The 526,140-nt window shown below is 52.0% G+C and overlaps 156 protein-coding genes across 156 annotated transcripts; 79 read left to right on the forward strand and 77 right to left on the reverse strand.

Annotated features, from left to right (window-relative positions):
- Positions 1 to 6,777: 6,777 nt before the first annotated feature.
- Positions 6,778 to 9,496, forward strand: BDP81DRAFT_447761 (UDP-galactose transporter; the record flags this gene model as incomplete). Its single annotated transcript, XM_060592218.1, has 4 exons — positions 6,778 to 7,188; positions 7,245 to 7,385; positions 7,442 to 7,772; positions 7,821 to 9,496. 4 exons carry the CDS (start codon positions 6,778 to 6,780, stop codon positions 9,494 to 9,496), a joined length of 2,559 nt encoding a protein of 852 aa, XP_060447441.1.
- A 1,440-nt stretch (positions 9,497 to 10,936) lies between these two features.
- Positions 10,937 to 13,143, reverse strand: BDP81DRAFT_314472 (glycosyl hydrolase; the record flags this gene model as incomplete). Its single annotated transcript, XM_060583996.1, has 2 exons — positions 10,937 to 12,498; positions 13,011 to 13,143. The coding sequence occupies 2 exons, from the start codon at positions 13,141 to 13,143 to the stop codon at positions 10,937 to 10,939; spliced, it is 1,695 nt and encodes a 564-aa protein (XP_060447442.1).
- Positions 13,144 to 15,523: 2,380 nt separating this feature from the next.
- BDP81DRAFT_192344 (uncharacterized protein) lies at positions 15,524 to 16,239 on the forward strand. Its single transcript, XM_060582428.1, has one exon. The coding sequence runs from the start codon at positions 15,759 to 15,761 to the stop codon at positions 16,125 to 16,127; it is 369 nt and encodes a 122-aa protein (XP_060447443.1). The 5' UTR covers positions 15,524 to 15,758; the 3' UTR covers positions 16,128 to 16,239.
- A 395-nt stretch (positions 16,240 to 16,634) lies between these two features.
- BDP81DRAFT_192338 (uncharacterized protein) lies at positions 16,635 to 17,427 on the reverse strand. The gene has a single exon (XM_060582427.1). The coding sequence runs from the start codon at positions 17,214 to 17,216 to the stop codon at positions 16,743 to 16,745; it is 474 nt and encodes a 157-aa protein (XP_060447444.1). The 5' UTR covers positions 17,217 to 17,427; the 3' UTR covers positions 16,635 to 16,742.
- A 1,001-nt stretch (positions 17,428 to 18,428) lies between these two features.
- On the forward strand, positions 18,429 to 19,100 carry BDP81DRAFT_392247 (uncharacterized protein; the record flags this gene model as incomplete). The annotated part of the gene is made up of 2 exons (XM_060587680.1): positions 18,429 to 18,667; positions 18,824 to 19,100. The coding sequence occupies 2 exons, from the start codon at positions 18,429 to 18,431 to the stop codon at positions 19,098 to 19,100; spliced, it is 516 nt and encodes a 171-aa protein (XP_060447445.1).
- A 9,604-nt stretch (positions 19,101 to 28,704) lies between these two features.
- BDP81DRAFT_392249 (phosphate:H+ symporter) lies at positions 28,705 to 30,775 on the forward strand (the record flags this gene model as incomplete). Its single annotated transcript, XM_060587681.1, has 6 exons — positions 28,705 to 28,962; positions 29,014 to 29,184; positions 29,245 to 29,355; positions 29,408 to 29,499; positions 29,553 to 30,632; positions 30,697 to 30,775. 6 exons carry the CDS (start codon positions 28,705 to 28,707, stop codon positions 30,773 to 30,775), a joined length of 1,791 nt encoding a protein of 596 aa, XP_060447446.1.
- A 633-nt stretch (positions 30,776 to 31,408) lies between these two features.
- Positions 31,409 to 34,512, forward strand: BDP81DRAFT_314792 (lethal giant larvae like, C-terminal-domain-containing protein; the record flags this gene model as incomplete). The annotated part of the gene is made up of 3 exons (XM_060584029.1): positions 31,409 to 31,527; positions 31,628 to 33,726; positions 33,782 to 34,512. The coding sequence occupies 3 exons, from the start codon at positions 31,409 to 31,411 to the stop codon at positions 34,510 to 34,512; spliced, it is 2,949 nt and encodes a 982-aa protein (XP_060447447.1).
- Positions 34,513 to 38,146: 3,634 nt separating this feature from the next.
- On the reverse strand, positions 38,147 to 38,947 carry BDP81DRAFT_192451 (uncharacterized protein). The gene is made up of 2 exons (XM_060582429.1): positions 38,363 to 38,947; positions 38,147 to 38,286 (listed from the first exon to the last, which is right to left on the reverse strand). Exons 1-2 carry the CDS (start codon positions 38,791 to 38,793, stop codon positions 38,232 to 38,234), a joined length of 486 nt encoding a protein of 161 aa, XP_060447448.1. The 5' UTR covers positions 38,794 to 38,947; the 3' UTR covers positions 38,147 to 38,231.
- A 2,164-nt stretch (positions 38,948 to 41,111) lies between these two features.
- Positions 41,112 to 41,701, reverse strand: BDP81DRAFT_422796 (uncharacterized protein). Its single transcript, XM_060590027.1, has one exon. It carries the CDS (start codon positions 41,354 to 41,356, stop codon positions 41,138 to 41,140), a length of 219 nt encoding a protein of 72 aa, XP_060447449.1. The 5' UTR covers positions 41,357 to 41,701; the 3' UTR covers positions 41,112 to 41,137.
- Positions 41,702 to 42,339: 638 nt separating this feature from the next.
- BDP81DRAFT_192479 (uncharacterized protein) lies at positions 42,340 to 43,289 on the forward strand. The gene is made up of 2 exons (XM_060582430.1): positions 42,340 to 42,585; positions 42,661 to 43,289. The coding sequence occupies exons 1-2, from the start codon at positions 42,549 to 42,551 to the stop codon at positions 43,119 to 43,121; spliced, it is 498 nt and encodes a 165-aa protein (XP_060447450.1). The 5' UTR covers positions 42,340 to 42,548; the 3' UTR covers positions 43,122 to 43,289.
- A 1,270-nt stretch (positions 43,290 to 44,559) lies between these two features.
- On the forward strand, positions 44,560 to 44,852 carry BDP81DRAFT_392252 (uncharacterized protein; the record flags this gene model as incomplete). Its single annotated transcript, XM_060587682.1, has 2 exons — positions 44,560 to 44,606; positions 44,678 to 44,852. The coding sequence occupies 2 exons, from the start codon at positions 44,560 to 44,562 to the stop codon at positions 44,850 to 44,852; spliced, it is 222 nt and encodes a 73-aa protein (XP_060447451.1).
- Positions 44,853 to 50,001: 5,149 nt separating this feature from the next.
- On the forward strand, positions 50,002 to 52,016 carry BDP81DRAFT_422810 (uncharacterized protein). Its single transcript, XM_060590028.1, has 6 exons — positions 50,002 to 50,446; positions 50,521 to 50,951; positions 51,008 to 51,105; positions 51,166 to 51,181; positions 51,237 to 51,373; positions 51,435 to 52,016. The coding sequence occupies exons 1-6, from the start codon at positions 50,354 to 50,356 to the stop codon at positions 51,530 to 51,532; spliced, it is 873 nt and encodes a 290-aa protein (XP_060447452.1). The 5' UTR covers positions 50,002 to 50,353; the 3' UTR covers positions 51,533 to 52,016.
- Positions 52,017 to 57,708: 5,692 nt separating this feature from the next.
- Positions 57,709 to 59,028, forward strand: BDP81DRAFT_422816 (alpha/beta hydrolase). Its single transcript, XM_060590029.1, has 2 exons — positions 57,709 to 58,148; positions 58,199 to 59,028. Exons 1-2 carry the CDS (start codon positions 57,756 to 57,758, stop codon positions 58,805 to 58,807), a joined length of 1,002 nt encoding a protein of 333 aa, XP_060447453.1. The 5' UTR covers positions 57,709 to 57,755; the 3' UTR covers positions 58,808 to 59,028.
- A 12,046-nt stretch (positions 59,029 to 71,074) lies between these two features.
- On the forward strand, positions 71,075 to 71,993 carry BDP81DRAFT_192659 (uncharacterized protein). The gene is made up of 2 exons (XM_060582433.1): positions 71,075 to 71,261; positions 71,332 to 71,993. Exon 2 carries the CDS (start codon positions 71,332 to 71,334, stop codon positions 71,881 to 71,883), a length of 552 nt encoding a protein of 183 aa, XP_060447454.1. The 5' UTR covers positions 71,075 to 71,261; the 3' UTR covers positions 71,884 to 71,993.
- BDP81DRAFT_273271 (uncharacterized protein) lies at positions 71,880 to 72,038 on the forward strand (the record flags this gene model as incomplete). The annotated part of the gene is made up of 1 exon (XM_060582945.1): positions 71,880 to 72,038. A coding segment is annotated over one exon (159 nt), but the record flags the coding sequence as incomplete, so codon positions are not given.
- A 287-nt stretch (positions 72,039 to 72,325) lies between these two features.
- On the forward strand, positions 72,326 to 72,547 carry BDP81DRAFT_315164 (uncharacterized protein; the record flags this gene model as incomplete). The annotated part of the gene is made up of 1 exon (XM_060584067.1): positions 72,326 to 72,547. A coding segment is annotated over one exon (222 nt), but the record flags the coding sequence as incomplete, so codon positions are not given.
- Positions 72,548 to 72,838: 291 nt separating this feature from the next.
- On the forward strand, positions 72,839 to 73,298 carry BDP81DRAFT_192627 (uncharacterized protein). Its single transcript, XM_060582432.1, has one exon. The coding sequence runs from the start codon at positions 72,953 to 72,955 to the stop codon at positions 73,193 to 73,195; it is 243 nt and encodes an 80-aa protein (XP_060447457.1). The 5' UTR covers positions 72,839 to 72,952; the 3' UTR covers positions 73,196 to 73,298.
- A 555-nt stretch (positions 73,299 to 73,853) lies between these two features.
- BDP81DRAFT_459470 (FAD binding domain-containing protein) lies at positions 73,854 to 76,344 on the reverse strand (the record flags this gene model as incomplete). The annotated part of the gene is made up of 8 exons (XM_060593542.1): positions 73,854 to 74,564; positions 74,651 to 74,931; positions 74,997 to 75,070; positions 75,127 to 75,340; positions 75,390 to 75,424; positions 75,482 to 75,989; positions 76,060 to 76,139; positions 76,193 to 76,344. 8 exons carry the CDS (start codon positions 76,342 to 76,344, stop codon positions 73,854 to 73,856), a joined length of 2,055 nt encoding a protein of 684 aa, XP_060447458.1.
- A 753-nt stretch (positions 76,345 to 77,097) lies between these two features.
- Positions 77,098 to 79,554, reverse strand: BDP81DRAFT_392256 (uncharacterized protein; the record flags this gene model as incomplete). The annotated part of the gene is made up of 5 exons (XM_060587683.1): positions 77,098 to 78,606; positions 78,659 to 78,946; positions 78,996 to 79,131; positions 79,182 to 79,437; positions 79,506 to 79,554. 5 exons carry the CDS (start codon positions 79,552 to 79,554, stop codon positions 77,098 to 77,100), a joined length of 2,238 nt encoding a protein of 745 aa, XP_060447459.1.
- Positions 79,555 to 80,348: 794 nt separating this feature from the next.
- BDP81DRAFT_392257 (DNA-directed RNA polymerase I subunit RPA34.5-domain-containing protein) lies at positions 80,349 to 82,474 on the forward strand (the record flags this gene model as incomplete). Its single annotated transcript, XM_060587684.1, has 2 exons — positions 80,349 to 81,423; positions 81,477 to 82,474. The coding sequence occupies 2 exons, from the start codon at positions 80,349 to 80,351 to the stop codon at positions 82,472 to 82,474; spliced, it is 2,073 nt and encodes a 690-aa protein (XP_060447460.1).
- Positions 82,475 to 83,387: 913 nt separating this feature from the next.
- On the reverse strand, positions 83,388 to 84,820 carry BDP81DRAFT_422855 (uncharacterized protein). Its single transcript, XM_060590030.1, has 2 exons — positions 84,076 to 84,820; positions 83,388 to 84,022 (listed from the first exon to the last, which is right to left on the reverse strand). The coding sequence occupies exons 1-2, from the start codon at positions 84,735 to 84,737 to the stop codon at positions 83,569 to 83,571; spliced, it is 1,116 nt and encodes a 371-aa protein (XP_060447461.1). The 5' UTR covers positions 84,738 to 84,820; the 3' UTR covers positions 83,388 to 83,568.
- Positions 84,821 to 85,903: 1,083 nt separating this feature from the next.
- Positions 85,904 to 87,376, forward strand: BDP81DRAFT_392258 (uncharacterized protein; the record flags this gene model as incomplete). Its single annotated transcript, XM_060587685.1, has 3 exons — positions 85,904 to 86,375; positions 86,481 to 86,849; positions 86,922 to 87,376. 3 exons carry the CDS (start codon positions 85,904 to 85,906, stop codon positions 87,374 to 87,376), a joined length of 1,296 nt encoding a protein of 431 aa, XP_060447462.1.
- Positions 87,377 to 88,237: 861 nt separating this feature from the next.
- BDP81DRAFT_192727 (uncharacterized protein) lies at positions 88,238 to 88,883 on the forward strand. Its single transcript, XM_060582434.1, has one exon. It carries the CDS (start codon positions 88,423 to 88,425, stop codon positions 88,780 to 88,782), a length of 360 nt encoding a protein of 119 aa, XP_060447463.1. The 5' UTR covers positions 88,238 to 88,422; the 3' UTR covers positions 88,783 to 88,883.
- A 102-nt stretch (positions 88,884 to 88,985) lies between these two features.
- On the reverse strand, positions 88,986 to 90,417 carry BDP81DRAFT_459473 (PAP2 superfamily protein; the record flags this gene model as incomplete). Its single annotated transcript, XM_060593543.1, has 2 exons — positions 88,986 to 89,931; positions 89,990 to 90,417. The coding sequence occupies 2 exons, from the start codon at positions 90,415 to 90,417 to the stop codon at positions 88,986 to 88,988; spliced, it is 1,374 nt and encodes a 457-aa protein (XP_060447464.1).
- Positions 90,418 to 94,559: 4,142 nt separating this feature from the next.
- BDP81DRAFT_192808 (uncharacterized protein) lies at positions 94,560 to 95,895 on the reverse strand. Its single transcript, XM_060582436.1, has one exon. It carries the CDS (start codon positions 95,570 to 95,572, stop codon positions 94,733 to 94,735), a length of 840 nt encoding a protein of 279 aa, XP_060447465.1. The 5' UTR covers positions 95,573 to 95,895; the 3' UTR covers positions 94,560 to 94,732.
- Positions 95,896 to 100,049: 4,154 nt separating this feature from the next.
- Positions 100,050 to 100,952, forward strand: BDP81DRAFT_192746 (uncharacterized protein). Its single transcript, XM_060582435.1, has one exon. The coding sequence runs from the start codon at positions 100,253 to 100,255 to the stop codon at positions 100,862 to 100,864; it is 612 nt and encodes a 203-aa protein (XP_060447466.1). The 5' UTR covers positions 100,050 to 100,252; the 3' UTR covers positions 100,865 to 100,952.
- Positions 100,953 to 101,570: 618 nt separating this feature from the next.
- BDP81DRAFT_459474 (peptidase family M3) lies at positions 101,571 to 104,133 on the forward strand (the record flags this gene model as incomplete). The annotated part of the gene is made up of 5 exons (XM_060593544.1): positions 101,571 to 102,878; positions 102,942 to 103,065; positions 103,189 to 103,492; positions 103,559 to 103,756; positions 103,890 to 104,133. 5 exons carry the CDS (start codon positions 101,571 to 101,573, stop codon positions 104,131 to 104,133), a joined length of 2,178 nt encoding a protein of 725 aa, XP_060447467.1.
- Positions 104,134 to 104,831: 698 nt separating this feature from the next.
- On the forward strand, positions 104,832 to 105,301 carry BDP81DRAFT_305189 (uncharacterized protein; the record flags this gene model as incomplete). Its single annotated transcript, XM_060583155.1, has 2 exons — positions 104,832 to 105,010; positions 105,073 to 105,301. Coding segments are annotated over 2 exons (408 nt in total), but the record flags the coding sequence as incomplete, so codon positions are not given.
- A 614-nt stretch (positions 105,302 to 105,915) lies between these two features.
- BDP81DRAFT_315159 (YisB protein) lies at positions 105,916 to 106,725 on the reverse strand (the record flags this gene model as incomplete). Its single annotated transcript, XM_060584066.1, has 1 exon — positions 105,916 to 106,725. The coding sequence occupies one exon, from the start codon at positions 106,723 to 106,725 to the stop codon at positions 105,916 to 105,918; it is 810 nt and encodes a 269-aa protein (XP_060447469.1).
- A 396-nt stretch (positions 106,726 to 107,121) lies between these two features.
- BDP81DRAFT_447775 (haloacid dehalogenase) lies at positions 107,122 to 107,941 on the forward strand (the record flags this gene model as incomplete). Its single annotated transcript, XM_060592219.1, has 2 exons — positions 107,122 to 107,299; positions 107,373 to 107,941. 2 exons carry the CDS (start codon positions 107,122 to 107,124, stop codon positions 107,939 to 107,941), a joined length of 747 nt encoding a protein of 248 aa, XP_060447470.1.
- A 436-nt stretch (positions 107,942 to 108,377) lies between these two features.
- Positions 108,378 to 109,656, reverse strand: BDP81DRAFT_315276 (ThiJ/PfpI family protein; the record flags this gene model as incomplete). Its single annotated transcript, XM_060584076.1, has 5 exons — positions 108,378 to 108,519; positions 108,569 to 108,633; positions 108,690 to 109,106; positions 109,282 to 109,403; positions 109,629 to 109,656. The coding sequence occupies 5 exons, from the start codon at positions 109,654 to 109,656 to the stop codon at positions 108,378 to 108,380; spliced, it is 774 nt and encodes a 257-aa protein (XP_060447471.1).
- A 1,359-nt stretch (positions 109,657 to 111,015) lies between these two features.
- Positions 111,016 to 112,323, forward strand: BDP81DRAFT_192905 (uncharacterized protein). Its single transcript, XM_060582437.1, has one exon. It carries the CDS (start codon positions 111,436 to 111,438, stop codon positions 112,231 to 112,233), a length of 798 nt encoding a protein of 265 aa, XP_060447472.1. The 5' UTR covers positions 111,016 to 111,435; the 3' UTR covers positions 112,234 to 112,323.
- A 1,123-nt stretch (positions 112,324 to 113,446) lies between these two features.
- BDP81DRAFT_314687 (cytochrome P450) lies at positions 113,447 to 115,248 on the forward strand (the record flags this gene model as incomplete). The annotated part of the gene is made up of 2 exons (XM_060584019.1): positions 113,447 to 113,584; positions 113,680 to 115,248. The coding sequence occupies 2 exons, from the start codon at positions 113,447 to 113,449 to the stop codon at positions 115,246 to 115,248; spliced, it is 1,707 nt and encodes a 568-aa protein (XP_060447473.1).
- Positions 115,249 to 115,605: 357 nt separating this feature from the next.
- BDP81DRAFT_370529 (uncharacterized protein) lies at positions 115,606 to 117,425 on the reverse strand. Its single transcript, XM_060586612.1, has 3 exons — positions 117,002 to 117,425; positions 116,721 to 116,945; positions 115,606 to 116,666 (listed from the first exon to the last, which is right to left on the reverse strand). The coding sequence occupies exons 1-3, from the start codon at positions 117,193 to 117,195 to the stop codon at positions 115,940 to 115,942; spliced, it is 1,146 nt and encodes a 381-aa protein (XP_060447474.1). The 5' UTR covers positions 117,196 to 117,425; the 3' UTR covers positions 115,606 to 115,939.
- Positions 117,426 to 121,082: 3,657 nt separating this feature from the next.
- On the reverse strand, positions 121,083 to 121,339 carry BDP81DRAFT_314572 (uncharacterized protein; the record flags this gene model as incomplete). Its single annotated transcript, XM_060584009.1, has 2 exons — positions 121,083 to 121,210; positions 121,273 to 121,339. The coding sequence occupies 2 exons, from the start codon at positions 121,337 to 121,339 to the stop codon at positions 121,083 to 121,085; spliced, it is 195 nt and encodes a 64-aa protein (XP_060447475.1).
- Positions 121,340 to 123,301: 1,962 nt separating this feature from the next.
- Positions 123,302 to 124,132, forward strand: BDP81DRAFT_447780 (AMMECR1 domain-containing protein; the record flags this gene model as incomplete). The annotated part of the gene is made up of 1 exon (XM_060592220.1): positions 123,302 to 124,132. One exon carries the CDS (start codon positions 123,302 to 123,304, stop codon positions 124,130 to 124,132), a length of 831 nt encoding a protein of 276 aa, XP_060447476.1.
- Positions 124,133 to 125,111: 979 nt separating this feature from the next.
- On the reverse strand, positions 125,112 to 125,919 carry BDP81DRAFT_192945 (uncharacterized protein). The gene has a single exon (XM_060582438.1). The coding sequence runs from the start codon at positions 125,731 to 125,733 to the stop codon at positions 125,182 to 125,184; it is 552 nt and encodes a 183-aa protein (XP_060447477.1). The 5' UTR covers positions 125,734 to 125,919; the 3' UTR covers positions 125,112 to 125,181.
- A 2,645-nt stretch (positions 125,920 to 128,564) lies between these two features.
- On the reverse strand, positions 128,565 to 129,824 carry BDP81DRAFT_459484 (uncharacterized protein; the record flags this gene model as incomplete). The annotated part of the gene is made up of 1 exon (XM_060593545.1): positions 128,565 to 129,824. One exon carries the CDS (start codon positions 129,822 to 129,824, stop codon positions 128,565 to 128,567), a length of 1,260 nt encoding a protein of 419 aa, XP_060447478.1.
- A 628-nt stretch (positions 129,825 to 130,452) lies between these two features.
- Positions 130,453 to 131,783, reverse strand: BDP81DRAFT_447783 (uncharacterized protein; the record flags this gene model as incomplete). The annotated part of the gene is made up of 4 exons (XM_060592221.1): positions 130,453 to 130,735; positions 130,998 to 131,115; positions 131,183 to 131,555; positions 131,751 to 131,783. 4 exons carry the CDS (start codon positions 131,781 to 131,783, stop codon positions 130,453 to 130,455), a joined length of 807 nt encoding a protein of 268 aa, XP_060447479.1.
- Positions 131,784 to 132,646: 863 nt separating this feature from the next.
- Positions 132,647 to 134,497, forward strand: BDP81DRAFT_514475 (S-adenosyl-L-methionine-dependent methyltransferase; the record flags this gene model as incomplete). The annotated part of the gene is made up of 7 exons (XM_060595837.1): positions 132,647 to 132,700; positions 132,737 to 132,853; positions 132,922 to 133,054; positions 133,111 to 133,234; positions 133,304 to 133,479; positions 133,535 to 133,709; positions 133,848 to 134,497. 7 exons carry the CDS (start codon positions 132,647 to 132,649, stop codon positions 134,218 to 134,220), a joined length of 1,152 nt encoding a protein of 383 aa, XP_060447480.1. The 3' UTR covers positions 134,221 to 134,497.
- On the reverse strand, positions 134,172 to 135,815 carry BDP81DRAFT_422889 (uncharacterized protein). The gene has a single exon (XM_060590032.1). It carries the CDS (start codon positions 135,601 to 135,603, stop codon positions 134,602 to 134,604), a length of 1,002 nt encoding a protein of 333 aa, XP_060447481.1. The 5' UTR covers positions 135,604 to 135,815; the 3' UTR covers positions 134,172 to 134,601.
- A 1,821-nt stretch (positions 135,816 to 137,636) lies between these two features.
- Positions 137,637 to 138,156, reverse strand: BDP81DRAFT_315393 (Endoribonuclease L-PSP/chorismate mutase-like protein; the record flags this gene model as incomplete). The annotated part of the gene is made up of 3 exons (XM_060584087.1): positions 137,637 to 137,714; positions 137,763 to 137,896; positions 137,979 to 138,156. The coding sequence occupies 3 exons, from the start codon at positions 138,154 to 138,156 to the stop codon at positions 137,637 to 137,639; spliced, it is 390 nt and encodes a 129-aa protein (XP_060447482.1).
- Positions 138,157 to 138,701: 545 nt separating this feature from the next.
- Positions 138,702 to 139,493, forward strand: BDP81DRAFT_370542 (putative oxalocrotonate tautomerase enzyme-domain-containing protein). Its single transcript, XM_060586613.1, has 2 exons — positions 138,702 to 139,155; positions 139,225 to 139,493. Exons 1-2 carry the CDS (start codon positions 138,769 to 138,771, stop codon positions 139,369 to 139,371), a joined length of 534 nt encoding a protein of 177 aa, XP_060447483.1. The 5' UTR covers positions 138,702 to 138,768; the 3' UTR covers positions 139,372 to 139,493.
- A 1,103-nt stretch (positions 139,494 to 140,596) lies between these two features.
- BDP81DRAFT_459490 (class II aldolase/adducin N-terminal) lies at positions 140,597 to 141,848 on the forward strand (the record flags this gene model as incomplete). Its single annotated transcript, XM_060593546.1, has 5 exons — positions 140,597 to 140,637; positions 141,042 to 141,059; positions 141,096 to 141,166; positions 141,227 to 141,424; positions 141,463 to 141,848. The coding sequence occupies 5 exons, from the start codon at positions 140,597 to 140,599 to the stop codon at positions 141,846 to 141,848; spliced, it is 714 nt and encodes a 237-aa protein (XP_060447484.1).
- Positions 141,849 to 142,217: 369 nt separating this feature from the next.
- BDP81DRAFT_392276 (cutinase-domain-containing protein) lies at positions 142,218 to 143,095 on the reverse strand (the record flags this gene model as incomplete). The annotated part of the gene is made up of 4 exons (XM_060587686.1): positions 142,218 to 142,322; positions 142,393 to 142,686; positions 142,744 to 142,865; positions 142,924 to 143,095. The coding sequence occupies 4 exons, from the start codon at positions 143,093 to 143,095 to the stop codon at positions 142,218 to 142,220; spliced, it is 693 nt and encodes a 230-aa protein (XP_060447485.1).
- Positions 143,096 to 147,128: 4,033 nt separating this feature from the next.
- Positions 147,129 to 147,954, reverse strand: BDP81DRAFT_314238 (cutinase-domain-containing protein; the record flags this gene model as incomplete). Its single annotated transcript, XM_060583981.1, has 3 exons — positions 147,129 to 147,417; positions 147,484 to 147,692; positions 147,772 to 147,954. The coding sequence occupies 3 exons, from the start codon at positions 147,952 to 147,954 to the stop codon at positions 147,129 to 147,131; spliced, it is 681 nt and encodes a 226-aa protein (XP_060447486.1).
- Positions 147,955 to 157,270: 9,316 nt separating this feature from the next.
- BDP81DRAFT_314292 (threonine aldolase) lies at positions 157,271 to 158,293 on the reverse strand (the record flags this gene model as incomplete). Its single annotated transcript, XM_060583985.1, has 1 exon — positions 157,271 to 158,293. The coding sequence occupies one exon, from the start codon at positions 158,291 to 158,293 to the stop codon at positions 157,271 to 157,273; it is 1,023 nt and encodes a 340-aa protein (XP_060447487.1).
- Positions 158,294 to 161,628: 3,335 nt separating this feature from the next.
- On the forward strand, positions 161,629 to 162,300 carry BDP81DRAFT_392280 (uncharacterized protein; the record flags this gene model as incomplete). Its single annotated transcript, XM_060587687.1, has 1 exon — positions 161,629 to 162,300. The coding sequence occupies one exon, from the start codon at positions 161,629 to 161,631 to the stop codon at positions 162,298 to 162,300; it is 672 nt and encodes a 223-aa protein (XP_060447488.1).
- A 703-nt stretch (positions 162,301 to 163,003) lies between these two features.
- BDP81DRAFT_315114 (uncharacterized protein) lies at positions 163,004 to 163,819 on the forward strand (the record flags this gene model as incomplete). The annotated part of the gene is made up of 1 exon (XM_060584059.1): positions 163,004 to 163,819. The coding sequence occupies one exon, from the start codon at positions 163,004 to 163,006 to the stop codon at positions 163,817 to 163,819; it is 816 nt and encodes a 271-aa protein (XP_060447489.1).
- A 1,505-nt stretch (positions 163,820 to 165,324) lies between these two features.
- Positions 165,325 to 167,468, reverse strand: BDP81DRAFT_459497 (eukaryotic translation initiation factor eIF2A; the record flags this gene model as incomplete). The annotated part of the gene is made up of 2 exons (XM_060593547.1): positions 165,325 to 166,821; positions 166,881 to 167,468. 2 exons carry the CDS (start codon positions 167,466 to 167,468, stop codon positions 165,325 to 165,327), a joined length of 2,085 nt encoding a protein of 694 aa, XP_060447490.1.
- A 2,124-nt stretch (positions 167,469 to 169,592) lies between these two features.
- BDP81DRAFT_514498 (uncharacterized protein) lies at positions 169,593 to 171,372 on the reverse strand (the record flags this gene model as incomplete). Its single annotated transcript, XM_060595838.1, has 6 exons — positions 169,593 to 170,294; positions 170,362 to 170,837; positions 170,895 to 170,962; positions 171,017 to 171,053; positions 171,105 to 171,124; positions 171,177 to 171,372. The coding sequence occupies 6 exons, from the start codon at positions 171,370 to 171,372 to the stop codon at positions 169,838 to 169,840; spliced, it is 1,254 nt and encodes a 417-aa protein (XP_060447491.1). The 3' UTR covers positions 169,593 to 169,837.
- Positions 171,373 to 173,850: 2,478 nt separating this feature from the next.
- On the reverse strand, positions 173,851 to 175,146 carry BDP81DRAFT_459499 (RPAP1-like protein; the record flags this gene model as incomplete). Its single annotated transcript, XM_060593548.1, has 1 exon — positions 173,851 to 175,146. One exon carries the CDS (start codon positions 175,144 to 175,146, stop codon positions 173,851 to 173,853), a length of 1,296 nt encoding a protein of 431 aa, XP_060447492.1.
- A 4,124-nt stretch (positions 175,147 to 179,270) lies between these two features.
- BDP81DRAFT_447794 (uncharacterized protein) lies at positions 179,271 to 181,103 on the forward strand (the record flags this gene model as incomplete). The annotated part of the gene is made up of 2 exons (XM_060592222.1): positions 179,271 to 180,748; positions 180,803 to 181,103. 2 exons carry the CDS (start codon positions 179,271 to 179,273, stop codon positions 181,101 to 181,103), a joined length of 1,779 nt encoding a protein of 592 aa, XP_060447493.1.
- A 1,037-nt stretch (positions 181,104 to 182,140) lies between these two features.
- BDP81DRAFT_392286 (surfeit locus protein 6-domain-containing protein) lies at positions 182,141 to 184,230 on the forward strand (the record flags this gene model as incomplete). The annotated part of the gene is made up of 3 exons (XM_060587688.1): positions 182,141 to 182,161; positions 182,294 to 182,377; positions 182,494 to 184,230. The coding sequence occupies 3 exons, from the start codon at positions 182,141 to 182,143 to the stop codon at positions 184,228 to 184,230; spliced, it is 1,842 nt and encodes a 613-aa protein (XP_060447494.1).
- Positions 184,231 to 185,080: 850 nt separating this feature from the next.
- On the reverse strand, positions 185,081 to 186,779 carry BDP81DRAFT_193153 (Golgi phosphoprotein 3-domain-containing protein). Its single transcript, XM_060582440.1, has 4 exons — positions 186,348 to 186,779; positions 186,023 to 186,269; positions 185,467 to 185,918; positions 185,081 to 185,409 (listed from the first exon to the last, which is right to left on the reverse strand). Exons 1-4 carry the CDS (start codon positions 186,612 to 186,614, stop codon positions 185,320 to 185,322), a joined length of 1,056 nt encoding a protein of 351 aa, XP_060447495.1. The 5' UTR covers positions 186,615 to 186,779; the 3' UTR covers positions 185,081 to 185,319.
- Positions 186,780 to 187,799: 1,020 nt separating this feature from the next.
- On the reverse strand, positions 187,800 to 189,583 carry BDP81DRAFT_370566 (aldo/keto reductase; the record flags this gene model as incomplete). Its single annotated transcript, XM_060586614.1, has 6 exons — positions 187,800 to 188,595; positions 188,669 to 188,863; positions 188,932 to 189,045; positions 189,095 to 189,235; positions 189,290 to 189,368; positions 189,425 to 189,583. The coding sequence occupies 6 exons, from the start codon at positions 189,581 to 189,583 to the stop codon at positions 188,300 to 188,302; spliced, it is 984 nt and encodes a 327-aa protein (XP_060447496.1). The 3' UTR covers positions 187,800 to 188,299.
- Positions 189,584 to 191,612: 2,029 nt separating this feature from the next.
- Positions 191,613 to 191,984, forward strand: BDP81DRAFT_392289 (uncharacterized protein; the record flags this gene model as incomplete). The annotated part of the gene is made up of 1 exon (XM_060587689.1): positions 191,613 to 191,984. One exon carries the CDS (start codon positions 191,613 to 191,615, stop codon positions 191,982 to 191,984), a length of 372 nt encoding a protein of 123 aa, XP_060447497.1.
- A 602-nt stretch (positions 191,985 to 192,586) lies between these two features.
- On the reverse strand, positions 192,587 to 194,457 carry BDP81DRAFT_422923 (general substrate transporter). Its single transcript, XM_060590033.1, has one exon. It carries the CDS (start codon positions 194,178 to 194,180, stop codon positions 192,654 to 192,656), a length of 1,527 nt encoding a protein of 508 aa, XP_060447498.1. The 5' UTR covers positions 194,181 to 194,457; the 3' UTR covers positions 192,587 to 192,653.
- Positions 194,458 to 195,007: 550 nt separating this feature from the next.
- Positions 195,008 to 196,783, forward strand: BDP81DRAFT_479917 (uncharacterized protein; the record flags this gene model as incomplete). Its single annotated transcript, XM_060594907.1, has 5 exons — positions 195,008 to 195,060; positions 195,235 to 195,475; positions 195,521 to 195,837; positions 195,931 to 196,399; positions 196,487 to 196,783. 5 exons carry the CDS (start codon positions 195,008 to 195,010, stop codon positions 196,754 to 196,756), a joined length of 1,350 nt encoding a protein of 449 aa, XP_060447499.1. The 3' UTR covers positions 196,757 to 196,783.
- A 3,039-nt stretch (positions 196,784 to 199,822) lies between these two features.
- Positions 199,823 to 203,371, reverse strand: BDP81DRAFT_315530 (uncharacterized protein; the record flags this gene model as incomplete). The annotated part of the gene is made up of 3 exons (XM_060584095.1): positions 199,823 to 201,016; positions 201,071 to 202,224; positions 202,288 to 203,371. The coding sequence occupies 3 exons, from the start codon at positions 203,369 to 203,371 to the stop codon at positions 199,823 to 199,825; spliced, it is 3,432 nt and encodes a 1,143-aa protein (XP_060447500.1).
- Positions 203,372 to 204,103: 732 nt separating this feature from the next.
- BDP81DRAFT_193225 (uncharacterized protein) lies at positions 204,104 to 204,902 on the reverse strand. The gene has a single exon (XM_060582441.1). It carries the CDS (start codon positions 204,729 to 204,731, stop codon positions 204,258 to 204,260), a length of 474 nt encoding a protein of 157 aa, XP_060447501.1. The 5' UTR covers positions 204,732 to 204,902; the 3' UTR covers positions 204,104 to 204,257.
- On the forward strand, positions 204,844 to 205,714 carry BDP81DRAFT_314934 (VanZ like family protein; the record flags this gene model as incomplete). Its single annotated transcript, XM_060584046.1, has 2 exons — positions 204,844 to 204,868; positions 205,092 to 205,714. The coding sequence occupies 2 exons, from the start codon at positions 204,844 to 204,846 to the stop codon at positions 205,712 to 205,714; spliced, it is 648 nt and encodes a 215-aa protein (XP_060447502.1).
- Positions 205,715 to 205,927: 213 nt separating this feature from the next.
- Positions 205,928 to 208,266, reverse strand: BDP81DRAFT_422931 (ferric reductase like transmembrane component). Its single transcript, XM_060590034.1, has 2 exons — positions 207,603 to 208,266; positions 205,928 to 207,432 (listed from the first exon to the last, which is right to left on the reverse strand). Exons 1-2 carry the CDS (start codon positions 207,982 to 207,984, stop codon positions 206,054 to 206,056), a joined length of 1,761 nt encoding a protein of 586 aa, XP_060447503.1. The 5' UTR covers positions 207,985 to 208,266; the 3' UTR covers positions 205,928 to 206,053.
- Positions 208,267 to 208,904: 638 nt separating this feature from the next.
- Positions 208,905 to 210,763, forward strand: BDP81DRAFT_193266 (uncharacterized protein). The gene is made up of 4 exons (XM_060582442.1): positions 208,905 to 209,161; positions 209,214 to 209,304; positions 209,354 to 209,517; positions 209,566 to 210,763. The coding sequence occupies exons 1-4, from the start codon at positions 209,053 to 209,055 to the stop codon at positions 210,630 to 210,632; spliced, it is 1,431 nt and encodes a 476-aa protein (XP_060447504.1). The 5' UTR covers positions 208,905 to 209,052; the 3' UTR covers positions 210,633 to 210,763.
- BDP81DRAFT_422937 (ankyrin repeat-containing domain protein) lies at positions 210,729 to 215,705 on the forward strand. Its single transcript, XM_060590035.1, has 3 exons — positions 210,729 to 210,909; positions 210,968 to 212,136; positions 212,192 to 215,705. Exons 1-3 carry the CDS (start codon positions 210,770 to 210,772, stop codon positions 215,326 to 215,328), a joined length of 4,446 nt encoding a protein of 1,481 aa, XP_060447505.1. The 5' UTR covers positions 210,729 to 210,769; the 3' UTR covers positions 215,329 to 215,705.
- A 355-nt stretch (positions 215,706 to 216,060) lies between these two features.
- BDP81DRAFT_345009 (endoribonuclease L-PSP) lies at positions 216,061 to 217,277 on the forward strand. The gene is made up of 2 exons (XM_060586081.1): positions 216,061 to 216,688; positions 216,777 to 217,277. The coding sequence occupies exons 1-2, from the start codon at positions 216,365 to 216,367 to the stop codon at positions 216,870 to 216,872; spliced, it is 420 nt and encodes a 139-aa protein (XP_060447506.1). The 5' UTR covers positions 216,061 to 216,364; the 3' UTR covers positions 216,873 to 217,277.
- BDP81DRAFT_514521 (uncharacterized protein) lies at positions 216,983 to 220,038 on the reverse strand. Its single transcript, XM_060595839.1, has 2 exons — positions 218,444 to 220,038; positions 216,983 to 218,391 (listed from the first exon to the last, which is right to left on the reverse strand). Exons 1-2 carry the CDS (start codon positions 219,888 to 219,890, stop codon positions 217,175 to 217,177), a joined length of 2,664 nt encoding a protein of 887 aa, XP_060447507.1. The 5' UTR covers positions 219,891 to 220,038; the 3' UTR covers positions 216,983 to 217,174.
- A 1,158-nt stretch (positions 220,039 to 221,196) lies between these two features.
- On the forward strand, positions 221,197 to 221,902 carry BDP81DRAFT_315102 (peptidyl-tRNA hydrolase domain-containing protein; the record flags this gene model as incomplete). Its single annotated transcript, XM_060584058.1, has 3 exons — positions 221,197 to 221,429; positions 221,506 to 221,766; positions 221,821 to 221,902. The coding sequence occupies 3 exons, from the start codon at positions 221,197 to 221,199 to the stop codon at positions 221,900 to 221,902; spliced, it is 576 nt and encodes a 191-aa protein (XP_060447508.1).
- Positions 221,903 to 223,927: 2,025 nt separating this feature from the next.
- On the forward strand, positions 223,928 to 225,263 carry BDP81DRAFT_314116 (kinase-like domain-containing protein; the record flags this gene model as incomplete). Its single annotated transcript, XM_060583966.1, has 2 exons — positions 223,928 to 224,113; positions 224,181 to 225,263. 2 exons carry the CDS (start codon positions 223,928 to 223,930, stop codon positions 225,261 to 225,263), a joined length of 1,269 nt encoding a protein of 422 aa, XP_060447509.1.
- A 2,041-nt stretch (positions 225,264 to 227,304) lies between these two features.
- Positions 227,305 to 228,247, forward strand: BDP81DRAFT_422944 (uncharacterized protein). Its single transcript, XM_060590036.1, has 2 exons — positions 227,305 to 228,027; positions 228,079 to 228,247. The coding sequence occupies exon 1, from the start codon at positions 227,504 to 227,506 to the stop codon at positions 227,858 to 227,860; it is 357 nt and encodes a 118-aa protein (XP_060447510.1). The 5' UTR covers positions 227,305 to 227,503; the 3' UTR covers positions 227,861 to 228,027; positions 228,079 to 228,247.
- Positions 228,248 to 228,267: 20 nt separating this feature from the next.
- BDP81DRAFT_459516 (uncharacterized protein) lies at positions 228,268 to 229,880 on the reverse strand (the record flags this gene model as incomplete). Its single annotated transcript, XM_060593549.1, has 3 exons — positions 228,268 to 229,209; positions 229,294 to 229,761; positions 229,824 to 229,880. The coding sequence occupies 3 exons, from the start codon at positions 229,878 to 229,880 to the stop codon at positions 228,268 to 228,270; spliced, it is 1,467 nt and encodes a 488-aa protein (XP_060447511.1).
- A 1,426-nt stretch (positions 229,881 to 231,306) lies between these two features.
- On the reverse strand, positions 231,307 to 232,698 carry BDP81DRAFT_314452 (uncharacterized protein; the record flags this gene model as incomplete). Its single annotated transcript, XM_060583991.1, has 1 exon — positions 231,307 to 232,698. One exon carries the CDS (start codon positions 232,696 to 232,698, stop codon positions 231,307 to 231,309), a length of 1,392 nt encoding a protein of 463 aa, XP_060447512.1.
- A 1,816-nt stretch (positions 232,699 to 234,514) lies between these two features.
- Positions 234,515 to 235,930, forward strand: BDP81DRAFT_514562 (batten's disease protein Cln3). Its single transcript, XM_060595840.1, has 2 exons — positions 234,515 to 234,705; positions 234,776 to 235,930. Exons 1-2 carry the CDS (start codon positions 234,624 to 234,626, stop codon positions 235,921 to 235,923), a joined length of 1,230 nt encoding a protein of 409 aa, XP_060447513.1. The 5' UTR covers positions 234,515 to 234,623; the 3' UTR covers positions 235,924 to 235,930.
- A 1,006-nt stretch (positions 235,931 to 236,936) lies between these two features.
- Positions 236,937 to 238,085, reverse strand: BDP81DRAFT_459519 (uncharacterized protein; the record flags this gene model as incomplete). The annotated part of the gene is made up of 6 exons (XM_060593550.1): positions 236,937 to 237,002; positions 237,074 to 237,241; positions 237,297 to 237,398; positions 237,442 to 237,757; positions 237,828 to 237,984; positions 238,034 to 238,085. 6 exons carry the CDS (start codon positions 238,083 to 238,085, stop codon positions 236,937 to 236,939), a joined length of 861 nt encoding a protein of 286 aa, XP_060447514.1.
- Positions 238,086 to 240,096: 2,011 nt separating this feature from the next.
- BDP81DRAFT_422955 (uncharacterized protein) lies at positions 240,097 to 241,641 on the forward strand. Its single transcript, XM_060590037.1, has 4 exons — positions 240,097 to 240,212; positions 240,272 to 240,584; positions 240,668 to 241,162; positions 241,247 to 241,641. Exons 1-4 carry the CDS (start codon positions 240,202 to 240,204, stop codon positions 241,460 to 241,462), a joined length of 1,035 nt encoding a protein of 344 aa, XP_060447515.1. The 5' UTR covers positions 240,097 to 240,201; the 3' UTR covers positions 241,463 to 241,641.
- A 1,005-nt stretch (positions 241,642 to 242,646) lies between these two features.
- BDP81DRAFT_447811 (uncharacterized protein) lies at positions 242,647 to 243,177 on the forward strand (the record flags this gene model as incomplete). The annotated part of the gene is made up of 1 exon (XM_060592223.1): positions 242,647 to 243,177. The coding sequence occupies one exon, from the start codon at positions 242,647 to 242,649 to the stop codon at positions 243,175 to 243,177; it is 531 nt and encodes a 176-aa protein (XP_060447516.1).
- Positions 243,178 to 243,392: 215 nt separating this feature from the next.
- On the reverse strand, positions 243,393 to 243,681 carry BDP81DRAFT_392305 (uncharacterized protein; the record flags this gene model as incomplete). The annotated part of the gene is made up of 2 exons (XM_060587690.1): positions 243,393 to 243,411; positions 243,470 to 243,681. The coding sequence occupies 2 exons, from the start codon at positions 243,679 to 243,681 to the stop codon at positions 243,393 to 243,395; spliced, it is 231 nt and encodes a 76-aa protein (XP_060447517.1).
- A 2,945-nt stretch (positions 243,682 to 246,626) lies between these two features.
- On the reverse strand, positions 246,627 to 248,438 carry BDP81DRAFT_314326 (uncharacterized protein; the record flags this gene model as incomplete). The annotated part of the gene is made up of 3 exons (XM_060583987.1): positions 246,627 to 247,421; positions 247,483 to 247,783; positions 247,888 to 248,438. The coding sequence occupies 3 exons, from the start codon at positions 248,436 to 248,438 to the stop codon at positions 246,627 to 246,629; spliced, it is 1,647 nt and encodes a 548-aa protein (XP_060447518.1).
- A 1,209-nt stretch (positions 248,439 to 249,647) lies between these two features.
- On the forward strand, positions 249,648 to 251,084 carry BDP81DRAFT_422962 (DASH complex subunit Spc34). Its single transcript, XM_060590038.1, has 2 exons — positions 249,648 to 250,164; positions 250,263 to 251,084. The coding sequence occupies exons 1-2, from the start codon at positions 250,100 to 250,102 to the stop codon at positions 251,008 to 251,010; spliced, it is 813 nt and encodes a 270-aa protein (XP_060447519.1). The 5' UTR covers positions 249,648 to 250,099; the 3' UTR covers positions 251,011 to 251,084.
- Positions 251,085 to 251,166: 82 nt separating this feature from the next.
- On the reverse strand, positions 251,167 to 251,922 carry BDP81DRAFT_459524 (DSBA-like thioredoxin domain-containing protein; the record flags this gene model as incomplete). Its single annotated transcript, XM_060593551.1, has 2 exons — positions 251,167 to 251,811; positions 251,875 to 251,922. The coding sequence occupies 2 exons, from the start codon at positions 251,920 to 251,922 to the stop codon at positions 251,167 to 251,169; spliced, it is 693 nt and encodes a 230-aa protein (XP_060447520.1).
- A 626-nt stretch (positions 251,923 to 252,548) lies between these two features.
- On the reverse strand, positions 252,549 to 253,628 carry BDP81DRAFT_314646 (uncharacterized protein; the record flags this gene model as incomplete). The annotated part of the gene is made up of 1 exon (XM_060584015.1): positions 252,549 to 253,628. One exon carries the CDS (start codon positions 253,626 to 253,628, stop codon positions 252,549 to 252,551), a length of 1,080 nt encoding a protein of 359 aa, XP_060447521.1.
- Positions 253,629 to 253,947: 319 nt separating this feature from the next.
- On the forward strand, positions 253,948 to 255,617 carry BDP81DRAFT_422965 (DNA replication regulator SLD2). Its single transcript, XM_060590039.1, has 2 exons — positions 253,948 to 254,147; positions 254,203 to 255,617. Exons 1-2 carry the CDS (start codon positions 254,006 to 254,008, stop codon positions 255,501 to 255,503), a joined length of 1,443 nt encoding a protein of 480 aa, XP_060447522.1. The 5' UTR covers positions 253,948 to 254,005; the 3' UTR covers positions 255,504 to 255,617.
- BDP81DRAFT_422966 (uncharacterized protein) lies at positions 255,605 to 256,813 on the reverse strand. Its single transcript, XM_060590040.1, has one exon. The coding sequence runs from the start codon at positions 256,605 to 256,607 to the stop codon at positions 255,666 to 255,668; it is 942 nt and encodes a 313-aa protein (XP_060447523.1). The 5' UTR covers positions 256,608 to 256,813; the 3' UTR covers positions 255,605 to 255,665.
- Positions 256,814 to 257,089: 276 nt separating this feature from the next.
- BDP81DRAFT_345042 (uncharacterized protein) lies at positions 257,090 to 259,480 on the reverse strand. The gene is made up of 3 exons (XM_060586082.1): positions 259,186 to 259,480; positions 258,232 to 258,823; positions 257,090 to 258,170 (listed from the first exon to the last, which is right to left on the reverse strand). The coding sequence occupies exons 1-3, from the start codon at positions 259,317 to 259,319 to the stop codon at positions 257,376 to 257,378; spliced, it is 1,521 nt and encodes a 506-aa protein (XP_060447524.1). The 5' UTR covers positions 259,320 to 259,480; the 3' UTR covers positions 257,090 to 257,375.
- A 524-nt stretch (positions 259,481 to 260,004) lies between these two features.
- On the forward strand, positions 260,005 to 262,263 carry BDP81DRAFT_422968 (major facilitator superfamily transporter). Its single transcript, XM_060590041.1, has 7 exons — positions 260,005 to 260,137; positions 260,225 to 260,423; positions 260,532 to 260,841; positions 260,921 to 261,227; positions 261,299 to 261,610; positions 261,664 to 261,735; positions 261,789 to 262,263. The coding sequence occupies exons 1-7, from the start codon at positions 260,022 to 260,024 to the stop codon at positions 261,943 to 261,945; spliced, it is 1,473 nt and encodes a 490-aa protein (XP_060447525.1). The 5' UTR covers positions 260,005 to 260,021; the 3' UTR covers positions 261,946 to 262,263.
- Positions 262,264 to 262,320: 57 nt separating this feature from the next.
- Positions 262,321 to 264,068, reverse strand: BDP81DRAFT_315125 (alkaline phosphatase; the record flags this gene model as incomplete). The annotated part of the gene is made up of 5 exons (XM_060584061.1): positions 262,321 to 263,108; positions 263,165 to 263,449; positions 263,538 to 263,654; positions 263,714 to 263,813; positions 263,871 to 264,068. 5 exons carry the CDS (start codon positions 264,066 to 264,068, stop codon positions 262,321 to 262,323), a joined length of 1,488 nt encoding a protein of 495 aa, XP_060447526.1.
- Positions 264,069 to 266,484: 2,416 nt separating this feature from the next.
- Positions 266,485 to 268,355, forward strand: BDP81DRAFT_392315 (uncharacterized protein; the record flags this gene model as incomplete). The annotated part of the gene is made up of 3 exons (XM_060587691.1): positions 266,485 to 266,576; positions 266,630 to 266,701; positions 266,756 to 268,355. The coding sequence occupies 3 exons, from the start codon at positions 266,485 to 266,487 to the stop codon at positions 268,353 to 268,355; spliced, it is 1,764 nt and encodes a 587-aa protein (XP_060447527.1).
- A 490-nt stretch (positions 268,356 to 268,845) lies between these two features.
- Positions 268,846 to 272,680, reverse strand: BDP81DRAFT_447820 (uncharacterized protein; the record flags this gene model as incomplete). Its single annotated transcript, XM_060592224.1, has 2 exons — positions 268,846 to 272,597; positions 272,662 to 272,680. 2 exons carry the CDS (start codon positions 272,678 to 272,680, stop codon positions 268,846 to 268,848), a joined length of 3,771 nt encoding a protein of 1,256 aa, XP_060447528.1.
- Positions 272,681 to 273,622: 942 nt separating this feature from the next.
- Positions 273,623 to 275,104, reverse strand: BDP81DRAFT_422974 (uncharacterized protein). Its single transcript, XM_060590042.1, has one exon. The coding sequence runs from the start codon at positions 274,998 to 275,000 to the stop codon at positions 273,771 to 273,773; it is 1,230 nt and encodes a 409-aa protein (XP_060447529.1). The 5' UTR covers positions 275,001 to 275,104; the 3' UTR covers positions 273,623 to 273,770.
- A 169-nt stretch (positions 275,105 to 275,273) lies between these two features.
- On the forward strand, positions 275,274 to 278,618 carry BDP81DRAFT_193566 (uncharacterized protein). The gene is made up of 2 exons (XM_060582444.1): positions 275,274 to 275,417; positions 275,486 to 278,618. The coding sequence occupies exons 1-2, from the start codon at positions 275,337 to 275,339 to the stop codon at positions 278,390 to 278,392; spliced, it is 2,988 nt and encodes a 995-aa protein (XP_060447530.1). The 5' UTR covers positions 275,274 to 275,336; the 3' UTR covers positions 278,393 to 278,618.
- Positions 278,619 to 278,683: 65 nt separating this feature from the next.
- Positions 278,684 to 279,573, reverse strand: BDP81DRAFT_447823 (uncharacterized protein; the record flags this gene model as incomplete). Its single annotated transcript, XM_060592225.1, has 2 exons — positions 278,684 to 279,364; positions 279,433 to 279,573. The coding sequence occupies 2 exons, from the start codon at positions 279,571 to 279,573 to the stop codon at positions 278,684 to 278,686; spliced, it is 822 nt and encodes a 273-aa protein (XP_060447531.1).
- A 613-nt stretch (positions 279,574 to 280,186) lies between these two features.
- Positions 280,187 to 281,067, reverse strand: BDP81DRAFT_302028 (uncharacterized protein; the record flags this gene model as incomplete). Its single annotated transcript, XM_060583132.1, has 2 exons — positions 280,187 to 280,843; positions 280,897 to 281,067. Coding segments are annotated over 2 exons (828 nt in total), but the record flags the coding sequence as incomplete, so codon positions are not given.
- Positions 281,068 to 283,994: 2,927 nt separating this feature from the next.
- On the reverse strand, positions 283,995 to 284,577 carry BDP81DRAFT_315131 (uncharacterized protein; the record flags this gene model as incomplete). Its single annotated transcript, XM_060584064.1, has 3 exons — positions 283,995 to 284,132; positions 284,198 to 284,376; positions 284,436 to 284,577. The coding sequence occupies 3 exons, from the start codon at positions 284,575 to 284,577 to the stop codon at positions 283,995 to 283,997; spliced, it is 459 nt and encodes a 152-aa protein (XP_060447533.1).
- A 2,945-nt stretch (positions 284,578 to 287,522) lies between these two features.
- BDP81DRAFT_193583 (uncharacterized protein) lies at positions 287,523 to 290,789 on the reverse strand. Its single transcript, XM_060582446.1, has 3 exons — positions 290,436 to 290,789; positions 288,174 to 290,341; positions 287,523 to 288,122 (listed from the first exon to the last, which is right to left on the reverse strand). The coding sequence occupies exons 1-3, from the start codon at positions 290,648 to 290,650 to the stop codon at positions 287,794 to 287,796; spliced, it is 2,712 nt and encodes a 903-aa protein (XP_060447534.1). The 5' UTR covers positions 290,651 to 290,789; the 3' UTR covers positions 287,523 to 287,793.
- A 471-nt stretch (positions 290,790 to 291,260) lies between these two features.
- BDP81DRAFT_422982 (eukaryotic aspartyl protease) lies at positions 291,261 to 293,072 on the reverse strand. Its single transcript, XM_060590043.1, has 3 exons — positions 292,815 to 293,072; positions 292,599 to 292,752; positions 291,261 to 292,540 (listed from the first exon to the last, which is right to left on the reverse strand). Exons 1-3 carry the CDS (start codon positions 292,911 to 292,913, stop codon positions 291,594 to 291,596), a joined length of 1,200 nt encoding a protein of 399 aa, XP_060447535.1. The 5' UTR covers positions 292,914 to 293,072; the 3' UTR covers positions 291,261 to 291,593.
- Positions 293,073 to 295,355: 2,283 nt separating this feature from the next.
- BDP81DRAFT_314212 (serine hydroxymethyltransferase) lies at positions 295,356 to 296,927 on the forward strand (the record flags this gene model as incomplete). The annotated part of the gene is made up of 3 exons (XM_060583976.1): positions 295,356 to 295,400; positions 295,461 to 295,876; positions 295,940 to 296,927. The coding sequence occupies 3 exons, from the start codon at positions 295,356 to 295,358 to the stop codon at positions 296,925 to 296,927; spliced, it is 1,449 nt and encodes a 482-aa protein (XP_060447536.1).
- A 572-nt stretch (positions 296,928 to 297,499) lies between these two features.
- On the forward strand, positions 297,500 to 298,849 carry BDP81DRAFT_370648 (putative necrosis-inducing factor-domain-containing protein). The gene has a single exon (XM_060586616.1). It carries the CDS (start codon positions 297,692 to 297,694, stop codon positions 298,739 to 298,741), a length of 1,050 nt encoding a protein of 349 aa, XP_060447537.1. The 5' UTR covers positions 297,500 to 297,691; the 3' UTR covers positions 298,742 to 298,849.
- A 409-nt stretch (positions 298,850 to 299,258) lies between these two features.
- Positions 299,259 to 300,522, reverse strand: BDP81DRAFT_422987 (uncharacterized protein). Its single transcript, XM_060590044.1, has 4 exons — positions 300,299 to 300,522; positions 300,075 to 300,244; positions 299,707 to 299,775; positions 299,259 to 299,625 (listed from the first exon to the last, which is right to left on the reverse strand). Exons 1-3 carry the CDS (start codon positions 300,437 to 300,439, stop codon positions 299,736 to 299,738), a joined length of 351 nt encoding a protein of 116 aa, XP_060447538.1. The 5' UTR covers positions 300,440 to 300,522; the 3' UTR covers positions 299,259 to 299,625; positions 299,707 to 299,735.
- BDP81DRAFT_422990 (uncharacterized protein) lies at positions 300,228 to 301,316 on the forward strand. Its single transcript, XM_060590045.1, has 3 exons — positions 300,228 to 300,244; positions 300,507 to 300,719; positions 300,945 to 301,316. Exons 2-3 carry the CDS (start codon positions 300,660 to 300,662, stop codon positions 301,065 to 301,067), a joined length of 183 nt encoding a protein of 60 aa, XP_060447539.1. The 5' UTR covers positions 300,228 to 300,244; positions 300,507 to 300,659; the 3' UTR covers positions 301,068 to 301,316.
- Positions 301,317 to 302,101: 785 nt separating this feature from the next.
- On the forward strand, positions 302,102 to 305,447 carry BDP81DRAFT_447830 (lipa and NB-ARC domain-containing protein; the record flags this gene model as incomplete). Its single annotated transcript, XM_060592226.1, has 5 exons — positions 302,102 to 302,104; positions 302,297 to 303,296; positions 303,377 to 304,793; positions 304,977 to 305,359; positions 305,422 to 305,447. The coding sequence occupies 5 exons, from the start codon at positions 302,102 to 302,104 to the stop codon at positions 305,445 to 305,447; spliced, it is 2,829 nt and encodes a 942-aa protein (XP_060447540.1).
- Positions 305,448 to 307,409: 1,962 nt separating this feature from the next.
- On the reverse strand, positions 307,410 to 308,462 carry BDP81DRAFT_459539 (SMAD/FHA domain-containing protein; the record flags this gene model as incomplete). Its single annotated transcript, XM_060593552.1, has 1 exon — positions 307,410 to 308,462. The coding sequence occupies one exon, from the start codon at positions 308,460 to 308,462 to the stop codon at positions 307,410 to 307,412; it is 1,053 nt and encodes a 350-aa protein (XP_060447541.1).
- Positions 308,463 to 309,618: 1,156 nt separating this feature from the next.
- On the reverse strand, positions 309,619 to 311,719 carry BDP81DRAFT_315169 (VHS domain-containing protein; the record flags this gene model as incomplete). Its single annotated transcript, XM_060584068.1, has 4 exons — positions 309,619 to 309,825; positions 309,881 to 310,386; positions 310,441 to 311,116; positions 311,174 to 311,719. The coding sequence occupies 4 exons, from the start codon at positions 311,717 to 311,719 to the stop codon at positions 309,619 to 309,621; spliced, it is 1,935 nt and encodes a 644-aa protein (XP_060447542.1).
- Positions 311,720 to 312,270: 551 nt separating this feature from the next.
- On the forward strand, positions 312,271 to 313,449 carry BDP81DRAFT_314282 (uncharacterized protein; the record flags this gene model as incomplete). Its single annotated transcript, XM_060583984.1, has 1 exon — positions 312,271 to 313,449. The coding sequence occupies one exon, from the start codon at positions 312,271 to 312,273 to the stop codon at positions 313,447 to 313,449; it is 1,179 nt and encodes a 392-aa protein (XP_060447543.1).
- A 254-nt stretch (positions 313,450 to 313,703) lies between these two features.
- Positions 313,704 to 316,997, reverse strand: BDP81DRAFT_447834 (uncharacterized protein; the record flags this gene model as incomplete). Its single annotated transcript, XM_060592227.1, has 3 exons — positions 313,704 to 313,855; positions 313,931 to 316,916; positions 316,974 to 316,997. 3 exons carry the CDS (start codon positions 316,995 to 316,997, stop codon positions 313,704 to 313,706), a joined length of 3,162 nt encoding a protein of 1,053 aa, XP_060447544.1.
- A 345-nt stretch (positions 316,998 to 317,342) lies between these two features.
- Positions 317,343 to 318,374, forward strand: BDP81DRAFT_392330 (uncharacterized protein; the record flags this gene model as incomplete). The annotated part of the gene is made up of 1 exon (XM_060587692.1): positions 317,343 to 318,374. The coding sequence occupies one exon, from the start codon at positions 317,343 to 317,345 to the stop codon at positions 318,372 to 318,374; it is 1,032 nt and encodes a 343-aa protein (XP_060447545.1).
- A 425-nt stretch (positions 318,375 to 318,799) lies between these two features.
- On the reverse strand, positions 318,800 to 319,516 carry BDP81DRAFT_314200 (casein kinase substrate phosphoprotein PP28-domain-containing protein; the record flags this gene model as incomplete). Its single annotated transcript, XM_060583975.1, has 2 exons — positions 318,800 to 319,383; positions 319,447 to 319,516. 2 exons carry the CDS (start codon positions 319,514 to 319,516, stop codon positions 318,800 to 318,802), a joined length of 654 nt encoding a protein of 217 aa, XP_060447546.1.
- A 2,188-nt stretch (positions 319,517 to 321,704) lies between these two features.
- BDP81DRAFT_315364 (uncharacterized protein) lies at positions 321,705 to 323,143 on the forward strand (the record flags this gene model as incomplete). Its single annotated transcript, XM_060584084.1, has 2 exons — positions 321,705 to 321,817; positions 321,916 to 323,143. 2 exons carry the CDS (start codon positions 321,705 to 321,707, stop codon positions 323,141 to 323,143), a joined length of 1,341 nt encoding a protein of 446 aa, XP_060447547.1.
- Positions 323,144 to 323,534: 391 nt separating this feature from the next.
- Positions 323,535 to 325,236, reverse strand: BDP81DRAFT_315502 (coenzyme A transferase; the record flags this gene model as incomplete). Its single annotated transcript, XM_060584091.1, has 3 exons — positions 323,535 to 323,666; positions 323,735 to 325,102; positions 325,177 to 325,236. The coding sequence occupies 3 exons, from the start codon at positions 325,234 to 325,236 to the stop codon at positions 323,535 to 323,537; spliced, it is 1,560 nt and encodes a 519-aa protein (XP_060447548.1).
- Positions 325,237 to 326,801: 1,565 nt separating this feature from the next.
- On the forward strand, positions 326,802 to 330,278 carry BDP81DRAFT_370668 (nrap protein; the record flags this gene model as incomplete). The annotated part of the gene is made up of 2 exons (XM_060586617.1): positions 326,802 to 327,140; positions 327,207 to 330,278. Exons 1-2 carry the CDS (start codon positions 326,928 to 326,930, stop codon positions 330,276 to 330,278), a joined length of 3,285 nt encoding a protein of 1,094 aa, XP_060447549.1. The 5' UTR covers positions 326,802 to 326,927.
- Positions 330,279 to 330,652: 374 nt separating this feature from the next.
- BDP81DRAFT_392335 (uncharacterized protein) lies at positions 330,653 to 334,600 on the reverse strand (the record flags this gene model as incomplete). Its single annotated transcript, XM_060587693.1, has 4 exons — positions 330,653 to 331,761; positions 331,813 to 333,890; positions 333,945 to 334,093; positions 334,154 to 334,600. The coding sequence occupies 4 exons, from the start codon at positions 334,598 to 334,600 to the stop codon at positions 330,653 to 330,655; spliced, it is 3,783 nt and encodes a 1,260-aa protein (XP_060447550.1).
- Positions 334,601 to 336,101: 1,501 nt separating this feature from the next.
- On the forward strand, positions 336,102 to 337,573 carry BDP81DRAFT_315537 (ubiquitin carboxyl-terminal hydrolase, family 1; the record flags this gene model as incomplete). The annotated part of the gene is made up of 3 exons (XM_060584096.1): positions 336,102 to 336,284; positions 336,353 to 336,547; positions 336,620 to 337,573. The coding sequence occupies 3 exons, from the start codon at positions 336,102 to 336,104 to the stop codon at positions 337,571 to 337,573; spliced, it is 1,332 nt and encodes a 443-aa protein (XP_060447551.1).
- Positions 337,574 to 337,881: 308 nt separating this feature from the next.
- BDP81DRAFT_447842 (F-box domain-containing protein) lies at positions 337,882 to 339,826 on the reverse strand (the record flags this gene model as incomplete). Its single annotated transcript, XM_060592228.1, has 4 exons — positions 337,882 to 338,065; positions 338,131 to 339,104; positions 339,164 to 339,359; positions 339,414 to 339,826. The coding sequence occupies 4 exons, from the start codon at positions 339,824 to 339,826 to the stop codon at positions 337,882 to 337,884; spliced, it is 1,767 nt and encodes a 588-aa protein (XP_060447552.1).
- A 7,092-nt stretch (positions 339,827 to 346,918) lies between these two features.
- On the reverse strand, positions 346,919 to 348,653 carry BDP81DRAFT_193782 (caspase domain-containing protein). The gene is made up of 5 exons (XM_060582447.1): positions 348,411 to 348,653; positions 348,262 to 348,352; positions 348,136 to 348,208; positions 347,687 to 348,073; positions 346,919 to 347,635 (listed from the first exon to the last, which is right to left on the reverse strand). The coding sequence occupies exons 1-5, from the start codon at positions 348,491 to 348,493 to the stop codon at positions 347,169 to 347,171; spliced, it is 1,101 nt and encodes a 366-aa protein (XP_060447553.1). The 5' UTR covers positions 348,494 to 348,653; the 3' UTR covers positions 346,919 to 347,168.
- Positions 348,654 to 351,257: 2,604 nt separating this feature from the next.
- On the reverse strand, positions 351,258 to 351,649 carry BDP81DRAFT_193798 (uncharacterized protein). Its single transcript, XM_060582448.1, has one exon. It carries the CDS (start codon positions 351,614 to 351,616, stop codon positions 351,302 to 351,304), a length of 315 nt encoding a protein of 104 aa, XP_060447554.1. The 5' UTR covers positions 351,617 to 351,649; the 3' UTR covers positions 351,258 to 351,301.
- A 2,567-nt stretch (positions 351,650 to 354,216) lies between these two features.
- BDP81DRAFT_514638 (uncharacterized protein) lies at positions 354,217 to 357,031 on the reverse strand. The gene is made up of 2 exons (XM_060595841.1): positions 356,858 to 357,031; positions 354,217 to 356,232 (listed from the first exon to the last, which is right to left on the reverse strand). The coding sequence occupies exons 1-2, from the start codon at positions 356,880 to 356,882 to the stop codon at positions 354,536 to 354,538; spliced, it is 1,722 nt and encodes a 573-aa protein (XP_060447555.1). The 5' UTR covers positions 356,883 to 357,031; the 3' UTR covers positions 354,217 to 354,535.
- Positions 357,032 to 359,654: 2,623 nt separating this feature from the next.
- On the reverse strand, positions 359,655 to 360,441 carry BDP81DRAFT_193832 (uncharacterized protein). Its single transcript, XM_060582450.1, has one exon. It carries the CDS (start codon positions 360,302 to 360,304, stop codon positions 359,756 to 359,758), a length of 549 nt encoding a protein of 182 aa, XP_060447556.1. The 5' UTR covers positions 360,305 to 360,441; the 3' UTR covers positions 359,655 to 359,755.
- A 5,108-nt stretch (positions 360,442 to 365,549) lies between these two features.
- Positions 365,550 to 367,467, forward strand: BDP81DRAFT_314485 (uncharacterized protein; the record flags this gene model as incomplete). The annotated part of the gene is made up of 2 exons (XM_060583998.1): positions 365,550 to 365,742; positions 365,888 to 367,467. Coding segments are annotated over 2 exons (1,773 nt in total), but the record flags the coding sequence as incomplete, so codon positions are not given.
- Positions 367,468 to 369,642: 2,175 nt separating this feature from the next.
- BDP81DRAFT_345112 (uncharacterized protein) lies at positions 369,643 to 370,974 on the forward strand (the record flags this gene model as incomplete). The annotated part of the gene is made up of 2 exons (XM_060586084.1): positions 369,643 to 370,200; positions 370,317 to 370,974. 2 exons carry the CDS (start codon positions 369,643 to 369,645, stop codon positions 370,758 to 370,760), a joined length of 1,002 nt encoding a protein of 333 aa, XP_060447558.1. The 3' UTR covers positions 370,761 to 370,974.
- Positions 370,975 to 372,391: 1,417 nt separating this feature from the next.
- Positions 372,392 to 373,650, reverse strand: BDP81DRAFT_447848 (mitogen-activated protein kinase; the record flags this gene model as incomplete). Its single annotated transcript, XM_060592229.1, has 4 exons — positions 372,392 to 372,768; positions 372,828 to 373,209; positions 373,277 to 373,472; positions 373,538 to 373,650. The coding sequence occupies 4 exons, from the start codon at positions 373,648 to 373,650 to the stop codon at positions 372,392 to 372,394; spliced, it is 1,068 nt and encodes a 355-aa protein (XP_060447559.1).
- Positions 373,651 to 373,759: 109 nt separating this feature from the next.
- BDP81DRAFT_193910 (uncharacterized protein) lies at positions 373,760 to 375,533 on the reverse strand. Its single transcript, XM_060582451.1, has 2 exons — positions 375,328 to 375,533; positions 373,760 to 374,529 (listed from the first exon to the last, which is right to left on the reverse strand). Exons 1-2 carry the CDS (start codon positions 375,369 to 375,371, stop codon positions 373,800 to 373,802), a joined length of 774 nt encoding a protein of 257 aa, XP_060447560.1. The 5' UTR covers positions 375,372 to 375,533; the 3' UTR covers positions 373,760 to 373,799.
- Positions 375,534 to 379,501: 3,968 nt separating this feature from the next.
- Positions 379,502 to 382,486, reverse strand: BDP81DRAFT_447849 (COPII component protein; the record flags this gene model as incomplete). The annotated part of the gene is made up of 3 exons (XM_060592230.1): positions 379,502 to 379,513; positions 379,600 to 381,813; positions 381,875 to 382,486. 3 exons carry the CDS (start codon positions 382,484 to 382,486, stop codon positions 379,502 to 379,504), a joined length of 2,838 nt encoding a protein of 945 aa, XP_060447561.1.
- A 2,391-nt stretch (positions 382,487 to 384,877) lies between these two features.
- On the forward strand, positions 384,878 to 385,369 carry BDP81DRAFT_314980 (uncharacterized protein; the record flags this gene model as incomplete). The annotated part of the gene is made up of 2 exons (XM_060584050.1): positions 384,878 to 384,924; positions 385,105 to 385,369. The coding sequence occupies 2 exons, from the start codon at positions 384,878 to 384,880 to the stop codon at positions 385,367 to 385,369; spliced, it is 312 nt and encodes a 103-aa protein (XP_060447562.1).
- An 892-nt stretch (positions 385,370 to 386,261) lies between these two features.
- Positions 386,262 to 388,251, reverse strand: BDP81DRAFT_314250 (uncharacterized protein; the record flags this gene model as incomplete). Its single annotated transcript, XM_060583982.1, has 3 exons — positions 386,262 to 386,537; positions 386,619 to 388,106; positions 388,192 to 388,251. 3 exons carry the CDS (start codon positions 388,249 to 388,251, stop codon positions 386,262 to 386,264), a joined length of 1,824 nt encoding a protein of 607 aa, XP_060447563.1.
- Positions 388,252 to 394,125: 5,874 nt separating this feature from the next.
- Positions 394,126 to 395,097, forward strand: BDP81DRAFT_194051 (uncharacterized protein). Its single transcript, XM_060582452.1, has one exon. It carries the CDS (start codon positions 394,332 to 394,334, stop codon positions 394,878 to 394,880), a length of 549 nt encoding a protein of 182 aa, XP_060447564.1. The 5' UTR covers positions 394,126 to 394,331; the 3' UTR covers positions 394,881 to 395,097.
- Positions 395,098 to 396,657: 1,560 nt separating this feature from the next.
- Positions 396,658 to 401,110, reverse strand: BDP81DRAFT_392347 (armadillo-type protein; the record flags this gene model as incomplete). The annotated part of the gene is made up of 8 exons (XM_060587694.1): positions 396,658 to 397,436; positions 397,714 to 398,315; positions 398,368 to 398,510; positions 398,563 to 399,222; positions 399,272 to 399,399; positions 399,452 to 399,917; positions 399,968 to 400,156; positions 400,223 to 401,110. 8 exons carry the CDS (start codon positions 401,108 to 401,110, stop codon positions 396,658 to 396,660), a joined length of 3,855 nt encoding a protein of 1,284 aa, XP_060447565.1.
- Positions 401,111 to 402,881: 1,771 nt separating this feature from the next.
- On the reverse strand, positions 402,882 to 404,137 carry BDP81DRAFT_392348 (uncharacterized protein; the record flags this gene model as incomplete). The annotated part of the gene is made up of 2 exons (XM_060587695.1): positions 402,882 to 403,836; positions 403,902 to 404,137. 2 exons carry the CDS (start codon positions 404,135 to 404,137, stop codon positions 402,882 to 402,884), a joined length of 1,191 nt encoding a protein of 396 aa, XP_060447566.1.
- Positions 404,138 to 404,852: 715 nt separating this feature from the next.
- Positions 404,853 to 406,083, forward strand: BDP81DRAFT_194092 (uncharacterized protein). The gene is made up of 3 exons (XM_060582453.1): positions 404,853 to 405,418; positions 405,477 to 405,735; positions 405,791 to 406,083. Exons 1-3 carry the CDS (start codon positions 404,975 to 404,977, stop codon positions 405,874 to 405,876), a joined length of 789 nt encoding a protein of 262 aa, XP_060447567.1. The 5' UTR covers positions 404,853 to 404,974; the 3' UTR covers positions 405,877 to 406,083.
- Positions 406,084 to 406,497: 414 nt separating this feature from the next.
- On the reverse strand, positions 406,498 to 407,121 carry BDP81DRAFT_314962 (acetyltransferase; the record flags this gene model as incomplete). The annotated part of the gene is made up of 2 exons (XM_060584048.1): positions 406,498 to 406,878; positions 406,942 to 407,121. 2 exons carry the CDS (start codon positions 407,119 to 407,121, stop codon positions 406,498 to 406,500), a joined length of 561 nt encoding a protein of 186 aa, XP_060447568.1.
- Positions 407,122 to 408,842: 1,721 nt separating this feature from the next.
- Positions 408,843 to 411,659, forward strand: BDP81DRAFT_423044 (Lecithin:cholesterol acyltransferase). The gene is made up of 3 exons (XM_060590046.1): positions 408,843 to 409,205; positions 409,299 to 409,650; positions 409,729 to 411,659. The coding sequence occupies exons 2-3, from the start codon at positions 409,336 to 409,338 to the stop codon at positions 411,358 to 411,360; spliced, it is 1,947 nt and encodes a 648-aa protein (XP_060447569.1). The 5' UTR covers positions 408,843 to 409,205; positions 409,299 to 409,335; the 3' UTR covers positions 411,361 to 411,659.
- A 530-nt stretch (positions 411,660 to 412,189) lies between these two features.
- Positions 412,190 to 414,272, forward strand: BDP81DRAFT_194121 (uncharacterized protein). Its single transcript, XM_060582455.1, has 3 exons — positions 412,190 to 412,308; positions 412,484 to 413,016; positions 413,079 to 414,272. Exons 1-3 carry the CDS (start codon positions 412,254 to 412,256, stop codon positions 413,970 to 413,972), a joined length of 1,482 nt encoding a protein of 493 aa, XP_060447570.1. The 5' UTR covers positions 412,190 to 412,253; the 3' UTR covers positions 413,973 to 414,272.
- On the forward strand, positions 414,273 to 415,049 carry BDP81DRAFT_194122 (uncharacterized protein). The gene has a single exon (XM_060582456.1). The coding sequence runs from the start codon at positions 414,572 to 414,574 to the stop codon at positions 414,923 to 414,925; it is 354 nt and encodes a 117-aa protein (XP_060447571.1). The 5' UTR covers positions 414,273 to 414,571; the 3' UTR covers positions 414,926 to 415,049.
- Positions 415,050 to 416,125: 1,076 nt separating this feature from the next.
- On the forward strand, positions 416,126 to 416,810 carry BDP81DRAFT_447858 (uncharacterized protein; the record flags this gene model as incomplete). Its single annotated transcript, XM_060592231.1, has 3 exons — positions 416,126 to 416,433; positions 416,489 to 416,612; positions 416,781 to 416,810. 3 exons carry the CDS (start codon positions 416,126 to 416,128, stop codon positions 416,808 to 416,810), a joined length of 462 nt encoding a protein of 153 aa, XP_060447572.1.
- Positions 416,811 to 422,684: 5,874 nt separating this feature from the next.
- On the reverse strand, positions 422,685 to 424,978 carry BDP81DRAFT_447859 (uncharacterized protein; the record flags this gene model as incomplete). Its single annotated transcript, XM_060592232.1, has 3 exons — positions 422,685 to 424,260; positions 424,316 to 424,439; positions 424,495 to 424,978. 3 exons carry the CDS (start codon positions 424,976 to 424,978, stop codon positions 422,685 to 422,687), a joined length of 2,184 nt encoding a protein of 727 aa, XP_060447573.1.
- Positions 424,979 to 429,681: 4,703 nt separating this feature from the next.
- Positions 429,682 to 432,659, forward strand: BDP81DRAFT_392354 (PH domain-containing protein; the record flags this gene model as incomplete). The annotated part of the gene is made up of 3 exons (XM_060587696.1): positions 429,682 to 430,447; positions 430,510 to 431,335; positions 431,402 to 432,659. The coding sequence occupies 3 exons, from the start codon at positions 429,682 to 429,684 to the stop codon at positions 432,657 to 432,659; spliced, it is 2,850 nt and encodes a 949-aa protein (XP_060447574.1).
- Positions 432,660 to 433,010: 351 nt separating this feature from the next.
- On the reverse strand, positions 433,011 to 434,399 carry BDP81DRAFT_459574 (major facilitator superfamily domain-containing protein; the record flags this gene model as incomplete). The annotated part of the gene is made up of 1 exon (XM_060593555.1): positions 433,011 to 434,399. One exon carries the CDS (start codon positions 434,397 to 434,399, stop codon positions 433,011 to 433,013), a length of 1,389 nt encoding a protein of 462 aa, XP_060447575.1.
- A 3,180-nt stretch (positions 434,400 to 437,579) lies between these two features.
- Positions 437,580 to 438,291, reverse strand: BDP81DRAFT_314128 (Gar1/Naf1 RNA binding region-domain-containing protein; the record flags this gene model as incomplete). Its single annotated transcript, XM_060583968.1, has 3 exons — positions 437,580 to 437,993; positions 438,073 to 438,173; positions 438,240 to 438,291. Coding segments are annotated over 3 exons (567 nt in total), but the record flags the coding sequence as incomplete, so codon positions are not given.
- Positions 438,292 to 438,938: 647 nt separating this feature from the next.
- On the forward strand, positions 438,939 to 441,475 carry BDP81DRAFT_447863 (threonyl-tRNA synthetase; the record flags this gene model as incomplete). The annotated part of the gene is made up of 4 exons (XM_060592233.1): positions 438,939 to 440,898; positions 440,952 to 441,090; positions 441,153 to 441,209; positions 441,268 to 441,475. The coding sequence occupies 4 exons, from the start codon at positions 438,939 to 438,941 to the stop codon at positions 441,473 to 441,475; spliced, it is 2,364 nt and encodes a 787-aa protein (XP_060447577.1).
- Positions 441,476 to 442,010: 535 nt separating this feature from the next.
- BDP81DRAFT_447864 (CDP-diacylglycerol-serine O-phosphatidyltransferase) lies at positions 442,011 to 443,078 on the reverse strand (the record flags this gene model as incomplete). The annotated part of the gene is made up of 4 exons (XM_060592234.1): positions 442,011 to 442,379; positions 442,518 to 442,711; positions 442,845 to 442,940; positions 443,003 to 443,078. 4 exons carry the CDS (start codon positions 443,076 to 443,078, stop codon positions 442,011 to 442,013), a joined length of 735 nt encoding a protein of 244 aa, XP_060447578.1.
- An 896-nt stretch (positions 443,079 to 443,974) lies between these two features.
- Positions 443,975 to 446,929, reverse strand: BDP81DRAFT_194252 (metallopeptidase). Its single transcript, XM_060582457.1, has 4 exons — positions 446,355 to 446,929; positions 444,455 to 446,186; positions 444,272 to 444,398; positions 443,975 to 444,214 (listed from the first exon to the last, which is right to left on the reverse strand). Exons 1-4 carry the CDS (start codon positions 446,715 to 446,717, stop codon positions 444,118 to 444,120), a joined length of 2,319 nt encoding a protein of 772 aa, XP_060447579.1. The 5' UTR covers positions 446,718 to 446,929; the 3' UTR covers positions 443,975 to 444,117.
- A 5,136-nt stretch (positions 446,930 to 452,065) lies between these two features.
- On the forward strand, positions 452,066 to 453,227 carry BDP81DRAFT_314579 (uncharacterized protein; the record flags this gene model as incomplete). The annotated part of the gene is made up of 2 exons (XM_060584010.1): positions 452,066 to 452,155; positions 452,235 to 453,227. The coding sequence occupies 2 exons, from the start codon at positions 452,066 to 452,068 to the stop codon at positions 453,225 to 453,227; spliced, it is 1,083 nt and encodes a 360-aa protein (XP_060447580.1).
- A 909-nt stretch (positions 453,228 to 454,136) lies between these two features.
- On the reverse strand, positions 454,137 to 455,122 carry BDP81DRAFT_459571 (uroporphyrinogen-III synthase; the record flags this gene model as incomplete). Its single annotated transcript, XM_060593553.1, has 2 exons — positions 454,137 to 454,768; positions 454,822 to 455,122. The coding sequence occupies 2 exons, from the start codon at positions 455,120 to 455,122 to the stop codon at positions 454,137 to 454,139; spliced, it is 933 nt and encodes a 310-aa protein (XP_060447581.1).
- Positions 455,123 to 456,330: 1,208 nt separating this feature from the next.
- Positions 456,331 to 456,986, forward strand: BDP81DRAFT_314192 (Erv1/Alr family protein; the record flags this gene model as incomplete). The annotated part of the gene is made up of 2 exons (XM_060583974.1): positions 456,331 to 456,449; positions 456,572 to 456,986. The coding sequence occupies 2 exons, from the start codon at positions 456,331 to 456,333 to the stop codon at positions 456,984 to 456,986; spliced, it is 534 nt and encodes a 177-aa protein (XP_060447582.1).
- Positions 456,987 to 457,444: 458 nt separating this feature from the next.
- BDP81DRAFT_194427 (uncharacterized protein) lies at positions 457,445 to 458,619 on the forward strand. Its single transcript, XM_060582459.1, has one exon. The coding sequence runs from the start codon at positions 457,524 to 457,526 to the stop codon at positions 458,160 to 458,162; it is 639 nt and encodes a 212-aa protein (XP_060447583.1). The 5' UTR covers positions 457,445 to 457,523; the 3' UTR covers positions 458,163 to 458,619.
- A 458-nt stretch (positions 458,620 to 459,077) lies between these two features.
- Positions 459,078 to 460,985, forward strand: BDP81DRAFT_459572 (thiamine pyrophosphate enzyme; the record flags this gene model as incomplete). Its single annotated transcript, XM_060593554.1, has 4 exons — positions 459,078 to 459,264; positions 459,327 to 460,030; positions 460,087 to 460,616; positions 460,682 to 460,985. The coding sequence occupies 4 exons, from the start codon at positions 459,078 to 459,080 to the stop codon at positions 460,983 to 460,985; spliced, it is 1,725 nt and encodes a 574-aa protein (XP_060447584.1).
- A 1,222-nt stretch (positions 460,986 to 462,207) lies between these two features.
- On the forward strand, positions 462,208 to 463,473 carry BDP81DRAFT_392364 (uncharacterized protein; the record flags this gene model as incomplete). The annotated part of the gene is made up of 5 exons (XM_060587697.1): positions 462,208 to 462,270; positions 462,394 to 462,561; positions 462,624 to 463,061; positions 463,138 to 463,278; positions 463,333 to 463,473. The coding sequence occupies 5 exons, from the start codon at positions 462,208 to 462,210 to the stop codon at positions 463,471 to 463,473; spliced, it is 951 nt and encodes a 316-aa protein (XP_060447585.1).
- A 3,863-nt stretch (positions 463,474 to 467,336) lies between these two features.
- Positions 467,337 to 468,794, forward strand: BDP81DRAFT_459575 (uncharacterized protein; the record flags this gene model as incomplete). Its single annotated transcript, XM_060593556.1, has 1 exon — positions 467,337 to 468,794. One exon carries the CDS (start codon positions 467,337 to 467,339, stop codon positions 468,792 to 468,794), a length of 1,458 nt encoding a protein of 485 aa, XP_060447586.1.
- Positions 468,795 to 468,967: 173 nt separating this feature from the next.
- Positions 468,968 to 470,884, reverse strand: BDP81DRAFT_314266 (SGT1 protein-domain-containing protein; the record flags this gene model as incomplete). Its single annotated transcript, XM_060583983.1, has 2 exons — positions 468,968 to 470,580; positions 470,638 to 470,884. 2 exons carry the CDS (start codon positions 470,882 to 470,884, stop codon positions 468,968 to 468,970), a joined length of 1,860 nt encoding a protein of 619 aa, XP_060447587.1.
- Positions 470,885 to 471,619: 735 nt separating this feature from the next.
- On the forward strand, positions 471,620 to 475,341 carry BDP81DRAFT_315293 (RecF/RecN/SMC N terminal domain-containing protein; the record flags this gene model as incomplete). Its single annotated transcript, XM_060584079.1, has 4 exons — positions 471,620 to 471,727; positions 471,797 to 475,066; positions 475,136 to 475,236; positions 475,308 to 475,341. The coding sequence occupies 4 exons, from the start codon at positions 471,620 to 471,622 to the stop codon at positions 475,339 to 475,341; spliced, it is 3,513 nt and encodes a 1,170-aa protein (XP_060447588.1).
- A 351-nt stretch (positions 475,342 to 475,692) lies between these two features.
- Positions 475,693 to 476,535, reverse strand: BDP81DRAFT_314296 (rpsU-divergently transcribed protein; the record flags this gene model as incomplete). Its single annotated transcript, XM_060583986.1, has 2 exons — positions 475,693 to 476,025; positions 476,098 to 476,535. The coding sequence occupies 2 exons, from the start codon at positions 476,533 to 476,535 to the stop codon at positions 475,693 to 475,695; spliced, it is 771 nt and encodes a 256-aa protein (XP_060447589.1).
- A 1,327-nt stretch (positions 476,536 to 477,862) lies between these two features.
- On the forward strand, positions 477,863 to 478,201 carry BDP81DRAFT_423086 (uncharacterized protein). Its single transcript, XM_060590047.1, has one exon. It carries the CDS (start codon positions 477,929 to 477,931, stop codon positions 478,163 to 478,165), a length of 237 nt encoding a protein of 78 aa, XP_060447590.1. The 5' UTR covers positions 477,863 to 477,928; the 3' UTR covers positions 478,166 to 478,201.
- A 3,725-nt stretch (positions 478,202 to 481,926) lies between these two features.
- BDP81DRAFT_194554 (uncharacterized protein) lies at positions 481,927 to 483,976 on the forward strand. Its single transcript, XM_060582461.1, has 8 exons — positions 481,927 to 482,220; positions 482,287 to 482,333; positions 482,450 to 482,457; positions 482,517 to 482,610; positions 482,670 to 482,828; positions 482,894 to 482,945; positions 483,035 to 483,519; positions 483,570 to 483,976. The coding sequence occupies exons 1-8, from the start codon at positions 482,016 to 482,018 to the stop codon at positions 483,855 to 483,857; spliced, it is 1,338 nt and encodes a 445-aa protein (XP_060447591.1). The 5' UTR covers positions 481,927 to 482,015; the 3' UTR covers positions 483,858 to 483,976.
- Positions 483,977 to 484,934: 958 nt separating this feature from the next.
- BDP81DRAFT_315522 (uncharacterized protein) lies at positions 484,935 to 485,156 on the forward strand (the record flags this gene model as incomplete). Its single annotated transcript, XM_060584094.1, has 1 exon — positions 484,935 to 485,156. The coding sequence occupies one exon, from the start codon at positions 484,935 to 484,937 to the stop codon at positions 485,154 to 485,156; it is 222 nt and encodes a 73-aa protein (XP_060447592.1).
- A 421-nt stretch (positions 485,157 to 485,577) lies between these two features.
- Positions 485,578 to 486,127, reverse strand: BDP81DRAFT_459580 (signal recognition particle, SRP14 subunit; the record flags this gene model as incomplete). The annotated part of the gene is made up of 2 exons (XM_060593557.1): positions 485,578 to 486,018; positions 486,101 to 486,127. 2 exons carry the CDS (start codon positions 486,125 to 486,127, stop codon positions 485,578 to 485,580), a joined length of 468 nt encoding a protein of 155 aa, XP_060447593.1.
- Positions 486,128 to 486,856: 729 nt separating this feature from the next.
- Positions 486,857 to 489,606, forward strand: BDP81DRAFT_423094 (MIF4G domain-containing protein). Its single transcript, XM_060590048.1, has 2 exons — positions 486,857 to 489,487; positions 489,583 to 489,606. The coding sequence occupies exon 1, from the start codon at positions 486,907 to 486,909 to the stop codon at positions 489,427 to 489,429; it is 2,523 nt and encodes an 840-aa protein (XP_060447594.1). The 5' UTR covers positions 486,857 to 486,906; the 3' UTR covers positions 489,430 to 489,487; positions 489,583 to 489,606.
- Positions 489,607 to 489,897: 291 nt separating this feature from the next.
- On the reverse strand, positions 489,898 to 492,024 carry BDP81DRAFT_194702 (dihydrolipoyl dehydrogenase). Its single transcript, XM_060582462.1, has 4 exons — positions 491,663 to 492,024; positions 491,549 to 491,607; positions 490,709 to 491,493; positions 489,898 to 490,652 (listed from the first exon to the last, which is right to left on the reverse strand). Exons 1-4 carry the CDS (start codon positions 491,719 to 491,721, stop codon positions 490,035 to 490,037), a joined length of 1,521 nt encoding a protein of 506 aa, XP_060447595.1. The 5' UTR covers positions 491,722 to 492,024; the 3' UTR covers positions 489,898 to 490,034.
- A 671-nt stretch (positions 492,025 to 492,695) lies between these two features.
- BDP81DRAFT_345185 (dihydrolipoyllysine-residue succinyltransferase) lies at positions 492,696 to 494,871 on the forward strand. The gene is made up of 4 exons (XM_060586085.1): positions 492,696 to 493,158; positions 493,236 to 493,583; positions 493,657 to 494,049; positions 494,105 to 494,871. Exons 1-4 carry the CDS (start codon positions 492,919 to 492,921, stop codon positions 494,399 to 494,401), a joined length of 1,278 nt encoding a protein of 425 aa, XP_060447596.1. The 5' UTR covers positions 492,696 to 492,918; the 3' UTR covers positions 494,402 to 494,871.
- Positions 494,872 to 526,140: the final 31,269 nt, after the last annotated feature.

Below are 526,140 nucleotides of genomic sequence, written 5' to 3' on the forward strand. Positions count from 1 at the left end.
TTCCTTATCGTATACTAAGTCGCCTACATTATATAATTAATATCTTTTTCATTGTTGGTTATATAACGTTCAAATTTTTTTATTAGTCTTTGATAAGAGTCACCAAACTAAATAAAAAGTTTTAAAATTAATTTCTATTTAGAGATAGAGTAAATATATTATATCCTTATCAAAGACCCATATTTCTATTCCACTACTTATTTCAATATAAAAAGATTAAAGTGTCTTTTTGTATTAAATTTAACTAGTTATATTTTAAATATATTATAAGGATACTGAAATCTTTTTAGTTAATTAGTTATTATTCAAAGAAATTAGGTAAATATGCAATTTAGTAAGCAATAAGGAAATGCGCGGCTGACTGATATGCGCGGCTGACTGGTAAACCACGTTACTTTTACTATGTTAATAATATTTTTTAAAAAATTTCAAATATCTTTTAATTTACTTTTTATAACTACGGATTAGTATTAATAACGGCGTTATGAAAACTTAGAATATTTACTAAAATTCTAAAACTTATACTTAACTAGTACCCTAAAACTAGTACTTTATAATATAAAAAATAAATATTAAAATCTTAATGAATATAAGAGCTACAGATGTTTCATTAATATATCTAGACTCATTAATGTTCTACAATTTTAATAATATATTTATAATTTATAAATACAGGTATTATAAGAGTTACGTGCTTAAGAAGTTATATAGTAATAAGAGGCTCAACTAAAGTAAGTATCTACTGAGATACAACGCTTTGTACGCACGTACAGCCCGTACGTAAATACGCTTTAACTTAGAATATTTACAAAAAATTCTAAAACTTAAACTTGATTAGTACTATAAGAGCTACGTACTTAAGAAGTTACATGGTAGTAAGAGGCTAAATGTTACGCCCGCCGCAACTTGTCACTGTGAGCGCGTAGCCACATAACGCAGAACAAGAGAAAATGATACGGAGTCATCATTATCGAAGCTTTTGCTTTGTGCCACAGTTGGTTGCCTTGACCTGCTCGTAACACTCAATCGAAGTACGTATCTACTGAGATACAACGCTTTGTACGCACGTACAGCCCGAACGTAAATACGCTTTACATATACATGTTAAAGCGCCGACAGGCACATATGCCCGTATAAATTTAATAATAAATGCTCGGACTTAAGCATCACATGTGATTACATATGATTACATGTGATATTTGTATTATATATAGACTACACTTTCCCACCATATCATAGGATAAAAATTAATATAATCGATTCTCTGATTATCCTAACTCGTACCTCAACTTATTTACCTTTTCCCTTTTTGCCTACCTCTAACCTCTTAGTCTTTACATATACATGTTAAAGCGCCGATAGGCACATATGCCTGTATAAATTTAATGCTCGAACGTAAGCATCACATGTGATTACATGTGGTTATATGTGATTACATATAGTTATATGTGATATTTATATTATATATAGACTACACTTTCCCACCATATCATAGAATAATTATCAATACAATTAATTCTCTGATTATCCCAACTCGTACCTCAACTTATTTATCTTTTCCTTTTTTGCCTATCTCTAACCTCTTAGTATATGTATAATAGCTAGTAACGGCTATAATTAGTTATAATAGTAATATAGTAATAATATATAGTAATTATATAATATTAACCTTCATAGACTAACTTGCCCGTGGGTGAAGATAGCCCCTAATGAGGCGGACCGGACCCCAAAGGGCACCACGTACTATACATCAGCCGAACCAGCCCTCTTGATAAGACTCCTTGCCGACTCGACATTGACCAGGTCCTGATTTCGTCCTTCAATTGCGCTGTCTTAGTTCTTGGCGTGAGTTTGTGAACATCAGCCAGTCATAATGGATGTAGTAAATTCGAGTCAATCCTGCGGGTAGTAGAGTGATGAAGAAGATCAAGCACCATTGGCGGTGCAACTAGGCAGCTGCATCTGTCCGCCCAGCCAGATCGCAAGCTCGCAACCACCATCCCAACAAGAAGTCGCCCGGGGCGGGCAAGGATGGCCAAACAGAATCGCTCTACGAGTCTGCTCATGCTGTCAGCCTAGCGTGGGATTGGCGGGGACGCAGGGGGAGGGGCGAGCGACATGAGGGGCCAGGGGTTGTGTGCCTGTGTGTAAGAGGGTGGCTTGGGCATTGGCATTGGTATTGGCGTTGGCGTTGGAGGTTCAGCGCAATCGGCGTAAGCACAATCCATTAATCAATGCCAAGCATCGATACTGTGCTGCGGGCAATTGATGAGATTGCGGCATGCAAACTACGCAATGGGCTGATTGCGATACAGCTTTGCGGTTGGCCACTGGTGATAGTCATGTTCGGTTCAGGGGCGGCTCTCATTTTGACTTGGTGCTCATGCCGTGGACAAAGTTTGATGGGTCCCATTATTGAGACTTTCGCTCCTCCTAGCGGCCGGCAAGCTATGAGAACCTTGGGTTGCGCCAAGTGCCAATGAGGCCGGTTTGAACTCTGACGTGTATCAATTGTTATTTGACCGAAAATAGTGATCCACAGTCCTGAACCCAATACTGTTGAGAGGCCAAAGTCTGTTAAATTGCTGGTCAAGGACTTTGGGTAGAGATGCTCCTATCGAAGACGGCACTCTGCCACAGCTGCCACAGCACGATAATTACGCGAATCTGACAAGCGTATGTCGGGATTGAGAGACATGATGCGGACACTTGAGAAGGAGGTGTCTTGGGTGCTACATCAAGTCTTGGGACAAGACCATGTTGAGAGTGAGACTCGCACAAAGGATGTCAAAGGGATCCAAAAGGCGGATGCCGTCGGCGCACGTTCTGAAACCGCTGCTTGACTCGTGGTGGGGGTGGTTTATCTGGCTGTGATGAGCTGCGACGAGCAGAGCAAAGTATCTAGTTGGGTACCCTTGGTGTGCTACTAGGTAAGTCGGCAACTTGACGGACAGTTGGACTTGACAGGCGGAGACGGACTGTAGGGGAGACTTTGTACAGTGGAAATGGCACCATTTTTTGTTCCCGAAGCTACCGAGCGATGGGTATCTGATCAAGGGAAGATGCTGGGAGAATCCGGGGAATTTGCAGCGAGTCCTTGTTCAGATAAAGTTATCTGGTGTGTTTCATGCTTCAAGGTTGCTGCCTCACTTTTACCTTGCTCCCACTCAGAGGTCGCCCGTCCGTTGTTCGTCGTCGCCAGTCCACAACCGCCAAGGTAAGGGTGCCACGGATGATATTGTCTCTTGCCCCGCCAAGATGTGCATCTTGTGTTTTAGAGACGTCGTTGTCGAGGAGGCGAAGCTGACGGAGACAGCGAGAGCAGTGGCGGCCAAGGCGGGATGGAACGGTATGGAGTAGCAAAAGAGAGGATGAACCAGTCGTCCGAGTCTCGATGCACTTGCAACGAGGCTCCAACAAATGGTTCCAGCTTCAGGTCTAGGGCCGCAGGACGAGTGTCGTAATTGCTGCGTCTTTGTCCGTCCGTGTATAGACGAGACTGTGCTGTGCGTCGTGGTTCTTCTTCTCGAAGCATGCCGACTGTCTACCTATGGAGACGTCTGAGAGGTCGAGACTCGATGCAGGTTAGGAGAGAAAATAGAAGCAGCCACTTAAGGTTTAATCCGCTGGAACGGTAGACTATGCACTCATGCCACGCGTTGCAGGGCTGTGCTGGCGACGCGTCTCCTTTTCATTGCGTCCCGCCGTTAGCACCAATTCGTCGGGCCGTTTTTGCCTACGTGGTGAAATGTAGTCGAACCGGTGCGTTGTAGGAGTGTTGGTTGAGTTTGCGTAAGAATCTCAGTTAGATGGCAAGAAGTTGTACATGGGGGCGGTGGGTGGGTGAGGTTGAGCAAGTGCTAGGTAACATCTCACGTTCTTTCCAGTTTCCACCGCTCCGCTCCGTGCCTGCCTTTCGTACGTCTCCTTTGGCACTGGTCGGGTTCCAGACCACATGTAGGCAGGGTTGCTAGGCGTGCCCCAGTGCCCGGATACGAACCGATTTTTTTTTGTTGCTCTCTCACATTGGATGGAATTCAAAATGGTGCATATCCGTAATCACTGTACAAATACAGATTGATGGCGGGAATACCGACATCAAACCCTAGCTAAAATCAAAGTCGATATACCCACCCGTAGATTGATCGCAGACACCGCGATGAAGCGTTGATCGGGTGCATTTCTTTTTGATCGCTAATCGAGGGCTGGCTCGGCGTGAGGGAACAACAAGCAATTCTTCAGGTCGCTTGACCACATCCGTCACCCGTCATCCATGCGATCTGACTTGGCTCTGCGTCTTATCGCACAGTATTCCCAGAGACAGGGGGCTAGAAACGTCGCGAAATAAGCATCTCTTGCAGCCCTATAAGCTATTGTCAACCATTGAGAAGCCGTCGCGGCGCCTAGAAAACGTGTTATTGGCGACGGGATGCACGATTGCGCAAGCTGACGAACATTATGGAGGAGTCGCACAGAGCTCACCCACCTGCCGATGGTGTACTTCGTACGGATAGAATCAGGGACCGGAGGTCATCACCGTCATTAAAGACGGTTCATCTTACTGAGCGCCCTCAGAAAGAGGCTCCAATTAACGCTAATTGATTGCTGGTTGAGTGATTGTAATGCGATCCCCACTGACGGTCCACGGATGGATGAGTGAGACGCCCTTGCCTCGAGCGGGCCGTACTGTGTCAACGAACGGACACATGTCGGGCACTGTACGAACCTCGGTGGCGGAGTCGCACCCATTTCTCGGTTCCCAGACCCCACTCTTTGCCTGCCTTACCTCAAAGGGTTGCTCCTTCCTGCGGGCTTCCACCCAGGATTCCTAGGTACGTACTGATCCCTGAGGTGGGTGAGGGCGGGAAATGGGACTTGCGCGCAGCCGGAGCAAGGGGCAGCTCTCCATCTACACAGTAGGAGCTTGTCTACCTACCTACTCGTGTCAAGCTCCAAGCCTCCAAAATAGGTGCGTATAGATGGTGTAAGGCGGTTGGCTAGGTACTACAGGACATCGTCAAGCCTCTAGCAAAGTTGCAGCTCGTCGTCGTCGTCCGTTCATCAGCTGCAACTCTCAGCCTCTCTGCGAGACCAACCCTGTATCGGATAGCTCGACACGCACATCTCCCGGCAGTTTTGCGTCGTCATTAGAAAATTCTTCCACGTAGGTTTGTTGGCCTCATCTCTCTTGCTAGCGATAAGATTGAGTTTTGAATAGCCCATTTTTCTTCCTGCAGTGACACATCAGCTTATTGGGGCCGCCTAGATTGGACAAACCAAAAACATGAGGATTCAGGATTCAGGAGTCCAGGACCAGCTGTGCTTTGCTTTCAGCTCTGGTGCGCTTCCCGACGATTACCAGTTGGTGTTGCCGCCGCTAGATACGGATACACTGTACTAGGGGATCACCGAGTACTCTGCGCACCGTTACAATACATGTCGAGGTTTCGTGTTGGAACAGCTTCGGCACCGGTTGCAGTGCGCGTCATGGCAAGACGGAGAAAGCTATTTCTCCTCGAGCATAGACCAGTCTACATGTAGTACTTTAGGTTAGCATACCTACGCAAGAGACATCTTGGTCCTTGTCGTCTTGGATCACCAATCAATGTCATTGCCCTCAGGTAGCATGGTGTCACTTGAATCTAGAGAGTATCAAACGAGGGCATAGTCGAGTCTTCACATGAAGATCCAGCTGGTCCTCTAGCGACGGAACTGAAAATGGCAAGGCAAAGCCGTCGCCACCTTGCATAGAAAGCGCAGGTTCGACGATACCTGGGTGACACCGGTGTCCCGGCTCGCCTGACGTGGTACTAAGAGTCCCGTTGCCAGAGATCGGCTACTTTAATTCTGACACAGTGCGGCCCCTCCGGAGACCCCACCAAAGAAAAAGGTGAGTGAGAGAGCGGCGGAGAAAGTGCAGGTGTCCCGCAACCTGTACGAAAGTACCTTTTCGACCGAGTGTGGCAAACACTATACATTCGCCAAAGTATGTCAGCAACCTCGAGTGGACACCTCCAGGGATCCATCTCTGGCCACGGCCCCCCCTTCCCTTGCCTCGACTGCCTGCAGTGCGCTTCTGCTTGACGCTGCTCTCTCTCTCTCCTCCCCGTTCCTGCTCGCCGTGGGCACCTCGCTTCCCATGCAACACCCATTCCAGTCGGATTCCTCTCTAGCCTACCCTTCTTCCCGTGTATCTTCATTCCTCTCCTTTCAATTCTTCCGGTTCTGTCCAGCGCCACCTGTCAACGCGATATCGGGTCCATCGCAGGCGGAAACAAGCGACGACTTTCCCACTCGAAACAAACCCAAACGAATCCATCGACGAATAGCTAGCTGTACACTCGAATACGCATGCCGGACACGGCGGCCCAGCGAGCGTCGTTCCCCCACACCCAGGAAACCTAAACACGACCAGAGACGGTCCTTTCCCACCTGCTGCAGCACCAAAGACCGCCAGCAGATTTACCGCCTGCAATTGCGAGCTGCACGCTGCATCCGAGCAGCATCTTCCTACACTCCTCGCTCACTGGCAAACACCGAGACGCTCTTTTCGCACAATCCTCGACGAACATCGATCGCATTTTACGTCGCGCCCCTTCGAGCCTCCTCGCTGAACCGCCCTCTAGCGGCTGGTGATAATTGCCTACAATGTTACGACACGGGAGCATACTGGGGCTCTTCTTGAAGCCCCTAAGCTGGGTCCCTAATGGTCCTCAACATGCCGCCTACGCTGCTGCCCTTGGCTTGGTCGCGATCCAAGTTGGTATCGGTATCATCATGAAGATTTCCCAGACGGGCGGATCCTACTCGTTTTCTCCCTCGGCGTCTGTCACCATCTCCGAGTTCCTCAAGATGCTCTTGTCGACCATCTTCTTCTACAACGAATGCAAGCGCAGGGTAGCCGATGGCATTCGCCCATCAACCCGAGGCGGTGGCAGTGGCTATGCCTCCCTCGCCACAGAACTCCCTTTGGCCGAGAGAAGCAGTTTGGATGAGAAGCGGGAAGAGGAGGGATTGAACGGCAGTGCCAGCTCGTCCAGCACTGGCAACATTGTTGAGAGAAACAACGGCCCGCTTCCGCCGCTTGATGTGAGAACATACTGGAGCTACGTCCGTGGCGAGGTCACCAGAGATGTGCGATATGGCTTCTGCAACTTGGCGCTGTTCTACGTGCTCATCAACAACTCGGTACGTTATGCCTCCGCCATATTCGTAGTTGTGTTCGTTGCCGCTAATTTGTTCAGATCTTTGTCAGCTACAAAATGGCCGATCCCGGTACGATTCAACTGACCAAGAGCGGTGTCACCTTCATTACCGCCTTGGTCATGATTGCGACTTTGAACACCAAGATTTCCAAGATCCAGTGGATCGCCATCCTTATGCAGGTGAGTGGCACAAATCTGGATATCAAGTGTTTGATTTCGTCACTGACAGGATGCAGATTTGCGGTTTGATGGTGACCCAGTACAACCCGACGACGGGCACAACCTACTCGTTCAGCACCTACTTCATCTTACTGTTCCAGGTCTTCCTGAGTGCCTCGTCGGGCGTGTACAACCAGGCTCTGCTCAAGACCGACGACTCGAGCTTGCATGCCGATAACATGATCCTTTACGGTGCGGGTGCTGCCATGAACTTGTTGTGCCACGTGGTCATCAAGACATTGAAGGCCGACGAGCCGGGATTCTTTGAAGGTTATACCAGTTTTGGCGCCATCATGGTCATTGCCAGCAATGTCTTCATTGGTCTTGCCATTACCGCTGTATACAAATGTGAGTATCCACTGGCGTCTGCTGAGTGACAAGTGCTAACCCTTTTAGATGCCGACGCGGTCATCAAGTGCTTCGCCACGGCTGTTGCGACTGGTATTCTCCTCTACGTTTCGCCCATCTTGTTCGGCACCTCGCTCAGCTTCCTTGTCCTACCGGGTACCGTTGTTGTCTTTGTCGCATCGTGGCTCTACATGGACAACCCGCCTCCCAAGGACCCCAACCCTGCTCCGACCAATGAGCCTCAGAAGATGTCGTTGTTCAGCAAGATGGCAGCTGTTGCGAGGAAGTTCAACAAGATCTTCCTCGCTGTGGCCACATTCATCACCGTTGTTATTGTGGCGTTTCTCACCATGTCTGAGGCCAAGATGCCCGACTTCGCCAAGGATGGAGCATCCGCCCCGTCTGCGCCTTCTCGACCGAAGCCTGTTACTGGCGGCGAGAGCAAGATCGAGTCGCCCTTTAAGAACACAATGGCCATGATTCGGTGGAACTCTGCTCGTCTGGAGCGCGTTCCGATGCTGCAGAAATACGAGCCGTTCTTCCACACGGTACACATTTCTATGCCCAACATGTTCAAGGAGGAGGATCCCGAGTTCCACAACCTTACCCACGATCAATTCCCGGGAACCTTTACCGTTTACAAGCAAGTGTCCCGTACCATGAAGCTGATTCTCGACACCCAACCCGAGATCGACGGTTTGATGTACTACCACTTCGATGCCTGGATTGATCCTCTTGGCTGGACGGGTATGAACCCATACAACATCCACTTCCCCGCCATCATCGACACCGCCCCGCCGTCCCACGGTGGACCCGAGTACATGTGCCTTACTGATACCAAGAACTACAACTGGTGGGGATGGGGACAGGACTTCCACCGCACCGCTATGGCCGCGGCCGCGGTTGTTGACAACTTTGACCTCGAGTACAAGATCAGACGTGACGAGTGGTGCGTTGGCTGGAGTGACATCTACTACATTCCAAGACGATTCTTCGCCGATTACATCTTCCTTTCCGAAATCTTTGCTGGCTTTGGAGTCTTCCACGAGGTGGCAATTCCCACCATTGTCCGCATCATCGACCAGAGTCGCCGACGCAACCCGTACCGGTCCATCATTGATCACATCAGTGACTGCTGGGGCCACTGCTGTAGCTCCAACCCCAAGATCCGCGACGTACTTGGTGCCCGCTGCGGCCACCGTCTCAACTACTTGGAGGAGGCACCCACTAAGGCCTTTTACGACAAGCTTGATGCTCAGGCGTCAATTCTCGGCCACCCCCTCAACTCGACCAGATACGCCATGTCTAGTGCCGATGCCGCTCACCTATTCGACAGCGCAGCCCTGGCGAGTATCAACAATGGCGAGGCCAAGAAGGTCAAGCCGATCAACGATGACGCTTTGGAGGATGATCAGCGGGCGGATAAGCTGGCAGGAGACAAGTCCAGCGAAGAAAAGGATAAGCTCAAGTCCGAGCACGCTCCCGTTGACAAGACTGAGAGCCCCGGCAATCCCAAGGCCGACCCTAGCAAGATTGCTACGCCCAAGGAGAACAAGGAGGTGCCAAAGAAGGAGGAACACAAGGAGGAGCACAAGGACGAGAAGAAGGAGGGTGACAAGAAGGTCGATCCTAACGACGCCCTCAGGGAAGCAGATCGGGAGGCGGACGTCAAGCGGAGGCTACGACGTGAAGTTGTGGCCGCTGTTGCCGGACTCGGTTATTAACTTGATATACCCCTAAATTTCTTTCCTTTCCTGTATTCTTTCTTGTTACCCCCCTTGACGATTCTCTACTCCACGATACCAAAGTTCTACTTGAGAGAGACTTTGGTCGTGGGAAATCGGACGCCTAATCTAGGTTGGGCCACTGCCAGAGGGGCACGAGACACGACAATAAAGGCTGTATTGGCAGCATTGACTGGTAGATATTTTCCCTGATGGCATGGAGCGGCCATTGTGTGCACCACCCACGGAGCGAGTGCTTTTTCCAAGCTCTCTGGATACGTACGGTACGATATAGACTTGTCGACATTTAGTAGTTCATGAGCAAAAAGGCTTCTTTTTTTTATTTCCTTTTCACTATTCTTTTTTGGAACGGGTACCAGGCGTAAAAGAGAGACAGGCAAGAGACCGTCCTGACTGTTAGGGGAGCGCGTAGCATCCGGCATAGCTTTTGAGGCCGGTTGGGGTGAACAGCTCGATTGAGCCTGGGTGATTAGTGTTCAACAAAATACATTGCGTGTAATATTGAGATTTGGTTCATTCGTCAAAGCGCTGGGCTCCTTGCCTGCGATGACTACAGTGAGAATTATGAGAGGACTTCTAGAAACTCTACGGCTGGGCGCCTCTGATGCAATGGGATGGTAGGCAGTCTTCCGGCTCATTTTCTTTGTAGGTATTTCGAGGTGAGGGCGTTTTGAGTTTCCGGTTTTAAGCTTGGCATCCCAAGTTTGACGCAGACCATGTTTTCAGACGGGAAGAGAGGGAGCAGAGGAGAAGAGAAGAAGCGGGGGTGAGCTTCTAAGCAGTATGATTGAAACACTCGTCGTTTCCCCGTTTCTTGTCCCGCTCGTGTACGTGTCTGTGTGTGTGTGGTGTGTGGTTCACATGGTTCCAGAACACGTGAGAATGAGGCCGCGAACTACGATAGCCTCCCCTTTTTCTACGTGTATTGTCGTTAAGAAATGATAAACCACTTGGATCTCCTGGAAAAATGCGAGACCGAGTTTGACTTGACATCTCTTGCTGAACCTCTTTCCATGGACGTTTGGTTCTAGTCGATTTCAGGGGGACAGTATGTGGGCATAGAAAGGAAGCCTTTGAAGGGCCGGTCTTGAGGAGGCAGGCAGCCTACTGTAGAGACGGATTATGCACAGAAAACTGTCCTCACGCATTCGAGATGAAGATGAGCGTAAACGGTAAAATCATGATTCGTACGAATGCCACCTATGATGATGTGGAAACTCTTATCCCAAAGAAAAGCCCTCTTGTCTGAGCCCTAGCATCTCTCTTCATTCTTCATGTCCAACATGACTAGGAAAAAGTCTGCCATCGCTTCCGCTTCACCGCCCAATATCACACCTTTAGGCCAGAAAGCCGCTTGGAAGGGCGTTTGCAAAGCCACCATGATCTCCAATCACAAGGAATCTCGGACGGCTCTGCTCCTCACAGTTCCTCCGTGATCCACTTGTCCTGCGTGCTCTGCGAGACGGCCTTCTCGTCGTACGTTCCCCAGGAGCTCTTGAGCGCCACGGCCTTGAAGTCAAAAGTGATGCCCTGATCGTTGGTTCCCGTGCCGCGGGAGAGAACAATGCTGTCGAGGGGCTTATCGGTGAAGTAAAGCATGGTGCCGGCCTCGACGCCGCCGTTGACGTAGACCTCGAGGACGGAGCGGTCAAGGATGCCGTGCAGCTGGAACTCAACGTCGCCGCTGGAGCCTTCGCTCGAGGCGGCCTCGAGGGCCTGGACGTTGGAGACGCCAAAGGTGCCGGACCTATCCCACACCGCGCTGGCGCGACCAATGTTGAGGTTGGCCGTGGGTGCCCCGCTGCCGGAGATACCCGTGAAGTCGAAGCCGAGAGAGACTTGCTCCGTGCCGTTTGACTGGGAGCCCCGGAAGGCCAATTGAGCAGAGGCCGTCGAGCCTTCCTGGAGGAGAGTCTTTGCCATCTTGACGGTCAAGGTCCACTCTACAGCTGGGTTGTAGTCGCGGATGACGGCGCTGCTGCCCTCAATGCCCGATACGTCCTTCTCGTCAAGGATGGGATTCCAGCCGGACGTCGAGCTCACCAGCTTCGACAGGTCGCCAGCCGGCGCCGACATGAGTCGGTTGGTGTTGGAGTCCAGCCAGTGGCGGCGCACACCACCCATGCAGTGACGCCATCCCTCTTGGTCGGTCGGCGTGCAGCACCCATAGAGCGTCGCGTCGACCGCCCACGAGACGGAGTATGCATCTTGGTTGGCGTCGTTGAGGTTCTGGAAGTGGAAGAAGGCGGTGGCGTACTTATCGGGGCCAAAGTCAAAGTCATAGATGGAGAAGGTGTCCTGGCGCGAGAAGATTCCTCTCCGCGAGGCGAGGCTGGCGGGCACATCCGGGGTGAAGGTGGTGCCGTCCCACTCGCCCGTGATGTACTTGACTGCAGCACCGCCAGTCGGGCCACCACCTCCCAGGCTGAGAGTCAGAACCCACTTGGCGCCCACGATGCTTCCAGACTTGTCCTTTCGGGGGATCTGGAGGAATTGAGGGCACTCAATCAGACCAATGTTTCGCTGCGGGTTCCAGATGGACGACTGCGTCCAGTTGACCAAGTTGGTGGAGGTGTAGAAGGCGACCTCACTCTCGAGCGACAGAACCATGACCCAGGTATTGGTCTCATGGTGGAACGAGGGCTTGGGGTCGCGGAATCCGTGTCTATTGAGAGAGATAATGGGGTTGTTCTCGTACTGGTTGAAGGTCTCGCCGCCATCGTATGACCATGCAAGATGCTGGGATTCCTGATCAGGCTCCCATGAGGTATAGTAGGCGATGATGTTGTCCTTTCCGCTTGTCTTGTCTGACGGGAAGAAGCCGGAGGTATTGTTCTTGTCGACGACGACGCTTCCCGACCAGATGGAGCCATCGCGCGCCGTTGCAGGAATGGCAACAGGGTGGTCAACCCAATTGTAGAATTCGGTGGCCGTCGTGTGGCCCCAGTGCTTCACGCCATCGCCAGCGACGTTGTCGGCATCTGAGTCAAAAGGTCAGTCGTGAAGTTCTGAAGAAGTTTGAAACATTGAAGCCAGGCCAATCTTGGCATAGTCTCATCGAAGCAGTGACACATGGGCATGCCAGATTAGAATGCATCGCAGGGAGAAGAACATGTACGGCAAAGGTAGGGTAAGGGAGGGAAAGCATGCGGTGTGTCTCATTCCGCGCCAAAATGCGGGGGTGGAATTGCAACGCTCATCATCGCGCATGTGATGTTTCCGTCTTTGGCAGAGGCGCAACCCTCACGCCAACGGGAACTAGCACGTGTGCAGAATGCAGATCCAATGAAACGGGCAGAAAGGCGCGCCATTGACATTGCACAGGACGAACATCGGTAACCGCTCGCCCCGGAACCTGCGCAATGCGTTGCACAACTCAAAATACCCGCGGCTTTGGTAGATGTTTCCACTACGGTACTTTGTGTTTGGGGGAGTTGGAGAACAGGTGGATTGAAAAACGAAGGGGGAAAAGGCGGCAGTGGAAGAGACTCACATTGGTAGTACATGTGCCAGACACCGTCCGAGTCGACAAAGAGGCCGTTTGGATCATTAAGCCATTCGGCGGGTGGTGAGAAGTGGATTTGGGGCCGCCAGCGGCCGGATCTGTCGGCTGCTTGTCTCGCCATGATTGCTGCTGGAGAATCGTCGTCTATTGAGCGTTTTAGGTCTGATGAGAAATGCGCGCGTTCTGCCTCGGAGAAGAAGCCTGGCAGAGCGTATGACGGTGCTGCGAGCAGTGTCGACAGAAGCGATGTGTAGAAAAGATGCTGCCTCATGGTTGCAAGAGTTCGGCTCCCCGGGCTATAAGAGAGAACCAGTGTCAAGGTTTCGGCCAAACGGTGCGGCGGCGGGTAAGGGGGTGCTGTTCCCTGATCGACAGACTTCGGATGGGGGGTGAGTAGCGGAGCGTGTCAGCTTAAAGGTAGAGTGACTTTAGGACGAAGCTTGTGTAAGGTAATCAATGAACTGTAAGTCTGAGGCACAAAAAGGCAAGGTAGTTCAGCTGAGAGGGAACACCAAAGAAGTCCGGGGGGTAAGACAATATGGGGAGAGAGAAGAAGGTCTTTGTCGTCCACGAACGAGCTAAAGAAGAGCGGGAAAAGAAACGATGGGTCTAGAGAGAGAGAGGAGAGCGGGTATTTAATCACGAAGAAGCAAAAGAAGGTGAATCAACCTCGGGAGGTGTCTCTCACAACATGCAGTAGCCCACATCCAGACAGCAAGCAGTAGACAGAAAAAAAAAGGAAGAAAAAAAACGGCAACGGCGAACTAGGCGCAGTGACATTGGCTTAGCTTGAACTCCGCTGGCCAAGTAGTGGTTGCACCAGCGTCGGGGCAAGTTCAATGGCAGGCGGCAGCGGCAGACTGGCGAGAGAAAGACGTGCGCCATCATCTCAGCAGGGCCTTCGAACGGAATCATGGCACTGGACGCCAAGGACGCAAAGGGGAAGGGGGTATCGCACACCATGCGTCCAAGACTGGTCTCATGACTCTCTGTCCGGCTGGCAGGTGGCTGGCTCTCGTGGCCTCCTTTTTTCTGCTTCTGTTCGCAAACCACGGCTTACACCCCGCGCCAAGTTGGCCCATCTCCAATTATTTTCTTCTAGAAAGTTGGGGTAAGGTAGCCTTCAGGGGGGAACTGTACCCCCCCCCCCCAAAACTTGCGGTAAACAACGCTAGATTGTGTAACCATAAGAGGGAGGGAAAATGGGAGAGGAAGAGAAAGGAAAAACAGGTGTGTGGTGTGAGGTGAACCACCAGCTGATTGATTGTGAACACAACCCCGCAAAACAGCTATTCCAGGACCGCGTAGGCGGCCGGCGGTAGGGATTGGGGACTGCATCGTACTCCCCGGACTGGCAAAAGAGGGCCCGTTCCCGTCCCTACTTTCCCCGGATTTCGATTGGTCAGGTGGCCAGGATTTGCGTTGCTTGCATTATTGAAGGCGACCTAGCGTTGGGTTGATCAACTTGGATTGTGGTGACGTTCTGCAGCGATTTTCCAGGATGGAACCATGTATCTGGGGAACGGATGCGGGGGTTGATTGTTTACTGCTCTCAACGGGGACAATGCGCTCAGATTTCTCAACGTTCCATCAAGAACCAACAATAGAGAAAGAAAACAATGGCCATGTGAGCGGCCTGATCTTGGCTCTCGAAGTAACGTCGGTGAAGGTGAGGCCATTGACTAGCATGTGAATGAGACAAAAAAGACAACGACCGAGGAGGTTTTGATGAGGGGAAAAGAGCCTGACTGCATCGTGCAAGTTGCCGTTGTTGGCCTTGACTTTCCTCAGTGTTCGAGACGTTGGCAGGCACGCGGGCACGGCGGGGTTCTAAAGGTGGACCCCCTCTCTCTCTGCCCTTCATCAGGTAAGCATTCGTATTACCTAAGGGAGGACATTGAAACAAAGAAGGGAAACTGCCCCTCATTCACGCTGGGAAAGAACAATGTTTGGCAGGAAGGTCACAAGCCAAGGCGGAAAGGAACATCCTTTCCATCTGCCATTTCCCACGTTGTTATCCGTATATACTTTCAGCGGACATGTGTTTACGGAAGCCAAGACGGACCGGAAGGCAACCTACCTGCCTACCGGGCTACGTACACAACTCTCTCAATCTTGTTCTGGAGATGACATTGTCTGTCTCGGCTGCTCTTCGCTCCGACGGTTTGCCCTCCTGAATGATGGCCGGAATGGCAACATCTGCTCCAAGCGGCGTCTGACTCCTTCGCGCGCATGTCTACACCACTTCTCCAAATTCTCAACGTAACAACTGCTACGCTCCAGATACTCCGGCATCCTACCCTGCCTCACTCGAGCCATCAGACCGCTAGATCGTGAACGCCTTTTGGTGCGTATCATCTCACATCTGCACATCTTCCAGCCTTCCTCCCTACCTGGGATGTCCACCCCAGCTTGTGGTCGGGGAACCTTTGAGAGAAATCTTCTAGATCACCTGCAGACCAACAAAGTACAACGGCGCGCGAGATCTGAGCAAGACACGGATCGACGCCGAGTCAGAGACATGGCGCCCACGCGATGCCGACCCTAACCGCAACTTTCACCTTCGACTTGTACCACCCGAGTCATGATGCTCAAGTCACCAGCCCTTAGCACTTGTTCTGACGTTACTTCAAATATGCATCGCGAGTCTTTCTTCAGACCACGAGACAGTGACGATCTTTTGTCCGTTTTTCTCCGTCTTGCCATCGCTGTCTACGTCGAGCATCACAGTCGTTGATGACGAAGTTCGCTGCCTTCACATATCACATCTTGCATCGCCACGAGACAACAACAACAACAACAACAACAACAACAACAACAACAACACTCGCATCGCATTCGATGCAACGTCCAGGCGAGACTATCATCGCCTTTGTTGATGATCATTACAAACAACGCGAGGCTTCGTGGCCATGCTCACGTTCATGCCGGCCCAACTTCGGCATCCGACTGTGTTGCCAGAGTCACCGGCCCAGGAACATGTCCAGACGTTGCATTAGACGCAGACCCTTGACAGGCTGGTCTCATGTTGGCCGCTGGGCATGGCAATCATTGACACCTTATATGCTCCCCCGCCTTTCTGGCTTTGGTTCGACTGCCACGTGACGAACGTCTCCCTCGCCCTTCAAAGCATTCAAAACCTCTACTGCGGCCAGGTTTCCTCGAAAGAAAACCCATCAACAGCATCGCCAAATCTAGAACCTTGTGGCGCAGAAAAATGCAGCCGAGGCGTTCCTCCTCACAGGCCCGCCGCCTTCATCGACCTGTACAATGACACGCCATTATCGGTCCAGACTTGGTCGTATCACTTAAATCAATGAAGCTGCTGCTATAGCAACTTCATGACTCTCGTCATCATCTTCAACCTTGCCGTTAACGCGTCCTCGGCTTTCCTCATTTGGAAGTCTTCCGGCCAAGCGGTTGCGGAGTTTCTGTTGCTGCCCGTCGTCCGCCACCATCGAGTATCATGATGGGGACCCGGATGCTTAGCTTCAAGACGGAGCATTAAGATGCGCACTATTGATGGGCCTGTGGTTGGAGCCGCAGGTGTTGCTGCCCACGCGGCCTGGCCTGGACTTTTCTGCAATCGGAATGCTCAGGAACAACGATCCAGTCTCGCATGTGGCGCTATGTGCGAGCATTCCCTTGAACACGACTTTTACTAACAGCGCAAAGCTCGCGATATTCTTCCGGCTAGGTCAGCTTCGTGTTAACTAGCATTCATCTAGTAGGCTCCGTTCTGGAGAATGTGCCGAGGAAATACTGGAGGCGGAGCCCAATGCCAAGAGGCCATCGGCGGAAGATGGCCGCGTCCAGATTATCAGATGAGCTTGATTCATACCAGGGGCAAGGCGAAGCGAACAACCAATGACGTGCGTATTTGACCAGGCTAGTACTTGAGGCTGTCGCTAACGTAGGAGGTTGTTGAAGAAAAGGGTGCTCTCGGGCAGAGGCCGTTTGAAGTAGGGATGGGATGGAATTCCGACCGTCTGGTGGAGCTGGAGACTCGTGTTCGACCTTCTCTGTTATCATCGTTTTCCTCTTTGCGCTCTCGATCTTGTGTTCAGTCTCGTCATCTTGATCCTGGTTTCTGTAAGAGCACTCTCCGGCATGAAGCAGTCCTGCCTGCTGCGGCTCCTTGGTGGTCTGGTCTCGTGCCCACCGTCTGCCCAAAAGCTCGGTGAGAGATGACATTGAAGGATGGGTTGGGCGAATAATGGCGCGCCAAAACTAAGGTTGAGCGGAGCCCAACGTGTGAGTGCTGGGCAGATATGCAGGTTGCCCAAACTGACCAACGGCGAGCCCCAGTTTCGACGTTCCGATCATCTCCAATTGGCTCATCTTCCCTCCAATATGCTCCAATATGCTGCCCACCCTGCGTTATCAGACCAATGCGAGTGAATGCTAGCGAATGGTAGCGACTGCTAGCCTCTAGACTTTTGAGGCCCCCTCCTCTCCGATGCACCGCCCCGCCGTGCCCGCCAGATCCAGCACCGTCGAATCTGCGCTCACTTTACTTAAGTATCGCCACGGCCCGGCTCCTTGTCCGTGAGCCAAAAGGTCTCGACTCTCCGCTTTCCCCCACGTCTGCTTCAAATCCTTGACTCCCGAGAAACCCGGAACATTCAATCCCGCCACCCCGCGCCGCCATCAGCCTCATCCCGAGAAGCTTGTCTGAATCCAGCAACCCGGACGTAACTCAATCTCCATTTTATATAACCTCGACCGTTATCCCATCTTGTCCACTTCCGCTCTCGGACCCCATCGACTTCGTATACTTGACTATTTACTTTCGACTGTCTGTCTACTCTCGACAGCAATCCAAACAAGATTCCCCAAGCAAACACCGGTTCAGGAGACTCATCTCAAACCTCACATACCTAACGGAATGGCCCGATAGCATCCCCACGCTTCAACCTCAGCTGCCCGTCACAAAACACCATTACCTCTTTTGGTAGCCTCCCCGGAGAATCATCATCTATTCTGAGAGCCGCATGCGGGGAATTTCCCCGCCTACTCTTTGACTCGGTCAAAGCACCCTTACACCCCAGGGCTCGCTGTTGCCTTTGGATCTGTTAACCGCTTAACCGTCCTCCCCATTTCCGACGACCCTTCCCTCCCCTTCGAACGGGTCGGTCTAAGCCTTGATCATCGGATCAGGTCTTTCAACAACCCTCACCCAGGAAAACCCAACACTCTGCCACGGTGGCGTTCTACCTAGACACCAATATACAACCCAACCTCGTTGACTCTTGTTATTGCGTGTTACTTGGAAACACCATTTGCTACTGCGAATACTACTCCGACCAAACCATCACCACCACCCTGAAACTAGATTCAGTCGACGATCCACCTCCGATCATCGGCATCGGCTTGCCGTGTTCATCTTCATCATGGAGATCACCTATGGCACCTGGTGTCATGGAGTGTCCACTCGACACCCCCTCCTATTCTTCGGAAACGCTGAGCCCGACCCGAAGCCCCCTAAACCCCGGGAACGAGAATGAAAGCGATAAGGCCAGCGACAGCGGGTTCAGCAACGGCGTCGCGACGCCCGCTGCTGCTGGTATCGATATTTCGCGATTACGTTTTGAATGCCGTTGGCAGAATTGTGGCAAGGTCTTTCGCAGACCTAGCGATTTGACGTAAATCTCACCTCACTCTTCTTTTCTGTCTATCATCTCATGACTATCCCCACGCCCCCTCTCTTTTTCAAGATTGTCAGGAGACTGAAGCACTCACTCCTTCATTTTTCACAACATGGTGAGAAATACAAAAAACTGACATCAAATCCCCATCAGCAAACATGAGAGGTACCACATCAAGGAGTACCTCTGCGACGAAGCGAGCTGCGACAAGGCCTTTGCGACCATGAAGGACCTGAAGCGGCATAAGAAGACGCACGAGACGCTCGACGGCGACGGCGCGGGCGGGGGCTACCGGTGCCGCGTCCCGGGATGCCGAAAGGCGAAGACGGGACACGTGTATAACCGCCGCGACAACTTTGTTCGTCACCTGCGGACCAAGCATGTGGGTATGGACTTTGATGTCAGGGAGGAGTTTGATGTGACGTACTGAGATGTACGTTGTAGGTGGTATGAACGTGGAGGTAAGGTAGTTGGGGGTGAAGAATGAAGGCGGGGGCGGGGGTTATGGAAATGAGGAGGACGGGGATGTCATTTTTTTCTTCTTTTTGCGGCTTCTTCTTCGCTCCGTTCAACTTTGCGGTGTGGACATGATCTACGCAACCAGGCAACAGATTCAACTGTTTTCTTTTCTCGGTATTTCCGAATTTGGGTTTGGATTGGTTTGCTTTCTTTTACAAGCTGCTGAACCAGACATGGGAAGATTCATAGACTTGGGAGGGAATACTCGATTTTCATGTCTTTTTATTGTTCAGTTTGGTTTGGGTTTTCTGGACATTTGATACCTAGGTATGTTCATGAAAACATGAAATGGGCTTATGACTGGGCTTATGATTGAGTACGATTCAACGGCCGGATTAGGATCTTGGGCCTGAGATGAGTTCCTTCTATTGATGGAGGGAATATAATGAGACTAGAAAAAGTCTGTTTTGGTTTACTATGCTCTGAGCCTCTGTTCCCGTGATCTTGATGCGCGAATGAACTGTCCTAGCCTGGATTTGGTGCCGGTTTTCATTTTGGCACATGTGAGTTATGAAGGAAAATCGGTCTGAAATCGTGGAACAAGGTACGCTGATGAAATCAGATTCGTCTTTCGAGATTTACTCCTGGTGCGTAGAGCCGAGTGGTTGAAAACCTCTTAGATGACGGAGAAGGACGAGAATCCAAACACCGAACACTGTAGTCCCAAGACCGGCATACGTTTCCCTTGGATTCCGAGAAACGTGACTGCAAAAGAGCTCAGAGATATCTTTGATAGACTGTACACGAATACACCTACCCTGAACCATGCGAACCAAAACCGTTCACCATCACTGCCTTGAATTCACTCGCCGGACCTAAGGATACGATACGATATGTCAAGTTCTGAATGACGTGGGTGGAAGAAAAATGTAATGGCACCCGTACTCTGTCTCACAAAAGAAACAACCGCTAAACGTGCCGTGAGACCAGCAGACAAATGTATGATGGACACTGAAAGAAAGAAACTTTGCGATACTATGTTCGGGTCTATGAACATAATGTCCTGTGTAAATTGGCTCTTTGGAAATTGCGAAAAGAAATCATGGCTAGAAGTTGAGAGTTGGGGTAAACACCGGTGGTCTGATACTTTTGCCACCGCCGAACTCAGTGCTTCAGGGGACGATGGGCTATGAACGAATAACAAATGGCAATGGCAGAAAGCTCACTTCGAAGGAATGGCTGAGATCTAGATGGTCTGTAGCAAAAGCGAACTGGGTTGGTTGCACGATTAAGGGTATCATTAACACTGATGAGCCGTAACTATGTCGCGATGACCTCATCTCTTGGTACAGTTCAAGGAACTCGTTGATTGGTAACTGGTGCTTCTGGACTAGAAATCAAGTGGACTGAAGTAGATTCATCAACTATCGGGTCTCGGCGTGGGCACACAAACGTCAAATATGAAGGGTCTTACTAGATAAGAGAGTCCAGCAATATACTGTCGGTTCTCATAATCAAGGATTGCAAGATATCTTGTCTGTTGGCAAGCTCGACCTGGAACGGGAAGCGGGAAATATCGACCTTGTGCTTGGAAAAGCCTTGAGCAAACAGAACGCAAAGCGAAAAGCCTGGATTTCTCAACAAGCCTTGTGATATCGTCCTCAAAAGACGTACACATGCAGACTTTCAAGACGCCGTCATCCCCGGCTGTCTCTTCTTGCTCCATCTTTCCAGAAAACTCACGATACACATACTGCATTATCCCCAGAGCTAATGGTCCTCCAGCACCGCCATAGATACCGCTGCCAACGTGTACTCAGGGTCACACAAAGCACGTAACTGATGAACTTGGAGGGACTGGAACTTTCGTTTCACTTTTCCAACAGTTGACAGTTTCTTGTCTATACAGCTAGACGTCTCTGTAAGTATGATGCATCGTAACATGGGTTAGTGCTCGTATGTCGGTCGCCTAGTTGGGCTTGCGTACACTGCTACATCCATGGAAGCCAGCCTGTTCGACTGCCCAAATCATGAGGTTGGCCTCTTCCGAGCCCCCGTCTTCGCATCGATTGACATCAAGCCCAGCGTGTGAAGTGTCTCTCATGATATGTGATTGGGCATTAGGTACTCCTCGTGGACTGCTCACCAATGCAAGCAGGACGAATCTCAATCTCTAGGTGTCTGTGACTCCGTGCAGTTATCATACAACAGAAGTTGTACAATTAAATCATCCCGGTACTTACATGGCCGATCATGCTTGGGCTTTGGCTCAAAACCCTCAACCCGCCTTTGTTGTGAATATATGATCGGGGCACCTCGAGAGACAAAGCTATGTGTAGCGTCCCTCAATTCCCAGGATCCGTACGTGCTCATGCTGAGCCACGTGGTCCGCATTGAAGATTCTAACTTGAGTTATTAACTTACTGTCCAGTGTCGGCGTCTTGCTCTGATAAATCCACGAGTAAGGTACTGGGAAGAAGAAGGAGGTACAAGGGCCGATCTTCTTAAAATAGACCTGCGTTCATCTTGTTCGTGTAGGAGTTGACGTTGGACAACTCAAGGCCGTGTTTGTCAGGAAATAGTTCGGCATCTAAGCTGGGGAATGAACATGAATCCGCGGTCATCTTGCAAAGATGCCTCGAGCCGAGGTCGCTCTCAACATATCGTGATACTCAAGACCTCGGCTTTGCCTCCGGGATTCTCAAGGCAGCGCTGCATACCAATCAATCAAGCCAAGCTTGGGTGACGGGCTTGTCTGATTGACTGATTTTTCACAAGAAGCTTGCTTAATTTGACTGGCTTGGATTGAATTGATTAATATTACCTATTTAGGAAGTCAGTGAAGCTCTCACGATGTCTCTATACGTCAGAAACTTACATTATCTGATGTTCTGATGTCATCCTGCCCTCCGTCAACCCTTCCGCTTAAAATAATGCCCACCAACAGCAACGCTGCCCCCTCGAACCCAGTTCTGGAGGCATTGTGTCTCCTCAAGCAGTGATGGTTTCATGGATAGCCTCTGTGACGTCAGCGTAAGTTTTGCAAGGCTGAATGCCCTCTCGCAGTCGGTCGCCATCGCTGGGATAGCAAAGACGTCGAGGGCAAGTTTACTGAGCGTTGGGAAGGTCTGTTGATGTGAAATCTCACCACTGAATAGGATCGTCGACGGGCTGGGCAACTGAGAGGGTGAAGTATCGATCCAGCTCGTCAACCTCGTCGATAGTAGCGTCATGGAGGCTGCTGTTTAACCATTGACGATAGTCAGAGTCTTCCACCCTCGGAGGAACTGCGATCGATACAAAAGAGCCTCGCGGAGGCTTTGGAGGAGGCTCTGGATAGGTTGATTCTTTAGGACGGGTAGTCATCTCGGCATACCATTGCTCCTAATAGTCTCGAAGTCCTTCCTGGGCGTCATGAAGCCATCCTCGCGTCTCTGGGGTGTTCCAACGCTTCTTGAGCCATCGTAGGCCCCGGCCAGGGTATAAGATCACTGCTGCGGCGTAGAGAGGAGACTCTCCAAGCTTAAGGTAATATTTATTAAGTACTTGCCAACCATTAATAATCGATAGGCGTAAGTATCCGTGAGAGTCGAAGTTAATACCCTAGGGGCGGCGCGGTTAACTCTACTACGAAGTAGCAATATAGTCAGACTAGGTATAAGTTGGAATACTATTAATTGATGGGGTCTACGAGACTAGCGTTCTGGCAGATCGATGCGATACCCTTGCTGGTCGAGATAGCTATGATAAAAGACTTTAGGATACTTGGGTAGCCGTGAGGTTAATCTCTTCGGTAGTAGGGGTATCGTAGAGCTTACGCTAGTCCTCGAGTCGATCTAAGAGATACTCGATGCTTGCCAGAACCTCCCAGAGTCGACTATGCCCGTTACCCTTACCCCAGCCCTTACATCTCTTAGTCTGCTTATAGAGGGGCTCGAGAACCTTATTTAACTTGACGAGGACTTGCTAATCCTCGTTAGTGAGGATATCCTTACTTAGGATATAATCTTCGTTATTTTCGAGGCCTAGAGTATGGCGTACGTAACCGTTGATATAGGTACGTTTAAGTAGGGCCCGGTTGATTATGTTGTATATCGAGTTCTATCGAGTAGTATTACTCAATATCAAATTTAGCTCTTATGACGATTCCTCCTATAGAGTAAAGGCATTATTATTATCAGTAGCCTCGTTACTAATAGCTAAGAAGCTCTTAGAACGTTATGGCGATGATCTGATATACTTGACGATATTCCGGAGCTTGCCGACTAGACCCCTAGTCCTCCAGTAGGCTAGGTCCTCTTTCACTCTTCCAGCGTTAATAAGACGGTCAGACTCTTCCTCAAATACCTCCTCATCAACGCTATAAATGATGGCACGGCCAACGAGGTTAAGGATGTAGCCATAGCATCGAATTCGACGTTATTGAGCGTCAGTTTTTGTATATAAATGTGATAGAGATAGGTAGAGAGCCTTAATATAAGTGTCGTTAGCACTAGCGTTGTCAGAGACTGTCACACCAATCCTGTTAAGTAGGTCCCAGTCCTTCATAATAGTGTATATCGTGGTAATAACATTCTCACCAGAGTAAGCACTAGGTTGGCGGCGGAGACCTAAGAGGTACTGCGTCTGTTTACCCGACTAGTTAACAAAGTAGCTATAGATGGCGACGATAGCATATCGATTAGGTGAGGTCCACAAGTCAAACGATATGTGGATCTTCGAGATTGCCCTCTGTATCTCGGTCTCGATCTGTTCCTTCTTGGATATGTAGAGTTGTCGAAGTTGTTCCCTCTGGCTAGATCTCGACCACCGGATCTGGGCGTTGACGTCGTGATTAAATAGGCTGAGCATGTGCTGCAAGTACTGGTTGCTGAACGTTGTGAGAGGGTTGCTGGTATTAACGAGGAATCCCACAGCTAGCTCTTCGATCTGGGTAGTTGTCCGCTTAGGTATGGCGATAGGAAGAGATTGGTGGCGCTTGGATGGAGGCCCAGGGTCGTCAGCCTCATCAGAAGACGTATAGCCAGCCTTCTTGCCACCTCGGAAGATGGAGTGCTCGTTCTCGAGATGCCTGGCAGCAGCAGATGTGGCGTTAGCGTTGAAGGGCTGGTCTAGAAACCCTGCCTCGTCACAGCGTCGGCAAACCCAGTAGGCATTACCCCTCACGCCGTTGGCAAGGATCTCGTAGACGAAGATGCCCTCGTTTGTGATCCAAGAGGTACGGCCTCGGTTACCCTTCCTCGAGATGGCGTCAACGTTGACGAACCGCCGGCCCTTCTATATGGCGTAAGGTAAGGCGTCGAGAGTATTGCGCGTGGCTAGGTCGGCTGTCGACGCGTTGCTGGCAGCAGTAGATGACACGCGAATCTGAGCGGCGATCCCGCGAGGAGTCGAGGCCTCGCGGCCGACGAAGTGATCAATACATGGATTGCGGGCCGGCAGAGGCATCAGGGCAAGGCTTGAGGGGTTGAAGAAGGCGTTGACGATGGCGTATAGGTAGGATTTCGAGGGATTGACGGCGTCGTCAACGAGGGCAGTGGTGACGTCGAAAAAGCGCCGTTATTCAAGGGCTGGCAGAAGGGGTCGAAAAAACCCGGTTTTCAACCCCTTGCAAGGGGCCCAAAAACGCGTTAATTAAGCCTTATAGCAAAAAGCGCGTTTTACTGGCACTTCCTGGCAGGACCTAGTAGTCAGGTTAGTACTGCCAGGAAGTACCGGCCCCACTTGGCCACCTGTTAACGTGAGGGCATCACCAACTCGACGTCCGTAACATACGCGGATGGACTTTTTTTTTTTTTTTTTTGAAAGTTATTTCAAAAACTATGATTAGTCTAGGGGCCCGGATTTTCCTTTTTCCGGGCAACGTTAGCTTGATCAAGTCAGCCAAGCTTTCGGCGCTGTAGGCTTGTCTGATTGAATGGGGAAATGGCCTTGGATTGATTGGTTGATTGATTGATTGATTGATTCGGCTTGGATGGGATGCCGCGCTGTCTCAAGGTTGGAGCGGTCACTAGGGTCAATTGTGTCCTTTCCCCGTGCACATGCATGTATTCATGTACGGTGTACACTTACAGACAGATTGGCATTGCCAGAGCAGTGACCGAATCCAAAACTTCCTTCAACGTATTTCATTGTCGGCGAGTCTACTGTCTGATGTCTCCTAGGCGCATTAAGTGGTTGTTACTAGAATCATTAACCGATAGTCATCCCCCACACTAAGAGGCGCCTTGACATGTCACAATGGGAGCGAGGTGTCAAGTGAGCTCCAGCGAATTGGTTACGTCCGGCAGCTTTCGCTAGCTTGACTGCGGCATAACATACTGAAGATCACCGAGTAAGGTAAGCGCATATCAGCGACATCGGGTTGGCTGCTCCATCACATCAGGTGTGCCCGCCTTGGAAGATGCCCAACCTCACAAGCGGCGTCAAGAGCAGTGCAAATGGTAGTCGGCAACTTCTTCCACTCAGCCATTTTCGACGCATGACACAAGTACCGAGCTAACGCCCGGACAACACCCCCAAAATGGCAAGTCTCAAAGACCGGACAAGTCACACGTCGCGCGCCGCGGGCGATTTTTCGTGTCATTCACTCGTATGTACGGAAAGCCCAAAGGAATAACAATTGTGGCACTTTTGAGCGACCGAGAAAGATTTGCTACCGCAGCAGCGCGCTGCGTCCCGAGCCAAGGGGACGAACGGTTCCACCCACGTGTGCGAAATCTGGGGCTCCATTGGTTCAAATGGAGACTATGGACCCCCCCATCTGGATCCCACCCCAGAGGCGACTGGGAATTGGGAAGCGGACCCTGGCTTAGTCTGACAGGTCTGGACAGGACTAGCTGGTGGTGGGTAGTGTCCTGACTGACGACTGTGGAAGAAGAGAATTGGGGTTGGTCTTTTTTTCGGGTGGGTTTGGTACTTTACTATCATAGCATTGAATAACCGAGTTGCTCAGGAGGATCGGAAAGCGTGGTGTGACAGGTCGGAAGATGGTGTTGAGACTGGCTAGAATGATCTTGGTGAAAAGTTAGGTACGATTGACTTTTGATAGCGGTGTATTTCTGTCAATCGAGCACAACCGATGAGCGCAACTTTGTACAAAGTTCGAGCGATCTTGGACTCATCGGACTGACGAAATGCTACCCCCAGGCTCGCTCTCTCCGTCGATGAAGGAGAATCTCAAAGTCTCATTGAGCCTTGGAGATCCTGTGCGCAAATACGCCATGCGACAACGGCAAGGATAGCTGTACCAGAGAGCCGGAATGGAGAGGATACCTATGCGTAAACGCCATGCAACGCGCGCCCCGGTGTCATACATGGACCCCTTCATTAAGACGATCTTTCGACAGGTCTGCCAACAGGGAACGCCGTCCAAGCACGTGGGTTGACGAGACTTGACTTTTACGACTCCAGCGAACAGACTGAGCACCCCGTCCGTAAGGAGACAACTGGCACGCGACAGCTTGCAGAACTTGTTCAATCGTCGGGGAGGGCAATATCGTACATTCCTAGACGGGCGTCGTTGTCGCGCCCGAAAGCTTGGCCTCCTGCTTGGCGGCATCATCGCGCAACCTCGATGGTAGAAAGGTTGTCAATGCCAAGTGCCAAGTAGCGGCAGACCACGGGAGCTTCCAGCATGGAATGAGAGCCGCACCAGGGTATTTTCATCAACGACATGTCGATTTCGCAACGAGCAGTCGCCCTCTCAAATCTCATGAAAGTTGGCCTATTCTGGTCAAGCAAAAAAGTGAAAAATCCGGCGCTGAGATCCAAAGCCATTGATATCGAACGTCGTTGCTGATGTAGACCGTAGCGCAACGTGCTTCCGAATTGCAATGTGATTGGTCGGCTGCAGCACAGAAACATCGAGCCCACCTCCCTCGCCACCTCCCTCCCCACCTCCCTCATCACCACCCCGGGGCTGAATCCACGGAAGTGTCGGCCGGGCCTAGGCTAATGCTGGAAGTTAGAAAGGAAGGGAAGTACCTCCGGCGGAGAGGGACATGTCAGTCAGGCAAATCGTGGTATCCCCTTGTTTTGTTGGACTGATTGGCCTTCGTATCGGGCGTTCGGTATGTGGAATAGGCTAGAGTATGGACGGTTCCAACGTGGAATGGCGAGCCAACGTGCTACGAAACCCTGCCATGATATGCCAGCAGAGAATTACTTCTCGGCGATAATGAAACATTCGGCGTCATCAACCCTCGGATATCGACAGCGATGAGGTGCGGGCCATTTGCCTTCAATATTCCACTTTCGCGCCTCAGACTTGTCCACCTTGGATGAACTGCTCTTGCGTTGCCAAGATGCCACTGGGACAATCCACCCGGCGGCCAAGCATGATCGACTGTAGCCAAGTCACCCATTTGAAGCGCCTAGAAAGCTTGACTGCAATCCGGTTTGGGCTTCAGATCGCTGGGCCTGCAGCCTGCCTCGATGTGTTGTGCCAGGTTGGCCTGGACAAGGGAAATAAGGTCGGAAATTGTTAGAGCGGTACCGCGCGTGCCACCGTCGTTGGTCGCTCCCCGACTCGACTAGCATCTCCCCTCCAAGGGACCATGTTCTCAAAGCGAGCGTGCCCATTGGTTCCCGAACAACATTGACATGAGCGGGCCGTTTTAACTCAGTTCTACTGTGAGTCTCGACTTCCCAGCACGAATTGGACAGTTTGCCTAGATCTCTCCCTCTGCCAGTACGTCCATTACTACTCGACCTCGCGAAAAGTCCGATGAAGCCGTATGTCTTGTTTGATCTTTCTGTAGCCGGTGTAAGAGCCTAAAAGTGAAATGGGCGGGCAGCCAGTCGGGAGTCGCGGTCTGGAAGTTCAGCCAAAGTAGAGACGAGAAACAAAGTCTGGGAAAAAGTGGAAAAAAACACGCGCCATTCCCAATCGGTCGCCGAGCACGGCTCCACACAACCATATCTCCAGACCTGCGCAGCACACATCCCTGTTGCCTTCCACGCCTCTCTTCTATCGGCTGGTGTCTGTTCTCGTCGTCGTCGGCGGTCTCCATATTGCTGGTCTCCGGGGGTGACCATTCCCATTGCAAACCTTGTCTTCTCTGCGGTAGAATCCACAGCAGACGTCTCGCTCTTCGACGTGACCCAAAGAATCGTAGTCTAGGCGATACTCTCGCACTTCTTTGACGCTTGTCATTCGCCCTACGAGGTACGACAGCCCTCTCTGGAATCCCTCCATCTCGTCCCGTTCACCACGCTAGCATGTAGTCTCCGAGGTGGAGGCTGATTCTGAACCATGTCTTCGTCGTCGTCTTCTTCTCGGTGTCCCTAGTCGTCGCATCTTCCGGCTCCACTAGAGAGTGTTCGTTGCCAATATCCATGCATGTAACTCTGCGGAAGGCTGTCAGCTCAGATGGCACGAAGTCCCCTTGCCCACATGTGTCCTGCTTATAAGCCAAACATACTCCCCGAGACCCAACGCATTGAGCTTGTCTGCTCCTCACGCTCCTCCCTCATCCTTCCTAGCAGGTCATCAAAGCCACCCAACCTGCTTCTCCTTCGGGACTGACTTTGCCATTCGTTTAGTCAAACCGGACTTTGAGCAGATCGACACAATGGCCAGTGTCATCGAACCTTCGCACGCCGCGGGCGTGGACGCCGCCACTCCTCGCGAGCTTACCGGTGCCGACGTCAAGCAGAATAAGACCTCGGGAGGAAACGCCGCTTTCCATAACTTCAACAACGACTTCGCTCACGTCGCCGACGCCAACGAGCGCCGTCGCCTCGCTTTGGCCGAGATCGATAAGGCGCCTTTCGGTTGGTACCACGTTCGTGCCATCGTCGTCGCTGGTATTGGTTTCTTTACCGATTCGGTACGTTGTCCTGGAAATAGACGAATTGGCCAAATCTGACTAGGAAACCAGTACGATATCTTCACCATCGGTCTCGTTACTTCCATGCTGGGCATAGTGTACTTCGGTGGCACTCTCCCTGCCGAGCACGACACTGCTATCAAGGTCGCTACCTCCGCCGGCACCGTTGTTGGTCAGGTCGGATTCGGTGTCCTGGCTGATATCGTCGGTCGTAAGAAGATGGTAGGCGCTCGCAGCTTCATTGGCGTTATGACGGAGAAGAGGTAGCTAACTCAGTCGCAGTACGGTGTCGAGCTGATGGTCATCATCATTGCTACCCTTGCTCAGGCTCTTTCGTCTTCTTCTCCTTCTGTTTCTATCGTCGGAGTCATTGTTTTCTGGCGTATCATCATGGTAAGCACCGGTCTGATGAGTCGAGGCAGAATGCCACTAACAACGGCCACAGGGTATCGGTATCGGTGGTGACTACCCCCTCAGCGCTATCATTACCTCTGAGTTTGCCACGACCAAGTGGAGAGGATTCATGATGAACGCAGTGTAGGTTACCGGCTCCACCCCAATGAGTGATTCTCTTCTAACGTACGCGATAGCTTTGCCAACCAGGGTTTCGGCCAACTTGCGGGTGGCATCATGCTTCTGATCGTCACCGCTGGCTTCAAGGGCTCCCTTGAGACTGCCACCAAGGCTGCCACTTGCGCTACCACCGAACCTTGCATGATGGCCGTCGATAAGATGTGGCGCACGATGATCGGCTTCGGTGCCGTTCCGGGCTGCATCGCCTTGTACTTCCGTCTTACCATCCCCGAGACTCCCAGATACACCTTCGATGTCGACAATGATGTTTCCAAGGCCGAGGGCGACGTCGACTACTACAAGCAGGGCAAGTGGGGTGAGTCTCAGGTTGACGAAGCTGCCCGCGTCATTGCTCGACAGGAGGCCAAGCAGCAGCTTGAGATTCCCAAGGCTTCATGGAGAGACTTCTTAAGCCACTACAGCACCTGGAAGAACGCCAAGGTTCTCCTCGGTACCGCTGGATCATGGTTCTTCCTTGATGTTGCCTTCTACGGCCTCGGTCTGAACAACGCCATCATCCTCAACGCCATCGGGTGGTCTGGTGGTGCCGATATGTACCACATCTTCTATAAGACGGCTGTCGGCAACCTGATTCTTGTCTGTGCCGGTGCTGTTCCTGGATACTGGGTCTCTGCCGCTCTCGTCGACACCATTGGCCGCAAGCCCATCCAGCTCTTCGGATTCTCCGTGCTCACGCTTCTCTTCTGCGTTATCGGGTTCGACTACTGGAACCTTTCCGGCACTGCTCTCATGGTGCTGTACACCTTGTCGCAGTTCTTCTTCAACGCCGGCCCTAACTCGACGACCTTCATCGTTCCTGGCGAATGCTTCCCTACCAGATACAGATCCACCTCTCACGGAATCTCTGCCGCTTCAGGCAAAGTCGGTGCCATTATTGCGCAGGTGGTTTTCGGACCCCTCCGTACCATCGGTGCCGATGCCACCAAGGCCAAGACCGACCCGAGATACAGCACCCCCTGGCTCAACCACATTATGCAGATCTTTGCGCTCTTCATGCTTTGCGGTTGCTTCACCACCCTTCTGATCCCTGAGACGGCGAGAAAGACGCTCGAGGAGCTTTCCGGCGAGGACGATTTGTAAGTTCCACTTTCTGATAGTGTGTTGCCGTCGCCTCTGAAACCGTACTGACTGAAATTGCAGGGCCACAAGTGTTATCCCTGTCCATGGACACAACGAGGAGAAGCGTGTTGAGGAGGGTACTGCTGCCGGATCCGTCTGAAGGTGGTGCCACTGAGGCGAACCCAAATTTGAGCATTCGTTGTTTTGAGCAGCGATCGATACCCTTAATTGTAGTAAAATATGGCGTGGAAGAGTTTCATACGTAGTATATTATAGTAGACATAATAGACAGCATCAGCTGAATGTTGCATTGCTCAGTCGTGTTGCTTGTGATCGAGGGATGGGGACTGATGACTGTGGTTGTGCCATTCGTCGGTGTGAGCCGCCATAATGCTTGCTTCGAGAGCTTCGTGAATGCATGAGGATTTACGATCATGACCTGCGACCATGTTGAACATCTGATAATTTCTGTTCCTTCAGAGTTCAGACGTATTATTGATGAGGCGTGATGGTGGAGAGTTGGCTGGGCCTAGAAGCCGTTGACACCTGCTTACATAACCCGTCAATCTTTGGCAGGAGCTTGGGCTTGGGCTCGCTTGGATGGCGCACGGATCAACCGCAACCTTATGACGTCCGTTTGGTCCGCTGCAGGGACTTTGACCACTGCCCACCAGGCACCCCGCCAAGCGGATCCTCGGCCGCCCTAAAGTATTGAAAGTTCGGGGCATCCCCCCCCAAGCTTCCCGGACCTCCCTCCAACATCTCCAGATCCAACTTGCACCACTCTCTAACCATGGCCGCCTTTCTTCGACAAAAGCAGACAGGCATGCAGAATGACCTGTCTGCGTCAATCATCCCAGAGCTCTTCGCTCCCGATTACCAGTCCGCATATGGAATCAACTCTCAGGTTAGGTCAGTAGCCAAGCTACCCCACGTTGACGCGCGTCAACTCTATGGCATTTCGAGCTGCAGACTGTGATGTGAAGACCGAGACTGACTGAAAATGGTGTAGCTGCCTAGCCTACGATCCGATCCAGTCCCTCCTCGCAATTGCGACCAACGAGTCCAAGTTCGGCCCCGGCAAGATCTTCGTCTTTGGCCAAAACAGAGTCTCCAAGGTCCTCGAGCCGCCAAGGCACGCATCCTTCCGCTCACTCCACTTCACCGCCAATAAGCTTGTCTCCCTCGATGCCAAGAACGAACTCGGAGTATGGGACCTCGACACTGCGAAGCGCATCGCTGCTCTCGTCTGCCCCGGTCAGGTCGTCTCCATCATCACAGATCCCATGCTTGATTGGGCCTTTCTTGGCATGGCCACCGGAGAGGTCTTGGCCTACGATTTGGATAGGGAAAACATCGCGAGGTCGTTCCGGCTACTGAACTTCTGGAAGGAGAGAGATCCCAATGCCCGCATTGTTGGGTTGGTGGGCATTTCTTTGCATCCGAGAGATATTGGGCAAATGCTCATCGCGTACACCACGGGCATTGTTATCTACTCGTTCAAGCAAAACAAAGCTCTCAAATTCTTCGAATACGTACTACAACCAGGTGCACCTGGTGGTGGAGGGCCACCTCCGGACACGGTTCGCAGGCCGAGAGTCACCCATGCTCTCTGGCATCCAACAGGAACCTTCATCATGACGGCGCATGAAGATGGCAGTTTGGTGTTCTGGGATCCCAAGGATGGCCGCATCATCATGGCCAGGACCCTCACGGAGATGCATGTCGATCAGGCAACACCGAACGCTGGGCAAGTCGGCTACGCAGAGCCATATGGACGTATTGCTTGGTGCTGCAAGGAGAACCCGGATGATACTGGGCTCTTGATTTCCGGCGGTCAAAGCCCGGAATCCCCTCAAGAGGGGCTGACCTTCATCGAATTAGGCCAGACGCCGATTTACGCCACTTCGAGTTGGCAAGTTCTCCAGGATCATCTCAAAGGCAAACGCCAAATCACCTTGCCTACTCCACCGGGCGCCCAAGTCGCCGACTTCCTCCTCATCCCTCGTTCTTCGCCTTATTTTGCCGGCGCACAAGATCCTATTGCGATCATGACTCTCCTGACTTCGGGCGAGTTGCTGACGATGAGCTTTCCGTCGGGATATCCCATCAGTCCCACAAACCAGCTGCATCCGTCCATCTCCTTCATTCATCCATATGTGAACAAATTTGCTGTGCAAACACTGGATAGAGGTCGCTGGATGGGCATGATTGAGACCAGAAACCAAGGCGAACCTTTCTTGAAGGGTGGTGCCGAGACCGCAAAGCCGAAGCGCAGATACGAAGGCCGCACGATCTTCCAGATAGCACATGGGGACAGCACCGTGCGACTTTGGGATGCTGGTCATAATGATGAGGTCGAGAATCCGACCATGCTGCAAGTTGATGTGGCGCGCGCATTGGACCGCTACGAAGACATCGAAATCACGGCGATGAACATGGCCCCCAGCACTGGTGAATTTGCGGTGGGAACTCGTACGGGCGAATTAGTTCTCTACAGATGGGCCGGCAACCGGTTCTTTGGCAAAGACCACCATGAGGATCTGCCACCTAGTCCGGGAGCGCTGACGGACATCAGCTCAAGAGCAGAGCCCGGTCTCAAGGAGGGCTTGCAGCCATGGCAACTGTACGAGATGATGCAAGGTCCTATCACGGCCGCCTGCGTCTCAGATGTGGGATTCGTAGGTGTCGGCTCTGAGGGTGGCTTCTTCAGTGTCATAGACCTGCGCGGTCCCTCTGTCATCTTCCAAATCTCCATGACGGAATTCGCCCAGCAATCCAAGAGATCTTCTTTCTTGAAGGGATCCCACGGCAACGCTCATGGAAAGGAGTGGCCGGTAGCCATTGAGTTCAGCGTTATGACGCTGGAAGGCGACAACTATTCTAGCATCTGTTGTTTCGTGGGAACCAATCTTGGCAAGGTGGCTACTTTCAAATTGCTGCCGTCTGGCAACAGCTACTCTGTCAAGCTAGCTGGCGTCCAGCATTTTGACGGCAAGATAGTTGCACTTTGCCCCATCCAAGCAGACTCTGGAAGGCCTGCTCTTGCAACGGGTCCAATTGTTGCGGGACTCAGAAATGGGCAGCAAGTCAATGGCGTTCTGATAGCTGGTAAGCCCCTTTGACGCGACACTTTTTGCGCCATTCGAAACTGACAAACTACTAGTGACACAAACTGAGATTCGAATCTTCAAGCCCGCCGGCGGGAAGGGCGCTTCCAAGACCTTCGATGACATTATGTGCGATGCAGCAAACGTCACTGAATTCGAACTCCACGGCTTCGCCATTGTCGGTGTGTTCGGTGATCGGACGACTCGTGCATTCTCCATCCCTGGTCTGAAGGAAATTGGCAACGCGCCGCTCCCCATGCTCGATGGCAGTCGCACCCTTTCGTCCGTAGTGACGCAGACTGGCGATATCTTCGGCTGGACCGGCCCTAGTGAGATTGCTGTCCTTAATGTTTGGGGAACTGCCAAAAATCTTGAGGTTAGCGATGACATCCTCATCAACCCCGAGCTCGTCACACCTCCACGCCCCACGATCTCGAACATGCAGTGGCTTTCCGGCACGCAGCACATCTCTCCGACTGACCTCGACCTCCTGATCGACCCCAACCGTCCGCCAAGCCGGCGGATGATGGCGGCGGCGGCAGCTGAAGCGAGAGCTGCCCGCTCTGCAGGTCAGCCCGGATCGAGTAATGCGGGAGGATCCAACGAAGGTTGGGGTGATTACCTGACGAGACAGCTCAACGAGCGTACCGAGAAGCTGAACGTCATGAACGACAGCATGGACAGCCTGCAAAACCAGAGCCAGGGTTGGGCAGACGATGTTGGCAAATACATTAACAAACAGAAGAGGAACGTTGTACTTGGAGGGATCAAGGGCAAGTTCTTCTAAATCTACTGGCTACCTATGATGAAATGAGTAATGGCTGCTACGGCCTCAAGGGGATATTTTTAGAGCTTTGTGTAAGATTAGGGCGTTAGGCATTGAACTACTTTCACTCTTAATTTTTCAAGATGACAATGGAGATGAATTTTCCATTTTGGTAACGAAGAGCGTATGCCTCGCTTGATCCATGCCGTCAAGATGATGAGCAGCCTGCTGCAAGGGGCTTGAAAACTTTTGACCAAACTCGCCCCATTTGCAAATTCTTCCTTTAACCCAACCTTGTCATATGACTACATCCCCTAAACCACCACGTAATCCTCTTTTCCTCGTACCAAGACTATTTATATCAACAAAGATGAACACAAACCCCGGCTCTTTTATATCATCTGCCATTATTCATATGGATTCGATCGCTGGACTCGGCTCGCTTCGCATCGGTCGCATCGATCGACGAGGTAGTACAGGCTTTTTCGGTCTGCGGTTTCTATCTCATCGCGTTCTTCGTCTCGGGGCCTCGAGAGCAACGTCGTTCGGACTACTGCGTCAGCCGACAACTTGCGGGAATGGGGTTACTTGCCTGGTCGTTTGTACGTTCACTCAGCGGAACCTTGTGACGTCTTTATCGTCGATAGACAAACTTTTCGTGATGTAGGATTTGGCTGTAGGCTTGCGTGTCAGTATTAGGGGCTGGGGTGCTTACCTCCTTATCTTTAGAACGTCCGAGAGCTGAGCATTTCGTCTTTAGGGGCCTGGAAGAGATTGCTTTCAGCGTGTGAGAGGGGGGCTGGAGAGACTTACAGTTTCCGTGGCGACACTTGTGGTTTGACACGATGTGAAGTGATGCATCAAGCAAGCCCTGTGGTTAGCGTTTGAGAAGTGAGGGTAGAGAACTTACAGACAAAATTGTAGATTGATGGCTTGGCTCGTACTTTTCTGGGGTTGTTAGCGTGACGAGAGATCGAGGACTTACAGACGATCTGTTTCAAGATTTTGAATGGAACGGTTGGGGTACGTAAAAGTCTAGCTCCGTTAGTAGGAAAAGAAGAAGAAAACTTACGGTGAGATAAATCTTTAACCTCTCATCGTCTTTGGTCGTGAACCCTTGATAATCAGAATTGTGGAGAGAGAAACGAAACCTACAATCAGTTTAAAAGGCGAAGAAGAAGAATAGCATCAAGTTCTACGATTGGATGTCTAAATGGCTAGTCAAGTCAGCGTATGGGAGGGGGCAGGACGTACTGGAAGAACCCAGGCGATTGGGCTCACGCGGTCTTGAAGCTACTGATGTACTATTTCTGGTCAGCAAAGAGTGAGGGACTCGGAAAACTCACCAGCTTCAAGTATAAGGTCACCATTTGAGAAAACGCGATGCCCTGCGGTCTGTCAGTGAAACAAGGCGAAGTCGTGACTTACATGCAAAGGTCAGAGAGAGATCGGACTGTCAGGCTCAAGAACAATCTCGATTGCGCTCAAAGCCTCAAATCGCGGCGACGGGGAATTGGGCGGCCATTATTATAGAGGAAATCATACCTAAGTCTGTGGGTTGTCTTGACGTTAGCAAATAAAGTCGAGGGAGCTCTCACCTGCATGATGGAAGCTGGCTGATGTTGGAGTGTGTGATGAGGACGAGAGAAATTATTTTCCTTGCTTGGATGAGGACCAGAAGCTATATAGAACCAACCTTCGAAGCTCAATCTTCAAGTTCCATCGAAGTCGAGTCCTTGAAACACGTTTCATCCACGGTATGCTTTGTTGCATTTCCTTGTCGGCGGGAACTGAATAAGAGGTCGAGTCTACAGGTGCCTTGTGTCGAGGACCAAGATGATCCAAAAAGCCAGAGGCTGACGACTGGCTGTGAGTGAAAGACAGTGTCGTATCAGAAACTCGTCAAGTCGGACTCTTTGTCTTTTTGTTTCTTGCACGGATTCGACCTCAAACGGGGCCGGTCTTTGTGGGGTTCGAATTGTCGACACCAGGATTCCCCAAAGAACCAGCTCTGGCCACCTCTTTCTTCAACGGAAAGTCATGAGCGAGGATGACGATGGCTTGCATGATGGAGCACTGAACTCATTTGCTTTCATCGTATTTCTATGATAAGACACTTACCTTCTTTCCCCGCAAATATTCGACAGACCTTCAAATTTCTATGTCGTCAGTACTCCCAGTCTCCAACGTCTTAATCATACCAGATGGCCGGAACTGGATTTTACATAACGCCTGTGATGGGCTGGCTCATTGAGCGAGCGAAAGTGGCAACCGGCACATATCCCAGATTATTTAATGAGTCAGGTGGATTCCAGACCTCAGTCGAGGAGTGTGCAACTACAAGTTCCCGACTTTGTACCTTGGTTGCACCTATGTAACCGCGACCATAGAGTCTAGAATCTTGCCCACAGCATACAGTGCCGAAATTCACCCGTGACATCAAAGGATTGTTATGAGACGTTTATATCACTATTCCCGTCACGTCCGCTATTAACTTCGTTGACGGAAAATACACGACTGCGAAAGCGTTGCTACCATCGCGGCTTATATTTACTTCCAGGACCTCTTGACTATCTATCCAGTTCCTTTAAGCTTGATGAGATTTTACTAGCACTGGTATTCTCGCTAAGTCCATGAAGCAAAAAGAGGCTTCATATTTGGCATAATTAAGGACTAGGCGGATAAAGTTCCCTTGACGTTTCCTTTCGGCCTTCTCATTCCTTTTGGAATAGGGTTTGCACAGCCAAAGCATCACGTTAGTCAATGTAATCAATGCTAGAGACCATGAACCTGTCGAAAATGAAGGAGCCTCATGTATTGGCCCCCTATAAAAACACCCATCGCCGCAGTAAATATGTTCATCAAGAACCTCAGGCTTCTCGATGAGCGTCGCGGCCAGCTAATACCGGCGGGACAACGGGCGTTCAGTCTTGTACTGAGCAGTGAGACTGTGTGATACCGGCAGCCTTTCATGTGATTGAGACTCTCCTGCAAGCGAAAACCCGAATTCATTAATGATCTCACCATTTCTTTGTTCCTCGCATTCTCCCCGATAGATTTATGACTAGATACGTTATCGAGACAGCGAGTGAGTGTCAAGCACTTCAAGACACACTCATAGTAAAGAAAGAAGAGACTTTATACTGGGCTGAAGAGTTAATAGATGCGGGCTCCTGGTTTATTTTACCATTGACCATTTCCCATAACTAAGGTACAGTATAGAACTCCCACAGGTCCCACTCTTTTATTCCTTACTGCATTTTAAACGTCTTTTTTGACCAGATAATAGATGCACTATAAAGACAGCATGTCGAGCACCTCATTTTTTTTTTAGCAAGAAAAGATGAGATTTGAGATAGGTGCAAAAGGCCCAACGGGAGCGGGAACCGATGGGGCATCTACCATCTAGCACCTTCCAGTATTGAAACAGCAACGCTCACAAGAGTGTACAAGAACGTGCCAGCTCTGCAACATTTCAAAATTACTACCGGACCTAATATTTTCTATGTGACAGACCGTATGGTATAGGGACATGCCTTTGGTTCCTAAGGACGGGGTAGGAGCCTGGAAGATGGGGTGTCTTTGCAGTCACGGTTCAATGAATATTTTCGTTTGATTGAACTAGGGAACATGGACTCATTCAATAGATATTTGTGGTGCAAAGCCCTTGAGGCGAATAAGAGAGTACGTCAAATTCAAACCCTGCAACTCACCTTACTGACTCTGAGATGTCGAGTACCTTAGCAAAGCAAGTCCAGAGCAAAAGCTGAAAAACCACATTGATATGTCTGTAATCTCCTGCCTGTGAGACTGGGATCCCGTGGCCTGGCGGCTAATAATCCGAATAGGACATGACGAAAAGAGAACCTACCTAGGACCTTGCCCCTGAACGGGGGGCGTCAGCGGAACATCTTGCATACCAGCTGCAATGGCCTCAATCCGTGGCGGCTTCGCCTTCTTCTTCTTCTGCTCCTCGCTGTACCGTGGAACACGGTCACCATCGGCCGGAACATCGCTTTCCTCACCCCCGCCTCTCACGGACTCCTCGGAAGGCCGTTGAACCACAAAGACGTCGTCGTCCTCCCGCACGCTTCCATGGCCCGAAAGACCGCCGGTGTCGGCCACACCCGAGGCCTGCTGTTTATGCCCAGGCTCGAATCTCAATTGATTATGGCGCGGGTGCATACCAAACTCCTTGATGTAAAAGTCCAACGTCATTTGCAAGTTACGACTGTCCTCGCGAATAAACTCGTGCTGGTTCTTGAGCGTCTTGTGGACTTTTTGGAGCTCTTCGAGGTCCATGGCGAGGGAACGGAAGGTCTTTTTGTCGCGCGCTAGGTTAGATGCGGAAGTGTACTGCGAAGTAGATTGCCAAGAAGCAGATGACCGAGACGACGACGAGGCCTATTACGAGGCGTTTGGCGCCTGGGCAGGTGACGCCGTCAAAGTTGCCAAGTACGCGGGGAGCGAGCGTGTCTCTGAGAGGTTCGTGGGGAGGCATCTTGTTTTTGGGCTTGGTTCTGTCAATGATGTTAGCAAAAATAGGAGTGGAGATGTACCTGGTAATGCTTGTGGGTGTGTAATGGTAGTTGGCTTTTGATGTCTGACTTCGTTTAGGATGGGAGAAGAAGAAGCAACAGCCGGTGAGCCTCTGGGCTTATGAAGACCTTCTTCGAAGAATCTAGCCTGCTCAGGCCTCGCACCGTAGTCTTGGTTCGTTGTTTCTGGAACACAAAGTACAGATGTATTGAGTTCGGGTGTGTTCTCTCAGCGTCTTTGTGCGTCCCCATATATAATGTCTAACAAAGGAAGCCGATACGCTTTGATCAACAGTGATTCGTCAAAGGATATGTGACCGATGCATAGACCTTCGGTCAGGACACAAGAAGATGAACACAATCAAAGATCTCACATAACGACTGACAATGGAAACGACAGCAACGCTGACCAACCACAGAGTGGCCGCTGAAAGCGATATCGAATTATTTCGACTCATGAATTGCCAGAGATCCTTCGGGTCCAGCAATGATACCTCAGCAAGGCTCCGAGGAAGCTTTTCTTGGCATGGTACCAGCCGATGAACCGAACGTGTAGTCACCAGGTATGCATAAGTACACAAAAGGTGTCGCTCAGTGAGGCGTTCGGCCAGCAGGATCTTGCATTCTGTTTTGGATCGATATCCGGAATAGCGGTCTGGAGAGCTGCGGCAAGAACGTCACTTATGGCAGGACGACAGAAACCAGGCGCAAGCTGCATCTCGCCCGATCCGGATTTGTGTGGGTAGAGCAGTTGGGATGCAACATGAGGGGCCACTCGCACACCATCAACCAAGGCCGAGATTTCGACAAGCGAAAGTGACTGAGAAGCCAGGGACCAAGAGAGCCTGGGCGCCCGCTTCGAGTCGATATAGTGCGGCACAGACAGACAGGGGAGGCCAGCGGGACACCCGTACTCGCCTCACACGGGCGCATGGTCGATGGTTTCCCCTCAGGGCCCGCGTCGGTCTCCCGAGATGTTTGCTTGATCGCTCCGGCAATTGCCCTTGTATTGAAGGGTGATACGAGAAACTGCAGTTACTCAGGGGTATGTTGATGAGGCTCAAGAAGGAGAGGCAGTATAGACGAAGGCCGGATACCAGCCCGTTGTGACCTGGGCACAGAAAACCCATCAACAAAACAGGCCATTTTGCCGTCGACATAGTCAACACGATCGCAACAAGATCGACATGCCTGCGCGCCTCTTGCATGGCAATGCCTGGCTGCCCCGGGCCCGAAAGGCAGCGGTCAAACCCTGGAGTATCCTGCGGCCATCAAGAAAAAGCAATGATGAAAAGTGCAGAATTGGAAGAAGCAAAATGAGGCCCGCTACCGATCCATGAAGAAAAAGTGACTTCGACGAACACGGTCGATTGTAGTCATCGATCCGCAACGATGTTGCCCGGTGGAAATGGCAGTTTTCTCTTCCTCACTCACCGCCATATGGCATGGATGATACGAGGCTGTCTTGGCTGTCAGGTTTCAGAATGTTCGTGGAGGCCTTTGGACATGTTTTGTTGCTGTGGCGTATTTCAAGTTGTGGAGTCTTCTTGATAGGCAGCAGTTTGGTAATCCGCTCGACATTGGCCAAGTGGTGGAGAGGATATGTTTCGATGGGCTGGCGAGCTCAGAACCGGTCAGGGATGGTGGTTGCAGCCAGCGGCAGCCAGGACCGGCGGGCAAAATTTTGCGTGTTGGTACGGCCGCATGATGCGTGTCCACCTTCTAATTAACCCTATCAGTCGCGGCGAAGAGTGGGATTGGGAGAAGCAGACCACCGTGCCGGGGTACCTTGGTCTTCGCCGTCGTACTGACAGGTTCGCAGCAGGACTTGCTCGGGAGCTGGTTTGGCTGCGTTATCAGGTACCCCAGGTTGTGGGCCTGGACACTGGGCGAGTAGGCCGGAGCTGTGTTACGGAACCAGTTTCACTCGCATTTGCTGTATTGTGGGATGTGTTCTGCGGTTGCTTGCATAATGGCGGGATGCGGTACTCCATCGGTCCAGCTGCTCGGGTTCGGGCGGTACATGAAAGGTGTCGCTCACCCTATGAGGAGAAAGCATGGATAGTGGCGATGCTGAAAACTCCCATCACTAGGTGTGATGACCTCGCTCATGGCTCTGTCATCGAGTTTGGTACACTCACCGTCCTTCGTAGCCTCCGTTGAGGATCAGAAACGGCGTGTTTATTCACAGGACCCTCACTTGAAGTGTAAAAATTGGAGTGACGGGCGACCGATCGTGTGCTGGCAGTGCAAGGCGCCAAAGACGTTGACAGCGTACGCGAAGTCATGCCTGTGATGATTGCGGTTAAAAAAGTTCGTGAGGACATGCTGCCAATAGCCTTTAGCTCCGAGGTAGAAGCGTCTTGTAGATATGAATCGGGCTAGGGTTGCATAAAATATGCATTCCCGACATGAACTCTCAGGTTCAGACGGCCCAGATTGCTGAACCGGCTTGAAGCAATTCCTAACGACACCCTAACGGACTACTGCCGTCTGCGTATCTTGGCCTGGCGCTGGTGTGGTCAAGATATCACGCATCATAGCTTCTTTGGGGGTTCTATCTTGGTTTCCACTCCGTACTGTAGGGTAGTGTCCCCAGGGCGATGATAGGGACCTTCGAACCGAGGACTCAAGGATATTGATTGTATGCCACGTGGCGCCGTGGCATCGCTGCCAAGGTTGTCTGGATGAAGGCGTGCTGTCGCGCGCAGGGTTCGGATGTTTATGTACTGCTACCGGTCAGCATTTCTCTCCACCTTCGTGTGTGGTGCTAGGAGAGGGCGGGTGCCGTGGGGCCAAGTAAAAATGACAAACTACCACCAAAGCTGGCGGGGATTGATGTGACAAGGTGAGGGGGACAAGGAACTACGACATTGTGAGTCCCGACTCATGCTGAGCGTATCCGGACCTACTGCGTACCTGGTAAGGTAAGGTGTGTAAGAAGTACGTACTCGAAGCGCAAGACAACGTATGAGAACTAGGTAGCTTTGGAGCCTGCCGGACGAAATCTACTCCGTAGACAATGTCCAGGGTCGCCGGGAGGCCGGCCGGGATGGTTCTATCCAGAAGAGAGAATAGAAGCTCCAAACATGGGTGGCCCTTGAAAAAAAGAAGCTCCAGGGGCCGACCAGGGGACAGGGCAGGGGTGAATGGCAACTCCAAAGCGGAAAGGAGCACCCACCACCCTGGTCCTTCCATATCATTTACTCCACCCTCCAATTCTACGGAGTATCCGTACCTTCTGCCCTTTCCATGCCGTCTGGCACGGAACCATTTGGTACGGGATCCATCTGGCGTGGATTCATCTGGTGCCTCAGGTGCCTACCGATTGGGCGACTCTTCAGAACTTGGAGTAAGGTAGGGCAAGGTAGAAAGGCAGGAGAAAGCGGATGACCTCGCCCTTTTCCTGCCTCTCCCTGCCTTGGGTACCACGCGGAAAGCACTCCTCAGTCCTCACCGCCTTCCGTCCTCTATCCATGTCCCATCCGAGCTGGCTTCGTCTCCGCCCTTTCCATCATCATGTCGCGGCTCTACCGGCCTCAGCCTTCAGCCCGCCGTAAGTCACTTTCTCACATTCTCACAATCTCATTATCCCACAATCTCACAATCCCACAATCTCACAATCTCACAGCCTCTGCTCAACAAATTTGCCTGGCATCGGTCAGTCTAGCGTACTTTATTCGCAGGCCAGCTTTTCGCCGCTACGGATACGGACTACCACCCCGAACAACAACCCTGCCTCGATCCCTTCGACCACCCAACCAACCACCTACGGCACTTTCGGCTTGTTTCGAATCTAATCTGCTGATCGTGAGTTGTTCACGCCTTCGTATTTCTTTGCTAATGACCGACGCTGTCTGCCTTGGCCAGCTACAGGGGCCAAATCCGACTGCCAAAGCTCACTCTACCATTGTCCGTCCATGTCGGACCCGGTGTTCGCCTTCCGCCTTTGCCTCCAACTACGCCCGCCGTCAACTTGACGACTGCGGGCTGATCGATAATCAGGCCGCTCCCCGCTACTGCCGGACAGGATCCACGGACGAGGTCAATCATCCTATGGCGGTCTCTACGAGTGGCTGGCCAAAAGAATAGCTTCCTTCGCCGAACACCCTCCCACCAGTTCCTCCAGAAGCCATTCATAGCCTTCTCAGTCACCTTCAGTTACCGGCGACCTCGATTGCGCAGTGTGGCGTCCGAGACAGACGATTGGCCTCTTTAAAGCTCACCGCTTTTCAGCATTGAGCGCCCTAGCACCAAGCCTCCCGTACTGAAGGACTTCTTCATCACGTCTGCGCCGCGTGCGCAGGAAGACGCATCCCGGGGGGCAAGGCTACAAGAAAACCGTCGCCCTTTCCCCGCACCTCTTCGAGCCCGCCCTGTTCTCTCCTTCAAGGATGTACTGGGTGTGAACTCAAGACAATTTGACCCATGAAGGCGACATTTCTCCAAGTGGGAAACATGACCTACCCGAATCCCTGCATTGGTCTGTCTGCAAGCTCCTCGGTCGCAGTCGCGACAAGAAATTTTTGGATCATCCCCATCCAATTTGGGGGCTTTTCCCAGGGTGGTCTTGTTGCTTTGCGGACACCGCACTTCCCACCGGTAGACTACCACACTACTTACCTACCTTAGTTTTCTGTCAAGCACGATCACCCGCTTTCTTCGCCTTACCTCCCCACACTCCCACCATCATTTCTCTCACCTGCGCGCCACCCTTTCCCCCAGTGTTCTCCACCCTGTTTGTCCTCCTCTAGCAACACTCCAGACGCAACGACGCCTACGTCTCAGTCTGATGCATCCTACGAAATTGCACCTGTCAGATTTGCCACTTACTGGCCACGTTCATGATGTACATGGCCCTGTTCCTGAACTTATCCCGACCGCTAACCCTGCAGGCAGGAAAACTAGGTACCAAAAGGCACAATGATCACCGAATCAAGTTCTTCTGACAGTCAGGCACAAGGCCAATGCCGGACTTGACGACTCAAAATACCGACGCTTTAACTGAAAGGAAACTTGGGTACCGGGCAAGTCGCCAAGTATCCGAGGCGGTCGTCTGTCATCCCGCCTCCCTCTGCCTCGCCTTTGGATGGACTGTGTGTCTAAGTAGCCATCACCCATCTTGGTCGGTACTCAGTGCCGTGTCCTATGCCTTGGCCGTCGCCGCCCTTCGCCAATCTCTCATCTGTTCTCCCCCACGCACTTCACGCCCTTTTGACCGCTTCCAGAAGGCGTCCAAATCTGGGCCGCCGGCAACTCTCTTGTTCCTAGCAACACTTTCACGTTCATTTACTTAAATTCTATCTTTCGCCACTTGACCTCCATTGTGAGATTTACTCTGTAGCCATCTACTATCTCTATTCCTCCCCTGAAAGAAGGCCCAAACACCTCCTTGATGTGCGTCAAGCGAATACTAGACGTCTGAAATTTGAACGATCCCTCAGCTTCAACTTCGTCACCACGGTCATCGCCTTCTCTATACTTTACTGTTCGCTTTTGTTCTCTTTCGGAATTACACAGCATCGTCACCATGACCGCCAGCCACACATCCTCACAGCATAACCATACTGGAAGCTCGTAAGACACTTGTTTCATGTCCCAACTGTCCCGAATGGACTCTCCTTTTATTAGTGACTAACGTTTAACAGCAGCAGCAAGTCTGCCGGAAAGCCTCCCTCCGACGAAAAGCCCTCACGAAAAGTCCGCCTCGACATGTTTAACAAAGACAACAAAGACGATCTAATTTCCCGTCTTCACGATGGCCAATCCAAAACTCAGACCCTTGAAGACAAGCTTGGTGAACACCTCGCGAAACTCCCATAAACGACTACGACGAAACACTCGTGCACTCAAGCATACCCCGCCATCACTTCCAGATCCCGTGTACACTACAACCCGTCACTATATTTCCTTCTGGCTGGTCCAACCTCGTTGTCTCTCCAAATGCCTCCTGCAGTAATGTCGTTCCTCGTTGTTTCAATTATCGAGCTTAGAGAAAAAAATCCCCAGAGTTCTTTCATCTATCATTATGTGCCTAAGAAAGGATGTATCAATTTTCAACGTCCGCCAAGGGCAAGCTAGTGGCTTGGATCATGTATCAAAAGGTTTCGAGGATTATTTTATTTGCAAATAGATGCAATGTTCCCTACGTTCTATGTGGCCCCCCGTCACGAGTCAACTAACCCTGTGCAACCCTGCGCCGCTTCGAGACCTGGAACCCACGACAGTCCGCGGAATTCAACTTTGCGATGGGTGCGGCACCACGGAAATCGATGGTCTTGGTGATGTCTTGTATTTCCATGCCCAACCCACCGCGCCAATGACGACTCATTATTACGCAAAGGAAAAAAAAAAAAAAAAAAAGGCCCGATACCAAACTCCATGGGCACAGGTGACGCAAAGCGCGCGAGTGTCCACGAAAGACACGCGCGTCTCGGCTGCTAAGTCCACGCAACAAGGCTCTCGCCAAGACGAGCCGTGGGTCATTGGCCAGCTATCCGCGAAGCCGAACGGGAGGGCACGCGCGGCCCATTTTCGACATCCTAGTCCTAGACCCCAACCAAACTTTGCTTTTGCTTGGTCAAGGTCGCGCACGTTTGGAGGGGTGGTGCTTATTTGTCTACCACTCCAAACAACTACTGGACCAGTAACTCGTTCTGCTCAACACCGGGCCTCCTCCCCTCCGCGACTTTCCTCCCAACACGAAGAGTGGGTAGTTGACACCCTGGCCTGGCCGCCTGGGGAATGGGGAATGGGGAATGGGGAATGGCATTAGCGTTTGCAAGGTACCTTATCCGTCCCGGACCTTGCTTGATCTTCTCCACTGAACCCCGCGATGATGCTAATTGTTAGTGGGCCGCAAATCCCTGCACGCCTTGTAGGGCGACGAGAACTCAGCCGAACAAGGGCCGATGACATCGCTGACCATTCAGTGAGAGGTTCAGAGAAGTTGTTGTGAGTCCAGAAATCGTTCGTGGCCTTGAGCCTGCATGTTGTTCTTCTCTAGCTGAAAATTAGGCCCGAGACGCAGCCGTCTGGAATTTAGCCAGCCAGTGCGCTTTCACGCTTGGTCCCCCGAGGCTAAGGCGAACCGGCACTTTGTCAAGCGAAAAGGAATCCCGGCACTTTTGATTTGTTCCGATCTAGTTTCAGGGGATACGTAGATCTGTCTACGGCGTACCCTCGGCACGAATTCAATCGGGACAATCAATGACCGACCGCGCGATGATGATTCGTTCGATGTCTGACAAAGCAGAGCCGCTGACGCTGGCAGCTACACCAACATCCATGTCTGGCTGAATGCAAGAGTTGGGATATGACAGGATCTCTGGATGCCTAGATCTCTCGATGCCTCGTCCGAGAATGCCGTCTCATGGGACGCCTGGTCGCCCGTTCACCGGGAGCGGGCCGTTGACATGTGAACACCGGCGCCGTTGCGCCGTCTGTGGGACCGCACGGACGGGTGGGAACGGTGCAGCCACAGCCGTCGTCCGGTCCCGATCCCTGGGAAAAATGTTTTTTTCTGCCCTTGTTCTGTGCGTTGGCGTGACTCTAGTCGAAGATCGCTAGGTGCTTCGAAAAACGTTGTTCATTGAGGTTAGAGCGCCACAAGCGCGAGCCTTGAAACGACGTCAATCTTGTGTCGACCCCGCGATCGCGGTTCCCAGCGTTTGATGGATGATTTCAATTTCCGCATCTCGTTGTGTTTTAGAGCAAAAAGTGGGAAAATCATCGAGTGTCCTTGACGAGTGCTCAGACATATGGCATGAACACGACCGACCGAGCTTCCTCGCGGTTTTAAGTCAACGCACCCACATTTGGCCACCCCAAAAATCCCTCCCAGCCACCGCATTATTATCCATACCCCAATGTACAAACCACCACAACAATTGCAAAAATCGTCCAGATGCAATTATTTTTTACACACTTATTTATCGATATGTCATGGTCGCATATACCGAAAATAAAGTTGCTCAGGCTCTTAAGGCTATCGGAAACGGTCTCTCTATCAAGAGGGCCTCGATTAAGTTCGGAATACCAAGATCAACACTTCATAATCATATGAATGACCACCAGAACAGAGCAACGGCTTTCGCTAAGCTTCAGAGGCTTTCTCCTTAGCAGGAAGATAAGCTAGCTGAATGGGTTCGCATTCAGCACACTCTGGGTGTCGCACCAACACATGAACAAGTCAGGGAATTTGCTGAGCGAGTTCTGCGTGCCCAGGGGGATAATAATCCCATTAGCAAGAGATGGATCGAAGCTTTCTTAAGAAGAAACCCCTCAATTAAGGTCCAGAGAAGTCGAACCATCGACTCTAGACGTGTTAATGGAGCAACTACTGAGGTAATTAGGCCCTGGTTCCGATTACTCGACATACCAGAGATCAGGAAGATCAAACAAGCCAATAGGTATAATATGGACGAGACTGGTATCCTGGAAGGCAAGGGATCTAATAGGCTGGTCTTGGGCATGGCAGAGACCAAAGCAGTGCGGAAAAAAGAGCCTGGATTGCGTGCCTGGGTGTCGATTATCGAGTGTATCTTAGCTGAGGGTAAAGCCATTAAACCACTGGTGATATTCAAGGGAAAGTTGGTCCAGCAGCAGTGGTTCCCCCTTCAACTTGCCCCATCCGATGGTTGGAAGTTCACAGCAATAGATAATAATGGCTGGACTATAGATGACACTGCTGTTCGATGGTTGAGAAAGGTCTTCCTGCCCTAGACTGAGCCCCCCCCCCCCCCCCCCCTTAGGGGACTCGACAAGCGAAAGGAGCCTCGACTGTTGGTCCTGGATGGGCATGGGAGTCATACGACGACTGAATTTATGTGGGAGTGCTTTATAAATAACGTCTATTTGCTCTTCTTGCCACCACATACATCCCATGTCCTCCAGCCCCTGGATCTAGCAGTCTTTGGACCAGTGAAAACTGCCTACAGAAAGGAGCTCGGAAACCACGATATAATAGACAATTCTACTATCGTTGGAAAGCGGCACTTCTTGGCCTGCTATCCCATCGAGTGCTGTTGGGCTACAGATACATTGCTCCACTCTTTTACCCACTCTTAACCCCTCACATCAGGAATACATGACAGTACGTCATTTACCCCTAGGAATCCCTGGCTTCCCTTCACCACCAAAATCGCCTATCTACACATGCCAATTCGTCACGATGGCCTCGAGCGACGATAGTGACTCTGAAGGGTCTGTACATTCCTGTATCAACGTTGCGATACTTCCTGAAGACCTCGCAAGCGCCTGTACAGCTGACTGTACGCCCGAGAAGTGTGATAGCGCGACTGTACGCCCACATGAACCACCTTCGCTGGAACGAGGCAAACTTGTTAATAGCTTCTTTCTCCAGCTCTGGGGCGAGCCGGAATGGGCTCGGGCCAACTCTCAGTACGAATGGCGAAGGACCCTTTCCACCCAGCTAATTCAGCGCTTTGGGCCATTAGTTCATGGGAGGCAACGGGCCCGGCCCCAGAGGGCCACTGATACAAGAGAGAATTCCATTCCATGGCAACAACATACGAGGGTATCACGGAAGCCCTCTGCTTGCTTGTCTTGTAACAACAAACGAATAGCATTAGGCGAAGTCACACGGAACTTGCGAAGAGATAGGAGAAAGAAGACGAGGTCAGGATGCAAGCAGTGTGGGGTTGCGATTTGTAACTCTGATGATTGCTGGTACCTCTATCACACTCAAAATATATAGGCAACCGAAGTACCTTTCAAATAGGGCCATTGATTGGTCGAGAAAACTCTTGGCTGCCCCTGAGTGGTCAGGATCCCTTCTGTGAATGTATCTGTAGCCCAACAGCACTCGATGGGATAAGAAAGCTCGTTTGGCTGGTTTGACGCCACATAATATACGAAGTGGCTGGAGGGTAACTGGACTATGGCCTATCAACATGGATAAGCCACTCACCAGCCCACTGATAATCGCCAGCCTATCCACACCGCCAAACAAGACTGCAGAGGCTGGGGCAGTGACTATCAATGCCAGACAAGTCGTTGACTGGGCATCAGCGACGTCTGTTGTTGAGTGGTCGACTCCTACGAAAGCTGGTCAGCTCTGTGGCCACTTGAAGCTATTCACAGAACTCAGTCCAGACCACAACACTCGACGACTGCTGTTCAGAAAGATTAAAAAGGGCTTCAGTCAGCAGGCCTACCAATTGGCTGTCTCTGAGCACAAGGTTCGCCTGCTCCAGGCCCGAATTGACCGCATGGCACCCAGGAGGAAGAAGACTGTACAGACAGATCCAAATACCAGGTTCGCGACCATCGCCGACATACAGAGAGCTCAGGAGGACTCTGGCGACCGTCTCGTTAGTCCTAGTCGACTCGCAGGGGTCAAATCACCTAGTGAAAGTGGTGACTGTATTGTAGTGGCAGAAGAAGGTAGTTAATTAATTGAGTGTAGTTGGTGGTGATGTTTCGAGACTAAGTTGATTGGGGTGGCCAAATGCAGGGGGGGGGGGGCCAAATGTGGGTGCGTTGACTTACATATCACCGGCAGTGGATCTAAGCGAAGGCTCGTGGGCGGATCCCGGGAAGACAGTCCACCGCAGCGGAGTTCCGCTTCCCCATATCCACAATAAAGGAGCAGGTCTCAAACTATCACTTACCAAAGAGATCCAAAATAAAATAAAATAAAAAAAGGAAAGGAGGGCTGGTGATGACTTACTCGATAATTCACGCCCCTGCCCAGATTTGAACAGCGCGCCCCTCGGACCAGCACGGCTTCATTGGAGTATTTCTTTGTGTCGACTCTGCGTCAGAGTCGAAACCACTCGGCCAAATGGCCGGGGGTGCTGGTGATAGAATCAAGTGAATTGGCTCCCTAAGTAAGGGAAGAGAAGGAAGGCACGTGGGAGGAAGGAGCTGGATGTGGAAAGTTGGGAAGGAGCGGCTCAAGATTTAAGCTGCTGCCTGCCATGATCCATCGTAGCGCAATTACGACTGAGGAAAGTGTCAAACGCCCAGACACGCGATATGGGGTAGCTTATTGTTCTGCACGGACGGTGTCAACGCCACGAACTTCCTTAATCTCGACTACTGTGAGACGCCCCCTTACTTGCGATGTTTATAAGAAGCTGCTCATTACCTCTCGAAGAGAACATGTTGTTTCCCGCATCTTGTGCAATACGGCCACATCGCTCATTACTTCTCCTTCTTTTCGAACCAAGCCCTAGAGGCTTAGTCCCTTCCTTTGAGGCAACTGCTCTTCGTCCACTCCTTTTTTCAGATCCTGTGTACAGTTCTCTCAGTCAGCCACTGCCAACTGATAGCCGTCATCGAGACACCATCAAGATATAATGAAGATCTCGCTTAGCCTTGGTTCGGCGCTGGCTGCCGCCGGTATTGTTGAGGGGCATATCGCCGCTTGGGCTGATGGCATGTATTGCCGAGTGAGTCTCTCAGTGCCATGACCCATGGCTCCTCTCTTTGTGGTAAGCATGACGCTGAAGAAAGCAAATGACAGGGCGGGAACAACACCGCGGTAGACGATTCCAACACCAACCTGGTAGTCAACCCGCTCTACCAACTCCCGAAAGCCAAGTGGTGGATGCAAGCCGACCGCGGATGCGACAAGGTGCCCCCTCCGGCGGGCCAGTTCCTCAACTTACCCGCCCGGGGCAAGTTCACCATCGATCTCGGAGCCAACCGCGGCTGCACAAGCCTTTCCTACGGCGGCAAGACCGCGACGCAGTGGCCGGACTGCAGCGAACACCCGGAAGACTGGCACGCGCCCGGGCCGGGCAAGTGTCTCGTCGATAACCTGGACGGGAAGGGCGGGGCGATGCACACGCAGAACTACACCACCACGGCCGGCACAGCATTCGCCATCAGCTATCAGTCGAATATCAAGAAGGTTACGATGGAGAACCTCGTTGTTTTTTCAGTTGTCGAGCAGTACGTTCTGCCTGTCTGATGCCAAAAGGTCAGCCGCTGACGGTGGTCCAAAACAGTACCCCTTGGAAACGCGTGACTTCGTACCAGGTCCCGGACTTGCCTGCCTGCCCGGTGGGAGGTTGCTACTGCGCCTGGCTCTGGGTGCCAGATGGATGTAAGATCACCCTCGCTTATGGCCTCGCTTGGCGCATTTTGACTGACTCGTGAATCGCAGGTGGCCAGCCAAACATGTAAGTCATCGTGACCAGGCACGATCAGAGGAGAAGATGCTAACAAGCAGAAAAGGTACATGCAGAACTTTAGATGCAATGTTACCAACGCCGTGTCCACAAAGAGACTGGGCGTCGCTAAGCCGCCCGTCGCTTGCCGAGATGATTCGAAGAAGTGTATCGCTGGACCGAAGCAAATGATTGCTTGGAATCGTGAGTTGTCGAGTGGCGATGATGCCCTGATCGTCGCGTCCAAATGCTAAAGTCTTTGCAGAAGCCGAAGGAAACAACGTGCCGGATATCGGGTACAGTCCCGGGTACAACGCCAGGATGGGCTTCAAGCCAGGTGCTCAGAATGACATTTTTGTCTAGAGAGCATCGTCGGAACTTCGTCGCCAGTCAACCGTCTGCAGGGTTCCAGATCCGGATATGCACACCTTGACCGAGTGGAGAGCGCTAGCGAAGCTCACCGGTGACATGGGGCCCAGCCTGGATGGTTTTGCGCGGTGAATTATTTTCCATTTCTTGTACATATTGATGACCATAAGCGAGGGGGAGAAAGCACAAACATCATTTGCTTTACTCGTGAAAGGTACCGGGGCCTAATGCACGTATTGCCGAGCGCTTTTTCGCCAAAAGTTGCCTAGATTGATGCGAGGCTTCGAGTAGGGACCAGTGATGAGTGTTTGCGGAGAGATCATCGTGAAGCGGCATGCTAGAGGCATGACCTGATCTGAAAACTGATATTGTGAAATGACCTTATCATCTTGTATGCAGCTCGGTCCTTTCAAAATATAGTACGGCCGTACCCCTGCGAGGAAACGTGGCCGAGCACAAGGCCTAGGACGCTAGGAGCGCATCATCTTGTTGCAGTCGAGGAGGTGCAACATGGGCAAAGCTGTGCCACACCAGTGAAAAACGCTACTACACCGACATGCGCCCTCTCACCGAGAAGTCGTGGACGGGATGGTGCGATGGCAAACGACGTGGGGACGGCTTGAGGAGCGATTCATAGATATCTTGGTTGTGTGGGGGACCCAAGCATTTCCTGTCATCTGAAGTCAATGAGGGGTAATGCTTGTCATGGTCGACGTCATGACGTGAGACCATAGCTTTGACGGCGCGGGAACGGATGAACCCTAAACGCTTAAGCCAACTGCAAAGCCTTGAAGCCTCTGAATTGCTGGTCAGCCTTCTGCGCCAGCTTCAGGCCTGGGACTGGCTCATGGAAGGACTCTCAGGCTTATCGCAACCGGCTTCCGAGATAGATTGATTTTCCAATACCATCTGTGTCGTCTCAGGCTCTTGGGTGGCACACGCGGGGGGTTGGTTGCAGCAACCGGCAGTGGCACGTCGCTCCGAGCGCCCATCCCTCTCAGGGGCGCAAACAAGGCGGAATCTGTACTGAGTATGGGGTGTCAATTGTCATCAGCCAAGTCTCGTTATTCCTTCTAAGAGGCCTTGCTCTTCCCCCTACCACATCTTCTTCGCAGTATGCATGCACTAGGGGGTGTAATACAGCTCGATGTAGTACTCACGATGTTATATCTAGCATGTCGATCGAGAGGCGGAAACAGGGCCTCATGTTCGACGGAGGCGGCTTCTCCAAATCTCACATTCCGGACGGAGGAGGGCGGAAAGAGTAATCGTCCTTGGCCTCAGATTGCCCTCGCCAATAGGGACGTATCCGTGCACTGCCGATGCAGCACAGGACTGCCTGAGTATGGGGTTGGTGTTTCTCCCAAATTTGATTCGCACATCCTCAGAGTGAACTGATGAAGCCGTACCTTTGCCTCCGCAACACCGAAACAGGCAAGCGTATGTGTGGCGACGGTAGCAACCTGGGGCCAAACAACGTGGCCCCGGCATGGGCCGTTCCTCTGGCGCAGAGTTCCTTGTCGACCTTCAAGCCATACTCAATTGAGTAAACACGTTAGGGGAGCATGGGATGTTTGACCCGCGGGCCCTGGGGTTATCACTGAGGGACTGGCACCTCGGTCACTGTCGAGTGTCCAGCATGCTGGTGCCGGATGCATGGCCTTGCTTCCGCGGCGAAGCTTGACGGATACATTGCCAATCGCAATGAAACCGCCCGAACAGGTTGGCGCCAAGTTGCTGGAAATTCCGCGGTAATGAATTCATTGTAAGGCGTCCGCAGGCAACTTGCAGCTTTTTTTGTCATGTGAGGCTAGAGTGGTCGACGGACTGGTGGGTGAAGCGATGGTCCGAGTCCACCCTCCCACGATCCTAAGCGGTCCATCAGAGACGCAGGGTCGGTGACACCGACGAGTGTCAGTCCGACTCCTTTTCACAATAACCCCGGGAATCTTGTGCTCTTCTCCCCGTACATGGCCTTGGGCGGGTCGTTCATAGACTCGGCACAACATCCAATGGGATTCGTCCCAGGCTTGGTATTGGAGCTAGGCCCACGGCACTGACAGACTTTGAGGCTGCCGCGAGGGCTTGTTGGCCTTTCTGTCGTGAGATTGAGGCCATGTAAACGGGTGTGGCTGTAGAGTTCTTTCTTCTGGACTCCCGCTGCATAGCACGATGGACGAGTGAGTGCGTTGGCCCTCGCCTCACGATCAGTCGTCGGCCATAAGTACGTGTGGCCCTGCAGTGAACTCGATGGCTTTCTCTCCTTCAATCAGACCATTGGAATTGAGTCATCTTCAACAGCAAATTAGCAGTCAAACTACTCCGATTACGACGATACGTTTCAAAATCATCTTCCTTGTCATCAAATACCTTTGCAACTGCAGTATGCCTGCCTCAGAAGTCTCCGTCCTTGTCAACGGCGCTTCCACGACAAGGTTCGTTACCGTGTCTTACCTATCCCGCTGGTCCCCGGAGTCTGATCTGTTTTTAGAGCGACGACAAATCCAGCGGATCAGGCCGCACAGTCCCAGTCCCGTGTCACTGAATTTGTTGAGACGGATTCCAGCTTATACCGGAGACTCAGCCAGAACGTGCCGAACAGGACCAGGGAGTACGAAGCTCGTGCACGTGTCGCTGTGAGAGAAGTCGACGCGAGACTTCAGCAAGGCGCAAAATGATGCATTCCATCACGTGGTTTCTAGAAGCAAGCGATATACCTTTCGCTGTACTCGATGTTGAAGCGACAAATTCTTTTGTCAATATCGTCGTCAGAAGCAGGTGGAAAGTTCTCCATTGATGACGTGGAAGTTGGAGCGCCACATGGCGGAGGCCGGGACCTGCTTTGACGGGTGGGAAGGCACGTGGGGGGAGGATATCCTGACGCCTTACAGCAGGTCGCCTGAGAAACGGCTGGAGTTCTTTCTCAGTACACCTCAGTTAAGAACAAGGTACAAGGTACCCATGCGACCGGTTCATGGTCGTAGGAGAGGTGGCTCTTCTCTATTGAGATTGAAATTGGCAGGCACTGGTGCTTCCATGGAAGGTCGGAGATATTCTCGAGGCAGGAACCGCCCATGTGGGGATGTGCTGAACAGAAGGAGCAATGACCATGCTCGAGTAACAAGTGCAAGATCTGGCGTCAGGTGCGACTTTAGTGCTGGAAAGTTTTGGGCAGGACATTTTTGCGTTTTCGTAATTGCTTCATAGTAAGGTATCCCAAGTTGATTTTTCACAAAAGCACTGAAGCTTCGAACCTAAGGGTGAGGTATCGCGGGTACCGTACCTCGAGCACTGCATCCCGGCACCATGGACCCACTCGTCGCATCCAGGCCTCGTCCCGGGCCGACGTGGGGTCATTCTGCCCCATGCGGTTACCCATGTTCCGGGCCGAGCGCCTGAACGGAAGGCTTCCATGGGCTCGCAAGACATGAAGTTCGTTTAATCTGAGGCACATCGATATCATGTTCAGTCTGATAGGGATCTCTACAAGACCCAGAGCTCACGCGTCCACTGACCGCCGGGAAAATTAGTTCGCAGTGGGACAGGGCTTCCCGCCTTACTTTTACCCTCATCCCTGACTGACAATCACTCTACCTTAGGGGCTAGCATAACATAGCTGTCAACACAGGGGCTTCGGAAGTTCCGAAGTTGGATCGAAGGAAAAGGAAACAACAGCAACGTGAGCCACTTAATGGCCATGCCAAGTACCTTATCTCTATTCATCATGGTCTGACATTTGTCTCAGGGCCAGTGCCTTGGTTATGTACAACGTATTACCGCTTGGTTTTGTGCAAAGCTAAAGATCTTGACTACTAGCCTGCTTTAGTACAACCTTACCGTAGTTGACTTACCATCACATGCAGCGAATCTAAAATAGACAACGTCGCAAACGCTGTGAAGCAGATAGTGCATTACCTTAGTCTTCTGCACATGCCATCTGAACTGCAGTGCAGTAGCTTCTTGAGTCTGAGATGATGTATATTTTTCCCATGTTCCACAGCTATTTCCGTCAATTCAATTGAGTTTCACGGAGTCTTGGGCATAATTCCTTGTCACGACACGCGGCATAAGTCCATAAGGCTGAGGCTGGCCGGGCTTGTTTCTGGCTTCTGGTACCGGAATCCGCGGCTGCAACTGCTTTTATAAACAGAGACATGCGTCGTCGTTGTCTCAAGTCCGAGTCATGGAGAACATCACGGAATGAATCGACTTCACATCGTTATTGCAGTACTTCTCCTGCATACCTCGCTACCTGGGTACTTTTGACTCTGACACCAAAGCACCTGCTCCCAAAGCTTTCTTGTCGGGTTCTTCTGTTGAGACACGTACGATGCGCTGAATTGGCCTTGGCCGACTCTTGGCCAGCCTACCTCAGACATCGGTGAAAATGGCTGCTGGCCCCTGGGAACCGGTCAAGCTGAAAACGTGTCATAATTGCGACCGACGCTGACTCTCTAATTCCAGAAGCCTGCGAAACGAAGGACTCGTTAGTTGCCGATCAAGGGTAAGACTGTTTTGCGCAAGGATATTTCTACTAATTTGCCCGGAGAGACTGCACTGATTTACCTATTTTGGCCCAGTGTTGAGGCTCGGAGCGGGGCTCGAGACCAATACTTTCAGCGACCAACGCTTCTATATGAAGATCTTTGAGTCCGTAGGTCCCTGGAAGTCATTGTCGTTTTGATGGTTCTTGTCCGGCAGCCGAAGCAAACTTTCACGTTTCCTCTCAAGAGGCTGATATACCCACTGACCCGCGCGTGATGGTCTTCTCGACTTTCATGCTAGAACCCACATAGCTTTTGCGAGCGTCTACTCTCAAGTAATACTCGTTCAAGATCATCTTGTAATCGCTCTTGTAATCTTAGAGAAGAAACTTTCAGTCTGTCAGGAAAATCCCACCATCTATTATAGTAATGGAAATACTCAGTAGTCAAAGGTAAAACCTGCTCAAACGTTCTTATTTCTCTAAAAGGGCTATGCTTTACACTAAGGACCAGTGGTTTCAGCTGGGTCTCGAAGTAGCACCAGTACTGACGACCGTCTCAAATTCAGAACTCGCAAAAAAAGGGAATCTGACAAGAAGAAAGAAAATGGAAGCACTATCTAGGATAGAGTTCCTGTTCAATCAAAGAACTGGAGTTAATCCTACAGAAGACGTCACATTGGTGTGCGCGAGTATTTTTGAAAGTCCAGGGGCGCGACGAGAGAGAATCACTAAGGAGTCAGAAGAAATATCGGAGCATTTGAACGGAATTATCGATACTATTGTGGCTAAGGAAGGTAACTGCATCCTTACGCAAGCAGACCTGTTGGGGCTCGGGTACCAATTTTCAAAGCCTACCTAGGCTCGTTGTTACAGGCGGTAACGTAATTTCGTCAAAGTCTACTTGGGAATTATAGACACTTTCGGGAGAGTTGGTGGTTCATAGACTACCTTATAGGTAGAGCTTGTAGTGCGGAAGGTTTGCTCTTCATGGCTTATGCGCCGTGAACGTCTCACGGTTCAAATAAAGATAACAAAAAACCGACGATGTGCTATTACTTTGAGATCCCTGCTGCATGGTAGATATGAAACCATTCTTGAGAAGTGATCCTTCACAGTCGCAAGACTTTTTTGAAGTATTTAGTTTCTGCCCTCTTCTTCTTCTCCGTCCAAGGTGTCTTGAGTTATAGTGACTGTAATGAAATACGAACTTGAGAGACGCGGACGTCAAATTTGGCTCAGCGGAGACCCGTTTTAGTCCGGTGAGCTTTAAATTAGTTCATGGTATCCTTGGACGGGATCAGTGGGGCTTGTTGCCCGCTACCCCATCATGATCACCCTTCAAGCTCCACCGGGTGTTGCATCAAACCCAGGGTGTCTTCTAGAGCTTCTCATCTTCCGACCCCTACGAGGGAGGCATGCTGGTCTATCGATGAAAGACTATACGTAGTTTAGCTGGTGACTCACAGGCTCACGTGTGCTTACAACGCCGGGTCGCTGTACGCCTCGAAGTTGAGCTACCATTGTCTGAGCCCCGTGCGCAGAATCGGGCACTTTCGGAAGTCTAGCCCGATGCGACCAAATCATTCGCGATCTTCATGCCTAGGCCGCATCCTTCCGGAGCGACATAAGCACTATGACATTTGACGAAATACATATAACTATCAACCCCATGCGTAGTGCTCACATTTGGAGAACCCTTTGAGGCGTTAGCGCTGTACTGCATCCACCATAATGTCAATATCATACATCAAATCACTGTTGTTTAGGAATAGCAACACAGGTGCTAACGCAGAGGTATCATCACCTCGACCTTCGAGTCCGAGGTTGGTTCCAGAGCCTGACATTTCTGATACCCTCACGCTGCCAGACGGCCGGAAACTAGGCTATGCACAATTCGGGCTCTCGACCGGGAAGCCCATATTCTACTGTCATGGCCTCCCAGGCTCCCGCATAGAAGCTGGTCACCTTCATGAGGCAGCTTTAGATATGGGTGCTCGAGTCATTGCGACGGACCGCCCAGGAATGGGGTTGAGCACCCCTCAACCCGGACGAACGCTTCTCGATCACCCCAAAGACTTGGAACATCTTGCGACGCATCTCAAGCTGAAGGAATATGGAGTTCTGGTATTTTGGAAACCTTCGCCTTCTGTGACGCGACTGCTAATGTTTAAGAGGGCGTCTCAGGAGGCGGTCCCTATGCATTGGCTTGTGCGACCTCAATGCCCCGCGACAAGCTCAAATGCGTATCCATCGTCTGCGGCATTGGGCCGCCTGACATTGGCATGGGTGGAGCCGGGTGGCTTCACTGGATCGGTTTCAACTATGGATGGCGCTACGCCCCGCGAATTGCCGGATGGTTCTTCCACCAACAAGGACGCTTCCATATATCAGACGAAGAACGGCTCGAACTGCAGCTCCAAGATGCGGAGAAGAAGAAAGCAACGTTCCCGAAGCAAGAAGCCGGGATCTGGTCAGACAGAGCGATTGTGGGGCGAATGGTCATGGCAAGTCGACAATATTACGCTCAAGGGATCGATGGTGTAAGCATTGATGGTCACCTGGTCGGCACAGAGTTCGGATTCCGTATCGAGGATATTCGGCCTGATCTGCCTGTGCGGCTTTGGTATGGTAAAGATGACACGTTCGTCCCTATGAATCACGGAATACAAATTGCCAAGCGATTGGGAAGTAGAGTCAATCTTAGACTCGAAGACGACACGCATGCTAGTATCTTCTTCAATTGGAGGGGGGAAGTGTTGGCGGATTTGGTCAAGAACATTTGAAGTCTCTTCTGACTTTGCACGTCGTATCACTCAGCTTAACTCCGTTGAAAATATTCTCCACTTGAATCTCAATAATTATCATTTGCTCTTAGCAGAGTTCCATTGAGATCCAAAAAGCTTCTCTTACGTCGCTCGATTGTTTCAAGTGCTCATCATCGATGTAAAAGTCAGCCTTGGCTCAAAGCATTCTAGATATCAAGTAATTACTGCGAATGACCTCCCAGATCAATTAATCTTGTTTCTTTATATTACAGCGGGTGTAAAGTTGAAGGTGTTATCAGGGTGATCTGCTCATCTAAGCACGCACCACACGATGGCTGAATATTTCGGGTTACCAGAAGGGCCACGACAGTGCCAACACCAATTCCAGGCCACACAGGTAAATATTCTATGTACCATCTGAGGGGGAAAGAACCAATGTGGTACATGTGTATGTCCAGAAGTGAAAAGTCCCTGGTAATCCCACCCGACCGAATTCGACGTTTCAATTTGTATGTGAGAACAGAGGGTTGAACTAGCCTGAGGCGATTTTCAACTAGGGAATTTTTCATCTCCGTCCCCAATTGTTTGGAAGACTGACTCTAAGTAAGGGGGGATTAATAGCAGTTCTCTGATGAAATTATGCCAAGTAAGGTGAGTGAAGTTGGCTGTGTGGCACGGTGGGCAGAGTAGTATGCGGATGCGGGTGTGGCATGCATGGGTGAGGGCGGGCATGGTTGCTAAAAGACAGTCCGGCTGATCATGGGAAGTGATTAGGCTTGGGAAGGCCGTGAAGAGGGTCTCTGTCAGCTTTCAACGACAGGTAGAGGTACCTTTCGCTGATGAGCTTCTGATGCGGTGTGGTGTTAGTACGTCTGGGTTATGCCTGTTTCTGGTAGCCCTGGCCAAAACATAGCAGTGGCTTACGAGTAACGAAATGGTGCTGCTGGATAGAGCGACTAGGGGCTGCATTGCAGGCAGGTATGCAGGCAGGCAAGCACTAAAAGTTGTTAGTAGCATGGGATTTTCTGAATTACTAGGTATGTCAGTAAGGACAGGGAAGTTTTTAGCGAAAGGTATGCACGTCATCCAACCCACTTCAGATCATTCTGGTCATTCTCCTCTTTTCATCGCTGCCGAAAAACCCTAGATACTCAAGCCCAGAGTCCCTCGGTCGCGGTCGGTACCCCCACTCGATTATCTCGTTTCCAAGTTCGCGAAAACGAGATGTAGTAATTCAGATGGGCGCCCGTTTCGCCACGACGGCCCCAATGTGAGCCTCAAATCCAGCCAAGAATTTACTCAGGCGTTCTACCAAAGTCCCTTGCCAAGACAAATACATACCATCTTAATGTATGTTACTGAAGCGCCGCTTTTCAACTCGCATTCTCCTCTAGAATTGTTCTCTTTCTAAGTTTGCATTCCTTTATCTCTTCTTTGAAAAATTAAAAAGCTCGCTTATAGTCTAGACCGATCTTTCACATAGTCTACCAGTACTCATCAATGCGGCTTTCGTCTTAATTTCAGATTATAGGTCTTTGTTGGTATCACAGGCGTGATACATTTCCTCATGAGGGTGTATCTTCGGCAACAATCACGTCGATGTCCGTGATAATTGCTGTCGTTGTTCTTGTTACTTCCTATTACATTGTGGGCAGGGGTCGGTCGAAGTAGGTGGTGACGGCCTGGGTGGTTGCACCACCTTAACCGGCCGTGGTGACTAAGCCAGTTGTCCCACTTCGCCCAGGGCAGGCACCAGCCAGCCCACGATACCTGCCCATTGCTCCTTATCAGCCTTGCCGTTCCGACACTTGGATCTTCTAAAAGACTAAAAAGAAAGTAGCAGAAAAGAGTAAAACAAATTCTTATAAGTCATTTAAGGAAATATTTTCGATGAAACCGTTCGATGAAGCCGGTCCAAGGTATGTAATGAGGCATGCAGACCCGAGGGGTCGACTCAAAAGCTCATAACGTGACTTGTCCCTGGTATGTGGTCTCAATACTTTCTGAAGTACCAAGGCTAATGCCGCACTGAAGAACAGTGCGGGTCACAGAGAGAAAACACGGAAGGCCCTGTGCATCAACCACGTCAAGTTGCCATGATGAGCGCTCACGCTGCTGGAAATATCCCAAGCTATAGCATCGGAACCTCTGAAGACCCCAGTGGACACAGACTTCGAGTCAAGAAAGATGTCTCAAATACCATGCAACAATTACAGATCTGGTCGGATTATGGCCAGGGCACCAGTTCAAAACAGGTTCCTCGGGGGGGAAAGGACTTGAATGGAGTTGGCGCGCACTTCCCTGGCGCTGGGTCTATCGCAAACTTTATGAATATCAGAGAGCTTACCTACTCTTGATGATAAGCAAATCGGAATGCAAAGCGATTGTCTCAAATTCTGGTGCTCAAAGCTGTTTTCTTTGCAAAGGCCGAGGTTGTATTCACAATTGTTTTCCAATTGGACGCCTTCCTCCCATTTTCATCTAGCCCTTTTGGAAAAAGCGTTGCAGCTTTTGTTCCTGACTGATTTCACTCACAGTGAAACACCTTAAAAAACGCTGATCAACGACACCAAGTTGCCTTTTCTTGATCACAAGTACGGATCTTGATTAGTCCTTCGCAGTCCAAGCATAGAGAGCCTCGCCATATATTTCTCAATGTTTGCGTGAACTTCTGAGTCTCTATTTCAGACAAGATACCATAAATGCTAGATGAAGTCCTATTGTTGGATCTTGACGGAAACTATATGTACCCACAACTACCTAAATGCAGTAGAGGGATCTCTCTTTTGTATATGGCGCAACGGTACAATTCCGAATTCTGTCAGATCTCTGAGCAGTCGGCAGAAAAGATGGATCCGGAAGGCGGTATGGGCACTTACAAACGGCCCTTTCACTTATATACCACTTCTGGGAGATCGTGGGCTCTGCCCACAATCTCCTCCTTCCACCTCTAGACGCAGCAATAATAGACCATTATTGACACTTCGTTCCAACCGTACGGTTGCCCTGCTGACGTGTATACCAACACCTATCTTACTCAACACGAAGTTCCTACTGGGCTTAGGAAAATGGCTCACAGATATTCACGATTCGCGAAATCGCCGTTTCGACTTGGTCTCGTTACTTGCCATCTCATGCCTATCCGTCTGTTCGCTGAAATCCTTACGCCTTCGAATCTTTGGCCCTGACTGGAAGATAATAAGACTAGTATCAGCAAGTTGGCCCCAGTCGAAACATCCCGTTCACCCTAAGACTAGCTCCTCACAGCTAAAAGTAGCGCATCGGAGCAAGTGTATTGAATGTGAAGCGGATTTCGATGCACCTCATTCTACTTTCAGTCTAGTTCATTTCTTAGAGACATCAAATACCTACTCCTGCTAGTCGATGGCATACCCGCCAGCTGCATTATCCTGAATTCCTTAGGCGTCTCATTTCAGCTTGCCCACGAAATGTCACGAGTCTCAAATAAGGAGAAACGAGCTTCGAGCCCTCCTATCTGCAGAGTTCGCTTAGAGAAACCACACTCTTAGGATAGCGAACGAATTTCCCTCACTCCAAAGGCTTGAAAAATCAGCACTGAAGTCAGCTTCATGAACTAGTTCAAGTTTGATCCATTTCTGCAAGTCGTATGAATGCTTCCTTCCAGTGTCACAACAAGTCTTCTTCATTGTGCTTTGGGCCGCCTTGAGCATGCGACCTCACGGAAACGTAGGCAAGTAGGGGGTATTATTATATTATATCCGTTACAAGTATAAATTGACCTTACCATAGCGCGAGAGAAAGTCTCGCCCGATGGCCATTTTGACTTATACAGTACAATATCCACGGGTCTCAACTTGTTATCAAGTGAAATATCTCACCTCAGATTAACACGGGACGTCTCTATTGCGCCAATAACCAGATCGTTTAGATTGGGAGTGGTCATATCTTGGTGATTGACTTTGTTGGAATATTGACGGCAGAAAAGGGTGGATTTGGAAGGTGGTCTGGGCCGTGCAAATGGCCCTTCCACCTATTTTCACCCAATGGAGGAATCGTGGGCTACGCCCACCAACTTCCTCCGGACATATACATACGTAGTTCAATGCCAAGATTATTAAGCTGCGTACTGGCCCTCAGGCTGCCCTGCTGACGGGTATACCAACAGACTTCTTAGACTTTAGTTCTGGTGGTGACGAGAGCCGCTGGGAAGGTGTTTTTTTGCAGCCGGCATTATTGCTTGCTCCAGATTGACTCGATGCATTCGATTCGTGAGCTCTTTCCGTGTTTCGAGTTTCTCGTCTCTGGCCTGTAGGTGGCATGATAAACGTTTGCCAAAACATTAGCGGTCATCCATCAAGCATAAAGCTCCTCTGGGTGGGGCAAACAGTGGATTTGGGGCGGCGTCAAGCCGGTCGATCTCAGTGTTCCAGAAAATAGAGCGAGTTCATTGGGTATTAATGCCTATCCGTACTCTTGGGCCATCCGGAGCCTTATCTAGCGTTAGTAGAAGTCATCCTTGTCTCGGTAAAAGCTGCTCACTCAGTGTCTCATGAGGCACACCAGTCAAAGTTTCTGCGCACATTCTTGGGTGACGCCCGGTAGAAAATTGACTCCAAAAAAGGTCTAAGGGGAAGGAGGTTTATTCAATCTCCGTCGCTCTTGATTTCTGGATGTACACGACCAGGTCTACTGAATGTCAGTACCTTCGGAGAGGGAAAGAACAGCTCAGGCTGCCCGGGATTCATATTTACTCAATGTTGATCAAGGAGCTCAAATGAAGATAGGTATTACTCGAGGGACGCAAATAGAAACACCTTGGTTGGGGAATCGACCGTATTTCAACGTGAGACACCTCGACCAGATTCCAGCATACCTTGTCCACATCTCATTCACTACCTCTTACAGTAGTACAGACAGTGCTGGGTACCTTACATAACATAACCTCGGAAATTATTATCGGCAAGACACATTTAGGACACACCGAGTATGTAATTTGAAGGTGCCCCTGACGCTCACGGAGCGGGGCGACGGTACGGCAGTCTGTGTTATCAGGACACGAACGGCGCGCTTCAGTGTCACGGAATCTGGTTCCGTTGAATCCCATAGCTGCACTTTTGCGTGCCTGCGTAAGTTTCAGGTTGCTTGCAGTGTGTCTACTCATTTAGGCATACCTACGCAGGTGGGGCAGCCTCAATCAAGAACGGCCCCCGAATCCTTTGATTAAAGGACCAGGCGACGCCATATCTCCGGATCAACTCAACTCGGGGGACATGAAGTAAGACGCATCCTAACGACAACAGCGATCCCTATAGTAATTAAGTAACTGTACACCCACGTAGGAATTCTCCAGGTGGCGCCTGCCTTAGTCTCAGAGAGTCTCAGCACGGATCCCACGCTAGAGTATTCTTGCTCATAATCGAGAGTAGCTTGATTGAAGTGCAATATTCCGGGCAATCCGATTCCCGAAATCCCATGCCAGAAATCCCATTCCAGGCTCGCAATTCGATGCGCCGTTGGTAGATATCCAACTGAGCCGTCTTCCTCCCAGTAAATCCGGCCGATTACCAGTGTGGCCTTTAAATCCATCGATCGTGGAATGGTAAGCCCATCGATCGCGACATGGTAGCTACGGCTTGTGTGGGTTGTGGCGTGGTCCTGTGTCGGGGCGGCGGTGCGGCGAACGTTGCGGCCAGCATAAGGCCAGTCATATTGAACATATTGAAAACCCCGCAGTAAAGTACGTCCGTACTATCGGCTATCATTTTCGTGGTCAGTCTCGAAATTGGTTTGCTTGAGGCATTCGAATTTAGGTACTCACGTACGGCCGAGAGCTCGCATGGGAATGCCTCCGCGCGTAAAATCCCCCACATGCATCTAACTCAGCCTTGAGCCATATGCCATGGAGCGAAAGAGGGGATGCAAATGGACGCTCACCGCTCCATGCTCCTCTTTTTTTTGGTGCCCGAGCTGGTTCATGCGATGCCCAGATGACCCCTTCTGCTGGCAGAATCGCAACGCTGAAATTCCAGGCTGCATGCACTTGCATACAGTTTCTTTGTTCTCCTGCCTGCACCAGCTGGCTGTGTAGCCCGCAGTGTCGCAATTGGGGTGGGCCTCTCAATGCCCGTGGGCGGCACGGCGTGAAAATGATGTATTCAGGCGTTCGCCGGGCCGTTCCCTTCATCACTCATCGCGGCATACAGGAGGTTATCTAGTTCCTACTTGCCAGTAAGGCACATTGTCATGGGAGGTATGAGGATGGCGGCATATGCCCATGTTTCATACCGAGATTGCCCGCCCTCTGCCAAGTCTTTGGTTCCTATTGCTACGGTGTTACCTTAGTTGGCGTTGGTGTTACGAGACTTCGCTGTGATGTGTAAAGCTACAACCAACATGACTGGATTAGGCGCGGAACCGCGGTTATTCCTAACCCCCCCCCCCACCCCCCCAAAGTGTATGTTATCAGAACCTGTAACGGGAGTTATTGACCTTCAGACGGGTATAAACTTATCAAAGGTTTCCCATAGCACTAACCGCTCGCCTCTCAAATGCTAAGAGATATAACTTCCGAGACTTTCTTGGCTTTCGGGCAACAGAAAGTGGGACTGGCGCACCGCCCGTTTTAGTGCATACGTTGGTGGCAAGTCTTGCTAAAATTCAACGAATTGGAAAAGCTGTCATTTATCATTTAGCCCCCAAAGACCAACGCATTCGATCCATCTCAAATATGGGCCATTCAAGACGAGCATACGGCATATTTCGCATCATTCGCCTTTCCTTCTCTCATATGCCTTGTGTAACCACCTTGAAGCGCGCCCGGAAGCGCGGGGGCACCCCGGTGTTCTCAATGGGCTTCAACCAGGAAGGGGGCCTGATAATCGGCAACGGGAAGAGTGACCCGGTACTACGCGCCTGCAATCGAGTTCCTGGGAGGGTGTGGCATTTTCCTCTCGCTGCAGTTGCCATATTTTCAACCACACCACACACGTTCGATCCCCCCCTGGCAGCGTTTACCTGCATGCTTAGGCGTGATGGCTCCGCATCCTGGATATCGTCCGGGGATGCCGCCAAGGGAAACGACAGATACGTTCGTAACAAGAATCCGGAATTCTTGAGATCTGCCTGTGACCTCCCTGCCCCTGCGACCTGTCACTTGGCACTGCTGTAAGGCGGACCGAGACTCGAAAGTGCTTGCGATTAGGCTCCCTCAAAATGTAAATATCCACCCACCACACTCTGACTACTCGCTCATAGTTGTAGGTGACGACTCCTGGATTTATAGGCCCCCTCTCTCTCCGATCTTTGTCTGAGTTGCTGGCTTCCAACCCACGCTCTCGTTTTCCTCTTTCTTCTCAAACTATCTACTCGAAGCTTCGAAGCAACTCCTAGAAATCACTATTTCACATCTACTCCTCGGTTTACACGTCCACAACACCAGCAGCCAGTCTTCAGTAATGGCGTTATCAGTAGATGCACAGCGTCCAACGTCAGTCATAAACGCTTTTCAGATTCCGTCCTCGTCTTGTGTTAATTCACTCAACGATCATGCTGAATCTTTTCGCAATGACCTATCATCGATCAATTACTGACGAAAGAATAGGGATATAAGATACGCAAAGTTTAAAAAAGACCATGCATTGCCAGTTGGGCTCGGTTTCACTACAACACGGCCAGTTTCACAAATACTCTCCACAACCGCTGCCGTCAAGCGACTCGACCTCGACTGCAGAGTCTCAGGACACTCCGGAGGCGCTGTTGGGCAATCTGTCAACAACGTGCCAATCAACCTGCGTGGCGCTGGTTCACAATTCTCAAACTAAGGGTTCAAATTCATCGGAGATCAGCCACTGGTTTGGTGCCATGTGCGACCACACGTTTCCCGGTTGTGGCTGCAACTGTGCCTTGGACCTAGATCCTGGCGGGGGGCTTGTTTCGATTGGGAATAGCCTCGGGATTTTCGCAAGGTACCGAGCGAGTGGGGGGACGGGAAGGAGGCCTTCCCGTTCCGAAAATCGGGGGAGGTCGAGTGTCGAGGACGAATGAAACAATTGGGGTGGAAAAGCGACAAAGGGATAACATAAGTTTTCTCTCGACGCAGATGATATGCGGTTGGTTGACCTCATTGGAAAAAGAAAGGAAACTGCGATCTGATGGGTCAATGCGTTGCACCCAAGATTGGCTGCTTGTTGGGCAGGAACAAACCAAGCACGGGGTTCTGCAGGGGCATTATGTCATTCTCGAGCTCCGTACATCGGAACCGCTGGAGAATTGAGGTGCTTCTGGGCAAGGGAAAGGCAACAATGGGATTCGGGGCGTTTGGGCCAACTACCTTATAGTTGGATGGCACCTACCTCTGCGTGCCCCGGCGCACCGGGTAACTTATTCTCTGCTTTGGCGAGGTTAATTTGGGGTAGGGGCCCAGTATCTCATTCATGGCAAACATTATTATCTTGAGTATGCTTACATAAGCCATCTTATAGTCAGATTAGATAGACGTGGGATGGGACTTTTTCTCTCATCCATCGGCATCATAATTGATTGTTGTCGATAGTGCCCTTAGCTCTCCATTTCTTTCATCAAATCCTGCCACCTGATCTTCATGGGATTATCCCTGAAATGATCCACGTCAACGGGGCCGTTTCATCCCAATTGAGAAAGACACCCACCGACTTGTGCACAGACAAGAGTTTAAAGAACGGACCCGTCTTTCATCTGAATAAGTCGACTTTATTTTGACTGCGCTTGTTGATGGATGAAATTGGCCATGGAAACCACTCCAAACTCCGCTTGATGAGAAATCCCGAATTGAGGCTATATCACAAAATCCGGGATAACTCCACCGGTTTTTTTTTTTAGTTCCGTCACGGGCTGCTGGTCGGTGCACCAGGCAATTAGGCAGCGTTGAGCACGCGAGAGGCAGCCGCCAACGACTCTGGCGAACTGAATATGGTCCGCGAGAGATCCTGGTCACGGGACGCGGGCGGGCGACGAACATGAACGCCTGGAGAGTTCTATTCGTGGTGTTGCGCGGGGGTGAAAGTGCAAATGTGAAAAAATTTTCTCACCCGAATTGACCAGTGGATGAGAACCAGAGGGAGCCACGTACCTCCCGTCGTGACCTCACTGTTGAAATCAGTGTTCTCCAGCGCGCGCAGGACGCGCCCGTTCTGCACCACATTTCTACTTCCTGTTCATGCAACACTGCGACAGGTGAGATTGCGGCGTCCAATGTGAGCGCTGAAGAATGAAAACTCTTCACTTGCTGTGGCTGAGATTGGTCTCTTCATCGCAGGGTTGGCACAGGTTATAGAATTTGCAGAATGTGGCTGAGATGGGATGGACAGACTATGTGTGATTGAGACGGTGTCAGACGGAAACGATGATAGAAAAATGTTTTTCTCACCCTGGCAAGGGCTAGTTAGGCAGTAGGTAGGGACTCGAGAGCGGTATTGAATTGCTTCATCGCTGCGCGGCTGCGCCTCACAGCAGTCGGCGCCGTGAAGACGAAAAAAGGGGCTGTGTTTGTACCAAATGTTCCGTATCACTTCGTGAGCGGTATAGTGGCTGACGCAAACTGGACGAGTGTTTAGGTGGGAAAATGACGAGGAGGGAGGGGACTGGCTGGCGGGCACCTGCCACACCACAAACATTCAATCGTTCGGATGACAGCAGGTCGGTGATCTAATCGCGGGACAAGCAGAAATCGATCAGGCTGTGGATACGTCGAAAAGCGCGAAGAGCGAACTGTTGGAGCAAGTAGAGTGGCTGGAGCTGGGGCGGGCGGAGTTTAGACACCCGACGTCCTCCGTGAGCAGTACCTAGGTGATTTTGTGACCCTATTCCGAGCTATCTCCAAGATGTTTTCTGGAAGATCTGAACGGATCATCTTGAGAGTAGGTGATGATCACAGGACAACTGAATTGTCAGGACGAACAGACCCCTGCGCCGGCAGCATTAGAGGCCAACCCAAAGCGTGTCGGCTGCCACTCAATGGGAGCGGACATCGAGTCTGGGTCTGGAGTCTCGGCCAACTGAGGTGACTTGGGGCTGATTCTGCAATGAAAAACGAATAGAGGGGGGTAAGGTATCCGTAGGTTCTGGTGCAATTCACTCATGTCGAAGGAGGCTAGCGTGTTTTCGGTTGAACCGGGCATTAAGCTGCTCCTCCCGAGCGCAAGAAGCGAGGAGCCGCCTACCAATGCACCATGCGCTTGCAAGAGTTGGAGGAACATGTGGCACCCGCGTTGGGCAGTGGCGCTAGGCGGTGGAGTTTGTGGTGACGAATTTAGTGTACGGATAAGGTACTTTGATAAAGCGCCAATTGATGGAAATGGAGAATATCCTACCTACCTATGTCATGCGCGGCACTTGGCTTTCGGGGAACCAGCAATACGTGACTGTCACATCTTCTGTTCTAAGGGGTTTTTAGGTGCAATGTTTCAAGTGAGAATCTATGGATACATCATGTCTCCACGATCTTAGGTGTAGGGATCCATAACAAACCAGGTACTGCCAGGTACTCTTGAAGTCTTTTATCGTACCGTACCTTACTCCGTAGTCTCACTTTGCCAGTAGCATTTCATACCACCCGAAATGCTCCCAAGTCCAACCCTGGGCCCTCCAACCTACCGTCGACCGAAGCGATGCGAAGCCATTCAGAGGCCCTCGTGCATTTCAATTTCAGCCTTACGAAGATCCCAGCTTTCTGAAGGATTGGCGTCAGCATCTCCCCATGCACCCGTCCGAGGCATCTTTCGTCGGTTCATCTGAATTCCGCCGAACGAGATAAGATGGTCGTCGTCAGAGCACCGACACCGACCCAGAATGGGACTGCCCCTCTGTTTCCCTTGCTTCCACCTATGTACCCCGGTTAGGCACATTTGTAGCTATTCGCAACCCAGAGGCCCATGTCGCCTCGAATTTCTGCCCGCCGACCCCACCGCCGCTAATTCTCAACCGCGACCTGACGGGTTGGACGTTGTCAAAGATGGGAATTTTGGGGCGCCACCACCTGCCCCAAGGTCCTGACCTCACCTCTCCCATAGTGGCACGCTCTGACCTAAGGTACCCGGTCGCTCTTTCTCGTTCCCGGGTCTCCATCACACCCCCCTCGTCGTCGTCGTCTTTGTTACAAGCCCCCTGGGCCCTTTTTGCATTCGTACCCCTCTCATCTTTGCGTCGGCCTCGCGTTTGGCGCCGGTACGTACCGAGACATTGGTGACTTCAAGTTCAAGGCCGTCGCGCCAAGCAAAAAGGACTACTCATGATGTACAGCTGGAGAATTCTGAACTACGTCGAGTGGCAGGCGATGCTGAGAAGTTGACCTGGACGCAAATGGAAGAGACGAGGGCGGAAAGCAAATGGCAACATGTAATCTTGTTGCTCTGCTACTTGATGCAACGGCAATTCTGGCTTGACAAAGATGAGATGTTGTAAAAATTGCACAGCTCGAGGGAGTGTAGAGCGAATGGTGACCAGAGACAGAGATTCACCCGCCTCCCCTACAGTCTACCCGCCTCCCCTCCCCACTCCTTCTTTGCCCTGCCCTGTAAGGCCCTGGGCTAGGAGGATAGCGGCGCAAAGAGGGAGTGCGCGGTCGCTCGACAACACCTGGCACCTGTCAGACGAAATGGAAAGCTAGATGGGAGTAAAAGCCACAGCGGGTCAGCAGGGTTCCAAGGTAATGGAAATGGACGAGAGGGTGGAAGTGGGTGCGTTCCTGACGGGGTTGGAGCGCGTGTCTTGCGTGTGAAGCTGCTACTGGCCCGACCTGTTCTGCTTCTTCAATCACTCGCTCTTCTTTCACTCCCTCTTCAATCACTCCAATCTCCAATGGCTCCTGTCCCGAGTCTGCTACGAGCGCCCCACCTCTGTCGTTCCCATTCTTTACCTACTCCGTACACCCAAACCCTCGAACCCCCTGGATCCTGCCAGCTGGGTTGTGTGTCTTTGCATCTATCTGTCTTTGCATCCTACACAGATACATACCAGCAATAGTCCTAGTCCAGGTCCCGCCGCCGCCGCCGTCTCCTCCGCCTTGTCCTGCCTCCACCTACCGGCTCTGCTTTGGGAGAGAAAAGGGTGGATTCGCCGGCGAGCAAAGAGTCAAGCACTAAACGTTATGAAGCGGGGACACGTGCGCAAAGGATCCATGGAAGCTTCTTTTGCTCTTCGGTCTGCGTGCATTGACCTCCTCTTTCCGATCATTATCATTATCTCGCCCCTTGGGCATGAGATGAGAATTACTCCCAGAGGTGGCCGATGACAAAATCTTCAGCGGAGCTACAGAGAGCAAGCAAACACAAGCGTAAGGTACATTACGCACGTCGTGGAGGGGCGGATTCGTGCCTTGAGAATCTGCATGTCACTCTCGAGTCTTAAGGGGTCTCATCCCCTGAGGTAAGGCAGGTAGGTAGACAAACACAAACAGCTCTCCCCGATTTCCTCGACCGGGACTGGACCCTGCGTGGGTCAAGTGCGGACCCTGTTTGTGAGTCGGACAGTTCTAATCCCGCATCTTTATGGAGCAGGGCCTTGTAGCGTTGCTGAGAGGGTGACAGATGGACCTACCGGTGCGACCGTCCCAAGCTAAAAAGTGCTCGGGACACTTGAGAGCTCTGAGTTACCGCTCCGTCGTCGTCCGTTTCTTCCTCCTCCTCCTTCACCACCACCGTCCTTTTCCTTTTTACCTGCCTGCCTTCCTCACACTCTCTCTGCCTTCTCTCAAGATTTCTCTCTCAAGACGTTTTGCTTTTGCAGGACACGCTTTTCTTACATCGAGTACCAACGCAAGAGACATGGTTCCTATACCTAAGTCTAGTGTCATCCGACGACAGACCAGCTCTCGGCTCCCCAACACCACACGCAACATTGCCCGGCAACGACACGACCGTTCTACGACCTACCATTCTGCCGCTTCGTGTGAACCTGAATGGACCCAAGATTACACCTATCGCACCGATACATACCTTCACTTGCAAGCGCGCCCTAACCTACCTTGCAACCCGCACTACAACGCCGAGGCGACCAAAATCCAGCATGTCCTCTTTCGCAGCCAAGCAAGGCTCCGCCCAGTCGTAAGTTCAATACCCCATTCTCGCGAACTTCAATAGCGCTCCACCGCGCGTTGCTCCAAGAGCACCGTGACTTCTTCTTGGCATCTCAGCAAATGTCTCCAAGCCCAGCTCTGCGCCGCCGCGTGAGCAAGTATGCCATGCCGGCGCGTTTGTGGAGGCATGGAATTCACTCTTTTATAGAGCTTTACCGCCAGTGTTTGCCAGCTTCGCGAACTGAGCAAAGCTGCTCAGGGCCCCGCGGGGTCGCAGAATAGCATGCGGCTCTGGAGCATGCGCTTTCGAGCCAACTGGACATTTACAGTGGCATGGATATCGTGTTGGCGAGAGGTCCTTCATCATCCACCCAGATTCCTACCTCTTCTCTTATTGATTCGTTCGATTGCGTTGTGGTTCGGCTTGGCTAATATGTGGGTTGCTTAGGGGTGCTTCGGGAAGACAGCCCCGCCAAGAGGGAAGAGCTGACACCGGGGCTGAGGATCGCCTCCGGGACTTCGAGGAAGACATCGACCTCGAACTCGTGAGCAGCGATCGTGCTGGGAGCCATGAGCGACAAGACACTCGAGCCCAGCGTGTCGCTGATGCAATCTCCAGGGTTGACCAACTCATTCCTCGCGGCCCAGGGGCCGCGGGTGAAGAAGCTCAGCCCAATGATGGTCAGACGAAAGACCTTCGAGGTGCTGGATCGCGATTCTCGGAATAGTGTTGCAGTCGCCCTGCAAAGTCAAGTCAGTGTCGGCTGCAATACCATACCAAGGCATTACAACCCTCGTCCACCTTTCAGACCGACCCGTCGTATGTCGCTTTTGGCGAGGTTCGTCAGTCGACTGGATTGGGTTGGGTGAATGGTCCGTGCACAGAGATAAGATAGCGAAAGCATTGACCCTTTCCCCGAGGTCAGCCTCAGGCATACCCATCATGTTATACGAATGAGGCAAAAACACCACAACAAAACAGGTCTTCTGAAAGAAGGCTTGTCATGATGAGAAGACGGAAATGAAGAAACGGAAGCGTTGCGAGCGAGCGATATCGATGGGGTTTCCCTTTTTCATCTTTTTTCCAAGACGAGTGCGTGGATATCTCATGTTGAGAATGCGGAGGATAATGAATGGCGAGGGATCAGGTGATGTTTGTAGGAGGTGATGATGGGAGACGCGATTTCTTTTGGTTTTGTGTTGTGATTTTCTTTCCTTTGAAAAGAAGCATGGCTTCATGGTATCGCGCTTGGAATACTTGGCGTCAGGGGCCGAGTGGTTTGTCGCACGCCCGTCGTCGGTCGCGGAGAATCGTCTTCCATGAAGCACTCAAGAGGTGTGATGCTTGGCCTCTGGATACCATGGATGAGAGATGAACCAAAAGACGAGGAGGGAAGTGTGTGCTGGAGGTTTGCATGATGGCGAAGGGGTAATATGATGAAGGAGAGAAGTGACTGTGCTTAGGAAGATGACACTTCCTCTTCATATGAGGGGGGCTGGGTCCTCGGGCTTCGAATGAACCAATGGCGTTCGCCCTCTCAATCGGTCAAGAATTCTTCCGGGGCCTTTCATTTCGAGGAGTCTAAAATAACCATTTTCGTGTTGCCTCAGACTTCCAGGTTGTTTGCATAATAAAGCTGGGCAGGCCGAATTTATTCAATACGAATTTCATACTTTGCGCATCAGTGATCATTGAAGTCTTAAACGATGACATATTGCACGTCTCCAGATCTGTAAGCATCAACGTACCGACCCCATTGAAAGCATTGCACCGTGTCTTGCCTACCGAAAGATACATTCACGAAATCATCCAACGTCATCATCATGGCTTTCATAGACAAATGTATGCCGAATGTCGACGAAGATGCTCGAATCAGGTGTATCACAGGGCTCCCAAGGATTCATAGCAAACAGCTTCATCACAGCCCGATGCATCTCAAAGGAGTCTCATTGAGCTACATCTCCTTTTCACGGTCCTCACGTCCCGTCAATTAATTTATATACCTACAAACGATGCCAACCATCAACCTTATCTCATGATCTCTGAAAGATACCATCAAACCATTTCTGAATCTGCTCGGCCCCATCACCACCAACTGAAGTAACAAGCCCAACATACCCATCCGGTCGCAACCCAACAACAGCACCCTCGCCCTTAGCAACCCCATACCTCTCATACGCCCTCTCAGGCTCCTCATAAAACGTCTCCCCATCAACAAACACCTTGTCATAATCCCATCCAAGCTTACTATCAAACGGATGATACGCCTCGTGCACGTCCTTTAACAAATCAACCTCGTCCCGCGGCGCAGTATGCACGAGCACGACGTCGACGATACTCGGGTCCTCGCCCGTCTTGAACTTGATCTCCCCGCTGTGCGGATCCGACGCGGGACAGAGCGCGATCGTCGGCAGCTTGGGCAGGTAGCTTGACAGCCACGCGCCGAGGGCGTTGACGGTGTTGCGCTGGGTAGGTTGGGAGATGTCGCCGCCGAACACGACGAGGCGGAAGCGCCCGTTGGAGGGAATCTTGTGGTGCAGTTCCCAGAGGCGGGCGTCGGATTGGCGGATGACTTTGTATGACGGGAAGCGCTGGCCGAGTTTGCAGTTTGTGGCGAGGGATTGTGTGCTTTTCGCGACGCTCTTTACGAGGATGTTGGGCAAGTCGTCGGTGTCTGAGACTGTGTCTGCCTCTTTGGCGACGAGGACTGTTGGTTGGTAGTTTACGCCGACACCGGTTGTGAACTGCGATACTACGTCAGCTCATCGTCGCACTTGCCCCCATCTCATCACTGGGAACCGGAGAAGACTGGAGTTGGTGTGTAACGTACCATCCGACTAGTATGGAACGCTTTCTGGAACACATCATCCGACACGCCCGTCTCGCTCTGGATATCCTTTGGCGGCGCGCCCGTGAAGAGCTTGGAGAACTTGCCGTCAAAGGCGATGAGGTCCTTTGCAATCTTCTTGCGCTCGAGCTCGTAGGTCGAGAGGACGTCGCGCGGCAGGATGTTCTTGCACGCGAGGCCGATCTTCCAGCCGAGGTTGTAGCTATCTTGCATCGAGATGTTCATGCCCTGGCCGGCTTTCGGGGAGTGCGTGTGCACGGCGTCTAGGAGCATCCGGTCAGTTTCTGGCGGGTATGGATGAAGGGCAGAGATGAGGAATTTTGCTTACCTCCCGCGAGAAAGACGCGGTTGAGTTTGCTAAAGTTGTCACCTGTTCGTTGACCGATTTGGTAGGCCGTCCACCTAATAGCACTTTAGCACCCCGACCACCACATCAAGCAGAAGTTGTGTTGACTCACCAGTCACAGTAGTGATACTCCAGCTTGTATGGGCTGAAGATTCTCTGCGCAGACTTGAAGATGATCTCCGGGGTGATCTGCGACCTGTCGACGCGGCCGCCGCCCGCCGAGACCTCCTTGAGTTGGATGTAGAGACGGACCATCCTGTTCTCGCGAGGGATAATCATCAGCGCGCCGGCCGTGTTCTGGATCATGGTCCTGAACCTGATATCGGCTATCTGAAGTCAATATACTGCGCCGCTGTAGTAGAGGCCAAAACTTACGAAAGTCGGTGATGGGAACGATATCCATCACGCCCCTAAAGTCGTCACCATCAGACAAACAGTTCATCATGGCTCACATCACACTTACTCACCAAATGGCATCAGTACTCTCCCCCTTCATCTCGAACTCCTTCCCGAGCGCCTTCCTAGTCCACGAGTGCGCCCCATCACAACCAACGACATACTTGGCCCGCACAACCTCATCCCTCGCCTCCCACCCCTTGGACCTATCCAAAATCCCCGCGACATCGTCTTCGGCGAGGTTACTCCTAAAGATGCCATCACTAAGATTACTCAGCATCTGCGTCGGCGTCGCCTCCTCCTCCGTCAGGTGCCGCAGCGTCACCGTCACAGGGTACGCGTCCGGGTCCTCGGCGGTGGCCTCGTCGATCTCGAGTGAGGTCGGGATGACCATGCGCTCGACCTGCAGTGGCTCCTCATTTGAAGGGTACGACGCGCGGATGCCGTCGATGAAGAATTGTTCGATGCGGCCTTGGTGCAGGACAGATTCGGTGAAGCGGGAGAGGCCTGGGATTGTGTTTACTGATTTGGCGCTGCGCTGGATCGTGCCGTTCTCGTCGGGGTTCCAAAAGCTGACCTCTGCGGTAGGTGTTAGCGAGGTCTCTGTCCTCGTTCTCCCATCTCAGGCGTAAGGTGAGGTCAGGCATACCGAGCATGCGGTTTGCTTCTTTCCATACGCGCTCTGCGACGCCGAAGCTGTCTAGGATCTCGAGGGATCTCACTTGGAAACTGTGATATGGGTCAGCGCTTGTAATTTCGTTCCAGAGATTCGATTCTCTCACCCGTCTGCTTGCCCAGAGTAGACCTTGGCGATCCTCTTATCGACAATACGGGTCTTGACACCGAGTCTGGATAACCAGAGTGCCAACATCAGCCCAGCAGGGCCAGCTCCGATGATGAGGACATCGACCTTACTCTCAGGAAGCTCAGTCATGATGTGCACTACCCGGATTTCAGAACTTCAGAGCAATGGAGATGGGAGAAGGAGGACTAGAGTGTTGAAGATGCAGGACAGATGAATTCGACTAGTAGTAGTTTAAAATACTAATTCGTATATGAATTGAGCCGGCTTCGATTTCCCCACGATCTCGGGCGGATTTATTCCTCGAGGGACAAGTCCACGGATTAAAGGTCCTTCGGAACATCATCTTGAGTGTGTGTAGCACCATTGGACGACCACCTATCCGCAGAAAACTGCCGCCAGAGGCTAAGGTTTTTGGGGAAATAAGCGATGAGAAAGCATGACAAAGAGGGGCCGAAGGGAGAGGCCTAATTGGGGACCTCAACTCACCGACGTCATCGGGGCATGTGGGGTAGATCTCCAATGCAGGGACTCACGGAGTTCGAGGTACTCAAGTACTTGGTAATGCGGCCGCCCTGGATGGACTGCCACACTGCATACGCTGCACTTCATCTCAAGACACACATGGTGTGCGTGCCACATGTACGGGGTAACAGAATGTGGATGCAAGCCGCCGCATTCTAGATTGTGGAGGGGTACATTTCCGTAATTCCGCTGTGTAAGTGGTATCTAACACGCCACTATAGGTACGGATATTGGGACGCCTCTGCATACTACCCGATATCTTTCAGCCCACTGGCTACGGTATTCTACGTTTCTGCGGCACACATACATCCCTCGTCCCTTTTTGTAGAGTAGCCGTAAATGACATCCGTGTTATCTCTTTCACTCAGCGCCCGGCCCGGCCCGCCCGAGGTCGCGCCGGACTCTCCACACCCTCGACCCCACGGGGCGCTTCTCGTGACCCTGCAGGACCTCAATCCACGGTGTGTGCGTGTCACTCAAGTCACCGGCAAGCTCGAGGTTCTCGGGCTCTTCGTCCGAGTTGTCGCTCTCCGTATCCTCGTCCATGACTTCCACCGTGTCATACTTGGAGTTATCTACATCGCTGCCGTTGAAGGACTGGTAGTACAGGTCTTCCGTATACGCCCAGCCGGGGGAGTCAAGCTTGCCGTGGACTAGCAATAAGTGGTGGCCCGCTGCTTTGGCTGCCTCGATGCGTCCCAGGGGAATCGGTGTGAGAATCTGGAGAGTGCCAGTCTTTGTGTCGATGCCTCGTAATAGCACCTGGCCCAGCGTTTGCGCGTATCGTGGATCCATAGTTTGGGCATCGGTATTGGGGATATAAGGGATTCCCTCAGGAGTCCTGGCGACAATTGCCTCCAAGTCTAGCGCAACACCATCAACATCCATCACGTCAGCGCTCGATGCTGCAGAAGAAAAGCCACTGCTCTCTCTAGCCAGACGACTGAACGCCCTGGTGTCCTCGGTTTCGACCAGACATAGGATAGACCCGTTGATGGTCTCTGCGAGGAGCTCTGCCGGCGGTTGATACTCATAGCTAACAATCCCCGTAATTCCGCGGTTCTTCCCCTTGTAGCCGACCAGCAACGGAGGCGATGATGAAAGCGGGGTAGGGTTCCACAGCAGCTGATTCGACGGGTTTCTCTTGGTGTGGAAATACGCCAACGCCTGCATCGAACGTAGATGTGCCGCGGTTCTCGAAGTGAATTCCGACTGCTGCGAGGGAAGCAGTGTGAAGACTGTCTTACACGCCGCCTGCAGGCCCTCGACGGTCTCTCTAGGGCCGTCCTCGGACATGTAAATCACCTCGGTAGGCTTGATTGTTGACACAAGCTCACTGAGTAGGTCCAGCCCTGTTCCCAAGACCCAACCAGGCGTGTTGATGATCAATGGCAGCCCTTGACAGGTGTCTCGGTAGCGTTGAAACAGATCGAGTGCACATTCCAGATACAGCTCTGGGTCGGACGCAGGTGATACTGAAGCTATTGAGTGACATCTTATAACGGTCACATTCTGCTCATTCGCTGCAATGTGGGCAAAAGATGGACTCAAGTTGGGTTCTCTAACCTGAACCAAGGCGATTGTACCTGCCGGAGTATACTCTGGCTGACCGGGATCCAGCTCCATCACAACGACTGATGATGGCGTTTGCCGGGTCCTAGTCTGCTGGCCGGCGCCCGTGAGCAGCCGATTGCCCAGTATACGGCCAAAGGTGGATTTGCCCGACGATTTTGGGCCGCATAGCATCACGCTGAGGGCTGGTTGCCCTGGTTTCGCCTTCGTCAACCCCGCCAACTTCTTGTTCCAGGCGGGGTGCGAACGCAGATCCTGGACGAGAGCTCGCTTCGGCGCGTCTTCGGAGGTACAGATCTGTCCGCTATTAGTATGCGACGGATTCGAGGTGTCCCAGACATCAACTAACAATCTTGTAGGTATCGGTCTTGGCGCCTCGTCTACTCGCTTTTCCTTCAGGCTCATGCCACAGACTTCGGAAGAGAGGTGACAGCCGCTCGAGCTTACGCAGGCTCGCCCCTTGCGGGTGAGGATGCAGCTCAAGTTTTGTCTCCTCTGAGCAGCGCAGCACGGGGATCGCATGGCAGTGAGGAGCATGAACCCATTTGGTGCCGTCAGAAGCTCGAATACTCGCTCCTGCTATAGTGATCTCGCCATCGAGTACCTTGATACCATAGCTTCCGAGTACCAGAAAACGCTTGACTCGTCAACGAAATTCCTTATGTCGTATTCAAGGATAGGTTTACCTCGCTGTCATGGAGTCTCAACTCGAGAATGCCTCCTGCAACTCTGCGAGAGTTACTTTTACTTGGTCTGAACGTCGAGAACTGCTGAGGTCCAGCCTTTGCCGGATCGATGTCTTCAGGATCTGCGGTAGGACTACTGAGAAGCTTGTCAGAGGGCTTTCGAAGGGCGAGGCGGGGAGATCATACTTGGGTTCTTGTGCTCCTGCTACTGGCATAGATGCACTCTGGCCGGGGTTCGTCTTTGGCGTGTGCTGGGTTGTTTCTTCCTCAGTGGAGGCGACCCTTTTTGACGATCTTGCTTTCGCGGGGGACCGTCCTTTAGGTGTAGGCGTAGGAGTTGACGCCTGGGAATCGGGGGCTGGCTGAGACTCGGCTTGAGGTGCTGGAGACAAGGACGGGCTTGCTGAAAGCAACTGCTGCCTCAACGCAAATGCGCTCATTGCTATTCGGCTGTTAGCCGTTGCTTAGGTGAAGATGCCGTTGAAAGCAGCACAAGGGGTGACAACTAACGCCTTGAGCCTTCAATTGTCTCGACCTTACGTCGCTTTGGTGTCGCCATGGTGGGTTCCTTGGTCGCAGGGGGGGAGATCTACTACGGTTTTGATTCTAGAACAAATTCTTTCAATGATCCTCCCGTGACTTTCAGGAGACAGCAGGAGCAGTGATGGTTGTGCCTGCCGAGCAGCTGCAGCAAGATAACCTCAGCTTGCGCCCAGGAAGGCACGATCCTTCCTGATTTTGCCCGAAAGGCAGGTACTTTACCGCACCTCTCACAATCTGCACGAGGAAGGTACCTTAGACGCCCCTGGTTGAGACTGCCTTTCGCAATTTACCCCCTTCTTGCACCTTGCCAACGCCAGGTCAGCTCGTTTCTTTTCTAATCTCAACTCAACGCAACCTCAACTGGCCAAACTCACACACAGAATTTTGCTAATTTCTACCAATCTCAAGCTTTCAACACCCACTCAACTGAGCACTGTGGGCGTCAATCCGAAATGGCAGCCGAATCCGTCGGACCCCGCGATCGCGATATGAGATTTGGAGGTGAAGCACTCACACCGAAAACCGCGCTGGAAAATCCTTCATGCGAATCCGAACGCCCACGCCCACGCCCACGCACTTTAAGTCCCCCGGAAGCGCGGCAGGCACGCGGGTTGGCTCTCACCGCGTCGCGGTTCCCGCTACCTACCACCACAACCCCACCGCTGGTCTGTGCGATCCCTGCAAAGATTTCTGAATCTTTGCGAGACCCTCGAAAAATTCCTGTCCCAGCCATTCCCATCGTCTCGCCGCCCTCAATTCCTTCTACGCCAGCACCTCGTCTTGCCTTCAGAAGCACTCCAGCCAGGCACGATGTCGTCACGCAAGCTTGATGGCGTTCACTCGCTGAGCGCAATCCTCGAGAAGCAAGGCCAGGAAGCCGCAAAGCCCAAGAGCAAATTCGCCCGGAGCACACAGACCAAGAAGGCCGAAAAGTTCGACCCTCGCGCTCAGGAGTCCGATTCCGACGACAGCTCCAGCAACAGTGACAGCAGCGATGATGACGGTCCGGCTAACCCCGATTTCTTCGCCAAGATTAATGGTCAGATGGCGTCGAGCAAATCTGCCAGCACTCCTCTGAAGAAGGCCAAGCGCGACAAGGCCGATGAGGTTGCCGATAGCGACGTCGAAAACAAGACCTCCACCGCGAAGCCCCCTGCCACCAAGAAAGCCCCAGTCAAGCCCGAGAGCTCTTCCGAAGAGTCCTCAGCAGACGAGGCGGCTGCTGAGTCGGACTCGTCCACGAGTGACAGTGATAGCGAAAGCGAGCCTACTGCGAAGAAGCCGGCGCAGAATGCCACAAAGACGCCAGTTGCCAATGGCGCTTCCACAACCTCTTCCAGCGATTCGGGGAGTGATGCCGAGAGCGAGGCGGAAAAGACGACCAAGCCCAAAGCCAAATCCGCGGTCAATGGTGCGAAGGCACCCGAGCCGGCTTCGACCAGTTCGAGCGATGCAGGCTCCACCAGCGGCGAGGAGAGCGCAGAAGACAAGGCAGATGAAGAAGAGGAATCCAGCTCTGACGAGGAAGAACCCGAAAGACAGACTGCCGCTGTCGCCCCGAGACGCAACAGCAATGATCTCAACGTTCCCGGATTCGTCGGCAAGGATTTTATTCTGAGACAAGCGCAAGGCGATGAGGATGGCAAGGATATGACCGACTTCTTCACCAAGGCCAAGCTCGAGGGCAAGCAGCTCTGGTACTTCACCGCGCCTGCTTCCATCCCTATCAACATTGTGGAGAAGCTCCAGATTCCCTTGGACAAGGCGCATAAGGGAGACGCCATCTTCAAGCACAACTCGGAAGACTACACTGTCGGCTTCGACGTCGGTGCCACCGCGGTAGAGCTTCTCCTTCCCAACAAGAAGGGCAATCGCTACGAGACAGGTAAGCACAACGTAGCAAGCGCATTTGGACAGTCTGCTAACGTCGTCGCTTAGCTCCTAAGAAGGTCGACAAGGTCCTGCATGTCAAGCGCGTGACCCAATTGGTTGGTAGCGAGTCCAGTGCTCCCAGACCCATTCAGCCAAACCTTCCGCGCCCCCAGCCGCAAGGTTTGAGAGCTCGCTTCCACCCTATCGGTGTTCCCGATGATACTCCGTTGGGCAAGATCGGCTTCGATGAATCCTACGACGAAGATGTTGAGATGACTTCGACACCTGCTCTCCCGACTCGCACCAAGAAACCCAAGCACACATCCACTCAACCCGCGGCTCCGGCAGGTGATGCCATGGACATCGATGAGCCTACCCCCAAGAGCAAGAAGAAGGACAAGAAGAAGTCCAAGGCCGCCAAGGATCCTGTCCAGGGCTCTCAGTCTACCATCATTGAGGTACCCGACTCGCAGCCTCTACCCACCACCAAGGAAAAGCAGAGCAAGAAGCGACGCGATAGCATCGAGTCCATCTCGAGTGTGGGATCCAACCCCAAGCCGACCATGGCTACTCCCAGCCAGTCCAAGAAGCCATCCAAGCGCAAGCTGCCCACAGACGAGGAGTCCACCCCGGCCCAGTCAATCAAGGAGAAAGCCAAGAAGGTCAAGCGTGACGCTTCATCCCAGGATACTCCCGCTCAGGGCTCTGCCAAGAAGGTAACGGCTATCCCGCCGCCGACCGTCCCCAAGCCCGGCTTCTCATTCTCGGGCCTCCCCGCTGCCTCCAGCCCAGCCCCTGAGACCTCGACGCCGAAGCCGAAGTCGAAGAGCTCCAAGAAGTCCAAGGCTGATGAGCCGGCTTCAATTCGAAAGGAGACACCTATTCTCCCTCCCAGCATTCGTCGCGAATCCGCGGTCCCAATCCCGCAGTTCACTTCCAAGTCATCACCCGCAGCTGAGGAGACGCCGAAGAAGGAGAAGCGCAAGAAGAGAAAGTCGGACAAGACAGAGGAGCCCAAGTCAAGCAAGAAGGAGACGCCCGTTCCGCTGCCTGGTAGCGCTTAGAAACCCACCAGCTTCGGAAAGAAGCCGTTCCGTCAGCCCTTTCGACATGGCTTCAAGTAGCCTAGCTGCCGTCATCAACAATGCTCACGCAGCATATCAGAGTTGCCCATAAAACCTGTCAGAGTATATACACCGGTTGCAGAGCCGTGCGATTTGGCTTTGCCGACCACATCGGCCCGCAAGTCTACTTGTGGAGGCTCACAGATACCATTTTGGTCTCTTTTCTTTTCATTCTTGCATGCATTGTACCGGATGGAAAAGTACACACTGTGTTTTGGAGACGTAGTCTACGTTCTCACCCGCTCATATCCCCTTCGCCATGAGCTTTGTCTGGCTTTCTCTGTACTTGCTACGACGAGACCTGTTCACCTTCAGAGAGCCGTTGTTCTAAGCTGTACTGTGTAGACCGGACGAGGCATAGGTGTTGGAGAGGAAATGGGCTACCATTGGCTTTGCTTTTACTTCATTTGGGGCGTTGGACGGATCGATACCTAATGTATGTCCCTCTATGCGAGGGTGTCATGCGGGTCACAGACGCGGAGGAAGATAGAGAGTTTGGCTCTTGGCCTGCTAGCTAGCTAGTCGCAATGATGACGAATGATAATACTTGCTCAATGTGCCCTGACGTGACTTGCTCGATTAGGGTGACCGAATCAGAAGGCAACAGCCTGACAACAGGAACTACTATCCCATACCAAGGTAAATACGCAGCTACATCCAGCTTTCTGAGAACAGACATCGAATGAGTTCCCATCACACGCACTTAGCCCAATTTTCAAGAGCCCCGATGCCATTCTTCGTCGCCTGGGGCCGAGACTTGACAGACGGCTCAATTCCTTATCGGCTACGATGGGCTCATCGAGTGTAACGCGATAACACGAAACAACTTGCGAGAGACGGATGCCTCGTTTTGCGGGCATGTTATATGTCCCGGGCCCGTGAGTAAATAGCCGCGATATCGAAGCCTGTCTTTCATGGACCCAGCCCAGCCTAATGTACCCATCTACAATGCACCTTGTCGAAAGTAGGTATGTCAAATTACTACGTCCAGGACAATTCTCGAAGAATCCATGAGACCCGCAAGTCACATCTCATTACATACTAGACTCATGATCAACATAAAGCTTTGCCAGCGTTCTTGTCCCAGTCACAGTACGATATCCACACTTGGACTGCCGCCAATAAGGTCGCCAGCATCCCCGAGATGGCGGCCACCACGAGCGCAGCGATCGCGCACTTGTACGTATGCCGGTGAGACTTCTCCGCTCTGCGTATATCTCCCACCTAGTACTAGGTGTCGGTTCATCGACTTCTTCCAAAAGACGAGCTAGCTGTGAGGTCCAGTATGGGAAATCTTCGTACAAGTCGTATAAGGTCCGAGGTGAGTCCTTCTTAGAGAGGCCAGTGGAGCCTGTCAAGAGACTTGTGTCCAAGTTTTCGCGCTTGACCCAGTCTTGTAAGCCTCTTCTAGACCTGGCACTTCCGATCAGCAGAGAGAGATTATAAGTCCGTAGTGTCTCTTCGATGAGCTTTGGCGGTAGACAACCTCTGATCAACCCATTAATCGGACGATTTCAAATTATGCTTTTGGGGGAACTTACAGTGATAATGCTTCCTCTACAGTGTGTGTGAGATCCGGGCGAGTTGCTTTCAGCGTCTCTCGACTACATTCAAGGAATGCTTTGTGAGAGAAGACAGAAAGCACCTTGGTCCTGGTGCCATAATTGAGATACAAGTGATCCGATAGCTTCTCGGTTTGCTGTATCTTTATACCAGCGTCCCTGGTCAGAATGTAGCATCTGAGGTTTTTGTGGTCGATGGGATCTTTCGGGATGTCTATTGAAGTAGATTGGGTGTACACTCGGCCCAAGTAGCCCACCAGCGTCTCACTTCTACCCCACCGGTAGATATTGCCGGTTCCCATGGCTATAGTGCCCTCGGATTCGCACTCCGTCACGAGCATCATGCGAACCGCGGACTCAATTGACGCCACGTTCCTCATCTCAGTGGACTCTTGGTTCAACAATACATCCTTCTGGATCAAGGGACTTGATTTGAGTAATCGTATCGCGCCTACTATCTCTTTCGAAGGGTCCACAGCACTCGGTTGGCCGACGCAGGGAGGGGGTCGCTGCTGCGTGCAATAGGTAAGGAAACCAGCAAGTCGTCTTCCTCGGGCAGAAGCAACCTGGTCTGATTCGCATGGGCCCCAGATGGAGTCCGCGATCTTCCCCTCGTCAGATCGAGCTTCACTGTCGCTCATTGTGAGATGAGATTGATTCTCAGCGGTTTCTTAGCTTGTTGGCGTCAGGACGATGAAATGAGGGATGTGAGGGGAGGTCACTCGGGATGGCCGCCCGTTGAATGGAAAATCAATAGCGGTTCGCAGATCAGGCTGCGTAATTCGGGTCCTCTCATCCTTTACCGTGCCACATGACTGCACTGCCAATAATACAAACCAATAATATTCATTCAGCCCGGCATCCGCCGCAGTACAATAAGTATGTGGTTCTGCTCTCTTATAACCTTCTCATACCCCCGCCTCCATTTTCCAAGCCTCTATGCCTTCAAGTGTCTATTTCATCAATGACTCCACAGCCTCCAGGAAAAGTAGCAACTTCCGACGACTTCATGGTGCAGGCAGCTATGGAGAAAGGCTGCGTGCAGTCAGATTCTTCAGATGAAAACCTCGGCTTTATTCTCTATGCGATCATTCGGTGGATAGTGCAGATAGGCTTGGTGCGAATGATTGCCAAGACCCCAAATCACCAACCCAACCGCGAGATCGAGATGCTGTTTTTTGTGAACGATGATAAGTAATATCAGGCATACAGATACCAAGTGGTGTGGAATATGGCGGATTATGAGCTGGTCTTTGATGAGACAGCTTTGACAGAGCTTCTTCTAAGAGAGAACCTTCTAACGGATAATCATTTAGTAGAGCCCACTTCGACAGAACCTTCTTCGGCAGAGTCTTCTTCGGCAGAGCCTGCTTCGACAGAGCCTACTTCAGTGGAATCCATGCCACCAGAAAGTAGTCCATCGACGGCAACAGCGACAAGGTCATCAACGGGGTCAGCATCGGCACCGGAACCATTTATACCGCCGAGACCCCAAAGAGTCATCTTTCGCCCGGATACTCTCTTAAGAAGGTCTGAAGCAAATGCCGATCCAAACGCTGCATTCACATCGGAAGAAACGGAGATCTTGGAGAGTTTCAAGGACAACTTGAGAGACAAACGACTCGAGCTCTTCAGCAAGCTCGAATTCCGTTTACCGACTATTGATGTCAGCCTTGTTTCCGTGGCTCCCAAAAGGACAATCGTTCAAATAGTTACAGGTGGTGCAGACACGACAGTAAGAGCCAAAACTGTCATCCGAATCACCGGGTTGAGAAGTTGGAAGCAGATGAGCTCTTTTCACGATGCCATGGAGATGAGAAAGAATCGAGATCTTTACGAGCCGCTGGATCTCTGCTATCATAAGGAGCAAGTCCGTCGCACGGCGCTTAAAGCTTCCTGTGCGATCCGCAATCCGGCAAAGACCTTGACGCTCTGCGGCCGTACGATTATCATTCAAATACCTAATCTGGACCAGTGGACGTCAACTATTGGCGGCCTTCTTAAGATCAGGGGCGGATTCTACGCCCTTACAACGAGCCACATGCCCGATGACGATGATGGGCTCCCTGAAGATGAAGTCGACTATGAGAGTGATGATGACAGGGGCTCGCTCTTCTTCTTTGACAAGGGTGACGATTCGGAATGTGAAGACTCGGCGATCACTCCTTTTGAATTCGACAATGGTACAAGCGGTCAAGGCAAGAACTCAGTTCAGCTTCCAGAGACCGTGTCGCTAGATGTGAATGCTGGCAAGAGCGAAGCAAGAAACGCAGAAGAAAGTGCGCCAGAGCTCTCGCCATAAAGAAAGGAATCTCGCACAGCTGAACTCAAGTCGAACCCGAGGAAAGTAGGGGAGGCAGCGACGAGTTACTACAGCACAACAGCAAAGTCGTCTAAGAAGAGGGGCTACCGCTCAAACCCGATTCAAGAAGATCGCCTCCGGAGTGGGGACGATTGGCTCCTCGTGCCTGTAGCAGCGAATCTTCTCTACCCAAACAGGGTACCGGAAGGCGCAAAGAGACCAGCAACATGGCAAGATCCTTTCATCGAAAGCTTCTGCCCTGATTTGGGTAAACTGTTCGTTGACGAAGACCACCCGGACATCCCGCCTTCCCAAACAACGGTATGGGCAATTTCTGGAATGGGCGGTTTGATACGCGGCAATCTTTGCCCAAACCCGTCGTTCATTATTTCCAACGGCGGTGAGAGAACCTCAAAAGTCTGGAAGATTGAAGTAGAGGGCTCTAGTCAAGGTACGCGCCGCAGGACTCGGTCATTTCTCAAAAATCACAGTGTCCACGAGTTTGCTGATCACAGACTTACAGGCTTCCAAACGGGAGACTCGGGCTCCTGGGTCGTCGATGATAGATCGGGACGTGTACTCGGCATCTTGTTGGCCCGGGTTGGCGGCAACGGCTACATGGTCTCCTTTGCCAGCGTCCGACAAGATATCATCTCCACGCTTGACATCAAGGAGACATTGATACAACTGGCTGACAGGAGGGATCCGCAGATACGCGTCCGTGGCGGCAGACGGATCATCCGATCATTCCACTCACTTGGACCACGCGTAAGACAGGTTCCGGTAGAGCAGGCGCCGGTAGAACAGGCGCTGGACACGCGATCTTGGGGCCAATGGCTTTCTCATAGCATGGCAGAGACCCTAGACTTCGTGAGACACCCTGTCGACCTCGGCTACAGCAGATCACGGCTGGTGTTGTTTTATGCTATGCTCTATGTGTTTTTGCTATTGTGGGCTCCAGGTCCGTGGGAATCCTAGACTTCCCTGCAGCTGGCTGTTATACCTCCGGGGAGCGTTTTGTTGTTTTGGGCGATCGCAGAGTTGCCGATCTATGAGGTGCGAGCGAATCAAAATCCGCAGGACAGGCTTGCCTTGCGAAGACACATGTACGCGGTGTTTTTGATCTCGCTTGTAGTGGGCATCTTGGTCGGCTGTGGGAATCAAATCCTGCGACCCACGATACCAGAAGATCCAAGATCCACAGAGGAGAAGCTAAGGGACTGGGAAAGGGGGTGGAAGTCACGGGATGCCGTGCATAGGGCGATTTGTGGAGATGACGAAGAGGAGAAGAAGAAGAAGCAGAAGAATAGAGGATAGCACGAGCGAGGAAATCAGAAGTTCAGAACCCATGCCAAGACTCCATGCTCGGCGAAGTGGACCCCCCGGTCGGGGGTCCCCCGGCCCCTCAGAACCGGCGCAGCACAAATCCAACCTGGAAACTTTCCCAGGGAAGCCTACCAACCAAGTATGTAAACCCACAATTGAGGCGGGGGTGTAGGCTGAATTTACCGGACCCGATCGCTCGGGTCTTGGCTCTAGCGTCAACTTGCTCCATTCCCGTTTTGCCGTTTCTCCCCCTTCAAGCCTCAATGGCATTCCCCTCTTCCTCCACCTTGTCCATCTAAGCCCGCCGTCTGCGCCATCACACGCCACAAAAGACTACAAATCCTGCCGTGTATGCCGTTGGTGCCGTAGCTCCCAAGCCAGAGCCAGCCCGGCCGCGCAACCTACCTACTTCCCCGGCCGAGCCGGGGATCAGCTCAGCTGGGAGAGTCGAGAATGGGAATCATGGGGGGAATGATCGGCGACCACTCGATGTCAGAATGCGGGCGATTACCCCCCAGCTTGGCATCCTTGGACGTGAACTCAATCTGAACTGCAGCAGACAGGAAGGGCGAAACATCACAGTCAGGACAAAAGGGAACGATGGTATCGAGAGATGATCTCGTCTTTCTTTCTCTTCACCTCATCAACTACTTCAGTAGCGACTGCTCTACCTCTACTCGTGGTATACTCTCCCCCTTATGCCTCCGCATTACATCGGGCCCGCCTTCCTGCTGGTCGGGCGCCTGAGATCAATCCCCTTCTCAACCCAGCTAGGCGCCAGGATGGTCGAGATAGATCTCGACATTGAACACATTAATATGTACGGGGGGACTCTATATCATCCCATGTCCCCCATTTCTTCCATTGATGCCCCTTCACCGACTCCGTGGGTCTTTCTTCTGCTGTTGGTCATCCATGAGGCCGTTACTCCTAAGCCTGTCGAGATCATTGCGTCTCCGGCTGTTTCTGTCGTTTGTAAAAATAACCACTATTGCGCCGTTGCTGTGCTTCTGATGCAAATGGTACAGGTAATCCAAAGTGGTATCCGTTTTGAGTGAAAAAAAAAAGTGCTGATGATGAGAATCGAACAAAACAGGTGTTGGTTAAGGGGGGTGTTTATTTCGTGGTTTCGAAGAATCGTCCGAGGGTTCCCGGTGCGCGCTGCGGGGTTGATCCGGCGTCATCGCCCTTCCGGCTCGCGGCACTGCTCGCTTTGTTCATCGTGTTTCTGAATAGGTCTGCGCTTGTGACAAGAAGGTGTTTACTGCACAGCCACCTCTGTGAACTGGGGGATTTCGTATCTGTCGTTGTCGGGTCTGATCTCGATACTGAAAATGCTGCGACCGGATTCTTCGGAAAGGGCGGGGCTCAAGCTTCCGCTACCCCGGCTCGATGTGCTGTAGCTGGAGCTGCTGCCAACTGTCCACTCATCGCTGTCGGAGCTGCCGCGGCGCTGGAGGTATCCCATGTTATACATCCGTCCGTACTCCTCATCAAAGACCTTGGTCTGCTCGCCAATTTCGACGTAGTCATACTCCCAGCGAGTCTTCTTGTCAGCTTGCTGCTGAGGCAGGTATCGGGCCTTGGCGAAGTAGAAAATTCCGGCGGAGAGGAGGGAACCACCGACCAGGTCGACCGCGTAGTGGTGGTTAAGGTACATGGTGGCCCACCAGATCCATCCGACGTAAATGACGAAAAGAGGGCGGAAGCGAGGGAAGCAGTAGCTCAAGATAAGGGCCTCCATGACGGCGTCCGCAGCGTGCAGCGACGGGAAAGCGCCGAAGGGAACCGGGGCGGTCGAGAAGCTGGTCGTGTACATGTCGATGCCGAGGATGGCGTCAATGCGGGCCAGACCAGCGGGGGATCCGGACATGCCGTACGCAGCCGGGGCGAGGCCATGCTCATTCTCGTACCACGGAGGAGTGCAGGGGAAGACGAGCTGGATGGTGACGCCGAGCACATTCAGCCATCCGAAGCACTTGGCGAAAATCGGAAGCGTCTTAGGGGCGGCGAAGAGGAACAGGAAGCCGGCGCAGATGAAGGGAGCGCCAAAGTGGCCGAGTCCGTACGGGATCCAGGCGAGGATGTCGAGAACCGGGTGGGTGTGAGCGGACAAGATGTTGGAGAGGTTGGCGCCGTAGAGGACGTTCTCGAGGGCGGGAAGGACGCGAACCCAGATATGGGGGCGGTACTTCGCATCAATAAAGCTGATTTCAAGTTAGCATCCAAGCCAGGCGACTAATACCCACAAGCAAGCTGACTTACCGACTACAAAAGAAATAAATGAGGTATGCCCATATGCTCAATCCAGGGAAGACGAACTGGCTAGTGACGGGTATCGTCAAAAGCAGGAGACCTCCAGTGACAGCGAGAGTCTTGATTAATGGCGCTGAGGGCGTAATGCAAAGCGAGAAAATGATGAGGGCGGCGAGGATCGTGTACTGCAGGTCGAGGAGGCGCCACTTGTGATTTTGCACTTTCCGTATTGTGTCGAGAGGGTTGAGAGACTTTTGCAGCGAGGTGACATCCTCGGCGCCAGTGTAGTTCCCAGAAGCGCGCTTCTTCTGATTCCTCTTCGCTCGACTGGGTCGGTATCGGTGGGGGATGGGGTTGAGCTTGGCGAAGTTGATGTTACCGGTCCATAGAGATGGCAGAGTGGGCTTTCCTTTCAGGAAAGTGCTGAAGTCCTGCATGGCTACTGATGCCCTCGGAGGGGAAGGTAGTTGAGAGTCGCGACGCAATGCGAGGGGCGAAGTGGGAAGGTGTAATAGGCGACGGCAGAGAGGACCAAAGGGCGAGTTGGTCTTCTACCGGGGGTACGTCGACTGTCCGTGTCTGACTAAAACCGAACCATCCAGCAGGCGTTGTGTGTTGTCTTGAATCTGTCTTGTTCGCTGACCCAGCTACGTCACGTCCCAGTGAACCGTCCTGTTGGAATCCCCAAAATTCCTAATTCCACTATTGGTTCGAGTGTTGGTGAGTTGGTTGGTTGCCACCGGAGGGGAGGGAGGAAATAGGTGAATAATCAACGGACAACGAAAGGACGTTGGAAGGAAGAGGTGGTTTGGAGAGGGAGGGGAGGAGGTCAAAAGGGAATGAGACAAGCGACAAAGTTACGGAAAGTGTGGATGACTAGATTGATATGTATGATGAGGCAGCGGAACAGGCGGGCAAAGCTGCAGGGTAAGGCAAAGTAGGTTAAGGTAAGGCAGAGACGGGATAGAGTGAGAACGGAGACAAGACAATGACAAGGTCCACGGTCCCAAGACTTTTGCAGATGGAGGCCGAGCTTTGGGACATTGTCGCTCTGGGCCTTTGGACTCTTGGAGTCCATCTTTGAACGAGAGCGTGTGAGCGTGTGGAGTGGACAAGTACCAAGGAAACCCAAGACACAGCGGAAAGATACCAAGACTGCCCAAGCCGGCCTACGGAAGCGGCGGGGACCGGGGTGCTTGTCAGAAGCCGAGAGATTTTGGGTGCAGGTCGTTGTGGTGTGTGGAGTGTGGGCTACCTTAGTTTGCTCTCCGTCCCTTCTCGCAAAGAATAGAGGACCGGAGCGAGGTACCGGGGGAGGGGGAGGAAGGACCGTACGAGTACCCAGACTGCCTTGCGTCAATGTACACGGTACGCGGACTTGGTCTCTATGGTGTGCGGGTCGAGTTTGTAAGGTATCGTGGGTACGGAGTACCTTTGACCACCTTTCCTTCCTTGTGGGCGCGAGTCTCCCGTCCCTACACAGCTGACCGAGACCAGGGGGAGGACTGTCGGGCGGTAAGTGGTCCGTTTTGGTGCGTGGGACGCTGGGACTGGGCAAAGTGAAAAGTCTGAATCGAAAGAAAATGGAGCTATGATGCTCTGCTGCAGTATTGCTTCACCCAGGTCGACCCTGGGGTCCCTTAGCTTGCCTTTCTTGGCAAATACTCAGTCTGAGTACCGAGTACCGAGTACTCCCGTCGTCCCGCCCGCCCTCTCTCCGTCTGTCCTTTGGCCACCGCCGACTGCGTCTTCCACTGCGTCTCTTACTGCAGGTATATTCGTGCTTGTATTGTAGTCCGTACCGTTGTACTACCTCTGTGTGGATTTGTAAAATATGGCCCAGGTTTTGCGTCCTTTCGCTTTGGCATATTAATACTCCATACGTGGGATTCACAGAATGGGCGAAGCATGGCAAGGCAGATGCCAAGTCGACGATGCTCTGCCGTCTTTCCATCATCCTTTCCTCGGGAAGGATGATCATGGACTGGTTGGTTATGAGTGCTGCTGTCATGATTGCTGTTGAAAAGCTGGTAAGCTTCGGCGCCGTCTCTGTGAGGTCTCATGTCGATCTTTCCGGGGGGATGAAAAGACGGTGCTTGTGCTTTGCTGTCTCTGTCTGCGTCCGTGATGACTGATTGACTGACCGACTGACTGCTCGATGACTGACACAAGCCGGGCAGGTGCCGTAGCAATGCAAGTACACGTACTTGCGTATTTTGCATATTCATCCATGCCGGTACGGAGTAGTGGATTCCATTGTTGCTTGCCCATTGGGGGCCATCGCCAACATCGGCGGCAGAGTGGGAAAACAGAGTCGCACTCAGCGAGCGCACAAGACACAAAGATCTGAGAGAAAATGAGAGAGGAAGCTCGGAAGCTGCGGCTCGGGTACAGGTACTTCTCCCGGTAGAGCGGGGCATTTGCGGTACATGGACAAAGTCACCAGTGGCTTCTACCCTCTTCTTTGGTGAAGACGCTAGAAAAGAGTGGAGCGAAAAGGCGCACAGGCTTATCTTGCCAGAAACGAGTGCAGGGATTGGGCGATGCGCACCTCACTCCCTGCAGTTGATCGGGCAGGAGGCTTTTCTCAACGGTACGTACTTCCAAGTACTCCTACCTTCCTCCCGTCGTACTCCGTTCCTTCCCGAGTCCGCTGGCGCTGCTTGTGGCGTTGGCGGGAAGGAGCAGTTCTGTTTGTGGGCGGACGGGCTTGCCTTACGTGATGATGCGCTATTACCGGTTGGCAAGAAGAAGAATTCTAGGTGACGCCGGGATGATCCAGTTTTTGCTTCGATTTTTCTCATTAGTCGGCTTATTTTTTTTTTCTCCGTCCTCGCTAGGCTCGCCTTCGCATTCTCTTGTGGATTACAGATCACAATCCCGAGGTAAGCAACACAGCAAAAGTCGCTCCTCTGCATCCATCTACGGAACATCTCCGTGGTGGATCGGGAATTAGTTAGCTGATCTAGAAGTTATGGTCTGTTCATGTTTTCTTCTATTTACCTAGCGGCAATCTTATTCTCGAAGGCTCTGCTGTGCAGATGAATGTTTCCATTGTTCGCGAAGAACTTGTTGCTGACTATCTTAGTAGGACAACGACAAGAAAATGGGTTCGTCTATACTCTATACCTACGACCGCGAACGGCTTCATCTCGAGTCCATCATGAGGCCCGCAAAGTCCACCCCCGGCCCCCGTCGAAGTCGGCGCGTCGGACCTTGGAGTACCTAAATTTGCTCTCTCTCTCTCTCTCCCACTTGGCGGCGTCACCTGCACACAACCCAGAGTCGCAGAAAGACAAGACGTGTCGCGTGCTGATTGTGACCCGGTCGACAGGGCTGATGATTCCCGGTACGATTGTGACTACGAACCAACTCGTCCCAACAATCTTGTTTGACGGTTTGACCCGTGCATCCCACTGCTCACCCCGGAGACCGGGGCTTTTACCAACAGCCCAGCGCAACGTGTCGCACATCCAGCAGGAAGAAGCAACGCAATGGCACTTTGACACAATACGTCTTCCCTGGTCTGGCCGCTGTCTACCCCTGAAAATAAAATCATCTCGGTGAAACAAACAGCTGCTGCTCACCCGATCTTGAGATTATCGTCATCTTTGCGTCGTCTGCAAATACCTACCGAGCCGAGGCCCCCTTTGTCGCAGGCTCGCAGCGAGGTTTGCGATGCGGATTGTCCGTACGATGCAAGTCAACCAAAAGAGCGAGGCTGGGCACTACCACCTACGGACCTGACGCCGGTACATCACGGCTCGGGAATTGCATGTCGACGACGTAAATCTCGGTTTTGGAGGCCCATCGGCGTGCGGTAGCTGCAACCGCCGACATTCAAGACCATTCTTGAATCGGCGCACCACCAAGGGAAAATCGCGCGGCCGCACTCGTGAAATTCAGACTTCAGTGGCCCGCGCGGGTCATTGGGCCGAGACGACGGCGCCATCGTGGAGTCAAGGTGATGGGAGGCTTGCGACTCTGGGAGAAAGCGACAGACGGTACAATCGGGCTGGCCGCTGGCCCGTCGATGCCGGCGTCGATGTGAATCAGATTTGGTGGCCTGACGAAAGGCGTTAGAGAGAGTCACTGTCAAAATGGGGCTTGCAGTCGGTGGCTTGAAATGGCTTCGAACTTAACCAACACCATTCGACCCCTTCCCTGAAGGTCCCTTTTTCGAAATCCCACTGCCGGACGCGCTTATCTAATCCATCGGCCGCCGTCGCCGGCACCGAGGCTCAAAGACGGAACGCGAACGAAGGGCATCCTGCATTCCTTAGCTCCGTTGTTCCAACTTCCGCCCAAAGTCCACCGCCGCGAAAGGGGAGGGGAAACGAGAAAAGGGACCTCGACCCCTTAGACGCTAGGATGCCAGCATCATCGAGGCTCCATGATAATGGCATTACCCTTGATGTGCTTCATATAAGCGCCAAATGAATGTCATCTCAAGTTTTGCGATTCGGGAGACGGGGGTTGTAGGGAGAAGCAGAGAACAGGCCAGATCATGATGATGCAAGATCTCAAGGCGCCGCATCAAACAAGCGACCTTGCCTTTGCCTCCCTTTACCGCCAGTATCGCCTAGCACTACTGCGTAGTACATACGCAATCGTCACCCGCAGGCAGGGGTGATAGGGACGCAGAGCTGCCAGAGGCAGAGCCCAGAGGGAGCCAACCAGGCCAAATGCGAAATGATTGGGGATCGAGGTGACGACGACTCGCTCTCTATTATTATTAGCGCCCCCGAGGACTCAAGTGCACAAACAAGCGCAGCCAAACGAGGCCCGCGTGGCCTTGTCCGCCGCGAGGTTAAACAACCAGGGGAGGAAGAGGGACCAGCGAAACCGAGCGGAAAGCGAATGGAGCAAATCTGGGCAAGCTCGAGAATTTCCAGCCTCTGGAAAAAGTCGGCCGAGGGTGAGGAAACTGGAAGTAAAATGACTGAATTGTGAGGCTGGGTGGGCATGGCTTTCCCGAGCTTTGGGGCAGGAGTACTCGGATCGCTCGGTGTCGAAGGAACGAAGTACTTTCTGGAAGTACCGGTACCTCCGTCCTGCCTCGGGCGAGCCTTGGGAAGGTACTCCGGTACCCACTTCTCTCCTTTGAGCTGTTGACTTCTTTTTTCTGTGAATATTCTTTCCTGTGTCCCACTTGGCGAGCGACGTTCCTGGATACTCAACCCCACTGTCGTCATGAAATTTTCCTTTGCTTTTCCCTCCCTCTGGTAAATTGCTTACGGAAGAAATCTCAAATTTCCCACATCGCTTAATCCCGGATTCCACATGTTTCCCGCGCGACAGCTGTCCGCCCACCGTCGAGAACGCCGCTGTCCGACGCCTCAGGAGGTCGGGATCGGTCAAGTTCACTCCTCCGTTTCCCGCTTGCTGATCTGATTTTCCTGACTCTCTACCGTAGAGAACTAGACCTGGCGATAATTTCTTATGGACGTCGTTTACACGAGGTGCAGATACGCAGTACGCGGGTAATACAGCGACAACACCACTCTGTACCACATCCACCAATCCGACTTGAGAGTTGAGAGATGAGACCTCCAACGGTCTGTGACATCCTGTTGTCTCTCTACGCTCCATCGTAGAGTTGAGTCTACAGTCTGTACCGGCCGATACGCTCCGCCCACGGACAGTCACGGCCGTCACTAGGATGGGACGATGCTCTCTCTACACATGGCTCGATCGGGACTCGAAGGGGGCAGGCGCATCGCAGATGCAACCAAGAGGGTTTCCTCACTTTTGCGTACAGCGAAACGCTACGCGCTTGAGGTCCTGCGGCCATGGCAGGAGCGTCTGCCATTCTAGGCCATATCAAGCAGCACAGGCACACCGAAACCTTCCGATGGTAACCCCTTCATACCTCGTTAGAATCAGATTGCAACACGCGCGAGCCCCAAAACCGACAGCTCGTGATCTCGCATCCTTCTCGCATCACTCTTCGCAACTCGCAAACCGCACCAAAATACCATCCCTTGGCCTCAAAGGGGCCTCCAGGGTGGTCTCCCCCTTCCTACCTATGCAGCTGTGCATGTCGACCACCCTGCGATCTGCCAATCGATGCGATTCCCCGCCCATACGCGGGACACACCGAAAAAGTGATGCCAACAGCCTCTAGCCGTTCTATGCTGCAAGATGCAAAGCTTGGGTGGTGACTAGCCTCAAGTTATTGCGGAGAACGCAAGATAAGCATGTGGGATATGGTTCAAGGTTGTGATGGTGACAATTTCAGTCGTACGTACAACGTGCGATTCGTCCGAGTTTGCTTAAGCTAACCAATTTGCTTACACAGCAAGTCAGACGACCGACGGGCGAGTGCATACGCTGGTTGCTGCTGTTGCTGCTGCAGTCGTTGATGATTGATCTGCGAGCGGCAGAGGCCAGACCGCGAACTTCGTGGACTTGGATGATCCCGAGCCCGATGACTGTCTGTCCGCCACATGGATGTCATCCACCAAACCCCCCCACCAGACCAGGCGCCCTGTCTTGGCATGGCTGATGGATTACTGTGTAATTGCAAGCCACATATGCCAGGGATCTTCTTTTGACACTTTCGCCGCGTGCGCCATAGTCGACTCTTAGTAGCCATCCACACGGCGCCAGCACTGAGACCTCACAAAGTCGGCATCATGGATCATCCATATATCCAAACGGCGACTAACTCGAAAAACTTGTGACGACCATCACTTTACATCGGGCGCAACACTAATCAGAGGCTGTCATCGCACCGGTGTCCAGTACAAGTGCCTGTACCTACTCGAAACCACCGTGATGTCCGTGTTCGCCGACCAAAATCGAAGTCAATGACTGCAAGCTCTTGCGCCAGACCGGCGACTACAGCCTAGGTGCTTTGGATTTTGCAGCCGCTTCAACGTCTGCAGGCGGCTTCTCAACGTCGTCAGTTTGTTTGATTCAACATCAATCCCTTCACAGCATTTTACAGCACCTGCCAACACACCATGTTTACACGGTTACTACACGTTGAAGTCGCATGGCCTGCAGGTCCTGCCCGTCACCGTATCACCTTGTCTCACCGCTGAAGCGCTACAGCGTATTGTCTGTGTCAGTCCAGCTGAGGAGGGGGAAGCACTGGAGTGTAGGGCACCACCGGCAGCATTCATCGTCATTAAGAGGCTCCAGCGCACTTGGCGGTCTTGGCAGTTTGATATTGTCTGTGCTACAACACCGAACACGGCAGCCAGTCACGTTCCCGCGTACTCGCGTAGCCCATAAACCACGGGTCGACAATATCGACAAGGGGGCAAGCTCGGCGGAAGTGTTTGCAGCAGCTTCTGTCTCTCTCAACCACTCCAGTGTCGTGCGTCGCGTGCGCGTGCGTTACGTTGGCCCCCGCTGATGTGAGCCAAGGTACCAACGTCCACTCCTCCCACGAGCCCAAGAAAACACACCTGGCGAGAGAGGAATCCCTTGAATTTCTGGAGCCCTGGCGACAATCGAGATTGTGAGCCTGCAAAATCAAAATTTGATGGAACGACCGTAGGCCGGCCCTCGGCGGACTTTTCCCACTCCTCCCGCCCCATTTCCACCTCGGAATCTTTCAGCGGGACTTGTTGACGACGCTCCCCGAAATGAGCTCCCAAGGAAATCTTCCATATTTTCCAATGGGGTCACTCGGACCCGCCAAAAATAATAATGGAGCTCAACCCAACTCCGGCGTCTGGGCAAGCCCTGTCTCACGCTTAGATCAACAAAAGTGGGAGGGCGAGTTGACAACCCGAAAGACTGAGAGACACGCACAACCGCCGGCGCGCACAACCTCCGAGCGATCCGGGTGCCAAGACCCGCCAGCACTCCGTGATACCGCAGCCGTTATGGCTGCACTGATTGGCTCCGTTGACTGTAGAGATTCATGAAGTTGCTCTCGACCTGGAGGAGTAGGTGAGATTTGAAAATAAGCTTACAGCTTCACGAGTCACCATCTCGGTCTAGCAGCGAATCCCCGCCCCCCTTTTCTTCTTTATATCACCACACGCGCTGCAGCCTGTATTTGCAGTTGGCGGGTGTCTGCTGCTGTCTCACATCATCCATGCGTCTTGCACGTGCCTCTACGGGTGCTTGAGGAGCCAACCACATGAGTTTGTGATTTTGAATTCTGACCTGCTCGTCCAGATGACCAGCCTTCTGTCGTGCTCACTGGCCTCCAACGTTCTGCAATGTCGGAGATAACATGAGTGCCAGAACCGCGACATGGCCCTTGTGGCCGTGACACAGACGGGGATTGCTCCTCCGGGCGAGTCTGATTGGTTTCTATGCGCATGAAACTGTGACAACCCTCCCAACACTGGGTTTAGTGGTGTGGATGGCCAGACTGGCATGAGCCTGCTTCTTCAGGAGCTACCATCTATAAGGCAGAGAACGGTGGTTCACCCTGAAAGAGGATCGCCCTGGTTGCCAGCGGTGGTTCGACCGCTCAAACACGGGCAATTGGGATTCGTCCGAAGTTCTGCGGACACCTTATTTCCGACCACCCCGTTCTATTGGACTCTGTTCATCTCCTAGAGCCGCTCCGGCGTTCGGCGTTAATCGGAGGGCGGGATTCCCTGATAACGGCCGCGCCGGGCGAAAGCCAAGCCGGATTAACCTGTGACTTTTCTCCTTGAGCCTCAGTCTCCCGCACAATAATCAGTCAACTGGCCTATCATTTACTATGGTCACGTTTTTCGATGGACACTGGACAGACGCTTGCGGAGGTCGAGGCTTTCTGTCGAGTCGAAACAAAGTTTCCAGATGGCAGAGAACGGGAGTCTCATGGGTCTTGGCACCAAGGAGCCAACATGGAACTACCATGTTGACGGCTTCAAGCAGTCGCTGCACATGGGACAAGAGTGTTTCGAGTGTCTGCTCCCCGAACGGGAGCAACCGAGTCGGCACCTAGACCTAACTTGAGAGCGAGGCTCGACGTTGGCTGAACCTCTGCCGGCCACTGGCTGGTGCGGTGAAAGGCAAAATCGCCCATGAGAAACACCATCAGGGAGTGGTGCCGAGTGGTGGACGCAATGCATGATCACTTTCATTGGTGTTGTCTGTGCTGTCAAAGTCGGGCCGTACTCTCATCATGGTAGCGACGGGAGATTTCTTTCTGGAGTTCCTCTACCTTCTTTCACGGTTTGGGAACTAGACTTCGGGTATCGTGTCTGGAGTTCAGACCGCCGTTTTGTCTTTCTTCTTTTTTTAAACTTGCCTTTCTGCCACTTCAGAAGTCTGAAATTGACCTTTGGGGGTCCAAAGACGGAGGGGAGGGGAGACGAGAGTTTATATCAACTGGGCCAAGATTGGCGAATTGAGGGGAGCCATGTGTCTCTCCTCCTGCCGCGACTCTGCCTACGTACTCGCAACTCAATGAGGCGAGGCTGAGAGGCACGGGCATCGTCAAGTTGGGCGCCCAATACCATGGCACGCCAACTAGAGGTTGGATGCATACTTTTCCAAGTCTACCTTATTTCTCAGTCACGTTCCTACCCATGCGCCGCATGTTCAAGGCGCATTCAGAGAACAGACAAAAGCCTAAGGCAGTCTTTACTTGTCTTGGCTATTCTTGGCGCCAATGCTGAAAGGTTGAGATGATTTATACTACAGCGTCGGCTGACATGAGGGCTGTGTTTTTGCATGACTGGCGGTGGAGGGAGGCAAACCGTTTTACCGCTTTTGGGATCTTGGGGAAGATCCGGGGGAGGATCTGGCGGGCGGGACGGCTCAGCTGGGCTAGGGACTGGTGCCAGATGGGCGAGGGCGAGTGAGGAGGCGATGAAGCTCTGGTCGTTGTGGTCACCTAGCTGGCTAGCTAAGGTAAGGTAAGGTGAGGTGAGGTATCTAGTGTGGGAGAGGCGAGAAAGCATGAGAGCATAGACTGCTTACTTTTGTTTGCCTCGGGGACGGTTTCCGAGGTTTTCGTGTTTGGGGAGAGAGTGCGGGATGAGTCTAGGTTGCTTATCTTGACTTGATTTCTCTCATCCCGCGGACGATGCTGAACACACATATCGAGTCGGAGGTTTGAATTGGGTTTGTGAAGCTTTTTAGATGTTCAGCTCGGCTGTCAAAGATGAGTGAAGCGACGACTACTCTTTCGGTTTGAGACTACTGCTCCGAGGGCGAGTCTGCTTCCCAAAGGCTGGATTCAATCCTTGGAAGGAGAGATACTATGTACAGGAGACTGACATACAACTTCCAAACCCCTTCGATTCCCGCTGTGATGTAGCACTGACTGAATCTGAATATCATAAACGTCCTCCTGCTAAGGTGCCTATGCCTGGAAGTCTACAACCACATAGCCAGAAGCAAGTTCCACGTCCAATGGCATCAAGTCTAGATGCTACCTATCCCAACAAGCTAGCTCGAGAAGCCAGCCGAGAAGAGGGGGGGACAGGCCAGCGAACTTGCGAAAGCAGTGACCACCAGCCTCTTCCTCTGACAGGAAAGCCGTTCCTAGCTGAGATGAAATTCATGCCGGGTGCCGTTGGTGTTAGAATTCCATCTCATAATTCTCACGGTCCAATTCTGTCTTTTGCCTCTCTATCTTCCTCCCAGAGCACAGCTCGCAGACGGGCTTCCTCGGTGCTCCTGCCGAGAAATCGACCCAGTTCAGGTCAAGGACAGCGAATGGTTCCAGCTCACTCACCCTACCTACCTACCCACCCACACTTCCCGTTTCTGATAATAGAGTCGGCGGGCAGGTCAAGAACTTTTGACGTGCATGAACTGCTTGCCGACTGTACTGCTTCAGATATGGAGACGGGCTGGTCAGAGAGCCAAAGTCTCTTTTGTCGCTTTTTACGAGACCAGGCTGAAGTGGATCGTTTGTTTCTAGGTTTCGAGGCGGGAGTGGTGTTTATGGCGAGTTTGATGCTTTGCGGATGAGAAGTTGTAGGTATCAGGCAGACCTAGAGATAGAGGAGGGGGGGGGCTGAGAACAGGATCTTTTGTCGTTCCTAGGCGCCCCTTGTTTCCTGCAGATTAGCGGGCGGGAACGGGGTGACATTCGCGTGACCGATCGTGCCGAGACTGGCGGTCCAATCATCGGCACCTTGGGGAGGAGAGACGCCGTTGCGAATTGGTGTGACTGGATAACCCCCCGGTGCCGAATCGCCGAGGGGAAGGCCAAGTTACAGGTCCATCTCGGCGGGCGGGGGTCCGGCTTTAGTGTGGAACGTCCGGGTGATGCGGGAATGCGGCGTGGGAAAGGGGGCGAGGCCTGTCGACCTATCACCGGCTTCCGATGTGTTGAAGTTGACGGGTGGAGCTTGGCGATGCGTGTCTTGTGATGAGGCTTTTTTGACGGATTAGGTATTACGAGGGATGTGATTCAGGGGTAAGAGAATGAGGTTGCAGCAGCACGTGGTGAAGAGTGGCTTCGTTTGTGATGGATTGATTTCCCTATTCAAAGGGGGTTAGACATAGCATCGTGGATTTAGTGCATGCCGATAACCATCTTGAGCTAGTATAAAATAAATATTATCTAGAATTTTTTTTAGATAGCTAACTAAAAACAAAACACTTCAACCTCTCCGAACAAAGCAGTCATCTATGCAACATGCAGAACTCAACCCCAGAACCCCCAGCGCCAATGCTTCGCCAACCACCACAGCCCCTAGCCCGCGTCCTCGCCGTAGACGAAATCATCCCCACGGTCCAACGCGTCCTCGCAACCCAACGCGCCGCCCGCGAACACGCAGCCGCGACCATCACGCCTTCCGAGGCAACCTTCGCCAACACCATCGCCCCCCTCCTGCGCGCCGATGACGAGACGCAGGGCGAGACAGGGTCATTCAGCGTGCCCCGCTTCTCTGGCCCAGACAAGGCTACGCGCGAGGCCGTGGAGGAAGGTATGAGGCTCTGGTCTGCGTCTACGGCGGAGAGGTTGCGGATGAAGGGGGTATATGAGCTTGTGAACGCCGTCAGGGAGAGGGATGAGAAGGGGCTTGGGGATGAGGAAAGGAGAGTTGTGAGGGATTTGTGGTTGGATTATCGTGGGGCTGGGCATGGGGTTTTGGATGGGAAGGGGATTGAGGTGTATTTGGAACGGAGGGAGAGGATTGAGGAGTTGAAGAGGGCGTTTAGGAAGAATTTGTATGATGGTAGTGGAGGTCTGTGGTTCACGGAGATGGAGTTGGAGGGTGTGCCGAGAGCAGAGATGGAAAGATGGAAGGTTGGGCTGGACGATGTGCCTGAGGAAAGAGGTAAGAGGTTTATTACGCTGGAGAGGGCGGATTATGACGCTGTGCTGCGGTATGCGCGTGACCCGGAGACGAGGAGGCGGGTGTATGTTGCGTTTGATAATCGGTTTCCCGAAAACGTGCCACTGTTCAAGGAGATGCTTATCCTCAGAGACGAGAACGCGAGAATTTTAGGGTACGGCAGCCACGCGGACTTCCGGATCGAGCGGAGGGTCGCGCCGTCGACTGAGTGGGTTGAGGGGTTCTTGGGACGGTTGAGCAAGGGGTTGGAGCCTAGGGGAAGGGAAGAGATGGCGAGGGTTGCGGAGAGGAAGAGAGTTGATCTGGGGATTAGAGGGGATACTGTTGGTGGGGAGAAGGAAAGCGAGGAAGGGAAGATTCTGCCGTGGGATTTTGAGTATTATACAAGGCTTCTCGAAGAGGAGGCGGACGTTGACCAGGAGATGATTTCCGAATATTTCCCCCTGAACCACACGTTATCGGCCATGTTGGGTTTGTTCTCCGACTTTCTGGGTCTTGAGTTCGAACCTGTGCCGAAGAGAGATCTAGTTGGGAAGATCTGGGATGAGGAGGTACAAGTTTGGGCTGTCTGGGAGGGGAGAGGGGAAAGAAAGGGGGGATTTGTGGGATACCTGTACGCCGACGTTCTCTGGCGAGAAGGGAAATACCGGACGGCTTGCAATGTCAACCTGCAATGCGTGCGTTGCCGAGACTTCTTTCCCGTCGGGTTCCATCAAGAAGATTTACTTACTCGTTTACAGGGTTACTTGAAGGAGGATGGGACCAGAGTCTACCCTGCCACGGTGCTCATGTGTGCCTTTCAGCCCCCTACAGCCGCGTCTTGTGCGCTGTTGAAGCATCGCGAGGTCGTGACCTTGTTCCACGGTATGTACTCCTGGATCGCGACCCCCTTTTCGTCGTCCTCTATCGTTCATGTTCCTCTCCGGGAGTGATTCATCATGCCTCTTTCCCGTGTTCACACGACTGACTGGATGTTGTTCCACGCAGAACTGGGCCACGGACTTCACGACCTTCTATCCCGCACAAAGCACACCCGCTTCCATGGAACGCGCGTGGCTCCCGACTTTGGCGAGGCGCCGAGCACGATGCTGGAGAAGTGGTGCTGGATGCCGGATGAGCTCGTCAAGATGGGCCGGCACTACACGCGCGTCGAGCTGGCGTACATGACAAAGTGGAAGGAGGACCATGCGTATGGCCAAGAGCCTCCGCCGGAAACACTTCCAAAGGAGTTAGTGGACAATTTGGTCAAGAGTCGAGAACTGAATCGGGGACTATGGTTCCTCAGGCAGCTGTACGCTTCGTCTTTCGCCTCTTTGCTAGGTTATTGGTTAAGTGACAGACGGCTAACGCTGGGCAGGGTGTTCGCCACGTTTGATATGAGGGTGAACAATCAAGAGTCAACTGAGGCGCTGAGGGAGCTGGACGAAGTGAAGCTTTACAACGACCTTCAGGACTCTATGACGCTCAAGCCTAATCCGGATAAGAGAGGCTACGGGCTGGTTCACTCTACACATCTCATTGAGCTTTACGATGCGGGCTACTACGCCTACATGAGGTACGTTTCCCATGCTGAACGAAGTGTTTCTATAATCTCCTCGGGACTTCACGGGAAGCTGAGAGCCTCTACCAATAATCCAAGCTCCGGTATTACACTTTCTGAGAGCAGTGCTGACTTTTCTCAACCAAAGCGCCCAAATATTCGCGGCCTCCTTCTTCGAGTCGTGCTTCGCTAAGGACCCCCGTAATCCCGAGGCGTGGGACCGGTACCGACGAGGAATTCTCGAGTACGGCGGTAGCAGGGACGAGACGGAGATGATGACAGAATTCCTGGGTCGGGAGCCCGGGTCGGATGCGTTATTGAGAAGTCTCGGGTCGTTGGAGAGTGATAAGAGTGGTGTTGATGATGTTGGACCAACGACGGCATCGATTTGAGACCATTTGCGACTCGTCGTGTGGAAGAACAATCTTTGCTATTACTGTGAGACAAGGTCTTGGTCGTGAGATACGACGGTAGTTGGGAAAATGATCGATGGATCGAAGTGCGGCTGAAGTTGCCTCGACTCAGACTTACACTCGAACCGAGCAGCTCAGCTGATCAACGCGTCCTGCGCCTGCTCAGGTACCGCCGATCCGAAACAGTCTCAATAGACCCTGTTGTCTCTTTTCAACAGTGTTCGGTTCGAGTAGGGACCAAGAATGAGCAAATCAGGTATCGGATACACAGTGTTGCGCAGCAGCCCCTTTTCTGGGGTAATGGGAAACTGAGACCGCAACTCAACATGAGACTTGACAGCGTTACCTTTGTGATTGACTTCATCTAGCAAGACACCGCTCGTGCAATCTCACTTCGGCTTCGCAGTTCCCAGCTGTGTTTCTGGTCTATAATCCCACGATGGCTTCATGTTCAGCTGGTGTTGCCGGGTCTCATTCGTTGGCATCTGTCCAAGTTGATTGTGCCACCTTTACCAAAGACGGCTGCAATTGGCTTAGACTGGGATCAGCGAGATCTCTCGACCTATCTTGCATCTTAGATTCAATGCTGGATAAATAGCCCTCCACATCTCGTTTGATATTGCGCTCAATCACCATTGAATCATCAACAACTCAACAGATACAATCCCGTCATCAAGATGAAGTATATCACAATTGCCATCATAGGTCTCATCTCCTTCGTTAATGCTCAGAGATGCAACAACGATAACTGCGCCCGTGCCGTAACTGGCACCAGGGCCGGTATCCCCGTGGACATCTCATCCCGCCGCTCAGACTGTTCCTCTTACATGCAGACCACCGTCATCCCGGACACACTGTAAGTGCCATTTTCCCAATCCACTATGAGACCGCGGACATGGCTCTAACATGGCCCAACAGCACTTCAACCGTCACCACCACAGTTTACACCGACAACATCCCTCCAACTCCCACCACCACCTTCTCCCAGTCTACAACCCGCGCCCCAGTCACGCAGTCTCCAACCTCAGTCCCCTCCTACGCATCATCCTGCGCCGGACTCAGCGCCTACTCCTCCGCCTGCAGCTGCTGGTCCATCACGCCCTCCGTAACAACCCTCCCGGCGCCAGTCACCACCGTCACAGCAACCCAATACGCCAACCCGGGCTGCCGCGGCGCCCGCGACTGCCCCTTTGACGGCGTGAACGTCTACCGGTGCGGCGGCGGCGGCGGCGGAGCGCCGGCCACCTTTTGCACCTGTCTTCGCGAGGCGGGAGGGAACAACAACGGAGGGGGTCGAAGGCAGGTCTGCGTCGAGAAGAAGGAGTGCACCGAGGCCAGGACATGTACCTCGTCGAGTGGTTGCAACACGGACGAAGCGTGCGTGTGGAATTACTGCTGTAATCCTCAGCGACGGAGGATTTGTCTCAAATATGCTCCCTTGGCGTGTGGTAATCCGACGTCGCCTGAGAATATCTTTGAGGAGCGGCGGGAGGCGGTCGAGGGTGGAGGCAATGGAATGGTGTGAGCTTGGTCGATGACGCTTTGGGTGTCCTCAAGGTCTTGAAGCGACTGGATGAGATTCATCGGGGTTGTACGAGGGAATTGCTTGGACAGGCAATAAGACGAGGTATCGAAAAGCAAGAAGCAGGCGGATCTGAGCTCTCGTAACGCTCGTTGGGTAGTCCCGGGAGCAAGACAATGGCAAATCTCATCCCCTTCGCTTCCCATTCCAAACTCCAAACTTCGACTCAACTGATGCCCTCACTTACCCTTCCACCTCACCCGACTAGCATACTGCGCAAACCTCACAACCTCCTCCTGCTCAAGAAGCAACTCAACAGTATAATACTGCCTCGCAAGCTCCTCGTGCCCCGCAAACCGATGCACAAAAGAATGACACAGCCGACACAACCACGCGACATTATTCAGCTCCTCCTCGCGGTGCCATCCGCGCTTGACAACCTTATCGTGCACCATGCGCGGAATGAGATGATGATACGTCAACCCGATCCAGTCCCGTCCGCACAGCTCGCACCCCTCCACAGAATCCCGCGTCGACCGCGGCGGAGGCGGCGGCGCGACGAGGGCGGATATGTACTCCGTCAACACGGGCGCTAAAAACTCGTGAGCGCCTTGTTTCGCCGGGTCGACGATGTGGTAGGCCGCCAGGGAGTCGGCGACGTCTGAGGATAAGGTGGGTAAGAGGTCCGCTACGTCGGCGCCGGTTAGGGATAGGGGGAAGCGGGATTGTTGGAGGGACGGATCGGCTGTGTGGGTTGCGTGGGATAGGAATTTGAGGTCTGGGGGGAAGGAGTCAAAGGTTTCGGAGGCGAGGTAAGATGTGAAGTCGATCATGTCGTCTGCGTCCACCTGGGTGTTTTCATCTTCGTCACCGACGCTAGTGATGGCCGATGAGGCATCGTGTTGAGATTTGGGTGGCCGGCGGGGGTTTGTCTTTTTAGAGCGGCGTTTTGGTTTTGGTGCTGGTTTTGTCACGCGTTCTACGACGGCGGCTGAGAGGCAATCTCGTAATGTTTCAAATTGGAGTGTTTCTTCATCGGGATTTCTCATCTTGTCATGTGTGGTGGTGAGTTTCGACTCTGTGAGATGAGATTTCTCTCGTGAGGCGTGTGAGTGAGACGAGGTGAGAAGGCGTGAATCGATGACGTTGAGTCGACGTTGATTCTCGGTGGTCACCTCACGATCCGTTCGAACGGAAGGCGACATTTAGGGCGCTTTAGCGCGTCTTTGCGGGGAGCGGGGGCCCCGGGTATAAGTGCCCCGTCCTCTCCCCCGCGTTTTTGGTGACGGAAGTCGCTATGATCGAGAGGCGTTCGGACGACATTTCTCTCACCTACCTTAACTATCGCGACTTCATTTTGCGAATTCTTTATAGAGGATTCATCTCATACTGACCGGCAACAGAATCTTGACTTTGACACTGGTGAATCTAGGCCACTGAGCAACATGGCGCAGGACAAGCCCAAGACGGTCATCGCCTTTGACCTATACGGCACTCTCCTATCAACCGAATCCATCGCAAAGCAACTCGCAGAGCTCTATGGCGACGAAGACGAAGCCAAGACTCTCGCGGCACAGTGGCGACGGTACCAACTCGAGTACACTTGGCGCATAAACAGCATGGGTTCGTACCGCAGTGCGAGTCTCGCAAGGCAAAAAGTACCTAGTAGCCGACTGAGACGATGAGACACATTTAGGCACATACCGTCCATTTTCCGAAATCACACGCGCAGCACTAAAGCACGCCGTCGCGGAGAGGAAAAAGTCGCCTCTCTCAAAGGAGGACGAAGACCGTCTGATGGAAGCCTATAACGGTCTTCAAGCCTTTCCGGACATAGAGCCGGCGATGCGCATCGTCGAAGGGGACGACTCCATCGACGCATATGTATTCTCCAACGGGACGGATGACATGGTCGGCGCGTCCATTAGGACCTGCCCCGAAATCAACCAACGTAAGAGCCGCATCTTTGGGCCCGAGAAGTTGGTGACTGTTGAGGGGGCGGGGTGCTTCAAGCCCGCTCCGGCAACGTACCGGCACTTTGCGGAGACGGTGGGTATGACCGGTAGAGAGGGCGACATTTGGCTAGTTAGTTCAAATCCGTTTGATGCGCTTGGTGCGAGAGCGGTCGGGTGGCGGTCTGCGTGGATCGACCGGGCCGGGACGGGGTGGGTTGATGCATTGGGCAGCCTTATCGACACCGAGCCAACGATTGTGGCCCGAGGGGTTGATGAAGCTCTGCAAAGAATCGCGGAGCTCTCAAAGTAGTGTTGTAAAAAGCAATCGCTTCGAGTTGTAGATCTGGCAAGGTTTTTACTTGCCGCCTCGGTGTCGCTTTGCAAGATGGAAAGGAGGATTCACTTCAAGCATCATGCTGGACTCCATGTATCCACATCACGTTGGCAACGGTCTCTGAGCTTATTTCAAGCCGGGGACAGTGCTAGTCCTTTTCCCCGAACTTTCAACACTGGGATAGATCACCATGACGACATTGATGTCATTCAAACTGGGAACTTGTGCTCCATGGGCCTTTCGCATCAAGATCCCTATAGCACGCAAGCTGATTCACAAAACGAAACCATCGAACAAGTCTCATCCTCCGGCTGCAACTGCAATGCGCGTTTCCAGAGCTAATGATGACGACGGGTGCGAGAAGGATGCCACGTAGACGACAAGCTTAAAAGCTTAGTGCCTGTTCGGCATGTTATGCCGGAGTCGGGTCTTGACCCTTGAAGCCTTGAACGTGGACGAGATGGGCAAGGTTGACAGTCATTTCGGCTAGTTTTGCCGCATCGGGTGGAAAGCGTGCGCTGATGTAGTTGTACTCTGTGTCTTCCACGACGAAGCTGTAATGAATGTTTAGCAAATGTGGTTGCTTCCGCCGATGGGGGGCACACGAACGGTCGGTTGGGCACCCAGCTGCTCTTGAACTGACTGGGATCTTTCACCGCTTTGCGCATCTGATACAATAAGCACCTGAGCAAGTCGAGTTCCTTGATCCGAACCGTCTGCTTACCGAATCCTCGACGTTCTCCGTGCCCGCACCATACGTCTTGTAGTAATCGCCCAGAAACAGCCTGGTTCCCTGGTACGCCAGCGACTCGAAGCATCCGGGCAAGGCCGTCGTCGTACAATGGTACAAGACACTGTTGCCGTCCTGACCCTTGGTGTTGCAGAGCACCAGCGGGCCGTGGCAGATAGCCGAGACAATCTTCTTGCCCGGCTTTTTGGTCTGGGGAAAGTAGTCGGCCAGTAGCTTTTGAGCAGTGGTCGAGTCCATGAGCTGCCTGACTTCCTTATCGTGACCGCCAGGAATATGCACAATGTCGAAATCATCGAGCGTAAAGCCCGGGGAAGTCCAGGACAAGGGGTCCTGCATTTCGGCGGATTTGACCATAGCATCATAGAGCTTTTTCGTGGAGGCCGCGGCGCCCTGTTGGACGGGTAGCAGGTCAACTCTATTCCATCGCCAGATTGCTGGGCCTCGGCGGGTGGGGGGAAGGCGGGATATTGGTCAAGGGAGGAATTTGCAAGCGCTCGACGTGCAATTGCGTTGACGTTTAAAAACAATGACGTTGTCAACATGTTGAGAAAGGGGATCTTCGTACAAGAAGCTTCTGGGAGAGGCCCTCGAGCATCCGGGCATCGCAGCGGGGCATTGAACCCGTTTCGGTTGTAAAGTTTACGTCGAATCCTGCATCTTTGAAGGCCTGGTAGGGGACTGCAACCTCTGCGAAGCAAGAAGGGAGAGATTAGCTTTGCGGTTCGTAACTCAGATCCCGTAGAGTAAGGGTTTTTGCCATGTTTGGACGATTGGAGCTGGTGCGGGGCCAGAGGATTAGGGGGGACGGAGATGGAGTCTGACAAGGACCGGGACGAAGTCGGGGACTTGGCGTTGAGGGGATGGGCGGGATAGGATGCGTGGACGAGCGGAAGGATGATGGAGATCACCTACCTGTGGGATCATGGCCGTAGTCGGCCATGATGATGAGGACTTTGACCATATTGGTGACCCTTGAAGATGTGTTACCGGCGGCGATGGATGAAGTCGAACAAGGCGTAGAGCAATGATGATGGTACGAATTGGAAGAGACGACACGACACGGTTCACGTTGAAGGATCTGAATCGTCTGAAGTTGGCTGACAGGGAGAGACGTAGGAGTGATCAACGCGGGGGTGGCAGATCACCGTGGCCGACGAATTGTACCGTACGGCACACACGGATACTGGTTGGTGCCGCGTCGCCGGAACAAGCGAGACAAGTTGACATCATCGTTGAACTCTGACCGTTTGAACGGCAAGTCAGTCGTCAGTCGTCAGCGCCTTCATCTGCACCTTTGCTGCCCAGGAGCCTTTGGCTTGCATTCCGAGGCTGCATGGCCGACATGCCTTTGCTGACTCGCTGGGATTGTTGGTTGCTGTATCCGTAAACAAGATTCATCTCGTAGACATATGTTTCTAATTCGATGCTGCGTCTCAGGCGAGATGAAGAAATGAAGAAAAGGCTCGAAATTGACGGACGGACTGAAAGGACTGTGCTTCATGTCCATGATGCGTCCGTGAACAAGTTCCGGTTCAAACGTTGGACATTTGACATTGGATGAGCGGACCCTGAAGCGACCCGACATGAGGCAGGCACGCAGGGTGGCAGGCCCAGGGGCGGGCAAGGGCAGGCAAGCAAGGAAGGTACCCAAAATGTCCGTGTACCCGGTTCCTGCCCCTAATTTCTATCCGTCAGGTAACTGAGGTGCAGCGCTAACTCAACGGGGACCCGTCAAAAGCGGGACCCGACTCGACGTCATCTCTGCCAGACTTTTTCCGTCTCTTCCCCCTTACCTTCCGTTTACCTGATACGTTGACTTGATACTTACCTTAACCTCAAGGCTCAAACTTCTGTTAATCTTTCTCCCCGTCAGCCCGAGTCTGCCTTGTGTACTCTGTCTGTTACTTTTACGGCCTGGATGTGCCGTTGCACGGATATCAGTCTTATCCTTGCTTACCTTCTGGATACACTGTACGGAGTACATGCATGCAGTTACATTTATCTACACTCATTCTGCCCGTACCTCGCAGTAGACCAGTCACAATGCGGCCACCAAGATGCAGACTACCCCAGTGCCAAGCGGCTGACGCGAACCTTGACATTCATTCTGACATTTCTGCACGACTAATGGACATCATTCCGCACACAATTAGCTAGATACCTCACTGATACACAGCAGGCAGCTCACCAGCTACAGCTCCACGGATATTCAAGCTTTCACCCGTCTCCATAACGCATGACATCGTGGCCCTCCTTGGCCCCATCAGTACCGGCACCAAGCCCACTCCCACCCGCACATCCTGCCCTTCCCATCCAGCTGGCCCCGCCGGTCTACGCAACCACGCCAACTTAGTCTCCCCGGACTCGCTCCCCGGATAGGAAGAAGCAGGCGCAAACGCGCTCTCAAGTCTCTCTCGTCTAATTACACAATCCCCTACCTACTTGGTGCCCTTGTCCTCTCCCATGTACCAAACCCTTGCTGCCAGACTCCCGGTAGCTCGGAAACTCATGGCTCGCCTAGATAAGGCCACTATGACCCGCCGTTGCGGACAGTGACGACAGTCTGGGCCCTTCGTTTCTTCATATATACCTCCCCTTCCTGCCACGCCAAGTCTTCGTGCCTGTTCTCGTTCCCGTCACTCTTCACTGACACGGCACACCATCCACCCAACCATCCCATCTCCTACTCACGCTCACGCTCACATCCACGCCCACGACGATGAATCTCTCACCCAATAAGACGATGCCTGCCAGCAATCTTCTCTCGGAGCAGGTCCAGCTAGGAGGCACTTATGTTGACACCGTTGTCGAGATATCTGAAGAGCTGTTTCACATGAAGGAGCTTCTACCGCTAGTCAAGCTCTTGACCCTCGTCTACAAGATGCGCTCACCAACCCCCGATGAAGAACATCGCATGAACACCCTTTTGCGGACACTATCAGGCGACAACCTCAACAAGACAACAACGGACCGACACCCCGAAGGATTCACCAGAGACGAGATCGTCAAATCATTCAGCAGGTTCCTGAGCCCAGTTCTCAATGGCCTGACCGGTCTTGGTGACTTCGAGCAAGCCGTAGGCGCCGGCGAAGACCCTGACTCGTTCCGCCAGTTCTGGGCTCTCGACGACAGGAATCTGCTCTCCGATGCTGCTTCAGGCAGAGGCCCCCTCGCCGCAAGCACAGAACCCATCATCCCTTTCCTCGAGACCTTTGTCAAGGACCGCAGCAGGCGCGTAGCCTTGACCCAAGATCACGGCGCCCTTGTACTGGTCCCCAACCAAACGAGGCCAGGTGACGAGGTCTGGATGATGTCACACGCGTCGTCCTTGGTCGTCGTGCGCAGACTCGACCAGCCTGAGGACTCGACGACGGACCTGAGCGTCCTCGGCGATGCTTACAGCCATGGGTTTGTCAAGGGGAAACCGCCACGGGGCTGCAAGCGCCAGGCCTACGACGACTTGGAGTTCTTGACATCGTCCGTTGCTGTTGGCCTTGCCGGCGGCGTGCCGAGGTAGAGAAGGTCATTCATTGAGCTATCTCATTTCACAGCGATTTGCTCACTCACGCCGGTCTTGGTGGGCACGCGAGCGCAGAAGCAACGCAACATTTCGTTGTGCAATCTCTCAGCATCAGCCACTTGGTCCGAAAGATAGTCACGCCTCGTTCTGCGCCATAGGCTGATGGGAATCCTCCCGCATGCCCTTGCTGCCGAGGCTTGATCGGATCGCAACATGTGTACTTAGGTACACCAATAAGCCCGCGAAGGAAAAGTTGCTCGATACATTATTCAGCGCCAGGGTCAATTACGCAGACTCGAAAGGCAGCGTTTTACAACATCATTTCATTTGTTGCCCTGAAGGATGCAGCACACCATTTACCCCGTGCTTTTACCTTACTCGGCATTGTATTCTGGAGACGGGAGTTTGGGAAACTGGGAATCACGGGATTGGGAAAGGGGAAAAAAGGCACCACAGTACAACACTGGCGTATCATGGAATTCTCTTCAAAAGAAAATTGGGATTTGCATTCTGACAATCATCACTGTAGAGGCATTAATAAATACCCAACTTGATTTGTTTATTACAATCTTACTTTGACGAGACGGTGAATTTGAAGCAATCTGATGCAATCTCGTCTATCGCGAACCTACTCATTCATGTGTTAAGATCATTGTGGAAGGTGGCCTAATTTCCCGGGGTGATTAACTGACAACCCGTCAGGGCCTCAACGGGGCCCCTGAATCCCGAATCCCCCTTCAGCCATCCGTATCCTACGGTGTGGTCCATAGAGCTCTAGCGAACCTTAATTAAATACCTAGCTTGCAACGAATCAGGAGAGAAAAGACGTAGGTTTCCGGACGGAGGGTCGGATACGGAGTCCGTGCTTACGCGGGAGCCTTAATCGGCGCGGACTTCATTCGCTGACGGTGCCGTTTTCACTGCATCTCAAAATATCTCTGCTTGAATACTCGGGTGAACTTCTTTCAAAAAGTTTAAAAGTTCAATTCAGCCGCCCGTCGCACACGGACACCGTTGGAGATTGCAACCTGTGCCACGCGACGACGGTGTCGACAAGTTGGAGGCGTTTTTGGGGGCTACTAGCACGTGCCCGTTGCTTGGACAAATTTGCATCGCGACAGTTGGTACCAGGTGGATCCGGCGTGGCTTACACTCCCGAGACATCCACCGGCTGGTGACATATCTCATATTCAACATCGAGTCGCACAACATGGACGGAGTCTTGGCTTACATCCTGAGATCCCTCACGGCGGCCATCCTGGTCGCCGCCGTGGGATCGGTGTTGTACTTCGTTAAGCTTTTGAGGATGCATCGAGGCAAGATGGACGAGCTGAGGAAACAGGGACTAGTGAGTTCTCCTCCCTCTCATGACGCCTCATAACCTTATGAGCATGAGACTGGCTGTAACCAACAACACGCATCCAAACTAACAACAATACCCAGCCAATCGTCCCCCACACCTTCCTCTTCGGCAACCTCCTCGAGGCCAAGAAAGCATTCGACACCCTCCCGCCCGGCGTCCACGCAAGCTACGCCCTCGCCCGCCTAGGCGAGCTCCACGGCAAAAATGGCGCCTACTACATCGACACCTGGCCCATGGCCGACCCGATGCTCGTCGTCACGGACCCGGACATGGCCCACCAGACAGTCTACCACCCCGTTGCCGGCTCCCAGAAACCCCCCATGCTCGTCGGCTGGTTCCACCCCATCACCGGCGGGCCGAGCCAGTTCGACACAAACGGCCGGCCGTGGAAGAACCTCCACGCCCTCTTCAGCCCCAGCTTCAGCAACCAGAATATTACTGCTGCTGTGCCCATCATCCTCGGCAACATCGCCACCTTCACCGACCGCTTGCGCGCAAGGGTCTCCTCCTCCTCCTCCTCCGAGGGCAAGGGCGAGGGTGGTGGCGAGGGAGACATGTTCAGGCTAGAACCCCTAATGCTAGACCTCATCACAGACGTCATCGGCGAAGTCCTCCTCAACGTCCGCCTCAAAACCCAGAAACAGCAACACCCCCTCGCCGAAGCAATGAAAGGCCAGCTCCGCCTCAAATTCACCTCCCACAAGCCCGAAAACCTCCTCGTCCCAATCGACCCGTTCCTCCTCTTCCGCACCTGGAACGGAGGCCGCGTCCTCGACAACCACATCAAACACCAACTCAATGCCCGCTTCGCCACCCTCCTCCAAAACATAGCCCACAACCGCGACAAGTCTGAAAACTTCCAATCCGTCCTCGACAGCGCCCTCGAGAACTGGCTCGCGCAGCCCGGCAACGCGGGGCGTGGAGAGCTAGACGCGGCCTACCTCTCCCTCATGACGCGCAACATGCGCATGTTCTTCTTCGCGGGCTACGACTCCTCCGCCGCGACGATAGTCTACTGCCTGCACAACATCGCCTCTCGCCCCGCCGTCCTCGCCCGCGTCCGCGCAGAACACGACGCCGTCCTTGGCACCGACGTTTCTGCGGCACCAGCCAAAATCGCGGAGAACCCGGCCCTGCTTAACGCCTTACCATACACAAACGCCTGTATCAAGGAATCCCTGCGCCTCTTCCCGCCCGCGGGCGGCATCCGGCAGGGCTGCGCGGATCTGGTCCTGCACGATGCCGAGGGTAATGCCTACCCGACGGACGGTATCGCCGTTAACATGCTGCACTGGGCCATTGGTCGGAACCCCCGGTACTGGCCCCGGGCGGACGAGTTCCTGCCTGAAAGGTGGCTCGCAACGGATCCGAAGGATGAGCTGTACCCGCCCAAGGGCGGCTGGCGGATCTTCGAGTACGGCCCGCGGTTGTGTGTGGGCCAGCAGCTTGTCATGACGGAGGCGAGGGCCGTGCTGGCGTGCGTGGTGCGGGATTTTGATATCCGGGATTGTTATAGCGAGATTGACAGTGGCAAGAAGATGGATACGAGCGGGTTGGGCGGGCAGAGGGTTTTCATGGTGGAGGCGGGCGCTGCGCATCCTACGGATGGGTATCCTTGTAGGGTATCTTTGAGCGGGTATGGGAAGTGAGAGGTCTTAGCCGGGTCCCTGCCTAGATTCAAGTGCAATCTTTTGTGATGTCTACGTGCTGGTGTATGCTTTGGTTCATGATAAGTCGGTTCTCTCAGAATAGATAACGTTCGAAGAGGTGTAAGGTAGCCCATAGTTGATTGACGAGAATCGATTTACGGTAAGAGGGTTGAATTCGCGAAGATGAGGAAGCTTCTTGATGTCAGCAAGCAGAATGATAACATCACGCTGTCCTTAGCTGCATCGCCTCTCAACAGTTCGGCCCCATGGACATCATGTATGCTTTCTGTGCTCGGCGCAACCCAACTCGACCCCTACCACAGTAGGCACTTTTAGATGGTAAGAAAAGTTGAGACGTAAGCATCATAAAACAAGTGTAATGCTGTTCAGTTATAAATGTCTTCAAATAATAGCGAGAGTTATATATAATGAAGCCGTAGCTCGTAAACATTGGGACCTCTCTTCCATCCCATCTTTTCCCCCTTTTGGTGTCGTCTGATCCAACCAGGAACGCCGTGATCCGTGTGGTATATGAGATGAAAAGTATACAAGAATGCAATCAGACGTCGTGCGTCTGGGCAAGAAACGAAAGAAAAGGAAATCCGAAAATCAGAAGGGTATATCCATTCACCTTTTTTTCAACCGTCCTCTCTTGACTCCCGCAAGTTTAAGAAGTACGGAACCGAGTCGATCATTGGCTCCTCTTGCGCTTCCTCTCCCACGAGTTTTCCCCGCTACCCGCACCAACAATATCCGACTCTTCAATCTCGATCCTCGGTGGCATAGCCGCCAAAATCGGTGGGCTGCTGGGTCCGAGACTGTCATCGCTGTCCTGCCTCCTGTGTCCCAGAAGTGCCTGCCTGTCTCCCCCACGACCGTGCGCCGCCTCTTCCTCGTCCATCTCCGGTACAGCGACGAGAACATGCGAGCTGCCCCAGCTCGGCGCGCGGCCCACGCTCTCTCGCGTGACGACCTTTCCGTTCGCCATGGACCCGCTGCCGACGTAGCTGTCGCTGCGGCCGAGGGGATCCGCGCCGGGGCTGCTGTTGTTCGCCCAACCGAACTCGTTGTTCATGGCGCGCTCTACCATGTACCTGTCGAACTGCGTGTCTCTTTCGTTGTTATACTGCGAGGGTATGCGCTGGAGTGAGGTCGCTTCGGATTCCTGCTGCTGCTGTGCCATCTGTGGTGTTTCCTGTTTTTGAGTCGATGACTTTGTGGGTGATGTCGATATCCGGCGGAGGGAGCGGTCTGCGAGACTGAGGCCGCCGATGGAGAGGCGTCCGTTATAGTAGGTCTCGCCTTCGAGGTCGTTGAAACCGTAGGGCTTGTGGTTTACGGGGTAGTGGTAGTCGTCGTACTTGGCGAGTCGGCGGTAAGTCTGGATCGAGTAGATACCCGGGATGGCAACCAGAACGCTATGTGATGTCAGTTGTGTATTTAAGGCAGTGATCATTAACAGCGTGGCTTACAGGAAAAAACAGTCCAAGCCGAGACCGACGACTGAGTAGTGGCTATCCTTTCTCTGCACAAAGACGACGACATCGAGGGCCAAAACGGCCAGGGAGCAGACGATCTTCAAGATGTGGGTGAAAAGCATGGTCCAGGGTGTCAAGGTTTCGGAGGCGAGCTTTGAGATTTCGTAAAATGTGGAAAATAGGCAGACGAGGGAGAAGACCAGGTTGACAGATTCCCATCTACACACGGTCAGTACACAGAATTGACGACGAACATAATCCCGGTTCTGACTTACACGACCTCGACCATGGGAAACATCTCCTTTGTTTCCTCCTCAGTTTCCCAGTTCCTTAGTGTATCGGACAGACGCCAAGAGAAAAGGGCGACAACGACGAGGCAGACGAGTAACTGAAGGATCCAAAGAGGCACAAGCAGCGCCATGCGCCATCTTGACCTGTCGAACTGAGCTTGTTGGCGATGTAGAACCATTGTTGCGGTTTGTTGTTTGTGGTAAGGATGATGTTCCTCGGAGGCTTTCGACTCGGGTGGCCGCAGTTGATGTTGTTGTTCGAGACTGAGGGAGACTAGTCTCGACTCGAGGCGATCACAGGGAATTATAAGCTGAAGGTCTAAGACAGAATGAAAAACATAACAATGACGACAGGGGTAGTTAGTCGGAACCGGGCCCGAGAAGCGCGGAGAGGGAGGCTGTGGTGAGGCGATCCAGCTGGCAGTTGGTTGCTTGGTTCGAGTGTGTCTGCAATTGCTATATATAAAACCACCTCTTCCAGAGAGCCGGGACGTCTGAAATGAGCAAAGAGGAACCCTCCGCCAGGCTGCAGTTTATCGAGGTACACTAGGCCCTGTCCAGAAAATATCGCTCCAGTCACAACTTACTTCTGCCCTAGACGGATGGGCTGGGCACCAGGGCAGTTGGGAGCCGCTCTGCCGCAGGTCGAAAGCGGTAAAGCGTACTCTGGATACAGCCACGATGGTATCATTGGACAGACTCTTCAGGTTCCCGCAGTGAGCTGCCACTGCTGCCCCTTGTCAGCCAAGCCCAGCTCCCGGGCGTGATGGATACTTTCCTTTGGGGAAGGACTCAAGGAGTCTGGGCAGTGAGAACGGTGGGAGCAACGGGGGTCCTCCGCTAGTCATCGTTGGATTGTTGGAGCCTGGCAGCTAAGCTAGGGGGATCTCGAGGTCTCGGGCCATGGAGGAGACTAACGCCTTGCCGCGAGGACAGTCACCACCCCTACGCCTGCGCGGCTCCCTTCCGTGGAATACCACGCAAGGGCGAGTAGTTTGTCAAATGGGGGAATGCTGCCATCCCACTACTGAGTGTGAGGCATCGGATGGCGTTTGCGGCTGAGTCCAGGGCCATGTGATCAATATCACTCGGTCAGGCAAGCGGCCCTGACCATCAGTTCATGTTCATCTCATCTCCCGCCGACTGGGCAATAACGGGCAGCATATTACTGCCAGGGACGCTGTGCTGACAGCATAGCAGACAACCGCAGAGTGGGCAACAAGCGCGGTACCTCGCTTAGATGGCTGCAGAGGACCTTTGGTCCAGGGGATCGATCCGCAGTGCCAATAAGTGCGCACCCTTCAACTTCACAGCCTGGTTCATATCAAACGAAACAGGAAACGCGAAATCCAGAGTTGCGGCTCTCTCTCGCAAGGTGGAGGGTCGGGCAGATCAAAGGTTGGCTCCGACTTCATCTCGCTACGCGCTTGTCGTCCTCCTTCAGGATCGGCTGTCGATGGGCATGAGACGCGCTTGTGGTGGCTGCGCAGGCAAAATCAACTAAAACCGGTCCACTTGTGAGATTCCCCGCCCAGCCTATTGGAAATTGTGTCATTTTGCGGCACAGGCAGACACATTTATTCGTCTTTGGGGGCGCTGGTTTGCCGAGCAGAATCATCGAGGGCTGTAACTAGTGAATGTCGGAGCGGGGAGGGGTTTCCAATGACTGGCTGGTCCAACGGCCAAACGTGGGTGACTGGGCCGGTCTTGTTTGTCTGCTTGATGATGTGGTGAACTCTCCTTGGCTCTTCTAAGCTCTGGTCTCCTCCCCCAAGAAACCAATGGCATTTTCAGCAGGGCTGACAGGGTGGGGAGTGATGTTGAAAGCGGCCTAGTTCGAGGCTAATTCGAGCGTCTCATTGCTGACGCCAGGGACGAGAGACATCTTCCGGTCCCTGCTTTCTAGCGCAATCTGTTCTTCGCTTATGCTGGCCTTGCATGCGACGTTGAGGCTGTGATCCATCAAGGCTGCAGATCTCCATGAGAAATTTGCGCGAGGTTTCCTCGACGAGGACTGTAGATGGGAAAGGTGAGATGCAATGGCGAGGTCGGATTGTGTACGACGAGCTTAATTGAGGTTGGGCCTGTCCCTAATCCACTTGGTTGCATTGAATGTGACTCTGAGGCCCGACACGGCAACACCACGGAACAAGTACCCATTGCTTCTGCCGTTGGTGCAATAGTGTGGCATAGTAGGGCAGGGAGTTCGGAAGATTGTTGTTGATTTGTCTGCAGTCGCGGCCATCGGCTACCAGACGGTTTTGGTCAAAAGAAACGACCAAGACATGGTGGAGTTGAGTGCGGAATTGGAAGACAGTGGAAGAAACAGTCGAGTTGACGCCTGAGGTGACAAGAGGTGGCTGTGCACTGTGCTGACCATCGTGCCTTCCAGTTCCCAAGCCATGGAAACTGGAAAGTGGGTCGCTACCTTGTTGCTTCTGTCTCTCGTCTGTGCCTTCCATCTCTGTTTCGCCTTTTTTCTTACCTCTTCAACCTTAAATGTTTTCCTTTAGACGACCCAAACAATGTCCCAAATGGAACACTCAATGTCAATGCTCTCGTTCGCTGATCAAATGAGAGGACATCATCTGAACGCCTGTGACGGTGGAAGAGCGACGTGGAAGCATGAAAGATCGCCATAGAGCATCAAGCACGCCGTTATTAGAACATCGACCGACCGGCATGACTTGACGAGCAGCCAAGTCAAGCAGTCAGTTTCAGACGATACCTCACTCGTCAAAGGCCAAAGGCACGAATGGGACGCCTGGCCATATCATGGCAGCCATCCTTGCTATCCGCTCGTCACGTCACGTTCACGTCAAAGACGTCAGCTCGTCAAGAAGCAGTATCATCGATAGTTGACTTTCGTCGGATCGCCCTCCATTAGCCGACAAATCTGAAGTTGCCAGTGACCCAGATGCCCGGAATGTAACGTCCTTGGCTGCACCACGCCTCCGAAAAATCGCCCCAACACCAACGAAACATCATCTACAAACACTAATGAGCCCCCAAACGATTCTGACCGCTTGTTATCGACCTTTGACCATTGCGTATAGGCGGTGTGGAGCGGCCCTGTCTGCAGTCACCAAAACGGCTCCAACAGACCAGAGACTCGGGTCAGTGTCAACGTGCAGCGAATACACTCAGCCTCCGCTGGAAAAAACAAAGAACCCATGGAACATCCAGAAACAGGCAGTCGCATTACCGAACCCCGTCCTCGACACAGCATCCATAGGCCATGGCTATTCAGCGGAGCAGCTGTATCAAAGCAGCAAGAAAGCCCGCTTCGCAAGATGAAGCGTGGCTGAGCGACCAGACGAAAAACCGGGCCCCCAGTTCCTCGCTGCTCGTAGAGTCGTGGAGACAGGCCGTTGTGCCCACTGCCCCAGGCGTCTGAAGCGAACTGCGCATGCCCCTCTCAGGGCGCACCCCTGCCGCCGCCCACATGGAGTGGGTTTGGCACGTTTAAGCTTACAGCCAAGTTCTGGTCTTTCTCGAGCCTGGGTCTTCCCAAGTGCCCAGCAAGCAGAAAATAGCAACCGTCGTCGGGCCACTTCCTCTTTCCGGTCATGTTCGAGAGGCTGATCACCTGCCGAGTCAGTTTGACGTGATGGATGGTGAGTGACAGTTCGGCTGGCGCATTGATTGACAGACATCAGACATAATGCTGCTCAGGCAAGCGCGGAAAGGAGGAAGTGCATGAGGTACTGTCAGAGAGATTTCTGTGAGAAGAAAAGGCCGACAGCCAGCGATAACCGCATAGCGGCGTACTACTGACTGCCAAGTTATATTCAGAATTATCTGCCACAGAAGGCGGGGGAATATTGTCTGTCACCCATTCCGTTGATTCCGGTCCCAAAAAAAATTCAAAGTAAAGCCAAAATCGTTGTTTGATTTGCCATGATGCCTATATCGCCCTGTAACCCTCCATCCCGGTATTTTCGCCAGATTACGAGTTTACGGACGTGTTTAATAATATTGTGTTGTTCGTGTTGCAGTTCGTGATAGTGTCCAGCGGTCTATATTGCTCAAATTCCCCTCTTCAAGTCGAGTTGGTTTGAACCGTTTAGAGACCGGCTTCCTTGTTGGCCTGGTAGACGCCGGCGGTGTTGAAGGGAACGATGTTGCCGTTGGCGTCCGTCATGGCGGCCTCGTTGACGGGAACGGTGGAAGCAGCCTGGCGCTTCTCGACCACTGGGCTCATGTTAGTATACGCCATGTTCATCCATGATATCCAAGTCGAGATGCCAACGTACTCTCGGTAGGAGCGGCAGCAACGAAGGCAGCGGCAACGGCGAAAAGAGTGAAAACGGAGTACTTCATTTTGACGGTTGGTTGGAAAGGTTGGTTGAATCGAACGAGTGGTCGGCCGGCGACGAGCAGATCAGTTGTACAAGAAGAGAAGGTTGGTAAAAGTCAAGTACGTTGAGAGAGTGTTGGTTGACTAGCAATATCAAGAGAAACAGAACACGGCAAGGAGACGGACGTATTTGTATGTTATCGACAAAGCCCACATACCTTACCTTAGCCCCCCGTCCCCCTCAGGGGGTCCCTCTGTGCCAAGTATCACCATCGACATCACACATCAGACAAGGACGCTATAGACGAGGACATCGATAGCCGCACGGCTACACGGCCACACACACGCAGATCTGCCATCCAAATTCTGACTGGAACTTTACAGTCCTGTCGCTCCCGCACCATCAAAGTTGAGACTAAGCGGTCAGGGCTTCCCAACGCCCGGTTCCATCCCTGGCCGTGGTCGCCGCGACCTCCCCCACCTCCTCTCGACTTGACATGGCCCTGGTCCACGAAGGAGGCAACCGCGAGCTCTTCCAGACGGGGCCAAGTTCGATGTGGATGGAAAAGAAGGGACTTCCCGGCGTGTCAGCCGCACTAACAGGAACGATGCCAAGACCTGGAACAAGAGAGTTAAACTGGTAAAGAAAACCATGGGACAGTGACAAGGAGCTGACTGGCTGGCCCATCCCCATCTTCTGAAGACTCCTCTTGCTCCTCCTCTTGCTCCTCCTCTGTTCCCGCCTCTTCCTTCTTCCCCAGCCCGTCCGCCTGGTTTCTGCTTCAAGCCCACGTCAGGGAAGTGGATAGATCGGCATCTTTTTGGGGTGAGGTTTGATCGCGGGAGTAAAGGGCGTCCAGAGGGGACGATGGGGCAACGTCTGAAACTGGGCTGTGACGAAGAAGCCGCGTAGCAGTGGCCCCACTAGTCAAAATGAGTGCCGTTGTCACAGAAGCCCATCTCTCGCAAGCCGCAACCCCTGCTGCCCAAGGCTAAGACGAACGAAGATCAGACAGCAAGACGCTCGCTTTCAGCAAGTTCCGGTAGCAAAGTCAGCAGGGGAAGGCGGGGGTTATGGTCCATGGGAAAGGGACGCGGGCGACGCTACCCCGGCCGCTGCATGTTGCCAAGTCTTCACCCCGGTGTACCTTATTCGTGAAGCTTGGCTTTGAGGTTGATCAGTGGGAATGGTGCGCAGCCGGGACGTGGGTTTGGTCCAGACTTTTCGTCCTTGCGAGAGGGAAGAGAAACAGACCGGTTCCAGGGACGGCTCACTCTTCGACAGCGGAATGACGGGATGAAGAAGGCGTTCGGACCAGTGTCATTCCTGTTCAGGGGGGGTTTCGAAACTGGCTGACCCTTGCTCCGTCGACGTCAGGGAGAGTTTGATGCGGGAAAATCATTAGAGCGGCCCGTTGATATTTTTAGCGTCTGCTTCCTCATCGACACAAGAACTCGGCGTGCCAGCTTAGCTCATCCAGAGGACAGGAGGTGTGGCTTATTCTTTGTGGCTCACATGATGTGGCGCAGGCGCACTGAGCCCGCGTCAGTCACTGCACAGCACCGCACAACTGAGCTGTGCAAATTATGCCCAGTGACATTGCACGACATAACTGCCCCATAACTGCACAACCGCCGGGGCCAAATCGCGGGGTTCCGTTATCTGAAGTGGGGTTTAACACGGTACGTAGCGCCGATCAGCACCTTGAGCAATGCTCGAAGGCAGGCAGCCCCTCCCCAGGCCGAGCTGACCTGACTTGGAGGAAGCTCTCCTCGCCATCCTCATCTCATTCTACTCCAATTTCGTACTCGAATACTGCAAAACTCGTCCATCTCCGCGTCCCCTGCTAAACCTCGTGCAGTCGCCAGCCTGAGATCAACTCTTCGGAACGCTCTGTAGCTCTCCGTGTTATTCCCTAAGACACGCCACCCCTCTCCACCACTGTCACCTCAGATCACTCGCCATATTCTTTTGAAACGAGCTCATGGCTTCCGTGGACCACTGCCTCTACTGCTTCGAGGCTCTGGCTTCGCACCTGGAGAGGCGGCCGGGTCTGTCCCTCAAGGAGATCAAACAATCATGGCCCGAATACGCCAAGACCCTGTCACCCGGCCTCGGTGACGGCAAAGACGGCAAGAAGCTCCTCCCGGCCCTACAACGCCTCGCCGAACCCTCCAGCGACTCCGCCTCGGCCTCCTCCGGGTCCAGCATCTCCCTCTCCGCCGAGACCCCCGCAACCTCCACCGACTCCCTCGCCGCCGACGACGACGACGACGACGACGAAGCCGAGGAAATCTCCGAGTCCCCCCTCTTCGTCACCTGGAACACCGTCTCCCCCCGCTCGGGCCACCGCTCTCTACGCGGCTGCATCGGCACCTTTGAAGAACAAGAGCTTGAAGACGGCCTCTCGAGCTACGCCCTCACCTCGGCGCTGCACGACACGCGCTTTCCACCCGTCGAGGCACCCGAGCTGCCGTCCCTGGAAGTCGCCGTGACCCTCCTCACCGACTTTGAGGACGCCGACGACGCCATGGACTGGACCCTCGGCGTGCACGGCCTGCGCATCAGCTTCTTCTACCACGGCAGACGCTACGGCGCGACGTACCTCCCCGACGTCGCCGTCGAGCAGGATTGGACAAAGGAGGAGACGCTGGTGAGCCTCATGCGCAAGGCGGGCTGGCTGGGCAGCAAGAGCAAGTGGCAGGACATCGAGCTCAAGGTCGTGCGATATCAGGGCAAGAAGGAGTCTTTGGAGTACGGCGAATACAAGAAGTGGGCCGACTGGGTTAAGAAGAACAAGACGAAGTCTGGCTGAGCATCCGGGCTTTCTGTGCTATCTATTGATGAAGACTATGCAAATGGCGTTATACTTGGGAATTGGGACATCCGCTTTTAGGAGTCGTGGATCAGGCGACGGGTCACATGGATATAGAAGGCTTCTAGTCCCTTCTGATAGATGGAGAGATGCCTCTGTGTGGTAATACAGGCAATTTCAGCTCTACAACTCTGGCCAACTGTTTGTCTGAGTAATGGTTTCTGACCATGGTCGTGTGTTGTAGCGGCATGCCAGTGCTCTTGGTCAGTAGTCACCTATCAGCGATAACGAGCCTCGTGTGGTAGGCTTAGACTCACTCAGCGCCGAATCCTGGTCTACTACCATTGGTAGACACGCAGCCTAACTTGATGCCTCGGCACTTCAGAAATCGGCTGTCTACGAGATTGTCTTGATCAAAGACTTACAGTACCAGATTTATAGCTCACAGTAGAAAGTTGGGTTTGGTCGTTAATGTAGCCTTGTTATCGGTGTTCAACTTGAGACATGACCCTAGGCATACCCTGCTTCTTGGTATCATCTATAGGGCCACGCATTGCGTATCAAGTACCTTGAGAGCTGCTCCTACAGTCACTTCTTCATGAGATGACACTTGAAGGCTTCGCTAATCATCGTTTGTGTGAAGGTAGAATACTTTCCCACCCAAGGAAGACTGTCACTTCATCATGTTAGAACATTTCATCCTTATGCCACTCCCTTACTCCTTAAAATGGGTATCACCAGAAGGTACTATGACAGAGAAGGCACATGCCCAAGACAAGTACTTTCGAAAAGGCCTCGCATGTACCGTTTACCAAGATCGGAGAGGATATCTTTTGTGAGTACAGATGACTATGCTCTTAGCATCAGATCTAATTACATTGTATCGCACGCAAATAAATACATTTCATAAAGTCGTTAAAGCTGTGTTCACCTGTGTCCATGTCACACACACCAGAGTGCCCTTTGGAACCTGAAGCAAGACGCCGCCTAGCCACGGCATATAGTCCATACCACCAAGTCCCCATCTCACGAGAGATACCCCCTAACATCTAGTATCTTGTCCTGCTGCGACTGCTGCGATACACATTCGCAGGCGTCAAAGGCGATCCGCTCGCCCTCCTCCTCTGATCCACGACAACAGGCTGCGTGTACCGGACCTCGTCAACCACGTGCGAAGGACGACGACTATGGCTGTGTCTCGAGGTCTCGTGGTGGTACCGGTGCTGGTTGCGCCTGCGATGCCGCTCCCCGGGTGATCGACCACGGTACCGGCGGCTGCGCTCGGCGTACTCGTCCTTTTCGGACCAGTCGTTGGGTCGGCTCCACATGCCGCACGACTTGACGATCCACAACAGCAGGAGGAAGCCGACGATGGAACCGATGACGATGCCGGCGATGGCGCCCCCGCTGAGGTTGTTGTTGGAGGCGGACTCTTCTGTCGTCTCGGGAGTTGATGTGATTGTTGTGACGACTTGGCGGACGAAGATGTCGCGGATGGAGGAGGGGAGGGTACTTGTTGGTGTAAGGTCTGATGGGTTGCCTTTTGTGAGACCTGCGGCGAGAGCCGAGAGGGTGTTTGAGATTGGTGTTACTGGTGCCATGGTGTGAGGTTATGTTTGTTGCGTGGTGTATGTTTTATGACAGGTGGAAGCTCTGGGTAGGTGACCGATGGTGGGTGAAGTCTAGCAGAGACACCCGAAGGAAGAAGAGAGCTCAGATGACAGCTGAGCTGGACCTTGTAAAGGGCGGGAGAAGAACACGAGTGATAAATAGTATGTAGTTTACTAGTTGGTGACTATAAGATGACGACCATCCATGTTATGAGCGCATTTCAATAGAGAGAAGGGCAGGGCTCACTGCAAATATGCCAAGCGACCTTCCCAATGATCCCGGCGAAGACGACTGATGGGGCTGTGTGGGAAGCCCGGGCCTGCAAGTCATGGGCCTCATGGATGTGACAAGCAGGGGTAGGGATGGCACGAAGAACCAGTGATCAGAGCCAACAGCATTCAGGGAGCAAAGGTCGAGTGCCCGTTTAAACAAGTGTGAGTGGAAACATTTTTCGGCCATGAGCATTGACGGTAGCATTCAACAAGCGCAGGAAAGCAGACGGGATTCTTGGTCGAATCCCCCGCTTCAGTTGCAGGGTAAATCTTGGACTAACACCACGGATTACCACGCAGATATGCAGCTTTTCCTCGGTAGCTTGGTCTGCCGAGGTGCGAGCAACCTGGACTGAGGGGAATTCAAGCTTTTGCGCCTGAGCAAGTGAGTTCAAGCCTGTTCTACCAACAGCTCTACCGCATTATTTCCAAGACAAAGAGCACGGTTGTTTACCACTTTTGCCAACTCGGGCTCCACCGTACGTCGGGGACCATTGTCTTTGATGCGCCGTTTTGATCCATTGTTTTGGTTCGAGCAAGGAAGCCTTGTGAATTTGATGAATCGAAAGATACCCCGGTCTCGACTTTCCTCATCCGGAGATAGCATTACGCCTGTCTTACACCGGAGAGGCGGAGGATTTCCCCATCGCAAAAGGCCTAGACGAGCAAGAAACAAGCTGGCGATGCCGGACGGAAGGTTAATTCGCGATACGACCTAATACTAGGCTTGCTAGGGCTAGAAGGGAAGGGCAAAAAAAAGAAGAAGTCGAGCGTGGATCCCACCGAGAACCATCACAGCTACGTCACTGGCTCGTGGCCGGGGGTAGCTGGCACGGCTGGGATGGATGTTCAAAAATTCCGCATCGGCCGAAAAAGGACACCCACTATTCGTCAGCCTCCGTCCGGATTGGGTCCTCCGGTAACTCGCCCCCTCACACCTTCACACACCACCAACCAAGCCCCGTCCCTTCTCACCCTCCCGCCTGTCATCCTGTCACAAGGACGTCCAGCACAACGAACCTTCTCCATTCCGCGGCGCCGAGTTTCCTCTCTGCCGCCATGTTCCTTGTTCCTGGGGCTAGCGTCCCGTGTCTTTGATCTCGATCTTTTTCCCCGGACTGCCGGCGTCTTCTTTTGCGTGTGAGACACCCATCCACCATAGCAAGAAGGAGGGGGGAGAAGGTCTCTCTTTGATGCAGTTGACAGCGCGGGTAGACCGTTCTATTCGACTAGGGGAAGGGCGCCTGCCCCGAGTTGCATTGGGCTTCCAACATAATACCACATGCTGGTCCAGAAATTATGCCCCGAGCTTTTTCTCCATCATACGAGGACACGCCGTTGGGCGAGTCAGTTTTCAGCGAATCTTTCTTTCACCGAGCTTACCGAGCTCACCACCACTGACGAAAGTACTTGACCGGGTCCCGTTTGGAGCGTTTAGGCGGAGCCCCCATGTCCAGAAATAAACGATCTTCAGGGACGTTTGCACGCCCTACGAAGTAGAACAGCGATCACGATAACCTTACCAGTCTTTAACAACATTCTCCTTCGTGCCCTTAGATTAAAGGACACTTATGGATGGACGATCCCCTCAACCTGCGGTTCTGTACCGACGGTATTCATGCCGCGACAATATCCAGAGCCCAAAACACCCCCAGCAATCAGTCGACGATCTGGAGCCCGCGCTCTACCGTCAACGTAGGATAACCTGCTCAAAACAGTCGCATTCTTACCAAGCTCCTGTGTCACATTGAAGACCAAGAACCACGGCTCTCCCGACTCGCCGCGCGGCCGTCGAGAAAAAATGAACGGTCCGCAGCCCGGATCTACCGAAAGTTTATCGTGATGGGGCCCGTTGGACTTAGATGAGGAACCCGCTTCCTGTGAGGGCCCGGATCTGCGTCGAGCACTCCAAACGTCACGGGAGAATCTGAGATTTTCCATTAAAAACAGCTGCATGGCAGCCGATTAACGCATGTTTCGACGAGAATTAATAGTCGCCTGGTCGAATGCTCTCCGCAATCTGGACCTGCGTCTATCACGACCCACGTGGAGCCAGGCATGCAATGTCTAATGTTATTGCTGACCGTGACAGGACGACAAGATGTCTCATTTCGGTTTATGACAGGGTGCTTGACTCTACTATTTTCCCTTTTGGGAAGAATCCCTGTTGTTGGCGGTACCTTTGACTAAAGAATTGTATTGGCGACGACTTTACTCCGTACAAGCCATGCTGCCTTTTTTTTTTTTTTTTTTTTTTGGCAGTGAAGGGCTGCATTGCCTAGCGAAGACAAAGCCACGATTCGAATGTCTGATCGAGATAGCGAGAGTTCACTGCGATTTTAACTCCCATCGAGGCGGTGATTGGGGCCCAAAAGAAGTCTCACATTTTGTTCAATTTGGGTTTCACTGCGATTTTAACTCCCTCGAAGGCGGTGATAGGGGCTGAAATCATGGGGCGAGAACTTTCATTGCATGGATGGTGGTGCATCTGTTTCATCAGAACATAAGCCATCCCCGGATACCGATTTTGTGTTTTCTTTCTGGTCTCTTCATCTAAGCCTCCCTCGCCATGTAAAATGCTTCTTCGGATCCGCCGCCAACTCCCTCATCGCTTCAACATCCCCCGTCTCCGGCCCACTCTCAATCGTGCCCGCCTCAACGGCTAGCCTGGCATATTTGACAGCCAGCTTATTCCTCCCAAGCAAGTTGAAGTTCAGCGCCGCAGTCGTATACGCACCCGCCAGCTTCGACTCAAGCCTCTCCTCCTTGTACAACTTCAAGAACTTTTCCACCATGGCCACCGTCACCTTAGCCCCGATGTTAGAGAGCTGCCTCTCTAGCTCCTCCACCTCCATCAGCCGCTGATCCGACGTCGAGATGAGCTTCTTGGGCAGGCTGCACTGCGAGCACCCGCACTCGAAGCCCCACGCCCTCTTGGCGCGGTGCTGCCGCACGGAGCGGACGCCGAGCTGGTCGAGGTACGATATCGTCAGCTCTTCACCGGGCTTAACCGGCCTGACGATGGTAGTGCGGTGGCGGAGGCCGTCGATGCGGAAGGCGACGTTGGGTCTACAGTCGTGGTTGTACCGCGATACTTCGGGGAAGTTGCCGTAGTGGTGGCCGTCGCCCTGCGCTCCGCCGCCTAGGTCCATCTGGAACGAGTTTGTCGCCATGATGTCGCTGGCCTTGTGGCCGCCAAAGTGTCCCATCTGGCCGAAGAAGGTCTTGCGGGTCGCAGGCGGGAGGAAGCCCGTGACGCTGTCGAGAAGAAAGTGCCGGTCTGCTTGCGGCGTGCGCTCGATGAAGGTGCGGTGGGCAAGGAGGACTGGTGTCTTGAGCATGACTGTGTCGCCTCGAGTGAGGGTTTTGTTTGCGAGCATGCCGAGTCCCTTGCCCTCTACCTCTGCGATCTGAAAAGATGGATTTCGTGATGACAAATCATCTTCTGGGTCTGGAGTTTGTAGGTCTTGTTCCAAGCTCTTTGCTTTCTGCACGTTTTCTGGTGTTGAGATGACGACGATTCCGCGCCCATTCGCGAAGCCGCGATTTGCGTATAAGCAGTAAGCTCCGACGCACCCGTGAGGCCCCGTCCATCCTAATGGCTCAGTCTCTGTCGTTTCATTCCTTTGCCTCTGATTTGTCTCTGTATTCTGCTTTCTTTCTGTCGCGATATCCGTCGAGCATTCCAGTAGTGTCTCCAGTGGTGTCCAGGGGCATGTTCGTACCCCGCCCAAGTGTGCTTGGGCCTCTGATGCGACCGTGTAAGACGCGAACGCGAGGGGGAATAGTAATGACGAAGACAGCATCATGTCTGTCTAAATGTGCAAGAAAAACCTGCAAATTCAAGATTGTCTTTTTTATGAGACGAAATGCGTTCCTGTCAGTTGACCGACGTGGAGTTAAAGTATCCCGCCTTGTGGACATGGGATGAAGAAGCTGTCTCTTGCCGTGTGTTAGTCTTGGCATCTAGGGGACCCCCACCAGTTTCAGCAACGTTTCTGAAACCTGACTGGCCAGGAGATCAGCGCAACGAAAGCGGTCTTGCGGCTGGTCCTCGTCTCATATTCATTCTCTTGGGACGTAGCAGCCGTTGGTTCAGCGTCTTCCTAACAAGTTCTTTGGCGCGATATCAGATTGTCACTGGTGTACCACGGAACACGGCAGTCTCACTTCGCTTGGGGAAGCAGGGCTGGGGATCAGGGGCAAGCGCAGCGCATTTGCATTGGCTAAAGCTTGCTTGAATGCCCTCGGATTCAATTTTTTGAACTCAGTTCTTCCTGATTTCTTCTTCTCTAACTTGACTCAGATTGCGGCCCATCGCGTTGCTGCTGAAGTCGGTCCCTCTTCCCCCTGATCGTACGTGATAGTGACGGTGCTACTCTTGACAATCTTGTCCTCGCTTTCGGGATATGTGTCGCTCTGGCGCCCAGAAGAAGACTACGCAGAATGCTTATCCGGATGCACGATACTCTCTTCACTGTCTTCCTTGGCGTGCATCGTGAACCCATATACATCAACCTTTTTCCTAGGCTTGCTTCTCAGTTCGATCGAGTCTTGCTGCTGTTGCTGCTGCTGGTGTGCGCTCCTCTTGCTGTGGCTGTTGTACTGGTAGCTGCCCGATTTTCTGTCGAGAGACCAGATGCTGCGCTCTTTGAACATCTCGAGGATGGGTTGCAGAATCGGGATGCAAGCCGCGATGATGGTGAGATTCCCCTCAATGCTGTCGACCACAAAGGTTAGCCGAGTACTTCTTCGTGGAGAGAAGGAGTCACTCACGATGTCCAATATAATGGATCACATAAGTCGTCTGGAGTTGATCCTTAGTGACGAGCTCTACATCTAAGGCTTGAATGGTGAGATAACCTACAGCTGACATCTTGGCTCGAAAGGGTTGGGACACCTGTAGCCTTCACAATACCGGCACATCCAGAGCTTTTGATCTTCGTCAGCTACGTCTCTGAGCCTCTGGCAAGGACACTTACATGATGCCCATTCCAAGCGCGCAGGTGACCGCCAGCTTCTTCTGGAACCGCATCTGCAATTTCCAGAGCACTACTGCTGGATATACAGCCAAGTAAAAATCAAAAAAGGCAGAAAAAGCTGTTAGTGTTCAGTAGTCAGTCAGTGTGCTCGAGAATAGGCATTGTGATAGCACATATTCACTCACAACTGGCCCAGAAGGCCAGACCTTCCAAAATCTTCGGGTCTAGGCAGTCCCGCGGCATTGAAAAAGTCCAGAGGGCTCTAGGAGGCGTGTACTGCAGCAGAAGCGTCAAGACCATAGCTGTAAGTGACAGGCAGCATATGGTCCCCATCGACCATAATATCCGGAGGTGCAGCTTGCCCGGCGCAAGCAACCGTGTGAGAAACGCGATCACGGCTAGCTTCGGGAAGCCGAGAGTTTCAATGCCTGGGACGTACGCCGCTATCATCCACTTGACTGTGTTCTGCTTCTGTTCCAAATCGAGAGCTGTGAAGTGTTTGCCATTACCCCAACCGAACGAGGTGGTCACTAATGCGTTCGAGAGGATAGCGCAAAACTGTTCGACGTCAATTCGTAAGTCAGTGTGCCTTGAACTTGAGGTCGATGATACAGAGAATGTGGAGCTGCAGAAACCTACAGACGAAAGAATTATCCAGTAGTCATCGCTGAATAGCTTTCGGTGAACTGTGGCTCGGACGAAGAGCCTTCCACCGACGAAGATGAGGCCTAGGGCAGTGAAAGACTAACAGACCGCAATGATCATTGGACCTTTGTCGTCGACCATGATGGCGAACGAATTCTCCTGAATGAGGAGATGAGAGGTATCAACTGGCGCGCAAAGTACGGCTAAGGTCTGGGTTCACCATTGTCGGCGGAGGTTGAGAGACAGCCGGATTTCAATGCCTGAGACTTGGAGTGGAAATGTTGTCATCCCCTACGCTTCGGACTTGTTCCGCCTGATTTTCATTGCAAATCGGGTCTATTTCCACGCAATCCATGACTGCACGTACAGGTTGGACGTTGATCGACCGTCAATACCCTTTCCCGAGCTGTTGGTTCTGAAGGAACTTTGGTTGAAGACTCGGAGTTGTGGCCTGATGCGACCTCGGGGGAAGTCCGGGAATGAGACCCCAGAAACCGGAAGCCCGGGGAAGGATCCTCAACCTGTCAAGACACAAGTGTGGAATTATTGAAGGCCGGGGTAATGCGTTGGTTCATTGCTGATATGCATCTTGTCTCCATGTCTTCTCCCACCGACTTGGGCTCACAGGGCTCGAATACTCGTACTTGAAGGCCATCAAGAAAACAACAGTTCATCACACGATAACTTACGTACCCCTTGGCTAGAACCCCAGGGACTCTATCAGTCCCCTTGTCGGCCGTTGAGACGAAAACGGATGTAAAAGTGGTGACTTCTGTTGGAAGCAAACAAAACCAACATGATTTCAGTGGGTACTGCGGAACGTGATCATTGCAACGTTTCTGAGGATGTCCATGATCCACTTGGATCCTTTGAGAAGCTGCGCCTCTGCATTACTTAAAGACAATTCTTTTTTGAACCACTTGTGTAACTCATGACAGCCTGTCAAAGCTCAGGTTTCCTTACACCTTCTTCTTTACCAATTGCCACTCCTCACCAGTCTTAATATGGCTGAAGATCTTGACCTGTCCCTTGCTACCCGCCCAAGCGACTACACGGCTGTGGATGGCCTGATCCAAAATATCAATGATCTGTAGAAGAAGCTAGTCGAAGGAGATGAGGAGACACGCCATGAGTTGGTCATCAAGACCCGCAGCCTTCTTAAGTCCCTCCAAACACCACGTGAGCAAATGGTGCAGCACACGTGGGCGGACGTGAGTAACAACCTAAAGCTGGTACTCATCAAAGACCAAGTTATGGATTTGCTGACAGTCGTTATCAGCCTGGACTGAATGCAGCTTTGATCACTGGAGTTGACACTGGGCTATGGAATCTCATGGCCAAGAATGGTGTGGCTCAACCCCAGAAAGTTGACAATCTGGCCGAGACTCCCGGAATCGATCCTATGCTTCTTGGTACGCAAGACTTTCCATGCCGCTTCGGAACATCTCTCAACTTACACTGTATACAGGACGTCTTTTGCGTCACGTCTGCGCAATGGGTCATCTGAAGGAGACGGCGCAGGACGAGTACTTACTAACCAACTTCACCAAGTCATTGGCCCTGGATGTCATCGGCGATGGCTACGTTGCCCTGTAAGGATATCCAGATCTATGTCTTCTGCGATATCTTCCATCTCAACTGACGTGTCGTACAAATTACAGAATTGGTGGCATTGGTCGAAGCCCAATCAAGTTCTCCAAGTTTCTCCGGGAGACCAACTGGCAGAACCCTACTGATGCTGCGCGCACAGCTATGCACGCGTCTTATCAGACAGATGCACCAAACTGCTTCGAGTACCTACGTTCCATAGGACTGGGCCCTCACACGAATCATCACAGTAGGTATATGAAAGAGCCAAGTAATGGGAATGTGATCACTAACAACTCTGACAGTGGGTGGCTATAGACAAGGACGAGTGCCCTGGATGCATCCTTCGTTGTATCCTGTCGAGAAGACCCTATTCCAAGAAGCGGATAGCTCACCTGATTCACCACTTCTGGTGGACGTGGCCGGTGGCCTTGGCCATGACATTGATGAGTTCAAAAAGATGTATCCGACTCACCAGGCGTAAGTTTTTCTTTTCTAATGGACCCCAATCACTTATGGGTCAATATGGGCTCTTGAGGCATGACTTACAACCATCCAGAAAGTTATCCTCCAAGGTCTTGCCGTGGTGATCAACGACGTCAAAGACATTGACCCCAGCATCGAACTCAAGGGCCACGACTTTTTGACTGAGCAGCCAGTCAAGGGCGCAAAGGGCTACTTCATGCACTCGATCATGCATGACTGGCCAGATGATGTGTGCAAGGAGATTCTGGCGCCCCTCGCAGAAGCAATGAAGCCTGGATACAGCAAGCTATTGATCTTTGAGGTGGTCATTCCTCGTACGGGTGCTTACTGGGAGGCCACAGCCGGCGACATCCTGATGATGACCCAGCTTTCGGCATTAGAACGTACCGAAGACCGCTGGCACAAACTGATTGAGAAGAGCGGGCTGAACTTGAGGATCGTCGAGTTCTGGAAGTGCGGCCAGTCGGATGTTGAGAATCTCATCGAGTGCGAGTTGGTAGTTTAGGAAAGGGACTTGAGACCAAGCGGGCGATTGGCCCTTTTATGAAAACATCGAATTTTAGCCAAAATCGACACTGTGAATTTTCTCTTACGGCCATGAGATCTTTCATTGATCTCATCTTTGCCATGAAATAAACTCGTAGAATCTACCAACATCATGTGTACATTATCACACATTCATATCGTGTCAAGGGATATCATTTTAGTCTTGGAATGAATTGTAATTGAAAACGCCACACTGAAAAATCAAAAGCTATGAATTAGGATAAAGTTGAGAGCCAATGCACTTCTTCGGGAGAAGAAGTTGCTTGAGAAGAAACAGTTTCATACGAAAATGTCTTCTTCTCTGAGAATAGCAAACACAACAAATCGGCTCCTGGTTTCTTTAGGCCTTGATGTAAGTCTGCAGCCAGAAGCCCAAGAAAGCATAGCCTCCAGCACAGCGGACGTTGGAGTTGTTGGGGATCATGTAGACGTAGCCGCCCTGGTTCGGGCAGTATCCAAAGCCATAAACAACAGGGTTTCCAGTAGGGGAGCCGCTCGACTGGCAGTTGCCGTAGTAAGCATCGTCAGAGCGACCAGTGTACGAGCAAGTAATAGGGTAGTTTCCGGTGCCCTGCACGTCGCTGTACACCTTGTCGTTGGCGGTGGCAGGGTCGGGCTGGTAGTAGTCCACGAGGACCTTGTCCGGGCTGTTAAGGTTGCGCATCTGACCGGCCTTGTCGACATAGAACGGCGTGGCGACAGACGCATCGCGGACGAGGCGGAGCGCGCCTTGGTCATCGACCTTCATGTACAGGCTTCGGTCACCGGATCCCTGAAGGACGAATGCCGTGGGTGTGGCCGTGGGCGTGAAAGCGGCCTCGACGGTGGTCGTGACAGTGATGGTGGTGACCGGAGTGGCAAGTGTGGTAGTTGAGGCGGTGACTCCATCACAGGAGCAGGCAGACGAGTAGCGCGCCGTAGGAACGAGTGTTCCGATGGTGTTCTTGCAACCCGTTTCGGCGTAGGCTGGCATGCTGCTCGGGCGGTTCTGAGCGGGTGTGCAGGCCGGGGCAGCAGCGGTGGTGGTCAAAGCCTGGCGAGCTTCGACTTCCTCGCGCTTCATCTTCTTGAGTCCCGGGTAGGCATTGGCTAAGGTGGTAGTGTACGAAGTGACGGTGGCCGTCTGGGTTGCGGTTGAGGTGCAAGGTGTCTCAGTGACCTGCATCCATGATAAACAGTCTGCCGACGCCGAAGCCGGGCCGGGCTTAGAACCGAGAAGCGCGCGGAAGCAGTTATCACGGTTGCAGGCGGCTTGACGTGCGAATAGTTCGTCAGCGGGGGTGGCGGCAGCACGTTGAGCGATGATGCTGCCGACGAGAGCAGTGATGATGGAGGACTTCATTGTGGCGGAGGACAAGAACCTGATGTGATTAAGTGTTCGTTCTGTTTGATGTATGGGATAAGTGATAACTGTGAAGAGTCGTAGGAAAGACTTGAGCTGCTTCAGTTGAGATGACGAGTGACTGAGTGAGTGAGTGAGAAATATGTTTCTTCCGGCTTTGACCAGCGATTCTTATACACAATAGCTCAGCGTGCCTTCATGCTTCATAGTTCAAGTTCTTGAGTCCGTCTAGACCGCAAGTTCGTTCAGACTGGGCTAGAATTATCGCAGCTGAACTCCGTGGAGTTCAGCAAGCCTCTGCTTCACTAGATTTTGCTCTAGGCTCCGGATGTGACCGAAGCGGAGTATCTTCTCCACGAAATTCCATGCCCAGAATGCTCCATGATCCACCCTGCTTGATCGTTACCGTGGGCTTGGATCCGAAAGCTGAAAGGCATAGTTCAGCAGGTAAACCCATCTCCCTGCATTCCCTTACGAGAGATGCTTGTTTGTACTTCGGGATGTCCATCTCTAAGCGATTCCGAAGTGAGACAAAATGCTATGACCAAACAACACCAAATTCAAGTAAGCTCAAATTATACCATGTCAGGCCATGCGTTTGCTGGCCCCATTTTCGGAGTGCTTGCTGCATTGCGACGTTTTCAACCAGGATATAACAGTCCAGAACGGCCATTTCATACTATAGTTTAGCCGCTACTACGGGTGAAGCCGTACGGGAGCCAACACCTAGGCCCGAAAGGGGCGCCGCCACCAGCTCGAGTGTCAAAACCAGCTAGTTTACTCCGAAGTACTGTTCACTATGGTCTCCTGACGGGTTACATGGGATGTTCTGCTAGTTTGCAAACTAGTGTGGCAAGCCCCAAACGAGTTCGAGATGGGAAACGTCTTCCCCACTAGCTGAAAAAACCCCTGCCTTAACCCCCGTTCACCATGTCAGGGCCCCTGGCATTCCTCAGAAAAAAAGAATTCTCCGATGCTGCGGTGAACGTAAGCGACTTGCGATTCCTCGGACCCTGATCCACCCGAGAGCCTGGATTGTTTTCTGCACGGCTTTGCGTGAAAAAGAAGAAACATAAACTTCACTCACTAGGCTCATCTGAGATTGTTACTCCTGCGGCTGGACTGGTATCTCCTCTTTTCGGCAGTGAATGAGTTGTCCCCTCATGCCTGAACATGCCTTAAGTCGCTCGTAGCAGAAGAACGGCGATTCCGAGTGGAACCAACAAAAACACAAGGGGTCCCTTAGACGAGGAGGGGCTGAAAACAAGGCTAGGACCCCTGCTTGACGTGATCTCTCTTGGTTTAATGGTATTCTCACCTCAGCCATGAATACCTTACTTATTTCATTGGCTTTTCAACGAATCCTCGTGCACATGGCATGTGTATTTTCCTGCATGGTAGTTCACTGCGGCCTGCGTTCCGCCTTGACTCACTTTCAGCTCAGGGTCCCCAAGCCTGGTCGAACTTGTGTACGGAGTACTCGTGGATTCCAAACTCGTAGATCATGTCTCCAATCCATTCCATGGGCTATTATTCACGTGCCATGAGTCTTCCGTTGGTATAGCCTTTTGCGAAAAGAAAGTATTTCTCTCTCATGGATTTCCAAAAAGGGGTGAGAGCCAACGCTAGGATTGGGTCAGACGCCATTGTGACTGAGATCTCTCTTGCAGGTGAACGTGAGACCGCTATGAGAGTCGAAGTATCCAGTACTTGGGCTACTCAGTAGTCGGATAGGGGAGTACTTATAACTTCATTCAGGGGCGTGACTCGGCGAGAACCCCGTACCTCGTGCACTCGCGCCCTTGGGACGCCGTGTGCGAAACAAGGAGCGGGGAAATTGGTCATCAAGCAAGACAGCGGGGACTGCAAAGTTAGCAGCTAAGCTGAAAACAGTCCAGTCACCACAGAGAAGGCCACTTTGTCATGTTGAGGCAATAATTTGGTTGTGAACACATGTACGTCATTGGCTACTATCTATTCTTCAATCGCATATCATCTACGAAAGAACATTTAGTGGTCTGTGGCACCTCCATCTAACTCAACAATGCTTGGCACTCCATCTCAACCAAAGCCCCGAAAGGCAACGCAGATACCTGAACGCAGGTGTGAGCCTTTCTCGAGGTCAGTAATTGCTTAGATTCACCGATAATCGAATTCACTGGTTGGGGCTCTTCGAACACCCCCAAATACGCCTCGTTCATCTCAGCGAATTTTCCCATGTCGGTCACATAGACATTGACTTTGATGACCTGTCCAAGACTGGAACCAGCGGCTAGAAGAATTGCATCAAGCCCTTTGAGGATTTATGTCTGGTCGCCAATAGATTGTAAATCAGCCACCCGCATTTCGAGTTGCCAAGGTCATGCTGCATGTACTCACGGTTTGTGCAGCAACTCCGTCGGCAAGTTTCCCTGTAACAGGATCCATGCCCACATTCCCTGAGACATAGAGAATGTTGTTCGCCTTAATAGCCTGTGAAAACACAGGTAGAGGCTTCATGGCCTTGTCGGTGAAGACAACGGCGTCATGACGAAAGGTGCCCTGAGAAGCCATGTTGCGATTATTGGGCGATTTGGGTCGATAGGTGTTGGATCTCTGAGCAGTCGGCAGAAAAGATGGATCTGGAAGGCGGTATGGGCACTTACAAACGGCCCTTTCACTTATATACCACTTCTGGGAGATCGTGGGCTCTGCCCACAATCTCCTCCTTCCACCTCCAGACGCAGCAATAATAGACCATTATTGACACTTCGTTCCAACCGTACGGTTGCCCTGCTGACGTGTATACCAACAATAGGGGCTGGAAGTCAGTCTAGGGGGGAACAATGATGATGACGGCTAAATAGGAGGTCCCAGGGTCTAACCGAAGTACGTATTTTATGTACTCTGTGCCCATGAGGAGAGGAGGGGTAATGGCCGAATATACTGGGATGACAAATCACGCTTGCCAGGTAGTAGGATCGTACCTAGGTAAAGCAAGGTACCTTAGGTTGTGCAGGGAACTAATGTTACCTGCCTCAGCCTGGCTGCCTGATCGATGGTCCATTCCCAGATCTCTTCGAGACTTTAAAAACTCGCCTCATCTGTCCTCGACTGTTGAAATACTCGAAATATTCTGATCAAAAGAATCAACATCAATCTGAGCAGACGTGTAGTCAAGCAATCATGCCTACCTACGAATTCCACCATATCCTTCCGCTTGGCCGTTCCCAGAAGGCCAATCTCGCGAGGCTCATCACTGACTGGCACGCGACAACTTTCAAAGCCCCTCGTTTCATTGTCAACTGTCGATTCATCGACATCCGCGCTGCCAATACAGAAGACTTTTGGGTTGGTGGTCATGAGTTGAAGACCAACAAACTCATGATCACTCTGAGAAGCGGAACAGGCCGGACCGAGGAGCAGTACAAGAGGATCACGACCAAGCTGGTTTCAATGTGGAACGAATTGACGAAGGATATCCAGGCAAGCGAGCGAGAGAAAGAACTGAGAGACGTGTTTGTAATGGGCGTCTTTGACTCCGCATACGAGAGAGGCTTCTTTTTGCCAATGGTGAGTCGACCTCAGACTCGAGTCAGCGAAAGGTTGAAATGGAATCGGGACGCTAACAACAATTTTTAGCCCGGAAAGTTTGAGCCATGGGTGGCTGAGAACGAGACAGAGTTTCAGAAGCTGGCAAATGGGTGTGATGTCGTGTTCAAGGACCTTATTCAGGAAATCCAAGAGAGGCCTGGATTTGGCGGCGGTCCTCAAACATCCTCTAAATGAAGCATACTATTTAGGTACTGTTGTCAGAAGCTTAGGATCATCCGTTTGAGAGTCATTCAAGAATCTCTCGATAATTTCAATGCGCTATGCCACGCGAGAGTGTGCTAGATCGTGACGCACCTACTTTCTTGACGTCCGTCGTTGATGTGAAATTGGTCATCAATAATCGCATTCGAGTGGGGAAGCTAATCCAGGGAGAGACAGCGAAAGGGTTCAACACATTTCCGATTACGCGCAATGGGCGGCAAGTGTGCGGGTCTCATTAATGCGCAAAAAATCAAAACTCGAAGGGAGCAATTGATACCTTGTCTAGTGTGGGAGCCGTACCTTGGCAGCATTCTTGAGAGGGGGGTCTGCTTACCAACCAGACTAAGAGTTCTGTACGGATTTATGGTGTAGAAACAACCTCGAAATTAGTCATCACTCAGCCAGGCCGGAGCTTCTTTGCAACTTGACAGAATCCATGCATGCTCCTATGCGAGTCATGGACATAACCCATTCGGAATGGTCTGACCATCACGAAACAGGCCAGACTGTCATTTCCACCTGGTCCTAGCTCTGCAAGACTTATTAGGATAGCATTAGGCCCACAAGCCTGTGGTGATTCCATCCACTCTTTAGTACGAATAGACGCTCTTTTCTGCTCACTCATATATGCATATTCCGCTGGCCACCCTGACTAACCGTCACAACTGATGAGCACCATCAACCCACGAAGATAGTCAAGATCATGGTAGTTGATGCAGCCAGCAAGACCTCTCGTGCTTAAAATTTCAAAGCACTGCAAGGCGTATTGTGGTGGCTGAACATCCCTCGACTTGCTCCAAGATCATTCAGCTCCAGACAGATTAATACAAGAATGAGGTAGTCGTAACATTGTGGCTGGTCGATTGACGTTGGCCTATCGACCGCAAAAGTGTCTCAACGAGTGCGACCTGGCCGGAGTCTTTGCAGCTCGTGCACGTAGAAAAATTCCAATCCTGGACGAGTTGGAATTCTTAACTCGGGATCTGTTTCAGTCTATCTCTGCCACTTCTTATCATGAAGTCTGACTTAAGCTGAACACCACTGACTGGCCCATACAGTGAACCCCATGTCCTCCAACTAAGGGCGCACACGGGAACAGAAATTTGTAATGACATTGCTTATTGGCCACTAAGAAGTCCCATGATTAGACCAAAAGTAGAAGTTTGCTCTACAAAGAATAAAATTACCTGCGTCAATGATGTCACCGAAATCAAATTCGTCAAGTGTTGCCGGGCCCATGTCTTCTTTGGATCTGGACTGACCACTTGGCTTTGGCAGCAGGCCACAACGGTAACTCCTAAGCACAAAAAAAAAGTCTGTTTGTCTTCATCGATTAATGTATTCTCGTCGATACATTTAACATTTCGTAGATCCTAACGTCAGTTGGAAAATAAGTAACGTCGAGAAAATCCCTGCTTAGACTGAGTTGTGGTAGTCTCGCTCCGGACCATATTTGAATCATTCAACGTTTTCTACAATCGTACATACACATCGGATGAGAACAAATGTATTGGAAACTTTCACAACATGGTCAACAGAGTAATTGCTTGGGATGCTATTGTCCATATCATCCAAGATTTGAAAGATCAGGGCAGTATGAGGCTGCCCAAGATGTACTGTGGTATGTATGCCTTGCGTTGCAGTACCCAAAGTACAGAGCGGTATTGGCAGAGAGTTTGGCGAAGCTGACTTACAAGCGTATACTATCATCAAGGCGGTTCACATCAACATGAGAAACAGGCTGTAACATGTAGGCTGTTCGCCATTAGTCTGTCATGTTGAAACTAGTTAACTTTTTCTCTATATTCGACGACATCAATCGTTACAGAGTTTCCCAACTCGTTTTGGACCAACCCCTTAGGCCGACATTTCGGCCTCTTGAAGATTAGCGATATGATTCTTGTCGACTTAGATGGGTCTTTCGTTGTTGAGAATCGATCTGCTCTTCTGAATAACGCCGGGTTCCTCATTCACGCCTCTGTTCATAAAGCTAGACCGGATGCATATGCGGTTTGCCACTGTCATAGTGTGCATGGGAAGGCATGATCGATTTATTGACGCAAGATGCTTGCAAGTTTCGAGGAGACGCGCATATTGTGTATGATAGCTACAGAGAAGTCGTCTTGGGTAGTGAAGAAGGCGATCCCATTGCTAGCGCGCTTAGCCCAAATGACAAGGGGTGCATTCTCAGGAATCATGGCATCCTGACCGTTGGGCAGACTCTCTTTGAGGCTGCATTCTTGTTCACATCCATGGAAAGAATACGTCAGGCTCAGCTCCTAGCAGAGGCAGCATCACATAGTAATAGTGGTCCCCGGAAGGTTCTAATCAGTGACGACGAGGCAAACTTCAACTTCGACGTTGAGAGCGATCCTGAAATTTGTCACTGCGAGTTCCAGGTTTGCTATGATTTCGAGGAAGAGTTATCCGGCGGAGGCTTCAAAGCTTGAATTGGGTTGGCTTGCATTGACGTAAGCTCATCGTAGGTATTCGATATAGGTACTAGGAAAAACCGGGCATGGAAAGCGACAGCACCCAATCCTCTTCACTTCGTTTCAACGACCCACACACTGCCACAAAGTGAAGCTATAAAGTGTCAAGTTGGGGTTGTTGACGCAGGGTGGAAGCTCTCAGAGGCCAACTGCAGTTAGGGGTAGAATGATGAATTACTGAAATCTGCTCCTCCCCCGACGTGTACTCCCTGCGCTGTATATATATCTGAGCTGCTCCTTTGTTGCTTGGACTCTTTACTACCTCTAACTAGCCCCTATCCGGGAGGGCTCTGACATAAAGGTCTTTCAGTATTTCTCGTTGTTGAATTACTGAGTAAACTTCTGAACAATGAAGTCGACGGCAGGATCAATGAACTCAGGACGGATATAAGTCAGGTGGAAGAATGTGCAGGTACCACTAGCATCGCAAACCTAGCAATCAGGGCACGGGAGAGTCAGCTGGAGTCATAAAACATTGGCTCTGAGTCGTCATCATTCTTACCGGATCACCAGCTGCGCAGACCTGCCTCACCTTCTCGTCCAGCCCGGCGGGGAATTTGCTCAGGCTGGCTCCGAGCTTCAAGTATCCGTCCCCAAACATCACCAGAGATTTGATGCGGCTATAGAGCTCAGCTGGGATGTCAGCTGCGGCGGCGTGCATCACAGCCGCGCCCTGAGAATATCCGACCAGAGAAAAGTTCTGGTTGGGACAGGCAACAGCCTGGGACTTGAGGCGATTGACCACATCTCTGGAACCTTGACGGACGCCCGTGATGATCTGCGAGCTGGCCGGATACTATGTGTGTTGTTAGATTAAAGAGTTTTGATTAGGTACAAGAAATCCAGTTCTTACTTGAACAGGGTATCCTCTGGCGCCAGGAAGAGCAACAGTCGTGTTGCTGACGACCGGGTCGCCGACGATGATGCCAAACTTTCCGCCGCCGCCGACAAAGTTGGGCTCACTCGTTCCTCGAGCTAGACGACGCTTTGTCAGGTTGATAGAAGAGGCTGATCGATTTCTTACAGAACACACCAACGAGAATCTCGAAGTCAGAACAGCCAGCGGGAACATCTTCCGGCCGGATGGGAACAGGGTCACCGATAGTGACTCCAGTCTCTGGAAGCTCTGGGCAGTCATCAGTGCCCTGGCCGTGTACAACGGACAGAGAAAGAGCAGAAAGAGCGACAAGCTTGATGAAAAACATCGTGACTTTTTTGTTGTAAATCCGATTGCGATGAGAATCTGTCAGATAATCCCTTGATTGTGAGTTGAAAGCTTCACGCTCCAACACGAACATGTCACAACTATTTATCTACATTTTAATGGCAGAAAGTGTGATGTCCATTCGAGATACTCAAGGTCTTCTGCCTCAGGGCCTCGGTTGCTGCATCATTGACATAATGTCTTAGTTGATTGAGTCCATCCAGTTTTGAGCTTCATCGCAAGTTCTTCCGGAAGAGGGGATCATACAAGGGTGAGTTCTCCGTCACTTCATGCCAACGAAGTTGTAATTCTTGGCTTACTACCATGTGTGATGGTGTCTTCATAAAGGGTCTGAGAGGAGAGATCGCAAATCTGTGCAGTTCAACGTCAAGAAACGTACATTTGGCCAGGCCCCCTGAATGATGGCTTCGTGTGCCTCGGCACTTTGATTGCGAGGGGATCGCGATATTGTCAATTCGACAGGGATTCAGCTTCTCCAGGGTCATCCTCCAATCGCATTCAATAAAACGGCCGATTCTGGCCAACGGTGGATACCCACAATGTGACGCAGTCTGCATGCACCCCAGGCGGGGTTGTGGAACAGTGGGACTCATAGCAACAAAATCCTTCGCGGGAGTTACTCAAAGTGGTAAGAACATGGCCTCTCATCTATATCTGACAGCAAACTGCAAGTGGGTGACTTATCCCATCGGGTGCTGATGGACCTCATTTTTGTCAAGAGCGGGGTAGAGCCAATAAGGGCGTGGAAAATCTTTAAGTTAACCAATCGATTTCCAGTACCTCTAATCTCTATAGTTCTTGGGTATGCCAGAGGTACTAGCAATCTCTATTAATACATAATAGTACGTTATAATCTAAGCAGCCCTTCCGAGTTTTTTTCCACTGCTGCTGCCGAGTGAGGTTATTCCTAGATACCTCACCTAAAGGCTGCCGTAATACCTTCCTATTACCATAATAAGAGCAAAGTAAACAAGCCTTTCTTAATCCCTTCCTATAGTATTCCCATGGAATAGAGGTATTCCTTTTATCTGTAGCCCGCCTAGGTCGTGAAAGTCTTCGCCCACCTACTAATAGTTCAAACTATTGAATAAGCTAGGCTACAAGCAGCTACCGCCATTAGTAGTAGGTTTTCACCTTCCGCCACCTAGGACTGCCCCAGAGCTGCAGTAGGAAGCTATTCACAACTACCACTTCCAGCAGGAAATTCCAGGCAATTAACTGCCAGCCCCCTCGACGAACAGGGTAGCTATATTGATAATAGGACCTCATCTAGTCACTCACATCAACCCCATTCATCTTATAGTTATATTCATTAATTACCCTAGGGATTAGTAAGTCCTTGCGGATATCTAGGCCAAACACTTGTCGGGCAGCCTTCTTGGCAGCAGAATTCCCAGCTGGGCGGCGGTGGCTGCGGATAACTTCCTGCCCGTCCTGGAAGACAGTTAACAGGAAGAGTACAAGGGCATTATCCTTCCAAGTGAACTGGTTGACCTATTTACTAGTTAGTTAGGTAGGCTAGCTAGGCTGGGCTGGGCTAAGTAGGGCTAGGTAGGGCGGGCTAGTAGCTTACCTCCCTATTTAAAGTAGGGATACAGTGTACTTTACCCTAGGGGATTTCTCCTCCTTTAGTCTCTTTCTTATTAACTAAGGTCTTGTCTATCCCACTATCCTTTCGGCAAGTACCAGAAGCTCCAACCCGTTGATTCCGTAAGGTACGAAAGAGACGTATAGAAGCAAAGAGGTTGTTAAGAAATACGTGGTAGTTTACAGCTGGAAGTAGGGAAATAAGGGTAGTTACTACCTGCTGTGTTGGTGTCAACAGAGCCAGCTTTCCAACAGCCAGCCCAGCTGGCTGGGCCTGAGGGACTAGTGCGAATAGGCCCTTTCCATGTACATGCCACAGCCACCGTATACAGTAGCCAGACTGGGCAAGGATCCAGATCTTATAGCCAGTTAGGATAGGCTTCGTTGGAATCGTCGTTGTCTTAAGAGATCGACCTATAAATCGGACCATAGCCTCTTCGACTATAAGGTCTAAACCAGGTATATAAAAGGAGTCCCCAGTCTCTTAGATGTGGGCTAACCACTGGTTAACCTTCCGTTATACGTCTAGCATTTGATCCCGGGCCCGGCCCCGGCTAGGCTAGGCTAGCTAGGCTGGAATTCCGCAGTATTGAATATCCGTAGTCGCTGGAGTAGTAGTTAGAAACGGTCCCGGGACATAAACCGTGTAAATAGGTAGATAGGATCCTCCGTTTACTACTAAGTTGACCAATAAGTTGATAATCTAGACTCCCTATAAATCCCTATATATAATAGGATCCCTAGGAAGAGGTAGATCTCGTCTACTGAAGTCTGCCGCTATGAATTCGCTCTAGACGTTCTAGCCTTAGGGCCCTCTTTAGATAACGGCGCTGTATTCGTCCACTGGGCCTACTGCCCCACGAGGCTCTACAGAACGTATTAGACGAAGAAGTCCAGCGGGTTTGCCGGCAGCTGTCGTACCTCTCGGGCCCGGGTCGGCACGTTAAACGGCCGGAAGGAGCCCGGAAGACCATGCTCGGTAGCAGGAGGTTCGTGGGGCCGGACTATTGCTACGTTACAGCGCTCTGGCATATAGTCTGGATTATAGGCCGTAGTAAGGTCTTCGGGAAGGATCTCAATTACTATACAACTACGTAAAGAAGTAATAGAAGTATTAGAAGCATCAGAATCACTAGAAGATATCGCAGTAATAATTGAAATGGTAGTAATAGTGGCAAGAATAGGTAAAAGAGCATAGGGATAAATAACGTACCGTCAAGTACCCCTTTCAACGCGGGGAAAAAATGGGCAAATAATGGGGCGTTCGAGTCTTGGCAAAAATGAGGTCCATCAGCACCCGATGGAATACACACGATATTGCCTCCAGTCTTGGCCCCTTTTCAGCCCCCACAGAAAATTCCCCGAAAACATCGTGGTGGGGGCAAAGAAGCAAGCTGGTTCCCCACAGGACAAGTTGACGTTCAACGGCTTGAAACGGTGCTGCAGGTTGCTTCTCGAATTTTGTCGTGGTGGAACTTAAACCAGATGGTTGACAGCGGTACTCATTGGATTGCTGAAGTCTTCACAAAGTCACGCAGCAAATGAAACTGTCGGAACGGCAAGGCTGATAAGGAGCAATGGGCAGGTATCGTGGGTTGGCTGGCGCCTGCCCTGGGCGAAGTGGGACAACCGGCTTAGTCATCACGGCCGGTTAAGGTGGGGCAACCACCCAGGCCGTCCCCACCTACTTCGATCGGCCCCTGCCCACAATGTAAATAGGAAGAACAAGAACAACAACAGCAATTATCACGGACATCGACGTGATTGTTGCCGAAGATACACCCTCATGAGGAAATGTATCACGCCTGTGATACCAACAGAAACTATTGTTCATGATATGCAACGGAAGGTCGGCGAGCGAAGACTCAGTGTGAAACAGCTTGCGGGCAAAAAAGAAACGAAGCGACACACTGACATGTTCATATAAATTATCCGTCTGAACTGATAGTGCGGCCCGAGCCTCTGTGCGCCCTGAGGGTCAAGATGCTCAATTGGACGAGGCCAAAGCGACAGGCACGGGTGTAACCTTCACGCGGCGTTTTCTTGTCTGTCTGCACCGCCGCAATGAGGGCCCGTTCCTCTGGCCTCATGTGGGCAGAACATTCATAGCAATCAGGTCACAGGTCTTGGAAAATAAGATTGGCGGGTAACAGTGATGTGTTTTGGAAAGAAAAGATGCAGCACTCAAGCAGGACTATCAACCGCGTGTCTTGGCCAAAGCCAGACAGGAAAGAAACAAAAGTACAGAAGCCTCCGGAAGCTTCATGTCGCAAGAAAAACAAAAAGAGGACCCAGCCATTTTTTTCATGATATGTGCGGAACCACTCCCATCAGCCCACTCAGCAAATCTGATCGCGGGACAACGTTCTCGACGAGAAAACACTGCCCCTTGTGGGCCTCAGATTGGCAGATGGTGCAAGTCGACCTTAAACCTGAACCTTCTTGATCTGCGCAATGAGGAAGTTGGCGCCCTCCCGAGCGTTGGCGCCGTATGACAGGTGAGGCGCCAGGACGGCGGCGCTCAGGTTTCCGTCGCAGACAGTGTCGCGCGGGTTGGCGGCGCAGATGATATTGATCTTGTCCTTGGGGAAGTTGGGGATCTGGCCGTTGTCGGCGCGGAACTGGGTGTCTCCGAAGGTGACCACTCCGGCGATCTGGGTCTTTTGCGCATCGGGGGCGTTCTCGATGGCACGGTGGTTGACGGCCGCACCTTGACTGTTTTCAGATCGGTCAGCATTCCGAGCCTAGCATGTAAGTGAGAAATGAAGTTCTGAAACTTACGAGTAGCCTCCAGTGACGACGATGGCGGTAGGGCACTTGCTCGCGATGTCACTGAGGATGCTCTTCATCTCGTTGATGCCAACGCGGTCAGCACCACCGGGGAGGAAGTTGGTGTCCAGACCAGCGGGATAAGCAACACCCTGGACGGCAACCTTACCCGGGAAGGCGGCCTTCAGGTTGTTGGCAACAGGGGGTCCCACAACGGTGCCCTGTTCAGAGAAAAGAAAGTTTTAGCATCAAAGTCACCAACAATCGACAGTTGGGTTCAAGGAACTCGAGTAAACCCACCATGTTGCCGATCTCCGTGGAGCCGCGCGCCCAAACGAAGATGATATCGTTGCATCCGCCGGTCTTGAACTCGTTCGCCGTGCTGCCGACGGTGCCGCCCAGCTGCCGCTTGGTTTCTTCCTGCGGAATCGTGGGGTAGGCAAAGGCGGTGGAGGCCAGAACGAGAGTGCTGAGGAACTTCATGGTGAGGTAGCTGCGTTTCAAATTGCTTGGACTTGTAAAGAGAGTGAATGCGAAGTGACTTGTCGCGGACAAGATGGCAAAGAACTGAAGAGAATGGAAGCGGTTGCGGTTAGCTGCTGAGATGCCTGAGTGGATGAGGAACTATCATGGCTTTGTGGTGAGCTTTCTGAGAGTTCTTATAGAAGGTGATGATATCCACAACCTCATAGCATCTACGCCTAAAGAGGAATATTCAACGAGATGTTCTCCTCATTCCTTTTTGTTCCTCGGCTCTCAAGATTCCTCGGCTCTCGAAGGAAGACTCCTCGGCGGTTTTGTTGGTATTGAAGGACAACAAGGTGCGGAGTCCATTCTCCTGAGGTCTCGAACGGATCAAGATGATCAAAGACTACCTAGGCATGTTACCATAAGTCGGGGAAGGTACCAATGTCTTGGGTTCAAACACATTGGCACTGCGTCGAGTCCCGCGAGGATCCGCCATGTTTCTCCCGAAGATGCGGTCCGTCATGCAGAGTCAGGCCTGTCATCGTTCTATCGTGTGCAATTCTGAACCTGCCAAAACCTAATCAGGCGCCGTTTGCGAATACATGTATACAACGCGGTCGTTGGAATTACCTGTTTGGATCATTTAGTGCGGCTGGCGTGTTGGCTTCGGACGTAGGCAATGACAAGACGAACGTGAGAGGCCAATGACAGGACGAACCACGGATTGCTTACTCCTACTTAGGCCGTTTCAGCTAGTCTGGGATGGTTGCCTCCCACTCTATCGACTGCCAGCTGGCATGGTCACCTCCTGACCTGTTCTTCTCCGCACAAAACGTATTTGAGTGTTGTCCCCCTAGAGTCTAGACTCAAAAGGATGTGGGTGACATGGATTGATCAGTCGTATTGCCCCCTCAGTTGCCTTACTCGAGTGTGCCAACGGAATTTGCCACGGAATGGGTCCTGATGGGTACAAAACTCCCATTTGTGATACCGTGAAACAGAAAGCCCATCACGAATTTTAAATAATCGACTGCAAATTGGCGAGGCAGAATTCTGGCTTGAATGCGTCCGGAAATTTAGACTTCAGGTTCTTCTAATGTTGCTTGAGATATTACTCAGTGCGTATGACATTGATAAATTTGCAAGCCTGCTAAGCACACGTGAGACGATGAGACTCGCATTGAGGTATGAGCTCGTCAGGAAAGTTCCATAATGTTGTGTTTTTGATTCAATCAGGGGTTTTTTTTTTTTTTTTTTTTTGTAGGGGCCTCCGAGCTCTCAAGCAGAAGATTTAGATTCGAAGCAAGGATTTCGGTTGATTAATTGTTATCCACGTTATAATCGCCATCATCCAAACTACCCGTCCAATCGCATCCGCCTCTTTTCAATACTTGTGGGATGGCAGCTCCACTTGCCTAACATCCGACAAAACGGGTCGATCATTTCTGTTGGTATCCCTATCACAGGGATGTTGGTTCGAACCGTAGGGTCCTGGGGGTGACGAAGTATCAATATCTCTATATTGATTGATTCTGTATAAGGAGTAGAAGGGAGATTCCAACCGGAGGTTAGGTGGGTAGTCAAGGTCTAAGTATACCCCCTCGAGGTGGCCTATGCTCTACCCCTACTTACGGCCGAATTAGACTTCCAATCCGAAACTAACTATCTCTCTCTTTTAACGTCTAACTAGTATAGTTAGAAGGATAGTTTGAACGCTACGAAGTCATGTATAATATATATGTTACGACCCAACATGCATGACCAAGAACAGGGCCTGCCCCGCAGGCTCGCAGCGGTTACAGCGCACCATATATGCAGAAGATAAGGGACACTAGGCACCCTCTCACGGAACGGAAGAACTATGGACAAGTCACGTGATGATAAGAGATAAGAGATAAGAATAAGGATATGTTGGATATGAGTTATCCAAGCGATCCTTGGATAACCAGGATATGAGCTATCCAACATATCCAAACAAGGACACTGTCCAGCACAAAGGACATGTTCAGAATCAGGACTTGTATATAGGATGGACTTGAGCCGGACTCTAGGACAGACTTCCCATAGCTTCTTCAGCAATTAACTTCGTATCAGATCTTATGATCGCTTTCAGCTATCTTCCCTGAGAACCTCTTTGATAGGACTACGATTGATCACCGAAGCCTTCCCTTACCTTACGACTTACAGAACATAGCTTCCCTGAAGCTATCCCCGACTACGAATACTGTTACCAGTTCCGCAGCCTCAACTTCTGCAAACAAAACCTCACTACGACTAGCTGGCCGTAACATAGTACCTGTCGTGGTCGAGTGGTCCGTTCAGCCTTCAAGGTATCAATTTGTTGCTGAAGGGATTCGATCATGCTGACTAGCTGTGCTTCTCGTTCGTTAGGCGTCGCGCCCTATTGAGTTCCTTGTGTATCCATTGCTTTTACCGTATCGTTATAACCTTATGACGTTATACCCTTGACCGTGACCTTGACGTTAGAAAAGGGGATCTGAGGATTATGTCAAGGGCGGTAGGAGCAATGTTGCAACTCGTACTTCCTTTCTCAACTAAGAATCCTCAGATGAGGAAGGGAAGGTTTCCTGTTCCTCTAGCTAGGTCTACGTGTCCTTTTATGTGCTGTTACCCTAGTGTCTCCCTTGTATCCACCTGGATGTCTTACTATCAAGCCGAGCATAGCCGAGAGCATCCCATGTGAAGGGCTCGGCCCGTAACAGTAATAGACTATCGTCGCTAACCTAATTCGATAGGGTCTAGCTTAATCCCGCCTCTCCTTATTAACGCATAATCGCTCTTATCGTTACTCCTAGCCTCGTTACTATAGGTTCCTCGGGCTTAGTCGCTATCTTAGTCTTCTTCTTATACTATCTGTTGGAACAGCAAAGGCTGATAAGGAGTAATAGGCAGGTACCATGGGCTGGCTGGCACCTGCCCTGGGCGAAGTGGGACAACTGGCTTAGTCATCACGGCCGGATAAAGGTGGGGCAACCACCCAGGCCGTCACTACCTACTTCGACCGACTCCTGCCTACAATGTAAGATAGAACAACAACAAGAAGAACAAGCAATAGGATCACCAACAGACGAGTGATAATTGCTACCACTATTTGTCGTATACGACCCCGTGAACCAACACTGATCAGTGGTTGACTTCTCACGAATCACCACAGATTAATAAGGTAATACCACGAAGAGAGCTCGCCGGCCTGAAAACCCGCGCAGCTGCTAACGAGCAGTAACGTCGACTACTTCACGAAAGTCCACGAGAACCTCAAAACTCCCTCCGGCCTCAGCAGCCCGAGCGCGAGTGCGTCTATCACGCTATCACGACTACCTTTGCAGACGAGAATCCCTCCGTACCTGGTACCGTCGGAAGAGACCTCTGCGTGGCCGCGATACTCCATTTCATACACTTCACCTTCTCATCTTACGCGCAGATTGCGCAGCGATTGCTACCAAAACACCCCAACAGACTAACTCGAACAGCCAACTTCATCATCACCATGGCACAACCGTCATCTATACCCTCGCAGCTAGGTGAGCTTCACATCCTTCCTGCGATACATAAGTACACCGACCCGGCCTACTTCAACCATGACGACATTCTTCTCAACGAGCGTAACCCGATACGTATCTCAACGTTCATGTCATGGCACATAGCCAATTGGACCGAGCAAGGGCTCTATGGCCGCGACTTATGGCTCTCCTTCCAGCGAGAATTCGATGGATGGGACACAGACCTATTTAACGCCGCCTCGACGAGGCCCCTCGGTATTCTTCGCGACTTCCTACTCTATCGTGGAGTTTACACCCCACGTGACCGCTCTCGCGTTGCCCCCAACCTCGTCGCTGTCCTTGAAGGCGAAGATTTTCATCCATGGACTGGTGAAGAAGTCGAAGAAATACGCGCCAAGGCGAAGGACTTCAACGACCTTGTTGAGCAACAACCAGGCTTCCTCGCAGATATCACGCGAGGATATATCAGCCCAGCGGAGCGACAGCGAATGGACAATGAGGCGCGCGCAGCGAAGGCACAGGCAGACCACGAGATGAATGAGATGGTCGCCAAGCAACTTGCTGCCAACTACGCTGCCAACCGAAACCCTCACAACCTCGACACACCGCGATCCCATCACACTTCACGTCAACCAGCGATTTCGAAGCCGTCAACCCCACGGCATTCTCCACATCCCTCACCCATTATCGACCATCGGCAACATAAAGACTACCTACCGTGGTCACGAGACCGCCAGGCTACTCCCACTACCCAACCGTCGTCGCGGCAGCTAAGTGACCTCTCCAAGCTGGTCACTGACGATATGAAATACAGCGGTGAGATGTATGACGTATTCGACCTCAAGATGAACCTCTTCCGCGACAACTGCAGCAAGGTAGATATTGAGGAGCACCAGCTGGCTCCTGCCTTCTCGATTATGCTCCGCGGCAAGGCGTCTATCTTCTACGCCAACCGTCTCTGCGGCAGAGGCATCCGTGACTTCGATACGATGGTCGACAACGTCAAAGGGTATTTTGAGAACGAAGAGAAGCTCCAGGGTTACCTCTCTGAGTGGCGTGAAACGACTTTCGACCGTATTACGCAGAAACACCCTGACAAATCAAAGACTCAAGTCCTTGACGACCTCATCGAGAAGCTCGCCCTCATACAACGGGCACTACCTGACAGCTACCACTCTGACGAAGTCTTACGCACCCAGCTCCTCAATGCTTGTTCCGGAATCAAAGAATGTCAATTATGCCTATACAACCCCTCACCAACATTGGAAGGAGTCTGTAACCAGTTGCGATCGGCAGTGAACACTGCAATAAGGATCGAACAGCATAACCAATACCTCACCCAACAACCCGACCGTATCGACCAACATTGGGTCGACCGCACCTATCGCGGTCAGGGACGCAACAACCGATTCGGCAACAACCACCACGGCCGGGCCATGAAGGAGTCTGATATCAAAAGTGGCGGCCGCGGCAGCAGGAAGTGTTTCGTGTGCAAACGAACCGGCTGTTGGTCAACCGAGCACTCAATTGAAGATCGCCAAAAGGCATATGAGCGATACAAAAGCAACCGCGACGTACGAGATACCTCGTCAACCGCCTACAACGCCTTCCTCACGGCGTATGAAGGAACCGATCCCACGAGTGAGGCTGAGGAGGATGAGGACCTCCACCAATGCCTCCAAGCCAGCGGCGAAAAACACGGAGAAGAGCAGGGCAATACCTTCCTCACAAGCACCGCGTTCTTCGGCAGCCTAGCCCTTGACGGCAATGCAGTCGCCGCCAACCTCGCAGACCAGTCAGTATATCATCAGTTGACGAAGTCTGACCCATACGACCACGCAACGAAGGAAGCAGCCGCCGCATTCACACTTGACCGGTACTCTGCGGAAGTCTTTCAAGGTATCATGCCGGATACCGGAGCATCTGGTTTTTCCACTGCCGGTCACCCGCAGGCAGTTGCCCTTCGACGAATCCAACCAGAGGCAACTATCAACACTACGACCGCCGGCAACGCCAGTATTCGGTTCGGCAACGGCAACCCCATCTCTTCGAGGGGTACGGTCACTGTGGCCACACCTTTCGGACCCATCGAATTTCACGTGGTACCAACCAATACCCCGTTCCTTCTCTGCCTTGCTGATATGGACCGTCTGCTCATCCACTTTAACAACCTTGCCAACACCATGCAACAAGGCAACGTTGTGATACCAGTCATACGCAAATGGGGCCATCCATGGATGCTACTTGGACCACCTGAACGTAGCCTTTCGAGCAACCATCTCACTGACGTAGAGTTACGAAGACTTCATCGCCGATTCGGTCACCCATCGGTCCAGCGACTTCACAAGGTTCTTCACGAGGCTGGCCACAACGACGTGGAGATCAGAGCCATCGAGCAACTAACCAAGCACTGCCACCAGTGCCAAATGAACGGCAAGAGCCCCACGCGATTCAAGTTCAACCTCCGAGATGAGTGCGCATTCAACTACGAGGTGATAGTTGATATCATGTATCTCGACGGTGACCAACCCGTACTTCATGTGATCGACTCTGCAACTGCCTTTAACGCAGCCTGCTTCTTACACGACATTTCGGCCAAGACCACATGGGAAGCCCTCCGCCTATGCTGGATTGACGTCTACCAGGGACCTCCGGACTGGATCACTACAGACGCCGGGCGTAACTTCACCGCGACTGAATTTCGCCGTGAGGCCCATGCAATGGGAGTCGAGGTCAAGATCGTCCCTGTAGAGGCACATCACAGCATTGGAAAAGTCGAGAGATATCACGCAGTACTCCGACGCGCCTACGAAATCATACGCAAGGAATGCCCATCTATCACACGCGAAGCAGCCCTCCAAAGCGCTATAAAGGCCATTAACGATACTGCCGGCCCTGACGGCATTATACCTACCCTTTTGGTATTTGGCGCCTACCCACGAATGACCGCTGACTCTGCCCCGTCACCTGACATCATCAAACGCGCAGCTGCCGTACGCAAGGCCAGCGACGACCTTCGCAGATACCACGCGAAACAGCAGGTCAACGCGGCCCTCGAGGCGCGATACGGCCCAGATACCTCTACGCTGAAGGACCTCGCGATCGGCTCACAGGTACGCGTCTGGCGCGAGGGCAAAGGCTGGTCTGGCCCTCACCGCCTTCTCGCAGTCGACAACGAAGACTGCACCGTTGACGCCAACGGCCCGCGAAAATTCCGATCAACTACAGTGAAGCCGTATTACGAAGACAACGGGGAAACCACTACAGGCGACGCGGTTCCCCGACCGACCGCCGATACTGATGCTGATGATGATGGCGGTTATACTGAAGATACTATTATCGTCGCCACTACTCCCAGAGACGTAGTCTCTATAGCGACTCCCCAACCCCCCCGCCGCACGCGAGGACGACCTCATAAAAACATACATCTCTATGCCGACGTACTATTGCAAGAAACAGACGTCCCTTTCTCCTTCCTTTCGCAGAAAGAGGCAGCTGACAGAGAGCTCGCTCAGCAACTACGCGACAAGGGCATCATCACTACGCCAGGCCCACCGTTCGAGCTGGCAACGAAGAACGAAATCGACAGCCTCATCGAACACGGCGTATTTGAATTCATCCTCTTCGACCCTGCCATTCACACCGACCGCGTGTTCAAATCACGTATCGTCAACGAGGTAAAGGGCAAGACCACGGAAAAGCCCTACGAGAAGTCGCGCTTGGTTATCCAAGGTTATGCCGATGATGGGAAGGAAGCAATCCTTACCCAGTCTCCAACCATACAACGAGCCAGCCAGCGACTCATTCTCGCACTCACACCCACCCTACTACGCGACGGGAAGCAACTATGGCTCCGTGACATCACGCAGGCGTACGTTCAATCCACCTCGCAGCTAAATCGCAGCATCTACGCGCGCATACCCAACGAGATACGTCGCAACTACCCTAACGGCACCATCATGAAGGTCGTTAAGCCATTATACGGACTCGCAGAGGCAGGCACCCACTGGTGGGCAACGTATAGTCGCCATCACAGAGAGAATCTCCAGATGATGACTACTTCATACGACCCTTGCCTTCTGTTGTCATCCGACGAAAACCCAGACTTCGCCCTCATCGGTATGCAAACAGACGACACTATCGGACTCACGGACACACGATTTTCCGAACGAGAGAACAACGAGCTCGCCAAGGCGAAATTCTCCGCCAAGGAAAAAGCTTTTCTCACTGCTACAGAGCAGCTCGTCTTCAACGGAGGTATCGTATCACTAACCTCAGCAACTGATACATCTATCACCCTCATCCAGAAGGGACAGGGTACGAAGCTGCAACTCATCGACGCAACTTCACCCACTGCCCAGCAGGATTACGTCCAGCAACGCGCCCGCGGCGCGTATATTGCTTCGATCTGCCAACCGGAAGCATGCTTCGACCTATCGACCGCGGCCCAGCACAAAGAGCCCAATGATGAGAATATCAAGGCGCTCAACCGTCGCCTCAAATGGCAGATGGACTCGCTTGACCGCGGGCTGCACTTCATCCCACTCGACTTATCAACTGCTAAACTCTTCATATTCGTCGACGGTTCATTCGCTAATAATAGCGATCTTACCTCACAATTGGGATTCGTTATTATCCTCGCTAACGAAGACCTTGATGATGACAATGGCAACTTTGCTATCCACGGCAATATCATCCTATTAAGAAACCAGATGGTTATAACGGAACTAGGGCACCAGTGGGAACTAGGGATGGATAGAACACATAGTAGCTCACGAGCAAGATTTGGAGGACGTCAGGATACGGCGTGTACTATATAGTATATAGCTAGAGCCTGCGACCCTTCACGCCACATACCCTTCGGGAGGTCTGCCGCAAGGGCGGCTGCGCCCTTGCCGCCATGGCGTTAAATAGAACAACAACAACAACAACAACAACATGGCTTGCGCCGCTTGAAGTGTGGTAAATGGTGGAGATTTGTCTTCTACACAACTGTGAAGCGCTGGGCCCTGGCATGCAGATGTGAGCGAAAATAGTAGCCAGCAATGCTGCCGACTGGATTTTGATCAAGGCTAGTGGCGAAAGGGATGTATGGCAATACAGTCCGTGACAACATCATAATAGTCTGCTGATGGGCCAAAGTCCGCGGCACGGAGAAAATATCTAACTTACTATTCTTCTCATAACTCGGCCCTAATCGAGAGATGTTCTAGGAAACTTCCGCCACAATGAGTTAGCAGAGACGCTTCAAGGTTCCGTCTATATCATGACATACAGCCTTCTCACAGCTTTCTACCCAACGACAAATGCCATTGAAGATCGCAAGCGGCAAAAGCTTTCTAAGTGGCTTATTAGGATTACATCGCTGCTCTCGAAATACTTCTCAAAGGTCTGTTAGACTCATACTGCGTACGTGTACGACATTAAGAGGTTTATATGCGTAAATCTCTATTCTTGGGCCGAGTTCAGACTTTCAGGAATTATTCGTGTTTTTGAAGTCCTTATTATCCCGGTATCGGGCAGTGACTTGGTTGGTGTGACAAAAGTGATGGCCAGCCTGCCTTCCAACGGACCGGAGAATCTGCTTACCAATCACACATCTACATTTGCGCCAAATGCCGGTGGGATGCAGAGAGAAGATTTGTCATCACTCCTTTTCTTGTGTCATTACCCCTCCATCCAAATTAGCTTTGCCCTAGACCTGTGTTTGATTTGGCGCACATCTGCAAAAGTTTGCTCATGGAAGTGCGTTTAATTGGAGCTATATTGATCCAAACTGGGGTATTTTGGAGAGACTGAATGTCTGCATTCTACAGCATGGCAAGAAAGCCCTCAACATCTTGCGACTGTGTTGCCCACGATGTGACGAGCCGTATTACCGAAGTACCGTTACCCAGCTTTTCCCAAACATAGAAAGAAGACGCGCTCTCAAGCTTCGCGATGACCTCGTCTGAAAAAATTGCAAAGACTTGATTGGTGATGGTTTTGTGTGCCAGCGCATAGCCAGCTCGTTCTATGCCAGTCGAGAGGGCCTTTGCCGTGATGTTGGCATTGGAAGCGAGCTCGAAGAAGAGGTTTGAACCGAAGAGAGCTTCAAACTGGAGTCCCAATACTCGTCCCTTTGCCAAAAGACCACCTCGCTGCTTGAGATGAAATCTGAAATCTTCCTGCAACACGGGATTGTTGATGACGATGGCCTCGCCTAAAAGTGCGCCAACTTTGGTACCGCCAATCCAGAAAATATCCGTCAGGCGGCCAATTTCCTCGAGCGTCAGATCATTCTCCTCCGCAGAGAGCGCTGCGCCCAGACGTGCACCGTCGAGGTACAAGATGAGCTTGTGCTGCTTGCAGATTTCGGCGATCTCACTCAGCTCTGCCTTGGTGTACAGCGTGCCGACTTCCGTGGCATTGGAGATATACACGAGACGGGGCTTCGCCATGTGCGGGTAGTGCGAGTTGTCTCTCAGTGCCTGCTTGATCCCGGCTACTGTCAATTTGCCTTCGACTGGCGGCACAGTGATGATCTTGTGGCCCAATGCCTCGATGGCACCGGTTTCGCGGACGACAATGTGCCCAGAGCTGACTGCGATGACGGCTTCGTGGGGTCGCAAGCAGCTGCCGATAGCCACGATGTTGGCTAGTGTCCCGCTCACAACAAAGTGCACATCGGCGTCGGGTGCCTTCATCTTCTCCTTGATGAGGTTTCGTGCGTTCTCTGTGTGATCATCTTCGCCGTACGATGTTTGGATGCTTGTATTGCCATTTGTAAGTGCTGCTAAGATTTCCGGATGCGCCCCATCACTGTAGTCGTCTCGGAAACTGTAGAATGCCATGATGTCCGGATAAGTCAAACCCCCCACTTCCTGGCACCCCCCTGTTTCTGGCACCACAAAAACGATGGGATCACAACCCGACCTCCTCATTACTATTAACTATTGATCCTCAACCACACCCACTACAATACAGCTGCCAGCCTCACTAGGGCATTCAGAGTCGCTGGATTCAGCCGTGATAACCTCCTTTTCACCCGCTTCGATTTGAGCCCGATGGATATCCCTGATGTTCGCGAACTTCGTGTTGGGATCGATTTGAACAGTCTTCCTCTTCCTCACTGCAGCGTTGGTAACTTGAGCCCTCAGGTGAGCTAGTTGCTGCTGGGCAGCTGCCAGTTGCCAGGCCTGCTCTGTGAAGCCTTTTTTCACCTTCCTGAATAGCAGCCGTTGAGTGCTGGTATCATTGTCGAGTTGGGTGTATAAGTGCAGTTGACCGCTGAGCTCTGCCAGCTTCCTGGGTGTCGACCAGACCACTGCAGAGGAGGCAGAATCCCATGGCTCAACAGGGGTAGTTTGTTGACCATTATGGCATCGCTTTCTGCCCTGACTAGTTGGTTTGGGTGTGGTGGGCTTAACAGGAGGCTCAGGTAGTACCATAGGGTTCATCAGGGGCTTAACCATCGCCACAGGGTGTAGACCAGTCCACTTCCAACCACTTCTGATGTTCGAGACTGATAGACCAGCAAGTCGAGCCTTCTGGTAACAGTCCAGGAAGTTCCTTTTACCTATAATGGTAGAGTCGTTCCATTGAGACAAGTAACCGAGCTCCTTCCGATAGGCTGACTTAACAGGGCTGAAGACAGACTGGTCAAGAGGCTGGAGGACATGAGAGGAGTGTGGTGGTAAGAACAGTAAATGGATATTGTTAATATAGCAATTCCACATGAAGTCTGTCGTCGTATGACTCCCATGCCCATCCACAATCAGCAGTCGAGCCTCCCCCTCAGCCTCAGGCATAGTCTGTGGGATGAACACCTTCTCTAACCATTCAATGGCAGTTAAGTCTGTAGTCCAGCCATTATCTGTTGCTGTGAACTCCCACCCATCGTATGGAACGAGATGTAATGGAAACCACTGCTGTTGGACTGTCTTCCCCTTGAAAATGATAAGAGGACGAAGTGCCCTACCCAAGGCTGAGATACACTCAATGATAGAGACCCATGCCCTCGACCCAGGTTGTTTCTTGCGCACAGACGTCGTCTCAGCCATACCCAGCACTAACCCATTAGCTCCCTGACCCTCGAGGATGCCAGTCTCATCCATATTATATCTGTTGGCTGGTTTGATGTCCTTGATCTCAGGGATAGCGAGGAACTTAAACCAGTTCCTAATGACCTCAGTAGATGCCCCATTAACGCGTCTAGAATCGATAGAACGACTTCTCTGAACCTTAATGATAGGGTTCCTTCTCACAAAGGCATAGATCCAGCCTTTTCCCAGTGGTTTGGTATCCCCAGCAGCAGCCAGAACTCGCTCTGCGAATTCCTTCACCTGTTGGTGCGTTGGTGCGAGGCCCAGCGAAGCCTGAATGCGAACCCATTGTGCCAGCTTACTCTCCTGGTCAGGAGACAGCCTCTGCCAGTCAGCAAAAGCCACTTTCCTAGTCTGACCACCTTGGAGACGTAGTTGGAGGGTTGATCGTGGTATCCCATACTCCAATGAGGCTCTCTTTTGACTCTTGCCGTTTGAGATGTCCTCGAGAGCCTGACGAAGCTGATCTTCGGTATATTGAGGCATTAGATATAGAAGAAGGTATGTGCAAAAGATGAGCCCATTTGGACGCGAATTGAAAATGTTGTGATAAAAGGAGGTTGGGGGTGGGCATTGGGTTGTGGTGGATTTTCGCGTTTTTGTGGGTGCCAGAAACAGGGGGGTGCCAGGAAGTGGAGGGTTTGACTTAAGAGATATGAGGATGTTGGAAAGAAAAAGCAGAGAAAATAGATGTAGATAGTGACACAAGTACTAGAGGAGAAATTTAGAATGTAGAGACAAAGCAACAGCCCCTTAAACTCAAATTAGAAACAAAGACCAACCCAGAAGCCAATGGCCGATTGCTAAGCAATTCCTTGAAGACAGCGCCTAAACCACTTTTATTATTGCCCTATTAAATCATGGTGCAGGATGTGATTGGAAAGCGTGTCATGTCAAAGACAGTGCTTCTAAGGGCCTCCACTTTTTGCTCCCTTCATGACAACTACCGCCACATATTTCCCTTGGAATAATGACACACCTTGCTTCACCGAGGGCCGGTAGGCTTGGTGATGAACTTAGAGAAAGGTACGTACCCAAAGGGTCAAGATCCCGAGGTATCTCGGCCTCTCAGGTTGAAGGAAGGCAGGACTCGCACGAAACCACCATTCCTTCCTTTCCAGAAGGTGAGGTATAGGAAAGAGAAAATCGAACGACAGATTAGGTTTTTCTTTGCTTTTCGGCTTCAGAAAATAAAACGGTTCGCGATTCTCCCCCATTTCTTCAACTCACTCACTCACTTGGCGGTAGCCCTCGCTCTTTAGGCTTACGATCTTCTCCCCACGAATCTTGCTCTGATATTTTTAACGACCCTAATCTGTTCTTAATCCAGGACTTTCCAGCTCCGCCCATTGCGGAATTGGACCGATTCTATCCTCAGTTTCAGGCAAGAACGTACCGTAGGAGTCGTTTTGGGTGTCGCTCAAACTCAACTCGGCTATTACGTATTTCTTCAGCTCCTTGGTCATTACAATTCTCGTTCAGCTTCACTCCGAAAATGCATTGAGCGGCTTTGGTGGATTACATTCACGTACTCAATTAAGTCAAAAATCTCACAACATCCAATCTCGAGTTTCAGCCGTGCTGATACGCGGCACGCCTAAAGGATGGATAGCTTCAACGTGGAGAGAGGCAACCGTGCCACTTTACATCGGCAGCTTGCCTTCGTAGCCTTGACTAATGCAATCGACCAATGGAACCCCCAGTGTCCCCGGCTCGCGACTCAGCTACTGAACAACAACGATCAAGATCTCATATCCGAATGCTATGCAGCTCACTTGATGCCGACAGCGCCTTCCTTCTAGTGGAATGGAGACAACGCCAGCATAGCCACGTCTGTACTTCTCCCAGAGATGTATCCTTTGCTTAAGGACAATTATTGGAAGGTTAGCAGATTCAAGGCTAGCGACGTCCTTAGAACTTGGCGCAAAGACGCTGCCCGCCTATATCCGTTCAACGAGATCGACGACGACGAGAGTGAGAGCACACTCGTTCAAAGCAGAGAAGAAGACTCTGTCGACGAGGACTGAGATGTCCGAATTCTTTCCCGCTCCCTACAGCAGTGCGGAATGGACGAACAGCACGACATGGAGGAGGACACCGAAGACGTCCTTGTCGTCGCAGAAAGCCCCAATCGAAGCAAGAAAAGAAAGGCAAACAGTCCCTTGAGCCAAGTCATTACACCGAAGAGAGTGAAGCATCAGCAGTCCGTCTACGACGTCGAAAGCTCCGATGACGACGTCGTTGTGCGCCGCCGAAGGCCCCATGCGAAGTCAGCGATTCTTCCACGGCGGCCAGCTACTACGCCCATTACACCTCCTCAAAGCGGCGGATACACATCTACGATCTTAATTGACTCGGACAGCAACGATCAGGAACCTCTCTTGGTGAGAAGACATCGTGATCGTTGTGTGATCTTGATCGACTCGGATAGCGACGATCAAGAACCGCTTTCGATGGGAAGACGTCGAGTTCGTCGTCTTTTTGAACGCAAGGAATCGCCCAAGCCTTTGCTAGAACGTCCGTCGCCACTCGATCTCTCGCCCATCCGTACCGTGGCGACTATCGAGCCAGTCAAAGCGCCTAAGGAGAAACACAACTGTGTTGCGGCTCTCGAGGAGCTTTTTGACTCCGTCGATAAATCCCGTGGTCAGTTCACTAGCGAGGAGCGGGAGCTGGCAGATAGACAACTCAGACAGATGGGGAAGCGGATGAGGAGAATGAGCAAGATGGCGAAGAGAATGGATAGAAGTCCCTAGGTCTGAATAGACAGGACCTGAGACTCTTGATACAACCAATTGGTGAGAAAGTTTGGTATTTGAGCCGAGGGGCTCGTAGCGTCGGAACAGTCTTGATAGCTGAAAGTCTCCGATACTTAATAAAGAGATATATTAGAAGACATTTCCAGAACACGCATGAAGCAAATCGCTGTGAGAGTGAGGCCAACCCCTATTTCATGAAAGATAATAGAGGCAAAAGAAGACGAATAATGGACCCAGCATAGCAGTGGCAAAGACAAAGGCAGCTCCTGCGCACCAACCAGCGACTGGGGGCAATGACAGTTTCCGTCGGGCAAAGACCGACTCATGATCATCGCGAAACCGAGGAACAGCGCCAAGCCCTACAGAATCCGAGTCACTGCGCTTAAACAATGTTTCCAACCCATTGTGTCCCACCCTTCGGGAACGTTTCAGCGATCATTCTATGGTGGTGCTAAAGGCCCCGGGTTTGTTTGCGTTTAGCTTCCCCCGCCCGTAATAGCCATCAGACGAAGAAGGTTGGACACGTGCGATGCCGAGACACTTTATCTCACTCTCACCCTCCCTTGAGATCCGCGCGTTACCCTTATGGTTACATTCTCCCCCAAGATAGCCTCAACTCTCCATTTTCTTTCTCCGCACATAGTAATCCGCGCGGCAAAACAAAAGTATTCCAGACATGGCAGAGTCAATCACGAAAACAATGGCGGCGAGTCGCAAGAGATCAAGACCTGAAGCAGCACCGGCAGACACCTGCTGCAAGACGCCACTGGCTTCCATCAACTTCAACGACAGACCAACACATCCCACCAAAATCATCTCACTACCAAAAAATGAAGACGAAGTCGAAACCCTCCTCGAAAAGACGAGCGCCCTCGCCGACGTAGTCTCCCACAACCGCAGCCTCGCAGTCCACACCGCTTTCGCAGCAACGCCAAACCCCAAACGCGACCCCATCGCCATCGCGAAAAAGGAAGCCGACGTGCGCGAGCTCGAAATGTACGGCCGCTTCGAAGACATCGACTACCAGCTCCCGCCCACCATGAGGCTCGACGTTCTCAAGGACGTGAAGCCGCTCGACAGGGAGAACAGGAAGACGGCGGCGCGGTACGAGGACATGGCGTCGTGCGTCGACGAGGTGTTTGGCACAATGGGCGCAACGAAAGAGAATGTGGCGTGGATCGTGGAGAACATGGAGGTTGCGCTGCCGCTTGTCAAGTTTTATTTGAGGATCAAGAGGGCGAGGAGGAATCTTTTGGGCGGGCAGGAGTCTCTTTCTAGCAATGAGCTGGCCGAGTACCAGACTGTGCGTAAGATTCGGAGTGTGCTGGGGGTGAGGATGCAGAAGTTCCGGATGGAGAAGGCTTCGGAGAGGAGGTTGAGGGGGTATGATGTTGTGCTGTTGCGGAGGCAGAATGAGATGGCTGCTATTTTGAAGGGGCAACGGGATGGGGGTGGGAGGGGTCACGGGTCATCTGATGATGGTGGTGAGGCGAGCGCAAAACGCCAGCGTTTTTGAAGCATAATAGTTAGCGTCATCATGAGTAGCGCAGTACGATCGAAGGTGATAGCCGATCGGAATCGGGTTCGTTGATAATCAAGTCCTCGTGATAACATCTTCACGATTACCATCCGTATTCAAGGCGGTGTGATGGAAATGAGTTGCTAAGCGTACCTTCCCTTGCCTACTCGTAGGTAATGCCAAAAAAGAAAAAAAGGAAGGAAGGGAGGGGGGATACTGACCTTATTTTTCACGCCCCTGTCCGGATTCGAACAGCGCGCCCCTCGACCCAGCGCGGGAGTCATTGGAGTATTTGTTTTATATCGGCTCTGCGTCAGAGCCGATACCACTCGGCCAAATGCTCAATGTTGAAGCATTGAACACTTGGGAGTGGACGCTGGTGACAGGAATGACGCTGAGGGGGTATAAGTAGCACCCCTGGCTTCCATATTCACAAATTTCTCATAGGGATGAAGAATTCGGCATATTCAATACTAGAACTTCATGCTCGCTATCATATAGTTTGATAGTTTCAATTATCTACATATCATCTGGGTATTTAGAGAGCAAACAAGGGTCGACAGTAGGTAGTCCTTCTTGTCGCGATGTCAACACAAGACCCCAGTCCACGATCCCGATTTAGTCAGCATGCCCCCCCACAAAACGCCCGGGCTGCCGTGCCGATCAGTCCGGCTCCTCTCCACCCCGCCCAACGCTAGCTTAGCTCGCCTCTATCTCCTGCCTTATGAATACGCGTACCCGAGCCTCTTCGTCGTCAACTTCGCATGCCGGAGCTGAAAATCGAACGAGCAAGAGAAGCAGGAGAGCATGATAAGTTCGTCAAGAAAGGCAAATGGACGATGGGGTGTAATGAATATTTCATATTTGTGGCAGATACTTCGCGTTGGTAGCCACCATTCGAAGGAAAATTAGGTTCTCAATACGATGGTCCCCGCCATCCTACCCGAGCTCACCGGTCATTGAGTTACAGTCAATCCTGGGCTCCAAGTCGTCGTAGCATGAGACTACGGACTTACTTTCCTCCCACAAATCACTAGGATATCGACACCTACATAGCTTCGTCCTACGGATAGTATACCCCAGATTTCCAGGTTTTCCAAGCTCGCTTCTCACCCATAAGGTTCAATATTCTCGGATGGTCATCGTCAGCCTGACATCCGCGCATTCAGCCGGGGGCTCTTAGTTCCGCCATGAACCGTAGGCGTTACTCCCTTCCTTGAAGAATTTGCTGATGAATAAATGTCACATGCTGGTGATCCAAAGGAGCGCATTAAATCAGTACGAAGTGTAAGCGTCGTGCTATTTGCATTTTTGCATTTTCCATTTTCCTGATCCTCTACACACGTAATCCTGATTCTACTCGTCCAAATGCCAGGGATCCCAGAGACCTGTATCATTCGGGCTGTGGTCCCTTCAGTATTCCAGTATCCATTAGGTGGCCCCTTTGTCCTACAGAAGTTTTCGCATCCTTGGTCTTTTTTCGCTGGGCGTTAGCGATGAACTTAGTGACCCTCGCCACCAAGACCAACCAACTCCTTGAGCACAGAGGACTTGGTGCCGATCTTCTTCATCTGCGTGTCCTCAAGCTTCTCGCCTCCGGCCAGTCTCATCTCGAGATCCTCAATCGCGCGGACCTTCTTCTGCAAGCTGCGAATCTTCTTCGCATTCGGGTTTTGCGAGTTATCGGCGCCGGGGCTAGTCACAGTCACCGGTGCGGCCTGCTGAGGCTGCGCGTTAGGCACCTGCGGCGCGCCATTCTGGCCTCGGTGAGTGTTGCTCCTGTTACGATGCTGACCCGCACCGGGGTTACGAGAGTGGCTACGGTGTCTGTGGTTACCTCCGGCACCGCCGCGGCGCTCAGGGCTGCGACCCTCATGACCAGATCCCGCGCCGAAGTCACGGGGAGGCGGGGCGAGCGAGGCACCACCGCCGTTCTGGCCCTCGGGGTTGATTTCGCCGTCCTTTTTGTTTCTGTTGTTGCGCTTCTTCTTGTTCTTAAGCGCCGCCTTTGACAAGTTTTCATCGTCGTTAGGGTCGGCTCCGGGAACCTTAGGAGCAGCACCAGGGACCGCAAACTCTGCACCAGGCACACCACGACGGGGGCGCCCAAACCCATTAGGTCCAATGGGCGCAGATCCGTTGTTCATGCTGATGTGAGCCGCGCCGCCCTCGTCCTCTCGCTTGAAATGAAGCGGGGTGGCGAGACCACGAGCACCAGGGGGGCGGTAAGCTCCAGCGGGCTTGCTGGGCGTCTTTACGGTGCCCAAGTAAGTGGCCGCGGAGGCGTGGGGGGTGGGAACCGGATTCAGGGGATCTCCGCCCGCAACCTTTTCAGCAGCGAGGGGCCTCCAGACAACATGGTAAAGCTCAACCTTGTCCTCGTTGTACATGAGAGGACCACTGACATGCCAAAGCTTGATGCCGTTGTCGACACGAAGACGTGGAGAAGTGGTGGCCGTCATAATATAACGGCTGTCGGGACTCCACGTGCAGACGCTGGGGTTACCACTCTCAATGGTGTGGAGCTTGCGGAAATCTTTCTCGAGATCAATGACATCGATCTGGCCAGCCAGATTTCCAAATCCAGCAACAAGGGCAAATCGTCCCGTGGGCGAGAAGATAATGGTGTTGCGAGGTCCCAGGGGGAACGAGTGCTGGGCAACAGCGCGGTGGTTGAAGATGGTAGTCTTCGCAGGCATGTATCCATAGACAACACCAAACTCCTTGGAGTTGGGGGACCATGTCACATCATGAATAGGACCCTCCTTATCAAGGCTGACGCGGGCGTCAAAAGAGCCATTGACACTAAGCAGGTACAGCGTGGTCTCGCCGTAGTAACTCTTGTTGGACTTGTCGACATCGGTCTGGGCCAGAACGAGAATGCTGGTTCCCAACTGGTTCCACTTGAGCTGGACCTTGTCGCCCTTGAAGAAGGTCTTTTGGGAAATGGGGGCATTGAACTGGGGCACGTTGTAGACCTTGACGGCAGCGGGTTGTCCCTGAGAAGTATTTATTAGCATGTTGATAAGCTCAATGGGGTGATGCAAAGATTGCTCACCTTGCGTTCGGGGATGAAGACAGCAACGGAGTGGGAACGGCCGGGAGCCAGGGCAAAGTCAGCGACACCCTCAACTCTCAGCTTGTTCCAGACGGTGCCGAGATCATGACTTTCGTAGAACTGGACTTCGTTGGTGACTTGGCGGGCACAGAACCTCTCGTCGGCTGTGTACTGAAGGTTCCAGCCTCCTTGTGACTTTTGGACGTACTTGCCCAAAGGCAGCTTGTCGGCTCCAGCAACGCCATCTTCAACAGTACGCCAGACCTTCAAGTTCTTGGTCGCATCTCCGTTCTCGTCCTTGGCAGGCCGCTCCCAGGTGACAAGGAAGGTACCGAGAGGGGAGAAACCGAGCTCGTAGACATTGAGGACGGGGAGGGCAAGAACCTGCTGGCCGGTGGAAGCGTCGACAACGGTAACAACTTCGGGGCTCGCCCAGGCAAAGTAACGGCCACAGGGCGAGTATGCACAACACCGGAGGTTCCCTTCAGGATTGGCGAACCCAGAGAGAGGCTGGTAAGACGGCGCAGCATCAAACAGGCCGATGCCCTTCTGGGTGCGGTAGGCAAATTGCAATTGCGAGGACGCCATAACTAGTCAAAGTCACAGTGTGTATCAAGAGCAGGTAGTGCCGGTGGGGTCGGAAGGGTGACGTTCTTGGGTGGAATTGATGGTTCTTCTTCAGTGGGCTCAGAAATCAGAGGTGGTCGTCGAAATCGAAGTCGTCGAGGTAGACAGACAAAGGCAGATGGCGATGGCTCGAGAGCTTGACGTGTGTTGCTTTGAGGTGGACGGAAACCGTGGATTGACCAGGGGGTGGGTATTCCGGCGACGTCTTGTGTTTTCTTTGCAGCAAAGGAAGCTTTGTTGATCTGCTTATTCGCAATCGGCGGCAAGGCGTTTGTGTTGATGTTCTGACGTCGAATATGGATACTTGGGTATACCACAGAGTTGGCGTCGGATGTTGGCTTTGAAGCTGGTCGACGGATGACGTGTGAATCGATGGTTGATGGCTGACGGGGCAGTCGTGATTCAGAGCGGCGTCGGAATCGAGATGCAAATACAGACGTGCAGTGACAACGAGGACACAGAGGCAGACGACAGCAACGACGACTGGCTGGAGCTTGAGCCGTGAGGCTATAGGGACCCGAGGAAGAAAAATAGGGAAGAACGTGAGGAAGAGGGGAGAAAGGGAACGGGAGGAGGCACCCTGAGGGGGGGGGATTGGCGTGCAACGGTGCGTGTTGTTGTGTGGGCTGGAGGAGAGGAAAGGAAAGGGAAAGGAAGGGGAGAGAATGGCAAAGTGGGATTTTGTGAATATTTTTTTCTGCTTTGCCAGTTGCGCCCCCTGGTCCCGTCGCCTGCGCGGGTTCGCCTTGGCTCTGGCTGGCACACCCTGGCCACTTTTTTATCTTTTTTTTTTCTTTCGGCCTGAGCTCACTCACGCCCTCACCCTGGCTTCAGGGCATCTTTGGGGGCTCTTAGGGAAGTACTCTGGAGGTGGAACGCTGTACGATTAATGGACTGGAGGCACCCAAGCACACCTAAGCACACCTCAATCATGTTAGGCTCCTGACGGTCAGACGGGCCCACTCAGAGATGGGAGTACGTATCGTGCCTGAATAAGGTGTCTTATGTAATGCTGCCAGCGCACCTCTCAAATCCCACAAGTTTCAAAAAGGGTCAAATTGTTTGCTGCTTGTTGTCAAAATCGATATGGGACAGATAAAGATGCCTTGGCCGTGAGCTGCATTCTCAGGTCATTCTCCCATTGCTTGAAGGATCGGATTGACTACCTGTTCGAAGGCTTCTGTAGTAAGGTAGGCATGGCAGCTGACGACCCAAGTATGCAGCAGTTGAGTACCTAGCTGGAACGACATGGTGTAGCTTGGAAGCCAAGCCACACACACTTCCCAGCGCGGGCCGCAGCCGGACAGGACAGCGCGGCGTGTGGTGCCGTCCCCAATCCCCATGAATCCCGGGTCCAGCCGTGGCCGGTGGACTCTCACCGTGAGGGAGCTGGAGGTGTGCAGCGTGCTTTCCTTCGCCTTACCTTATTACTGTGTCAGCGGCGTGAGGTGGAGGCGTGACCAATCACATTTTTTCCATCCGCTTACGGCGCCGGCACCAGAGACGGGCGTTCCTTCCACTGCTCCCCAGACAATGGCTTGATTGGCACTGGCAGGAATGGTGGACTCGCAGGTGAGACTGAGACCTCCAAATGCTGCGCCGTTGCCGTATCAATTCTGCATCTCCAGGAAGGCGTTTCTTACTCATCGCTCTATAACCTCGTCTATTGGCTGGCTGTGTTTTTCTCTTGTCCCACATCTGGCCAGTTCCAATTCCAGCAAACGACAACTCCCCTCCGGTGTCCAATGACCTGAATAACAAACCACGGCCTGACCGTTCTTCCATCTATCGCCTCTTCATCTTGCCGGCCTCGGATTCTGTCTCAATAGAAGATCCTTAATTACAGGGGTCCATGCTCGAGCCATGTACGGATACCACCTCTTCCTCCGGCCCCAATTCGCCTCAGCAGCGACAGGGACAAGAGTTCTCGACCCTTCGATTGCGGGGATCCAAGCTACCCTGCTGGTTTAGAACCTTAGATTGACTGACCACGATAACCTCATCTCGATTGACGACAAGGGTACGTCGATATTTGTATCCGTACATCGATAGCATCAATGGTAGTAGCAAAACACCGGCTATCGTAGCTGTCGATAATCGTTCCCGTCGGACTCGTGCATTTTGCAGCAAGACTCTTTAGTCCTTCTAGTTCTGATCGGGATTTTGAGTCAGGTGGGCTTCGAGATGGCCTTATTTCTTGAAATTTCCAGCTTAGCTAGGTGCCCCTGCTGGCCCGTTATCGAGCCGTTTTGAACGACCCGTCCGTACGACTGAACGTCGTAGAAGCTTGGCTCTTTTCTCACCGCATCAGCGCAAATGGGAGAGCTTCATCAAGATGGGCCATCGATTCTGAAAGGACTGCTGCGTCGAATGACTGGTAGAGGGTTTAGCAGGTCGTCGTTGCGGCTGCTCACCCTCGTCGTTACCAAGTCGCCCGGATGAGGCTCGCTTGGTGGCAGCGAAGTCACGGCCAGTTCAATATCATAATCCGACTGCTGCGGCTCATCCCTTTCTGTGCCTGGGGTGCTTCCAGGAGTCGACGCAAGTCTCGCATTCGAGTCTGCTGTCGTGTTCTGGAGTCTCACTCTGTTGCCCGCCGCTAGCTTGGACCGACGATTCATCCCCCAAGATGACAGAGAGTCAAGGCAGTCTTTGGATGCTTTCCTCCACCAAGAGAGTCCTGCCGTAGAAGAATTAGACGAGACTCTCGTAGCGCTGCGCCGCTCGAGGAGGTGGTTGATTGAAGGAAAGCAAGCGCAAACCAGACCAATGGCGAGCTCTCCAGTCCTAGCAAAATTGTTGTCAGTTGAGAGTGTCTCATTAGACACAACTTCTTCCAGACGCGAAGACTCACACAGTCCAGTCAAGAGTGATGAAATCCACAGTCGGGTCTTTGGTGTCTCCGAACTTCGTGGTAAGGTATACACGATACACCGTCACGGCAAAGGCTACACCGCCCGCACCTAGAAGTGCCATCACCTTCACCTTTCTGGCAAACGACACCCGCAGAGCCCAAGTCAAAGGGATGGGAACAACCAAGATCACCAGATCCGACATGATCGAGATGGAGCCGTCGTACAAGAAAAGCTTAGTCTGGTCGATGCACTTGAAGTTGACAACCGTCGTGTCCCAAAATGCCTGAACCGGGATACAAACGAGAGTCTTTGCGACTTGTGCCGGTATATAACACAAGAGAAAGAATGCCAAAAGAGCATGCAGTATCCGGGCAACGGTCCTGTCGACGGAGAAAACGCGAACGGTGAGAAGCAGGAGAGCCGTTTTGGTGAAAAAAGCTGCCGGCGAATACAGGAGCGAGCTGATATACAGCCACTGAGAATTCTGCTATCAGTACGAAGGATCATCGTCTTGTTCCACGAGTTACTCTACCTTCTGGAGCTCGGTGAAGTTGCTAGCAGTAATCTCCCAGATATGGAATCCTTCGCCGAAATGGAGTTCTGTTCATCCTATCAGTGGGTGCTTGTGCTCGAGAACATGCGGACAATTCTTACTGATGAAAACAGTCGAGTTCAAGATCACGGTGAAGATCTAGCACAGTCAGGATCCGCAAGTTATCTGGCTCAGGCGCCGTAAGCTTACCCATCCAACTAGGCAACTCCCTATCTCGCATATCAGCATGGCTTAAACCAGGTACACCAGGACAATACCCACAATCTTCCAGTCGAAACTTTCCATTCACTGACAGCTTGACGTAGACCCGCAAGGCGAAGAAAACCACGACAACAATCTGTACGAGAATCATGTACACCATGTGGAGCTTATGCCCGGCGTCACGGGGATTGTCAAAGTTGGGCGTCTCCCCGGGCGGTGGTGGCGCCGCTCCGATCGGACTTGTATTGATGCTCATCGCTGCTCGCTCCGGCCCATGACGGAACGTTTTGTGTGCATGTCGATGCTATGATTGACTGTGACGAGTCCAGGGAGCTCAAGCAGCAGAATTCCTCATCACGAGAGCAGATTTTTTCCAAGACGAGAACGAAAGACGATTACATCCCACCCGACCGAAGACTCGTGGACCCCTCTGTGTATAAAGAGGGATCAGAGAAGGTCACCTCCCCTAGTCGACACGTGCCGCAGGGAAGGCTTGGAAAGGGGGGTATGTGCTCTTTGACATGACATCTCAGCATTGAGTTTCGAAATACTGACGATAGCACAGGATAGGAACAAGGTGCGGCCTCCGCGATGAACGCGAGTAAGCCAACGCGGCCCAGAACTCGTTCGGCTCGGTCGGAGAGACTCTCCGGCCAGAAGTTCTAGATGCAGTTTGGAAACGACTCCCACAGGGGGGGGAGGGGGTGGAGGGAGAGAACTTTCTTTCGACACCGGGTGGATTGACCAATCCTTATCCCTTGCGGAAAGGTCTCGTCTCATGCTTGAGACCCATGAATGGCCCGTCGACCCCAACCTTCAGAGGTTCTGGAACAGAGGTAAACTCTATCTACGGACGGACCCTCCCTCGGTCGGGACCACCGTCGTCAAACGTCTTTTTTTTTTTTTTTTTTTTTTTTTTTTTTTCGCAATGTTGGACCATTCAGCTGCGTGGACGGGCAACAGATCATACTGGCTGACAGGTGGACCTTGGTTGAGCCATGTACAGCAAGGTGGACTTGTCCGCCTCAATCTAGTATCTCGCGCGTTCTTCGAGTTGGGATATCTTTCGACCGGACGACGTCTCAGGACGAGATGCATCGTGGAGAGAGCCCGGCAGTCTGGTTCGAAACTATGCCAAGACAAACCGCCCGAGATTTACAGCGACAGCTGCCCTTGAGCAGCTGCACGGCACCTACGTAGTTGGGGCAAGCCAGCGAAGACCATGATCAGATAATTGAGAACTGAGGAAGAACTGATCGATAAGGGCGCTCGACGGTCGGCCTCATGAAGCCACTTCCAAGTTGCAAGATCTCGTGTAACTCGCATCAAGCTCCGGTACCGCCAGTCCGAGACCCTACACCAGCAGCAGAGAACGAAAATGAAGCTTTTCGTATACCTCTTTCGGTCCAAAATGCAATGTGTCAGTACTGACCAAGGCAACGAAAGGTTAGAATAGTAGTAGAGGAGTAGCCTGATAGGTTTCCTTTTTGCGTGGGGGTGATGGCAGAAGCTTTCCGCTCCATACGTCCGATCTGGAACTAGAGACGACGAGGCCGGAATCGCTCCCCAAGAATTGGCCTTTTAGAGACAGCTGTCGAACTTCGAATCAGCACATTGTGGCTGAAGTGGCATCACCTAAGCATCCGGCCGACAGGTTCGCACCCGGCACCGGGCAATCTTGACTGCTTCCGGTCTGAGAGTCTACAATGCCCGTGGATTGCGCGGAGTTTGGGTTCTAGGTAGATGAGCTCGTGGGGATTGGCATGGCACGTGTTGTGAGCGGGGGAGGCAGAGTCCGGAGGAAGCCGCTTGTTGATCAAAAGGTTCGAGGCCATGATGTCTCGAGAACCAGGAGCTTTGTGGATTGAGCTAGGGATCTTTATGTAAAGCTGACCTATCCTGGGTACCTACCTGAGGTATGAAGAGTAAAGAGTCATGCCGCCTGTCCGTTCTCGTTGGGCCTTGCCATATCGTGGTGTGTGATGTTTAGTTTCATTCTCTATTTGAATGAGAGACGTTGGGCCTCAAAGAGGACTTTTGGAGAAAGTGTGCGTCGCCGCGACTCCGCCGCTTGATACTATGAACCCTCGACGACGGAGGGGTCTCTACGAGTCAGGACCTTTCAACGGCCTGGACTTAAAGTATAACAAAGGAGGAACCAGAATGCTTCTTCCTCAAGTATCGTACTTGAACGACCCTTGCGAGTAGGTCAAAGCGTTACCTACAAAGTAAGCTTCTGCGCATGGCTTCTTCACACACACTTCGTGAAGGTTCACGGAGCCGGCTCCGCTCCGATCGGAGTCTCCTCTACTCGTACCCTTTCGTACCTCGTGCTGTTCTGTTGTTCGAGAAGTCTGTCAATGGGGTTGGAGGGGGGCTTGACTCGCTCGCGCACAGTGATGGGATATGACTCTACGAAGCTTTCAACTATTTTTCGTATTTGCTCCATTGCCAGCTTATGGAGTGACCTGATGCTGTTGTTTGTTTGGTTTGTGAGAGTTGAGGTGTTGGGGAGGGGACTTTGGTAGTGCTGCCCGTTGTCTTTGGGAAGTACGGCATTAATCACATGCTCTTGTTCCTCGCACTCTTCGCGGGTGGAGGAGTTATATGGCGAACATCAACTTTGATTTACACATGCATGGCCGTGCAAGCCTGTGAAATCTTGGTAAACATTGGTATCATTTCGCGCGGCAGACCTCTGAGGAAGAGAATCGCAGGAACAGCGCACACCTGCCTATCTACCAGACCACTGCTCCCTCCACCCGCCCTTCTCAAACAACCACAGAGCCTCCGTCGCATACGCCCGACTACCCCTATGGCCCCCATCCACAATCGCCGCCTCGGACAAGCTCTCCAGCACGCGTCCCTCTTGTATACTGCTCCAGATACCGCGCCCCAGACTATCCTCCTCACCGTTGCCCCACTCGGCCTTACCCAGCCTATACAGAATCCGCCCCAGCGTCTGGAACGCGACGCACCGCTGCGCGGGCACGGCGCTCCGCGCGTAGATGGCCAGCTCCTCGATCGTGTAGCCCGCCGCCTCGGGCGCCTGGCCGTGGTGATGTAGGCCCTTGGACGTTGGGATCGATCTGCTCAGGCGTGGCGGGATGAGTCCGCCCTTGAAGTCGAAGCGGAGGGCGGCGATGGGGAGAGAGGATTGGCCTGGGTAGTAGGGGGATTCGCGGTCGGCTGGGGAGTCGGCGGTGGGAATGGGCGCCATCCAGGCGAGCTTGCTCGGGTCGGCGGGGAGGTTGGGGAAGAACTTTTCGTGGAGGGTCTGGAGGAAGTCGGGGTGCGAGGGGTCGAGGTCGGGGAGGGCGGGTGCCTGTGGGAAGTGCGTCTTGTCGGGCTGGTCGTTTAGGGGGAAGAGGTCTTGCGGAGGGGCGGCGGGGGCCTTGTCTTCGTGTGTAGTGGGAGGCTTTGGTGGTGCCTTTGACGAGGATTCTTCGTCCTCTTCGTCTGCAAAGGAGACTGCTTTCGCGGTGGTGGTGGTGGTGGTGGTGGGTTTTGGTGCTGGCTTGGGTTTCGGTGGCGCGGAGGTGTCCTCGATCTTGATCTCTGGTGTCGGGGCCGGCGGCTCCTTCTTGCTTTCGTCCGCGGGCGGATCAAATGGGTTCGGGCCGTGCTGCTCGTCTATATTGGCCCTGCCGAGGAGTCTCTGGATAAGAGACGGATCCAGAGAGTTCAACAACTCCTGCCTTTCCTGTGCGATGGCCTCCGGGCTCATATCCTCCAGCTTCTGCCTATTCTCGCGGTCGATTCTCCGTCGTTCGGCGGCCTCGAAAGACTTTTGTGAGTCTGCGGCAACATCGTCGCTGGACTTTGGTTGGATCGAGGAGGTCGCGGCCGCGGCTTGGGCACCTGTCGTAGACTTGCCTTGCCGTTGCTGCTTGAAGGCCGAGACGCGGGCGGCGCGCTTCTTGTGTGCGGGGAAGCCTGTCGGGGCGGCGTCGATGTCGTCAAAGACGACGGGTTTCGCAGGGGCCGTCTCCTTTTCGACAATGTCTCCGACTAGCATCATCGGCTCCATCTTTGCGTTGTGGGGGATGGAAAGTGTGACTTGAAAACGGGCAGGATCGTGGGATGTCCGCGATTCACCGGTAGTGAGTGGTGGTGGTGGGTTTACCAATTATTTTTTTCCCCTTCGGTCGCAGTCCAGAGTGACGTACCTTTTCTTCTTATCGGACTGTGGCTCTACCTTATCTGATTGCACCCCCCAAGACGGTGCCCCCCTGCTCAGAGGTTCCATGCCTTTTTCGGAACTGCCCGTGCGGCACCCCGAACACAAGCTCATTTTCAGATGGGAGCAGGACGGAGAACCAGGGTCACCTCGCCAAGGGGTCAATTGCGTTTGGGGGTCGAAAATTGCCGTATATCGAAATTTCGGACCCTCAGTGAGCACGTGCGACTCTGGGCATGAAGGGGCCTGGTACAATATGAAATCAATAATTGCTTCAACTGTCCCGAAAAAAGGAGGAAGTGCAACGGCGATGGCGGCTGGCTGCAGGCCACGCTACCTGCTTTGGAGGCTCATGAGGAGGGGGGAGACGACTCGTCCTAAATCCCGAGAATGCGCCGTTTTAGAGTTGTGGCTGACAAGCGGGACTGAGCCACATCAAGTTTTGCATTAGCGTCGATCGCCCGCAAAATTCCAGAAAACTTTGGATGGGCGGAGAGGCGGACTGGCGGGCGACCATGGCCGGGGTGCACCACAGCATTGTGTTTCCGTTTGATTGGCGCAGTGTCACTTTTCGATGGGATGGATGAAACTCGTTGGATTTGTTTGAGAGTTCATTTGGAAGATGCATCATTAATTGTGCACATCGACAATGTGTATCTGCAGATTGACACTTCGTTTCGTTCCGGTGTTGCCGTTTCTCTCTTGACAAGCGATTATTGCATGCAATTAGGTCAGAGCATTCGAGAGGAATTTCGGCTGGGAGATGCGCGTACCTTTAAACCCCCCTCTTTCTTCTTTTCCTCCGCCAACCATGCCACTCAAAATTCAAACAATTGTCGTTTATGTCTCGCTGATGGAAAGGAATGTTCGGGTGACAAAAGAAAGGATTATGCACGTTCTTTCGAACTTGTGGCGTGTTGCAGAATCTGCAACATGTCTTTCAAATCCGTAGCGCACTACCTAGCAGCATCTGTGTGTCGCCCCGAAAAATGTAATCCAGCTGCAGTGAAAGGCTTGTTCCACGAGATGCAGGTTGGCAACGAAGAGGAAACAGGAGGGCTATTGATTCAACTGCTGATATATCTTGCTGCACTCTTCGAAATCGTCAATGAGGCTCATCTCCATGATCAGCGAGACATGCAGGAGGGGGGATCAAAATAGTACAGAAGTATGCCCTGCGCCGTTGCCCGCTCCCCTGGACGGTGGGGGGGGAAGTCTAGAGGGAGATCTGGCTGGACCATGAGGTGAGGTGTGCCCCGGCGGTCATCTCCCCGTTTCGCAGCCCCACCCCTGGGCTACTTCCCAAATTCCCTCTTGGCTCTTGCCCTTCGGGCCTCCAAATCGTAGGTTACTCCAAATGATATGTACCTCTGCGTCGGGCTCAGCAGGGTGCTGGTGTGGTTTGCACAAAGATCCCTGCACCAGCCGCGGTTATCTGGGACGCTAGGGCGGAAATGGAAGCCGGACGTGGTTCAACGTCAGACGCGCAGGGCCCACCTTTATCCACAATTGAACGTTGCACCGCTCCTCAGATTGGCGGGAACAAAAGGAAAAAAGGCTGTTAGGACAACAAGATGTGGCACATTTTTGTACTCGGTACCTGCGCCCGGACCCGTGTTTCTCTTTTTTGGCGACATCTCTTAGCTCCGAAAAAAAGCTGCAACCACCTGCACGGCTTGCACCACACAACGCCGGTCCCTCCTTTCCTGTTCGCTTGCCCATGGCCGCCCATGGGAGAAATTCCACGACCCCTTCTTTCCTTCCTTTCCCCACGGCTCGGCTCCTGCTCCCCTCCTCGCGCGGCTGCACGCACTGGGCTGGATGAGGTACCATCGACCACCTGCACCCCCTCGCATCCCCGTAGCGCCGCGCTGTCTCCATGTCTTCCCAATTCATGTTACTGCATCCAAAAGGTGTACCGTACGGATACACACACACACAACACAACCGCCGCACTACGCATTTGTAGTAGGTATTGCTGGAGACAACCTAGCGAGTGCCTGCCGCGGCAAGACTTCCCTTCCCATCTCATCCCGTCTCATCGGCCAGGTCGGTTCTTGCTGGCTGTTGATAGCGGATGACTTCCAGGTTCGCCCTTTCCAAGGCGACGACTTTCCTCGCATCGGGTTGGCCGCTCGCCCTGCTTTTGCCCTGCGTGGTCTGGTTCCGGGCAGCGTACCTTCCTTTTGTACCCTGGTCCGCCATAGTGGTGTTTATTCCCCTTGCCGGGTGTTGGCGAGACATGGTGGTTGAGCATCCCGAGGAGGAGACACCATCGTCAAGCGGAGAAAGCCCCAAAAAGCCGCCGACGTGTGTTGTTGCTCCCTCTCTCATAATCATGCCCGGTGCTTGATGATGGGCAAATCACGGGGGTGGGCGTGCTCCCATTCCCACCCCGTCCCATCCATTGTCAGTCAGCCTGTCTCTCTCATATTACCTGAGGTTAGGTTCCTTGCCATACACATCCCGTCATCCCGTCCGTCCATCTTTTCTTTCTGCGCCTGGCCCACGTTGGAGGTTTACACATTTCTCTGCATCTCTGGCCCGGCTCTCTGTCTCTCTACCTATTCTCCCTGGGCGGCCCGTTCTCGAGGTGCCATCGCTTCTTGTCATCTTGGTGTTTTCCCCCCTTCCCTTTCCTGCCTCTCCACTCCCATTACTTGCTGAGGTGAGGTGCAGCTCATGCTCATGGCTCACGCCCCCCCTTTGGCTCTCTCACTCGTCCACTCTTTCCATGTTGTTGCCATTCCCATTTCCCTTCTCCCGCTCCCATTCCCATCATTCCCAGTTGTTCTCTTCTTATGCCTTTTCCCTCTTTGAACCTTGGCTTGACCGTGACTGACCGCCCACCCCATCCCATCCTGTCCATTCCCATCCATTTCCCAAACCCCCCCATAATCCATTCACCCGCCCCGTCCGCGTTCTTCTTTTCCTTGCCGTGCTTGCCCACCCCGTCCACGTTCCTCGTGGTCCTGAGGCCATCTGATCCCGTCGATGTGCCCCCCAGCCTAGTCCGAATCTCTAATTCGGCTTTAATAATAAAATTTCCCTCCCATTCACTCCTGCTGAGGCCATCCACGTCTGCTCGGTGCCCCGTTTTTCTCGTCTTGCGCAGCAGCCAAATGTCGGCCCAAAAAATAATTGTTGTTCCCCCCAAAAACGTAGCCATCCCCATCTCCTCTTCCGAGCTCCCATTCCCCTCCTCCTTTTTCCTTTTCACAACTACCACGACACTGCAAATTCGACTGCAGAATCGCCAAATCCATCAATCTCGACATTAACCCCCATCGTCGACATCTTCAAAAGAACACCTTTTTGTTCGGCTCATTAAGCTGAATTCTTTGACGGTCGCCAAACTCCTCTTTTCTCCACCGAACAAGTCTTTTTCGTCGATCAAAGGTGTCAATTGTCGTCAAAGAAACACGCCTTCCGATCATTGAGGTTATTCACGAGTTCCCACCTTTGCCAACTCCGCACGGCCACACCGCAGGTGACCACTGCTCAATCGGTGCAGCAGTCTCCTGCCTTAGCCAACCAGACACCTTACATAATTCCGCTTCTGGCCCCAACCCACTTTCAGCCAATCCGAAGCTACGCAACCTAAACGTACCAAAACGCGAACCCACCTCCCTGTCAGAAGGGAAAAAGTGAGGTCATTCAGGACGAACCTCTCAAAGCAATTCACCACACAACCACAGTCGAATAATTTTTCGATGCACTACACCTGCTGTGGCTCACAGTAATCTCACGGTATCGAAAGATTATCTGAACTTTTTTCACCCTTTAGTACCCTCTCTCTGGTGCAGGTGTCCATCGAATTAACCTTCGAAGACCTCATTTCGGCGTGGTGTTACTTTGGTGGTGGAGGAGAGCCAGCTATGCGCGACAGCTCCTCACCTGCACTTTCATCACCACCTTCCGGCTCTATTTCAGCCCCAGGCTCGCCGTTAATCGGTCGGCCAAACAACAACGATATGGATATGGACGAGATCATAGTAGATCCCTCCCAGCCTCGCTTCGGTGTCGTCGCAGGAAACGAGCCGCCTCAACCAGAAGTCCGCCTTACTGCTGCCGGCTTGCCTCGCAAGAAGCCTGGTCGCAAACCTGGCTCTACCGTCAAGCCTAAGAACCCCGACGAGCCGCCCAAGGTGCGCCGACCTAGAAAACCTCGCGATCCCAATGCGCCGCCCATTCAAAGGAAGAGAAAGTCGGCACCTGCTGCGGATGCCGACGCAGGCTCAGATTCAAAGTCCCTTGCCGCTGCAGCCGCATCTTCCTCCACACCTCCTCCTTCTCGACAGACGAAGATTACCGACCTGGTCGACATCACTTCCACCTCCCGACCTGGCTCTGCTCAGCCAGAACACACAGCGCAAAAGGCGCCCAAGCGGGAGGAGATGCCGCGTTCAATGCAAAGCATCTTGAATGCAGAGCCAGAGCCCGAGCCGAAACCACAGAATACCGCTCTCCCGACGCGTACTAGCGGACAGGGTTACGATCCTATCCGTGGCAGCTACGATCCTGTCAGAGGCATCTTTGGTAGTGCCTCGTCGCCAAGACCCGCAACACAGACTGTCAACCGACCTAGCGCGTCTCCCTCTATCGCCAGCTTGGTAGATCCGCCCACGCAGAGCGTCACTTCGCCTTCTGCACAAAACTTCCGCATTACCTCTACTGCTCAGTCGCGGACTGAGAATACCTCTGTACCAGCATCTCCGTCATACCCAGTCAGATCAATCCCTCAAGCGATCTCGAAGCCGCCTGCACCCGAGCCGAAGAAGGCTCTCGCTCCCCCGCCAGTCCCAGCTCTCAAGGCAGACTCGAAGCTGAAGGACGCTGTGTCAACTGCTGGTTCTGTCGCTAGCAAAAAGCATTCACCAAAGCAAAAGCCACAGAAGTCAGGAGTCTCTTCACCCAAGCTCAATGCTCTGGACGACTCTCGTGATCTGCTTGGAGATCGTTCAATTCTAGACTTTGGCAGAGCCGAAACTGGCAAGGAGTACAAAGCCCCGGATATTGTCCTGGACATCCCTATCAAGCCCGGCGACACGAACATCTACGTCAATGTGATGCGTATGGCTGAGGAGAAGTATGGCTGGGATGCTCTGCACCCTCGCCTGGCTGAAAAGCGAGATCGCAAGGCCCGCATCGCTGCTGCCTCGGCTGCCTTGGAGAAAACGGCGTCAGGCCAGGAATCTGGTGACGAAATGTCCGAGGACTCAGACAAGGAGGCAAGCAATGTGGAGATGGGCGGTATGACGAGTGGTGCCGACCTCCCCGAGAAGCCGAAGAAGAAGAAGCGCAACTTCAAAGAAGATGAGTACGACAAGGATGATGACTTCGTCGACGATTCCGAGATGTTGTGGGAGCAGCAGGCAGCCGCCAGCAGAGACGGCTTCTTCGTATACTCTGGACCCTTGGTGCCAGAGGTTGAGAAGCCTGCGGATACAAGGTTTGTTGCATTCACACCCGTTCCTATACAGCATAGCTTACTAACGTGTTCCAGACCTGATGGATTGCCTAAGCGCGGTCGCGGAAGTCGTGGCGGTCGTATTGGCGGTCGTGGCGGTACGACTCGTGGTGAAGGCGGCACTGGCCGCGGCGGAGGACCAGGCTCCCGAGGTGGTCGCGGATCCCGAGGCGGCTCGCTTACTCGCAAACCGCGTATCACAAAGTCGGAAAAGGAGCAGCTCGAACGCGAGAAGGCCGACCGCCAGCGACAGGCTGAGTTGAGCGCCAAGTCTACAAACGGCTACTCACTTCAGCCTCAGACGCCTTCCTTTGCAGCTGGAATGGCAGGCGCGTAAATCGCCAGGGAAGCTTTCTTCCACGACAGAAGAGTTGCTACATGACCACGGCATATATCCTCATTCAGAGGGATGATGCCGTTTGAAGATGTTGCTTGCAACAAACGAACATACAACGGAAAGGAGTCCATCGATAGAGAACAGTCCTCAAGGAGGCTACTGTTGCGACTGCGACTTGAGAAAGACTAGCAAGGGGTGGTTGTCGTATCCGGACAAAACGTTCGGAACAGGCGTTGTGATGTCGATGCCCTTTTCTTGGTCATTGACTTTGCTAAGGGTGACATGGTTATTTAGGCTGGGCGGCACTGTTTCTCGGACGGCATGGGACGGCATGGGATCCCAGGAATGCGGCGTTCGGACTTGTAGGACTGATTATTGGACGGAATGGGTCTACAGCTGGGCGGTTCCACTTGCCCACTCGCGGTGGTGGAGTTTTCCAAGCCGTGGGATAGATTTGCGAATTGTGTCGTGGTATCACGGAGTAAAGATGTATGCTTAGAAAGACTTGCTACCAATCAAAACAGTGATTAATGCCATTGGTCGGTACAACTTGATTTGGGTATCTGAGGGAGGTGCACTACATTTCGTAGAACATTGGTGGTCAGATAAGCGTATGGTTCAAGATGAGCGAATCCCGGCCAAATGTTGGTGATGGGTCTGCAGTTTTGGACCCTTTGAAGCTGGAGAACTTGATAAGATGCATGTATCGGGGCGCTATGTCATTGCGGGGTAGAAGTGTGGCTCACCGCCCCGAAAAATAGGTGAGGATCCAACGGCAGAAAAGCGCCAAGATTTCGCATAAGCGATTTCTCCACACCCCAAAAAATTTCGAACCGCCCGAAAATTCGCAGCCAATCCGCCCGCAACCGCCGCAGTATCAAAGCTCTCTCTCTGTTCACCGAGTCTGCTTGCACCCGCCTAGCCGTTGATTTTCGTTTGGCGTTGCAGGACTTCAACCAACCTTCGCGGTCGACACAGAGAAGGCTTTTTGTTCTTTTTTTCCTACAAGCAAAGATAAAGAAACGAAACAAGGGAATATGGCGGAATCTACTCTGCAGGTTCGTTATATTGCCCGTGCCCCGCCACCGGCCGAAGATGAGAAAAAAAAAAAAAAAAGAGAAGAGGCTGTTGGCGGTGGTGATGATCCTGTGAGATCGCCACAAAAGGCACAACGTTAACATGCTTCGTAGGATCGCCTGCGCGAGCACTCAAAGGCCTTTGATGGTCTTTTGTCCCTCATTCCGGCAAAGATGTACTATGGAGAAGACAACTCTGTACGTTTGCCCCCCGTCCGCACCTCACATCCCTCAATGGCCCTGCAAAAGCAAAATCGCAAAGCGACCGATAGGAAACCTAGCCTTTTCCCTTCGCGTGTGCTTCACCTTCATAGCACCAGGGTAGCCTACATGAAGAGCGCATCTTGCTTACGCTTTTCTTCTTCTTTCAACAGGAACAATGGAAGCGAACGAAGCAGACGAAAGCCGAGGCCAAGGCCGCAAAGACGGCCAAGCTGGACCCCGACAGCGAGCTGAACCGCAACGCAAAGGAGGTCATGGACGAGCGGGCGGCGCGCAACAAGCGCAAGCTGGAGGCGATGCAAGAGGAAGAAGACAAGGAGGACGACGAGCCCGTCCCGGGTGTGCAGAGGGAGCTGCCCGGCCAGGGGCTCCGGAGCAAGGACTACAAGAAGCAGAAGACGGCCGACCTCCCGATCGACACGATTGATGACGCCAACCCTGCCGAGATGTCACAGAACCAGCTCATGAGGATGGCCAAGAAGGAGGCCAAGCTGGAGAAGCGCGCGACCAAGAAGGCCAAGAAGGCTGAGAAGAAGGCTGCTAAGCTCGAGGCCGGTGGCGACGCTGCTGCTGATGCTGCTGATGTTGAAGCATCCGAGGTCAAGGAGTCTAGCAAGCCCGCCGACATCAAGACTGCAAAGTCCCCGGCGGCCGCCAAGAAGGAGTCCAGCAAGAAGCAACAGAAGAAGGCCGAGTCCAAGGACGCCAAGCCCGTCAGCAACGACCACGACAGGGACGCGGACAAGGACGAGGACGAGGAGTACGAGACCGTCGACGAGTCCGAAGACGAGGCCGAACCCGTGACAAAGTCAAAGTCCAAGTCCGTCGACCTCAACCCCCTCGACCTCTCCGGCCTCGCCCAACAAAAGGCCACAGAGGAGTCCAGCGGCGCCTCAACACCGGCCTCGCCCACCTTTGACACCGCCGCCGTCGACGGTCCCTCCACCACCACCACCGCCGCCACCGCGAGCACAACAACCTCAACAAGCTCCACCGTCCCGCCCTCCGAGAAGCCAAAGCACATCAAACTCCCCGCCGACACCTCCGCCCTCCGCGCCCGCCTCGCAGTCCGCATAGAAGCCCTCCGCGCCGCCCGCAAAGCCGACGGGCCCGACGGGAAACCCATCCGCACCCGCCAGGAACTCATCGAGGCGCGCCGCTTCAAGCAGGCCCAGCGCAAAGAGCACAAGAAGGAACTCCGCACAAAGGCCAGGCTCGAGGAAGACGCCCGCCGCGAGGAGACGCTCGCCTCCAACTCCCCCAGCGTCATGTCGCCCCGCGTCGGCCTCGGCGGCGAAGACGGCGACGACGAACCCGCAAACTTTGCTTTCGGTCGCGTCGCCTTTGACGACGGCACAAAACTCTCGCACGACCTCTCCCACGCCTTGAACACGCACAAGAAACGCGGGCCCTCGGACCCCAAAACGGCACTCATCAAGATGCAAAACCAAAAGAAGCGCCTCGCGGCCCTCGACTCGGAAAAGCAGGCCGACATTGCCGAAAAGGAACAGTGGCTGATTGCCCGAAAACGCGCCGAGGGCGAGCGCGTGCGCGACGACGAGCAGGCTCTCAAGAAGGCCGTCAAGCGCAAGGACCAGGCCAAGAAGAAGAGCGAAAAGGCGTGGAAGGAGCGCAGCGACGGCGTGGCCAAGTCGATTCGCGAGAAGCAGAAGAAGCGCGAGGATAACCTCAAGAAGCGCAAGGACGACAAGTTGGCGCATAAGCTTGGCCGGAAGAGCGGGAAGAAGGTTGGCGGTGGGGGCGCGAAGAAGACCAAGGCGCGTCCTGGGTTTGAGGGGAGCTTTGGCGGTGGTAAGAAGAAGAAATGATCCCTCTCGCCCACTAGTGCTGTAATCGCTTGAGCAAGAGAGGCACGAGAAGGTTACCGTGAGGAATAGGGAAGTGTGAGAGGCTGGCGATGCAGGAGATTAATCGATATCCCCCCGGAGCAGTGGTGGAGGAAGGTGTGTTTGAGGAAACCGACCAGCGGTTTTTTGCATCATCACTATGGATGGAAAACGGCGTTCTTGGGACAAAAAAGACTTAGTGTACATTGTTTTGTTTTTCTTTTGCACAAAAAAAGGGGGACGGACGGCGTAGAAGGGAACCCATGAATACATATTTCAATCGTTCTAGCCATGTCACGATCTCCAATTGCTCTGTAAACTTGCACAGAAATGACAAACGTCAGTACAGATGGCAGCTTCTTGTCAAGGTTCGTCACGATATCGAGATATTGACATGACTTGAAGAGAAGAAAAGACTTTAGATTCAAGTTCTCACCAACGCCGGATATATCCACATCTTGGAACACTTCGACCAGGACAACATGACAAGGCAAGGGGAGGGTAGCACACAAGCCCACACACTGATATCTCTCACAGTCTTGTCCCTCCGCGCTCTCGTTTCTCGGGACGTGGACTGAGAGTGTGTTCTGCATTAAAACGATCGCTTACGGTAGAAAAAAAGTAGTTGAAACCCAACCAATTACACGCGTGTGTATTTTTCGCCGTCCCATCATCCTTCATTTTTTCCTTGCTGGAACCCTTTTTTGTTCTCTCCCATTTGAGGCAAAGGAAGGATATAGCGCCCTTTCATGATATTTTGCCCCCAAGTTGTGAACCCAATATCCTGCTCCCCCACCACCACCTTACATGCTACACATTTTTTGGTTTAATGGGGAGCACAAGAAAGTCGCTTTCCCCTGTTGCTTTGTTTTATCATTTCTCGTGAGGGTTCGAATATGGTGTGAAGGTCGGGAGAGCTCAATGCTGGGCGTATCGATGTGTCTAGGTTGAGAATGGGATTGAGAAAAGGGAGTCGTGTTCCCGAAATTCGCTCAGTGCTCCGCAACTATGCCCTATGCAAGGCTGGGGCAGCGGAACGATCGGTTTCGAGGATGTCGAGGTCGATTAGGTTTACAAGAGGGAATCAAGACGGGTGAAGACACTGAGGCAGGCGGCCACAACTTCGAGTTGCAACTCCTTATCCTTGCCCTTGCTGATCTCCTACAAGGTTGTTAGGTCCAGTCTACCAATCAACGTAGGAAATGGTGTTCAACATACATCTGCAATGACTTGAGGCAGGTTGGCACCGATACCGTTGCCGGTGGCCTTCTTTCCAAAGGGCCATTGGCTGTAGTCGGCGAGGAGCTCGTCTGTCTGGGCAAAGGCGCGCTCGCGGGCCTCGTGGCCGAGGGTGCTGAGGGCGTTCTCGAGCACGTTGGCAGCGTAGGCGGCGCACACCATGGCAAGAGTGCGGACGTAGCGGAACTCGAGGTTCTCGGGCAGGAACTGGGAAGCGGGGAGGACGACAGTACGCTGGGTCAGAACGTTGCGGACGCGGCGGCGGATCTCCTCCTTGGCGCCTCCGTCGGCAACGGGATGGGTCGCCATGTCGAACAGCAAGAAGTTGCGCTTCTCGGTGCGGAGGATGCCCTTGTCGACTAAGCCCTTGGCCAGGCGCTCGCGAACCTGTTTTAATTGGTACCCAATCTTCATCAGATTCCAGGTCTCTCCTGTAGGTGGACACATCCGTCAGCCTGAGTGCTTTCCAAGGGCGCGGGCGCAGTGGACAGCGCAGTGCTCCATTTCAGGGAGGGGAAAGGGGGGCCAGCTTTACCGCTCATCAGGTCAATCCAAGAGCTGACACTCATCTTCTCGCTTTGCTTCATCATCTTCAAGGCCTCGTCGAGCAACACCTCGCCCGTCAGGGTGTCGTCGATAACTTCAATGACGCGGTCTGCGAGGGGGAAGCGTCTTCTCGAGGCATCCTTCTGCATGCTGATGCGACCGCGGAATGCGAGTTCGATGACGATGCATCCTCTCAAAGCGTATGAGATGTTGTCGTTCCAGAATGACAGGTAACCCTGCACCGTGTAAAAATGTCAATTAGCGACCTGGCTTCAATTGTGGAAATCGGTGCGTAGCGCTCGTCGTCGGCATACCTGCTTGTCCTTGAGGCCGAGGAGCAGAACCTCCTCCATCAACGTCAGCTTGGGTTGTTTGCTGCGCTCGGCGCTCTCGCTGATATCACGGGGGTCGAAGGCGATCTTGTGGCCGTTCTCGCCGCTCTCGTAGCTCGTCTCGGGGGCGCTATCCTTGATGTTGGGCGTTGAGTTGGTCCGGCTGGCGCCATTGCTGGCCTCACCATCGCCGGCCGCGGCGCCTCCGCCTCCACGGCGTCGGGTAAGACCTCCTGCCGCTGCTGACATTGTGTCTGATGTCGAGATGGTGTCGTGGGTATATCGTCAAAAGGGAAAGGGAGGTAGGGCTGGTTCGGGGATTATCCTGAGATTCGGGCCAGGTCAAGCGATGATCGCAGATGAGACGCTTAGCACTCGTCGCAGGTCGCGCGGGTCGTCACCGGATAGCAGGGCGATGAAGGACGTGCCAGCAAGGTGTTGGAAGGTTGCTTGCAGGTCGTAAGGCTGCGGGCGCTCGGTCGTGATGTCGAGGCGCTTTCTTTCTCTCCCTATCTCGGCGATCGGGCCAGGGAGCTGAACAGCTGCTGCGCGGGCTAAATGGGCCTTTTGGGTTATGTGTCAGGACTTTTGAGGACACCCTTTGTGATGGTGGCTAGAGATGGCGAGAATCAATCCAATCCTGCCGATGGAGCAAGCTGTTGAATGAAGCAATGTGTCGAAGGGGGAATCTGACGCTTCAGTCGTGTGCCCTTTGCTTGTATCTCCCCGAAGGCCTGCTTGGTTGGCTAAGTTTTGGCCCCTTCTGCCAGTAAATGGAATTTCTCGCAGCCTGGAAATTGCACCGCCCCAGCTGTGGTGCACGGGCCATGTCCGTCTGTTGAGCTCCTGTGGCGCCATGAGGCTTGGGCTCCACCTTGAAGCACGACACAATGGATGGATGGAAGGGAGGGACCTTCTTCTACCGCCCCCCCCCCCCCCCCCCCTGCTCGTGGACCCTGACTAGGCATTTTTTGTAAACAATACGATGTTGCTCCGTACCTTACATACTGAGAGATCTCCATCTGACCCTTCATATGTACGCCGAGATGCTGTCGTGCTCTTCGTTCTTCAACAGGTCATCATTGAGGCATCATGATGTTTGATTCCCGCCGCTAAAATCGTAGCATTGAGCTCCGCCGGTGCCGACATTACTGCCTGTCTTCGCCCGCCTTGACTCAGGCCACTAAAAGTCTATTTGATCAATCAAATCCACAATTTCTTGTCATGTTGTCAACCTGTCTGTTTCACATCGCGATATCCATTTTTCCGCCTCGAGATCATATCTTATCAGCGACTCTCGATAACACGTGGCTGGACGCGTGTGCTGAATGAAATAGATTTCCACCCCTGGCATTGACACCCTGTCTCACTAGGGGAAAACGGCGAGCTGCGCGAAGCACTTTTTTGATGCCCTCCAACATTCCTTCACACTCAACGGCCAGCGTGGCCTCGGCACGCCTTGTAGCCTACCGAGACAACCGCCGAGTATGCATCGCTGTGCCAAGGAAGTTGAAGGAGCAAAGGCAGAAGAAGCATTCACATTCAGCTCCAAGCAACGTCTGCAAAATTGCTTACCGGATTGTAACCTATGCAATCTTCACATGGCAGAATGCTGTGTACGGGTACTATTCGGCTTCAGTGGTTAGCGCGGTTCTTGCGGGGCATGGCGTAAGGAAGCTGGTCCGATTTACCCGCTTAATGTGGATCGATTATCCCCGCCGACCACCGATCGCCGCCGGAGCTCTTACCTGAAGATGCCGGAATGGCTCCGGATTGTTCTTCCGAAGGTAGAGCGGGTGTGTGGGAGCTATTCCACAAGGTGAAAACGAGTAATTAAGCAAGACATCTGGTTCTTTTATTCATTTCTTCGCTCTTTAGTCTGACGTCTGGTTGCCAAATAGCCAAGTCACGAACCCAGCGGCCCTGAGCGCATGCTAGTGACCGACTGCGGCCTCATGCATCGCTGAGAATCTCTTTCCCTCTGGCTTGTTGGCTTCCACTACTTTTCTGATGGCAAGAATTTCACCCTCAGTCAACTCTACATCCCGGGAGGCCCAGTTCTCCTCCAGCCTCTTCGGCTTGGTGGTGCCCGGAATAGTGATGAGACCTTGGGCAGCTACCCATGCCAGGGCAAGTTGAGCGAGAGAACAGCCCTTTTCAGCCGCAATTTTCTTCATCTCGTACACAATAGCCTTGTTCTTGTAGAAGCTCTCTCCTTGGAACTTGGGGACTGTGATGCAAGTCAGAAATATGTCCATTAGAGAGAAGAAAAGGAAGGCATCTAAGCGGCTATGACCACATACCAGTTCGACGGAAGTCATCAGGCGCGAAATCTTCGGGACTTTGGTAGTCGAAGTTGTCGACCAACCAGCCATGGCCCAAGGGACTGAATGCCATAAAGGCAACATCCAACTCCTTGGCCGTTTGGATGAGACCGCTCTCCTCGTGGAGGGTTTCGAAGGCAGAATACTCCGCTTGGACCGCATCAACCTTAGCGACTGCTGAGGTATTAGTATTTTACTGGAGCATTGATGACTTTGAAGTCGTTATGGCGGGTGGAACATACTCGAGTTGGCCTCGCGCAGTGTCTTGGCAGAACACTCTGAAAGTCCAATGTACTTAGTCTTTCCTTCCTTCCGGATCTCATCCAGAGCAGCAATGGACTCCGATAGAGGTGTCTCTATGACCTTCGTTAGATAAGTGGAAATGAGCTACAGAGGACGTCATACTCGGGTCGATTCTGTGCAAGTAGTACAGGTCTGGGGCAAAGCCTAGTCTCTCGATGGTACTGTCGATGTAAGACCGAATGTGGGATCTTGAGTTGATGACACTGCGGTCCTTGAAGACGTCAAAGCCACACTTGGAAGCAACTTGACAGGAAGGGTCAGTACTAGACTCAACTCCAATGCCTCGAGTGGACTTACCAAAGACCTTATCGCGAACATTGTGCTTGCGGATAAAGTCCCCGAGAATCTTCTCATTGAGACCTGCGTCGTATGCAACCTGATATCGCATAAGGAAACGGCATCAAAGGCGTGCTGCGTGATGATCAGACTTACAGCAGTGTCCCAAAAGGTACAGCCCAGCTCGATTGCTTTCAAAAGCACCGGCTCCGCCTGGTCGTCTGAGAGCCTAGTGCCCATAGCCGAAGTGATACCCATTGCACCGAATCCCGGTACCGGGACGCGGACAGCGCCAAAGGGAACAGTTTTGACCATGTTGGTATGAGATTGCAGTGATGAAGGTGTAAGTGTAGGGACGGCGAGTGAGAGGAGGATAATTGTGTGCAACTGTGAGTGATGCATCGTTTACCAAGGATTGAGGGACAGACTATGTGACTTTATATAACTTCTCGTGCAGGGTCGTCATCATCGGTTGTGAGGCAGATCCAAGGTCTTTCGTGGGTCTCAGCATGGCAGCGTATCCATGGCTTACAGCTTTCGGCCCGGGCATTTTCTTGAGAGCGGTAAGCAGACCGCAGATTTACTGGCTATAACAAGCAAATCCGAACGCCAGATTTACAAATTCTTTGACTTGTTCTGCCTTTTTGGCTTCATTTTGAAACTAGCGAGTCATCGTACTGAAGTTATGACGTTCGGCTCCGTGTGCAGGGGTGTCAGCACCTGCTAAAGGCCGCGTCTAAGTCCGCTAGCCCCCACAGCTCGGATGACAACCAGCAAAGTCTTTAGCTTCTTGGGTCTACATATCTTATTCTATATCACTAATCTCTTTACACTACGCTCTTACCACCAAATTCTCGATTCACCATAGCGGTTTTACAGCTTACGAAACAGAAGTCCCCCGGAGCCGCAGGTTTCGGAGCCGGTCTGCCGCTAAAACTTGACATCGTAGAGCCAGTGCTAGTGGGGGGCCGCCAACTCAACTCTACAAGGCGTAGACTGGCAGGGCATTCTTCTGTCGGAAGTAGGATATGCCTCTATTTGCCTTTCAATTCGATCTTATAGTTTAAATGGAGATTTTGGTGTAGCCATGGGTGAATAACGTGGTCGGTCATCCATTGAGACAGGAATCTTTTGGGTAATAACTTGCATGGTATTTGCTTTTCTTCGATCGCATGGCAACTTGATGTCCGTATACTTCCTACTAAGACCATCTGTAATGCGTTAGAATCCTGAGCGGCCCGCTGTCTGTGTATATGTCATGATACCTTGGTCGACCAAGGCCATGATCGTGTCCCCAGGCATGTCGACAGCCGCTCGGCCAAACCTAGGTCAGATCCCCGGTACCTTGGTTTTCAGAAGGCTAACCGTCTAAATCTTCAAATGAATCACAAAAAGAAAGTGTGTAAGCTCAGTACACTGGTCCGCTGTACTGAGCTCGAAGGCTACAGGTCCTTCACTTCCCCCAGCCAGGTCACCGACCAGAAGTTCTTCTCTAGATAGTGATGGGCCATGGCGAGACAAGCAGTTTGTATGACAGCAGGCACTGCTCACCTTGGATTCCCTATGCTCTCTCATCGTGAAATTATATGCTTTAGTGTACTCTAGTTCAGGAACTCTCTTGTTTTACTTGATGCGCATGACGAATATGGCACACTTAGCATTATCGTTGGCTGCTCATACAGTCTACCTATGTCAGAATGTTGCTCTCCACGAGCAAAAGTATGGCCTCTAGAACGCTGCCAGGTGCCTGACCAAACACTTGGTTAAGGTGCGGGGTCATGCTTGGTGGCGTAAACCTTGAGTTCCAGGTCGACTGAGCCCCGTGGACCGTGATATCGTCCCCAACATATCTCCGCCGCTCTACCGTGGCTGAGAGCAGTCAGAATGGTTCTGGAGATACGTTCTCAAGATAATATCCCGGTTTAGAGTCTTCAAAACGTATCTCCGGCACCTGTTTGGCACAGAACCACTGGAACTCCTAACTCAATGAGCACCGGGGTGTTGCAGAGTCCCCGGTTAGCCAATGATCTGCTCAACATCGCAGACTCTATCGAGGAGGTACTGTACTGGAGCTTGCTTGTTCCGATATCAAGATCGAGTCTTGAGTACTTAGACCGTTGCGGTCCTCCCCCATAAACTAATATAAACCGCCCTTCTCCCCCCAAGGATTCTCAATCTCTTCGCTCGGCATCCACCACACTCTTCTTCATTGCATACACTTGTCTGCGTTCTGCAAATTCTCTTCTTGAACATACCATACTTCTCTTCGCATCATACAAGCACCTCTCGCATACAAGACTCCACCTCTTCTCAACAGACAAACACATCTTATTTACCACTCAAGATGTCTTCCCCTGAGTTCTCATACAGTGCCCTTTGCCAACAACGTATGGCTCTTACCTGCCTCGCGGGAAAGCTTGCCAATAAGACAAAAGATACCGGAAGTGAAGATTACTTCCCCATTGCCGCTCACTCGCGTGTATTCGAGGGCTTTGTTAATCAGTTCATTCGACCTAAAACATCCGTCATTCATCAAATTCCTCTCGAGGAGCGCATCGACCTCATCGAAGAGTACTATCGCGAGGCAAACTGCTTCAATCAGTACAACAAGCAAGGACAGCAGAAGTCTCTCAAGAGAATGTTCTCTATATGGTTTGAGGACATCAAGAGATACATTCCAGAGATTTTCTTCTTGATGCCCACACAATCTAAATAAGCACCGAAAAAGGACAACTCGAAAACCAACACACCCGCTTCTCCTCACTCTCCGGGGAAGCCAGTCAAGCATTCGACCAAGAATACACCCACACCCAAGAAGGACGTGCCCAAGTCTCTCCTTTCTACCAAGAGAAGACGCGAAGGGAGTGAAAAACACGAGGGCGAAGCCCGTGGTTCAAAGAGAACGAGGCTGGTGACTCCTAAGAGCACCAGCGGCTCGAAAAGCCCCAGCCTGTAGCAGCAGCAACAATCCAAGCAGCGGCTGGCGGATGGAGAGGTCGCGCGTATCGGGCGCCGACCTCAAGGCAAGAAGTGAACGTTGCAGATCACCACACTGCGTAATTAGACGTGGGTGTCTGTCAGTGACACTCTTCTAAGCTATAGAGCCCGTGCCTCTTCGCTTGTGGACAGTTGTCTATCGTTGGAAGAGTTCTCGGATATGATACCCTGCGGAGATATTGGGTCGGAGTTCTGGAATGGTAACCTGTTCTAAGGCGTTTGATTGTTTCATGGAATCATGGGTCACGATGTTTGGTTCTGTTACATTAGCTTGGTTATCCGACGACACTGCTTCTTACTGCACTTCAATTGAGTGTCATGGCCGTAATAGTTGTTTGAATCATTGGAAGTGACCATTGTGAATGACTACTAGACTTCTTCTAAGTACTTAGAGGCCCTCAATCGTGACTGCCACCGGCCCATCGTGCTTTTCATCCCTCTCCACATTGTCTGCAAACACTTCCACCTTGGCCTGGGCAAAGTTGCGGGCACTCACGCGGTTCTCGAACAGCATTTCAAGCTCAGCTGGTGAGCGTCCCTTTGGTTCAGGTAGACAAAAGTACGCCCACACCAGTTCGCAGAAGCAGATCCCTGCCCAGATAAAACCTCCCTTTCCTCTCAGATTCCAGGCGCTGGGGTTGATGATGGGTGGGTTCAAGAAGTTGGCACCGATGCTAGCCAGAAGATAGGTGTTGCGGGCAATGGCAACTGTCTTGATTCTGAGCCGGGTGGAAGGGATCTCTGCGACTAGACAGTAGCAAGTTGGTCCGACAGTCATGTCGTAGGTGATGACGAAGACCATCAACAAGGCACCGGATGCCCAGCCTAGATCCGGACGAGGATCCGGAATGCCCATGCCGCCAACGGTCACTAATACGGTGAACATGATGCAGAGACCAACGACGTATAACGTGCGGCGCCCAACGTGTGGAAGGAGGAACCAAGACAGAAAGGTGCCGACGATGGCGATGGCGCTATCTCTCAGACCAAAGCTGAAAGAGTTGTCCGAGTCGAAGCCAGCTTGTTGCAGGAAGTAGATGACGTTGCCACCGAACCAAACACCACAAGCAACCTGTCCCACCCAGACGAAGTAGGCAATCATTGTGCGACGAAGGTTGGTTCCACGGAAGCAGTCGATGTATGACGTTCCCTCCGAGTTCAGCCTCTCCATCTCGTTCGTGTGGGCAATCATGGCGATGCTGACGTCAAGCTGGGCATCAGTTGTCGAAGAACTCGCCAGGCGTCGAAGAGCGTTGCGAGCATCGGTCAGACGTCCTTTGCGAACCAGCCAAGTCGGGCTCTCGGGAGCGAGAATAACGCCAACCATGATGGGCAGAGGGAACACCCATTGGATGGCGTAGGGAATACGCCAAGCCCAGTCGTCGGGGCGGGAAAGAAGTCCTCGAAGGACGCCGGTGCCGATAAACTGTCCGATGACCCAACACATGTTTGTATAAGTCGTCATAATTGGTCGAAGGGCCATAGGCGTAACGTCGGCGGCGTATGTTGTCGTCAAAGCTTGGAAAGCACCCCAAGGGAGGCCACAAAGCAGACCTCCTGCAAGAAGGTAGCCGATATTCTGCGCAAAGAAGAAACGGAAGATGAAAGCGATGTTCAATACCAGGGCGCCGAGGAAAGTCTTCTTGTATCCATAGCGTTCCGCGACAATACCACCGATGAAGAGTCCAATCATCTGACCAACTTGAGTAGCGTTTTGCAAACCCGACTGCCATGTTGATGTAAGTTGATAGTCACCGTTCTCCAAACGTACTCCAAATCGTCGACGGAATTGCGGCAAGCCGTAAAAGTTGTCAATCAGAGAAGTATCGTAGGCCTCCATGACAATGCAGAGGGGGAGGACCATTGAGAACGCCACAGACTTCGGATATGCCCGGAAGGACTCCATAACCGACATGTTCTTTTGGCCTTCTGTCGCCGCTTGAGCATCGTGGGCTACATGATCCAGAAGTACCGACTCATGCTTGTGGTGTTTCTCTGCAGCACTCGGATCCGTGAGTGCATTCGCAGTCTCGACGTTGACCGGGGGTGGGCGCCATTGACAGCACAGACTCTCGACAGCTGATAAGATGACAGGAAAAGATGGAGAGAGGTGCAGTAGAGTCTGGGGAAATCTGGGGAACCTATGTCCGAATTCGGGACTATGAAGAACTATTTATCTTGATGCCACTTTCTCGCGTGGGTTGACTCCCGTGAGAAAAATCACCGACATGCCCTTCCCCAGAAACATTTGGCTAGCGTCAACATCATCCCATGCGTTACCCGCATCCGTAGTTCTTGATCGGACGCAGTCTTAAATGGCTTCCACCGACTTGCAACTTTTTCTGTGGCAATCAGGTGCTTCTAGACTCGGGTCTCGGACAACCTAGCCGTCAAGGGCCGTAGTGTTGGTTCCATGTGGATAATGCGGGTTGGTCCGGGGATATTTCAAGCGAAAAGTTCAAGCGACAAGGCCAAGACTCTTGTGCCCGGTTAAATTCTCGTGGAATTTTTGACTACCCATGAAATCCGGTGACCTTGACATAGAGGGGCCCCGGAGCCGATGGGCAGAAAAAGGAAATCCGAGTCCGGGTATCCGTACCCCACAAGAGTCGCTTGACTTATTCGCCTGAAATGGTATTTAGGAGAGACAACTGCAGTCCTTCAGATTTGAAACCAGAGTCGGCTACTCTCATAACTCACTTTTCCGAGATCTCATGCAGTCATCGCCTTCGAAACCGGAAGATGGAGAAAGGAAAGAAGCGTACGAACTATCCTTGTGATGGATGCTCGCTTCGGTGAGTACGATGCCACTTACAAGGAAGCAGTCCACCCTGCAACGAATGCCGAAAAAGATCAGTGGAATGCACGTTTCTTCGGATTTCGCGGAAGAGAGGACCGAAAGGACCTCGATCGAGCACTACACACAAGGTGGTAAACTACCAAGAACAGATTCGACAGAATCGATCAAGCCTCCTTCTTCCGGACCGTGGCTCGACGCAAAGTCCCAGATCACCGTCAACTTCCGGTGTGGAGAACGAGAGTGCTACCCAGCAAAAATCTTTGCAGGTTTACATCGAATACTTGGATAAGTTTCGAGACCATCTAACATGTGTTTGGCCCGTCGTCAACGTGGAATCACTCAAGTCCCGCATCAGTGGTTCGCTGGATGATCACGATGCATGGGCATTAGCTGGAGCCATATGTGCTACGGTAATTGTGCAGTTACGACTATCTCAACTGCGGCTTTCCAAGTAGCATAATCTGGTCTCCGATGACAACAATGTCGCAGAAAGCTTTGCACATCATGCTCAACGCTCGCATAATTTGAGCAACCAGCATCATCAAAGCACTCACTACAAGGAAGACACAACGGAGTCCCTACTGACTGCGTTCTTCCTACACGTTTACTTTGCCAATACAGAACGCATCAGAATAGCTACAGTATACTTACACGAGGCGATTGCTCAGTTACATCTGCAAAGCCTGCACCGTCCAGAAATCCTGGTCAGTCTCGAAGAGGAACAAAGAGAATTGCTCTTACGCATCTTCTGGCTGGTGTTCGTGACAGAGAGGTGAGTCTTATTCCTATTTATACTACGTATGTCGGTTTCAGTCGATCAGACTTCTCTTTAGAGAGGGTCGAATAGCTAACAGAGAAGAAACAGAACCTTCTGCGTCCAGAATTGTTTCCCACCATGCCTCAAGCCGATCCAGACTTTTCCGCTTTCCGAATTTCACATCCAAGGAGCCGGCGAAGTAGACGCTTCCTTCCAACTCCTCGCTCAACTCTTCACCCTCCTCGACGACAACATAATCGTAGCGGCAGACAGAGGGGGAGTCCCCCCCGACTCCAACGCAGCCGAAAACCTCTACAGCGCCCTCTCGGCCATGGCCAAGCAAGACTTCTCGACCCTGGCCCCCTACCTCCCAGAGACGCAGCGAGTCAACGTGCTGATGACGGGGAACTGGATCCACATCCTCTGGTGGCAGTTCGCCCTGAGCCACTACCAGATGTCTAGCCGCATGGACGATGCAATGCTCTCCATGTTGAAGCCCGCCAAGGTTGCTCACGAGACCATGCGCCTGCTCGGGTCTGTTTCTCAGCAGGCCATTAGGACCCACGGATATGGACTAGTAAGTTATTTCACGCACGTAGACTTACCGAGGTTCTGGCCCCTTCGAGACCGCTGACTGGTTTACCCCTTGTTTCTTGCTCAATAGGAGCTAAAAGTCTTTCGTATTGCCGATGCTCTCATCGACATCCTGGCTTGCAACACGTGGCTTTCTAGTTTGCAACCCGGATGCAATAGCATGCTTCTGGGAGCCAGGGACGTACTGCGTTCTCTTCAGAAAGCTCTTTTGCTTATTGGTTGGCCAGAGTCTTTGTTTCATAAGAAGCTGATGCTGGTCATGGCCGAATCACAATTAGCGGTTCCTGATGTCAAGGCTTTGACGACGTGCGAGGAAGAAGAATGCGTTGATTATTCGTAGAAGATACCAATACCATTAATTCACCCGACCGATTGACTTCACATATTGCATACAGAAGTCTCATTGCATATGACCGTCTCCTCAGGATGTACCATGCGACTAGCCAGTTCCAAGACAGCATAAATTCTCCCGTTGATCATAGGCCCCGCTCGATTCGTCTACCTGTGCGCAGACTTGATGTATCAAGTGACACAGCAGGCCGTAGTTCTTGCGAGAAATTCTAGCGAAAAACGATTCTTTTCAGTCACAGGATGCCACCGGTTGTGGCTCGACGTGTCCCTCTCGGTGGTGTCAGGGAGTGGTGTGGCAAATTTGCGTCGCCATCAATCCATCAAGCCATGTTGTGGACCGGTGGGATTCCCATACCCCGTGGCTCGGCTGGGCATCTTTGAAATGAGAAGATCGGTTGCAATAGCAAGTATTCCCAGCTACAGGGTCACCGCTGATTCCGTTTCCGGGACAGATACCACCGTCCTCGTCCCCAAGTATCACTTCACACCTTCAGCATTCCTGTCAGTTGTTTCGAACGTGCTGACCATGGCATCTTTGAAGACCAAACATCGAACTTTGCCATAAAGTCACGGCTCTTTCGAGCACCTAAGCCCCGCTGCCAAAGACCTCATGCTCGCCGCCCCTGACGATCATTCCACGCACGATACGAACCATCTCAGCCCAACCAAACTCAAGAATGAAATGAGGAAGAATACCATACTACGGGGGACACATTGGGGATTCAGATCGAGAAGTCGACGTCGGAGGAAGACAGCCTGGGTACTGGACGGACACGACTCTAAGGGGGTCTCGAAGGCCTTCAACGTCTCGAGACAGACTCCTTGCCTGCCTCGCTGAGCTCTGTGGAGCTGACGGATGCCCTTCCACAAGCGTACGACACAGGAGCATCTCGTGCTCATGGAAAAGTACAGCAAATGCGGCGTGCCGCTGTCTGTTACCGTGATAGTCAGGGGTCAGCACCTGACGAAGACCGAAGACGAGCCAAAATCTAGCTAGTCCTGCTACACACGCCATAAGAGTCTTGCCTCAATCATCATTCGAACCCAAACCCACGTACGCTCGCTGGACACATCTTTTTCTGGGTATGACGAGGCCCCCTTGCCTCATCGTAGGGCCTATCGTAGATGCAGTTGATACCAAGACACGACGAGTACCGACTCAAAATTCGGCCTCGCGCTGTCAGCAACTTGATACATTGACATCTTTCTTGAGCCTGCTTATGATGATATGCCTAGAAATTGCTGATATCAGCACCCGAAGGTTCCATCGTACCACCCGATACTGATTGGACGCCAAGTTGACGGGGCTTATGATCTACCCCATGAGCGAAGAAGGACAGGAAACTAGTGCCGGACATCATCGTAGCAGCTCAGAAGCCCAGAGATGCCAACGCAGAAAGCACAATCGCCATAAAGCTTGCTCAGTCAAGTTATATGAATCACATAGAGACAGTTAGACAACTCCATCCGGATATGATCCGTGTTCAAGGGCAAGCTCTTTGTCGTTCTCAACAGTTCCAAGACTACGGCTGCGAAGACGGGAGGGCTTCTTAGAATATTCTGTCCCGTGACCGCGCGGTTCTTGGTCTCTTTTTATTTCTGCGTAGAGCAGACGGTTTGAGCGGTGTAGAGCCGTGGGCGATAGAGCCAGAGGGATAGATTTGCTGGCGAGGGATGATACCGTCATAAACACAGTGCTCTTGACCTGCTAGAGACTGGCGTAACCGCCCCTTGATAGCAACACAATACCTCTCCTGAACCCGTGCTTTTCGTGTTCCCGAATCCGGATTCCGATGTCCTTGACTGCGATATGGCATGAACGTAAACCTCCTTCAACTCCGAGTTGGCTCAGCACTAAGGCAATACCCAGACGAAGACATCAATACTCATACTACATCACACCACGGAAAAACATCAAATCATTGATCATGTTTTCATTTCGATTTCGATTCTCAGCCCAACAGCAGCGGCTCTACTACAAGAAAAAAAAACTAAACTACTACGACTGGTGAACAAAAAACACGCCATCTATCAACTCCAAGCGGGCATCGCATCGCATCGCATACGTATCAACAAACTCAAAGAGAGAAGAACGAGGTAGAACCCTAGACAGCATGCACGCATCCACCCCCAGCATTCCCCTTCAACAATCTTACAAGCAATAACTTGATACGCATACGCATGCCATGGAAGCCTCCAAAAACCTAAGATGAGGGAGGAATCATGGAGGTGATCAACCAAAATGCTGTCATGAAAGGTAGACTTTGCGGATGGCCGGTCCCCATCCCATAATCTGTCCAAGTTCCAGAGCCTTCTTGATCCCTCGCCCTCATCCCGAAACAACAAGAAAGCAAAAGAGATAAGCCTCCTGAACTTCTTCCGCCTTTCCATAACGAAGGGTGGCGGTCCTGTCCTCTGCACTATACGAGATGAGTTGAAAAACGTCGTTGACCAAATAAAAACTACCCAGCCCTTCTTCTCCAGTCCGAGGCGGAATATCTCCCGCGCTGCAGTACCGCCAACGGACAAGAAAACTTCAAACCCACCCCTTCCACTGTTGAAAAAATGACAAGAAACCAGACCGTTCATCTCCGGTCTCATCTGATAAACGACCTCCCCCATGAATGACCGCCACTTTGTTGGCTTTTTGGGTATCCCAGTCTTCTTAGTGAATAGCCGCGCCGAGCTATGTAATTCGGGTTTTTTTTTTCTTTGTGCAGCATTATATCTTCCCTTTCCCGTACGATGAAACGACGATCCAAACTCAACGCCGAGGGATGTTTGTTGAAAATGAAAAAGGGGTGTGGATCAAAAACGTATATTGAAGAGTTGTATGATACCAAGCAATGTCTGAGGATTGGTGATGCAAAGAGACTGCTTCGGACGAATGCAGAAGCTGACTCGAACGCTTCCGCGACATGCTTCTGAAAGGGTGGTAATGAAAACTCCGTTCCACTGGGCACTCGCTGACAAGATCACCAGCAAGCCGCCATGTTGGTATATGTGGAACGGGTATATATAGGTGAGAAATCGAGTGTCATGGCGTCCCTGTCACTCATCTCTCAATGCTCTCGGGACTCATCATACCCATGGGCTCGTCCTTGTCGGTCTGACTGGTGTTGCCCTGGCTTTGCATGCTCTCGTTCCGCTCCATGCTTGAAGGCAGCGCGATCGCCGCTGGGTTGGGCCCGGAGCCGTTGATGTTGGCGTGCTTGACCTTCTTCGCCGGCGTAGTCTCGCCCTTCTTCTCCGGTGAAGCATTGACGTCCTTGTTGGCTTGCGCCGCCAATTCCATCTTCTTCTTCTTCTTGGCAAGGGCAATTTGCTCCTTGGGCGGCCGCTTCTGCGGCGAGACGATCTTTCCAGATGCACCAAGACGGGGTCTGGGCCGCCTCTGCTTAACAGGCAGCTCTTCGTCTTCGACCAGGGGCGTATCGCCATTAGCGTGCAGCTTGGCCAGGAAGAAGTTCTTGACGAGACCAATCTGGCCGTGGATGTTCTCCGTCGTGATGGGCTCAACAGGCGGCAAGGAGTCGAAGAGGTCAGTGACCTCCGTGCCAACCGTCTGGGTCTGCATCTGGAATTGGTTGCGAACACGAGACTGGAGCAAGTGGAGAGGAACCGAGAGCATATCAAGACCCATCTCCTTGTCCAGACCCAGGGCCTTGAAACCAAAGAAGTCTTCGCCGAGGTCCTCAGCGAAGTCACCACTAACGAACTGCTCGCTACCATCTTTGAAGGCACCAACACCATCTTGTCCGGCCTCCTGGGTGAGGGCGGGCCGCAAAAGCTCGGTAAGATGGAACTTCATACGTTCGTGGATACCGCCAAGCTTCGAGCTGAGTCGGTCGACTTCGTCCTTAGCGTAAGACTCCAGACTGAACAGGTCGCATCCATTCTCGTCGAGCGTGTGCAAGATAATTTCCTCGGGAGTGAAGCGTGACTGGAATCGAGAGCTTCCCTCGGCACGGATTGCAGGTGCCTCGATCTTCTCCGCCTCGCGATACACGTTGAAGGTTTTGATGATCTTCTCAAAGTAGTCGGATGCTAAGCTGGTCATGGTGTCGATGGCTGAGGGCTGAAGCTCTTCGAAACCGGTGTGGTAGAGGATCTTGGCTACAGAGCGCTGCAATGCACTACGGCAAGTCTCTGGTGCAATGACGGGACCATCATCTGCGATGAAAGATGGCTCGGCATCCTGCTCTATAAAAGATTCGTAGTTGGACTTGGGAAATTGGTTGTTGTAAACCTAGAAAACACGAGTTAGAAGACTTATCCACCTGCCGGCGACACCTGTATATACCTGAGTCTGGATCTGCATCTGCTTAATCACGCCGATCTTGCTCGACAGTTTCCTCGTCTCCTGGATCTGATGAATGTTGCTGTCGATCTTGCTGGCAAATTTGCTCTTGGGTGCCTTGAAGTGACCTTCGGGAATCATACGGAGATATTCCTCATGCTGATTGATGACGTGGCCCTCACCATCCTCGATCCACTGCAGCTTCGGTTGGATGTCTGGGAGGACCGTCAGAGGTTCGTAGTACGCGGGTACAATCTTCTCCTCTTCTCCTTCCATGCCCTCTGCAAGAGTTTCGGCAGGCTTCGCAGCTTCTTTAGCAGCGATAGCAGATGAGTCGGCCTGAGCTTGGCCAATGACACCTAGTGTCTCGGCTTCTTTTTGCCCTCTCAAATACCACCGAATACCGGCCTTGTTTCGTAGCAGAGCAGGAGCGTCGGTGTTGAGCTTGTTGTCCTTGAAAAGCTGATACCTTTCCTTGGCGATGAGTGCGCGGTCTTTCTTCGTAACTTGCTTCCAGATCTTGTACTCGTCGTCCTCGTAGGCCTGTTCTGCAGCCTCGTTGAGAGCCTGTCCCAAGGCCATGCCGTTCAACGTGGGCCCGTCGATATCCATGGCATCGGCGTTGCTTCCAATGCCTGAGTGCCCATTGACGCCGCCAGGAGTTGCGGAACCAGCGATGGGTGTGCCGAATCCACTACCGTCGACTGCCTCAGAGCCTTCTCTGCCCTTAGCAAGCAGGCCATTAAGCTGCAGCACCGGCTTCTGGTCAACGCTGGGAGTACCCTCCTTCTGATCGGTAGGTTGTTTCCGAGACTTGGCGCCCTTGGTTCCGGCAGTACGACCGCGAGATGACATTATCGGCTCATCGTCCGAGTCGTCACCACCATCTTCCTCGCCGCCATTCTGTTTACGGCGCTCTTCTGCCTCGACCTCGGCTCGCGGACGGATGACGAGGTCCGGAATGAGAGGAATCAGCTTCTCGGCCTCTTTCCTCATGCCATTGGCCATCCGTCGGAGAGGGTGTCCCATATCTTGGTTGTATCGCAGGCAGTTGTCCCATATCAGGTTAAGGTCGGTGACGAAATCCGCCTTCGATTTGTAGGTGAGGGACTTGATCTTCTTGGTCATAGATCCCATGTCCATTGGCTGCTTGATGACTGCATTGTGCCGAGGGCGGTTAGCCAATCCGGATCGAACTTGTCTGCCTAGGAACAACTTACGGTTATAGTAATCCGGCGCATCCCTCTTGTTCACCCTCTGCAGAAAGGGCGTTGAGTATTCCGTATGTGCCTTCAGCTCCGTCAAGACCTTCTCAAGGGCCTCGTACAACTCTTCTTGGTTGACGTTTTCCTCACTGGCCCATTTACTTCGGTTTTTCCGTACTTCGTTCATGAGCGATCGCAATTCGGCGTCAGAGGCGCGAACCTGGTCGCGTTTCATGTCTATCCTCGCAATCAAGTGCTTGAGGGTCAAACTCGACGCGCCCAGGTTGGCGCTGCTGAGCGACCCATGGTTTTCGGCCTGGGCGCCATTTGTCTGGCTATGGTTGTTGTTATTTTCCATCTCGGCCTGCAATTGTTTTTCGGATTCCTCCAGCTGCTGCTGCTCCAGCATAGCAGTCCGGTCGTTTTCCAGGGTATAGAATATAGTATGGAAGCTCCGTCTCGCCGCTTCTTCGGTCGCGTTACGCGCCTCTTCCAGCTGCTTGCGCGCATCTTCGCTCGTTTTGGCGCTGTCTCCGGATCTGTCGGCCTGTTTGAGTTTCTCGAGGAGCTTGCCGGGGGAGCTGACGGAGTGCACGGGCGAACTTCCGGACTTTGAGGGGGAGAGCAGCGAGCCGGCGCCCGCGGCCGCAATGCCGTTCGCGGGTTTACTCGAATCGGCGGCGGTCGCGTCTTCTTCATCCTCGTCATCGTCATCGCCGTAATCGTCTTCGTCGATAACCCGCTTGGCCTTCTTTAATGGAGGCTCTTGGATCGGCGCATGGTCGGTGGTAGGGGGTAAGATGGAGGGGGAGGGGGCGGAGAGGCGGCGCAGCGCATCGATGGCGGGATAGTTGTATGATCCGTCGTCAGCGAACAGCAGCGAGATCTTTGCCTCGCTCTTGTGATAGAGATCTTTGAACAAGGCGCGTCGTCGTTCCTCTTCAATATCAGGTTGTGCCTCAGGCATCAAGGACATTGAATGGTCGACGGGGGTTCCGTTTCGCGCAGGACCATCATCAAGTTGATGGAACAGGCGACTAGACGGTTGGTGATGAAGGGACGGCGGCTGCCATGCGTGGTGGCCATTGGGGAGGGACATTTTGTGCCCGGATTGATGATAGCGACAGGTGGGCGGCGTGTCGCCATGCGCAAGGAAATGCGCTCGTCAGGGACCGAGTCCGGGCGGCAAAGGGTCGTTATGAGCGCATCAGTAGATAGAGCGACATCGATAGAGATGACCTGAAGGATTCGGAGACGTGACGGGTTGTGGTTGTTGTGTATTGATGGATTGCAATAGGGGGTCTTTTGGGTGGTTCCGAGAGGTGAGGTTGAGGATTTGGAGAGGCTCGTACGCAAGTACGCGATGGAACTTTTCCCTTGCCTGAAGACGGCGAGTTGGCCGCTGCTAGCGGTACACGGAACCTTGGTTGACCCCGAGTTACGCAGCACAGACCACCACGAAGACTGTCGCATGTACTTAAAAATGATTTCTCGAGGTCTCAGTATGCTCGACAATTCATCTACCTTTTTTCGGACCCAGAAATGAAGTGCACTGGGGTGATGATGGGTGCCGCGATTGCGGGATGCAGGTACATGAACTTCCAATGCCGACGACGGCGCGAGCGGAGGCCACCGTAATTCCCCCCCTTGGCCCAGCGCTGAGCGATCGGATCGCGTATGTCTTTGTCACGTGATGGCCCCAGCCAACCAGTCGCAGTCAGCAACGAGCCATGAAGCGCACCCAGGCACCAAAGCACAGCAGGCGGACCAACAACAACAACAACAGAGAGTTCGCATTTGGGGGGAGGGGGAGCTTGGAAGTACTTTAATGCCGAACAGAGTGGTGATGCTTATGTGATTTTCAGAAGGTTGCAAATGTCAGAAAAGTCCCCAGCGACTCTCCGCAACACCACCAGACATCTCAATTCCCTCCCTTTATACATCATCCCGTGCACCTCAATTCCCTCCACCCACCCCCAGTGACCTCATCCGCATCCACGGGCGCGCATCGCGTCTGTCCCCCCCCAGACATCCATATCGCGACAGTACCAACTGCGGCCCACGGCATCTTCCGCCCGGGCCACCTGAACCCGACCAAACCGGGCCCCCTCCATCTTGCTCCAAAATCCTCGGGGCCCTACCCCTGTCCTCGAAAGAGGTCCCCCCGTACGCAGTAAAGCCTGGGGTTGGGGCGCCACCACTGCACATCTCCTTCCGTCAGTGGGCTGAACTCCATTTTCGCGTTCCCGCAGGGCCGCAGCAGGAAAAAAAAAGCTCTCCCTCGCTCGCCCCGATCCAGTCGCTTGGGAGCTCCGGCCAGCTGGACACCTCATCCTCGTCTGTGACGACCCCATTACGAACAACCCTGGCCCTTTCCTCATCTTGAGAACAACGAATCTTCGACCAACCATCTTCTGCGAGCTTGTCGAATAGCTGACCTTACACACCTCCACCTCCATCACTCGAGCCGCCCATAATTATTTCGAGACACTCCAAGAGCTTAGCTACCTTAGCTACCATCGCAAGCTACCAATCACACCATCTGCAGGAGCTGCTGCAGGTCTCTTCAATATGCGGATACGTTTGCCCTTTGCAGGTACGTCAAGAGTCTCAACTGCAGTCACCCATGGTTCTGGATCTCCATCGATTCCTCGCAGAGCCGAGTGGACTATGTAGCCCCCAGCTCCAGCCCAGCTTCATCTCCATTTCAGCTTCAGCTCCAGCCCAAGCTCAACTTCATCTTCATTCAAGCTCCAACTCCAGCCCAAGCTCGCAAACCACCCGTTGACAGGTCTCGCTAACACTCTCCTCCTCTCCAGGCGTCTTCTTCGCCCTCCTCCTCGTCGCAGGCTACGCAGGCCTAACAACCCTCCAACTAGGCCAATACGTAAACGACAAAGTCCTCCACTTTGCAACCTTCTTCCTCCTCACCCTCGTCTTCTACTGGATCCTCGACACCAACCGCCGCCGCACCCTCAACCTCACCCTGACCGTCTGCACCTTCATCCTCGGCGTCGGCTCCGAGTTCCTCCAGGGCTTCCTCCCCAACGGCCGCGAATTCGACTTCTACGACATCGTCGCCAACGTCGTTGGGTCTCTGGCGAGCGTGGGACTGTGCTCGTGGTACCACAAGCGTATGTTGGAGCGCAAGCGCCGGACAAAGACGTATCAGGCTGTTCCGGGGGAGGATGAGGAGGATGTGGAGCTTGGTGAGGGACATGAGACTGGTGTTGTTGAGGCTAGTGGTGCGAGGGACGGTGGTGCTGGTGTTGATGTAGGTGCTAGCAATGGGGGTAGGTCGCTTGAGGAGGAAGTGGACAATTGGGATGAGAACCAGGTGGATGATTGGGAGGAGGAGGATGGCGATGGCGATATTGGCGGAGTAAAGAGCAAGGATATGGATACGGGAGATATTGGCGATTCCAAGAAGCGGGCTGATTAGGGCTCTCTTGTTGGGAGGAGGTCAAGGAACGTGTGCGATATGACGGATGAGCATTGAGTTACGATTTTCTGGCGTTTGGGGAGGCCTTTCATCCTAGCAGCGTGTTTCGCAATAGATAAAATGACATTCTTTCCCCTCATCATATTGTGCAAACCTCACTTTTGGTTCGTGAAAACCAGGACACTGTCACATGGCAGGGGAAGAGACGAAGAATTTGGAACAATAGCTATGATTTCTAGGGCAGACCAATAAATCACCAAAGCAGAAACGCCAACCCAGTAGCCCCGGCCTTATCCTTCTATTAATTCAAACCGCCCAAATCTACAGACATGCAGGCCCTCACCAGCCAAAGGCCTCGTTATGCCACACCACGTCCCGGCCCCTCATGACCCACGCGCCAACATACTCCCGCACCTCCCGTCCCATCTCCGCCGGCCCGCATACCAGCACCGCGACTCTCTCCTCAGCCCCTTGCCTGAAGAAGTCGTCGACAATCTTGCGCAAGTCCGGATGCTTACGACTGCTCTCGCTTGTGAGGCGGTTCCGCCTCCGATCACGCTGCAAGGAACTCATCTCCATCTCGCCCTCAGCGTTCGTCTCGGACGGAAGGCCGGCCATGGGACCCGTGGAATCTGAGTTGAGGGCCTCGCCCGTGAGGAAGACGCGGACGTTGGGGTCGTCGAGGACGCTCTTGGAGACGGACTTGTCGGCGGCCGTGGCCCAGGTTGCGTCGCTGGCGCCGCGGACGGACCAGACGAGTTCGACCTTGGCGCTTGGGTTGTCTTGGAGGATGGCGTGGTAAATTGGTACTGTGAAAGTTGCACCCACGCCGCCGGCAACCAACAGGAACCGATCGACAGAGTCGCCAGTGAGTTTGTCAAAGTGGAGGGATGCGGCACCGTAGGGGCCCTCGATGCAGAGCGGGACCTTGCCGTCTTCGATGCCGGTGCCCGCGTTTGCGAAACGGCCGAGATGTCGTGTAAGAGGACCATCGAGCTGACGAGCTACCAGGGTAAGGCTGCCGTTATCCTCGTCGACGGATGCAACGGTGAAGGGGTTGAAGAGAAACTCAAAGAGCATTGCGTCAGGAGATGTAGGGCCAGCTCCAGGTCGTGCTGCGGCGGGTACGCTAAGGTAGATGTGGGAGCCCGGACGCGTGTGGAAAGCATTGATCTTGTGCCGAGGGATCGAAGCTGATATCTTGATCAGGTTCGTGCCAGGGATAGTCTCAACCTTTGAGAGAGCCTGTACAGTCCGGAGACGACGGACAGTAAGGTCAATGAGGAAGACGATGATGGCCTTCACCATAAACAGCCGTGCTGACTTGGCGTGGAAGAACACCAGGACTGGAATAGCAAATGCACCGATGAGATGGGTGATGAAGAAGACTCGGTACGAGTACCTGCGAACGGTGGCAGCCGCTGTCGAGGTCATCATGTTCATGGTTGCAAACGCAACGACACCGGCAAAGACGACGGGGGCAAAGAGGCGCTTCTGAACGATGCCTTTGGCCACGAAGAAGTTCAGGTAGAACACGGCGTGGAGGACAAGGAGGGATAGCGTCACGCGGGAGAGAACGCGGTGCCATTTGTTGAGCTCCTCGTGGGATGTGCGGAAAGCCTTTGCGATGGGGCTGAAACTCTTCAATGCCAGTAGGTACTGAAAGGGGATCTGAGAAACGGCGATGATGCCGAAGCGTTTGGTGAGATGGAGGTAATCTACAACTGGTTAGAAACATGATATTTCTGGTCAATCCGAATGATAGTGTTTTTGAGCATGTAATCCCAACTTCAGTCAAGTTCCCTAGAGCCTATTGAGGGGTGGTTTCCGAAGTCACATTTGGGGTTTCATCGTGTTTGGCAACCAATTGAGGGGATTCCCAACTCACCATCGCCCGTCTCCAACACACTCAAAACCAGCAGCCATGCCGCCCAGGCCAGACCAAAGACCCATTGATCCTTCTGACCCCAATGCTGCCCCATGAAGTAGACATCGTCCGCGAGCCACCACTTCCACTTCTTGATCGTGGCGTCCCAGCTGTGGCTCCAGCTCTGTCTTCTCGTCTTCAGCTCGGGGGAGCCTGGAACAGCCGCGTATGAACCTCCTGACTGCCACCGTTGACTGAGATATGCCCCGAGCCGAAACAGCAAAGCAATGATGATTGGCGTCAGTGCTGAATATTGAGCATAGCTGCCATAGCGATCCAGGGTCTGTCTCCGGATCTGGACCTCTTCCTTGGAGAGGTCGACGAAACGGTAGGGCCAGCTCATGGCGGTCGGTCTTTCACGGGTCTCGCGGACAATGGTGAAGTAGAGATACAGAAAAGGGAAGCTCAATGCCACATGAGAAATCCGAGAGACAAGACAAGATGAAAAAGGTTGTGATAATCCGCAAGCTCGGACCGAGCGGGTAGTTACACAAAAGAGGATGAGATCGAGTTGCAGTGGGAATTGGCGAAGGTTCCCGTCACTTGTCACGTATCGAGAAACGCGCCTGGGTAGCCAAGTACACACAGCAGAACGAACACCTTACAGCTGGCATCTTCGTCCAAAGTCTCACCTCGCAGTCAAGGCGGTTTTAGGTTGGCTTAGGCCCGTTTTCCAATAGGTGTATCGACCAAATGCGATGGATTGCTTGGTAAGCCACGTCTTGATTGGCCAGAAGGAGGTGACCCCTGAGCTTTCCCCCCAAATGTTCCCGTCTCTGGTGGAGGAAGTGCTCCCCATCGCCAAGCAGGCGCCGGTGACATTTCAGCGAACATCCCGGCTGTTTGTGGGCGGGCGGGAAGGACCCTGCCGAAAGCCCCTTCCATTCCACAGACTTGAACGTCGTCGCTCTTTCACTTCGATCTACAAAGAAGGCAATGGAATTATTACCGACCGCAGTTCAATACTGTTCTTTGTTTTCCCTTCTGCATGCCGCCTTGTGGAATTGTCACATTGTCAATGGACAGGCGAAAGGATCTTGGTATTCGAGCCGCAATGGTCAACTCCAGGCTTCCCACCAGTCATTCCACTCGGCGACAGCAAGGCTGGTGGCTGAGCCATGAATTTCGGTGTCACATTACACAACCCGCAGACCTCATACGACGGGGAATCCTCTGGATGGGCTCTTCAGTGGGACAGACTCCAAAACTACGCCTGCCTGCAGCAGCAGATCTGATTCACATGGCTGGTTGGTTGATTCAAGGTATCAAAAGGCCCGGCCATGCAGCCTGCATCAGCGCTTAAGGCGGGGTCTGCAGCTCCTGTTCGGAGCCTGCTCTTCAACGCAATGATTCTCGAACAATCCTCACAGCCGAATCCTATTATCAATTCTTATAATAGGGCTCATATTTCATGTCACCTTTGGTAAGGTATTTTCCTCCAATTACAATGCCATCAATCAACATGGACCGAACGTGCTGTGATTCTTGCTCGCAACCAGAAGTGCTGTACTGGAAGAAAGGTCAGGTTGGAGAGAATTCGTTCGTACCAGTGGCCATACTGACAGGAAATAGGTGATCAAAAATGGAGACCGTCAATGAACACCAGTGAGAAGGAATCAGCATCCTTTTCAGCAGACGAGGAAGATTTCGATGTTTGCATCGTGTAGGCTTATCAGAGGTTCGGCAACGGCTCGATGCTGACAAGTCGATAGCAAGGCTCGTGCGCAGAAAATACGCGAATGCCTAGCATGCCGAGAGAAGTTTGGCAAGGCCTTCCTGATCCCAGATCTTTGGTGGAAACGATATTGCAGAGATTCCAACGGTTACTTTGGCTACGGTACCAAAATTGACGAGGACGGAAATTCCACAGGACTGAGTGAGTCGTGACGATTGGGGCCAGAAACCGTGACTGACGGCAGAATAGCTACATGGGCACGCTTTCCAGTGAAGCTCACGAACGAGGGACATCCAGGATATGAATGGTCAAAGATTAATGTGTTTACGCACTGGGTGGCGGAGACTCATCAAACAATCCTCATTGTTTTCGACGCCGTTCAACCAGGGGCAAACTGCATGAAGAGGGTACCGGCAGATGAATTCGACCCCATGTACGCCGTGCCGAACGCCGACTACTTCATCGATCCCTACTGGATATACATCGGAATCTTGGAGAAGGTCGTGACTCTGCAAGATGCCGCTGTTTGGGCTGTTCGAGATACGGTCAGGACCACGGAGAAGAAAAGGGACAACATCCCCATGCAAGACTCGGTCACGCCGAAACCTACACCGGACTATCGTCATTTGCACGAAACCGCACGACATGCTATACACGTTTCGGAGACGCTGGATCTAGCCGTCAAGGCTGCGAGGAAGATTTTACTGCAACACGAGACATACAAGGCTGGCCCTGACGATCAGTCCAGGCCTACCGCCGCATGGAAACGAGCTTGGAATCACACGCATCAGCGGCTGCAGTTTTATGAAGAAATGATCACCAGCCTTCAAGAGCGCTCGGCTTCCAACAAAGCTCGACATTTCAACGAGATATCGCTCGCCTACAACATGGTTGCTCAATTTGACTCTGGGATTTCTGTAGATATTGGTCGCGCGACGCAGAGGGACAGCGAGGCCATGAAAACTGTGGCTTTTCTCACGCTGCTCTTCCTGCCAGCAACTTTCGTTTCCGCCGTCTTCAGCACTTCATTTTTCGATTACGACTCGGGAGCAGACTCGTGGAATGTCTCGGGTAAGTTCTGGGTATACTGGGTTGTGGCAATTCCAATTACCGTCGTAACGGCTCTGTTGTGGTACTACCGACATCATCTGAACCCTTCAGGTGGTTGCGAGTTACTTCGACGGGCGGACTCCCAAAGAGTAGTCGCATGCAAAGATATTGAGGTTGGGGAGGGTAAAGCTGTCGCGGGGCTGTGGCATCAGGCACCTAAGTACCTAGTCTCGGTAAACGGACAGCATGCTGTGCCGCATGATTGAGAAGTCTGCTGGCGCAGTCGTCCTGCCAATTGGCTATATTTTACAACATACAGGGAGAGTCATGTGATCAATGCAATATCGTCTGCTGTAAGAAAGTGGGAAAAAATGCGGTGACTGAGCCATTTGGAGCTCAGTTCATGCAGCCTGATTTGGACTCATCCGCCCCAACTTGCCGCTCTCATAAACTCACTTTCCCATCTCCTTCTACGGCCTGGGCCCGAACTTGCTTGCAACAACCCTCCCTGCGATCGGTGTTATGTCGCTGTTCTCATGCCAGGTGAGCACCCTGCTTCGAACTGGGCGAGGTTCGCCATTACGACAACTAACAAGGACAGGTTGAAAAGACAGAATCAGGCGAACTCATTGAACCCCGCAGCCACTCTAGCCGAAATGTCCAGCAGCAATGCCCACCATCAAAGGCCTCGTGCTGGTTCGCAGTCGTCGAGCGATGTTAGCCGTGCGCAAGAGAAACGGGGCCGGAGCTTCGACAATGAAGAAGAAGAACGTGTCGAAAGGCTTGCAAAACGAACGAGGGCAAGGGGCTCAAAGCTTCAGATGCCTAAAAGCTCGTACACTGTGGGCTGGGTTTGTGCTCTTTATCTTGAGTCGGCTGCAGCTACAGCTATGCTTGACGATGAACACCTGCCACATGCTATGAGCCCCGACGACACCAATGCATATACGTTCGGCAGTATCGGACCGCACAACATTGTTATTGCATGCTTGCCATCGGGGCAATACGGCACAACAAGTGCGGCGGGATTGGCAACTGATATGAAGCGGACGTTTCCTTCAATATGGATTCGCTTGATGGTTGGCATAGGTGGCGGGGTTCCTGAGGCGGGCGATATACGGCTCGGCGATGTCGTCGTAAGCAACCCGACAGGAGCTTCCCCGGGCGTCGTGCAGTATGACTTTGGCAAAACTGTCAGAAAGGGTCGCTTTGAACGCACTGGAAGTTTGAGCAAACCTCCACCAGTGGTACTCTCGGCTGTTTCCCGGCTACGAATTGAGCACGAACGCAAGCCGAATCAAATTACGAAATTCTTGGCCGACATGAGAGAGCGCGAACCTCTTATGGACGAGTATACGCGCCGAGGCGCAGATGGCGACCGACTTTTCGTGACATCATACGAACATTTCGGGGACAGTTGCGACGATTGTGATCCATCTAAGCTAGTATCACGCATTGCGCGGCAAGACGACAAACCCAAGATCCATTACGGGATCATCGCCTCTGGCAACCAGGTCATGAAACACGCGAAAACAAGAGAACGACTTGCTAAAGGCCACCACATGATGTGCTTCGAAATGGAAGCGGCAGGTTTAATGGACAACTTCCCATGCCTCGTCATTCGTGGCATATGTGACTATGCGGATTCACACAAGGCAAAGGGATGGCAGAAATATGCCGCCACTACCGCAGCAGCCTATGCAAGGGAGCTTCTTCTCGTCACGCCAGGTAGTAACTCCGTTGCACAAATGCAGTCTGGTGCGGATATGGGTTAGTCGAGGCGCATACTTCCCTTCGCTGGCATCTGCTCACGACTTCACTGCAGAAAGAAGTAGTGAAAATCGCAAGAGGCTTTTGGACGCACTCAAGTTCAACCAAATTGACAAGCGGAAAGACGACATCAAAGAAAATCATGCCCAAACTTGCAACTGGCTCATTAAGCACCCTGACTACGCCGCCTGGATGGATCAAAAGCAATACTCTAAGCATCATGGCTTTCTGTGGATTAGGGGGAAGCCTGGAGCTGGGAAGTCGACGATCATGAAATTCGCTCTCAAGCGCGCAAGAGGCAGAACGGTTTCCTTCTTTTTCAATGCCAGGGGCGGGGCTCTTGAGAAATCGACGCTAGGAATGTACCGGTCGCTCCTACACCAGCTTTTGGTCAAAATACCCGAAGTTTGGCTCGATGCCGACGAGTTTCCACTCCTGAACCAACAAGAACCGATAACGTGGGATCTTGAAACGACGAAAGACCTCTTCTGCAGGGCCGTCAAAAAACTCGGACAACGAAAGTTGACGTGTTTCGTTGATGCCCTTGACGAATGTGCTGAGGGCGAAGTGCGAGAGATAGTCAAGGTCTTCGAAGACCTGTGCAAGTATGCATTCCAGCACGACCTCCGATTTTACGTCTGCTTTTCAAGCCGGAACTACCCATATATCAAGATCCAGCACGGCAGACAGCTCGTCCTTGAAAAACAGACTGGTCACGGTGAAGACCTTGCAAGATATGTGCACGACAAGTTCGAGGCCGACACTGGGCCTGGACTTGACGATGTCAGGGAAGAAATCTTACGAAAGGCTTCCGGAGTCTTCATGTGGGTCGTGCTTGTAGTTGATATCCTCAACGATGAGTACGAGAGTGGGCGCTTATGGGCGGTCAAAAGTCGGTTGAGCGAGATCCCGTCCAAATTGAGCGAGCTTTTCGAAAACATATTGACTAGAGACCAAAAGAATAAAGGGGATTTGCTTCTCTGTATTCAATGGATTCTCTACAGTACACGCCCTCTTAAACGAGAGGAGTACTACTTCGCCTTAGCCTCCGGCTTGGGACCTGATGCTTTGGGGAAGTGGGATCCTAGTAAGGTCCAGTATGACCACATGGATCGCCTTATTCTCAGCTCGTCAAAGGGTCTGGCCGAGACAACGAGATCTGGTGACAAGACGGTTCAGTTCATCCACGAATCAGTACGTGACTTCTTTTTGAAGGATAATGGAACACGTCATCTCTGGCCTGGAATGGGCGCCGATTTCGAGGCCAAAAGCCACGAAAGATTAAGGGACTGCTGCCATGAATACTCGAGTCGAGTCGACATCTCTGACTATTTGTCGGAGTGTCAATTTCTCTTGGACCTCCCCAAGAGAAAAGCCACCGACTTGAAAGCCGACGTCGAACGTGGCTTTCCATTTCTCGAGTACGCAACCAATCATATCCTTCATCATTCCAATGCCGCTGCCCAATCGGTTTCACAAAGTTTCTTCTTCCAAAGTTTTCCATTAAAACAATGGATCCAGAGAAGCAATCTTTTCGAACAGCACAAAGTAAGAAGGCATAATCCCAATTCTACGAGCCTTCTGTACATTGTTGCGGGGAGAGGGTTAACGAAGCTGGTCGAGGAAGCGCTCCACCTCACTCCGGATGCTGAGATATTTGGAGGCCGTTACGGCTATCCACTGCTTGCAGCTCTGAAGGAGGGCCACGGAGAGGCGGCTAAGGTCTTGCTACAACATATCGCAATTTCTGTAAGACAAGATCGCTCTGCTTCATTCGGTACCTCAGACTCCGAGACTAGCACCCAAGCTCCCCCAAGCATTGTTTTCGCGGACAAAGAAGGACGTACGCCTCTTTACTTTGCTGCAGAAAGAGGGTATGTCGATATCGCCGGAATGCTATTCGACTTAGGCGCTCAACCTAAGCCTAGACTAAAGGAACTTAGCCCCTTGGTCCGCGCTGCCGAAAAGGGACAAGAAGCATCGTTAAGACTTATTCTTCAGAGTCGATCCAGACCGCAATGCAGTGTCGCTACCAACACGACTTTACAATCAACATCGTCGGTAGACGAAGATGGAGATGTCAAAAGAGCCTTCATCAAGGCGGTCCAGATCGGAAACACCTGTACTGCGCGTCTTTTGCTTGGGACGGGTATCAACGTTGACGCCGGGTATGATTTTGATTTCACGCCTCTAGTAGCGGCAGCCCAGAACGCTCAAAATGCTTCCATCGAGTTCCTTCTTGATAATGGAGCAGACATCAATAGGACATCTCTGTTGGACAAGATGATGCCGATCCATTGGGCAATCATGAATGGGCACGCAGCAACCACTCGATTATTAATTCAGAGAGGGTGTGATTTGGAAGTTCAAGACGCATCTGGGCGAACACCTCTTTACACTGCGTGCAATGCATATCGTACAGAAATGGTAGAAATCCTTCTTAAAGCAGGTGCGTATGTCCATACACAGGACTTCTATGGTGATACTTCATTGTCCGTTGTTGCATCACGAGGAGCAGTCGAGCATATGGTCCTGCTATTGCAACACAGTATCCTCGAACAACAAAGAGGCAATGGCGGGATCAAATTCTCTCACAAAAATTCGCAAGAAGCATTCGGTAGTGGACTTCCGGATTTCAGGCACATGGTAAACAAACTCGGAGAGACTCCTCTATTCAAAGTCTTCCCTTTCAAGAATACACATGTTCTGAGTGGCCTATTGGATGCAGGTCTGGACCCTTCTCATTTGGACGATACGGGTCAAACCTTCCTCCACAAGGCATGCAAGGCGGCATACGATACGAGCTCTGAATATCTTGAAGGTGTTGAAAAGGCCGTTGCAAAGGGTCTTGAAATTGATGGACGGGACCACAAGGGACGAACCCCCCTCATCAACGCAGCCGGTGTATACCACCAGCAGTTCGTTAGATTTCTGCTTCAACATGGGGCCGACCCCAATGCGAGGGACAACGAAGGACATACGCCAATATCTGAGGTTTTTTATCCTATAATCATGAAATGGACCAATGAGGACGGATTAGCTACACTTCGGAGCCTTCTTGAAGGAGGTGCCGATGCCACAGAACCAGGCCCAAACGGCGAAAAATTGCTGGATATGGCTCATCGGCTGGGATGCAATGAGATGGCAGATATTCTGAGAGAAAGTATGGAGGCAAGAGGTGTCACTTCATAGATGGTTCAGGCTTGTGTCTTCTCCCCCGGGACATTGGAGTTTTCTCTACTTATGGATGGGGTGTTTCTTGTTTTTTTTAGAGTCGGGCACTTGCAGTATGTAATTCGTTGTCAAAGAAGGCGTTAGACAGGAATCTCTTCTTTACCAGATTCTGCTCAATCTCCCATGTGGTCAGTCTTTGGTTGAAGTCTTGATGCTTACACAGCGTCGCAAGACCGACGTCCCAAACTCCCCGGAGGAGGGGCGCCGGCTTCGGCCGGCCAAAATTACCCCGCCATCACCGTCCCGCGGCGAAGTCCTCCGTTGACCACGCCAAAGTGGGCCAGGCGCTTTCTATCGGCAGACCCAAGCTCAGGATATGCTCGCATCCTCCTCTGTTCCTATCTGTAATTCGCAAGTCTGTAACATCAAATATAGCTTCAGGCTAAAAGTATTCCGTCTAGTAGAGAACCAACTCGGGTAATGCAAAAAAAGAGCCCTCCAACGAATACAAGGCGAAACTAACTTTCCGACGACTACTTACCTACCTATCCTAACCCCGTGCATGATGCAAGCAGCGGTTCCAATACAGACATTACCCACGTAATAGGTACCGAACGTTCATTAGCCTCTCGGCAAATTTCCAAACTTCCCAAAAGTCAAAAAGAGCCTCATCCACCGTCCGGCCGGATAATCCGCGCAAAATCCTTCGTCCGTCGTCCACGCCCTGTCGTGAGTCGTCGCGCCCTTTCCGCTATCAGACCCCACCATCCCGCCGGTGACGTGAGACCCACATAGCCCATCTCCGACCCCGCGCCGGTGGTAATCTTCGCCGGTGGATTTATCATCCTCACAGAGTCGCGTCTACTTCAGTCTGTCTTATATACTGATCCAGCCTTGATAATTCCTCGTATTTATTTCAGTCTTTCCTCGCAACCATCCAAATCGGTCTCTCCCCAAAACTCATCGAATCATACATCCCTTATCTAACCCCATCAACCAAACCAAGCATATATCACCTACCCATCTCTACACACCATCAACACCACAGCCCAAAATGATGTCGGACCAAATCGAGAAAGTCCTCACAACCTCCGCCCCAGCCCCCCTCCCCCAATTCTCCCAAGCCGTAAAATACAACGGCATGGTCTACTGCTCCGGCAACATCGGCATCCTCCCCGACAAGCCAGGCATGGTCCAAGCCGAAGGCACAGTCAAAGACCGCACCCGCCAGGCCCTCAAAAACCTCTCGGCCGTCCTCGAGGCCTCCGGAAGCGCCCTCCAAAACGTCGTCAAAGTCAACGTCTACATTACAAAGATGGCTGATTTCGCCACCATGAATGAGGCGTATGATGAGTTTTTTACGTTTGATCCCAAGCCTGTAAGTCTCCATTCATCTCGGGTGCGCTCTGGCAGGTCAGAACGACAAAGAAAAGTGAGAAGCTGTGCTGATATTGAGGAATCAAAAGGCCCGCACGTGTGTTGCGGTATACCAGCTGCCGCTGGGCACCGATGTTGAGATTGAGTGCACAGCTTTCCTGAACAAGCCGACTCAGAAGCTGTAAATTCCTCATATTTCTGACTTGGAGACTGATTTAAACTTGCATTGATGAGACGAATAATGGTATTTTAAACTTCTGTGTTTATGTAATTGGCCTCGCAGTCATGCCTTGGCTACAGTACTTTGCCCTCTCGAGGCAAGGCGTCCCGTCCCGTCCACGAATCTATAAGAAAATCACGGTTTTCCCGCCCACTTGAGCAGCCTCATGGGACTGCATGCCCGTAACGCCGGGTAACAAATAAATTAGCTCCTCCCCCATCATATCTTCATCAAGACCCAGTGAATTGACCTCTCACATCGCACACCTTACTGCCGATATCTGGCCAGCTGTGCCATAATGTTCTGAACTTGGACTGCAGAATCGCCGGTGCCAGTCGCAGGGGGGTGGCCGTTCGGGCCATTTGAAGGTGGCGCGCCATTGGGAGCAAAGGCCTGTCCGCCATACGAGGCAGGCTGCGTTGGGGCCGTAGGCGGCGCTTGCTGGATACCACCCATGAGGGCTTGTAGCTGAGCGTTTGCAGCTCCGGCAGCATTGTTGACAGCCGCCGGACCACCCTGGGGGTTCATGCTAACCAACAGCCGCTGCAAGGTCGCGTTATCGATGCCATTCATCATGCTGGCGAGGTCGGCTGGCACTCCAGCCGGAGGCTGGGGTTGTTGGACTGGAGGCCCACGTGGCGGCCCCTGGCCTCCGTGATAAGCAGGTGCATGAGGAGGTACGGGCTGCCCTCCATAAGGCTGTCCGTATCCCGGGTACTGAGGCTGAGGAGGCGGGGCATTCTGATAAGGTGCCGCCGGTACAGCTTGTGACTTGGCCCGGAGGACGAGCTCTGCCGCGATCGGCGGGTCGATGTCTCGGTAGTCGTCGTATCGGGCACTGACGCCTCCGGAGCGGTCAAAGACTCGGAGCGGGATCTTACCCATGTTTTGTGCCTGTATGTCGAGATCGACAATGGCGTGTACGCCTTCGATGACTTGGCGTTGAACAATAGCCTCACGAGGGAAGCTTGGGTGGAGGAACATAACGTCGACCTTCAGGCCGCGATCGGTGAAACCGCGTTGAACCCAGGTGATGAAGTCGCGGCTAAGATCCTGGAGGAGCAAGAACTGAACGTCGGGAACCTGGTTGCCATAGCGGCGGGGAATATCGAGACGGTCGTCAGCTGCAGAAGGACGACCAAGGGCTGCAGGCGGGCTGGGACTGCGCCGACGGTATCCATCGGTGTGGCTGCGGCCGTATCCCTGCGGGGACCGCGAGCGACCACGGGAGCGATCATGAGATTCATGCTGGTAACGATCCCGACCGTGACTATCCTCACGGCCATGGTCACGTCGGGGAGGGCTGTTACGTCCCGGCCTGTAGTCATCGCGGTTACGACGGTTGTCATGGTGCGAGTTGGCTCCGTCATGGCGATCCTGACGATCTTGGCGTCCTGATGGTCGACCTCCACGGCCACCACGGTCTGGCGATCGGTTTCTCTCGTTGCCGTCCTTCTTCTTCTGGGCGCGTGAGATTTCCAGATCTAGTAAAAGTGAGCAAGCTTCTCTCATCGCATGTTGTTGAAGGCTACTTACGAATCTTGCGACCCTTGATCTCGCTGCCCTGCAGATTGTCCATGGCAGCTTGAGCGTCTTCTAGGTTGTGGTACTGGACGAAGCCATAGGCGGACTTGAGCGAGATCTGGGCGAGACGGCCGTATCTGTGAAAGATATCAAAGACATCCCGCTTGGAAACGCGTTCGCTCGACAGGTTGCCTGAAAAGAAGTCAATGGCGCCGTCGGGTCTGCCTGATGAGAGAGAGCGCGAACCAATGAAGATGCGTGAGCCATCGGGGAATTTATCCCATTTGGCATCAGCCATGTAACGGCGCTCGTCGTTTACGAAGGTGTCCCAAAGGTTCTGGCGGTCAGTAGTATCGTCCGTCTGGCCGGCGGGGTAGCCCCCAGGAGTGGGATAGGGAGGGGCGTTCATTGAAGTAATGGGCACAGCCGCGTTCAAACCGTTGGCGGGTGGAGGAGGGAGGCTGCCATAGACGTCGGATGCGGTACCCGGGGCACCCGCAGCTACGTAGGTAGAAGGTTGACCTGGCGTGGGCGGAGCGATCATGTTTGGAGAGACATGAGGAGCAGCGTTCTGAGGAGGGAAGCCTCGATAGTCTTCAGATGGGTATGTGGGAGCCGCCTGTTGAGGCAGCGGAGGTCTGGGAGGAAGAGTGGCAGACGCGGACGAGGTCAAGTTGGACGATGGCTGAGCATCATGGTTCTGAGCAGAGCCAGTGGAAGATTGGTCGTTGCTGGACTCGCTTGCCTGGCCTGTCATCTCAGCAACGAGGCGAGAGACATCAACGGCGGGGTCATCCTCGGGGGCATTGTCATTGCGTGCGTTGAAGGAGGCGCCGTTGGCAGTCGAATAAGGCGCGCTTGAAACAGCTCCTGGGTGGGCGGCAGCTGGTTGGGAAGGCGCGGATTTGGTGGAGTGTTCCGCAGCAGCAGCAGCAGTCTTGGCCGACGAGGAATCAGCGGCAGCGACGGTGGAGAGGGCCACTTGCGAAGGGCTTGTCAAAGAATCAGGAGCGGCGGAATTGTGAATGGATTCTGGTGCCTTTGATACATCATCCTCTTCCGCGCCATCTTGATCCGCATCCCGGGGGGGAGAGTCGAAGATCTTGAGATAATCATCCTCGCCGGCATCTGGCTCCATCTGTTGTTCCTGAACCTTGTCCGTGTGTGTCTCCTCTTCCTCTCCGTAGGCATCGTCCAGACTGTCGACGTCGTCTTCGGCGTCTGCGTTGTCTGCGGCAGCTTGCGCATACGGTTCGGTCGAAAGTGGTGCATGTGCAGGTGCGTCTAGGTCGCCATGAGCGACTCCATTAGTGTGGGCGGACATTGCATCAAGGATATCAGCAGTATCCTGAAGAGCAGGTACAACAGCTGGGGCAGCGGAGTGGAGGGGAGATGGACAGTAAGGCGAGAGGTCGGCAGCAGTAGCCTGGAACTCGGGGGTGGCCTCCGGTTCGGGCATTCAAGCTGTTGGAGTGTTGGCGCACTGGTTGGCGGTGGTAAATGTAGTAGTAGTATTGGTGTTGATAGTAACCTTTAGGTGCGAGTAGGCGATGCGACGACAGCTGTGGAAGCCTGCTGATGTCGACGATGCCGAGGCTTGCGCGAAACAGGCAGAAGAAGCTTTTGTGAGGTTGACGAGACAAGCTTGTGGGCGAGTGGGTTAAAGAATGGGCTTTATGTCAATGGAGCAGCGATAAACGAGGCAACCCGACGCCTTGTTTTCAGCAAATTCAGTCGGACCGCGGCAGTGCCGTCATGTACTTATGGGCAAGCGCGAGGCAAGGCAAGCACGTCTGGGTTGGTTGGTTTGGGGACTCAAACGTGAGAGGAAAGAACCCAGAGTGGCAGGAAGGTGGGGTGGGAATGGATGGAAGGAAGCAGGCGCAAAAGAAAAGAGGCTGCAGGCACGGGGGAATCTCCGATGGGGAGTGGGCGCCGGGCGGTTTGAGTAGGAATGGGTAAGTGGGTGCGGCGGGAGCGTAAAAGGCCTTTGAAAGTTGTGACAGCAGGTGAGAAGATTTGACTCGGAGAAATCAGAAATCTCTGTGACGGGAGCTTATTTTCCTCTGAGTTGATGCTGCGGTGGGCGGAAGGGGTGTCGATTCAGCAGTAGGAGAAAGGCGAGGTGAAAGAGGATGCAGGAGAAACGTTGAACCTTGAGGCCATGAGCACCGAAATGTGGTTGGTGGCTGCTGCGGCGGTGTCGCGTGAAAGTGTGTGTGCGGTGGAAGGAAAAAAAAGGTTAAAAAGCTCAGGTACGAACGACATAGTGGAGCCTGGACGGCTGCGTGGGAGAAAAGTCGAAAAAATCGCTGTGAGGACGGGAGGGAAAGAAGGTGCCATCCACCCGCTGCCAAAGCTCTGCTCTCCGCAAGGCTGGCCGATCGCGCTGGACGGGAAAGAGGCTTGACCAATGTCACCGTGGGAAAAACGGTTGGAAGCCCACAGCCCGACGCTAGCTTCATCTGGCAGCTCGGTCACGCTTAGCCTGATTTGGATACCGTGTGCCCTCCACAGTGATTGTTTTCTAAACACCGTACATCATCCTTCACGAAAAGCCCAGGTCCACACTCTTAGTCTATCAATCAATGATGATGACTATCTGAGGCAGACCAGACAGTTCTGCAAATATTTCCCTATTTTTCTACAGTCGAGTTTCAACCTGTTCTCTCATGGTTTACCCATACAGATGGAATTCGTCTGAAACTTCACCGCTCTCAGCTTGATATCTTCCTTTCCTAGCCGAAAGCTAGTCTCCCGTCACAATGAAATTCGTGACAAGTCTGTTTCGATCTGTCCGTCCAACATCAGCAAGTCATTTCATCCGACCCCTGCAGCCTGTCCGCTGGGCTCGCTTCCAAGCTTTCGAGGCAGATTTTGATCCTGAAGAGTTGGAAAAGGCACGATCATGGCACAAGTCTTTTAACGGCAGCCAACTTCCCAAGGGGCAAACAACCTATGCTCGCTCCAGCGGTCCCGGTGGCCAGCATGTTAACAAGTAGGCGCTCCGCATATCTGCTGGAGACTCTAGTCTTCTCCATCTTCGCGTTGTCCTTTTGCTAAGTTTACGATAGAACTGAGAGCAAAGCAGTCACTGTTTGGCCGATCAAAGACATATTACCAGTCTTGCCAAAACTGTTACACCAAAGCATCAGGGAATCAAAATACTACACAGCCAGGTCAGACTCTCTGACATTCCAAGCCCAAACGCATCGCCAGAGAGACGCCAACTCGGAAGAAAACCAGCAAAAGCTCCTTGACGAGATCAAGAAGATATATCAGGAGACAGTCCCTGGCGAAACAAGTCCCGACAAGAAGAAGAAACATGATGAGATGTGAGTCGTCTTTTCAGCTGCTAATTCACCAAAGGGGGCTAACGAGGCGTATAGAGCAAAATCTTTCAACGAGGGACGATTGAGACAGAAGAAACAAATGAGCTCCAAGAAGCAGAATCGACGTTCTTTTGACTAAGCAGGCCAGGAGACGTCCAAAAGATGAGGTTCACATCTAGCTTTCGGTCCGGCGAAAAGGGGATGAGTTCTGGTCGCCTAGCGGGTGGTGGGATTGAGTCGTGGCACCAAGCTTGCCCAGCCGCCTTTCTGCCCAGCTAACAAAGTTGGCGGAACCGAGACATGCAAACACCAGACCGCCAGCCGGTCGACGTACGGAGTAGAGGAGACATTGGTGGGGTAGGGTCCAGAGCTGGCCAAGCACCAAAGTACGGCCGGCTGGCAAACAAGAGGGGTTTACCTAGGCCGGGACCCTGAACTTTGACTCAAAAAACGGCATCTCTCGAGCATGTGCCGAGGGTTGAATTCACTTTTCAACCTTGGCTCGGCTTCTTTGTCGAGAGCCTCCACATTGATGATCTGGTAGATACTACCTAGAGCAATTCTTCAAGGAGACCTCACACCTCTAGATTATACAGCACGCAGCATTAGGATTGGGGGAAATTGTCGATGTTTATGCGGGCAGAATCAGGCTGGACGGGTAGTGGGTGCTTAATATTAAGACAGCAGCGAGATCTGCGCCGTCCATGTTGGATATGGGTAGATGTACGGATATGTGTACGTTTTCATACAAAGATGTAAATGTAGATACTCAGAGAGTAAATATTTGACTTGTACAGGAGCACCTCAGATCAATCAGTGGGTGGTGGCTGGGCCTGCCAGAACTCTGAGCCGTTTGCAATCCAGCCTTAGACCATCCATGGGTTTTTCTTCATCTGCTTACCTCATTGTACGATTGAGGCTGGAAACCCTACGGGCACCTAGCCAAGAAATGGTGCTGGAGAGCTGTCGGACTGGTTTTGGGGGCGGTTTTGCAGAATGAGGTGGAACCTGGAATGCTCTCATCGAGCAGTTGCCAGCTGGGGTGGGGACCCCAGTTCCCATGGCTGGGCCCGGGCCGCCTCGTCAGGTCGTCAGCATCCGTCCAGCACCCCATCCTGAATGGGTCGCATCATAACGATAAATTGTCGTGAAAAGAAATACACGTATGAAGGGGGCCGAGGGGGGGATTCCTCGACAGAGCGGGGAGCGATCCTCAAACGATGAATGGTCAGGAAGAGAGCCGAAGCTCCTGTGCTGGGTATATTGTCAGTGAGCTGTCTCCGAGTTGCGGGACCTCCATGCTCGAGTAAGAGTGAGAGTCCCTGATGTCTCGAGCTGAACGACCTGGCGCATGTGGTGCAAAGATGCTAAGGTGCCCCTAGTGTCCGTATCTTTTGGTGTAGCGGCGTGTGGTCCACTTGTTCGTCTCTTTTCCATCCAGTCTATCTCCGCAACCTCGAATCCTTCGTTATCCTTCCTCCTCCTCTTCCACTCCCACTTCCAACCATCGTCGTCTTTGGATACCGAATTCCTTCAACATCGTCTCTTCTATCTATCGACCATCGCGTGCTCGACGACCGTCAATTGGATCTACGACAGAGCGTCATAGTGACAGCACATCACCCCCTTCATCTATCTGCTGTGTGCCGCTTTGATCCTTGCATCCAATTCACACTGGCCCCGCGAGACCCTCCCAAGGGGCAGTCAACACGACCAGGGACCGTCGATCATCAAATCAGCCCAACAATCCAGCCAAACACCTGCCGTGCCCACTTTGTCAGCTGCTCGCTCCTTTGAGCAATCTTGGCCAAATTATTCCAACCTTCACGTCGAGCCTCGATTTTGCACTTCTTCCAGACTTGGGTACCGAGACAAATCTCTTCAAAGACAATCGCGCAGCTTGTCTTGTTCGCCCTACCACTGTCGAACCAACCTGTAATCTCGGCCCTAGCTACGTCGAGTGAGGCTAAACGCCCCCAAAAAACCGCCGACCGATCTTCGCCATCTGCTTACCCCGCCAACCCTTTGATCTCGCGACCGCAACCCCGACCGACCTTTATCTCCCGAGCCATCGCCTAACCCTCCTCGAACGTTGGGCGACGCTCGTGTCCTCGATTCTTTCGCCCTTCTAATAGCCTCGTCACATCGTCTGTTGGCCGCAGCAATGGCTTCTAACGGCGCCAACGGGGCATCTCCGTCACCTCAGGTCCAGCCCTGCAGGTACAAAGTTGGCAAGACGCTGGGCGCCGGTTCCTACTCCGTCGTCAAGGAGTGCGTTCACATTGACACTGGTCGCTACTATGCCGCAAAAGTCATCAACAAGCGATTGATGGCTGGCCGCGAGCATATGGTACGTTCTTAATCCGCTGTCTTCTGTATGGGTGACCGACGACGCTGACATGCAACCCCTCTCACAGGTCCGCAATGAAATCGCAGTCCTGAAAAAGGTCTCCATGGGCCACCAGAACATCCTGACACTTGTTGACTACTTCGAGACGATGAATAACCTCTACCTCGTGACCGACCTGGCTCTCGGCGGCGAGCTCTTCGACCGCATCTGCCGCAAAGGCTCATACTACGAATCCGACGCCGCAGATCTTATCCGGGCGACGCTCTCCGCCGTTGCTTATCTGCACGACCACGGCATCGTCCATCGCGATCTAAAGCCCGAGAACCTCCTTTTCCGCACACCAGAAGACAACGCAGACCTCCTGATTGCCGATTTCGGACTGAGCCGCATTATGGATGAGGAGCAGTTCCACGTGCTGACCACGACGTGCGGTACCCCTGGCTACATGGCCCCCGAGATCTTCAAGAAGATTGGTCACGGCAAGCCTGTAGATGTATGGGCGCTCGGCGTCATCACCTATTTCCTTCTGTGCGGTTATACGCCGTTCGACCGCGACAGCGATTTCGAGGAGATGCAAGCCATCTTGAACGCCGACTACAGCTTCACCCCCTTCGACTACTGGCGGGGTGTCTCCGACCACGCCAAGGATTTCATCCGTCGCTGCCTCACCATTGATCCGAATAAACGCATGACGGCGCACGAAGCCCTGCAACACCCCTTCGTTGCCGGCTACCTTAACAATGGCGAGGGCGAAGGCCAGAACTTGCTGCCCACCGTCAAGAAGAACTTCAATGCTCGTAGGACGCTGCATGCTGCAATTGACACAGTTCGTGCCATCAACAAGCTTCGCGAGGGTCAGAGCAACCTGATGGACGGTGCCAAGTCAAGAGAGCCTGGACGTGGCGCCGCGGCCCTCAAGACCCAGCAAAACGCAAGGAAGGACGATAGCGCCATCAGCCTCGGCAACGGGGGCCACAAGGACTCAGGCTACGGAACCCAACCCGAAGCTGACAGCCAAAATGATGTGGTCATGTCCGATGCAGGTCCGGCACCCAGCAGTGTCCCAGCAAGTTTGCGGCCAGGCAGTGAACAGAACAAGGTCGTGGAGACGAGCAAGGGACTGTGGAGTGGTCCAGCATTGCGGCGATAGCCTTGTCGTAATGTGGCACCATGTGTGAAGATTACAGTCCACCACGAGGATAAGCACAATGCAGACATGAGTTTCCTTGCAGCAGCACTGGGTTCTCTTGGTGGATTTCACGCTCCTTCAGGTCTCAACTGTCTGCACAAAGAGACTCTGAAAGGTCTATTTGCCAACATGCGAGGCGGCCGTGCAGCAAAGCGGTCGGATTCTATGTCGGATCGCATCGCATCTGACAACATTTGGCTCTATGACGAGAGCGTGAGCTTGGGGACGACAAAGAATTGGATGACGGGAGAAATGGCAGGAAAACAAGATACCTCGGGTTGATGTCCGCGGACTGGCTCCGTCATTGGACGATACACACACACAACGGATGGGTGGCTGATTCGCGGAACCACCCCTTTACTTTTCTTTACGTTTTGATGTGCAGGCGACTTCCTATAGGCATATATCGAGAACAGGACTCCGGACACACGGCCTATTTTAATGGGAACGATATGAAGGAAAGCAGAACCTCGCAAGATGTAATATTCCAGATTCATCCAGTGAGACAGCGACTCGTGCACGTCAACGAGCTGATGAGGAGTTTCTCCGTAGGTACATCAGATGATGTCTCGGTCATCTTACAGCTTTTGGTACAAGCACTGCAGGGAACAAGAAAGGATAGCAATAGGGAACCCCCGAAACAAACGAAGGACATTTCAAGCTTACTTATGATCACCAAGCCACAGGAAAGCCTGACATGAGAGTCGTTTACCCAGACGTAAGATAGGGTAAGGTCAGTATAGATCGGCGGTAGGGATAGAGTTTGATTAAGATGGGATGTCGCTACTAGTCCTAGGATCTACTGTGCAGTATCCAACACCGTATTCCGCCGCCTCTCATTGGCCGGAACCAGGTCTAAGCATCGACGCAGCGTTCCGGCATCTGAGCGACGACGCCCCCCCTTCTGCTACCCATCCTCCCACAGACTCTCCTCCCTCACTCCCGTCACATCTCAGTGGCCACGTTTTTTCTTGCTTGTTTCCTGCTTGCCCTTACGCGTGTGTGTATCTTTCCAGAAGGATTCTAGACCCGATACTGGCTACAAACAGCCGAAGTAAGATCCATAATATCTTACCCGGTCGGTCGTAATGACGGAGAGAATCAGACGAGCCCATCACAAGTCGAGACTCGGCTGCAGGCGCTGCAAGACGCGGCGAATCAAGGTGAGCTCTGAACGACGCGGCCGACCATGGTCCATACGACGACCGTGACCACCGTCCCCCGCGACCTACGACCCCGTCCCGGGTGCGGGAGGTTTTACGGGAAACATGGTTCTCACTTCCACTGCCTACTGCCTACTCCATGCCTACCTCATACACAAGTACAGTCCTGACCATACACAAAAAGTGCCATGAGGCCCGTCCCACCTGTGGAGGTTGCACAAAGGCAAACCTGCGGTGTGATTTTATCGACTTGTAATCCCGCTTCAGTCTGAAACCCACTCTCCCGCCGGCGCCACCACTCATATTATCGTCATCATCAGCGTCGGCGTCGGCGTCGGCGTTGTCCTCGTCCTCATCCACAGCATTGCCAGTCACGTCCCTGACGCTGATACGCCCGAGCAGCCCCCCCGTACTAGTGGACACGATGACCGACGGCCTCAAGGCGCGCTTCTTCCGGCACTACCTGGACATGACGGCCGCGTACCCCTCGACTGACCAACAGAGCTGGTCGAGTTGGATTACGGGCCCTTGCCGTGACGGATAATACGCTCACTCATGGACGCTGTCCTCGGGTTTGTGGCGTTTCACCTCCGACGGTCCTCGGTGATGCATGATAACGGGGGCGGCGGCGGCGGCGGCGGTAAGGGGATTGGTAGCAGTCAGGCAGTTGCCGTGTCGGAGGCCTCGCATGCGTATATGGCGAGGGCTATCGAGGCGCACTCGAAGCAGATTGTGCGTGAGGCGATTAACGCGCAGAATGCCCCTGTGGTGATGGCGACGTGTACTATTATCATGTTCCATACCAGCGCGAACCAGTCGTTCCTTGATAGCAGCAGCAGCAGCAGCAGCAGCAGTGGTCCGGAGGCGGAGGCGGGGTTCCGGGTGCCGCATCACTGGTTCACGCCCTTTCGGAACGTCAACGCGCTGTTGAAGGTTGCTTTGCCCGGGATCCGGAATAATAGGATAGGTCACTTGTATAAACCGGAGCGGCGAACCTCGGAGCAGCAGAAGGAGACGTTGGGGCCAGCAAGGCCGGGGATGTTTGATTTCCTCCTGGAAGACCTCGACGAAGACAAGACGGAGCCAGAGACGGTGGAAGCGTATCGAATCGCCGTCGATAGTCTCGATAAGATCGAGAGATCGGCTTTGCAGCGTGATCTGCTGCGGTTTCCCGCGCATGTGCCGCCGAGACTCGTAGAGTTGCTGGAGGCGCAGGATCCGAGGACGCTGGCTATCGTGGGGTACTTTTTCATGCTATTGAGGAGGGCGACGCATCTCTGGTGGGCTCAGGGGGCGGCTGAGAAGGAGTTTGATGGGGTGATGAGTTTCTTGCCGAGGGAGTGGTGGGCGAAGATGGCGTGGGCTATTAAGGAGTTTGACTGGACTGAGAGTTGATGAGTTAGCATAGGACTCTTGTTCTTTGTAGCGATTGTATGTTTAGGTTGATGGGGTGGACGTGGGATCGTTTTTGCTTTCTACATGGCGCTAAGGTGGTTAACCTTTCTACTCGGATCCATACTCGGGATCGTCACAGGGTTGATGCCAATCTTGGCTAGACTCATGTAAGTATAACCTCATGACATCCCTCTAGAGATCATTCTAATCGTTTTCAGAAGCAGAAAGTTGTGGTGAAGGATTTGGATTACGGGGACAGTAAGCGATCTATCTCTCGTGCGTGGAATCTAGCAACCCTTCCATCTACATAGCTCTGCCCCCTCTGGAGAACCTCACCACCATACAGCAACTGACGATGCCAAGTAGCTTCTCTCACCAGAAACACCAGCAATGAGGGGAAACCCCATCTAAGCAGAAGGAGAATCCTCAACCCACGCAACACCACCAACAATACCCTCGTAAATCCTTCCATTCGCACCGAGCTGAAGGTGCGACGGGCCAGGGTTGTACACACCACCAGCACCAACCCTCTTGCGCCAAATCTCCTGGCCAGAAACATAATCAAACGCTACAATGTACCACACATACTCCCCGCCCACAGCGAGCTCCCGGTCCTGCGTGTACGCGTACAGGATCCCGTTGGTCGTCGACAGAGTAACCATGGTCGCGACAATAGGCAGATCCCAACCCAGCTCGCAGCTCTCATCAGCATTCACACGCACGCGCGCGACGCCGGTAGCAACCTGCGTGAGGTTGTTGAAACTGCCGTTGACATCGTCGTCGCTGACGTCAAGGAAGGAAGGCGAGTTGTAGCAGTTGGCAATGATGGCGCTGTACGTCGTGCCGTCAAAGTGCGTCGTCAGCGACGCCTCGTTGAGACTCGCGCCGGGCTCGAAGAGCGGGACGGAGCAGACGAAGCTCGAGTTCTGGCCTTCGGTCATGGCGGACGCCTGGCGGTAGACGTTGAGGTTGATTTGGGAGTCGGCGTTGTCCGTCATGGCGACGTATTTTTGTCCAAGCAAGCCCGGCGTCGCGCCGGAGCCGCGGGAGAGGCCGCCGGGCTTGACGCCGCTTCCGGCGAGGTACGTCTCGTTCCAGGCCGCGATGACGCCGCCGCCGTTGGCAGTGTCTGCTTGGAAGGCGTAGAAGTGGCCGCTGGCGTCGGCGTGGTCTTCGGAGCCGGAGGGGCCTGTGATGAAGTAGATGTTTTTCCCGTTGACGGCCATGCCGTTCTCGACGATTTGGTTGTCCAGGGACGCGCTGAAGATTGTGCCGTCGCGCTGGACGTAGCCTACGGTGGTGGTGTTGGTTCCCTGGAGACCGACGAGAGGTGCAGGGGTGGCGACGAACTAGAGGTTGTCGTCGTCCGTGTAGCCCGCCATGGCGATGATGGAACCCGATGGGAGACGAGCTGAGACGTCGACCTCGCGGACCTGGGTGAAGGTTGTGGAGGCGCCGGTGCCGAAGCGCTGGATCTCCATGATGAAGCCTTCGAGGGTGGGCATGATGACATGGTTGTCGACGACTTGCCAGTCATTTGAGATGGCGGTGCGGCCCGCGGGAGCGGTCCATTGCGTCAACACGTCCATGGTCTCCGGGTCCACCGCCGCGAGGCAGAAGCCGATGGGCGCCTGGGACAAGACGCACTCCATCGCGACGAGGAGGCTCGTGCTGTTCTCCCAGAACATGTAGCCTGTCTTCACGGCGGCCGAGGAGGCGACGGAGAAGACGCCGAGGGGCCCCATGTAGTCGTCGCTTCGGGTGTTGCCGCCGTCAATGTGGGCGTGGAGCGCGTCTGGGGAGAAGCGTTCTTTGGGGCGGAGGGGTTGGGATGTGGCTGCTTTGCCGATGAAGTCTGGGGCCGTGACATTTTGGGAGTCTGCGACGGTGGCTGCTGAGGCCTGGATTTTTGGAGGTGAGATAGAGTGTTGCGGGTGTAGAGGGTTAGGGAGGGGAAACTTACGACGAGCTGGGCCATGTAGGCCACCATGGCCGCGGTGAAGATGTTGACTTGCTTCATTCTGAGACTAGCGATGCTCAGAACTTTGAGGTTGTGAGTAGAAAAGAGAGTGAGTTGTTATTAGTAGAAACAGGACGAGGAGGATGCTTGAGTGAGTGAATGATGTCCTTGACTGTTGAGAGAAACAAAGCACCTCATCAGCAGAGAGATGTAGTCAACTTATACAAATCGACAACCATATAGAGCCTCATCACGACTACGAAACGATCTACCCTAAGCCGCAGCATTGCCATCCAAGTAAGCACCCAAGTACAGGCCTACTGCGCCGCCTCCCCCTAAGGTCTTTCGGATCCGAGTATTCCCACAAGCATCGTCGCATTACGGGGGGCTTGTTCACGCCAAGAACCCACGGAGCGAACCAATAAGACAACGTCAAATACGACAACATGCCTAATTCAGGTATGTGCCGTCCCATTCAACTGGATCATCTACGCGGGTCTCTCCTCGTTGTTCCATCGATTGTTCTACGTCGCATACAGTCCCGATTGGATGATGACGGGCTGTCTCCGTCATTGTGTATAGGAGTTGGAGTCTGCATTCATTACCGGTTGTCCCGAGCATTTGCCTACCACGCTTCTTGATGCGAAAACGAGGACTCTAAATCAACCTCCTTTTTTGCTATCGACATAGCCTCATGCGTTGGTGATCGCCGTCAATGGGTTGGAGCATATTCGGGACCTTCCAGCTTGGCACGGCAGAGGCGTTTGGAAACGTTTAATGTCTCTGTTACTTCATCCTCGCACCAAAGCTCACATAATGAGTGTGTAGGCCATTATAACTATGAAGTACTCTTGACCTTCATTGATTAGATGAATTGGACCAAGCACGATATTGTTGTCCCTCTTGATGACTCTGCAGGCGGATGCTCCGGCGGTTTATAGTAGCAGTTCACAGCCATCTCACAGCTTGTCTAGGTTGATTGAGCCATAGAGATACGACCTTGGCAAGAAATATAGAGTGTAGGTGGGAGTAAATGCCAAGGCTCGATAGGGGAAGCTATTCAGTTCTCCTTGAAGAGACCATCACCATCGATACGATGTAAGTTGGCTCAATCCAATGCAAGGCCATCTAATACGACGGGTCATTCTTCGCCTTCGGGCAGAGCAATGTTGACTACGGCGAAGTAACACTATGCCCAGCGCACGGTTAGTCGAAAGATTAATTCAAAAGAACATGAGATTGCTATGATATGCCGTAACAACGAAGCGAGAGGAGGATCAGAGCAAGCCTTCGCTGCAGGTCTTCCACAAATTTAAGGAGCTGTCTGTGGAAGGACCTACGGCGAAGACCACGAGGAGATGTTCGGTCAACACAAAGAGGCATAGTTCTATCAACCACTAGCCGAGAAGCAGGTTCTGAGAAAGAGATGGATTTACCCCGCCATCGCCAAGTTGCCAGTTCATCAATGCGTCTCTCACTACATACCTCACACCTCCAGCGGCCCCTTTCCGTCTCCAAACAGCGCATCATACCACTTTTCATCTCCTTTTTGACATATTCCATCCCAACCAATGGATGAAAAGTTCCCCGGCTTTTCCGAACCGTCATACACCCTAACGCTCTTCTTTCCATTCATCTCTTCCTCCGCCGCCCAATAAACCATCTCGTTTCCGCTGTCACCGCGAGTGAGAAGTCTCGTCAGAGGTGTCAACTTCCGGTTCGCATCGAGAGCTCCCATCACGAGATCGCGCAAGTGAGGGTAAAACCACGTTAGACTCCACCAGTTCTCCAACCGCCACTTCTTCAAGCCGAAGATGTATGCGTTGTGATGTATGCCCACAGGCGCGGTACCAAAGAAGAAGTCGGTGTAGAGCGAGACGTTACCCCAGCTATACCCGGGAAGAGGCCGAGGAACGTCTCGTAGTTCCTCCGGTATGCCCTGTACTCTCAGGTCACCAGGAACTCCTGCCCTTTCAGACTCTCTCTCGATCGCCTTGGCGTCGTCAAGCTCTACAAAGTACCCGTCGTCTTCGGAGGAGCAGGTAGGCGGGATCGTGGCAAATTCATAATCCAGTCCGATACCAAACTCGAACTTTTCACCAGCCAGTGCCGCATCTGCAATCCGCCGCACCTCCTTCGGCATGCTCCCGAGATGCTCTTCAGAAACAAAGCCGTTCCATGTTGAAGAGAGACCACGGACCCAGTGGCGCCAGACCTCCTGGTCCCCAATGACCTCCGCAAAGAGCGCCTGGTCGCTCCAGAGCTGCCGCCCGCTCGCGGTGGCCTTGTCGACCTTCTCCTTGCTCTTTCGCAAAGCGCCTCGTAGAGAGTCGATGGTTCCCATGATCATCCCGCTGTTGACGCACCGGGGCCGAATCTTCTTGTACTTCCTCGCGGAATCAAACATATGAGGTAGCATCTGATCAGTCTTCTTCCCGTAGAAGTCTCGTGGTAGGGGCGAGTCAGGCCAGTAGTCGTACCGCGGATCGGACCCTGACTCCCAGTCCGGCTGGCAATCCTTGGCCGTGGTGGCGATGATGTTCTGTGTTGGGGGACTAATTGGGAAACCGCCCTTCAGGCTACTCTCCTCCCATTGCGTCTGCACTCGGATATTGGCTTTGCGATTCAGCTGGTGGAAGCGCTGAATCAGGACGGAAGGGGGAAGTTGAAACCATATATCGTAGGCATCCACAAGGAGAACCAGATCATTCTCATTCACATCGTCACCGTCATCCTTTTCGTAAAGCGCATCAATGACTGCCAGAAGCGACTCGAGCTTCGCAATATGGGAGCCGGCAAAGTGCCAGTCGGGCCTGTTGAATTCCCCGTTCCAGTTTAGAAGCGTCGGCATAGGATAACCCAGCGCGATGGCCGACATGACTGTCTTGCAGAGGTTGATGTTTGATCCATCGGCGGGCATGAAGAGTCGCAGCCGGCGGGAGCCCCCTGTGTCAATTTGAGTTTGACTCACGAGGTTTCCTAGGTCTAGTCCCGTGATTCTTCTTTCTGTGGTGCTGCCGTGGATGAAGTATCTGAACTCTGCAGGAAACTGTGAAGGTCATGTTAGCGGTACCGTAAGAGTATAAGAGACTGATAGATTTATACAAAATTCGTCAAGACGAAGCCAAAAAGGCCCATGAAGATAACCACGGGGAAGATGAACTTCACAACAGCGGCACAACATTGACCTGACCTTGCGGCCGGGCTTTGGCGACGGTGTTGAGCTTCGCCATCCCGCATGCTGCTTTGCGTCTCAAGCTTTGATTTTGACCCCCGACGCCAGGAAAACGGATTTGGTGCTATTCCAGGCATCATCATGTTCGCGAAGGTGAACAATGATGGGCAAGGGAGTTGGCTTGTCGCCTGCGACGCATTCTGGTTTTCAAATCAACGCCCAAATCAATGCGTCTGCCAAGCATTAATTTGAGTGATCAGAGCTGACGACGCTGATAAGATGTCAATCGGCCGAGATGGCTGCGTAATTCCATGGCCGTCGTACAGATCAACGGGGCCCGGCGCGGGGTCTTAGTTCCCTATCAATTGCCGGGTTCATCCCACGTGGTGGATTCGATTCGCCCGGACCAGGCCCCGGATGACCGCCGCATCCCGGTCCATACTTGGCTTTTCATCAGATAACTGCACGTGGACAAAACAAGTGAGGACGTTTTCTGGCGATAACACGGGGTAATAAGAGAGAAAAGAAATGAGAAAACGCAACAAGAGTGAGTGTTTCTAGGGTAATGACTTCTCAAATAGATGTATTGACCCGTACCTAGAGAAAACAAGTGAGTTTGTGGATGATTTCATTATACAGAGCGGCAATCGCAACACCCTGCGCTGAGGCTTTCCTCGTGATCTTCGTCTCCTATCCTCACCGTATTCGTCCATGATACATCAAGACCAGAGCGTGTCAGTACTGATTAGATATAACCTGACATGGGATGCCATTGACATAGTTGCATTAAAGAGATTCGTCATCCAGCCAGGCGAGCGCCGTTGTTATCGCATACAGAAAGCGACAAAGCGATGTATTCGCTTTACCAAAACGATATGGCAACGCTACTAGATCTCGAGGCTCATTTCTCAAGCTGGCCAACCTGAACGACAGAGTTTTCGGAGAAGTTGCATATTCCCGTAAATACAGTCTCGGGAGCCACGGTTGGTATCAAGGATTGGTGTCTAGTTCGGCTCCACCAGAAAGCTCATCAACAACCGCTCAGCCAACTTCCAGTTGAGTATTGGTTCTGGATAATTGTCTCGCTGCCAGCTGTTTTATGTACTGAACGCGGCCGACATTTACACCCGAAATCCAGGAGTCCAACCGCCTCTTTGCTTAGCTACAGTCGATAGCCTTATAAGAGGCGAAAGTTCTCGGTAAGCCTTGCTATGGCTTTCCCAATGATCCCGTATCGTTTCTCTAGTCAAATTAGTACAGAATCGCTCAGTGTTACTCTAATTTGAGTGACGGGTCGTGAACGTGACGCCGTAGTCCCCTATCAATTGCCGGATTCATCCCACGTGGTGGATTCGATTCGTCCGGACCGGGTTCCGGCCAATTGCCCGTTCACCCATGCTTGGCTTTCTAACGGCACTAACACGTGGATGACGGGCAGCTTTACCATTGATCACTCGGCGTACTCTGTGAAGAATTTATTACGGAGTAGTTGATGTCGATTATGAGTCGACTAAGACGGCGGCACAGTTTCTTTCTTATACTTCTTTAGAGTAAAGCCCCCCATGTCTCGGTTCGCTGTTGCAGGATGTCGTAAACCTTGAGGCATACCCCGAGACCTCGCTTTCGCGATGGCGTCGAAAAGTAAGACCACGGCCCGGACCGCCTGGTCTTTTGATGAATTTCGGACATTTTTGGCTTTTGCCCTGCTAGGTGAGTCTGATGCTTAATTGATGAAGACGGTGAACACAATCTCAACAATTCCATCTCACCCGAACTGCAGGTCTAGCCAACACGATCCTACCATTCCTTATCCACGCCGCAAACTATCTCATAATTCCTTACCCACGGCACATCGTCATTCTCATCGAGGTCGCGCCGGTACTCCTCACCAAGCTAACGCTACCATTCATCATCCACCGCATTCCTTGCCGAATCCGGCCGCTTCTCGTCGCGGTAGTATGGGTTATTCTCAAGCGAATTGCAGATGATACGCCGCCGAATGTACCTCCGCCGACACGAATTGCGACGACTATGATTGCATCGGCTGCATCCGCAGCGATGGAGGTGTCGTCTATCGGGATGATAGGGCACGCCGGGCTTCCGGGTCTCGCGGGGTGGGGCTTCGGTACCGGGGCGGGGTCGCTGGAGAACGCCATATGGCCGTTCATGCTGACGTACGGGGCCGGGAAGCTTTTGCGCAGCGCTACGACGTATATATACTACGCTGTGGCTCTGCTTCTGGTGGCTCACTTTCTCGTATTACCTCAACGATTCTCAAAGAGGGGTACGAAGAACGCGCGAGGGAAGCAACGTGAGGATGCCAGTGCCGAGGAAGGACAAATCTTCTTGTGGCATGACGGCAGCCGATCGAGAACCGCTAATCCGAGTAACGAGCGCAGTGGCCTTCAGATATTCTGCAGTCTCATACAATCAGAGATGTTGCCTCTCTTCATAGCATCCGCAGCGATGTCTCTGTCACAGTACGGCCTCGCCAGGCCGCTCGACGGATCGGCCTTTGAGACATTTGCCCACTTTTACACCACATATGGCATGGCTCTTCATCTAGGGGTATGGATCGGACGGTCTTCGCTCCAGTTTCTCCCGGTGCGGAATCTCAGACTGCACATGACTGCTCTGTGCGTCTGGACGATGCTTGCATTCTTCAACGCCGTGTTCCTCATTTCGCCGCACCTGGCCTTTTTTCTGGTCTTCTTAATCGGTCTAGCGGCGGGATCTGTGTATGTGAATGTCCTGGCAAGGCTAGTTGGAGAGGGGAGGGAAACGGCTGCTAGGGAGGTTAGTCTTGGGTTTGTTACTGCTGGCGATGCGGGGGGTTTGCTTGTTGGTGGCGTGGTGGGTTCTCTTCTCGAGATGGCGATGTGTCGCTCGCTTGTCGATGGCAAACGGTGGTGCCATAAAGCCCGGTAGAGAGGTGGCTATTTGGGTGACAGTGTAATTTACTGGCTAATATATTAATAATGCCCTTCTACTTCGTACTTCCACTACTATCCTCATCATTATCTTAGATTCTACAGGTATATCCCTCCTAGAATAGACTTAGAAGATTAACTAGAAAGAGTAGAGGTGATAATAAAAGTAATAATAAAGGTAGTAATAGAGATAGAAACAAAGATATAATTAGAGGTAGAATTAGAGGTAGAATTAAAAGTGGAATTAAAGATAGAAATAGAAGTAGAACTAAAGGTAAAAATAAAGATAAAAATAAAGATAATAAGAGAAGAGGTAGTGAGAGAGGTAGTAGTAGGGATAGTAGTAAAGGTAGGCCTAGTATATGCTAAGTAGCGGATCGTTCTATCGTCTACCTACTTGCATCGACTAATAGCGTTAGATTTATAGAGAGCCCGCCTACTAGCTGCTCTAATACTAGCTATACCAGTAACTTAGGTCTTACCGTTATGGAGCTCGGCAAGCAAAGCCTCGATATGAGCCTCATCGAAAAAGGATATTTAATACTAACAAAGTTAACAAAAGCGCGGTTCCTGTACCGGCACGGGATCTCTATACCTTTTTCTCGGGGATTTTGTCTTCGCCGATTCTTAGAGTCGCAGTGCACCTATTGTCGCCAACTACCAGTTCCAGTTCGACGGCCCTGCTCAAGCTGACGCCATCTACAGCCATGAGTCGGCATAGGCCAAGCAAGATCAGAGTCTTCATCAGGTTTAATGACACTAGCCATCGATGATGAGCTGTTCTGCTACTTCGCACAGCCAAAAGACGCGACATCAACAAGTGAGTATGGAAATAAGTGGCTGTGTTTCTCGTGTGCAGTTAGAATGATGGGTGGTAAGAATTGCCCTCTTTTCAACAGTAACGGTAAGTATAACAAGAAAAGGCTCTAAGATGCTGACCGCCCCGAGTATTGACTTGAAACTTCACAAACATCCCTTGCCCCCTTGCCTCAGCTTGAGTCCGGCACCCGCCTAGAGCTGGTCCAAGATCTTCTCTGCCGCGTAATCGACGTTCGTCCCAAAGTTATGCGCTTGAGTCTAAGAGAAACTGGTTAGCAAACGCCATCTCATAGTCATCCCAGGCTCGTGGAAGAGTCAAGAAAACATACCTGAACATAAATCGCCCCATCCTCCAACACAACCTCCCCATACGTCGCATACGCCATCTTATCCACAATCCGGAAGTGAATCTCCCCCTTCTCAACAGCCTCATTGAACCCCTCCCTCAACATCTCATCATCCCCAAACTTTTGATAACTCATCTGATACACCAACCCCTCAAAATACATCCTCGTAAACGCACCCCATATTCCCCTCCCAATCACTCCTCACCTCGCTACCCTTCTTCCCCGCCGCCGCCTTGATCTTTTCGAAATTCGCCTCAAAGTTGGGACACAGCACAACATCAGGCTTCTCGAGCATATCCGCCAACTTCTTCCTCCGTCTCCTCAATCTTATCATCGTAATCCTGCCTCACAGAAGCACGCGCCGCAAAACTCATCGCCGCGGCGGATCCCGGTGCGGGCGGCGCAGCATTCAAGGCGCTCAGGAGACCCTGCGTCTCGATGGCGTAGTTGACGTTGGTACCCAGGTTGCCCTCGGAGAAGACGAGCGCCAGCGCGCCGCCTTCCTTGACGAGGACGCCGCAGTAGGAGACGCGCGCGTCCTTGGGGCGGTCGTCGAGGTCGATGAGGAGGGAGCGGGCGTGGCAGATGGAGTTGAGCTCGGATTTGCCGTCTTCGCCGTAGGTGGAGGCGAAGGATTTGAGGTTGTAGATTGCCGAGGAGACGTATCTGATGCCGTGTTAGAGACTGGATTGCTTCTTGACTCTTGCGCGTCTGTGTTCGAGGGAAGTAGTCCTACTGTTCAATGCAGCTTCCTAGGGACTCTTTGGCGTAGCCGTCCACGGCGTAAGGGTAGAGCGCGCTGGGATTGATGTCCTTGAGCGTCCACTCGGCGCCCAGGACGTCAGAGAGCTCCTTTTGGAGGTCTTCCTTCTTGCTCTCCCACTCATCGCGGACTTGAGGGCGGTTAGTAAGTGAGGGTCAACTTGGGGCATCAATACGTACTGTTCTTCGGGACTGCGAGGGGTAGCTTTTCGGCTGGAGGCAAGCGAGACATGACGATTGATCAGATGAGGACAGAAAGTGAAGATATTTTCAGGATGATGGGAGCAACTTCATCTAATGTGAGTCGTTGAACAGCAGCTTTTTTCATCCTTCTCATCCATCATGTTCAATTCCTGAAGCCCAGCTTGCCATCTACGAAGTCCCTTTCCCCCTCCTTGAGCCTCCTTTCAGCTCTTCCTCCCGAAGGATGAAAACAGCCTCACTATTGAATCTTGGCCCGCCAACGGCCACTAGCCACCCCCAATCACAGGGTTTAAGCAACGACTAAGTATTCAGCCTGGCGAGGCTAAACAGAAACGGCGACGGATGTGGAGGTTATTCTTTGACATCTGCCTAGCCTTGCGTTGCCTCGTCGCTTCTTTTCTCCTCATGTTGAATATTGTGGACATTCACAGGTGAGGTTCGTTGATTTTGGTGGTGGCGCATCGCGGTGCATCGCGCAACAGCTCAGGCAGTCATTCAGGGGTTCAGAAACGCTAGCTTACCTAACCTAACCTACAAGTAACCTAAGCCTCTAAGGTTAGTACTTCGGTAAAGATGAGCAGTGAGGGGAATTGCGGGGTGACATGTCGATCAACAGCCATCGCCATGGACTCCATGAGTCCATTACCCATGAGACGAGTCTCGCATGTCGTAAATGGGGTAAACATCGACAATCGATCGGCTTATGGAGTATAAAGTGTTGCTCGGCACTGCAGCTTCGCATCACTGCGGAGTTTTGGGTGCCACTATGAGGCTGTGGCAGTGGTGGAAATTGGTAATCCAACGTAGGAGCGGCGGCACCACTCGAAACCGGCGCCCGTCTCTTAATGAAAGTGTTGAACTATGTCTGCGGACCCGGGAGCTGCGGGCGGGCGAGAAGGAGGCCGCCAACGCGCCGGAGACTCATAAGGTAGAGTGAAATGCAAGGTGGTTGACAATCGTGACATCATCAACCCAGTGTGTCCGTCCGTCAGTCTCCGAACATTTTTCTTCTTCTTCGGACCGGACCGTTGGCCGTCTCACCGTGCTGCTATTGTTGTCTCTTTTTCGGGTCTTGGTATTCCTTTTCTTTCTCTCACCGTCTGTATGAGTCTGACCGTTCAATGAGTTGTCGAAGGGGGTCGAGACTCTTATTCGCAGGGATGTCGTGTTAACAAGACCGCTGCAACCCGGCACGTGCCTTGGTCATTGACACCTAACCTAACCCTTCTGAACTCTGCTTGTTGTCACTTCCCGTCCATTGATGGTTGTGTTTGCGCTGCGTGCCGGCCGGCCGGCCGATGGAACCGCTGGGCTGTGGCATGTTCACGCGGGTGGCCGCTTATGGAGTCCCGCGCTGAAAGTTTTGAACCATCAGCTCATCATCTGACCTGATGCGTCCCACCCATTGCAGATCGAGCCGCCGTGCCCCGGACCAGACTAACTGTACCGTTAAGTGGTAGCCTGGGATGTACTGCACAGTAAGGTAAAGTAGGGATAGTTTGTCAGTGGACTCCCGTACCGCCCCGTGCGCTATGAGGTGTAAAAACGCAGTGCTGGGTTTTTTTTTTCTTTCTTTTTCTTCGGGGCTTACAACACGCACTTTACCCAGCCAAGGTTTCCGCAGCGTCGTATTCTTTCGAAACCCAGATCAACAACCCCCGACTACACCGTACAACGTGCATTGTGTCATTTCTCCTTCTTTCTTAACCCCCGGGGAACTACACGGCAAGCCGCAAAAGTCGCATATGGCATGATTGACGTGTAAAAGGTACTCCGCCCCCTTCCCCTGTTGCCTTTTGCACGGCGAGTGTGACGCCACATGCCCAGCTGCATGCCACCACGCTGCCGGGCACCTCTTGGCGCCCGATCTTGGCGGCGCCGGGGGGGGGGGGAGTGGCAGGGTCGCCAGGGTGGATTATCGACTGATGCGTCTAGCTGCATCGCGGCTCCACTCGTGCTGCTTGGGAAGGTGAATATCAACCACCGGATGACTCCCCTTATAACGACGGGAGGGAGGAAAGAGAGAAGTCTCATTCTCATCATCATCATCATCATCATCATCATCATCATCTCATTCATCTGACATTCAGAAATCAGAAATCACAAACCAAGAAACTCACTACCCAAGACATCTTACGCCTGGCATGACAACTCTGTAAGTTGTCTCTTCATAGAGTATCATGAGTCTAACAAACGACTAACACACTCACTCAGACCCCTCAGAGTAAAGGTTGCAATCCGTGACCACTGGACCAAGGAAGACAGCTACCTCCAGCAAGCCCTCAAGACCCTCCGAGACGTCCTCGGCCTCGACGTAGACGTCACCCCGGACTGGCAGATCCTCCTCACCCAGCTCGACTCCGAGTACGCAGACAAGACCGACTTCGCGGCCGCCGTCGCCGGCACCGTCGAAGCATGGTGCCGCGCCGCGACGGAGCTCCTCGAGGACGACAAGAATGAAGAGTGGACCGACACCTTGCTCGACAAGCTGAGACTGACCTGGTCGAGGTTGCGACTCTTTGTCGAAGTGAGTTTTCCTATTCTTCCAAGACAAAATATCTTGCAGTGAGAAGTACAAAATATACTGACCATTCAAAAAAAAAAAAAAAGGTCGCCAGCGATGACCAAGCCTCAACAGCATGGTCCGACGACCGAGGCGGCTTCCTCATCACCCTCCCCAAAACCCAACTCATAACCCCCATGGACCTCCACCCCCTCTTCAAATCCGAAATCAAAGACTGCTTCGCCGACCACCACAAGCAGCTCCCGCCCTACTCCGCCTCCCCGACAGAAGACTGGGCCGACCTGGAAATGGACGCCCGTCTTCATCGCCTCTCCGTCGGCGGTACCACGGGCAACCACCTCCGCCAGCGCGCCTCCATCTCTTCGACGGCGTCAAGAGGACCAGCACAGGCAGACTTCATGCCCAAGGCAGACGCCCTCCCGCGCCCGGACGAGCTGCTGCAAAAGGCGCCGTACCACCTCATCGTGTACAGCCGCGGCGCGCACGAGATTGAGATCCAGGGGAGCCACAGCGCGACGCTCAAGTTTTTGGCAGAGTACTTCAAGAAGTGGAGGAGGACGAATCATCAGATTAGCAGCAAGGTAAAGGCCCCCCTTCCACCCCCCTATCTTCACCTTTTCCACATCAAACCCATGAAATCGCAATGTGCTAACATTGAGAAACAGCCTTCTGCAGTCGAGGTAAAGCTACACCAGTGCGCCTTTGGCATGGGCGCCAGCATCGACCGTCTGGTCCTCGTCTCGGAGCACAAGTACGGCGGCGCCTTTATCCTCACGCCCACCATTATCCTCTCGCTTGTCGAGGGCGTGTTGGGGTATAAGCCCGTGTATTCTGACGCTCACTCCTGGACGTATCGGCGGGATACCGAGTTGAGAGCTTAATCAAGTATGTTCGTGGCGGGACCACGGCGATCGGATTCCGGAGATGGGGTTATTGTACAGCATCGGATGGGAAATCACGGAATGGGACGGACAAAGGGGAGGATGAAATTTTTTTTCACGATGCTCATGACCTCATAACGTTAAAGACTTAATAATGCAAGAAACCTCATTACTCATTATTTCACTAACTCTTTACTTTCCTAATTTCGTAAGAATCGTGCTGGAAACCTCTCATATGATCCGTGACTTTCCGTTTCTTTCCCAGACTTCAGATGACAGGCTCATCGTGCCTGAATTTGGACCACATACCCCCGATCGCCGTCAGCAGGGCCCATCCTCTAAGCAGAGCGGACTCCGAAACTCCGCCCAGAAAAAGGCCCGGGGTGCCGTGACATAAACAAACCATGTAAGTGCTTCCGCTGTCAATGGAAAAGTTTCCTACGAAACCAGCGGTCAAATCAAAGCCGCTATTAACTATATCCATTGAGCTTGATGACTGCTGGTCCGTAGTAACTTTTTTTGCTTTTTACAGCGTAAGCTCTACTACAGATTAATCAGTCTCTTTTCGCCCGCCCGCCCCTCAAATACTCAAGTTATGCCGGACAAATCCCCCCCGCGCAGCCCCGGTCCCAGTCCGTCCAATGTTCAACAGAGCAACGTTTCCCGCCATGCCGGGAGCGTCCGGCCGCACTGATCCCCACACCATCCCGGGGCCCGAAAGAACCGCCCCCGAACCCCGCCCCCCACCTCTTCGGACTCGGGCCTGGGCATTCAAGTTGGTACTGGTGGGGCCGGACTTCTCTCCCCCGACTGACAACAGACAGCAAATTGTATGGTCTCGATAAAGCTCAAGGTTTCTTCAGCCTCATCAGTGCGAGCTGCTGCGGTCTTGTTTCCATTTTCTTTTCTTCTCTATGCAATTTATGCGTTCTGGTTGGTTCTACCCGCCTCTGCCATCTTCGCCTGAATGTTTCTGACATTATATCGGCCACAGTCGTCAGGGCTGTATGTTGGTAGAACTGCTTCCCAACGGGACCACATTCTCAGTCCAGTTCTGAGTGAGGATGGAATAAGTCCAACCAAACCTCGGCCTCGATTTCCGCTTCTTTCCATATCATATCCCTTTCTCATCCTCTGCACAAATTACATCCCAAAGACTCCAGAGACTCAGAAAACCAGAAACAATGCCCTTCAACGCAGACGCATACGACCTCAAATGCCGCCAAATGTCCAACGAAGCCCTCATCGCCCGACGAACCCACTACGTCCGCCAACTCGCAAGCAGCTCGACCGCAACAGCGCTCCACACCGCAGCAGGCGCAGTCACCGCGGGCCTAAGCTGGCTCATGGTCCCCTACGACGCGGCGCGCATCCGCAACGCCCGGAGAGAACGGCGGATTCTCGAGCGGCACGCCGTCGAGAGGGGGTTGGCGGTGAAGACGAAGCGGGGGGACGTGTTGGTTCCGATGGCGCTGGGGGTGACGTTTGGCGCGGTCGCGATCGAGGGGGCCGAGGTGTGTGCGGATGTGCTGGTTGGCACCGGGGGAGGGTCGTCTTCGAGCGCGGCGGCGGCGGCGCATGGTGTTGTCAAGGGGGTTGCTCATGTTGGGCTTGATGCTGGGATTGCGACGGCTGAGCATGCGCAGGCCAAGAGAGGAAAGATGAAGGTTGAGGAGAGGTCGACGGGGGGGGAGGTGAACGAGGTGGTTCAATGAGTGAGGAATCGGAAAAGAAATGAGAGCTTCGGTGTCAAGACGAACGCGTGGCGGCGTTGGTCTTTGATGTTGACGACGTCGGCTCATTTCGCCCCAGTCGGTTCAGAATAGACCTTTACTGAAGGGCGTGACATGCCCGAAGGATAGTCATAATTCGATTGAAGAGTTCAATCATAAAAGAGTTGAGTGGAGTGTTGAAAAACACGCGACACTTTTTAGAGGCGTCTTCTGAATCTGAGGTAAAGTGTTGGTGAGTGAGATCCGAAATACGCGGAAGACAATAATTGCTTACCGGAAGCACCATAGTAGACCGCACATAGCGGGCACCAGGGCAACCAAGAGACCAGCGCTCCAGTATCGCGTGCTCAGGCGATGAACCTCCTTCAGCCTGCGCTCGTTCTCCTCCTCCTCGTCGTCGATGATAGCCCACTCATTGTCCTTGCTCCAGTAAATGTCAAACTTGCCCTGTCGAATTGAGCCGTGCTTGATGTGGACCGAGTTCATGGCTTGGTGGTGTGTATAATGCCTTTTGGCGTTGTTGGTGTTGTTGTTGTTGTTGATGGTGATGTTGGATGTGAGGAGCCTTCAAGTAAGCTCCAAAGGTTGGGGGGGGGGGGGGGGGGGGGGAACAATTCCTAATGGGATGTTTGCTAGTCGGAAGGCGATAAATGAGGAAAGACCCTTCCTCTTTGTATGAAAAATCATCTCTCGCCCTCCAGTCACTTATCAAAAAAGACGCCTGAGGACTCCGTAGATAGGCCTTACACACCCTTGATAGGGAGGCGCGTAGGGCAGAAAATGCGCAAAAGATGGCGAAACTAATTCGAGATCGGCTCGGGTTATTTCCAATTTTTATTATGGAGCCGTCCACACCCGTTTCTGGACCACAAACTGCCACAAACATGCCTCCTTTGGACCCCCTCCTTTGCCGCTCTGATGGACCCCTCCCAAGCGGTGCAGGCGTGGTAAAACAAGCAGGTGTGTGGAATCGGTGGGTATCCCGAAGGCGCAGGGAGCGGCTTGCGTCAATCTTCGGCGGCCCGATAATAAAAAAGATTGGCAAGATTTGAAGATGGCGCGAGCCGCAACGCCGCGAACCAGATGCCAGGGCTGAGGCAAGCGGACCTTTTTCTTGACCTTTTTTTTTTTTTTTTTTTTTTTTTTTTTTTTTTCCGCAGCTAGAATTCGCGCGAGGTCCCCTGCTTTCCGGTCTTGGATAGCTCTAATGCATTAACTCACGGCAGCTCTTCACCGTGACTTATCTTCCTTACCTTATAAAGCAGGTAGCTTCGGCATGGGATGGATCCACATCATTGTTCGTTGTCCCTTTGTTGGGCGGCATTCCCATCGAGGACAACATTTTTTTCTCTCTCGGGGACGCGCGCCACACACCGTTGCGCGAGCCGCCTTGCTTTTTGCGCGGCTCATCAGAAATAGCTCTTGGCTGACATTGCGCATTGTACTAATATTGCGGCGGTGTACCCAGTCCAGTCATCTGCCTTTCCACGGAAGTGAGCAGTCTGACTAACAGACGAGTGTCATGCCACTGCTTAAATAAGGGGGAATACCTGAAATGATTCGAGCAGGTCATCCAAGCGGGAAACAGAAAAACCGAGCCAGGCTGAGTTTCACAAACTGGGCACATGTCAAGCCCAAGCAATTTGATTTGAACAAGTACATTTTTACACACGGATAGACATGGGTCCCGACATGAATGAATGGATCCCCGTTGGGCATGCGTGTTTTCGCTGGCATCGTCGTTTCCCAGCCGATTTTTATCAGGGTCCACCATTCATCGACAGGGGCAAGCCGCAAAGCCGCAGCTTGCAGGCGAGGAAAAAAAGACAAGGCCCACTACCCGCCACTCGGTGAGTCATTGCGATAAGGTAGGCTCCACTCACACACAGAATGGACCCCCCCAATCGGCCCGCTGCCCGCTGCCCGTCTGCGTTTCGGTGAGTGACTTCACCGAGGGGAAACATCACCAGTGTGGTCAACATGAGCTTCACGCAACGGGTTGTAGGTCTGCACCCCAATTTTACTGTGCGTATGTGCCTGAAATCGAGTACTTCAGCGTATCTGTAACATTATACATGTATGAAGAGACTCTTTACCTCTACTGCATTCCTCCCTTCTTACTACATTTCGATGGTTCGTTGGAAACTACGCGTCGCAAATGCAACCCCAAGACAAATGGATGTGATCTACGACTGATATCCTCTTCAATCAGTCATGATTTTATGGTTGTACGTTACTTCTGTTTTGATCGATCTGGACCAAAAGTCATAGACGTGTTCCGTTTCCAATGGTGTTTTCCCCACTCTAGCTGCACCTACTCTTGTTGAATATTTCACTACAGAACGAGCAGCCTATACATTAGATCTGGCTGCAAGACTCCATTGCTTTCTCTTGCCAACCGTTGGCGTCAAAACTTGGTATTGTAGGTCGTGATGGTCCTTTTGACGTACCTATGCCAGCGCAGACTAATGGATCACAGTTTGCTATCAAATCACAGCCGACCCATTACGCACTCAATACCAAGAATCATTCCTCGTTCTGGTTATATTCAATGCCGAAGACTCATGACTCGGGAAGAAAAAACCGTCGGATGGTATGCCTTCTGCACTTGTAACCGGAACCTCCTGCACACCACTTATGGAGATATAGAGAAATGCAGAGACTCATGAAACACGATATTGCAATCCACAACAATCTTCTGCAATCGCTGGAGAACACTTTTCTGCCTTGCCTAAATCAAAGGTCCCTAGCACATTTACCCGCCTTTTATATCCTCAGAAGGCTATCTCTGACACACCTGCCTGAACTTGGACAGAAAACGTAGCACATCAATCCCTATATAACATACTGTCCGTGGATGCGGCATACCTCACCTCGAAAGGAGATGCCCCATCTCAACCCCAGAATAAGCACCAGACAGCCTGCGAGGCTCTATACCCGATGAACCACCACCACCACCCTCTCAACAACAACAACAACAACAACAACAACAAGCACCTGGGGCAGAGGCCGCAGAGGCCCCAACTAGAACTGTAAAGTCTCCTGTTCTATTTCGGGATTCAAGTTTGAAGCCTCGATCGGTCGGACCATTGTTGTTTTTCCAACTTGTTTTGTCTCTTTCTGTTGACGAACTCGTAGTAATGTGTATGGGGATTTTTGAATGCAGCCTCAACGCCAGGATGACTAGGTCCTCGTTGCTGGATAGGATGTACTCTGTCAGCACGATCTTCTGAAACGATAATTCATAAGCAGCTAGGGACGCTGGCCTGTAAGCCTTGTATGGAAACTGATGCCATCATCAAGGGAATAGCCATTGTATCATGAAAGTGCCTGCTATATGCGGTAACAATGAGAGGGTATCATTCTATAAAACTACCTGCACCAACCAAACCAAAAAAACAAAAAAACAAAAAAAACCCTCATTTCCACACCTACAAAGTCGCATTCCTCACAATCCCATTCTCCGTATACAAATAAGGCGGCGTCTCAGGCGGACTCCGCCCATTCCGATACAACCACAACCTCGAAAGCTCCTTCACCTTGACAGTCTTCTTCCTATGCCGTCCCTTGACATGCTCCCCATGGAACTCAACCTCATTGTTGACATCCCTCCCCAGATACGCAACCTCAAACGCCTCGCGCGCGTTGGCTCCAGCATCACCCTGCCTACCAACCTGAATCTCACTCTCCATAAACTCGCTCTCCTCCGCGGCACCAATGAACTCGCCCGTCTCCGGGTCCTTTGCGAGGGGAAACATGCCGTCGAGGTAATGCTGACAGAACTGGTGCCCACCCCGCTCCGAGGCCCTTACGAACAACCGCCCGATGAAGCGCGGCATGCTGTGGTCCGCCGTGAGGGAGGTGCAGAAGTGCAAGACGCCCCAGATGGCTACAAAGTCTGTTGTATGGGCGTAGTGCTCGACGTGGCCGATGGCGCGGTCTAGTGCGGCCGTGGAGGATCGAGAGGAAATGGACGACGACTCTTTGGGGATGCTGGGGGTGCGTGGATTGCTGTTTTCGTTTTTGCTTCCGGTGCTGTGGCTGGAGACGAGGCGCTGTTGACCGCTGTTGGCGATTGGTGATATGGGACTGCTCACGAAGTCGCCGTGGGTTATGCTGGTTGTCGTCAAGGTCATGGCGGCTGGGTTGCTTTGTGCGAGGGCCTGGGACATTGCGTGACGATGGGGGTTGTTGAAGTGGTTTGCGGCATTGCCAAAGGTGTACACCTGGGGGTTTGTCAAAAAAAATTAAATTTGTTGTTATACAGCATATATGGTTATCACCTACTTCGAGTTTGGCAAGAAGATCTTGTGGCAGTTCTTGCAAAAGCCAGTCGAGAACGAGACCACCTTCAATGCCTCCCTGCGAATGCAAGACAAAGACAACCTTGGAGTATTGCGGGTTGTAGAGCGTTTCCTTGACAATCCGATAGCACATCCGTACATCGTAGGTCGCGTACCCCAAGTTTCGCTGGATCAAACATTCGACGACATCGAAGAGGATTCCCGAGGTCTGGTTGTGAATACCGAGGATTGGCCGCTTAAAGGTGAGAGCAAGTCTGTTCAAGTTGTTCTTCATCCAGTGGTCCCTGATGCAGTGTTAGTCAGTCTGTTTGATGCCCTCCATATGAGTCCTTAAACATGCATATTGAAATGCACTGAGGACATATAATGATGGCTGATCACAACTTACCCTACGGCAACCCCATTCAAAAAGATCCATTTCTCGTGAGCGTGCTCCGGTAGCTCTGGTGCGTACTTGGGGTCCGAGGTGTAGGTGAGGGTCGGCCCATTCAGCAACAAGCATAGCAGATAGTTGACGGCGAAGAAGGCACCGAAGGCGAGGCCGGCGCTCCAAATAGGCAACAAGACGGCAAACGGTAATGCCAGAATGAATGCAATTTGCAAAACGCAGAGAAAGAGATGCATTCCCACGCAAAAGATGTTTTGCCTTGTGAAAGCCAACTCATCGAGGTCCCCCGAATCGGCTGGGGTTATAGGCCATACGATCCATGGAAGAGCCCAGATGTACTGGAAAAAGTAGTAAATGTCCCATGCGAGCAGCTTCCATGGAAAATCGGTGTAAGAGTAGCTGATGACGGAGCTGCCTCCCACCTGGGAGCCGAGAAACTGTGTCGAACCCATCCTCTGTCTATGCAGCTCGGTCCGTTTCTGTTGTCGTGATCGATACCGCACCGCGAACCTGTCGCCCAAACCTGGGATGGAGAAGAGGCCGGCGGCCATGATGATGGGTATGGCTAGGACGATATAGAGCCAAGAATAGCCAGAAGGCGAAAGTGAGAATGACAGAGAGGGTGATGACAGGAAAGGAATGTGGTCAAGTGACCAGCGGGAGATGGACGGTGGGTGCTCACGCGGCATTATATCGTGGGGAAGTAGATGGAGATGGAGGGCGGCGCCGGTCAGACAAACGAACAAACTTCCAACCACACACTAGAGATCCTAGTTCCCCCTCGTAGCGGTCGTTAGCATTTCATGGGGAAAAGGGTAAGACATTTTTCTGCTCCAGAAAAGAAGTAGAGACACAAGCAGACCCAAGGTGCAGGGCTGAGTTGGTCTGAACCCGGGCCGGGATAGACGACGGCGTCCTTCTTGGCTGGTCACTCGACCAGGGGGGGGGGGCACTCGCCAATTAGGGGGGTCGGTCGCAGCGGCTAGGGCGCCACTCCGCTGCCTGCTCTTCTCTCTGTTGCCTTACAGGTCGACAATCCGGTGTGGTTTTGGGGGCTGAGATGGGGGGTGCGAATAAGCGAATATGCGATGCAGTCAGATCCAGGCTGTGCACCAAGAAACCGAAAGCATGCCATCGGTATAGTACGAGGCTCTGCGATGTTGACAGATTACACGAGGAGAGGCCAGTGACGGTTACGCCGTTGGAGTTGCAAACAGAAAATGACAAGAATTCAGAGAAAGCAACTATGCCTTGCGTTGGGGCTGTTTGAGGTGCATGTGGGCGTCTTACAGGCTGCAGTAACAAGAGTGCACCACAAGCGCCAACAGCCCTTTGAAGGAGAGCCAGCAGACGCGCATAGGACCCAATAAGAGTGCTCATCTGTCGTCATTTCTGACGTTGCATGCCCAGCTAATCGGCACGTTCAACCCGATAGAGTCACAACCTCGAGGGTCCAAGCCGCTTATTGCGACCCTCACCCGGCGAGGCAACAGGCAGCCTTGAATGTCGAATGTGTTTGGGACGGAATGATAGCCTCGTGAATAATGCCCAAGGTCTGACCGTTCGTTCTTGGGGAAGTGTCAAAGTGAGTGGCTGGATGTCGATCTGGCAGACACCGAGCTGAGCTGTTCGGGTCCTACCGCGTGCAGCCATACATCACCAAAAGTCCAGGTGAATTGACTTCTTACTTCCTTGTCCATCAAGTGATTCAAGCGCGGGAAAGACATGGAGAGGCTTGGCTGTCGGATTTGACGCAGTTGGTCTTGTTAATCTTTCGACAGCATCGTATGCCTTCGTACTGCCTTCCAACGAGGAGATGCCTTGAGCATCAGCAGAATCATCGGTCTCAGCCATAGCCTGATATTCGAAGGCTCAATTTCACCGAAATAATGCGTGACTCTGGTCTTCCTGAGGATGTAGTGATTAGAAGTATCGCAGCTGTTGAAGAGTTGCTGCGTGTGATGGGAAGTTGACGCCCAGACTGGGGATTTTGGGATGAACAAGAAATGGTCCGTGCACCAAGCAACGTCGCGGGACAAACAGCTCCTTCTCCAACTGGGGAAACAAATCATGTGTTTGGTGGGGCAGTTTGTTGACATTGAACCTCCAAATCCCACGTCAACATCCCGCAGCTGTCAAAGTGACAACTCGAATCTCAACGCCTAGAGAGCGCAACATCCTTACATAGGAACTCTCAAAACACGATATCACCATGTCAATGCTCGCCGTCCACCTCGAGCAGATCGCCATCTCCTGCGAGGGCATCGACTCGCTCCCGTACGCACCTCCCACGCCCACCACAGCCCCCCCCCTCCTCAAGATACCCTCACTTTTTCCCGTCCAAGACATTTACGCTAACACACAAACACGCACAGCTTCCCACCCCCCAAAATCTTCACAAACGCAATGCTCTACAACACCGACATCACCTCCCTAATCCGCGACACCGAAGCCCACGAACGCGCCCTCTTCTCCGTACCCCCACCCCCACCACCGCCAACAACATCCTCCTCCTCCTCACAAACGCAAGACGCCGCGAAACCCACCACCTCCCGCCGCCAAACCGTCTTCAACGTCGCCTCGGGCGAAGTCACGACCGGCCCACCACCAGGAACCTCCCGCGCAGCAGGCGGCAGCGGCCTAGGCGGACCCCGCCGCCACATCGCCGTCTCCGCCGTCCTCGGAGGCGATCTCCACGCCCAGCTGCGCCGCGGCGAGCGCCAGGCCGCCAGCAAGGGGGGCGACGTCGATGTCGAGGTGCTCTTGCAGGGCGCGACGAAACTGTGCGGCGTGTATGCTCTCCCTGGCGCGCTCGAGCGGATCCCGCAGCTGAGGTCGCGGTACGCGCACCAGACGAATACGCTGGCGTACTACGAGGCCAAGGTTGCTGAGAACCAGGCTGCGGTGGAGAGGATGAATAAGGATCACTGGATGGGGGAGGGCGACGACGAGCAGTTTGATGACGAGGAGGATGAGGAGGAGGTGGTGGGCGAGGATGTCATGACGGAAGAGGATTTGCGGGCCGAGGAGGAGTTTGTGAGGGAGCTTGATAAGAAGAAGCGGGAGCTGCAGCAGCGGTTGCGGGCGATGGAGAAGGATCTGGGGGCGTTGTTGAATATGTGAGGGGGAACAGGAGAGAGATATTAAACGAGGGCGTTTCTACCACGGTTGTTTTACGAAATGATACCCCCCCCCCCCCCAAAATTCAAACAAACTCCATCATGACCCAAGGTATCTTACACTCGATACAATTCTTCCCGTGTGCATGCCACGAGAACCTCAACACGAAAGCCCATCCTGCCCACCCGCCGCCCTCCCACCCCTCTCCCTCGCCGCAACAATCTGCCCCAAAAACTCACCCACCTCCTGCGCGCCCCCAACCTCATACTTATCCTCAATCACAAAGTGTGGCACCCCCCTCACACCCATCCGATACGCATCCTCCACCTGCTTATCAACCTCCTCCCCTCCCTTGCCCTCCTGAAGCCACCTCCTCACCTCATCCCTCTCCAACCCCCCTCGTACCGCCGCGTCGACAATCATATCCCAGCTCGTCACATCCCCGTCCTCCTCGAAATAACTCTTCATAATCGAATCCATCACCGCGTTCTCCACCTCGGGACCTTTCGACTTGGCCAGCTGGATCGTCCGGTGCGCGTCCCGCGTTTGCCCAATCTTGCCGCCAAACGTGAAATTGAAACCCTCGGCGGCGCCCAGCTTCTTCATGCGCGCGTGCATCATCTCCAGCCTGTCGGCGCCGAAGCGCGCCGCCATGCGCTCGTTGACGGGAACGCCTTTGGGGGGCGCCGTCGGGTCGAGGTAGTAGGCTTGCCATGTCACGTTGAAGGTGTCGTCCTTGCCGTTGGGGTACGTCTTTTTGTACAGGTCAATCGCCCTGTTCAGACGGGCTTTGCCGAGGTAGCACTGCGTTTGACGTTAGCGATGTCGGTTTGGCATACGAATTCTAGGTCGGAGAGTTTCTCTTACAAAGGGGCAGACGGGGTCTGATATGACTTTGATGTTAATGGTGGCCATCTTGCTTGCTTGACGTGCGGCGTTCATTCGCTCCCAAACTTGTTAATCGACGAGGAGAATATGGATACACAGACAGACGTGGTTGAATAAGGTTTATCATTGAGGAATATGGGGATCAAGACGTCAAATATGTCGTTAAATCGGCCTCGGCGTCGAATACGGCGGGACTCCGCCGAAACTGGCCGACTTTTAGTTGATTACCAATCAACCCCGGAGCCCGATCCGACCGGAATCTCTTAGTTAAAGGCCGGCGGGATTCCTCCATGTCGAGCGAGCTTACCCGTCTCTTCATCAGCAAAAAGGAGCCCACATCCGCCATTATTCAGCCGTGCAAAATCGGCGAAGGCAGGTCTGGGAAGGTTCCGATTGCGTTCGGCACTCTGCATTTCGGCACTTGATTTGTTACGTTGCATTCATGATTCGTGGAGTCTATTGCGCCCCTTGTCCTTTCCACCGCCGAGGGGCCTGCCGCCTTTGCAAGTTGCAAGCTAATAAAGCACAGGCCCATTCCAAAGCTTGTATTCTCTGTCATCGCTGCGCAAAATAATTCCGCAAAAGGATCCGCCGCAAATACGTGTAAAGCCAGGGCCGGGGGTATCATTATGTTCGAGTCGTACTCCTAGGGCTTAACCAATGGAATATCGTTCTGTCGCCTCTCGTAGTCTCTGGTCATTCCGTGACCGACGCGATTCGTAAGGCTGCCTGCGATACCTTCGTCGCTCGTCTCTCCTCCATGTTGAAGGATAAATACTGTTGGCGCTTGTGGACGATTCTCCACGATTGGCTGCGCTGGGACTCTGTGACCGTCGCCGCTTAGGTGCAACATCCGGATATTGTACAGCGCGATCCCAGCTTTCGAGCGACATGTAGGGGCTTCTCAGCCACGCTCTAAGCTCATGAAGCAGCAGTCGTGTGTTCTCTCTGCCCAGGAACTCTTGAATAAGCTCCTCGGCTTGGCCCATGCTGCCTTGCATATCGACCGTCTTCAAGATAGCGATGATGTACTCGAGCAGGAACTCGGCGTTGTTGGCTCTGCGACGTCGGACTGGGTCGGTATCTTGTGGCCGTGCATCATTGTCGGGCGAAAGGAACTCAAAGACCTGTAGTTCGCGCCGGAGAAAAGTACGCGCGCGCGAGACAAGCTCTGTATCGGAGGCAAACATTTGCGGAGTCAAGTCTCTGTATCTTGATATCCGGTTCGAGCCCACATGTAGCGAGTACAACTGATGTCGATAGACATGTCTTCGGCGGGTGATTGCCTCATCTTGCGATGGGTTGAGTCGAGTCGTCGAAGGCGCATGTGGCCGTGACCGCCGTGGGCGAGTTTGGGAGTAATACCGCCTCGTCTGCTGACTAGAAGAAGCATGCGCTGCGGCTTCAGCCTTATCCGAGGGTCTTTCTGGGGCCTTGAAGGTTTTCCATTGCTTTCGGTCGTCGCTAAACTCGTAGCGGACCTCCTTGATCTCAGTTTTACATAGCGGACATGTTATTTGTCGTTCTAGCCATGTCGCGAGGCAGAGGAAGTCGAAATTGTGGTGGTGGCAGGGTTGCGCCTCACAGCCTTCGGTGATCTCCTCGAGGCAAATGACGCAACAGTCTTGAAGATCCCTCGGTCGGGTGTTGATCTCCTGCAGCGTGGTCTGCAAGACGACGGAATGAATATCTCGTGGACTCGAGTTGTCGCTGGATGTCGCTTCGGCAGACATGCCACAGGTGCAGAGCGTGCCCAAGAGAAGGAAAGTGGTGTATGACGGAGGAAGAAGACGATGTCGCTCAGTCACTTCAGTGGTGTAACAGCTGGTTAATCAGCAAGGACGCAGCTTGAACTCCGATAAGATAACGGGTGTGGTGGGGCAGTCCTTATGGCGGTACGTACCTAAAGTGCTGCTGGGCGACCGTGGATCTTTCGTGTTTAGTGTTTTCCCCTGTCGCGTCGCAACCGCGTTTGCTTCCCTCCACCTTGAAATCCACCCTGGACATCTTCAACTACGTACCTCAACCCAAACCACTTACTCAACCTTAATTTTGTGCTTTCTCCAATCTTCAATGACGTAGATACATCTTGGCCAGCGACTGCCTCACAATGGACGACCCAACAAAGGCAGAGTATGAGCTCCAGTCACAGACACTACGTGCCGAACTAAAGACGTGGGAAACCTCCTGGGCAAAGTCCCACGATGGAAAGAAGCCGGGCAGAGACGATATCAAGTGTAACGCTGATATAGGTGAGCATTGTCTTCCCTCAAGCACACAACTGATCAAAGACTGACAGATGATCAGCGCAAAAGTACAAGCAATACAACAAAGTCCGCGATATCCTTTCGGGAAAAGTTCCTCCACCTTCAAAAGAAGTCCCGAGACCGAAGAAGCAGGACGAAATCCCTCCTCTTGCCAGAACTCCGTCGAAGAAACACAAGCACACTGAGACGCCCTCGAAGAGAAGAACGAATCCCGAAGATGTCGGCCTCACCACCACCCCTTCGATCTCCAGAACCCTCTTTAGCCCTGTAGCCCCAAGGTCAATTGGACCTACACCACAGCGCGATGGCCGTGTACTAGGACTGTTCGACCTGATGGTAGAGCGTGAACTCGGCACACCGTCAAGAAAGAATATGAATATCAACACCTCTGCTGATGCCAGAGTGATGACGACACCGCGAAAACGTGCAACGCCCATGGACGAGGAGGACGATGCGAAGTTTGGGCGGACGCCAATGTCCACGGGCAAACGACAAATGCTAGACAGCTTCATGACACCCCTGAAGAACAAAGCTGTTCCTGCAGCAGACGCCAAAACACCTACAACTGTTTCAAAGCTTCAGTTCAGCACCCCGTCCTTTCTTAAAAGACATACCCAACCACCACCAAGCAAGAGCGAAGACTTTGCAGCGCCACCACTCCGACTGCCTCGGAAGCCGTTGGTCCGTGGCCTCAGCGCCATCGTGGCAAGTCTTAGAAAAGTGGAAGAAGATAACCTGGACAACGAAGATGAACTCGAAGCTCTGCGGGAGGCAGAAGGGGAAGTTATGCAGCCGAAAGTACATCCGAAGCCGAAAGCGGATATTCTCGCTGCAGACAGTCGGGTCAACCTACCCCTGGGAGGATTTGACGAAGAGGCTCTTTACGACAGTCCTGATGAAGAGCAGGTGGGACGTGATGGAATGCCATTGAGGATATTCAAGAAGAAGGGGCAGAAACGAACTACGAGGAGATCCAACATGAAGCCTGTCCACGTCAAACGGCCATCTGCCCCCGCCGAGGAAGAGAATCAACAAGAAGGCGACGAAGAAGAAGAAGTTGTGCCCAAAACACAAAACAGTGGCGATCCAGAGGACGATTATGATGAGCTCGCGGGCTCGGGCTCAGACTCGGAGTTTGACGAATCGGCACCCAAGGCCAAGTCCACGAAGAAGAAGGAAGAAAAGAAGACTGAGAAGAAAACAGAGAAAGAGGGGACGGTCAAGAAGGCTGTCAGAAAGGTGAACGCGATGGCGCACACAAACTTCCGGCGATTGAAACTGAAGAACAACGGCGCGAAAGGCGGAACCGGATACAACAGCAAGTTCAGAAGACGACGCTGAGTCGACATTTGCATTGCAAGGCGTTTACATGGAAAACGATATCCCATTTCACAGTCCTGATGAATACATGCCCACAATAACATATCATTATCATGAACTACCCTTGAGCACGTCATCTGTGTTTGTTGTTTATTCGTTACATATCTTCACAGGTTTTGCATATCAGACAACTTTGCACCACGACAGTAAACGAGCCCCTAATCGCCGCATCAAGACAGTGAAGTAGAAGGTCGCAAAGTCGCAGCTGATAGCAACCATGAGCCATGATAACCCGGCCGAGAAAACGACACGGTTGACGAGGAACCGATCTTGCTGCAGCATTTCCGCAGGAATGTCGCCTTCCTTCTCGCTTAGCCATTCCGTCTCAGTCCAAAGAGCATCTTCAGTACCATCACACATCTGCAGCTCTACGAATTTGTCAATCAGGCCTTGTCCACGATCAATATGTCGTTGAAGCCGTCTCAAGCAACAGTACGACGATCCGCGCCGCGCCACGGGCATGGTTCCCTCTCCTTTACAAACAACCACCGGCACCTCCCCCTCGATCTTCTCGCGATACCCTTCTCCATCGGTTTCTATGGCATCCACCAGGCATAGGAGCCGTTTATAGTCCTTGAGCACTTTCCAAAGCCAGCAAAACGCCAACGCCACCTGCAGCAGCATATTCCTAGCCACATCAGACCCCTCGAGATCCGTCATCTGCGCAGCGCAACAATTCCGCAATGCCTGCTGCCGATTCAGCACCTCACGACAGGATCGCATTCGCGGAGGCGGCGATTTGTACAAGGACGGATTCCACTTGTCCGTCTTTTCCTGCGCGTGGTCTTCCTGGTGCCATCGTTCCTGCCAGAAGGCGTTCCAGAAGCTGGAGAGGGTCTCGGAAGCTGTTTGTGCCAAGGGAAATGCTCGGAGAAGCTTCGCGCGCCAGACGGATGGCCAGTCTGTCACGAGGAGGGTGAAGAGAATAAACCCGATGACGTCGCTGACGAGGAATCTCGGTGAGGGGGTGTACCCGTGCAGGATACTCATGATGTCGACGTGGAGGTCGGTGAAGCGGCGCTTGAGGCCTCGCCTTTTTGGGGGACTGGAGGGCTGGGTTTCCATCGCTGTGTGTTGATCGGGAGGTTCTTTCCTTCCAATATGTGAGTCTACTGCTCGTGTTTTAGCCGCTGCGGCATGGGATCTTGGCCTTTTTCACATGCGATTTTGTTTCTTGATCATCTTTGCACAGCTACCGCAGCCATCTCAGCTTAACCCACACAGTGAGCTGCGCCAAGTCCAACAGAGGCCATGCGCTGGCATTATTTTCCCTGAGTTGCAAATCATGAGGGGTTTCCCTTTTCGAATCTCACTCGCCTGCGAGCCGCGAGCTAGGAGTGGCCGGTTAGCTCTCTGGGAATGATTGCCTGTCGTCTGATGTAAGACGGTGCCCACATGTAAGCGCTTATCCCGACCCCTTGGTACCAACAGCTGCAAATGTGTTTTCTAGCGAGACGATCTGGTTCGTCTAGAGAACGAAAGGATCTGGGTCATCCTCAATGATCACGTGGCTTGATTGAGTGTAAGAACGTCCTTGGTAGGCAGCGCGAGTCTATGTTTACCGTATGGTGGTCAGTACAAGCAGCCAATACTTGTTTGGGGACTTTGGTTTTGCGAGGGTATCGTTATGACTGGCTGCCTTACCTATCGCCAACTCAAATTACTCAACCAGTCTTGATGCTCGGGCACAAAAAAAAAACCACCATGAAGATGTCGCAAATCCAGCGCCCACCACAGGACTATCAGTCATGCCCTGGCATGTATCGCCTTTACCTGTGATGTTGCCAGATAGATGAATACTTTTCAGATCGTTTTTGTACTACATCTCCAAGTCTATCGTACCTCCAGCGGTGCTTCAATCGTATTCACAATAGGACCCTTCTCACCCTCCTTCCCAGCTCCATTCGCCGCCTCACCTCCCGAAGCAAGCTTATCCCCTGCCTCCGCATTCAGCCTCACCCACATCTCCTTCCTCAACTCCAGCCCGTCCATAAACACCCGAAACCAAGACGGATCATACACCGGCAGCGCCCTGCCCACCCCATTCTCCGGCTCGCCCGCAAGCTCCCTCACCATCTCAAAATACTCCTCAAAGTGCGGGTGCACAAGCGAGAACCGAATATCATCCCCCTTCTCCTTCACCCTCTCCGCCTCCCACCTCGCCTGCTCCTCCTTGGACGGCAACTTTGCCCGTCCAGCCAGCACGCGCGCCGCGAGAACGGCCTGCCACTCGAATATCTTGAATGTCAGCCCCGCCGCCACAGCGCCGATGAAGAGCAGCGAAGGGTCGGCGTGGTAGATTACGTGCTGGTAGAGCCCTACGACACGGTTGTTGCGCAGCGAGACGGAGGGGAGGAAGGGGAGGGTCCATGTGAAGCCTGTTGCGAGGACAATGTTATCGACTTCTGACACGAAGGTGCCGTCTTGGAAGTGCACTGTTCTTGTGGAGGCGTCGATGCGGGCGATTGTGGCGCGGCGCGAGATGCAAGGGTGGTTGAAGGCGCCGTCGCCGAAATAGAGGTTTGCTTTGCGGCCGTTTACGACGGAGTAGATGGGAAGTTTTGCTGTCTTGACGAGGTCGATTGAGATGTCTGCGCCTGAGACGGAGGCGCCTACTACGATGACGCGCTGGGTTTTTCAATTTTAGTTCTTTGATCGGCTGACGAGAGTTTTAGCAGGCTATGTTTACCTTGTCGCGGAACTGTTCTCGTCCGCGAAAGTGCTTGCTGTGAATCACGCTCCCCGGCCGAGCCTTTTCAAACTCCTCGAGGCCCTCGATGTGAGGGACGTACGGGACCCAGTAGTGCCCCGTCGCAACGACGACGGCATCAAAGTATTCTACCCACCAGTCGTCCCCTTCGTCGTCTTCTTTCCTGAGAGTAAGCTTCCACTCGTCCCCAACCTTCTCAGCGCGCTCGACCGTGGTGCGGTAGGAAACGAAATCCTGGTAGCCGTTGCGGTTGACCAAGCCCTGAACAAAGTCCCGCACCACGGTCCAGTGTCGAAAGGGTGTCTCGGGCCCGTGCAGGGCAATCGAGTTTTCGGTACGCTGTTCGGGTAGGGATTCTTCGGAGAAAGACATGGGGATGGCGTCGACGTTGGTTTCGAGGTAGGGGTAGATTCCGGACTCGGTGAAGCGCGGCGGGGCCGCGGCCGAGCCGGCCTGGGATTTCGGCGTCCGGGAGGGGAGAGTTTCTGGGATCGGAAGGGGTTGGTCGGCGGTCCGGGCGGCTAGGGAGGAGAGGTTTGTCAGGTTTGGTGGTGGTGTTTGGTCGCCGACCCTGTGGTGACGGAAGGTGTTAGTGCATGTCTTTGAGGTTCCCATCTTCTAGTTTAACCCCGGTATCATATTCATTCCGTCTCATCGCTTGCCAACTCTTCTACGCCCAGGCTGCCAGATCCTGTGACATTGATAACGCGGTTCATTGGCTGCAGGAACTGACCATCTGCTTCAGCGATCTAAGGTACATAACGTACCAGAGCTCCATCAGGGTTCTAATTGTCCCTGGTTCTGTTCCATTGTATTTCACCAGGGAACAGCTTGAACCATCAAAGGTACTTCAATGAGCTCCATATGAGTACAACCAACCCCGCGCAACAGTCCAATGGCAACAACTTGCGACGAACAAGAAGAAGTACTCACCAGCATCCGCCCGCTGCCTCTCGACGCTCAAACACACGAATGACGTCGAATGTCTTCTCCCGTGCCAGGGCGTCGATGGTGATGGCCCCGGCCGGCCCCGCGCCGATGACGGCAACTCGTTTGACTGCACCCATTCCTCAGAGAGTCGCTTCTTTTCCGAACGTTCTACTAAATCTTCAACGTAGACTAGTAGAGAGGGTATCACAGTCTTTCAATGGAAGAACGAGAAGGAAGAAAGAGCAGGATACGCGACAGTCGATCCAGCGCGCGAGAGTGTGCGAATCCTCTCACTTTTTTAGCTGCCCTCCCGAGAGTTTGGGAGCGGCTTGCAGCGGACGGATGGAGGGGTTCAGAGGGGAACAGGGGTGGACCCCACTACCGGATTACCAGACAGTCCAATCATGTCGTCGTAAACTGCCTGACTGGGTAGTCGGGCAGGGGTGCCGGTGCTGTCCGTGGTGGTGGAAAGTCGATTTGGTCATCTTAGCGCCCGATGGCGTTATCGTGCGAGGAAACGTTGTCTCCCGTCACCCGTCACAAGCATGTGCTGTTATCGATAACGCTTATCTGTGAATGCCGGCCAGATGAGGTAGGAGACCATCAAGGTGCGAGCACTTACATCACGAACCCTGAATTTCTTGAGGGCATTCGTAGAGAATGTGGGGGAAACATGGGTAGATGGTCCAGGGCTGGCTGGGATCGTGAGAGTCTGATGGAGAACCTGGATGGTCAGATATATGAGACAAAAGCATTTGAACATGGCATTTCAGCCGAATCTTATGGCCAATGTTGGTCGTCTCTTCTTTGGTGCAAGGTACTTGCCGTGATCGACTACCATGAATTCTCCGACAGATGATAAGATGGTGTGCACCACGCCGACGGACCGATCCGTCGTGGCATCCGAGGACAAGCTGGAATGGGATATTGATGAGGAGCGAAGGGCCAAGAGGAAGTAAGACCCCCCGCTCCTCAGTGATACCAAGATTTAAGCTTAAATGTAGCTTTAATGGTGAGTGAGGCTAACTTGCTGTGATTCCAGAATCGACATGACGGTGCTCCCTCTCCTCGTCTTGGGTCTACTCATGTTCCAGCTCGACCGCATGAACCTAGCCTCAGCACTTACAGCCGGCTTCGCGAAAGACATCGACGTCAGTCAAGACACAATCAATCTGGGAAACCAGCTCATGTTCATGGGCACCGTCGTCTTGGAGATTCCATGTAATCTACTCTTACAAAGGGTACGTCCCCCATAATCAAGTCCATACTGCTCTCACTCTCTCTTTGCAATTTCATATTCAAGCCTTCACTTCAAAAGTTGGCATTATGCTAAACCCCGATCCCAACAGTTTGGCCCCCGCAAATGGATATCCTTACAAGTCCTCCTCTTCGGCACCGTCGCCACGCTCCAAGTCCTCGTCAAGAACCGCGCAGGCTTCCTCGCGATCCGTCTCATGCTCGGCCTCGCCGAGGCCGGATACATACCCGGATCAATGTACACCCTGTCAAACTGGTACTCCAAACACGAGCTGGCCAAGCGCATCGCCGTCTTCATGTTTGGGCAGTTTGGCGGCAACGCCCTGAGTCCGCTCCTTGCTTCTGGGATACTAAAGTTGGCGGGGAAAGGCGGATTGACAGGCTGGCAGTGGCTTTTCTTAAGTGAGTGCTGGACCTGCTTCTCCTTTCTTTTGTTCTTTAGTCCGTTTGGTTTACGGACTCTTCTGATGGGTTGTCGTAGTTGAGGGCCTGGCGACTCTAGTTGTTGCCATGATGCTCATCTTCCTCCTGCCTGGATCACCCGACACGCCGAAACCCCTGGGAAGTCCAGGCCTCATTCGATTTTCGACGAGACAACAAGAAATTCTACGACAGAGAATGCAAATTGAGGAGCCTGGGAAAAGTGATGGAGTACACGGTATCGAGATTCCCTGGGCACTCGTCTGGAAGACAGTCAAGCACTACAAGAGATGGCCGCACTACGTTTCCACCTTTTGCGTCTTTTCGACGTGGTCGCCGCTGACGACGTATACCCCTTCCATCATCATGTAAGTCATCCCTCTTCCTCTCTCTCTCTCTTTACAGACGATCAAAGACGGCAATCTAAACTGCTTCCAAGGGCCCTCGGTTTCGACCGCATCAGCGCAAACGCCCTAGCCGCGGTTGGCGCGTCTCTCGCCATGGCTGTGGTCTTTGCCTTTGCCATGCTGAGTGATCGGTCCAATAAGAGAGGATCGACGGTACTGCTGGGACATGTGTGCTACCTGACGATACTCGTGGTGGCTCGGACCGTGCATCCACACGTCGGGAAGTGGTCGAGATGGGGGCTGTGGACGGCTATCAACGCTTTTGCTGTGTGCTACCATCCGGCGCATAATACCTGGCTGCAGGTCAACTGCCGTGATCCCCGAGAGCGCAGCATCGGCATCGCGTAAGTTGCCATTTAATCTTGAGGTATCTAGCAGAAGCTGACAGGCGAGGAAGCATGTGGGTCATGTCAGCCATTAGTGGTTTGATGGTGGGATCTCAGTATTTCAGGGGTAACGATCTGCCTTTGTAAGTTTCTTCCCGTCAATTCACTACAGCTTTGACTGATGGATTTGTGATAGCTACGACAAAGGTCTTTTGACGATGATTATTATGGTCTCAATCGGCATGGCCTTTGCCTTGCTGCAGGAAGCTGTCTACTTGGTGCATAACAGGCGCGTGGCGCAAGGCAAACACAGACCCAAGGACGGGTCTGAGCCTTACGTATACGTCCTCTGAAGGAGTTTATCGAGCAATATGTGGCGTTTGAATCGCAAGATGGGGATTGTCATGATACGGTGGGAGAAGACGAGTACCATATTTTTAGAAGGCGTTTGGCGAGCTGTATCTAGAGACAAGAAGCCGAATAACGATAGACTTACGGCTCAGCGTATACCTGGTAGCCATATTAAGCCTGTGTCATGATGATATAAAGCATTCTGCTTGACCAAATTTCAAGCGAGATGTGGGAGAAACCACAGCGGGCATAGGCAGTCACTAGCATGTCCAACGTATTGTCCGTTGGGTTTAAATGTGTTCCGGAAGAGATGAATGTACCAGAAACTAGTATTCGACTTTGTCCCGATCGGCCTCAATATCTTTGAACGCTTCAGCCTAGTGAGAATGGCCATGTCCATGAATATGCTCATCAGACCGTCGGCTCAAATCCCGCTTCCCGACCCATTCCGTGCCATTAGCCCTCAGCAACGCCGTAACTTGTCCCATGTCAACGCCAAGAACCGTTTCAATGTACTTTGGCAACTCGGTATTATCCCAGTTCCCAGCCATGTCACCCTTAATAGCAATACCATTCTCACCAGCACCGTAGCCGTACAGCGTGATATCGGAAGCGGTATGCCCCCCCGTAGACCAGTTCACACCAGCACGACTAGCCAACAGATTCCCCAGCTCCGAACTCAGCGAGCCAGCGGCAAGGAGAGTATTCACCTCGGCGTCCGTGGCATCAGCAAGCCCGTACTCGGGCAGAATCTCACTCACGAGAAAAGCCTTCTTATCAGAGCCGGTGTACGCATCCCACACGTCCATAAGAAACTCAGTCGAGGCGTTGACCTTGGCCAGTGGAAGGGGATTGAAGCCGTTGAGCGTCAGACCGCCGCACTCGTGGTCGGCAGCCGACACGAGCAGGGTGTCCGGGTGCTCGTCGATCCACTCCCGGACGAAGCCCATGACCTCGTTGTAGTGGATCGTGTCGAAGAGGTGGGCGGCCGGGTCGTTGGCGTGGCCTGCGTGGTCGATGCGCGAGGCTTCGATCATGAGGAAGTAACCCTCTTCTTTGCAGTGAGTGTCACGGTGGAGGGAGTTGAGAGCCGTCTCGACCATTTCTAGGAGGGAGGGTTCTTGTGAGGGTTGGCGGGAGCGGTCGATTTCGTACATCATCTGGCCTTGGGTGTGTTAGTATCTAGGTCTCCGCCGTAAAGGTAAGAGTTGTCGAAGTTACCATCATTGAAGAGACCAATATAAGGAAGATGAATGTCGCCGAGACCCTTGTCGAGAGCGTCAAAAGCCGAACGGTTCTGCATCACATGGTATCCGTTCTCTTGAGCGAAGCCAAAGAGGTCAATCTCATCGCTCCGGCAAGAGGAAGAGTCGGACTCGGGCTTAAAGTAGCACCGGCCACCTCCGAGGAGAATGTCGGCGACGGGGCCGAGCGGATGCCCGTAGCCGATCTCGTGCTCAGCGATCTTGGCGTACGAGTTGCGATCGGCAACGTGAGCCGCGTAGCCTGGATGCCTATCAGTGGTGTTTATCGATCGTGGGGTCTTACATGACAAATGAGGGGGGTTTTTCCTTTTGGCGGTGGGTTTACTTACACGCGGGGGTGGCGTGGTTGATGGTGCTGGTGACGACCAGGCCCGTCTTCATGCCCGCGAGCTTGGCGGCCTCGAGGATGGAACCGACGGGCTCGCCGGCGGGGTTGACGCCGATGGCTGTCGTGTGTGTGTTTGTGTTAGTGAAAGACCGTCGAGTTCTCACGAGGCCCGCGTACCGTTGTTGTAAGACTTCACACCGCAAGCAAAGGCGGTTCCAGAGGCGGCGGAGTCCGTGATAAGGTTGTCGCTGGAGAGAGTGCGAACGTTGCCGAGGACCTTTGAATACTGTCAGTGCCGATGAATAGCATGGAAGTCTATGTATTCTCAACGTACCATCTTATCAGCAGCAAGCTGGAAGCTCACAGGTGCTTTGGGATTTTGACCATTCTGGAGCAACGAAACATAGTCTCTTGCCATGGTCTGAGAGGCGGGACCATATCCATCTGGCACGATGTAGATGAAGTTCTTGACATCGGGGAGCGACAGAACAGACTTTGCCAAGGCGGCAATGACCACGGCTGAAGAACGCATCTTGGAAGTAATTGCTACGATGAATGGATCATGGAGATTCGAGAGAAGCCATCAAGGTTGCAGTCATCATTTTGGTTCTTATAACTCTTCATCTTCAAATTTCTTGGCCTGCTTCTACGCGTTGTAGTATCTTTCGTCGTGTTCTGTGCCGCCTGCAGCCGTCGTTGCGGCGTACATACTTGGCATGACGGATCATATTCAATAGTGTCTCGATGGTTTTGGTGTGCGTATTACAATGCGATATCACTAGCCCTGGAAGGAGCTGCCATGCATTTGGTAGTGCGCTACGGCTCGAAGCTCATCAGGAGGATAAACACGAATGATTCCGTCACCTGCTGCGGATGTTTCGCAGCGTTCCTGAGGGCCAAGACGCCGTGGTGCCCGGGGTACGGCTTGGCGGTGGGAGTGTGATCCCCGCTTGTCCCAATAGATGCTACGCGATGGGCAACGTGCTGCCCGTGACAGAGGTAGGGAAGCATATTCCAACGACTTTGAACCCCCGGTCTTTGCCTTGGCTTTGGAGACGAGAGGGGAAGGTGGCACGACATTGGCAGCCCACGTGCTTTGGGCAATCATACTGTGATAAGACTTTGAACAGCTGCACAATCTCATCTGCTTGGATGATGGAATACTATTAATCTACCTCGCGCTCGACTTTGGGAAACCTTGGAGGAAAGCTGCGAGGAAAGGCAGGTTGAGGCCAGCAGCCAGGAGAGGACGTGGGAGTGAGTTACCAGGGTTATACGCAAAACTAAGGCGTACGTACATGGGCCTTTTCTTGGTCAACCTTTGTGAATTTCTTCATGGAGACGAAACATAGTTAAGTGAGGATGCACCAATGTCTTGAAAGTGGTGAGTCTCGATAGTAGAGAGTGACGTAGACCCAAGATGCTCAGTAAAAGGTCTCGGTCGCGAGACTGTCGGCAGGCGACAGTCACAATGACGACGGACATCGGAAGTCAGAACACTGGTTGAACATGAGCCAATCTGTGACTCGGCTTCGTATGGTATCTGTCCAGGACTCAGGACCGTCATGGCATGAGACTCGGTCGAAACAAGCCACCAGGCAGGAGGTGTTTGTGGCTGACCCGTTGAAGTGTCATGAAGGTTGACAACATGACGTAAGAACCGAAGAGATTATACGGAAACTAGAAGGCTTGAAGACCTCACCGATTGTGAGAAGCAGCCGACTTATGAATAAGAGTGAATGAGTGAGTGAGTAGCAGTGAGGAGGGTGAGTGAGTGTGAGCGAGTGAGAGTGAGTGAGTCGTTTTATTAGACTGAGGCGACGAGTGAAGCTTGGGCCAGGCGTGCACCGTTTGGTCTCCACATTGCTCCAGGTGGTGTAAGCGCCGCCCCAATGATTGGCTGCTGTTGCACGGGAAGACTACAGGGATCCTCCAAGCTGCCAATAATAGCTTCCCGCGCGTCTGCAATCGCCCTCTCCAGAAACAAAGACGCAGACACAAAACCACAAGGACACCAAGAACCAAGAAAACCCCTTCTCATTTCATAATTAGTCCATAGTGACCCGTTCCTCTCACCAGAGACCTCGTATCGACGTTGTTTTTCCTTGTGAGAGGCGCTTAAGCAAACCATTTCTGCCCGCCCACCGCTACTGCTACTGCTACTGCTACGGCTACGGTGCGTGGGTACTACCCAGTCTCGCGGCAATGGCATCTCGGCCCCGGCAACCTTGCGAGGGACTCCATGAGCTAGGCTCTAGGTAATCGGTCTTTTGCTTGGCCACCAATTAAACATCCGATTACTCCCCCGGCTGCAAGTAGGAAAGATATGCAAGGCATTGGACGACGTCGTCCCCAAGTTGCCGGGCCCTCATCTAAAGCTGGGGGCTCCATATCCAACCTTGGCCAGACCCAGCAGACTAAAAGTGTTTCGAATGCCTTCACAGCCCGGCGTGTTGAATGGGCCACAACAAGGTTGAGAGTTCTAGACCCTTGGACCGCTTCTTGTTCTTACCTTGCCGTCAGGTCCAGTCATACAAGATGGAGCCTGCATCCTCCCGACGAGTTGTCGAGCACACCCCGTCATACAATCATTTCCTTCGCCTATCCGCAGTGGTTTCGAGTCATATTGACGTCTTTCTCTCTCTTTCTCTCCTTTCTCTTCCGTCTTTTCTCGTGTTTTGTTTCTCAGTTCCTTTCTCCACGTCGTCATTCCTTGTCCTTTGTTGCCTTTTCCTACTCTGTTCCCAGTCTCTGTTGATCGTCGCCTTTGTGTGCCTAGACGCCAGAACTGTACCCGCTCTCTTTCAACCATCTTTGGCTTGCCTGCGAGCGAGGCAACGCGCGGTATCGATACCAATTCTTATTCATAATATTCTTCCTACCCTGTGGAGAGAGCGAGTCCGAGTCAATATCTCTTCACAAAAGGCCGCTCACTACAGAACACCACAATGCTCCCCAGTCTACGCATAGCAGATGTCGTGCTGCTCCTCCTGATCACCCAGACCGCGCAGGCCGGCCCATTAAGACGTGGTGAGAGGTAGTGAGTATGCCCCATATCAGGACCCATTTACGTCCACTAACAAAATTTCACAGTTTCCGGAGGGAGTGGAACACAACCTACAGTCAAAACGTTGCTGCTTCATCAGACAGTCTATCATCCTCAACGTACAGCCCCACTACCTCTCTTGTCTCTCAGAAGCAACACTTACACAAACTTAGAGAACCAAGCAGCTCTGTTGCCCCGCCGGTAACACAGCAAGACCAAGATGGGACCACGCCGACCCCAATCTTCGTCACCCTCGACGGCTCGTCAACGAGGACCTCGGCCGCAACAACACAGCCTGTGGACCAGAGTCCTTCTACGACACCGGTCGAGTCTACCGTAGAGACGCAGACGATACCGACCACAACCTCGGCGGTCTTTCTGCCTCCCATGGACAGCACCATCTCCCTGCCGCCCTACCTCACCTCCGGCTTCCAGAATGTGTCGTCCGTAGTACCTGGTAACACGGCCTCTGCTTCAGCCAGTGTCTCGGAGAGTCTAACAGTCACTCCACATCTCGGCGGACCTCCAAGTGCTTCCTCTTCCGCTTCCCCCGGTACACCGCTGCAGTCTTCCCTCTCATTCTCGTTTCCCGTCCCAGGAGAGACCTCAGTAGCAGAGTCACAAACCACAGCTGAAGTCCCCCCTTCATCACATGCTTCCACAACACCCACCACAGCATCAACAACCCTCCCAAACCCCCAACCCTCTCCAGAAACCCCCTCCTCCCTCCCAACAACCACGTCCTCACCCCCCTCATCAACACTCCAACCCCAACCGCAAGTAACAGGAACACCAAACAACCAAGTCCCCACAATCCGCACCTCCACCCCATCCGCAACAGCAACAATCTCCCCCGCCGTGGCCGCCAACAACCTCGCCTCCGCAAAGACCTTCAACACCCTCTTCGCCTCGCTAACAGAGCAATCCGCCTGCACGGCCGGCCAAATCGCCTGCGTCAAGGGCAACGTCGGCATCTGCGGAGCCAACGGCGGCGCCTTCGCGGTACAGAGTTGCGGGGCGGGGACCTCGTGCTTCGCGCTGCCGATGACGACGACTGAGGGCGTGATTGTCGGGTGTTATGATCCCCAGGTCGCGAGCCAGATCCTGGGCACGCCGGTCTCTGCGTCTGCTTCTGTGCCTGGTTCGACGACGTCTACGACTGCCACTGCGGTCCCGGCGCCGCCGTCGGCGTCTTCTGACCTCGGGTACGAGACTACTGTCACGATCACGCCTACCGTGATCGCGACGTATACCATCTCGGTGACCGCAACAGGTGCCCCAGGAACAACATCCGCAGGTCAGGCCTCGGGCTTCACGACGACCGTGGTCGTTACCCAGACCGTGGCCCCGGCTCCCGCGCCGTCGTCGACATCAGCAGAAGGAGAAGATCCAACCACGTCGACGTCTACCCATAAAACGCGCACCTCAACAGTGGAAGAAGAGACCTCCAAGACTGTACACTCCAGCACAGCCAAATCCACCAACATAGAGTCATCAGTCGCAGAGACCACAACAACAAAAGCAGCAAGCTCAACAACCAAAGCAAGCACCCCCGTGACATTAACGGGAACGTTTACCGACACCCTCATCGTGAACCCCATCCCGACGGACGCCCCCTCCGCCGCCGCGGACGCGCCGAGCCCGATTACTACGCCGAAACCTCTTTCGATGCCGGCCGTCGGTGCTCAGCAGGGTGTGTCCGTCTTGACGGTGTTTGTGACTGTGACCGAGAAAGAGAAGGAGACTGTCACTATTACGGTGACTAGGAGCTGAAGAGGATGCCATCAGGAGGAGGTTGCCAGTCAAACATGTGTGCCATCAAATTTACATACCTAATCTTGGGCCGGGGGAAATAGCGTTGTTTTATTTTCGCGTTTAGCACTTTGTTCACTCACAATATAGAAAGAATACTTCATCGTTATAGTGTCTCTATTAATTGATCATGATTTGATCATCCTGTAAAGCTCGAAATCGTATCCCCTTTGCTATGCGTTTTGTCTATCTTTCCAGTGCCTCCAAGTGTTGCCTCTTCCTTAGGTAGGATTCAAGACAAAGAATGCCCGAGAGCTCTGCGCTCTGTCGCGCAAAGATGCAAATGTACCGTAAACCACATCAATGCCGGCCCAGAATCTGTACGCCTAGTCTATCTCATTGATCTCAATGTCCGAGGTTACAATGGTTGTCGGCATCTCGGCCCGACGTCCACCCTCCGCCTCTACTGTCATCCTGCTCCCGCTTGCCGTTTGCATCCGGCTCGACTTCGTCATCTTTGACGTGAAGCGCCCAACCAAGAGTGTGTTGCCGTTTGCATCCGGCTCGACTTCGTCATCTTTGACGTGAAGCGCCCAACCAAGAGTGTGCTTCCAAGGGGACGTTTAGCAGGCACGGCGCGACTTGACGATGAAGCTGGCGATGCCGATCCAGAGATGCTTGCACCGGACTCTGCTAGAGGCGGCGTGTCCATCATCTGCACATCATCAGAGAGGTCGTGTTCGACGTGAACTCTTGGTGCGACTTCATCCCCGTCAATAAGAGATCCCAACCACGCCTGGCGAAAGGAAAGACCCAAGGCCAGCGAGACCTCCCTAGCCACACTGTTTCCGACCACTTTCCATTGGTCCTTGGGAGGTCCAAGTAGGACCTCGTGGTCTCGGAAGCCTTGGGCACGCCGGGCTTCCATGACGGTCAAAACGCGATCCTGTTCCCAATGCATGACGAATCCGATGCGGGCATCCGTAGGTGCGGGAACCGTCGTAATCGTTGGCATGACCTTGCCTGGTAAAGCTCGTCCCCAGGAGTTGGAGATCGAATCATTAACCCTCTCACCTTTCTCCGGGAAGAGGCTCCTCTCCGCCAGTGTCATGACTCCTTCCCCTTTATCCCATGTTTTGCGAAAATTCATTCCGTAGGGGTGCATGGGGATGACACCCATCTGCGTGCGTAATCTTTTAGTGACACCGACGGCGACTCTGTGGTCGGGAAAGTTGATGGAATAGTCTGCCTTTCCATCCATAATGTCAGGCAAATCAGCCGTCGCCTCTCGTGCGCTGACAAACTTGAACGGGGTAGGCATTACCAGCCGGTCGACCATTGAGTCGCCGTTTGGGATCCAGCCCAGTCCTCGGCTGCGAATCCTATCCGTATAGTGGGAATGAGAGTGGAGAGGCATGTCGGGAAGAGCGAGGTTAGGCGCAGCAAAGCATAAGAAAATCCGGCTTCGACTTTGAGGCGATCCGTAATTCCAAGCATCCAACAAGAAGACCTCTACTTGGTAGCCGAGCCCGACGAGGGCGCAAATCAACTGGCTGAACACATCCTCGCCTCGGCGTCCCTTCGGCTGAAGGATCTCCATGACATTCTCCAGCAGGCCATAGCGAGGTCGGTACGTGTCAACGAACGAAGCAAAAGCTGCCACAAGTGACTGGTTCTTGCGCTGCTCGGGGGTGGCCTTGTCAATTGTCAAGCGTGAGAAGCCAGGGCAGGGACTACCACCGGAAACGAAGTCGACCATCCCGATTTCAGGGACCTTTTCGCTGAAATTTCCTTGAAGAGCAAGTCGTTGAAGGTCGTCAATCGATCCGGCGAAAGGGTGAACGGTATTGGTAGCATTGGCCATGTAAGTGTGGATGGCCTTAATGTTGATGTCGTTGGCCCAGTTCATCTCGATAGCCCCGCCTTCTTCAAGGCCGCGACCAAAGTTTCCACCTCCACAGAAGAGGTCGAAGCCCCGAAGCTTGTGGAATACTTTCTGGGGATTAAATGCCTGTCTAAGCGATGAAATTGGAGCATCGTCAACGGAAACCATGGCGCCATCCTGCCATCGCTGCGTTATGAAGAAGGCATTGCCCACCCCGTTCCGATCGTATGGTGGTGGTATCTTTTCTCCTAGACTGAAGACTCGGACGAGACACCTACCATGAATCTTTCTCTGCTTCAGAGTAAATATCTCGTCGGTGTAGACTAGTTCATTCGGCGGAACATTCATGTCAGGCTGCAGACGATGTCTGCGCTCCAGGCGGCGGAACGTTGCTACGCCGTCGGCGTTGGGGAGAGCTGTCAACTCGCAGGGCTCGGCTGTGGCGTCATCTGACTCTAGGCTTACCAGCAAGGTATCACCAACTCGGTAAGGAAACTCCAGTAAATCTCGGCGGTGAAGGCATCGCAGATGGTTCTCCTTGAAGGTAATCCACCTGCGCTCCTGGTGGAGGTAGGTTTGGCGGCAAAAGAATTCCGCATCAGTTCCAGACGAGCCTCCCCAGTCTACTTTGTGGACCCCCAATACCTCGTCCTCCTTGATCTTTCCAACGGAAGAATCGCCGCAGGTGCAGTGGTCCGACAGGAATAACTCGTTGTTCCAAGGATACCTCATGGTGCCGCAGAGCGTATGCGTAGGGGTATAGATCCAAATGACGTCAAAACTCTTCTGTCGCGAGTTGTGGACATGATGAACTTTCTGAACGAGCCCGAACCAACAGTCGACGTCATTGAATCCGGTACCATCTTCTCGAACCCAGTGGTCTTCGTTGTCGTCTCTGTGGGTTGAAACCACATCTCCAACTCGCACTTCCTGTCCAGGCTTCTCAAAGACGTCCTTGGCTGTCGTGTGAATTCTGGTAGCCTCCTCCAAGCCCAGGCCCCTGATGACGCCCTTCCGGAGCTTTTCCACGTTTGCGCTCGGACTGTTTGCCACCATCATCGGCCCACAGGGTAAATGATGGAACAGGTCGTTGATATAAGGAGTTACCACTGTTTTGGGTATATTAGCTGGCTTGTGTCTTTTTGGAGTCGGCGTTGGCGACGGTGAAGCTTGTGGCGTGGAAGCGTCACTGTCAGCGGTCTGGAGCGTCTTGTTCTGCTTATCGGCGAATGCAGTGAACTCGCGAATCTCTCTCCAGAGATATATCGTTGTGGCTTTATGGTGCCCAAGGACCCCGTAAGCTTCCTTATAGATGAATTCGACATTCGGCACAATTGCTGTGCAAAAGTCCTCTCCGGAATATTGCCGCCGCCATTTGGAGAAAGCATTCGAGTTACCATGCGTCTCCGCGAGCCATTGAGAAAAGTTGGATCGGAAGTCACGGAACGTCACGCGACGGCGTTGCTCGATAGCCGCAGAGAGATAGTCTACTACATGCTTCGCGAGATCTGCAATCCAGAGAAACCCAGCATGATAGCGTCGGTATTCTGGCGCTGGACTTCCAAGACGATAGTAAACATCTGAGCCTTTCTTGTCGGCGATGGCAACGTTATATTTGGAACGTATCCAAATCTCAGAGCCGACTGTGGCCTCGGAAACCCCGTAGTTGCCGATAGGCAATTCGTCGAAAGGTATTTGCCTAACAAAGAATCGCTTATCCCCCACTGACAAGACACCATCGACGTACATCTGAGTGCATGCGGTCTGAATACTCAGATGTTGCAGGGGGCGCATCTCGCAGGGATACCGTCTCTCCTCGTAAAGCTTGCCACCCGGTACCGTAGCGTCAATGTACACGGCGAAGTCTTCAATCTCAAAGTCAATGAAGTCTTGCTCGTCTCCATCGTCACTGTTCTGCCGCGTCTCTTGCAACAAAGACCGCACCGCTACCCATTCTCGTTCGCTGAGTCGCGGCTCTTCGCCTTGGTAAAGACTCGCCGGTCTGGTAAGCGTGCTGGAGGGAATGTCGATCGATATGTTCCGCGGAGGGTTGATGGTCATCGCCGGTAGAATAGTGCCTATCTTTTTGCCATGTTGGTCGAAGATGGGCTGCTTCTGTAACGGAGCTTCCGGTACAGCGTCGACAGGCATCGGCGGTCCTGGAATTTGTGCTGGGGATAACTCATCATCGATGAATGATGGTGGTGCTTCCAAGGCTTGAGAAGGGACGTGATCGTCAAAGTTGGAGACCTCATTGCCTAGCTCGGGCTCCCCCTCATCGACTTCATTGTCATAAGCGGCGAGAAAGGGATCCGCAAGCAGATCTAGGTCTTCCTCCCAATCGTGAGGTAGACCGCCGTCCAAATCCTCCATTTCCTCTTGGGTAAACGTTAGTGAGATGAATACGAGCCAACATGATGTGAAAAGACAAAGAAAACATACCAATAAGCGGTGGAGGCATGGTCGATTCGGCACCGCGAGGCGAGGTAGGCGCGGCCCGGGTGTCGCACACGCATTAAACCCCTGCCTGGTGGGTGCTTTATTTGCCGAACAATGCTGGAGAAGGATCGAGGCTCAATTGTGTGTTGCGATAAGTGATCGAGACCCTATAGACAGGAATGGCCAAAATAAGGTTGGCGATCTAGTCGCGTAGGCGAAGTAGGCTCGGTCGTTAAGCGCGATGTTGTACCCGGAAGGTATTTGACCAAGTAATATTGGGATGCCTAGGTGGAGGAAGAGTTGAATGAAGACCCTCGAGCTAACCAAGTTAGGTAAGATTACTGGGTTGAAATGTGCTAAGTCGCGACGAGCAATGAAAGGCGAGGTACCTGTAGCTAGGTAGTTTCCTTCTCCAGGGAAAAGGGCCTAGCAGAGATAGAAGGTACTGGACGGCGTAGGTAGGTAGGAGAGGAAGATCTGATCTTGAGAAGACCTGAAAGTACTTCGTAGATAGTCTCGCTAGAGGGACACCGAAAAGGGCAAAAGTCTGGAAGAGTTCACCTGGAAATAGAGCTTGGTATTCAGAGCAATTGTTTACTTTCAGCCATTGTACAACAATTGTCGATGAATCTAATTGGGTAAGCGCAATCCCACAATTGGTGCCATGCTGTTGCCGTTCCTGCAGCGGCTAGCGCAGGGTCTCTCGGAATCTCGAAAGTGACTTTGCACAATCCATGTACCTTAAGGTACCTTAGCATGAGCATGTTCAACTAGGACTACTTATTCGCGGGTCGGATCAGACTTTCGAGCATCAGGCCCTTTTAGTAGAAGAAACATGTAGAAGTAGTTTAGGGACTTCTCATGAGCCGTTCTTTGGTGATAACTAACTTACTAGGTATCTCAAGTACCTCAGCTACGAACTGAAGGAATGTCACCTCCTGTGCCTTATATGAAATGAGCAAAAGCCGAGGCAAGCCAATTATGCAGGACATTGTGAGTGTCTTCATATCCAAATTGGACTGAATGCACATATCTTGGAAACCTTGTTTAATCATAGAGTTGGGTATCTTTTTAAAGTTCAACAGCATAACCTAGTTCGAATAAACACAATCCTAGGCTTCCACTTTATCATCCTCCTTTTCTTCTCTGTACTCGAGCACAATCCTCCTAACCTCGAAGACGACCTCGACAGCAATAAGGATGATGATGATCCACTCCAGCCTCGTGCTATGCTGCTCGCTCGACATCTCCCGCAGAACACTCGCAATCTCTTGCGCGTAGTCCATCTTCTGGTTCAAAGTCCGGATTCGTACGTTGACGTCCAGCGCCCGGCCAACCTGCTCATAGTAGCCTTCCAGACCCAATTCGGAGCGGCTGTCCCAGAAGATGTCTGGAAGAGAGTCAGTGAGTTCTGAATAGTGATTCAGCCTCGCGCGGAGGCTCAACAGCTCGCCCGTCTTTTGCAAGATGAATTTCCTGCCCAAGGGTAGGCCAGAACCCTTTGATAGCACGGAAGGAATCTTTCTGGTGCTCTCAAAGTAAGCCGTCAGCGCGGTTTCCAGCACTGCAAGCTTTGTACTCCGGGCCAGTCCAGAAGAAAACGCAATCTTGGCGAGGGTTGTATCGAGCCTATCACCGTCTCGTTCTTCGAGTTTTGTGCCCAGGACTACGATGTCACCCTTCATACTGCTCGTCTCCTTGCTCGGATCAGACACGTACTCCAGGTCCTCCATCTCCCGAAGAGCCGGCTTCAGCGGCGTTTCTGCCGCATTCAGCAACTGCTTCGTGACAACATCTGGTGGCAGGGCCCAGGTTACAATGGTCCCCGAGGGGAAAACGAAGATATCACCGCCATTGACGCCTCGCGCGTGGACCACCTCGCTCGCCTCGAACCCGCTCTGGTACGGATCAATGTCAAACCCATGCGCCCGGAGAATGTCCAGAACCGTTTTCATATTGAAAGCTTCGGCAACACACACGGCGCTTATCAGTGTGGGTGCAGATGCATCCACCACCTCTGCAGGCACCTCTCCTGGTTCTCGTTGCGCCGGTCGCTGGGCGATGATCGCTACGCGTCGTAGGGAGTTCTTTGCGCCGGCGGAGCGCACCCCCTTACGCTTTGGTGCTGTGAGCTGAGACGAATCGTCATCTTCTTGCCTCGGTGGCCTCGCGGTCGGCTCGCCAGTGTTCTGGGAAAGGTAAACGTTCGAGGTGAAGAAAGTCCGCTTCCGAGGCATGCTCGCTGGTGTTGTGACATGGAAGTATCGCTGGCGGGGCATGGAGCGAGCGGTGTGCAGCCCCCGACTGAGCGAAGACGCTATCTTGAAATGAGAAGGTCGCATTTTGAGATTCTGGGCACCATTGAGCAATTCCTAGACACAATGACAAAGAGAAGAAAAACAACGTTGCTTCACAGCTTTCGCAGATGGGACTTGTTGGTTTCTAAGTAACTTTACTCCGTAGGTAGGTTAAGGTACACCAAGCAGGGATCTTTTTTCTTATCGATTGAGCTTCCTTATCGCACGTGATGCACTGCGTAAAGCTTCCCGCATTCGCGACGTTCGGCCCCGGACCTTTTTTTCTATGGAACTTCATTAAGCTCCCCTAAGGTCAACGTTAAGTAGTCTCGCAGCATCTCAATCGTGGGATCTCGAGGTTTCACTAGCGAAGATGGGGCAATGCGGCCGCCGCCCATTTCCAGATCACACGGTATTGTCCTGACCAGGGGCCGATGGGTGCTTGGCCGCGACTGGCAAGCTGTGAGTACTACCTCCATCCTTGAAAGCTCTCTCAGTATCGTAACTAACATGGTCCTTCTTTCAAGCAGCTATCCCAACGGCACAACTACCAGCCCAGCCATACTGCCGCCGCAATACAGCAAACACCTTCTTGGCAGCTAATCCAACCGTTCAGACGCCCCTCCCAGTCACATGAAGCGCCGAAATCCCCAACTCGGCGCGATTCGATACGGATTGTGCGCCATGAGCGATCGATATTCTCAGACTTACTCCTTGCCGATGCTGCCGACCTGTATCGCCTCCCGTCCGAAACACCCTCCGAATCTAAGCTATCCAATCTGCGGTTCCTAGCACAGTTGAGGTCCCCTCAGCTCAGCGTCATCACTGCACAGGAAATCCTCCGTCAGATCCCAGAGCTCAGATCAGATATTGCGCGTCTACTATGCAACAGTCGACAATGGCAGGCGACTCTACGACAATTGTCAGCGAGAGGTCATACACAGGCGAACGTGTCTAATTGGGCTTGGATAATTATCCCGCGCGATCCGGACAAGAGGGTCGAAAGATTTCTGAGCAGACCAGGTCACAAACCCCTCTTCGTCTTATTCTACCTGCTCACCAGCAGGCCGTACTTTCAAAGCTCTGAATCCTTGTTGGGACTGCTGAGATATTGTAATGAATGGTATGCGGAACGACGCAAGTCGTCCGACAATGCGCCACAGGCCTTTGACTTGGACTCCGTAATTACACCGGTTTTATTCGGCAAATTACTCGACAAACTGTGTCAGCATGCGAGCAGACTGCAGCCCGACGCATTGCCTGATATCGCAGAGCTCTCAGTGGCGTACATCAAAATTCTCCCGCATGGACATCGTCACCCAGACAAGGCGTACAGGCTACAATGCCAGGCGCTCAATCGCGCTCTACAGGCTGTATCAGTCGTATCGAAAAAGTCTCCATATCAGTACAGCTCTTACAACTGGACAGCTGTGACTAAGCTTCTGTCGCTATCATCCACCTCGGAGAAGACCTTGATCATTGAGGAAGAGAGCTATCGGGCGATTCGGCAAGTCTTGCTAGCATCACCAAAAACAGCTTCGGAACGAGATACGGCCAGCACTCTTGCCAGTCATTGGCCCCCACATCGGATTATGCGAGATGGTATGGAAGAGAAAGCTGGTCCCGAAGCCTACCAAAGCCGAGTTGTCAAGGCCGGTGTGATGATGCAAGAGGGTGGATACAGCAAGAAGGACTTCGACTTGATTACGGATATCCTAGGTGGCATGGCTCCTGATGGCTCACCGACGGTGCAGACTAGGGCGAATTACCCGCGCCACCTTCGTGTTGAGCAAGGTGCATGGGCAGCTCAGATTCGGACGACTCGAAATGCACAAGAAGCTTGGGCACTATTCAAACATCCCCCAGAATCAGGGATGAAACCAACATTTGAGGTGTACAGAGAATTGATAGCCAAGCTCTCTGCGAAGCCAGCAAAGGCCGGACATCACAATCTTCCAGGAGATGGAAGGGAGGTTTTCCCCTACAACGATGAGAACCTTAGCGACTTTGAGAGGGCGCGGACCAACCCGCCTAGCATTCGCAGAATTGTGGAAGAGATGTATGCCGCGGGTATCCCCATCCGTGGACCCTTCTTGGCTGGACTGATCAAGCAATCACCCAGCGTCGATATTGCTTTGCATCATGTCGATTGCAGTAGTTTGGATGAGGGACTCAAAGGCAGCATCAGGCAGAGCCTGAAAGACTACCAGGGTCTCACGGGGAATGCGTTGATAAACCCGCCTCACGACATACTACATGCATTCATCGACCTACTTTGTCGCCTCCAGCCAAATCGAACATCGAATACACCGCCACACATCTCCAACAAGAGCATGTATAGTATCCACTACGCCTTTCAACTTGCGCAAATGGGCTGGGCTTCAGCCGATGTCTCTGGCCGGGCGCCATGGGAGACAATACTGTTCAATTTGGGCAGATCAAACATCATGGTCAGCAACAGCATGCCCCGAGAGAACAACATCGAAGTGCTGCATCTGGCAATCAAAGCCCTAAAAATGGCTGAGGGACATTCCGGGCTCAGTCTCAACATGGTCACTGCATTTGCCAGTGTATTGCGAAAAGCGGTCCAACCCCGACTGGGCGCCTTGCTTGCCAAGGATGCGGCCAAATCGCCAGTTAATTCTGAAGAACAAGAAACGGGCGAAACAGAACCGAGAAACCCACGCGTAGAAGACGCGGCTGTTTCACGGACTCTAGACGAAGATGAAGAATTTCTGTCGCTATATCAAGAGCAGAGCAACAAAGTAAAGATCCCCAAGGGCCGCGTCTTGCGGCTTCCTGGCTCTTTCAGCAAGCTATCACATCGCCAACTCCTCCACCCCATCTTCCAACGCGAAGAGCTGGGCCACGGCCAGACGCCCATCGAGACAGTCCAAAAAGCGTCGAGCCAACTCAAGGCCGCGTGGAGAGCACTCGCCACCCTTGGTCCGGCGTCCAACCCCGACGTGAACAAGCTCGTGACGGCAGCGACGATCAACACGTACATGCGCACACTCGCGTTCCTCGGCGACCGCGAGGAGATGGTGTTGCTGATGTGGTGGGTCGTTCGCGAGTGGACTCCCAAGGCCGGCGGGGACCTTTCGCTGGCGCACGCGCGGTATCTCACGAGGGCATTCCGTGCGTTTCGCGCCTACGCGGAGCCGTTGCTCGATCAGGAGATGGTGAGTGCTCTACGAGAGGAGGTTATGGCACAGAGCGGTAGCAGGAACGGGGGGCCGATGCACTGGCCGTCTGACGAAGAGGTGGAAGAGTATATATACGAGGGTGAATGGGGCAACCATCAGAATCTGCACGAGGTCATCAAGCGTGGCCTAGCCTTGAAGCAAGAGCTGCCTGGGCCTGAGGAAGAGGTGCGGGAGAACGAGACATCTGACGAGAAGTGTCGGATGGGGGTTGGACGTGTAAGATATGTATAATCATACCCACTACATGATGGGAACCTACAACAGGAAGGGCCAATGTGCAAGGCGTCGTGTATCAAAAAGGATAGAATCGGGGAATCCTTGGATAGATACCCAATCATACCAACACCAAAGTTAAGTCGTGTGTATAGAAGCGATCAATGTAATCTTGATCACATGGTTATGAGAAGCTGAGGATTTGTCTATTAATCAAAGCATTGCCAAGTCTATTTTCCTCTCCTAAACCAAGCAGCGTGTCCATGTTTGGCTCATGTCCCGTCCTTATGTGTCCAACGAACCGAGCGACTACTCGATGCTCTCTCTGAGGCGCTTAATCACGGGCATCTCGTCATCGCCATCCTTGCGCTTCTTGGAAGTCGCGCTCACAACTTGCAGAGGCGTGCTCCGCGTGGAGTCCAAGGCAGGTGCCGCGGGAGACAGGCTGTAGCCTCCGGAAAGTTCGCCGAGCTCGGTCTTGCCAACATAATGTGTCAAGCTCTTCTCCCTCTTGATCGCACGTAGCTCTTCAGTTGTGTGCTCGAGTAGAAGGCAAGCCAGGCGGGGGTGGCGGAGCAGGAGATCCTTGAGTCTGTTACGCAGACCAGCGTTCGTCTCGTACTGTGGCATGATCATGTGCAGAGCAATCTGTAATCCCTCTTCATCATGGTAAGTGCAAAGGACGTAGTGGACGGTTTCGACAAATTCTGCGTGGTTGCCGAGAGTAGACGCGATGCTCAAGAGAGCGGTCTTGGCTTGATCGCGGAGTTGGGTGATGTTATACGCCTTTGCTCGAGCCAGGACACAGGCGGTGAGAAACATGCTGTTATCGCTGTAGTCAAGTTTGTCGGTCGTGCCTTCCGCGTTTGTCTCGAGGCTCCGTGGTCTGTCGATGCTGCAGGGAATGTTGATGGGCTTGTATGTGCCGGAGTACATGTACTTGAGGATTGCCTTGATGCTGTATGCCCCGGTGAGGACGAGACGTCCGTTCTACAGGTGTTTTATTAGCAAAGATTCCTTCATGAATGCTTCATACAGCTAGAGCGGCCTCGACTTACCACCAAAGGCAACTTTTTCCAGTCCTCGCACTGGCTGAAGACGATACACTGATGACAGTGAAAGACCTTCCCGGACGCCTCGATCGTCAGGTCGCTCCACTGGCTGGAGTTGTATAGACTGCTAAGGTCAATACCCGCCATTCTGAATTTTCTGTGTATGTAGCTTGAAACTTTGAACGTTTAGTTGAGCGAGCAATGATTCTCTACGGTATGATGTTTGAGAGAGAAATCAAGCTGGAAGTGATATGAATGAAAAGATATCAGTTTTTATAAAGCGATTTGCAAGTTTTCCTTTCCCCTCGTTTGGTTTGTCTGATCAAATATGAGAGAGGGCCGAGGTGAGAAGGAGAAGAAGGATGAGGAAGAGGAAGAGGAAAAAGAAGAGAATCAGTGGAGAGGAGGGCTTTTTATTGACGCAGAGAGCTCATTCCTGCTCACCTCACATTCAGAAGGAAGTAGTATATCGTTCTTTCTCGAATATCAACTCGGGAAGAAGTGGCGATTCTCGGAAAGTAGTTAGAGCCAGATCGTGATATGATTGCACTATTACTCTGTGATAGACCCTATTGTGGAAGATCTCAGGAACAGCGCGAGACTAATGATAGGTCTAATCATAGAGTCCAGCTCCTTCTTCGCCAGCGAATACCCCAAAGCTCTTGCCCTTGTTCTTGAATCAACCCGTCCTTCCTGCCCGGATCCCCATCACGAACTAGATCTCTCCTTCTCGTTCCGCGTATTGTTCAGCGCCATGAGAAGAAGAGCGACTTCGTTTCTTGCTGCCCTGAACAATTTTGAACTCAAAACTGTCGTCGCGGATCGCCTCTCCCTCTCTCCTCTCCCGATCACGCTCAACTTCGGCCCAAAAGTCATCAGCTCGGTATCCCCGAGTTCGAAGGTCGGAGATCTCGTCCTCAGCTTCGATGAGATCCTTTCGGGTTTCGGCCAGAGCGTCCAAGCTTGCTTCCATTGCGTCGAGGGCAAGCTGCGGGTATTTGAGCATGGTGGGCTGCAGTCGATCCTGCAGCCGACTGCTTATCAGACAGTTCTCTGCAATGGTTCTTGCAATCCTTGCGAGATGGTTGGGGAATTCTGGGTGTTGGCTACACGTCTCGTAGAGCTCGTCGACCATGCCGGGGAAGTCGACGTGGTTTGTGAGTTGTTTTGCTGCCTTACACAACGCCTCCGCCGCTTCCCTGTATAGACCGACGAGCCACAGTTCATGTGCCAGCTGCATGGCGTGGATCGACCAGTACAACGAGTGAGGCTGATCGAGATGACCAGCCTCATTCGCTCGCTGGGTCGCTACCTCGTACTGTGCCTCGTACTTTCCAGAGTACAAATATCGCAACACAGTACCGAGGGCTTTGCCATCATGGTCGAGATGGGCGATGTCAACTCCGTTTTTTTGGTTCTGTAAGGTACGTTATTAAAAGAGGTCATACGAGTACTGGGCAAATGGCTTACCAATGGTCCAATAGAAGCCACCACGTCTCTCAATCTCGAACATTGGGTGAAGACGATATTGCGATGAACGGAGTGCTCGGTCTCAACTCCATCATCGGCATTGGTGGTGATGAGTCTGAGGTCGCTGTATTCGCCCGACTCCAGCAGGGAGGAGAGATCCAGATCGCCCATGGTTGCTAGAAAAGAGACGAAAGAGTTGTGTGGAATTTAGGGTGATTAGGCTGAAGGGTCTTCGAGTCGTCCAGCGACTTCTTCCGAATGTAGTCGGTAAAGAAAAGAGACTGAAAGAATTTCAAAAATGACGAGCCTGCGGAACGAAAGGCCGATTGGTGAGATGTCTTTGAATGTTGGCCAGCAACGAGATAAAACAGAAACAAATAAGGATTGTGAGATTGAATAATGAGACCATCGACGAATAGGTTGAAAGAGCCTAGGGTATGGGTAAGGGACGAAAGGACAATTATTGAGATAACGTTGGTAAAGGATACAAGCGTGGGCCCGTGGATTCGGTGCCAGTAACCCTAGGAAGAAAGAAATTATCAGACAAAGCGGTGAGTTGAAGATTTTGAGGATTGGGTGAAAATCAGAAGGGGAAGGAGCAGGTCTGCCTTTCAGTTTGTTCCTTCCTTTTATGTGACTTATCGCGATGCAAGATACATGGCTTTTGACCGCGTATGTTCAAGTGATGAACCTTAGGTCGGCAAGCATCACTCAGTTAGATTCGACTTCTGACCGGAGCCTCTGCCTGCCTTGAAACTCTGTCTACCACATCTCTGACCCCATCATAAATGTGAGCTGGCAAGTCCACTTGAATTCAATGTAAGCACCGTACATTGTCCAAACCATTGGTCATACGATGTATTCCCGCAATGATCCGCAAGTTCTATAGAGCCGGGCCCGAGGACGAGAAGCATCATCCCCCGAACCTCACCGTTCTGCGATGGAGTCAGGCCAGTCAGTCATACGACTCAATCGACACACCTCAGTGTCAGATCAACTGTCTTAGTGTTTTTGAAGAATGTATCAAATTTATCAATCTTCTACTTCTGATAACGTGAATGATAAGCGAGTGAGACAGACAAGCGAGTGAGACACAAAACTGCGCCGATGAGATAAACTGGCTTCCATATCAACATCAACAGCATCAATTCAATTCAAACTACTCATAATCCTCATCTTCAGACATCTCTTCAATAAACTGGCACGTTCGTGAATTGTGTCCCGGGTGACCACAAACGCCACACCGTCGCTGACCTGTCTCGGCCCTCAGTTTGCGACCACTAGTACGACGCATTTCCTCCTGAACCTGCGCAGTCACATCTTTCTGTGACTGTATATCTGCTGCGTCAGCTACAGTAAGACTTCCTCCATGTTGTAGGCGTGTTTTCTTAGTTCTCCGTCGTCGACTGAGTTGGTTATTCTCGTCTCTAAGAATCTGTACCTCAGATCTAAGTAAGGCTACTTGGTGCATGATGCCTCTTGTACCTTTAGAAAGTCGTTCAACAGCCTCGCAAATAGAGGTTGGGGAGCTGATTTGGTGACGAGTGATCCGACTCTTAATAAAGTTGGATTGAGAGCTTGCCTCTACTGGGTTGTTTAGTGTCCTTGAAACCCAAGGCGGAGGTGTCTGTGGTAGTGATGCTGGAGGCGTTGGAGTGTGTAGCCGGATATCCAGCTTTGATAGGACGCTTTCTGCACTCATAGGAACAAGCCCAGCTCCTCTAAAACCCCCTTGGATGTTTTTTTCAGTCATCGCTTGACTAAATGCGCTGCGATATGCAGGAAAGAAGTCCTCCTTTGAGATGTGGGTTACGCCCCGCCGCATCTTATCCTCAATTTGTTGCCCATACGCCGTCTTTAGCGGACCAAAGCACCCAACGTCAAGGGGCTGGAGTAGATGAGACGAATGAGGCGGCATACAAAGTGTAACGATCTTGTTTGCCTTGCAATATAGCTCAAAGTCTGTTGAGTGGTGACTTTCGTGCCCGTCGACGACGAGGAGGCGATATTGGCCTCTCAAACGTGGTTTCGTATGAAGATCATAGTGCTGGATCCAATCTAGGCCTCTTTCATTTGTTTTCCATTCGTTTTCTGACGTCGCAATGACCCAGTCGTCCGGGAAACCTGACTCTGTATACCAGGTTGAGAGGTGATATTGGCCTGCAACGATGATGTACGGCGGGACGTTATAGCCTTGCGAGTTGATGGCTTGAATCACTGTAACCCATTCTCGATTACCAGGCTGCGCCATTTTTGTGTTTGAACGCCTTTCAGTACTTGTGACAACCATGCCAGATGCAATCTGGCCCATCATAAAGCCAGTCTCATCAAAGTTGTAGATATCAAACTCATCGATACCATACTTCGCGATTGTGTTCTTCACAAGAGCGAACCAGCCGCGAATAGCCTCTGCATCCTCGCATTGGGCCCTCTTGTAGTCGTACCTCCGAAAAAACCGCGTCCGCAATTGTGGTTGTCGTTTGACGAAGTTTAAGGCCCAGCGCTTCCCAACCGGAGGCGCGTCGCGATCAGCAAGCAGTCGATCAGCCATTTCTTCCACACCACGGATCCGGGGAGGGAATGATCGGGCATCTAGATCGAGAATGTGATCAACTAACGTCTGCTCTTCTAGCAAAGTAAGATTCCTCGAGTTCGGTATCCTGTCGCTTCGAGATGTAGAGCCCTTCAATCGTCGACTCAATGTTGCATGGCTGACCGAGTAGATCGTAGCTGCAGCCCGTGCACTAAGCTCTGGATTGATTCTGATAGCTTGAAGGGCCAGCTGTATGCCTGACTCATTACTTCTGGATGCCATGATGTGTTGTGGAAGAAACGTCTCCATTTGTGTTGAAGCATCATCGGCGCAGTTTTGTGTCTCACTCGCTTGTCTGTCTCACTCGCTTATCATTCACGTTAATCATAATAGTAAAGTCCCGGGATGCAAAAGAGTGTGTCGAATGTTATGTAAGATGCCCTAGAAGAAGAGCGATATGGATCACAGTCAACGTCTGACAGAGAGACAGACATGAATCTGATACTAGAGCAATGAATAAGTGGGAAGCTTGCGACAGCTAGCTTGCCGTTCTGTCCTGATAATCTTAGAAGTCTCGGAGGGTGTCGCCGAAGAGCGCAGCCAAGTTTCCAATGTCGACCCCAACGAAGCTCTTGAAGATGCCACCACCAAACGAGCCCAGCTTATTGCCCAGCTTGGACTTGACGCTCGCAACGAATCGCCACTAATAAAACGTTATTGGCTTCTGAGCTGCATACTTCTAGGTAAATGAATTGGCCAATTGCTTACCTGGAAGGCGTTCATACTCTTGTCATGATAGACAATCCAGCGTGAAGTTTTCTCGTCATTCTGGCCGTACTGGAAGGAGGTGACAACGACTACAGTGAACTCAGGTTCTCCTGCAGCCTGCTTCTGCTTGAAGGCGTCAAGGTAGGTTGTCTGGATGAAGAGGACGCTCTCCTGGTCTCCTATAGCAGCAGTCAGTTTCGAGATTGACTCATGCGATGGACGATTGTTATCAACACACCCTGGCTCTTATTGATGAAGGGAACAGTGTAATACTCCTGCGAACGTTGCTTGAAATTCTGCTGCAACTCAACAGTGACCTTGTTCTTGTCGATCTCACTGGCGGAGACGAAGATCTTGTTGCCTTTCTCAACGACGCCCATTTTGAATATGATGTGTGGTAATGGATTGCTGAGAGGAAGAAGTTGTTGTAGAAGTTTAACAGATACTCAATGAAGTTGTTTGATGGCTGGTGCAGAAAATACACCTTGGATTGCAGGGCGGCCTCTTGGTTTTATAGTTTTCCATCGTCATAAGAGCGGTTTGCTAGAGCGTGTGGCTTTCCACAGACTCCTTCTGGCTGAGGCAACGATCTCACATGCGGTTCCAAATGCGTCACAGTGGGAAAGGTCTTGTATCTTCTGAATCAACATCATCGCGTCGCCCTCACATCATCAGGCAGCCTCATTCTGTCTGTGACGCAGAATCGATGGCGGCAGTTGCAGACATCGTATCATTTGCCGCTTCCAGACTGTCACAAATCACCTCCGTCCTCGCTAGCTGTCTTCTCAGCTTCTGGTCGTATTTCATGTCTCAATTCTTGCAGGACTCAGCTCTCCATTATGGACTGATCAATTCCAAAAGAACTGAATAGACCAGTCTCGACGTCGAGCCAGACATGGCTTGTTGTAAGCCCCTTGGCCAAACTCACGAACTTAATACAAAAAGACTACTCATCTTCCTCTTCCGGCCATTCATCATCATCTTAGTCGCAATGAGCTTTTTAGCTCTTGCTAGGTTGTCTCGCTCATCACAATATCGATTCAGAACGAGGCCGCAAAATGTTTGCATGACTTAGATACAACAAGCAGATCAGCAGTTTGTGATAGTGGAATGATGGAAAGGCTCAATTTGCCATAAACTTCACAGACCAAAATAGTGGCCAAATTTGAATTGAATTCAAAATATTCATCACAGTTCAATTGGCGTCTTGTGTATCCATTTGGCTTACAGTAGGCCGTTGAGGACAGACAAGGTCGCATGTTCTGTTTGCATTGCCCACCTCTGCATAGCATGGTTTTCGCTTGATTCTCGAAGGTACTTGATCATTTGTTGATTCATAGCACTTCTCGTGTGTGATTCTATCGGTACTTGTATGTAGTCACTTTCTCTCAAGCGTTTACCCTTGATGTACATTCGGTGGGGAGTGGTACGACAAGAAGGACTACTGACAACGCGTGCACCCCATGCAATCCTGCTGTTGAACTTACACTCATGTTTGATTGCTTACTGCCTTCATTTCACGATACAGAGTGAAATTAGTTTATGGAGCTCAGAATTTCAGTTTGGTGATTGATGTTGGCTCCTTCAGATGTGGCTGGCTGAGGCAAACCCCGCAAGTTCACACATCTATCTAGGGCTACTTTAGTCGTCCACACGTCTCACTCTAGGTAGCCATGCTATGACACCAAGTGATATCCGCTGGTTTCCGTAAACCATGGGTCAGAACATGGCAGAGTGGAGTTATTAACTTTCGTTGAGTAGTCTTTCCGAGGCCTGAGCCTTTCAGAAGTAGCTGTTGACTCACTTCTAAGTCACCATCTTCCAAGGCGATGCAGCGACTTGCTTATGGCAGCTGTGATACCGAGACCGGAGACTGTTTAATGTTGGGTGCTCAGAGCTCAGGCGTTGGATCTGCCATGGTAGGTCGTTTTCTGATTCAGGCGATAAAGTTGAAGGCAAGTTTGGCTGAAAACAGGTTGCGCCAAGTTGGTGATGTGAAAGTGACTTGATAGGTTTCCCATCTCATCACATCTTCGAAAACTCAAGGCGCGCTGAAGTTAAATATCACTTGGCAACGAGGGTGCTCGGAGGAATTATTCAATGGCCTCATCCTCATCTCTCGTCAACATAATCATCCAAGTTCGCAGTCAGTTTCATTTTCAGTCAATTGTAACTTCTTCTCATGAAATTAACATGAATTCTCACAATAATGGCGCCGGTAGTTACAGGCAGAAATTACCGCTGTATACATCCTACGACGTGACTGTTTGACAATGGAAATACCCATATGTAGTTTGTCTGGAGTTGTGAGCTTCATACCTTTGAAGCCAGGCAGAAAACAACGTCGACGTATTGACGCTCAACGCAGAGAGGTGGAAACACCCCCTTTCAAGCCAGACCTGATGCCGAGAGCCTCGAAGCTCTGAAACATAAACTCAAGTATTCAGACTATACTCTGTTTATCCGTACGGGGCCCGAACTTTGCCGAAGGGAAGTTAAGTCCTACGATTGATTCATCTCCGACTCAACTCTGCACTCTTACCGGCCGGCTGGGAAGGACTTCAGACGAACTATCAGCCATGCTGACATGCTCCGGCAACACCCCTCATTACTTCATCTTTGAATATGACATCGCGGGGAATAGCAACAGATCAGCGAGAGCATTCACACACAACACACCAAGGCACACAATTCATTGACGCAAATGCCACTAGTTTTTGATTAGGATACAAAGTGTCGGCTACTCGAATCACTCTATACACATGGAGCCAAACCCCTTTCCCCCCTTTCCACCGTTCCCGAGCCAAGGTTGATAAAAAAGGACCATGATTCCATTTCCCCCTCCCCTTTCGCGAAACCCCCCCACCTTTCCCCCCGTTGTGCGTTTGGTTTCATTGGAAAACAATAAAAGGAGGGAAAGCAAAGACCTTCCTTCCCCGCTGTGCCAGTGTGGCACAAAACCTCTCTCACTCTCTCCCATGGTTTGATTCTTCCATGTCGACACACACCCACCCCGTAAAAGAACAAAAAAAGAGCCGCCCTTTCTGGCGATCATCTACTGAGTTTTTGTCAACTCTCCTCCGAAAACTTTCTAATAACACAAGGGCCAGAACGCCAAGAGTCAGAGGGTTGTTGGTCGAACAGAGAAACATCTCTCATGCAACTTCTTCCCCGTGTACCCATCCATTCATCATCAATCAGGCCACCCCTTTTGCGTCGCTCAACACAGCAAACCCGCTGTCTGGGTCGCAGACGCGATTTGAAAGAAAAAAATAGTCCCTTTCTCTCTCTCTCTCTCTCACCAACTCCGAAAGGACATCGCTTCCCTGGCTATTCAGACACCGTAGAGTAAATGGAAATCGGCATTTTGTTGACGCAAGATACACCACGGCCGACTGAGATGGAGGTCGTAGGTATCACTTTTGTGCTGATCCGGGCCGCGGTGGATGTTGCACCGCTTGAGACGAAGGCGCGGCATAGGGCGTCGTCTTCTGACGACCGTTTCGTGCTGTGGCCTCTCCCGAAGGTCGCCTGGACACTGGAACCCGCGGCGGCGGGGGTGGACCCTGCGAAGGCAGTTGAGGTTTACCATATTGCTAGTTTGGCTTCCTTTGCTGCTGTTGAGGTATAACCGGAATGGGTACCGGCGTCACTTTGTGTGGGATTGGCGGAGTTCCGTTGGGCTTTCCTACACTACCGACAGGGCTCTGCGGCTTCGGGGTACCACCTGCGGCCATACGCGCTCGCATGTTGGCATTGTAGGGAGACCCTTGGCCGTTGGGGTCGTCGACGGGAGCTGGGGTCATGTTGTTGCCTTCATGTGTGCCCTGGATCTTGGTCCCGAAAGCTGCGCTCGTTTGCTGTGCAGCGGCTCTATATCTCGCTTGCTCGGCGTGGAGGCGCTGCTGGTCTGTCCTTGCAACGGCTGTATTGTATCCAGTTAGAGAATTCATAGGTTGTTGAGGGAGGTGACTACCATTCGGATAATGCTGACGGTTGATCGGAGGGGTGCCAGGCACGTTCTGGTGGGGAGTGGATCCATAGTACCGTTGCTGCTGCTGGTGTGGAGTTGGCGAATTGTATTGACCAGCTGGTACTTGAGGCGACATGTTCCGCGGTTGCATGTTGTTAGCACCATTAGCGTAGTAACCTGCGTAGCCCTGGGACGGCGTGCTCGGCTGTTGCGGGAAAGACTGCTGGTAGGGCTGCTGGAAGCGAGCATTGGGCGTGCCGTGTGAAGGCGTGCCTGCATACCCGGAGTACTGTGGAGGTCGCTGTTGAGAGCCATACTGAACACCCTGGTGGCCATACGGTGTTTGTGCCTTTCCGACGTGCTGCGCGTAGTTGGTGTATCCATTGGTGGCCCGGTAATTGCCCGGTTGACCGGGACGGGGCTGCTGTGCATGAGGCATCTGGTGGGGTACGCCGCCCGGACGAGGAACGGAACCTTGTTGCGGGGGCATGGCGGGTTGCTGGCCCGATCGGTAGTAGTTGGACGGCGCGAGTGAAGGCGTTCGGGTGGGGGTTCCGTACTGCCCCGCCGCGTACTGGCCGTTATAGGGAGTGGATGCACTAGGTGTCCGGTGAGGGGCAGGCCGGTTCGTGGGAGCAGAAGCGGCGGCACTCTGCTGTTGACGCATCCGGGCTTGCGTTGCGGCATCGTCCTCCATGACACCCTTGTACTGATCTGTGCGGACCTCGAGCTTGGTGCTGATGAGAAGCTCCTCAAGTTGGTCACCGTTGAGTTTAGCCACAGCGTAGGGAGGAAGAGCGCCGACAATCAGACTGAGCTGAGCCCTCAGTGCTTCGTACGTCATAGTCTCCTCTTCCGTTGGTGCCGAGACAGCACCGTGAGAAAGCAAGTCGCCATTGACGGGATCGCCTGCATAACGATTCTGTGATGATGGCAAGGTGAGGTTGCGGATGCGCTGATACGACAGCAAGGTCTCAATCATGTCAGTGACTTCATCCAGGAATTCGTCAACCTCCTTGTCGGCGGGGTCCTTATCCTTGGGTTTCGACAGGACATCGTTCATGTCTTCCAGCGCCGGGTCCACCAGCCATTCATCCCACTTCTCAATCGCCTCATTGACGAACTCCTCGTCCACGTCTCCGGTCTCGACCACCTTGTCTCCAACGTGGTTCTCGAGCATGTCATCGTCATCATCGACTTCCTGCAACTCCGACTCAATGAGGCGGTTGAAGTTTCGCTGTCCAGTAAGCTGCCAGTACATGCGACCAGCATGGCTGGACGGAACGACAGAGCCGGAATCATCTCTGCAGGGCGCGAAGCTGGAGAACGCGCTGCGAAACAACGACTCCATTTCGTTCACTTCAATTTCGGTAGACGAGGGTCGGTGGCCTGCAAGACTTTGAGCGCGTTCGCGCTGTCTGGTCTTGCTCTTGGACGAGGGTGCCGCATTGGTGTAGTCCAAGTAGCAGCCGACGGCGACCTTTTTGCTAGAATAAGATTCGTTGTAGTACTTGGACTTTTGCGCCGGCTCGGGATGGTAAAAACCGAGGACATTTCCCTTGACCAGCTGCTTCGGTTGCTTGGGCGGCTGCAGTGGAGGGAGGGGTCTGCTCGAGGAAAACAGCTCCCCAAGAGTGGCTGATCTTTCGCTCTGGCGAGAAGGAACAATGTAGGTTTTCGATATGCCCAAAGGAAGTTCCAATGACGATGCCTTTGCAGCGGAGCTCTCTTGTCCTGGGACCTTCTTGGGCAGACTTGAGAAGAGCTGCTTGCCATGAGGGCCGAGGCCAACAACTGTCAAGACAGCGTTACCTGGAGTGACTTCTGGGACTGGTTTGACGTTGCTGACGTTCACAGCGCTGCGTGGGTACGATATCTCCCTTCGAAGGAGGTCCATTGCCTTCTGCTGGAACTCCATGGTCTGCACCACAGCGCCGCCATCAATGACCTCCTTGTCCTTCTCAACCTTGGCCGATTGAAGTTCTTGAAGTTGATCTTTGACGGCTTCGACGACGTCGGCCGCGAGTTCGTCGACATGCGAGTACGAGTCGTGGCTGACCTTGTCGGCGATGGTGGCAGGGCTATCGGCGGACTTTTGGCGTTTCGCGTCGGGCTGTTCCGCATCGGGTTCGGGAAGGCGACGCTTCAGAATTGATGGGTTTGCATCGAAGCTATGGGCTGCACGTCAGTACAATGCGGCCTCGGGTTTGATGAATGGGGATGGGCGCGCAGCCAAGGGCGCAAAGGGGGCCGCGGCAATCGTACCTGCTAAGAACAGCGAAATAGTTCTTAATGAGGGGTTTATGATCCTCCTTTGGGACTTCAGCGTCGACTTCCATCTTCTCGGGTCCATCGCCGTTAACTTCGTCGCCCTCATCCTCGGTGTCGCGCTTCCTCTTCACAGGGACGACAGGTTGGGGGGACTCAGCATGGTCCGGTCCAGGGATGCCGTTTGCCTGGACCGAATCCGGCTGCGCCATTGTGAAAATCGTCGTCGGGGATCGTGGTTGTGGCTATCGGTGGGAATTGTCGCGATGCCAGGGCGTTTCGGGCGGTTCGTTCTGTCGATGTCGCGCGGGACGACGGGGGTGGTCGGTAGCCCAGTGGAGGGCGGGATTGTCGCGACGCGCGAGGTTCGTCGGTCGCTCGTCTTGGTGGAACTCCAAAACCTTTTTTCGTCAAGCGTCGCGAGGCCAGGCGTTTTGGGGAACCTTTTCATCCAAGAACACACTCAAAGACAAGCAACGGTACTCGGAAAATGAATGGGGTCCATCAAAGTCGCCGTTTTTGGATTTTTTTCACCTTGCAAATGCTCCTGGAGCAATTCCCCTGCGTGACTGTCGGGAGGCTATACTGGAAAATTAGAGAGAACCACGGGTCCTTGTTGGTTGCTGGCGAAAAGGCACTGAGCTGAGGCCAGCAGCGATTGGCCTGCCGATCTGAATAAGCGGGTCTGTTACCCACGTGATGATTTGGTCCGTGCAGAGCAAAAATGGGCCCCACGTTACGCTTACACCTTGGTGACTTATGGATACTGCCTTTTGATAATGAGGTGAAGTACCTTTACAGTTGGTACGCTGAACATTTCAACCCAGAGTTTATGCAGAGGTTAGCTTATTGAAGCTTCTTTCTAGTGTTACAGGAGCATTCAGTTCATTTACAATGTGATCTATTGTATATCCATAACATGAACTTGCAAGTTTATGAATTACAGCAATGCAGTCGCGACCCCTTGAGAAGTAGACCCCATTTCACATGAAAGATGCACGATGAGACAGATGCTCGAAGAAAAATGCTACTATTGGTATTCTCACAACGGTGTCCAGACTAGCTACCTATCGTAGTTACATTACAGCCGCACCTTGAATCTGATTGACCGAGTAATCGACGTATTCTCAAGGAAAGGGGGTTATCAGTAGGCGTTTATTTCTTAGCCTTGGCCAGACCAACGGCGTTCTTGCCGAGGTCGTAAACGGAGTACCACCGGCGGAGGAAGGCGTCTCCCAAGATAACGAGGGGGCCGACCGGCTCGGGGAAGTCCATGCCCTGGAAGGTGGAGATGCAGCTGCCAGATACCTCCAGGACGTAATCGTAAGCGGAGATGCTGAAGTTGTAGCCAGAGAGAGTGAAGGTGATGTCGGGAAGCTCGTCACGCTTGGAGCACTCAACAGAGTACTGGCCGTTGTAACCCTTCTTGGCACCGATCTCCTTGTTGAGCAGCTCAGCAAGAGCAGAGGGAAGGACGTTCAGGGAAGTACCGGTGTCAAGGATGGCACCGTGTCCCTCGAGGTCAGCGGTCTCGTCGCCAAGAGTGATGGCGTCAAGGTCAACCTCCCAGTAAGCCTTGCGGCGGAGGGGGATGTAGGTGATCTTGCCCTCGTAATGAGAGTCATCGAGGCCACCGAAGGTAGCCTCGCTCTCGTCACCCTCCTCGTTGGTGTCTCCGAGGTAGAAGGCGAAGACAGGCTCGTCGATAGCCTTCTGTTTAACAAGGTTGTAGAAAGGAGGGACAATCTTGTTGACGGAAATGGTATCGTAACCAAGACCGAGGATACCGTCGAAGCGGCCGAAGGCAAAGGCAAGGCCGGGCTCGCTGGTAGCCTCGGCAAAGTCCTGCTTCTTGATCTTGAGGTCGCCAATGGAGACGTCATCCTGGGAGACGAAACCAGTCAAGCTGCCAGAGCCGTAGTGGATCTCGAACTCGGAGCCGTTGGACTTGTAGGTGGAAGACGACGAAGAGTCGTACTTGGAGTGCAGGTAGCATGCAATGCTACCGCACTGCTGGGAAGGAACCCACAGGTTGGAGCTACCAGTGTCCAGGACAACCTTGAAGGTCTGGGGAGGAGTACCGATCTCGATCTCGGAGAAGTCTGAAGTGCGAAATTTAGTTTACTGATGGTGGCTAACAAAGAAATGCATGGAACGTACACTGAGCGTTCATGAAGTTGCTCACGGGCACGGGGTGCTCGCCAGTGCTTGTGAAGGGCTTCTGGTTGAACATGGCATCGGCATGGCTGTCAGGGCGAGCGCCCATGTACTTCTGGCCGAGCTGTCTGACTTGGTGCTCAATAGGAACAGAGTTCTAAGGATGACAGCAGTCAGTAAACAGTGTTGCGGAGATGCTAGACGATGGGTTCAACATACAAGTTGCTCCTCGATGGGGACCTTCTTGAGCTTCAGCTTGTGGACTTCGGCCTGGGCCGCGCCCAACAGCACGGCCGCGGTGAGGAGAGTGCTCTTCATCGTGGCTGTTAACCTCGATTACCCAGATTACGATGATTTTTGGCGCCCTGCGTCTTCGTGCTGGTGATACTGAGGAGATGGCGGTTGAAACGGATGGGGGGGGGATGATGATGTGTTGACGGGGGGAAGATGCGGAAGCTGGGGCGGCGCCTGTACCTATTAAGTAGGTAGGTACCTTTGCTGTGGCACTGGCAGGTGTGGCAGGCTACTCAGACTTACCTTAGCAACTGCGCCCCCGTGACAACCTGCCCACTCGCCTCCGCAAGGCACGAAGGACCATGACGCAGCACCCGATAGGTGCAGGTACCTTATCTGCCTATCAAAAGCTGGGGTTGGTTCGAAAGATCCACTTTAGCTGGCTGGGGGAGCAACCATGGAACCTAAGACGGCGCGGAGCTGCCCCAACTCGCCCAAGGCACGCAGCGAGTTAGAAGCCCGAGACAGAGCTCCTGGCAGCTCTCATACGCTCGGTGACACTCACACTCACACTGCTCCCGTCTCCGTCCTCTCACACTCGCAGGGTGATGCGGCTGCCAGTACGGAGCTTGCGTGTCTGATCGCGTGTCCCTGCAGCCTTCTACACCCCGAAGCCATTGTGCACTCAGTCGATCCTGCGCCGGAGAGATGCACTGTTGAGCGCAGCGCGCTGGACTCTGGAGTGTCAGCAGCGGGATAACATTGCGACGGGGACCCTGACATCACGCAACGAGGTGGATTGATGAGATAAGGCAAGACAGCTCAGCTCGCCTTCGGTAACCGATTCCCTGACTCTCTCTCACTCGGGTATCCGTGGGCCAAGCTTGACTTGCTTACCTTATTGCTCTAGCACCCTGCATCCAAAGCGTGCCTGGGAGCCAAGGTGCCTGCGTCTTGGCTGGCGCCTTGGTACCTGAGGCCAAAGCATCCTCCCCTAGGTACCTACTCCGTACGGACCGGGAGTAGACTGTCTCGGAGCTCGGGGCCAATGTGGATGCGATCCAGATGAGTCAGCATTTCCCAAGAGCAGAGCGTGACCCATGTTGAGCTAGGGATCGAGGCCTTCCAGGTTCTCTCGCGCCAAATGCGCTTTGGAGATGGACTAAACTGCACGCAGGTAGGTAGTCACAATTACCTCAGTGTTGGCCCAAGTCACCCTTTGCAATTGCCTCAACTCAAAGCAGGAATCCTATGGTTCACGTCAAAGCCGCATAGAGTTTGATGTGAAAAGTCTTGAATTATCTAGAGTTGCGATTCAGACATTGGCCAATCACAAATACTCTTGAAATGAGCTAAGAGAAATGCAACCGTCTTGACTCTCTCACCTTCCGCCGACATCGCAACTGTCACTTCATGGGGTCTTTGGCGTAGACAGTAATAATAGTGGTTCTGCATCAACGCTGCGATGAATAGTTCTCACAAGTAAAAGGCAGGCCTGTCTTGCTGACTACGGCGTTTCAAGCACAGAGCTTCCATACGTTGTGGAAGCTGTAGCTAAGCGCGGAGACGGAATACTGCTGTCTGTTTCAAGAATGACTCTTCTTTCTCGGGTGATTTCCTCGACATGAGGCCCTTACTTCCTTTCCCCCAATTTGTCGAGAACGAGGTGGCTGGGAACTCACCGACGAAGCACATCAATCGAGAGAAAGTGTGCGAATTACTATTCTTTTCGGAGAATAATTATGAGACTGATATTGAGTCACAATTCAATTGCCACAAGTGGTCCGCTCGTGTTTGTCCCGGCTCACCCGAAGCCTAGTACTCCGTACTTGTCTGAAGCTCTCGAGTCTTGAGACGGTTGAGGCGGGGGAGGCACGAGCAGCTAAACGGTCCAACTGCACCCCCGTCGTTGTGAAATGGGGTCCGTTTCCCTCGGTGACTCGTGGAACCGTTCCAGAATCGGAGTCGACGAGACCCGCCACAGGATGTGAGTTCAGGGAACGTCAGGGAAGCGCCGTTTTAGCGTTCCAACCGGGAACCACAGGGGAGTCCACCAAAGGCCCAAAGTACTCCAAGCTCGCTGTCGCAAACTGTCGAGCGATCCCAATTTAGCGAACCAAATGCCTCCGAATTGTCCCTGCCATAGGCACTCCGTAGCGGTGGTGCTTGTCCATTGTCAAGCCATCACTGATCAGTCGACTATCGAGGGGTCCGCGCCAGTTTTTTTAGTTTTTTTCTCCAATTCCACCGCATACTGCGTAAGGTGGTAAGGTACTTACAGCTCGACCCCGCCAATCACACCCCGCTAACCCCCACCGCTTCAGCATTCGATTCACATTTTGCTCCCTCCGATGTTCTGCCAAATTTTCTCAAGCTTTTTTCCCATCCCTTCATAACCTTGCCGGCCTCCCTCTCCTCCTCTTCTTTACCTACATCTACTTCTCTTCTTGCCATTGCTTGCGAGAATCCCTTTTCTTCTTTTCCTCAACTTCACATCTACGATCCTTCGTAACACCACACATCACAATGGCTGCTACTGGTTCCTACTCCCTCCCCGTCTCCCACAAGGAGGTAAGTCTACTCTTTTTGCCCCGCCATGCCTTACAGGCCTATATACTGACTCACCGATAGATGTTGGAGAAGTCTCTCATCGACTCCGACCCTGAGGTCGCCGAGATCATGAAGGACGAGATCAAGCGCCAGCGCGAGTCCATCATTCTCATTGCCTCCGAGAACGTCACCTCCCGTGCCGTCTTCGATGCCCTTGGATCCCCCATGTCCAACAAGTACTCCGAGGGCCAGCCCGGTGCCAGATACTACGGTGGCAACGAGCACATCGACCAGATCGAGATCCTCTGCCAAAACCGTGCCCTCAAGGCCTTCAACCTTGACTCCTCCAAGTGGGGTGTCAACGTTCAGTGCCTGTCTGGCTCTCCCGCCAACCTCCAGGTCTACCAGGCCATCATGCCCGTCCACGGCCGCCTCATGGGTCTCGACCTCCCCCACGGTGGTCACTTGTCCCACGGCTACCAGACCCCCGCCAAGAAGTACGTTGCCATACGGATGTGACGCTCAATCGAAGAATCATAGCTAACTCTCCTCCCCAACAGGATCTCTGCCGTCTCTACCTACTTCGAGACCATGCCCTACCGCGTCAACCTCGACACCGGCATCATTGACTACGATCAGCTCGAGAAGAACGCCCAGCTCTTCCGCCCCAAGGTCCTCGTCGCCGGTACCTCTGCCTACTGCCGTCTGATCGACTACGGCCGCATGCGCAAGATCGCCGACTCCGTCGGTGCCTACCTCGTCGTCGACATGGCTCACATCTCCGGTCTCATTGCCGCCGGCGTCATCCCCTCCCCCTTCGAGTACGCCGACATCGTCACCACCACCACCCACAAGTCCCTCCGTGGCCCCCGCGGTGCCATGATCTTCTTCCGCAAGGGCGTGCGCTCCGTCAACGCCAAGGGCCAGGAGACCCTCTACGACCTCGAGAACCCCATCAACTTCTCCGTCTTCCCCGGTCACCAGGGTGGCCCCCACAACCACACCATCACTGCCCTCGCCGTTGCCCTGAAGCAGGCTGCCAGCCCCGACTTCAAGGCCTACCAGCAGAAGGTCATTGACAACGCCAAGGCCATTGAGAACAAGTTCAAGGCCCTCGGCCACAAGCTCGTCGCCGACGGCACCGACTCCCACATGGTCCTCGTCGACCTCCGCCAGTTCAACTTGGACGGTGCCCGTGTCGAGGCCGTTCTCGAGCAGATCAACATCACCTGCAACAAGAACTCCATCCCCGGCGACAAGAGCGCCCTTACCCCCTGCGGTCTCCGCATCGGTACCCCCGCCATGACCTCCCGTGGATTCGGAGAGGCCGACTTCGAGCGTGTCGCCAACTACATTGATGAGTCCATCAAGATCTGCAAGGAGGTCCAGGCTTCTCTGCCCAAGGAGGCCAACAAGCTCAAGGACTTCAAGGCCACCGTCGCCGGCGGCCAGGTTGCCAAGATCAACAACCTCCGCAAGGAGGTTGCCGAGTGGAGCGGCAGCTTCCCCCTCCCTGTCGAGGGCTGGCGTGTCGACGCTGGCATCTAAATCATGCCAGCGGATTGCGGGGACTAGTGTAGTCCACGTATGCTAGGGAGAGCGACGTGGGAAAAGAGTAGATCAAGGGAGGGAATCGATATATACCACTCTGGGCTTTGATTAGGCTCAGTTCAACAAAAATGGTTCAGAAGGGAATAAGCGTGGGGCGACCCAAATCGTCAAGGGGGGTCCGGGTTTCGCGCATGACATTTAACATGGCTCATGAACAAAGGGAAAATGGTGCTTCAAAGAGCACTGCTGCATTTTACATAGGCGTTGCAATATTTTCAAGCGGAAAAAACAAATACCGGGAAGGGTAAACCAAAAATTCTGGAGGCGGGAGTTGGGGGTGGCGTTCTCAACTGCGGCCATTTTTAGGTAGCTGACTGCTTCAACGCGGTCAATCGCTCAAATGCAATCAACACGTTGACAAGCAAGCATATGTGTCTTGTTCCTGTGCTCTCTCGATGTTTGAATAGCCGTTGCGCCCTGTTTGTGGCGTTGAGACATTCGAAGCCAGCCACGAAGCCAGTTGTGACAATCTGATACCAACAAGGAAGAAGACGAAGTTCGACAACAGTGTTCTTTGAAGCAGCAAAGCCATTGTGAAGCATCGTTCTCGAGTCAAAAGACTCTAAAGTCTCTAGCCATACTGTCTATGCTTACTCCATAATGGCCTTGTCTTTCTTTATACCTGATAGCTGCTCAGTCTCTTGTCTGAACACCATAAGTCTTTCTTCTTGTTCACAACGAGCTTGAGGCGTTCCACTGGAATGCCTCGAAGGCTGAACTACATAACCAAAGGTCCTGTCCGAGGCTTTCGTTCTGATTCTTTTCTCGACAGGCCAGACAGCAAACACAAACACTCCACAACAATACACCATTTCCTCTATCACTTAGACATCGACACCTACACCATCAAAACCTGTAAGTATACCTCCACGCCAACCTCAACTAACGAGCACAGTTCATCCCTCTCTCACCCTCCAAAATCAACATCACGACTTATATCAAAGTCCAAGGTAAGCTTCCACACAAAGCTGACCAAACTAACATCCCTCCCCATCATCCTCCTCACCCTCGCCAACATAACACCGGCCCTCACACTATACATACCCAATTTCCTAAACTACACAAACAGCACAAACATAACCTACCACATCCCACCTCCTCCAGCCCCCTCCGGCACCCTCCCCAGCACCATCTCCACCCTCCAAACACCAGACAAAAACGACCTCGTCTGGGTCCCGCCAAGCAGCCCAACCTTCTACCGCGGCAACCGCCGCTACGAAGACGAAGTCTGCGGCGCCTCCTCCTTCACAGGCATAACCCGCGCCACATCCCCCCTGACAACAGACTGCCTCGCCCTCGCCGACGACGCGGCAAAAGAGCGTTACGTCTGGTACGCAAAGGGCTTCGTCGACAACACCACCATCCTCGGCATCCGCTCCCACGGCACCTGCACCTTTGGCATCAAACCCCCCTACGCGGATGCGTTACCGCGGATCATGACGGGGTGGTACGTCGGCGGCGTGGACGTCGCGGAGGTGGTTCGCACCGCGGTGCGGGATTACGACGTCGCGGGCCAGATTGGCGCGAGCGGGATGATGCATTGCTGGGCGAATCGGCAGAACCATGTCGATGTGCAGTGGGCTATTTACGGTGCGAGTGAGCAGGCTGAGGCGGGCAACTTTTGGGCGCCGCCTGTGCCTGCGAATTCGGGTGCTGGGAAGGGTGGGATTGTGAGTACTGGGGTGATTACTGGGGTTTTGGTTTTCTGGTTGTTATTGTTGTTTTGGTATATTGTGAACCGAGTGTTGTAGATGTATGGTTGTTGGTACTTGGTTGGTAAGTTGCAAGAGAAATGATACAAGCTTTTGGTGTACCACGGACTTCGTGTAAGGCGTCATGTAGCTTGAAAGTTCGGAGAGAACTTCACCGTCGATGTAAGTCAAGGCCTCGCTTCAAGTCTATTTTCCTGCAAGTGACAGATACAACCAATTCATGTGAGAAGCACATGTCTCCTTTGCCTAATTCTTTTCAGGTCTCGATTTGCGGACTTTCTACAGTGGCTCAGCAAATTGCGTAAAGAATGGAAAGGCGCGTTATACTCCACGCCAACTGTTGCCTTCGCGATCTCGCCAATTCAAAGTTTCGTGTCATGTTGCCTCAATCAACTTTCCGAGTCGTCTGTAGTACGAGCCCGTGCCAAAACCTTGATGGTTTATCCAGACAGTCGGGATCGTGCACAGCTCGCACAATTGTGCGCCTACGAAGAAGACTTTTTGACGTCGTGACTGTAACGTGACTCAAGGACACTCTCATACTGTTTATGGGAAAGAGGTTCATAATCAGGGACTTATTTTTCAGAAACATTGTCGTCTTCACAAAGCTCTGTGCAACCTAGCAGACGCAGCATCAAACCTTGATTCGTCAGAGGCGTTCACGCCCATACTTCAGGAGCTATCGAGGACCGCAGAATGTTGCATCCTTGACGATCATTTTAAGAACCGTGATACATTGACAGAGTTCATACGGCGGATAGTGACCTCGATATATCTGAAAGACTGCGTGTTCATGTACTCTGATAGGCAGACTCAAGCGAGGCTGAACTCTGATCCGAAGTAAATGCCACTTGACAAACATGTTCGTCTCATAGTGGTTTCGGACGAAAGAGAAGGGACTTCAGCTATGAGGCAAGGAAACTCTGTGATACTCAATATTCGGTGTAAGTCAAACCGCCGGGACAAATGGGGCCATGAGGAGGGGGTCGAGATCAAAACGTCACCTTTGCCATGACTCCCACGAATATGAATTTTACTCCCGTTGCCCCGACCAAAACAAGCCGTATTCTGGGCTGCAATGTTGAAGGGTTAGTGGCTGCTTGTACGCCCAGCCCGGGAATAGCGACATAACACAAGGCTTCGTCTGGAAGGGCTGCAACGGGAACACGAAAACCAGGCGCTTGCATTTCGTAATGAAGCCGAAAGGAGCGGTCTAAAAGTCTCAGTTTCCGTAGTTGTCCCTCTTGACCAAGGCAGTAGTTAAGTGTTGGTGTCGTGAACCGGTTCCGATGGCAGCCGTTGAGATTGTAGGCGCCGTCCTGAGTCAAGACGGCGTCACGGACTCACGATAATCGGAGGGAGATCCACTTGCCGTAGGTCAGCTGCCCGATTCTTCACCGTATCATCGGATGGCGTTGGGAACCATGAGAGGTGATGCGACCAAATCCGTGTTGCTCGAGAGTCGTATCTGACGGAGCAAAAAGTCGTGTGAGGTCTATTGAGAGCCGGCAAACCAAAACTTAATGTTGCATTGTCGTCAGGCTGTCAAAAAGTGTCAGATAATAGAAGGCGTCGCGTTGTGTCACAGGAACCCACCAACGAAGCGCCTTTTTCGAGGTTCACCCGCTTTAGAGTGTGTTCAAAAGTCAAGTTACATGTGCCAAGATGCCCGGCCCGTGCTGTGCTAAGAGCAGAAACTAAGAGCACAAGCGGCCGTGTCGGCGCTGCATGATGCATATCTGGTAGGGGCGGGATCGAGACAGAGAGACAAAACAGTGGCTTGCGTTAGGCTGGTTATCCATACCTTATCTCAACGATATTGTGGGTGCTTGAGCTTGAGAGCTGTTTCGATATGGCCTCTTCTCTTTGAGTCACCAGACCAGCCTGGTGTGTGCAGCGCATTCGCGCATCGGCATAGAGCGAGGGCAACCGGATTCTTCGCCCCAAGTAGGACTCCATGTCTCCTCATTCGCTCTTCGTTGGTGGACCGCTCAGTGGCTCAGCTTCAGCGAAGCAGGGTGAGTCAACGTTTTATCACGACAGTCGTTGCTGCTTACGTTGTCACTCTCTTTCATCGCCTGCGCCTGCGCCTTCACCGAAATCGAAACGGAAGTGACAGGGCGGCGGCGCCGTCGCCTTCACAGTACACTTCACTGTCTTTTCGGGCGCATACTCTTCGTGTTGCTTGTTGTTGTACGCGGCCTGGACCAAGCGCCTCGCTGATCGCGACAATTCTCATGCAGCAAATCTGGACGTTGAGCCATCGCTCTCACGAGAGCTTCTGGACGACATGACAGAAACAGCACAGAGGCGAGCGAATGTCTCTCGCTTTGCTGCGGGCTGCGGGAAGGATGGAGATGGATAGAGACAGGCATGTCAGAGACACAGAACGAGAGGAGCAGAGCAAAAGAGCAATAGAGACGAAATCGGTGGCGCCGTTTGTATGTTTCAAAACGGCAAGTCTCTAGTGGCGTCGTTGCCGCCCTCCAATATCGTCCTCTTCCTCTTTCTCTTCCTCTTCCTTGGGATGTCGTGGACTTGTGGGTGTGCCTTCAGAGTCGGAAGGCGGATGAGGCGTCGTTGCATCGATAGTGGAGGACCCCGGCCATCTCGCACCTGCAGATGATGTGCCGTGACGTGACTACACTATCAAACTAGCAAGGCCAGGGCACCAATGGATCTTCGAATCCTTCCCCCAAACTGCCCAAACTGCCTTCCCTGTTGCATTCTGGGGTTAACTTGACCTCCCAAAATCATCCTGGCAGGGGCCACTTCACAACAGGTGTTCCATTATCCATCACAACGCACTTGTCCCAACTAAACACCCCTTCAACGGAACATCCTTCTGTTCAAGCCTACGAAGTACCCCCTGAGTCTTCAAGCTGGACCTTGTCTCTTCTTTCTTGTCTTTGATCATCGCTTGAATTCTCTCCGCGTCCGCCGTGGCTCGTGATATCTCTTCTCTTCCTTTCTCCACCGGGCTTAACCGCGGCTCCAGTGTGACCAACTCGCCCGGCGTGCTACACTCCATCACCGGGACATCTCCGGCCTGTCTGCCTTCTACGTTATTTAACTCTCGCAGCCTACTTATGGCGCTGCGCCTGCCCATGACTTGAGAACGAGGCGCTGGACGGTACCTACTTGGCCAACTCGACGCGCAACATTTATCCGCCTCATCTTGGCTTTCAGCTTTAGATTTCTACGTTCAAGCGGCAGGGGTTTTCCACTATAAAGACGGCCCCTCCACCTCCAAACTTGACTCTACTTTGAGCCGCAAAGTCAACGAAACCTGCGAGCCTCAGCAAATTGTAGAACACCAAGCTGCATTAGTGGGAAGGAAGAAAATAAGCAATCGTTAGAGAGCCCCCCTGCTGCTGACTCGGACTCGAGCATGCAAGTATGGTAAGCTTTTATCTCATTCCCCTCCTGTTTGTATTACGGAACGGCCCGCCGCTATGCTCGTCAGCATCCTTGTCACACCCCCTCTACCTTCTCCCTCACCTTCTGCTTCTCTCGCCTGTCAGCTCGCTTCCTTTCTTGTTGTTGCCGACAAATTCCACAATGAATACAGTTTCGCGATACTGACTGCCACAGGGGTCCATCAATAAGCAAGTTGCACGCTACGAAATCACTGCCGTCTTCACCCATCCTGACGCCTCCGTCGATATCGTCCTGGTCCATGGTCTAAATGGGCACCCCAAAAGTACATGGACTTCACCTTCACCTTCATCTCAACATGAAGATGGTGTCTTCTGGCCCACAGATCTACTACCGCAATCCCTGGGAAAGACCCGTGCCAATATCTTGGTCTATGGCTACAACGCAGACGTCTATACAACCAGTAAAAGCCATGCAAGTGCAAGTGCAAGCGACAACTTCATCTACCAACATGCTCAGACACTGGTTACGAACCTCGCCCTCTATCGTAAGAGCGAACACACAGACAAGAACCCCATCATCTTCGTCGCACACAGCCTGGGTGGCATTCTTGTCAAGCGTGCCCTCATGTACTCCAACGACTTGAGAGACAAGAACCAAGAGGACGCCAGGTCTATCTTCGTCTCCACCTTTGGAATCATTTTCCTGGGCACGCCACACACTGGATCTGGCATGGCAACATGGGGTGTCGTTTTGCAAAACATAGCAGACGCCATTGCACCCAAGAAAATGTTCGAGAGCGAGTCGGTCCTCCTCAAAACCTTAAAGAAGGACAACGAGACCCTGCAAAACATCAATAGCCACTTCCTCGACTTTTACCAGCGTTTCAAGATCCACATGGCCCATGAAAATCACAAGACCGACATCAAAGGAACGACGATGACGGTGGTGGATGCGAGTTCGGCCAGTCCACAACTGCCAGGCGTTGTTTACTACGGCATCGAGGCCCCTCATTCCGGAATGTGCAAGTTCAACAGTAGCAGCGCTCCAGGATACAGAAACGTTTCAACCGCTATTCGGACGTGGGCAGAAGAAGCCCCGCCAGTCATTCGAACCCGTTGGGACATTGAACTGGACGACAGGAAGGCTAGAGCACAATCTGAAGCAGCCGAGATCACTCGCGAGTATAACAGTCCTTCAGAGACTGTGATTTCAGGTATTATTCCCTTCTCTCGGAATTACCATGCCGACGATGGATAGTCAATTATGAATATTTATTCTGACATGTGCATCTAGAATATAGATATCTTCCAGCAGCTCAACAATCATCACCTGTTGACACGAAAAGCACCCGGTGCGCTTCTGTTTCTGACTCTGCCCCCCAAGTGTTGAACTCCGGTCCTCATCATGTTCATCCTGACCGATTCCGACCCAACTCGTTTTTCAAAGGGCGAGAGGACTACCTTGCAGATCTTCACAAGCTGTTGAAAGACCCGAAGAGGCGTTCACAAGGGACGTCTGCGGTTTTAATACATGGCATTCCTGGTGTCGGGAAAACGCATCTTGCTCGAGAGTATTACTTCAATCACAAGGACCAGTATTCTGGGGGCGTGTACTGGATCAGGTCTACCACGTTGCAAGACATGGAAGACGGGTTCTGGCGCATCGCGAAGACCCAGGCTATCAAGGGCATGGCTGCTCAAGGATATAAGAATGACTTGTTAAACCCACACAACATGGTCGATATCGTCAGAAGGTGGTTCAACGAGTCTAGCGATTGGCTGCTAGTGTTTGATGGTATTCGCGTCAACGACAAAGCCATACTCCGATACATACCCGACCGGCCAAACAGCAGTCTCATCTACACATCGACTGATCGGTGCGATCCTGGATCTCATCTTCTTGACAACCCCAGCATGATGAAGTTGCCTTTGCCGCCAATTCAAGACGCACAGGAGTTGTTGCTCGAAGAGATGGGAAAGAAACAGCCATATAACACTGATGATCTCAGACGGGCTCATGAATTGGTACAGCTGATGGGTCGCCTCCCTCTGATGATTCATGCCGCTGCTGTGAACATGAATACCACACGGGAACCGCTTGCAAAGTATCTCAAGACCTTTCGGGATTCGCCGAAAGTTGGCGAGCTTCCTGCATACATGGCGATTCGAGATCAGTTGCAGACCCGTGGTAACCACGCTGCGTTGAATCTGATCTACATCCTCTCCTTCTTCAGCCAATTTATACCAGTTGAGCTACTGGCTCTCGGTTTAGGAGCTTTGGACAAGCGGACACCTGTGAAAACGGAAACATCCAAGGGCAGAAGGAGTTTGACACAAACTTTTGTTACTTTGATAAGTTTCGCCCTCATTGAACGAAACGAGAGCGATGACGTCTCTTCCTCAAGCTCACAGAGCGGTCTCGACGCGGCTCCGGAGCCTTTGGATACACTCCGTGTGCACAGTATTGTTCAAGCGTTCTTTATTGAACATCTTGCCAAGGAGGGACAGCTGCATTTCTGGCTGGAGCGGGCCATCCGTGTCTTCTGCGCGTCGTTCGACGAGGCCTATACCAGGATAAACGACGAGCCTGCCACTGGCCTTCCTGAAGACTACAGACAATATATCCGGCACGGCAGAAGGCTGAAGGATCTTGTTGACCGCCATGCCGTCGACCGCCCGACTCACCAGGCTACAGAGCAACCCAGTTCGCAGTAAGTGGAAACTATCTAAAGGTCCCGTCGCAGCCCCTGTCATGCAATGATATCCTGTCAAAATTCTACGGCTGTATATCCGGATATCCAATCTCGTTGCTATCTCGTTGTCATCACCATTTTCGCTTCGTTCGATACGACTCTACGAAAAATTCAGTGAAGAGTACTGACGTTGAGGAATAGAACCGGACCCGTGGACCTTGTCGCTGCTCGAAGAGACTTGGAAGAACGACTTGCGAAGGTACCCGCAGACCTCAACGACTTGCAGAGAACCGTATCTACCCGAATCATCGACGGAAAGGAGGCTGCTCATAATTCTGTCTTCGAGCGCATGAACAGCCTATCGTCACATTCCACAGACGCCTCTGGTGCCGCTGTGCTCCCTCAATCACCAGGGGTCTACTCGCTCGAGTTGGAGCAAGAATACATATTGCCGCGGCCAATGGATAACCCGGTTCACTTCCACATGCCTTATGTGCCTTATGTGGATGAACAGGCGTCTTCGATCGAGTACCAGGGGTCCGAGGATCGAACCATAACTCCATACCCGCCCGACATTGAAGAAGGTCCATATGAGGACACGGCCGATGTTCCGTGGACTGTTGTGACCAAACACCGGTCGGTAAAGAAAAGGTCACTGAGGCGTTATCATGATCGTGGAGGAGCATGGAGAGAGACTGCCGCAGCGATAAACGATCCTCGTGTGAGCATTAGCCGGGAGTCTGCAAGAGGCCTCATCACCCCGCCTCAATCTTCCAGAGGAGGCAGATCACCCAGTCACTCCAAGGTTTCCGCAAGAAGCGAAGCTGAGGCCGAACTCCTTCACATCAAAAAGGGGTCACCGCCACCACCTCGTGGCGGTGGCCATATACACGACAAGGGCAGAAGCTCCAGTGCCGGTACATCTGTAAGGCCAATCTCGATGCTCGGAGCTTCAAGTTACGCCAAGGCCGTGTCAGGAACCGCGGTCGAGGAGGAGACGCCCTCATTTCCTACATTCGCTTCTCCACCTTCACGGGCCGCGACAATCGACAGGACAGCTGCTTACGACGATCGGTCCGTCTATAGCCTCCAGACCGTGAACAGCCGCACGCCTTCCGCCGCCCTCAGGTTGAAGGAAAACCAATTTCCAAAGTCAACTGGTTCTGGCAATGTGTCTCAACCGACTGAACCGTCTCGCCAGTCGCAAGGTCAAGAACCCACTTCGAAACCGTCCTTTCAAAGTTTCTTCAAGCGACTTGGGAAAGCAGCCAGCGGGAACAAGCGTCACGAGAAATCTGTTCAGGGGAAGGTTTCCTCCAGCGGCTCATCGATCTCGTCCGCTCCGAGATCGTCGGAAGAACTCCCATACACATACCGGGAAGACATGAGAACAGCAAACTCCAGTCCGGGCCCGGCTTACCCACCACAATTTCCCTCCGGATTGTCCGTTGTTACAAACCAACAGAGTAGTCTGCGACAGCATCCCCTCGATCGGCAGTCAAACTCCCAGCCACCGTACACATACCAGGAAGAGTCTTACGATGATGTTCTTTCTCAGTCTGATCCATGTCTCGGTCGCCCAAGTCTGAACGTGTTTCCCGCCGAGAACGTGGGATATCCGCCTCCGTTGCGGCCCGTCCCATCTAGCACATATCGAGACAACTATCGGTCGGGAAGTCCTATGAATCCTCCGCCGCCAAATGGGTATTCATCGCAGCCAATGTCTAGAAACCCAAGCTCAAACCCTCGGTATGCGACAGCGACTGGCTCAGCAGGCACACCTTTGAGCAGCAACAGCGGGAGCGTCAGGTCAAGTCTCCCTCATCGACGAGCACCGTCCATGGTGGAGACGGAGCCCTCACCGCGCCTTTCCCCGATAGAGATGGACCAGGTTTCTTACGACATGTGGGCGATTAGGCAAAGAGGGGGTCCCATTGACGAGGCGCTCTTTGGAGGCAGCAATATGCCTCGTCGACTGCCTGTCGGTCGTGTTCCCAGCTTCATACGGGAAAGTCCCACAATGAGTCCGCGGACCTTCTCTGGCGGCAGCGAGCCAATGTCTAGATCCGGGTCCGGGGGTATCAGAACTACAGATGGCAGACTAATCTCATTTGGCGATATTCCGGTCAACGTGGAAGAAGCGGAACGACGGCGTGTTCAGGCAGAACACGATCGACTCCAACGCAGATATGAAGAGGCTGTGGAGCTTTCACAGCGAGTCAGAACTGGCGAGGCGGACCTGGAGTCTCCTCCAGAGTCAAGTCCCATAGGGCTGGGACTGCGGATGCCTTAGGAGGGATCACATTAGAACACCAAGCCGCTTGCGACAAAAGTAATGTTTGTGGGAGGCAAGAGGCTGGTGTTGAAATAGAATGGAAGAGGTGTTTTAGTTATTGTATCCTTTTCAAGCGGCCTTGGAGGCCAAGTGTTTCTTTTGTTCCATGGAGATTGATAAGTAGAGTATGGTCAAAAGCGAATTATAGCAACCGCATGATTCATCTCTTCATGTGACTGTAAATTGGTCGTCTTCGTCCCTATTGACGACAAGTGATACTTCTACAGTATCCGAGACCCGCAACCTCATCAGTGTCGCAAGCTGTCCCACGGCCACAGCAAATCTCCAGTTTCTGGTACCTAGTCCTTCGGCGCCAGCATGAGCACGTACTCCCTCGTACTATGCCCCAACTTAACCATATCCTTATCCCTCAACTCATAATACCGACTCTCGGCAACCTTGTCCCCATTCAGCACCGTCCCATTGGCGCTCTCGAGATCAATCAGGTACGGCTTCACCTTCCCAATCCGGTCCCCAAACTCATTCCTCTTCTCCACGTGCCGGAACTGGATCACGGCGTGCTGCTTGCTAATACTCGGGTGCTCGGCCGCGAAATCCACCACGGCCGCTTCCCGACCCATCAGCCAGCAGCTGCGGAGGTTCAGGTCCACCGTGTCGACGACGTCGGCGCCCTTGAAGACGAAAAGCTTCCACTGGTCGCGGGAGGGCGGTTTGCGCGCCTCGGCGGGTTCGTGGTATTTTAGCGTGATGGAGGTGCCATCGGCTTGCTGGATTGAGTTTGAGGCTGCTGCGAGGAGGCCTGTTGTGCGGAGGTTTGGTTTCTCTTTTGGTTTTTCGGGTTCTTCGCCTTTGGAGACGGCGAAGGAGGCGTCTTGGTCTGGGAGGGGCCCGGTGCGGCGGATGGGGCTTATGGGTGCGGTTAGTAGGCGTTTGCGTTTTGTGGATTTGGAGTTGAAGTCGTCTTCTTCCGAGTCGGAGGCGGGGCTGCGGTCGCGGTCGCGGTGTCTGCGGCGAAGGGAGTCTTTGTCTCTGCTGCTGCGGTCGTTGTCGTTGTCGTGAGGGGATCGCCTTCGCCTGTGTCTGTCGCGATCGCTGCGGTCGCGATCGCTGCGGTCGCGGTCTCGTGAGCGGGAACGTTTCCGCGCGGAGGGGTCTGGTGAGCGCGAGCGGCGGGAGGTCTCGCGTCTGTCTCGTGATCGGGACCTTCGTCGTTCTCTGCGCGGTGGTCTATCTGAGCCGCGTTCGCGGTCGCGGTTGTCGCTCCGGTCTTTGCTGCGTCTGCGGCGGTGGCTTTCGCGATCTGCGGTGTCTCGTTCTCGGCGCGGCCTTTCGTCGTCGTCGTGGCGGCTGCGCCGTGATCGCTGGCCACGGTTCTCTTCGTCGGAACCCATCCTTTCGTGTGGTTTTGACTTGGGACCAGGCGAGGTTTGGAGGTGGGAATTTCCTTCACAGTTGGCTGGCTGACTACGCGAGCGGTTAGGCAGATGCGGGTTCTGCCAAAACTCGGCTCCTGTTCTCACTGCGCAACGAGACTCTCTCGCAGGCCAATAATTCGAGCCGAGGCAATGGGCAATTGGGGAATGCCAGTGCCTGTTCTGGATTCGCAATGTCGACAATGTTGTACTCCGTACCCAAGCCGTAATGGAGAAGGTAGGAATTTCACCGGGAGCTCTGAGGTCATCCCGCGACGGACGTGCATTTTAGCGGCTAAAGGATTGACCTGGCGCGTCCCCACACGCCGTAGTGCCCCGTCCAACACGGCCCCACTCCGATCCCGTCTTCATCCCGCCCGGCCATCCTCAACCACCGCCGTCGTCCACGCATTCACATCACCACATAAACACCACCACGAATAGAGAAAAAAAGAAACATCACGACTCTCACCCTCACATCAAAACAAACACGCCCACCTGCCTCAAACAACACCAAATAAATCACCACCACCACAACCTTTTCAAATCCCTCCAAAAATCATAAAAATCAATGTAGAACAACAGTCAAAACCACAAAACGATTCGGGACTAGCCCCTTCGCGTGCTAAACCCGGCCATTTGAGGCCTCAAAGGTCGCACAGGGCTGCCTCCACCGAGTAGCGAACAAGAGGGTCTGTAAATTCGGTTTCACTGCCGCGCTCTCACGCCGCTACTTTGGAACCACTCGCCCAACTGTCAACGAGAACAATCGCGCGGGACGTAATAGATAAAGGGTAGGGAGGGCGTTCGCCTCGTCCTGGTGGTGCCTGATTTCGATTCCTGTGATGGGAAGGAAGGTAGGGGCTTTGGTGGGGACTGCCTGCCTTATTCTGAAATCATTGGACAGCTGCTATTTCATCCGGACTTGAGCACGTGAGGAGTATCAGAGAAGCGAGGGGGACTTACATCACCACGAAGAAGACTACTAGACGGATTTACTGGTTGATGGCCCATCAGATTGTTAGATACCCTGATTCTATACCTCTTTTGCGTAGCGCTAGTTGCGCTGCCTCATCTTCCAACACTTCAAGACGCCCCTTTTCTACTCTCCTTCCCCATACTCCTCCCCGAATCATCATGCAAGGCTGAACTCGGTAATCTCACCCATTTCGTTCTTCGGTTCCCCTCCAACCTTGTAAGAAATCCTCCACCGCAACTTGATGGAGTGCACCTTGCGGCTCTTGTCCCCAGCATGCCATACTTCTACGAACTGGGTCACGCCTCTGCTCTGCTTAGGAGCCAACTCGCGCCCAGTCTGGGGTCTGAGACCAAGTTCGTAACCCTGATGAGTGTTAGCAAGATGACCAATTGTAGACAAAGAGACGCGCAAGACTGACCTTTGTGGCGGCGAGCTGGTAGTGGAGCTCCGTGATGGGCTGCGTAGAGTTGTTCGAGAATGCGAAACTAAGATTGATTGCATTCCACTCCCCTGTTCTCCCTGCAATCATCTCAATCTTGACAGTCGAGTCACTGACGGTGGCCTTGTGCTCCTTGGGCTCAGGGGGGAGGGCTGACGCAAATGCCCATTCGTCGTCATCGTTTGCTGCTGGCGCTGCTGGCGCGGGAGCGATGGCAGGGGCGGGAGCTGGGGTAGCAGGCTTGGAAGAGAAGATGGGGGATCCGAGGGCGGCAAAGGGGTCGTTTGAGGTTGTGGCCTGCTGCTGAGGTGGCTTGAAGGCAGACATACTAGACGGCTGGGGTGTGCCAGATTGGGATGCTGAAGGAGAGGTGAAAGAAGCGAACTGCGAGAAGGATGGTGGTTGGGGTGTTGCAGCGTTGCTCATGGGTCCCTTTGCACTGTTGTTTTCTGTAACGGAAGAGAGCAGCGCCGGTCCTGGAATATCTAGTTTGGTCAGTATGTGGATGCGTCAACAACGAAGACTCTGGTTTAACATACTCGAGTTTGCTCCGAATCCCAGAGTCAAAGCACCCCCTTGGCCGTAGCTTGCTGAATCGTCCATGGAGAGACCAAGAAGATCGTTCTCAATGCCTGCTGGCTGCGAGGCCGGCTGACTTGATGATGAGCCATTTGGTGTCTCGGGTTCGCCATCAAAGTCGATCAGAGAAAGCTCTTGCGCCGCAGTCTTGGCGGGACCTGAAGTCGACGGCAGCGGCGCACCACTAGCCACCTTCTTGGCGGCTTCGAGATCACCCTTCTTCATGAGCTTGTATCGTTCCACTGTCCGATGTATACTGTCATTGATCTCCAGCAACTTCGCGACGGCCTCGTGGTCATCCGACTCCTCTTCGCACATTTTCTGGATCTTGGGTTGCGCGCTAGACAGAGCAGCGGCAAGCTCAGAAAACACATCTCCATCCTGCATCGTGTCGCCCTGCTGGAAAGCCTCGAGTCTCTCTTCGAGCAACCTAGCCTTGGCCTGGATCTTGGCAACCTCCTGAGCGGCCTTGGCGCGGTAGTCGGTCTTGGATCGAGTATCGTAGCCGGCCATGATCTTCATAAGACGGTTTGCTTCCTGGAGGTCCTCGGGTGTACCTCGTCGAATGAGCTCCTGGAGCTTGGCAGATTGCGCCTCGCGTTCCTCTTCTTCCATTTCCTCGGCAGATTTCAAGTTCTATGCACGTCAGTATAGCTCCGGAACGCTGCCAACGTTACAAAAAGAGCGCCTCACATCGCTAGGGTTGAGCACGGCGGCGTCATCCCGCCTGACCTCGGGGAAGGTGTATCCCTTGTAGCTCAGAAGACGATGCATATCCCGAATGAAGCCCAAGTCCTCCTTGTACCTGCTCGTTTCGCATATCGTGCTTCTCCACTCCTCAATCGCCTCAAGGATCTTCATCTGGACCCTCGTCGCCCGTATCGGGGGTCGCTCGGGGAACCTTCTGACGAGCTCATTGAGAAACTCCTTTGTGCTGATCTGCAAGTGGAAGGGATAGCCACAGTTCTTAACGCAGATGTCGAGCAGGTTGATCGCGAGGAGGGCCACGTTGGGGTTGCGATGGTTGATGTAGCTGACGATGGCGACAGCGGCCTCGCGTGGGGCGGAACCCTTCTTGGAATTGATCAGGTCGGAAATCTCGAGGTTCAGAGCGAGGTTCGGCTCGTAATTCTCGGGACTGCAAGCGGCCTGGATGAAGCGCTGGAGCTGGGACGGCGTGGGAGCGCCCATTTCGCCCCAGCGGTCTCGGGCCGCAGCTCTGGCTGATGCGGCCTCCATCGTCGTCGTTGCGGTTGTTACGTTCGTGGGCAGCCTCGGGCGGGGAGGTAAGGGAGCTATCTTGGCGACCTAGCTGGGGGAGGGGATCTTGTCGTTCGTCCAAGTTTCTCAACGTGCGAAGCGCATCCGAGGGTGGGTGGGCTGGCCGTTTAAAGAATTAATAGCTGGCCGAGCGAGCGCCTGCGAATTGGACAGATTGAATTAGGTCGGCGCAGGCATCCCTCATGAACCCTGTGATAGGTACCGATGGCATCTGTGGCCGAGTGACGAGGGGCTGCTGAGTGACAGGCGGCGCGGGAGGAGGAGCCACCAAAAAGTGGCCTGTGCTTCACCTGTGGGCGACTTTCCACAATTTTGTATCTCATTCGGAAATATTACGCTTACTGGCATATTCGAACCTTGTTATGCATTTTGATATATTTTTATGGTGACTTTGAGATTTGCCCCTCCAATACCCCGCCAAACTTTCAATCGCCCAAGGGTATATTGGACCCTTACGAATCGCAAAAAGTTCATCCCTTCACCTTGCGATCCCACGACAACTCTCCAAAATGGTCCGCCATAAGAAAGACAACTTCAGCTCCCGCGGCCGCAAAATCCACTCAGGCCCGCCGCGACAACGCCAACCCCGCGATGGCGACGACACTGACGGCCCCTCCACCCGCTCATCCTTCAAGGCCGCCTGCTGGGACCTGGGCCACTGCGACCCCAAGCGGTGCTCCGGCAAGAAGCTGATCCGGATGGGCATGATGCGCGACCTCCACGTCGGCCAGCGGCACAACGGCGTCATCATCACCCCCAATGGCAAACACACCGTCTCCCCGGCCGACCGCGACCTCATGGACCAGTACGGTGCCGCCGTGGTCGAGTGCAGCTGGGCGCGCATGAAGGACGTCCAGTGGAATAAAGTCGGAGGCAAGTGCGAGCGGCTGCTGCCGTACTTGGTGGCTGCGAATACCGTCAACTACGGCAAGCCGTGGAAGCTGAACTGCGTCGAGGCGCTGGCCGCGGCGTTTTATATTTGTGGGCACCCTGAGTGGTCGGAGCAGGTTCTGGCGCCCTTTTCCTATGGCGAGGCGTTTTTGGAGATCAATGGGAGTCTGTTGAAGAAGTACGCCGCGAGTGAGGACGAAAAGGGGGTGAAGAGGGTTCAGGAGGAGTGGCTGGACAGGCTCGATAAAGAGTACGCGGACAGCAGAGAGGATGCTGACGCCGACGATATGTGGAAGGGAGGAAACACAAACAGAAGAGCCATGGTGAGCTCTGACGAAGAGGAGGATGACGATGATGACGAGGATAACGAGAGCGGAGACGAGTCCGGCGAAGGCGATAGTGTCGACGGCATATACCTGGGGAAGAAGCCCGCAAAAGACCAAGAGGAGGAAGAGGATGACAAAGACCCCTACGCGATATCAGACGATAGCGATGACGACGCGGCTATGGAGGAGATACGGCGCAAGGTTCTCGCGTCAAAGACATTCTCGAACCCGGCAGCGGAGGAGAAGAAGAAGCCGGAGTCGATAGCACGGCCACAAAATCTGAAGCCCGACTCTGATGTCGAGCCAGACTCGGACAATGGAGAAGATGATGACGACTTTGACAACATCATCAATGCCACGCCTGTCACAGATAAGATTGGGTTGGCTAAGCTCGAGAAGGAGCGGTCGCAAGCGACGACCACGAGTAAAACGTTCTCTTCGAATACGGTTTCTGCTCCGAAACGATGGTAAAAAAAGATAATACATAATGAAATTTGAGATGGCGCAAATGCCTCCACAAATATTCTATGACAGCCATTATTGAATGATGACCTAAGTTGTTTTACAGTTTGCGGTTGTATGAGTTGTGTCTCCAAATACATTCGTCCTCGACCTAAGTACAGCTTGGATGTTGAGAAGCTCTCAGGTACCACTGTAGCTCAACTCTATACCCGCGGTCCCATCTTGTTATCTCGTACAAATGTCTTACACCAGTCTCCATTATCTTACAAAGACCTCTTCTCCCTCACTTCCTCATACATCTGGATTTGGTCGCCGACGTGGAAGTCTGTAAATGCATCAAAGGCGATACCGCACTCGGAGCCCTTTCTGATTTCATTCACATCCTTCTTGCCGTGCTTGAGAGTATCAATCTTGCCTACAATTGATGTCAGATGGGGCCACTCTTCTCACGAGATGTGGTTGAAAGGGGGGGGGTTTATAAACAGCTTACCTTCAAAGATATTTTCACCTCCGCGCAGAACGCGCGCCATAGTCGATCGAGTGACCGATCCGTTTCTGACCTTGCATCCAGCAATGTTCTTGTACTTGCGTCCCTTGATGTTGATGGGGAAAATCTGAAGAATGTCCGCCTCGCCGACAACCTTGGACGACACCTTATCCGGCAAGGACTCCGACATGACTTGCTTGACGTCGTCCGCCAAATGATAAATGACGCTGTGATCTATAATCCTGACGCCCTTTTGCTCGGCCATGGCCTTGATATGGCCGGGGATGGTGCTGCTGAAGTTGGCAATGACACTGCCAGATGCCTCGGCATGCTCAACATCTGATTCGGAAACCTGACCAGCCGCGGACCGGAGGATACGAGGCCTTACTTCATTGTTGCCAATCTCGTTGATTGTCGCGCACACGGCTTCAACGGAGCCCACAACGTCACCTCTGACCATGAAATTGATGATTTTTGTGGTCGAAGCTGGATCGGCGGCGTCCCCATCGGCTGCCTCAATCTCTGCCGCTATCTCGGCAGCAATCTTGGCCTCGCGTTCGCGAAGCTCCTGCTCAGCCAGTTGCTTCGAAGATGCCTCTCTCCCTCGCATCTCCTCACGGTAGTTGACAGCCACCCTGGCTCGATCTTCGTCGGGTGCCTGGAGGATCTCGTCACCAGCAGCGGGCAGCTCGTCTCTCCAGCCCAGAATCTCGACAGGGGTTCCAGGCGGCGCCTCTTCCAGCTCCTGTCCTGCCTCGTTTCGCAGAATCCGGACCCTGGCCCAGGCAGTGCCAGCGACGATGAAGTCGCCTGGGCGCAGAGTTCCGCGTTTGACAAGTACGTTGGCAGATTTACCGTATGGCTTGATACTGGCTTCAAGTACCCAAGCTTCAGCCATACCGTCGGCTTCGGCTCGCATGTCTTGAATCTCGGCCAGTGTGACAATATTCTCCTCCAGTTCAGCCATGCCTTGACCAGTCTTTCCGCTCACACAGACTACCTGTACATCACCACCAAAGTCTTCGATTTCGACACCGTGGCGAGCGAGGTCGGCCTTGACCTGGTCCGGACGCGCGTCTTCCTTGTCACACTTGTTGATGGCCACAATCATCGGCACCTTTGCGGATCTGGCGTGCTTCAGCGCTTCCAGAGTCTGGGGCTTGACACTGTCGTCAGCTGCCACAACTAGTACCACAATATCCGTGACGTTGGCACCACGTTGACGCATGGTTAGGAAAGCCGCGTGACCAGGTGTGTCAAGGAAAGTGATGAGTTTCCCTTCAGACATTTTTACCATGAAAGCGCCAATGTGTTGAGTGATACCACCGTGTTCCTGCGCCGCCACGGAAGATTGCCTGAGGTAATCGAGGAGCGTAGTTTTTCCGTGATCGACGTGGCCCATAATGGTCACAACAGGGGGGCGTTGCGGCAAAACCGTGACATCTTCCGGCGGAGGCCGAGCCTTGAGGTCCCTCGCAGCGCCAGTATCAACTTTTGCTTCGAATCCAAACTCTTGGGCGACTAGAGCAGCGGTTTCTCCCGTCATGATGCTGTCCTCAGTGATGTCCTCGAAGCCCATTTCTGCCAAAGCGCGTAGAAACTCGCGACTCTTCACCTTCAGCGCAGAGCCCAGGTTTGAGATGCTGATGAATTCTGGGAGGAAGATACTTGGCACAGATGCAGCTGCAGCAGCTTCCGCTGCTCTTTGTGCTTTTGCCGCGGCTTTGAGACGACGGCGTTCGGCAGCACTCACGCCGCCATCTTCCCAGTCATCAGCATCTTCCTCCCACCGTTGTTGCGCTTTTGACTTGTACGGCCCCCGAGACGATCCGTAAGTATCCCCGCGACGATTGCTAGTCCTGTCGCGTCGTCGGGAGTCACGGTTGATCTCGTAGGACTCATCAAACTCTCTTGTCTTGGACTCGAGCTTTTGAGAAGCCCTCGGTGCAGCTTGTTCATAGTCAACTGGGACGTCTTCGCTCAAGCCACCAAGTTCTGATCGCAATGTCGATGACTTTCTGTCGTGGCTTTGAGCCATCCGCTCTTGAAATTGGCCGAAGAAGCTCTCTCTTGAGAGACCCTCCGAATCAATGGTAAAGTCTTGAGACTTCTTTGAGAGTTGGCCCCAGCTGCCCGAGCCCAGTGCGTTTGACTTGCCCAGACCATTCCGCTGACGCGAGTCCCTCTGGGATGACAGACCACCAGGTCCATCTCTTCCAGCGCGTCTGTGATGAGGTACAGGTGTGCTTGGTGGCGCTTGGTCTGAATCATGGCGATGTCTCCAGTCGGATCTGGGTGCTGAGCGTAAAGGTCTTTCCTCGAGACCGCCTTGCGATCGTGGCTTTGTGTTTGCGCCGATGTCGTCTCCCAAGCCACCTCCAAGACCACCTCCAAAGCCACTGGCAAACTGCCTCGGCTTCTTTTCTTCTTCTTTTTCTCCTGCACTTCTAGGGGCACTCTCAAGGCCTCTTCCCAAGCCTCTTCCAGCGCCACTTCGAAGACCGCCGCTTCCAAATCCGCTCACAAGTGGCCCCTTTGAGCCCCGTTGTCTCGGGTCAGGCTGCCCTAGAGCTTCCTGGGCCTTTCTCGTCGCATCGGCCTTGTCCTGCGCGGCCTTCTCCTGTGCAGCTTTTTGGGCGGCTAGCTTCTGGCGCGCGGCGCGTTCGTGGGGTAAGAGGCCGTCGTCGGGTTCGCTGCCTCGCTGTGCGGAGTTTGCTGCTGCTGCTGCTGGGCCATCAGAGCTCGGTGCTTTCGACGGCGTGCCTACGCCGAATGCTGGCCCTCCCCATCCAGATCCCTTGGCCGGACCGGGTGACTTCGTAGGTATGGCCTTGCCGATAGAGCCCTTGCTGCCTCCCCATGATGCATACCCTCTGCTGCCGTTCGATGCAGATTTCGTCGAGTCGGAGTAGTTTGGTCGACCGAGGTCACGCTGCCGCGACAGGGCGGGGTGGCGGCAGAAGGCGCAGACGTAAGCACTGCTTCGCTCCTAAAGAGCTATTAGGTTCTGTGATGGGCAATCAATGGACTCGAATTAGAGACTTACGTTCCATATCCTACATCTAAGCATGATCTATGGTTGGGCGCAACATGAAAGGCTGCGAAGAAATGCCTTGAGAGAGTGAAGACAGAGCTCCAGCTCCTTCGAAATGCCCCAGAAATTTCTCGGGCTCCCCCAGGGCAATTGGAGGTCAGCCATGTGCAGCCAATCGCTACCGTGAGGCGATTGGACAGTTCTTGGACCCACCACCCGGTACGTCAACGGTCAGGGGCAGGTACCTGATGGGCATGCGACTCCCTTGCCCAAATTTGTAAAGCAGATTCGGCCAGCTTGGAGCTTAGAGACCCCCATCTCATTCACATTTCACAAGCACCACCTTGGTTCACAATAGTGTGTCCGCGGAAACGGATCACAATGGCGCCAAAAGTGAAGGCCGTCAAATCCAAGGCGCCCAAGAAGGGCCCGGCTGTGGGCGCGCCGCCGAAACCCTTCAAGAAGCCGGCAGAGGTCCTCCAGCCCTTCATCGAGACGCTCTCGCCAAAGCACGTCTACATCACCCACATCGACTCCAAGCCCAAGGAGTTCAAGAAGAAAATCTTCCTCGTGCCCGTGGGCATGAACCTGGCCGTCGCCGCGCTCTTCGTCCTGCGCATGTACTGGATCCTGCCGTACTACTTCAAATTCGTTCAGTCCGCCATGGGCTACCCCAACGAGACGACCTTCCCCACCGCCGACTCGACCTGGGGCCAGCTCATCTGGGAGGTGGCCAAGCGCGGCGGCTCCCTCACGTTGGATCTCATGCTCTTCATCTTTGTCTGGCCATGGCCCATTGAGTTCGTCTTTGGCACGTCGTACAGCAACCCAGTCAGCTGGCGATGGAAGGTCGGCTTCCGCGAAAAGGAAATCTACGTCCGGCGCAGCCGGGAGTGGGACCAGCAGCTGGGCGACATCTTCAAGGACAGGGAGCGCGGCGAGGCGCTGCAGCAGGTCATCCGGCAGGCTTGCTCGCCTCTCCTCCTGCAGGAGAAGACTGGCTACCTCACCATGACGGGACAGTGGGATCTCGACTGGCAGGCCATGATTGACGCGCACACCATGGTAGACCGCAACGACGTCGCACTAGATGCCTTCAGGCGGCTGGTGCTGGTGCATCATGAGGATTACGGCTGGATGTCAGTCGAGGAAGAGGGCGTGACTGCAAAGGAAGACGACAGGCGAAGACAGGTGTTCCAATTTAGGGATGCCCTCAACGCAATTGGCAAGGAGAACCTCTTCTTCCGGTGGATCGAGATCGTGCAGTTTGAGTCCTCGCAACCTGGTGGGTTTGGCCCCGAAAAGCAGATTGAGGTGGCTAAGCAGATCCGGGAACTGTTCCAAAAAGAAGGTGTGGATTTCGATCAGGTATGGCATGACGCCGTTGGATCGGATGGGTTGAGTGGCATGTAGGGCAAATCATGCATTTGCACGGCGCGAGGCATGTACATTGGCTTCATGTAACATAGAGCATTTCACGGAGTCTGGCAGGGTAGCCTTTGGCAGCGGTAGGGGTTGGCAAATGAAATCTTTTGTCCACATTTGTGGTTTCCACGTAGTGTCCGAGGCATGTGATGCTGCGATCGAATATGGACCAGGAAGAACGATGGTATATAACTTGAGGTTGCGTCCAGATTGCCAAAGAATACTGAACGTCCGACTCGGCCAGGAACAGCTTATTTGCTAGACTTCTTGCCCTTCTTAGCTGACGGGCCGAGGGCGGCCTCACGCTTCTTAGCCTCCTTTGCGTCGATCTCCTTCTTCTTCGCAGCTTCTTGGGCCTCGCGCTCTTCCTTTTCAGCCTGTAAAGTTTGACGGTTAGTTCCCATGTCTACGAGTCAGATCAAATTTCGGTGAAAAAGGCTTACGTCTCTCCGAGCACCATCAGCCGCTCTCTGCTCGCGAATGAGTCTCAACCGCGCCAGGTCAGCCTTGGCCTCGTCCGTCTTGCCGGCCTCGTGCAGCTTGCGGTATCTCTCCTTGGCCTGCGCGGCCTCCATGCTCTCGCGCTCCTTGCGGTTGTTGGCCACGGTCAGCTTCTTGACGCCCTCGGCGGCCTCGTCGACGTCGGCGGTGGGGGCAGGCGCCTTGGTCTGGTTGCGAGAGGCCTTGGAGTGGTTGGGGTTGGCGGGCATGTCGTCGTCGCTGCTCTCCTCCTCGGAATCGGTCGGAGGGAGGTCGCCGACCTCGACGGCCTGGGCCTTCTTCTTGGCTATGGCGGCGTCCTTGCGAGCCTTTGCGGCGGCCTTTCGGTCGGCGCGAGACATCTCGGCCTGGGCGGCGCCGCCCTCGTCAGAGTCGGACTCCTCCTCAGAGTCCTCCTCAGATTCTTCTTCAGAGCTCTCCTCATCCTTCTTCTTGATGTTGATTTCGTTGCCATCGGCGTCGAGGGGTCTGAGATCACGAGAGAAGTGCTTGCCACCTTTTCAGTCAATAGAATGTCAGCCAGCGCTTCAGTCTGTCATTGGGTGAATTTTTAACGAACCTCCACGGGTGAACTTTCTGAATTTGCCGCCACGGCCGCGAGAGTTGCCTCCTGGTTGTCCGCCTGCCATTTTGACTGTGATGGTTTTTTTTTGTTTTTTTCTCTGCTGGTTTGCTTCTGATTGTCTGCGTAGACAAAGTGAGATTGCGGGGTCGAAGTGGAATGTTTAGCAGAGATGGTTGGCGCAAAGGGTAGGATGGCGGGGTAAAAGTGTGCTGTGCTGCTTTGGTGGGCGGCGGCTGCACTTAAAAGTGGTGGTTTTTAAAGAAGAAGTTTATGGTGTCTGAGAGAGGAGGCAGAGCGAGAGGGATTCACTTGAGATAAAGCAGAGTGCCACAGGGTCGACACAGTGAATCGGAGTTTACTTGTGGTCTCATTGGGTAGACACTAAGGAATAGCTCGAAGAGTCACAGAGTCCAAGGTGCGGCAGATCAGGAGGGGCAATCATCATTACCTACGGTATTTCGCCTTGCCAAGTTACCTTACGACGGTCCATAACAGCATCGTTGGGGCACGGCGCCCAAAGCACGATACTGCAGTCCATTTCAGTCCCTGAATCTGCAGAGTCCCGCAAACACAAACACCTTGGCCTTCATTGGCCGGCGGTAGCAGCCCATTTCTACCCGAGGGGGGCCACTCTTTGGCCTCTTTTTCACCGCCACAACTTTGTGCCCCGCGCTAAAACAACAGGCAGGCTTCAAAGTAGACAACTTGTGTCAGGAGATGCACAGGTGCAGAGTGTCCGTCATCTCAGCCACACACGGCATGTAATCGTCAATCACTTTACATTAAGATGTTTACAGGTGCAACATCCTACCCTCCCTCAAGTACAAAGATGCGGACCATACAACCCTGACAGATACATGGAAAGAGTGAGGCCAATCGTAGGATGATTTCAATATGACGGCTCTCATTTGTTACGTGAATTGACCCCACTCGGTCGGTACTCATGGCTTTATTGATTCCTTCTATATCAAAACTGAAAGTGGTCAAAAGCATACGAGGAACTGGCCGGTAACCAGGAAGAAGCTGGGTTTTGATATGATATAATATAGCTACAAGCGAGTGAGTCACTTGTAGTGATATCTGACTGTGGTTTGCTCGTCGTATATCAATCAACTGCGAATGGCACTGAAAGCTGTGGAACCATGATGTGAGTTTCACATTGCCTAGGTAGGAAGAGTCTTTTGGATGTGACAGCGGCGACAAACACTGAGTGAACCAGCAGAGTACTAAAATCGTTGATGAAGGTCTTGCATAGATCCAAAGTCAAGTGAACCTCCAATCTGAACACAAACCCAGGTGTGAAACAGGTTCATCGCAAAAAACGCCAAGGGAAATTCCAACACCTCAGTTGACAATCAACCTCCAAGTGGCCCACCAAGGTATCGAGCCGCTTCGGACAGTGAATCCCGGCCGTCGGCAAAACCTAAGCGCGGACCAACCACCCTCCCCATTGGCCCCACTCTCGAAAAACCAATATCAAGGCTGAGATCGCGCGCAAAGGCTTGCGTTTTCCCTTTCTCTTCTTTTCTTCTTTACCTAATCATAAAACATATTAATCCTCCTTATTCACTCTGGCTTTCACGTTATCAATGAATGTGTCTGGAGGGGAAACAGGAGGAGAGACTGACGCACTTTACTCGCACACTTACCCTCTGACCCGTGGCAGCTTCGGCTGTATTGGTGATTGGAGAAATTTTTTGCAGCGATACATTCTCTACCTATTCCATCTTGAGTGAGATGCCGTGATCGAGCCATGGTCGATTAAATGCCGTATTTGACGTCGTCAAGTGGGGTTTTGAACCTATGACCTGAATGCGCCCTGCCTACCTTATATTGGGTGCCAAAGTTTCCTACCCGTGGCAGAGCGTGTAATTCAGGTGTGAGGTTATCTCGAGTGTACAGTGCGGTGGTAAAAACGTACGGTACGAACACTGTGCTTCGGTCTCTCACAGAGTCCGTCCCTAGCTCACCCGTCATCTCACCTCACCCATCACCGTGACCATGACGAATCCTCAACTTGATTCGATACAGTTATACCTGTAGGCTGTTCCGACCTTTTAAGCTACCTGCGCAGCGTTCTCAAATGATCCGTCCTCATGTATGACAAAAACGGACAAGTCTTCAAAGAAGCCGTCGCACAGCGTCCCCCCGACACCTACCAAAATGGCCGGGACTGGTCACGGCGGACCGGTCGGCAGCCACGAAGAGGCCGCGGCGGCCAAGGCAGGAAGGGCGCGAGGTCGCTCGCCGACATGGCGGTGCACACGATAGCAGAGAATATTGGCGACGTGGAAGAACAGCATCTCGCCCGTGAAGATTTGCCGCGGCGGTACTTGTGGAGGATATGGCGACTCTTAGAGAATAGGTTGGTCCCTTCTACCTGAGCCTCTCTCTCTCTCTCTCTCTCTTTTAAATACCGTATCTTCACCCTCTCAAGATATTCATTCGTTTCTTTTGATGTAGAGGCGTATGCTTTCAAGCCTGGAAGGTCTTTTCCAAATTCCTCCTCGCCGAAGACGACGAAAAGACGCTGGGCCTATACCGCTACCGCCAACACATATGCCAACCAAGCGCACCAAGTCTTCGCCACTACCTCAAACCGCTCGAGTCCCCCAACGTGGATTTTGTAACACACCTAACCATCACGGGATCCTGCTCCTTTGGCGAGAACGAGCTGCTAGCGCTAGCCAAGCTCAAGAACCTCGCCATCCTCGAAATCATTGAGCCGGCGTCGTCGGCGTCAGCCTATGACGAGCACCAACTGGCCAGCTTCCCCAAAGTCGATGACCGTCTCGTCAGGAGCTGGTCCGAAATGGACGACCCCTTCCCGCTCCTCCGTGTCCTCCGCCTCTGGGGCGACGAGTCCGTCACGACGCACTCGCTGCAGTACGTCTCCAAGTTCCCCTCACTGGCGCTATACGACGTCAACGCGTCGAGGAGCGACTGGCGGGACGCCTGGGCAGCCGCGGAGGAGAATTGCTGGGACCTGGACGAACCGCTGCACGGCCCGCACGATTCCCTGCTGTGGTACCTCTTACTCTTTGACGGCGCCGTCGAGGAGACCAAGGAGGACAGCAAGCCGAGACAGCTGCAGGGCATGGCGCGCAACATTGACGACGGGCTGATGAATTTCTGCCAGAGCAGCAACCAGCCCATCACGATTGACGCCTCCAGCCAGGACGGCGCACCTCTGTTCCTGGACCACCTCAGCGAGGCGGCCAAGAGGAATCTATCCATGTACGTCGACGTACCAGGCTACGAGGCGCAAACCTGCAAGGGCTTCCCCTTTGAAACGTGGGGGTTCTGGCTGTACTCCTTCCTCGGCCAACTCTCAGGGGACGCAGACCTCAAGAGAGCGGGTCTAAAGACGAGTACTCTCACGGCGGTATCCGAGAAGCTGGTGCTGCCCGCGAAGCCGCTCGCGTGTCTCCAGCTGGGCCATTGCGGCTCCGGCAGGCCGGGCATCACGCCGGCCGTGTCGTATGTGCGCCGGGGATTGTTTGCCACGTCTAGGTATACCTTCTTTAGGAGGCCGTCGGGGGTGGGCAGCAAGCAGGAGTCGTCGGTGCGGAAGCCGACGGAGTCGTTGAGGCCCAAGGTTGAGCTTGGAAAGGTCGAGACGGGGTTGAATCCGAATAGGAAGAAGAGGCGGAGGCTTGATGATATTTTGCAGTCTTTTATGGGTTCTTGAGATCTTCTTTGAGGGGGATGCGGAACACGGGGAGGGCTGGGGCTGAAATTGCGACTGGACTCGACGGACTGAGTGTAAGATACCAGTCAATCATGCTACTGTATATTGGGAGGGTATTGTCAACAGCATAAGACGATTTGGACATGACTATTAACCCCCTTTGCAAACACTGGCGTTTAGGAGTCTCACGTTTGACAACGGCATGGGCAGTTTGAGCGTATGTAGAACCAATAGGATGGAAATGCAAAAATCATGGCTATCATTTTGATCCCTAAGCTTTGACGCCGTACTCTAGATGATGACAATGGCGTACCCATCGCGACGGGTATATACCTCCTCCACAGACTCATTCATTCTCCAAGAAAGATTTTCTCGTACAAAATACTCCTTTTTACAACATGGGCTTCAGGTCGTCGGCGACGGTGAAGGGCGCCTCGGTCTTGCTCTTGATCTCCTCCACCGTAACTCCGTCCGCAATCTCGATGAGGGTCAGTCCGTTGGCGAAGTCGACGTCAAAGACACCCTACATGACATATTAGTATACTGTCATCCCACAGGATCTGGATCAGTGCAGGGGTAGAAGAGACTTACCAATTCCGTAATGATTCTTGACACGCAGGCTCTGCCGGTCAAGGGGAAAGCGCACTGCTTGACAATCTTGGCGTTGCCTTTCTTGTCGGTGTGCTCCATGGTCACAACGACCTTGGTCGCGCTGGGGTTGCTGACGAGATCCATGGCGCCACCGAAGCCCTTAACCTTGCCGGGCAACATCCAGTTGGCGAGATCGCCGTTGGCACTGACCTGCATGGCACCAAGTATGGTGAGGTTGATGCGGCCGCTACGGATCATGCCGAAGCTCTCCTCGCTGCCAAAGACGGCGGCACCGGGCTTGAGGGTGACGGTCTCCTTGCCGGCGTTGATGAGGTCGGCGTCCTCGTTGCCCTTGGCGGGGTAGGGGCCGAGGCCGAGGATGCCGTTCTCGGACTGCAGCTGGACCTCGACCTCGGGGCCGACGAAGCCGGGTGCGAGCATGGGCATGCCGATGCCCAGGTTGGCGTACATGCCGTTCTTGAACTCCTTGGCGGCGCGGCGAACAATGAGCTCGCGCTTGGCGGCGGTGTCGCCGGTGCCGAGGGCCTTCTTGGCGTCGGCGTCGTTGGGGTCCTTGGCAAAGGTGTACTTTTCAATGTTCTTCGGGGTAGTGCTCTGGATGACGCGCTTGACGTAGATGCCGGGCAGGTGGACGGCCTCGGGGGAGATTTCGCCGGGCTCGACAATGTGCTCAGCCTCGACAATGGTCATCTTGGCGTTGCGGCCCATGGCGCCGTTGAAGTTGTTGGCGGCCAGACGGAACTGGCAGTTTCCGAGCTTGTCGGCCTTGTAGGCCTTGACGAAGGCGTAGTCACCGGCGATGCTCTCCTCGAGGAGGTAGGACTTGCCGTTGAAGACCTTGACGTCCTTGGGGTAGGAGAACTGGTCGGGGGAGCCGTCGGGCTTGTTGCGAAGGGGCAGCTCGCCGGTCTGCACAACGGTGCCGAAGGCAGCCGGGGTGTAGAAGGCCGGAATACCCTTACCGCCGGCGGCGCACCGCTCAGCGAGGGTGCCCTGGGGGGTAAGCTCAAGCTCAACCTCACCGGTGAGGTACATCTTCTCAAAGGTCTTGTTCTCGCCAATGTAGCTGGCAATCATCTTGCTGATCTGCTTCGTCTTGAGAAGCTTGCCGAGGCCAGAGGCATCGGTACCAGCGTTGTTAGAGACGGCGGTGATGCCGGTGATCTCGGGCTTGTTCAGAACCTCGTCAATCAGGGTATCGGGAACACCGCAGAGACCGAAGCCACCGCAGAGGAGTGTAGAGTCGGGCTTCATGTCCTTGAGAGCCTCAGTAGCTGAAGGATAGACCTTGTTGATCTCTGGCCTCCGCGCAGATGCTGAGAAGGCGCGGGCAAGAATGGCAGTGTGCTGATGGGGACGAAAGGGTTAGTTTGAAGCTACGCGGGCCAGCTATTGTCACTGCCGGTTCAATTGGAACATACGTTGGAGCCATGGCGAGCGTAAGCCCGCAATGAGCGAGCACACAGAGCTGCTGAAGGCATCGTGGTGTGTGAGGGTGTGTGGGATGGTAGTACGTGACTACGAAGGGGGGGTTACAAGGACCGGAGAGTGTGGTTGAGCAGCAGGTTGGAAGAGGCCGCTGTACGCAAGAGTGACAACGCCAAAGAAGCTATCGACAGGAGAGGAGAATGAAGCCGGAGCGAGGAACTGGGGAGGGAGGAAGAGTGAAGAAACGCTTTCCGTCACGAGGGATTCCGAAGGGGCCCAGGCCAATTTATTGCATCTACGTTTATCCCCCAGGACCTAGCTCCAAGACCGTGAATTGCCGCCGTGCGCAGCATGCAGTATGTGGATTGGGGAACATGTCTGGGGGGGTCCTGATTCCGCCCCATCCCTTCGGGATTGAGCTCGGCAAGAGGAAGGACGAGGGTTCAAGCTTGGACCGCTGGCCGCAGTGGCCGGCGAGTCTGAGAACGTACCGTTGAAGCTCCTAGGTACCTTACGGAGTATAGAGTTCTATTAGGGAGAGGCACCTTTTGGCTGTGTTACCTAAGCAGTCCCCCCTCTCACGTTCCGCGACTCGGAAAGTGGCGGGGCTAAATGTTCTTGCGGCTTGGGCTCTGGGGTGATGCCAAACTGGGAAAAGTCCACCTCCAGCTTTCCCCTTGACCCCGTCTGAACCCCGCAAAGGCAATTCTGAGCCTCTGATGTAGAGAGTGCATAGGTACCCAGTAGCACCTATGCTTTGTTTTGTCTACACCTTCTCTATCCTGGAGTTCACAGTAACAGCATCACCAGAGGTCAGAGGGAAACCTGAACTTCAAAACATCAATCATACAACTATAAACGAGGTTACAAGGGCAAATTCGGGGATCGGTTCGGGAAGCGGCGCCGTTTGCCGAAGACTCTGCCGAAGCGGAACAAAAGTCAGGAATTTCCAACCTCAGTTCCGAACAGGCCTCCTCGACAATGTATTAATGCATAGCAAAATCCCCAGCTAACCGACTAATTGTCACTGCGATACCGGCGGCATGCACCACACGCAGGTACCCCCTCGAGGCGCACGCTGGGTCGCTGGCGAGGTTTGGAGCTCTGCGGTCCCCTGCGTCTGTCAATGCGTCTGTCAACATTAGCTCCGAACCTTCGGTACGCAGTCCGGCACTCGAGCGGCTCGTTGCCATCCGATGTTGTGGAGAAGCCCCCGGTGTGTTCCGCTAGCACCTCTGCTGTATCCTCGGCCATTGTTGCAACACAATTGCTCCAAGAAGAGACCATGATGAGCTCTTGATGACACTTTTGCTGTTGAATAACCAACTGTGTAGTCCATATAGTTGCATGATTCACTACTTCAATGGGGTCTTTCTATGTTCTGTCTAATATTTATCCAACCCCATGGCTGCAGGGCTAAGGTGCAGTATCCGCTGCTTCAATGGCGGGGGGTTCAAGCCTGGAGCTGGCTGACTGGCGACCACAAAGTTAAAGTGGATCCATGGCATAGTCCAATGTCTTATCGGACTGTCGGCCAGGGATAAGTTTTCTCCCAGCTCTTATCGGCTGCCCCACGCTCAAAAAATTTCCCAGCATCGCAGCGTCTTTGGTGCAGCAGTCGATGGATCTGAGGTTGCGACCCGTATTGCTGTGATCCTGTACCATTGCGCTTGTCGGTCACGAATTGGACAGCCCGCCCACCTGTACATCATATACACCGGGCTGAACCGTTCAAGTCGCCAAAATGGAACAAAGCGCCAAGCGACGCAAGGTCTCCCACAAGGGCGACTCCAACATCGCCGCCAACATCGCGACGGCGAGTCCATTCGTCCTACAGACGGACGAACTGTTGAAGGAAGTCAAGGTCGACTACGCCGAGACTCTCGATGGCGCCGACTCTCTTTTGCACAAGATCAGGAACCTCATTCAAGGAATTGAGTCCCACGGTCCTATTCCTGTTCGTGACCCCCCAATGATGTTGCTCCCCCGCCAGATAGGTTTGTGTTAACCATATTATATATAGATCGCCGAAGCCACGCGCAAGTTCCAAAAGACGAATAAGATCAAGATTCCCTACCCGGACCCGAAACCCGCCGACGATGCGCCGTACAAACTGTCATACGAAAAGCCCGCCGCTTACAATGTCGTGGGCAGCTATGTCTCGAGGACGATGATCCAGGCTCAGACCAACAAGGGTGTGGACATGATTGTGCAGATGCCGGCTTCGCTGTTTCAAGAAAAGGACCACCAGAACATGCGCTACTTCTACCGTAGAGCATACTACATTGCGAACATTGCGGCCGCCTTGCGCCAGGAGTTGGCAGGATCTGCCGACCTAGAATTCGAGAATCTGAACGGCAACGCCCTTCTGCCCGTCCTCTCCATCAGGCCCTCTTCAACATCCGAATCTTCAGAAAGCGACGAGAGTGGCGAAAAGACCGAATCGGGATCCTCAAAGGCAGACTTCGTCATCAGAATCATCCCTTGCGCGCCCGAAGGTGTTTTCCCCAAGAAGAAGTTGCATCCCGCGTACAACAGCAACAGAAACGGGCAGCCGGAGAACGCCAAGGAGTCGACTGTATCTACACCCTTCTACAACTCGACGATCAAGGCTGAAGACACCTTTGTCACGTATCTGCGGGTCCTCACCCGAGCCAAGACGGATTGCGCAGCCTTTGCAGACGCTTGCATACTCGGACGGATCTGGCTCCAACAGCGAGGTCTGGGCAGCTCGCTGGCAAAGGGTGGATTCGGCCACTTTGAATGGGCAATTATGATGGCGTTGCTGCTGCAGACTGGTGGACGGAACGGTCAGCCGGCGCTTTCTTCGGCTCTGAGCAGCACTGAGCTGTTCAAGGCCACAGTCCAGTTCCTTGCGTCGACCGAGTTTGCCAAGAAGCCATTTGTCTTTGGCACGTACAAGCTAGGGGCGGACCTTATTCGGGAGAACGGCCCCGTCATGTTCGATCCCGAACGAGAGGTCAACATTTTGTACAAGATGAGCCCCTGGTCGGCGAGCCTCCTCCATTTCCATGCCAACACGACCATGGAAGTGCTCAACGATACTCTGGCCAACCAGTTCGAGCCGACCTTCATCACCAGAGCCGACTTGCCGTTGCACCTGTTCGATAGCATTTTCGAGATCCAAAACGTGGATAGCAACGCAAAGAGCACCAACCCGGACCGTCGAGGCGCCGTCTGGGATCTGAGCTTCAAGGCCTACACCGTTCTGAAGAAGGCGTTGAAGGAGAGGTCACAGCTGATCCACTTCACGAGCCAAGAACCGGCACCGTGGTCAATCACCAGCACCCAGCCCAAGAACCTGTCCAACATCCAAGTCGGCGTCATCTTCGACCCCGCCAACATGGGCCGGTTGATGGAGTACGGTCCCTCGGCCGAGCTCGAGAAGGAGGCGGCCAAGTTCCGCAAGTTCTGGGGTGACAAGGCCGAGCTCCGTCGCTTCCAGGACGGCAGCATCCTCGAGTGCGTGCAGTGGACGAGGCAGACGTCTGCAGAAATCTGCGAGGAAATCGTTCGGTACATCCTCCAGCGCCACGTGAGCCTCGGCGCTGGCGACCTGCGGTTCCACGAGGCCGACATCCCGCCTTCGCTGGACATCTCGCCGTTCGACAGGGAATCCTTTGAGGCAGCGAGGAAGGCCTTCACCACGCTCGAGCAGGACATCCGCGGCCTGGAAGAGATGCCGCTCTCGGTCAGACAAATCGCCCCCGTCGTCCCCGAGCTGCGATCCGCGTCCGTCACGCCGCCCTTTGCGCTCTCCCAGAAATCCGCCCCTCCGCCCATGGACGTGAACCTCTACTTTGAGGCCTCCAGCAAGTGGCCCGAGAACCTCGTCGCAATCCAAGAGACCAAAATCGACTTCCTCCTCGACATTGACCGTCGGTTACGCGCCGCCCACGACAACATTTCCACAAGCCTCGGCCGCGACAACGCAGCACGGGATATCGACAACCTCGCCTACCTTGACATCATCTACCCCAACGGCGCCGCTTTCCGTCTGCGCATCTACGCAGAGCTCGAAGAGACCCTCCTAGACCGCCAAGCCAGGAACAAGACCCTGAACCCCCAGAGCAGAGTCGAGGCCGAAGAGGCCCTCTTCAACCTCAACTGGCGCCACAAGCACCTACCCCTCCACACCCAGACAATCACAACCTACTGCACCCGCTTCACCACCCTCTCCAACACAATCCGCCTCGTCAAGCACTGGTTCAACGCGCACAAGCTCGCAGGCCACCTCTCGGAAGAACTCATCGAGCTCCTCGTCCTCCACGTCTTCCTCAACCCGCACCCCTGGAAAGTCCCCTCCAGCACGGTAGCAGGCTTCCTCCGCACAATCCTCTTCCTCGCTCGCTGGGACTGGCGCGACGAGGCCCTCGTCGTCGACTCCTCGGACGACATGACCGCCGACGACCGCGCCGTGGCCCAACACCACCTCGAAGCCTGGCGCGCCCGCGACCCAAACATGTCCCACGCAGTCCTCTTCGTCGCAACCCCGCACGACCACCTCGGCCTCGCCTACACCCGCCAAGGACCCTCCAAGCTCCTCGCAACCCGCATGACCCGCCTCGCCAAAGCCGCCAGCCGAAAGATCAAGGAGCAAGGCATCCGCCTCGACGTCGCAGAACTCTTCCAGCCGTCCCTGGCAGACTACGACGTCCTCATCCACCTCTCCACGTCAGGCCTCAAACGCGTTGCCCGCGACGCCGCCTCCGAGGCGGGGACCCGCACCTCCCTCTTCAAGAACCTCGACGAGCGCACGGGGAAGATCCCGCTGCCGCTCGCGCGACACCCGGCGACGGTGCTCCTACGAGAGCTCGAGACGGCGTACGAGGATACCCTCGTCTTCTTCCACGGTGCCGCCGGCGACGCCGTCATCGGCGCCATCTGGCAGCCCAAGCTGCGCAGTCGGCAAAAGTTCCGCGTCGGGTTGCCGTATAACTTCCACCGCGTCGAAGATAGCGAAGGCGACGACGACGAGGAGGGTGACGTCGTTGAGGTGAACAAGCCGGCTGTGCTGTTGGAAATTGCTAGGATTGGTGGTGATTTGATCAAGAAGATTGAGCTCACCGAATAGAGGAAGAGAGAGACGGATCTATGAAAAATGTAGACATTGTAATTCGGGGACATCATAGCGAGGTTAGGAAAAGGCCACGAGCATCAAAAGTTCGTTTTTTCACAATGTCATCAAAACGTCCGCACACAAAATCACGGTCCAGTCGAGTGATTACAAAATGAAATTGTCTTTGGTCATGCTGATTATAGCCCTATTCAACCTTGGTGTTTTCCCCTGTCTGTAACGCCGTGCCATGATATAAAATGCCTATGCACACCAACAAAAGACGTATACACAAAACATGCCTCTTTCCTCGTCACACAACAACAAGCCCAAGCAAGTGTGTATCCATCCCGAAAATACCCCCCTTTACCCCAGTTTCGTTGTAATTCATTCTAGTATTTAAGCAGCTTTTGTTCCTTGCCGCTGTCGGCAACCTGCTGGGTAGAGAAGGCGCAGAACTTGTCCTTGATAGCGACCACCTCGTATGTACCTTCTTGGCTGGCGCGGATGATCTTGCTGCTTTCGTACGAGACGTCGTGGCGTGTCTCGAGAACCACGCTCTTCTGGCCCTTGCGGGCATTGGAGCTGCGGGTGTATGTGAATTCGTATGGCGGAGTGCCCCAGAACTCAAAGAGAATCTCCACTTCGTTGCCTTCGTGGATATCCACACGAGTCTGTCGGCCCCTGCTGATCTTGACGGCGGGTAGAGGGTGAATGGTCTTGGTGATGTCGACAGAGGCGCGGCACTCCGAGGCCTTGTCAGAGATAGAGGTAATGGTGAATTCGCCGGGTGACTCGGCGATACGACGGAAGTTGGTTGTGCTAGACTTGGCCTTGCGTTGCTGGCCCTGGAAATCGTACCAAATCTCAAAGGGAGGCGTGCCGGAAAGCGTGTAGGCAATACGTTCACCAACGCAGTAGTCACCTCGGCTCTCCAAGGGGTAGATGGCGGGAGCGTCATGGAGATGAACTTGCACAGACGGCGCACCAATCTCGTACTTCTTTTGGCATCCGCGAGCGTCTCTAACTTCGCGGATGCGGACATGCTGAATTCCAAGGCGCAAATGCTGCCTGGGAATGTGGATGCCGTACGTGTTGCCTTGGATAGAAGGAATTCTGTACGTTTCAGGGACAGTTCCACTGTGATGCTTGATCTCGATCTCGATGTAGAATGGAGCAACGCCATTCAAGGTGATGGGAATGGTGTCTTCCTTGTCTTGCTCGGTCTTGCAGTACTTGAAAGATTGACCGGGCTTGACGAAGGCAGCAGATGGCTTGGCATTGACCCTTTGGTCAATGACGAGAGACCGGGAGTTCTTCTCACTGTTGTAGAGGTTATCTGCCAGAGCGGAGAACTGGTACGTGTACTCTCCAGATTTGGAGGTGTCCATCGGAATGGACGCTTTGTTAAGAGACGTGTCAAAGTCCCTCTTGTTGGTCGAGGCATAGCCTTGGGGAGGCTTGTGCTGGATGTTGTAATCAACATGGAATGGAGCCGAGCCTTGCAACTGTTAGTACTTCAGTTCGAGGGTTGCGATGGCGTGTAACTTACCCTTCAGGTTGACCTCGAAGGCGTCGATATCCCCCTCGCATACGTCACGTTTGACAAATTTGCCCTTATCCAAAGTGATGGTATCGGACGGCACCACGGTGATCTCTGGACGAGGGTACCAGTCGACCTCAAACTTGGAAGCCTGAGGGTCCACCACACCAGGACACTGATTGTCTTTCACGTTGACGATCTCGTATGTGCCTCGGGACCTAACAGGAAGGACATCATTACCATTCCTCAGCACCTTCTCGTAGATCTCATCGCTTCCATCGACATTGCGGTAAGAAACTGTCCAAGGCCCTTCGCCCTGAAGACGCAAAGGCAGCTTGACATCGGCGTGTTCAATAACCTTGGTGATGCGCTTGTTCTCGAGCAGGCCAAATGCTGCGCGGGGCCGCTGGCGCCTAACCGAGATCTTGAGCTCATCCTTCAGGAACGTGCGACAGCCAGACTTATCCTGGACACTGTTGAGAGCAAGTGTGTATTCTCCGCCCTTTGCAAGAGGCTTAGTCTTAATCTTGTATGATGACCCCTCGATGTCGGTGACACGCTCGGATTTACGCTTTCCATCGTGCACCAGCTCCCATTCGAGCGTAAAGGGAGCGTCGCCGAGAAGGAGGATGTCGACTTCAACTTCCTGTTCAAGACAGGCGCTCTTGAGTCCGGTTGGGTGCGAGATGTGTGCAGAGGCGGCTGGCTTGACGTCCGTTTCCAACGTCATTTCGGGGCTGAGAGGCTGGCCCTTGTAGATGGCATCATCGATCTGCTTGAAGATGTACTTGTGGTGACCGGCAGCAGTGGGTCTCAGTTCGACTTGTTGTCGGAGACCCTTTGCTTCAACTCGCTCGTGTCGGGTCTTGCCCTGCTCGTCGACAACGTCGTATCGAACGACAAATGGCGGCGTTCCGATGAAGTCCAGATCAACTCGGAGTCCTACTGAGTTACCTGCACATTTGTCGGGTATCTCTTCGGAACGGAGAGCAAGCTGGGGCTCGAGCGGGTTGAGCAACAAGCAAGATGATGGCTCCTGCACCTCTCCTTCGCACGATCCACTAGAAACAGATTTGAGTGTGTAGAGACCAGGCTCCGAGACGTATGGCTTGTCGTGAGAGTTGGCAGCGGTGAAAGAACCCAAGGAAACCTGATCGCCGTGGTCTCCGCTGTTGGTCAAAGAGTCGATGGGCGAGAACTCCCAAGTCAATGTGTGCGAAGTATCTGGGTTCTTACCAGCTATCGAGAAACTGACTGGAAGTCTCGCCTTTTGGCCCTTGGCAACCTTGACCGGTCTGCGCAGGTCACAATCTTGCAAGCGAGCTCTCGGTCGCTCCTTGACGAAAAAGTTGCGTGCCAGATGCTTAGGCCGGGGACGCACTTCCGCATCTTCGACAGATGGAGCATACTTCTGGACGTTGCCGAAGCCATCCGTGACCTCATCCACGGCGTATTGCCACTGTCCTGGACTATCCAGGGTCTCATTGATGCGCACAGCCACCGTATGGGGTTTAACCCAGGAGATGTCCTCGTCACCAATCTGAGTCAAGGAAGAAGACGGTGTACCGAGTAAAGGTGAAGTATAGTCTTCGGGCTGCAGACTTTGGAAGTGGAAGCTGCGGTCGTTGTCTTTTCCCGTCCGGCTGTAGACAATTTTCAGGGGCGGCGTTCCAGTAACGTCAACAAGTAGGTTGGACAAGTCCCTGATGCACCGGTCCTCTTTATCGGGCGTCCGGAACCCTGCCTTCGGGCACGGCACTACGTAGGTGTCCCTTGTTGTGCGCTGGACCTCGAGCTTGTACTCATCCAGAACCTTGCCCAGGCGGTACACACCAGTCTTCTTCACTGGATACTCGATAGAGTGAGCCAGTGGGTTTGACTCCGCTGTTTGGTCCTTGATCTGCTTCGCGATTTTGCGAACCTCCCTAGTGGACAGCTTAATCGTTTCTTCCAGATTGGTGTCAAGGTCGATGCGGATGAGTTCCATCTCGGCAGGCACTGTGGAGTTGAACTGTATGGGCAGTCGAATCGTTTCGCGTCCTTCGCCGATGCAGAATGGAGTTTGCTCGAAGTTGAGAACCGCAGAACTTGGTAAATGTCAGCAAAAGAAACGATAGTATTGTGCCCAAGTAGAGTCTCACCCTTCCGGCAAGATATTGATGATCTGCCTGCCCATGATCAAGGAATGATTATGCAGAATACTCGAGACCTTGACGGTGTTCTCTGAGACGGCTAGCTCTCGGTCGTAGAAGACCTTGAGGAAGCCAATAAGCCATGGTTGCAACGGGAGCTGTTCGTGGTTAGCCTGGTCTGAGAAGCGACATAAAACTGTCTAGTCTCCTGCACATACCGGAATGTTGAACATCAACATGAAGTTGAAGAAGGCGTGAATCAGGAAGATTGCTGTAACCACAGGCTGTGACAACTCCAGCCATGGTATCCTCATTTCCGGGAGACCGAAAAGAAAGCCAAAGTCGATAAAGACCCATTTCAAGAATAGCCAGGCTGATGTGTCGTTATCCTCCACAAGCTTGATCCAGTCGTAGAACCGCCATGCCAGCAGGCCGACGTATATGGCAAAGGCATAGAAGCGCTGTTGGGGAGCATCGAGGATGGTCAGAGGAATGACGGGCTCGGTCGCAGGGCCATTTCGAGTCGCACTCTCGGGAGCCTGAGGGAGTGACGATGCGCGGTCGCTCTTCTTCTGAGAGGAGGTGGAGGAGCTCGGATCGTGATCCTGTCGTCGGGCTGGTGTCTGTGGAAACCCACCAGTCCGCTGTCTTGGTGTTGCGCTCATCGCATGCCGTATTCAAGGGCGCCTCATAAGAATCGGAGTGTGGTGAGTATGCCGACGATGAATGATATCGTACTCTGTGAGCGATGCAAAGGGGATGCCGTCGGGTATTGAAGAGGCTTGCCCGGCGTTGCAAGCTATTGTTGACGTCGTGGAGGTAGGGAACTTGGAAAGCTGTAGCGGGAATCTAAAGCTTCAAAATTTCCAGTGAATGTTCGTCACGTCCAAACGCGCCTAGCAACAACACCCACCCGGTGTGTATCTACGAATTTTGATTGGCTCAAAGTCCTTTTGATGGGCCCGCTTAGAGATACTAACAGGGTTTTAGCTTGGTGACAGCTGGCGAATAAGGCCCAGACGCTGTGTGAAAGCTGGAAGGCTCAGGTACTACACAGTGAGGTACCTAGCTGACCCGCCTTCCTCCTCTGTTGACGTAGCTGGGGAGCTGCAGCCTGCCCGTTGTCGATGGCCGATCCCCGCCGCGTTCTGAAGCTTATCTTGACACAACACCTGTACAGCCGCCTATTATCACCAATCATATAAATCCAAAGTGAGCATAGAAGCAACGACTCAGTTGCCTTGGCTCGAGGAAATAGGTCAATTCATCCATGTATGAGGTCAAGTAGGTAGGAGGCCTGATGAGAAATGAATACCTTTCCAAGTCAAGCCGTCACATGTAACAGAGGAGGTAAGTCTGCTTTGCATCTTCTCTTGTCAAATAGGTGCTGTTTTACCCTGCATTACTATGACAAAGGATGATCTATTTTCCCATTTTTTCCATGTCGTTCCTTCCACAACGAGAGCCTCAAGTTTGTGGTAGTAAATGGAACTCATGCTCCTAATTTATCCCAGAAGTCTCATTTGTAAATTTCTTGACTTTGTCCTTGGTCCTCAATGGCAACCTCATAGCAAAGGCACTTTCAATTGACTGAACCAACAACGAAATGTTTGTCCATCATCATTAGACAAGGTCTCCTACCGTCTTCTTCCAATTAAATCGATTGGCCGCCGAACACCATCTTGATCTTGCTCACCTTCTTGTAACCCTTTCTCCCCCACTCACAACTGCATACCTCCTTCACCACCTACTCAAACCAACTCTTTCTACGAGCTTCTTACAGAATCACTCTTCACTCGCAATTTCTCATTCGGAAATTATCAAACAAGCAACCAAAAACGTTACACCACAGCGGCGCGTATAGTCATGGCCTCAGTAGCGCCAACGCCTCCTCCCATGCCTCGACGGCAGCTGCGAAGTCGCCAGGCAAGCGCAGCAGTCGTCGTGCCTCCAACGACCAAAGTCCAACAAACATCTGACGTCCCCTCACCTATAGACCACGAACGCGACATCTACGCAATCCAGTCCAGCCCGCAGCAGCACACCAATGTCGCTTTCGCGGTAGCAGGCGAGCCTGATCCCTCGCCGGAGCCCCCTCGGCTGCGGAAGAGGAAGGAATCGCCCTGTGAGGATGACGGCGAAGCTGTTGCTGCCACTGCCATTGCCATGGCCGCCAACTCAAGGCGGAATCCGAAGCGGAAGGCTACCGAGACAGCCGCCGCCGCAACCACCGCTGCCGCTTCTCACGAGGCGAGAGACTACCAGACGCTTCTCCGTGAATCTCTGGCGCCCCTGGACAAGGACGAGCTGAAGGAATGGGAGGGTTGGTGTGAGGTGGAATCTGAACCTGTACGTTGAACCGCGCTCCCCACCATCTACCCCAGCTTTACTTCTCAGACTAATGAATACCTTCATAGGCCTTCTTCAATGCTATGCTACGAGAGATGGGCGTCAAGGATGTCAAGGTCCAAGAGGTCTTTACGGTTGACGAAGACTACGTCGCGACTCTTCCGCAACCCGTCTATGGCCTCATCTTTCTCTACCAATACTTCTCTGAGAACTACGAGGACGACGCCGTCGTCGATAGCCGCGATGTTTGGTTTGCAAATCAGGTATGTCTTTTCATTTGTCCCTCTCCTTTTCCCTCTTTCGACCGCAAGATTCACTCACACAAAGCCACACAGACGACAGACAACGCCTGCGCAACCGTCGCCATGACAAACATCCTCATGAACAGTCCAGGACTCGACCTCGGAAAAGACCTCCAAACCTTTAAAGACTCCACAAACAGCCTCAGCACTCCTCTCCGCGGCCACGCCCTGAGCACAAACGCCTTCATCCGCTCCGTCCACAACTCCTTCACCCGGCGAATGGACCACCTCAACGCCGATCTCTTCCTGGAGACCGAGGCCTCAGAGTCCAAGAAGAAGAAGAAGACGACGAAGCGCAGGGGTCCCGCAAAGAAGACGAGGCGAACCAAGAAGCAAAAGATTGACGACGAGTCCGGGTTCCACTTCATCGCCTACGTACCGGCTAACGGCTCGGTCTGGGAGCTGGATGGTCTCAAGACGAGGCCCGTGTGCCTTGGACCCCTCGAAACGGGCGTCCACTGGGCGAATCTGGTCCAGCCCGAGATCCAGGCGCGCATGCTCCAGTTTGAGGAGAATGCCCTCTCTTTCAATCTCCTCGCGCTCTGCAAGAGCCCGTTGACAATCTTGTCGGGGGAACTCGCGAGCACGATCCGCTCGTTTGAGCTCTTGGAGAGCCGTACCAAGGACCTCGACGGCTGGGAGAGTCTCGTTGCCGGAAATAGCCAGCCTCTGAAGAGCTCCGAGATTGAGCGCCTCGCCGGCTTTGGAATTTCAGGATTGGATATTGAACAGGCGCGCGTGGACCCAGCATTCGAGAGAAAGATTGCCAAGTCATCCACAGATATGGCGGAGCTCTTCAATTTCTACGACGATCTTGTGACGAAGCAGAAGTCTCTGATCGGAGAGTACAATACCGAAATTGGCTTCATGAAAGAGGACGATGACCGTGTGCAGGGACGGAAGAAGGATCACACTCCTGCGATCCACTCCTGGGTGCAGAAGCTGGCGGAGCATGGTGTGCTCGCAGACTGGGCAGCCAACTCCTAGGATGACTTGCAAAGGGGAGAGACGATGTTAGCACGGTATTGCGAGGGGGTCGATATAAAATTTGCACTTCAGGGGCGTTTCTGGTCTGGAAAAAAAAGAATAGATGGTTTTGCATGTAGCTTCGGCAAAGCAGCAAGTCTATTTAAGTAATGGAACACCACGGCCGTCCCTCTGCCTGTTAAGAAGGCAGGGATGAGGGGCATACGTGTGTGCAAGACGTTCACATTCTTTATTCATGAGGCAGAACTTCTGGTGAAATAGTAAAGCCTCGGTTTCTTTCAGCTGTCAAACTCCACAACGCCCAGTGCTTACACTGGCGTATAGACCACCTCGTCGTTGGAAGGGATTAATGTGCACCTTTCTCTATCGAATCGCCTAAAGAATAATCCAGTGTCGGGGAACAAGGCTGCTTCTGCCTCTTCAGGGTCGCGCACGAGTTCGAGGCTTGAGGCCTTGACCAAAGAAAAGGTCCCTTGCATGTTTGGAGGAGTCCTGATATATTGGTCAGCGATCTTGTCCTTGTTCGTCAGTCTCGTCAGTCTCGTCTGTTAACTCACAATAGCCTGTAGTACAGGAACGATCCTTGAGGAGCCGTCTCCCCGCCGGTCACAACCCCAACAAAGCCGTATCTGCCATGCCGGACAACATTGCCAATCTTATACTCCAGGTTCGTCTGTGAGTCACGAATCACAGGTTGCTTCTCATCTGCCCGGCGAATGAGGCGAAGGATGTATTCTGGATTCGGAGCAGCAAGAAACACATCGCCATGCGGTTGAGGCCGGGTAGTATAAATCTTTTCCACAATCCAGGCGTCATCAAAGCGCAGTGAGTTGAATCGTAGGGCGAAATGCGATGTCACATCGACGAAAGCATCCGGGTCCAGGAGAGTTGTTGCCCAGGCGGCGGCGTAGACGGATAACTCAAGGTTCTGGAGAGCGGTCCCAGCCTCGAGTCCAGCCAATCTCTCTATAGACACGTCCTGAGACGTGTAAACGAGGTTGGTATGCCGTATATTGTGTGCGAGGCGCCCAATCATGGTTGATACGGCGGCCGGGGCCATTGCTTCGACATCTAGACTATGCCACCCGACCTGGGCAATGAACTGCCGTAGTGTCTCCTTATTGAACTCTTCATCGCCACCGTATGGATCCAAGTACATCCTCTCAAGTTGTCTTGATGGATCCGTGACTCTGGAGCCATCCAATGTGACTTCTGGCGTCGCAAAGACCATCGCAAGCACATGACCTGGTAGGGCACAGCAGTGGGCGTTCAATCCCAGCCTCTCGCCGACGCAGCAGAAAATCGCCGCTGAAACCATTGGAAGCGACTGATGAGCCGGATTTCGCAGCGCATGACCAAGGAGACAGTTCCGTAGGTTGCGATAGTTGGTCTCAGGGTCGACCATACCGGTGAGATTGTTGGATCTGACCCAACGATTCAGAGTCAATGCCCTTTCCCGAACGCAAAGCCCATCGAACTCGGGGTGACTGTTCCGGAAGTCGGCTGCGAGTTTGTCAAGAAGCCTGGAAACCTGCCATAAGGGTTAGCCGCCAAGGAGGCATATAACATGTTGACCGGCTGATGACCTACGTGATCTATATCACCCACGTCGCCCTGTATGACAAACATGTCAAAAGCAGCAAGCGCGCGCTCTAGCCTTCTGGGCACAACTTTCGGAACTTGGTTGGGTATCCAGGCTTCGTGTGCCTCATCACTGCGAAGGTCGTCCCAAATTTGAATGGCGGTCCCGCGGCGCATACTGGCGAGAATGGCATTACTGAAATACCTGGGCGGAGTTGATTAGACAGCGCCAATGAACGTTGTATCGAAAGTAACCTACCTTCTGGCCAGGACATCTTCGACATGATCTGGGGTCTGGGCCTGATCCAAGAGAAAGTCCTTGGCGTCAAGACCAAGCAAACAGATATCTTCAAAATTCCTTACTCGGCCATGTTTGGTGGCCAATATTCCACTGAACTGGCTTGCAGCCTTGGCGTCTCTTCTCTTGCGGAATAGAAATAACTGCTTCCATAGAACGCTGGACGCAGGCTCGTCGAGTTTCTCATTGAACTTGTGACTAGGATGCCAGAACTTGAAGGCGTGCAAACAGTAGTATCGCCACAAAATCGGCTCGTTGGAAAGCCGGCTCAGGCGTTTCGACAGGGGGCTCACTGAGACTAAGTTGTCTTCTGGTGAGATGTAATGTAGTATTTGGTGGATGATTTCATCTGGGATTTGGTCAAATGAGAGCATGGCGGCAGAAGCCTCATGCGCACACTTTGAATTCGACGGGCAGAGATCACCGAAGAAGACCGGGGATGGATGCTGTCGCAATCGCAATCGCAATCGGGGTAGGTTGGTGGGGTTTGTGGAGGACTTATACAGATAGATGCCGCAGGGAATCAAAGTGCGAGCTGTGAAGACGACTTCAAATGGGGAGGAAATTTTGATAGCAGTCGTCTCTGTGAGATGGTCGTCCCGGGGTCGGTTTGATCGAAAGTACCTTGGATAGTGACGTTTTGACGCTTGCGGTGTGAAGTGGTTGCATCACAAATCAATGGGAGGTTCTTTCCCACATGTATCCGTAGTGTCTCAAGCTGCCCTGTGGAAAGCAGCAAGGTCCACCACCCTCACTGACGTTCCTACCCGGGGAGGGGTCTAGAACAGTACCCCGATAATGAAACCAGCATATTGGCATAGAATCGATTATCCAGTATATGTAATTACGCAGCGGCAGGTAATACCTACCTTCCTTTTCGTACTTGATTTCCTTTTTCAAAATACCTTAAGAGACTCTCAGAGACAGAGTATCCAAACAGCCGTTTTAAAGCGGCAACATTCATCAAGAAAATGTTTATTCCTAAAACTTGTCAGACTTAAGGCAGGCTGCTGATGGACTGTCCTGGTAAGGTCATAATCTCTTTAAGGGCATACTGCGCCAGCATGGCCCATGGGATTCTTAAACTGCGGAGAACCTGCCGTTTCCTCTTATCTGATTGGACGCAACAACCGTTCTTTCCATTGGTCAAAAAAACCACGATTTGTTCCCGCTTTGTCCCACCACGCTAGTCCGAGATAGGAACACGAGTAAACAACACTCACAACGCGGTCTGGGATGTGACCGTGTACCCTTGGTCCCTTGCTGCTCATTCAAAGTCCCGTCCACTATCAACACCGCGACCGACCGGGTTCTGAGCTATCGCAACCACACAAGATCTTATAGCTTCTGCTTCGCATTGCACTTGTTTTCATGCTTCTGCTTCGCACCACCACAGCGCACGCCGATCATATATACCACTGCCAACTCAATGTTATGACCACACCTACGAGATCGCAATTCTAATCGCTCGTCGACTCCCCCCCCCCCCCCCTCTATAAGTTAAACGCGGTCAAGATGGTCGCCCCAGGTATCGGCGGCCTCGACACGCCGCGAACAAACCTTGGCGATGCGACATACCTCAGCCGACAACCCGACTTCGACATGTCGCAAGAGATGTCCTTTCAATCTCCCCCGGCGAAAGAAAACAACTTGGTGCAACAAATGCGCAACGGGCGCTCGGGAGGCATCAACCTTCGCACACCGCGGGGTCGCGGACCCTTTGCGGACCGAAAAAACCTACCTGCAGGCCTTGGAGGAGCAGAATTCACTCCTATGCTGAAGTCTGCCACGCGAAATAGCATCCGTCGAAGGTCTGGCAAGGAGAATGGCGCCGTGCCGAACACGCCCGCACTCAACAAAATCGACGAGGACATGACGCCAATTCCCAACATCGACACCTCCATGTACCAGTCCCGGTCCTTTGTGGATCGCACGCCACTCCCCGAGGTCGACAGCACGAGTACTGCATCTACACCGCTCGTAGTGTTGCCGCGACGCGACGGGAAGGGCCCTCTGCAGGACGGGAACCAGTTGTCGCTACGGGAGCAGGAGAGCGTAATCGATAAAATCGAAAAGGAAAACTTTGGCCTGAAACTGAAGATTCATTTCCTCGAGGAGGCTTTACGGAAGGCCGGTCCCGGCTTCAGCGAGGCGGCATTAAAGGAGAACACCGAGCTGAAGGTCGACAAGGTGACCATGACGAGGGAGCTTCACAAGTACAAGAAGCACTTGACGTCGGCTGAGAAGGACCTCGAAAGCTACCGACAGCAGATGATGGAATTACAAGAGAGAGCCAAGAAGAAGTACGCAGACCAGAAACAGCTGGCAGAGATTGAGCGACTACAACAAGCTTTGGAGGATAGAGAAGCCGATCTCGACGACATGCAGCGCCAGTTAGGTCAGGGACAGCACGATCAAGGGCAGGTGGACAAACTGCAAGATGAGATCGGTGATCTGGAAGCAGAACTTCGCGAGAAGGAGCGCCTTCTTGGGGACCACGAGGACGAAATCGACGACCTCAAGGCGAAGCTGGAAGACGTGGAGGACAAGATGAAGGACTCTCAAAGACGAATGATCGAGCTTGAGCAACAGGGACAGTCCAACGAGGATTTGGAGGAGGCAAAAGACACCATCGACGATCTGGAAACCAATGTCCGTCGCTTGGAAGAGCAAGTTGAAGAGATGAAGGACAAGCTCAACCAGGCGATTGCAGACAAGGAGCAAGCAAAGGGTGATTTGGAAGAACTCCAAGAGGAGTTGGCAAATAAGTCAATAGCCACCAAGGGGCTCTCGCGTCAAAAGGAGGAGAAGCTGTTGCGCCTGCAGGCTGAGATGGAGGAAGCCGACACCAGATTCGCGAGTATCGAAAAGCAGCTTTCCGAAACGATCAAGGAAAATGATGAGCTCAAGAGCGCAGCCAAGGAAGATCGCCGCGCCCGCGAAGCCTCAGAGCGCGACCACCAGTCACAACTTGCCAGACTCGAACAGCAGCTTTCCGACATAACGACAGAGAAGGACAGCCTCAAGAATGCCGCGTATGAGGGTCGTCAAGAACGGGAATTCTCTGATCGCGAACGCCAGTCACTGTTGGCTCAAGTGGAGGACCTCAAAAGGGACTTGGAGTCCAGGCTCGACGAGAAGAATCTGCTGCAGAGTCGTCATGAGGCCTTGACAGGCGAGTCTGACTCTCTTCAACGGGATGTCACGCGCCTACAGAAGAACGTTACCGACTTGGAGGAGAGCCTCGCCCAAGAGCGGGACCATGCCCTTGAAATCGAACGGGATATACGCAGCCAGTACAGAGATGAGATCGACAGGCTTAATGACGAGATCTCGGACCTCCAGGCTGAGATTCGGGAGAAGGACAATCTCTACGACAACGACAGCGAAAAATGGGAAACGGACCGCCAAACCCTGGACTCGGAACGCAAACGGGCAGAGGAGAAGGCCTCAGGGCTGGAAAGGACGATTGCAGCTCTGCGCGAGGCCGAAGGCAACTTATCAACCAAGGAATCAAGGTTGCAGGAAGCACTAGAGAGTGAAGCTCAACGCCACAAGGACGAAAGAGCATCCCTCACAAGGCAAATCGAGGACCTTCAGCAAAATCTCGAGACACGGCAATCTATGCTCAATGAGTTGCGGAATGAATTATCACAAGTTCAGGATGAGCTCCGACAAACTCAGCTAGACTACCAAGCGCAGAGCGAGAAGATCGAGGGACTGGAGGATGAAGTGGAGGTCCTCCAAACAACTTTGGACGAGGAATCAGAGCATTCTCGCGAGGAACTGGAAGCTGCAAGAAAAGAATGCGACGCTCTAAAGCTGGAGCTCGATGAGGTACACCGTGGTACGGCCTCGGTCTCTCAAGAGAACGCCAGCAAGTCAACCCACACCATCGAACGACTTCGAGTTCAGCTGGACGAGGCTACATCACTCGTGTCGAAGCTGAAGAAGGAGAAGGAAGCGCTCCAGGACAGGCTGCAAACTCAAATCTCCGAGTCGACTGTGCAGGTGAACAGGGTGTCCCGTGAAAAGCAAACGCTGCAAGATCAACTCGCCAACCTGAACCTCGAAATGCATTCTTTGCGCAGCTCATTGGCCGAAGCAAGGGCGGAGCGTGACGAGGTTGAAAGCGAGATGAAGCGGTTGCACCAGAATGGCGAAGAGACACTCCGCATCGACCGAGAACGCCTAGACTTGAGGACGTCAAAGCTGAAGCTTGACAATGAAGTACGGAGACTAAAGGACGAGAATGCTGCTCTGGCCGAGCAAATGCAGAATGTCGAAAAGTCTCTCGAAGACGAGATCGAGAAGGCCGCAGAAGAGGAGGATCGCCTCAACCAGGAGATTCGCCAGCTTCAAGCCAGGCTGCGGGAAGTGTCTTCGTCAGAAGGTCAAGAGTCAGTTGCGACACGACGCACGATACGGGAGCTCGAACGGCGAATCAGAGACTATGAAGACCAGCTTGCGATGACCCAACAACTTCCCGCTAACATCGGTGATGGGAACAGCGACATGTCCATCATTCGCCGTGATCTCTCCACGGCACGACAGAAGGAGCGTGAGCTCCTCCAGCGTGAGGCAGCCCACAAGGATGTTGTCAAGGGTCTCAAGAAGCAAATCGCAGAGCTGGAGCGCAATGCCCACGATGCTGAGATGTCCCGCCTCATCACGTCTCCAGCATCCTCAAGTCCCTCAGCCAGGAAATCCGAAGTCACTGAGCTGCGCCATCAACTATCTACAGCACAGCAATCGATTCAGACGTTCAAGACCAAGGCCCGCGATGCCGAACGCAAAGCCTCTCAATTCGAGCAAGATGTACAGACCCAGCTTGATGATCTGGAGGATCAGAAGCTTGCTTTGGAGCAGGCCCTGGAAGATGTCCAGCGCGACGCCGACGAAGCTTCCGTTCTTCACGAGAAGGCTCTCCGTCGTCTGAAGCAGAAGCTTGACAAGGCAGAGCAAGACCGTCAGCTTGTAGCCCACGGTCGTCACAACATCGAAAACATGTCGTCCTCGGAGAAGAGAGACCTTCAGGAATTGCTCCGTAAAACACAAAGCGAAGCAGATGCGCTCGAACACGACGTCATCCAGCAACAGGAGACCATTGATGAGCTGACAGCCGCTGAGGGCTCCCTTCGTCGCAAGCTCGAGAGGGCACGCGGCGAGCGCGCGGCATACCGCCTGACCGCAGAGAAGCTGCAAAAGGACATTAGGGACCTCAAGGCGCTGGCCGCGGCCGAGAAGAAGAACCCGCGGGCAGCCCGACTCGCCGCCGAGACGGACGAGAGAATGAGGCAGACGGACGAGGCGCTCGAGACAGTCATCCGCGCCGCCGAGAACGCGGACGCGAGGCACACCAAGGAGCTCCGCGGCATGACGCTGCAGATGGAGTGGATGCAGGCGCGGTGGAAGCGTGAGGTCAGCATGCGCGCCGACGCGGCGTACGCGAAGAAGTTTTTGCAGCTGGAGCTGGACATTGCCAACGCATGGTATGTACCCTTTGCTGTCTACTTCCCTTTAGTGGTCCAGATACTAACATCAGAATCAGCAACAAGGCTCAGCTGCGTGAGTTGGAGCAGATTCGCTGCGAGCTGCTCGGCAGCCGCAGGCCGCTCCCACCACCATCCTCTTCGTCGACAGCGAGGAAGCAGACGGCGTCGTCCGGCCGCCCGACGCTCAAGACGGTGGCGACGATGGCGCGCTTCATTGCCAGGATGCAGATCTCGGCGCGCGAATGGGCCAAGCACGAGGCCACGCGCCAGAAGCTGGCCGACTGCGTCGACGAGATGCGCAAGAGCAAGAGGCGGCAGCAGCTCAAGGTCGTGCATGCCGACGACGTTGCGGCCTGAACGAAGATTTGTTGTTGGTCACAGTCTATCTTGTCTCCTATTCGGTACCGCCTAGCCTCGACTTGGAGGTCCAGCCCAGATTACACGCCCTAGATACCCCCGGAGTATGGTGTTCCCGAAGGGAAAAACGGTGGATGGACGGAATGGGACGGGATGGTGAAGGGTGCTTCGGATGTCTGCGAGAGGGTAACCCTCATCTGCGAAACGCCTTCCCTATTCATCACGTTGCAGCCGAGCTGAAGATGTCGCAGCATCATCTCGGACCAGTCGTGGCTACCGGTACCACACACCATGGGGGCCCTGCACATCCCCATCCCGCTCACCCACTTCCCTCATTCAGCAACATCCGCATTCGCATTTTAGCATTTTTGGTGTTCAAGTCTTGTCCTGTCCAAGGCCCTTCTTTTGTTTTTGCATAGCCAGTGTTACCTACTGCAATACCCTTGACGTTGCAGTGTAAGCGAGCGAGGCATCTCTTTTTCCTCCTTGGGGAGTTTGATGATCGTCCGCGTTTGTAAAAAGGGATCTGCAAGCTAGCCCCAGAGTGGACGGAGGATCAACTGGGAGGAGAGGGAAATCAGGACGGTCATTGGCCCTCTGCTTGGCAGTTGGCACATTGCTCATGTCCCCTCTTCTGGCGTATTGGGCGTCGAGCATAAAACATTGTTTTTTTCTTCTCCTTTGGTTGGTTTATTGGTAGAATGAATGACTGGGCGAAGGGGAAAGGATGGGAAAGGAGTTTTTGTCATATTTTTACTTTGTTTGGGTTTAGGACATGGATTTTTTCCAAGCACGGCATTAGGTTGCATGATGAAGAAGTTGGAAAAGGAGGCATGAATACCGAAACAGACGTTTAATCCCCTGCTTGCTTTTCCCAAACAACTTGACGATATCCCTTGTCGAAGTGACGCAAATCAACTTTTTATTGTCTAGTTCTGGGAACCAGTCGAGTGAGGGTACCTGGCATCTCAGCTATGCGAGAGACGGGATAGGCGTCAGAGTGTGGCAAAGAAGACTTGCCCAGAAAAACAAAATGAAACCACCCAAATGATACCCAAAATCCTCAATTTTCGCCATCCCAACCGATTCCTTTTTCCAATGATGACCTATACCTGCCTACGTCTAACCAACCCTGAGTATTTATGTTTCCAGGCCGAAGTAGGGCATTATGACATATACAAGGCGGACCGGCCGTTGACACACAGGATTATGATTTACATGACGAACAAGAGGTTGGTGTCTGCGATGATGTTAGCTGTGGTAATAACAGAGATGTTCGTTCGTTTTTTTCGATAGAGGACACATACTCAGAGGGTGACTGCAGGAGAGCTGAGGCTTCTGCGTGTAGCGGGTCGAAAGCTCGTCACGGATACTGTTCAAGAGCTGCACGTAGCTCTGTTGAGGGTTCTTCTTCATGGCCGTGATGAAGGCCCACGACATGGCGCCGGTAGCCTGAGAAGCAATCGTGGCATCGGCCCTGCGAGATGATATTAGTATAGATCCAACTTGCTGATAGCGTTCTAGAGGTTCGCCTTGATGTCATCGCTCTTTCCACACTCGTGGACTGAGGCAGATCTAACGTGACTCGTCGCTCTAGAATCAAACCACAGCCGCAAGTAGGCTGCAATTTGTTCTAGAGCATTAAGATTATCGTTGACCTGGAATAGCGGGTATAAAGTAAAGAAAATATGAGAAGAAAATATTAAGAAGACATGCACGCCCCAGACTTTTACTTTTTTTTTGGCTTTCGCCTCCATTATCCAGAATTTGCCATCCCACCAGGGGAAGTAGTACACAATCAAGGGACTTTTCTGTGAACTCTCCAGAGAATCGGTAAAGCGCAATGAAAACAAAAAGGGTATCATCAAAACAGAAAGAAGGGGGTAGCATACGAAGTTTGGTCATCTTTGCTTCCTGATAACATGACCACATCAGCAGGCGACGTCTTCGTGGCCATGGTGCGGTTGTAAGCATCTTCGCCAGTGGTTGCCTTCTTGAAGAAGCCCATGATGTTGCTTGCCACACCGCCCAGATCGCCTTGGCTGTATGACGATATGGCACCGAGCAGACCTTGGCCGGCCTCCTTGGCCAAATTGGGCTCCTTGAGGATACCCTGGGTCGAGTAGATGTAAGGGAGATCGAGTGCAGTACCCGAGTGACAAGAATCGAAGATAGCAGTCAATCTCACGCCAGCCTGCAAAGGTTGAACCATGATTCTGTGCATCTCATCGTCTGTAATATGACCGGTTTGGCGGAAATCTACCGGATAAATGACTTCATCGTATCCGTCAGGCTCGTCGCCGTCCAGATCCTTTGTTTGACCACCGTGACCTGGAGGTGTTAGTGTCCATCAGCAGAATCGTCTTGTTTTTCGCAGCTTACCTGAGTAGTGGAAGAAAAGGGAGTCGTTGGGCCTCGCGTCTTTCACAAGCCAATGCATGGCTCTGAGGAGGTTCTGTTTCGTAGGCTGACTCATGGGATTTTGCTGGTCGTCAGTGAGGATAACCATATCCTCCCTCTTATACCCAAAACGGTCGACGAGGTACGCCGACATATTCTTCACATCATTGATACAGCCACGCAGTTGACCGCGCTGGCCGAAGTAGTTGATGCCAATCAGTAACGCCTTTCTCCGGCCGGTGCAATTGGAGTACTGGAAGTTGTAGTTGGTAGGCGCGCCATGTCCGAATCTCTGTGGTGCTGAGGGCGGCGGCGGCGGAGCGTTGTGGTTTCCGTGCATGTAAGCATTTGAGTCCGCGGTGGGTACTCCTGCATAACGACAGTTGTTAACTCTATGGTTTCCATATTGGACGTCCAGCTTTCAAACTCACCTGGGCGGTTGTTGTAGTTCGGTTGAGGCGGAGGCTGCTGATATCCACCGTATTGTTGAGGAGGAGGAGGGGGCTAAAGATTACATTAGTTGACGAGACATAGGCACCGCTGGCAGACAGCCGTACCTGGTTGTATCCATAGGGTTGAGGCGACGGCTGTTGGTAACCGTACCCCGACCCAGCGGGAGGGTATCCGTTGTATCCTTGCTGTGGAGGGCTTTTGTTCATGTTAGTGGCGAAGCGCGCACATCTAAAACGAAGATTGAAGTTCATACGGGTAGTAACCGCCCTGCGCATATTGCTGCTGCGGCGGCGGGCCGCCTTGGTATCCTCCGTACTGGCCCGGGTATCCTGACATGTTGTCTAGACGGCGAGACTTTCCTCAGACCCGATCTGTGTGTATTTGGTGACCCGAGGCCGACAAGCCGAGGTGGGAGGTAGGTTCTAAATCGGCGAGATGGTCTTCGAAGAGGAGTGGGTTGGCAAGGAGGATTTCGGGGTCGGACGTCTTTATAGATGGGCGACGAAGCTGAAGTAGGGTTGTCGCGAGTTCAGAAGATGGTGAGGGGAAGCGAGGAGGTCGTGGTTGAGGTGTAGGAACGGGACGAGAATGCGCGTGGTTAGGTCTCGAGACTAAGTTGGTGAGCACAAGAGCAGTGTCAGCCTTCCTGGAGCGCGAAACTGGTTGGAGGAGCGTGGACAAGCTTACCAGTAGGTTACGGTATGAGGAGAAGGGCTAGCTGAGGGTTCTATCTCAAAGCGGGAAAGGGATCCTGCAGCAAGGGTGGCTAAGGACCCTAGCTGACTCTTTTGATGCTTTGGAGCCGGCTTGTGAGACGGATTGGGTAGAAGACGGCTTTTGCCGACGGCAGAGCTTAGGCAAAGGTACTCGGTACAGTTGGGTAGGTAGATTTAGGATGGACGATGATTCAGTAGCTAGCTGGGTGCAACAGAGGTGTGAGCTGGGGTGGCAGCCAAAAGCAATGACGGCGCAGATATGCAATACAGCCTCGAACAGAAAGCGAGCTGAGGTGATGGAAGAAGGAGAAAATGGAGTGAACGGAGTGTTCGGGTTGGAGGAGTGAAGAAATGTGAGGAATGTGAGGAATGTAGAATGTGCTGGAGTATCCGTAAGGTAGGAGGACCAGGAGCAGGGTACCTCAAGGCTCAAGGCTCAAGATGCGCCGCGGCGTTGCGGCGTTGCGGCGTGGGTGTGTGGTGGAGGGGTTCGAGCTAAGGTTGTCGGCACGCACCAGGTCCACTGTCCACCACCTTCACCTTCTGCTGGGCTGGATGTGTTTTGGGCCTTTGGCGGGGAGGGGGGGTGCCGGGGAAGAAACAATCTAACCACACAACATGCCTTACCTTACACTGCGAAGTATTACACTATCAGATACACTCACTGCACTACAAGACCAGGACTGAACAAGCACGAGAACAAACAAACATGAGAACAAGGTAGTAAAGTGGAAAGAGAATCCCAAAGTGGAGGTAGATGATGACTGTAGGGCTAACAAGACTATGTAATGTTGGATCAGTCGTCGTAGGCGCCGAGGAAAGCAACGGCATGTGGCAGGCCGGGGCACCAAGGCGATTGGACTTTGACGGAAGAAACGGCAGGGACGGCCCTCAAAGCCCAAGTTCCCAAGAGTCTTTTGCTAGCGGAGGTGGATCCGTGTACCTTTTCTTGCGGCCTACCATCGGCCGTCCACCTTACTTTGCGCGCTGCGTCCACGGCATCTGATGTGTTGATGGTGTTTTTGGTGCCTTAGCTAAGCAAAACATGGCCGGGACAGGGTCTGCACTTCGTACCTTACTCTGCAGTCTGCACCGGAGATGCACTTGCACTTGGAAGAAAAAACGCAGGGCGCGCCGCACCACGGCAGGTGCAGACCATCAGCCACGAGCACGGGCCATACCAAGGCTGTTCCCAGCCCGGTGAGAACCGAGAAATGGGGCACAGTTGACGGCACTAATCCTGTTTTAGGGTTTAGTTGTAAACAGCACCTGCTGCGATGCCACCAAATGTCACCATGTGATGGATGTCGCGTCCATCGTCCCTACCTTACCGTCTCCGTCCCTGACCTGATGCCTGGGTAACTGGCGGGGGGCTCGGTGCTACCGTTCCTGCCCTGCCCTGCCCTGCCCTGCGGCCTGCCATGCGTACGACGGGAAGTACCTACCACCCTATTGCCTACCAAGGTAGGAACTACGTGCAACATTCGGACTTTTCTCTGCATCGTCGTCATTTCGCATTCATGAATACTGCCGTTAGTCTGTGTAGGTAACGGATACCTTGGGTCGGTTACCTTGGGTCCAGACTGGCACACTCGGACTGCAAATCTTGTTGCTCGTTGCCCTCCAGGTTTTCACATTCCTCTCTCTGAGTCTTCAATCTTCACTCTGCCCGCCAATTCAAGACGACCCTTGCACTGTCTTCAGCCGCAGCCATCCTCAACTCGATATGTGACCCAGGGAACGGAACCTAACTTCATTCCCCGAGACGTCTCGGCAATGGTCACCAAAACGGAACCGCACCAAAGCAAAGCATGTTCAATATGGCAACGAACTACAAACTAACCACCCACCGCCTCGCCCTCCCTTACACGGTTGGTTGACCCTAGCGCATAAGGGCACCAAGGGGCTGTCCAAGTCCAACACCGTCATCCAGCTTCACCTCCACCATCTGCGTCACTCCCGCCCATCCCAAGCAATCGCTCTAGACTACGAATACATTACTTCGATCTTGGTCCATGGCCCTGGCGCTGCTGTCGTCTCCACCCGACCATGATAGTCCCGCTGAACTCTCTGCCCCGGTCAAGCTGAGACTTGACGCCAAAGTTGACCGCCCTACGCCGATCCAGCAGGGCTATGCCGCGCTACTCACCTACAACGGCACACTTAGACGCCATATCGCGTCAGTCGAGCCAAACATTGAGTCGTTTGCCCATTGCTGAAAGCGCCTCACGATAGTACCACAGCTCGGACTGCATTAGAGTCGGCTGCCTCCGCGCGGTAAAGCCATCCGCTTCGCTTCGAACCCCGGCTGTTGAGCCGCTCGGTCAACATGTCATGCTGTCGCTCCTCGCTGTCGGGATCCGACGTTAGTAACGTTGGGGCAGCCCGGTCATCATCCCGTCAACTAGTGTCACTACTCAATCGGATGCTACATGGCTCCATTTCTAACGGCAGTCTTCTGGCTGGCCTCGGGCTCATTACCAATTTGACGGTCGTGGCAGATGGTCCAACCAGGAGCCATAGACAACATGAGCCGGGATTCATCGCCAATTGAGCTCTCCAAACGTTTCGCAGATCGATATCGACACCCTTGTCGTTCCAGAGCATCCATCCCGTCTCCAACTTCGTCACAGAGGATGCACCGAATTTGAAGCTGTCTTGCCCGCATCAAAGCCACTGACTGAACCGAGCCTGGTGCTGTCATACCTGGTCGGCTGCACGCAACCTCAACTTTCCGTCTCATCGCTGTTTGAGTAACAGCAGTCTTCTAGCTTGGGCTCTAGCGAAAGCGCGCCGTCGATGGTGACGGACGCGCTGTTCATGTCGTACGAGGGGATTCCCGTCCCTCGTTCGAACCGTTTCGGTGCGCGATCCCAGCAAAACAGCGCCACTGAGAATTCAGAGCGCGACAACTGAGGTTGATAGGAGCTCGAGTACGCACTCGTTTATTCCCCGATCTCAATCTGGTAAGCTTACGGGATTGCCGATCACTGTGGCGCTCCTGACGGACAGGGGCCGCGTCGAATTCTGACGAATCATCGTCCTTCACATTTTTCCCTCTTACCCCTGGTACCTAGCACTTTGGGGTCCAGAAGCAACTCCGTCGCACCGGCATCTGTCCGAGACCCCAACTGACTGGTCTTAGACAACTTCATCTGGATGGGTCATGTCTCACAGTATGTGCTGTATCCGTAGGTGCATGCCTTTGACACCTCACCGCACAAGAAGTATGCAGACGGTATATGCAGCCTCCATTCCGCCAAGGGGTCTCGAATTCAAACCCTCGAACGACTCGAAAAGGTAATTTCGACCTCTGCAAGACCTGTCCATCCAAGTCCAAGATGAGGTGGACCGGCAACGTGGAGAGAAAGCATGCGACCATGTCTCTGAGGAGACCAAAGCTAATCAACATCCCCGGGAACGTGGCTGAAATCGATTGGACGGCAAGTTGTCGACTTACGAGAGACGTGGCTATGGGCTAAAAGTTCAACGTTCGGCTGGCGCATAGCATTTCACCAAGCCTCGTGGGCATCTTGTCCCAAGCCTCTGGTGCATGGCTGCATGGCGCCGGCGTCCCGGGACATCCACCCTTACCATCGGAGCCAATGGACGTCAAACTAAGACCGTGCTGCACCGCACGCATCGCGGACCTTGTGGCATCTTCCGTCACCGCTAGACACGGTAGGCTTCTGCCGCCCAACAGTGTGGTTAGCCGACTTTAAGGTTGATGCACAAGCATATCACAGGTCTCAGGCTCACGTTTTCCCACATTTCAACCTCGATTTAGGGCGATCCTTTTAGATGCGAACTTTTCTCGAATTTCCTCCGGAACCAGGTCTCAAAGGAGAAATATCTAGCGGGTCCTTATCACTCAGTCTGGCGGTTTCTCTGCTCTGCTCTGCTCTGCTCTGCTCTGCTCTGCTCTGCTCTGCTCTGCTCTGCTGGAGCGGTTTCATTCATGATCCATCATCATACCAGCCAGTGTCTTCAGCCCAGCTCAACGGACCCCGATGCCCGATTTAGACGCGGTGATGTCTATAACCGTGATCTTTACGATCTCGAGGCTTTTCAGCTTTCGTATCCGAATGCTACTTCCGTCAAACCAGCCCACCAGTTTTTCTTTTTAGTTTTTTTTTTGCTTTAGTCAACCATCAAATCAAAGCCAGTCGGGCTCAGGGAGCTAAAGCTACAAATCATTTGAGGCTCAGTCAATCGATGGAATACGATGTCCAAATATGCAAATATTGAACGGATTCCAGTGCCGCTGCGGCGGACAAACGCCTCGGGTCGCAGTGGAAGCCCACGAGACAGACGTTCCGTAACATTTCTCGTAACCGGACGGGGTGGACCACTTGCAGTAGTATGTCTTCAATGCATATTTGGTACCTTATTGCTAGGTTTGGTAGGTATTTATTCCGCTGCATTTAGACTCTTTTTGTTTCGGAGGGGAGCGTTGATTGGCCAGGAATCGAGGCCATATGTAAGGGATCACCCTGTCGACAATTGCATTCTTTGACTTTTGACGTTTAAATGCTCCTCGGGTGATCTCCCATGCATGGAGCACGTGTAGCATCTTGTCGTGATGTGTTTTTGTAGCCTTTTACCTTTGATATTGCACTGAAGATCATAAGATGGATCAGTGCACGAGGTAATAAGCATTGGCAGTAAATGTTTTGCTTTGGTTATGCCTCTGATGTATTCCATGTTGTCAAACTTGAACTCGCTGGGACGATGAACTGAGAATACTCAAGAAAGCCAGATGACTCTCCCACGGAGTAGTAGGTCGTCTTCAGCAGTTGCTACAAGGAATAGATCCGATATCTGAATCGTTCATTGTTTTGACTCGGTACCTTTGAAGGCATGCGTCTTATTCTCACGGTTTTGGCGGCCCGTCTAGGTAGGGGCACCAAAGGGCAATTTTTCTTAGTAGCATCACTTTTACCTTTTGAACATGCATTCGCCCAAAAAAGATACTTGTTATACCGACAATCTGGGACATTGGACACAACCGACAGGTAAAATTTGGGTTTGCTTCAATCCCGCATGAACTTTATCTACCACTCGACGAAAGCCAAGCCAATAGTTTGGGATCTAGATATGAATGGCAGATAGTCCATCCCATCTCTCTCCTCCCTCCCCTTGGACGAATGAAACTAGTTTCAGTGGAAGAGAATGCCAAGAAGAAAGTTTGAGGAAAAGTCTAGCCATTCAAGATAGGGGGAAGCCTGGTTCCTAAAATGTTGACTCTCTCTTGCGGATATGCCGTACTGCTGTACATTTCAGAGGCTAGCCATGATGTTCAGATCCGCTGCCGAATGAATATAACGCTCGCGACATGGGATCCTGACTTCTGTCAGATCAAGTCTTGGACATAGTCGCTGTTTATTGACTTACTTACGTAGCAAACATCATGTCTACATGAATTATAAGATAACGATGACACCGAGATGTGACATGAAAAAAAAAAGGGGGGGGATACAAAATTTGCAATCGAAATTTGGTCTTTTGACATTGTCAGCCGTCTATCAAGCTTCGCCATGCCCAAGAAAAGTAAATAAGTCACTCGTCTTCTCTTCCTATTATCACCAACCACTCTCCAACTCCAATCCAATATACTCACTCTCTCCCTCCCTCCCCTCTCTCTTCTCCAGTGTGTCCCATCTCAAGCATCAACCATCTTGACATCCTCCTCCGTCTTCTCTACCGTCACCTCCTCCTCAGGCTTTCTCATCAACCACCCCATGAGCGACCAAACAAGCTTCATAGCCTCAAGCCGCTCCTCGAGCACAAAGAAATCATACCACGGGCTCCGGCGTGCCTCAACCTGTCCCCAGCTCCGGTGGACGTCATCACCAGCCAAGGCCTGGGTCTGGGCCTGCTCGGCGCCGCCCTCGAGCACCTCGAGAAGCCGTTCCGGCACACGCACGCGCAGGACGCTAATGTGGTGGAACAGAGAGCTGATGACATAGACGTCGTCGTACCCGACGCCCTTGACCTTCCCAATGGCCTCGTAGCGCGTCTTGCGGTCCCAGCTGGCCGACGGCGGGCGGACCATGCGGTAGTTATCATAGATGGACATGTTCTTGCGCGGTTTCTTGGCCGCGGGCTGGCCCCTTTCTCCCGAGGCCGCTCCCCCGGTAGCGGCCCCGGCAGCGGGGGCGGAGGCGGAAGCGGCATCGTCCTTGTCCCCCTGGATGGCATCCCGCTCGACCTCGCGACCAATGGGCCCGCCCGACCCGCCGCCCCAGCGCGGTTTCGTCGTCCACCACGCGCCGTCGCCGAATTTCTTCTCCGTCTTGCCCTCGCGCGCGCGGTGCTGCGCCGTGAGGAGGGCGGCGACGAGTTCGCGCGCCAGGTCAATGACTTCTTCGTTTTCTTTATCAAAGGAGATGCTCGCGCGCGCGGAAACGGCGGCCAGGGGCCCTTCTACGATGCCCTGACGGGCTGCTTCGCGCGTGCGAGGGGTGCGGAAGATGAAGGTGCATCCGGAGGCGAAGTAGGACGTCCTCGGGGTTGCGGCGGCAGCGGCGGCTGCTGCAGCTTGCTGGCGCTTGGAGAGTTGCGTTTGCGACGAAGGCGATGACGGCCCGCTGACGATGTGGAGACGGGGTTCCGTCCTGGGAGCCGAGACGTTGCAGCCGAAATCGTATGCCACGAGCTTGAGGAAGGCCGTCAACAGGCTCTGGCGGTACTCGCCCGGCATCGATGAGCCGGCCGAGGTGCGGAAGATGCGAGGTCGTTCCGGGGTTTTCGGGTTGTCCCGCTCGGCCTTGTCACCGTCGTCGACGACGACGACGACATCCTTGGCCCCTTCGGCCTCCTCGGTATGCACATACGGGTTCGTGGGGTCATCCCAATAGGTTGTAAAGGCCTCGAGACACCTAAAGAACTCGTATGAGTTGCCGAGGCGAGCCTGCTGCTGCCCCTTGGGCGCGGGGATGCGCCTCACGGTTCGGAAGGCATCCTCGTTTGAGTGAGATAGTTCACGCTGACGATCGAGGAAAGTCTGGCAGCCGGGCGACTGGGCGCCATTGTTCAGAACCACGCGGGTTTCTGCGTTTTTCTCACGTGCCTCTTCTGGGGAGAGCTTGCCCCAGCCTTCAAAGTCGGGCAGGTAGGCGGAATCGGGAATGAGATCCGCGGTGGGAGCATCCGGGATGAGGTGCACCCCCAAGGCGTCGAATATGGCGTTGTTGATGTCACCGGGGCGATAGATGTCCTGCAGGACTGAAGTCAGTGGCTTTTTCTGGCCGGCTGACGTCGAAGCAGCATTCAACTGAGGTCGACTCTGCGGCAGCGTGACCGGCGTTGGAGCTGGGATATCCTTCGGGTTGATCTTGACTGCGGTTGGCAGATTTGCTAGCGAAGCTCTTGTTAGGATGACATGTTTTATGAACAACTTTGAAGTATCCGAGTGCTGCGACAGCTCTGGCAGTTCAGAGAACGTGTAAGAGGCACCCGTTGGTACGATTGGCTGGACACTCAGAGATGTGAAAAATGCCGGGGGAGATGAAATTCGGGCGACGGAAAGCGGACGCCGGCCGAGAGACCAGGCGACCCCGCGAACGGACCGGCAAGGAAGCGGCGCCAAAGAATGGAGGTAGATCAAGCGCGGAAGGGATGGGCTCCCGTTGCAGGATCACGACAGATAACGGCATTGACGGCTTCTGTGTTTTATGGTTGGAGTAGGTAAAGCCGTGGGAGGCATTGATGGATGATACGGTAGGATATGGTAATTCGGGAAGACGAGGAAGAGGAAAGCAGAGGCAAGACGACGCAGAGGAGATGATGAAGGAGAATGGGGGGAACAGAGAGAAACGGATGACCATTTGCGCTCAGCAATGAATAGGGGGGCGCCATCGTTACAATAGACGTTTGACTCTGAATAGGCGCCAAAAAGGTCACAAAGGATTGTCATTTTCGTCTTATTCAGAATAGATGAAGTAAGGTAATGACCGGCACTGAATGAAAATAGTAAACTCACCCAAGGCGGGATACGTGCCAAACATATTGGCGCAAAGGTCAAAGGTAAAAGTTTCCGATAAGTTTTGTTTGATATGGCACGACTCTTTTTTTTTTTTTTTTTTTGGCTATGAATTTCCCAGCAGGTAGAGACGTGTGATGTGAGATGAGGCGACGGGAGGGTAGAAGAAACCAGGACGGGGAAGTGTGTGAGGTGGTCCGGCCGGCGATAGCACTAGGTAAAAGCGGTGGGGTCTTTTTGAGTAGGTAATAAGGTAAGGTACGGGTATACGCGACGTTGGAGCGGGGTCGAGCGAAGCCTGGTTTGCTTTCGTTGGAGATACCGATGCAAACTGCAGAGAGATGTAGTCAGTTGCCCAGAGGGAAATTCCAGTCTTGTTGGCAAGGTCTTGGTTATTTTCTTAATGATGTGACGCTGAATCAATTCATCAGGCGCGCTCTCCACTCTGCAAAGTCTCAAAAGATGACATGTGCTGCATACGAGTAAAGAGAAAACATATACAAATTCCGACCCAGGTAGCTGGGAGGAAGAAGAAGATAGTGAGACGCGATGGTGTAGAAACTAGAAAGTAGGAGGCCGGATGGTGAGGGGAAAGGGGAGAGGGACAACATACACGCGCACACACATACACCGCACACACATACGAGGGGAGAAAGGAGACAGGAGAGGCAACACCCAACACAGAGAAAGCAGCAGCAGGAATGGGTTCCGGAGCGCCGCAGTTGGTACGGAGGAGAGCATTCACGCAGGCCCCCGTTACCTGCCTGGTCGGTCCTAAGTCAATGGAGCACCTCAAGCAAAAGACCCCGGACGATGGGCTCAGTTTGCATGTGCACCTACTTGGGGGTGCGGACGTTGCATACCACGGCTTGCTGCTAAAGGCAAAGTGCGGTGGGCGAGAAGAGGAGTTTTATCCAACAATTGAGCGGAAGCGAGATCTTGGCAGACCATTGCAAAAAGAGATAATGTGCAAGTGTTGTCCGTTGTTGGAGCGAGTTTCCCACATCCCATGCGGATCTATGTAGAGACTGGTTGGTGGGTGGGTGGGTGCTCATGACCGGCCTCCTGCTTCTGCTTGTTGGAACCACGACCGGAACATGGACCCCACAACGTACGGATATAAGTGCACCAATGCAGTGTTTCTGCAGCTCTGCGGGCTCCAACGTCCTCTCTCCTGGGGTCTGCGCCATATCTCATAGGTCAATTGCGCATTTGTCTGTTGGTTTTACCGTTTGGCTTGCCTGTGACCCCTGGGAACAAGTGTTCAACCGAGAGCTGTGATTTGATGTCGTGCGAGGGCGATTAGAAGGAATAATGGTGCGAGGGGTGCAAACTGAGGGGTTCAATCTAGCTCGGTTGAGAACCCCTCAAAGGCGGACGGGAGCGGGAGGTGGGTGAGGCCGATCTCTACTCTCTAGCAACGGTGAGCACCCCCAAGCCCAAGGCTAAGGCCACGGTTTTCAGTTCTCCGTCTTGTCCGGTTGGGCCCGATTCTTTTCCTGCGGCATTCCGGTCATTGTTTCCGCGAGGAGCTCGTCGACAATGGCGGGGAGGCGGGGGGGGGGGGGGGGGGGGGAGGGGGGGCTGCCAGTGGAAAGGACGGGAAGCTGCTGAGTCATTAGCGGATCGGAGAAACACAAGCGGGACAACAGAGACCTAGTGTCGGGTGTGTCCCCACCCCGACCGACGGGACGGTGTCCAACGCTCCGGGACCTGGAGCCCGGCCGCTCCGCCGCATGGTGGACCCGGCTTGGTGCCATTATGTGAACATGGACAAGACAGATCCCGACGTCATGCATTCCGCTACACGCTAGTCGCCCTATCAATTTGTTTTGTCTCGGCGTGAGGGTATATCGTACGTGCGTATGGTAGTATACATGAATTCTGCCCTGTCACGTAGATACATTTTAGGAATACATCGTGAGAAGCCCGGGCATCGAGTGAAGGTGTAGCCCTCGTTCGTCCAGCCTGCAATACGAGCACAAAAACGATATAGACCTGAACTATCCCCTTCCTGTACGGATGTTGCCTCATATCCATCTCTGAGGGGGATTCTTCCAACTGTGACCCGGAGTCACGATCGATGTACAGTCTCAACACATCAACATCCAATACTCAGTCGGAACATCTCAGTAATCACAGGCTGCCAAAAAAATTAAAAAAAATTAAAAAAAATTTTTCCCCCGAAGCTGTGGCTACCTGTCCCGACCGTCCGGTGCGGGCTCCCGTGTTTCGGGGCTTGCTCTAGCGTGCAGAGCGGAGTGCCGCGGTGAGACACGCAGCAAGGCAGCAACCCAGGAGACAAGACTTTGCACCGATAATCAATCTTCCCCTCTCTCCCCCCCCCTCCCACCCCCTCCCCCCCCCTCCCCCCCCCCCTCCCTTCCCCCGCCTTTCTTATTCTACGCAGTAAGGAAAGGTAAGGTAAATGCACCTCCTCTCGTACCTTTGGTTTCAAAAATTTCCCGCGCACCCAGGGACACGCACTGGACCTATGACCTGGGTAAACCCATGGAAGGGGGGCATATGGATAGATGGGGGAGAACATCAATTCACTCACTACCTTACCGTGTATGCTATTACTCCTCTATTCCGCTCTCTGGGTCCCCTTTGTTATGCCTAAACGGCTTATCGGGTTGAACGTTGGCATTAAGCTTACTCTCGAGCTTTTTTTTACTTGCACATCATATCAATGACACCAGCAAGCTACCAGGTCCCGAGCAGCATTCCTTGGGAAACCTAGGTAATGAAGGTAAGAAGTCCTGCAACACACACACGAACACGAAGGGCACTGTCACTGTCAAAAGTAGGGAACATGCGTACGTACGCGTACTTCGTTTCGGCCTACCGCAGTCTGCAGCCGCGGAGGGGGGTGGTGGGAAGGAGCAGGAACACCACCTACCTCAGTGCAAAGACCCAATTCCCATCTTCTGCAGTTTTTGCACAGCCCTTTTTTCTCCCCGCCCTCCAAAAGTCCAAAACTGATGAACCCTTCCAACAAAGGCTTGATTGAATTTTTCTTCTTGTCACTCGTTCGTTCGTCCTAACTTTTTCTCGTAGAGTTTTAGTTGACTTGCCCCTCTGACTGGTTGCTCTCGGCCAGCCCATCAACACAAAAAACCATCTGACCTTTTTTTTTTTTTTCTTTTTTTTTTTCTTTCTCTTTTTACGACACCGCGAAGTAAGTAGCTTTCTTGAGAAGTCGACGACGTGTTCTCCGTCGAGGCGTTCAACATGTCGTCTGAGTCTCTTGATGGCCGGGCCCTGAAAGTTGTTGGCCCCGACTTCCCAACAGATAAAACCATTAATCATCAATGTGAACACTTGGCGGGGGGTGGTTGCGAGGAGGCCTTTTCTTCGCCTATGGACAGTTGGTTGCCCTTGCAAAAAGAATATTTGTCGTCGTCGTCGAGTTTCACTCTTGTTGGTTTTATGGTTGTTCATCATCGTTTGATGTTCCGGGGATCTAGCACAGGAGGCAAAACACAACAAACACTTATTACTCCGTACACTGCAAAAAGAGCCCCATATAGTGGCTATAGTCTCGTCATATGGAGGTAGGGTAGGGGGGAGCACGGAGGGGGAGGAGCTCGGCCTGTGTTCGAGCCGGCCGGGGTCGACTTCCCTCTCTCTTGGAGTCTTGATCTTTCGTTAAGCTTGTGTCACTCTATTAAGCCCTATGCCCTGTCCTCTTTGGGTGATATGCATCATCGGAAGTGAAGATCCCCTCTTCCACCCTCTGTAAGTTTGCATTGACCATGTCAGGAGGATTGACAGCCCGAACATGATCGACCACCTTTACGGATTCCTGATCTTGGGATAAACTGTCAAACGCAAATTCCTCCCCAGAACGGGCGCAATAACCAAAAATCCGAACTTTGCGACATCAAGTGGCAAACCGGCACTATATACTCGGTGTGCGCGAACTGGACGTGAGGCATTCGGGCTGTGCTGTGCTGGTGAGCACGTTTGGAAAAGTTGTGCGCCGCATTCTTTATGTCGATATCCGAGACGCGCCAACTCGACAACACCTTGTACACCGCAGTAGGTATTCGTAGAGGGAACAACTTTACCCGTTTCCCGGCTGCTGCTTGGGAAGTTGGGGGGCAAAACGGCGCCCAAATATCCGTAGACAGTAAGACGCTTTGCCATGTTTTCCCAGGGGATACCCGTGTCAAATGATCGACCGACTAGCCCCTGGGGTGTTTGACGTCTCGGTCGCTAGTGACCACCCCCGTGCGGCGTGCCCCTCCTCAGTGGGCAGCCGTGGCAGGGTGCCATTGCGGGCAAGACGGGCCAAGACCATGAAAAGAGTGAAAAGAGTCTCTTGGAAACGGCTTGCAGGGTGGTCTTCGCTTTCGTGGACCAGTCTGGGAAGAGCCTGCGGGACTGCCATCTCAAGCATCCACTTTGGGTGGTTATGCCACGAGGTCATGAGGACCAGGGGGCTTGCCTGCAACAGATACACATACTAGTCTTAATTCACCTGTGACCAGAGACCTTCACAAGTTAGTCAAGACCGAGCAATGGTGCGGTCTTGGCGAGCATGATCTTGAGGAATGAAGATGGATGAGGGCAAAGGGGACCTGAGAGGATTCAGTGACAGTCGTGCTCTGATAGTCCAAGTGTACAAAAGACCGAGCAAAGGGTTCCCGACCTCCTCTGTCTGCTTGTGACATTCATGCTCAGAAAATGAGGTGAAGCGATGAAGTCGGGGGTTGGCCGAAGGAGGGACGATATTTGGGGTTTTGGTTGGAGGGTCTTTGCAAGTGACGGCCAACCACGAGGTGAGGATGGGAATTGTAGATGTGTGGTGACATGTCCGCAATTCGGTCGAAGCGTACCTAGAACCTAGACGACGACGACGACGACGATTACGACTCCGCTTCTCTTAAAGCGACTCAATGAGGCGATGCGTCGTGCATGGTGTTTCTTGTTTCCTGCAGGCTGGTGGGCACAGGAGCGTTGGATGGTGTCTCACACAGCCGAAAAGGGAGCGAGTTGCAACCTGTGAGTCTGGGAACCATTGAGGAGGAGTTGCGAATGCCACGGCGGTGGCAGCCGCGGCAGGCCTTCTCCGGATGTGCACAACAGGCGAGAAGGGGGGCCACTGCCCTGGGCCAGCCCAGCGGTGAGAGCGGGCCGCATATTTGTTTGAGAGATCATGGCCGAGAGGGCGCACTCCGGAGGCTAGAATCTATTTACAGACGGCTTTTGACACTGACGAGGTGGGAACTTTCGGAGAATGAGGAATGAGGGGCCAACGGCGCAGTGAGCGAGGGGGGAAGCCAAGAATGTTCCGAAGCGTTGTGCGGCGTGCCGGGGTTGAGAAGCTTCGCGATGACTTCTTGGTGGTATCCGCAGGCAGGAGAAATAAACTCGAGATAGATTAATTAAATGGAGGGGTTAAAGACGCACGCACCTGATCTGGCCTGACTTGGTCGCTGCCCTTGTCCAGCACGCCCAGCCATGATTCATCTATCCGTACACGTATGTATATTCGTTTACGTATGTGGGATGCCATGGGTGGGAGAGGGCTATTACTGTAAGTGGTATTTTGAATACGCAGGTACGTCAGATATAGCCCAAGTATCTTGAGTTTATTGCGCATATATTGCGTTTACGGTGGTGAGGCTCTGCCGCTTCTGCTGCATGACGCCACATACACACGGGCATGGACATTGAAGAATCGGTGGTTGCTGGAGACGGAGAGGTCTCGTTCCGACTTTTCTTCGACATGCAACGGTCCATAAACAAAAAAGGGAGGGTCGGATCACACCCGAACAATGGCGAGAAGGGCTCTGGTATTCGTACTATCGTAGGCATTCGTGAGGTGGTGGTACACAGTAAGGTATGCAGCGGATGGAATTCGACAAAGCATGGAAAATGCCACTGGGAAGATTCTGGCTCAAGACGGGCACGTACCCTCAGGTGAAGTGTCCCCTTTCCCAGTTGGATGCGCTGCGACGGGAAGGCCCCACACCGCTGGTGTCTTGCAGCAGTTGCGGCGTTTCCAAGGCAGGCCGCAAGTTGGCCGATTCGGCGCCACAGACGAGACTTATGCAGGGGTAACGGTAGGTACGTAGCTACGTATCCGCGATACTTGACCTTCACACCAAGTTAAGGTACCTAGGCAGTGACTACCAACCAGGCTTACCAGTCACTAGCAGCCAAGGTGAGAACTACCGGTAAGCTTGTCAGTTGTAGCGCAAGTCGACGATGGTTCTGGCATGTCTGGCATGAGATTCCAAGTGAACCAAGGAAAACAAGGTGTGTGGAGGGACCGCCAACCAACGTGTTTAGGGTTAGACTGTCACAGGCAGACCGCAGACGGAACGGTCAACGGTGAACCCAACCAGCCCAATGAAGAATGGAGAGTCGACGGATACACAGCAAAAGAGATGATTCTCTAGACACTACTGAAGTGACCGATCAATGGACAGCAAACTTGTAAGTCGGTAGTGATTACTAATGAGGCTGGGGACCCCTGGTCTGGAACGTGCCTGGGGTTGCTTGGAGGCGGGTTCTCGTGCTTCAGGTGTGTTACAGACAGGGGGGTCGCCGTTTTTGGACTGGACACTGCATCTCTTCCTCTTCCTCTTCCTCTTCCTCCCTCTCCCAATCCCATTCCACTCCCACACACAATGTTCACGCTTCACAGCCGTTGGTGGGGAACGTTCAAGTCTCTCAAGGTCAGACCCCATCCCTGCAGCATCGGTTCCCATCTTGATGCGCCTATGCTTCCACTCTCATCATGATTCGTCCATCGATACCCGGGTCCCAGCGCTGCAGCAACTACATCCTGTCACTCTCTTCCCAAAGGAACCTTCTCAGACACGGCCACCAATGCCCGTTGGATCAATCCCGCGATGCGCCCGAGAAAGAGATGTGTGTGAGAGGAGATATCCATCAAACATTGATCAATCCTTCCATGCTGCGACAGACACCATCAATGCCCGTGCTTTGCTGCTTCTGCCGCTTCTCTTGAGGCTCCCTGCCCTCCTCCTGTCATGAGAAGAGAGTCCGTTCCACGAGTCGGGTTAACCGTCCAGTCGAGTCAAACGACTGACTTGAGGGAGACTGCGTCTAGAATCGTACTAGTGTACGGATACCAAGGACGCAAAGCCATCTTGCAAGTTCCTGCTCTTGCGACTTGCGGCATGCCTTGCATTTGCAGCTGCAGCGGCTACAGACTTGCATGCCCGTCCTCGGCGCCCTGTGATGGGTTTAGTAGGTACCTTACTTGGTTTTGCTAACTTTGGTTTGGCCTGGTCTGGAGTCTGTTCTGGTCTAGTTCTGCCTCTGGTCCATTCATGGTCTAGGGTCTGTCACTTCGGTCGTCCTCGATTAGAGTAAGGAGACGTACCCGAAGTAACGCTGTCGCTCGGCGCCTACCGCCCTTCTCCTTCTCCTTCTCCTCTCTGTACGGATAAGTACTCCTCATTCTCTTCCTACCGTAAGGTACGGATACTCTCTGTACGGAAAGTCTGTACGGTCCACGGATAACCCTACTCCCTCAACGGTGCTCACCTCCCCCGGCTGATGGGATAATACACATCAGTCCTCGATACCACAGTACACACGCCTGTGGTCCATGCTATATCATGTAACACGCAAGTGCCTGCTTGCATGTTGCAAACTGGTGCCCGTCTCTGTTTGTGAGAAGTCCAGCAAGAGGTGTGTGTGGTCCCTGTCCCGCACGATCGGAGAGACATCCCGCGAGCCTCAGTCAAGACTCAGACCCTGCCGTACCAGTCCAAACCGGTCCATACCAAACCACACCCGACCAGGCCCTGGCTGGTCTCTCTTAGTCTTCCCTACCATACCTAACCATAACCTTGCCCGACCATACCTTACCCTGCCATACCCTCCTTTAGTCTCTTACACTCCCTTTACCCCGATCACCCTCCTCGTCTTCTTCCTTACCACCACCACCTTCGATTCTTTCCGTGACACCCTTCTCACACCTTTTTCGACTTTTCACCTTCTTCGTCTCCCAACTATTTGGTGATTGCTTCTTTTCTATTCTCAGCGTCTTGTTTATTCGCTTTGCTTCGCTTCGCTTCGATACCGAGAACGACGACTTCGACGACACAGTCTCACCCTTTCAGACTGTCTGCACGCAGCATTTACTGGCTTACACGTATTCGTCCATCGAATAACCTACTTTCTCACGGCTCTCTCGCCGTTTATGCTCCAGAAGGAACCGGCTCCTAATGAGCTTTTGCGAATCGACCTAGATGGCCGGCTAGGCTTCTCCTAGTATCAGTCTACTTTCTTCAACCCGTCTCGGGGCCCTTGTTCGATTCTCGAAACTCTTCAGTTTTTTGCGACTGGAATCGCAACATATTGCAGCAATGTCGAGTCCAAATCGGAACTCGAACCTCCCGGATGGGGCTTTCATCACGAATTTCAATGGCAAGAGGTGTACGGCGAGGCCGAGGAATGGGAATAAGTCAAAGTCCAACAACCAGCAACGTGCCTCGACGGGTACGTCTCACTCGGCATCGACAACACACTCGACGACAAGATCGACACCACCTCCGCAAGTGAGCTCATCACCGCCGCCGCCTCCAGCAGTAGCTACTCTTGCTCCTACTCCTCCACCTCCGCCTCCTCCACCACCGCAAACAACACCACCGCCGCCGCCGCCGCCACCACCACCACCAGCTGTTTTGACAACTAGTTCAGCGAGTACGACGAGCTCCTCATTACCTCCTCCTCCTCCCCCTCCCCCCCCTCCAGTAGTGAATACTCCCTCTTCAATACCACTGCCTCTACAGCAGACACAAGCGCCGCCTGCTCCAGTCGTATCGAGCCCTCCTCCACCTCCGCCGCCGCCGGTTCCAGCAGTATCAACGTCTTCTTCTTCTCAGCCTCCAATCGTTGACGCTGAACCGCCGGCGACGATTCCCACTTTTCAAAATATTCCCAATATTCCTGTGCAGAGTTCTCCTACTCCCGCCTCATCTTCTTCTTTTTCTTCTTCTTCCTCAATACCTGCCCCAGTCGTATTGCCACCCGTTCCAGTAACCAGCCAGACTGATGCCAACGCAGTCCCAACACCAACTCCTTCTCAAGCGCCCCCCGCGTTTTTCAGCGAAGCCAGCCCATCACCCTCACCCACGAGCAGCGCGGGAGCAGGCGCTGGCGCTATCTCGTCTTCGCCGCCCCTGAACCCGAGCACTGCCGCAGGCGAGGCAGGGACAGGGAGCGATGCTCCCGCGACCAGTCAAGTTCCTGCTTCGAGCAGCAGATCTGGAGGCGTGGCTACTCCTGTTGTGATTGCTTCGAGTGTTGTTGGTGCTGTTGCGGTGATTGGCTTGTTTGGATTCCTGCTTTGGTTCTGGCGGAAGAGGTTGCTGAGGAAGCGTCGGAGCACGCTTCTCACCCCGTTGTCCACGGATCCCAGCTTCAGGGAAAAGTCTTCGTATGTCATTGACAGAGGATCTTTGGGACCAACACCACGCTCAGCGAAGCTCAAGGCCGCGCTTGGCTACAACTTTCAAAGGTTCCGCGGCCAGTTTGGCGGATTGGTCTCACGCAACCGGGATAGCAGCTCGACAAACGACCGCACTCAGTTTATGAACATCTCCCAGCACAGCCGAAACAGCTCATCTCTATCAAACCATGGTGGACCGCGAGACGTCGTGACGACAAAGGATCGAGTCAAGGACTGGTGGGAACGGTTGACGGCTGATATGAAATTCAACTGGCGACTCCGCGGCGACGGGAATGCCGAAAAGGACCCGTTCGCCTCAGCTCGCAACATGAGCGATAGGAAAGCGGCCGCGCCCGGACAGCCCGACTTCTTGACGCTCTTGGGTATGGACGACAGGGAGGTTGAACGGGAAGCTCAGAGGAGGCGAGTGAGCCGGAACCAAGGCAGCGCCGGCTCCGCCGATCACTTCCTCGGCGGCCTGGGACTCAACTTTGATAACGCTTCCGCCGACCCCTTTTCTGATATCAACGCGTTGCCTCACAGCTCGGCGAAGCCAGCGCCGCTCGCCGTCGCCAACCCAGGCAGCGGCAACGGCAATAACCCCTTCTCTGATGCCAATGCCATATCAGCACCCGCCGCCGCAAGAAAACCGTCGTCGACATACGTCGCTGATGTCCGCCGGTCAAGAGGGACATCCGTTGGCGGCGCCACAACCAGGCCCCCTAGCGGCTCAACCTACTCTCCGCGCCTGGATTCGATGTACCGAGACTCGATGCAAAGCGTCGAGAGCTTCGCGACAAGGCGTAACAAGTTCCGATCTGATCCGTTTGATCTGGAAAGACCCGAACTACTGAGCAGCAGTCTCGGTAGCAGTAGCGGTGGCCGGTTGACGCAGGCCAGCAGCAACTACAGCCAAGGCGGCGGCGCACCTCGCGTACCCGGCAATGCTCACACGCGTGCGGATACCTTCAGCTCAAAGTACAGCAGTGGTGTGAGCATGGACGGCTGGAGTGATCCAGGACCGGACGTCGGACCCTCGAGCGGACCTGGTTATCGCACCGAGGGCGCCGAGAGCCCGGTTGCGGGGTACCGGTCCGGAGAGCAAAAGAAGAATGTCCAGAGGAGGCCCAGCGGAGGAAGCCAGAACAGCGTCGGCAAGGCATTGTGAAGGGGGAGGGAGATTTCATCATCATGTATTACCAATAACATCTTTCACTACTTGTAAAAACGTTGGAGACGAAGAGGGTTGAGAGTGTTGACAGGGATGGAGTCAATCACCAGAAGAAGGGAACGATTTTCACGCGATATGGGAGGGGGGTACTTGAGGAACAATCACGGCGGTTGATATGGATATGAGAGATTGAGATGAGAGGGTATGATGACGGATACCAACCAAAAATGAAGGGACCCTTTTTATACTATTCGGGGACCGGTTATGGTGTATTTGGTGTTTTGAGGAGACGGGACCACAACGCCCGTGTTCCTGTTTTCTGAGCTCTTTTTTTTTGGGGGGGGGGGGGGGGGGGGGGTTCTTGTTTCTCTTTCTTCTCACGAAGCAAAAGTCAAGCCTTCTTGACCATGAGACACTCCAAATTCATTTCCCGTCTCCCGATTCAGCTTCTTATAAGCGCGGGCTTGCGATGGCGGGAGGGAACAGCACCAAAAGCCTGTTCCACTGTAATGGTTTTGTTAGATGAATCCTACAAAGTGAAAACTTACCCCACGAAATGAGTACGTTCACAATGATATTCGCAACGTAACTACTGTGACTAGTAATTCCTGTTCTTTCATTTTCTTACGAAATGTAGTGATGGTGAGGCATCAGCAGTGCCTGCGCGTACCCATTTCATCAAGTAATGCTAGGGTAAGACGACATGAATGGCTGCGACTTGTACGTAACCGGAGACGAGACCGGCCGTCCGGGCGCCCGGCCGGGGGTGGCCGGCAGGAAAAAGAAGCATGAATTTGGGACGCCAATGGGGCCACAATGATACAGAGTACGTACTGATTAGTCTGATTACGACTGATAAGGAACAATTGGGGTCCCGTGACGAACAGCTCGCAGGAAGTGGCGGCGGCCAGCTGCACCGTTGGTCGCGAACCCTTGTCGAATCACACCACTTGCACTTCCCGTCTCGGAAGACATCTGTCATAGTTACGTACCTACCTTGCCGTCTGAATACCTGCCAGGTAATACGTAAGGTAGGTAGCTATACAGCTAGACGTGTGGTGCTGACACATGGAAAGAGAGCAGCCAAAGTCAAGGAACAAGAACGTGAAGCAACCTCGCTGAGCCTTGAGTAGGACTAGTTACGTGCTCCGTACCTATGCATACCTTAGGTATGTACGGAGTATTACAGGCCAAACACCTACCTAATTACCCCTCATTCAGCGGCGTCCACTCAGCAAGCCAATGCACCGTGCCCGTACACACCACACCGAGGTAGCTTGGGCGTTACGTCAAAGTGTCAGTCCACTGCTGTCTACCTTGGGTGCTTGGGTAGCGGGCCTAGGTACAGCTCAAGGTAAGGTATCCAAAGGTAAAGGAAGCAGGGAAAGAACAGTTATCTACTGCCCGTCTTTGCAAAAGAAATCCAATCTCGACCCAGCAACCACTGGCCTAGCTATCGCGACTTGAACAGAAACTCGCTCCTCCCCGTCGCATCCTCCCGATAAACGACCCCGCAACATAACGAACTGGAACTTCTCTCCGTCTACTCTTCCCCATCCTAGCAACCTTACCTATCTACAAATATTTCCACATATCTCCAGACCTCGGTGTGTATCCGCCGGACCAACCCAGTCCCCTCTGCGGCGGGACCGATCCGAACTCACCGCCGTTGGCCGAAAGCTAAAAGTTGCACCGGCGACAAGCCCCGTTGTCCAACGACCTAGCTTACTCTCGGATTACCCTACTGCGTACTCAACCTCCTACCGGCCACTTCTACTCGCCTGGCCTAATCAACACGACACCAAGTCAAACAGCCCAAGCCAACCAGCCAGCCCATTTTGCTTTTTTTTTTTTTTTGTTGCTTACCAACTACCGCCCCTAGTAAAATCACTGTCGTTTTCGTTCAGCACATACCCGTAGCCTGGAGAGAAAGGAAGAGAGAGATAGAGACTACTCGCTCCCCCGTCGCCTCAACTACTCTCACATAGCGCCCGTCTACTCGATGATAAGCCCCTGTCCGACCACCGCAACCGACTTGTTCCCATATATGCCACGCTATCTTCTCCACGCCCACCCTTGAAAACCGGACCTAGCCACCCCACCACGTCCGGCCACCCATTGCCGGCCCTCGACATCATATGCTGCCTTGACCCGGGCGTCAAGACAGAAGAGATGGCTTACCAGAGTCCTCCAGAAACACCATCCTCCTCCGGCGCACACACGCCAACCCACTCCTCCTCCACCGCACCGTCGTTATCGAACTCTGTCATCACAACAATGTGGTCCGGTCTAATACGCCGCTTCTCCTCCGATATCCCAGAGTCGTACGGCCACAACGGACACCCGCACGAGCCTTCACACCTCTCCCACGCGCATACCGAGCCCGCCGGTGGTGGTGGGGGCATCCAGGATGGCATCAACGGCGTCTTCTTCCCCAGTCAACAACCCGTTCGAACCGCGAGTCCGTTTCGTCCGCCGCCTCTCGACCCCATTGTCCTGCATGGCTACAAGGAGAACACCTCGCAGAGTGCCCGGCTGTTGAGTCACGGCGTGGCCGAGGAGATTCGCATCATGCTTCCAGAGAGACTGAGGATCAAGGAGGACTGGAGGTTGATATACAGCTTGGAGCAGGACGGCGCCAGCCTGGCAACACTATACCAAAAGGCAGCCGAGTTCCAGGGGCGGCCCCGGATTGGGTTTGTTCTAGTCGTGAGGGACGATCTAGGCGGCGTAAGTGGGAACCTCTCCTCTGAACTGCACCTCTCTTTGCGAGGCCATGTCACCGTGGCCAAAAAAAGGTCTTCGATAATTGCAATAAGCTAACCCCTCCTCTCCTCCACGACCAGACTTTCGGCGCCTACCTCTCCGAATACCCACACCCCGCGTCCAAATACTTTGGCAACGGCGAATGCTTCCTCTGGCGCGCCTCAACCCTCACCCCGCTCCCGCCACCGCCCTCCGCCGACACGACGAGCCTGACGCGCATCACCACGGTCGCCAGCCCGACACGCTCAACCTTTGGCGACCGCAACAACGCGCCGTCCCCGGCGCCGAGCGAGTCGATCCGCTTCAAGGCGTTTCCCTACTCGGGCATCAACGACTACTACATCAACTGCGAGACGGGCTTCCTCAGCGTCGGCGCCGGTGACGGGCACTACGGCCTCTGGCTCGACGATAGCCTCGACCGCGGGCACAGCGGGCGCAGCCATACCTTTGGCAACGAGCCTCTGAGCGACGAGGGAGAAAAGTTTGGCGTGCTGGGTGTGGAGCTTTGGGTGCTTGGCGCCTGAAAGATGGTGACTGCCAGAGAATAGAATCAGAAAAAGAAAAAGAAAAAGCCCCCACCCCCCCAAGTTGACGGAGACGGGCCCGGCACGATTGCCTACAGGTACAGGCCGCCGGAACAACAGTACGCTGATGTACGCAACATGATCACGGAGCACGCTCAGAGACCGCGGACGCTCGTGTTTCTCTGTGAAAGGGGGGCGAGATGGAAACATGCCAAAAAAAAAAAAAAAAAAAAAAAAAGACAATACACCACACAGATATACGACTGGAACTTGGGACTGGGAACTGGGCGTTAGAACAAAGGGGGCGTAAAGGCGAAGGTTATTTGCGAAATCTGGCCGACAGCAATTTTCTGCGGTAATTCTATGGCAACAATGATGCCGCGAAAAGCGACATACGGATACAAAACCTCTTCTTTTTCCTAAGAATTGGAACGAGCCGACCAGGGGGCAAACACCGTCAGTGTTGCCGCCGTCTATCTCCTTTGGGAATGCGCGATCGACTTGGACCATCAAACCAACTCTCGTTACGGGGAAGGAAGAAGAGAACGCTGACTGGACTGGCCTGGACTGAACTATTACGGGCAACACGAGGATTGCAAAGACATTTTTTGATTTTAACAATACCCCTCCAACTTTAAAGAATCAACATCTTTATAACATTCCTTTTTCAAGATGACGGAGCCGTTGTCAACAAGTTTCATCTTTTCTACTTGATGCTCTCTCTCTCTCTTCCTCTCAACTAGAACCTAACCGAGTCCCGCCCGGACTAGCTGGATATCCGGCGTCTTTGAAATCTTCACACACACACACACACAACTACAGCTGACGTTGAAATTCCAACGTTCCGGGGCATGGTGAGCTAACCAACATCGGTCCATCGGAAGCACAATTGGGGCAACTCCTGAGAGTAACGGCCAAAGTAACATGGAGGATGGAAATTACCACAGTAAAGCTTCCATTGACAATCCCGTAGCGAAGAATTTCTAGTCTCGACTATCATCAACTTCTTCTTTCCCCCTAATCTTTGGGTCACTCTCCCTTACACTTCCTGATATTGCCCAATACTCTTGAGCGCTCTATTGCTGTTAAACCCCTGCTAATTGAAGAGCTTCGATCAGGTCAGCCCAAGACCGTCAATCCACGTTTCTGAGATAGATTGTAGCTTGACTTCGTAACGTGCTTTGATTTCTCATGTCCTTCATCAATCCGTCAAATTTACGTCACTGACGTCGTCAACACCTCTTGGGACGGGTGGCTGGAGATTTCCATACGGATGGGCTCACGGAAAGTCAAGCAAAGCAAGCAACGGAAGAGAAGAGGAAATTAGACGAGAAAAGTATTTGCCTATCCATCATTCACTCGACTGATTCTAGTCGAATCTGATTCGCCTCACATATGTTCCTTTGTATCTCCCAATCACCACGGGCTGCACGGCCTTGACTCTCCTGTCCGTCCCGCATGGTTTGTCTATAATCGTTTTGCCCACCCTCAGACTCAGCAGCGTCGCTGTGGTTTTCTCGTTGTCATCGTCCCGCAGGATCATGTCTCTCTGACCCACCATGCACCTGCTGTGGACCGTGTTTTTCTCTCTGGCTTGCTTCTGTTCTTGCTTGGATACCCTGCGACATCGCTCACCGCATGATCTCCTGGTAGATCAACTGCTTCAATTGCTCCTTGCTCAGGTTGTCCTTGTGCTTGTCAAAGTCGAAGAACTCCTCGGGAATGGGTGGCGCAGTAGGCTCATCATCCGGGTCGTGGTACGGCTCGAGGTAGGGGTGCTTAAGGGCGTCCTCCACAGTGATGCGCTTGACAGGGTTGAAAGCGAGGAGCTTCTCGAGAAGGTCGAGAGCCAAGTCGGACGTCTTGGGGAACAGGGTGCGGAACGGAACCTTCTTCTTGAAGGGAAGCGAGCGAATGTACTCTCTCGCGCGGCGGGACTTGATGCCGTAGTAGTCTTCCATCGTCGGGGTACCAAGAACGTCCAAAATCAGAGTGAGCTGGTGGTGGTCTGTCATATGTCTGGTTAGCTTTGTACCTTGGATTAGGCCACATTAGGGTCCAACTCACAGTCCTTGCCGGGGAACAGAGGCTTTCCGCTCAGCATCTCGGCCAGAATACAGCCAACGGACCATACATCAATGGCCTTGGTGTACTCCTTGAACGTCAACATAATCTCGGGAGCACGGTACCAACGAGTCGCGACGTATTCCGTCATGAAACCCGAGTTGTCCTCCTGGGATGCAGCAGAACGCGCCAGACCAAAGTCACAGACTTTCAGATCGCAGTTGGCGTTCAGAAGCAAGTTGGAGGGCTTCAAATCACGGTGAAGGACGTTGGCGGAGTGCATCGCCTTGAGAGCACGAAGGGTTTGGTAGATAAAGTATTGACAGTGGTCGTCGGACAGGTCTTGGGTTCGAATGACACGGTGCATGTCCGTCTCCATGAGTTCCTGTAGAGAAAGGCATTAGTATATGGCCCGTTCCCATGGGTGTGGCACCTTGGGAGGCTTTGCTCACTTGGATGAGGTAAACCTCGTTGAATGTCTCATAGCTGCGGGGCTTCTGGATGTCGAGGATAGAGATGATGTTCTCATGGTTGAAGTATCTAAGAAGCTTCATCTCACGCAGAGTTCTCAGACAGAACATGGAGTGGTCGAAAGGTGTGATCTTCTTGATGGCGACCTTCTGGCCAGAAGGCTTGTGTATCGCCGAGCTATAGAGTAACCAATTAGCAACCCGCTATTTCTTGAATTGCGGTTAAAACGGTAGACAACGCACCAGACGACTCCGTATGCACCCTCGCCGACGACATCCTGAATATCATACTGCTCGCTGACGTTGAACGAGATCTTTCGGGAGCCCGAAGCGTTGGGGGGATTCGCGCGCGACATTGTGAGCGAAGTGCGACGATGGTGTCGATGTGGAGAGGAAGTTGTCGGAGCAGTTGGCCGACGGAGTAATACCACACAGGCGGGTCCTCGCGAACGAGATGCAACCTTGGGCGGAGAAAAAAAAAAGGGGGGGGGGATGAGGGAGAGAATTAAGTCGTCCTAATAAGGCCGTCTTGCAGAACCACAATTGCCTGGTTTGCGCGGTGGTTCAGGAAGGAGGCGAAAGGATTCCGGTATTTGGTTCTGCGGGGGGTATAATTATTGGCGGGCAGGCCGTTTGTGACTTGTCGAAAGGAAGGGTGGGATCGACCGACGGCGGCTGTCAAAAAAAAAAAAATGATGGGCGTCGCAGACACACACACAAAGCTTGAGGTCGCAAACCGGCGGTACTTTGTTCTTTGGTTGGATTGGAAGAAAGAACACGCAACCAGGTCGGTCCAGTCAATGAACAGACAACAGGCGGATCGGCTGTAGAGTATCTCGAGAGGGGGGAAGGATGGGACAGAAAGATGCGGACGGGAGGGTGGAAGGGGACGAGTGTCGTCGGAGGTTCGAAAGTGGGCGAGGGCCGTGTTTCTTGGGTCCGCTCGGGCCTTGGGTGCTGGGTGAGGTCCGCTTGTCACAGGCCGGGATCGTGTTTGGATTTCTTGCCAACGTCTCGGATGTCGGTCACTCTTTCGTTTTTCCTTTCGTCTAGTACCACAATATGGTTGTGGTTGTTGATGGGTGGTGTGTATTGTGGTCTTTGCTCGATAGCAGAGACGTACGTATGTGTGTGTGTGTGAGGAAGGTAAATTGTCGGTTGAGGACGGGGTGAGTGTGATGGATGGATTGCAAGTATCCGGACTTGAGAGGGCTGCTTTAGGCGGGAACTGCAGGCTGAGAATTGGTGTTAGCTGAATCGTGTTAGCTGGAAGGAGCTCCAACGGGTCAAGTGACAGAACAGGCAAGTATCCCGGGATGCGCAAGGTTAAGCAAGGTGAGGAGGCACTGGGGAGGGTCCTGAACCAGAACCAGCTGGGTCATCGGTCGGGTACGGATAAAGGACCACAAGACCCAGGAACTGAACTCAGGTCCAAGCCAGGTTTGCAAGAGACAAAGCAGTTCTGATCAGCGCAGCGCAGGCTCAGAGCAGAGCACCTAGAGAAGAGCAGAAAGGGAGCAACCGCAGACCAACAGACGAGCGGGTGTCCGGACCTATTCTCTCTGCCTTCTTCCGTGGCTTCTCGAAAAGCAATCGATCTTCCGGGAGAGTTTGGCGCGACAGCCAGATGCAGCGCAGACAAGCTTCCAGAAGATGAGCGATAGCAAAACGCGAAGCACAGAGAAAAAGGGAGCCCGCGTGGCTTGGAAGGTGAGGAGCAGCAAGAAAGGGTGCTGGTGAGGTGAGGGCAAGTGGGTTGCGGGTCGCGACGCAACGAAACGAGGCAAAAGGTAAGGGGAACGGGCGATGAACCGAGCACCCCCTGCGACTGCGACGGGACTTCAGACGAGATACGTCTAAGATGCGCAAAGGAGGGACAAGACACCACGAGGCAGGCGGGCCCGGAAGAGAACAACGCGGTTGAGCTTCACGAACTCCTGGACCGGGGCCGAGGGGTGTATAGCTGCTTCCGCTTGGATGCTTTTTTTTCTCCCTCTCTCTCACTCTGTGGTTCTCTCTTGGGAGTGGCCTACCTAGATAGATGTGTCTGCCGGTATGATGTTCGGGATGAGAGCATGAAGGGAAGCGAGACGAGGGGGAGAAGAGCAAGTACGGCCAGGGGCAGTTTAGTTGCTAGACGGGAAGAGGGGGTAAAGAATGGAGAATGGGCAGTGAGGTCGCCGAGGACTGCGGCGACGACGATCTCAGGATGGTGCCGGACGGTTGACTGGGTATGGAATGCAAATACCCAGCTGGAGACAGGAGGAGGACAAAGACTCAGAGCAAAGTATACGTACCAGAGACTTGCGACGAAGCGAGGATATGCGAAGTGGCTACAGAGCAAGGTGAGGCCAGGTCAGATCAGATCGGGTCGGTACGAAGTTAAGGTAAATTGACCCTCGATGTTCTGGTGGAAGAAAGTCAATGTGAAAGGAGGGGGGGGGGGGCGGAGAGTGAGAGTGAGAGTGAGAGTGAGAGTGAGAGAAGGTGGTGAGGCGGCTGTGAGGCTGGAGAAAGAGGAGGAGAAGGAAAAATCGCAAACGTGTGATGGTCAAGCTAAGGGTAATAAAGTGAGGTGACGGGTGGAATGAGTACGGTAAGGGAATGGGAATTTGTCTACCTACTGTGTATGGAGTACTGTGGTAACTTGTAAGGTAAGGTATTCGTAGGTAGGTCAGATAGGTAATCTTACCCCGCTGCAGATTTGTCTTTGTAGAGATGTCACAGTGTCTTGTCTCTCGATGTGATGTGGTGGATAAGTAGGCAGGCGGGCGTCTAATGAGGCCTTGACCTGGAGTCGTTGGTCAGGCTTTATTTAGGTCGAGGTGTTATCACCCGCGTGTGTTTCTGTTTTGTCTTCCACCAACAGTCGAGGAAGACGATAAAAGAGAAGTGTGATGGGTGAGGCACGGCAGGTAGGTAAGGTATTCCGTAGATACCTCACAGAGCGAGACTGGAAGAGAGACCTGGGAATGGGATCGAGACAGGCGGCGCAAGCGGAGGAGAGGGGGAGGGGGTCCAAAGGAGGGGGAGATAGCGGGACCTGACCCTGGACTAGCTGGTGTTGTCGGTAAGGTAGGTTGGTTCCTGAGGTTACCCAAGTACCTTAGCAAGCTTAGATACCTAGCAGCGGGCCTAACAATGGGAGAAGGACAAAGTATCTTGCCTTGAGAACCAACCAAGTTCAAAGTACTCGAGAACGTTTGCAAGCCTACCTACCTTAGGTAAGGTAAGGTATATAGATACTTTGCTTAGGGCACAATTGGTGCTAGACAGATACCTGCCGTTCGGGCACGACTTTAGACACAGACTACGGGTAGGTATCACGAACTATTACTTGTCGGATTTGATGGATTGCGCAATAACGGACGGGAATACAGTACGGAGTACGGAGGAAGGTACGGATACCTACCTACTCATGCTCTTATCCACCATTTATTCCCCGGTAGGAAGGACCAGACCTGTGGACGCCAAAGGGGAGGTGCGCAGCGGCAGTCAAGTTTACTTAGAGATGGGAGTACCTAAGGTAAGTACGGAGCACTGCGTGAGGTACCTGCTATACACATCTACATGTATGGATAGGTACCTGAGCTTGAGCCCACCAAGTGACGCCAATCCAGGTCAAGATACCTTTACTTGGAAACGTGCTTGCTTCAGGAAACCCCCCCTTCCACCCCGGGCAAGGGCCACTTAGAAGTTAGACCCAGCACATCCATTAACATCGCACCTATCTTTTGAACCGGGGTCCAAGTAATGGGAAACACGCGAGGCCGTTTCTGCAACCTGGGGGGGACCGCATACTGTACTCCGTACCCAATACCCAGTCCCCAGTACTCCGTACCTTACCGCATACAGTTGTATCCATGAATACCCAAGTATCCCTCATTCCTCTTCCTGGTTCCAATGTCCCAAGGTACACCACATCTTTGACAACCTTTACCACCTTAACCTTTGCCTCCATCAAGCATACCAAACTGCAAACACAATTGATGTCAATGGACCTGTTCTAGCCGAAAAACACAATGAATCAGGGCCGCTGACTGATGGATGAACGATCTACCTCTCTTACTTAAGGAACCCCAACCTGTTTCCATGTGCGACGGGAGAGGGAGCTTCAAAGACTCGCTGTCAGGGCTATCCCAGTATCACCACCGAGCCAATTGCTGAGCAGACGAAAGAAAGAGAAAAGCCAACGTGGAACCCGAGCCCGGCCGCCAGAATCAGAATGGGCCATCACAATTAGACCGCGCCTCGAGGAAGAAGGACAACCATCGATACGAAAAACATGAGACCAACATCAACGTCTCACCAACGGACACAGCCTACGCCACACCCATCCAAGTACCTATCCATAGTCGCCCTTGCGCGTCTATTCGTACAAAACCGCGAGGGAAGGGGAAGAAGACCAGACTGACTATCCGCACCTTAGACTTTCCGATCAACTACTAGGCTGCGTCCGTTCAAGGACTAATTAATCTCTGATTCAGATAAAGTCTAGGCAAGCTCCGCCCTCCCGCCGACCCGTCAGCCCGAGAGCAGTCAAAAACAACCCGAACTTGAACCTTGAATCACCGTAGCATCGAACCAAAGGTCTCACGATGACAACAGAAGTGCCCCCGTGTGGATCCCCCCTAGTCTCTAGCAACTAGAAACAGTCAAAGTCCAGAACAAAACAAAGCCTCAGATAGACGATGCCGTCTCCCAGTCTCTCTCAATGGAAGCAAACCGACTCGCCCTTGGAAAGCTTCGACGGCGGCTACGCATCTATGCTTCTTCCCTGCTATATTTCAGTCCACGTTGCCGCGGTCTAGAACGATCACACTTTTCTTTGGTCTAGACTCTGCCTCCCTAGGTGGGAACAGACGATCCACAACCCGGTTGATGAGCTCAACTTCGGGATGATTGAACCATGCTGTTTGAGGTTTTTCTCCTAGCTCGATGAGGTCTTCCAAGTTCTGGAAAGCTAAGGTATCTTCTACTCGTGGCGGCACCAACTAAGCAACATACGGGGAAAGGGGACCTCTAACAGCGCTAGCGGAACGAGCTTGATACATGCATATCCCCGGTATTCCACCCTTATTGCCAGGGGCTCAGGCTCCTTATTGACGGGGCAAGGGGAACTCTTAGTCTTACTCACACCATTGAGGGTCTCTATCCGTAAGGCACAGTGGTACCCCGTACTCCGTACATGAGGTACTTCCTCGCCGAGCTGTCGAAGCGTCAAACAAAAGGTCTCCCGCATACCTTGCCTTACCTCTCTCTTGGAAGTCCAGCATTCAAACAAAGCCAGCTGACCCAACTCCCAGATATTCCAAGTGACAAACGTGCTAATTATACCAGTAGCTATTGTGATGGGAAAATGCCAAAAACCGACTTCTGGACCGTTCATTGGCCAGCACGTCTGCAAGCCACGGCACACGTACAGCCGGCGCCTAGCACCGCCCGCCATTGGCCCCCGAGCCGGTCCCCCTCTGTACCCTCGGCGCGTGTGTTTCACCTCTCACTGGTGCCAGTTTCACACAAGCCCACCCAATCAACCGACCCGGAAGCTGAGGAGGTGCCAGATTTCACATTTTTTTCTTTTTGCACCGTCGAAGGAGACTGCGGGATGGATGGGTTCGGGCGGTGGTGATTCAAGCGGCCTGGCCTAGACGGACGATACATAGGTATTCTCGTATCTCTTAGTATTACTCAGCCTCTTTGCAAGACCAGCATAAGGCAGTCGTATCTAGATAGTGGATTCTGGTTTCTGAATATTAGACGTACGGCGGCTGCTACCACCCTAACGTGTGGCAGGAGAACTTATGCCTTCACTGGCACCAACAGTCAAGTACGAGATGAACAGAGCCCCACAGGCTTCTCAACCTCCCGAGACAAGCTCATTTCCTCAGGACCTCTTCTGAAGCCAGAGGTTCCGAAAGACTAGTCAACTCTCCTACAGGCTACCACGCAAGGTCCCCTACCAGGCCATCGCCGTCTCTCTCGCGAGTCACTGGTGCCGCTTACCGGAACCACGCACAAGAGCTATCCACCTTCATAGGTACATATCGGGCATGTGATGAGAGGACGAGGGACAAATGTATTCCGCCAATATTTTTTGCGTATTGATCTCTAATTTGATAGAGACATTGGTCTAAATAAACCTAGTACCACATGCTACCACCTTTCACTTTGCATTGCAATTGCCCCTTAGTACCGCTTCTCCAATCAAGTAACAACCTACATCGTCTTGTTAGCAATACTATCCTGACAACGAAAATACCACTTGACTGTGGGCTGGGTTGGGTTGGGTTAGGGGGACTTACCTTTTCTCTAAGAATACCAAGCCACTGTGCTGCGCTCATGCCCTGGTCCGCTCTGTCCTCCACCAGTAGTGTCTGCGCCCACAACTTAAGGCTCGGCTCTCCGTCTTCTCGGACAATGTAGAGATGGGGCAGGATGATGCTGCCGACTCCCTTGGACTTGTGGTCCCGGCTCTTGTGAACGACTGCCCGTACGCGCTCGTTGAAATCGTTATCCAGCTCCGGCAGAGCACCCTTGCCCACCCGCAGCTGGGTCCTGTCCTCAACTCCAAACACGTCGGCCAGCAGCTGCGGCACGGCATCCCGGCCGGCCCAGAGGAACTGCGTCTGGCCGTCGTCGATGAGGTACAGACCGTACGGAGCAAACCTTTCTGACGAGAGATTCGCCGGCGGCGGGAGCACAATCTGGCTCGTCTCCGAGTCAGGCACACCTGCGTTGTCGGGCATGTCGTGCAACGAGTAGAGACGGGGGTAGATGTATTGCATGAGGAGAGGGACGGGAAGCGTCGAAAGCAGACAGAGAGCTGCCGACCGCAGGTCTGACGGGATTTGAGCCGACTTGCGGAGGCCGACATTCTTCATGAGACCCAAGAAGAGGATGGGGAGGCCGCGCAGATTGGAGGGGAACTGCAGGCCGCCGCCCATGCTGCCGCCGGCGAGCTCCTTTCTGAAAGTTTGCAAGAGCTCAATCAACTTGTTCTGGAGAGAGTCGCGAGCAGCCTCCAAACCTCCACTCAAGGCACGCTCGACGGCCTTGTGACTGAAGTAGGTGGTGATCGCCTGCTGATCCGCCGAGGCATAGATATCAGCGAGATTTGTGGTTGTCGGAAGAGCCAGCGTCATGACGCGGATGCGACGCTCTCCATTGCAGGTTGTGTGAAGAACGGCAGTCTGCAAGCACACCACGTTCTTCGTGAGGTTTTCGTCAATGGCAACCTCAACGACATAGCACTGATCGCGAGGGAAGGCGGGGAAGGCGCAAAGATCGGAGCTTCTGTTGAAGAAGTTACCATAGAAGGCGTTCATGCGCAGACCAGTGGTGGCACGAACACGGAGTACTGCCTCCAGTCCAATCTCTGACGACAAGTAGTCACTGAACTCGGAGGCAAACTTGATGGCGTCTTCCGGGCGGCCGGCGTTCCAGCCCGGGTAAAACCAAGTCTGTCCACCAGTGTACCTGGGCAAGTTGCTCAAAGAGGCGACATCCTGGTATTGCGAGGAGAACAGGAACATGTCGATGGAGACCTGGTTCTTTGAGCACTCTACAGCAAAGCTCTTGTAGAAACTGTTGGCAGTTTGAAGCAGACTGCTTTCCTTGCTTGTTCCCAGCAACTTCTTGTCTTCGCGCATGTCCAGCTTGCCGACGCCAACATTGGGCAGCGAAGCGCTGAGCACCACAATCTTTCCGCCGAGAGCCGAGATCAGCTTGTGACCAGCTCGAAGGGCCGAGCCCATGGCAGATCCATTGTTCTGGTTGCTCTGGTACATTTCGGGCAGCTTGGTCAGGAAGCTCTCAATGCTTTGGCGGCTCTCTGTCAGGGGTACCAGCAGGTCTTGAGGCACGGGCAGGAATGGCTCATCCAAATCGCTGACAACCAACATGCTGGTCTCGGTGTTCTCCTCGCCATCCTTGGGGACCGAGAAGTAGTGCAGGCTGGAGTCCACGGCGATGAAACCCAGGCGAGTTCGGCGATCGGCGTTAGGTATTCTGTCGAGGCTGTCGAGGATGGTTCGGGCACTGGTCGCGAGAAGGCCGGTCGAGACTGCAGCGTAGCTCACGTCGAAGAGGAACAGGTAAACCAGCGGTTGGGGCGGGCGCACCATGTACTCCTGAGGCGCAACAAACTCGACAACAGAATAGTTGAGCTCATAACGTCCCCAACGGTCAGTGCTCCTTTGCGAAGCAGCATCCCAGTCGAAGGCTTGAGGAACATCATTCGTCAGGTTACACATGTTGCAACGCCATCGGTGTCCATGGTCCAGGAAGGTAACGAATGGGTTGATGTATGTTCTGCAGCGTCGGCAACGCGCGATAACCTGGTCCTGCACCACCGGAATCGGATCCTCGCTATCGTGGAGAGCTCCATAAGGCTGGATAACGAGCGCAAAGGGTAACCTCGATTTCTTCAGAAGAGAGTGTGTTGTCGGGACGGCGTTGAGGGTAGAGCGCACATATTTAGGACCGCAATTCGCATCTGGTGAGGGGGTCACGCTAGTCTAGAGGTCTCGTTGTCAGAAATGAGCTTCAGGGGGGTTGTGGGCATGGGTGGTGACGTACGTTGGGAGGAAGGATAATGGGAGGAGGGGGCAAGTCTAGCTCGGACACGTTGAACGGCTGGTTCATCAAGTCGGTAGGGTAGAGCTGGTTCAGGGCCACAGGACGAGCGGCTTGGCCAGGAGGAGGCTGCTGCTGGTTCTGTTGGCCGCCGAGGTTCATTCCGGCCATCTGCTGGTTGAGGCCGCCGACGCCGGGGGCGGCAGGGGCAAGACCGGACGCAGGATATCCGGCATCGGGGGATTGATACGCGCCGTAGCCTCCGGGTTGAGCAGCGGGAGGCTGGGGCATGCCGTACTGCTGAGGTTGAGGAGAGCCATAGGCGGCGGCAGCAGGTTGAGCATCCTGCGCGGGATATCCACCATAAGCCGCGGCCTGGGGCTGGGGCATGCCATATTGTTGTCCCTGAGGAGGTGCGCCGGCCGTGTTGGAGTTGGCGCCAGCTCCAAACTCATAAGCTTGGGTGGCATAACCTCTCTTCTTCTTCTTGCCTTGGTCGGCTGCAGCTGGCTGGGCAGCTTGAGCTCCCTGTGCATCGTAGCCATCCTGAGGCTGGTCGGAGTAGGGTTGTTGCTGCGAGGGATATTGGCCGTAGCCGTCGTTCGGCGCCGACATGGTGGGCGGTCGGGGCAAGGACGAGGTTGCGCTCGATAGTATTTGGGTGGGCTAGGATCCAAGCTGTGGCTTTGCGATGGATGGGAAAGGTTGATGTTGGGAATGCGATTTGGTCGAGCGTGGCCAATGCCGGCTTTTTGGACGTACGCAACAGGTGGCGTGGCGTTAGGTAGCGAGGGGTTCAGAGACAGCAAATGTTGGTCAATGGAGATGTGTCCACATGAACCAGATGACGAAGGGTGTTGGAGATACGTCAAGGCGAGGCTAACCTAGATACCCGAGCCGGGCTGCAATTGAGAAAGGGAGGGCAAAGTTGCAGTAAACAGGCAGCCTTGGGCAGAGTCGAATGGACAGGTGGTTCAACCCACTGGATCCAGCTCCAAGTCGACTAGGTATGCACCTCTATCGCAAGCAAGGGCTTAACTGGCGGGCTTAGCTGGAGACTGAAGTGTGTCCCATCATGGCGGCGGTCAGGACATGTGGCGGGGAGCTTCGGTGCACAGGCCAGGTGAGGCTGGCAGACGGAGAGCGGAATAATGGTCAGTCCGGAGAGAGCCCCGCGCCGGACCCCGTTCGGCAGATTTCCGGCAAGGGCCACACTTAGACAGTCAGCCTGTCAGGTAGGTAGGTACCTTACAACAAGGACCTGGGCTGCAACGTATAGTGCAGAGGCCCGGAAAGGTATCCCACCAAAGAGCAAAACTCCCAGGTATGTGTGATGCGAACCCTTTTTTACTCTTGATAGTCGTTTCTCGTCTTCTCATATATGATATCAAACGTCGTGGGGCAGATATGCATCCAGCAAGGTGCAATGCTCCCCTCAGCGGCGTCTCAGTTCCGTGCAAGTGACTGGGGACCTCCCTATAATAGGTAGAGCAAGTACTTTAGAATGGGGATAAGAAGACTTTGACTGAACCAGGCTGTTGGTTTTTATGTATTGTCATGTTTTCCAAAGACGAGCTCTGGGCTAGTATGAAAGACCTGACAGCATGAGCTTGATAATATCTTGGAGCTGACAGTATCCTAACTGGCCCTCGAACTAGACACCTAGCATTTGAGGAGCCTTTGCTCGCAGTCGACTTGCTGCAAATTCGTGACCCATTGCAGGCACTGCCCGAGGATCTGATGAAGTGACCCTGATCGGAGTCAGGGAGCGCACATGATGCCTTCCCACCAGCACCACTAAGATAAAAGAGGGAAACATTAAAGGGGGGGAGGCCGCGGGCGCGAGACTACGAGACTACCTGGTGAAGTAAGTACTATCCGTACCACCGCAAGATCGAATACCTCCACTCACCTATGTACCTCTAGTGGGTATCTTGCCTACCTGGGTAAGACGGTTGATGGCCCCTCCCGCTCATGGTCGCCCATTGGATTATTCTTCTCAGTCTCTCAGGGCCCCGAATCTCCACTCGGTAGCCCCTAGACCCTCCCCTCCAAGATCCAAGTCCCCTGCGCCGAGGACTGGGCCGTCGCTCGATTGCGTGTCGGGACGACGCGATTCAACTTTCTCGCGCTGGGATGCGCCGTCCGCTGCCCGCGTGTAATCTGCGCCTAGATCGGACTGCCCGTCTGTATCCGTAGACTACTACACTGCGTACCTTGGAATAGCTCACTACTCCGTATAGAGTACGTAGCTAAGGTAGGTAGACACGGATAGCGGGACGGGAAGGTGGGTGGTGGGGAGGGGAAAGGGTGGTACTGTAATACAAAATATGCTGCTTCGTGCGGCGTACGGCCTGCGGCTTGCGACGTGCCACGGTCATGTCCATGTCTTTGCCTACTTCAACGGGCAGGTATTGGTATAGGGTAGAGAGATAGCTACGCAGAGAGGTAAGGTAGACTGGGTTGTACGACTGACTGATTTCATCTGGACTTTTCCTCTTTGTTCTTTTCCTGTCGCTCGTGCTTGCCCGTTTTCCTTCCAGCTCTGACTGAGCAGCTACCTTCCTTACCTTGCCTTGCTTTAGCTCCCACCCCTCCCTCTTCCTCCCTCCTCGATCTGCAGCTCGGCTCCCTCTTCGTCCAACGTCCGGCACCTTTTCTTCTTTTTAATCCCTTTTTCTTCTATCCAGTCTACATGTGTGTAGTCTGTCGCCTCTTAATTCACTTCGACTCCTTCACCATTCTACCAACACCGCCATCTAGTCAACCTCACGCAAATCCACAACCTACCCTTCGAGATCGACATCGCCCTACCTGTTTAAGAAGCCCTTAGTCGGACGGCGACTCGCTCGGTATTGCGCATTTTCTGCACTTTTTTGCCTCCTGGCAACACTATTTTTCTTGCTTTCGCTTCATACTGTTCTCTTTCTTTCAAAAAGTGAACAGGAAAGGACCAAAATCTCTCCCCGGATCTCTCAACCACAAATCTCGAGCACAACCGCAATAATGGCGTGGGGCAAGAAAGCGCAACCGCCGCCCCCTTCGGCCTTGAGGTTAGTAAGATTCCTTCCCCGGACAACACCAGGGTGCACTTCTTGGCATTTCGAGGCTTGTCGTTTTTGCGCCTCAACCTTATGTCCTACCTCACGCGACTGTTACAAGAACGAGAGTACCAGTCTTTGGACTCTTGGGAATACAGAAAACCCGCTGACACTTTCCGCGCAAACACACAGGCAAATCATTCCCCTTGTAATCACCCTCCTCTTCCTCGGCGGCCTGGCCTGGGTGCTTTGGCAGGTGTACATCTCCGTCAACAAGATCCAAGACTCCGCCTCGGAGCGCATGGGCAAGAAGAACGTCGTCTTCACCAAGGATGGCGTCCGCGTCGGCGTCAAGCACACCTCGAACGAGAACTACGTCGACAAAACCCAGAGCTGGGTCGTCAAGGCTTGGAATTTGAGCGGGAATACCGTCGGTCAGATCAAGAAGACCAAATGATGGGCGCGCATTACCAGCCGTGCTGTCAGGAATGTCTAAGCGGGATGGGACGGCAGAGCACAGGAAACCGATGCGAAAAACAGGCAAATCGGTACACTTGGAGTGGGCAGTTGGGCCAGCGATTGTTGAGATACCCAAAAACAGGGCCTGGGATGGTCAGTAAAAGTCATGGCTAAGAGGGGAAATGGGCAGCGGGCGCCGCCTGAGCGCCGAACGGACAAAGGTTGGGATGACATCTCAACGGGACTTGTTCGATGCAGTAGTGTCTGGCTCGGCGCAGCTGGAGTACATGCGCCCTGCAGCTAGTCACGGCCAGAGAGCACTTTTTCACTTTTTGAGTCGACGAGATTTCCATGGTCTACGTTCTGGTTTAGATGCGTAAGATGAGGAACAGACGTGGCTACCTTTCGTTCTTAAGCGTGAGATACATTACAAGAGACAATGCGATGGACAAATCGATCGAATGCAATTTTTGATAAGGAATGTGTATACGTAGTACTGCATGATGCGTGAGATATCAACTTTGAAGCCAAAGCCAACGGAAACGATAAATGTCCTCCTCCCGGGAAAACGCCGTGGTATCAAAATCCCTTTCTCCAGGCCAAGGCCAACCCAGGCTCTGCTGCCTTTTACATGGTTACGAAGCTGAGCGACCTGCGACCCCAATTCTGTGCTTCTCCCTTGTCACTAGTGATGCGAGACATTGAATCCCACATTTCCCTCCCTTTCCGCATATCCCGCCAGATATCCCCCAGTACGGAGAGAAAGAGCACATGTGTGTATATAGATATATATCCACAAGTAGGAAATGCCAGGAGATGGGTCATAGATAAGACGTAAACTCGTGGTAATGTTCGTTTTGCGCGTCCATGATTTTCCCAAAAGGGAAAACTCACTGAGCGCCCGGGCGTACCGTCAACCAATTTTGCGCCACCCACTGGCCGGCCTGGCCCGCGGTGCCGGTGGCCTTGGCCAGCAGCTCGGCCTTGTTCTTTTCGACAAACTCTTTTTGCATGGCCTCGCGTTGCTGCAGAGGGTTCATGGAGTAGCCCGCTGACGGCGGCGCGAAGCGAGCCGAGAGCAGCTTCTCAAAGTTGTGGGCTTGCGGGTACGGCTGGGCCATGAGGCCGTCTCTCCTGATGAGCATTGATGGGATACGGACTTGCATCTGTGGTGTATGTTAGTTACCGATGTAGAATACGCGGCGGGGGGGGGGGGGAGGGCGATGTGAAGAAGAGGCTTTGCTTACCTGTGACAGAATGTGGGCGTACTTGACACCGAGTTCATCGCCGATGAACTTCAATCGTCCTACAATCCAGGCTCTTTGGGCGTCTGTCGTATAGTCTTGCCCATGCAAGCACGCCAGAGGCCAGGTGAGGAAGTAGCCGGGGAGACCCTTTTGCGATTCCTCCAGACCGCAGGCGAAGCCTGAGATGTTTGCCCGTTCGAGCAGTTCGGGCCTCTTGAGATGCCATCCGAGGTGGTACGGTACTGAGGCGATGATATCGCTGATGGTGTCTACGCATGTGCGCGCCGCCGTGGCGTATTCGGGTGTTGTGCGGTAGTCCACCGGCGAGCAGACCCAAGCGGCACAGCGTACGATGACGGATGCGAGGATGAGGCGAGATACTCTCGCCATGTTCCATACACTCGCGATCCAGAAGTCTTGATAGACGTCCACACGACCGGGGAACACTTCTGCCTTTGCGTAATCTCCGTTGGGTACGTTGTCCTCCCACGCTACCGTCGTGTACTGGAAGTAGTCTGGCGTGTTCCTCATCCAGCTCATGAGTTCTTGGTCGACAGTTTGAGCCCGGCGAATCATGTCGAGCATGATGTCAATGTTCTCTGGGCTTCGGGCCACCGTCGACATCAACCTCGTGACCTCGGCACGCAGCTCAGCCGTCTTGATGTTGAGTCTCTGGCACTGGGCGGCAGACTCGTCTTTGACGGCATCGCTGAGCCACCATTCCACACCCATGATAGGTGCCGTACCCGTGCTGAGCGTGTGGATGATCATCTGTGTCCGGACGGCGATGAAGAGGAGCAGGCCCGTCTTTGTTCTGAGTTGCTTGCGACCGCGAGCCTTTACCAATTGAATGGCACCTTCAATGTGCGAGCCCCAGGCAAACATGCCCATCTGTCGAGCAGTCATGTTTTCGAAGAGACCCAACATGAGAACGGAAGCGAGTGTGGCGTCGGATTTCGACTGGTCCGGGTCTTTGAGCGCGATGTGTGTCTCCGCCAGTGCTTTGGTGTAGTGACCGAGTGCTTTCTCGCTCAGTTGTGTCGCTGCTGCGTTCGGTCGGTTTCCTAGTGATGCCAGCGCACATGCGTTGAACGCATGCTGCAAGTGGTGGTTCCCTTGGTCGACCTTCAACAGCGGCAAAAGGTACTCCATGAACCCACGCGTGCTTCCCTGCCTCGGTAGCAAGACGTAGTTGGCGACGAAGTGGCAGCTGGCCATTTGTTCCACTGGGACGTTCAGGCCAGGGCTGACGGCTGTGGGCGAATCGATCTCCCTCTTAAATGTCGGTGAAATGCTCTTGTCTGAGCCTGATGTCGGCGAGTCGAGGTCCTTTTCTTTCTGCGCAAGGGCTTTTCGGTTCGCCTTCTGCGCTCTCCTCTCTGTTGCTTTGGTCTCATTCCGGAAGACGAGGTCGAATTCGTCTTTGTAGCCGGGACATTGACGGCGTGACTTGGCGCATTGGTTACACGTTGGCTTCGTCTCGTCACACTATAACGGGGAAAAGGCACCGTCAGTTCACACTTCCACCTATTTTCCAACACTACCTCCCGGATGCCTTCATCTCAGATCTCACCTTTATCCTTCGAGTGCGACACATCTGACAGCCCCTCGAGGGCTTCCCGCAGTAGACCATGATGAAGGTTTTATTCCGAGATACTGTAGTTGAGGTTGTTGTTTTGGTGATCGTAGTTATGTGGCAGCGTTGAGATAGGCAGGGAGGCTAGTCGGTGACTATAAGACAGCTGCTTCGGAGGTGATTGGTTTTACAATAACCGCAACGTTCGTCCGGTTACTTTAATCGTAGGATTATTCAAGGGTGATTCAGCGTATGATGATCACGCTGACGGCCGATCAGGGTGAGCGTGAAAGATCGACTGTTGATGTCTGGACCAAAGATTGCAGCGACATGAAACTCGCAGACAGGCGAGGCGGTGTCCTTTGGTGTGCGGAGGGTGCTGACTATCTAAAGCTGAAGGGGATAATCAGCCGGTGGGCGACTTGATGTGGGCGTTTGGAACCAAGTGCCGGGGACAAGCCGGGTCCGGGAGCGCTTGTTCGTGTTGAGATGATAGAAGGGCGTAGTATGTGGCAAGAGACGGCGAGAGGCCAATGACGGGACTAAATGAGAACCGAAGGTATGGATGGGAGACGGACAGTTGAATATGTCAAATCGGTCTCGCGTTTCTGGGTATGCCAATTGGGTTGTAGAGTATTCGTATTGAGCAGGAGGAGTACGGAGTAAGGTAGCTGAGCAAGCAAGACGGTTCAATGCGTGGCTCGAGGCGTGAGTGGAAGCAGGTTGTGAGGGGAGTGAGAGCGGTAGACGATGTGGTAGAAGAATGGCAGGCGAGCGCATGGATGGAAGGCTTCCAAGCCACGCGGGTGGTGTTTGAGAACCGGCGCAGTTGCGAGTCTCACTGGGCCTGTTTCCCTGCTACGTCCGGGGGTGGCCGTGGTTAGGACGATCTGGGGTGTGCCTGGTCCGGCCACGGCAAGTGAAGAGTGTCAAGATGGGATTGATGTTGCAGGATGCGCCGACGAGGCCGTGTGCGCAGGGTTCGGCTAGGGAATAGGGAGTACAAGAGTGTCGTGTGTTGGGGGGCCGGAGTTGACTTCTTGACTCTTGAGAATCTTGGATACGAATATGTCGGGTCGAGACTTTGAGTACGGATACCTCTGGCTCTGGGACAAGGTAACAACGGACAAGCTAAGGTTAGGTGAGGTAAGGTAGGGCGGGTAGGAGATGCAAGTATAATAAGTCGGGTCTATTGTTGAATGTTCCGCGTTACTAACGTGCTAGCGGAGGCATGCACATGTGGCCAGAGATTCGCATCGGCAGAGAGATTAAGACACGAGGAAGAGACGGGAAATGCCGTTCAAAAAGGGGGCGCTCTGCCAGTCTCTATTAATTTAGCAGGCTCTCAGTCCTCTGTGAAGTCGTGTCAGGCAAATAGCAGTCCCTTGTCAAGAGATTCTCCTCTTGGATGCAGATACACGATGTACTCCGTGCGGAGTACCTAGGCCAAGGAAACACCAGATACATCCTGCGTACTGCAGGCCCCACGGAGAACTTCCATGTTATAGGTATGGCAGAAGTACCCTTTTCCTCACAAGCGCTGGCTGGCTTGGTCAGGGAAAGAGTCCGCAGTGAATGCCAGAAGACATGGCTCCCATCCTCTCCATCTTCTCTTCCCCCAGGCATTGAATTAGAGGTACCTTACCTCTCGTGATGGCGCATGTAGCTAGCCTGTAGCAGGCGATGTGTTGCATGGGGAGGGGTAGGGGGGAACATGATGGCGATGGGGTTTTTCATTGTGGGTGGGGGCAAAGGACGAGCAAGCAGGGGATACAAACGGGCTACTGTGTTATACGGTAACCAAGTATGGATTCCTTGCTGTGTACGGAGAGGTTAGCTCTGAACTAACGGGCTGGCAGGGCAGAACTCGGTCAGAAAGCAGAATTGCGTTCGTCAAAGAAAGGAAACAGGGGAGCCCCCGCTTTGACAGAGCTGTAGCTGCAGACGTTGCTGATCTGAGTTGTCGGCACACTCAGTCTATGGCAGCGGTCAGTGACCGAGGGGAAATGTAACTCTCCTGAGAACCCAAACCAAGGAGAGGCGCCTTTGGTTGCACACCATGGCAAAGTCAAGCTGTAATTGGGGCCCTGTTTTTCCCCTGGGTAATATTCTGTCCACCTGAGTACAACCGTACCATGCCACCGCCCACTTGACTCTCAAGTACCTTATCCATAGCGTGCTGTATGCGTAGCAAGGTTCCCGTTATTGGTGGTGGAGAGAAGCCTCGGGACTCGGAGGACCCCCGCCAACGGTGGCTGTCGCAGAAAGCGTGGCAGTGAGGGGATGTGAAGCTGGCTTGGCTTGGCTTGTCTGCCGTCTAGGATACGTCCGGGATCTTGGTGATATAGCATCGAGTGTCGGGGAGTTGGGCCAGCTGGATCGGCGACCTGCCACTAGTGTAGTAACTGGCATTCACTGACTGACTGGCTTTCTACCACGCCGCTGGTTTACCTTTTGCATCTGGCCCCATGGTTTGGTTCATTGTGTACCCTTCAGCTGGACCCAAGTCTATGGACGAGGGCTGCTGACGGGCGGACGCTTATACTGCGGGATGATAACGGGATCAACGACTCTGGAAGACGACATCGAGCAGAAAGAAGAATATAATGGCGGTGGGATACCGTTCTCTCTGGCCGCATTCATCATGTCGAAATCTGCCACTCGGGAGTCTGATTGACGGCGCGGAGGAGTCGGCAGAGTTGAGTTTCGACGGCAGTAACTACGAGTCTACGAATACCCACACGACACAGTGGACGGAGTAGAGTACGTACAAGGTACGGAGAACATACAACGTGTAATACCTACCTACTAGCGCTGCCGTCTTTGGACGGTTTCACTGCACACTCAAAATTGACAGCCATTGAGGTCTGGACAGCTACTTCCGGAACGGACGCCGGACCTGTCTTGGCATCTACGTACTGCAGGTACTCTTTCCTGAGGCACCTCAAGTTCTCTCTCGTCACCTAGGCAGGTAGGTACCGCACACACGCTTCAAGTACCGTGGTAAGTACCTTTCTATAGGTAGAGGAAGGGACTCATCACTGCTCTTTTCTCCGAGACCTCGGCCTCTTCCCCGTAGTGTACGGAGTAGCCTACTAAGGTATGTTAGACTTCAAGCTACGAGTTTACCTTACTATCAAAATGAGGCACCTCTGAAGACACAGCTCAGAACATCCGTACATCATATCATTAAAGATCCACTGAATGATGACAACTCGGTATCTCCTTGCCTCTTCGATAGACTTCCCACGAGACGGCGGCGTGAAGCCGAGACAACATGCTGAGACATTGGCATATTGTCCCCGTATCTGCACTGCCTGAGGAGACATGTGCCGGCAAGACATCCAAACAGCATGGTGGGTTTGTCTGCTTATTGCCAGTTGGTGACTAAGATGCAGGGAACAGGTGAGCGGCGCGGCCCCCAACGAAGAGCGACATCCAAGACAAGATAAAACAAGACAAAGCTGGGCCCACGAGTGTCTGTTTCGAGCGCATGGCTGGCGGGAAAAGCAAACATGGCTGGATGGATCCCCGGAATGCACATGACCTTCTGGCCTGTCCTGTCTTACTCTGACTCTGACTCTCTAGACTACCACCTGCGCTTGGGCGGCATTGATGGGCTCGACTGTGACGGAGATTTTGTCTGCCAATCTGAATCTGCCAGACTAACATTCCGGTTCGGACCGTTGGCAAACCCTCTGCCTCAACGCAAGTTGCAACTATCGTCTTGTCGGTGCAGAAATGCTGCATCCGCTCGTTAGCAGAAAGTGAAAGTCGCGTCACGCCAAGCCATTGACAGAAATCCCGTCATCTCAAGAGTCCAGACAGCCAACAACAACCGACAAGCTCAACCTTGAACCCACAACCCAATCCAACGGACCAACGCACAGTTACAACTTACAACTTACCCGGCCTAGTTGACTCGACTCGGACAAACAAACTAAGGTGTCACTGCACTGTCTCCGGCTCACGGACCTCGCGTGGCGGCCGCTGTGAAGCACAGTCAAAGTCTTATTTCTTTTGCTTCCACTCTCCGCTCCGATCCACCGCCTGCGACCTGAGCACGCTGAGGTATCCCCAAGGCATGCTACTGTATGACAAGACAAGACAAGAGTTCCGACTGGAGACAACATGCTACGATTACCAATGGAAGCTAAGCTACCTTTACGCTAGAAGGCCCCATCAGCTGCAGATAAAGTGGCATGGAAGGAATCCTGCACTGAACCCTTCCCTGTCAACTGGCTGGGTTGACAAGACCATCACGCCAGCCAGTGCGTCCGATGCTTTGCGCAGCCTCATTGTCTCATTCACAGACTCACAGACTCACAGACTCACAGTCGACCACTTTTTGGGTCCCTCATCCCCTCTTGGTGCGACGACGGCGGCGATGGATTTCGGAAACATTTCTTGGCCATCCAATTGTTTTCCAATCATCATTGATCCAATGACCCAACAACGTGGCCTGTCACTTGCCCATCAACCCCTTCTGACATCTATCGTATGGCCCGGCACAATCGTCAGAGCCTAATCAGTTCAGACGCACAGTCGAACGAGATCGAGACGAGTACGGCTTCCAGTCGTTCAACTGCCCTCAATATAGCGGAAGTACGCCGACTGCTCCGATACTTTGCTCGCCGCGCCGCCGAACCGCAAAATCTATCAGAGGCGATGAAGCCAACAGCCAAACCTACATGGAAGCCCCTCTCCGCAAATCATCCCATCTCAAGCTGGAGGTGTCGTTTCCACTCATCACTAGGCCTTAATCAGGCCAACACTAGCACATAAACACGTTCGCCGGGCCAGGCCAGGAAAAACTCAACCAGGAGTCCAGGATCGCAAGCTTCCGCAGCTAGCCTGGGGCCCCCAAGGCCCCTTGACTATCTTCGCAGTCTTCGGAAATAGCCAAGCATGGTCGGTCGATCACAGCATACCGTGCTGCTTCTCTCAGATCTCCAGATATCGTTCTGACGAGACCACGGGGCCTGCCACTCGTACCTAGCACACACCCACACCACCACCCGATGCATCCAATGACCCCAAGTCCACAATGGAGAGGCACAGAGGATACACCCTCGATTCGGCTCTAGGACCCTGGCCTGGGCTCACGCATTAGGAGATGGCAACGGTGGGCTGCATGTTACCAGTCACTTATGACAACGTCCCAACCTCCTCTTCGATTGCGGAGTCACCAAATCTTCATGCGTGGTGCGACTTGAGTATCCATATGAATGGATACCTACACCAACATACCACGTCTTGTACAGTGTAGGTATCCGTGCCAGAGATACATGTCATCTACATCTTGTGAACCGTCGAGAGGGGCTTCACAGCTGTAGCACAAGACGCCCCCAACCACAGGAAAGTCTATCCGTTGCGGATGTAAGCTGGATTATCCAAGAACTCACTCGACTAGTAAATCTCGAATTTAAACAAGTCATCCCACTTATCTTACTCGCGGCTACGGGCTTTCGCTCTGCACGGGCCGCGTCCATCTTTCCAGGCCGGCCGACTGCTGTCTTCTCTCGGGTGTAACGCCTAGACGATGGCACTCATCGCCGGCGTGTGCAACAAACTCCTCGCTTTTGCCTCAACTTTGCTTGCTTCTTGAAAGCCGCCGATCAAGCCTACTCTGTACACTCGTCGTCGGTTGAGTTCACGGTCAGGCTGCCTAGCCGGAACTGACGGAAACCTTGCTCGGCCAAGGTAAATAAACTCAACCGTCATTGACGACAATGGGGGGTGAGGTAATCTGCAAAGTCAAGACGCAATGAGCGTTGAACGTTTGGGTGCGACTTTGACATATCCCAGTCTCATTGAGTAAACAGCTCCATCGGCCGAGTAGTTTGGTGTTTCCTCCATGTTTTGCTACTCAGTACAGCCCTAGGAGCGTTGCAATCGTCCCATGATCCATCATGCCGTATGTGACTCTTTCAAATCCCGTTACCAGGAGACGGGAGTTCTAGAACGCGCCGTGGGACTTTGCAGAGTTCTTCGCATTCTCGCACACTTCTTCGGACATTTTACCGTTTTCCCCCTTTCTGACGTGGTTTCTTCCTTGCAAATGCCGCAGCGCGGGTTTTTGGGCATATCTCCATCGAACTCATTACATCTCTCACACGCGGCTTGTGTACTCAAATATGCAAAGAAACAACAAGGACTGTCTTCTCAATGAGATTATTTGTCACCTCTCTCTCTCTCTCTCTCTATGTATGGAGATGGCGCCCCGAAACGCATCGGTGGCCCGCCCCTCAGAATCAGACCCGCCAATACGGCTCCGGGCATCGGGCATGCGTTACCCCATACAGCAACGGAAAGCCGACGGTATGGTACACACAAACACTGTCACAAAGGCACGGCAAATACAAGGCTACGTTTCTCGGGTTGTAAAACATCATCGCCACCCCAATCCTCAATGCCTATATCCGTGTATGCCGTATGCCGTATGCCGCCGCCGATCAACCATATCTACCTTGTGTGGGTTGAGCTACAGGGTAGATCCCTTCCCTAACCCCCCTCCCCCAAACTTCAAGGTTTGGACCCAAATCGATGGGACAGAGAACAACATGAACCACTCATCTCCTCCCCGGAGCTCCGCGATGACCCCCTCTCTCTCTCTGTCAAGGTACCGAGGCTTACACAAAAACCAAACAACGAAATGCCGGTTCAGCTCAACGATGGCAAATTGAAGTAGGGTTCCAAACAAATTGATAGATCTAGGCCGCCTGCGCTAGAGGCGGGACGGAGGGAAAGTGAGTGTGGCAAGCGCCACCCCTCGTCTCACAGCTTCATCTCTTCAATGCCTCGGCCGAAGACAAAGCAGAGGAGGGAATCAGGGAAAACCCGAGACAATTCCCATTCCCCCCCTCCCTCTCCTGATGAACACGTGGTGTGACCTGGGCGTGCCTGAAAATTAATTAACATCGTACGTTGGTGGATGGGTTGGGAATGAATTCAATGTCCATAGGGCGAAAGATGACGATGAATTATTGTCCGCCTCGGCTTCTTCCACCTAAGGATTCTCAAGGTCAGGGTTAACCATCCCACGCAGAGGGGGGAGAGAGAGAGAGGGACGCAAATCCCTTCAAAAACAAGAAAACTTGTCTTCCCGCCGGCCGTTTCTTATTGACGACAATGTGTGGTTCCTGGAATAATAATACCGACGATTCGACGAACCCCACCGTCATAAAGCTCACGTGTCCAAGTGTTCCTCGCCTTTAGTCCCCTCACCCTCTCCTCAAGAGAATAAACAAGAACGACCCGACCCCCTCCAGGACAGGGGGACGCAATGGGGGCACGGGGGAGGGAAGAAAACGGCCATGTAGCGCCAACTCTAGATGTGATGCAATGTGATGCGATGCGATCGCCGAGGTTGATCGTCGGGTTGCCCGCACCGCAACCGCTCCTCTTGGCTCCTCACGGCCCTGGCCCTGGGTCCCATGCGACCCTGTCCTCTACGGTCCACGGATCTTCGTGCCTTTTTTGATTCCCGTCCCGAAGTCCCGGCAGCGGATAGATACACTGTAAAGGTAGATGGATGCACCTAACTATCCACGGTCCCAGTTTAGATGACGGGAACCTTTTCTTCCAAGACCATGTTCTCGGGGCTTCTAATCACGGTACATCTGTCGCCCAAAAAGTTAAGAATCGGCCGTGCAACAAAGAACAACCCGCCCTTCCCCGGGGGGACTCCCCGTCCAGTCTTCTTCTACTCCCTTCCTTGTTACCTCCCTGAGTCCCTCAAGGGCCTCGATACCCAGGTCCTCCTGTAGCCAGTCAGGAAAAACTTGACCCAGTCCTGCACGGGAAGGGGAGGGGAGGGTAGGGTCCCTCTTCTTCCGGATCCCGGGATGAGAAGCTATCTCAGTTTGGAAATGCTTGCGGACTACATACAAGCACTTGCAGCAAGTCTGCAAAGCTGCAGCCGCATCCCACCCGACCACCAAGTCCTTCCATCTCAACTCCCGACGCTGTCAAATGTACGCAATGACGGGCCTTTCCCTCTGGGAAGGCCTGAGCAGAGGCTGCCAGCGTGCCTGTTAGTCTCCAGGCAAGTACGTTGAGTACGTTGTATATTGAATGTGCGTCACATCTGAACTAGATCACTGTAATTTCACCGTTGTTGTATCCGTAACTCATCCTATCATCAGCTCAACGGCATGGTAAAGCCTAGAGGAAGGGGGGAGACTGCGGTCCTTGGGAAAAAACTGGTATCTTTTCAATCCTCCAAACCATGGCTGGAATCCTAGTCCATCCAATCAACCCACGACTTGTCTATACTCTTTTTTCTAGTTATCCAGTCCTAGCGGTATTCTGGCTGAGCCCACCTCGGCTCGTCCAGATCGTTGGATTACCATCCTCCAACTGCTAGCCACAGGGCCGGGTCGAGGCGTGGCACATATTCACATACAGCCTATGCCGCACAACGGTGCGTTTCCATCCTCGAGACAGGTTTCCGGTGGCTTCTCAGCCCTCAAAAAGGCCAGCCACTCCCTCCAAGGCATCTGGTGTGGCACGCCCCCCATCAGCAACCCCACCGCCCCGTGTTCTCGACTCGTTGGCTGGTGTCATGAACTCCTGAGCCATTTTGCTACGATTTGACCTCTTGCTGCGTCCGAAGCCACTGTTCTTGGGAAGCTTTCCCATCTCGGCAATACTAACTCCTTTGAGATCCTTGAGCAAGTCAAGCACAAGTGCTCTCTGCTGCCGCGTGTGTGAGGCTGGCTTGGCCACAAAGTCATTGAGTCTGTCAAGGTCTGCTTGCCTGATGTTGGGCAGAGACATGAGGATGTCGCGCGGGGTGCTCGTGACAGGGCTATAGTAAACCACTATGGCAGCGATCAGAGACGCCAAGTCCTTTTGTAGGTCTACAAAGTAAGGCTCATGGAAGGAGGTGATGCAAGCCCGGAGCACATCCGAGGCTATGTATTCCCTGATGGCCGTAGCTGCTTCCGCAGATACTGGCGTGGTATCAAGGTATGGGTCCCTGTTAGATGGTGCCGCCTCAGCGCCATCCTGGGGTAAAGATTTCGGCGACAGTGGCTCAGCCACGGTGAAGTCTGGGACGATGGATCGGAACACTCGCAGAATTATGCTGCAGCAACGAGTGTCTCGCATACGGATGGCGTGCGTGCAGAAGAGGAGCAGTGGCTCAACAACGGTCGACTGCATCAGGCAAAACTTCCTAAGTGATGGATACTTCCGTGCATGCTCTTGACCGTTCTGAGATCTCAATGGCGCGGGGTCTAGAAGTCCATGTCAGCTTATTCGCCATGTTTACCGTCTCTCCGAAATCCATGAATCAGCACCGCCATCTCCACCAACATCTGCTCCCAGCCGAGGCACACAGGGAATTGAGGAGGATGAGGAGCGGGGTAGCAGACAAGCAGTCTACAGAGCGACCCAAAGGGATCCTGGAGAAGTAGAAGGTCGAAGGGGGACGGCGACAATCTAACCGAGGAAGAAAGGGGAGATGGGCCTGGGTCAAGTCTAGGAAGAAGAAAGAAGAAGAAAAAAACTTACTCCTTTTCGTAGGGTCCAGGAAATCCGCCACCATGATGACCGCAGTGTAGGTGACTTGGCGCAAGATACTCTCCGATTTCATCTCCTCTGTCAGAGCATCGGCAGCTGCCTGAATCGCCTGCTGACGTTCCAGGTTCTCCCATTCGGCATTGATCTTGGCGTCCATTTGCTGGAAACAGGCTGCTAAAAGTGGAGGTAGGAAATGCTCTCGTTGCTCGAGGGGACAGTCATCCACAAGATACCTGACGAGGTTGAGCAGATTAATTTGCTGATGTGCTGAAAGGTGGAATGAGTTCTGGAAGAGTGCTTGCGCAAGCGGACCGGGCAGCTCGCTGAAGCCGTAAAACTGCATCTCCAAACGACTCATGCAATAGATGATCGCGTAGCAAGTTTCCCTAACGAATCGTACCGTCCCGCGGATTGTCGACGCAAGACCTTCGAGGGTGTTCTTCTTATCCATGACCCTCGCATAGAACTCATCTTTGCTGCCTTCCGATATGCCTGCTTGCCAGAAACGGTCGCTAAGCACATTGCCAACAACAGACTTCATCTCGTTGGGCAGTTCTGTCCAGTTATCCGGGTTGTGCGAGGCATGAGCATGGCTACAACGTTTGTCAGTCGACGAATACCACGAGCGGCTCCGCGAAAATTTACCTGAGGAACTGCAAAAGGTCCGGAAGGATTAGCGGGAAGCTATCATTCCACAGCTGGTACGAGACTTGAAACGGCGTTGACGTCTTCTCAAGCTTCTCGACAGAAAACGACAAGAAAGATTTGGTAGGGCGGAGTGGTAACATCTGTAGACAAGTAAGCATACCACCACAACGGATGTGTCGAGTTTCTACCGACCTTTTGCCTTGCCTCCAGTTCGGCCTGCAGGGCCAAACCCTCCGCATCCAACTCGCAGGAGCCCCATTCCTTGACTTCATGAACGCGATGGCTCATGAGGTATCTCTTCGCCTTGTCCAAGGCCATCAATTCGCAAAAGCCAGAGTACGATGACAATGCATTCTTCAACTCTTGGTTTTGCCATGAGGATGTGACAGGCTTGATGAATTGCTGGAGGCGTTCAACCTGTTTGGCGGGGTCGATGTTGGATGCTCGGTGAATGATGATGAAGAGGAAGCTTTGATAAGCGATTTGGCGTTTCTCATCCAGAGTACCAGACGAGATCATGTCGTTGACCTTTGCCTCGATTTGGTCATAAACAGCGAGCAAGTGATCAGGAACCTTGGAGGCTAGTCTCTGCAATTCCACCATGCTTTCAGACTGGAAGTCCTTAATCGCTTCATTGAAAGCACGATGCTCCGGCTGGGGCGACGGCCAGGTCATCAGAATGTGTTCGAGAACCTTGAGCATGAAGCCTGGGTTCTTGTCAAGTGCAGTTGTTGAGAAGGCGACCAACAACTGCAAAACTCTCTTTCGAATCAGAGGATCCTCGAACTTCATCTCGAGAAGTTTGGTGCACCACGACTCCAAATCCCTCTCTAGTGCAGCACGCTGTTGCTCCTAAAAGTAGCTTAGTATTGACTCGAATGCAAGAGTCTACATCACCTACGTAGTCTGGCAAGCTCTGCTGGGTGCTGCTTGCTCTCCACTTCATGTAGCCTTTGAGTGCAGCTTCAATGACGGTGAACTGAGCATCGACACGCAGAACAGGCATAGAGTGTTTGAAATACGTTGCGACTAAAAGGTCAGCTTTTCGGCTTCCGCTCAAGACACATAGTTGTCAACTCACCATCCATTGGCGGGCTCTCGTCATACAGATGCTGCAAAACATGTTCCGCCTGACCGAGGACATGGTATACTGCGTCGGATAGCTTGAGCTGGACAATAGTCTCGATGACTTGAGTGCTGTATCTTCTGTAGTTGCCGAGGAACGCGTGACGCTCGGGGACGGTATCGGTATCCTCCATGAGGAACATGAAGGTCTGGTCTTGAGTGTCTTCGGGCAAGTTCTCGTAGCGTATCAAGCGAGAGCCGCATACTTCGAGAAGAGGCCCAACGAGATGGCTGTTGGCTGGGCTCTGTCCAATCAACCTGTTGTTGAGGAGGCGTGTCCAGGTTGCCAAGACTGGAATCGCGATGATGAGACTTTGGCTCTGTACGGTAAGTAAGAGCAGGTTGAGGAAACCGCTGACATCCGAATTTGTGGATATGGCAGAGAACCGCCGGTCGAGGTAGTTGCCGAGAAGGGATAGCATCTAGTAGCAGTTAGTAACCTCGCGCTCATCATGCATGTTGATCAACGTACTTCTGAGAACTTTTTGCCGAATTGATACTTGTCCTCGTCAATATCCTCTACATCCACAGCAGACCATTCAAAGAGCCTCTTCATGAGGTCAACTTGGCTGGCATCATACATGGGCGCGACAAGGTCCTTGAACTCTTGCTCCGAGAAATTGGAACGGGAGTACAGCGCGTGGAGAGCTTCCAGCGAGGCCTAGTCAATGTTAGCTTTTGGACCCTTTTCATCGGCGGAACGAGCACAAGGCGGTCTGCGTGGTACCTTTTGGATGGACACCTCGGGAGTTGCGAGAGCCCTGCACATGACTGGAACGCAATTTGCGACGGCAACAGACTTTGGGATGGCCCATGGCATGAGGGAATAGAACACAGTCAAGGACTTCACGGCGCAAGAGCGGATTTGGTCGTTGTTTGGTGCGTCACCGTCGAGACATTGACTGAGGAACTCGGATACCCTGCTTAGCCAGCCTTCTTCCCCAGAGCGCACTTCGGGGCCTGCAACTCTGTTGGGGAATGCCTCTCTGAGAACCGAAGCTGGTGTAAAGACTTCGACGCAGCTTCTGCTGAGGGTGCCTTCGCGCATGGCAACGACGGCGTCGTCGCCATTGAAGACCTCGTCGGACAGAGTCTCGAGCACGAAAAGAACGAGCTCCTTGTGGACAGGGGAATCGGGTATCTGCCAAATCCGTACCAAGAGCTCGTCCATATCCATCCACTCGGCGCCCCAGCTTCTCTTTGCGACTTCTACCCACAGCTGAGCTGTCTTGTTCCTGATGTATAGCGGATCTTCCTTTGACAAGGTGCGGCAAAGCTCCATAACCCATTCGCGCAGCATAGTAGATTGCTGCTCGTTGTATTCGGCCCATTTCTGCTTGATTGCATGTTCGAGAAGAGACAGGGCGTAGTGGCGCACGACGGGGGACTGCGACTTGTTGGATGCGAGGGTGAATCCGTGGAAGGGGGCCTCGTCTATGCCCTTGATGTTCTCGAGGAAGAGCTGTGCATCTCGGCGGGACTCGTTGGAGGAGTAAGGACTGTGTATGACCTCGAGGGCCTGGTGGATCTGGGAGATGATGTCGGGGTTTCCGCCGTTGGTGGAAGTAGCATTCTGAGCCATGCCAGCTGCGCCATTGGGCGTCCGGCCGTCCATGATGGGTTCTGTCGGTCGCAGTACACCGCGAAGTGTCCAGCTGTGGAAGCTGCTAGTCCAGCAGATGACTTAATGCTGGTTCATACGTCGAAGGTGGACTCGAGGGAACTTGACGGCGGGGGGAGCAGGTGGGAGAAAGATCGGAGTGCAAGCTCGGTGAGGAATGCTGCCCAAGAAGTCGAGATTAGAGTTAGCCACGGCTGCCGTCGAATGGGAAAGAAGAGAAAATGAACGAGCCTGCACGGGATGGAGTATTACAGAGCATGCACATGCTGAGTGCAAAAACGTACCAAAGAAATGTTCTTACCACAAGGTATTTTCCCAAAAATAATCAAGGTCGTTTGTTCTGACCACGATGCGGTGTCGAGGGTGGGAAGGATATGCAAGACAAAGCTGAGCAGCGGAAAGTTTGTCGGGGGAAGCAGAAAGATTAGATTGGGATTGGATAAGGTAAGGTACGCAGATGCAAAAGCGAGTGTCGAAGTTGGGAGCTTCGCGGAATTCGTATCCGTCTAGCAGCTGTGACAGAGGTAGAGGCAAAGACTAGCAATAGCAGCAGGAGGAAGCAATCTTGAATTGCATCGTCAGAGGCAGACATAAAGTAAAGCTAAAAGGTGGGAATTGTCGCGGCGTTAAGGCAGGCAGGTGGTGAGGTGAGCCCAAGGTGAATGTGAGGTGACCCACGCAGCCACGCCCTGGGCAGGTACCTCAGGTCCGACGCGCTCAGCGGTCCCGCCCACCGCAAGCGCAAGGTTCCATATGGTTGCTGTCGGGTGCCCTGCCGTGCTGTGCTGTGCTGTGCTGTGCTGTTCGGGCCGGGGGGGGTGACCGTGTACCTGGGGCTGGGCCACCGCAGACTCACAGGTCCCAGGTATCTATCTGTACCTGACTTATTTTACCTAACGCAATGGAACCCTGCCGTGCCCTGCCTTGGGCCTTTTTACCTTACCGACCTGGAGGCAGACGGAGTGAGTAATGAACCAGAAGGCTACACGTCGTGATACACACGGGACGGTTGGTTTTTGGAACATCCAACTCTCTAACCTCAAGTGAGGTACTCCATTTGTAGGCACCCTGATTTACCTCCAAGTACACATGTGCCCATGTGTTGGTGTGAGCTGGACGACAACATGGGAGATGCGGAGAGAACCTGTCACCCCACCTCGACTCACCTTACCTCGCCTAGCTACGCTGTCGTGAATCTTGATTGTTTAATTTCGGCATCTTCCTACCTTGCCTTATTACCGGGTAGCTAGTTTAGCCTTGGTACGGAGTAGATGCATGCCTACATAGGGAAATACCCCGCCATCCGGCAAGTAAATACCTACATCTCCCCACGTTTCTCTCAAAAATAGAGATTATCCAATTGCAGAAAAAGATGCATGGCAGGAGACTACCCTTGACGCAAGATGCAGTATCTATTTTCGAGTTACTTTATTTTCTTCAACGATGGAACTGCCTCGTCAGAAATCACATCAGCGTGATTATGTATGCACGGAAACTCTGGTTAAGCTCTCTCTGCAACTCAGCAACCCCCCTTGTTTGTCTAAGGTACTTGACTTTAATCACAACCATGATGGCCCTATCCTTTCAGACCTACATAAAGCCAGCGAGTTTCTCTGGGGAAAGGCAAGACACCATTGCTAGCCTGCCCATGTTTCTCTATCATCTGCCTCCCAAGCCCATTGGTCTCGAGCAAAACAATGGAATTGTGTTGACCTCTTCCATTGTCGTGATGACTTCTGTTTGCTTTGCTTCCTCCCACCATCTCCTAGGCCAGTTCTACCTCCCACAGGCACAAGAGCTTATCATAGAAGCTCGTCGACACACACTCAAGACGATTGCTTCCCGGCGCAGGTACAAAGTCGCTGCCGTAATTCATGCTCTTGTGTTCCTCGAACTGGGCCAGGACAGTAACAGCCCAGGCTTCGCCACTCAGCGGACCTTCGAGTTCAACAACTCTGGCTCCGGCATGCATGCATGATGCCAGAACGCGCAGTCGGCATCGATCCGCAGTGCTTGTCATGTCGATCAACTTGAGCCTCCATACTCCCCCTCCTAGATTTTCCTCTGCCAGACTTTTGACCTTCCGCATACCATATGTCTCGTGCGGCGGTTGCACGGAGAAAACTCTTATTGTGTCGTCATAACTGCCAGTGACTAGTAGTCGCGAGTTGTCTGCGAGCGTGAGTGGTATCGGAAGGATAGCCGTCACGCCAGCACCATGGCCGGGGACGTTAAGGGGCGTATACAGAGCCTCGATACCGGCATCTTCGTTGCGAGAACACGATGTGTAGCGCAACGCCGAGTCGTCTCCTCCCGAGTAGAGGATGAATGGCGTGGTTTGATCGGGTGGCGAGAAAGCCACAGTCCAGGCCTCGAGAGAATGCGTGATGATAGCCTCCGAGTCCTCTTCGTCTATGATCTCCCATGAATCGCTGAGTCTCACAATGCGCACCTCACCAGATGAGGTTGTCAGCGCAATAGAGGCAGCGTTGTTGGGATCCCAGACCCCAGAGAGGAACAGAACCCCTTCAGGGACGTCGGATATTCCGCTCGTTGCCAAATGCTTCAATGGCTCTGAAGCGTCGGTTTCAGGATTCAACTTGAAGATGGAAAGTGTTCCCGTGCTCGAAACTACGGCCAGGATGTCCTGCCGCCCTGATGATGGGCAGAAGTGCAGGTCAAGAATCGCTGAAGGATGCAAGAGTGTTTGCACATGTTGCCTACGGACGAGTGAGTCAAAGAGAAAAAGAAGATATCTCTCCCTATACGCAGGCCACAGACTTACACAAGACCGTCTACGAGCCGGTATATAATCAAGCTACCGTTCCGGTTCTGAGGTTTCTTGGGAACAGCAACATCTGCGTTTTCTGACGACTCGGTTGTTGTCTCCTCTTCCTTGACCAAGTTGTAGGTGCCGAGCACGAAATAGGACGGATGTGAGGAGCAAAACTCCATGCAACTTGGGGGCAAGTCTAGGATAAGAGACTGCTTTGAGGTGATGGTTGGGGCTGAGTCACCCATTGTGGGATTGTGTGAGGGTTGTCTCTTCTTTTGGACCGAAAAGAAAAACTCCAAATCCCCAGCTTTCGCCTGCGCAATGAAGATTCTGGAAGATGGAGAATGTCTCACTGAGTATGCTGCCTTGTCTCGTTTTTCGGCAGTGTCCAGTCTCAAGTCCGGGGAAAAGGTGTGGGGGAAGTCGAATTTGAGATTTGACGTGCGGTGCTTCTTAGGTTCTGGACTCGCCAAAGAGTTCCGGGAGGGTTTATCGGCCCCGGCGCAGGCGGAAGGATCCCGCAACTCCCGACCCCGGGATTTGGCAGCCGCTAATCGGTTCGGAAGTTGCAATCCTTTCCAAAAACGACGGGGTATCAAAAGCATCCCCTTGTTCCTTCATTTCAATAGATTCAAACTTTATCGACACGTTACCCCCGCCCGCACATACCTTATACATAAAAGGATGACGTTGCCCTCACATTGCCAATACTAAGGGACTTGTTTATAATTGTCGATGGCCTTTCTTTCTCACTGGGGTGATGCTTTCTTTTTCTGCTCCGAATCAATAAACGTTCACCGCACTTTCCTCACTTTTCTCACTGCAAGACAAGGCACTTCCATTGTTCATAACATCTGAGAATCATCCCCTGTGGTTCCTGCAGTTTGCATTGGGCAAAGATGGATTCTGATGAATCCGATTTCTACGGTTTGCATCCTTTATGAACTCAATTGACATTGACAAGACGAACTAATTCGCGCTTAGGGGACGATGAGATTGTCGCCGATCTAGAGTCTCGCGTTACGTCATTCGACGTTTCGCAGTGGTGGGAAGAGAGGAACGCGGCTGCGGTCTCGACCTCGATGATGGACCGAAAAGTCAAGAAGGAGCCTCTAGACAGTACCAAACTCCACAACCCGTACGCCGGTGTCCCCTACGCGTGGCAGTTGACGGAGACCGTCAATGCCTTCCTGGATCGTCTCCCTCCCGAGACGACGGAGCACAGCGAGCAGCTCCCGTGGATTTTCGTCTGCAACCCGTACATTCGCAGGAAGGATAGGTTCAATGCCCAGAACCAGCGAAGCAGAGGCAATGAGGATGAAGCACCCGAGGAGGAGGGCTCCCGACTTGATACTCTCATCGAGGGGGGCTCTGAAAGACTAGAGATCCTGCTTAACTACAAGCAAGGACTCGAGAAGACCAATAAGTCTAAGGCGTTACAGGCAAAATTGCTGAGGCAAGAACAAGAAGATACTACTCGAGATATCATGGGCCTCGCGCACATGTGTAAGATCAAGGCCGGCAAGGCAAGTGCTCACCAAGGGCTGCGCGTACTGCAATATGATGGCTGATTCTCGTCAACAGTGGATGCTCTTCTGTCAGCCCAAGGATGTCAACGAAGTCTGGAGCGTCATAGCGAGGGCCACGGCCAATAACGAGCTGGGCATTGCCGCGAAAGTCGCCCCGTGGAATCCGTATACGGACCCTACCGGTCGAAAAGACCGAATCGTATGCGTCTATACAGCCGATTTCAGTGACATGGCAGATGTCACCCGGGTCTTGCGTCGGCTGAGAGAGCTCAAGCTCGTTGAGGCCATGGGACGTCCCATCTACTACAAACCAGGTTTGTGGAAGCCTCCTATCGCCAGAATTAAGATTGCAAGTCTGACACGTCAAAGATGCGTTCACATATCTCGGTATTGCTCACGGCAACCATTGGGGGTTGAAAGCCTCGATTTACGGTTCTAGGGATATGTTGTCCTAGACAGCCATCAGTCCCCCGCGTCTCAAGAGGAGCTTATGTATGGTTCACTTGATTGCGCAGGTATGTGTAGCAGTAGGCTTGAGATGGCCAGAGAGACTAGTACTCAGCCCAGCGTTTGTATGCTGTCGGGGGTGAGAAAGGACAGCCAGCTGGACTGGTTCGAATCAACGAAAGAAAAGAGTATTCGTTTGTCACCAAGGCTGAGAAGATGGACTCCCGTTCATCTTTGCCCTTCTGATGTACATGAAATTTGATATGTACCTCTGATAAGCCGTACTACAGAGTACTGCCACGAGCTTATGTTATGTGTGTGTGAAAACGGATTGCGACATACGCCCTGCCAAAAGATGCCTCTGTCCCTTTGTACACCGCTCGACCATCTATAAGAATCGACACCTCCAAGTCCTGTACCGATGCCCCTAGTAATGCTAACGTCTCAACTCACGCAATGTCCTGTTCCAAAACATCGGCGATACTCTGCTCGCTCTTATGTAGGTAACCCTTGTGTGATCTTTCAGTACTCGTATGAGCCGGTCCAGGCGGTTGTTGTTAAAAAACGCCGCATGTGTTCTCCAGTATTCTCTTTGACTTGAGAAGCAGACCCTCCCCATAGTCCCCTAGTCAGGGAGACTGACCATCCGAATCATCAAACGCGGCATCCGGGTCGATAGGCTTGAGCAGCAGTACCAGCCTGTAGGCGCTATTGCCGTTGAGGTAATATCTATGCAGCTTCTTGGAGCGCAAGAACCCAAGACGCTCATATAGGCGCATGGCTTGCGTGTTGGTTTCCTCCGTCTCTAGAACCACCTCATCCGCGTTCCGCTGGCCCATGGCATCGATGGCTCTCTTCACGAGTGCCGTCGCGATGCCCTTACCGCGATACGGCGAGGCCACGGCGAGCATGGCGATGTAGCCCCGGCGCGTTGGCGGCGAGTGAGACGAGTGCACTTCCAGCTTGCAAATGATGACGCCAATGAGAGAGCCGTCGGCGGGGTTCAAGGTCTGTAGTGTGAAGTAAGCAACAGCGATGACACGCACGCAAGGAGGGGGTTGAGAGTTACTGACCATAAAGCACAAGTGGCCCCACTGGTATAGAAAATATCGATAGACATAGATGCTGTATGGCTCACTCAGGTCCTTTGCGATCAGAGAGCGTATAGCTGGAAGGTATTTCGCTTCGAGACCGTGCTCGTACTGGATGTACTGCAGATCCGCGGGGAGGTGGGTGACCTTGGAAACGTCCATGTTGCTGTCTCGCGGGGTATATCTCTATTTGAGGCCGGTGTTTCGCAGGCAAGAGATGAAGTGAAGTTGAAAGATGTGAGATTTCGTAATGAGAGGTTGCACACAAGCCTATACCGGCACGTGAAAAGGTCTCAAGGCATGACAATCTGTATGGGCGCGTAAGGAAGAAGGCAACAAGTGAAGTCTCTTGATCCGTGACGAGGCGGATGAGAAGAGAAAGTGCGAGCAAATAGCCGGGTTTCGCAGTATGACGAGCGCTTCGCTGTAGAGTGAAGCCAGGAATGCTACCTTAGAGATGGAGAGGGCGCGGCTCTGCCGCAGCTGGTGGTTTATGAGACAGGTATGAGTCTTGAAAGGCTCAAACCGGGGTTCGTGATATGTGCGTTTGCAGGCGCAAGTTGATGGGCGTAGGTAGTCGGAGTCGGAGTCGGGGGACGCTGCATTCGGTCACCCAAAACTGAGTCGAGTTCCAGTCTGGTGGCACTCTGGCTGCGGCGCTTCAGGTCAGTCAGCTCCGCTCAGACCGTGCGGTGTTCAGTGTCCTTACCAACTGCAGTACGCGGTAGACCCCGCCCGGGGGCCCACCATCCTCGCCCATAGTCCCTGTCGGATTCGGAGGTCAGTTGTGCGGCCAGGCCATTTAGTGGGGATTACCGACGGGCGGCCCTGGGCTGTTGTCCACCGCCCATCCTCAGTGAGATTCCTTTTTCAGTCAAACGCCGTCTGACGCATTCACCTGGAAGGCTCTCCAGCGGCTCTGTCGCGGCCTGAGGCCCGGCGGCGAGCGCGCGGCAGGACTTCACCTTGGAGCTGTTGCGTGTTGTCGGTGGCGACGCCGGTAGAGACTCGTTTACAACCGACACTGACAACAATTTCCTTCACTGTCACATGCCAAACGGCCGTCCTCGTGCTACTTGGACAGTCATCTCATTGGATACCTAGATTGGCCTAAACAGGCACCCAAGAAAACTCATCTAATCACCACCTACTTGAGCTTTCTGAAAACTTGAGATCGTGGAGAGGTGAAGTATCTACCAGGTGAGGTGCATTAGGGTGAAGCCAGAGATGGTGGCGCCTCACGCTTGCCAGCGCGACTGTGCGGTAAGGTACTGGATGGTATTTATGAGGGTTGTCAAGCTTGGGTATTCCAGGTAAGGCCGTATCTAGATTGCCAGGTAGGAATTGCTGATGTCTTATCCAAGCCAAGGGAATTGCCCCGTCAAAGCTGCCAAGTTTAATTTTTGCTTGCGTTCATGCAATGGGGTTAATCCAAGGTCTATCACATGTAAGCACCTCTTATTGCTACCTACCTGCCTAACATCTTAAGGTAGGTACACATCACCTGTCCCAAGAAAGGCAGGGAGTGATTTGGCTGCTTTCGGAGTATTTCTGCGCGACAGGCACCGTCAGAAAACCCACCGATGTCCATACCCTAGTATCGACTTACTAAGTGGTAATGTATGGATGGATTCAAGATGGACACGGGGTTTTCTTCAGCACCGCGCCTCGACTTCTCAAGTTGGTTGCCCTCGTTCAGTGGAAACCCCTGTCTCCCAAGGCGGCATGGTGCCTGTACATCTGCCGGGCGCCCTCATGACAAGGTCGAGTACGAAGAAGTCGTACCAAAACACACCCAATGACTAAGTATCTTATCGTACCTTTCTATTGACGAACTGCACGATGCAAAAATAAGACGCTGGCCCCCTCGGAGATTGACGTCACGTCGGGCCGCACGGAGCAGTCAAGCAGCTCATGCATCTTTCTTTGCTCGTTCCTCGGCCGCCTCCAACATCCCACCCCCCGAGCTCCGGACTCCTTGGCTCTCGATATTGCCCGGCCAAGTGCAGCTGAATTCCGCATGCCTTGGGGCTGCCTCTCGACATACGTCTCTCCCATCTGTCTGTCCAACAAATCACGAAACAAGCTTTGCCTAGCTCTGGATCTGCCATAGGTAGTCCCCCCCTTGCTCGCCGCTTAGCTCACCCCGTCCCCTCTCCCACGTGCCTCCCAATAAGTACCAGCCCATACCCAAGGAGGTCGCCGCAGTTTACACCGTTCTCGCTCCCACTTCATCCCAAGCTCAGGTATGTGCCGTCTGGCCCTTGCTTGCCACGATCCAGCCTGGCCTCCCTCAGTTGTTACAACATCGACTTCAGAAGCTAACTTCGCTCTACTAGCACCTCCGCGAGGCAACAGCTCTTTGCGACCGCGACCATGTCTTCCTCGACTCTTAGGCGCCGAGCCATCCCCCCGGACACCAATGTCGACAGCGAACCTTCAACCCCTCGAGACGAAAGCCCCGAGAAATCCGAGACTGTAGCTCAAGTCGTCCACCATGTAAAACCCAAGACACGGAAACGCCGGAATGGCGCCATCTTCTTACTTGGAAGTTTGTTCGGATTATTAGCCGCCGGCTTCTTCGCAAAAAGCAACGACCTCATCGATTTCCCTGAACTTGGAGAGCTTAGCATGAACAGCTTCTTCGATGTTTTGCCGGCTGGCTTGGTCAAGGACATGAGGGAGCTTGTGGTTAGTAACAATTCAGCCGTCGTCTTCGACAGGCGTGCGTCATCTAGCTGGCTAGAACTAACAAGGCTGGCTGTAAAGCAAGGCGAGAAAGAATTTGTCGATAGCTACGATGCATTCTCCGTAGGTTTACAGGCTCGCGCCGAGGGTCTCCATGCCCACCACCCCATGATCATGGTCCCTGGCGTCATCTCGACTGGCCTGGAGTCGTGGGGCACAGCCAACGTTTCCCGCCAGTATTTCCGAAAACGCCTCTGGGGTAGTTGGAGCATGATGCGCGCGCTGGTCCTCGACAAGGAAAACTGGAAGAAACACATCATGCTGGATCAGGACACCGGCCTTGACCCCCCTCATATCAAGCTACGAGCTGCCCAAGGCTTTGACGCAACCGACTTCTTCATCACTGGCTACTGGATCTGGAACAAAATTTTCGAGAATCTGGCATCGATAGGCTACGACCCGACTAATTCCTTCACCGCGGCCTACGACTGGCGTTTGGCGTATCCCAACCTTGAAACCCGCGATCAGTACTTTTCGAGGCTCAAGTCTTACATTGAAACTGCGCATGCGTTTTCGGGCAAGAAGGCCGTTCTCGTATCTCACAGCATGGGAGGACAGGTTCTTTTCTACTTCTTCCACTGGGTCGCATCCGAGAGCGGTGGCCGAGGTGGCGACGACTGGGTCGAGCAGCACGTCGAGGCGTGGATCAACGTGAGTGGTTGCATGCTTGGCGCTGTCAAGGACTTGACGGCTGTCTTGTCAGGTGAGATGAGAGACACAGCTCAGCTCAACGCCTTTGCCGTATATGGCCTTGAGAAGTTTTTGAGCAAAGACGAAAGAGCCCAGCTCTTCCGAGCGATGCCTGGCATTTCTTCCATGCTTCCTATTGGAGGGGACGCTGTTTGGGGCAACGCGACATGGGCACCTGATGACAAGCCAGACCAGGAACTGTCTTACGGATCTCTCCTCAACTTCCGCAGCGGCATGAACTGGACAACGCCGGATCAAAATCTGACGGTCGAGTCGGCCATGAACTACCTCTTCAACACAACAGAGGAGTGGTACTCGAGGAATGTGAAGGGAGCCTACTCCCATGGTGTAGCTCATACTCAAGCCGAGGTCGACGCCAACGAAAAGGACCCAAACAAATGGATCAACCCCCTGGAAACACGTCTGCCCTTGGCACCGAGTCTCAAGATCTACTGCTTCTACGGCGTGGGCAAGGCAACGGAGCGAGGCTACTACTATCGGTCACCAGATGCGCCGGCACTCACGAACCTGAACATCACAATCGACACAACGCTCACACAGGGAGAGGTGGACCATGGTGTCGTCATGGGAGAGGGCGACGGAACAGTGAATCTTCTCAGCACGGGATACATGTGTAACCGCGGATGGAACTACAAGAGGTACAACCCGGCCGGTGTCAAAGTGACGGTTGTCGAGATGGAGCACGAACCCGAGCGTTTCAACCCCCGCGGAGGACCCAAGACGGCAGACCACGTGGATATTCTCGGGCGGCAACATCTGAACGAGCTCATCTTGAGGATCGCGGCCGGCAAGGGCAACACGATTACCGACTATGTCGTTAGCAACATTAAGGAGTACGCCGACAAGGTCAAGGTGTACGACGATGGCCAAAGACCTGATGAGGAGCAGGAGCAGGACACTTGGGAGGAGACATTGGAAAAACTGGTCGGCAACAGTTCATGAGCCATCCGAGTAAAGGCGTTTATGGTGCCAGGTCACCAAGGGTATTTGGAGCATTTGGGGATGGTTACGACACGGATACAATACCCTCTTATTCAATGAATTTCTGTCTTTCCATTACTCTCTTCTGTCTGTCTTAATAGGCAATTATTGAACGAGGTGTTCGCTACACATATAGAGCTCGCAGCATACTTTATACATTGCCAACTTTGGAGGTTTCGACAGGTGACCACGGCCAGCATTGTGCACTCCAAGAACTCTTAGTTATCCCATGCCTTCTATTCGGCGTTTGACTCGGAAAGGTCACAAATCCTTTCTCCATGTCCTTTGGGGATCATGAGAACTTCGAGGCGAGACAGGTAAAGTGGGGTCAGGTGCTCGTGTGTGCTGTCACCGGAACAGCGAATATCTTACAGCGAGGTGGAAGGTCGGTGTCCCCAACCCCTCCACTCCCCCTCCTCTTCCCAGTTCCCCCACCTTCACTCCAAAAAAAAAAAAAAACTCCCCTCCCCTCACTGAAGGGCAGCCACCATCCAACTCCCGTAGGAATCAGTGTTGCCGCTGCCGCTGCCGCTGCCGCTCAGTAGGCTCAGTGGGCCTGTACAACCGCTACAGTGCTCCAAGGGTGGAACGTCCTTACCTCATCCAGCTCGGGCCTGGACCCAGTCACTCACTGGCCCGACTAGGTACCTGAGGAGGGGGACCTTGTTGTCAAGCCATGTGGTGGATCAAATCCCAAAGAGTCGAAACTCCAGCCGGCCTCATCTTCATCCCACCAACTATCTAACACTTCTTCTCCTTCTTCTTCTCCTCCTCCCATATTTTAGCAGTTGCTGTTTGCACTGCGCCGGTGATGCAGACCATTTCACCCACGTACCAGCGGTGGTTCTAGCATCATGGCCGACTTTGATCTCTACGAGTCTCTTGAGACCAAGCACCAATTTTGGGAAGGTCAGCCGAGTTCGCCCCCAAATTCAACCCCTCCTTGCTCTCCTTCTCTCCCCCCGCCTTGCTGTTGTTCATGATGTTGTCAACTGTGTGCTTTCTCAGACCTCACATTCCTGAATCGCACACTGCGCGCATCGTGGGATTTTGTCGCTGACCAGTGTCTCATCGTCAACTACAGAGCTCGACGATGTCGTCACTACTCAATACCAGTCCCACGACTTAATCGACGAGACCCTTCGATCGTGGCTCTATCTTACTTCGAGGTTCAGAGACAAGTTCCCCGAAAACGAAGACGATGTCGCCGCCTGCTGCGAGAAGCTATTGCAATGCAAGCTGTTCCAAGACAACAAGGACTACATTCGCAACCAGATCGTCTATAGTCTTCTCCAGGAGGACGAACCCCCGTCGCTGCACGCCATTGTACTATTCCTTTTGCTCGACGGCCATGCGGACGAGGCCTTATACTCTCGTATGATCGAGGAGGCGTGCTTCCCTCGCCTCCTCGAGCTGATTAATGGCCGTAAAGAGCAGGATCTGAGGTTGCATCGCTTGCTTCTGGAGCTGATGTACGAAATGTCCCGGGTGGAAAGGTTGCGCACCGCCGACTTGCTCCAGGTCGACGATGGCTTCGTTGCATACCTCTTCCAGATAATCGAGGAGTTGTCCAACGACGTGCACGACCCATACCACTATCCAATCATCCGAGTGCTGGTATAACCATTTTCCCCATGCTCCCTCCTGCCCGTCACTGGCGCTGACGAAGATGAAAACAGTTGGTTCTCAACGAACAGTACATGCTCGCATCTACCGACGTCGCCTCCGATCCGAACTCGCCTAACGCCCCTCTCACGAACAGGGTGATCAAGTGCCTTAGTCTCCATGGCGACTCGTTCCGTACATTCGGAGAGAACATTATTTTACTTTTGAACCGCGAGACCGAGACGTCTCTGCAACTCTTGATCCTGAAACTCCTTTATCTATTATTTACAACAAAAGCCACATACGAATACTTCTACACAAATGACCTCAAGGTTCTCCTTGACGTTATCATTAGGAACCTGATGGACTTGCCGGACGAGAAGATATCGCTCCGTCACACATACCTACGAGTCTTGTATCCACTCCTGGCGCACACACAACTGAGCCACCCGCCGCACTACAAGCGTGATGAGGTGCTCAAAGTCTTGAGGATTCTGGGCGGTTACGGAAATTCTCACTTTGCCCCTGCAGACGAAACGACGGTTCGTCTGGTCGACAGAGTCTCCAAAGTGAAATGGCTTGTCGATCAGGAGGCTTCTGGCAAGGCAGAGGTGGCTCGGAAGTTCCTGGGCATCAGTCTCACACGTTCGGACACAGCGAGCAGCGTTAGTGTTGTCGATGTCGCCGCCGTCATGGAGAAGCCTGGTGTCATCACCCCGAGTCGCAAGGCCGAGGCGGACGCGGAAGCCAAACAAGGAGAGGCCAAGGCCGGGGCAGGCGGTGTGCGGCCGAAGAAGCCGCTGCCCGAGGTACCGAAACACCGACATGGCGTTCCGGTCGGACCGACGACGACGTTGCATTTGAATGAACATAAGAAGATACCACCAAAAGCACCGCCGCCGCGGCGGAAGACGAAGCTTCAACCTATGGAGCCCGTGGCGGACAGTGCCCCTATACCAGAGGCTTGAGAAAGAGAGATGTGAGCTGGCCTGGTCCTGGCGGCCGGACCAAACGACGAAATGAATTGGGACAGGTGTTTGCTCGATTTGACGACATGGGCTGGAGTTTAACTTGGAAACCAGAGGAGGCATAGCAATCGCAACGTTAGGGATGGCGTCGAGCGTTCGGGTTACGGTCAAAGCATATCATGGCGTTTGGGTACCCGAGGACTGCTACACCCAGTCCAAAGACGATATTACCGCCTCCTAGCAGCTGCACAATTTATGCATTTTGAGTGGATGAGATGAATATCGAAATCAAGCAAGCGTGCAATAGTCAATGTGTTCACCGTCAACGTCTGTGCTGAATGCGAAATACTTGGCCGGTAATCACCAAATATCACTTGGGGGGGTTGAGATCGGAGTTAGGATAGATTCGCTTCATCTCGAAAGCAACATGAGATGAACGCTATGGGTCCGCTATTTCCTGACCTCAACTTTACCCCTAAACCTAGAGGCACAGACTCGGTATCATGGACGACAACGGGGAAACAACCAATTTAGGGTTCATCCGAGGACGAGGTTCCGTACTTGGACTGACTGGCAGCTAAGATGGAGGAGGTCTGAAAATGAACTACCTACCTACCTCAAGAGGATCATTTGTGCCTCGCAAGCATGACGGCACGGAGTTGAGTCCAATCCAATCAGAGACCATGAATAATAACGGACAAGGAGCGAGTGCTCTTTACTCGGCAAAAAGTTTCCCCCAAAATAGGATGGCCAGTATGCATCAACCGCAGGCAACATTCATGTTTACGCCATCGAGCAATCTCACGATATCTAGAACAAAACTTCAAAAACATACAACACCAGGTATTCGCTGGTCGTCACCGACCCAACTACTAATCCGGCCCTCATTGGCTTATCTATGGGAGAGCGGACGGGATCCCGAGTTTTCCAATGGGTATGGTCGTATGTGGTAGTTCAAGCTACTCAGACGGGATATGATGATCATACTGACAGCCGTCATTGTGACAACCACAATAGTGCTCACGCTCGTAGCTCGTTACTTTGAGCCAATTAATATAGAAATTATCTTTATCAAAATCCATATTCAAAGTTAAAAGGGGATCCCACTTGACATATCAGAGTCATAGCTGCTGTGGAGAAGACTTAGATTGGGTCATTGAACTTCCATGTTTCTCCCAGCGCAACGTCAGCCATCCCGGCGACTTCTAGATAGCGTCAATATATCCATTTATAATGTTTCGCTATTTCCAATCTATTTGATATCATACTTAAGCAAATAGAAGATGAATAGGGTCGTATTAATCTACAATTTATGGTGACTCTTTCGGAAAGTCCTTATATGTATTAACGCCATCTAGCAGTTGATAGGATAAGACACAAGAAAGAAGTTCGGCCACTCCGATGCATAATACAAACCTCTGCTTAATTCATTCGCATAGCTGCTTCTGTCTTCAGGTAGGATGCAAAAGACTACTAAAAGTGCATGTTGTTGGCCTCCAACAAGCGCCGCGGTGCTTGATACTCTTCAGGCAGACTATGTGATCGAAATACAGAAGAATCTCGCAATAGGCGAATCGTGGACCATCACTGCACCGGTGATCGGGACAGTAGCCACCTTCAATAAGAAGAGGACCGTTGAAAGCGAGTTCGCTTCTTATTGCCAGAGAAGTCAGAGAAAGGAGGACTGGGATTTCGACACCACAGACATGTTCAACGGGTGGGCATTCACCCTCATGAACCGGAGGTCTAAGTCGGACCAATCAATGCAGTACATTGGACTGGCACCAAGTAACCTTGACTGTGAGCCCCTTTCGAAACATGTCTATCTATACAACACCTACCGGCAGCAATAATATGGAACTTGGTCAGTTACTCGAGGCGGGTTTCAGCTGCTGAACGGCACTTGCGAGGACGCCATGTTGCCTCCGCCTCAGCAATTACCATTTCCATACACATATCTCGCCCTCGCGCCTTGGTACATGTCCCCCTCAATGGAAATGCTAAGCACTTTCTGCGGAAATAGCAAGACGTGTGACAGAGGCACTAAGTCTCCTTGGATGAAGCCATTTATGGCCACGTTAGTGGCTGCGATGCTGTGGTCAAGGAATGCACTCATGAAAGGATATGGGGCCTTCAACTCGGAGTAGTTCAACATGAGCTCGATGAGCTGGGTGCTGGCGGACAATACCAATGTCTCACTCGAAGATGTCCGAAACAAGTACAGAATCGATGAAGCCGATCAGACTATATTCTACAGCCGACCAACGCTGCGGAAATCGCCTTGGCTTTATCTGGTGCTTGCTATCCAGCCACTCTTGATATTCATCATCCTGGGACTGATCGTCATGCTTCACTCAGAGCCCCTGAGCAGGGGGTTCGGCCTTGTCTCAATCTTGTCGGGTATTGACCGTCAGAGTCTCAACAACTTGGCGGGGGCATCGCTTTCAGGAGATCTGTCACGGTCTGTCAAGCTAACAATGTATCCTGTTCAGACTGGTGATACGAATGCGATATAGTATCGTGCGGCGACATCATCGAAGGGGCAGAACCGTAATGGGAAGTTGGAAAGGAACGTCGTGTATCACTGAGACTCTTGAATCTTGCGTAGGGCATGTAGAGAAGGAAGAGATCGCATCACTTGTATGTACCTTGGTAGTTTTAGCAGTGTCAATTTGGTTTAGTAGCCAAATCTTGGACATTATCAGCGCGATAATGGAAAGAAATCTTCAACGCATGTTTCACTTCATGAGCCAGATCTAGGAACATCCGTTTCCTACTGTAGCTGGCTATTCGCCAACGACCACACAGAAATTGGAAGTTGCCGTCACCAAAGCATAAAGAAGGCAACAGTAGCACGTACTAAAGCATTAAGCATCGGATTAAGTCAGATGAGGGGTTATACAAGTCGGCAAGCGCCTGTACACAGCCATTGCCCTATGCCACACGAGCAGGGGTTGAGGCATTTCAAGATATCTGACTTTCATGAGACTAATGATGATGCCCAGCCCAGGAACAAGAGAGCCCAAGATCTGCGGCACTCCCTCTACCAATACATCCAACTTTCATCTCGTCTTGTGCCATATACACATACGAGGTGGGCAGCACTAAACGCAGTTGACTTTCTGTCAGACTAAGAAGAGAATCAAGATTCTGGATGAGAGTGCTTTAGTTCCGGAACTTCATCTCTCCAAGATCTGCTATCAAATGGTTCTCAAATGCCGGCAGTTTAACCCGAGAGAATGATATACAAGGCTTTCAAGAACCTTCGACAAGTCTCCATCTTGTTAAGAGGCCTAGGGACAACCTTGAAACCCGTGAAAAGGGTTTGCGTCTGCATACTTAGAAAGGTAGTCGTGGAGATGACCTCAGGGAAACTAGATAGGCCTTCAGAGGTGGGCATGTTAGACTCATGAGCAAATCATCAAGATAACATGCTTGATATTATTGTTAGTATATCCTACGTACTTGGATGAAGTATGGTGATAACTCTATGTAAAGGTGCTCAGTCTCTTCTCGGAAGTATCAAAAGCAAGATCAGAGGCAGTGCAACAAGAATAGCTAGACAAGCCACTGACTGAAAGACCTTACTCTCTTCTTTGATGTTGGGCTCGAACATATGGAGTGAGAAACCATGGCTAGCGGGAATCAAGCTCATACTACGGGCGTCTTCGATGAACCTCATCCTTGCCAAGCCTCAAGTCAAGCTCGCAAAGGCAGGCATCCGCAAAGACTCGGCCGTCTGAGGTATCTTCTTTGGCCAGACCAGGCCAGACAAGACCAAGTCCTCGACTCTACAGCTTCCCGCCGGGCAATACCACGCCAAGTGTTTCCGAACAGCAATTCACCCGTTCAAAAAAGACTCTCATCCAGGGTTCCGAACCAGAAAAAAACCCGTCCGCCGCTCGCGTCCAAGCACGACATAGCCGTCGCCGCTGGTCGTAGGCAGTCGAATCGGAGGATTTGATCCTGAGCCCTACCTACATCCCCTGAAGCTGAAGAAAGCGGTCAGAGGCCTGGCCCGACACTTTAGCTGTTAGTATATCATTGGTGAGTATGATGTACCGGCGGCCAGGTGAGGTGACTGAGTCTGACTGAGATATGCGGTGTGGCAAGTCTCTTGACCAACGTATGGCGTTCCACGGTACGTGGGATGGCGAACTTGGTCCTGGCAATTTCACATCAGCGTATTCGGGTTGAGTTTGCCATGGACGAGCAAAGTGGTGCTTCACTGCATGCTTGGAGTCGAGGCGGCAAAGTGCAGATGACTGAAGGTTGCTCTTGGTCTCCAAGCCCAACCAGCAGATAGTAACGGGCCATACCGCCAGTGGTCGAATCCTGAGCCGTAGGTCTCGCGACGAACGACAGCCAATGAAGCCAACATCGCAACGAGCCGGATCAATGGACATCCGTGACCTTGCTGAATGATCTTCGTTGCATTAGGATGCAGTAGGCAGAATCTGGGGGGCCGCGTTGGGGGGATCTGAACTCATTTCAACGTCCTCGAAAATCGCAATAGGGAAGGGGTGGCATCAAAGATAGAGAGAAAGAGAGAGCAGAGTTGACGACGACCTGTCGTTTGAGCGTGGTCCCGGAATTGGTTCTTCACGTAACGGCAGGGCGGTACTGCAATGCCGACAACACCCTAGTTCACAGCAAGGTCCCCGCCAGACCGGAGAATTTGGGCGGCCTTTTGGTCTGGGATCTGCGACCGTCTCATTGGAAACCACAGATTGACGATAATGCTTCTGTCCCAAGTTGAAGGATTTTGCGGGACGCGTTTCGGTCTTTCCCTAGGAAATTCGCGAAATCTCGAGAAGTGTTCGCTATACCAGCAACGTCAAGGTAGGAACCCAGATCGCCATTTGAGGACGCGAGCTGATGTCGTTGCCAACTTTGGAGGGTTCGGCATGTACAGGCACAGCACAGCCACGATACGTTAGTGAAAAGGAAACTGGCCGGCAAGCATTTTTGACAGGCCAAAGTCTCCTCAGTCCTCACTAATAAAGAAAGCCGGAGCAGGGATACCATGCGCCATCCGGTGGCTTGTTGACCAGCGCCGCACGGAATGGACGATGTATCCGTACGGATACAACGGTTGTGCCATTCACTGATCCACCTTGGAGACCTCCTTTCTCACATCTAGCCGGGTTAGAGATTCAGGCACCACTTGATTGATGGTTCTACCGAGTCTTTAGGTTCCAGATTGGATTTGTTTGCCGGCACTTGCGTAAGTCGCTCTTAATCCAGGCGAATGCCAAGTGCGTCGACGCTCGAGGGAAGACAGAACGCCTAGGGCCCTCAGCGGCCGGGTCAGGACTGATATTTTGGGGATGAGAAGCAAAGGTTGGCCTAGAACCAGCCGACAAATGTGCCCTTTCCCATGAGTTGCCAAAGCAGCTTGAATACTGCTTGCTGAGTTGCCCTCACTGCAAGCATGTCAACCTATACGATGCAAGACTCAGGAGATAGGCAGCCATAGGTGCTGCTGAGAGAAAGCCCGATGTTCCGTTCGGTGCGAGCGGTGGTCGATCAGTGTCCCGCCAATTTTATGACAAGGGTTGTTAATTGAAGCGACAGGTAGCCAATAACACCGAGTTAACGCTCATCTCTGGCCTGTCTGGCTCTAATCATCTAATGATCGATCCATAGACATTTCAGCTGAGCAGCACACTCGACTTGAGGCCGCGGTGAAGGTGATTCCGCCCACGGTCCAGCATTGCATTGAGAAATTGCGTTGTATAAAGGACGCAACGCAGCCGCCAAGGAATACAGGCGCGTACTCGTATTGCCAAAATGCGTTAACGGCTGGCTGCAGACAAGATGCTGATTCTCAGCCTCAACCTTTCCGCAATGTCTTGCTTTTTCTTTGCCGTAGCCGCTCCTGCGAACTGGGGAACGGCTCTAAGCATGAAAAGAATCGAACGACCGGCGTTGGCTGGGTTTAATAACGGCTTTCGGTTGCATTGAACGCGCGAGACCGTGTCTTGGCTAAGCAGCTCGTGGCGTTATTCCCGAAGAAGCTGCCCGTTTCTGGGTCTTTGAGAGGAGCGTTAAGAGGACAGCTAATATAGACGAGGATCCATGATTGTGGCGCGGCTTGTCGCCCTAAGAGGTTACGTTCAGCGTCCGTGAGTAGCATTCGGTGCGTCATCCATCAACAAGGTCAACTTTTTAATAGAGATTGGTCAGGGGGCAAGAAAAAAGCATTTTAAAAAACTAAAGAACTTATTATCTCGGAATTAATTATAATAATTCTAGACCCTATAAAGCTATTTAAAGTTAAAACGGACGTTTTAAACTTTATTATAGGAGCCGTACTTGTCACGGTAGCAGGCAGGTTGTTTGGCAGGTGGATGCTGGGCAGGCGGATCAGACAATCTATTGCTACGGGCAGGCTCTATCCTAAGCAGGTACTGTTGAAGTGCAGAAGTGGAATTGGGCGGGTATGCTCGGACCAGAACGAGCAATCTGAACCCACAATAATCTGGGTGAGACCAACCAATGAAAATGCAGGAATCCAGGTGCCTCAGATGAGGGATATTCCTGGCTGCATATGGAAAGGAGAGAACACAACATAGACAACAATATGATCACAATAATCCACGACAGGTACAGGCTCTGTTGACAAGACGTAGCTCAAGGAGCTACGTTTCTGGACATGCGCGACAGAATACAGGATGCAGAGTTTTATCCAGCCTCAGGCTTACGTAACCCGGCCACCGGATTACTCAACACTAACCTCAAGGTTGGGGTCTAGGACAGCGGGTCTGTGACAGTACTAGAATAATAAAATAAATAAGAAAAACTATATCTTTATATTTTTTACTCGAAGGTATTCTATAGATTAGAATTAAACTAATAAATCTACGATAAGAAACTAATGTTACGAGCAGGACAACGCAACCAACTGTGGCACAAAGCAAAAGCTTCGATAATGATGACTCCAGCATCATTTCCCCTTGTTCTGCATTATATAGCTACGCGCCCACAGTGACAAGTTGCTCAACACGCATCAGTACTGTGCTAAGCGGCTACTGAGTGCATCAGACGGGTCTGCGTGGCACAAGGTAGCCTGTATCACATGCTATCTTGACACAGTCCAAGGCGCCGCCTCACTGAGACCAGATGCTCTCCCCCAAAGACGATTTGCGGTATAATCAACTTCACTTCCTCACACCATCACATACGACCATACCCATTGGAAAACTCGGGATCCCGTCCGCTCTCCCATAGATAAGCCAATGAGGGCCGGATTAGTAGTTGGGTCGGTGACGACCAGCGAATACCTGGTGTTGTATGTTTTTGAAGTTTTGTTCGTTGATGATGGATGGGATGGGAGGTGGACCCAGGACTCCGCCGTGGGTGGATCTATGTTGGGGCTGTTGAGTTGTGTCCGGATACCTCGTCTTGTGTGTCTTTTGGGTTTGGTTCATTGTTAACTGGAACTCTGAATCTCCGTCACCCGTCAAGGGTAGGGTACCAGATAGCCACTCAGTTGTCTACTCAGTCGGATCCAAGGCACTCAACGGAGCCACAGGGTTTGGCTTTGTCACCTACCGAGGCAAGAGACGCGTTGCCCAAGGCTGCGGCCGGCTAGGCCTGGCGGAAGTATTTGACGGCGAGGCTGAGGGGGCGAGGGCAGGGCTTCGGCGGGCTCTCCTGACCTCCCAGGGCCAGCCTATTCATGTCTGCATCGACAATACTAGCGTTATCCAGGGGATACGGGGTAAAGTCCCAGATTCTTCACAGGAAGCATTCCTCGAGATTAAGGAGGCTGCCACAATACATGACATACAAACCCACTGGGCCCCAGGGCACCAAGGGATAGAGGGCAACGAGGAGGCTAACCGGCTAGCTAAAGTGGGCACAACTCTCCCAGTCCCACGAGGCAAACTGGCCACCTTATCAGGTATCAAGCGGCTCTACCGGGAGCGCCTACGTGGCCAATATACACAATGGTGGGAGGAGGAGGCAAATACCCGATATGCACAACTAGGACTAGAGGCCACTCTCACCGGTCCCCCTGAATTAGCCCTACCGCGGGCTACCCTTCATCACCTCCTAGCGGCCCGCTCAGGCCATGGAGACTTCGAACAGTATCATCAACGCTTCAATCACTCAGAAGCACTGCTGACCTGCTCCTGCGGGGAGGCAAAGGAAGTAGACCACCTAGTCTACTGCCCAAAGACCTTAATGAGGAGGCAACGGTGGCCTACCCTCTACCCTTTTAGTCCGCAAGAGCCCATAGGACCTATGAGATCTCTCGAGCGGTACTTTAAAGGTCTAATCACCGATTCTCAAGGCTTCCAGGCTTTCCTCCGCGTGACAGACTTCTTCCAGAAGATCTGCCCGCGGCGTTAGGGGCTTAGCTGCTGTTAAGCTCCTTACTCACAGAACAGCTCTCCTTTGTGGAGGTCATTCACTCATGTTGGACCTAGGGAACCAGAGGGAACTAGGGACAGATAAAACACATAGAAGCATATGGGCAAGAATTGGAGGACGTTAGGAAGAGATATGTACCTTAGAGTAGATAGCCTGAGCCTACGGCTCTCCACGCCACATACCCCTCGGGAGGTCTGCCGCAAGGGCGGCTGCGCCCTTGCCGCCATGGCGTTAAATACAACAAACAACAAACAAACAAAAATACACGCATATTATACTGGAGCTATCATCACATCGTATCTAATCCCACATCAACTCCTCCCGTGCCCATCAGTCACCATGGCTTACATCTTTGCTCCCCGAATCTCCCTTGGCTTCCACGACCCCTTCCTCAACAATGAACCTTGCGCCTTCCTTACCACCACAAAAACTCACTATTGTCTTGTCGGCCCGAGACTCCAGTTCAGAGAGTTGTAGAAGAGGTACTGATGAGCCAATTTCTCGTCCATCATTTCGCTCATTCGAGCTGTGTTCCTCTGATATGTTGTAGAATATCAAAGGAAGGATTGACGACTTCCAGATGGGCTGCTTCCCGCTGTCCCGGCAACTTTGCACATATGCGGCCACGAGCAGGGCTGATGTCAATACTAGAAGTGCTGCAGGGTAAAGTAGCCACCATGCTTCAAGCCTTACGCAAATGGACGTTTGGTTACAGGTTCCCTCCTGATAGCTGTTTGATGTCTCCGTTTCTGACCAACTCCGTCCATTAAGTCGCATACGATTCGTTATAGCGACAGACATGTTGTCGTGAGCAGATGCAAGGCTGTCAAACGTGGCCAGTCCTCCGCTGTAAAGAGCGTCGAGCCACCAACCTGTTTGGCATTGTAGCTGGCTGGAGTTTCCGATTCCATTGACCGCTTCAGGAGATGTTGGTCCGTTTTCGGTGACATCGAAGAGTTTGCACTCCCCTTTTAGTTTATCCTCGAAGAATAATCTAATGCCATGGAATTCGCGTTTGTTCATGGTTCTGACACATTGACCCGGCGCCTCCTTTGTGACTCCGTCTGAAGTCCACCCGGCCCAGGCTAGGCCATCTCGAGGGGCATCGGTGATATTAGATAAATCGTACCATCTTTCGTCTATGATGCAAGGCTGGATCATCGAAACGTACAACGACCCATTATGAGACAATGGCTCAGTCGAAAGCAGATGCTCATTCAGAGTACCATTCGTAACGTTTCCACTATAATAGCGAATACAAGGATACAGACTGCAGTTGGCAGCCACAATATCAAGGTCAGAGCTGAGCCTCGGCATATTCTTATAGTCATGCTCGCAATATCGATCGGCCGGGGCATCTGGGTTACGCTGCGCAACGCAACCTTCCACTGAGAGCGTCAGGAAAGACGTGATGATCGGACTCTCATCGTGATGGTTAATGATTGTTGTTGTATTGAACAATTCCGGTTCAACGCCAGTGTTGATGGAGAAGTTAGAGTCCTTGTGGAAGCGGTAATTGTTACGATATCTGCCGAGCAATTTTGTCTTTGAGTCTTCAAACTCATTCAAATCGGACTTCACATCGGCACACTTGCTGCAAACCCCGACAGACGAGTGCGTAACTCCAGAGAGGTTTTCGAATACACAGTTACCCGACTCGCACTTGAATAGTAGAGAACTGTCGGGAGGTATGCCAAGTAGACCGTTGATAATGGCGGTGCTCATCTTCGCGTTGGTATGTGCACCACTTATTTCGGAATCGTGCCTCGTAACACGTTCGGCTGTCAAGATACGAGCTATTCCAACAGATGAGACCTCGCAGGAATATGTTTTGACAGCTTGCTGGGAAAGGGGGCCGGTGGCGTAAGAAGCAACCACAATCAGAGCACCTAGTACCGTTGCGTTCCTATTGTAAGTGTTATTGAGACTCTCATCCATTTACAAATTGAAGTATAGCATACGGTTTACGGATGGCTACTAGGAACTTGAGTGATCCCCATGCACCCTTGCCAGCGTTGTCAAAATGTTCGACATGACGTAGCGGCCGCGGCGCCGACATCCACAACCATTTGGCTTGTCCAAAGACTGATAACATTAGTACTATGTACTTCTACAAGGGAGACTAGACGGAAATTTTTACCTTCTGATAGTACGAATAACATCGCGGCTCTCAAGAGGGTGGTCAGAATGGCAACAAGTGTGTTGATGCTCACACTATACGCCCAAGCCGGTTGCGGCTTGCCATCGCTGACCACCAAGAGAATAACCATTACAATGAAGGCAGTCACAGAGGTCAGAAGTGCTGCAAACTCGAGACTCCATTGTTTCAAGGTTGAAACTCTGTCGAGAGGTTGGTAAAGTAGGCTGTTCTTCTCCGTCTGGTTGAGATCCCCCTCATCGATGCCTGAAGGACTGGTTGATGAGGGCCGGTGGATTTCTTCTCGGAACTCTTCCTCTGTAGGAATGATCGTATAGTCACTTATTGATTCATCGTTCTGAAAGTTATTGGGCTGCTGGCTTGGAATGCCTGTGCTGCGATGCACTTCAGATGTAACTGATACAGACGAAGGTCTAGAAGGTGACCAATCACTGGTGACGTGATGAGAGTCTTGGTGAGTCGCCATTCTGAGATGTTTCAGCCATTTGAAAATACTTCGAAAAATATGCAGGCACCACAGAGGGAATCAGTTCTTTAATAAATCGGGACGATTAAGAGATGCATACCGTAAATCAGGCTTGAGCCCGCAGGGGCCTCGACGCACCTACCACGCATTATAAGCTTATGGCTTCCCGCCCCGTGGCGAGGAGGGCTTGGCTGCATGAACTACATGACGACCGATTGATTTACGCCGCACTGCCCATCTGCGGTGCAACGAGGAATCTAATTGTGGTTCTTCGTACAGAAAAACGCAGGCTGGCAAGCTGAATCTGTAGGCCACAGGCAACCTTGTCCCAAAATGACATACTGTGGCGTCATCAACCTCCTCAGAAAACCCAGCAATCACCACAAGCAGTGTAATCAGACAACTCGGTTGAAAATTAAATAACTACAGATAATGGGCTTGGGTAGATTGGAACTGCTGTCAGCCAGTCCTAGCCCAACAAAAAGACTGACTAGCAAAATCAACCTGGAAGTCACTGTCGGAACGGCAAGGCTGATAAGGAGCAATGGGCAGGTATCGTGGGCTGGCTGGCGCCTGCCCGGGGCGAAGTGGGACAATCGGCTTAGTCATCATGGCCGGTTAAGGTGGGGCAACCACCCAGGCTGTCACCACCTACTTCGACCGACCCCTGCCCACAATGTAAATAGGAAGAACAACAGCAATTATCACGGACATCGACGTGATTGTTGCCGAAGATACACCCTCATGAGGAAATTTATCACGCCTGTGATACCAACAGTCACAATTCCAAACCAGACGGCGCAGCAGAAAGCAGCTCAAAGCAACCCACCTGTCCTACCAAGTCTAGAAGATAAGAGATCCGAGGTTACATTACAGCGTAGACGACCGTCGCTTGAGTGTCGGCATGGAAGCTGATTTCGGTTCCAGTCTCAAACACCCACCAGACCACCTCTCATGAAGCATATGACCCTTGGATTGAGTTCTGGCCCACGGCTTCAACTTCCATATCTTGAGTAGTACCGAGAACTTACCGCATTGACTTTGTCATCTCATTGACTATACGATCAAACGGAATAAGTTACTATGCCAACAGTAACACTCACAGAGGAAAGAGAATCACAAATGCTTTAGCTGGACAATTGCAGGAGAATGTATTTAAGTCATCTGGACGAATGTTGTTTAAATGAAATGGACGTACAGTGTTTTCTTAGTTGACGACTGAACCTACATTAAAAGAGAAGCCATAAGAGAGTCTGACTCTATATAGAGAATATTCAGATAAACCGAGCTTCAACCGCATCTTTCATGAAATTGGAAAGACAGCTCCTTGACCTTCCACCGGCTCTTTAACACTCGAGCATAGCACTCGGACGATATAGAGGCTTCAGCAGTACTATGAGATCTTTGATTTCATCTCAACAAATGTATACTAGCACATCGAAGACGTTGTGAGTGTGCTGCATATGGAGACTCATGTTACACCGAGGACCTATCCCTGAAGAGATAGGAGCTCGGGGTGAATAACTGCAAACAGACTGTATCTGCTTAAATACGCAAGGAACAAACATATCGATAGACCTACCCCTTCCTGGAGCCCCCAAGACGACCTACCCTTGACGGGTGACGGAGATTCAGAGTTCCAGTTAACAATGAACCAAACCCAAAAGACACACAAGACGAGGTATCCGGACACAACTCAACAGCCCCAACATAGATCCACCCACGGCGGAGTCCTGGGTCCACCTCCCATCCCATCCATCATCAACGAACAAAACTTCAAAAACATACAACACCAGGTATTCGCTGGTCGTCACCGACCCAACTACTAATCCGGCCCTCATTGGCTTATCTATGGGAGAGCGGACGGGATCCCGAGTTTTCCAATGGGTATGGTCGTATGTGATGGTGTGAGGAAGTGAAGTTGATTATACCGCAAATCGTCTTTGGGGGAGAGCATCTGGTCTCAGTGAGGCGGCGCCTTGGACTGTGTCAAGATAGCATGTGATACAGGCTACCTTGTGCCACGCAGACCCGTCTGATGCACTCAGTAGCCGCTTAGCACAGTACTGATGCGTGTTGTTCGAGGTGATCCTGTGCATGAAGATTCCGTTTAATTGAAGAAACGTTTTGCACTCGCCACTGTCGACCGTTATTGAACTAAAGCGGGTGAAGGGGGTTGATGAATATCCGAGGGGAAATGCCCCCCCCCCCCCCCCCACACGCGCCGCCACACGCTCCCGTCAGCTTGACCTTGGAGGCAATGCTCGGGCATGCCGAGTTCCATCGGCCCCGGGGGGCTCGGGGGTTATGTTTGCGGCAAGATGCGACGAGCACGGGGAAATAAAACAGGAAAAAAAGATGGTTGATTGATGGGAAAGTCGGGGCAAGGTACTTGGCAATCGGCTACCAATTTTTGAAAACAACGCTTGGCTGGGGGAAGGGAGGGGGGGGTGAGACGATCGTGACCTCGATTAAGCTCGGGTGGTTGTGTGCTGCGGTTGGCGCTGATTGGGCTGGGGACTTCAGGTTCAGCTGGAACGGTTCAGGCTTGTTGGTTCAATGGTTGATGTGTTTCTCTGGATTGGGAGACTGGACGGCCCGGCCGGGTGAGACGGATGCGTCACGTCCTTCAAGGTGGGAGGATAGTGCTGCTACTCTGGTAGAGGTAGTGACAGCATATTCCATGATGAAGATGATTTGACGCGGGCGACTAAGAACGGGTTGGCGGATATCCGTCGAGCTACGAACATGCAGAGGGGAGGGAGACTGGGAATGGGGATCACCTATCCGTACTAACGTAAGGTAAGGAAGGTATCAATAGGTAGAGAGTGATGTGGAATTTGGAAAGGAAACGGGACCGGGTGTTGGTTGTGAGGTAGCAGCGAATGTCACCCGTTTGGTGGTTTTGGAGAGGAGCGGCTACGTCATCGACGGGGTTTGACGCGCAGCGCTGGGAGCTTTTCTTGGCTTTCGTGGTGACTCTTTGCGACCAGTCTAAGAGGAAATGAGGCAATGTCACCAAAGTGAGATTTACTTAGCTAGTCAAATATAAGAGGAAGAGACAGTTCTCATCCCGTGTGCGTGCGACTTGGGATGGTCTTTCGCTCCATGACTGTGTATACAAAAGCAACAAAAGTGATGAAATGTGTTTTGCAAGAGGGACCAGATGAGAGACTGGATTACTGGTAAGAAAGCCCGTGATGTGTTGGAATGATTGGTGACACTGCAGTCGACAGGCCAGGCCGTAGATGGCGATGCCCCCTTGGTGTTTCGTCCGAGGCAATCACGGTTCACTCACCTTTCTAGGTACCTACCTATGTAATAGCTGGAGGCCGCTGTTGCAAGTTCATACGGGTCAAATGTCTCAAGGTACTTTACTTTACCACTTACCCAAGGTGCCTTAGAGTGGACGATCCCAATCCCCCAAAGTAGACGCGCAATTCAGGGTCCAGCTGCGCTAGGTCGGCGAGGGCACCCTGCAGGCGCAGCACAGCTCCTTGCCAGGTATTCGTCAGTCCGTGTTGAGGTGCGCTGCGGCTTGCGGCTTGCGGCCTGCCCAGGTTCTTGCAGCGGCACCCGCGCGCACAACTTGGTACCTATCGAAGTGCAGCACGGGTAGTGACAGTCGGAAACATCAGATTCGGCGCAAAGCTTCCAGCAACGGTCCAGAGACAGGACGACGATGCACGTCGGTTCTGACACGGGATGCTCCTATTGCACGCAGATATCGTAGTCAGTACGGAGTCTCTGTACGGATACAAAGTGGAATATGTAGAAATGCGGAAAGAGAAAAGGCAAGGTAGAACTTGGAAAGCACATGGCACACCCTGCTCACCTTGCCCCCCTGTCCTGCAATGTCTGTATCCGTCGACGCGGGTGCCCAGAGACTGCGATACCCCGGGTCAAAGTGGGAAGCTGGGCGTGCAAACACCCCCGGCTCAGGGAACCTAATTACCTGACTTTCGGGCTGTCTCCCACTCCTTCACGCGTGACGCTTCGCCCTCGATCCTCGTTCCCCGTCTTCGCTCATTCTTGTCCCGTCCCGCGCTGTCAAGGTGCTTGTGCTTACCTTGCCTTACCTCGATTACTACGTACTGGTATTGATAGCAATCCTGCGCAACACCAGCAAACCCCATCTTGTTCTTACAAACGTCAATCGTGGCACCTCTCTCTCCATCCATTTCTCTCCCTCTTCCTCTCTTTTCCCCTCTCTATTCCTACCTACGTGCCAACGTCAAGCCTGCAACGTCCGGCACGCTCCCGTCATCACCACCTTTGCAGCAACTAGCAGTTCGCGCAAATCCCAAAGGTGCGCAACCAACCTCCGAGACACATCAGCATTCCACCGAGCCAAATCGGTAGCCGCCACTACGACTCGAACGTACTCTATGACGACATTGGTCTGAGCCCAAGACTACTCTCTCCTACAAACATTGCGTCAAGCACACCGCAACTGGATACACTAACCACCCTCCCATTATCGACCCGTCCGTCCCCCCTCCTTCGTCGCGCTAAAGCTGTCTAAAGCCGTCTAAAAGTCCACCGGCGACCCCTTCCGACGCCAGCATCACAGTTGATACCTTGCGCTAGTCTGAGTCGTAGCTGTCGTTTAGGTTAACACCGGCCTCCCGGCGTGTCTCGGTCTCCCTACCTCACAGAATACAAGAGTACCTACTGCGTATTTCGTCTCAAGAACGCCAACAATGGCTGCCAGATCCCCGCCTCCGTCTACACCCACGCCAAAGGCATACTCCAACCACGCGCCGCACATCGCTGATCCCGATTCCTACAGGGAACCAGCTACACAAGACATGGACAGAGCTGCCTATGGCGCTGCGGCCGACAGGAACTCAAATCGCACCTCGTCCTATTTCCCTCAACAACCACCTCAGCTCTCCTCCTCCTCGTCCTACAACTCTCCCGCTTCCGGCGCATCTACATATCCTACCCCTCAGAACGCCGCTCCTCTGCCGTACGACGGGGACCAAGAAACCCAATACAACACTCTTGCCAACTCGCAATCCGTCAGCCACCAAACACAGCACTTCCCACAAGGAGGTGACGGTGCATACTACGATCCCCCGACTGCTGCTTCAAACTACAACAACAACAACCTAGTCGTACCCTCCGCTACCACCCAGGGCAAGTTCACAGAGGAATGGGATGCAAGTCAAAGAGGAAGCAGCATCATTGACGTTTCCAACATGCCGCGGTCCAACTCCTTCGTCTCCAACAATGGGGACGATCATCTGAACCTCCCCTCACGCCACAATACCCTCAAGAAGAAGAACTCGCTGCGCAGAAATGGCAGTCTGAAGCGGAGCAGTAGTCGCCGGAGCATGAAGGCTGGTAGCGTTCGCAGCCTGGCTCTGCAGTCCTCCAACGACGCAGATGAGGTGCACAGCGCTTTTCATTGCCCGGTCCCAACATCTGGGAACCCGACCGAGGCCCTGGCCAATCGATTCCAGTGTAAGATTTTTCGTGGTGCTGGTGAGCTACGGGGTACACTAGAGACTAACATGATTTTGTAGCTTGGCGGAAGATTCTCAAGGATCTTATCGCATACTTTCGCGAAATTCAGACGCATTACGAGCACAAGTCCAAGTCACTGGTGAAGCTAGCCAATGTTGCCAACAACATCTCCAGCCCTCCGGGTTTCCTGAACTCGGGAGGCATCGACGATGCGCTGCAAATACTGCGTGCTTACCACAAGGGCGCCATCCTAGAATCGAACAAGGCCAAGGAGATTGAAGAGGATGTTATCCTAGCTCTTGCTGGGTTGAGAAACGATCTCCACCAGAAGATCAAGGAGATCAAAAACCTCTCTGGAGATTTCAAGAATTCCGTTGAAAAGGAGATGGACAGTACCCGAAGGGCCGTCAAGGCTCTGCAAGATACTCTGGGCCAGACCGACCTCGACCCATCGCTGACGACTGGGAAGCAAGATCCTTACCTGTTGCGGCTCGCGGTGGACAGACAAGTCGAGCGCCAGATCGACGAGGAAAACTACTTGCACCAGGCTTACTTGAACTTGGAGAACTCTGGCCGGGAGCTGGAAGCTATCGTGGTTGGTGAAATTCAGAAGGCTTATAATGCCTATGCTGGCATACTCAAGCGCGAGTCTGATGCTGCGTACGGAGCAATTGAAGAGTTGCGCGTTGGCCCAATCTCAATGCCCAAGGATTTCGAGTGGTCGCATTTCGTTCAAAAGGACGATCAGTTCGTGGACCCCAACATCCCCATCCGCTCTGCCGAACACATCCACTATCCCGGCCGGGAGCACGTTGGGTGCCAGGAGATTCGCGCTGGATTGCTCGAGCGCAAGAGCAAATACCTCAAAAGCTACACAGCTGGCTGGTAAGTGAATCCCCAAGTACGTTCACACTATCATCAAGAACGCGTTACTGACACTATCGGCCACAGGTATGTACTTTCATCGACTCATCTTCATGAATTCAAGTCCGCAGACAAGGGCCAGGCCCCCGTCATGTCTTTATATCTTCCAGAGCAGAAATTAGGTTCGCACTCCAGCGAAGGAGGATCATCCAACAAATTTATCCTCAAGGGTCGCCAGACGGGATCAATGCACCGTGGACACACATGGGTCTTCCGCGCCGAGAGCCATGATACAATGATGGCTTGGTACGAAGATATCAAGGTTCTTACCGAGAGGTCGCCGCAAGAAAGAAGCGAATTTGTGCGCGGCCATGTTCGAAGTCTCAGCCAGTCTTCGCAACGCTCCACTAGCAGCGATGGTGTTCTAGAAGACGACGACGACGACGAGCCATTCTCGGCCGACACGGCGGTCGCAGCCAGCACGAGTTCGCGACAAGACGTCCGCCGTCCCGAAGCAGGTGGGCGATTCCCATCCGACATCCAAGTCAACGCACAGCGAGGCTTACAGGCACCTCTTTCGCCATCTAGTGTAAGCTCCGGATTTGACAACTCTGATCGTGACGCCGCCGCGCAAGCATACGCTCTCCCTGGAAGCATGCTAGGCGTTTATCACGGATCGAATGAACATCCTACAGGTTACGGGGGTTCAGACCGGACTCCCATGGAAGAAATGCCCTCCCATGCAGCCGAGTTGTCCCAGCAGGCTCAGGAAGATGGAGTCAACCCTTATACCAGCGAAACGATTCGCCGATCTCAATCCGGCAGCCGTGGGCATCAGGCAGTGTTCGTACCTGGAGCTGAGGAACAGCGGGTGCAGAGCCAAGTTGGCGCTATTGGCAACTACGACGATGAGTCTAGGCCTGTCTCCAATGTCAGTGGATATGACCGTGGCCTCGAGACACCAGGCGGCAACAGCCAATATGGGCAATGGATGAATGGCAACGGGAAAGCCTCCTCAGGCCTGTCCAACCGCGGCGTCGACCAGCAAGAGACGAGCGAGTACTACGCGTCAGGTGAACGATCTGCAGGTCATGTCAATGTGATTCCCATTGTTGGCATGGGCAACGGCCATGCGCAAACCAGGGAGGCTGATCATAATGGGTTCTCTGGCGTTAACAAAGCGTCGACGGCGACAAGCCAGGACGTGCCTCGTCAGCATCAACAATTGTCTGCCATTCGCCCGACTTCCGGCACTCTCAGAACCGACAGCGTACCGACGATTTCCAACTTGCATATCCCAGGTGAATACCCAAAGGGTACGCCAGCGGTTGAGGCTAGACGTTGAAGCTAGACGTCGAGGAGAAGACGTGGCAAATGAACTGGAGTACAGGATCGGCTGGGAGGGAAAATGACTCGGACGTACGACTGGGGGCACTGGAATAGGGGATGGGTCTGGTTGTTCGCGTTCCATCCCATGTGATTGACTACAATGGCATGGGTTTCTTTTGTCGAATTTCCTAGTCCCCAATGTGACCGAAGATGGAAAATGAGTGCTCAGGGGAGCAATGCGCTGGAAGAGCAATGAGGGTGCCGACCCCCATTTTCATTTTGACATTATTTTATTCATCTACTTGGCGATTTCCAGCACAATGCAAATGATATCCAAACCTTTCGAGACGCTGAAATTCTGTTTTTCCTAGGCGTATTCGTCTTCGTCAGATCTACCTCTGAACTTTACTACAAGCACTAGGAGTGCTGTCGCACATATTACTGCCAGGCCACCTAGTCCGGTCCCAAGATATTGGGCTCCATGGAACCCGGACAGCTTGGCTACGCCACCTGGATTAACCTGGACCTCTACGGTTCTCGCCATTCCAAAAGCTAGCGACATGCCGTAGCTCGACACAGCCAAAACCAGACCACTCGCGACTCCTTGTTGCCCCTCTGCCAGGTTTTGTCTAAGCAGGATGGTAGCGAGTGGCGTAGTCGAGACCATCCCAAGCGAAGCGAACAAGGTGCTGACGAACGTATTTGCCCAGTACGTTTGATCGGAGGGTGCCGTAGCCATGAGGATGGACGCTAGTAAAAAGGATAGGACGGCGGCAAGGAAAGCCCAGTATACCTCGTCTCCAGGCATCAGATACGCCAGCAGCAGGCCCACCGCTACAGCCTCGACGGCGACGGGCACGAATCCCGCGCTGGCGAGGAGCGGATTCCAACTGCGGAGGACCTCGACGGCTTGGAAGCCGTAAAAGGCCCAGAGGACGAAGCAAGCCCACGCCGCTGCCGTGCAGCCCAGGATCAGGTTCGGCCTCGAGGTCATGGCGCGCAGCGGGAGTAAGGGGTTCGCGGCGGCGGTCTCGTTGTAGAGGAAGGCGGCGAGGAGCATGGTGCCGATAATGAGGATGAAGTAGGTGTATGGTGTGCGCCAGCCTACGGCAGGTGCTTGGTTCCATGCGAAGCTGAATAGGATGAGGCCGCTGCTGCTGAGGAGGGTTCCGGATAGGTCGAGCTGAACCCAGATGGTGTGAGCGTATGCGGGTTTCCGGGGGCCTTGTCGTGGGACGACTAGGAGACTGAGACCTGCGGCGGAAACGTTGACGGCCGCGAGAACGAAGAAGGACCATTCCCAGGAATCGTTGTAGGCGAAGAGAGAGGACATTACGGCGCCGACTACGAAGCCTACGGGTGCGGCGACGCTGAAGAACGCGAGTGCCATGTCCTTCCTCTGGCTCGGCGGCAGAGTCGTCTCGAGAACGGAGAAGCCGTTGGGTATGCAGAGCGCCGGCCCGAGACCCTGCATGGCACGGCAGAAGCAGAAGTAGGCGGTGCCGTTCGCCGCACCGTTCTGGACACTAACGGAGAAGCCGGCGAGGAGGCTCCAGAGCGCGAACCAGAGACATCCGACAATGATGACGCGTTTGCGGCCAAAGACGTTGCCCAGGCGTTCGGACGGGAGGGCAAAGGCCCCTATGGTGAGTGTATAGGCCGCGGTGAACCACGAGTGCTGGCCGCTCGGTAGATCCGGGAACGACTCGGCGATGGCGAGGGCCGGTGCCATGGCCTGGGCGAGACTGGCGAACATGAGGAGTTGGTAGAGGCTGACGACGGCTACGAGGAAGGACTCCTTTGCGGACGATAGAGGCTCTGGCGGTATTTCTCGGAGGAGGGGCTCTTCCGGGTACGTTGTGTTTTGTAGGGCCCAGGAGATGCGTTCCTCGTTTTCGGGGTACCTGGATTTCTCGCCGGGTCTGTTGAGGGGCGTTGCCTCCGTTGAGGACCTGAATCGTTGTGTGAAGACTATCCTTCTGGCGGCCTCGAATAAGTCTGGGTACTCTGAAGGATGCTCGAGCGCCTCTGGACCTGACCCTCTCGGTAGTGTGGTAGGCTTTACCAACGGCGTCGAAGTCGCTGGTTGTTGGGCATTTGTTTCCGGTTCGTTGGATGGGTGTGTGATATCTGTAGTCGGATGTCGGGGAACGGACAACGCTCCTAGCATCATGGTCCGTGAAAGCGGCGACGTAGTCGGGTCACGAGAGGAGGTAGGCGATACAGGCAATACGGCATCGTGTCTCGAGATATCGAGGGCCGAGGGAGCTGTGCTTGGCCGAGAGTAATGAGAGTTCGTCGGGCTCACGCCGTCGTCAGAAAGAATAGGGGAGACGAGAACCGGAGCCGAAGTCCGCCAGCTCAAGTTCCCAGGCCCGTTGGGCCCGAATGGCCTATTATCATTGGCATGTTCTTCTCGGAACTGTTGTCGAAAGGACTCTGTGACTGCTATCATGACGTCCGCCACCCTCTGCATGGCCTCGTCTGCGTTTCGTGTTTCCCATGCTGTCGTCGGTGTGCGAGTAATAGACGGTGAGTGTGTGGTGCTTGAGTTGCTCATGTCGGTATGTATTAAGAATATTCATTGGTGAAAACCGCTGAGTAGTAGAGTATGGTCATCCAGTTTTCAATATTTGACTGGACTCTATCTTAGGGGCGGCAACACGGAGCGAATAGTGAAGCACAGGTAGTTAAAGGTGTGAGAATAGAAAGCAACGCCAATACAAATGAAAAAAAGGAAGATGGAGTAGGAGAAAGGGAGCAGAGGAGGCCGATTACCAGTCCAAATCAGGTGCGGGTAGGCCTTGATAGATGAACATTTGCTTGTAGGGGCACGCAGAGCAGCCCGAGATACAGACAACACAGGATCGGGCATTGAACGAGACACACTTGCCCAACCTTGGTTACTTTCCTTGGTAGCTTGAACGACTCGACAAATGAGTGTCCACTTCAAAGCTTGAGCTACCGATCCCTGGTGGATGCTGACGATGGCACTCGCAAGGGGGCTGGCGTAGGCAGTTATTATCCTTTTGGTCATGGGCATGGGCCTTGATCAGGGCGCCGCAGCAGACCACTGCCTCTCCGCGGTCCCGCGTCTCGAAGAGCTCGTTTAAGGCTACTGGAGCTTGTCTAAGAAAAGTGTCAATGCTTGTTCATCTGAGCTGAGGTGTTTGCTGCTCGAGGCAGACACGTTAGGGGGGATCTTGATGCATGTCTCTCTTATTTTCGGGTGACCATCGGTAGGCGGCATGCAAGATATGCATCTTGCCGGCACATTAGACTAGTGTGTCAAATCGACACTCGTCTTTGGATCGCACCAGCATTTTATGGACACACGCGGTGGCATCCTATTCAATGCACTCCATCGGGTTGTCAGGGCTATTACTAGTACCCAGAACCCACGATTACGGATGGCTAGGTATTCGTCAAGAGAGACACCAGAGGGTAACAGTATACAGACAATCAAATGTGCTTTTGATGTTCAGCAATGCTTCAACTGCCTTGGGTCATGAATAGATAGACGACGTTGTGACAGGGATCTCGGTAAACAAGCAAGGCTGATGCGAAGGAGGATGGGGGATTGGCGCCAACGGTGTAAATCAGACCCCACTTGTCAAAGAACCGCGCCACCAACAGAGATCCTTCGTGAACGCCCCAGACCGCTTGAGGGAACTTCCGTGGTACCGTACGAATGAGGCGGAACTCGTGGTCTAGTACGACAAGTGCCATCATATTGGCGGGTCTCGGATCAAAGTCAACGTTATTTCGTGCTGAGCTGACATGAGAAACGAACTCTGTCCTACTAACGGGTCAGAGTTGTCAGAAAGAGTTGATCCGATACGAAATTCGTGGCTGAGTTGCGAGGAAGTGAAGTGACTACACTATGGGTATGAAGATGAGTGGGGGAAAGAGGAGACAAAATGGTGCCGAGCCCGAGAGGGAACATGGCATTGGAACTCAATCGTAAATCTCCAAAACGGTAAGTCGTCAATGGTGTGCTCGAAATCTGGCTTGCAGTCATTGCCGGTGGTGGGACGACTGGAATGAAAGGCGTTGTGATATTTTTGGAAATGACATTCCGTCAGAGACTCAGCCTCATTGCAGAAAGGTAACAGCGGGGCTGCGGAAGCCGCTTAGACTCTCCGTCCTAGACCGGCTGCCTAGGTAGGAACCAAGCCACTCATTCTCTTATATTAACTTTAAGTAACTAAGTAGTTTTCTTCTTTGATCTGGCAGTTGAGAAACGCGCGGCAAAGGCAGCAAGCATATGAAATTGACGACGCACTTGGAGGTGGAGGAAGGTATGCGCATCCACTGCTAACAACCTAGTAGTCTAATCATTTTCCGCAGTGAACTTGACTTCGTCGCCTACTGATGATGAAGTGCACGGCGCAATGACGAACGCGACTACACCGCCATGCAATGTTTCTACTGTTTCATTCGCTGCTCTGCTAAATCTCATCTTTGCTGTTTGCACTGTCTGCGGTTGTTGTCGCATGGAAACGATCACTAAACTAAGAAAAGGCGAGATGCGTTCTCAACACTAGCCGGCGAGGGGTTGGCCAAAAGAGCGACGGCCCCGACTTGAAGAGATGAGCACTACTAGTCTCAGTTATTCATCAACTTTATTTCTCAGAGATGGCCAGAACTAATTGGCTCGTCCGCGAGACCTAGCAGAGAGGTCACACTAGTGGCTAAGAGACTTCAAACAGTCCATCGCAGATATGAGGCCGTGACCGTCGTGAACTGTCCGACACTTTCAATCAAGACTTTTCTCTATTTTTTGGTTGACCACAGTGGATGATGTACATGTAGCCTCGAACCCCTATCGCCAGGCCCGATATGAAAGCAAAGCAAACCCGAACGCCAGAGTCGTAGTCCAACAGATAAAACCCTCCCCTACTCAGACTTTGAAGCTGAAAACTCCAGTCATGGCCTACCGGCCTCCTCTGCTGAAACCACCCCGACCACGGCCGCCGCCGAAGCCACCACCTCCTCTCGGCGCACCACGGCCACCACCGAAGCCGCCGCCGCCGCGACCGCCTCCACGACCACCGAAACCACTGCCGCCGCGGCCTCTGGGAGCACCTCCGCGGCCACCAAAGCCACCACGGGGGCCGCCACGACCACCTCTTGCCGGGCCACCACGGCCGGCACGCTTGACCTTGGGCGCACCTGGGGGAGGCTTCGGCTTAGGCAGGAACTTCTCCAACGGCAGGAGCTTCTCGGATCCGATGTAGAACTTGTCGCCCTCCTTGAAGGAAGTGGCTTGGATACCCTCGGAGGGCTTGATGGTGAAGTAAACCTGGTTGATGGGTCCGAGGACTTCGTCGACCTTGCCAACGGCAGTCTGTAAAAATGTCAGTCGAGTTTTTCTTCTTCTTTCGCTTCTTGAATCGAGATTAGAATCGCCCAAGGAGATGTCGCACCTTGTTCTCGAGGAAGATCTGGGCGTTGAAGTGAGGGACCTTGGGGTTGATGCTCTCGCAGATCATCTCGCCTTCACAAGCGTGCATGAACTTGCCCATCTCTACACAAAAAATGACGGTTAGAGTACTGTTGTAGTACAAGACAGCGGGAAGGTGAGAAAGCATACCAAGAATCGTCGCGGGCGGGCCCATGTCTCTGTTCTGGAAGCCACCACGGCCTGTGAAGTCAAGTTAGTATTGTACTTTGAAATTTCCGTCACCAGACAGAGCCAATCTGCAAGTGCATTGGAATAAGGAAATGCGAAAGTCATTGCATACCTCCAAAACCGCCGCCGCCGCGACCACTGAAACCACCACCGCCGCGACCGCGCGGAGCTCCTCGTCCGAATGACATGTTGATATGTGGATTGGCGGGTTGTCGTTCGGAGCTGCTCGTGTACTGAGTGCTTCGTGCTGCTATTGAAAAATCGAAGCCATCGGGTAGCCGACAGAAAATTTCCCAGCGACCAAATTGTGGTGCAGGCCAATCGAGCTACCTCATTGGCTACAGCTGGCGGGCCGGAACAATCCCTTCCGGGTGACCCCGCCAAAATTTCCAACGGCCAGTGCCACCCGACTGCTTCCAGCCCACCTGCCTCACTTGAGGGCCATTGGCGGGGTGGTGGGTGCCACTGCAGGGAGTGCGGGCCAGACACCACCAGAAGGTCGTCCGAACACCTTGTTTGACTCACCGTAGGCTTTGGCGGGGTTGCTTTGCTGTGTTTCGCCCAAATTTGTTTGACACGAAATTCGACCTTCGTGTGCCTTCATTCTTCCCAACCCATACTCTTCTCACGCCCACCGCGACCGCTCAATTGGACGACATTATGGATTCCGCGAAGCAGGCCGTCGAGGCCGTTACCGAGGGCGTCAAGAAGGTCGCCCTTAACAAGGACAAGGCGCCCAAGAAGGAGAAGAAGGCCAAGGATGCAGGCGATGCCTCGGCCGGACCCCTCGAACTCAACCCTCCCCCCGATTTCCTCCAGAAGAGACTCGACCTTTTCGACAAGTTGAAGAAGGAGTACGATGAAGAGCTCGCCAGCAGGCCACGCGAGGCCATCACCATCACCATGCCCGACGGCTCTATCCGCCAGGGCACCAGCTACGAAACGACCCCCGGCGAAATCGCGAAGAGCATCTCCAACAGCCTGTACAAGCGCACCGTTGTCGCAAGACTTGACGGCGACCAGAACCAGTTGTGGGACTTGGATAGACCCCTGGAGAAGAGCTGCAAGTTGGAGTTGGTGAACTTTGACGACGAGCAGGGCAAGCAGGTCTTCTGGCACAGCTCTGCACACATTCTTGGCGAGGCTTGTGAGAGGAGATTCGGATGCTCTCTGTGCATCGGTCCCCCGGTCGATAACGGTTTCTATTACGAGATGGCGCTCCCCGGCGGCGCTTCTGTCCAGGCTAGCGACTGGAAGCCCCTCGAGTCCCTTGTTGGATCGATTGTGAAGGAGAAGCAGAAGTTTGAGCGTCTTGAGCTTACCAAGGAGCAGCTGCTGGAGATGTTCAGCTACAACAAGTACAAGCAACACATCATCAACGACAAGATTCCCGATGGTACCAAGACCACTGTCTACCGCAATGGTCCTTTGATCGATCTTTGCCGTGGACCCCACGTTCCCAGCACCGACCGTATCGAGGCTTTCAGCATCATGAAGAACAGTGCTTCCTACTTTCTCGGTAACCAGGAGAATGACTCGCTGCAGCGAGTCTATGGTGTCAGTTTCCCCAGCAAAAAGGAGCTGACTGCGCACAAGAAGTGGCTTGAGGAGGCAGCTGCCCGTGACCACCGCAAGTTGGGCCAGGACCAGCAACTCTTCTTCTTCCACGAGCTCTCCCCCGGCAGTGCCATGTGGCTGCCCCACGGTGCGCGTATCTACAACACCCTCCTGGCTTACATCAAGGAGCAATACTTCAAACGCGACTACCACGAGGTTATCTCCCCCAACATGTACAACGCAGAATTGTGGAAGATCTCCGGCCACTGGGACCACTACAAGGATGACATGTTCGTCCTCGATGTCGACAAGGAGAAGTTCGGCTTGAAGCCCATGAACTGCCCTGGTCACTGCCTCATGTTCGCTCACACCCCCAAGGCGTACCACCAGCTGCCGTGGCGTGTTGCTGACTTTGGAGTCCTTCACCGCAACGAGGCCAGCGGTGCCTTGTCCGGCCTCACCCGTGTGCGCAGATTCCAGCAGGACGACGCTCACATCTTCTGCAGAGAAGATCAGATCAAGTCTGAGATCAGCGACTTGTTTGACTTCCTCAGCGAGATGTACGGCCTGCTTGGTTTCACCTTCAAGCTCCGTCTCTCCACTCGCCCAGACAAGTACTTGGGAGAGCTTGAGACATGGAACAGGGCGGAGGACATGCTGAAGCAGGCACTTGACGAGTTCTCCGCCACAGATGGCGGTGTGCCGTGGACTATTAACGAGGGTGATGGCGCCTTCTACGGCCCCAAGATCGACATCAAGATCCTGGACGTCTTGAACCGTGAGTGGCAGTGTGCCACCATTCAGCTGGACTTCCAGCTTCCTCAGAGCTTCGGTCTTGAGTACGTCTCAGCGGAAGTGAACACCAAGCCTAAGGAAGAGGAGGCCCCTGCCGCTCCCAAGGTCCCCGAGTTCAAGGCCAAGGACCCTCAAGCCATCATCGACTCAGCTGCCGGCACTGGCGAGGAGAAGGAGAAGAAGCGCGTCATCAAGCCTTTGACAAATGGCTGCCAGCGCCCCGTCATCATCCACCGTGCCATGGCTGGATCCATTGAGAGATTCACAGGTAAGAATTGCAGATGGTATATCGCTTGAGTATCGCTGATGTCGGTGTCACAGGTATTCTCATCGAGCACTTTGCCGGAAAGTGGCCCTTCTGGCTCAGCCCTAGGCAAATCATGGTCATCCCTGTTGGCAAGGGCTTCGTCGAGTACGCCGAGGAAGTCCAAGCTACCTTCAAGAAGCAGGGCATGTGGGTGTAAGTAGTCTTCCGCTCCCCGCATTGATGTGGAATGTTTTCGCTAACTCAAACCTCTCCAGCGATGTCGACACTTCCGGCAACACGTTGCCCAAGAAGATTCGCAGCGCTCAGTTGAGGTACGGACAAACAAACACCCTGCATTGCTATTGGAGTGGGTTATACTAACTTGCGTAGCCAATACAACTTCATTTTCGTCGTTGGTGACGAGGAGATGAAGAACAAGCAGGTCAACATCCGCTACCGTGATGACACTTCAAGCCAGGACCGTGGTAAGCCCGTTGACGTTGCCGAGGCCGTTGAGAAGATCAAGAAGCTGCGCGAAGAGCGCGGCACCTATAACCCATTCCCCTCCGTGGTGAAGCCCAAGGAGGACAAGGCATGAACGTAAGAGACGGAGCATGGCTTTTTTCATGACAAAATGAATTTTGAAGATGGTGTTTGGGTGGGTGGTGAAACATTTTGCAATTTGTAGCCTAGACTAGAGGCGCAAATCGTATCCCTGGATGTGGAAACAAAATACGAAAACTTGAGTTCCGAATGATGCAATGGACTACAATCGAGTGACAAGGAAAGCAATTGGTTGTAGAATTTGGGGTATTATGCGTATTGTATTTTCGCGTGCGCGCTTAGATGTGTATCTCTGTGCTACAGACGTTCGTTTCTTTAGTCTACTCGACTAATAGTTCCCGCTCCGTGTTGTTCACCCATGGCCTCGCCTCGTATACTTCCGCAGCGAAAGGCTAGTTCATGATTCTTGTTCTCGCTGCACAGACAGATCATACCCGCTCCCCTCTCATTCTCATTTTTTTTTGCCTTGGAACACGAATCGGGGGCGCAAGCAAGCAAGTCTCCAGGACCAGGACAGACTCTTGCTTACTTAGCTCCATGTGTGTCCGCAACAGCGAAGAGACACACGCTCAAGGCTTAGGGATATGAATGCTCTTGCTGGTCATGAGGCATCCGTGCACGATGAACACAAGAGCAATGGGGTGGAATTCCAGAGCAGTTCCCGACAGCCATGTTCCGAGAGGAAGGTCCTGGAGAATCCAACGCTGAGACACCAAGTACGCCATCACAGCGTCGAGGCCAAGACTCGTAGGGATGGGAGTGCCTTCGAAGTATTTGCTTTTTCCAGTTGCGTCCTTGGGAAGAGCGGCGACGGTTACGTTGAAGCGAGCGAGGCGAGTGAGGCCGCAGAGGACAAAGAAAGTCAGGCAAAGGTGGTCGATGGGTGTGCGCAAGCCAAGGGCAAAGGCCACAGACGCAGGAGCGACGCCGAAAGAGATCTATGCCATACGTTAGCCGTGTCTCCAATGGCCTTTTCCAACGCAATTCCGTCCGCAGAGATCCTTCAATGTCTGCCTAGGGTTCTAGACGTAGGCAATCGACCTAGGGTAAAAGAACTTAGTCGCTTGGGAACGTACCAGGTCAGCCAGAGAATCAAGCTCTTGGCCCATCATGCCGCTCTTCTTTCTCCACCGCGCAACTTTGCCATCCATGAAGTCGAAGAAAAGGCCGAATGGCAGGAAGGAAAGAGCGAGGTACAGCGTGCTGGTGGACGAGGGATCGCCGAGACAGTAGCGGAGAGAGGTGAAAATTGACATGACACCACAAGCTCCTATTCCATAGTAAGTCAGCATTGATATTCTCCTCGAAATATACTATTATCGCCTTGGGGTGCATCCGGTCTCGGAAGACGTTTTTCGCTTGTGACAATGTGCGGAAGAGGCTGGGGATATGTAAGACCGTACCATTACAGAGGGTGATTGCGTCGGCGAGGTGGAGGGCGCGGATCAGAGAAAAGTGACCAGGATCGGACGAGAGAAGGAGATTCTGCTTGTCGTAGGCTGCATTGAAAGCGATGGGTTAGCTCAGGTCGCATCTCAAGAGGGCGGTGCGGGCAACATACTGGGCTCGGCAAAGCTGTCGACAGCATCTTTGGCTGCCTTGCCGTTGGTGGCTACGCTGCTTGTCCGTTTCGACATGTTTGGTCGGGGCTTTCCCTGGAGCTAGCAGTGTGAACTATGAAGACGTTGTCGGAGGAGAGCGATGTTTTTGGTATGGCCGTTTAGCTTCGTGATTTTTTCTCGGTCCTTTGGGAATCTCGACAGTGGGCGTTAAAGGGAAGGGTGTTGACCGAGAGATAAGAGGTCGAGGGGATTGAGCTACTTTTTGTACGCAGCAGTTTCGTGGAGTGGGAGGCAGGTACAGGAAGAAATGTGAATGGAGGTGCTGGGCAAGCAAGGTAGGTAGGTAGGCATGAGGTAAGTCGGTCACACTCTTCCGCCTCAAAGCCAACTAGGATAGCTGGGGAAGGCACATGCCGTCATAGCCCTGTCGTTCTAGACCTGAAGATGACTAGCGGGGAAGCTGGTCCAGCTCACGAGGTCCTGTGCACGTGATTTTCACCATGGCATAAGAAGACCGCACGGTCCAGGCACCGCCAGCAAACGGGACGATACGTACTCACGTACCTTACTCCGTATGGTCAAGGTAACTTTGGCAGGTTGGAGACTCATAGGAAGGCGGCTGTCAATGCGACACGTGCTATTTCGAGGTCTAAGCTTCATATATGTAGCCGTGTATTCATTTCGTGTATTATTTACAACGACGAGGCAGATCACTTATTCATGTGCTATAGAAACCACCTTCGCTTGTTGCGTCGAAGTGGCCAGCGAACCCAATTCACCGTGTCCTGTAGTCTTGTCCATGTCCAAGGCGTCTGTCTCGCTTGCTAGGTCTTCCGAGACCAGTATCCCCCTATGTTGATGCTCGCCCACCAAAGATAACGTGCCATAGTTTGGGACGCAATACTTCAGTGTAAGGCGTATGTCTCGGCGTGCTTCGCCAGGAAGTGGTAGCAATGACGCGCGATTTCCGTCGTTGATTTGGCGCAAGCCAGGAAACCATGCCACATAGATGGATGGCGCTGAGCCTCCCATCCTTTCTCCTGTTTCGTAAATACTATTAAGTTTTATCTCCAGCTGCCGCTCGTAAGAATGACAGAAACGCCACTGATTCCCTTTATCGAACAATGAGGATCGAAAATCCGTCGACCCATGCACCGCAGGAGCCTGCCACACCGCAAATGGTGTATCCCCTTGGGGGTATCAAAGTATGTCTGCCGGGTGGTCAGCGACACTCGGTGAATAGATGATAGTTGCGTTTTCAGACTTACGTAGATCCGCCCTGAGCATTGCCAAATATAGGCGACCGTCTACCCAAGCTCGTGAGGACCTGGATTGCATCAATCCAAGCACCCGAGCGGACGTAAAAGCCTGAGATGTATTCACCCCGGCGGATATCTGTTGGGCATCTATTAGTATATGGTTGCTGATTAGCCCTGATAAGAAGGACGTACCAAAATCGAATGTATCGCCACCCTCTTTGCCTCCGCGTTTCCCAAATAATTGCGTCGTGTCGTCATCGTATACGAATTCCATGCCGTCTACTGCGTACCCATGGTAGAAGATGATACGAGAGAGCACTCGGTTCTGTTTTCCGCCACTCTCAAAAATGATCTCCTGTGGTTCAGTGTCATCCATGGCTGAGTTGCCCAGGGGCTTCCCTCTGTAAGCTGTCTTGCCGAGCGGACCCGGGGTCAACTTGAATGAAGACTCTTTGGAGCACAGCTTCTTGAAGTCGTCGATATCCAAGGAACCACCACCATGCGATTTGACAGACACCCTAAGCCGCCCCTTCCGCTTGTTCTCTGGGAGCTTCTCGCGTAGCTCGCGGTCGTTCAAAGTCAGTTGACGTTGTACCGAATTGTTCTCGAGGGGATATTCAATCCATTTTCGGCAGAAATCATCGTCTTCTGCAAACAGCTCGATGAACGCGATTCCGGTCGCTGCCATTACTACCACGTTCCCGCTCTCAACTGGAAAAGCATGGACACTGTTGTCAGTGTTCATGGGGGGATCGTTTGGCAACCTGAAGCAAGGATGCGCGCGGAAACGTAAGCAATCCAGGCGGTGCCAACCGCACTCGTCGTCTTGAAGAACCAGGGCCCCCTTGGACTTGGTCCTTGTGCAAAATGCCTCTCGGGTCACGAAGCTGCGGTTGAGAGTAAGGTAGTCGCGAAGCATCACGCCAGATTCCTGGTGGGGACATCCGAACAGGTGACCTGTCTCGTGTAAATGCGCACCGATTCCGATATTGGCGGCCTCCCAAGAGCTGCCAGCCTGGTTGCAGTCGTTGGCGACATAGGCTAGGTCAGTCGGAGTGCAATCCGTAAATGCAGGGACGACTTCTTCGAAGCTCGTGGGATAGCTTTGCAGGCAATGGGACCCGAAAATGGCCAAGTGCAGATCGCCTGCATTACCGCCCAGTGCCGCGTGGCCCCTTACCACATTGGCTTCCTTATCCCATTGCGTGTCGAGCATCAACACGGAAACGTATTGCTTCTGGCCATCTAGTGGCCTGAAGTACTGTTTGACCGCTTCGGCAGCTATTCCGTATAGGTCTCCCTTCTTGGTCGCCTTCTCGTTTTGTTGCGCCAGCTCGAGGTCTCGGATTTCGGCGACCGTCTTGTCTGATCTGATAATATGAATTCTGGCCTCGGAGCGCAAGTTTCCGTTTTCGCGATCCCGCTGGTTCGATGTGCCGGCGGTCCATTCCTCCTCAAACCTAAAGACACGACGTCCAAGTTTGTTTCGCCACATTTGCTCAGCTGTGAAGGCTTGCCAGAGGTAGGCGGCCATTCGGAATTTGCGGACTGCCGTCTCCAAATCGTTGCCCTCCCGCTCGATCCTTGTAGGTACAGCATCAAAGGTTTCGGGAGAATCCTTGGCGACCACGATAGCGAGCTGTAGCGGAGGTGCATTGTTCGCTGGCAACATGTGTATCGTCAAGTAAGATGCGTGAATCGGATTCGATGACGAGCTGTTGGGCAACTTTGGACTCGAGAAGTCGAAGCGGATCTTATTGGGGCCTGGCTGCAGGTAGACGAGGGCCTTGAAATTGGAGTTGCATGCGGGCCAACATGTTGGTGGAAAGTTGTCGTCGAGTCGTGTGACCGAAACCGTGCCGTCGAGTGAGTGCTGCGAGGAGTCTCCAATTGTTCCTTGTACGAGGAGAACCTTTTGGTATACCTTGTCAAATGTTAGCAGAGCGCTCGGAAGCTGCAGCTAGCAGTTGGTGACCGCGATTGCGGACGTCTGTGGCTGACTGTCTGAGCGAAGCCGCGGAGAGCATGATTGGAGAAGCAAAGGTGACACCACACGGGGCCACGGCCCATGCATATGGCTGACTTCACTTACCCAGGCATTGTCGATGATGTTTGCAATTCGCGGCGCAAATTGAGAAATTGGCAACGCCGACTTGCCGCCCACAACAGGAGAGCCAAGGCCAGCCATACCAGAGACGCTGTGTCGGTGGGAGTTGGGTACGGGTTGCAGCGGTGGACGAGCTTGAGGATTACCACCATTAGAGTCCTTCACTGAGAGATCGAGAGCAGAATCGGAGGCTTGAGCCATGGATGGCGGGGTCGAGGCACCGCTTGTGGCAGTGGGAGTGGTCATGTTGCTGGCATCACTAGAAACATCGGTGTTTGATCGGTCGGTCTTGAAGCTGGCTTTCGAACGACGCCGGAGTCCTCTGAAGTTGAGAATGGACGGAGCCATTGTGCCTTATAGAGCATGCGATAGCTCAACCGCAAACGAGTGACAGACTCAGCAAGAGAAGATTTGGCATGTGCAGCGTCCTGGAGGAGCAGATCATGCGAGTTGGTAGAGTCGGGCTGGCTCGGGTCCAACGGATGGAGGAGCAGAGAGATGAATTGGGTTTGTCTAGATGAGCAGAGGAAGATAGGCAGGTTATTGAGGACAGGTAGAGTCCCAACGGCAGTCGAACCCGAACGGGGGGTTCCTCGAATCGGGTCACTGATCAGCGAGTGGTATCTGCAACGAGTGTGTGTTTGGTGCAAGATGAGCGACGTTTGAAAGGAGGCGACGTGGACGGATCCGCAGGAGTGCGGCTGCAATGAAGCAACAGTTGACAAGCAGCAGATGCGAGGCGTAAGGTAGAATCGGCAGCGCAGCAGAAGAGCATGCAAGAGAGGAAGAAGGAAAAGGGCGCAAGTGTTCTGCAGGGAAAGTATGGGAACAGACCAAGGTCCAAGGATGGGATGAGAGAGGACGGGATGAGAGATGGGATGATGGGGGGGAAAGGGTGCTTGGGAAGGAACTCCGGAGGTGACCAAAAAAAGTTGTCCAACAATTAATTGGAAGTGTGCAAGTGTGCAATACCGGTACTGCGTATGCAATGTCCAAGGTCCGGACGCTTGCTCCAGAAGGAGTGAGGTGTGGTCCATTCGGTGTCCACGTCTACGTGCACACTTCACGTCTCACGGGCCGGCCTGACAAGCGTATCCGTAGTTTTGATGCCGTCTCCATTCGAGAAGCGACAGATGCAGCTAGACATGGAGCGAAATCCAGATTTGCGCGTCCAAAGAGGGACAGCATACGGATGCGCTGTAGGCAGGTACACTAGCATAGCACGAACGGGTGCGCAAATTGAGGTGCAGCACAGCGGCAGGGCCCATGTCCAGATTTGCGTGTGGATTCGTACATTTGCATGAGAGGCCTGCTAACAAGCCAGGTAGTCATGCTGGTCGGCAGATAACCGGCAGCGAATTCGTCGATGACGTTGCTGTGTTTCGAGGGTGGGAAACATGAGTACGAATTGAGATTGCGACCGGGGGTGTGGTTGACCAGGAAAATGGAGTAAAAAACAAAACTGGGCAAGGAGATGATGGGCTTCAGCGTCCTGACCTCAAACCTGAGAGATAACGGACCTTGAAACTTCCATTGAAGGTCAGGGTACCTAGGTACGGATACCGAAGGTATGTGCTCAATTGCCTGAGGTAAGGTAGGTACCTTCAGCGCCTTATTCGAGAATACCTATGTACGAAGTAGGTAGTGTAGTCCTTGCCTCTTCTCCTTGCAGATAGTATCGCTCATTTGCATCTTCCTTCATGTCGTTCTCGGTGCCCGTACGTACCTCACAGCTGTCGCATCGCATTCAAGTTTCTCACATCCACTTTGATAAAAGCCCAGCCAACGGAAGTGGGGGCGACTTGCAATGGGATTTGTATTTGGAGGCTAGCGTCATAGTCTTCGTCAACACCACGCAAACAAGTGCGGCTAGCAGGAAACCAATAGGTGTCTGTACTAAGGTATGCACAAGTATCGACAAAAGACAACCCCTCCAGAACATCAGCCAGGCGTGCCAGGTTCCCGAACCTGATAGCGGCTGATTGACTGCAGGCTGTGGCTGTGCCAGGCCCGCTATCAGCATGGCAGGGCAGGCACTCGACAGGCCCGGGCGGCAAGGACCGGGGTGTCGCCGAGCGGGTGGATCCACCTGTCGAAATGGAAAGGTGTGATCGAGATGAGGAATTCAGTCACCACCACTCACCACTCACCACCAGCGGCGTTGCGACATGCCACACACACCTCTAGCACGCAAGCACGGCAAGGTACGGATGGGCGGCCACTGGAAGCTAACGTATCCAAATCTTGCAGGTAGAACAGTTCTCTTGATCTGTACGTTGGTTGCTTGGCAGCTCTGAATGTAGGTAGCGTTTGGATCTGGGTATCATCCCGGTGGCCGCATGCCCGTTGCCCGACGATAGAAATACCGGGCAGACGTGGAACTCGAGTACTTCGCCGCGTCTTGTCATCTGTTCCATCCACCTTCCTTATTTGCAGACGCTCTCGCTCAGCACCTGGTAAGGAGCACACTGATAGCTTCTAGCAAGGACGTGTGGCTTCAGCCTGTATTCGCGAGGGTTCCTCTTCCCTTTCTTGCACCCAAATTCGGTTGGAACGGCGGCAAAGATCAACGTTTGGTACGGAGTATCCGTACGGAGTAGTTGATGGTGGCTTCGGGTACCTGACAATAGGTACCCACTAGCTGTGTCGATTGCCATTGATTGTCGATCCGACTTACGCAGCCCGCAAGCCCACTGCGTGGCCTGTTGGTTTTTATTTTTGGCCAAAGTGGGCAGCGCGGGAGAACTTAGAAGAGGGGGAGCGGCCGTGCTGCGTCAGTCTTTTCCGATATTTATGTAGAAATCAGTTGAGACTTGAGAGAGAGAGAGAGAATCTCCTGCTTGTCCGAATTATCTTGGTTGTGGCCCCCTGTCAGGCGCATGCTGCAGCTACCACCTAGACTCTTCCTCCCTGCACTATTCTGCAAGTCTGCATACCTGTCGTATCGCCGAAAGCACAATAGGATGTGGGAGATGGGCATTTTCCCATCCGTGAAAAGTTCAATTGCTTGCAGCTATTCGTATATCCATACTCTACCCTCGATAGTCGGGTACCACATTCACCTGGTGCATAAGTAAAGGCAATATCCTCCTAAGATAGATACTCGCTTAGAGGGGTTTGACCATCCGTTTTATTACTCGTAGTAATACCTTATGACGGAGTAGTTACGTATCCGTCCAAGATCACCTGACGCATGTCTTGATCTCCAGTTATCTCCACCAACTAGAAGGCACATTATACGGAATCAGGTCCGTCGGGCATTCGTATTCTCATGATCGGCAGACAGCGTACCGCATGACGTTCTGCTTCTTGACCCTGCAAGCATGAGAAAGCGATGTGCGTTTGGCGATGTCTACCATCACGAACAACTTTTTCCCGTCATCGTTTCTGCAGTTAGGGTACAGTTACCGAAGGTACCCAGTCGTTGAACAAACACGTTGGCTGATGCGAGTTCAGACATCACTTCTCGGTTGTAGAGAAGGCAACAATGGTGTGCTGAGACTGGCTTCTCGCGGTTACTTCTCTTCTCAGTGGCATCCAACTCGTCCCCAAGACCTGGTTGATTTCACCCCGCGAGGGACGCTCGTTGGTCCCTCGAGGCTCGAGCAACCACGCATGTCTTAACTCGGTGTCGTAAATGGGGTGGCAGGGAGAGATTGACGAGCCTGGGATGCAGAGTGAACTCACTAGCTTACGCGTGGTGTGCGTGGTTAGGCGCCCAAGGAGCTGTTAGCAACGACAGGGGTCTTAATTGATTTTTCCTTCCTGGCCCCTGGGCTCCTGGAGCAATGGGGAAATGACAGCCTACTTGTCACTACCATTCGGACAGAGGCTGCCCGGTTCGGCACATGGGCGCCTCTGTTGCATGTATTGCCCGCATGTGTGATTGGTAGACGAGTGCCCTGCCAACGGTATCTTGAAGGAATCCACGGACGGGAATGCTGGACAGTCTCATGCCCATACTCCGTACAAGGTCTGGAACGCAACGACGTTTCCAGTGACATCCATTCCAGTGACCACGACGTAAGGATACTCATATGGCCAACAGTGAGTCCCATGCCCTCCATGGTCTTCGGACAGCAGTACTAGTAACCAACAATTCGAATGAAAAAGGGTACAGAGCAACGTCTTGTGAGGCGTATGATCAAGACTTGCAGTTTTGGTCAGCCAAGTGTTTGGTCCTGCTTCCGCGCTACATGACCAATGCATCAGGATAGGACATCAAATCAGCCTTTAGATGAGCTTTTCGAAGAACCGAAAAGGCGAGCACGAACTCGGTTTCTGAATAAGCTTCAAGGTACGGGTAGTATAAGGTCGGCAACCAGGACGAAAAATTATTTGGTCCCGCCCTCGCCTCAGTTGCCGTGACAAGTGCAAGTTAGATGAGCAAACCCGTCGTAGGGAAACCTGGCATCCGTTTGTGGTAAGGCGTTTCTGATCCACGCGCACTCGCTTCTGCCCGGGCCTCGACAACGAACAGCTAACTAAGGTAGGTGCCAAGGTTTCTACCTACCTAAGGTACCTCCCGAAGGATAGGACTGATTTGGTGGTAGAACCTATCCGTGGACCTGAAGTTCAGCATGACCTCCCCATCTCAAGGCGCCTAAGGTACCTACACCTTACTATGGCTGGCCATAAGGGGCAACACAGGCTACCTACCTTATCGGCATTCAGCTCGACGGGGGTGTGTCCTCCTACCCAAGGTGCACTATGTGACTTGCCTAGGAGTCAAGATCGAATGCAAATAGGTATACCGAGCATGATACGCATGTAATGCCTCCTCCCTAAGGTGCCTTACCTGGCTTTACTTTGAGGTACCTTAGGAACGGGCAGGTCCGGGCGACCTCACGAAACAGCACTCCACTAGCGATACCTTACCTTAGGTTCTTTCCAGAGCAAGAGTCTGGTGATGGCAGATGGCAGATGGTAGTACGGATACCTAAGGTAGACAGGCAGATGGGTAGTATGAGGTGCCCTGGATCCGGCGTTTGGCGCTTCGTTTCCACGTCAATGGGATGGGAAACCTGGGTGCCCGGGCAGACTGCAGACTCAGAGGGGCCCAGCGGCAGCGGCAGCGGCAGGTGGCCCACGGGTCTGGTTGGGTCCAGTGTCTTCCACTGCCCTGGGCTGTAGGTGAATTTTACTTCCCGTCTGGGTCCTCTGTCCGCTGAGACCGGGCCACTCACTGCGCTACGTTTGCCAGCTGACCCGGTGGAAACACCACTCAATCCGAACTTTCCTCTTTCTCCCCGTCCAGCCAGGTTCTTTCGTTGCCATCCTCCTCCACCGCAAAATCTCAACGACGCAGTGCATGACTTCGACTTTGGAAAACTTCCTACTTCCTACCTTGATTCTGTCTTGAAGACGCACACATACACCCTTATTCTTCTTCTGCTGTTGCACACACTCTCTCCTCCCACGCATTCCAGAAGAACGATTCAACCCCTCATCCACCATTCCTTTGACCGTTGGTTGCTACGGGCTTCTCAAGGTCTCACCCCCAGGTCAACGATCGGACCTTTGCACTTGACTCCCGTCACCCAACATCCTCCTTTCCCCCGCTTTACCCATAGCAGGCGGCAACCGACGGCTACGACGCTTCGTTTTCCTACACTCTGCCCTCGGATCGCATTGATTAGAGAAGAAGGGCCTGTTCTCATCCAACCATACGGTCAACATAATCCACGGAATACTGCATGCCCAGCCTCCAAGTTATGTCTTCTGTGTGGAAGCAACAGCCCGAAGAGGTGGCGGACAAGGTCTTGAAGCGGGTGGAGGTTAGCAAGGTATGTCGACAAAGGGCCGTGGCAAAGGCCGCAGCATATCTCACAATGCAATAAGTCGCTGAACCTAACAATCTTCCAGATAGCCCGAAGATTACAGAACCGACTCGCGCTGGCCCAATTCAAAACCAAGCATGGTTGGGAAGACCTGACACTCGATACCATCGAACCAAAGTATGAGGAGGAACTGCGACGGAAGCGTTTAGCCGAGGGCGACCTCTTGTCCGACTCCTCTTCGAGCGCCTCCGATCTTCCATATCCCACGAGAACCCTCATGAGCTCTCCTCTGAAAGCCCCCCTTTTTTCCGACGCCATCGGCTCTAGCAACGGAAGCACCGGTCATCGCAAGCGCACTTACATGGCCTCTTTCGATTGTCCATCGTCTAGTCCGAGCAAACGCTATCGTTCTTCCCCTACCCCCATCAAGTCGCTGCACGGTCATACCTCGTGGAAAGAGAGCCATCAGCTGGCGCAGTCGTCTCCGATTAAGCCTAGGAGACAGCAGCACTTCACTACATCTACTGGTCCCGATGTTTCATTCTTTCAAGGGGCTCGAAGACTGGCAGACGACCTAGTATCGCCAAACTTTGCGGCAGCCTCGGACGACGAAGACGATCTCCTCCCCGTGCAGTCATTCAGGGCCACGAATATTCGGTCTTCACCTCCTACAACACCACCAATGCGCAACCGGGTGTTGCCCAATCGCCGTACTAGAGACCAAGGTGCCAACGGTGGACCCGTCAAATCCGGCCAAGAAGGCGCCGACCTTCTGCTGTACCTGGCTGCTTCTCCGTCACCCGCCGTCCCTTCGGCCAAGACCAGGATGGAGCCTCCTTCGACGCCTCCTCCGAAGGTCAGTCGGGACATGACTTTGCCTTCGTCTCACATGACCACTCCAGGCGGCGGCAACATGTTTCCCAACACACCCGGGCAAGGCTTTGACTTTGCAGATTTTGTCAACATCACGCCTAGTCCTGCCCAAAAGGCATGGAAGACACCCGTCGCTCTCTCCTCGGCAAGGACTCCCGTCAGTCTAGCTAGGAGACGATTGACGTTCGATGAGCCCCTGGCTTAAAGAGAGATGCATAACAGACGCGCCTTGTGGCTCTCTCCTCGTCACCATTATCACCAACACTTTATATTTGAATGATACCAAACGCTAGCCATGTCGGCCCCGGCGTAACCTACGCAAAAAGCGGAGATTCTACCCCCCGTCTCTGTCCGCAATTTCTTTCCCGAGGGACACGAATAGCTTTATTATAAGCAACATTACCTCGACAAGGAGACGGTATTACGAAAAAATTCTTTTGAGCCTTTGATATTCATTTCACGCGTAGGACCACGCAAGGAACTTGAGGCGTTGAGAGCGCCAAATCGGAATGAGTGTGAGGCAATTGTATGTTCCCGGCTCAGCAAATGCTTCACATGTAGAAGCCTGTTTTTCTGTGTCTTTTTGACCAACTTTTTTTTTGTCACGGTTAAGAATGGATCCAAAAGGCCCCCAGGTTGGGCCTTGTGGACCGTGTAGCATTCAACGCGTCCTGGTTTGCGACGCGTCGAAAGCTTAGGAGAGCGCGTAAGACGCGTGTGGGTCGCGTCTCGATTTTAATGGACATGCAGCCAATCAAAACGTACTTTCAGCCCCATACCAGGTTCCGTCCGCTTCATCGTGTGTGCCCGTGTAACGTCTTATACTCTGTTACTGCACCTCAGCCTACGTCTGAACTCCTAGTGTCGGTCCGGGGGCTCTGAGTAATTGTTAACTGCCGGTGTGAGAGTTCAAGACGGTTCAATTAGCTGAGGCTATCTGTATGCGCTGGCGGCTTTCGAGAAGGGAAACGGGCTGAGGTCACCGAGTATTCACACTTGAAATCAGATCATCGTAGGCAGTGGCTGCAGCGCACACCCTACGGTCGGTCTCCTTGTTGTTCAATTGTCACTCTGGGCGGTTCATTTAACAGTTCTGTATATTGACGGAAAGATGTCATGTATGCTTTCCCATGAAGTCAAGGATGCCTCGCTGAACGCCTGCTGGACTTGGCTCTTCTGCACAAACATCTGGATCCAAGTCGAATGTTCGTCTCAGATAGTCCCTCGTCGTCGGGCCAATCGTTGCAATGAATGTTTTTCGCCCCTCCAGCCCGTCTTTCTTGACCTTACCCGTGAACTCGTCCAGCATTCCGAGCCCGCGCAGCATGCCTTCGCAGCCAGTCGGGGAGAAGATAACCACCCACCGCGTCGGCCGGTCCTCGGTGGCTTTCAGGTGATTCTCAAAGTCTTGAGGGAAAGATTCCATGACGCCTGTGCCGTAGACCACGACCTCATCCACTTGGATCCTTTGTTCGCTGGGCAATTTGGTGTTCATGAGGGTTTTGGGGATGATGTCCCGTCTCTGCTCGCCGACGAGGAAGAGAAGCGGTGGCTTCGTCGGCCGTCCTTGGTACCATTGGCCGTAATGGTCCAGGATGTACTTGGCCAGGGCATCGCCATTGCCCGTGTGCTCGCCGAAGATCTGCAACGGGGCATGCTGTGAGGTGGACTGGAGAGCTCGTGTGGTGGCTGGGCCAACGCTGTAGACTGGCACGTCCTGGAGATGGGGCCAGTCTTCTTCAGTGCCTGTCAAATCTGGTCAGCTATGCCCTTCATGCTCATCTACGACACGGACTGACCCTTTCTTTCATCTACCAGGCTGGCAAATGCCTCCACCGCTCGCTGCGAGGTGAAGATGAGACCGCCATAAGAGGCGTCGGTGCCAGCATTGATGCCACGGTGCTGCAAGACGTCCCTCACCGTCGTCATGCCCTGTTCCTGGAAGGTGTGGTGTAAGACCGGGACAAAAGCTGGTTCAAAGGCATACCCGTCATTTTCACGTGAGAGTAGGTCCTCGTATGAATCGCCTGGGGTTGATTTGGTCTTGAGAAGCAGGACGGGCACCTTGGCCACTGGAGTTGCTGAGGGGTTCTGAGCCATGGCGAATATCGTTGCGGTATTATGCGTCGCCCATCAAGCGGTCGGATGAATTAAACAGTTGGTCGTCTCGAATTCATTGAATATCAACGGTGGCGATCTGCCGCTCAGCTAGGTACGCTTCCTCGGAGTTGACTTCGCTAGCACAACGGTTATGGCATTATCGCATTGAGCGATGATGCCCCGCTGAAGGGTGAATTTAGCTGGAATAGAGTTACGTACTGTCTTAGGTAAGTCAGTGCCAGTTCACTTACACAAAAACCCCCCATTCAGCGACTCGCCTTCATCGCCATTCTTTACTTCAAGGCCAATCTCAGGTCCAACGCATATTCAACGAAGTAATACAGCATCTCGGCGAGTTCCTCGTATAAGATTTGCGAAACACCGTCAAGTACAAATCACCCGCTCAGGAGATTTAAATGGGGGTTGTCGGAGAATACACAGACACATGGCCTGCTCCCGAGTGGCAATAAGTAGAGAGCACCCAGTGGCTGGGATCAAGTGGAACTATTCATACCTTGCCTTACGGATACTCCTGCAATAACTCCCGGGTCATGGATGCATTTCGACGGTCCGAAAAGACAGCTGCCAGGGTCACCAAATGGGTTGACCTTGGATGACTGCCATGCGGCTCAGAGACAAGAAACACCCCACCTCATCTCTTCGGTACCTTGCGGATGGCGTGGGATCGATTGAACAGCGGATCCTCCGGTAAGGCGCCGATTGCAGCATTTGGTATCCGTAAACCGTGAGACTCTCGCCTCACGCCACACCAAGGTCCAAACCAACCCAGACTAAATCCCCATTGCAGGTACCGGGTGTCACACATCGGAGCTCTCCCGGCGCTTGCCGACGGGAGCCGGCCATCCGTGGACCCGGCATCATCACTTTGGGATTTCAGATCGAGAACACTTAGTGCCTTGCGATCTTGGTACCTTACCTTTAGTGGCTTGCCTACCTGACTTGAGGCGCTCAGGCACCTCGCAAATTGATGGCTTATCGATAACGGTCCGCCATGAACATTCAATCGTCACAGTCCACCAGCTTACAAATTCCTCCCAACCGAAACTTGTAGACTGTCCGACATCGCGCGCACTTGGTAGATCACCCCATTCAAGTCCCTTGTCGCATCCATTCTCTTTCTATAGGGCCCGTCGATATTGGCTTCGCTTCTCGCGACAAGGGCGAAAATCTCGCACAGCAGTACCGTCATGGCCGACGCCGAGCGAGACCCTCAATTAAGCAGCGCCACTGCCCCCGCGGTGACGGCGGCAGCTGAGCAGCCCAAGCCTTTACCAAAGGGAATGGTCTTGGGCCCAGATGGCAAGCCGTAAGTTCCCAAGTCCATCTCAGCGGCGATGTGTCGGCATTGGCCCGATCCGTGCGTGCTCCCTTCCCAGAGTTACAGCTGACATGGGTTACCTTCAGATGTCGGTCTTGTTCATCCAAGAGCGCCTTTTCGAGCTGGGCTTCCCAGATGGGCGGCTCGGTGAAGAAAGCAACCCCGGTGACCTCGGCGCCTGTTGACGACTGTCCCCCGGACGTCGAAGCCCTCGGACGAGGCACTTGGCAACTGCTACACTCGATCGCCGCGACGTACCCCGAAAAGCCTTCTCCCACCCAGAAAGACGACCTCCGAGGTTTCATGAGATTATTTTCCAAGCTGTACCCTTGCTGGGTTTGCGCCGAAGATTTCCAAACATACATACAAAAGGAACAGATTCGAGTTGAGGGGCGGAGCGAGTTTGGGAACTGGCTGTGCGAGGCGCACAACGAGGTCAATCGGAAGCTGGGCAAGAAGGAGTTTGACTGCAGCAAATGGGAAGAGCGATGGCGGACGGGCTGGAAAGACGGTCGCTGTGATTAAAAGCGACGCGGTTCGAAATTCCGAAATGTATAAATGTGTACAAAACAAAACGGCCAAAGGCGACGGGCACACGCAGTAATATCGCGAACATGGCTACGGGTGTTGGACACTGATAGACGATGCAACTCTCCCAGCGGCAGCAAAGCAAGACAGCATGCTGAACCGCATGTAGAATACTATACCCTCCACATAGAACAAAAGTGAAACAAGCAGACTATCTGTAAAGGATTGCCCGTAAGAGGTTGCTTGTAAGACTTTACTTTTGCGGCACACTACTTGCCAAGAATTGGGCGTCGTTGCTTGCAGGTGGTTGAGATCATGAATGACAGATTCCTGTCGTTGGAGAAACTCATGCATGCAGATCTTCGTCATGCTTCTCCCATTGGCCATTGCTGATCCTCAAAACATGATCTGATATTTGCAGGATCCTGCCGGGCAGGAGGAATAGGCCAGTGTTGGAGCTGGTCTGTCAAATTGATAGTTGATCAAGTATTTTGTTGGGGAAACTTGCTCAAAAACTAATAAAAAAATTAAGGGATGAAGTCAGTCGTTCTCTTCGGCCGCCCTCAGCTTCGGACCTTGGGCCCAAGTAATTCCTCCGAGTGGCGCCGCGATATAATTCGGTCTTCGAGCGGCGGCCCGAAGTCAAGCGTAGCGGGTCCCGGGCCCGGCTCCGCAGCTTACAGGCGCACGATGGATGCACTATGTACTTGCGGTTTATTTGGGCCGTTGCGCCGTAGCAGGGCCGATAGGCTGGGCCCAACATCAGATCATGTCGAATGGTGCGCCTCTTTCCTTTCCCTCCCCTCCCCCCTTTTGCGTACGATAACAACAAGAAGGGGCGGTCAGGGAAAACCGGAAGTGAAGCTACAACCCCCATGGAACTGTCTGAGTCGTAACAGTGCATCGTCGCTGATCCTTGAGGTTCCAAGCTCATGTCATGGTCTTATGTTGGCTCAAAGCAGGATGCGAAGGTTCCAAGTTCGGCTAAAATGTGAATTCGTACGGATAAGGAGCGTGGGAGGGTGGGAGACAGCATGGCACGCCGCAGAATCCCGACGAGATGGGCGCAGATCCCATGCTGTCAACGGTTGCGTACCTCGCCAAGTTGCCAGCCGGGCAGCGGGCTTGCCTCACGGGCAGGAACAAGGGTCGGTTGGTCCTGACGTGTTCTAGGCCTTATGCTGCCCAGAACTGTCACTTTTCTCTTCTGCACTCTCTCTCCCAAAGGACCCACAAACCACGTACGGATACGGATGCACAGTACGGATACGCACACCTTCTTCCCTGTTCTGCCCTGAACGCGAGCAACTTTATTATCGTCCCATTCCATTGTCTCACTATCCGTAAAATGTTGCCTTATGTCGAATAGTGACAGGGTACCAAAATAAATCCTTTTTTCCCTCAGATATCTGGGACCTCACCTCACCTCACCTCACATCCGGAGCCCCCCGGTCTAGTCCGGCTTGAGCCCGGTGTATTGGTGACCGCAACCTGTGGCGTGTTCCATTACATCACCGTTGACTGTGTCTCCTTACTCGGTGCAATACACCGTTGTCTGCTCGCCTTCTACCGTATTCTGAGCCGCACTACGACGGGTAACAACGCTATCATCTCGCGTCTTTTTCCGTCTGGTGCCAGGACCCAATCTTGGTCCCTTTTCACCCAAATCTTGATAGAGCCCGTGGCATGCCGAGACCCGGTACCCACTGCGCTTCAGCCGCCTCGCTGGCTCTTAGTATCTTGTCACTTATACGAAAATGGAGCTACATGAGCTGTCGCCCATCGCCGATGACCCTGTTGTTTCAATCTGCAATGGCCAGTGGTCTGACTTGACGATCCTGGCCGACCCATGCACTGATGCCGAGACTCGAGTGAGTCCGAGTCCAACTGGGAACATCAACAACATCGCCATCTCCACAGGTCGTTGACTTTGATATAAGTCTATACGCCTCTGGCTTTGACTTGGAATTATTTTTCTCCTTCTTCATTCCAGATCTACACATACAAAGCATCCCTCCAACAAACACTAGAGGCAGCATCCAGAGCTACCCCTCATACACTATCAGCTGCTCACACACCAATTCAAGCATGGCTGATATCAGAACTCAAGGGCTCATAGAGCCTGTTGACGTCGTCGAATACCTTTTCAAGAGGCTTCACGAGCTCGGAGTCCGCTCCGTTCACGGTCTTCCCGGTGACTTCAACCTCGTTGCCCTTGACTATCTTCCCCAATGCGACTTGAAATGGGTTGGCAATGTCAACGAGCTCAATGCCGGTAAGCAACCCTACAATCTAGCAAGATACTAAGTAAGCTTCGACGAGCTGACTTTCTTCAAGGCTACGCTGCCGATGGTTACGCCCGTGTCAAGGGCATCTCTGCCATCATCACCACCTTCGGTGTTGGTGAACTTTCCGCCATCAACGCTCTTGCTGGTGCCTACTCAGAACACATCCCCGTCGTACACATTGTCGGTTGCCCCTCCACCATCTCCCAGAAGAACGGCATGCTCCTGCACCACACCCTTGGCAATGGCGACTTCAACGTCTTCTCCAACATGAGCTCTCAAGTTTCATGCGATGTTGCCCGCCTCAACAACCCCGCCGAGATCGCCAACCAGATCGATCATGCTCTCCGAGAGTGCTGGATCCGCAGTCGTCCCGTCTACATTATGCTTCCCACCGATATGGTTCAGAAGAAGATCGAGGGCCAGCGCCTGACCACGCCCATCGACCTCGAGGAGGCCACCAACGATCCCGACAGAGAGGACTACGTCGTTGACGTTATCCTCAAGTCCCTTCACAGCGCCAAGAAGCCCGTCATGCTGATTGACGCCTGCGCCATCCGCCACCGCGTTCTCCCTGAGGTTCACGCCCTACTTGAGAAGACAAAGATTCCTGTCTTCGTAACACCCATGGGAAAGGGTGCCGTTAACGAGACTCATCCCAACTATGGTGGTGTATACGCCGGTACCGCTTCGCAGCCCGACGTGGGTGAGCGACTCGAGTCTTCAGACTTGATCTTGTCCATTGGTGGTCTTAAGGTAAATTAATCCACACACTACCAATATTCAAAGACAGGCCACTAACAGTATTACAGAGCGACTTCAACACCGCTGGATTCTCTTACAGGACATCACAGCTGAACACTATCGACTTCCACAGCACACACATGAGAGTCAGATACTCTGAGTACCCTGGCATCACCATGCGCGGAGTCCTCCGCAAGGTCACTGAGCGTCTCGACTTGGGCCAGCTTTCCGTCGTCACATCACCCGAGGTCATCAACAGAGTGCCCAGCCCCAACTCGGACCCCTCGCAAACCATCACTCAGGCTTACTTGTGGCCTCGCGTTGGCAACTACCTTCGCGAGAACGATATCGTCGTCACCGAGACAGGAACGGCCAACTTCGGTATCTGGGACACCAAGTTCCCCGCTGGAGTTACGGCTTTGAGTCAGGTCTTCTGGGGAAGCATCGGCTGGTCTGTCGGTGCTGCCCAAGGTGCGGCTCTCGCTGCCAAGGACGCGGGAGAGGATCGTAGGACGATTCTCTTCGTCGGCGACGGATCATTCCAGCTTACGGCCCAGGAGGTCACTACCATGCTGCGCCATGGCTTGAAGACGACAATGTGAGTTGAAACCTGCCATTCCCTCGTACCAGCTGTAAGGATTTCATGCTAACGTTGTATCATAGCTTCGTCATCTGCAACGATGGATACACCATCGAGCGCTTCATCCACGGCATGGAGGCTGAGTACAACGACATTGTCCAGTGGCAGTACAAGGAGCTTGCGACAGTGTTCGGCGGCACCGAGCAGACAGCCAAGAAATTCGTGGTCAAGACAAAGGACGAACTCGAGAAGCTCTTGACCGACAAGGAGTTCAATAACCCCACAACACTGCAGTTCGTCGAGCTCTACCTCCCCAAGGAGGATGCGCCGAGAGCCTTGATCATGACTGCCGAGGCCAGCGCTAGAAACAACGCAAAGGTCGAGTAAGAGACGGTAACGATGCTGTCATAGAATAGGGTTTTTGTTTCCTTGGCGCAGGAAAAGGGTTTCCCGGCGCATGGCTAGAAGTAATGTTTTGGTTCTATAATCGTCTATGGTGTTAGATTTTTGGTTTTCAAAACGTAGTGGAACTACTGCTAGAGTATACATGAACTAGATGAATGTTTGGTTATTCTTGTGCACCCGCTATCATTAAGTTGTGATGGATTTCTGCCTCGTCGTTTACAGACATTGGACGCACTCTTCCAGTGTATCACCTCGTCCTTATCTTGCGATTAAGGGTCTTTGCCTCCACTGAATCAGGGCCCAAGTATTGAAGATGGCCAAAAGAAAAGGACGAAGGGGGGTTTGTTGTATCGAGCACCGCTTTACGCCCGAGCAATCAGCAATAACATAGAAGATAAATACAAATATGATAGGCTCGGCACACGTCGATCTCCGGTCTGCGTCCCAAGTTTGCAGGGACCTGTGCAAGTTTTGTCTCTTTATTGTCATTTTGGCTTGCCTGATTATCGATGCTAGATTATAGCCAGCAATTGGATAATGGGCGCGACTTCTCTTTCTAGTAGCCTTGTCTCTAGTACTCGAAGAGTAGACGAGATGAAGTTGACGTAATTTGATATATGTTCGGGTGGCATCGTTCCGCGTTCCCACCCACTTTGGGTCCGGGACAGTCAAGTCTTGCGACTGGTGACATTGGATAAATGCCCTCGTCACAGTGCTTAAGTGAGATGTCGTGAAATGAAGTTTTAGAAAACATGCCCGAATCGTATGTTGGCTTGCAAACTACGATTTTCATGGCGTATGCTGGTAATGGTCCGGCCCAAAGGTCCAAACAACACGACGCCCGTTCCAGAGACCTCTGACGCTGAATTCTTCACGGCAACACATAAGCTTCAATCAATGAACATTAAATTGATGGGTATTGACGTCGCCTGGTTGATGAGGAAATACTTTGCAAGCTGAGGTGCAGGAAGAAGCCAGGAGGCATAGCGGGTCCAGCTCGTCTGGTTTCTTGCCTCAGGGCGGTGTGACAATTTTTACCCCTTCTAGCTACCTTGCACAACACACCAAGCTTCTTTCTCAGCCATCCCACAAGCCACAATTTCCATACTCACAGCTCACAAAGGCGCAGGCGCAGCGATTCATAACCGAGCAGCATTTTTTTCTTCTTCTTTTTCACAGCGGCAGCTCGTAAAGTTCGTACGAAATGACAGACGCAAAGAGGAAGCAGTCGGGTGGTGGCGGTGGCCATCCCGCGAAGAGAAGCAAGGTATGTTTACATAAGATTTCTGCAGAGTGCAATGCGCAATTCATTCTTCCCGGCCCTGGCTTGTCAAGCTTATAAGAAGAGTCTCCATCCTCTCATATAAGTTCATGGCTGATGAGGAACTAGGGTGGACAAGGCTCCGGTAAATGGCAGACGCCGCAACATAAGGCAAAGGTCGCCAGTCTTCAAGATAAGGGCGTAGCCCTTGGAGTCGGAGACAAGGGTATCTGGGTCACCTTTGCCAGAGGCATGGATGGAAAGTCCATTAGCGAATTCAGCGCACTTTGCGACGAGGTTCGTTGATTCTGCCGGTAGTTTCCATTTTGCGCTCACTCACACGACTGGACGCCCTGTAGTACGCCAAGACACTCTACGGCATCGTACCTCCAGGGGAAGAAGTCGAATCAGATGAAGAAGACGAGGACATCGAGGCCTCTATCAAGAAGGAGCTCGATGGTATCAGCGACGTCAACAAAGGCAAGACTAAGCGTACCTTCAAGGCCATCAAGGCTGGCATCGAGTGTGTCTTCTTCATGAAGACAAGAGACCCCGTCGACCCCTTGGAGCTTTGCCGTAAGATGTGCCTAGACGCCAGCGTCTGCACTGATCTCAAGGAGCGAAAGACCAAGTACATTAACCGACTGACGCCAGTCACCTCTGTGGACAAGGCATCCGAGAACGGTGTGGCGCGAGCAGCGAGAAAGGCTCTGGCTGCGCATTTTGATCTCGTAGAGGAGACATCCCAGGCCGCAGAAGGCGATGCCGAGAAGGTTGAGGGTAAAAGTGACGCACAGGTCGAGAAGCCAGCGTGCACGGCAAGTTCATTGACGACAACCCGTGACTGGGTGACTCACGCTGACACATTAGCAGTACGCTATCCGACCTTCCATACGCAGCAACAACTCGCTTGATCGCGACACGCTCATTAAGCAAATCGCCAGCGTCGTCAGCCCGCGGCACAAGGTCGATCTCACCAACGCCGACAAGGTTATACTTGTTGATGTTTTCCAGGTCAGTTGAGACTAGCAGGATAGAGCTGGCGAGCGTCAACTGACTGATTTGCAGAGTTTCTGCGGCATGAGTGTTATTGAGCGCAGTGACTGGGATGATTTGAAGAAGCTCAACGTCAACGAACTGTACAAGGCGTCTCCTGGAGCAAAGGCAAATCGCCCGGCACCAAAGGAGGGTGAAGACAAGACAGCGTGAGTAGTGTAAAAGGCTGTGAAGGGTACACTTGAGAACATTAATCATGCAAACGATGAAACCAATTATCGAATAACATTCGTGAAAACCTAAGCCGAAGAGGCAGCCGGTCTTTGCGAATACCACATGACAAAAGTTGAGGAAGAGTGTGGTTCACCTACTTGCATTTTGCTAAGAAATGGGCCCCCTACTCCTCCACCCATTCTTCCCATGTAGGTGCATGTTGCTGTCTGCCTCTTGCTGCTTGGGAATGACCCTTTTGCATGGCACAGTCATTTGAAATTGGTGGACCTTTGGCACCCTCTGGTTCCCTGTAAAGACATCGTGTAGCAAGGAAGCCGATAAGGCCCCTCCAATTCACCGAGAGATAGATCCATAGAGACTCTCGATGTTGTACTATGTATCCCCTTTGTGCACCGGCTCTTCTATCAATATTGGTTAGGTGCCTTGGCCTTGACGATGGCTCCTGGCCCTCCCTACCTACAGGACGCAACAACTTCTGAATAGACTGCGACAATTGTTGAATCCGAATCTCATCATACAAGGTGGGATACTTCCCAGCACGGATGTTATGCGGGCTGAGTTGCTATGAACACTCGCAATTCCAGGGCTTCATAACTGTAGTATGAACAGATAGGGTTATTTCGTACCGGTGAGATATTGGGTGTAGAATGAGCCATCAATTAGCCTAGCTCTACCGAGTGCCCGATGAAAATTTGGCAAGATATTTCTGCAACGTGATATGGGATATGGAGAGACCGATGCAGACATGGGTGCAATGCGGTCACCGATGTGTTGTGTTGGTGGAAAAGTGGCAGCTGAAAGACGAGCGCCCGGGGTGGAGTGAGGTGTAAGCCGTGTGGAGTGCACGCATCTGCGACCATGACGGCGCTAAGCCTTATCAGTATAATTTTGACGAGTCTCCAGCATATGGAACGTTCCAAAACTTCTATTTGGGATCCAGATCCGTCCCTTGGGCCGCTTCCACCACATCATGTCAGCTGGCCCTTGGTAATAATTATGTTGGAGCTTGGGGTCGGCGGCCCCCCCTCGTGAGGTCGATCCGGAAAGCTAGCATTGGCTACTGTTACGAACCTGGTGCATGTAAATATCAGGCCTTTGCAGCATAGCCCTTTTGCAAGTGGATTCCGCCTGGCTGAGTGAGGGGAATTTGAAATGTCTGATGCAGAACTTCTACATTGCCCGTCTTTTTTTTAGTTACCTACTGCTAGGTGATATACGTACCTCACTTGGCCAGCTCTTACTTAGACGGAAGCCAAGGTATCTTATCTTCGTATTGCGAGCGTGATTTGACATTTGCATAATGCGACCGTCTGACCGTTATACATCTAATGCAGCTGTCTCGTAAAAATAATTCTACCTCGACGTTGAGGTGTAAGGTGCACGGAGTACTGGTGACAGCAACTAGAGAGTAAGGAAACAGTAGTTCAAGTATGACTTGCATCAGCATGCTTCGCCAAATCGGCTTGACGCTAGCAAAAGTTCCTGCGCTGGCGGGCTGGATCTTGGGCTTGCATTTCCGACGTATTGCGTGAGCGTCGAGGATCATATCTGATGCCTTTTCAACCCAATATGGCCAGCGTTCCTGGGAGAAACTTGAAAATGGCAGATCTTTCAATGGTTTGCGGCATACTCCGTACATGAGATATAGGTATTGAAAGAGGACACGATAGTCAATTGAACATACTCATCCTAAACTTAGGCACCGTAGTAGACACTTGGCAGTTGGCCATAATCTGGGGTATCAAAGCTTTCATCTCATCTTAAGGCACCTAGGTTACCGGGCATGGCTATCCTTGAATCTTGAGGTGTTTATCCGTTGGCATGGATCTGTATCCGTGGGAAATGTGAGAATGTGAGATGAGGAAAGAGTGGGTGAGTGGGTGGTGGCCGCCCCGACGCTGCGGGCGGGGATCCGAGACCCGCCAGTTTCGCTTAATCGCGGCCAATCAACAAATCCCCGGCTCGCTTGACGATGCAGAGTCTCGCTGGGGGTTCCCTGTCACCATCCTACCTAGAGGCTAGCCCCCATCCCATGACGAGAACCCTGCGAATAGATTTCCTCCATTCATTCCACTTCTTCACCAACCTCACCTCCCCAGATCGCGGACCATCCAACCTTTTTTCACACCGCGATGAAAATTGACAAGCCTGGATGTCCCTGGCTCACACACACACTTTGCTCTTACTTTTAACTAGTTGCAGGAATACCTATCTGCCTCACTTGCCAGTGCCTGCATAGGTAAGCTACCTATGCGTATGTGGAGATGGTTCACTGCATGAATAGCCAAGACTACGACGCTTATTCTCTCTCTCTCTCCCATGGGGAGTAAAAGACCATCATCTGCAACCTCGCTTGACTTGACCCCAAGTGGCACATTCCTTCGTATGTTGTTGGCATCCTGCGTTGCAGAGCCCCTCTCTGGCCCCTGCCTGTCTTCTCCTTTTCCGACATTTTTTCATCTACACTACGGTACCTCATCTCTCTTCTCGGTCTATGTCCGTGAGATCCATTCACACACTCTTCAGTCACATTTTCGGTCCTCCCTCTCCTTCTTCCTTTCCGTCTTTCTGCTGTATGTGTATGTGCACGCTTGTGTGCCAGTCTCTCACACACACACGCTCATAGAGGTCCATAATGTGCCCGTTGGTACCTTTGCGCGCTTGTTCCCTCCCTTGCGCACCTCATGGGCAAAGTAGGTACTTAGCTCAAGGTAGGATGTTAGCAGACAGCTTATACGTCGTCGCTTCTTAGTGTTGTCTCTCTCGCTTATTCCTCACACGCTCATTGAGCGCCTTTCCCTCTTCCCACCCACTCAGCCAGTGTGTTGCTCCTTGCACGACGCCTCGCCCGTCACCACCGAGCCATCGGGCCTTAGTCTATCAACCTCTTGCTCTCTCGCCTGTTGCGCCTTCTCATTAGTTCATCTCGTGCGTTGGATTATTCTCGACCGATCTCACTTGTCCTGGAACAGCTCAAGGTCATCCTCAATGCTTGGCTACCTCATCAAGCTCATGTCCTCGAGCCTGGTCTTTGCGCCGCCCGCCCATCATGTCTCGCTTCTCGCCTCGACCGCTGCAATGCAACTGCGTAGCGTAGCTTACCCTGTGCCTCTCATCTGTCTTGTCTTCTCGTTTGAGGCGTACGAAGACACTCATGCCAGCTCAAACAGCTGCCGCCCCGACCTCTACTCGGACGACCACCGTCTTTTCTCGCCAACAAGGGTTCGTGTGTGGACCAGCTTCACTCACTCCATCGTTGGCATTGCCCTGCCCACTCAGACCTTCACACCCCTGGCTTCTCAAACGCCCTCACCCTCTGCCCTGTTCATCGCCGAACGTCCTTTCGCTTGTGGTCGACTCATCTTTCCGTGATTTCATGCACATACCTGGTGCGCTACCATCATCATCATCATCCTCATCATCCGGCCCGGATGAGATAAGCGAATACTCCCCGTAAACCTCACTTGCCGGCTCACCCTTTCGAATCCGCCTCGCTAGACACCCCGTTTCTATTGGAGTGATCTCTTGGTGTTGCCCTTGTTGGCATGAAAACGTCCAAAGTCCCCGGCCGGACCACTCCGTGTGTCCATATCACGCCGCAACACGACCTTGCAAATCCCGACACCTTCGCCTGGAAAGCCGTAGAGGGCTCGCTATATCTAGCTACTTCGCCCAACCCCTACCACATGGCTCCTGGTTGGTGTCACCGCACTCACACCTCGACTTCACCTTGCATACCATTCGCCTGCCAAAGCGTTTCGCAAACCTGCAGCATCCCGCCCGTCACGCATCGACCTTCCATAGGGCAGAACCTGTACCACAATACAGTGTCGAAGACGTCCATGTGTGCGCCGCCTCCTCCGGCAAAGCCCATACAGACCGTTATAAGCCGTTTGGTACCCCAGGCCACCGTCCAACAAGTCCAGGTGATGCCATCGGTCCATTGCCAACGCGTCTATGGAGTCAAAGTCTCCACCGGAGCGAGCCTGGTTCTCGTCGTTCCCCCGCCGCCCATGGTCAAGCTCCTGCGATCTGAACGAGCCTCCGTCATCTCGGAGGCTGCCGTATTGAGATGGCTTGCTGGCAAAACTGTCGAGACGCCTCTTCTCCATGAGAAAATCACGGAACCGGAAGTCTTACTCAGGCCAACCTCTCCCATAGCTACTCCTGAGAGTGGAACGACCAGTCATTCTGACATCGCGGTGCAAGAACTGCGGGCGTTGGTTCCAACCCTCATATCACATACGGCCGCATCCAACGAGCTGGGCCTCGAATATAACCTCGTCAAGCCAACAATAGGCACCCCCATCTCCGAACTCAGTCCACCACTCTCAACGTCCGAACGAAGAACGATCGATTTTCAAATTGGCCAACTGTACCGGCAGCTCTGCGAGCAGGTATCACCCACTGGGCGATTTGGGCCTGCGTTTGCTGTTCTACCTACCTGTGTGCCATCACCCGCTACAGATCCCACGAAGCCCGCGAGGCGAGATATCACCGCGAGATTGATGGAGTCAAGAGGAGTCCACTCCTGGACTACGGCTTTCCACTCAATGCTAGAAGCTGTGCTTCGTGATGGGGAGGATATGCAAGTGATGCTGGGTTACAGCGCCATCCGACGGCAGTTTAAACGCTTCGAACACGTGCTGGATGGAATCAAAACACCCCGGCTGGTGGCTGTCGATGTCGGGAAGGATGTGAACACCCTGGTATTCAGAAAGAGAAGCCCCGGAGAGGACGCATCTCTGGTTGAGGATAGGCCACGGGGCAGACTACAAGACGCAGACCGACACGGCAGTGACGCAAGTAGCGAGGTTGGCGATGAGTATGACACCGGTTCGGATTCGGGAGACAGCACTACACTCGCTCTGCCATACAACGATGGCATCGTCATGGCTGGCATGAAGGATTGGAGCAACTTCATCTTTGGAGACCCGCTGTTTGCTCTCAATATCGGTCGTGAGCCTAGTGGTGATTTTCTTGCGGGATTCAACGGAGATTCAAACACTCGACACACCATCATGTCGATGTTTTCTTCGGATCTGATTGAAGACAAGGAGAGGGCGCACGTCCGCCTTTTGCTGTACGACTGCTACCATACAATCACGCATATTGCCAGGACATACTTTCGCCCGCAAAAGGACATCAGCGGGCGCGAGTTGGAGGCACGGAAGAGGCTGAACACTATCTTGGCGCAGCTTGATGCTCTCGATGATGCTGGCACACGGAGAGGGAGAAGACCAAGCGGCGAATCAAGCCCGGCAAAGAAACGGTCGAAGAGCGGGGAATCGTCTGAATAGTAGACGGCGGTCGTGTATTGAACAGTGATGCTTATGATGAACGAACATTCTTAGAACATACTTGGGGGAAAGACACGTCTAGAGCCTGGCGCACGGTTGCTTCCGGGAAGAAGATGCAATCATTGTTTCAATGAAGACTGATTAGTGATCTAGAGGATCTCAGCCGTCTAGCTTTATCGCTCCTGTTTGCCTTGCCCTGAACTGTCGTCCTCGTCTCGCGGTAGCTGGAGTCCCATCATGCCCAGAATATTCCCAGCCGGACCTGGCATACCACCCTGACCTTTGAAGCTTTCGAGGAGGTTCTTGGCCAGATTGTAGTCAATGTCAACTTCGTCGTCTGCCTCCTCCTCACCATTGCTCGTTTCATGTACACTGCCTGCCTGGCCAGACGCCTCCTTTTTTCCTTGGTTTTTCTGTTTAAGGGCCCTGTTTTGAGGTTGATCCAACTTCAGAGCACCGTGCTCATTGAGCTCTGCTTCCAACGCAGCGGTAAGCTTCCGAAGGTCATCGTCATCAGGTTCCTCGCCCCGCCCGACGGGCTTAGTGTTCTCTGTCGCCGCAGGCGATTTGCCCGGAACATCACGAACGTCGGACTCTGCGGGTGCGAGTCCCATCATTTCTCTCATCATACGAGAAAACTCCGCCTCATCAAAGCTGACCGCCTTGTCTTCATCCTCGTCATCTTCGTCTGTCTCCCCTCCCTCGGATTCTTCGTCGTCGTCATCAATGTCCATCTCATCGATCTCGGCACCGTCTAGTCCTGCATTCTCATCGTTGAGGAAGGCCTCGAACCGGGAGACGATTTTGCGCAGGTCTGCTTGTGTCGTAGCATCCCCAAAGTTTGATTTTGGCTGAGATTGAGAACCGCCTTGACGTCCCGACAGCTCCCTTTCAAAGTCTTCGTAGTTGATGTCCATCCAGGACTCGTCATCATTGCGACTGGCATCCTTCCAGCTGAGGATTTGTTTGTCCGTAGGGAGCACTGAATCTCCATCCTCCTCGAGTTCCTCAACAACAATGCTAGCCGCCCTGGCCTCACGGCTATCAGCCTTCTCAACGTTGTTGAGCATTATTTCGAATCCACATGTGAGTTTCATGCCAATCTCCAGACGTGTGTGCTCGACCCCCTTGGCCCGTTGGATAATATCAGTCCACGGTGCAGGAGGCTCGAACCTTTGCGATCTGAGTTGAGCGAACAACACCCTGGAAAACCTGACGCTCACTGTGACAAGATCAACCGGGGGGAAAGTAAGACTCTTCTTGCTGGACAGGAGAGCGTTCAGATCTAGCGCATCGCGGAGGTAGAATGACTCTACAGCTGGTGCAACGGCTTTGGGAGTTTGGCGCAAGACATGGACAAGTCTTCGAGGGATCGTCACGAGCGAGTGGTGTATAGACTTGCGAATCTGGTCAGGGTACTTTTCAAGGCGGTAGAAGGCCTCGGCCTCTATGAACTCGGAGTGCAAAAGAGATTCAGCGGTGGACTTGATGGCCCGCAAAGCGTCTGACAATGTCAACAGCCGGGTTTTGGCGCCGTCCTCGGGTGTGTGAGGGATGATTCGCAGACGACCATTGTTGATCCAGACGCGGTTGTGGTCCGTCTCAGGACTCAACCATTTGGGAAGAACGTTGGCCGCCTCTATGAGGAGAAACTCCCCATCAGCGTCAAAGACACGGATCCATGCCGTGGGGTGAGCTTTGGAAAGCTCCCTGAGGATGAAGACAATCAGCCATTCGTCCTCGATCGCATCCCCGTAGTCCGTCGTTCCTCGTAGAAACGAGTTGCCTGTCGAAGTCTTAGCACTCAAATCGAAAGACGAGATCATTCTGGAGTCGGACGAACCCTGCTTTGTTACCACGTCGAGAGTAAACAGGCCCTTTTGCCAAATATAGTCTGCAGTCAGGGAGCTTGCGAGTTGCAAAGCAGATTTTCGTAGATCTTCGAGTCGGGAAAGTTGCTTTAGTGGATCATTCGCGGCTTTGGGGTCAACGAGGAAGATGCTATATTCGACGCAATTGTCCTGTAAGTTGGGGGCATTCTTTTCGTGGTTGTCCTCTCCATCTCCTGTCCCTTCTCGTGAACCAGCCATGTCAGGTTACTTCGAGATGATCAAGCTCGCCAGATGATTGTGGAACTGCGCGCAGACAGACGACGGCCACTGTTGTTGTTCTTTTACGGCAGAATCGTAAGCTTTAGCCCAGTTTGCAGACACAGCCGATTAATTTGAGTGGAGTTCAGCTGAGCTTCTTTCACACCAAGCGAGTTCAGAAATCGGAAGAGGGTTTTTGGGGTATCAACGTGTTGGTGTTCGTGAGTACGTATTTCAGAACACCCCAGTGCCAGAGTTTTCGGGCTTGACTTGCCGACAGCGAGTATTCGCCTTGAACTAATCGATAGAATTCCTTCAATAATTACATCTCAGACTCTGGAGACTGGAGTGACTGGCTGCCAGCGCATCCCGTCGTTGTGGCTCAAAGGAGCGCCCCACAAATAGTCGTCTTGCCGGTACAGTTAATTTCGAGTGCGCCTGCCCGAAAGCACTGTGCGCGTTAAGTGCTCGATTAACGCAAGGTGCAGGCAGAACTAAGTACCTTACCGCAACCCCCCACCGCGGACAATTACACAGTCGCGTTCCGCCATTCGACGCGTCTCACGAAGCTTTCATGCTCCTTCAATCTGGAAGGCCACAAAGCTCAATATATCCAACGAACCCGACATCTGCGAATACCTTTATCGACGCCTAGCGCAATAGGCACATTGATTCATTATTGCGCGACGCTTCGAGGCAGGCGCAATTGCAGGCGCATTTTCCGAGGTACTCGCCATGGCCCCCGCCAAAAGATCCCACGCCGTGTCGGAAGCAGGCACTGGAGAGGAGGAAGAGCTGGTTGAGATGCGGCATGGAAGGTCCAACCTCGGTCAGGATGCGCCCGTATGTTTCTCCAAGAAGATGGCGCCAGGAATATCCATGATATCAACTGACACTTCTCAAATTCCGTAGTCAAAGCGAGTCCGACTATCACACACCGCTCAGCCGACTAAGCCAACCCCAAAGAGGGACGAGTTCCCAAGTTCCGGAAGCGAAGACGGTGCAGACGAGGAAGAGGAGGACAGACGAGCCGGTCGTGACTCACCTCCCCGAACCCAATACGAAATTGCCCGAGACGATGGCTTCAGGCACTTGCAGTACGAGGATCAAGACGATCAACGTGCTACGCAGAAAGTCAAGAGCCGCCCACAGCGCATCGGCGACAACCATGCTGCCGAAAACGGCATTATCGAGAGTGTCGAGTGCATCAACTTCATGTGCCACGAACGCCTCTTTGTTGAGCTCGGTCCCCTGATCAACTTCATCGTCGGCGAGAATGGAAGTGGCAAGAGTGCAGTCCTCACGGCCTTGACATTGTGTCTTGGCGGCAAGGCTAGCTCTACCAACAGAGGCGGAAGTCTCAAGAGCTTCATCAAAGAAGGCAGAGACAATTCAGTCATCATTGTGAGGATTAAGAACCAGGGTATAGACGCTTATCAACCCGATCTATACGGCGAAACCATCAGAGTCGAACGACATTTTTCTAGGGCTGGCGCCAGTGGCTTCAAGCTCAAGAGTGTGACTGGAAAAACAATTTCTACAAAGAAGGCAGACGTTGACGAGATCTCCGAGTACTGGGCTTTGCAGGTCGATAACCCACTGAACGTCCTGTCGCAAGATAACGCTCGTCAATTCCTGAACTCGTCCTCGCCTTCCATGAAATACAAATTTTTTGTTCGAGGTGTCCAGCTCGAACAGCTTGATAACGACTACAAACTCCTAACGGAGATTCTCGAGAGCCATGAGGCGAAGCTTCCAAGCCTAGAGGAACATGTCCGTCGTGCGAAGAGAGAGCATTCGGAGGCACAGAAGCTCAAGGACATCGCTCAGAAGAACGAAGAAATGAGAAAGACGTATCGCCGTCTCCGCAATCAGCTTTACTGGTCACAGGTAGCTGAGCAAGAAGATGGGCTCGCCAAGTGCAATGAGGAAGTCGCTGCTCTGGACGAGGAAATTCAACGCACCACTATGCTCATTGAACGCACAACACAAGCTCTAAACCAGCGCGATGAGCACCTGGAGCGTGCTCAAGGTGCAGTCGAATCCGAATCACAGGATGCCGGTGCCATTCAGGAAAGTATCGCCGTTGCTGAAGAAGCGTATCATGACGCCAAGCAATCCGTCACCGACATACACCACCAACTCAGAGATGTTCAGCAACGGCTCAAAAGCGCCGGGCAAGGAGTGGCTGAGTTTGAGACCAAAATTGAAGCCGAGGAGCAGCGATTGGGCGCTGGAGCCGGAAGCGCTCGCCAGGAACAGGAGAGTCTCCTGAACGAAGCAAGAGCTGAAGAGTCTACGATCAAACAACAAATCGCAGACGAGAACGATACAGTCCCGCAACTCAGAGCAGAGCTGAACCAGGCTCAGGCTGCCTTACAAGGGGGCAAGGCCGATATCGACAGGAAGAGGGCCGAAATCAACTCAGCAGAGGGACGTTTGCGCAGCCTGGAGCAGAACAGAGGCTCTGTTTGGGCTGCCTACGATAAGAAGATACCTCTCCTTCTTCAAGCAATCGAGCGAGAGAATGGATTTCACGAAAAGCCCGTCGGGCCTCTTGGAGCCCACGTCCAGCTCACTCAACCCGAGTGGTCACCCATTTTGGAGACAGTCTTTGGCGCAACGCTGGATGGCTTCCTTGTGTCTAACAAGTCCGATCAACAACGTCTAACAAAACTGATGAACCAAGTCAACTTGCAACGCTTTCCTCCCATTATCATCAGTAAGCGACTGCCGCCCAACACTCACCTTAGAGAGCCGGACGCAGCTTTTGACACTGTCCTCCGGGTGCTCAAGTTCGACAATGATTGGGTCCGCAGTCAGCTCATCGTGGCGCACACCATCGACAAGATCGTCCTGATAAGAGAAAGGACCAAGGCAGAAGATGTTATGATGAGCGATTCGCCTCCACCAAACGTCCAAGCTTGCATCTCTCTCCACGATGGCGCGGGTAAGAGAGGTTTTGGCCTTCGCATGGCCCGATCAAGCGGTGCGGGATACAACACAGGAACCATCAACCCCTTCCCTCGAGCGCCAAGGATGAAGTCTGACGACCAGACCCAAATCAGTTTGGCAAAGGAATCACTAACTCATCTACGTGGAGACTTGCGCTCTATCGAGCTCAAGCGGCGAGAGCTTGACCAGACGGTCGCAAAATGCAGCACCGCTCTGAATAGCCAACAGCAACAGGGGCAGTCCCTCGAGCGGAAGCTGAGGCGGGTTCAGGCCAGGATTGAAGACATCTCTGCCGAACTGGACCAATACGAAGGAGCAGATGGCCGGCTTATTTCACTCCGGGAAGAGTTGGAGAAGATCAAAGCCGAGCGAGAGCACCATGGAACCCAATATGGCGAAATGCGACTGCGACAAGATGAACTCAACAAGAAATGCGAAGAGTGCAAGAGGACGCTTGCCGAGGAGAAGGGAAGAATGAAAGACTTTCAGGCACGAATTACGAAGTTGCAACTCGCAGTCCAGAAAGCGGAAGACCTGCGGAAAATGGCAGTTCTCGAGAAAAACCGCGCGTTCCAAGAGCGTGACGATGCGGTTCTCGAGAAAGAGCGAGCAGAAACGAGGCGAGACGAACAGGCCGAAGTTGTCGCCAACTTTACTGCACAAGCCATGGACAAGGCGCCGCAGAGGGTGTATATCGAGGAAGGCGAGACTCACAGGAGTATCGAGAGCAAGTACGCTGTCATCCACCAACAGCTGGAGAAGAGGGCTCAAAGATTGGGAGCATCGGATGAGGAGATAAAGGAACGGGCGGCTAGGGCTGAGGCTGCATATGAAGCTTCACAGCAACTCTACAAGGGCCAGCAGGAGGAGCAAGCGGCAGGCAAGCTCAATCTGGAAGACCGACTGAACAGGTGGCGACTATTCCAGCGACATATCTCGGCGCGTGCTCGCATCTGCTTCCAATACCTGTTGAGCGAGCGTGGTTTCAGGGGCAAGCTTGCCATTGACCATCCGCAACGTCGGCTGCAACTCTTTGTGGAACCAGATGAAACCCGTAAGGGCACTGCAGGCCGGAGCACAAAGACGTTGTCGGGTGGTGAGAAATCATTCTCATCCATCTGCATGCTGCTAGCTATTTGGGAGGCCATGGGCTCACCCCTGCGATGTCTGGACGAGTTTGACGTCTTCATGGACAACGTCAACCGTACCATCAGCACAAACATGCTTGTGAGTCTGATTTCGTCTCACCTACTCCGTAAATGGATTTGGTATGCTAACAAGGACTGTTCTGCCCAGATCACCGCTGCTAGACGCTCCGTGTCACGCCAGTACATCATGATTACACCAAACGCGATCGAAGGACGAGCCACGCTCGAGAAGGACGTCAAAATCATCCGGTACGTCGTCTCATGTCGGAGGACAATACTCGCTTTGCTCCTGTCTGAATTTCGGCTAACACATGTGACAGTCTGACCGACCCCCGGCAGCGGACGTTGGTTTAACGCTCCAGCTGGCTAGCTTTTATACACGATTTCAATAGCAACGGTGTTCTGGTCAATCAAGTTTCGTACAATTAAAAAGCGCGGGTGGAGGGACAAATGAAATTTAATTTTTTTGGCAGTGGCCGGCGTTTGGGCAACATACCCCTCATAGTCATGGATAAGGGCTCATCTACCTACGGTAGCATGTGCCGGGACTGCATCTAGTGAGACGGCTGGATGGAAGGGCGTCAGGGACATTATCAGCGGGCGACAAAGTCCGCGTACTACAAACAATATTATACAATAGCATACACAGCGAGAACTCGACCTCGGTGGTTCCTGTTATACACAAATCGTTGTCGCTGAGGAGGCCTAGATTCGCACTCCCTTGCTCCTCAGAACGTTTACACCCGCGCTAGCTGTGAAACCAACCCACTGTCCCAGAGAACCCATGACACCGCCAGCTTCTTTGACCTCACTCAGTCGCCGCCTCAGGAAGTCTCTGGTGTCTTTGAAACCGGCCGACTTGTCGTTGGTCATGAACAGCTCGCTCGACGCGTATATCATCGATAGGCTGGCGCGCTTGGTATACCACGAAGGGTCGACGGCAGTGTCGCCTGAAAGGAACCAGATCTCGTCGACCAACTTGGCGAGTTCCTTGAAAGAAGCGGGCACATAGCTCGGTTGCGCCATGATCGCCAGGGCCTGTTGCATCCATCGTAAGTATTAAAGCCAAAACAGTCTTCCGTGCAGACTCTACACAGGAGCGGTGCTCACCTCTTGCCACCGGTTGATGACGGCCTTGTTCTCTAATAACCGCTCCCAGGTGAGAAGTTCCACCTTTTCGCTGACACCGACCTGCGAGCTCTCTTCGAACAATTCCTTCTCCTTTGCGGCCATGCCTTCGCGCTTTGTGACGAGATGGTAGCGGATCAAGCTAAAGGGGCCGTCCGGCAGCACGCTGCTGCTAATGTCAAGGTACCCAGCGTCCTTGGCGCCGAGGGCAAGGGCCTTTTGTGAGAAGCCATGCTCTGGGACATGCTTATACGCGGCGGAGAGGATCGTCGATTCGTGGGGGTGGAAGGTCGTTGTCGGATCCGGGTGGTCGTAGGAGTGGTAGGCACGAGTCGCCCGGGGTGCGACAGCGGAAGCTCTCGGGCACTGGCGCAGGGAGCGGAATGCCAATCTGGCAGCCGGACGGCAAGGAATGGACATGGTGACGGGCGAGAAGAAGGCGAGCTTTTTTGGCCAACGGGGATTGCTACGTCTGTGGTTTCGACGAACGTTGGCTGATTCCAGAGGGCCTCTTCTTTTTTTTTTTTGGCCCGTCCTTCCCCCGGGCTAAGCCATCCCGAATCGTTCGGGTGAACCCGCCCGGGCGTCATACATGCGCGCACTGGCTCTTCGGATCGGCCAATTTCTCCAGGGATTGCGCTGAGCTGCCCCGGTACCTTGCTCTGTGCCCTTGAGTCGGCATACCTATTCGTACTTCAAGGAGAAGAACTATTAATACATCAACCTCAAGCGAGAAGCGAGAAGGTTGATGAATTATAACTACACAATCAAGGGCAGTGTGCACCACCAGAGAAGATGAAAAGCGAGGAAGAATGCATCGTGATTGGAGTATTTCTATAGTAGTATAATACACCGGAACTGGAGTCGACCTTCTATGACTACCTAACTACCTCCCTCACCCGGGTTGCCTTCGGTATAGACGATTGAGAGGCTTACTGCGGGACGCCTCATTTTCCTCACCATGGTGACACGACATCTGCGCCAATCTGATGGTCGGTTCAAGCAACGATATTGATTGGGTTGCTTTCCAGATGCTGTGATTCAGATCACATTTACGCACTCACATCAATGTGACGACTTAGTTTGAGCACTATAACATGCTTCAAGCTACTCCGTATCAATCGCTCAACTGATATGTGCATCTTGGTGAGCAATACCTTAGCTCGGAGCCATGAACAAGGACGTATCTGCCGATACTTCTTGAGGTACGATAGTTATTGATACTCCACGAAATCAACGGGCCGAGGAAATGTCCTCATACCTACGGAGCAGTGTGGGAATATTCGGGTCACTCCTACCTTAGCACCTTAGCCAGCGGAACGGTTGAGGTACTAAGGTAGTCCGGCTGATGGGATGTCCATCAGTGGTTGGGGGCTGCAGTCTGCACAGCTAGGCGGGCTTTTCGATCCACACTCAGACCGGGACCCTCCCGCCGGCAAACGTCAAAGATACGGGCTGTATTTATTACTTGCCTTGGTGTGAAGACTGTGAAGAATGCGTCGTGGAAGACTGGACGCCGGCTCTCAGCAGAGCCACTATGGCCCTCAAGGTTACAGCTGAACAGGGAGGATAGCGGGAATACCTTCCTGGGGATGTGACACCTTGGTGGACAGAGTGGGGAGGTAGGTACCTAACATCATACGGCAAGGTCGGGCTGTACCTTGGACGCTTGTATGCAAGGTTTTGACCATACCTCAAGCCTCGATGCTGTCTAGTTTCTCGACTCCCCGAGAGGTCATACGGTATACGCATAAGGCAGGCTGAAGGAGCCCTGCTGTGAGGTTCCTTGCGGAAATAAAGCCAGTGGGGAGAAATGCCAACTGCCTCTCGCCCACAGGACACCGTACTCGGCTGGCTAGACACGTTGGTTGTATTGCTGGTACCGACTGTTCCTTCGCATCCGTATGTAGATCCTGGCAATACCTCGACAATGGCGGTTTCAACGTCGAGTGTCGGGAAATATCCATTTCTGCCGCCATTTCGGGACAGTCAGACCTCACTGCTCGGTGCTCGCTCAATGCTCAAGGAGGGGTGGGGGTGTGTGTCTTAGCTGAGGTAGGCATCAAATCAGACGTCGCTAAGGTGCCAATGCCGTGGACGGAGTAGGTAGTGTATCAGCAATAGATGTTACCTTGCCGTACCTCAGGTAGGTAGGCCGTAGCTGGCCTGCAGCAGCAAGGTGCAAAAGTGAAGAGCATGCTGCGTTCCCGGTACCCATTCGTAACGAATTGGACCATTCTCTCCACCAACATGATTCGTCATTTGATGGTGCTAGAGCTCCGCCGTCTGCTGTGCCTGTTCAGTGTTCACATTAATTACATGATTACCTGCAGCTCTTCTCCACAAGCACAGCTCACCTGTAACCAATGAACGTGGAGAAGCTCGTTCCGCGGGAACGTCGACGGGTTATGCACGGATCAGGATGGGAGCTACGGGCGCAATGTCGAATCCGACGTGAGTAGGTAAACTCCAAGAACTTTTAGGTACCTTGATTATCTTGAAGACGACGACACTACTGCGTACCCTAATGTACCTAAGCAACCGAATAAGGTAGGCAATGCGTGGTGTGCCTACGGGAATCCGTATCTAATGGTAGGCTTGATGAGAATCGTGAGATACATACCTGACCTTACCTCTCACCTGCGTGCCTGCTTGTTTTATCTTCTCAGATACGTTAGGTACCTAGGTACCTCCACTTACCTTGCTGTACCTTACCAAGAAGCTTCGAAGCTCGAACGTGCCTACCTTAGCTGTCGAGCTTCCATTTGACGACCAACATGACGGATGCCTGATGATGCCTGGCGCCCTTGGAGCCTTTCCTCTCGAGCTCCTGGCTTCTAATTGGCTGCAGTTGCGCCGAGAGGTGAGCGGTTGGTGGCCTCGCCCAATTCCCCTCCCCCCATCGTACCTTACCGTGCCTGCCTTGCATTTCGCTTCTTTTTTTTTTGCTGAGCGGAAAGGCACAACATCCTCCGTGCCTCCTACCACTTACCTACCACCTCGCCAAACAGTTCCCCATCCATCGATCCAGTGCTCCATACTCCGTACAACTAGGCACTTCTTCCATTGGCATCACACCTTCCTCAGCAACCCACCTCTGTCAGTTGCCATCTTCAGCCTTGGAACCTGAATACTGACCGAGGTCTACCTTGCTTTACCTAGCAGACCTTTACCGACCTCACCTAGGTTGACTTAGTTAGCTTACCTCAGGTAAGTAGCTCTCTTTCCTCAGCTCCAGTCGCCAGTGTCGTCTGGACTCAAGCACCCAAGGCACTACTTAGTGAAGCCGCCCCCACGCGTGCGCCACAGCTTCCAAAGCCGCGTCGCTGAGGTTCTTCCGAGCCAGCTCGTGTCAAATCACTCCGTTCCGTTCTGCTTTCGCCGCCCACCTCACTACCCACTCACACACACACCTTAACACCACACGCGCAGACACTCCCGTCATCTCACTGCCTTACCCGCCCAACTTCTCTCTCACCTCTCACACACACACACACACAAACACGGGGAGACTGGACCCGTTGTCCTTTGTTTTCACGCTATCCATCCTTTCCTCTGCCTGGACCTGACCTTACCTGACCTTGGTCGCCTTGCGCCTGCCGCCCACATTACCTCAACACCCTTCTCCATCTACGGATACCTTACCTTGCCTGACCCGACCTCAGGTATCTCTTCAGGACAGTAACGCGCGCGCGTCACATCACTTCACAACGTATCGCATCACGGCAAGCAACGCACAGCAGCAACAAACCAACAACGCCTCACATCGCAACACGGCACAACATACTCTGTATCGAGTTGCCAACCAATCTTTACCACTCTCACCCCCTCTCTCTCGCATCGCCCGAGTCGTCCGTCACAATGGGTGAGTCTTGATCGAATCTCTCATTTTCTCCCTCTTCAACTGTTACCATTCGTTGTCCCCCAGCACCACCATCACCAGCTCGTCGTCTTGCGGCTCGTCATCTACCGTTGGATGGTCACTCTCCCTACCTTACCTTCCGTTCTACTTCCTTCCCATGATTGAGCCTCCACCGTACGTACGGTGTACCGCAATTTCACCGCGTCTTCCTTGCCTCAAAGTACCTTCTCTGAGCTGAAATGGCATTGGCTTCACCTGCTTCCCCTCCTCCTATCTGATTACCTTACCCATTCACTTCTATTACGTGGACCTTCTCGATCCAAATGTACCCTTTCATGTTCCCTTGGTCCGACCTAGCACAGGCTTGAGGCTTGAGGCTTGGAGCTGGAGCTTTCCATGCTCTTCTGGGAGTTGGAGCCCAGCCCGACACCATCCCTCATGTTGGTCCGAAACGACGCAACAGCTCTCCAGCTTGGAAACCACGTCCATTGCTGTGACGAACACTTTCTTTACCCCCCCTCCTCCTACCCCCCCCCCAGGTCCTGCAGCTAGCATCTTCCAAGCAGCTCCTGTCACCTCCCCTACCTTACTCTCGCCTCACACTTCCTCCTGCCGCTGTCCTGGGCAAGTACGCGCAGTATTGTCCATGTCTAGCCTTACATATACGTACGCTTGCTCATGCCTACCTGCCTTTTGTACACCCTTCGTACACGCGCATGCCTGACTTGGGACACATGCGGACATCCCTCCATCCACCCAACCGTTCAATCCCAATCATCCCCCCATCCGTTGATCCATCAATTCATGCCATGCCTTCCTTACATATACATGCGTGAGAAGAACACCGACCTACCTCAGCCCAGCCCATATCTTTCTTGCCTTACATAGGCTTGATGGTCCCCCCCCCCCCCCTTCCCCGCCACATCCATTCTCCTTCTCCCACCCACCCCTCCCTTCTGCTTCCCCCTCGCTTTCCCACCCCCTCCTCTACAGAGAGTGAGAGAAAGAGAGAGCACAAAAGACTGAACGAATACCGTTCCTTCCTTGCGTACCGTCCGCCAGCTGCATTTCCTTTCCACTCCTTCTCCACCAACTGGTCTCGTACCCCCCTCGTCCCCCTTCGCTGCTGCCCACCTTTCGAGTAAGGTATCCAAATATCCTCGCCGGTACCCTCCTTTCCTTCTCTTGCTTCTCTCCTCCCCCTCTCTCCCTCTCTTCCTATCTCCTTAGCCATCTTCTCGTGTTACTGTTGCTTTTTTGTCCCATATGCTCTGGGAAATCCCTAGCTTTCCGGCAGTTCGAACTAACTCAATCTCTTGTAGCTGACTCCGGCGACACCTATCGACCCGTGAGTGTAAGATCACCCCAATTCCTTCTGTTGTCCCAAACTCAAAGCGACCGTCCGGAATCATTGTCGAGCCGGTACCTGGCCCTGGGCTTTCCCCGTTCCTCTCCGCCCGAGCCGGTGTCTGTGCCTCCGCTGCGGTCCCCCTTCCCACCATCCTCATGCTCGCAAGTTGTGCCACGCCGTCTTGAAGAAGACGGAAGGTCTAGCAGGCGCTTCACCATTACCGCACTCTCGTTCTCCAGTTGCGCTGGCTCTGCGATTCACCGACGCTTGCTTCTTTCCATCCAGGCAATCAGGAGAGGAAAGCGTCGAGGGTGGTGCAGCGCCTGCCTGACCTTGTTTGGCTGGCCTTCCGGGTGTACCTTCTCTGCTTTGCAGACATACCCTGTTCATCTCCCTGCCTCCAAAGCTACCCCCCCTCACCTAACCTGACGCCATCAAACCACGCCTCCTGTCAACCACTTTTCACCAACGTCAAGTGATTTGCGAAACAACAGCAGAGTCCTCTGGGCATACACGCTTCGGCCAATGGCGACGTTCATCGCTAACTTGCAACAGAGGGAGAGATCTCGATCGCCTCGACGTGGACGTTCGCGCAGTCCCAACCGCGCATCAAGACGCCGTTCCTTTTCTCCTCGGAGCCGATCCCGTAGTAGAGACGAATACCGCGGAAGGAGAGACCGTTCCCCCATGACTGGAACCGGCGCTCCGTCTGGAGGATCTAGCACTGGCTACGGAGGGGCACCGCCACACCGATCGTATGAGGAGCGCGCAGCCGCCCGCGAGCAAATGATGAGCAATATTAGGGACACGTCTCAGCAGGATCGCCGCGTCTACGTCGGCAACCTTTCCTACGATGTGAAGTGGCATCATCTCAAGGACTTCATGCGACAGGGTGAGTGCGGTTCTTTGGTGAATTGGCCTGGGTTGCGTAAGCTGACTGGTGGTGGTGCAGCTGGAGAGGTTCTCTTCGCCGACGTGTTATTACTTCCAAATGGAATGTCGAAGGTGGGCTTCTACACGTAGTCTATGGCTGGTTTTTTTCTTTTGTGGACTCTTCCCTCTGGCTATTGATGGAATCGTTGGATTGACGGGTTGGGACTTGTGTCCGTGGGTGTATGTAGGGATGCGGGTAAGTTCACTTGTTCCCCCCAGGTCCAACTGCGACAGATGCTAACAGCGAACTCGCAGAATTGTGGAATATGCGACGCGGGACCAAGCCCAGAACGCTGTGGCTACCCTCAGCAACCAGAACCTCATGGGTCGACTTGTCTACGTTCGAGAGGTACGTTGTGGAATGCCAATTCGTGGTTCGTCGAATGTTGTCTAACCATGGGCTTGTAGGATCGCGAAGCTGAACCTCGTTTCATCGGCGCCACTGCCAACCGCGGCGGCTTTGGTGGCGGTGGTGGTGGTGGAATGAACCCCGGTGGTTTCGGCGGCGGCGGTGGCGGCGGCGGCTACAACCCCGGCGGGGGCAGCCGACAGATCTATGTTGCCAACGTTTGTTACCCCTCGTCTTGGCGTCAGATCCCAGCGCTTTCGATACTGACTGAAGTTGTTCGTAGCTTCCCTACACCGTAGGCTGGCAAGACCTCAAGGACCTGTTCAGACAGGCTGGTAAGTAGAACACTCCAAGTTCCTTTGCCAACAAACCCTGTTGGCCCCCGTCGCGATGATACCTGGAGACTTATTATCAAATGTGCTAGCTCGCAACGGAGTCGTAATCCGCGCCGATGTTCATCTAGGACCTGATGGCCGCCCCAAGGGATCGGGAATTGTCGTGTTCGAGAACCCCGACGATGCCCGCAATGCGATTCAGCAATTCAACGGTTATGACTGGCAAGGACGTCTCCTCGAAGTCCGTGAGGACAGATTCGCTGGCGCGGGAGGCCCCATGGGCTTCGGAGGTCGAGGCGGCTTCGGTGGTGGCATGCGAGGCGGTTTCGGCGGCGGATACGGTCGAGGCGGCTTTGGCGGTGGTCGTGGTGGTTTTGGCGGCGGCGGGTACGGTCGTGGAGGCTTTGGCGGCGGCGGCCCCGGCCCCGGCGGCCCCGGCGGCCCCGGCGGTCCTGGTGGCCCCGGTGGTCCTGGCGGCTTTGACGCTGGCAACGCTCCTTCTGTGCCTCCTAACCCCTTTACTGACTACGCAACCGCTGGAACCGATCGCAGCGAGGTCATCTATACACGAAACGTAGGTCCATTTTCTCGCTCCTCCTTCAAAACCTCACTGACACTAGATAGCTTCCCTGGTCCACGAGCAACGAGGATCTCGTTGAACTGTTCACGACTATCGGAAAGGTTGAACAGGCCGAGATTCAGTACGAGCCGAGCGGTCGGTCTCGCGGAACTGGCGTGGTCCGCTTCGACTCTGCAGAGACTGCGGAAACTGCAATCGCCAAGTTCCAGGGCTACCAATATGGTGGCCGACCATTGGGACTGAGCTTCGTCAGATACCTCAACGCTCAAGGTGGTGGTGATAGCATGGATACCGATGTCCACGCGGGCTTGACGCAGGATCAGATCATGTAAAGTGTTTCGAATGAGGTGATGCCCCATCAACATGGCATCCGGAGGACTGGGCCCTGGCTTGTTCGTCATTTCACATGAGCGACAGCCCGGTCATTCGATGTGGCAAGCCATCATTCAACAGCCTGCAAAATTGTTCTTGTACACTCATAAAACGGTACACGTTTCCTTTCCGTTTGCTCTCACTTTCAAAATGGCAAAATTTCCTTTTCGAGTTGCATTTCGGGTTCTCAAGGCGGGATGGACTCGGTCATGATCGGTTGCAGCGCACGACTCGTCGACCATTCTCCATCGGCTCCTCATCACGTAATGCCATTGTTATCAGTTACCTACGAGGGTCCTATCTGCTTCAGTCGTGTAGTCATCGCAGACAGGTACTTCAGCAGCTTCTGCTCGAAGTAGATGCGGGCTTGCGAGAAAAAAGTTATCCTTGGATGTGTTTCTTCGCCTTTTTCCGAGGCCAGCCAGCCAGGTAGGAGGTGAATAAGACTCCTCTACCTTGAATGTATTTCGAATAGAACTCAGATTCAAGAACGTCGGATCAGTGTGAGACTAAAAGACCCCGACATGATGATTATAGCAGCATGCAGCCAGACGAAAATCACCGCGCTTGAGACATGAAGTGCTATGCCATCGGCCGCGATGGTAAGAGGGATGCAATGTACGTGTAGTACAATGGACATCTCATTTACCTAGACGGACCCCAATGTAAGGAGAAATGCCTTGAAGGGGGTGGGCGCGACCCGCTGACAGCAAATGTGTCATGACCAGTGTGTTTATTCCACCAAGCAGCTTGCTTCAGCAAACCACGATGTTCAAACTACGGCTGGCGGCCCTGGTCTTGCAACTCCGTGCAAGCTGAAACGGCAGTGGATCAGATGTTCCAGTCAGAGAGAATCTGCCTACGCATACAACTCAATTTTGATAAAATGATGAAGAATCGCTGTACATCTATACACATGCAACAGATGGTCCTTGGGTCCAACCTTTTACCTCGCAAATGATTAGCAAAACCCTACTTGGAGACGGTAAATCACTTTCACTGTTATTTTATATCGACCATACACGAATGCTATAAACATGTGCGAACTGCATCTTTACTGGTGCCCGGGGTGCGGGATGAGGTGGCAGAAACGCAAAAGACTGGCGAGTTGCGAGGGCAGCGATCAAACATCCAAGTGCCCAGAAAGTCTCTGCATGTACGTCGGAAACCCGAAGAAGCCCAGACGAGGGGAATGCGAGAAATGCAACAGTATGAGAGAGGCTATTGAGGGGTTTAGTGAAGGCTTGTATTTTGTATGAGACTCCTGTATCAAGTGTTGGGCACAACATGACAGCCAGCATAGTGACAGTAAAGTCAATAGAACATTTGATGACATGAAGTGGATTACTGGCTAGATACTGCCCAGTCATCATGGGTACCAAGGGCATGTATTCTACCCTTGAGGCACTCTTTCCATACAGCCCTTGGCTGTCATCATTAAACCTTCGATAGAGACCGAGGACACTTGGGCGGTATGGTGGGAATGCACCCATATGTACCCTCGAGTGCAGGACGATTTGTACCAGGCCCTGTGCCAGAAGCGTTCACGAAGTGTCCGTGATGTCTGGTCGTAAGCTCGTTCGGCCCGTTGTAAGGTCTGCGCTGCCTTGTCGGGGACAAACGTTGGTGGTATATAACCTGACTGTATCGGTGGCGCAATAGTGTCAAGGTATCCTCTCCTCAGGCCGTAGCAACGGCCGTGACTGCACCTCCCTTCTTCTTCCTGGCCTTGGCCTTCTTTTTACTCCGATCGCGGGGCTTAAGTGCTGCCATACCCCCCTTGCAGACCTCGGCGTAGCTGGCGTAGAAGGATTCCAGCGCATCGGGCTGAACGATTGTCGACAGCTTGATCTTGTCGTCTCTATGTTTCTTCGACTTGCCGTTTGTCGCGCGCACAATCACAGGGAGCGGGTTTGCGGGGTGGAGGTCGGAGAAGGATTCATCGCCGGATGGTGTCAAGGACGTTTCTTGGCCGTAGGTCACTAGAGGACACGATAAGTCTTTGGGAGTCTCGGGGTGCGGCTGCGACGTGGTGGACGTACATCTTTTCTGGAGGAGGAATATCGAGCCATGGCCCTTGCTCTTGCGTTGTTCGAAGAGCTCGGCCAACTTGCCAAAGAACTACAGTTGGACGGTTAGCAAGACCATTGACTTATAGAAGGACGCATCAGACATGACAGGGACGGAATGGGAAGGAGTATACCTCTTCGTGACTGAGGTGAGCTGACATGGTTACCGGAGCATCTAGCGTCGTGTGCAGCCAGACGAAGCACCACGACAGTAGGATAATGCAGCTGCGCGGTGGGTTAGCCCATCAAAGACGCTGAGAATGGTGGGATGTCGATGTACAAGTGCAGTCAATTTGGTGACGGCGAAGCGGGCTGCTGGGGTGCTTGTGCGCGGCCTTGGTCATCCCCCGCAGCAAGGCTAAGCTAAGGTATATGGGCCGCGGGCGGTGGAGTTTGCTTTTCAGAGCAATGAAATACGTCTTGATTCTACAAGTGGGACCATGAGAAATAAGCAGTATTGAGAAAAAAAATTTTATCTAAAGTGTTACCTTGAAGATTTTCAAGTTTATAATAATACCCTCATTATTTTATAAAAGAATTTACTAAATACTTTTATTTAATAAAAAAGATAGTTAAGTTAGTTATATAAAGTTATAATTAAATTTTAAGTTTCTTGATAACTTAGTATAGTATTTTCAAGTCAAACTTAACTCACGGGGTCTAATAGTAATGAAACTCGTGGTATTATGTGAAAATATAGCAAAGAAACCATATATGAGAATGGTCTTATTAGCCCACCAGGTACAAGAAGCGGGGTGTGGCGCGTTTGCGCATCGGTGAATCGGTGCTCAGGTATCCGTACCTATTCGACCCTTTGCCCCACTAAAAAGTTTCTTGAAGTCGGCATTGGCGCAAGAGATTCTGCATCATTCGACGAGACCTGGTTCTGTTGCTACTGCAAATCCTGAGATCGTGTTTCTACGTCTCACCAACCGACGATATGCCTCCAAAGCCGCTCGCCTTACCAACACAGCTGCTCAAACAGATTGGTGCGCCGGAGCCATCTGCCACCTCCAGATCCAATCCTCGTTGGAAGAGCCAGGGACAGAACAGAAAAGATCGACGGAAAGCCGACAGACAGTCAAAAAAGCAGCGACAGACAACAGCGCAACGGGACCACCTTGTACAGAACCAACGTACTGTCAGCCAACACGGAAAGGGTGACGATGGCAAACGTCGTTTCGACGAACCGGACGAGCCACACAGTCCTGCCCCGAAAAAGCGCAAGCGAGGACATATAAGCAAGAACCAAGACGACGACGACGACAATTCGCAGCAGCAGCCAGCGTTAAATCAGCCTTCCCGTGCCGTGCAAGAAAGGCTAGCCAAGGATGACGCTGAAATCGAGCAGCTAGAGCGTAAGCTGGGTTTGAAAAAGGGTCGGAAGTCAATCCCAAAGGCTTTCAAGGACGACGGACTCGACGATTTGCTTGGCGATCTTAACGACGGCGACGAATCGGACGAAGGAAGCCGAAGAGTCAAGAGTGAGGCCGATGAATGGCTTGCGGCAAAACGAAGGAAAGCAACCCGCGACCAAGCCAAGTTCCGGCCTACAATAGGAAGCGACGACGAAGACGAAGATGATTCGCTTTTTCCAGACGAGGAAGCATCGGAGGAAGATGACGAAAACGACGAGGATGACGACGAAATTTCCATGGAAGATCAGGACGATTATGATGACCAGGGCTCAATGGGAGATTTCGACTCTGAGGATGAGGAGACTGTCCAAGAATCCAAGCCTGTCAGGGAGAATCCATATCTTCCACCAGTCTCAGCTGGCACGCAGCTTCCCAAGTACATCCCGCCGTCGTTGCGAGCACGATCAGGCGGCGATGCAGATCTTGAGGCTCAGATCCGAAGGAAGCTGCAGGGTCCTGTCAACAGAGTCACTGAAGCAAACTTGATATCCATTGTTGGTGAGATCGACAAGATTTATCAGGACAATCCGAGGGGCCACACCAACTATATCTTGACAAGCCTGTTAATGGCTCAAGTCTGCGATCCTACAAGCAAGCCCGATACGCTCCTCGTCCTATCAGCTGGTTTCGTCGCTGCCCTCTACAAGGTCATCGGTATCGATTTCGCCGCGCATTTCCTTACCACGGCTGTTGAGCGTTTTCAAGAGGAGAGGAACCGAGCAATCGTAGCGTCCAAAGAAGGCCGCATACCCACGAAGGAGACGTCTAACCTCCTCACAGTGTTTGCGGAGATGTACATGTTCCGTGTCATTGGTAGCAACCTGATATTCGACTTTGTGCGGCTCTTGCTTGGCGATTTATCAGAACTGAATGCCGAGCTCTTACTACGAATTGTCCGTGTATCAGGGCCTCGACTACGCAAGGACGACCCGTTGGCGCTGAAAGATATCGTCAGCTTGATTCGTCCTGCGGTGGCCAAGATTGGGGAGAACAACCTGACGGTTCGCACCAGGTTTATGATTGAGACTATCAGTGACCTCAAGAATAACAAGATCAAGGCCGGCGCGCAGGATCTGGTTATTCTTGGCGAGCATGTGACGCGCATGAGAAAGGTTCTGGGTTCTCTTGATACACAAAAGCTCAAAGCATCAGAGCCCCTTCGCATCGGTCTCAAGGATATTGAGAACGCAGACAAGACGGGCAAATGGTGGCTCGTAGGAGCCAGCTGGGCAGGCCAGGGTACACGAGAGGAAAAGAAGGATAATGAGAAGGTCGCAGCCACAGGAGACGTTGACGACGTGGTGGTTGCGGATGCTGACGACCTGGCGACTCAAGATTACACGCAGTTGGCAAGAGAGCAAGGCATGAACACTGATGTCCGACGGGCCATCTTTATCGCGCTTGTTGCAGCTGCCGATTATCAGGATGCATACATGCGAATTCTCAAGCTACGACTCAACAAATACAACAGACGCGAGGTGCCCAACGTGCTCCTCCAGTGCTCAGGAGCACAGCAACACTACAACCCTTTCTATACGTTGGTATCCAAGAAGTTCTGCACCGATTCACGGATCAAGCATGCATTTCAAGATACCTTGTGGACCCTGTTCCGTAGGCTCGGTGAGCCGCTTTTTGGAGAGGAGGCCGAGGAGGAAGACGAGGAGGGGGTAGACGACCGGCGTCTCATCAACACTGCCAAGATGATGGGTAGCTTAGTTGCCGATGGCTCTGTCAGTCTAGGGATCCTCAAGCCACTCAATCTGGCTTACGTCAGGGAGAAAACGAGCTTGTTTGTCGAGGTAATGCTCATTACTATACTTCAAGAGTGTAGTCACATGAAGGGCAAGAGCGTGGAGGAGGCCCTTGGAGTGTGCTTCGGCAGCGGTCTGACGCCAGCCCTCGCAAGGAGTGTAGGCTATTTCTTGCGCAAAAAGGTACGAGTCACAGACCTTGTGGGCGGCAAAAAGGAGACTAGAAAAGTCAAGGAGGCGTGTAAGGTGGCGGAGGCGTTGCTAGAAAAGCCAGATATGGGTGAAGATGCATAGATCAACAGCTCGAACATCAATGAGCAAAATCACAATGATCTAGAATTACACAACACCGGTGCGCCCCTGCATGAGTTCAAGCAGCTCCATGATTACCATCTGCGGTCTCTCATGGAAACATGAGACAGCTGTAAGCTAATTTGTGGTCTCCAGCTACATCCCTGCCGTTTACAGTCCACATACTCCAGAGTTTCTTGTCTACTCATCACATTACGGGAAGCACCGTAGACAGATAGAAATACCGAGACCGACTTCGGGTGTAGCTTCTCTAGTACTGCTGGCAGCGTCTCACAGCCGGCAACGAGCAGAGTAGGTATATAATCAAACAACATGCCTCAGCAGAGAGCACTCTATCTATATGCCTAGTGCTACATACCTATTCAGAGGACCTCAATCACGGGAGAGTATACTCGGTGTAACAGCGGGTCCCTTTCTTGGGTGATAACCTTCCAGCTGGCGTAAAAACTTATGCTTATGCTACAAACTACCTCTTCGAACTTCTATCCGCTGTCCCTCGGGTGATACAAATTACATGCTTCGATTGTCGATATTTCAGGACGCCAAAGCTTTCCACCACTCACACCATCACATCGCTGTGGCCGGCCTTACATGTGGATTGGCTTGGAGTAAGTGGCCATAGCCGCCTCCTTGAAGGCCTCGGCCAGAGTGGGGTGGGCATGACAAGTTCTGGCGATGTCTTCGCTGGACGCTCCATATTCGAGAGCAAGGGTGGCCTCTGCAATCATTTCGCCAGCATTGGGACCGATGATGTGGACTCCCAAAATTCTGTCCGTTTCGGGGTCGGCGAGCATCTTGACCATGCCCTCGGTGTCTAGGTTCGTCTTGGCGCGGGAGTTGGCGCTGAAGGGGAATGAGCCGACGCGGTAGGGGATGTCCTGAGACTTGAGGTCCTGTTCACTCTGGCCAACCCAGGCAACCTCGGGATGGGTGTACATGACGGAGGGGATGACGCCGTAGTTGACGTGACCGTGGCCCTTCTTGATGTACTCGACAACAGCAACAGCCTCTTCCTCGGCCTTGTGCGCCAGCATGGGGCCGAAGGTAACATCACCAACACAGCGGATGTGAGGGATCTTGGTGCGGTACTCAGAATCGATAATGACACGTCCTCTCTCGTCGAGGTCGAGACCAATGTTCTCGAGGCCCAGTCCGCCAGTGTAGGGCCTACGGCCAATTGCGACGAGGACGACGTCGGCATCGAGCTAGTGAATAAGTCAGCACCTTCTAGGGTCAGAGCAGTTTCCGGGCCAATTCTTACCGTCTCCGGCTTGCCACCCTTGGCAGAGTCAACCTCCAGCTTGACCTTATCGCCGCTCTTGTCGCCGCTCAGGACCTTGGTGCCCGTCTTGAAGTTGATACCCTGCTTCTTGAGGATCTTTTGAGAGCTCTTGGCAATCTCAGCGTCCATTCCAGGGCCACCGATCTGGCCGAGGAACTCCACAACGGTCACCTTGGAGCCGAGACGGGACCAGACGGAGGCCATTTCCAAACCAATGATGCCGCCACCAATGACAACGAGGGACTCCGGAATCTTGTCGAGAGAGAGCGCACCAGTGCTGGTGACGACGCGCTTCTCGTCGATCTCAAGGCCGGGGAAGGGGGTGGCCTCGCTACCAGTCGCAATCAGAATGTTCTTGCCCTTGACAGAGGTTTCGCCACCGTCGTTGAGGGAAACCTTGATCTCGTTCTCGTTGACGAAAGTGCCAGCACCCTTGATGTATTCGACGCCGTTCTTCTTGAAGAGGAATTCGACACCCTTGGTCAGGCCACCGACAGCGGTGTCCTTGGCCTTCATGAACTGCTCTAGGTTGACCTTGACGTCCGAGACATCGATTCCACGGTTCTTAGTGTCGTGTTTGATGGTGTGGTACAGGTGGGAGTTGTTGAGAAGTGCCTTCGAGGGAATGCAGCCGACATTGAGGCATGTTCCACCAAGAGTGCCTCGTTTTTCAATACAGGCAACCTTCAGGCCCTCTTGACCAGCTTTGATTGCAGCAACATAGCCGGCAACACCACCGCCAATGACGACGAGGTCGTTCTCCTCTGGTACCGGGTCAGTGGTTTCACAAGGAGTATATTCGGGGTATAGGCAACGCACCAGAGGCCGAGGCGTAGGCACGGCTCCATCTGGAGAGCTGGGGTGCGACGGCGGGGAGGCTACAAATAGCTGTCAGCTTCAAAAGGATGAGCCTCTGCTATCATGGTTCCCTACGAGGGTTTTCTGAAAGCCGACTTGGCTGCAGCGCGCGGTATCAATCGACTGGAGAGCATGGTGACCTATTCTGATGTATGTTCGGACGTGGTGACGAGAGGAAGATGACGGTGATGATGGAGAGGCGCCGGGCTGTTAATGAACGGCGATTCACGGCAAGCGAGGGTCGACGGGTGGATGGACGGATGAGTTTGGATGGGCTACGGCTGTGCAAGCTTCGGATTGAATTGGAGCTCTCGGCCATCGGGGCATGATTTTTTTTCGTGGCTGACGGGCACTGTTGGACCACACCTCGGTGGAGCAGCTTAAGTCGCCGCTTTTGCTTGGACCATCTTAGCTCCGGCCTTTTCACGTTGAGACATACGCACGTTCAACGTGACAGCTTTGAGGCATAAAGTGGTAGAGGCATTTAGCCAGATAGTTGGTCACACTCGATTAAAGATTGTTGCCCAGCATGTTAGAAGGCCTACGGCATTATGTTTGTGCTGATAAAGCGGCGTGTGGCCGACGTTGCGTACCTAAATGGAAGACCCTTCCTCTGCTTACAGCGGCAACCCCCAACGCTCTTAGGTCAGCGCTTTCCCCAGGATATTGTGCCGTTATCTCCCGCACTGAGGCGCGATTAGCCGAAACGGGGGGTACTCGCTGGCATCTCCAGGTTCGACGTAGCTTCAAGTATCTAGTAAATGTATGGCAGCTTGAAGTCGAAAGTCGTTCCCTGCTTAAGGCCCTTTGAGTATTTTATATCCTTATTTTTTAAAAGAAAAAGTGTAAATATATATTTTTCTATTATTTAATTTTTAAATTAAGTTATGTTATAATTTTTAACAAAGAAATAGTTATTAATAATAATAATAATAATAATAATAATAGAACTCTGAAGTTAACTATAATAAATTATAAATTATAAATTACATTATATTATTTAATTTATATTTACTTTTATTACTTCTACTCTCAGTAATTAACTATATAGCCTCTGGTCATTATAGAGATTTTTACCAAGTACTTACTGGCAGAGGCGTAGCTATCTTTTTTCCCATTCCTTAGCCCGCTCGCCTACTACCTAGGTACTACTTTACTCATAGCCTTTGGGCCAGTTACCGATGCTCCTCGATTTCCCGTCCAACCTGTGGGTCTCCCGCAGACGGGACGTGTGACCAGCCTACCAGAGTGCACCCAAAAAAAACAGAAAACACAACCACGCTCATCTCTTCTCTCCTTTTCCCCACAGACCTCATCGAGCACCCGTCACGATGCTCTCGAGAAGACTTGTCGCGACTGCGCGCTCCGTGCCGCTGCGCCGGTACCAGCCGCGCTCGCTGCCGCTGCAGCTCCCCCAGATGATGCAACACGTCCGCAGCTATGCCGACAAAATCGTCCAAGTGCCGCAGATGGCCGAGTCCATTTCTGAAGGTACCCTGAAGCAGTGGTCGAAGCAGGTCGGCGACTTCGTAGAGCAGGATGAGGAGATTGCAACCATCGAGACTGACAAGGTAGCTTTGTTCATTCAGTATTTCTGGGGGAAATGACGTTCCTGTTGCTGACTGCATTTCTTTCTTTTGTTGCATAGATCGATGTCGCTGTTAACGCTCCCGAGGCCGGTACAATCAAGGAGTTCTTGGTCAACGAGGAGGACACCGTCACTGTCGGCCAGGATATTGTGAAGATGGAGCTCGGAGGCGAGAAGTCCAGCTCAAGCGAATCCAAGCCAGCCGAAGAGAAGAAGTCGGAACCCGAATCCAAATCAGAGCCATCCAAGTCAGAATCGAAGCCGGAACCCAAGGAGGCGCCCAAGGATGATGCGCCTGCCAGCAAGCCCGCTGCCCCGGCAAAGGAGACATCGAAACCTGCCCCCGCCCCTGAGAAGGAGTCGGCAACGAGCGCCGCTCCGGCGTTTGGCAGCCGTGAGGAACGTCGCGTATGTCTACCCTTCCAAACCCTGCGCGCAGTCTTCCCCGTGAGCAATAGAGCTGACCAGAAATTCTTCGCAGGTGAAAATGAACCGCATGCGCCTCCGAATCGCCGAAAGACTCAAGCAGTCGCAGAACACAGCGGCTTCGCTTACCACCTTCAACGAGGTTGACATGTCCTCCCTCATTGAGTTCCGCAAGCTCTATCGCGATGACGTCCTCAAGAAGACGGGCGTCAAGCTTGGATTCATGAGCGCTTTCTCCCGCGCTTGTGTTCTGGCCATGCGCGATATTCCCGCCGTCAATGCCTCCATCGAGGGCCCCAACGGCGGCGATACAATTGTGTACCGCGACTACGTCGACATCAGCGTTGCGGTCGCTACTGAGAAGGGTCTCGTCACCCCTGTCGTGCGCAACACCGAATCGCTGGACATGCTCGGTATCGAGAAGGCCATTGCCGACATGGGCAAGAAGGTATGATGACCCTACTACGTCATCAAGGTTCAACGCTAATATGGAGCTATCACAGGCCCGCGACAACAAGCTCACCATCGAGGACATGGCTGGTGGTACCTTCACTATCAGCAACGGCGGTGTCTTTGGCTCTCTGATGGGCACCCCTATCATCAACCTTCCCCAGACTGCCGTTCTGGGACTCCACGCAGTCAAGGATCGCGCAGTGGCCGTCAACGGCAAGATCGAGATTCGCCCCATGATGTACTTGGCGCTTACTTACGATCACCGCCTTCTTGATGGAAGGGAAGCCGTCCAGTTCTTGGTCAAGGTCAAGGAGTACATTGAGGATCCCAGACGCATGCTTCTGTAGGGGAGCAGCGCTTTTTTGCGGTGAAACAGCATACAAAGGATTGAGCATTGCGACGATTGGGGAGAGCCATTGTACTACTACTTACTAAACTAAGACGGAATGCGACACTAGGATTTCTGGGAGTGTTGATTTTGCCGATGAGTGATTTGTACACGGTACGCTAGAGACGTCATAAGGCCAAAGCTGGTGGGAGTAATGGTCTTGATAGAACCACCTTACGGATACATAAGGAGGTAGTTCGGAAAGCATCACGCAGGAATAACAGACTCGTGATCGCGGACATTACGCATATATAAGACAATAATAGCCTTATAGGGTTATGCACTTCTATAGATTCTTACTAATAAGCGACTTCTTAACTTTTGAACTAACGAATATCTCCTTAGGGTCCGGTCCGCCTCATCAGGGGCCATCTTCGCCTTTATTTATTTAATTTATCTACTTTATTACGGCCTTTAATTATTATAGAGATTTATACTAAGTAATTACTAATAGAGGCATATCCGTCTTCTTATAACGGTCCGCCTACTCACTACTACTTTACTAATGGCCTTAAAAAGTTATATATTTATAATAAACAAAAAAATTAAATTTTTAAATAAGAATTATATTATAACGTACATGATAAGCGAGTGGGCCAGACAAGCGAGTGGGCCACCTACATCATCACAACACGCATTTCTCCATCGAAAACAATGACAGTACATAACAAAGATACCCAATTCAACTTAGCGGTTCAGGCTACCCAGAAAGACCGAAATCTCAGTATTCGGGCCGCGGTAAAGATCTATAACATCAGTCGCGTTACCTTAGGCCGCAGATTAAAGGGAACATTATCACGACATAATAGCACACCCAACTCACGGAATTTAACGCTACTAGAAGAGAAGAAGCTAATTAAGTACATCCTCGACCTAGACGCCAGATGTTTTCCTCCCCGTCTTCGCGGTGTTGAAGAAATGGCGAGTCGATTGCTCGCTGATCGTGACGCGCCCCATGTTGGGAAGCGATGGGCTTCGAACTTCGTAAAGCGATAACCAGAGTTACGAACGCGTCGTTTTCGCAAGTACGACTACAAGAGGGCCCAATGCGAAGATCCGGGCGCGATTAACGCGTAGTTCTTGCTTGTGGCGAACACAATCGCGAAGTACGGCATCGTAGACTCAGACATCTACAACTTTGACGAGACTAGCTCTATGATGGGCCAGATCTCAACCGGCATGGTCGTGACCAGTGCCGAAAGGCGTTCAAACACGAAAATGATGTAGCCTAGCAATCGTGAATGGGTTACGGTCATTCAGGCCATCAGCCCGTCGGGCTACAGCGTTCCGCCGTATATCATCGTTACGGGCCAATATCACCTCTCTACCTAGTACATGGAATCCGGTCTCCCACACGACTAGGTCATCGCAACGTCTAAAAATGGATGGACAATAAATGAAAGAGGTCTAGACTAGGCTCGGCACTTCGAACGGCATATAAGACCGCGTACAAAGGTGTTGGAACAGCAAAGGCTGATAAGGAGTAATAGGCAGGTACCATGGGCTGGCTGGCACCTGCCCTGGGCGAAGTGGGACAACTGGCTTAGTCATCACGGCCGGATAAAGGTGGGGCAGCCACCCAGGCCGTCACTACCTACTTCGACCGACTCCTGCCTACAATGTAAGATAGAACAAGCAATAGGATCACCAACAGACGAGTGATAATTGCTACCACTATTTGTCGTATACGACCCCGTGAACCAACAAAAGGGTTAATACCGCCTCCTCCTCGTCGACGGATACGAAAGTCACTACTCCGCAGATTTCGAGATTTTTTATAAGAAGAACAATATCCTTACCCTGTATATGCCGGCTTATTCGTCTTATCTACTCCAGCCCTTAGATGTTGGATGTTTTAGGCCTCTAAAAACGGCGTACGGTCGAGAAATCGAGGATAAGATGCGTCGGGGTAATACGTATATTACTAAGGAGGACTTCTTCCCGGCGTTTCATATGGCTTTTACGCAAGCAATCACGGAGAAAAACATCCAGGGAGGATTCAGAGGGGCAGGAATTGTGCCTTTGAGTGCAGAGAGTGTGCTCTTAAAGCTTGATATGAAGTTACGCACTCCGACGCCTCCAGGATCCCTCCCGACAACACCACCGGTATAGACTTCTCAGACACTAAATAACCTAACGGAAGCATCTTCTTAGTCAGAACTTATCAAGAATCGAATCTCCCGTTATTAAAATAGCTTACTAACTTTAATTATCGAAGCTATAAAGCATCTATCTAAGGGGGGTCGTGGATTTATGCACTAGATCGCCTTATTAAGATCCGAGAACTAGATCCTTCGGAAGGAGAACAACCTACTTAGTCGACGCCGGAGAGCTAAGAAAAACCGTCTCCGATAAGGAGGAAGCCTTACTATAGCTAAGGGAGAGGACCTTTAGTCGTAGAGAGAGGCTATAGCCTAGGTAGAGGAGGAAATGCGCCGGAGTAGTGGTCGCCGACCGAGGACTAAGACGGGCTAACGACGATGTGGTGTCTGCGGGAACACTAGTCACAATGCGCGAACATGTCGATTTAATGAGGAAATGTCTGAGGAAGAGGACTCTGAATAGTTTGGATTGAATCCATGAGGTGGGTGTTGATATTTGCTCCTTCATGTCATGTGGTCGTGGTTGAGTGGCCCACTCGCTTGTCTGGCCCACTCGCTTATCATGTACGTTAATTAATTACTATTTATAACTTAACTTCTAATCATTATTATAAACGTTTTTAAAAAAGAATATTATTAAAAACGTTTAACTTTAACTTTTTAATAGCTTAATTATATATCATATAACGTAGTTCACAAGCGAGTGAGCCACTTTTTAGCACCCGTACGACAATATGTAAGAGAAATCAACCACAACACCTTAAATCAATTTAAACTATTTATAATCCTCTTCTTCAGAGGTAGATTCAACTTTCTGACACGTGCGAGCATTATGGCCAGTCTCTCCACAGATGCCATATCGTCGCGCGCGCGTTTCTATCCTTCTTGCACGACCACTACTCTGACCTATTTCTACCTGTAACTGCCTCGTCAGATTAATTTGAGACTTTATATCCTTTGCCTGATTAATTGTAAGTGTTCTACCTTTCTGAAGCTGTTTTTTTTTTTTCGTACGGCGACGGCGGCTCATATGCTCATTTGCCTCTTGATACTCAGTCATTTGTGCCTGCATTATAACCTGGTTGTGTGCGACTACCATAATTCCCTTCTTTAGCTACTATATGTACCCAATAATTGACGTCGGGGAGCTATTCTGGTGTCGTATGATGCGATTTGTAATAAAATCAGACTGTAAGGTGAATTCAATTGGGTTGTTTAGTGTCTTTGGGACCCAAGCTGGTGGTAAGCCAGCAGAAGAACCTGGAGGTGTTGGGGTATGAAGCTTCACATCTAGCTGTGAAATTACATATCCTGGATTGTACGGGACAAGGCCAGTTGCTCTAAAGCCTGCTTGAATGTTTGACGTCGTTATTGCCTTGTCGTACGCCTTGTAAAAGGCTGGGAGGAAGTCTTCCTTTGCAATATGCGTAATATGTACCCGCATAAGGACCTCAATTTCTTGGCCGTACGCCCGTTTCAAGGGACTAAAGCACCCAGCATCAAGAGGCTAGAGCTTGTGCGATAAATAAGGAGGCATACAGAGCATAATAATCTTCTGCTCCTTACAGTATAGCTCAAAATCGACAAAATAGTGGCTTTCGTGGCCATCAAGGACAAAGAGGCGGTAAGCACCCTTCGTACGCCTCTTTATATAGAAATCAAAGTACTTTACCCATTCTAGGCCTTTCTCATTTATCGTCCAACCGTTTTCTATAAGTGCAATTACCCAGTCGGGTAGGAGGGGGCTGTCGCACGTCCAGGAGTCAAGATGGACCTTACTTGCAAAGATAATATACGGCAAGATAGAATAGCCACACGACCCAATACCCTAGATTACTATAACCCATTCCTAATTCCCTTATTATGCTCCTCTTGGCTTGCCACGTCGTTCAGAGGCTATAACAACCATTTCGGAGAACATCTTACCCATTACAAACCCAATCTCATCAAAATTATAAATATCGGCATCATATATCCCGTACTTCGTAATTATATTTCGTACGAGGGAAAACCAAGCGCAATACGCGTCTAGATCTTCATAAAGAACTCTCTAATAATCAATTCTTCGATTAAAACGCGTCTAGAGCTTAGATCGTTGTCATATAAAGTTTAAAGCCTAGTTTGTTCCGATGCGTCGCGCGCCACGGTCGCGAAATAGTCAATCGGCCATTTCTCAAACAGCGCTTAGGCAAGGCGAAAATGCTCGTAAATCCAGGTCAATAATATATCGCACAATGGTCTCCTCTTCATACAATGTTAAATTTTGGTTATAATGTCGTGTATCGCATCTAGCAGGTTGGCCAGCTTGTCGTCGTTGAAGAGTAGCGCGAGATACATTGTAGGTTAATGCAGCTTTTCATACGCTTAATTTTAGATTAAATTAGAGCGTATTAAGCGCTAGAACCAAATCGCTTTCATTTGAATGTCACACCATGGTTGTAGGTGGAGAAAAATAAAGGGAGAGGTAGGTTATACGAAATCAAAGAAAAGTGGCTCACTTGCTTGTGAACTACGTTATTCATTATAATATTAAATATTTAAGGTCTTTAAAAGTTAATATTAAGTTTTTTTTATAATACTATAATAATAATTATTTATCTATAATAATCTAATATTTAATTGTTTTAAATTGAATTAATATTTTAATATTTTTTTTTTGTTTATTTGCAAATAAAGAAAAATAAATAATAAAACGTTATTTTTCTAAAAAAATATATAACGTACTTGCATAGTGAGCGACGCATTATAGCGAGCGACACACGTCCTCCTTATTCTACCCTCTTCATCTTGAGAACACCTTTTCTCTACGTACGAACATGTAAACCTCATTAATTAAAAGTCGAATTATCCTTGCCCTCTAAGCTATCATAAAAGACCCGAAAATGTCTATATAAAGAGCTAACTCTACCTTTAAGGTCCCTAAATTAACCCTCCGCTACTAATATATTAAATACGTCGTATAAGACAAAAAACGGCCAAATTTAATAAAGATAATTATAATAGAAGAGGAGGTGATTCTTAAACGAGTTATTAACTTAATCAATTAAGGGTTCCCTTTATAATAAAAATAAAGAACTTTATACAATACGTCCTTAAATTAAAAATATAATCTTAATATTAAATCGACTATTCAAGGGCCTTGGCTAAGGATCCTATGATTATATAAGGCTGATTTATATTTAGTTATATAAAATATAATTATAAAGTATAGGATATAGGATAATAATATTTATAATTTTAATAAGACTGGTTTCTTAATAGAAATATTATCATATATAAAGGTTATTACGACTTCTAACTATAAAAAAGGCCTTATACAAAGTAGCTTAATAATTAGGAATGAATTTTTTTTTATAGGGTATATATATAAATGGCTAGGCGATGCCTCTATACGTTATTATAAAGGGCAAATATTACCTCCTCTCCTAATATACTAACGGCTAATCCCTAGCTATATAGTATATCTATTTGGAAATTGACATAGAGGCATGCAGAATTGATACAGAGGCATGCACCTTACAGCGGCATGCACGTTTGCCGTTGTGATTGGCTTAAAATTTTAGTACATTCCCGCAAAGGCGGCAAAGGTAGTTATAGTAACATTTTGATTACTTATCTTACGACCTAACTATTACGACCTAATATATATAACTAAGTTTAGGGCCTGCCCCGTAGGACTATAGCAGCTACAGCGCGCTATATATAGTAAATAAATCAGGAACACTAGTATTACCCTATAGAACGGAAGAACTATAATATAAGTTACGTAATAATAAGATAAGGATTATTCGGGATCATTCTGATCTAATACGATCTAGGGCGATCTAGAGGACAAAGGATCTGTTCAGAATCAGGACTTGTATATAGGATAGACTTAAGCCGGGCTCAAGGACAGACTTCCTATAGCTTCTTCAGCAATTAACTTCGTATCAGATCTTATGATCGCTTTCAGCTACCTTTACTGAGAACCCTTGATAAGACTACGATTAATCACCGAAGCCTTACCTACCTTACGACTTATAGATACAACCTACCTAAGACTGAAGTATAATAATTAACCGATTATTACATCCGATTATTACTATTACCAGTATTGTAGCCTCAACTTCTATAAACATACCTTACTATGACTAGCTAGCCGTAATAACTTAATAACTCGAGAGCTCTTATTAAATAGTATATCCTCTAGATTATTCCTTGTAAGGCATCTATATAGTCCTTAAAAGTAACGAAGTAATAGATATATAATTACCCTTACCTTAACTATAGCGGTAAATAATAATAGATTACCTGAATAATATCTAAAATAACGTAGCCGCAAAATCCTTTATTCGCCGTCACTTAATACCATTTCCTACTCGCTCTATCGCCTCTAAATACTAGGTTATGACGGCCGTTTACTCATACGACCCTCTATTATCCTTCCTTTACTAAGAACACCAGACTAGCTTCTTGTTTGCCGCTAAGATAGGTCTAGGGACTATCTAGAACTTAATTAGCCGGTCCCCTATAAGCCCCTAGTTAAGGACGATTTATTACGGCTTCCCGGCGGGCGGCCTTACTTACGGCTAGTCGAGCCTTAGTTATTACGTATTATAGTAATTTAGTATCGAGATTATTGGCCCTACTAAGGTAATATAAGCTCTATAGGAACCTGCTATACTACGTTCTTTAGTTTATTATAGAGAGACGTTATAATCTTTAGGTCTAAGATCCGACGGTAGGGATTAGAAAAAGACGTTTCTTAAGGCTGCTACCATAGATAAATCTCCTACTTATTAAAAATCGACGATTTGGCTATCTTTAGAAAGATCTTATAGTAGTACGAGATACTAAGCTTAACTAATATAAAATAGTTATTATTATACGGGATCCCTAATAAGGGGTAGAGATAGCCTCTTCCTAAAGGGCATTACCTTACTTATAAGCCAGTATTACTTAGTAATTAATCCAAGATATCTCGATAAAACCATAGTCTAAAGTTTATTAAGATATTCTAACTAGGGACTGAGATACTCTCGGCCGGTAAGTACCTCGTCCTTTATATAGGCCTAGCGAAAATAGAGCGCTTAATTATTAATTATATCCTATATAACGTCGACGAGCCGATATAAGTAACTAAGACTATTAAAAAGGTAGCCCTCAATATTATTACTTAACTTAGTACTAGACGTAACGTAAATACTAAAGTTTTAATATTAGTAGATGAAACAGCGAGCCTATTATACTCTTATAGGTAAGTATATAGAATAGAGGTACTATAAGATTAGGCGTTGGTCGTCGAACTCTTTATAAAGCTTCTTCCACGCTGTCTCTAAAGAGTGCTTAGTTTCAGTAAAAATAATAAGCTTCTATATAACAAATATATTATAGTAGGTATATGGCATAGCTTAATCTACCGTTATTTAATATAGGCGCCGTCTTCGTCGCTAACCTCCGCTACTGTTTATGTTGCCGAGTAGGGATCCTCTTCGTTAGACCTACTATTATTACTATTATTGCCGCCGGCTTTAGCCCACTTCTACTTAGCCTTAGGCATGACGTTAGAATTAATATAGTAGATATAAAGCTATTGCTAGGTATTTGGAAACTCTTTGCTAAGTATAGCTTTTATTTACTTATTATAGTTAGTAATAATAACTATAGGCTGATAAATTAAGTATTACTTAACTATTTCTTTTACGCTCTTTAAGAGAAATCCGAAGCCCTCTAACTGTTCGTTATCGATAAGACTAAATGCTACGTTATAGACAGACCTAAGGCAGGTCTGCCTAGTTACTTAGAATAGTGGAAGCTTAGAGCGATTAGTATTATAGGTATTATCAAAGCTAATTACTTCGGGGAACCGCTTCCACATTTAGAAATAGTAGGGAAAGATCTAAATAAGCCTAATAAGGCGGCCCGGCTCATTATTAGCCTATTTAATAATATATGGGATCTCCCGCTTATCAAACAACTTAATTAACACTGCCGTTAGTAGATAACTATCTAGCTTTTCTTAATTTATATATGCTCTAGTATTATAAATATCATACTAAATAAGTACGGAATCTAGGAACTACTCTTATATAATAGTACGGACGTTACGTACCCAAATACTAACCCGACGGCTTATATTTTTAATAGAATCTATAATAGGCTAGGTAAGCTTTCGATATAAAGGGTAGGTAGATAGATGCCTTAAGGCTTAGCTAATAATTATATTAATTATAGCGAGCATCTAATAGGTAGCGTAAAAGCCATTTACCTTCCTCTTATGCTTTAATAATTACTTATTATTAATAACGTGGTTCATCAGTCAGCGACGAATATCAGTCAGCGACGAACTTTTTCCCAAATGCGGTTTGCATTAAACCACTCCAACCTTTGACGCGTAATAACTCCACAACCATTATGCCAATTTACACACAAGAAGACAAGATACTTCTAGCCATCGAGACTATCCGATCAGCCCGCGCCGCCGGCCAAAAACTAAGTATGTTACGTACTACAAAGACTTATAATATCCTTAAAAGTTCCGTACGCCATAGAATAAACGATCGACCCCGATGCGAACGTACCTAACTCTAACGATATAAACTTAATACGATTAAAGAGAAAGCGCTTCTCCAATACGTTATTAAGCAGGATCAAAGAGGGTTTGGTTTCCCTTGCGTCTCGCTAGTATAGAAGATATAGCCAATCTCCTACTACGAGCGCATAATAGCAAGCCTATTAGCAAACTATAGGCCAGGCGGTTTATGGATTCGCAGCCTGCTCTAAAAACCAAGTTTAATCGTCCATACGATTATCAAAGGGCTCTTCAAGAAGATCCTAAGGTTATATCAAAGTGGTTTACGCTATTACGCAATATGATGGCCAAGTATAGCATCCAAGAGGGTGACCTATATAATTTCGACGAAACTAGCTTTATGATGGGCATGATCACCGCGTCAATAGTAATAACACGCGCTGATCGACGCGGCAAAGCAAAGTCTGTCCAGCCTGGCAACCGTAAATAGGCTATAATTATTGAATATAATAATTCGGGCGGGTAGTGTATCCCTCCGTTTGTGATTATCAAAGGCGCATATCACCTTGCTAGTTGGACCACGGAATCAGGTTTTCCTAGCGACTGGGTTATCAAACCTACCAATAATGGATGGGCGGATAATCAGACGGGTCTTGACTGGATTAAACACTTCGACAAATATATTAAGAACCGAACTAAGGGCGTCTACCGGATGCTTATTATCGACGGCTATGAGAGCCATTTATCGGCCGAATTCGATAATTACTGCAAGCAGAACAATATTATAACCGTCAGTATGCCTGCATATTCGTCACATCTACTATAGCCATTAGATATTGCCCTTTATTCGCCTTTAAAACGCGCATATAGTGATGAAATTAACCTGTTCATCAAAGCCTCCATAAACCACATCACCAAGTCTGAGTTCTTTATTGCCTTCCACCAGGCCCACAACAAGGTTTTTAATGAGGAAAACATCAGGTCTGCTTTCCAAGGCGCTGGAATTTCACCATAGGACCCAGACTATATCATCAGAAAGCTTGATATGCATTTACGGACGCCTACACCTCCTATGGCCAACCCTTCAATACCACCACCTTGGCAGTCGCAAACGCCCTCTAACCCACAACAAACCGTCTCGCAGTCTAATTTTATCAAAAGTCGGATCACTGCTCATTAAGGAAGCTCACTAACGCCAATTATTGCTACAGTTAAGCAATTGTCAAAGGGTACGTAGGCAATGGCGCACTCAATCACTCTTTTGACTGATCAGCTTCGTACCCTTAAGGATGCGAATATTGCACTTGGTAAGCGTCGGAGGGCTAAAAGGACGCGGGTCTAGCTTAGAGGGGCGCTTGGTATAGAGGAATCTCAGGTTTTGCTTGAAGGGAAACAAAAAGGGAAACGTCCAGCACCTTAAGAGGATGAGGAGGGGGGTCTATCAAAGAGAGCCTAGCTAGCTCGGAGACGCTGTGGTGTGTGTGGCGAGACCGGTCATAACGCGCGAACCTGTTCTAAGGATACGGAATTGTCAAATGATTCGAGTAGTAATGAGGAATAGTTAGTTCAATGTGTTGTGGTTGTGTAATAGTAAATACCATTACGTGCATGGGAAAAAGTTCGTCGCTGACTGATGAACTATGTTAATATTTATTTTAATTTATTTATCTTTTATATATAAGATAAATTAAAAACGTATTCATAAATCTAAAAATAATGTTTTTGCTAAGACAGTATAAATATTAATTTATACTACATATATATCTTAACGTACCTGCATAGCGAGTGGGCCAACATAGCGAGTGGGCCAACATAGCGAGTGGGCCACTTTTCCTTCTTTCTACCTCTTTCACCTTTACACTAACATTCCTCCACGTACGAACATGCAATCTACCTCAATTGAACGTCGTATCGTCCTTGCCATCCAGGCTATCGAAAAAGACCCAAAAATGTCTATACGAAAAGCAGCTTCTACCTTTGAGGTCCCTCGAACGTCAATCCAAAACCGACGCGCTGGACGCGTCGTACGAGGCGAGACGCGTCCAAATTCAATGAAGATGACTATATCTGAAGAGGAGGTGATTCTTGAATGCGTTATTGACCTAATTAATCGTGGTTTTCCCCCGCGACAAGAAGACGTACGAGATATGGCCGACCGACTCCTTTCTAAGCGCGACGCGACGCGTGTTGGACCCCGATGGGCAGAGAACTTCGTACGACGACAACCCCAATTGAAAATGCGATTTCGACGTCGAATCGACTATCAGAGGGCCTTAGCTGAAGATCCTACGATTATACAAGGCTGGTTTGCACTCGTGCGAAACACAATTACAAAGTATGGGATACACGATCACGATATCTACAATTTTGATGAGACTGGTTTCTTAATGGGAATGCTGTCGCACGCAAAGGTTGTTACGACATCTGACCGTAAGGGAAGGCCTCGTATGAAGCAGCCTGGCAATCGGGAATGGGTTTCTGTTATTCAGGGTGTATGCGCGGATGGCTGGGCGTTGCCTCCGTACATCATCGTGAAGGGCAAATATCACCTCCTCTCCTGGTACGCCAACGGCCAATTCCCAGCCACATGGCGCATCCATCCAAGCGAAAATGGATGGACGACAAATGAAATTGGCCTAGATTGGCTAAAGCACTTTGATCAGTGTACAAAGTCTCGTACGAAGAGTCATCATCGCCTCTTGATCCTAGATGGTCATAACAGCCATAAATCCACCGAGTTTGACGACTACTGCAAGGAACAAAACATTATCGCTCTTTGCATGCCTCCCCATTCATCGCACGAGCTTCAGCCTCTTGACGTTGGTTGTTTTAGCCCGTTAAAGCACTCGTACGGCAAGGAAATCGAGAAGATGATGCGGATGCAGATTTCGCATATTACAAAGGACGACTTCTTTCCTGCTTTTAAAGCAGCATTCTTTGCTTCAATGGGCGAAAATAACGTACGAGCTGGTTTTAGACAGGCAGGCCTTGTACCATTAGACCCAGAAGTAGTCATTTCTCGCCTGGATTTCAAGCCAAAGACGCCAACACCATCAACCTCACGGCCAAGCAGCCAAGGCTCCTGGGACGCAAAGACACCAACTACAGCACTAGAGGGCGTACGAAGTGCTACATCCCTTAAAAAGAGGATCCAAGCACATCAGGGTAGCTCACCAACAGCAATGTACGAAGTAATTGACTTCCAGGCCAAAGGTATTAGCAAGTTAGCCCATAGGCTTGCTATTATTGAGGCTGAGAACTCTAAGCTTCGTACGGGGATAGAGGTATTAAGTAAGCGCCGGAGGGCAAAAAAGACCCGACTACGTCTTGGAGGGTCACTTAATACTGCTGAAGCAGAGGCACTACAAGGACAAAAGGGTGGTGTTGATGTTGGAGGGAAGAATAACCCTCAGAAGGAGGGTCGTACGGAAGGCGCTGAACCACGCGCGCGACGATGTGGCAATTGCGGAAAGACTGGACATAACGCACGAACCTGTGAAGTAGTTTGGGACAGTAATGAGGAAGAGGATGATGAGTAGTTTTAATTAATTTTGTACGTTGTAGCTAAATTAACTTACATAAAAGGTAGAAAGGTAGAGGAAAGTGGCCCACTCGCTATGTTGGCCCACTCGCTATGCAGGTACGTTAGATATATATATAATATAAATAAATACACTTCTTATTTTCATGAAATAATGTTTTTAAGGTTTCTAAAACCTTTTTAACTTACTTTTTATAACTATAGATTAATATTAATATTAGCGATATCAAGCGCCGTAATACTATTATCTTATATACATATGCAAGCACCCTTAGCTAAGTTTACTGCCCTCTAGGTAACTATAGTTCGTAATAATAATATCGGAAATACCCTCGTCGTTACTGTTAGAAGAACTAAGTTTATCGCCTATGCTATTATTATTAGTTCTTTAATTATTCTAAGTATATAAGTACGTAAAAAAGCTTGCCCTTTGTAAATATCTATATACCTAATTACCTTTAAATTAAAATAAATTATTATATAGTAGTTTTTAAATCACTATACTGAGTATTATGAGATTTCCCTTGAAAGCTAATCCCGTTAAGGTTGATATTTTATGCCTATAATGCTAGAAAGAAAAACACTACATATATTAGTTTTGATTTATAGCTATATAGGTATAAAATATTAACCTTGACAGTATTAGCTTTTAAAAGAGTTTATATAATATAGTACGTAGTTTTATTATATAATATATATAATATACTCTGTATATATACTAACGTACCTGCATAGCGAGCGACGCATCATAGCGAGCGACGCACGTCCTCCCAATTCTACCCTCTTCATCTTTAGGTCACCTTTTCTCCACGTACGAACATGCAATCCTCCTCAATTGAAAGTCGAATTACCCTTGCCCTCCAAGCTATTGAAAAAGACCCGAAAATGTCTATACCAAGAGCTGCCTCTATCTATGAGGTCCCTGAATCAACCCTCCGCCACCGACGCGCTGGACGCGTCGCACGAGGTGAAACACGACCAAATTCGATGAAGATGACTATAACAGAAGAGGAGGTGATTCTTGAACGAGTTATTGACCTAATCGATCGAGGGTTCCCTCCGCGACAAGAAGACGTACGAGAAATGGCCGACCAACTCCTAAACGCACGCGATGGGACGCGTACTGGACCGCGATGGGCAGAGAACTTCGTACGACGCGTCCCTGAATTGAAAATGCGGTTTCAACGTCGAATCGACTATCAGAGGGCCTTAGCTGAGGATCCTACGATTATACAAGGCTGGTTTGCACTTGTGCGAAACACAATTGCAAAGTATGGGATACAGGATAACGATATCTATAATTTTGACGAGACTGGTTTCCTGATGGGAATGCTATCGCACGCAAAGGTTGTTACGACTTCTGACCGTAAGGGAAGGCCTCGTACGAAACAGCCTGGCAATCGAGAATGGGTTTCTGTCATTCAGGGTGTATGTGCGGATGGCTGGGCGCTGCCTCCGTACGTCATCGTAAAGGGCAAATATCACCTCCTCTCGTGGTATATTCATGGCCAATTTCCAGCCACATGGCGTATCCATCCAAGCGAAAATGGATGGACGACAAATGATATTGGCCTAGATTGGCTAAAGCACTTTAATCAGTGTACAAGGACTCGTACGAAGGGCTCTTATCGCCTCTTGATCCTTGATGGCCATAATAGCCATAAATCGACTGACTTTGACGAATACTGCAAGGAACAAAACATTATTGCTCTTTGCATGCCTCCCCATTCATCGCACGAGCTTCAGCCTCTTGATGTTGGGTGCTTTAGCCCGTTAAAGTACTCGTACGGCAAGGAAATCGAGAAGATGATGCGGATGCAGATTTCGCATATTACAAAGGAAGACTTCTTTCCTGCTTTTAAAGCAGCATTCTTTGCTTCAATGGGCGAAAACAACGTACGAGCTGGTTTTAGACAGGCAGGCCTTGTACCATTAGACCCAGTAGTAGTCATTTCTCGCCTGGATTTCAAGCCAAAGACGCCAACACCCTCAACCTCACGGCCAAGCAGCCAAGGCTCCTGGGACGCAAAGACACCAACTACAGCACTAGAGGGCGTACGAAGTGCTACATCCCTTAACAAGAGGATCCAAGCACATCAGGGTAGCTCACCAACAGCAATGTACGAAGTAATTGACTTCCAGGCCAAAGGTATTAGCAAGTTAGCCCATAGGCTTGCTATTATTGAGGCTGAGAACCGTAAGCTTCGTACGGGGATAGAGGTACTAAGTAAGCGCCGGAGGGCAAAAAAGACCCGGCTACGTCTTGGAGGGTCACTTAATAGTGCTGAAGCAGAGGCACTACAAGTAGAGAAGGGTGGTGTTAATGCTGGAGGAGAGAATAACCCTCAGAAGGAGGGTCGTACGGAAGGTGCTGAACCACGCGCGCGACGATGTGGTAATTGCGGGAAGCCTGGACATAACGCACGAACCTGTGAAGTGGTTTGGGATAGTAATGAGGAAGAGGGTGATATATAGTTTTAATTGATTTCGTACGTTGTGGCTAAGTTAACTTATACATAAGGTAGAAAGGTTTGAGAGAGTGCGTCGCTCGCTATGATGCGTCGCTCGCTATGCAGGTACGTTATATTAAATTTTATAACTGTTTTTAATTATCTTTATTAAAAATCTTTTAATTATTAAAGGTTTATATATTTATCTTACTATATGACTTATAAATATAGCTTTTTATAGCTGTTTAATAATTATGATATTATTATTTAATATTATAGCTTTAAATTTTACTAAGATACCTTATCACAATTAATTGACCGTAATATTTAAATTACACTATTTAATAAGTTAACCTTACGAAACTAACTAATAACAAAACCGATATTCATTAATAACACATTTCTTTTTCATTTTTTAGAAAAGAAAATAAACCCATAATTTAATTTAGAAATTAGCCGCTATTAAAGATAATAAAATACCCGGTATTATATATAACTCAAATAAAGATGTTATATTTAATAAAAATATCTATACTTAAATAAAAGATACCATTAATAAAGGTACTAGACGTAATAAAGAATTAATTAAACTTTTTAATGACAATACCTCGTATTTAATGATTATTTGAAAATAAAATAATAGAAATATTATATATATACGAACGATATTAAACGAAGCTGTAACCGCTTTAAATTTTAGAAATGATAAATTAAATAGTTTAGTTTAAAAACTTGAACTTTTAAGACTACCATTAATATTATTAAGACCATTATAAATAATTAAATAAAATAAAATTAAACTTAATACCTTCATTATTTTTAATAAAGTTACCGGGAAATTTAAAGAGTTCTTAATTTAAATTGAAACTTATTAGACCTTTTATATTATAAAAGTTTGTAATAAAGCCAAATAAGTTATTTACATCATTATTTTATTAAAAAGATAAACTCTGAAATAGTTTAATTACATTGAAAGAACTTCTTTAATAATAATAACAACCTTAAGAACTATAAAACTAAAATCACTAACGTACATGCATAGCGAGTCGCCCACTTTCAAATACCCTCCAGCCCTTTGTGTAAGTCAATTAAGCCGCATCGTACGAAATCAATTGGAACTACTCATCAGCCTCTTCTTCAGAGGTCTCCCAAACTACCTGACATGTTCGTACGTTATATCCAGTCTTTCCGCAGTTACCACATCGCCGCCCGCGCGATTCACCCCCCTCCGTACGAGCACCCTCCTAACGTATATTTTCGCCTCCAACATCAACAACCCCCTTCTCTGCCAGGATTGCCTCGGCCTCAGCTGTATTAAGTGACCCTCCAAGACGCAGTTGGGTTTTTTTTTAGCCCTCCGGCGCTTACTTGTTATCTCATTTGCCGTACGAAGCCCGCGGCACTCAGCTTCAACAAGAGCTAGTTTATGTGCTAACTTGCTCATATCTTTGGCTTGCAAGTTAATAACTTTGTACAAATATGTTGGTGAGCTATGTTAATGGCTATAAATCCTTTTTTTAGGTGAATCAGAGCTTCGTACGGAGTCATGTGCTGTGGTTGGTGTCTTTGGGTCCCAGGAGCCCTGGCTGCTTGGGCGTGAGTTGGATGGTGTTGGCGTCTTTGGCTTAAAATCAAGGCGGGAAACAACTACTTCTGAGTCAAAGGGTACAAGGCCAGCCTGTCTAAAGCCAGCTCGCACGTTTCCTTTACTTATTGAAGTAAAAAGACTGCTTTGAAGGTAGGAAAGAAGTCGTCCTTGGTAATATACGTAATCTGTATCCCCATCATCTTCTCGATTTCCTTGTCGTACGAAGCCTTTAGCGGACCAAGATAGCCAATATTAAGAGGCTGAAGTTCGTGCGATGAATGGGGAGGCATACAAAGAGCAATAATGCCGTGCTCCTTATAGTAATCGTCGAATTTGGTCGATTTATGGTTATTATGGCCATTAAGGATCAGGAGCCGCTTAATACCCTTCATACGAGACTTTATATATTTTTCAAAGTGCTCTAGCTAATCTAGGCTAATCTTGTTTTGCAGTCTATCTATTTTTGCTAGGGTGGATACGCTATTCGGGGGGAAATTAGCCATTGGTATACCACGAGAGGAGGTAGTATTTGCCCTTAACGATGACGTACGGAGGTAATGCCCAGCCATCCGCACATATACCCTAAATAATAGGAACCTATTTACAGTTACTAGGCTGCTTCGTACGAGGCCTATTATGACGATTAGAGGGTGTAATAACCTTTGCGTGCGATAGCATTCCTATTAAGAAGCCCGTCTTATTAAAATTATAAATATCGTTATTATATATTCCGTACTTCGCAATCATGTTTCGTACGAGGGCAAACCAGGCTTATATAATTGCAGGATCCTTAGCTAATGCCCTCTGATAGTCGATTCTACGTCGAAAACGCGTCTTTAGTTGTGGTTAGCGTCGTACGAAGTTCTCTGCCTATCGCGGTCCGACATGCGTCGCGTCGCGTTCGTGAAGGAGGCAATCGGCCATATCTTGTACGTCGTCGAGTTGCGGTGGAAATCCTCGATCGATTAGGTCAATAACTAGTTCAAGAATCACGGTTTCTTCTAGAGAAGTTATTTTTTTTTGAATTTGTACGAGTTTCGTATTAAGCTAATAGGCTAGCGCGTTGGTCGCGAAGTGTTGTTCTTGGGACGTTATAAATAGAGGCTGCTTTTTGTACGGAAAGTTTTGGATCTTTTTGGATTGCTTAAATTTAGTGCAAGGATAATACGACTTTCATTTGAAAAAGAACTCATTATCGTACGTAAAGAAAAATGGTTATTGAGATAGAAGGTAAGGAAGGAAAGGAAAGTAGGCGACTCGCTATGCATGTACGTTATTATTTTTAATAATATAATAAGCTTTTAAACCGCTCTTGAATCCTTATTTTAAAATTTAAATAAATAAAAACGGAACACAATTTAACTAATATTTAATAAATTAAATCCGTTTTATATTATATAGCTAAATTTAATTACAAACACTCTACATACCTCCATTTGATTAAAAATAAAATACGTAACTTCGATTTTTCTTTTCGAATTAAACAGCGAGATTAGGAACAAATTAATTAAATAAATTAACTTATAAAATTTCTATTTTATATAAAATAAACTATTAAAATCGATAACTGATTTTTTAAACAATACGAAAAGAGGATAGTTAACTACCTTAAATTAATATATATAAATCTATTAGGAAAGATCTAAAATACAAAAACTACCTTGAGAATAATAAATCTTAATAAAAATAATAACTAACGTTTTATAAATAACATAATAGCCCTATAAACTTAATATTACTACTAAAAGATTATTTGAAAAGGACTTTAAATACTACAACTAGTTATAATAAATTAAGATATATAATCTAAAGATAAAAACAACTCAAAAAGCTTTAAAAATATTTAGAATTATTAATACAAATATTAAAATCCTTTATAAATAACTTTTATATAAGTTACTAGAGATTTTAATAATAATTATTTTATGTATCAAAATAATAATAAGTTAACGAACTGATATTTTAAAAATTTAGTATATTCGCTAACGTGGTTCATCAGTCAGCCGGCCGGACCAGTCAGCCGGACGTTTTTTCCCACGTACACAACAACATCTAGTATTTCTCAACCACAACGCATTAAATCAACTATTAGTTGTCGCTATCAGAATCTCCTGAGGGTTCGACATCTTTGGAACAGGTTCGCGCGTTATGCCCAGTCTCACCACATATACCACAGCGTCTCCGAGCTGGCTGGGCTCTCTTTGATGGACCCCCCTCGTCGTCCTCTTGAGGCGCTGGACGTTTACCTTTTTGTTTCTCTTCCAGCAAATCCTGAGATTCCTCTATACTAAGTGCCCCTCCAAGCTGCACACGTGACCTTTTGGCCCTCCGACGCTTAGCAAGTGCTACATTCGCATCCTCAAGGGTACGAAGCCGATCAGTCAAAATAGTGATTGAGTGCGCCATTGCCTGCGCACCCTTTGACAATTGCTCAACTGCAGCAATAATTGGTGTCGGTGAGCTTCCTTGATGAGCAGAGATGCGACTTTTGATAAAGTTGGACCGCGAGACGGTTTGTTGTGGGTTAGAGGGCGTTTGCGACTGCCAAGGTGGTGGTGTTGAAGGGTTGGCTATAGGAGGTGTAGGCGTCCGTAAATGCACATCAAGCTTTTTGATGACATGCTCTGGGTTCCATAGTGAAATTTCAGCGCCTTGAAAAGCAGCCCTAATGTTTTCTTCATTAAAAACCTTGTTGTGGGCCTGGTAGAAGGTAATAGAGAACTCCGACTTGGTGAAAGTGTTTAATCTAGTCAAGACCCGTCTGATTATCCGTCCATCTATTAATAGTGGGCTTGATAACCCAGGTGCCCGGAAAACCTGATTCCGTAGTCCAACTAGCAAGGTGATATGCGCCCTTGACGATTACGAACGGAGGGATGCACTACCCGCCCGAATTAATATATTTAATAACTATAGCCTATTTATGGTTACCCGGCTGGACACACTTTGCTTTGCCGCGTTGATCGGCGCGTATTACTACTATTGACGCGGTGATCATGCCCATCATGAAGCCAGTCTCCTCGAAATTGTATAGGTCCTCCTCTTGGATTCTATACTTGGTCATTATGTTGCGTAATAATACAAACCACTTTAAAATAACCTCTGGGTCTTCTTAACGAGCCCTTTAATAATCGTATAGATGATTAAACTTTGTTTTTAGAGCAGGCTGTGAGTCCACAAACCGCCTGGCCTATAGTTTCCTAATAGGCTCGGTATTACGCGCTCGCAATAGGAGATTGGCCATATCTTCCATACCGCCAAGCGCAAAAGAAATCCTCTAGAACCCTGTTCAATAACGTATTAGAGAAGTGTTTTCTCTTCGATCGGATCGAGTTTATGTCGTTAGGGTTGAGTTTGTTTGCGTTACGGTCGGTTATTCATTCTATCGGCTAAGGTACTCTTCGGGATACCGTAGGTCTTTGCGGCACGCAAAATCCTTAAGTTATTACCTACAGCGCGTATCGATCGGATCGCTTCAATCGTAAGAATGATTTTATCTTCTTGGGTATAGATTGGTATTATGGTTGTTGAGATTTTACGCGTCAAAGGTTTAAGTGGTTTGGACATAAGTGTGTTTAGAAAAAAACGTCCGGCTGACTGGTCCGGCCGGCTGACTGATGGAACACGTTAATAATTATTAGATAGATATAGGTAAGTACTCACTTTGGGTAATTATTATAATTACCATATCGTATACTTACTTCCTTATTATTACGTAATTCATACTATAGTTCTTCTATTATATAGGGTAGTGTTTATATTCCCTGATTTCTTATATATACAGTGTATTATAGCCGCCGTGAGCCTACGGGGCAGGGCCTGGTCTTGGTTATATATATTAGGTCGCAATATTAGGTCTCTCTTTTAAAGGTCTAGTCCTATAGACTATGTCCTAATTTAGATTTGTTAATTTATTGTTCTTGAAATGTATTACTAGAAATGTACGCTAGTTCCTTAACTTATCGTTATCTCAAACTTATTTTCGAAATAAAGGAGCGTATATTCGAAATAGAAATGCTTTATTTATATTATTGATTGTCGGGCCGAAGATATAACATATGGAGGGAAAGTTAAAGTATTATAAATATACTTATTGTAGTCGCTCTTATAATATAGTAGCTAGTGCTATTTGTAATTCTAGCTTTTTTGTTTTTCTTTTTAATCTAGTTTTTAATTAATTATATATAGTAGTTTTTCTTTTTATAGAGGCCGATCGATTGGAGCCTAAAGAGGAAGTAAAGGAGATTCTTTTTTATAAGCGAGTTGAAGCTTTGTATTGAGTATAAGCTGAGATAGACAAATCTTTATTAAAGCTGGATTGCCTTTATAAGGCGAAAAAGATAGTTTTTAAAAAGGGTAAGGCGATCCTTAATCTATTTGAAGGTAATGGTCTATCTAAAGAATCTCTTATAGCTAGGGAGACTTAGTTTAGTAGCGCGTTTAATATAATTAATTAGGATACGGTGTTATTAGGATATTCTATATGTAATTTAATTCTAGTACTTTTAAAGTAGTTCTTAGGCTAAGAGTTGTAGAGGTTCGTAATAGGTTCCTATATATTTTCCTCGTATTAATAGTTTTTCTATTTAAATAAGAACTCTCGTGTTTCGTTATTAATTTTATGATTAATAATTTATTTAATTTTATATTCCGGCTAGTTTAGTTTTACAATAATATAGTTACCTATATATACGCCTCGTGGTACTGGCTCGAGGAGTAAGATATAGAATGCCGGGTAATACTTTATTATGTTTAGGAGTCTTAGTTTATAGTTAATGTTCGAGACTTTGTAAATGATTTTGAAAGGTCTAAGTTTTTTATAGTTTAACTTATTATTTAGTCGTTTTGTTTTAATATTTTAGTAAATGAGATATACACTATCCCTCTCTTCTAAATTTAGTCCTTTAATCCTTATTCTATTAGCGTTCTTTTTTATATGCTACCGTATAAACTTGAGGTCTAGGACCGTTTTCTTTTAGATTTCCTTTAGTTTGTTTACGTCTATTATAGCTTTAATAGTATATGGTCCTATACGTACTTCTTTAAATGCGGTTAGGTTAAGCCCGTAGTTTAAGAAGAACGGGGATTCCTTAGTGCTTTTATTAACTATATTATTATATACGAATTGTGCTATTAGTAGTAACGGTACTTAGTTGTTCTAGTTATAGTTTATATAGTAGCGGAGGTATATTTTGAGAATCTAATTAATTTCTTCTGTTTATTTATCGGGTTATAGGTGGAAGGAGGTCGATAGTTTTATAGTCTATACCTAGTTATAAGATTAGGGACCTTTAAAATTTAGAGGTAAGTAGCTTATCTTTGTTTAATATAATTTCCTTTAGTAAGCCGTGGTTGTAAATAATCGGTTTAAGGAAGGTGTATATTAACTTTTCGGCGTTACTCACTTCTTTATAGGGTATGAAATATATAAACTCAAAGTGTTAGTCGATGATAATTAAGATGTTATTATCCTATATGTTCGTGAGTAGTTCTTTAAACTGTGGTAATTTAATAATAAAGTTTAGTGAGATTAATTCCCATCTTTCCTTGAGTATTAGTAGCGGTTATAGTTGTTTATAAGGTGTATAGCGACTAGTTTTGCTTTTTTAATAGATATTATAATATTTAATTGCTTTAGCGACTTATATTTGTCTAGCGGATTTATCGTAATAATATCTAATCTGTTTTTATATTTTCGTAATGCCTTAGTAACCGTGTGCCTTAGCATTATAAATTTCTATAATGAGCTTAGGAGTTATTCTTTTAATCGGGGTGGTATTAACTCTTCTAGCTATTATAAGGAGCTTCGTAGTAGGTACGAGGTTACCGTCGTCGTCGTATTTAATGATAACTTATATTTGTTTAAGGACCGTAACCTTACGATTAAGTCTTTTACTAAGAGCATCGGCTCTACTATTTTCTAAAACTTTTTTATAGATAATTTAAAAGTTAAGTTTAAAGAGGTATTCGCTCTATTTAACTTATTATTTATTTAGATTCTTATTTATTATAAAGTTCGTGAGGTTCTTATAGTCTATATAGACCGTGACCCTATATAAATTTAGTGCCTAATAATTATAGCTGCTATTCTTAAAATACTTCGATTATAGCTATTAGTCCCTTATTATAGATTTGCTAATTTAGTTCTGCTCCGTAAAATGCTTTAGAGTAGAATATATAAGGGTGAAGTTTTCTTTATCCGTTTTAATATATAAGGGTGAAGTTTTCTTTATCCGTTTTATTGATCTAAGACTCCTCCTATAGTAAAGTTTAAGGTATCGGTCTCGACTTTAAATGGTATTTTCGGATTATGGTAACGTGGTTCATCAGTCAGCCGGCCGGACCAGTCAGCCGGACCAGTCAGCCGGACGTTTTTTTCTAAACACACTTATGTCCAAACCACTTAAACCTTTGACGCGTAAAATCTCAACAACCATAATACCAATCTATACCCAAGAAGATAAAATCATTCTTACGATTGAAGCGATCCGATCGATACGCGCTGTAGGTAATAACTTAAGGATTTTGCGTGCCGCAAAGACCTACGGTATCCCGAAGAGTACCTTAGCCGATAGAATGAATAACCGACCGTAACGCAAACAAACTCAACCCTAACGACATAAACTCGATCCAATCGAAGAGAAAACACTTCTCTAATACGTTATTAAATAGGATTCCAGAGTATTTCCTTTACGCCTTAGCGGTGTGGAAGATATAGCCAATCTCCTGCTGCGAGCGCATAGTACCGAGCCTATTGGCAAGCGATGGGCCAGGCGGTTTGTGGACTCACAGCCTGCTCTAAAAACAAAGTTTAATCATCTATACGATTATTAAAGGGCTCGTTAAGAAGACCCAGAGGTTATTTTAAAGTGGTTTGTATTATTACGCAACATAATGACCAAGTATAGAATCCAAGAGGAGGACCTATACAATTTCGAGGAGACTGGCTTCATGATGGGCATGATCACCGCGTCAATGGTAGTAATACGCGCCGATCAACGCGGCAAAGCAAAGTGTGTCCAGCCGGGTAACCATAAATAGGCTATAGTTATTAAATATATTAATTCGGGCGGGTAGTGCATCCTTCCGTTCGTAATCGTCAAGGGCGTATATTACCTTGCCAGTTGGACTACGGAATCAGGTTTTCCGGGCAACTAGGTCATCAAGCCCACTACTAATAGATGGATGGATAATCAAACAAGTCTTGACTGGATTAAACACTTCGACAAATATATTAAGAACCGAACTAAGGGCGTCTACCGGATGCTCATTACCGACGGCCATGAGAGCCATTTATCGGCCGAATTCGACGATTACTGCAAGCAGAACAATATTATAACCGTCAGTATGCCTACACATTCGTCGCACCTATCACAGCCATTAGATATTGCCCTTTATTCGCCTTTAAAACGCGCATACGGTGATGAAATTAACCTATTTATCAGAGCCTCCATAAATCACATTACCAAGTCTGAGTTCTTTATTGCCTTCCACCAGGCCCACAACAAGGTTTTTACTGAGGAAAACTTCAGGTCTGCTTTCCAAGGCGCTGGAATTTCACCATAGGACCCAGACTATATCATCAGAAAGCTTGATATGCATTTACGGACGCCTACACCTCCTGTGGCCAACCCTTCAATACCACCACCTTGGCAGTCGCAAACGCCCTCTAACCCCCAACAAGCCGTCTCGCAGGCCAACTTTATCAAAAACCGGATCTCTGCTCACAAAGGAAGCTCACCGACACCAATTATTGCTACAGTTAAGCAATTGTCAAAGGGTACGTAGGCAATGGCGCACTCAATCACTCTTTTGACTGATCAGCTTCGTACCCTTGAGGATGCGAATGTTGCACTTGGTAAGCGTCGGAGGGCTAAAAGGACGCGGGTCTAGCTTAGAGGGGCGCTTGGTATAGAGGAATCTCAGGTTTTGCTTGAAGGGAAACAAAAAGGGAAACGTCCAGCACCTCAAGAGGATGAGGAGGGGGGTCCATCAAAGAGAGCCCAGCCAGCTCGGAGATGCTATAGTGTGTATAGCGAGACCGGTCATAATGCGCGAAGCTGTTCTAAGAATACGGAATTGTCAAATGATTCGAGTAGTAATCAGGAATAGTTAATTCAATGTGTTGTGGTTGTGCAATAGTAAATACCATTACGTGCATGGGAAAAAGTTCGTCGCTGACTGATATTCGTCGCTGACTGATGAACCACGTTATATATTCTTTAAGAGCATGGTTTGCTATTTTTTAGAACGTGGCGAGTGCGTTGGTAAGTCCAAAGGGCATAGCGAGGTACTCGAAGAGTCCACTATATGTTCGGAATACTATTTTCCATTTGTCTCCTTTGATTTGGATCTGGTTAAATGCTTGCTTAAGATCTATTTTACTAAACTATTGGGCTCTATGTAATAGATCTCTAAGTTTAGTAATAAGGGGTAAGGGGTAGTAATTATTCTTGATAATTACGTCAAGTCCTCTATAATCGATTATAGGTCTTAATTTCTTCTTCCCCTTTTTTGAAATAAAGACGAGTAGTATTTTAGCGGGTAATAATGAGAGTTTAATATGTCCCTCCGCGAGCTTCTTATCAATATATTTATTAAGCTCTTTTTACTTTTATCAATATATAGGGTATAATAAATAGAACTTAGGTTACATTCCTTCTTTAAGTTCGATTTCTATATCCTAACTACTATGCTTTAGTAGTCCTATTCCTTTTTTTAAAATGAATAGTTTATTATATTTCCGGTATTCCTTGGGTATAATCTAGAGTAGGTTCGATCCCTAGTAATCCATGCCCGGTACTTACGTCCTAATAGGCTTTACGGTTCTAATATAGGTAACGTACTTGCACAGCGAGCGACGCATCATAGCGAGCGACGCACTCTCTTAGACCTTTCCACCTTTTATATAAGTTAATTTAGTCACAACCTATAAAATTAATTAAAACTATATATTATCCTCTTCCTCATTACTATCCCAAGCTACTTCCTAGGTTCGTACGTTATATCTAGGCTTTTCGTAATTCCTATATCGTCGCGTATATAGTTTAGCACCTTCTGTACGACCCTCTTTCTAATTATCATTCTCTCTTCCAGTATTAATACCACTCTTTTCTACTTATAGTGCCTCTACTTTAGTAATATAAAGTGACCCTCTAAGACGTATTCGGGTCTTTTTTGCCCTCCGGCACTTACTTAGTACCTCAATCCCCGTATAAAGCTTACGGTTCTCAGCCTTAATAATAATAATCCTATAGGTTAACTTACTAGTACCTCTAGCCTTGAAGTCAATTACTTCGTATATTAGTATTTATTAGCTACCTTAATATACTTAGATCCTCTTTTTAAGGGAGGTAATACTTCATACGCCCTTTAATACTATAGTTAGTATCTTTGGGTCTTAGAAGCCTCGGCTACTTAGCCGTGAGTTTGATAATGTTAGTATCCTTGGCTTGAAATCTCAGTAAGAAATGACTACTTTAGGGTTAAAAGGTATAAGGCCCGCCTACTTAAAACCAGCTTATTTGTAATTTTTACCTATCAAAGTAAAGAAAGCTGCTTTTCGAGGAAGAAAGAAGTTATACTTCATAATATACGAAATCTGCATCAGCATCATCTTCTTAATTTACTTACCGTATGAGTACTTTAACGGGCTAAAACACCTGATATTAAGAGGCTAAAGCTCGTGTGATGAATGGGGAGGTATGCAAAGAGCAATAATGTTTTATTCCTTACAATATTCGTTAAACTTAGTCGATTTATAATTATTATGGCTATTAAGGATTAAGAGGCGATAAGAGCGCTTTGTACGAGTCTTTATACACTAATTAAAGTGCTTTAGCTAATCTAGGCTAGTATCATTTATTATCTATCTATTTTCGCTGGGATAGATACGCTATGTAGTTAGTAATTGGCCGTTAATATACTAGGAGAGGAGGTGATATTTGCCCTTCATAATAACGTACAGAGGTATCGCCTAGCCATCTATATATATACCCTAAATAACAAAAACCTATTCCTAATTGCTAGGCTACTTCGTATAAGGCCTTTTTTATAGTTAAAAGTCATAATAACCTTTATATATAATAGTATTCCTATTAAAAACCAGTCTTATTAAAATTATAAATATCGTTATCTTCAATTTTATACTTTATAATCATATTTTGTATAAGTATAAACTAGCCTTATATAATTGTAGGATTCTTAGCTAAGGCCCTTTAATAGCTAATTCGATATTAAAATCGAATTTTTAATTTAAGGACATGTTATATAAAGTTCTCTACTTATTAGGGTCTAGTATGCGTCCTATTATGTACGTTTAGGATTGAGTTGGCCATTTCTTATATATCTTTTTATCGTCGAGGGAAGCCTCGATCGATTAGGTTAATAACTCGTTCAACTTATATAATGCGTCTAGTATACTAGTAGTAGAGGGTTAATTTAGGGACCTCAAAGGTAGAGGTAGCTCTTCGTATAGACATTTTCGGGTCTTTTTCGATAGCTTAAAGGGTAAGGATAGCTCGAGTTTCAATTAAGGAGGATTGCATGTTCGTACATGGAGAAAAGGTGTCCTAAAGATGAAGGGGGTAGAATTAAATCGTATAGCTCTGTACTCAAAATAGCCATATTTAATTTAAATACCGTTTTCTTACTAATTTATTAACTTAAGTATTATATAATAATATACGTTTTTCAGGTATCCATATTTTTAGATATAAATATTATTACTATTCTCGCTTTAGTAATAAAAGGGATGATTGATTTGTTTATTTATGATGCTGTTAATAATATAATACCGTACTTTCTTTTAATTATTATTCATTTAACGTGGTTCATCAGTCAGCGACGAATATCAGTCAGCGACGAACTTTTTCCCAAATGCGGTTTGCATTGAACCACTCTAGCCTTTGACGCGTAATAACTCCACAACCATTATGCCAATTTACACACAAGAAGACAAGATACTTTTAGCCATCGAGACTATCCGATTAGCCTGCGCCGCCGGCCAAAAACTAAGTATGTTACGTACTACAAAGACTTATAATATCCTTAAAAGTTCCGTACGCCATAGAATAAACGATCGACCCCGACGCGAACGTACCTAACCCTAACGATATAAACTTAATACGATTAAAGAGAAAGCGCTTCTCCAATACGTTATTAAGCAGAATCAAAGAGGGTTTGGTTTCCCTTGCGTCTCGCTAGTATAGAAGATATAGCCAATCTCCTACTACGAGCGCATAATAGCAAGCCTATTAGCAAACTATAGACCAGGCGGTTTGTGGACTCGCAGCCTGCTCTGAAAACCAAGTTTAATCGTCCATACGATTATCAAAGGGCTCTTCAAGAAGATCCTAAGGTTATATCAAAGTGGTTTGCGCTGTTACGCAATGTAATGGCCAAGTATGGTATCCAAGAGGGGGACCTATATAATTTCGACGAAACTAGCTTTATGATGGGCATGATCACCGCGTCAATAGTAGTAACACGCGCTGATCAGCGCAGCAAAAAAAAGTCTATCCAGCCTGGCAACCGTAAATGGGCTACAGTCATTGAATGTATCAATTCGGGCGGGTGGTGCATCCCTCCGTTCGTGATTGTCAAAGGCGCATATCACCTTGCTAGTTGGACCACGGAATCAGGTTTTCCTAGCGACTGGGTTATCAAACCTACTAATAATGGATGGGCGGATAATCAGACGGGTCTTGACTGGATTAAACACTTCGACAAACATACTAAGAACCAAAAGAAGGGCGTCTACCGGATGCTTATTAACGACGGCCACGAGAGCTATTTATCGGCTGAATTCAATAATTATTGTAAGTATAATAATATTATAACCGTTAGTATGCCTGCATATTCGTCACATCTACTACAGCCATTAGATATTGCCCTTTATTCGCCTTTAAAACGCGCATATGGTGATGAAATCAACCTATTTATTAGAGCCTCTATAAATCACATTACCAAGTCTGAGTTCTTTATTGCCTTCTACTAGGCCCATAATAAGGTTTTTAATGAGGAAAATATCAGGTCTGCTTTCTAAGGCGCTAAAATTTTACCATGGAACCTAGACTATATTATTAAAAAGCTTGATGTGTATTTACGGACGCTTATACCTCCTATGGCTAACCCTTTAATACTACTACCTTGGCAGTCGTAAACGCCCTCTAACCCACAATAAGCCGTCTCGCAGTCTAATTTTATTAAAAGCCGGATCTCTGCTTATCAAGGAAGCTTACTACTATTAATTATTACTATAGTTAAGTAATTGTTAAAGGGTGTAACTATAGGTAATAGCGCACTTAATTACTATTTTAACTAATCGGCTTCGTACCCTTAAGGATATAAATATAGTACTTACTAAGCCTCCGAGGGCTAAAAGGTCGCGTATGCAGCTTAGAGGGGTACTTAGTATAGAGGAATCTCAGGGTTTGTTGGAAGAGAAACAAAAAGGTAAACGTCTAGTACCTCGAGAGGATGAGGAGGGGGGTCTATCAAAGAGAGCCTAGCCGACTTGGAGACGTTGTGGTGCGTGTGGTAAGATTGGGTATAATGCACGAACCTGTTTCAAAGATGTCGAATTATTAGGAGATTCTGATAGCGATAACTAATAATTGATTTAATGTGTTGTGGTTGAGAAATACTAGATGTTGTTGTGGACGTGGGAAAAAACGTCCGGCTGACTGATGAACCACGTTATATAAATTAAAAGATCTTATTACTAAATTAAATTATGAACATATACATATATAACTATATATCAAGATATGTCATTAGAAAGAATTAAATATAAATATATTTATAAAGAGTTAGCTTTTTAACGTACTTATTTATGTAACTTATCTACCTAATTATTATAAGCCGGTGCTCGATACTTAGTATATAATATGAATATATAATATAAGTAAATACTCCTACTATTCTAACAGAACTATTTCTTTAGGGATTTTCAGATATCTTTTTCATTTACCCTTTATAATTACGCATCAATATTAATAACGGCGATAATAAATACTGTAATACTATTATTTTATAAGCCTATACGTATTTGATTGAATTTATAATCCTCTAGGTAATAATAATTTATAATAGTAATATAAAATTTGAGATACCCTCGTCGCCGCCGTTAAGAACAATATAGCCGCTATATATTAATATTAAATCTTTTTTCATATATATACTATATACTATATATTATATTTATTATTATTTTTTATTAAAGTAGAAAATCGCTATTACTAATTTTTGCTACTACTATTAAAATATTAAAATAGGAACAACTTATCCACCTATGAAGATTCCTCGAAAAAGACTAAAAGTCTAATTCTACAAGTATTATAATAAGCAGTCTTAAATCATAAATAGGCCGTTTATAAAAATATAATATACTTTACGTCGATTTATAGATAAAAAATAAGAGTTAAAATAAACGTCGCGTTTATTGGCGACTTATTTATATAGTAAAGTCGTATTAAGAAGCTTATATTTAATAGTATAATTGAAAGTTTATATGAAGGGTAAAAAATGTGAAAAAGGGAATATTAAAGAAATAAATTGAGAAGTTAATATTAAATAAAGTAAAAAGGGTAAAGAAAAAGGTAGCATTTAGCTATATAAAAAGCGATTAAGATATTATATTATAATAAATAAATCATAATATACATGGATAGCGAGTGGCCCATTTCCTCCTTCTTTCCACACTCCTCACCTTTACATCAACTTTCCTCCACGTACGACTATGAGTTCTTCTTCAAATGAAAGTCATGTCGTCCTTACACTTAAAGTAATTAAAAAAGACCCAAAACTATCCGTACGAAATACAGCCTCTATCTATAACGTCTTAAGAATCATACTTTAATACCGACGCGCTGGCCTACTCTCTTAATACGAAATTCGTACCAATTTAAAAAAGATAGCTTATTTAGAAGAAACCGTGATTATTGAACGAGTTATTGACCTGATCGATCGAGGATTTCCACCGCGACTTAATAATATACGAAATATAGCCGATTACCTCTTTAACGAACGTAACGCGACGCGTGTCGGACTGCGATAGGTAGAGAACTTCGTACGATGCTAACCACAACTAAAGACGCGTTTTCGACGTAAGATCGACTATCAGAGGGCATTAGCTGGGGATCCTGCAATTATATAAGCCTGGTTTGCCCTCGTACGAAACACGATTGCGAAGTATAGAATACACGATAACAATATTTATAATTTTAACAAGACTAGCTTCTTAATAGGAATATTATCGTACGTAAAGGTTATTATAACCTCTAATCGTTATAGGAGGCCTCGTACAAAGCAGCTTAGTAACCGCAAATAGGTTTCTATTATTTAGGGTATATATACGGATAGCTATGCGCTACCTTCGTACGTCATCGTAAAAAATATACCTCCTCTTGTGGTATACTAATGGCTAATCCCCCCCTAAATAGCGCGTCCATCCTAGCGAAAATGAATAAACTACAAATGAGATTCGCCTAGATTAGCTGGAGCATTTTAAAAAATATACGAAGTCTCGTACGAAGGGTATTAAGCGGCTCCTAATCCTCAATAGCTATAATAGCCATAAATCGACCAAATTCGACAATTATTACAAGGAACTCGGCATTATTACTCTTTATATGCCTCCCTATTCATCGCACGAGCTTCAGCCTCTTAATATTAACTATTTTAGTCCGCTAAAGGCTTCGTACGGTAAAGAAATCGAGGAAATAATATAGATATAGATTACGCATATTACTAAGGACGACTTCTTTCCTAGCTTCAAAGTAGCCTTTTTTACTTTAATGGGTAAAGACAACGTACGAGCTGGTTTTAGATAGGCTGGGCTTGTACCTTTTAACCTAGAAATAGTTATTTCCCGCCTAGATTTCAAGCTAAAAACGCCAACACTATCCAACTTACGACTAAGTAGCTAGGGCTCCTGGGACCTAAAGAAACCAACTATAGCATATAATGCCTTACGAAGCTCTGATTCGCTTGAAAAAAGGATTCATAGCTATTAATATAGCTTACTAATATATTTATACGAAGTTATTAACTTATAAGTTAAGCTAAAGGTATTAGTAAGGTAATTCGGGTAGAGAACGGGGTTGTTGATGCTGGAGGCGAAAATATACGTCAGGAGGGTGCTCGTACGGAGGGGGGTGAATTGCGCGGGCGGCGATGTAGTAACTACGGAAAGACTAAATATAACGTAGAAATATATTAGGTAGTTTACGAGACCTCTGAAGAAGAGGCTAATGAGTAGTTCCAATTGATTTCGTACGATGTGGCTTAATTGACTTATACAAATGGCTGGAGGATATGTGAAGGTGGGCCACTCGCTATGCATGTACGTTAAGTATAATGATAGGTATTATTAATAGTTAATAATAGCTATAAGTGGCTATTATTTAGTTATAATAATAATATAATATAGTATATAATAGTTGTTATATAATACTAACCCTAATAGACTAACGAGGCGGACCGGACCCTAAAGGGTTTTATGT

This window comes from Colletotrichum phormii (genome assembly GCF_030913505.1).
Source record: "Colletotrichum phormii strain CBS 102054 chromosome Unknown BDP81scaffold_6, whole genome shotgun sequence".
NCBI lineage: Eukaryota > Fungi > Ascomycota > Sordariomycetes > Glomerellales > Glomerellaceae > Colletotrichum > Colletotrichum phormii.

Excerpts from the sequence above, each read along its gene's own strand:
- BDP81DRAFT_193798 (XM_060582448.1), bottom strand. The coding sequence starts at position 351,616 with ATGAGACGGAAAGTTGAGGTTGCGTGCAGCCGACCAGGTATGACAGCA.
- BDP81DRAFT_193782 (XM_060582447.1), bottom strand. The coding sequence starts at position 348,493 with ATGTCAGGATACCCGGGCCAGTACGGAGGATACCAAGGCGGCCCGCCG. Across the intron at positions 348,209-348,261 it reads AACCCTATGGATACAACCAG|CCCCCTCCTCCTCCTCAACA; the intron begins GTACGGCTGTCT and ends TGTAATCTTTAG. Across the intron at positions 348,074-348,135 it reads GAACTACAACAACCGCCCAG|GAGTACCCACCGCGGACTCA; the intron begins GTGAGTTTGAAA and ends GTCGTTATGCAG.
- BDP81DRAFT_194121 (XM_060582455.1), top strand. The coding sequence starts at position 412,254 with ATGGCCGACTTTGATCTCTACGAGTCTCTTGAGACCAAGCACCAATTT. Across the intron at positions 412,309-412,483 it reads CAAGCACCAATTTTGGGAAG|AGCTCGACGATGTCGTCACT; the intron begins GTCAGCCGAGTT and ends CGTCAACTACAG. Across the intron at positions 413,017-413,078 it reads ATCCAATCATCCGAGTGCTG|TTGGTTCTCAACGAACAGTA; the intron begins GTATAACCATTT and ends AGATGAAAACAG.
- BDP81DRAFT_370542 (XM_060586613.1), top strand. The coding sequence starts at position 138,769 with ATGCCTACCTACGAATTCCACCATATCCTTCCGCTTGGCCGTTCCCAG. Across the intron at positions 139,156-139,224 it reads GAGGCTTCTTTTTGCCAATG|CCCGGAAAGTTTGAGCCATG; the intron begins GTGAGTCGACCT and ends AACAATTTTTAG.
- BDP81DRAFT_422796 (XM_060590027.1), bottom strand. The coding sequence starts at position 41,356 with ATGTCCTCACGAACTTTTTTAACCGCAATCATCACAGGCATGACTTCG.
- BDP81DRAFT_423086 (XM_060590047.1), top strand. The coding sequence starts at position 477,929 with ATGCCAACTGCCTCTCGCCCACAGGACACCGTACTCGGCTGGCTAGAC.
- BDP81DRAFT_193153 (XM_060582440.1), bottom strand. The coding sequence starts at position 186,614 with ATGTCAGCAGCGGCAGGAGGTCTTACCCGACGCCGTGGAGGCGGAGGC. Across the intron at positions 186,270-186,347 it reads TCGGCCTCAAGGACAAGCAG|GGTTACCTGTCATTCTGGAA; the intron begins GTATGCCGACGA and ends TACACGGTGCAG. Across the intron at positions 185,410-185,466 it reads TGCCTCAAGTCATTGCAGAT|GAGATCAGCAAGGGCAAGGA; the intron begins GTATGTTGAACA and ends ACAACCTTGTAG.
- BDP81DRAFT_514521 (XM_060595839.1), bottom strand. The coding sequence starts at position 219,890 with ATGCCCGAACCGGAGGCCACCCCCGAGTTCCAGGCTACTGCTGCCGAC. Across the intron at positions 218,392-218,443 it reads GATCAAGGGTCGCAAGATTC|ATCTGGAAATCTCACGCGCC; the intron begins GTAAGTAGCCTT and ends CACTTTTACTAG.
- BDP81DRAFT_192479 (XM_060582430.1), top strand. The coding sequence starts at position 42,549 with ATGTCGCGGCTCTACCGGCCTCAGCCTTCAGCCCGCC. Across the intron at positions 42,586-42,660 it reads GCCTCAGCCTTCAGCCCGCC|CCTCTGCTCAACAAATTTGC; the intron begins GTAAGTCACTTT and ends ACAATCTCACAG.
- BDP81DRAFT_194427 (XM_060582459.1), top strand. The coding sequence starts at position 457,524 with ATGAAGTCAGTCGTTCTCTTCGGCCGCCCTCAGCTTCGGACCTTGGGC.
- BDP81DRAFT_422965 (XM_060590039.1), top strand. The coding sequence starts at position 254,006 with ATGGACGACCCAACAAAGGCAGAGTATGAGCTCCAGTCACAGACACTA. Across the intron at positions 254,148-254,202 it reads CAAGTGTAACGCTGATATAG|CGCAAAAGTACAAGCAATAC; the intron begins GTGAGCATTGTC and ends ACAGATGATCAG.
- BDP81DRAFT_422889 (XM_060590032.1), bottom strand. The coding sequence starts at position 135,603 with ATGAAGTCCTCCATCATCACTGCTCTCGTCGGCAGCATCATCGCTCAA.
- BDP81DRAFT_194252 (XM_060582457.1), bottom strand. The coding sequence starts at position 446,717 with ATGGCTCCGTCCATTCTCAACTTCAGAGGACTCCGGCGTCGTTCGAAA. Across the intron at positions 446,187-446,354 it reads ACATCATCGACAATGCCTGG|GTATACCAAAAGGTTCTCCT; the intron begins GTAAGTGAAGTC and ends ACATTTGACAAG. Across the intron at positions 444,399-444,454 it reads TGGCGATACATTCGATTTTG|ATATCCGCCGGGGTGAATAC; the intron begins GTACGTCCTTCT and ends GATGCCCAACAG.
- BDP81DRAFT_422923 (XM_060590033.1), bottom strand. The coding sequence starts at position 194,180 with ATGTCGGTTATGGAGTCCTTCCGGGCATATCCGAAGTCTGTGGCGTTC.
- BDP81DRAFT_423094 (XM_060590048.1), top strand. The coding sequence starts at position 486,907 with ATGCCTCCAAAGCCGCTCGCCTTACCAACACAGCTGCTCAAACAGATT.
- BDP81DRAFT_423044 (XM_060590046.1), top strand. The coding sequence starts at position 409,336 with ATGTCTTCCTCGACTCTTAGGCGCCGAGCCATCCCCCCGGACACCAAT. Across the intron at positions 409,651-409,728 it reads AGGACATGAGGGAGCTTGTG|CAAGGCGAGAAAGAATTTGT; the intron begins GTTAGTAACAAT and ends CTGGCTGTAAAG.
- BDP81DRAFT_514638 (XM_060595841.1), bottom strand. The coding sequence starts at position 356,882 with ATGTTTGGCACGTATCCCGCCTTGG. Across the intron at positions 356,233-356,857 it reads TGGCACGTATCCCGCCTTGG|CAAATCTGCCAACCGCAGTC; the intron begins GTGAGTTTACTA and ends GAGCTTCGCTAG.
- BDP81DRAFT_422968 (XM_060590041.1), top strand. The coding sequence starts at position 260,022 with ATGAATTCTCCGACAGATGATAAGATGGTGTGCACCACGCCGACGGAC. Across the intron at positions 260,424-260,531 it reads GTAATCTACTCTTACAAAGG|TTTGGCCCCCGCAAATGGAT; the intron begins GTACGTCCCCCA and ends CGATCCCAACAG. Across the intron at positions 261,736-261,788 it reads AGGGGTAACGATCTGCCTTT|CTACGACAAAGGTCTTTTGA; the intron begins GTAAGTTTCTTC and ends GATTTGTGATAG.
- BDP81DRAFT_422987 (XM_060590044.1), bottom strand. The coding sequence starts at position 300,439 with ATGCATCATGCAGCGCCGACACGGCCGCTTGTGCTCTTAGTTTCTGCT. Across the intron at positions 300,245-300,298 it reads TCGAAAAAGGCGCTTCGTTG|CCTGACGACAATGCAACATT; the intron begins GTGGGTTCCTGT and ends ACTTTTTGACAG. Across the intron at positions 299,776-300,074 it reads AATCGGGCAGCTGACCTACG|CCCAGAATACGGCTTGTTTT; the intron begins GCAAGTGGATCT and ends TCAACATTGCAG.
- BDP81DRAFT_192727 (XM_060582434.1), top strand. The coding sequence starts at position 88,423 with ATGCCTCCGCATTACATCGGGCCCGCCTTCCTGCTGGTCGGGCGCCTG.
- BDP81DRAFT_422982 (XM_060590043.1), bottom strand. The coding sequence starts at position 292,913 with ATGAAGAGCACTCTCCTCACCGCGGCCGTGCTGTTGGGCGCGGCCCAG. Across the intron at positions 292,753-292,814 it reads TCCCCATCGAGGAGCAACTT|AACTCTGTTCCTATTGAGCA; the intron begins GTATGTTGAACC and ends TGTCATCCTTAG. Across the intron at positions 292,541-292,598 it reads CAACTTCATGAACGCTCAGT|ACTTCTCCGAGATCGAGATC; the intron begins GTACGTTCCATG and ends TTCGCACTTCAG.
- BDP81DRAFT_422962 (XM_060590038.1), top strand. The coding sequence starts at position 250,100 with ATGTCAATGCTCGCCGTCCACCTCGAGCAGATCGCCATCTCCTGCGAG. Across the intron at positions 250,165-250,262 it reads GAGGGCATCGACTCGCTCCC|CTTCCCACCCCCCAAAATCT; the intron begins GTACGCACCTCC and ends AAACACGCACAG.
- BDP81DRAFT_192659 (XM_060582433.1), top strand. The coding sequence starts at position 71,332 with ATGGACCTACCGGTGCGACCGTCCCAAGCTAAAAAGTGCTCGGGACAC.
- BDP81DRAFT_193566 (XM_060582444.1), top strand. The coding sequence starts at position 275,337 with ATGCGGCCGCCGCCCATTTCCAGATCACACGGTATTGTCCTGACCAGG. Across the intron at positions 275,418-275,485 it reads TTGGCCGCGACTGGCAAGCT|CTATCCCAACGGCACAACTA; the intron begins GTGAGTACTACC and ends TCTTTCAAGCAG.
- BDP81DRAFT_192451 (XM_060582429.1), bottom strand. The coding sequence starts at position 38,793 with ATGGACCTCGAAGAGCTCCAAAAAGTCCACAAGACGCTCAAGAACCAG. Across the intron at positions 38,287-38,362 it reads GTTCAGGGGCAAGGTCCTAG|ATTACAGACATATCAATGTG; the intron begins GTAGGTTCTCTT and ends CACAGGCAGGAG.
- BDP81DRAFT_193266 (XM_060582442.1), top strand. The coding sequence starts at position 209,053 with ATGTCACCTTTGGTAAGGTATTTTCCTCCAATTACAATGCCATCAATC. Across the intron at positions 209,305-209,353 it reads GATTTCGATGTTTGCATCGT|CAAGGCTCGTGCGCAGAAAA; the intron begins GTAGGCTTATCA and ends ACAAGTCGATAG. Across the intron at positions 209,518-209,565 it reads CGGAAATTCCACAGGACTGA|CTACATGGGCACGCTTTCCA; the intron begins GTGAGTCGTGAC and ends ACGGCAGAATAG.
- BDP81DRAFT_193225 (XM_060582441.1), bottom strand. The coding sequence starts at position 204,731 with ATGGAGGTGGAGGTGTGTAAGGTCAGCTATTCGACAAGCTCGCAGAAG.
- BDP81DRAFT_194092 (XM_060582453.1), top strand. The coding sequence starts at position 404,975 with ATGATGGACCGAAAAGTCAAGAAGGAGCCTCTAGACAGTACCAAACTC. Across the intron at positions 405,419-405,476 it reads GTAAGATCAAGGCCGGCAAG|TGGATGCTCTTCTGTCAGCC; the intron begins GCAAGTGCTCAC and ends TCTCGTCAACAG. Across the intron at positions 405,736-405,790 it reads TCCCATCTACTACAAACCAG|ATGCGTTCACATATCTCGGT; the intron begins GTTTGTGGAAGC and ends GACACGTCAAAG.
- BDP81DRAFT_345042 (XM_060586082.1), bottom strand. The coding sequence starts at position 259,319 with ATGGGTGCAGTCAAACGAGTTGCCGTCATCGGCGCGGGGCCGGCCGGG. Across the intron at positions 258,824-259,185 it reads GAGGCAGCGGGCGGATGCTG|GGTCGGCGACCAAACACCAC; the intron begins GTGAGTACTTCT and ends CCGTCACCACAG. Across the intron at positions 258,171-258,231 it reads GAGAACAGTTCCGCGACAAG|CGCGTCATCGTAGTAGGCGC; the intron begins GTAAACATAGCC and ends TGAAAAACCCAG.
- BDP81DRAFT_422944 (XM_060590036.1), top strand. The coding sequence starts at position 227,504 with ATGTTTGATTTCCTCCTGGAAGACCTCGACGAAGACAAGACGGAGCCA.
- BDP81DRAFT_422931 (XM_060590034.1), bottom strand. The coding sequence starts at position 207,984 with ATGAGCTGGCCCTACCGTTTCGTCGACCTCTCCAAGGAAGAGGTCCAG. Across the intron at positions 207,433-207,602 it reads TGTGTTGGAGACGGGCGATG|ATTACCTCCATCTCACCAAA; the intron begins GTGAGTTGGGAA and ends AACCAGTTGTAG.
- BDP81DRAFT_345009 (XM_060586081.1), top strand. The coding sequence starts at position 216,365 with ATGATGTCGGACCAAATCGAGAAAGTCCTCACAACCTCCGCCCCAGCC. Across the intron at positions 216,689-216,776 it reads TTACGTTTGATCCCAAGCCT|GCCCGCACGTGTGTTGCGGT; the intron begins GTAAGTCTCCAT and ends AGGAATCAAAAG.
- BDP81DRAFT_192905 (XM_060582437.1), top strand. The coding sequence starts at position 111,436 with ATGAATCTCTCACCCAATAAGACGATGCCTGCCAGCAATCTTCTCTCG.
- BDP81DRAFT_422974 (XM_060590042.1), bottom strand. The coding sequence starts at position 275,000 with ATGCGACCTTCTCATTTCAAGATAGCGTCTTCGCTCAGTCGGGGGCTG.
- BDP81DRAFT_370529 (XM_060586612.1), bottom strand. The coding sequence starts at position 117,195 with ATGGTTCTACATCGCCAACAAGCTCAGTTCGACAGGTCAAGATGGCGC. Across the intron at positions 116,946-117,001 it reads TTTCCCATGGTCGAGGTCGT|ATGGGAATCTGTCAACCTGG; the intron begins GTAAGTCAGAAC and ends GACCGTGTGTAG. Across the intron at positions 116,667-116,720 it reads GGCTTGGACTGTTTTTTCCT|CGTTCTGGTTGCCATCCCGG; the intron begins GTAAGCCACGCT and ends GACATCACATAG.
- BDP81DRAFT_422955 (XM_060590037.1), top strand. Across the intron at positions 240,585-240,667 it reads GGTTGCGACTCTTTGTCGAA|GTCGCCAGCGATGACCAAGC; the intron begins GTGAGTTTTCCT and ends AAAAAAAAAAAG. Across the intron at positions 241,163-241,246 it reads ATCATCAGATTAGCAGCAAG|CCTTCTGCAGTCGAGGTAAA; the intron begins GTAAAGGCCCCC and ends ATTGAGAAACAG.
- BDP81DRAFT_370648 (XM_060586616.1), top strand. The coding sequence starts at position 297,692 with ATGCCTCGAAGGCTGAACTACATAACCAAAGGTCCTGTCCGAGGCTTT.
- BDP81DRAFT_192808 (XM_060582436.1), bottom strand. The coding sequence starts at position 95,572 with ATGGAGCGTAGAGAGACAACAGGATGTCACAGACCGTTGGAGGTCTCA.
- BDP81DRAFT_192627 (XM_060582432.1), top strand. The coding sequence starts at position 72,953 with ATGGCGAGGGATCAGGTGATGTTTGTAGGAGGTGATGATGGGAGACGC.
- BDP81DRAFT_193832 (XM_060582450.1), bottom strand. The coding sequence starts at position 360,304 with ATGATGAACAACCATAAAACCAACAAGAGTGAAACTCGACGACGACGA.
- BDP81DRAFT_422855 (XM_060590030.1), bottom strand. The coding sequence starts at position 84,737 with ATGAGCGACAGTGAAGCTCGATCTGACGAGGGGAAGATCGCGGACTCC. Across the intron at positions 84,023-84,075 it reads GTAGAGGAAGCATTATCACT|AGGTTGTCTACCGCCAAAGC; the intron begins GTAAGTTCCCCC and ends TGGGTTGATCAG.
- BDP81DRAFT_422816 (XM_060590029.1), top strand. The coding sequence starts at position 57,756 with ATGTCAATATCATACATCAAATCACTGTTGTTTAGGAATAGCAACACA. Across the intron at positions 58,149-58,198 it reads TGAAGGAATATGGAGTTCTG|GGCGTCTCAGGAGGCGGTCC; the intron begins GTATTTTGGAAA and ends AATGTTTAAGAG.
- BDP81DRAFT_192338 (XM_060582427.1), bottom strand. The coding sequence starts at position 17,216 with ATGTCATCTCTCACCGAGCTTTTGGGCAGACGGTGGGCACGAGACCAG.
- BDP81DRAFT_194554 (XM_060582461.1), top strand. The coding sequence starts at position 482,016 with ATGACTGGAACCGGCGCTCCGTCTGGAGGATCTAGCACTGGCTACGGA. Across the intron at positions 482,611-482,669 it reads GACTTGTCTACGTTCGAGAG|GATCGCGAAGCTGAACCTCG; the intron begins GTACGTTGTGGA and ends ATGGGCTTGTAG. Across the intron at positions 483,520-483,569 it reads AGGTCATCTATACACGAAAC|CTTCCCTGGTCCACGAGCAA; the intron begins GTAGGTCCATTT and ends GACACTAGATAG.
- BDP81DRAFT_194051 (XM_060582452.1), top strand. The coding sequence starts at position 394,332 with ATGCAAAGAAACAACAAGGACTGTCTTCTCAATGAGATTATTTGTCAC.
- BDP81DRAFT_422810 (XM_060590028.1), top strand. The coding sequence starts at position 50,354 with ATGAAGATCTCGCTTAGCCTTGGTTCGGCGCTGGCTGCCGCCGGTATT. Across the intron at positions 50,447-50,520 it reads CTGATGGCATGTATTGCCGA|GGCGGGAACAACACCGCGGT; the intron begins GTGAGTCTCTCA and ends AGCAAATGACAG. Across the intron at positions 51,374-51,434 it reads GCAAATGATTGCTTGGAATC|AAGCCGAAGGAAACAACGTG; the intron begins GTGAGTTGTCGA and ends AAGTCTTTGCAG.
- BDP81DRAFT_194122 (XM_060582456.1), top strand. The coding sequence starts at position 414,572 with ATGAACTACCTACCTACCTCAAGAGGATCATTTGTGCCTCGCAAGCAT.
- BDP81DRAFT_193583 (XM_060582446.1), bottom strand. The coding sequence starts at position 290,650 with ATGGCGCAGCCGGATTCGGTCCAGGCAAACGGCATCCCTGGACCGGAC. Across the intron at positions 290,342-290,435 it reads TATTTCGCTGTTCTTAGCAG|CTTCGATGCAAACCCATCAA; the intron begins GTACGATTGCCG and ends TGCAGCCCATAG. Across the intron at positions 288,123-288,173 it reads CCGTCAGCATTATCCGAATG|CCGTTGCAAGGACAGACCAG; the intron begins GTAGTCACCTCC and ends GATACAATACAG.
- BDP81DRAFT_514562 (XM_060595840.1), top strand. The coding sequence starts at position 234,624 with ATGGCGTCGAAAAGTAAGACCACGGCCCGGACCGCCTGGTCTTTTGAT. Across the intron at positions 234,706-234,775 it reads TTTGGCTTTTGCCCTGCTAG|GTCTAGCCAACACGATCCTA; the intron begins GTGAGTCTGATG and ends CCCGAACTGCAG.
- BDP81DRAFT_422966 (XM_060590040.1), bottom strand. The coding sequence starts at position 256,607 with ATGGAAACCCAGCCCTCCAGTCCCCCAAAAAGGCGAGGCCTCAAGCGC.
- BDP81DRAFT_345185 (XM_060586085.1), top strand. The coding sequence starts at position 492,919 with ATGCTCTCGAGAAGACTTGTCGCGACTGCGCGCTCCGTGCCGCTGCGC. Across the intron at positions 493,159-493,235 it reads CAACCATCGAGACTGACAAG|ATCGATGTCGCTGTTAACGC; the intron begins GTAGCTTTGTTC and ends TTTGTTGCATAG. Across the intron at positions 493,584-493,656 it reads GCAGCCGTGAGGAACGTCGC|GTGAAAATGAACCGCATGCG; the intron begins GTATGTCTACCC and ends AATTCTTCGCAG.
- BDP81DRAFT_193910 (XM_060582451.1), bottom strand. The coding sequence starts at position 375,371 with ATGCTCTCATCCCGAACATCATACCGGCAGACACATCTATCTAG. Across the intron at positions 374,530-375,327 it reads CGGCAGACACATCTATCTAG|CCTGCAGTTCCCGCCTAAAG; the intron begins GTAGGCCACTCC and ends ACCAATTCTCAG.
- BDP81DRAFT_192746 (XM_060582435.1), top strand. The coding sequence starts at position 100,253 with ATGCCTGGAAGTCTACAACCACATAGCCAGAAGCAAGTTCCACGTCCA.
- BDP81DRAFT_194702 (XM_060582462.1), bottom strand. The coding sequence starts at position 491,721 with ATGCTCTCCAGTCGATTGATACCGCGCGCTGCAGCCAAGTCGGCTTTC. Across the intron at positions 491,608-491,662 it reads TCGGCTTTCAGAAAACCCTC|CCTCCCCGCCGTCGCACCCC; the intron begins GTAGGGAACCAT and ends AGCTATTTGTAG. Across the intron at positions 491,494-491,548 it reads TGCCTACGCCTCGGCCTCTG|AGGAGAACGACCTCGTCGTC; the intron begins GTGCGTTGCCTA and ends ACCCGGTACCAG.
- BDP81DRAFT_422937 (XM_060590035.1), top strand. The coding sequence starts at position 210,770 with ATGCAGCCTGATTTGGACTCATCCGCCCCAACTTGCCGCTCTCATAAA. Across the intron at positions 210,910-210,967 it reads TGTCGCTGTTCTCATGCCAG|GTTGAAAAGACAGAATCAGG; the intron begins GTGAGCACCCTG and ends TAACAAGGACAG. Across the intron at positions 212,137-212,191 it reads GCAGTCTGGTGCGGATATGG|AAAGAAGTAGTGAAAATCGC; the intron begins GTTAGTCGAGGC and ends ACTTCACTGCAG.
- BDP81DRAFT_192344 (XM_060582428.1), top strand. The coding sequence starts at position 15,759 with ATGACGAAGTTCGCTGCCTTCACATATCACATCTTGCATCGCCACGAG.
- BDP81DRAFT_422990 (XM_060590045.1), top strand. The coding sequence starts at position 300,660 with ATGTCTCCTCATTCGCTCTTCGTTGGTGGACCGCTCAGTGGCTCAGCT. Across the intron at positions 300,720-300,944 it reads GCTCAGCTTCAGCGAAGCAG|GCAAATCTGGACGTTGAGCC; the intron begins GGTGAGTCAACG and ends AATTCTCATGCA.
- BDP81DRAFT_192945 (XM_060582438.1), bottom strand. The coding sequence starts at position 125,733 with ATGGCACCAGTAACACCAATCTCAAACACCCTCTCGGCTCTCGCCGCA.